General features: G+C 46.7%; 3 protein-coding genes across 7 annotated transcripts; 2 read left to right on the top strand and 1 right to left on the bottom strand.

Moving 5' to 3' along the window:
- Positions 1 to 51,401: 51,401 nt before the first annotated feature.
- Positions 51,402 to 305,235, top strand: RTN1 (reticulon 1). Of its 5 annotated transcripts, XM_062181364.1 has the most exons (12): positions 51,402 to 51,635; positions 66,955 to 66,982; positions 76,346 to 76,354; positions 183,671 to 183,678; positions 188,066 to 188,765; positions 197,644 to 198,378; positions 291,818 to 292,025; positions 295,480 to 295,618; positions 296,995 to 297,064; positions 297,545 to 297,591; positions 297,676 to 297,734; positions 304,518 to 305,235. In XM_062181364.1, exons 1-12 carry the CDS (start codon positions 51,402 to 51,404, stop codon positions 304,558 to 304,560), a joined length of 2,280 nt encoding a protein of 759 aa, XP_062037348.1. In that variant the 3' UTR covers positions 304,561 to 305,235. The 5 variants fall into 5 exon arrangements, with proteins under 5 accessions (XP_062037348.1, XP_062037347.1, XP_062037346.1 ...); XM_062181363.1 differs by lacking the exons at positions 66,955 to 66,982; positions 76,346 to 76,354; positions 183,671 to 183,678 and adding exons at positions 99,648 to 99,678; positions 114,661 to 114,669 and having other exon boundaries at positions 51,402 to 51,629; positions 188,055 to 188,765; XM_062181362.1 differs by lacking the exons at positions 66,955 to 66,982; positions 76,346 to 76,354; positions 183,671 to 183,678 and having other exon boundaries at positions 51,402 to 51,618; positions 188,001 to 188,765.
- A 12,748-nt stretch (positions 305,236 to 317,983) lies between these two features.
- CCDC175 (coiled-coil domain containing 175) lies at positions 317,984 to 386,201 on the top strand. Its single transcript, XM_062181490.1, has 19 exons — positions 317,984 to 318,140; positions 320,362 to 320,447; positions 321,386 to 321,497; positions 326,300 to 326,435; positions 329,383 to 329,611; positions 337,324 to 337,446; positions 340,056 to 340,165; positions 348,394 to 348,475; positions 355,023 to 355,159; positions 358,121 to 358,231; positions 363,270 to 363,341; positions 364,517 to 364,652; positions 365,200 to 365,331; positions 365,774 to 365,912; positions 375,710 to 375,789; positions 377,058 to 377,210; positions 380,598 to 380,700; positions 384,892 to 384,935; positions 386,031 to 386,201. Exons 1-19 carry the CDS (start codon positions 317,984 to 317,986, stop codon positions 386,199 to 386,201), a joined length of 2,313 nt encoding a protein of 770 aa, XP_062037474.1.
- A 10,496-nt stretch (positions 386,202 to 396,697) lies between these two features.
- Positions 396,698 to 422,609, bottom strand: JKAMP (JNK1/MAPK8 associated membrane protein). Its single transcript, XM_062181158.1, has 7 exons — positions 422,518 to 422,609; positions 420,762 to 420,853; positions 420,061 to 420,215; positions 409,336 to 409,542; positions 406,239 to 406,420; positions 401,664 to 401,740; positions 396,698 to 399,212 (listed from the first exon to the last, which is right to left on the bottom strand). The coding sequence occupies exons 1-7, from the start codon at positions 422,519 to 422,521 to the stop codon at positions 398,994 to 398,996; spliced, it is 936 nt and encodes a 311-aa protein (XP_062037142.1). The 5' UTR covers positions 422,522 to 422,609; the 3' UTR covers positions 396,698 to 398,993.
- Positions 422,610 to 426,030: the final 3,421 nt, after the last annotated feature.

Raw genomic sequence — 426,030 nt, 5'->3', positions numbered from 1 at the left:
AGGGGTCCAGCGCAGAAGCAAGGGAACTAGTGGAGGGGCAGTGACGGTGCAGGGCAGCAGCAGTGCAGGTGGTCGAGGCGGTTAAGATGATGGCCTGCGCCGAAGGAAGGGCTACTCGTCCTTCTCTGCCTGCCAATGGCAGCTCCACCTCTGCTCCATCCTTGGGAGACTCTGAGGGAGGACAGCACAGGCAGCAGTGCAGCAGGCAAGGGAGCAACCAGCCAGGAGCAACCTGAGACAACAGGTTCTCCATCAAAAGCCCACACGTAGGAGGTACCTCGGGAAGTGCATGGACAAAGGAATTAAAAGATTATATATTTTTAAAAGTTCATGTGCCAGGTAGAGTTATAGACAGTGAGAGAGAGATAGAGAGAAAAGTCTTCCTTCTGTTGGTTCACCCCCCAAATGACCGCTAAGGCCGGCGCTGTGCCGATCTGAAGCCAGGAGCCAGGTACTTCCTCCCGTACTTCCTCCCAGGTACTTCCTCCTGTGCAGATGCAGGGGCCCAAACTCTTGGGCCATCCTCCACTGCCCTCCTGGGCCACAGCAGAGAGCTGGCCTGGAAGAGGAGCGGCCGGAACTAGAACCCGGCGCCCATATGCAATGCCGGTGCCTCAGGCGGAGGATTAACCAAGTGAGCCATGGCACCGGCCCCTAAAAGATAATATTATTTTGGTGCAAAAGAAGTTAAATCCATGTATATAAGCAGTCTTCATAAAATTCATGGAAATGCACACTATGAAAAACAAAAGTATGGACCTCAAGTGTTATTTTGTACTGAAATAACGTTAGCTTTTAATTCTAATTTCCAAAAATTTTTAAAGTACACTTGTCGATGCAGGCCACAGCCTTCCCTCCTTAGGTTGACTCAGATGCTATACCAAATAAAGGAGGTCTTGTAGCCTCTACTCACACAAAGAGAAGCCCCTACATCTTGGTTTGATGTCTGTGCGTACCACAAGAAAACCCAGCCACCCACCACCATGCAAGGGGCAAAGGCTGCCCTTGGTACCTCCAGGTCACCAAATGGTGATCCAAGTTGTCTAAGTCCAAGATATCTATTGCAGAAGGAATAAACTCTTGCTTTTGCTATGTATTACTTGATCACATGCACTTGTGCCTCATTTTTGATTTTCTAATCTGCTCCCTTAGCTCTATCTATTCTTGTATCTGTGTCATCCTATTTTAATTACTATGAGTTGTATTGTAAATCCCCCCAGAGTATTTTTGGGGAAATTTTCCTGGCTATTCTTTCACATTTATTTTTCCCAATAAGATTTATGGTTATTTTGTATTTTGTTTTACAACACTGAGTTAAGGTTTGGGTTGAGATTGCATTATAAAGATTAATTGAAAGAGAACTTTTATCTTTACAGTACAGAGGCCACTGCAAAACAAAGGCAGAGCTGTCCACTCAATCAAGGACGCTACTTTTTCTTGGTAGAGCAGTATGTGTATTTACGATATCAAGTTTATCTCTTACTTATATTCTCCTCATCAATGCCCTTATTTAGAAAAAAATCTCGTTAGAATTCAATAGTTAATTATCAAAAACCCAAATCCTACACTTTGTGTTCATACATCTGAATTACAAGGAGCCTGGACTTCGCCGGTACTGACAACCTCCATTCTTTCTCCAATTACAAAGGACTCCAGCCTCCAAGATCAAGCTTCTGATTCCAAGAGGCACCTGCCCTGCTGGCCAGCTTATGCACACACTCCTGCACTCTGGGAAAGTGCCTTGCAGACTGTTCAGCTAGGAGGCCTTGGGTTGTTCTAGCTCCCCCAGGGAAACAGGAGCCACCAGGAGTTTCTGTAGCTTTCACTCTTCAAAGCACAAACCCTAGACTGATCTAATCACCTCTTCTCCATCTTGGATTGCTGCTGGAAATTTTTGTATAAACAGTACAGCGCTGAAGTCACTATGAACGGATGGGTTCTAATCTCAGCCGGATCTTCATCAATATTTTGTTTATTCCTCATCAACTTCCTTTTTTGGAGAGCAGGATGAGAGATACAGATCTGGGATACTTGACAAAGTGACTTCTCTGAACTTTCACTACGGCTCTCAAGGTCTTTCTCTCAAGAGACAATCCTGTCTCCACTTTCACAGAAAACACTGATGCAATGAGATGGACATTCCCCCAATTCTCTCCCCCACCAAAGACATCTTTCTATCCCTCCTCACTCCTCTCTACCCCTTCTCACTATTCTTCCACGGTACAAAACACACCTTTCTTCCCGTGTGCTGATCCTGTTCTTGCCTGAAAAGTCACTCTCACAAGTTTTGCTCTCGCTCACTTACCCCACCTTTCCTTCTCTGGGCTCTCCTTGCCCTCTGCACATGCGTGCCAGGGCTTTCCTGCCTCAGAAAAGGGCCCCCTATCCTGCGTGCTTCTGCTCGTCGCTGTTCTTACAGACCTTCCCAGAAACGCTCCTGGCCAGTCATCAGCAACACTTCCTCCTCACCTCCACTCAGTCCACAATGACTGAGGACACCCCAAGTCCCTGGAGCTTTTTTTTTTAAATAAGATCAATAACCCCCCTCTGACTGCCAGAGACATCAGACATGTTTCAGCTGTCCACCCTGACGTGGCGTGGGGCAATGCAGATGCCTCTCCCCCTCCAACTTTTCTTCTTTGGCTTCACTTTCCTTTCTTATCCTCTCCTGTTATCTCAGATCTGCTTTTCAACCCGGTTGTTTCCTCCTGGGTAAAAATTTACCGTTCTTTTTCTTCCCCCTTTGCTGAGCAGCAACTCCAACTGCCCGGATGGAGAGCTCCAGCTGGCATCTCAGATTGATTTCCCAGCTGAACTCAAGGCTGTTTGTCCTAATGGAGGCTTTCCTTGATAAAGGACACCACCATCTTTCTAACTACCCGAGTCAGACTCTGAGACTTGCCCTCTTTGTACTCTCTCTCTCTACCCAGGTTCACCCACTCATTAAATCTCTCTGCTCATACCTCTTAAATGTCTATCACATCAACATTTTTTCTACTTCTCCATTCCTCTTGCCTGTGCCTTACTTCAGGCCCTCACCACGTGCCCTTAACTGGACGCTGTGGCTGTTGTCTGGCTTCCCTCCATCCACCCTCCGCACTGCCCTGCCAGCCATCTTCCCGAGAGGCAAATCTGCCAATGCTGCCCCGCGTGGAAGGCACTCCCGTCACCAGGCTGCCTGCCGCCGGCTTCTTCAGCTCCTCTCCAGAGCACCCGGGCCCCGGCACAGCCACAGCTCTCTGAATTGGCCTCGATGTTTCTCTACCTTCCCTTATTCTGTTTGTCTTCCCTAGAACGTCTTTGTCCCTGGACTAGCTGGCACGCTCCATACATCCTCAAAGACCAAGGTTCTTCTGTCTAGTTCTTCCCAGTAGTGCGACAGGCATTCTCTTCCAGGGCTCCAGGCGGCCCTGCTCACAGCACCTGCACACTGTATTGTGATGCTTGCCAGTCTCTCCTCCCTACTAGGCATCACGCTCAATTGAGGGCAGGAACTATCAACCTGTCACAGTGCCTGGCACATTCCAGGTGGTTCATAAACTTGCTGAATGGCTCGAATTCACCACGGCAAGATTCCCATATGGCCTATCTGCCCGACGCGACCGTTCAGAATCCAGCAATGAGAGTAGACGGGTCCACAGGTGTGACTGCCATGATGGGGGGGGGGGGGGGGTCAGGCTGAGAGAACCCGATTTCTCTTCTGTGGGGAAGCCTGGCATAGGCAGGCCGCTCGCTCGGAATCTATCCGTCGCCACTGACGGTCCAAACATCCTTCCCACCGCATCAGGTTTGGACAGCGCGCTTGGCTCTCCCAGCCCAGCGCCTTAACGGCTGGCTGTGATGGCTCCAGAGGCGCCTGCAAGTCAAAGCTCTGCTCCGGTGGCCCTGAGGCCTCAACGAAGCCCAGTCATCGCCTCTCGCTCTCCTCCTCATCTCCGCGGCACCGTGACGGCGTTCCCTGGACCTCACCGACGCTGCCCTAGCATCTTCCTCCCGGTGCGGCCGAGGAGGGAGGAGCTGGGAGCGATGGCCCTGGGCCCCCGCCTCCGGGTGATGCTCGTCGGAGCGCCACCAGGTTCCGCACACTCACCTTCTTCCAGAGGGAGGATGAGTTCCGGGGTGATCCAAGACAGGGCACAGGCCGCTCTGCCCTCCCAGGCCCTGTCTTGCAGCGGACGCGACCCCTCTCTAGCCCCGGCCTGCCGCGTACGCACGGCTCGCCGCGGTTGCCTAGGAAACCCGCCCTCCGCATCTGGCCGCGTGTGGAAGGGGACGAGGGGCGGGGCAAGGAGTGCCCGCCCCGCGTCTGCATCACGTGCCGGCACGCTCCAGCCAATCAGCACAGGCACAGGGGTCCACCCGGAAGACCCCGCTGGTGCTCCTGGGAAACGTTGAGCGCGTCACCCGCGCCGGTGCTTTGGAACCTCCGCGGGCCTCGCCGGCTGCCTGGGCGTGGCGGGAGGACGCGACCGGAAGCAACAGGTTGTGGGCCAGATGGAGGGCACCTCGTCCTGGCTTCTTCCAGTCCTCGCTTCCCGCCTTGAAAATCTTTGACTCTCCGGGAACCTGCAGCTCCGAGCCCCCCTGGGCTTGAACCCCCTCAGAGGTGTGACAGTGTGATGTCACAAGGCGGCCCGACGGCCCGGGGGGAGCCTGGACGCTCCGTCCGGAGGCCAGCAGCCGCCAAATTCCAGGATCGTGGCCGACCTCCGCCCGGAGCGGCCGAGCGCAGGGACCCGCGGGCCCTCCGGCAGGCGTCGGCCCCTCCGGCAGGCGTCGGCCCCTCGAGGTCTTGTTGTCGAACAGTGTTCCAGAATGTTCTGGAAGGGGAAAATGACGAAAGGGGGAAGGGGAAGACTATCTAGAGTGGGCGGAGGGGCTGAGCGGTGAACGGGGCTAGTAGAAGACAAGCCAGGGTGGGCCACGGGGGGCCGCGGCTTCGTGTCCCGTGGAGGTGAGCTGCAAACTTGTGAAGGCTCGGTGTGAGGAACACCGTTACGCGGATGGTTTTTGTGTTAACCGCGTGTTGAGATAATGTTTTCGGTAGGTTGGGGTAAATCAAATGTATGGAAATTGTGGCTTCTGCTTGGATACGCCGCTGTTAGAGAAGTGTGTGACGCGTTGGGTTTCACTTGGAGGGCGCCGCTGTGTGTGACGGTCCGGTCCGGTCGGTTTGTGTAGAATATTTACGACACAGCACCGGGCGCTGAGTGCCATCGCCGGATGGCCACCTCGTTTAATAGATAATCGTGATAAAACGCTTTGCTTAAGAAACTTAGGTCAGAGTTTTAGAAAATTTTCCGATAACCTGACTTTCAATTCCGCACATTTAATTAATTAACTGTATTGTCTACTGTAGAGTCAGGTGAACTAGTTTTCCCTCTGTTTTGATTTCACCGATATTTCTACTTGTTGTTGATACATTAATTAAAATACGTGTGGCTTTGAGAGTTTGATTTACTGCCAAAAAATCAGATTCATATTTTTACTTTGATCCTCTCTGAAAATGTGGTTGAACAAGATGACCTGTCTTTGGGGATATTTTCTTCTTAGAAATTAAAGAATAATTAAAAATTAACAGTCTAGACTTCTAAACTCTTAGGTAAAGAAGTTGCTTCAAGGCCGCGCCATGGCTCACTAGGCTAATCCTCTGCCTTGCGGCGCCGGCACACCGAAGTTCCAGTCCCGGTTGGGGCACCAGATTCTGTCCCGGTTGCCCCTCTTCCAGGCCAGCTCTCTGCTGTGGCCCGGGAGTGCAGTGGAGGATGGCCCAAGTGCTTGGGCCCTGCACCCGTGTGGGAGACCAGGAGAAGCACCTGGCTCCTGCCATCGGATCAGCACGGTGCGCCAGCCGCAGCGCGCCTACCGCGGTGGCCATTGGAGGGTGAACCAACGGCAAAAGGAAGACCTTTCTCTCTGTCTCTTTCTCTCACTATCCACTCTACCTGTCAAAAAAAAAAAAAAAGAAGTTGCTTCAGAGATCATCTTGGAGGCTTAGCTACCCCAGTTCACAGCCCCAAGATGCAGCTGTTTTTGATGAAAGGCTAGAAGCTATCAAATTATGTTGTTAGAAATCTGTTATGATCTTCCTATGTAGTGAAGACTGGAGAGAGCTAACACAGTTTTCTTTATGGTATATAAGCAATGTTAAATGATTTGTTTTTAGCAATTTGAAGGCAGAGTGACAGTGGGAGGTCTTCCATCTGCTCCTTGACTCCCCAAAAGCTCACAACAGCTGGGGTGGAGCCAGGCCAGAGCCAGGAACTCCATCTGGGGTCAACCACATGGCTGGTAGGGACCCAAGGACTTGAGCCACCATCTGCTGCCTCCTGGAGTGCCCATTAGTGGGAAGCTGGATTGGGAGTGGAGGCAGAACTTGATCACAAGCACTCCCATCTCAGATGTGGGCGTCCCAGCAGCAGCTTGACCCACGGTGCCACAATGACCACTCCCTGGACAAATAATTTTAAGAATGTTATTTGTAGTTAAAGCACAAAGACTTAGTAAGCAACTGAGAGTTCTAGATAGCTGTAGACTGTTAACCATTCATGACTTGGCAAACTAAAGCCTTTGTCCACAGTGCAAGAATTGCCTGTTTGCATGTTTGTTTGTTTTTTTATTTGCTAGATAGAGTTAAGACAGTGAGAGAAAGAGACAGAGAGAAAGGTCTTCCTTCCGTTGGTTCACCCCCCAAATGGCCACTGTGGCTGGCGCTGCACTAATACGAAGCCAGGAGCCAGGTGCTTCTTCATGGTCTCCCATGTGGGTGCAGGCGCCCAAGGACCTGGGCCATCCTCCACTGCCTTCCCGGGCCACAGCAGAGAGCTGTCCTGGAGAAGGGGCAACCGGGACTAGAACCAGTGCCCATATGGGATGCCGGCACCACAGGCAGAGGATTAACCTAATGAGCCATGGAACCGGCCCTGTTTGCATGTTCTAGATGTTATTGGGTGCAAAAGATGCTTCCAATTAAAAGCAATAGGAGGGGGGGCTGAAGGCTGCTGGTTCGAATCCCAGCTGCTCCACTTCCAATCCAGCTCTCTGCTATGGCCTGGGAAAGCAGCGGAAGATGGCCCAAGTCCTTGGACCCCTGCACCCACATGGGAGACCCATAAGAAGCTCCTACCTCCTGGCTTTGGTTTGACGCAGCTCCGGCCGTTGCGGCCATCTGGGGAGTGAACCAGCAGATGGAAGACCTCTCTCTCTGTCTCTACCTCTCTCTGTAACTCTGTCTTTCAAATAAAATAAATATATTTTTTAAAAGTAATAGGAATAAACAAAAGTAATCATTTTTGCTAACCTCCTGTTCTCACTTTAAAGTTGCATGTGGTATGGTTTTATGTCTGTACAAAAAACAGTGGAAACTGAAGGCACTAAAAAATAAGTGAATCAATAAAAAGCTTTTATTTAATAAATATAAATTTCATAGGTACAACTTTTGGATTATACTGGTTCTTCCCTCCATACCTGCCCTCCCACCCCCAAACCATCTCACCTCCTACTCCCTCTCCCATCCCATTCTTCATTAAGATTCATTTTTAGTTATCTTTATATAGCAGATTATCTTTATATACAGCATATCAGCTATATATTAAGTAAAGATTTCAACAGTTTACACCCACTAAGACACACAAAGTATAAAGTATAACAAAACTAGTTTTACCATTAATTCTCTTAGTACAACGCATTAAGGACAGAGGGTCCTACATGGGGAGCAAGTGCACAGTGACTCCTGTTGTTGATTTAACAATTGACACTCAATAAGGCTTCATTTCACAGCTAATAGTCCTAGGTAAAAGCCAAACCATATAAATTTAAATTATTTATTTACAACTAAAGGTATCTTGAATCCAAAAAAAAAAAAAAAAACATTTGGGAAGATATATTACCAGGACATAGACATAGACATCTTATTTGGTGTCCTAACTACTAGGCTAAGTGCCTGACCCCTTGGAGATTTTAAGTACTGATTTGATTTTTATATTCTTGTAGACATTTGATATGAGCACTTCCCAGCTAAAGGTTTTTAAGATTATCTGTAAAAAATATGCTGTCTCACATTTGAGTATCATAAAAGCACAACTTAGCATTGTATATTGGAAGAGATAATTATATGGCACTCATAAAGTTATTAATGTCTAGAATTACATATGTATTATTATGCAGTTAAAAGTTAGGAGTTGTTTTGAAGAAAAGTTTTAATGGGACCACCAGAATGCTAATTCTAATGATTTACCTTTTTTGTTGTTGTTGTTTGTTTATTTATTTTTTTGACAGGCAGAGTGGACAGTGAGAGAGAGACAGAGAGAAAGGTCTTCCCTTGCCGTTGGTTCACCCTCCAATGGCTGCCGCGGCTGGCACGCTGCGGCTGGCGCACCGCGCTGATCCGATGGCAGGAGCCAGGTGCCTATCCTGGTCTCCCATGGGGTGCAGGGCCCAAGCACTTGAGCCATCCTCCACTGCACTCCCTGGCCACAGCAGAGAGCTGGCCTGGAAGAGGGGCAGCCGGGACAGAACCGGAGCCCCGACCAGGACTAGAACCTGGGGTGCCGGTGCCACAAGGCGGAGGATTAGCCTAGTGAGCCGCGGCACCAGCGATTTACCTTTAAGAAATCTCGCCTTGGCTATGACTTGCTATATAATAAAGAACAAGCTTTCCTTAAAAGACAGTCAAGGGTATTGTGTGTAGGTACTCCTCATTTAGCTCTAAGGCAGCAAATTGAGGGACAGTGAATTGGAGCAGAATTGAAGTCTTAAATCACTAGACAGCTGCCTAGTTCTTTGCAAGGGAAAACTCTTTCTGCCCACCCTCCTTTCCTTTCTCTCCTTTATCCAGACTGGAGACTTAGAGTTGAGTGTGTTCTTCAGGTCAAAGCACTTTATTGTTGCGGGTCCTTATAAGACCCTTCTCTTGTATTTTATCTCCAGTTTTTTGCATTCTCCACCCCATGTGAAACATGTGCACTCATTTTTTTTTCTTTTATTTGACAGGTAGTTATAGAAAGAGAGAGAGAGAGAGAAAAGTCTTCCTTCCATTGTTTCACTCCCCAAATGGCCACCACGGCCGGCGCTGCGCCGATCCGAAGCCAGGAGCCAGGTGCTTCTTCATGGTCTCCCATGTGGATGCAGGCATCCAAGGACTTGGGGCATCCTTCACTGCCCTCCCAGGCCACAGCAGAGAGCTGGACTGGAAGAGGAGCAACTGGGACTAGAACCAGTGCCTATATGGGATGCTGGCACTGCAGGCGGAAGATTAACCAAGTGAGCCATGGCGCCACCACTCACGTTTCTTATAAACCATTAGATGTACATTTATCTTTTAGAAAACATGCACTATTTTCTGTGTGTATATTTTTAATTTATATAAATGGTATCATGGTATAAATTTTATTTTTTAAAGGTTTATTTATTGATTGATTTGAAAGAGTTACAGAGAGGCAGAGAGAGAGAAGTCTTCCCTCTGCTGGTTCACTCCCCAAATGGCCGCAACGGCAGGAGCTGAGCTGATGCACAGCCAAGAGCCAGGAGCTTCCTCCAGGCCTCCCACGCAGGTGCAGGGCCCTAGCACTTGAGCTATCCTCTGCTGCTTTCCCAAGCCATAGTAGAGAGCTGGATGGGAAGTGGAGCAGCTGGGACTCGAACTGGCACCCAGGCAGAGGCTTAGCCCACTATGTCACAGCACCGGCCCCATAAATTTTATTTTTATTTCTCGTTTAGTGCTATTTTCAGGTGTACCTGTATTTCTGTATATACATCTAGTTCTGTTGTGGGGTGGGGTATCCCCAGCTGGATTTATTTCAGGTTCTTGACTTGCTGTGAGAAAGAATTCAAAGCAGAGACATAGAGTGCAAGAATTTGAGCAGGATTTATTTAAAGAGATAGTATATACTCAGGAGTGTAGACAACTTCATGAAGGAGGATCGCTCCCATCCCCATTCAGTTGTCGCCTGTATTGGGTGCCCTCATTGAATATACAAATGAGGAGCAGTTTGGGCAGAGTTCACTGTGCGTGATGATATCTGGGAAGTTTTTGTGGCTTCTCCACGTGAAGCTTAGCATACACGTTCATATAGCATCTTCTGCATACTGGAGGAGACTCAGGTACATGAGAAAGTGAGTGTATTGAGTACACAGAGGGATTGGAGTTGTAGTGATACTTGTTTACCTACCTAGCATCACTTCATTATTTCTAAATTCTGTCTGCTCTTTCATGTTGTTCATCAACCAGGTTTTGCCATTTTTGTTTGCCTAGTAATGAACACCTAGGTTGACTCCAATAAATAACACTGAATGAATGGTCTTGTAATTATTCCTACAACTTCTCTCTGGTGACACCTGGAATAATTACTGGAAACAACATAAACCAAATAGATTTCCCTCCTACCAACAGTACTTGGGAATTCCGCTTGTTGGGAAAACACAATTGAAAAAAAAATCTGACAACCTAGAGAAACTTTTTTACAGAAGAAAAAGAAAAAGAAAACAGCTCTAAGATTAAATAAGTATTGAACTAAAGTGATTGCAAGGACAGAAATAAATCTTATACTTTTACACAACAAAGCAGATAGAACCCATTGCCTACAAGTTCCCCAGATAGACAATAATAAAACGTAAAGTTTACCCTGAAGAGTGCCTGCTTAAAAGTGAGGAGTAGAGACAACTTTGGTATCCGTTTTCAATTTTTGTTTACCCCTAAACTCATGATCTTTCTAATTGTCCTCTTAATGTCTTTGTCTACCACTGTACTTGAGGCTCTGAGGGCAGAGATCAGACCTCCCACACTCACCATTGTATTCTCAGTTTCTAGCTCAGTGGCTGTGATTATCCCCATTTCCTGGCATGCAAGTCTGTTGGAGTCTCCCAAGGATGGGATCCTTGTAGGCTCTTGAGCTGATGGATGGCAGTCTGCCCTGAGGTCAACAGAAAGATCAAGGCAGAATTAGAGGGCTGGGATTTTCAGCACCAGAGAAGAGTGACTGATGGTTAAATTAATTGCCAGTGACCAATGATTTGGTCAGTCCTATGTAATGAAGCCTCCATAAGAACTCAAAAGGATAGGGTTCAGAGAAGTTCCAGATAGCTGAACATTTAGTTGGTCCAAAGAGTACATATATGCTCTACCTCCTTCTCCCATACCTCACCCAGTGCTTCTCAGCATCTGTATCCTTTATGATAAACCAGTAAACTTGTTTCCTGAGGCCTGTAGGCTAACTGCTTGGGCAAGTTATCCAAGGAAGGAATTGTGGGACCCCCAGTTTACAGCCTATCAGTCAGAAGCACAGGGAAGACAACTGTGGCGGGAAAACTGGGGAGGTGACTTTGGGTTTGTGTCCTGGTATCGATGATGATTTACAAGACCAGACCCAGTGACAAGAAGAGAAGAAGCAAAGTTTTATTTAAGAGAAACTCCAAACAAAGGGGCTGGTAGAAAGCGAGACCAAGCCACTGGTCTCACAGTCTGGGGGTATTTGTCTAACATGTCATCTCCAAAGGGTAAATATGATTGTATGTTAGCTACTGTGAAGGAAAGGGCAGTCTTAATGGAGCCTTTTGCCGCTTGTTTCTGTCCAAACCTAAATCAGGTCCATTGGCAAATATTTGTTACAGTGGGCTTCCATCCTGGTTTATGTAGTGTGTATGTGCTGGCAAAGAGCTGCAGGATGGAGCCAGTCTGGCCTGCTTCTAATCCAGGGCTCTCTTACAACCTGGGGCTTGCAACTGGTAGGGCGGGGGGAGATGGAGGGAGGCAGTCTTGGGGACTGATCCTGTGGGGCCTGATGCTGTCTCCAGGAAGGTGGTATCAGATCTGTGTTGAATTAGAGGACACATCACTGATATCTGCTATTGTAGAACTCATGGTTCACTTGCTGGTGGGGAGAAACCCTTGTACCTTTGGAGTCACCAAAGTCTTCTATGTTGATTGTGGTATAGGAGCAGAGGAAACACAGTGTATTTTCCCACCACCCAGAGGCTATCACACTTGAAACATACACCACTCAATCCTAACTTCTACCTAAGAACCTTGACCCAGAGCTCCTTGGAGAGTTTGGAAATTCATCTGTAGCTTCCTGTGCAAATAAATACCTGTTTCCCCACCACCCTGGTGTTAAGTGATTTGCTTGCTGCCTGCTGGGTGAGCAGACTGTTTTGGGGGGTTCTATTTCGTGTATAGCTGCCAAGCAGCATGCTTAGGGCTCTGTATAGCTAGTTCATATTTTGATGCATTTGTTGTTTCAGGCCTCTAGAATGTTCATAACATCCTATCTCCCCATTTTCCTTAGGAAAGCAGGAAGTAGCAGAAACTTTTAGTCTCTAGAAAATTCCGCATTTCCTCCACTGTAAGCAAACTAAATGGAGTATGAAGATTGGGATTTTTAAAACTCAAATTAGCAATAATGGCTTACTGTAAAGACCCATGTCCTCCCTCTGGAAGATGGGGGATGCTGACTTCTCACTGTGCCCTCACCTGGCATAAAGGGTGGATGAGCTCCCTTAGGTCTCTTCTGTGAGGTCACTAATCCCAGTCCTGAAGGCCCTGCCCCCATGACCTAATCATCTCTCAGAAAGTTCCACCTCCTAATCACCTGTGGGGGCTAGGATTTCATCCTAAGAATTCTAGGGATATACAGAAATCCAGGCTGTAACATCCTCCCAAATCATGTTCTTCTCACATGCAAAACACATTCATTCTATCCCAATGTTCCTCAAAGCCAACTAAGTCTAGCATATTTCAAGTCTAAAGTGAAGCATCTCATCTAAATAAGACGTGAAAACTGAAGATCCTACTAGCCCTGCGACAAATTTCTCCCCCAACTGTGACACTATGAAATCAAAGAAGGTATGTGCTTCCCAAATACAATAGTGGAATAGGCATGGGAGAGAGATTTCTGTTCCAAAAAGGAGAAAAAGGAAAGAAGAAAGGAGTAATATTCCCAAGTCCAAAACCCAACAGGGAAAACTGCATTAAGTCTTAGGTCTTGAGAATAATTTTTTAAAAGATTTATTTATTTTACTTGAAAGTCAGAGTTACACAGAGGAGAGGCAGAGAGAGAGGGAGAGAGAGAGAGAGAGAGAGGTCTTCCATCCGATGGTTCACTCCCCAAATGGCTGCCACGGCCGGAGCTGTGCCAATCCAAAGCCAGGAGCCAGGACTTCCTCCAGGTCTCCCACGCAGGTGCAGGGGCCATCTACTGCTTTCCCAGGCCACAGCAGAGAGCTGGGAGAATAATATTTGACTCACTGTCCTGCCTCTGGACACACTGGGGTCCTCAAGGCTCTGGATGGCCCCACCCCTTGGCTTTGCTGGTCACAGCGTCTACCATAACTTCATGGGTTGGAATCACATACTGTTCTAGGCTGGAGTTACAGAAGTGGTTCAAGCAGTTAGGGTAGCAGGGTGACCCTGCCCTCCATGTCTCTTGCCATTGTCCTCAGTGGGACCCCCTGTATTGTTAAGGGCCCTCAATTACAGATCTTGAGAACTAACCCATTCATTCAGCAAATGCCAAATTGTATTCTCAGTGTAGGTGCAGATTCTGTGCACCTTTGTCAGGAAGAGGAGGCATCCTTAGTGGGTTCTGGTGGCTGCGGGGAGCAGGAGGAAGGATAGGGAATAATAGAAAGGAAAAACAAGTAATAGGAAGGAAAGCAAAAGGAATGCTATTTGTTTAGAGCAAGGGTTGGCCAAGTGGCCCTTTGAGCCAAATCCAGCTTGCCAGCTATTTCCGTTACATAAAGTTTCTACTGGATACAGCCATACCTGTTTTCACATCATAATTACAGAGCTGAGTAGTAGCACAAGAGAAACAATACTGCCTTGAGAGCGTAGTATTTACTATCTGGACTTTTATAGAACGTTTCAACTTAAAAAAAAAAAATGTTTTGAGAGGCAGAACAAAGAGAAAAACCAAGAGCTCCCATCTGTTGGTTCAGTGCCCAGATACCTACGAGGGCTACAGGGTCAAAGACAGGAGCCAGAACTCAGTCCAGGTCTCCCATGTGAGCAGCAGGAATCCAGTTACTTGAGCCACCACTGCTGCTTCCCAGGGTTCAGGCTGGCAGGAAGCTGGAGTCAGGAGCCAGACCCAGACGCTCTGATGTGGAATACAGGCATCCCAACCGAGATCTTAACCGGCAGGCAAAATGCCCACCCCTGCCAACTGTTTCGGTCGGATCCAGAGCAGCACAGAATGCAGAAGTCAGTAGTTGGTTTCTGATATTTAGCCACGGGTGTTCACAATTGAAGATTTAAAGGGCCTCACGCAGAGTTGTCCCCACAGGGCTTTAGTCATCTGTTCAACAAATACTTGCCTCTTGCAACTTCAGATCATGGAAATACAGCAGCGAGCAAACCAAAAATCCCTTCCCTCCCTCATGAAGTTTTATCCTATCAAGGGATCTGACTTCAATTCCAAGGTATTTTTGTCCCAACCCTGTATCACTGGCTTCCAGATTTCACATACTCAAGGAATCTGATTGGCTGAGGTTAGATCACATGCTTGGTCACTCAGAGCAGGAAGGAGCAGGTAACCACCAAAGGAAAATGTGTTCTATCCATAGTTGAGTGGTAGCTCTCCCAAATTTTGTCCACCCAGGATCTCAGGATGTTATCTTGTTTGGAAAAAGGTCTTAAAAGATGCAATCCATGGGCCAGCACCGTGGCACACTAGGTTGGTCATCCACCTGCGGCGCCGGCATCCCATATGGGCGCCAGTTCTAGTCCTGGCTGCTCCTCTTCCAGTCCAGCTCTCTGCTGTGGCCCGGGAAGGCAGTGGAGGATGGCCCAAGTGCTTGGGCCCCTGCACCCACATGGGAGATCAGGACTCCTGACTTCAGATTGGCATAGCTCCAGCTGTTGTGGCCATCTGGGGAGTGAACCAACGTAAGGAAGACCTTTCTCTCTGTCTCTCTCACTGTCTGTAACTCTACCTGTCAAATAAATAAAAATCTTAAAAAAAAAAAAAAGATGCAATCTGTTAAAATGAGGTGATACTAGATTAGGGTGGGCCCTATATCCATTGATGGCCTTACAAGAAGACCAGGTGAGACAAAGGCAGAGACTAGAGTCAGCAGCTGCAAGCCAGGGGACACCAGGAATCGCCAGCCTGCACCGGAAGCTAGGAAGAGGCACGGAAGCCGCCTTCTGAGAGCCTTCATTGGGAGCATGACCTTGCTCGCGCCTGATTTAGGATAGCTGGCCCCTAGAGTCGTGAGAGAGTTTCTCTTGTTGTAAGCTATCTACCTAGATTGTGGCACTTAAAAACCATAACTCCCGGAAGTCCTACGTGCAGTTAGGAAGGGGAAAGTTCCTTCCCACAGTAACATTTTTGTACACTAGGGAGGTCATCCCTTCCAGTCCGGCTCAGGTTATGGACAGCCCCTCTGAGCAAAGGGAAAGGACTCCCTTCCTCCTGGCAGACAAAGGTCAGGGTGCAGGAGAGCAAGCGCTAGGTGCAGTTCGCCTGGGCCTGCTCTGCCCGTGCCTTCATACGGTGATCAGACTGCCCTCCGTGGGTCTGGACCTGCTGCTGACTGCTCCAGGGCTCATTTGGGTTTCTGTCAATTTAAGGAAATTGTCTTTGTGTATTTTTGGTTGCTATAGCAAAATACTTGAGGGTTGGTACTTTATAAGGAGAAGAGGTGTATGTAGCTCACGGTTCTGGAGGCTGTAAATAGACTCCATCTGGCCTCTGCAGAGGAGCTCATGGCAGGTGCCTAGTGCCGGTGGGTGCACGTGTGGAAGGGATCACATGGCAAGGCAGGAAGCTGTAACCACTCGCCAGAGTCCCTCGAGAACCACATTCGGCCCTTCTGAGGGTGATGCCCCCAGTGACCTAATTACCTCCAGCAGGCCCCACCTCTTAAAGGTTCCACTACCTCTTCCTTTCAACTTTGCCGTGCTGGGGACCAAGCTTTCAGCACATGAAACTTTGGGGAAAACACTCAAACCATATCCAAACTATAGCAAAGCCTTTGTCTGGCAAAGCCCCTGGACTACATACTGTAGGCCAAAAATGACCGCACAAATTACAGGGTTTACCAGACTGGACTCTTTTTTAAAATAAATGTTTATTTTTATTTTCATCCTACTTGAAAGATAGAGTTCAGCTGATTCAATCCCAAAATGCCTGCAATAGCCAGGGGTGGTCCAGGCTGAAGCCAGGATCCAGCAATTTCATCTGGGTCTTCCACATGGGTGACAGGAGCTACCACCTGTGTTATCTCCCAGGATGCATTAGGAGGAAGTTGGATTGGAAAGTGGATGTGCCAGGACTCAAGCAGTAGCTTAACCCACTGCACCACCATGCCCACCTTTACCTTGGTCTCTTTAGGCAGGATTTAAGATGAGAAAAAGTTTGGTCTAGGGTGCTGGCATCCATGACAATAAGACAGCCCAGCGATAATCACCTGTTGGCTCTAATGGTGCCTTTCACACTTGGTCCTTGAATAAATATGATAATTTTTATTTGTGAATTTATATACCACATATGTACTCTCATATGTGTGTTATTCCGTAATAGAATTATCCAAATGAATTTAAACCTTCTCTTACATTAGTCTGCATTTATTTTACTTATCATTTCTAGCTTCAAACAGTTAAGTGCCTCCTTTCACTTCACAGCTACAACCAACAAGTACACACAATCTGCAGCCTTTTGGACAGTGGTGTGTGATCTCAGATGCTCCTCTTGTTAGTCAGAGGCATCCTTCACCCAGAGGGAGTGAGACAGTGGTAGTGAAACAGCCATGGGGACCAAACTCCCACGTGTGGGCCCCCCTTTCTCTTCCTGAGCTGGTTAAACTTTGTGATCACTTCTGACAGAAGGCAGGTGAAGCAGTAGCCATGTATACACCCTGACCACCCGCTGTCTTTCCTAGTGCCTATCCCAGCTTGTCCAGCCCATCTTCTCTCGTTCCTACCTCCACTGCCTTAGTTCCCGTGCGCCGTCTTTTAGCAATGCCTCTAAAGTATTTTCCCAGCCATGAACATCTTCCTGCTAACCCATCTTCCTCATTACCTGTAGGGCTACTGTCCTGAAAATCAACTCTTTAACTGTCTCCATTGCATCGTCATTTACACGTCTGTTCATTTGTGCGTTCATTCATTCAGCAAATATTTAGTGAATCTGCAGTGTGCCAAGCGCTCTTGTAAGTGCTATGGGGTACAACAGTGAAAGAAAAAAAAAAAAAACAGGTAAAAATCGGTGCCTTGGCCGGCACCGCGGCTCACTAGGCTAATCCTCTGCCTGCAGCGCCAGCACCCCAGGTTCTAGTCCCGGTCAGAGCGCTGGATTCTGTCCCGGTTGCTCCTCTTCCAGTCCAGCTCTTTGCTGTGGCCCGGGAAGGCAGTGGAGGATGGCCCAAGTGCTTGGGCCCTGCACCAGCATGGGAGACCAGAAGGAAGCACCTGGCTCCTGGCTTCAGATCAGCGCAGCGCCGGCCGTAGCAGCCACTTGGGGGGTGAACCAACGGAAGGAAGACCTTTCTCTCTGTCTCTCTCTCTCTCTCTCACTGTCTAACTCTGCCTGTCCAAAAAAAAAATTTTTGATGCCTTTATGTAGCTTGCATCCTAATGGAAAAGAGGCAATAAAACCAGAAAATGTACAGGAGATTAGATTGCGAACTGGATGTTCAGGGAAGGCCACAGTCAGAAAATGACACCAGAATAATGCCTAGAAAGGGGGAAGAACCGACAGGAGGAAGGGAAAGAAGTGGAACTGGCCCGTGCCTGTGACGCACTGGGCGTTCCTAGGTACGGAGTCACTGTAGCTGGAGTGAGCAAATTGTAGGAGTTCCGGTCGGGGAAATGGAGGTTAGATCAAGGATCAGGTTAGGTCCTTGTAAGCTGTTCTTTGTAAACATTTTGCAGGAATATGGATCCCAGTTTTTTATTCATAGTTCTTGCCCCTGTGTGAAATAGGAATTTAAAGCAGAAACATAAGTGAAGTGCATAAATGAGAGCAGGATTTATTTAGAGAGAGAGAGAGAGAGCATAAATTCAGGCAGCAGTGCAGGCGACCCCACTCATTCCCATGAAGAGAGAGTGTGGAGAAGGCAGAGAGGAGAGTGCTTGTGGGTCCAGCAGTCCCCTTCTTGGGGTAAGGAGTTGCGCCTTAATCAAATATACAGACAGGGAGCAGTTTGGGTGGGTTTAGTGGTCTGAGATGTTCTGGGAGGTCCACGGCATCTCCATGTGGAGCTCTACACACGCATGTTCATCATGACATCCTCTCCTTCCTGCTGCAGGAGACTCAGGTGCATCATGGGAAAATGGGTTACCGGATCGGCAAATAAGAGGGTGGAATCAAGGTGCAGATCTGGAGACAGAAATTGTGGGAAATATTTCAGCTCATTTTCCCCTCCTTTCCTATCTATTCTGAGGCCCATATCAAGTGGACTTTAGCTTTTACTCCAAGTGCAGTGGGGAATTATTGGAGGATTTTGAACAGAAAAAGAACAGAAAAAGAATCTGACTCGGCTCTCAAATGCACACACTCACGGGCTTCTGTGAGGAACCATCTGAAGTAGGGCAATGGCAGAAGCAGAGTTGTGAGTGGGGTGAGCATACGATGTATTATTCAACTGGAACATCTTCTATTTTCAGTTTTTATTACTTATTTATTTGAGAGGCAGAGGAAGATAGAGCACGTGAACTGTCATCTGCTGGCTCACTCCCCAAATGCTTCAGGGACTCCGGGCTAAGCCAGGACTGAAGCTGGGAGCTGAGAATTCAATCCAGGATTCCCAAGTGGGTGGCAGAAACACAACTACTTGAGCCACCATCACTACCTCCCAGGATTTACACGAAGCTGGAGTCAGGAGCCAGAGCCAGGAATCAAATCCAGGAATTCTGATGTGAAATTAAGAGTGAAGTTTATTTTGCTGTAAAAAATTTCAAAAATCCATGCATATGAAGGGTCTTCAAAAGCTCATGGAAGATGCATACTATTCAAAAACTATGCATGGATTGCAAAAATTTTTGGATCAACTCTCAGAGTAATGGTGCCAGCAATCCTACTCTGTTGACCTAGTCCACTCACTTTCATTCTCCTGGATCACTAAATCAAGCTGTCTCCTTTTAATCATATCTCTGCCTTCTCACACATCCTTACTCTCAGGTGACTCTGCTCTGCACTTTGCTGAAGAAACTGAAGCTATGAGAAGAGAGCTGCTCCACATCTCCGCCACCACATACACTTGCCACCCGTTGCTCTGTCAATCTGCTTCCTCTCTTGTCCAAGCTCCAGATAAAGCTAACTATGAACTGTGCACGCGCATCTGCTATCAATTCTTCAAGTGTGTTGCTCCAATAATTTTTCTTCTATCTCCTGGGTGACTTTTGCACTCTATGGGATCACTCTCATTCGCAGAAAACCATGTTGTTATTCTCCCATCTTAAAAAATACCCCATTAATCATTTTTCCTTTCCAGCTTCTGTCCCATTTCTGTTCTTCCTTTCGCAGAATTCCTTGAAAGAGTTGTCTATAATATGGTCTCCAGTTCTCCCTCCATTCTTCTTAAATCTACTCTATGGAAAGTAGCCCTTTCAGTAACATCGGTAACCTCAACTTTCAGGCCTCATCCTTCTTGACATATCATCCCTCCATTTCCTTCACTTGGCTTCTGAAAACACCACACTTTCCTGTTTTTTGTTTTTTTTTGTTTTTTTTTTTTTTTTTTGCACACCTTTCTGGCTAGGAATCCCAGTTTTAGCTGAGCGTGGGAGGAAATGACTTCATGAAGAAGAAGAGGGGTAAGCCAAGCAGGAACGGTGGATTTTTACATACCTATCGTGTTACAAGAATAAACCCCAAAATATTAGTGCTTCATAAAAATCAAAGGCCAGGTTATCTTCTACTTCCTCAACCCATACACCCAGCTTCGCACAAATTCTGCCATGAACACCTAATCTGCCATTCCCACAACATTCCAAGGCCTTTTATCACATACCCTTGGCCTCCACGCTCTGTTCCCCTTTCCTGCCTGCCTGGCCCTACAAATCCTTTTGAACCATCTCCTCCTTTCTGAAGGCTCCTCTCAATACCGCAGCGAAGGAAGCCACGTTCCTTCTCAGCTTGCCCATCCAGACCTTCTTGCTTCCATAGAGCCCAGGGCTCAGCCTCTTGAACCAGGTGATGAGCTCCTTATGTTAGCACTGCCACACAATCTTGCACTCCTGGGGATGTGGCAATATGGAAACCTAAAAATAAGGCCTGGGTGGATAAATAAGTGAATGACTCTACCAGAAGGGTGAATTACTACCACCTCGGTCTAGACCAAGACTTTGAACACTTGACTGATCATTAGAATCACTTGTAACCCATAGAACTTTTTAAGATTCTAGAGACATATCCCAGAGAGGGTCACTCAATATTCAGAGTGGGGTTCATAAATTTTTTTTATTTTTTATTTGTTTTTGGACAGGCAGAGTTAGACAGTGAGAGAGAGAGACAGAGAGAAAGGTCTTCCTTCCATTGGTTCATCCCCCAATGGCCATTGCGGCCAGCGCATTGCGCTGATCCGAAGCCAGGAGCCAGGTGCTTCTCCTGATCTCCCACACGGGTGCAGGGCCCAAGGACTTGAGCCATCCTCCACTGCACTCCCTGGCCACAGCAGAGAGCTGGCCTGGAAGGGGGGCAACCGGGACAGAATCCGGCACCCTGACCGGGACTAGAACCCGGTGTGCCGGCGCCGCTAGGCAGAGGATTAGCCTAGTGAGCCACAGCGCCAGCCAGGGTTCATAAATTTATGTTTTAAAAAGTTTGCCAGATGCCTTTTAGTAATCAGTTCTGTTGACATACTCTGGCTGATTGTCAAGTTGATTCAATGATGCAGAAATTACCTTCTTTATTCTTTACTTTTCCTTAGAAAATTATTTGTACAAGTATTTTTGATAAAGATGGAAATTTTTCCACTGTTGTTTCCTTCAAAAACTGGTAAACGACTTAACAATAAGATACTCTAATTGCCAGATACTCTAATTGTACATCAAAAAGTTCATGGAAAAATAGAATTAAAAAGACAACTTTGGCCGGCGCCGCGGCTCACTAGGCTAATCCTCTGCCTTGCGGCGCCGGCACACCGGGTTCTAGTCCCGGTTGGGGCGCCGGATTCTGTCCCGGTTGCCCCTCTTCCAGGCCATCTCTCTGCTGTGGCCCGGGAGTGCAGTGGAGGATGGCCCAGGTCCTTGGGCCCTGCACCCCATGGGAGACCAGGAGAAGCACCTGGCTCCTGGCTTCAAATCAGCGCAGTGCGCCGGCCACAGTGCGCCGGTCACAGCAACCATTGCCGGGTGAACCAATGAAAAAAAAAGGAAGACCTTTCTCTCTCACTGTCCACTCTGCCTGACGAATAAATAAATAAATACATACATACATACATACCAAACTTCTTTGTACAAACTAAAATTAACTTACAATTCTATTTTTTATTAACTTTTCAAAGTACCCTTACCCTTCTAGGAGAAGATTCCTCTTAGGGCACAATTTTAGGCCAAGTGATACATTTTGGAAGAGATTTGCATGTGTGTATGTCAGAATCTTACTAAAACACTGCACTTTCTGATTACCAAAAGTCTGGAATGTTTTTTATGTTAGTGAAGAAAACCCAAATCAAAAAGTTATAAGAAATTAACAAAGAATCCATGGACTTTCATAAGCCACTGGTCAGTGTCGAGGGGCTGGATTGGCTCTGGGCAAAGCTATATAGCAAGGATCATTCAAACAAAACGTTAGGACTCAGGTCTCCAGGGGAGGGCAGGCTGAACTTCTGCCAGCTTAGGGCCCCTAATGGAAAGAGTTCCTTTTCCCAGAAGTCTCAGTGCGAGTCCAGAATTGGTCTACCCCCTTGGCCTGGAGCTGGGAGCAGGGTCAGGCCATCAGAATCCTGCATGCCTGAAGAGGAAGGGTGAAGATCACATGAAGGAAAATCGGCATCTCTCACCGGAACTGACTGCTAGGAAGGCCAGGAGCAGCGGACGTATGCGGTAGCACGCTTGCATCACACTGTGTACGGAAGTCCACCCCACCAGCCCCACTGGCCACCGGCCAGTGCTGCTTGAACTCTGTAGGGACTCATCGTTATTCCTTTTCCTTCTGCAGGATTTTACAATAAGACACTTGAGACGGCAACAGTGTGAATGCCAGACTCCGCTGGACCACCTCTTTTGACTGGCTGAGGTCAATCTGCTATAAAACACCAATGATTTGCTTCTGTTTTTACCTCTGTGTCCTAACTGGTGGGAGGCAGCAATTTTACTTAAGTGAATCTTTCTCGTAGACCTAGAATCTCCTTCCTGTGGGCTGGAGCAAAGTCTAGTGGGAATAGAGAATGGTGCTGAGCCCTTTTCTTCTACAGACTGACAGTCATATTTCCCCAATGGCTTTTTCAGTAACAAATCTGATATTTTTATCTCCACTCCTCTGTCTTGTGCCTTATTCCCAGTGGATTCCAAGCTTGGAGAGAAAGAAAGAGGGTATTATTGGCTTTCCAAAGCCCAGCTCTTTTGGGTTTAGGTTAAATGTATTTTTATATAATCTGAGTGTTGGAATTCAGAATGCATTAGTCAAAATAAAGAACTGTCTTTCCATTTTGAGAAAGTGAAAGTTTGCTAAACTTTTACAGCACACCTACCTCTTAGTCACATGTGCACAGAGTTGACAGTATGTGGAAATTAGAGCCAGCCTACAGAGAGACAGTTGCTTTGCAAACCATGGCTGATGTGTATGTCTGTGCACTTTGCAGGAGGTCTTGGGAAACAGGTGCAGCACTGTTATTAAGTTCAGAAAGCTCTGAGATAATTGCTAGTTTTGGCTAGCCCAATTTTGCTAGCTGTGCCACAATCAGCATCAATGAACCAACCTGCAAATCCAACACGTGAGAATAAATAGACTCTAATTGTGCAAATATCACGTGAACTCCATCCAACAGAGCACTAAACTGTAATTAGCTTTAGGCGACCCTCTTGAATTAGACCCACACAACATCAAAAATGAGAAAATCGTTCTTGCCTTTGAAAACAGTAGTGGTATATAATAAAAGCTAACACATATGAGGATATTTCAAAACGTTGGTGGGAAATGGGGAAAAAAGCTAAGCTTATGGAGTGGGGTTTGGTTTGCCAGGTGCGATGCCCATGTCCAACACTGGAGCACCTGGGTTCAGTCTCCAGCTCCGGCTCCTGATGCCAGCTTCCTGCTAACGCAGACCCTGGAAGGCTCAGCAGTTGGGTTCCTGCCACCCACACGGGAGACCTGGATTGAGTTCCCAGGTTCCCAGTTTTAGCCCAGTCCATCCCCGATCTTCTGGACATTTTGAGAGTGAAAGAATGAATGGGAGCTCTTGCGTTCATTCTCTCTCTCTCTCTCTCCTTCTCTCTCTCTGTCTCATTTAAAAAGATAATTTATTTTAGTGTAAAACATTTTTGGGGCTGGCACTGTGGGGTAACGAGTTAATACGCCATCTGCAGTGCCAGAATCCCATATGGGCACAGGTTCGAGTCTGTGCTGCTCCACTTCCAATCCAGCTCCCTGCTAATGTACTTGGGAAAGCAGCAGAAGATGGCCCAAGTGCTTGAGCCCCTGCACCCACGTGGGTGACCCAGATGCAGCTTCTGGCTTCTGGCTTTGGTCTGGCCCAGCCCCGGCCATTTTGGCCATTTGGGGAGTGAACCAGTGGGTGGAATACTTCTCTCTGTTTCTGCCTCTCTCTCTCTCTCTCTCTCTCTCTCTCTCTCTAACTTCACCTTTCAAATAAATAAGTAAATGTTTTAAAAAAAAACACTCTGGAGCCCATACATAATGAGGGGGTTTTCAAAAAGTTCACAAAAATGTGTTTTATGAAACAATTTATGCATGAATTTTAAAAATGTGCACCAAAATAAAATTATATTTAATTCTATTTTTCCAGGAACTTTTTTCAAGAACTTTCATATATAATATGAATGTCTCATGTATTTGCATCTGTATACATGTATTAATGCGTACATACAATATTTTACTTAAGATGGTGAATTTTGTCTCAGAGTTTTCAGAGCTTTAAAATTACTGTGCTACAGGGACTTTGAACATTCATTTAAGTTAATTTTTGACTTAAAGTAGGATAATTTAAATAACCTAAAATGTTCTTTTTTAAAAATATTATTAACAATCTTACATTCTCATTTCAAAAATCTCTATTGGCAGGACATTCACCCTATGTCTGACCTAAATCTGAAATGCTATAGTCTGCTGCCTTTATCTTTTTTTTTTTAACTTCTGTGAGGATAACTGCTGCTATCCATATTTAAAGATTCATATTCTAGATCAGTGCTGCTCAATAGACATAAAATGTGAGCATACATAAAATTTAAAATGTTAGCCATAATCAAAGTAAAATGAAATAAGCAAAATTAATTTTAATAAAGCCAAGGTAATGTGTAAAATATTATCACTTCAACTTATATCAGTATAAACAGCTATTATTGAAGCATTTTACATTCTTTCATATGAAGTCTTCAAAAATCGTGTGTGTGTGTGTGTTGTGTATTTGTGTACAATTATTTGGGACGTAGACAGATTAAGAGAGAGTTCCCATCAACCAACTCACTCACTAGGGCTGGGCCAGGGCTAAAACCAGGAGCCAGAACTAAATGCAGGTCTCCAGTACAGATCACAGGGACCCAGTTACCAGAGCTATCATCACTGCCTTCCAGGGTCTACAGTGGCAGGGTGCTGGAGTCAGGAGTTGGAGTCATGAACCAAACTCAGGCCCTCCAGTGTGTTACATGAGCATCTTTTTTTTTTAAAAGATTTATTTATTTTATTTGAAATGCAGAGTTACAGAAAGGGGGAGAGAGAGAGAGAGAGAGAACTTCTATCAATGGTTCATTCTTCAAATAGCACCAGTACAGGCACATGAGCATCTATTTTTTTAAAAAAATTGATTTATTTGAAAGACAGAGTTACAGAGAGGCAGAGGTAGAGAGGGAGGTCTTCCATCCAATGGTTCACTCCCCAGATGGCTGCAACAGCTGGAGCTGTGCCTATCCGAAGCCAAGAGCCAGGAGCTTCCTTTGGATCTCCTGCGTGAGTGCAGGAGCCCAAGGACTTGGGACATCTTTTACTGCTTTCCCAGGCCATAGCAGAGAGCTGGATCAGAAGTGGAGCAGCCAGGACTTGAACCGGCGCCTGTATGGGATGCTGGCACTGCGGACTTTGGCATTACTCCCTTTACAGTGCCGGCCCCACAGGAGCATCTTACCCAGCGTCTTAACCACTAGGCCAAACGCCCACTCCCTCCAGTGTGTGTTTATACTCACAGTATATCAAACTCAGATCAGCCACGTTTAAACCATGGACACCTAAAGAGAGTGGCTACCATATTTAACTGTGTATTCTAGATGATTGAGTTAATTCTTTCATTTAGACTTTGAATGAGTATTAGGCTTAGATTTGACTTCAGAGACAAATTGCCCAACATAATCCTGACGTTGTAGAGATAGAAACTGATTTTCCTGTTCTACAGAGTTGGGAGTCGCTGCTTAGTCCTGCCAAGCCCACTGTCAAGGAGAGCAAGGCAGCTGTGCCCTGTTCCCCCACAAAGACACTGGGGACAGGCTTCTGTGAGCAGGTCCGCACTCATTATAAGGGGTAGGTGAAAGGGGCGTAACCCACTCTGGAGAACGCTAACCATAGGACCAAATGGACACTGGCGCCAATATGCCTATCCAATCAGCTTGAAGGTCACGTACCTTCCCAGGTGGACTTAATGAGCCTGGGCCGCGTCTGGGAGTTGTTGACCTGATTGGCAGAAGGGGGTGGGTGGGGAGAAGTGTGCCTGAGCTCAGCTAAGTGCTGAGATCACCACAGGAGTAATGCTCTGGGCTAGAAATATGTCAAGGACCGAAGAGGGGTGGTGGGGTGTGTGTGTGTGTGTGTGTGTGTTTTAAATTTCTCTTATTGCTCTGTTTACGGGACGTCTGTTAGCAAAGTCACCTGTGGTCTGAGATGCTTGCTCCACTTCCCGTCATCACACCTGCTTTCCAGCTAGCACCTAGAAAGGGAAGAACGAAGTTTCATGTAATAATTACGTCATTACCATAGCTTAGTCACAAGTTCGTATGTAATTGACAGAGGGACTGGAACTAGAAAATTTGATGTTAATGGAGGTGTTGTCACTACAAAAGAAAAGGAAATGGATAATAAAGGAAAACTAGTGGTCTTTGTTTCAAGAGTATCTTTGGAAACTGAATGGGCTTTTGGTGGGGTTAATTTTTTTTAAGATTTATTTATTTATTTATTTATTTGAAAGGCAGACTTACAGAGAGGCAGAGGCAAAGAGAGAGAGAGATCTTCCATCCACTAGTTCACTCCTCAAATGTCCACAAGGGCCAGAGCTGGGCCAATCCCAAGCCAAGAGCCAGGAGCTTCTTCTGGGTCTCCCATATGGGTGCAGGGGCCCAAGGACTCAGGCCATCCTCTACTGCTTTCCCAGGCCATAGCAGACAGCTGGTTTGGACTGGAGCAGCTGGGACTCAATCTAGCGCCCGTATGAGATGCGGGCACTACAGGCGGCAGCTTCATCCGCTACGCCACAGCACCAGCATTACTACCATTTTAAAGCTATGAAATCTAAGGCAAGTATCTGAGGGTTGCTATTACAGATACACAAAATTCAAAGCTCCTCCTGGTTTTCCTCAAAGCCAGTTTCCCTACTTTCTCAAGACACACACATGCATGTATTTTAAAACTCTTACACCAAAATAAACTTATCTTTTAATTGCATCTACATAACTTTTTAAAGCCCTCTCATATGTCCACTTAAAGTTCTCTCATTTTCTTTCCTCAATTAATGTTCTTAACTTCTAGTCTGAGAAAAAGTATGACTGGCCCCAGAAATTATGGAAATTTCTGGAGACTTGAGACTGGTGAGTAAGTGAATGGATTTCTTAGGGCATCTTAGATTGGCTTCCTTAATATGAATAGGTACAGTAACATTTCAAAAGGAATTCTTCTTGTGTTTTTAAAAATTCACAAATGGGAGTAGCAGTTAACCCATTGATTAGGACGCTTGCATCCCATATCAGAGTGCCTGGATCCAAGTCCTGGCTCCACCCCAGATTCCAGCTTCCTGCTGCTGTGCACCCTGGGTGGCAGCAGGGGATGGCCTAGGTCCTGGGGTCCCTGTCACATAAGAGGGAGAGCTAGACAAATTCATGGCTCCAGCTTTCAGCTGGCCCCGCTCTGGCTGTTGTGAGCATTTGGACAGTAAATCAGTGCATGGCAGTGTGGTCTCTCGCACTCTCTCTCCTCCCCCCACTTCCTCTCAAATAAATAAAAAATAAGTTATTAAAAAAGATTTCCAGTATTAGGCATACAATGAGAAGCTGAACTATAGGGACTAGATTATAAGCTGTGGTACATCTGCTCGACAGCTATAATGAGTAACTGACAAGGGTGTCACATTGCAAGCTTGTTGGTTTTTATTGGTGATATTAATACCATCTTTCCTCATTCTCTGCAGTATGAAATCATGTTGACTAGCAGTTTTTTAATTTAGATTTTCACAAAAATCTTTTTGATTCAAGCAGCTATTCTCAAACTGTCCTCCTTTATAATCTTAGAAAGTATTGAGAACTCCAAAGAGCTTTCGTTACTGTAATCCCAATGGGTATTTGCCACATTTAAAAATTAAAACTCAGAGATTAAAAACATACTTATTAATTTATTTTAAAGAAACAATAAACTCATAAGATATGAACACATTTTTAATGAAAAGTCACATTTTCCAACATATGATTTTAGTGAGAAATCCAACATTGTTTGACACTTCAAAAAATTCTTTCATGTCTGATTTAAGAGAAGAGATCTTGGATTTTCACACTGCTTTTGTGACAAATCCATCAAAAACCTCAGGTTAGCGTCTAGAAACCTCTGCTGTGCATGCCCGAGAGAACGAGAGTGAAAAGGCAAATACATCTAAATATTCCAGTTTTGGCCTCATGAGCCCTGAGAATCAGCAACCAGATACTGAGAGCTACTGGTTTGGTACAATATTTGGTCTATGAAGTTCTTCACTGAGAGCGAATAAAGTCAGAATTGTAAACTTAGAAGGCATCCCTTTAAGTTATGGGGACATAATTCTTTTTTTTTTTTTTTTTTTTTTTTTGACAGGCAGAGTTAGACAGAGAGACAGAGGGAAAGGTCTTCCTTCCGTTGGTTAACCCCCCCCCCCCAATGGCCACTACGGCTGGCGCCGCACCGATCCGAAGCCAGGAGCCAGGTGCTTCTTCCTGGTTTCCCATGCAGGTGCAGGGCCCAAGGACCTGGGCCATCCTCCACTGCCTTCCTGGGCCACAGCAGAGAGCTGGACTGGAAGAGGAGCAACTGGGACTAGAACCCAGTGTCCATATGGGATGCCAGCACCGCAGGCAGAGGATTAACCAAGTGAGCCACCGCGCCGGCCCCGGCGACATAATTTTTAATTTTTTTTAAACTGCTTAAGTTGTAGACGTAGAGATTGATTTTCAAATTCTGGAAAATACCATGTGTTTGCTAACATTTAGAGATTATACATATTATGTATACATATAAAAATAGAAGAACTAAGAAAAACCCAGTGTTTGGAAGTTGTTGTCATCCTAATCCTTCATTAGTGATCACCGTCTTAGTCACTGAGAGCGTCGTCCTGGTACAGTAGAGCCCAAAGTGCTGAGCTCTAACTTCAGATTTGCCTGGATTTGTGAATTTAGACACGTTACTTCACTCTAAGCCTCAGTGCCTTCGTGTGTGAAATGGGGGGGGGGGGGAGGATGCACTGCAGAGTTGTAAGAGTTAGGGGTGTGTGGAGGGGTCAGGGAGCTGACAGCTGGGATCTTTGCCTCAAAATTGAGCGGGAATTTTGACCAACAGTGATGTTGACTTCCGCCTAGAAACAGATGGGGGCAGTGGTGAGCCTCCGGCGTAACGGCGGCTTTGGCTAATTCCTTACGCAAATGGGCTGAAGAGATGGCAGCGAGGAAAGGAGTGGGGGCAAACCCAAGCCGGCAGGCCACAGACGCTGCCGGGTGGAGGGACACAGAGGCCAGAACCCAGGGGAACCAGGAGTAAACACAAAACGCAAACTGCCACTCCCAGAGGGGGATTCCGATCAAGGCCAGGAACAGGCATCCGTTAGGGCCTGGAGAGGGTGCAAAGGAGCCTAAGACAGAAGAAACCTCCGGCCCTGGTTGAGTCTGATGAGGATAGAACCCTCCAACCTGGTGACTTGGGCCAGCCGCAGAGACCCAACCTGCTCCAGGGTGGCCACAGAAGGGGGTTGGATGGAGGCTTCTACAAAGCTTCTAGCCAGGCACCAGGTGGATGTGGCCTGGGGGGATGGAGTACCCCCCTCCTTCAACTCCTCTGACTTCATCCTGGATGTAACAGAAGAGCTCTTTACCATGAAGATCTCATCCCATAGAGAAAAAGTAGGACTGGTCTCATCCAGGGGGACCAACCTCCCTGGCTTGCCTGGCCCTCGGTGGGGTTTCCCTGGGATGTGAGACTTGCAGTTTTAAAACTGGAAGAATCCCAGGCAAACTGGCGTGAGTCGGTCATTCTGACTCACACCATACCCACCCTCCCTGTATTGGAACATACACATGACTGCAAATGGGGACGGTGAGAATCCTCCCCAGCACATTCTTCTCAGAGCTTTCGGCAAAGATGGTTCCATCATTTCTGGCTAAAATCTGTGGGATGGATGTTGTGATCTGTCAGTACTCATTCCACTCACTACAGGGAGAATAGCTTTCTGAAAGATAAAGAGAAATCTTGATCCCTGATGAACATCTTGATCCAGCTGAGCCTGAAGCAGGAACACCCAGGAAACTTGCAGTGTCATGAGCTTATACATTGCCTCTTGTGTGTATGTTTGGAATTGACTTCAAGCAGTCTTACTACAGGGGGTGATTGCAATAGAGGGCAGAGGGGAATATAAATTGAGGCATGTATGAAGGCACTTTAAAAACTGATAGAAATGGTCTTGAAAGATGTTTATTGTATCCAGAATTTTTGAAATCTGTACATACAAGGGATCTTCGAAAAGTTCATGGAAGATGAATATTTTGCAAAAGCTATGCATGGATTTCATTATGGCACGAAAATAATCTTTGGATTCCATTTTTCCCATGAACTCTTTGAAGTCCCCGCAGACTTACAAGCATCCCGTTTACTAGCCCCTCACTTGCTGAGACATTCGAGCTGGCTGGGTTAGGAGCTGTAGCACAGGGCGCCCTAACTATAAGCACCTCTGCTTTGACCAGTGACTGCATGGTTCCCATTGCCTTGGTGCGGCTGTCATCACGGCCTTTACCGCGTTAGCCTGCTCCAAGTTCTCGTGTGAACTCTTGCTGACCTGTTTTCAGGGTCTCTGTGCCCTGTTGTCTTGGCTCTTGCAACACCAGCCTCGCTCAGAATGTCCATTCACGTTTCCACCAGTTGCCTACTGTGTTCTGAAACCTTCCAACACAGTGTGCTCAGAACATACCTGGAGGAAGGAAGACCCTGAAAGTCTGGGGGGGCTAGAAAGATGCAGGGTGGGGATCACCTTTGTGGATTTTTTAAAAGACCTTTGGGGCCTTGTAGGGTGCTTGGCTTGTTCTCCTTAAGTTGTTTGGGAAGTTAGAATGGAGAAATATGGCAGGAACTGCATATATACACCTATCCCATAATAATCAACAACCCCTGAAAGTGGTAGAGACTGTTGGAACTTAGGGGCCTGTCCCCAGCACACACATGACAGAATGTCTTGAGGGAAGATTCTTGTCAGGAATCAGCCTTTATGGTTTCATGTTTGGGTTTTTTAGCTCAGCAAAAGTCGGTACTGCTGGCCGGCGCCGCGGCTCACTAGGTTAATCCTCCGCCTGCGGCGCTGGTACCCTGGGTTCTAGTCCCGGTTGCTCCTCTTCCAGTCCAGCTCTCTGCTGTGGCCCAGGAGGGCAGTGGAGGATGGCCCAGGTGCTTGGGCCCTGCACCTGCATGGGAGACCAGGAGGAAGCACCTGGCTCCTGGTTTCAGATCGACACAGTGCGCCAGCCGCAAGGCACTGGCCATAGTGGCCACTTGGGGGGTGAACCAATGGAAAAAGGAAGACCTTTCTCTCTGTCTCTCTGTCTCTGTCTCTGTCTCTCTCTCTCTCACTGTCTAACTCTGCCTGTTTTTAAAAAAAAAAAAAAAAGTCGGTACTGCTAGTAGCAATTCAGAGCCCCATGGGAGAGTGGGCCAGGTCCCTGAAGTTGTGAGACAGTTACCCAAGATATGACCGCACTGCAGTTAAACACGTACCAAACACGTCCTCCCAGCTGGAGGACTCACAGACTGGTTGGAAAGAAGCCTCAGAGTCTCCAGAACTGTGTTTAGGAAACATCCCTAGAGAACTGGTGCTCCAGTGGTACCCTAAGTATACTGGAAGTCTTGGTATTTCCAGCATGTCTCAGAAAGGCTTTGCTTGTCTCTGGACAGGGTCCAGGAAACCCATAGGCCTTGAAAAATGCCATGTCTAAGTCAGACTAGAAATTTTGAGACCTATAGGAAAATGTAGGACAGACGTTACACTCAGGGGTAACAGTTTGGTGAAACTCAACATTTATCATAAGTTGCTCAGTCTCAAAGTTGCCCACCAATAGTTTCAATGCCAACGAGTGACAACAGCTGCAGCTCAACTCCTGGGGAGGCTGTGCACATAGGGTGAGATGAGCATGGAGCTCTATGGAATCTTTTTTTTATTATTATTTTTATTTTGACAGGTAGAGTTAGGCAGTGAGAGAGAGAGACAGAGAAAAAGGTCTTCCTTCTGTTGGTTCACCCCTGAAATGGCCACTACAGCCGGCATTGCACTGATCTGAAGCCAGGAGCCAGGTGCTTCCTCCTGGTCTCCCATGCGGGTGCAGGGCCCAAGGACTTAGGCCATCCTCCACTGCCTTCCCAGGCCACAGCAGAGAACTGGACTGGAAGAGGAGCAACTGGGACTAGAACCCAGCACCCATATGGGATGCTGGCACCACAGGCAGTGGATTAACCAAGTGAGCCATGGCGCCGGCCCCTCTATGGAATCTTTCTATCATGTTTATCATGTCAATGGTAATGTACCAGCTGTATTTATCCTATTGATGATAACATTGGGGGAAACGTGGGGTAGTAATAGATGTAGTCCCTGGTCACTAGCCCGAGTGTATAGTTCTGAAGGCTGCTGTGGGGCTACTCACGCATGTGCTGGGTGGCTCTGTGATAAGACTCACCCACTTGGGGCTGGTGAATGGCAAGTGCCCAAGTGCACAGTGGAGGAGAAAGCTGGAGTCCAGGCAGCCTTAGTGCATCAGTTTCAGAAGGTCCCTAGGGAGGCCCTCAAGCCTGGGAGGAATTTTGCTGAGTAGTATTTGAGGGCCATTGAGCCAGCTTTGATCAGTAGGCATAGCATCTAGACAGAATAATCACAATTTTCTCCACTTAGGTAGCCCACATGGACCGACTTTCCAACCGTCCTGGTACTCACTAATCTGGTCGATTGTATTCCTGTCTAAACCAAGCAAGCTAAATGAAATGAACAATCTCGGGCAGGATTAATCCGTAGCTCTGCTATTGCTCCTGCATTTCCCAGCCCCAGTCCCAGTCCCAACCCCTGTATATCCTTTACCATTCAGCCCAATTTATCTGTGGTGCATTCCCCAAAGCAGCCATGTGATAGACTGTAAGCACTGGAGATTTTCATCCATGTCCCTCTTGGAGACATAGTTCAAGTCACCTATGTCCAAGTGACATCAAGTTCTGGCCAAAGATTTTCGATAAAGTGAGAGCCAAGTCAAAATCTAGGATGGTCTTTCATTTCTTTCGAATTTTTTTTGAAGGCTGAGAGGGAAACTTATAGGAGCACAAAGAGAAGCTGGTGATAGGTCTCAGCCTTCAAAATATTTTTTAAAAACATTTTATTTATTTGAAAGACAGTGCTCTAGGGTGGGCCCAGCTCATCTACCCATCCCTACTGTTAGCATTTTGTGGCCAAACAGGCTATCGTGGCCTGTGGTTGTGTGTCCACTGATTTTTATGGCATTTATTTAGCTTGCAAGCACTTCATTTTTTTTGTTCATGTCAGAGTAGCTACTGAAAATCTCGCAGCCATTTGTGCCTTATCCTTGTACAGTGTTAAGCACATTTGGGCCGGCGCCGCGGCTCACTAGGTTAATCCTCCGCCTTGCGGCGCCGGCACACCGGGTTCTAGTCCCGGTCGGGGCACCGATCCTGTCCCGGTTGCCCCTCTTCCAGGCCAGCTCTCTGCTGTGGCCAGGGAGTGCAGTGGAGGATGGCCCAAGTGCTTGGGCCCTGCACCCCATGGGAGACCAGGAGAAGCACCTGGCTCCTGCCATCGGAACAGCGCGGTGCGCCAGCCGCAGCGCGCTACCGCGGCGGCCATTGGAGGGTGAACCAACGGCAAAAGGAAGACCTTTCTCTCTGTCTCTCTCTCTCACTGTCCACTCTGCCTGTCCAAAAAAAAAAAAAAAAAAAAAGCACATTTGATTTCTAAGATGATTTAAGTTTTCAGAAACCCAACTTTTTGCAACCATGTAAATGCCTTCCATGAACTATAACTGGAATGATGACATTGTCATGCAGGCTTCAGGTAAACCAGCCTTTAATACTGAATCAAAATCATCCTGGAGAGATGCCAAAAACCTGACCTTACTATATATACTGTAAGATATAATATTTTATATGTAATCAATATATTACTAATTCTATAATATAATAATAAATATTATACTATATGATATATAGTACAAAATAATCTAGAACCACTACTTTTGAGTGCTGACAATATCAAGCATAATACCAATAAACAGTATTTATTCCACATTGCATGTTGGACACTAAGTGAAGTGCTTTGCCATCTAATTTCATTGACTCTTCCCAACAGTCCTGTGGACCACGTGCCGTTATTCCTTTATTAGATGAGAAAGCTGAAGCACAGGGAGTGTTTACCTAAGTTCTCGTGGCTGGGCTCAGAGCTGGCACCCAGCGCTAAGCTGTCTGACTTCAGAGCTCATCCTTTTAACCCTAATGTTTGAGCCTCAAGCAATCTTCACAGTAGTCCTGGGAGCTCGACAGCATGGCCACAGGCTAAATGGATGTCCCCAACCTACAGTGGTTCTGCCTGTGATTTCTCAACCTAATGACAGCGTGAGAGACACACGCATTTAGTAGAACACACCCTTCAGCTTTTGATTTCTGGTCTTTTCCCGGGCTAATGATAAACTGTCCGACTCAGTCTCAGAAGGGCAGCTCCCAGTCCGCCTGGCACTCACGAGGGGAAGCAACTGATCCTGCACTGTGTAGGCTGCTGCTAAAGTCGGATGGCCGGCAGGTTGGATGGATTAAATGCACTTACAGTATTAAAAAGTTTGTATTTGTTTAGGAGGCAAAGACACATACACACATACACACCACAAAGAGAGAGAGAGAGAGGAAAAGCACCAATCCTTTAACTCTTTCTCCAAATGCCCTCAAAGACCAGGGCTAGGCGTAGGTCAGAGCCGGGGGCTGGAGCCAGGAAAACTGGGAGCCCAACCGAGGTCCTCCACCTGAGCCATTGCCCTTGCCCGCCAGGGTCCGCATGGACAGGAAGCAGGAATTGAAAGTCAGAGGTGTGTATCGAACCCAGACGCCCTGATAAGGGATGTGGATGTCTTAACTGCTGGGCCAAAAGCCTGCCTCCTAAACCCATTTTCCACTTAACAATATTTTCAGTTTATGATGCTTAATCTGTAAGTTGAGGAGCTGTATTATTATTATGGATACTATCAGAAGCCGGCTTTGGGGGTGTTACTGCCCACACTGAGTGGGTTGGGTAGTCACAAGCTGAGCCCTGGAAATCTAATGCACAATTCTCTCCTCCCCACAGCTCAGCTCTGCTCCAATAAGTAAAGCAAGGATCCAAACCCTACCTGACTTGAGAATCCCCAACCAGTCTAATCCTGGCCCTTCTGGAAAGTCAGCATCACACGGTTTTCTTTGTCTGTTTTGGTGAATGACCTATATTAGGACCTGGAAGCAATAGGGTAACTACTATGCCCACTGAAATATAAATTCCAGCGGATCACTGAGAACTTTTAGGAATAGACTATCTCTTAAGGCCTGCTGTATAAAAGTCCAAGTTGATTATCATCTCACTATTATTCCTTCCCACAGAGGACATAGGATGCCTCTCAAACAGAGCAGGCAGAGGCTCCTTGCTAGCATTCGAAGACTCTGTCTGAATATTGAAGTCTACAAGACTCTGTGACAAAAAATACCCTACACGGAGGATCTCTGTGAGACCTCAGAGGAAAGGAAGGGTCATCAAAGGAGGAGACACTCTTCTCTGAAGGGAGAAGAGAACATCCACTTGGCTTATGGCCGTGTCCAGATACCGACGGAGTCTGTGGTCACAAAAGGCTTCCATAGCCCTGGCAGCCCCTGGCAAGAGCCTTGGATGATCATTGATGTCATAAAAAAGAGTGTTAATTGTTAAAGGAACAACAGTAGTCACTGTGCACTTGCTCCTCATGTAGGACCTCTGTCCCTGTTGAATTGTAATATGAGAATCGACGGCAAATTCTCCCCCCAAACTGTACTCTGTATGTTGTGTGTGGGCGTGGGGGCAAATTGTTGAAGTCTATGAATAGCATAGAGTTGGTCCTCTGTATATAAAGTCATACTAAAAATGAACCATAATGAAGCAGGAGATGGGAGAGGGAATGGGAGGTGGGATGGGAGCGCGGGGGAGGGGTATGGGGGAAAGAACCACTATATTCCTAAAATTGTATCTATGTAAAAATACATTCATTAAATAAAAATTTTAAAAATGTAAAAAAGAATATTAAAGTCTAACAGATGTAGTAATGTTCTAGAAAACTGCAGTGGAAGCTGAGGAAGACATTTGGCATAGTGATTAAGATAACATTTGGGGGGCCGGCGCTGTCGCATAGCAGGTAAAGCCACCACCTGCAGTGCCGGAATCCCACATGGGCGCCAGTTTGAGTCCCAGCTGCTCCACTTCTGATCCAGCTCTCTGCTATGGCCTGGGAAAGCAGCAGAGGAGGGCCCAAGTCCTTGAGCCCCTGCACCCGCGTGGGAGACCTGGAAGAAGCTCCTGGCTCCTGGCTTCAGATCAGCACAGCTCAGGCCATTGCAGCCATCTGGGAAGTGAACTAGCGGATGGAAGACCTCTCTCTCTCTCTCTCTCTCTCTCTCTCTCTCTCTCTCTCTGCCTTTGCCTCTCTGTAACTCTGCCTTCCAAATAAATAAATAAATAAATCTTTAAAAAAAAAAAAGACACCACTTGGAGCACTGACATCCCATAGCAGAATGCCTGAGTTCCAGTTCCAGCTTTTCTCACAATTCCAGTTTCCTGCTAGTGTGCACCCTGGAAAGAAGCCAGGATGGACTCAAGCACTTGAATCCCTACCTCCCATGTGGGAGACCTGAACTGAGTTCTCAGCTTCTGGTTTTGGCCTGGCTCAGCCCGGGGTGTTGTGGGTATTTGGGGAGTGAATCAGTGAATGGGAGATCTCTTTATATCTGTCTCTCTGTCTTTCACATGAATTTTTTTAATTTAATATTTTATTTATTTGAGAGGTACAGTTATAAAGAGAGAGAGGAGAGCCAGAGAGTTCTTCTGTTCACTGGTTCACTCCTCAAATATCCACAATGACCAGAACTGGGCTGATCCAAAGCCAGGAGCCTGGAGCTTCTTCCAGATCTCCCATGCAGATATTCAGGGGCTCAATCACTTGGGCCATCTTCCACTGTTTTCTCAGGCCATAGCAAAGAGCTGGATCAGAAAAGGAGCAGCTGGAACATGAACTGGCTCATGTATGCGATGCTGGCGCCGCAGGCAGAGGCTTAGCCCACTACACCACAGCACCGGCCCCTCAAATGAATGTTTTAAAATTTAAAAAATACACTGAAATCAACAGGAAAAAATAAAAAATTATAAATGTTAGGCTGACATACGACCTTTCCTATTTTTCTGAGACCCTGCCTAGGCTAGTTTCACACTATACAGATGTTTCTGTGTTGTAGTGCACTGGAAAGTTATAGGCCATCTGGAACGAACCTGGCTCATCTCCAGCTCAAACTTTTTCTCAATCTTCATCTCCCTTGGATTCTCTTTCCTTTCTATATCTGAAAAAAAGTTACATTTCCTACAATCTAAATTTCATCCTTGCTTGCCAAAGTGTGCATCAGGCAAGGGGTAGGGTGTTTTCCTAGTCTAGATGGGAGATGGCAGAATTCAAAGATTTTATGTGAGCTGTGAGCCAAGAGGGAGACCAGAGTCAGTATCAGAGGCAAGTGCCAAGCCTCCAGTGCAAGGAAGGCCTTCAACTCCCCAGGGAAGCAGTCAGAATCCAGAAGCCGAGAAAAGCAGTAGTATAGATAGGAAGAATGTTCTGGGAAGTGCGGATGAACTGGTTCAGGATGAAGGGAAGAACAAAGTTAAGTCTGTGATTGCTTCTTTTGGGGTGAGGGGGTGTGTCAGGTGATGAGAACAATGTGCTAGTCCCATCCTTATCCGCTGACTTCATCATTGCTATTTAAAAAAATATTTATTCATTTGTTTTCATTTTATTTGGAAGGGGAGAGAGATTTTCCATCCACTGGTTCACTCCAGAAATGTCTACAGCAGTGCAATAGCCAGAGTTGCACCAGACCAAAGCCAGGACCCAAGAACTCTATCCAGGTCTCCTGTGTGGGTGGCAGGGGCCCAGGTTCTTGAGCCATCATCTCCTGCCTCCCAGGATGCACATCAGCAGGAAACTGGAATCAAGGTGGAGGAGCTGGGATTTGAATCAGATGCTCAGATATGGGATGTGGGCATCATGAATGGCAACCTGACTGCTGTGCTCCAGTTATTTTCATTTGTTTGACAGAGAGACAGACAGACAGACAGAAGGCAGTGAGAGAGAGAGAGAGAGAGAGAGAGAGGTCACATCTGAGGGTTCACTCCTCAAATGCCTGCAGTATCTCAGATTGGGCTGGGCTGAATCTGGGAGCCAGGAACTGAGCATGGGTCTTGCATGTGGGTGACAGGGACTTAAGCAGTATCACCTGCTGCTTCCCAGAGTGAAGAGCAGCAGGAAGCTGGAATTGGAAGCAGAGCTGAGACTTGAACCCAGGCCCTCTGATACAGGATGTGGGCATATTAGTTGCCAGCTACCTGCCTCTCTCCCTTCTTGAAGCGACTTCCGCCCTCCAGTGTATCCTTCTCCTTTGTGCCAAGACATTTCTTCTCTCTTTCTGAAAGTCCACACTTTCCTTTCTTTCCTTTGCTTCTTGGAGTACCTGTCACTTCCCCTTCTCCCCCAGTGGCCAGACAAGTCACCGTCCTCTAGACTCCGGCATTAACCACGGCAGAGCATGCCCGCATTTGAAACTTGGTTGTGCTCTCCTCCTACCTCTTGGCTGCTTTCTTATTTTTGTTCTTCTTTAAACTCTTAAATGTGTGTTTCTAAATGGGGTATGCTCTAGGCCGCTTCTCTGCTCTCTGTGTAACTGTCTTCACTGGCAGACTCATTCAGTCTTATGACTTGGATTATTCTTTCTATCCAGGTGACTCCTAATTCCAAATTACCAGATTTTAAATGGCGGGGGGCGAAATCTCTCATCTGCTCATTCACTTCTCAGATGCCTGTGATAGCTGGTACTGGGCCAAGGGCTGAAGCCAGGAGCTGGGAAGTCAATCCAGGTCTTCCACATGGGTGGCAGAAGCCCAACAACTCAAGCCATCACTTGCTTCCCCACCGGGGTGCACATTAGCGAGAAGCCAGAGTCAGGAGCCAGAACTGAGACTTGAATCCAGGTACTCAGATATGGGTTTTTGGTGTCCCAAATTAGTGTCTTTTTTATTTTAAGATTTAATTTATTGTTTGAAAGGTAGCATTACAGAGAGAGAGTTAGAGTCAGAGAGAGAGAGAGAGAGAGAGAGAGAGAGGACTTCTATCCACTGTTTCACTTCCCAGATGGCCACAATGGCCGGAGCTGAGCCAATCCAAAGCCAGGAGCCAGGAGCTTCTTCCAGGTCTCCCACCGTAAGTATAGGGGCCCAAGCACTTCTGCTTTCCCAGGTGCATTAGCAGGGAGCTGGATTGGAAGTGGAGCAGCCAGGACTCTAAGCGGTGCCCATGTGGGATGCTGGTGCTGCAGGCTGTGAGGGCCCCCCCAAGTAATGTGTGAACTATTATGCAAAATGTCGACTTCTCTGAGTTATCCATTTTGACCTTGATCTTCTCGCTTTTCTAAGGGTCTCATCTGCATAGTAAAACCTGTCTGTCCCAACATAAACTCATTGCTACAACTTGTATATTAGTTTGGGCTTCCCCCCAAAGCCCATGTGTTAGTGACTCGGTCCCCAAAGCTTTATGTTAATGATACTGAGAGGGTGGAAACGTTATCTGCCTCGATATTTAAAGATAGGGCCTTGAGAAATGATTAACCTGTTAGTGTGGAACCCCAACAATTGAATCACGGTGACTATAAGGAGACACTAGACGGGCGTGTGTGTTCTCTGTCTCTTGCCTCTGTACCAATCACCACATGTTCATCCAGTAAAGCCCTCTAATCTTGGACTGTGGACATCCAAAACCATGAGCCAAAATAAACCTCCTTCCTACATAAGTAACATTTAGTTATAGTGCCGCAAATCTGACTACTGCATTCATTACTGCCTACAATCAGGTTCTTGCCTGTGTTTTATATTTATGTAAATGATACTTACGAACCCTCAGCCTCCAAAATTTGAGATGTTTTGTTCCCGTTTCACTTGTTCCACATTCAGTGTGGTACCAAGTTTTGTGAAATCTAATGTTTGTACTCCCCATTCCTATTGTTTCCTCTTTCCCAGTGTCTTTCAGCAGAAGTAACTGCAATGGCCAGCCAGCTGGCCTCCCTCAGACCCACTTCAGTCGCTGCTGTCCTTTCCTGAGTAGCATTGGTTGTGTCTCTCCATAAATCTCTTCTCCAAAGGGGCAGGGCATCAAGTGCAGCGGTTACGCTGCTGCCTGGCACACCCACATCCCAGGTCAGAACACCTGGGGTGGAGTCATGGTCCCTCCATTTCCAACCCAGCTTCCTGTGAGTGCAAACCAGGGGAGGCAGCAGGTGACGACAGCTCAAGTACTTGGGTCCCTGCCACCCATGTGGGAGACCCAGAGTGATTTCTCTGATTTTGCTTTGGCCTGGCCCAGGATTGACTATTTCAAGGAGTGAACCAGAATATGGAAGATATACCTCTTTTTTTTCTTCTGTGTATCTATGCCTTTAAAATAAAATAGAAAAAAAAAACACGCTTCTACACACATAAACACCCTAAATTAGAATTCTAGATACTTCACATTTGAACCTGACCATTCTTTCTATTTTTATTTTCCACTTTGCTCTAGAAAAATGAACTTGATCACTCTTCTCTGCGAGTGCCTTGTGATTTCTCTCTCCCATGCCTTGCTGTTCCTTTAAACCAGAATGACCTGTGCTCATCAGCTTCTTACATACAAATCTTAAAGCATTCAAAGCCTAACTCAAGGGGGCCAGCGCTATGGCGCAGTGGGTTATCGCACTGGCCTGAAGCACCGGCATCCCATATGGGTGCCGGTTCGAGTCTCGGCTGCTCCATTTCCAATCCTGCTCTCTGCTATGGCCTAGGATAGCAGTGGGAAATGGCCCAAATCCTTGGGCCCCTACACCCACATGGGAGACCAGGAAGAAACTCCTGGCTCCTGGCTTCAGATCAGTGCAGCTCCAGCTGTTGCGGCCATCTGGGGAGTGAACCAGTGGATGGAAGACCTCTCTCTCTGTCTCTACCTCTCTCTGTAACTCTGTCTTTCAAATAAAAAAAAAAAAAAAGCCTAACTCAAAGAAGTGTCTTCCCACAAAGCTCTTCTTTATGTCTCCAAACAGCAAGAATCTTTGGATCATCTGATTTTCCACAGCACTTTATCTGTGGCTTTCTCCTAGTACTCATGACTTTGTAATTTGAACTTCAATTATTTAACATACACATTTTACCAGTGAGGTTTGGTTGCAAACATGTTGAAAGTGAGGGCAGTGGAGGATGGCCCAAGTACTTGGGCCCTGCACCCGCATGGGAGACTAGGAGGAAGCACCTGGCTCCTGGCTTCAGATCAGCACAGCGCACCAGCTGTAGCAGCCATCTTGGGGGTGAACCAATGGAGGGAAGACCTTTCTCTTTGTCTCTCTCTCACTGTCTAACTCTGCCTTTCAAAAAAAATTAAAAATAAAATTTAAAAAAAATTTCAAAAAAAAGAAATTGATTCTAGGGGCTGGCGCTGTGGTGTAGTGAGTAGACGCCGCCTGCAGTGCTGACATCCCATATGGGCGCTTGTTTGAGACCTGGCTGCTCTACTTCTGATCCAGCTCTCTGCTATGGCCTGGGAAAGCAGAAGAAGATGGCTCAATTCCTTGGGCCCCTGCACCCATGTGGGAAACTGGGAGGAAGCTCCTGGTTCCTGGCTTCGGATCAGCTCAGCTCTGGCCCCCGTGGTCATTTGGGGAGTGAACCAGCGGATGGAAGACCTCTCTCTCTCTCTCTCTCTCTCTCTCTCTCTCTCTGCCTCTCCTTCTCTCTCTGTGTAACTCTGACTTCCAAATAAATAAATAAATCTTTAAAAAAAAAGAAAATAATTCTGAATTGGATTCATGTTTGTATTCCTTGTACAAAGGCAGTTTGTTGATAGGCCACACCAAATATTCCATGTACTTTTGTTGTTGTTGTTGTTTCTGGCATTCTTTGCCATTAGATCTGGGGCATATGACTCATTCTGATTAATGGTCTATAAGCAGTGGTGTGTAACATTTCCAGTTCAAGGTACTTAGAACAAATGAGAATTCTGCACTGTTTGTTCTTTCACCTGCTTCAGGGACAATCTATAGGGCTGTGTGTACAGATGATGTAGCCACAAGTTGGTACAGTTTCTGCAAGCCTGAGTCCCAGATTGACCTATGGATCTGAGCTTCCTGTGAAATGTACTATGTGTGAGTCTAGGTGAAAAATTCTGTTGGATTAAACCACTGAAACTCTGTGTTAAAATGATATTACAAGGGCTGGTGCTGTGGCGTAACAGGTAAAGCCGTCGCCTGCAGTGACAGCATCTCATATGAGCATCGATTTAAGTCCTGGCTGCTCCACTTCCAATCCAGCTCTCTGCTATGGCCTGGGGAAGCAGTGGAAGACGGCCCAAGTCCTTGGGCCCCTACACCCACATGGGAGACGCAGAAGAAGCTCCTGGCTCCTGGCTTCAGATCAGTCCAGCTCTGGCCGTTGTGGCCATCCGGTGAGTCAACCAGTGGGTGGAAATTCCTCTCTCTCTCTCGCTCTGTGTGTGTGTGTGTGTGTGTCTGCTTCTTTGTAAAGTTTGCCTTTCAAATAAATAAACACACAGTTTTAAATGTGACTTTACAGCATGTACTATCCTAACCTGTCAGGAACAATAAATGCATAAATGATGAAATGAAGAGGATATCCATGGAGTAAATTTTGTTGCAGGAACTGTTCAAGAAGCTTGGTCCACTGTCTTTATGAAGTTACATTTTCACAGCTATCTGAACACCGGGAATAATGTCACCAGTTTGCAAGCACTCTAGCATTTCATTTCACTCTTGTTCCAAATTTCTTAAAAGCCTATCTTGTCTTTAAAAAAAAAATCACTTGGTAATCTACTATATGCAGTCCCTATTTTCTTTTCAGGATGCACAATTAAAATTCAGGCATTAGGTCTGCAATTTCCATTTCAACATGTACAAGGGGTTTTCTTGAAGCAATTATATGCTTAATCCTTATTGTCCTCTGGCTAACTCACTGCCTTTTGCTCCTTTCATGAAATGGCTCCTTGATGTTTAAAATGACCTTATAATATGATTTATAATAAAATTTATTAGTAACTAGAATAGCTGAATGTCTGAGACTTTTAATGTAACTAATCTTTTTTCTCAGAATACTCAGAAAAGATGAAAAAGCTTAAAGAAGAAAATAAATCTCTTCACAATCCTAGAGATCACTTCTGTTAAACTATCACAATCTTCAATGATGGTTGAGTATGCATACAGTTTGTCAAAATGTTCTGTCTTAGGGAAGTTGAGCATCTTGTTCCAGCTCACAAGAACCTGTGACTGTGGTCTCCAGGCTGTCTTCCTGGGGCACTGTGGAGTGTTTGGCTCCAGCCTTCTCCCCTTATGGAAATCTAAGCTCAGCTTATTAAAGCTGCTGGATAAGTTACTGGGGGATTTTAATACTGTGAATGTTGAGTTCCTTTTCTTGGGGATGCTACAATTTATAAAAATACCAGCCTACTAAATTTATAAAGCTAAAATGTTGAATTTCCAAGACCAATGACAGGCTAGAGTGGGAGCAACATTTGGCAAGAAGTTCTTTTTAACAACCACAGATGAAGCTGCACAGGAAGCCACGAGCTTGAGAATAACATTGTGCCAGAGAACTGTCCAGATGTTTCTGCAGAGCCAGTGCTTCTCTGACAAGACAGCTGGCCTGGTGCTTTTGGGACATAATGCTAGCCTCTGAACCCGTGTTCTAATGAGCTGTGCCCCTTTCGAAGAGATAAGGGTCCAGGGTTCACTTTTCCTTTTACTGTATTCAAATGAGATGACACAGATCCAAAGTGTTTCTACCTCTTTACTGATTGTGCTGAATGTCCTGAACTTTCTTCAAGCTGAAGACTTTTGTTTGGAATAATCTGTTGTCTTTAGTGCTTCAATTTAAGTGTTTTTCCACTTGTAATTGGTGTCTACTGTTGAGTCATTGTCTTTCACGTATAACCTAATACGGCCACGGTGGGATAGTTGACTACTGAGTATGGCTTGTAAGTGCGCATGAGTGACAGGGTTAGTCTGGTCCTATCTGCTCTGTGACATGATGGCCAAATAATAACACAATGCATATGTACTGTGATGCCCATGGAATTATAAACACAACTTGGCTCTGGGTCCCTTTAGATCAGTATTTCCCCCTGGAGTCTCCTTGGCCTTCTACACTTAAGCTTCAGTCAAGCATTGTTTCAGGTCCCCACTGCCAGTCCAGTTCTGCCTAGTCTCTAAATTTGAGTAGAAAAGCAGTTTTATGAATAAAGAACTTTGAAAAAGTAGAGAAATAAAACACTTCCTTTCTGGACTGATTTAATTCCCAAGAAGCTCCGTGCATCTGGGATTTCCTGACATATTTGTCAGGTCTGGAGATGAGGCCACATCGTTTGACAAAGATGACCGGCTCCTGGAAGATGGTATGGCATTTCCTCCCAGGAGGCTGTGGCCATATGAATAAGGTCAGAGCCCTCTATATCAGAACTAACTACAGAAAGTGTGCATGGTTAGCCACCAGTCTAAAGGTTTCAATGATTGCAGTTTGAAGTTAGAAGAAAACGCTGGTTTCCAACGGTCATGGAGCTGTCCAGGGTTCTGATCCCCACATGGGACGTTTTGTTCCTACCCTTGGTCTTACTGCATACAGCTGAGAAATTGATTATACTTTTAGATTATAAATCATGAAGCACACTTTGGTCATAGCTGTGTAAGTTATGTGATTTTCGAGAAGTCTGAATTTTCATCATCCCTGAACAATAAAATGTGAAAAATATTTACAACAGAAATGACAAAAATACAACACAAAATGTTTCATATATATACATATATATCTGAAAAGATACTTGATTGGAAAAGTAAGCACATAAAAAGCAGTTCTCAAAAGTAAGACAAATTATGCACATAGTATATATAAATTCAAAGGGATTAAAGATTTAAAAGTGAGACCTAAAACTCTTAAAAGAAAGCATAGGTATGAGTCCTGTGACTTGGGCTTAGGCAAAGGTTTCTTAGGAACAATATCAAACCAATAAACAACAAAAGAGAAACTGAATACATTGAACTTCATAAAAATATAAACACTGTTATACCACAGAGGACACCAGAAGGCAATCTACAGAATGGGAGTAAATCTGCAAATCATTTCTCTAATAAAGGACTTATATATGTAACTCTCACAACTGAATCATAAAAAAGACAACTCAATTTAAAATGTGCGAAGTATCTGAACAGACATTACTCCAAAGAAAATATATAAGTGGCCAATAACTACATGAAAATTTGCTCCACATCATTAGCTATGAGGAAAATGTAAATCAAAATGACAATATGATATCACTTCACATCCACTAAGATTGTTTTAATAGGAAAGATAAAAAGTGGAGAAGATTGAACCTTCATACACTACCAGTGGGGTTTTTAAATTTAATTTTAATTTTTAAATTATTTATTTGTTTGAAAGGCAGAGTTAGAGAGAGAAAGCAAGAAAGACATCTTCCATTGCTTGTTTACCCCCTAAATGGTCACATCGTCCAGGGCTGGGCCAGGCCAAACCCAAGAGCTAGGCGCTGATCTGGCTCTCCCATGTGGGTGGCAGGGGCCAAACTACTTGGGCCATCTTCTGCTGCTTTCTCAGGCATATTAGCAGGGAGCTGGATCAGAAGTGGAGCAACTAGGACTTGAACCGGCACTCATATAAGATGCCTGCATTAACTTGCACCACAACACCAGCCACTATCTTTTTTTGAGATTATTAATTTATTTGGAAGGCAGAATGAGAAAGAGATCTTGTATCTGTTGGTTCACTCCTCAAATGTTCCAACAGCCAAGGCTGGGCCAGGTTGTTGTCAGGAGCCAGGAACTCCATCTGGGTCTTCCTCATGGGTGGTGGGTACCCAAGTACTGGGACCATCATCCACTGCCTCCCAGGTGTCTTAGCAGGAGGGTGGATCAGAAACGATAGTGGGACTCAATCTTACATACTCTGATATGGATACAGGCATCCCAAGCAGCAGCTTAACTTGGTGTACCTGATGCCCGCTCCTACCAGTGGGATTCTTAAATCTTGCAGTTGATTTGGTAAAGAGTCTGGGAGTTCCTCAAATGGTTAAACATGGAGTCCTCATATGACCCAGCAGTTGTAATCCTAAGTTTATACCCAACTGAAATGAAAGCATGCCCACAAAGTATACACAAATATTCATAGCAGCATTGTTGATAGTAGTCAACTGAAATGTCCATCAGCTGATGAATGGATGAACAAGTCATAGCCTACTCATACAGTGGAGTGTCATTCATCAGTAGAAAGTAATGTCTTGTATGCTTTGGTTGTTTCTGAAGCTCAGAATGCCTTAGAAGATGTTTTTATTAGGGCTAATGCATGGAGAATTTAAGTTACAGATCTCCTAGTTCATGGTTTTTGTTCGGAGAAATAATTAATCTTTGCAGTTTTGTGCAAATAAACAAACTAATTAGAGAAGAAAGAACCCATGCTCAATGAAAAATGGTAACTGTCCTTTTCCCATCCCTACTGTAGGACATGAGTAGCATCTGTGTTTTATCCCCTCCAATAGCAGGATCAGTAACAGCAACTCCTGTCCACGGAGAAGGAAGGCTGCTGTGTCCTGATGTGTGGTGTATGTGTGAGTGCTGTTGTGGGCTCTGTCCCGTGCTAGCCTGCTGCCTCTCTAACTTAGTTTCAATGTAAATGTTCTTTCCCTGCAGTGGGACATGGAAAACTCTTCCATATCAAATTTGAGAGTGTTCAGGTGTTGTAGAAAAGTGAAAACCACATTGCAAAATGATCCAGGTACTACACAGACAAATTGTACTCTCAACCAGCACCACACAGTGATGTCTTAGAAATATGAGGCACGGATTGAGTCTTGTCCTAAGTCAAATACTTATCTAAGTCAATGGGGGGTGATTTTCCCACACCATTCTGTCCTAAAAAGCAAGGCCTTGGCATGGGTGAGGACAAGCTGAAATACAAACCAGAGAAGGCAAATACGCGGCATGGGTTGCCCGCCTTCCTTACTTGCCTGAATGTAGCTATTGTTTATCCTCCTAGCACTCCTTCCTGTGCAATCCGAACATGGTTCAGGGCTCTTTCTCAACACAGCTTTCCAAGCATTTATTTATCAGTGAAGTCTATTTTTTTTTGATTCCTGATGCAAGCTATTCCACATTGAAATGTTTGTATTTTTTGACACAACTACTTAAAAGACATTTTGAAGTATACAGTTCTGCACCACTAAGTGACAGGGACATGTTCTGAGAAATGCATGTTTACATGATTCCATCATGGTGTCAATTTCACATACCCAGGTGGTTACCGTCTTACAACCTAGACTCTGGGGTATGTATACAGAATAGACTATTGCTTCTAGGGCCAGAATGAACAAACAACATGAGATCAAATTAAGCACAAGAGAAATGATGCAATCAAGAGATGATGTAAACTCAAGATTGTGAGGTTGCTTCTTGTCTAACAGAGCATACTGTTTTACAGTAAGCTTTTTTTTAACAAGTAGGATTATTCTAAAATAATAAAATTTAGTACAGTCAACACATAAACCAGCAACATGGTTATTTATTATCAAGCATTATGTACTGTACATACTTGCATTGCTATACTTTTATACAACTGGCATCACAGTAGTTGTGTTTACACCAGCCTCCCTACAAACATGTGACTAACATGTATTACAACTTTATGACAGCTGCAGCATCACTGTGTGATAGAAGTTTTTCAGCTCCATTATAATGTTATATGTTGTGTAGGATTTGGTTCCCCACAGTCAGTTGCTTAAAGTCTTAACATCTTCATGTGAATGATTGATTGAGGCTAGAGACTTGATCCAATGATGGCAATTAAGAGTCAAAATTGGTGGGAGGTCTTTGAATAACTGGGGCATGACCTTGGAGGGTGGCTCCCTTGAGAGGTTTGATTGTTTCAGATCAGGTTCCTCCTAGGTATTCTCTGCTTCTGCCTCCTGATGTAATCTTGTCTCTGCACCCGCCATTACCAGGCACCATCAGATGCTGGTCTGTGGGGCTGCCCCATCCTGTAACATCCCCCCACCCTGTAAGCTGAAATAAACCTTCTCTTTTCCAAAGAAACTCCTCTAGGATATTTTAATTAAAGTCATGGAAAGTGGACTAATGCATAATCTTAGAGGACCACCGTCATATATTTGGTCTGTTGCTAACTGAAGCGTCATTAGAATGTGCATGACTGCGTTTACCCTTGTATGAGGTTTACTTTCAGAATACAGGAATTACATATAGAAACACCCTACATTCATTCAATATAAGGGAACCTTCCTCATTTAATTTTCTGTAGACGTCTGAAGTAGTTACTGTTAACTCTTCGGTATGTACAAATATAAATACCCAGGCAGAAATTTTAGCCTTAAAAGCCATTTCCTGGAATTAATTTGGGATGTGCTATTATCACCTTAATAATAGCCTTCACATATGGCAACCTATTTAGTGCTCCCCTAGCCCTATTCAAACCTCCAGGTTTCAGCTGAGAAAGCTGGCATGCGGAGTATTAAGTAACTGCAGAACTGAGTCAGGAAAAGAGTTCAAGCTGGTTAGGTTTTCTTGTACTTCCTGCATAGTCCCACATCCCTGCCCACGGTGTAAGGTCTGGTTGAAGTTAAGAAGCCGTGGTGAAATAAATGCTCCTCACCTGATTCCTCCTTTTAACACAATGAGCAAAATTTCCAAAAAGCAGAAGCTGAAGACAAAACCTGACAGTTCTTTTGTCTCAACTTTTCTTGTTAAGAATTCTTTTAAAGCGCCAGTGCTATTTCCTTTGTCTTTTTTTTTTTTTTTCCTTTACAGGCAGAGTGGATAGTGAGAGAGAGACAGAGAGAAAGGTCTTCCTTTTTGCTGCTGGTTCACCCTCCAATGGCTGCTGCGGCCAGCGCATCGTGCTGATCCAAAGCCAGGAGCCAGGTGCTTCTCCTGGTCTCCCATGTGGGTGCAGGGCCCAAGGACTTGGGCCATCCTCCACTGCCTTCCCGGGCCATAGCAGAGAGCTGGCCTGGAAGAGGGGCAACCGGGATAGGATCCGGCGCCCCAACGGGGACTAGAACCCGGAGTGCCGGCGCCGCAAGGCAGAGGATTAGCCTGTTAAACCACGGCGCCGGCCATTTCCTTTGTCTTAAAAGCATTTCCGAGCAATTCATAACAAAGAGCAACTCTGCGGGCCCTGAAATCCCTTCACTTTCTGTGTGTGATGCCCATAAATCTGCAAGCCAGCCAAGCCAAGTTGGTTTTGAGGGGGTGTAAACGCAAAAAGGTTGTTAAGAACGAAAACACTTTGCAAAGTGAAATAGAATAACATATCAAAATGGAGTTGTCAATTTCCTTTACCAAGGAATATCTACATCTACTTGGCTGGCTATTTCCTCCACGTATTCTCAGTCAGAGGTTTAACCAGCATCTGATGAAATGCGGAAAACATTTTCCAAATTCCTTATCTATTGAATCCTAAGGAAACTAAGAGGCTTGCTTGGGTACTCCAGTTTGTCAGGATGACTTTCTTCGGTGTGTCTCAGGGAAACTAAATGACACGTCCTAAGTTGTTCTGTTTGTAATTCCTTACCATAACCCTTCTCAAACATTCGGTACCCATCACCAACTACTTACTGAAATTCCACTCGATGTTTCTATGTTCTTGGAATGTTAATAATGAAACTATGAGAAATTCCCATCTGTTATTTCTGGTGCTTTGGGTTGTTCCAAACAACAGATTTTTAAAACACTCACAAGTGTCCCCTGATTACAAGACAGGATTGAGCCCGGTGGAAAGACAGAAGCAGAATAAGCGCTTCCTCTGAAAAATGCAATTATTTTCCTATAGAAAGATTTCAAAACTCACAGGCATTCATGGTAATCAGGACTTCTGTTGTTGCTCAAGAGGATAATTTGTACAGCTTTCTTGAGATATATTTGACATTGCACATGTTTACAGTCACTATTCGGTGAGTTTTGACGTAGGTATACACCTGTGGAGTGTATACACAAGATAATGAACATGTCCATCATAAGATACTTTTTGGACACATCAATGATGTAAACTTTTGGTAATCATCAGGTCCTCAGGGGCACCTGTCACCAGCAGGTTCACGTTTATTGTCTATTTAGTGAACACATTTTCTCTAGTTATTACCTTTTGGACCTTAGTGTATTAGGGGGACAAAAGGTCAGGCAGAATCCGGGATTCTTAGTTTTAGCATCTATTTTGCTGAGCAACCTGCCTGGCAAAGTTGGGCTCTGTATATCCAAATGGGCAGGTATGAAGTCCTCACTGCGCAGGTGGTGTCTGGAGCCGTGAGGCCTCCCAGGATGTCACTGCCCAGGCCCAGCTTCCCTAGAGAAGGGGCAGCAGCCGAGCCTCTGCCGCCACCTGCGTGTTGAACTTGGCCTGCCCTTCCTGAAGGCACAGCATCCTACAATCCGGTTCGGAACCTACAAAGCGCAAAGCTTGTTTGCAAAGATGAATCTAAACATGGGAATTATAAGGCAAATCACTTCCTTCCTCTGAGTTTCGCTGTAATCTGTTTTATCTCCCATCTTATCAGAGAGCGCCTTAAAGAAGAAAAAAGCAGCCAGCTTCCTGGAATGTCCAATTCACAAATAAAACCGTCTCCGCGCAGAGAGCTGGTAATTTATATGGCTTTGGCTCAGCGCTTCTGAAAGGAGCCACAGCGGCTTTTGTGTCGCCTATTGACACAGGCTCTTATGCCCTGGGGCTGGGAGGGGCGGTGGGCGGACAAGGATGCCCCAGCTGCGGCTGGAGGCCCGCACGTCATGGGTTCCAGCCCTGTTCCGAGAACACCTGTCCAAGGATGCAGGATGTGACCTCCCCTCCGGATTGCAGGTTCCCCTGTCTCCATCTGCCGCCGACACCCATCTCCAGCCCCTCCCCGTTGGTCCTACGTGCGCTGCACCGCTAACAGTGGTCACCCTCAGAACGGTGGCCCCGGGGTCCACGTTCCCGCTCGGGGTTCAACTTCCTGAGCCGAGGGTGCGGCCTGCCCCGCAGCCACGCCGCAGCGGGGGGCTGCTCTGGCTCCTCCCTTCTCGCCCTCCCCAAAGGCGCAGGCCAGGTCCCAGGGCATCCGGCGCATCCGTATTCAGGGCCCGCCTTAGCCGGCCGGGGGGCCCACGCGCGCCAGGGAGGACGCGGGCCCAGCAGGCCATTTTCACCTGCGTAATAACGGGCTCGGGGGCAGCGAGGCAGCCGCGGGGACTCCGGCGGGAGGAGGAGCGCGGGCGGCGGCGGCGGCGGCCCGGAGGAAGAGGAGGGGGAGGAGGAGGAGCCGAGGCGGGAAGCGCGGCGGGCGGGCGGCGGCTCGGCCGGAGTTGCGGCGGCGGCGGCGCGGAGAGCCGCAGGCTCGCGGAGCTCGGAGTTCCGGCGGCGGCGGCGGCGGCGGCGGCGAAGCATCGGTGGCAGCAGCGCCCGCACGCCCAGCCCCGCACCGCGGCCCCGCGGAGCCTCCCAGCCGCGCCATGGCTGCGCCGCCGGACCCGCAGGATCAGCTGCTGCCGCCGGCCAGTCCCGGGTCCCAGTGGTTTGGGGACCGGGGCGAGGGGGAAGACGACGAGGTGGTGACGCCGACGGGGGACGAGCCGGCGCCTCCGGCGGGAGAGCCCGGGCTCGGGCCGCGGGATTCGGGCTCGGGCCCCGCCCGGCCGCCGCCCGTTGCCATGGAGACTGCATCCACAGGTAAGGCGGGCGCGGGGGTCCCAGGCCCGGGCGGGTCGCGGTCTCCCCCGCGTCTTCCCCGCGCGCTCCTCGGGGCGCGCCAGCCCCACCCCCGCCGGGCCCCGGGCGGCGGGCTGCGAGCGGCGGCGGTTTCCCTCGCCAAGGCGCCGGAGCTGACTGGGTGCTGCCAATGCTCTGATTTCCCCCGGAAAAATGGTCATGTTTCTACTTTATTTTTTGGTTCTGCTCCTGGCCGCTGGCGCGCGGGGGGACAAGTTTCTCGCGGCTGCCTGGGCTTGGGGGCCGTGGGGCGCCTCCCGGGCGTGTTTGGCGCTGCGTGCGCGCCGGCGGCGGGACGGTGCGGGCCGGGGATGGGCTGCAAGTCTCCTCAGCGCGCTCTGCTCCACGACTCGCCACACCCCACTCCTTCCGGAGCCCCCATCCCGCACGCCCCACTCCAGGGGGCCAGCCCCAAACGCGGGGTCCCCGCCCTGGACCTGCCCGGACGCCCCCACCCCACCTTGCGGGGAGCGTCGGTGACTGGCACCCCGAGACGCAGCGGGCCTGGCTGCGGGGCAGCGGGCTGGGGGTGGGGGTGGTGACGGAGGAGGCACAGTTTACCCGCAGTCGGGACCCGCCCGGGCGTTTGCCAACTCCCCGGGGTCGGACCTGCCTCGGCCCAACTCCTCCTTCTTCGGAGCCCGAGCGCGCAGGTGCCCTGCGGGAGCCGGGGCCCGGGCGCGTCCTGGCCTCAGCCGGCCTGTGGGCGGCCTCCAGGGAGGGGCAGAGGGGTGCTGTGTGCGCTGCTCCCCGAGGCAGCTTTGCTGTGGGGAGTGGGAGTTTGGTAGTTTGGCGCTGAGCGCTGGAAGGCCTGGCCCGGGGTGGGGGGGAGCTCCTGGGGCAGGGGAGGGGGCGGCACTGGCGCGGGGAACCCTTTGCTCGGGCCAGCGCCTCTCGTAGGGGTTACCTGGAGTGCCTTCGGTAGAATTACTTCTGCTCCAGCACCAGAGGTCTGAGCTGGGGAAAGGAGGTCTGGGGAGTGCGTTGAATAAGATTCATCAGTAGTGTGAAGGGAAGTGAAAGTGGAAACCATATAAAAACTAAAAGAATAAGAGGAAGAAGAAAACGAGGTGGAGGAGCAGCAGAGGGGGAGAAAGAAAAGTGGAAAAAGAAAGAAAACCCATTCGTCCTATATTAGTTATGCATCTATGGGGTGGGGGAGCATTTCAGGCTAAGGACGGCTGCCCCTACTCGCATTCCAACTTATGCGTCTGAAGGGGAGAAAACCAAACGGTAACTGCACAAGGAGATGGCCACTGATAACAGACCCACGAAGCTGGTTTTGTGGTCCGGTGTTGAGGGTAGCTTCCGGCTGAGCACGGTTATCCACTATAATCAGAGTAAATCATTTCGTTGCAAACGTTGACCACCTCCCATTAGTGTCGCCAAGATGAAAGCAAAGTGCCCTGTGTTTAGTGGCATATTTATTTTACATATTTATTTATTTGAGAGATATCCACTAAAATAAGCTGATATATAAAAATGCTTGGGATACATATGTTTATGGGGTAAAATGTGTTGTTTTGAAAAGACCTCTGTACTGTGGACTCAAGCTAATTAAAAATTCATCACTCACATGGTTTTTTTTTTTTGTGATGAAAACGTTTAACGTGTACTCTTAGAAATTTTGAACTGCACAATGCATTGTTACAGAATGGTGACTATGATCAATGACAGTGCCTTTGGCATTTCAAACGCTATTATAGCAAGAGTGTGCTTTGTTGAAAGTATTATAGGACTTTCCCATCCTAAGCCACACATGCATTAATAAAGTCAAAGACTGTACTATGGGTGAGCGGGAGGACAGTGAAAGGAGGTGAAAGCAAAACTTGTTTTGCATCTTTGTAGAATTTTTTTTTAGTTTGTTATTGCTTCCTGAAGGGATTTCTCCTATTCTCGTTGATTGGTTGCTTTAAATCTATTTCCTATGGGCTGCCAGAAAAGACTGGATGGCAGAAATGGTGCGTAAATAAACATCTAGATCTTGACCATATCTAAATAAGATTGGGGTCAGCTTCCTTGTCCGATATATTGGCAATTTTGTTTCCAGAAGCAGAATCAGCAGGTGACTCCTCTTGCTCAGAGACAAAAATCTAGAGCAGGCCTCCCAAGCACATGGCTTTACTTTGTGTTTTAAAATTTTCCTTCTGGGGCTTACAAACAGAATTTATTTTCTCACAAGTGCTGAAGACTGGGAAATGCAAGATTAAGGTTCTGACAGATTTGGCGTCCTGGGAGGTTCTATTTCCCGGCTCACAGCATCTCTTCTTCATGTCTTCACGTGGTGGAGGCTGCTTTGTTTCTTCTAAAAGACCTGTGCTCTTTGGAACTCACATTAAAAAGTAACTTAGACTTTGAGTATGATGCACTGTAAACAGATTGTTTCTTTTTCAGAGGGAATGTTAACATGTAAGACAGATATTGATTTTTTAAACCTGCTTTTCTGAAAAACACCACCAATCACACCATCTGGACAGAAATTCTGTTATTTATTTTTATACATTGTTGGTAATTAAAGTTCCCAAAGAAACATTTCCAAAAACGTTTCTCAGAAATGCCCTGGAATGAATATATATGTAAGCATCATTAAAACTGCAGGGTAAAACTCTACCTACAGTGCTGTATTCTCATTGCTTTTTGTCCCTGTTGTGATGTGCAAATATTCTCAACAAAAAGTAACACCGTCTCCTCTCCAGCTACAGTTTCTCTTGTCTAAAAATCCATCATGGGCATGTGCAAAGATGTCTGTTGTCAAAGAAACATTTAACTGGCCGTGTGTAGGCTGCAACATGCTAGAGCTGTTAATCATGGAAATTGCCATCATCCAGTGACTTTATACAAAGAATATTAAGAGCAATTTTTTTCATGATCAGTTATTTTATTCCTGGAAACTATTCAAAAGGAGCATACAATAACAAAAGGATAAAAGAATGGCCCTTTGTTTAAGGAAGGAATTTGAAATAGAACATTTGAGCACAAAAGAAATAGTAAGAAGTTAACTCATTGACTGCTTCTTGTGCAAAAAGCAAAATGGTCAGGATGGAGAATGGTCAGGAGAAATCAGTTTATATGTGGTTTACTTAGTAATATTGATTTATAGATGATTTGACTTCCATTTCTAGATAGCTGTGAGAAAAAAAGATATTTTCCTAATTTACTTCCTGGGACTACGGGGTTCATAATTTAGCATTTTTATTTTTTTTTAAGATTTATTTATTTATTTGGAAGTCAGAGTTACACAGAGAAGGAGAGGCAGAGAGAGAGAGAGCGCGCGCGAGAGAGATTCTTTCATCTGCTGGTTCACTCCCCATTTGGCTGGAGCTGTGCTGATCTGAAGCCAAGAGCCAGGAGCTTCTTCCAGGTCTCCCATGCGGGTGCAGGGGCCCAAGGACTTGGGCCGTTTTCTACTGCTTTCCCAGGCCACAGCAGAGAGCGGGATTGGAAGTGGAGCAGCCGGCTCTCAAACTGGCACCCATGTGGGATGTCGGCACTGCAGGCGGCCACAGCGCCGGCCCAGCATTTTTCAAATGTTGAATGAGATGATCTTTTTCTTTTCTTTCTTTCTTTCTTTCTTTCTTTCTTTCTTTCTTTCTTTCTTTCTTTTTTTTTTTTTTTTTTGGACAGGCAGAGTTAGGCAGTGAGAGAGAGAGAGATGGAGAGAAAGGGTGATAATCTTACCAGTGAAGTTATCGTCAATCTATTGTGATTTAAATAGCATTCTGAATTTTAAAAATCTATTTATTTATTTGAGAGATACTTATAGAGAAAGAGAACTCCCATCCTCAAGTTCAAATGCCTCCAAATGCTGGTGGTGGTCAGGCCTGGGCTGAGACCGAAGCTGGGAGCGAGGAACTCAATCCAGGCTTCCCGTGTGGGTGACGGGAGCCCAATTACTTGAGGCATCTCTGCTGCCTCTTACTGTCTGTATTGGCAGGAGCTGGAGCTAGCTGCGCACTCGCTGTGGGATGTGGGTGTTTTGACTGCTAGGCTACACTCAGGAAGTTTTTATATGCCTTGCATTTTTTTTTCTGTCTAATGCAATATGTTTAAAGAACTATAATGTATTACCAACCATCTTCTAAAGTCCATTTGGAGACTGGATTGACCATCTTCATTCTTGGATGTGTTTGATAGCTGTGTGGACAATTTTTATTTGGAGTCAGCTCTTTGGAAAGGTGAAATTTCAGTCTCCTGTTTTCTTTCATCTTTTGAGAAAGCTGCAGTTCTATTGAAATGGGAAGGAACCCTACACTTAGCTTTTCCAGTCTTTTAAAGAAAAATGTGGGAAAAATAAAGAGTTTGGAGACTTAATGCAATTTATTTTCCCAGATGCAATCAATAACATTTCTGGCAGTAGTACAGTTTAATGTCTTTCAGTATAGGGAATCGAAATTAGGTTAAATTAAAAGTTAGAAACACATAAATTCTTTTAAAAATACATTGATAAATAAATATTATCAAGGCTTTCAGCGTAGCTGTCCCTTCCTGAACTTCCTGTTCCAGGAAATGGTCGCACTTCCTGTTCCTCAGATGTGCTATAGGCTTTCCTACCGCGTCCCTTTTGTAGGCTGTGCGTCTACTTCCGGTTCGGGGGGGGCGGTTTGGGGAAGAGCTATTGCTTGTCTCGCCCATCGGACCGTGTATCCTGGACAGTATGGATTACAGAAAGTGCTTATTATCTGTAAAGTGAGAAACCATCACAGATCAATTCAACTTAGCAAACCTTCACTGAATGCCTCCTTTGTGTGACAGCTGTGCCAAGCTCGGTCTTGGTTTCCTAGGACATGTGCACCTTCCTGTTTCACATTAGCATTTGGTAGCCAGACAGTTCCTGGTGTGTCGTCATACATTTTCCTCACTCCAAGTCTTTGCTGGAAGCTTGACTGGAGGATAGTATAATAATCGGATCCCAAGGGCACAAGGGCATGAGTTAGTGTTTTGAGGTCAACTCAGGATAAATATGAAAACATCTTGCTCAGAGTATACAGCTCTTTAAAATTCTCTCTCTCTCTCTCTCTCTCTCTCTCTCTCTCTCTCTCTCTGTCTTCATTGAAATAACTGTGGCTGAACAATTCTCCAAGATCTTTGGATTAGTTAGTTGTGATTTTATGTTAAATTAGAGCAGATTATTTTAGTAGTGACTAAAGGAGGTTTGAAAAAGGTAGTAGGGACAGGCATTTGACCTAGAGGTTAGGACACTGTTTGGAACATCTGAATCCTGTATCGGAGTGCTTGGGTTTGTGTCTTGGCTCTGCTCTTTTTTTTTTTTTTTTAAAGACTTATTTATTTACTTGAAAGAGCTACACAGAGAGGAGAGGCAGAGAGAGAGAGAGAGAGATCTTCCACCCGCTGGTTCACTCTCCAATTGGCTGCAACAGTTGGTGCTGTGCTGATCTGAAGGCAGGAGCTAGGAGCTTCCTCCAGGTCTCCCACGTGGGTGCAGGGGCCCAAGTCCTTATGCCATCTTGCACTGCTTTCCCAGGTTGTAGCAGAGAGCTGGATCGGAAGAGGAGCAGCCGGGTCTTGAACCGACACCCATATGGGATTCTGGCACTGCAGGCGGTGGCTTTACCCACTATACCACAGCGCCAGCCCTGGCACTGCTCTTGATTCCAGTTTCTTGCTAAAGGGCACCTTGGGAGGCATCAGGTGATGACTCAAGTAGTTGGGTCCTTGCTACCCATGTGGGAGACCCGGACTGAATTCACAGCTCTTAGCCTCAGCATGGCCTGGCTGTGGTTCTCGTGGGCATTTGGCAAGTGAACCGGCTGATGGGAGATTTCTCTTTCTCTCCCCCTCTCAAAATAAACAAACAAACAAACAAATGACACTGGAAAACTTAGAGGGCAGAGAACATAGAAGACATATTTCAAGAGACTAACATATATTCACACAGGAATCATTTCCACGGAAGTCACATCATTTCATTTTAAAAAATGAAACACAAGCAACTACATTTTTAAAAAAAGATTTATTTATTTATATTCGAGAGGCAGAGTGAGAAGTGGAGAGAGATAGAGATAGATCTTTTACCCCCTGGTTCATTCCCCAAGCGGTTGCAGTTATCAGGGCTGAGGCTAGACTGAACTCAGGAGCCTGGAACTTGATCCGGGTCTCCCTTGTGGGTGGCAGGGGCCCAAATACTTGGACGGTCACCTGCTGCTCCCCAGGTGCGTTAGCAGGAAGCTGGATTGGAAGTGTGGAAGACTCACTGTGCACTAACTTCCCATGCAGGACCTCTGTCCTCAAAGAGTTGTATCACAGCTATGTCTAAGTGCTCCCAAAAGATGCATCATTCTTGGGTGCTTCGTTAAAGTTAAGTTTCTAAAAAAAAAAAAAAAAAAAAAAAGTGAAATTAACTTCAAGATGCAATGACTTTGAACAACCCTTGTGTAGACTGTTGAGGAACAGTTTTTGTTTTTTTGGTTTTTGGTTTTTTTTTTTTTATTTTTTACTGTGCAAATTGCTAAACTCTTTATTTAGTACAGAGTTGGTCTTCTGTGTATAAAGTTAATCGAAAATGGATCTTAGTGGAGAATGGGACTGGGAATGGGAGAGGGAGGAGAAAGAGGGGTGAAAGAGTGGGTGGGAAGAATCACTATGTTCCTAAAGTTGTACTTATGAAATGCATGGAGTCTGTAAAAATAAATTAAAACTAAAAAATAAATTACAAAAAATAAAAACGGAAGCGTGGAGTAGCCTGGATTGGAGCCAGGCGCTCTGTTCAGGGCTGCAGACACCCTACGTGGCGACTGAATCTGCTGCACCAGCATCTGTGCCTGAACGAGGCTTTTGTTTGTTCACACATTTGAGGGCGACCAGAACGGTGAGGACCGCATGCCTTGGGGAGGCCCCGCTGCTGGTGGGGATGCAGTAGGCACAGTCATGAGAGAAGAGGAGCGTACCTCGGTTGGTATTTGACTGTGTGGCTTTAAATGGACAGTGATTCTTCAGTTGGGAAATCTAAAGGATACAGAAAGACTGGAAGCCCAGAATAAGAACAGGGAAGGTGAGATCTGGTATTTCTGTTTTGGTGGGGTTGGTGCCTCAGAGGCAGTTTTGTCTCCTGGTGTTGAATGCGTGTGCTCGGCCACTCCAAGGTCACCCAGGGACCTTTTGGGAAGAAGGCTAATACTGGCACAGCTGGAAGGGGAAGTGATTTTCACAAAGCAGAAAGCAGTAGCATCTTCAGATTTATGGGCCACTATATTTGATGCTGATTGCTGGTAGACTCTATGAATACATTGTTATTCCAACTATTTGTAAACCCTTAGAAAAGAATGAGTATGTTGACTGGCAGATGTTCCCATAGGATCAATAAAAAGTAATGCTCTTACAATATGACGTGAAAAGCTCATCCTTTTCCCATAGACTGTCACCTTTTCAGTTTTTGAATCACCAACATACATAAAGCACCTAACCATGCCTAGGAATTCCCCCGAAGCACCCAGTTTGCATAAAAATGTTGAAAGCATTCTCTTTAATTTTGCAAATGGTACACAATTGGTTGACTTATTACAGGATGATTGTTAATGAAAAAAATCTTTTATTTCAATGTTTAACCCAAAAATGACATGATAAACTCTTTTCATTCAAGTCATTATTTTTTGCCCTAATTAAAAACTCTTTTTAGGCTAAGAAATACATGCACCTGGGTATTCAAATTTAAAAGATATACAGGGGAGCCGGCGCCGGGGCTCACTAGGCTAATCCTCCGCCTTGTGGCGCCGGCACACCAGGTTCTAGTCCCGGTCGGGGCACCGGATTCTGTCCTGGCTGCCCCTCTTCCAGGCCAGCTCTCTGCTGTGGCCAGGGAGTGCAGTGGAGGATGGCCCAAGTTCTTGGGCCCTGCACCCCATGGGAGTCCAGGAGAAGCACCTGGCTCCTGCCATCGGATCAGCGCGGTGCACCGGTCGCAGCGCGCCAACCGCGGCGGCCATTGGAGGGTGAACCAACGGCAAAGGAAGACCTTTCTCTGTCTCTCTCTCTCACTGTCCACTCTGCCTGTCAAAAAAAAAAAAAAAAAAAAGATATACAGGGGCCAGCATTATGGCATATTGGGTAAAGCCACTGCCTGCATTGCTGGCATCCCATATGGGCGCAGGCTCGAGACCTGGCCGCTCTACTTCTGATCCAGCTCTCTGCTATGGCCTGGGAAAACAGCAGAAGATGGCCCAAGTCCTTGGGCCCCTGCACCTGTGTGGGAGATCAGGAAGAAGCTCCTGGCTCCTGGCTTCGGATCGGTGCAGCTCTGGCCACTATGGCTGATTGGGGAGTGAACCAACGGATGGAAGATCTCTCTCTCTCTCTCTCTCTCTCTCTCTCTCTCTCTCTGCCTCTCCTTTTCTCTCTGTGTAACTCTGCCTTTCAAATAAATAATTAAATCTTTAAGAAAATGAAATAAAAGATTTACAAGGGTGTGCAGAGAACAGGGAGTCATCTTCACACACTCTCTTTCAATCCACCATTGTCCCTCTTCAGAGATAACAGTTATTATCAGTTTTTTTAAAGACTTATTTATTGTTTGAAAGACAGAGTTACAGAGATGCAGAGAGAGAGAGAGAGGGAGAGAGAGAGGTCTTCCATCTGTTGGTTCACTCCCCAATTGGCCTCAACGGCCAGAGCACTGATCTGAAGCCTCCTCTGGGTCTCCCACACAGGTGCAGGGGCCCAAGGACTTGGGCCATCTTCTACTGCTTTCCCAGGACACAGCAGAGATTTGGATAGGAAGTGGAACAGCCGGGACTTGAACCAGAGCCCATATGGGATGCCGGTGCCCCAGGCCAGGTTGTTAACCCACTGAGCCACAGCACCAGCCCCGGTAGATTAGATTCTATAGGTCCCAATAACAGCCTTGGGATAGTGCTTTATTTATTTATTTATTTGTTTGTTTGTTTATTATTTGATAGGTAGAGTTATAGACAGTGAGAGAAAGAGAGGTCTTCCATCCATTGGTTCACTCCCCAAATGGCCGCTATGGCCGGCACTGCACTGATACGAAGCCAGGAGCCAGGTGCTTCTTCCTGGTCTCCCAAGCAGGTGCAGGGTCCAAGCACTTGGGCCATCCTCCACTGCCCTCCTGGGCCACAGCAGAGAGCTGGACTGGAAGAGGAGCAACCGGGACTAGAACCCGGCGCCCATATGGGATGCCGGCACCGCAGGTGGAGGATTAACCAAGTGAGCCACAGCACCGGCCCCGGCATAGTGCTCTGAGTGCGGTGGCACTGATTCGACAGTGAGGAAGTATTTAGGAATTTGAGGAGGCTGTCTTTTTGTGAAGTGTGTGGAAAAAACCTTGCTTGGAATGGGTTTTATTTACTTCAATTTATGTTTTTTAGATTTATTTATTTGAAGGGCAGAGTACAGAAAGAGAGTGAGAGTGCTTGTATTTTCTGGTTCACTTCCCAAGTGGCTGCAAAGGCCGGGGCCGGGGCAGACCAAAGCCAGGAGCCTGGAGCTTCTTCCCGGTCTCCCACATGGGTGCAGGGGTGCAGGGGTCTGAGCACTTGGCCCATCTTTTCCGGCTTTCTCAGGTGCGTCAGCAGGGAGCTGGATCAGAAGTAGAGCAGCCAGGACCTGAACCAGTACCCATATGGGATGCTGGTGTTGCAGGCAGTAGCTTAACCTGCTGTACCACAATGCTAGCTTCTTGGAATGCATTTTAGAGAATGTGTAGGGGAGGAAATTACAGAACACATCTGTAGTCATGACTCTTTAGAGGAGTTTTGGTATAAACGAACTAAAAAGGGGCTGGTGCTGCGGCGTAGCGGGTAAAGCTGCTGCCTGCAGTGCTGGCATCCCATACGGGCGCTGGTTCAAGTCCCAGCTCCACTTCTGATCCAGCTCTCTGCTATGGCCTGGGAAAGCAGTGGACGATGGCCCAAGTCCTTGGGTCCCTGCACCTGCCTGGAAGACCCAGAAGAAGCTCCTGCCTCCTGGCTTCGGATCGGCACAGCTCCGACCGTTGTGGCTGATTGGGGAGTAAACCAACGGAAGGAAGACCTCTCTCTCTCTCTCTCCCTGTTTCTCCCTCTCTCCATGTAACTCTGATTTTCAAATAAATAAATAAATCTTTTTTTTTTTTAAAGAAACTAAAAAGAGAGAAGTAATTCAGTGAAGGCTTGGAATAAAAGGAACGGGAGGTGTAGGTTTTTTTCTTCCTAGAGGGATATTAAGGCATGTTTGTGAGACAATGCTGGATTTAGGGGGCTGGGGAAGACTGACGGTGCAAGGCAGAGGGGGAACTCCCGCAGCAGGGCACGCGGAGCCGGTGCGCAGTGGAGGGTGGATGCTAGATGGATGTGAGGATACTTAGTGGATGCCCGTGGAGGCAAGACAGAGAAGGCACACGTGCAGGCAGGGGCAGGTGTGGGCTGGGGACAGGGGGACCTTCTGCTGCTTCTGTGGAAGAAATAGGAAGCCAGGTCAACAGCCCTGTGCAGGCAGCAGTGGAGTTGTTGGAAGCTTGAGAATGGAGCAGAAGGTATAAAATTGTCACCTGGGGGCAGGAGGTGAAAGGAAGAGGGAGAAATTGTAAGAAATTTGAGCCACGTCTGGGGCTCACTTGCAGTTGGCGACCGTGAAAGCTTCAAGTGTGACTAGTCGAGTCCTCAGATACTGTCCTGTTTTCTTTTTCAGTCACGGTCAGCTGCCCGAGTGTTGGTTTGGAACAGGTGGATGGCTGGATCAGGTTTTATTTTTGTTTTCCGGTGAGTGTTCCAGGAAGAGCGAGACACTAGACTTGAAGATGCATGCAAGGCAGAACAGATAGGAGGGCCATGGAATCTGGTGAGGAGGGGTGGAACCCGGAGGCGAGACCGACAGCGGGCTGTGTGTGCGGGCAGGGCTGCAGGAGTAGGGGTGCTGGGATAAGGGTGCCGAGAGGAGAAGGGTTTGGGGTTGCAGTGTTTCCATAGAGATTGAGGACTTCAGTTTTGGAGGGAAGTGGGGAGCAGGGGCCTCGGAGGGATCCGGAAGAATGGCCAGGGCAGGAGTGACATACTCACCCAGGTGCTTCCTGACATCAGAAAGAACCACGGCAGGTGTTAGAGAGCAGCAGCCAAGCAGGTGAGAATCGATGCTTTTAGGAAAGAGCCCGATCCTGCGGCTTCCTATGGAGAGGGCTTTAGCGGGAGGGGAGAGCAGCGGCTTATAAAATAGTAAATGCAGAATCCCGACTCTGTAGGTTCTGCGGACTGTATTTTATATGTATGGGGCATAGGCAACACAGCTAAAAATAGTTCACGGCGGCGATTGAGAACATCGAGGGTTGTAATTAACTCACTGTGAGCTAATGATATGGTGAAATTACTAAAATATCTCCCATAATTTCAGGTAGGCTTAATAGAAAGTCTCAGATGTACATTACACAAGGCTGCTTCAAAAAAATTTGTGGAAAATGGAATTAAGAAGTTAAGTTTATTTTGGTGCAAAAGATTTCGAAATCCACGTGTAGTTTTTTCCATAGCCTGCATTTTTCCATGAGCTTTTTGAAACACGCATGTAAAGGGCAGTTAGTTGCTCCCCTAGACTCTGTTCTACACGGGTCAAATGTGGAATCTCATGCCAAAGGGATGGTGCTGTGCCCGTCGTAACTCTGCGTTGTCATTGTCATGTGGCTGCTGTGACCTGTGGGTATTACTCTGGCACACGGATCTCAGAAGCGGGCAGCACACTGACGAAACCAGAAACAGTTTCTGTCACAAAACCCATAGATATCAATGAACTCTGGTACGGTGACAGAAGGGGATGAGATTAGTGAGGCTTTTGGAAAACAGGATGTTTGATAAACATATATAAGAAATGAAGAGTTTTTAGCCAAAGTAAATAATTAAAGGCAATCTGAAAATTATATCCAAATGCTAGAAGAACTTGGTTAATCGCTTAAATTATTTATTTATATATTTGAAAGGCAGAGAGAGAAAGAACAAGAGAGAGACTTTCCGTCCACTCCCTCGCTCACTCTCAGGCTGAAGCCAGGAGCCCAGAACTCAATCTAGATCTCTCACATGGTAGGCAGGAGTCCATCTGCGTGAGCCTCCACCTGCTGTCTCCCAGGGCAACATTGGTCAGAAGCTGGAACTGGAAGCAGAGCTGGGACTCAAAGCGAGGACTCTGACATGCAGTGTGCGTGTCCCAAGTGACATTCTAACTGCTGTGCCCAACACCCACCTCAAGGAAGAACTTTTTTTTTTTTTTTGACAGGCAGAGTGGACAGTGAGAGAGACAGAGAGAAAGGTCTTCCTTTTTTTCTGTTGGTTCACCCCGCAAGTGGCCGCTACGGCCGGTGTGTTGTGGCCGGCGCGCTGCGCCAATCCGAATCCAGGAGCCAGGTGCTTCTCCTGGTCTCCCATTCTGGTGCAGGGCCCAAGCACTTGGGCCATCCTCCACTGCACTCCTGGGCTACAGCAGAGAGCTGGACTGGAAGAGGGGCAACCAGGACAGAATCTGGCGCCCCAACCAGGACTAGAACCCAGTGTTCTGGCGCGGCAGGTGGAGGATTAGCCTAGTGAGCCACGGTGCCGGCCTAGGAAGAACTCTTGATCCAGTCAATTTCACAGGGCAGAATTAGGACTTGGATTTGGAGAAGCAGGTTTCTGTTTAGGGAAGGACAATGTCTTATTCATTTGAATTAAGTAGAAAAGAGTTGGGTTGGGGCTGGCACTGTGGCGTAGCTACCTGCAGTGCCAGCATCCCATATGGGCACTGGTTCGAGTCCCGGCTGCTCCAATCTGATCCAGCTCTCTGCTTTAGCCTGAAAAAGCAGTAGAAGATGGCCCAAGTCCTTGGACTCCTGCACATGCGTGGGAGCCTGGAAGAAGCTCCTGGCTCCTGGCTTCGGATTTGCACAGCTCAGGCCATTAACAGACAATTGGGGAGTGAACCAGCAGATGGAAGACCGCTTCTCTCTCTCTCTCTCTCTCTCTCTCTCTCTCTCTCTCTCTGCGTCTCCTTCTCTCTCTGTGTAACTCTGACTTTCAAATAAATAAATAAATCTTTAAAAAAAAAAAAAAGAAGAGTTGGGTTGTCTCCCAGCTAACTAATACTGTTCAAGCAAAAGGGAGGTTGTTGTTTTCACGGAAGAAACTTAGACGGACAGTATTAGTCACCCCAGGTTCTTTGTGTCTCCCCGGAGGAGAACAGTGCTCCTAATTCTGCGTTGCCATCTTTATACTGTGGCTTGCGGGTGTTACTCTGTTACACGGTTCTCAGAAGCGGGCAGCACGTTCATGAAACCAGCAATGATGTCCACCATAGGTAACCTCAGACTGACTTCTTAAAACAGTCTCCATAAAAGCGCGGTCTTTTCTAAACCCTTTTCTCCATTGTCAAGTAAACTTGACGAAAGTGCTTCTTAAGAACTACACAGCTTTACCCAGTTCAGGGCTATTCACCTAAATACGACACACTGTTATCTGCAAGAATCTCCTTTCCTGAACTTTCTTCATTTGTAACTGCTGGATCCAGTTCCATAAATATGCAACATTGTCTAAGATGTTTGGGGAATTCATTAAGTAATTCTGTGTCGCTAAAAGCATCACGTGATTCTGTGTTTTTCCTCCTCACCATCTGAATATTGATGGCAGATTATTCATTGTGAAGCCATGTTTGCTGAGTTGCCTAATGAACTGCATTTTTAGCTAGAACAGTTCTGCGTTCTAATTTCCATGTCCAATCCCCAGGTGGATTTTCTACTTCATCTACAGTGTGAGATTGTTTTAGAGCCAGTTACAGACCAGATTCTTGCTTCCTAATGTGGAGAATTTGAATACCTCGCATCCTTCAAAATACCTATAACTTTGTTTTGTGTGAGCGAATCTCATTAATTTTCTTAAAACAACTCTTGGATGAAAGAAAATGTGTGTATCTGAGTTATTATTTATGTAACTGACAAGCATCATAATAAAAACCAGTGCCATGTCTACCTTTGGTATGACAGGGCTTCTCAGACCGTGGACTGTAGATTCTGTTCAGGACGGGGTGACCCACAACCCGGTGCCCAGGGACACAAGCCTGCCCAGTGCATATCAGTGCTTTGAGGATCACTGATTTATTGAGTTGCTTCCTTATGTGTGACCTTTTGCCAAGAGCCTCAGGGAATAGACGAGTAGCATAGCTACTGTCTTATTTCCTCTGAACTCTTTACTGTCTTGTTGGAAGATGTGGCTGCCACATGGGAGAGGAAGGTGGACAGCCAAGGTCAGAGTGCAGCCAGTGTTTGGATGGGCGGCACGTGCTCTGTGTGCAGCAGGGTTTTCTTGGTTCTATGGGCTCTGAAGTCCCTGGTGCCTTGGAAGAGGTGGAGTGTGTTGTACTTATAAAGGCTAGGTGGCATAGGCACATCCAGATGTGGGCAGAGAGCCCACTGAGGCAGGGAGAGACAGGAATAATGGCATGGTTTCACCCGCCCAGCCAGGCAGGGGGAGACAGATTTGGGGGGCATAAAAGCTACTTCCTGGAGTCTTTGCAGGCTTTTTTTTTTTTTTTAAAGATTTATTTATTTGAAAGGCAGAGTTACAAAGAGGCAGAGGCAGAGAGAGAAATATTCCATCTGCTGGTTCACTCCCCAGATGACCACAATGGCTGGAGCTTTGCCAATCTGAAGCCGGGAGCCAGGAGCCTGTTCCGGGTCACTCAGGTGGGTGCATGGGTCCAAGGACTTGGGCCATCTTCCACTGCTTTCCCAGGCCATAGCAGCAGCCAGGACTCGACCTGGTGCCCATATGAGATGCTGGCACTGCAGGCGGCAGGTTTACCCACTACGCCACAGCACTGGTCCCTTTGCAGGTTTCAGTATGGGGGAACTGTGTTCAGGAAGATTTGTCTGACAGTGGCGGAGAAGATGAAAACACACGGGGATGCCCCTGCGACCTGTGGGCTTTGCTGATGGAGACAGTGCCATCAATGCTGATCGTGACACTGAGTGAGCAGCCACGGGAGTGAAGCGGGTAGTCTGTGGGAAGAAAGATGCCAGGCTTCCTAGGGAACCCTCTGGAACTCTGGGAGGGACCAATGGGAGAGGCGGGGGGAGGGGAGAGATGCATCCCAGCCAGCAGCTGGGAGGATGTTGTTCTACAGAGTGTGGACAGGGGAACTGGGTAGGGGGTGAGGGTAACAAATTCCCCTTAGTCATGTGGGTTTGAAATGGCGACAAGCCATTTGCATGGACATCTCTGCTCAGCAACCCGAAAGGAGTAGACTTCGGAGATGAAAACGGGATTGTCGGTGAGAAGTTCGAAAACTGGAAGAGAAGCCATAGAAATGAGTAATTTAGTTTTGAAAGATTATGAAGAACAGAGGGCCAAGGACAGAACATGGGCACCTGGTCTCTTACTAGCACAGTGGCTTCAGGCCACTTAGCTAACCTGCCTGGGCCAGCGTGTGTGTGTGTGTGTGTGTGGTTTACCTATATGGACATGGTAGCTACCCTCATTATTATAGTATCATAGAAACCAGGGTGTCAGGGTCCTTAACGAGCCCTGCCTGAGAAATCAGACATATTTAGCCTTGGCTTTGGCACTTACTAACTTGCCAATGTAGGTAAATATGACTGTTCTTGGTAAGAAATGCTTGCTGTGCTTAGCTGGACCTCAGCCAAACAGCAGTGGAGAATGGTGGGAGAGCCGGGCAGCAAGCATGAGAGAGATGGGAGGGGATTCTGGTAATCCATACTGGAAGACATTTTATCTGGGAGGAGTGCAGTGGGTGTGGGTCCTGCTCCACTGCCGGTGCCCAGTGAGCTCTCTGTGACGGGAGCTAGGCTGAGGTGTGCCTGCGGGGCAGCTGGAGTGAGGGGGGACAGCAGATGGGAGCTGTGCTGATCTCCTGTGCAGTGGAAGAGCACTGAGCACAGGAGGCTGTCCCAGGTATGCGTGGGAGTCAATCGGGAAGAGGCTGCTTCTCTTACAAGACGTATGTCCGTATGTCCGTGGGGAAAGCCAGCTCCAGCTACCTGCTGGGCAGGGCCAGATCAGCTGGCCCCGGGTGCTTGTGGCCTCTGCAGCTAACCACCTGCTGCCTCTCCGGCCAGGGTGCATATTAGTAGGAAGCTAGAGCTAGAATAGGAGAGAGCCAGGACTGAAAACTAGGTAGTCAGCATGGGATGCAGGCGTCCCAAGTGATATCCTAGAGGCTATGCCAAGTGCCTGACCGAAACTTACCCTTTAATTCTGCTTTCCACAAACTTTTGAATTCTGTTTGCATATTCACATCTCTGCTAGATTATTTATGAAACAAGCACTTATATTGCACTTAGAGAGAGGTTCAATAGCTTGCCCAGATCACACAGCTCTTAAGAGGCGACATCAGGATTTGAGTCTTGGCAGTCTAGATGTAGGGTCCCTGTACCTAAGTACTTCACTCTTTTGGCTATTTTAGGCTTTTCTTGTCCAACATCTGTTTTTTTTTTTTTTAAGATTTATTTATTTATTTGAAAGTCAGAGCTACACAGAGGAGAGGCAGAGAGAGAGAGAGAGAGAGAGAGAGAGAGAGGTCTTCCATCCGCTGGTTCACTCCCCAGTTGGCCATAATGGCCAGAGCTGCACTGATCCAAAGCCAGGAGCCAAGAGCTTCCCCTGAGTCTCCCACACAGGTGCAGGGGCCCAAGGACTTGGGTCATCTTCTACTGCTTTCCCAGGCCATAGCAGAGAGCTGGATCAGAAGTGGTGCAGCCACGTCTCAAACCGATGCCCATGTGGGATGCTGGCACTTCAGGCAGGGGCATTAACCCGCTGCACCACAGCATCTGCCCCTAACATCTGTTTTTTTTTTTAATCTACTGTAGCTTTATTATAACCTTTCTCACATAAATGAGCCCAACTCAGTAAAAATTGCTTGTTCAATAAGACATTAGCTTGCATGAAAATCTGTCTGAACTAGTTAGTCTGACAGTGGGAGTGGGGCAGTGGGTAAAGGTTGGGTTGATAGAACTTGAGATCCTTGAGACCCTCAGGCTGAAGCCAAATTTGATTACATTTGGTAACTAGAAATTTAATAGGGGGGCCGGCGTTGTAGCCTAGTGGACTGAGTCTTCGCCTATGGTGCTGGTATCCCATGTGGGCGCTGGTTCGAATCCCAGCTGCTCCTCTTCTGATCCAGCTCATAGCTGTGGCTTCTGAAAGCAGTGGAAGATGGCCCAAGTGCTTGAGCCCCCGCACCTGCTTGGGAGACTTGGAAGAAGTTCCTGGCTGCTGGCTCTGGATCAGGCTCACTTCAGGCCATTGCAGCCATTTGGGGAGGGAGCCAGCAGATGAAAGACCTTTCTCTCGTCCATCCCTCTTTCTGTCTGTAACTCTGCTTCTCAAATAAATAAAGAGCCTTTTAAAAGAAGAAATTTAATAGGGATCATTGCAAAATCTTGCTGTAGGATCTCCAGATTAACTGCTTGAATAGAATAAGAGGGCCATGGATGATGGAACTGAAGCACACATGGAGGATAAATAGAACCCAGAGGTTTTAGTTAACTGTAAATTTAGTCTCAGTCAGGTGGTGAACCATCTATTTCTGAGATAATGAACTATTAAGCTTGCTGGCTAAGGACGCCCAGAATGAGCCCAAGTGAGCAGCACTCAGCCCTGGGAGGGCTGGGCCATGGGCAAGGGTTGGACAGGGTTCGGTGCCCTGAGTGCCAAGGCCACAATGAAAGCAGAAACTTTGTGCTACAAAGAACTAAGGATTTACAACTGGCACAAGAGAGGATAAGATGGGTTATGTCAGCTGCCTGAAAATATGAGTGTATCCCAAAAAGTTCATAGAAGGTGGAATTAAAAGGTAAATTTACTGTGGTACAAAAATTTTTTTGAGATCCATGCAAAAGTCACCTTTTCCACGAACTTTTTGAAGAGCCCTACATACCAGGTTATTTAGTGGCAAAAGGACTGGGGACATTTGTGTAACTGGAGCTTGGAGCCATGGCCAACCAGAATTTACAGGGAATGGATTCGCCGGAGTGGGAGGTTGACCAGATGGCCTCATGCAGTAGTGAGTGTCTTGTCACTGGAAGCATGTAAGCAGAGGTGGACGGATCACTTCTGTGACAGAGGAGTTAAAATAGAAAAGATTCCGCAGATTCTTCTAGAAGAGTCTTTCCAGGATTCCAGACCTCCACTGGGGAATCTGATGACAGCTTTGGCATCTCTGCCCAGGAAAATACACTCAGAAACACCATTTGGCACAGAAGTTTGGGGATGTGTTAGAGGCCTTTTACGGACAGAGGCGTGAGTGCTGAGAGTGATTCTGGGTGCTCTCAGGGAGGTCACCACTTACATGGGGATTGTCATCTGTGGCTCAGAAAGTCTCACTGATTCGTCCATTTATGCTTTCAACAAGTTCAGTGTGTACTACTCACGTACACAAAAAGCTATGAAATTGATTAAAAATCATAAGGCTATAAAAGAAATACAACAAAGTAACAGTATAGTTGGATAATGAAGAAGAGCAGTTAAAGGAAAAGGGTTGTATTCCATAATCGCTATTTTATTAATTTCAAGAATATATAGAGGGAATCAGCATTTAACCTAGTAGTTAAATAAATGCCTGCATCTCACATCGGAGTATCTGGGTTTCAGCTCCTGATTCCAGCTTCCTGCTGTGCAGACCCTGGAAGGCAGCTTAAGCAGCTGGGCTCCTGTCATTCGTATGGGAGACCTGGATTGATTTGCTGGCTCTCAGCTTTAGCCTTGTCCTGGCCCTGGCCCTTGTGGGCTTTCGGGGTGAACCAGCAGGTGGAACTCTCTTTGTTTGTCTCTTCTTTTGAAATAAATACATTATGAAGAGTGGAAAACACACACTTACGCACACATCTTGGAGTTGCTACTACTTATTGTGCTATTAATTTGTTTAGCAAACCTTTTGTTACAGATAATACAACAGTAAGTTTACAACCCAGAGTTTAGTTTTTCAATTGAAGCCATGGTAGTAGAGAAGAACTCCTATTTTCTTTTTACCTGAATTATAAGAACAGATATGTCATTTGTTTCCTAGAAATCGTATAACATTTTAAAATTTGTACACAAATAGATGATGATGATGATGGCAAAATCATAAAGAAATGACTCATCAAATAAAAAAGTTCACCCATGTTCTGGTCCAGACCTAGAGAGGTTAAAACTCCAGAGACGTGTTTAGAGGATGGTCTTTAACTTCTAGTGGATTCAAATCCCTCACAGGTGCTGTGATTGTAATGTTAGGGGCTTGACTGATTTTTCCTTGTCTCTAGCTTCATAAAGACCCTGGGGGGGAAAAAGTAAGAACAAAAAAATGGCTGCACATGTCATAATGCTGTAAGAATATAAGTCCATGGGCCAGGATGATGCTCTCTGACCCAAAAGGGTTCCGAGCATCAAAAGGGGGGAATGTTGCAGAGGCCTTTGTCTTTTTTTTTTTTTTTTTTTTTTTGGACAGGCAGAGTGGATAGTGAGAGAGAGAGACAGAGAGAAAGGTCTTTTTGCCGTTGGTTCACCCTCCAATGGCCGCTGTGGCCGGCGCATCGCGCTGATCCGAAGGCAGGAGCCAGGTGCTTCTCCTGGTCTCCCATGGGGTGCAGGGCCCAAGCACTTGGGCCATCCTCCACTGCACTCCCTGGCCACAGCAGAGAGCTGGCCTGGAAGAGGGGCAACAGGATAGAATCTGGCGCCCCAACCGGGACTAGAACCCGGAATGCCGGCGCCGCAAGGCGGAGGATTAGCCTGTTGAGCCACGGCACTGGCCGAGGCCTTTGTCTTTTAATTAAACTTGTTGGGGAGAGGGGAAGGAGAAACAATGGGAGGATCTGAACTCCATTCTCCTACAAGTCCCAGTCTGAATACGGATTGTGTGCTCAGCTCTCAGCTTTTTGCGCTGTCTGCCTGGCCTGCCAGGTGTATTTTTTCCATTAAACCATGTAACCTTGTTTACCACAGTTCTCTGTTTACGTCAGAACTCTTTTCTTGCACAGAGACGAGAACCTGGTTTTCCTGGACTGCCAGGTGTATTTTTTCCATTTACTACTTTTTGCAAGGGGACAAGAACCTATCTCACCATCTCCACTAACAGTACCATGTCACCAAGGCTGTCTGGTCACGAGCTTCCCGCCCTGCAAGACCAACCCGACCCCATGCGGGAGGCCATGACAACCAATGCAGAGCACATCTGTGAACACTCAGCACCAAGGCAGACGGGCACCCCGAAGAAGCCCCAAGAGCAGGGAAGACTGTCTCCCCCAGCTTCCGGCACCTGCCCTCCCACCTGCTGCAGGACAGGTGACGACAGCAGGACACTCACTGGAAGCCATTGATGGGATTTTTCTTTACAGATCCTATGAATTCGTAGAGCCTGCCCTGTTCATGCCCTGTCCCTGCAGGGCCCTGGCCCCTGTGTGGCCCTCAGGCCACCCACAGTCTTCCTGGCTCCTTGCCAAGCTCGGTTCTGCCAGTCAGAGCTGGGAGCCCTGGAGAAAGTTGCCAGTCCGCCACCTGGTACCTGAGAGTTGCGATTGCGTCTCAGTTCTCCACTCTGGTGTCTTAGGGCAACTCTGGGGGTTGACGCGGCTTCCCTTCTACCACCCGTGGCAGGTCCTCCAAACCAATTGAACCCGGATTCTTACCTGTTCTGATGGGCGGTGCTCCTGAGGCTAGTTCCTGTGCCCACTGGGTTCTTTGTGCTCCCCATGTTGGAGTCCCTGCATGCCAGGAGAGCTACTCCCCTTGGAGCAAGTGGTCCATTGGCACCAAGGGCGTTCACTCTACCGCTGAAGCCAGACGCCTCACACCTCTGGAGACAAAGGAGGCGAAGAACCCACCGTCTGATGCCAGAGGAGCCCCCAGAAAAATATAGCAGGATTCGTGTACGGAGACAAGACACCAAGGCCTTTTACCAGGAAGTAGTCTTACTACGCCGGCAAAAGACCCAGGTGGAATTTCTTATCCAAAATCCTGAGCCCTGAACAAAGAGCAGTGTTTCCTTATAGATGGTTTTAGCCTCTTTGTCTTCCTTATATGGCTACATGCATCCATTTGATTGGATATTCTAATTTTACATGGCGGCCACAGTATTGATACAGTACTGGGCATGAGCATAGTTACTGAGGATTTTTTTTTGTTTTACCCAAGTACTGAGCAGTCTGCTGTCTGGCCAGGGTTAACATGATTGCTCTGTACTAACAAGCAGAATCCTTTAACCTCAGGAGACCTTTTGAAGGTAGTGACCCAGCAGGCCCCAGGAGCTCAGGGTGGGAGCTGTAGGTGGGATTCTGGGCAGGATGGTCCTGGGCTTTCTCAACCCCAAGCTGCATGGAATCAAACCGTGGCTGAGCCCACCCTGTGGGCTGAAATGTTCCTTCCTCCATCTAGGGCTTTTCCAGGGGCCTTGCAATACCTTTGTCTAAATGGAGGAGAAGGTAGCTCAGGGTTTGCCCTCAGACCCAAGGGGTTATTTACATCTTTTCCCCTTCTGCACAGCTAGCCCTGAGATCTGCAGGCGCACTGTTTGGATAGCAATAAGAGGTAGTTAATTGGTTTTTCATTTACCATGCTCACATATAAAACCATAGCTATGTCTTGGTTGGAGAACAGGGAGAGGAAATAGGTAAAAGTGATGAGAGTCAGCATTTGTTTAGCACGTGGTGCTAGACAGGCAGGCCTTGTGATAAACACGACATCCACCTTCATAGATCAGCTTTCTGACCCAGTGGCCTATTGAATATGTAGCAGAGGATTGAACCCTCATTTGGTTAATCTGAGTAGGGGTGACAACTGATTTGCATAATTCTGTTTCCTTCCAACAGTATTTATTTAAACCCTAGCCTTCCTGAGGTATTCAAATAGTCAGCTAAGGATTTGGGCTTCTACCTATGCTCTCATAAATACTGATTTGTGTTCATTTACTTGTTGGTATTGTATTGAGAAGCAGTGAAAGTTGTTTTTCCTTGTCTAGACTGCCAGCCCCTTGAGATAGGGCCTATATCTCTAGTGGTTTCTTTCTTCTTTCTTTCTTTTTTGAAGATTTATTTATTTATTTGAAAGGCAGAGTTACAAAGAGGCAGAGAGCGAGGTCTCCAATCTGCTGGTTCACTCCCTAAATGGCTGCAGTTGCTGAAACTGGGCCAGTTTGAAGTCAGGAGCCAGGAGCTTCTAACAGATCTCCCATGCGAGTTCAGGGGCCCAAGCACCTGGGCCGGCTTCTACTGCTTTCCCAGGCCATAGCAGAGAGCTGGATCGGCAGTGAAGCAGCTGGGACTTGAACTGGCCCCCATATGGGATGTCACCAGTGCGTGTGGCAGCTTTACCCACTACACCACAGCACCAGCCCCTCCAATAGTTTCTATTATGTAAGTCTCAGAATTTTACAATTTATTTCATTTTCCTTTGGCTACATAATATGGTCTTAATATCATACTGAGCCTGGGATTGTAGAACATTTTCAAAAGCTTTTCAAGTTTACAGAATCAATGACTATTCAGACTTCAAAAGTAGGGTTTGAATCTTTTATATATAACTCACATGACAGTCTTAAATTAAATACAATATAAATTCTTGCTACTATTTATATAAATTATGTGAATAGTCAGCAAAAATATTCATGTTATACCACCTGGAATTTCTTTAAAAACTCTATGAAATGCTAACGTGAAAAGATAAACTAATTCTTGACATTATGACAGAAGCTATTCGATGACACATGAATTCTGATAACATTTTGAAAACTAATTAGATGGATGTCCCTGGCAGGGCATTCAGTTATCCTGAGAATTGACTTAATAAATTGCAGTAGTTGGTGCTGAGGTTAGTTTGACAAAACTGCAGCTCATGGTGCTCCTTTTACCACCTGGCGGGCCATCTGGTACACCACCCTCAGGCAGGGGCTGTTGCATTGAGATAGGGACCATTGCAAGTTAAAGCTTCGTTTCCTGGTAATAATGTGAATTATAATGATGAATGACCTTTTATTCAACTGTGGACAGTAATACATTAAGACATTGTGGTATTTTATTAAAGGAACATTTATTTTTATGAAGTTTTATTTATTGAAACATATTTATTTCTTGAAAGGTTGACAGAGAGAGAGAGAGAGAGAGAGAGAGGTAGACAGATCTCTTTTCTCTGCTGATTTACTTCCTGAATGTTGGGAACAGTTGGGGCTAGACCATTCTGAAGCTAGGAGCTGGGAACTCAGTTCAAGTCTCCCATATGAGTGGCAGGGACCCAGTGACATGAGCTATCACCTGCTGCCTCCCAGGGTCTTCAGGAAGCTGGAATTGGAAGTAGTGCTAGGACTTGAACCCATGCATTATGATATGGGATGTGGGTGTTCCAAGTAGCATCTTAACCACTGTGCAAACGTCTGCACCATGGTTTTTTCAGTTCAGTTCTAGCCCTTCAAAGTCGGAGCAGTCTTACAGTGAAAAAGCTCTAATGAAGCGGATCTTAAAAGCTTTACTGAAAATGGTGATATATGGGCAAGCAGGTGTTGCGGCACCGTGGGCCAAGTCTCTGCTTGGGAAGCCTGCATCCCATGCTGGAGTGCCAGTTTGAGTCCTGGGTTCTCTGATTCTCATTTAGCTTTCTGCTAGTGCATCCTGGGAGGCAGAAGCTGATGGCCCCAGTGTTTGGCCCTTACCGTCCATGTAGGAGATCCAGATGGAGTTCCAGGCTCCTTGCTTCTGCTTGGTCAACTCTGGATGTTGTGGGCATTTGGGGAGTGAACCAGTGGATAGAAGGTCTCTGTTTCTGTCTCTCTGTGGCTCTGCCTTTCAAGTAGATGAAAATAAATAAACATTAAAAGTGAAAGAAAACCTGAGATCTTAGTTATCTTAGTGTAGATTATGTATGCACTGTATGTGTGTGTGTGTGTGTGTGTTTGTAAAGATACATGTATTGTAGTAAAGTAGTACTTTGTGTGTCTGGTGTTTGGTAATATAGGCATGGAGCCCCAGATGAAAGCTTTGCAACTGTATTCTCAATTTGCAGCAAAAAAAAAAAAAGACAGATAGTTTAAGAAATTTCTCATTTTTTGAAATATAATCTCAATAAAGTGCATACCATCTGCTTATTTTGTAGCAAATGCTGGCAAAGCCGACTCCTTGCACTGTCAGTGTCATTGTCTGTTTTGTTTTGTGTTTGTGCTGGAATTCTGCATCTTGACAACTTTAATACATCAGCCGGAACTGACAAGAAAAAAGCAGATTTAGGCTTGGTAAAATAATTATTTCAGGGGTCTCACTGAAGATGGCCTGGCTGAAGTCTTCACGTGGGGTTGGCAGCAAATCCAGGCCTTAGGCCCACCTCCTGAGAGCCTCCTGAGCTGGGTGCTCCGTGCCAGCTTCCCCCCTGGCCGCTCAGCCCTGCCTGTGTGTGCTGCTGTCTCTTCATGTGACCAGGAAAGTGTGTGGGTTCTGGACATACAGGAAGGCGGGCATCCTCCGTCACTCCAGGGATCCAGGCAGAGGCGTCTCAGGCAGGTTTCAGAGGAGGCTCTCTTAGAGTGAGAAGTTGAACTTGATTATTTCTAGTATTCTTCACATTCCTTTACTCAGCATCCCATGATCTTATAGTAAAAATAGGAACTGTTGTGCACTAAGTCCTATACAATGACTTTGAGGTGTTACCCCGACATTTAAAACATCATTTGTTTAATTTATATGAAAGAGCAACAGAGGGAGAGAGAGAGAGAGAGAGAGCTCCCATCTACTTGGTCACTCCCTAAATGCCCACAGCAGCCAGGGGTGGGCCAGGATGAAGCCAGGAGCTGAAAACTCGATCAGTAGGTGGTGTGGACCCGAAGACCTGCACCATCAGCTTTTGCCTACCAAGGCTTGTATTAGCAGGAAGCTGGATTCAGGAGCAGAGCCAGGACTCAAAGCAAAGCAAGGCACCCAGATATGCGATATGGATATTGCAAGTGGCATGTTAACCACTCTGCTAAATGCCTGACCTGATACTTATAGATTGTTAATACAGGTTGACTACCCCTTATCCGAAATGCTTGGGACAAGAAGTGTTTCTGATTTCAGATTTTGAAATAATTGCATAGACATAATGAGATAGCCTGAGAGTGAGGCTAAATAGTCTAAATAGAAAAGTCACTTGTGTTTCATATATACCTTTGTTATGATTTGCGTGGGATTTGCTCCCAAAATCATGCAGATATTTGAACCCCTAAGTTTCATGTTAACAGTTAATAGGTTAATGTCAATGGCTGATGAATTAGAGTAGAGGTTTCATCCAATTGTGGTGCGTGAAGTTAGAGCTTTTGGGACGTTATAGGAGTGGATTATGTTGCTAGGGTAGAGACCTGTGATCAAATCATGTTGACAGTATAGGGAGAGGCCGTAGATGGTAGAGAAAGAATGTGCTCCCTGTGTCTCTGTGCTTCCTGGCTCACCGTGTGATCCTCCATACACACATTAGGCATCCGTCGCCCTCACCGGAAGCCAGGCCAGTAGGGTAATGATCTTGGGCTGTGAACCTCCCAAACTCTAAGTTGCAGTAAAGTCTTGTCCTTCTTATAATGCCCTCTTGGTATCTTAGTTAAACTTACCAAAAGTTGACTAATATAATCTTATATGTTTTGCCTAAAGATAATTTTATGCAATGTTTTTAATAACTTTGTGCCTGAAACAAAGTTTCATGGTGTGGAATTTCCACTTCTGGCATCATATCAGCATTGAAAAAGCTTCAAATTTGGAATATTTTGAATTTTGGATTTTCAGGTTAGGGGTCTTAAACCTGTATTGAGGTTTTACACCTTTGGCTAAAGCTTGTATGAGTCCACATGAGCAAGTCAGAATAGCAACAATCTAACAAGCAATATAACATTTAAAAATTATTTTCATGTATTACATTTATGGGCACAGTTAGATAAAATATCTCTGATTAATAAAATGGAAACATGATTAATCATTTTGTACTTGAAAATAAGTAGAAAAAATATTTTATGATGTAATGATTATTGGGACAATTTAGAAAACATGGGGACTAATTATTTGTTATTTTACACTTATGTATGACAGTTTTTATGCTAAGTATTATGGATATAAAGTTTGAAAAAAAAACCCTCTTTATTTGGGGGGCACATTTTGGATAGCAGTTAAAATACTCAGCCAAAGCTTAGAGCCAGGAACCTGGAACTCAGTCCTGGTCTCCCATGTGGGTGGCAGGGACCCAAGGACTTGAGCCATCGCAAGAAGGCAAGATTTGGAAGCAAAGCCCAGACATCCCAAGTGGCATATTAACCACTGCACCAAATGGCCACCCCAGCAATTACAATGAGGGGAGATATGCTAGAAACATGAACATAATGCCAAGTCCAGCATCTACACAAAAAGTGAGAAAAAGCTTTTTACTGAAGGTGGTTCTGGAGCTACATTCTGAAGAATGGGAAATAAGCAAGCTAAGACACTGGGGAGGACTATTGCGAGAGAACAGCCCTGCATGCTACTACTAGCAGAGTGCATAAGCCAGACTCTCCAGGTCTCTAGAATAGTGATGAGGGGCTGCAGAGCCCTTCACCTGCATTTATTTTATTTATTTATTTATTTTTTATTTTTTTGACAGGCAGAGTGGACAGTGAGAGAGAGACAGAGAGAAAGGTCTTCCTTTGCCATTGGTTCACCCTCCAATGGCTGCCGCGGCCGGCGCGCTGCCATTGGAGGGTGAACCAACGGCAAAGAAAGACCTTTCTCTCTGTCTCCACTGCACTCCCGGGCCACAGCAGAGAGCTGGCCTGGAAGAGGGGCAACCGGGACAGAATCCGGCGCCCTGACCGGGACCAGAACCTGGTGTGCCGGCACCGGAAGGCAGAGGATTAGCCTATTGAGCCACGGCGCCGGCCCACCTGCATTTATTTTGAAACTTTCAGATTACTCCTTCTTCAGAAGCAGAGTCAGTCTCTTCAGAGTGGCTGCTTCCCTGTGGGTGCACATGGCTCTCAGAATTGCACAGCCTGGGACAGGGGTGCAGACACCAAGCTGAGGCCCAAAATTACTCAGACTGGACAAAGTCAGTTTTCTTCAGGAGTAAGCCATTCAGAGCAGTATTTTTGTTACAAACAAATGGGTGCATTCAGGAGGAAAATAACATGCAGGGTTTTTTTTTGTTTTGTTTTGTTTTGTTTTGTTTTTAAAGATTTATTTGAAAGGCAGAGGCAGAGAGAGGAACAGAGAAGTCTTCCATCTGCTGATTCACTCCCCAGATGGCTGCAATGGCCGGAGCTGCGCCAATCTGAAGCCAGGAGCCAGGAGCCAGGAGCTTCTTCCGGGTCTCCCACATGGGTGCAGGGGCCCAAGGACTTGGGCCATCTTCTACTGCTTTCCCAGGCCATAGCAGGGAGATGGATCGGAAGTGGAGCAGCTGGCACTCAAACCAGTGCCCATATGGGAAGCCAGCACTGCAGGCAGTGGCTTTACCCGCTACGCCTCAGTGCCGGCCCCTAACATGCAGTTTTAAAATATGAGACTTTAGATAAATTCCCTGCACTGTGGGCCTAGGCTACCTCCACATGTCTTGGGAATACATAGTTCCTCTTCTTTTTCCATTTTGCATACTTTGTTGGCAACTGGACAGAAAGGTGTCTGGGCAGGTGCTCGGTGCTCAGGAACAAGGCAGTGGATATGTGCGGTGCACACGTGTGTGTGTATATATACACATGTGTATGCACACAGTGGCAGCATGGGTGTGGGTGCTGGGATGGCAGGAGTGCGGCTCACTGAGTGACATCTGCTCTGGGTAGAAGTGAGAAGACAGAGAGACTGGGGCTTATCTTCTCAGGGCATTCTGCTTCTACTTCCTTCCTTCCCAAAGCTCGGGTGAAGCTGCAGCCAGGAAGGAGTCAGGAAGATGGCACGGCTGAAGCACTCCCATTCTAGCATCATCTACGTTCTTCAGCTGCACCGAACTCTGGTGTCCCAACTTGGTTCCCATCCCATTATGGCCCCCAGACATCCAGGCTAGTAGGAGAGTTCTCAGCTTTTCTGCCTTTGTTCCAAGTTCAGATTTTATTATGTAGTGCCTTCACGAGCTGTGTGTTGATAATTCCAGTCCTAATCAACTGTAATGCAATTAGGAGGGCACTTGGGGAAATTCATGGACAAACAGAATTAAAAGATACATTTATTTTGGCTCGCGAAATGTTTGAAATGCATGCATGGTTTTTTCATACTGTGTCTTTTTCATGAATTTTCTGAAGACCTCTTGGATAGCTCTGGAATATAGGCATTTGTTTTTCTGCTCTATCGAGTTGTCCACAGGAGCCCCCGAAACAGCTGCCTTACTGGGTCTTGAATGACATCATATGCTGGGGAGTTGTAGTGGGGGAAGCTTCTAGGGAGAGGGCTCAGTGCATACGAAGGAACGGCGCTGTAGTGCTGAAGGGCAGGTACTTCTGTGTGTGCCTTGGTCCTCCCTGGAAAGGCAAGAGGAGTACGGGCAGACTAAGAACGTTAGGTTTCCTGGAGCGTCCGTTGAGGTGTTCCCATCCACACACGAGCTCTCCTGGGTGTTCTTGCCCTCTGGCAGTGGAGCGGAGTTCAGTGAGCTTGGCAGGGTGGAGTCGTCCGCAGCAGGCTCCCCGGGACGCTGGATGGCACAGAGGCAGTGGAGGGCAGGAAGGGTGGGGATTTAATGAAATACAGCGGACGGAGCTTGTGGATGACAGAGACCTACTCCTTTTAGTTTCTAGATCAGACACGTGGGTGGACAGTGACGTTAAGTGAAAGATGGTGGATACAGGAAGAGAAAATCAATGCAAAAACACTTTCAAAGATAATAGCACTCCATTGCAGATGCACTGTATTAATATTAAAATCCTGCTTCACTGAACTTACTTTTAAGGTAATGGTCATCAGCAATATCGATTCTACAGATGTAGAGAAACCGTGAGGAGTCACAAAGCCGATGCGTTTGTAACGCTGCGTACAGTATGCAGATTGTGAATCCTCTCAGTTTTGAACAGATGCAGGAAATCTACCATGTCAAGTTCATTTATAAAGTGATCACATTTCACTTTCGTTGTAGATTTCATTAGCACTTTCTGATGAGGAGAAACATTAACTTGTTCTGACTGATGATAGGTTGATCACACAGTTGCGTTCTTATAATCTCATTATTTCTCATCTATAAATATTAATTGTTTTAGAACTTATCTACTTATTTGTGAGATGGAGAGAGTGAAAGAGCTCCCATTAACTGGTGCACTCCCAACATGTTCCCAGTGGCCGCCTGGGGCGGGGCTGGGCCAAGACTGGGAGATAGGAGTGCTGCACCAGCCTCCTACCTGGGTGGCAGAACCTACTTACTTTAGCCATCACCTGGTGCCTCCCAGGACCTGCACTGGCAGGAAGCTGGCGTCAGGAGCCAGAGCCGGCAATCAAGCCTAGACACTACAATATGGGACGTGGGCATCGTAATCCTATGCTAAACGACCATGCTTTAGTTTTTTTTTTTTTTTTTTTTTAGTTTTTAATCTTATTTTTTATTTTTGAGATAAAATACTTTAAGATTTTTATTCATATAAAGAGAACAAATTTCATGTATTTCACAGGTACAGTTCTAAGAAGATAACCCTACTTCCCTCCCTGTTCCTCTCCCTCTCCCAATCAATCCCTTTCCTTCCCTCCATTCTTCCCTTTCTCTTAATTTTTGCAAAGCCATATATATTTTTTTTTTGGACAGGCAGAGTGGATAGTGAGAGAGAGAGAGACAGAGAGAAAGGTCTTCCTTTTTGCCATTGGTTTACCCTCCAATGGCCGCTGCGGCCAATGCATCGCGCTGATCTGAAGCCAGGAACCAGGTGCTTCTCCTGGTCTCCCATGCGGGTGCAGGGCCCAAGGACTTGGGCCATCCTCCACTGCCTTACCGGGCCACAGCAGAGAGCTGGCCTGGAAGAGGGCAACCGGGATAGAATCCGGTGCCCCAACCGGGACTAGAACCTGGTATGCCAGTGCCACAAGTCGGAGGATTAGCCTGTTGAGCCACGGCACTGGTCGCAAAGCCATAATTTTAATCCACTCTATATTCAGGCTTAATTCACCACTAACCATAATATTTAACCAGTAAAAAGTAGGAAGACCGCAGTTCCACAGGAGTATAAACAAGGGCTAAAAACGACAGTGATTTCTCAAGATGATTTCATTCCTACAGATTTTTTTGTATTCTGTGTTAACTGCCATGTCTCAGAGAAAACATATGATACTTGTCTTTTTGAGATTGGCTTACTTCACTAAGTATAATGGTTTCCAGTTGCATATATTTTGTTGGGAAAACAGAATTTCATTCATTTTTTATAGCTGAGCAGTATTCCATAGTATAATATACCAGATTTTCTTTATCCAGTTATCAGTTGATGGGCATTTAGGTTGATTCCATATCTTAGCTATTGTGAATTGAGCTGCAACAAACATAGGGGTATAGATAACTGTTTCATATGCTGATTTTGTTTGGTTTGGGTAATTTCCTAGGAGTGGGATGGCTGGGTCACATGGTGAATGTGTTTTCAGATTTCTGAGGAATCTCCATACTGTCTTCCATAAAGGTTGTACTAGTTTACATTTCCACCAACACTTTATTAGGGTGCCTTTTCCCTCACATCCTCACCAACATTTATTGTTTTCTGATTTTGGATGATAGCCTAAATGGCCACTCTTAACCTAAGTTTTAAGATATTGTATTTATTTATTTAAGGTTTATTTGTTTATTTGAAAGAGATATATTTATTTATTTATTTACGTATATATTTATATATTGATATTTATATATATATATTTATTTATATAGAGAGAAGAACAGACAGAGAGGCAGGGATCTTCCATCTACTGGCTCATTCCCCAGATTGCTGCAATAGCCAGAGCTGGGCCAGGTCAAAGCCAGGAGCCAGGGTCTTCTTCTGGGTCTCCCTTGTGGGTTGCCAGGGCCCAAGCACTTGAGCTGTCTTCTGCTGTTTTTCCAGGCCATTAGCAGGGAGTTGGATTGGAAGTAGAGCAACTGGGACACGAATCAGAGCCCACATGGGATGCCTGTATTGCAGGCAGCGGCTTTACCTGCTATGCCACAGTGCTGTTGCCCTTAAATCTTTATCAGAAAGGAAAATAAAGTTTTCCAAGTGCTAACAGGATATATCAGAAAGATCCTTGATAATATATTGACTTGTTTGATAATTTATTAAATAAAACAGGATTTATTAGTTTCCCCGAACCATTTATCTTTTCTAAATATTATTTTTAATCATTCAAATACACATGTTTTCCACCTTTCCCATTTTAAGTGTACAGTTCGTGATGTCAAGTGCATTCATGCTTTTGTGCAGCCATCACCACCATCCGTCTCCAGGACTAACTCTGACAAGGAAAACTCCCCTCTCCTGAACCCTGGCAACCGTTGTTCTACCTTCCGTCCCCATGAATTTCACTACCCTAGGACTTATTACCTTTAGGCAAAAGAGATAACATGAGGAAACTTTAAATAGAGTCTGGGAGGGGCAGGCATCGTGGCACAGTGGGTTAAGCCACTGTCTGCAGTGCCTGCATCCCATATGGGTGCCAGTTGGAGTCCTGGCTGCTCCACTTCTGATCCAGCTTCCTGCTAATGGAAATGCCTGGGAAAGCAGTAGAGGATGGCCCACGTCCTTGGGCCTCTGCACCCGCATGGGAACCTGGAAGAAACTCCGGCTCCTGGCTTCTTCGGCTTGGCCCAGCTCTGGCCATTTGAGGAGTGAACCAGTGGATGGAATCTCTCTCTCTCTCTCTGTAACTCTTTCAAATAAGTAACTAAATCTTTAAACAAAAAAAAAAAAAAAAAAAAAAAAGAAATATTTAGGTGTCAAAAAAAATAGAGTCTGGCTGGTGCTGTGGCTCAATAGGCTAATCCTCCGCCTTGCGGTGCCGGCACACCGGGTTCTAGTCCCGGTCGGGGTGCCGGATTCTGTCCTGGTTGCCCCTCTTCCAGGCCAGCTCTCTGCTGTGGCCCGGGAGTGCAGTGGAGGATGGCCCAAGTCCTTGGGCCCTGCACCTCATGGGAGACCAGGAGAAGCACCTGGCTCCTGGCTTGGGATCAGTGCGGTGCGCCGGCCACAGCGGCCATTGGAGGGTGAACCAACGGCAAAAGGAAGACCTTTCTCTCTGTCTCTCTCTCTCACTGTCTACTCTGCCTGTCGAAAAATAAAATAAAATAAAGTCTGGGAAAAGGGAGTTAAAAGCTAACTTTATTTCTGGTCGACATGGTAAGGCATTCAGCAACCTCAGTGAACTTCGCCTGTGAAGACTCGGTTCTTCCTGGTGATTGGAGGCCTCCTGTTCCCTGGAGGCTCTGTCTGATCCCCACTGCTGTCGGCTAGTGCCTAGAACAATGCGTGGCACGTGAGAGCCTTCAGCGTATCTCTGCGATGGAAGAATGGGTGAATGAATGGCTGGTTTTCTTTGGCGAAATCCTGGGGAGACCATAAGGCGGCAGTCAGAAGCAGAACATTTTCTGCCCTTGGACTTCCAAGTATTCCATGTAGTTTTTCCATATTCCCAGGGCGTTTGGATCCTGTCACTGTGTCTTGCCCCCTTTACTGTCGTTCTTCTCTGTTGTAAAACAATTTTTGTGCACCACACACAGGTTTCTTCTTTGCATGTGAACTGTAAGGCATCTGTTACAGTCTTGTTTTGGTCCCCCTTCCACATCAGAAGTTGCGTTTGTAAGACCTGCGCCTCTGTGCCTGTGAGAACGCTCGCCCACTAGCTTTTGCTCTTTTGGTCAGAAGGACTCGCTCCTCCATTGTTAAAGCAGCCGCGTTCTTGCAGGGAGGCAGGGAGCGAGGGAGTCCCAAGCGGATGCTGAGATTCTCAAAGCAGCCTTGTTCATGGAGCAAATTAAGGACAAACACAGATCATCTTGGGATTTTGACCTAAATCTTAACCCATTTATTTTCTTAAAATAAATCCCCCCCTTTTTTTCTTGTGTCTTTACAGTGTTTGTAAAAGACTCTCTGTACTGTCATTGCTGCTTTTTACATTGAAGGCCTGGAAAACAAATGACGCCGGTGTCCAAACTCCAGTGGCTGTGTTTTGTGAAGTTTGTCTAATCATTTATGTGGGCTCCGTGAATTTTGTGTTTCTCCTAGGATCTTACTTTAGGGAAACTCTGCTCACATGGCCTCGCTCTCTTGTCATAGATACCCTTCTCAATCACACATGCCTTCATTTTTCAATTTGTTTTAGCTTATGTTTCCAAGTGTGTGTGGTTATTTTTGCTTAGCACGTGTAACAAGGAACAGGAATTTAAGTTAAATAGCATTGATAGGCACTTTTATTAAACATTATCCACGTGTCAAAGCTGATGCTGTGATTTCACTTAGTTAAACCATTTCATCTTTTCAGACATAAAAGTGAAGGAAGCAATGGGAGGGGAAAAGTGATAGATTGGAACACACACACTCACACAATAATTCTAATGCATCAGTACCATTGAAAACATCACATGACAAACTCACAAGTATTAGTAAGTGTGTGTAATGGAAACATTAATTCTTAAAATATAAAGAACTTTGGTCAAGAACACTCCAACAGAGATCCGAGTAAATGATCTGAACTAAGATTTCATATAATGCAAATGGCAGCAAACATAACCAAAAAATTGGCTTCAGTAGCAATCAAAAATTAAATCAAAATGTTTTTGCTTGTCAAACTGATGAAAATTGTTTTAATAATAATACACAAGGTTTTTTTAGTATAAACATGAAACCTCATACAGTGTTATTGGAAGTGTATGTTAGAACAATCTTTTTGAAAAGATACTTGAAATTATGTATCAAAAGCCTTAAAATTATTCACATTTTTAATCCAGCATTTCCATGTCCAGAAAAATCATCCAAAAAAAATAACTAGAAAAGTAAGATCTGTATTTGGGTATTTAAATACAAAAAAAAAGGGAAAAAATAAAGTTCAATGATACTTTTATAAGATTTATTTATTTATTTGAAAGTCAGAGTTACACAGAGAGAGGAGAGGCAGAGAGAGAGAGAGGTCTTCCATCCGATGGTTCACTCCCCAGATGGCCGAAATGGCCGGAGCTGTGCCAATCTGAAGCCAGGATCCAGGAGCTTCCCCTGGGTCTCCCATACAGGTGCAGAGACCCAAGGACTTGGGCCATCTTCCACTGCTTTCCCAGGCCAAAGCAGAGAGCTGGATTAGAAGAGGAGCAGCCAGGACTAGAACCGGGCCCATATAGGATGCCGGCGCTTCAGGCCAGGGCGTTAACCCACTATGCCACAGTGCCACAGCGCCAGCCCCTAATGATAGTGAACTTGATGAAAGGAACACATCTAAAGGATGGAATAGGGGGAAGGCTTAAAAGCATGTTGATGAAAAATATTTAATTATATCAGAAAATATTGAAAATATCCTGTAAATTTAAAAAAATAACTCACTATACAGTATGTAGATGACCTCAAATGTTTCTGGCATAGAGTACATATAAAGACTTAAAAAGTTATATAACGAAATATTAATTTACTTCATCTGCTGGAATTCTTTAGGGTACATAACTGTAGGCCTCATGGCCATTCAAGATTTGATTCTGTGTGAAAATTGAGAAGGTATAAAGAATCTCATGTCGCTTTTGACCATTCTAGGCACAATCAATGAAGACAGTCAAGATCAATGACATGGAGTTGTGTTTCTGATCTAGAAAATCTCTCGTGGATCTGTCTTTGTCTCAGATATTCTGAGTTCCCTCCATAATGGTCCAGTTGTATTTGTGTAGCCCTTGCTGCTAAAAAGGCTAATTTTGTACGCTAGCATAGTCAGTTCTGCTCTTTAGTAGAAAATACTACTAAAGTAAGGGAACAGCATTAACCCAAAACACAGAGAAGCTTTCTCCAGACAATTTTAATAGCAAAACCCTGCAGACCTTTCACTTGAAATTCCTCCCTGTGAATCAAAAAGACAGGAAGTCCTCGATGGAATTAGTGTATCAAGTGAATTCACTTGAGTGGATGGTCATTATGCCTTTTTTACCAGTATTTTATTATGTTTCTAACAAATATGAGTCTCCAGATGCAACTCAGCTTATACCAGAAATTAAAGTTCTTTGTGTCTATTAGTTTAAAGTAATACTTTTTAATTGATTACATGAATCTTTTCTCCCTCGGAAAACGTCGAATACAGATGTAGTGTGTCATTATCTTCAACTCATAAAATGTATTATGATTTTCATTCATTATTACTGCAATCATTGTTATTTAAAAGTAATGCCTGCATATTACAAACAGTCAAACAACTCAGAGGAACACAAAGGATTGATAAATCTTCCTCCACCAAGCAAAACCCACTCTTCTGAGCAACTGAGGTTAAATGTTGGGCCATTATCCTTTGACACCCTCTAAAATACTTTCTTTTACTTTGGTTTTAAAAGCTTGAAAAAGCAAAAGTTGAGTCCATTAGCAAAAGTTATTGTGGTTTTGTAAAACATCAATCTGCATAGTAAAAAAAATCAAATGGAAATACATCAAAGGTAATTCAAAATCTTTATCAATTCCAGCATTTTAAGTTTCTAATAACCACATTTTAAATTATGTATTTATTTATGTATGCACCTGAGGGGCAGAGAGAGAGCAAGACGTAGAGAAAAGAGACCTCATCCACTGGTTTACTTCTCAAATGCTCTTTATGTCCAGGCCTAGGTCAGAGCTGAAGCTAGCATCTGGAAACTCCATCCAGGTGTTGAGCCATCTTCTCCTGAATTCCCAAACACATTAGCAGGGAACTGGATTGTAGCCAGGCTTGGAACAGGCATTCCAATATGAGATTGGCAGCATCCCACCACACCACAATGCCAGCTCCAGACATAGGAATCTTAACTGCTAGGCTCAATGCCCACCCCCATTCCAGTTTTGAAGAAAGTGAAAAATCTTTTGCGCAAATTAACAGTAAGAATTTAACAAGCTTAGATTGACCCATAGAGAAAATTCAGGGTTTTTTTTTCTTTCTCTAATGTATCTAATTCATATTAGACTAAATTATTTTGCATAGCTTTCATTCAAATAAAGAGTAATTAAGAACCTGGTTTTGGTATTAAACATACAGACAAAAAATTAAAATTAATTCTTTTCTGCCTCATAATCTTACCCTTTCCTCTCTGGTCTAGGAATTACCTCCCTTCTGGGTTTTCCACAACAGGCTTTGAAAAGGTTCATAGAAAAATACATATTAGGAAAACACTGTGCATGGATTTCAAAGTTTCTGTACCAAAATACATATAATTAGTCACAATTAAATTTTCTTTCTACCTTTTCCTTTATTTTCTTCTTGTCCTAAATTTCTCAAAATAGGTTTCCCGAATCTTCTTTTTTTTTTTTTCCAAAGGTCTCCTAAGGCCTTTGGAATGCTAGTTCCTTTTTTTTTTTTTTTTTTTTTTTTTTTATTTGACAGGTAGAGTCATAGACAAAGAGAGAGAGACAGAGAGAAAGGTCTTCTTCACTCCCCAAATGGCAGATACGGCCGGCGCTGTGCTAATCCGAAGCCAGGAGCCAGGTGCTTCCTCCCAGTCTCCCATGCAGGTGTAGGGGCCCAAGCACTTGGGCCATCCTCCACTGCCTTCCCGGGCCACAGAAGAGAGCTGGTCTGGAAGAGGAGCAACCAGGACCAGAACCCGGCGCCCATATGGGATGCCGGCACTGCAGGCGGAGGATTAACCAAGTGAACCACGGCGCCGACCCCTCCTGAATCATTTTCAGACTCCTCTACTTTGAGCCCTTGATACTAACTGTGTTTTGCATTTCATGCCATGTGGTTCCACGCAAGGACACCCTGCCCCTGGTCCCCAGGAGGAGAGGGCACTCAGCTGACACTGACGGCAGTGTTGATGGCAGTGGAGCCACTGTCTCCATCTCCACTTCCCCCTCAGTAAGATGAGAGTCAGTCACACTTATCCTCTCTGGAAGTGGCTGAGAGGCTGACACATGATACAGTCCAGGGGAGCTGTAACAGAGCCCCCCACCCCTCCCCACCTGCAGGTTGCTCGGTGGCTGAGAGCACAGATTTCCAAGGCAGCCTGACTATCTCCTCCTTTACCAGCTGGGTGACCTCGGGCATGATCTTAGCCTAGCTGTGCCTCAGTTACCTCATCTGCCAGTTGGGGATAAAAAAAAGTACCTAAGACATACAGTTATTGTAGATTTAGAATATTGGAAAAATACTTAGTACACAGTGTGTGACCAATAAATATTAGTTTCCTTTCAATTTCATAACATTTCAGGCTTTCACTCTTATAATAAATTCAAACTTAATATAGTCTTCCACCTCCTTCTTTCAAAACATTCACAGTATAATTTTCTCTTTTGGGGAAACTTAGCAACAATGCAAGGGGACTTCAAATTGCTCCTGAAACTGGAATTAAAAGATAAGATTATCTTGATGCAAAAGAAAGTTTTTTAAAAATCTATGCATAGTTTTTAAAAATATTACATTTTCCACAGACTTTTTGAGAGCTCTTGTATTGCCTCATAATTAAAGAAATTTTTCCATGAGAAAGCAGCCAAATTTATGCGTTCTGGAATGCCAGGTTCTTTCGTCAGAAGTATCTGATGATCAATCACATGAAGATTTCACTAGGTCCTTAGCACAAGTACTTTTTCATGCCATGACTGTATGGAGAGGATCACTGAAGTCAGTATCTTTAGGGCCTTTGAGTGTTAAGCATTCTGTAGGTGGTGTCTCTGCTCCATGTCTTCCACGTGATTCTGAGAGGGTCACCCTCTTCGCCTGTCAGTGTCTTCATCTATTTAAAGAGTCTGGTTAATAATATACTCCTCATAGAGAGCATTAAATGGTAAAAGGGTCAATAACAGCCCTCAGTAAAATTTCTTTTTGTTTTTGTTTTTGAGGAATGAGAATATCCAGGGCTTTGTTTGGAATGTAGAGGCCCCAACCCCACTCCCCACCCTGCCTCAGTAAAATTTCTAAACCCTCCCCCAAGATGGATCTATTCATTTGAAAGTCAGAATTACAGAGACAGGGAGACACACACACACACAGATATTCCATCTGTTTTTATAGTTTTAAACACTTTTAAAAAGACACCAAACTATACACGTAGAATAAGTGCATTTTATCCTATATAAGTTATATCTTTAAATAGAGGGAAAAAAAGAAACTATAACGCAGTTTGACTGTACACACACGAGACTTCCTGAAATCAAAACTAGTCAGGCTGCCTTGGTGAGGTTGAGGAGCAGCTGAAACTCTCACATATTGTTCGTAAGAGTGCAAAATGGCACGGTTTCTTGGAAAAATTGTTTAGTAGTTTAATAATAAAACCAAACTCTGGCCTACCTCCAGGTTGTATCTCTGGGTATATGCTCCCAAACAATGTTTCCACAGGTCTACAAAACAATGTGCTAAAACATTTTTATAGCAGCTTTACTCATAACAGCCAAAAACTGCATCCCAAATGTCCATAAACAAGTAGCTGGATATACAAATTGTGATATATTCATAACATAGCATATTGTCCAATAATGCAAAAATCTGAATAATAAGTTCAATAACACAATCACTTGAATAATGCTCAAAAATATACTGAGCAAAGGAAGCCAGAGAGAGAATTATCCCCTTGTGTGGTGTTCAAAGACAGGCAAGTCAGTTGTGTGATGGTAGAAGCCAGAATACCAGTTCCTCTGGGAAGGAGGTGTATTAGTCTCTTTTTGTTGCTACAACTAAAATACCTGAGAGGCCCTCCTTAGGAAGGAAGTTTGTTTTGGCAATTCATAGTGCAAAATAAGGCCTCATTGGTCTGGCAGCTGATAAGGGTGGTAGGTGGTGGAACACATGCACATGGAGTGGATCACGTGGTGAGTTAGAAAGCAGAGAGACTGTGGACTCAAAAGGCTTCCATAGCCTTGGCAGCTCATGACAAGAGCCTCGGGTGATCACTGAATAAATCGTCATAAATAACAGTGTCAATTGTTAAATCAACAACAGGAGTCACTGTGCACTTACTCCCCTTGGAGGACCTCTGTCCTTAATGTGTTGTACTATGAGAATTAACGGTAAAACTAGTCTTCAAACAGTACTTTATACTTTGTGTGTCTGTGTGGGTGCAAACTGTTGAAATCTTTACTTAGTATAGAGTTGGTCTTCTGTACATAAAGATAATTAAAAATGAATCTTAATGAAGAATGGGATGGGAGAGGGAGTAGGAGGTAGGATGGGAGTTGGGGTGGGTGGGCGGGTATGGGGAGAAGAACCGCTATATTCCTAAAGTAGTTCCAAATGAAAGAAATTCCTATGAAATTTGTATTTATTAAACAAAAACTTTCTAAAAACAAACAAACAAAAAAGACAGAAAGCAGAGAGAACAGTGAACTGTGGGGATATACTCAGCCCATATAAGCTACTCGATGTGAGCACTGTCACCGGCCAGACCCCAGTGGCTGAAACCCCTCCCCCTAGGCGCACCTCCCAGATACCAGCATTGGACCAAATCTCTACCCTTAGTCCATTTGCATTAACATTAATTCATTCACTGTCAACACAGACCTTGGTGTTTGAACACCTGCGTGAGTCCAGGAGCCAGCTCTTAAACGACAGCAGGGGAATGACCAGGCAGTGCTGTGGAAGAGGCCTCCTGGGAAGCAAATGTTCCTTCTTGGTCTGGGTGACCGTCACACGGATGTAAACCACCCAGCTGCACAGATGAGGCTTGTTTGCCCTGCTCCTGTAACTTACATCTCAGTTTTAAAAGGGTCCCCTCACCTTTGAGGAAAAAAATTTTCATGTTTAAAATGTTTTTGTTACTATTTTTTACATATTTCACAATTTAATCAATTTTATATTTGTTTTGGATCATGGCTGTAAAAAACCATATTGATTTTCAAGTTGACCAATTACCATTTTCCAGATATTTATTGTCTTCTGGCTTAAATGACTACCTTTGCAATCTACTGTGAGTACATCAAAAAGCTCATGAAAAATTAAATTTATTTTGTTGAAAAAAATGTGACATTCATGTATATGAAGAGTCTTCAGACAGTTCATGAAAATGCATATTATGAAAAAACTATGCATAGATTCCAAAAATTTTTTTGAGCCAAAACAAATATCTCTTATTTCCATCACCAGTGAACTTTTTTAAAGTATTCATTCAAAATGTTCGTATACATAGACACATGTGAATATGTGTGTGTGTGCGTGTGATATGTTGGAGGAATTCAAGGAGGCATTAGATGACCGCTAATGGGTAGATTGTTCCTGTGTTTTGTAAAGCATCAGACTGAGTTGCAGCCATGGTTTGGTGAACTTGCCGCCATTTTTCAGAGCTCAACTTACATGTCACTCCTCTCGTTGTATCTTCCACAGTCATTTTCTGGCAAACTCTGTACCTAACTGTCCCACTGCTTTAATGTTGTGTTGTTGTGTTAAATGCCAAGATTCTTTGGGGCTGGCATTTGGTGGAGAAATTAAGATGCCACTTGGGATGCTTGCTCTCCATAGGCATGTCTGATCTAGCTCCTGATTCCGGCTTCCTGCTGATGTGCGTTCTGGGAGACAGCAGGTGGTGGATGGCCCAAGCAGTCGAGTCTCTGCCACAAGGGAGACTTGGATTGAGTTCCAGGCTTTCACCTGGCCCGGCTCTAGCTACTGCAGGTAGTTGAGGGGTGAACCAGCAGATGGGAGACCTCTTTCTCTCTCCCTCTCTTTCAAATAAAATAAATACACAATAAAACTTTTTTAAGTGAAGATTTGAAGATTTGTGAAGACCATGGCATTGTCTTGCACTACTCAGAGACTTTTACTCCATGGCTTAGCATGGTTTGTTGAGTTCACCAAGAACATGTTTGGGGAGGGGACAACTTCTTCACAGTTCCAATGTACAAAATTTTGAAATTATTCATTTTCTCTTGAGTTGGTTCCTAGAATTAGAGACTGCTTCTGCAGTTCTTTAAAAGGCAGTTCAGAGTTTTAGTCTGGTGATGTTACAAAATCTAGGATATGTGGGTAATATTCATTGCAAGGAATGCCTGTGTCTCTGCCTAACCTTGCACTTAGAAACAATTCTTTCATTCCTAACGCTAAATGCATTCCATTTATCTTTTATGAAATTTGCATATAGTATTTAAATTTTTTTTATTTTAAAATTGCTGGACCAATAGAGACCTGAATTCTGTTCCTAACTGGTGCCACTGATAGACTCATGCCAAAGGGAACCCTGATCTGCAGTTCAAAGACACTGAGAGACAAAGGCCTTTTAAAAAATGTTTCTGGCCTGCACCGCGGCTCAATAGGCTAATCCTCCACCTGCGGCTACGGCACACCAGGTTCTAGTCCCGGTTGGGGAGCCGGATTCTGTCCCAGTTGCTCCTCTTTCAGTCCAGCTCTCTGCTGTGGCCAGGGAGTGCAGTGGAGGATGGCCCAAGTCCTTAGGCCTTGCACCTGCATGGGAGACCAGGAGAAGCACCTGGCTCATGGCTTGGGATCAGCGCGGTGCACCGGCCGCAGTGGCCATTGGGGGGTGAACCAATGGCAAAGGAAGACCTTTCTCTCTGTCTCTCTCTCTCACTGTCCACTCTGCCTGTCAAAAATAAAACAAAATATAAAATGTTTCTGGGGGCTGTGTTGTGCATAGTAGACTAAGCCTCCACCTGTGGCACAGGCATCCCATATGGGCGCTGGTTCGTGTTCTGGCTGCTCCTGTTCCCATGTAGCTCTCTGCTATGGTCTGGGAAAGCAGTGGAAGATGGCCCAAGTTCTTGAGCCTCTGCACCCACCTGGGAAACCCAGAAGAAGCTCCTGGCTCCTGGCTTCAGATTTGCCCTGTTCTGGCCATTGCAGCCATTTGGGGAATTAGTCAGCAGATAGAAAATCTTTCTGTCTTTCCCTCTCTGTAACTCTAACTGGTTCTAGTCCCGGTTGGGGAGCCGGATTCTGTCCCGGTTGCCCCTCTTCCAGGCCAGCTCTCTGCTGTAGCCCGGGAGTGCAGTGGAGGATGGCCCAAGTCCTTGGGCCCTGCACCCACATGGGAGACCAGGAGAAGCACCTGGCTCCTGCCATCGGATCAGCGTGGTGCGCTGGCCGCAGCATGCCAGCCGCGGCGGCCATTGGAGGGTGAACCAACGGCAAAAGGAAGACCTTTCTCTCTGTCTCTCTCTCTCACTATCCACTCTGCCTGTCAAAAAAAAAAAATCTTTTCTAAAAAATGTTTCTGGGGCCAGTGTTTTGGTACAGCGGGTAAAACCGCTGCCTGCAATGCTGGCATCTCTCGTATGGGTGCTGGTTCATGTCCCAGCGGCTCCACTTCTGATCCATCTCCGTGCTAATGGCCTAGGAAAGCAGCAGAAGATGGCCCAAGAGCTTGGATCCCTGCTATCTACATGGGAGACCCAGATGGAGTTCCAGGCTCTTGGCTTCAGCCTGGCCCAGCCCTGGCTGTCACGGCCGTCAGAGATGTGAACCAGAAGATGGAAGATTCTCTCTTTCTGTCTCTTTCTATCTCTCTCTGTAGCTCTGACTTTGAAGATAAATAAAAAGAGCTTTTAAAAAATGTTTCTCTGTTGCAAATATTTTTTTTTTCCTTCAAGTCTAGAAACCAGTTGAGCAAATGACAGGAGTGCTTAAGCCTCTGGGCCCAGGGAAGGACACAGCTGTGGGGTCTGATTGACACACAGTAAACTACAGATATTTACAAGGTACAGCCAGTTTGTCATGTGCACAGACCTGTGAAGCCATCACCACGATTAAACAATGAACACGCTGGCAGGCATGAAGGTTCTGTTGGGTTCTTCTGTAATCCATCCCTCCCGCCCCAATCTGTCCTCTGTCACCATTCATTCATTTCCTTGGTTTTTTCTATCCATGGACTCACACAATATGTGTGTGCTCTTTTTGTCTGGCTTCTTGCACTCAGAATAATGATTCTGATACACGTCCATGTTGTGTCTGTCCATGTTTCATCCCCTTTTCTTGCTGAGTAGCAGTCCAGTATATGGATGTACTTCAGTTTATCCACTCACCTGCTGGTAGTCATTTGGGTTGTTTGCAATTTCTATTTCAAATAAAACTGCTATGAACATTGTGTACACGTGTTTACATGGGCATATACTTTCTTTTCTCTTGGATTAATATGGCTAGATTATAAAGTAGGTGTGTGTTTGAGTTTCCCATAAATCTCCAACTGCTTCCTGAAGTGACTGTACTATGGGTGTACTTCAAAAAGCTCAAGGAAAATTGAATTAGAAGACAAAGTTTGGCACAAGAAAATTTTGAAATCTCTGCATAATTTTTCATAATGTGCTTTTTTCCATAAATTTTCTGAAGATCTGTTGTATTTTATTTTATTTTTAAGGATTGATTCATTTATTTACAGAGACGCCGAGGCAGAGCAAGAGAGAGGTCTTCCATCTGCTGGTTCACTGCCTAAGAGGCCAAAATGGCCAGAGCTAGGCCAGACCAGAGCCAGGAGCCAGGAGCTTCTTCTGGGTCTCCCATGTGGGTACAGGGGCCCAAGGACTTGGGCCATCTTCCACTGCTTTCTCAGGCCACAGCAGAGAGCTGGATCAGAAGGAGAGCAGCCAGGACTAGAACCGATGCCCATATGGGATGCCGGCACTGCAGGCAGCGGCTTTACCCGCTATGCCACAGCAGCAGCCCTGATCTTTTGATTTTATATTCCCAGGTTCTTATTATTTGTGCTCTGAATAAATGAAAGTTGCCATTTAATTTATTAGGGCATGCATATTCTCTAGAATGAGTCTATCAGTCATGCCACTGACTTTTCACTATTATTTAATATTTTTCTGTAATTGCACTTTTTTTTTTTTTTGACAGGCAGAGTGGACAGTGAGAGAGAGAGACAGAGAGAAAGGTCTTGCTTTTGCCGTTGGTTCACCCTCCAATGGCCGCCGCGGTTGGCGTGCTGCGGCCGGCGCACCGCACTGATCCGATGGTAGGAGCCAGGTGCTTCTCCTGGTCTCCCATGGGGTGCAGGACCCAAGCACTTGGGCCATCCTCCACTGCACTCCTGGGCCACAGCAGAGAGCTGGCCTGGAAGAGGGGCAACCGGGACAGAATCCGATGCCCCGACCGGGACTAGAACCCGGTGTGCTGGCGCCACAAGGCGGAGGATTAGCCTAGTGAGCTGCGGTGCCGGCCACTTTTTTTTTACATTATTGCTTCTGTCCACCACCATGACACGGTCTGTATTTATTTCATTCCTGTTCATTCTTGCTGTCCCTCTTAGCCTTTTCTCTCCCATAGGAATCTGTGTGGATATAAATGTCCCATTTTCAGATAAATCTCTGAGTCAAGAGCTCTTCCTCTGGGCTGTCAATTCTGCTTCTTGGACAATACTCCCTCCCACTGCAGTGTGGCGGTTGCCCAGATGTGTTGTGTTGTTCCTTTCCCTCGTGCAACTCCTCGTCATGTTCTCGGGCAGCCTGGGCCCCTCCACACACAGGGGCTTCTATGTGGGGTCTTTATAGAGTGTGATCTCTTTTGCTCTGCACAGTCCTTTTCCTGAATTTCTGTGCTGGAAGGGAAAGGAAGATAAAATTGAGCAAGTGATGGGGCCAGTGCTGTGGCGTAGCGGGTAAAGCCACTGCCTGCAGTGCCGGCATCCCATGTGGACACTGGTTCAAGTCCCGGCTGCTGCACTTCTGATCCAGCTCTCTGCTATGGCCTGGGAAAGCAGTAGAAGATGGCCCAAGTCCTTGGGCCCCTGCACCCACGTGGGAGACCCGGAAGAAGCTCCTGGCTCCTGGCTTCGGATCGGCGCAGCTTTGGCCATTGCAGCCAACTGGGGAATGAACCAGTGGATGGAAGACCTTTCCCTCTCTCTCTCTCTCTCTGTCTCTGCCTTTTCTTCTCTCTCTATGTAACTCTTTCAAATAAATAAATAAATCTTTAAAAAAAAAAGAGCAAGTGGACTCAAGGACCACTCATGTGTCGGGCAGTTGCCAATAAACGAGGCACGGTTTCATCCTGGAAGAGCAAGTGGTTCCCACAGGGAGAGGAGAGAGGATCACAGGACAGAGGAGGAGGGGCGGGAGAGGTGCTTGTGACCGGCTGGAGGCCCCAAGGAGGGATTCCAGCGACAACCACGGCTGTTAAATCTCAGGAAGCTGCCACAGCTGTGGTCACTGGGGCCTGCCCAGGGTAAGGTCACGGTGAGAGTTTGCTTCGGTAATCACCACATCACTTCTGTGTCCATATGCACAAGGGGCTGGTGTAAATGAGGCCGTTATCCCCCACCCCACAACCCGCAGGAGGAGAGGAGGCCCTTGCGGAGCGACCATTGCCTGTCCTGGCCGTAAGCATCTCTGCAGTGCATTCTGGGAAACGTCCTCTTTCCTGAGGTTGGTGAGGGGAACCGACTGGCTGATTAAAGACATAAGGTGTCCTCTGGAAGCGTCAGACCTGTGGCGTGGCTGAGGGGAGAGGACAGTTGGTGCAAGTGGCAGCCAATTCCTGAGGGAAGCTCCCACCACCCTGCGTTCCATGAGAGGCTTGGGGGAGCCATCTGGGCCTGGCCCAGTGTCCTAGGCTGCAGTCATATGCTTGGACTGCCCAGAGAGCCACAGAGAGAAGAGAAAGAGATGTAGGGAGCACCCATATCTTGAAGTCTTAGAGGTTACGTAAACAGATTGTTCCTTGGTGTTCTATACAGACCCCCTACCTCATTCCCAGGGGTCCTAGGATTTGAAGACAACGTGCGTGTTCTTGCCCAGGACTTTGATATTTTTTGCCAAAAGCATCCCAGAGTCTTAAAACAAGTTCAAGGGTTATGAAAAGAACTATGCATGGATTTAAGAAATATTTTGCACCAAAATAAACTTATCTTTTAATTCCATTTTCTTTCCCATGACATTTTTGAAGCGCGCCCTCATGCTTAATTTTGATAGCATAACGTCTCACAGACTCTGTGTCCCAACTGGAGTTGAGGCAGGAGGTGGGGGTGTGGCTTGCTGATGGTGACTCTAATTTCGGATTATAATTTCTCTTGTCTCTGCTCTTCAGGTATTGTGACAGCCATAGGACCATGATCTGGAGTCTGAGGGTTGCCGGAGTACAGTGAGATCATCCCCATGATGCTAGGGAAATGCCGCCTCCAGAGGCCGTGGCTGGGGGACCGGCCACATTCTGTGCCACAGAGGATGATGGGGGGCCGAGGCAGAGTTGTCAGGGCTCTCCAGGAGGCAGAACTGGGATTGGCCCCTGTCATGAAAGGATGCTACTGTTGCTGATCTGGGGGCAGGCAGATGCGTTCGTTCGTTGTGGCTTGCTGTTTGACAATCTTACAGCACACACTGGAAGAGTCAGCACACAACGTCCCTACCGTTGGGACTGAAGGTATTTGGCCACTTTAAAATTCAGACTCACATCCGGTGGAGCTGAGATCCCTTCTAACTGGGGTTCTCCTCAGAGAGCAGTCTTCCCCACAAGCATCGTAACAGCAGTGTGTGCTGCTGCTGGGCCAAGGCCAAGCCACGGAGAGATGGCCACACACTTTTTCTGTGGCTAGCCAGTTTGGGAGAAGGCCATGTTCCAATTAAGTCCATTTCAGGGTTTGCCCTGTTGTTAAAAGAAAACCATACAAGACTAAATGCACGCCAACAGTACCTGCTATAACTTTTCTTAGAAAGCCCTTCAACGGCCGGCACCCCGGCTCACTAGGCTAATCCTCCGCCTTGCGGCGCCGGCACACCGGGTTCTAGTCCCGGTCGGGGTACCGATCCTGTCCCGGTTGCCCCTCTTCCAGGCCAGCTCTCTGCTATGGCCCGGGAGTGCAGTGGAGGATGGCCCAAAGTCCTTGGGCCCTGCACCCCATGGGAGACCAGGAGAAGCACCTGGCTCCTGCCATCGGATCAGCGCGGTGTGCCGGCCGCAGCGCGCCTACCGCGGCGGCCATTGGAGGGTGAACCAACGGCAAAAGGAAGACCTTTCTCTCTGTCTCTCTCTCACTGTCCACTCTGCCTGTCAAAAAAAAAAAAAAAAGCCCTTCAGATACCTGAGTGCAGAGTGTGTGCCTCGGGTACAATTGTTGTTAACAGTGTTGGATAAGTATTTTTGGCTTTCTTCTGGGTACACCTCTGTCCCTTGGAAGTTAGGTATGGCCAGCTGTAAGGTTTCATTTGGCCAATGGAGCATAAGGAGCGTGCTGCAGCCTTGTCAGGGTGGACGTTTTCAGAACAACCATGTGCTTCCCCACATTGTGCTTTCTCCTGCTGTGTGGAAGTGCAGAGGTGGGGCCTCTGTCACCTGGTCCCTGCGCAAAGGACCATGCAGGGCAGAGTCCCTCAGTCAGTCCCCCCCCCCCCCATCATCTCTCTCTCTCTCTCTCTCTTTCTCTCTCATCTTTTCTATGTGGCAGTAACTATAGAGCTGCAAGAAATTGCAAAAATCCCATGTACCCTTTTCAGTATTTCCCGCATGGGTATAACTTGCCTAACTATAAAATGTTGTTGTAAGTGACTGAGATTTTTGAGGTTACCAATGCGTTAACTAGTTCATTTCGACTGATAGAGGCTTTTTGTTTTCAATGCCTGCCTGAATCACAGAGGCCCAAAACTCTGCTAAACTCCCTTCGCAGCCGGGTTGCCCCCTCTTTTGCCAAATCACACATGTCACGTGCACTGCGATCGCTCCTGTGAATTGTCCTTGTTCTGCCAGTTCGCAGGCTGGCTGCGCGGGCACACCTCATTCATCCGTAAGCCCCTCTGTCCGCACCGTTGTGGAAGGCGCTCTGAAGCCTTCACTGATGAGTGAGTGATGGAAGGCCCTGTCGTTGTAGCCTCCTCAGCAGAAACCAAAGGGGAATGAGAAATTCATCTGGGGACTTCTGGGGGCTGAATATTCTGAAGTTCATTGTCCGGCTGCTTCACGATGGAGCTCAGATCCACCAAGGATCCGGGGAGGCCTGGGAAGTTGAGTGATAAACTGGCAGAGTGGTGTGGGCAGAGATAAGGCACTCACCATCAGTTGTACTTCATTAGGTGCGGAATTCCACCTTGCATAATTTATAGACCACCTTCGTGCCCACTTAGAACTGTAGATTGGTAATGCCTTAGAACACTCACCTATGGGTATATGTCTCTTTAAAGTCAAGCTTTTCATCCTGAAAACCATTACAGTTCTGTAGCCATCTCCCTTTGGGTTGTGGGGGGAGAGCAGCCCTCCTGCAAGAAGCATTCGTCAGTGCGTTGTTCTTGTGGCCGAGCAGCGAGCATCTGGCCAGATGTAGAGAGCGGGCTCTTCCCATGGCTGGAGCTGGGAAATAATTGAACCGCTGACATCCGCTTTTAAGACTGCTCGTCCTTCCTGTGCTGCTGGGGAGCAAGTAGTTGTGCAGCCTTCCGTTCCGGCCGCACGAGGCCTGCTCCTCCTCACTGTTCTCCTGCCAGGCTTCTGTCGTCATCGTCTACACTCAGCCTCCGTGCAGTCTGGAATGCGCACAGCACGCTAGGGAGCAGGGAGCCAGTGAGAGCACAGCCGCTGCTTCTGCCTGGGGGTCACAGCCCACCTTGGTCTCTCGCTGGCGCCATTCTAATCACGTATACTTAACCCAGGACAAGTGAAACTTCCTTGTCCTGAAAATCTGAAGTCTAAAATGCTCCAAAACCAGAAACCAGTTTTTGTTGTTTGAGAGGCAGAGAGAGAGAGAGAGAGAGAGAGAGAGAGAGATCTTCTGGTTCACTCCCCAAATGCCTGCAAGAGCTGGGGATGGGCCACGTTGAAGCTGGGAGCTGCAGATTTGATCTGAGTCTCCCACATGGGTGGTAGGGACCCAACTACTTGAGCCATCACAGCTCCCTCCCCAGGTGTACATTAGCAGAAGCTGGACTGGGGCACGGAGCCAGGACTCAAACCCAGGTACTCTGATACAGGGCGTGGGAATGTTAACCGCTGGACTAGATACCCGCCCCAAACCAGAAACTTTCTGGTCATGATTCCAGTGCTTGTTCACATCACATAGTCATCACATCGCTCAAAAAGGTTCTCATTTCAAAGTTCTTTCAGATTTTAGATTTGGGGATTAGGGATGCTCAGCCTATTAAGTCTATTCAAATACTCCAACTTCCAGAAAATTCCAATTTCTGACACATTTCTAGTCCTAAGGCATTTTGGATAAGAGCTACTCAACCTGTCTTTCAATTTCCAGAAGTGATTAGATCATGTTTCTTTAGTTTGCCTTTGAGATTGAAAACCAAGGAGAAGGGGCTGGGACTGTGGTGCAATGGGTTAAGCTGCCACCTGCAGTGCTGGCATCCCATATGGGCGCTGGTTCTAGTCCCAGCTGTGCCACTTCTGATCCAGCTCCCTGCTGTGGCCTGGGAAAGCAGCAGAAGATGCTCCAAGTGTTTGGGTCCCTGCCATGCATGTGGGAGACACAGAAGAAGCCCTGGCTCCTGGCTTCGGCCTGGTCCAGTCCTGGCTATTACAGCCATTTGGGGAGGGAACCAGCAGATAAAATCTCTCTCTCGCTCACTCCCCCCCCCCCCCCCCCCCCCGCATAACTGCTTTTCAAGTGAAATAAAGAAATCTTAGGGAAAAAAAAAAGGACAAATATTTGAGGGTCTTCAGGAAATGCTTTTGAAGATTCATAGAAAACCTGTGTCAGGAGATGACTCTGAGTTATTGTTGGGGACGCACATCTCAATGCCCAGCGAGCAAAAACTAACAAGTCCCCTCTGAAGTCACTGCTGGGGAGAAAGATGGGGGCTGATTGATTTTGGGCTTACAAGGCTCATTAGACATGGACCCATCTTGTTGGATGGGAGAACTGAAATTAGATACATCTAATTAGATACAGCTCACAGACATATTTGAAATCAAAGGGCTGGTCTCAAACACAGGTACGTCTAGAATGAAGACAGGAGCGTTTGACTGCAGAGGGTGGGGGAGGACTTCGTGTGGTATCAGCACACTACGAGCTCCTAGTTTAGGAGGATGTAGGTTGCCTTCAGTGTATGTAGGTTAGTTGGGTTGGCTGAATTGAGCCTTTTGTTGAAAACCAGGTAAGACCCAACTCAAGATGCCCAGGCTGGTTCTTCCTGAAGAAGCAGCAGCTATTGAGGAGGCCTCCTGGGACAGGGCTGCCTGGTTTATTTCCAGTCACAGCTGAGCAGTGCTGGGAGCCGATGCGGAGAGTCACGGAGTCTATTGTTCTCTAACTCACGTTTCCATGACTAGTTGCTAGGACTGGATGTGCACCGAGTGTGGGCCCAGGTTGCTATGGCAGCCGACAGGCGGGCAAGTCCAGTGAGAAAATGGGCCCACGTGGTGCACAGAAGCCAATGGCAGTGAGAACCACACCTGCACACGTTCTTGTTGGCCATAACCTTGCTGCGGGCCCTCAGACCTTCACCCAACTGGATGCTTGTCATCAGCCCAATGCCAGATGAAACCCAAGCTCCTCAGAGGGACCTGCCCTGGCAGGTGCCCCACCTGTGCCCCACCTCCCACCGCTCCCTCTCAGTTGTATTGTCTTTGCGCTCATCACTGCTGGTGCTGTTTTGGTTTATTTGCATCTTGTCTTCCTTTCATGGGCGTGTGATGATGGTAGAAGTTGGGGCCTGTCCTTTCCCCCGTGCTATCCTCAAAGCCTAGTGTAGATCCTAGTACCGAATAGACATCCACTCAGTGCACAGCTGGCACTCACCTTTGAGGTTTGAATTTTTTGGCTCAGAAACATCTATTGAGCCAAAGCCACCACTAAGTAGGGAAATCCCCCCTGCAGCCTTTGTGTTCCCCATGGCTTGTTGACAGGGGCCACTGTCCGGCATAAAGTCAAGGGAAGGAACTCTGGGGGTCTAAGGAGCTGCTCAAAATGAAGGTCACACAGCCAGAGCTGCATTGGAAACAAGGTGGTTCCCACCCGTTGCATTCACTGGAATGCAAAACACTAAGCACTCGCTGCTAGGAAGAGCTCCTGGCACCTGCCAGCCACTGCGCTGAGTAGTGCTGCACCCTGGGCCACTCAGCCTCCAGAGCCGTGTGATCAGATGAGCTCTATGATTATGTCCATTTTACAGACAAGGAAACTGAGGCACTGAGTGTAGTAACGTACCAGAGGTCACCTACCTGTTTAGTGGGGGAGTGAGTATTCAAATGTGCTTCGTAAGGTTGTGCTGAAGACTGAGGTTATGGTGCTGGCCCTGTGGTGTAACGGGCAAAGCCGCTGCCTGCAGTGCTGGCATCCCATATGGGTGCCAGTTCGAGACCTGGCTGCTCCACTTCTGATCCAGCTCTCTGCTATGGCCTGGGAAAGCAGTAGAAGATGGCCCAAGTCCTTGGGCCCCTGCACCCACATGGAAAGACCTGGAAGAAGCTCCTGGCTCCTGGCTTTGGATCGGAGCAGCTCTGGCCATTGCAGCCATTCGGGGAGTGAACCAGTGGATAGAAGACCTCTCTCTCTCTGTCTCTCTCTCTCTCTGCCTTCCTTCTCTCTGTGTAACTCTGACTTTCAAATAAATTAATTAATTAAAAAAAAAAAGAAAAACTGAGGTTACTAGTCAGGAGAATACAGTTTGCCCTCAATATATGCCCGCTCTCTTGCTCTTTCCTTTTCTCTCACTTCTCCTTGTTGGTACTTTTCTTAACTGATGTTAGGGTTTCCTGCTTTCCCATACTCTGCTCTTTTTTTATCCATCTGTTGGGAAAATAGGAGGGTGCTTCAAAAACTTTGCAACTCAAAGATATTTATTTTGGTGCAAAAGAATTTTGAAACCCAAGCATAATAACTTTTGAACACCTTTTTTGTGTCAGTATTCTAAGATATATTCAATAGCACAAAGCATGCAGGTGCGAATGGAAAAGCCAACACTAAGAATGAACTTGGATGCTGGGAATGGGTGCCAGAGACTGTTAGGAATTTGCTCTCCCTATGCCCAAGTGAGTGGTCTTTGATGAGGTTACAGGCTTGTGGTCTGAGTTCAGTGGCTCCGTAACTTTGAGACCTTGGATATGCCAGTTAGCTTCTAAAGGCTTCTGTTTTGTCTTCTCTAAAACAGGATAAGATGAGGCACTGGGACAAGGAAAATCTAGAAGTTCTTTGTAACTGTCATAGTGCGATAACACTACACCCTGGCCATTTGTGCTTTGATGCTGCTCCGGGCTGGTTGCACAGCAGGTGGCTCCCCCTTGGGCTGATAAAGCTTTGAAAAAATGGAAAACACATGTGAACTGTTTTATTATTATTTACCAGCAACTCATTCTGAGTAATAGAATTTTCCTGAATATCCCAGGATTTTGCCAGGAGGGGAGAGAGAGAAGAAAAAGAGTATTTGCCTAAAATATATTAGGGCTGGCAAGCGAGGGCCCTAGACCAGCTAACCCAGCAGTCAGAGTCAGGAGAGTCAGCTAAGGTTCTCCATTGGGAAAGCAGTTTTTCTCCCCAAGGGACATTTTTTTTTCAATGTCTGGTGACATTTTATTTATTTACTTTTAATTTGGTAGACAGAGCTCCCACCTGGTGGTTTACTTCCTAAATTCTAGAGATGACCAGGACTAAGCTAGACTGGGCTGACACCAGGAGCCAAGTGGGTAGCGGGAACTGAACCACTTGAGCCATCACAGCTTCTTCCCAAGGTCTGCATTCGTAGGAAGGTGGCGTCAGGACCTGAGCTGGGACTTGAACCCAGGCACTTTGATATGGGACATGTTGTCCTGACTGGCGTTGTAACCCCTGCAGACATGTTTGATTGATGTGACTTGGGGGTGCTATTGGCATCTAATGGGAGAGGCTAGGGATGTTGCTAAACATTCTACAACGTAGAGAACAACCTTCCACGACAGAACCATCTGCCCAAGTGTTACCAGTGCTGAAGTTGAGAAGCCCTGAATGAAGGCAGAACAAAGAGTCACATCCAGAACATAAGAGAGACACCAGGAGTCAGGCAGATGTGCGAGCCACAGCTGATCGGGAAGCCCAGGGTGGCAAGTTCAGGCCACAGGGTTCCAGGCACACAGCCAAGGATTAGCCAGACATCTGGAAGCGAGCATGAGCCACCAGCATCTGATGTGCCATGTGTTTCCTGAAACAGGCGCTTCTCATTGTTTGAGGAGCTGTCTGATGCTTGCCTCTTGCCTGGGCTCAAACCTAGCATCAAGAAGCAGGCATCCTTCTAGCATCTGATCCTCATGACAGCTATTTGAGAGGGGTGTAGCCATCGTCTTCATCATCATCTTCATCATCATCGTTTCCGTATTGTTGCTGGCCCCTCTGAGACGGAGCGAGTCAATGATTCCCACTCATCACCCAGTAAGTAAGTGATGGCGTCTTCAGACTGAGGAGGGTGAGGGTCACCGTCAGATCACGCGGCTGGAGCTGGGGAGGCAGGCAGGTGTACGTAGTGTCCCCTGCACTGCTGAGAGAGAAGAAGTTGTCACAGTGAGGCGTGTGTGGTTTGTGCTCAGAGTTTATTTAACAGAGGAATCTGGGAGAATCTTCTTACCTTCTATTGAGCACATTTCATTAATTAAAGAATGAATTTCACATACTATGACAACATTACTTCTTCTTTTCAAAAAATGGATTATTTCCCTAGCTTTATTGTGATCTAATTGGCAAATATATTTATTTAAAGTGTACAACATGATGCTTTGATAGATGTACCTATTGTGAACTGATTGTTGTAAGCCAGTTAGCACAGTCCTCAGCTCACAGATACCTGTGTGTGTGTGTGTGTGTGTGGAGAGGACATTTATAGTCTACTCTTAGCAATAAGCTTCAAGTACATAATACAAGATTACTAATCAGAGTCACCATGCCGGACGTCAGATCTCCCAGACTTACTCGTCTTAGAGCTGCAAGTTTGTGCCCTTTGACCCCATCTCCACATTTGCTCTGCCCCTTGTTGCTGCAGTCCACAGTTCCAACATTTGCTTCTCTGAGGTCGCTCTTTTAGACTTAATGTGTGAGTGGAACCATGCAGTGTTTGGCTTTCCCTGTGTGACTCCTTTCACTTTGCATAATGCTCTCAAGGTTCATTCAGTGGCAACATGAAATCTAATGACACCGTGAAATTGGGAATGTGCACTTCTCAGTTTATAAATAAAAATCTAAAAAGTAAAATGTAGTACAGTGTTTTGTTTTGTTTTGTTTTTCCAGCTGGTGGCTTCCCAAACCTTTTTTGTAGCTGCAGTTCCTAAGAGTGTATTTGGAAAAAAATCAGCTACCTGTTGGATTAAAGGGAAGGCCACTTGTCCCTTCGGGTGTCACCTGCCACAGGAAGCGGGGGGGGGGGGGTGGTTTGCTGCCTGACAGACTGGGAGAGACACAGCAGTACAAACATTTGCACTGAAAGTGCTGTCCAGCTTCTCACTTTTCTAAAGATCATTTTTTGTGAACCAAAGAGTAAGCTCTCCATCTCCCATACATTTAACCTTCAAGCCTGGTGTCACACAGAACCCAGAAAACAAAGCTAAAATATTAGAAGTTCCCAGGCCTTCCTTCAAAATGTGTGCATTTGATAAAGGCTCTTGTACAGTAGGAACAAGAACAATTTAAGAGTCTAAGGAACAAGGTAGAACGGAAGAAGATTTTTCAACCATTTTGCCTGGTTAATGTTTATTACATGAAATATAGTAAGAGTACTAATGCATCTAAAATAAAACTAAATTGATTATGGATAAATATGCACAATAGTTATCATCTAATGAATGTTTACAATGTCTGGATATTGGATATAGCATTTTAATAACATCTCATTTGGTTATTAAACAACACTGATAAGGCAGTTTCATTATTATATCTATTTGACCTATGAGGAGGCTTAAGCCTAGAGAAATTAAATAATTTGTTCAAAAGAACCAGGGAGGATGTGGAAAGAAGGAAACCCTTATACCTGGTTGGGTATAAACCCTTATACCCCAGGCTTTGGGGAGGTGGGATGTCAGTATGAGTGCTCCTCATATAGAAGCAAGTAGAGCTACTGTGTGATCCACCTGTCCCACATGCCCAAAGGAGATGGCATCACCACATGAGAGAGACACCTTTACTCCCGTGTTCACTGCAGCACTATACGCAACAGCCAAAGTACAGTATCCACCTAAGGGGTCCATTGATTGATGAATGAATACAGACTCTCTGTGTGTGTATATGTGGTGTGTGTGAGATGGAGTTTGTTCTGCAATGCAAGGCAATAAAATTCTGACATTTGCAGCAAAGTGGATGGAGCTGGAGGTCATTATGTGAAATGAAATATGCCAGGCACAGAAAGATAAATACCACAAGTTCTCTGTCGTATGTAGAATTTTTTTTTTTTTAAGTAGTAGATCTGGGACCGGCACTGTGGCATAGTGGGTAAAGCCACCACCTGCAGTGCCAGCATCCCATATGGGCGCCGGTTCAAGACCCGGCTGCTCCACTTGCGATCCAGCTCTCTGCTATGGCCTGGGAAAGCAGTAGAAGACGGCCCAAGTCCTTGGACCATTGCACTCACATGGGAGACCTGGAAGAAGTTCCTGGCTCCTGGCTGCAGAACGGCAGAGCTCTGGAGTTTGCAGCCAACTAGGGAGTGAACCAGCGGATGGAAGAAGACCTCTCTCTCTCTCTCTCTCTCTCTCTCTCTGCTTCTGCTTGTTCTCTCTTTGTGTAACTCTTTCAAATAAATAAGTAAGTCTTTTAAAAAAAATAGTAGATCTGGTGCCAGCACTCTGGCCTAGGGGCACTGGCATCCCATATGGGCACAGATTCATGTCCCAGCTGCTCCTTTTCTATCCAGCTCTCTGCTATGGCCTGAGAAAGCACTGGAAGATGGCCCAACTGCTTGGGCCCCTGCACTCACGTGGGAAAACTGGAAGAAACTGTTAACTCCTGGCTCCAGATTGGCTCAGCTCCAGCTTGGGGAGTGAACCAAAAGACCAATCTCTCTCTCTCTCTCTCTCTCTCTCTCTCCCCCCCTCAAATAAATAAATAAATATTTTGTTTAAAAAAAAGAACGGTTTCCTGGACAAGTGGACATACGTACCAGAACGTAAAGTCTATTTGACTATTGCCTTTAAAGCAAACATTTCTTAAGGTGCCTGCTCCTGCTCACTTTGCCAATTCTTGCAGAAATTTGCCTTTGAAACATTTGTAAAGCCATCCTTCATGCCACTGAGGGTTTATGATGTGATCCTTGTCTCCACTCCCCAGTCTTAATTTTACCTTGAGTGTTGATCGCAACCTGGTTTCCTGGTTTGAGTCTTCCATCGCAAAACTCATTTCTATTGCAATAAATGGGTGTTGTTTACTCCCCTATTCTGTCTCAGGTACTGTAAGAGATGCTGGAGATACTGAGCTAAATCCGATCCCCTAGGAGCTCCCTGGGGGTTGGAGAAGGCGGACAGAGGCCAGGTTACTCTTGTCAGGTCTGTGGTAGGAGAGAAATGGACAGGGCGCCAGTGGAGGTGGGTGGAGCATGCAGAGGCCTCCATGGAAATGGTTAGGTTGTTCTTCACAACAGATCTGAATGCGCGTTCATTCATCACCCCAGTAACTGTGTGTGTGTGTGTGTGTGCCGGCGTACGTCAGCCTCGGAAATCACGCATCCAGGGTTAGATACTCACAAAAGAGAAGACAGCGATCCTACACTCAGGCATCAGGGAGAGAGAAATTGTGCCTCTGTGCGCAGAGTGGGGGACGTTGACTATACTATTGGTGTGAGGGAGGCTGCACAGGGGGACTCGTGTCTCAGTCGCAGAACAGGTGGCTCGGTGATTGGTGCAGAGGCAGGAGCAAGGGGCCCTGAGCAAAGACAGGAAGTCTGCAGCTGACAAACTACCCAGGAGACAGCAGAGGAGCAGGGCGGCTGGAGGCAGGGAGCCAGGAAGCAGCAAGCCGGAAGCGAAGGAAGGAGGACTCGAAGGAGAGTCACGTGCTGGAAAGGCGGAGCGAGGACTGGTAGGGCCGGAGGAGGGCTGAAGGGCGAGAGCCGGGATGGGGAAGGAGGGCCGCCGTGGGCTGCCTGCTGTTCCTCTGAGCAGGGAAGGCAGGTTTCCAAGGAGACCAGAAGACAGGCCGGGCGCTGCAGGAACTGGTTGACAAGGCCAGGACCTTGTCATGAGAAGTGAGAGAATGGAGTTGAGGAGGTGAAGACAGTGTGGACCACCCTCAGAGAGACCAGGACAACCACGAGGCTATGTAGGGTTCACTCACACACACACACACACCTACATGTACACAGACACACCCCCACCCAGCCACCCAACCCACACACACATATACCCACACAAACCCCGCCCCACCCACACACCTACACACACACACACATCTACATGCACACAGACACACCCCCACCCAGCCACCCAACCCCCACACAATATACCCACACAAACCCCGCCCCACCCACACACCTACACAAACACACATCTACATGCACACAGACACACCCCCCACCCCGCCACCCAACCCACACACACATACACCCACACAAACCCCACCCCACCCACACACCTACACACACACACATCTACATGTACACAGACACACCCCCACCCAGCCACCCAACCCACACACACATATACCCACACAAACCCCACCCCACCCACACACCTACACACACACACATCTACATGCACACAGACACACCCCCACCCAGCCACCCAACCCCCACACAATATACCCACACAAACCCCGCCCCACCCACACACCTACACACACACACACACATCTACATGTACACAGACACACCCCCCACCCAGCCACCCAACCCACACACACATATACCCACACAAACCCCACCCCACCCACACACCTACACACACACACACACACATCTACATGCACACAGGCACACCCCCACCCAGCCACCCAACCCACACACACATATATACCCACACAAACCCCGCCCCACCCACACACCTACACACACACACACACCCCTACATGTACACAGACACACCCCCACCCAGCCACCCAACCCCCACACAATATACCCACACAAACCCTGCCCCACCCACACACCTACACACACACATACATCTACCTGCACACAGACACACCCCCACCCAGCCACCCAACCCCCACACAATATACCCACACAAACCCCGCTCCACCCACACACCTACACACACACACACACATCTACATGCACACAGACACAACCTCCCACCCAGCCACCCAACTCCCACACACACATATACCCACACAAACCCTGCCCCACCCACACACCTACACACACACATACATCTACATGCACACAGACACAACCTCCCACCCAGCCACCCAACCCACACACACATACACCCACACAAACCCCGCCCCACCCACACACCTACACACACACATATGCACACACACATACCCACACAGCCCCCGCTCCACACACACACACTCACACACACCTCCACCCACCCACATATACCTACACACACATATACCTCCCCATACAACCCCCACCCCACCGCCACACACCCACACACACCCACACAGTCATATACACGCACACAACCACCGCCTCCCCCCACATATACCTACCCACCCACATACACCTATACTCACACACACACACCCAAACACACACACACACACACACACCCCTACACACACATATACCCCCCCACACACAACCCCCACCCCACCCCCACACACTCACCCACCCACCCCCACCCCTCACACACACAGGGCAGGGGGAGAAAGCTACAGAGAGCTTCCATCCAGTGGTTCACACTCTAAAGGCCTGCAACAGCTGAGACTGGGCCGGGGTCAGAGCCAGGAGCCAGGGACTCAATCCAGGTTTCCCACCTGGGTGGCGGGAACTCAAGTGCGTGAAGGCATGCCCACTGCCTCTCGGTGTTTGCAGCACGAGAAAGCTGGGAGTTAGCCTAGCATAGCAGTGCGAGCTCAAGGGCCAGGGTGGACATCGTTTTTAAAGTCCGGGGAGAGATTTAGGAAGGAAAGGGAGAAAGGACAGCGTGCAGGGATCTGTCCGAGGCAGCAGCAGACAGAAGGCTCCTGTGGGCTGGGGGAGGGGTAGCCTGTACCGTGGAGCCACTCTACTTCCGTTCCTGCGGAGCTGTCACCCTCATGGTGTCCGATCCAAGCGGGAAATGCCAGTTGGCTTTCCAGTTACAGAACAGAGCCTTAGGCTGTGCAGGGCGCAGGAGAGCAGAGAGTACAGTGGCTCCAGGAGGGGTGTCGGCGCCTGCAGTAGTGACCGGAAAGAAAGTAGCTCTCTGGGAAGAAGTCATTTTTCAGAGTAAATCCAAGCCGTCTTTGCCCAAGTGATTGCATCTCAGCATTAATTTCTGCCGTGTGGGGGAGATGAATAATGCATGAGGCTGAGTCTTGAGCAATAGGAAATAGCCTGCGTGCGCTCACTGTTGTGACAACACACGACCGCAGCACTAAGTTGTATTGTTTCTGCTGCTTTGACAAAGTAGCTGCTTCTAACTATTGCAGAGCAAAAAAGATCCCAAACAAATCAGGAAGAGGGTAGACCAGGGTTCTATTTCCTGATCAGGATAAAATCATCCCAGAGAACTGGGCTGTCCTAAGCTATGAACATTTTCTATTTAGTTCTCTGCTGGGGTTGCCTGGAGTCGCCTAAAATCATTAAGATTGCTTTCCGCGGGTGAATGGCTGCGATCACCTAGGCGTTAGTCTTCAGAATTTCCAAGCTGGATTTCCCAGAGAATATTCTGAAGTAGGCACCAGTCTGACGCGTTAGAGCCATGGAAGACCAGCGAGACTGTTGTCTGCACAAATGAGCTAGTGGTCAAACGTGTGGGAGTGAGTGGGGAAGGCGAGCAGTGAGGGCGGCTTCTCCCCTTCACAGCCTTAGAGCTGCGGATCCCTCCCGGGCAGCTCCAGACCGCAGTGCCTGCCCTGGCCTGGCCTCCTCCTAGGACAGGGTCTCCCTGCACTCCCCACTGCCAGCATGCAGCCAGCCGGCGGTCGGGCTTTCTGCTCACTTTGCCGAGGCGCCCTGTCGGTAGGAGCCTTAGGGGATGGCCCTGTGTGCATGTTCTGTCTGTCTTCCCTTGCATATCCCTCTTCTTCCTGCCTGGAATGGGGATGTGGTGTCTAGGATGCAGCAGCCAGCCTGTGCGAGAGGGCAGATCCATTGTCAAGTAAGGCTTTGAGGAAGGGTGGGGGTCTGGGCGCACAGGAGTCCTAGCCTGGAACTGCCCATGCCCTGGCTTCCTTCTCCGGAGAAAACGAAACCCTCCAACGTGTTTCCAGCAATGTCAGTTGAGTAAGTGCCAGCTGTTCTCCTGTCAGTGGTCGCAAACTTTTTTGATGATGTTATCTATCAAAACATTATATTCATGTATGAAGCTACTTCAGTCAATCATGGGAGCAGAGTTAAAAGATGTGAAAAGATATTTACTTTGTTGCAAAAATGTTTGATATCTATGCATAGTTTTTTCATACTATGCATTTTCATGAGCTGTTTAAACATCCCTAGCTATACATGGATTTCAAAAATTTTTGGACCAAAAAAACTTAGATTTAAATTCCACTTTCATGAACTTGTAAATCCATTTATATTTTTATTTATTTTCAGACTATACACATGTACTAATTATTTACTAGACATAACTAAAAAGGATGTTAAGGATAAATATTTAAATATTTTTATATTTTGTTATTTTTTAACAATATGGAAACTTTTCTCTCAATAGTGAACAAAATAGATCTATATGAGTGTGATTTAACATTTTCAATCTTTTTTAAGTTTTTGGAGTCTTAGCTGACTTTTTGAAGGCGTGAGCTGAAAGTCTGTCTCCAATCTTCACTTATGCTTGGTTTTATTGGCTGTCAAATCTGAAAAAAGATACGAGTGTTCGTCAAAAAGTTCTTGGAAAAAATGAAATTAAGAATTGTTATTTTTTTCACAATGCGACATTTCCTGCGACTTTTTTTTTTTTTTTTTTGACAGGCAGAGTGGACAGTGAGAGAGAGACAGAGAGAAAGGTCTTCCTTTGCCGTTGGTTCACCCTCCAATGGCCGCCGCGGTTGGCGCGCTGCGGCCGGCGCACCGCGCTGATCCGATGGCAGGAGCCAGGTGCTTCTCCTGGTCTCCCATGGGGTGCAGGACCCAAGCACTTGGGCCATCCTCCACTGCACTCCCTAGCCACAGCAGAGAGCTGGCCTGGAAGAGGGGCAACCGGGACAGGATCGGTGCCCCGACCGGGACTAGAACCCGGTGTGCCGGCGCTGCAAGGCGGAGGATTAGCCTAGTGAGCCACAGCGCCGGCCTCCTGCGACATTTTTAGTGAACAACTTATGTGTGGATTTCAAAATTGGTTTACATCTGAATAATCAGCTTTTGGTTTCACTTTTCCGCTAGTTTCTCAGAGTAGCCTCACATCTCACTAAGAGAGATGTGTTCTAACAGGATAAAGTAGATCATTGGTTGATCCTAAGAAACTGAGATAGTTATTTTTCAGTCTCATCCACTAATAATGCAATTTTTTTTAATTAAACTTGGCCAGCTAATCTTCATCTTCCCTGATAACTTTCTTTGTAAGCTAATTGGAAGTGATGCTTTTTCTACTTTTTTTTTTTTAAAGATTGATTTATTTATTTTTATTTGAAAGGCAGAGTTACAGAAAGGCAGAGGCAGAGAGAGAGGTCTTCCAATCACTGTTTCACTCCCCAGATGGCCGCAACAGCCAGAGCTGGGCTGATCTGAACCCAGGAGCCAGGAGCTTCTTCCGGGTATTCCCACGCGGGTGCAGGGGCCCAAGGACTCGGGCCATCTTCTACTGCTTTCCCAGGCCACAGCAGAGAGCTGGATTGGAAGTGGAGCAGCCGGGGCTTGAACCAGCTCCCATATTGGTTGCCGGCACCGCCTTTACACAGTACACCACAGCAATGGCTCACTTTTTCTACTTTTTTTTTTTTTAAGATTTTGTTTCTTTATTTTAAAAGGTAGAGTTACAGACAGTGAGAGGAAGGGACAGAGAGAGATGTCTTCCTTCTGTTGGTTCACTCCCCAAATGGCCACAAGGGTCGGAGCTGTGCTGATCTGAAGCCAGGAACCAGGAGCTTCTTCAGGGTCTCCCACACAGGTGCAGGGGCCCAAGCACTTGGGCCATCCTTTTTTTTACTGCTTTCCCAGCAGAGAGCTGGATTGGAAGAGGAGCAGCCAGGACTAGAACCAGCGCCCATATGGGATGCCGGCGCTGCAGGCAGAGGATTAACCCACTACACCATGGCGCCGGCCCCGCTTTTTCTACTTTTAATGGTTTAAAAATCCACAGGAAATCCTCAGGGAAGATTTTTAGGTGGATTGAGAAATTCAGTTTCCAATTTAGTGTATGCAGATGTAAGTGTTTTTATATATAACACACACCATTTCCAGCAAAAAAAATACCCAATAGTGGAATCATTTCAAATTACTCATTTTCAAAATGCTCTTTCCCATCTCCTTCGGAAAACCTTGACTTTCTACTTTATGGTTAAAATGCCACCTTTACTGTGAAGAGGATTTGCATGTGTTAATTTATTTATAAAATTTATTTTTATTTTATTTGAAGAGGGGGAGAGAGAGAGAGCGAGCGAGAGAACTTCCATCTACTAGTTTACTACTCAAATGCCTAGGAACAGTCAAGGCTGGGCCAAGATGAAGCCAGGAGCCCGGAACCCAACTGAGGTCTCTCATGTGGGTGATAGCAATCCAAACAGAGGCATTTGTCACCCTAAAAAAGTCTAGATTAGGCTCAAGAGACAAGATTTCTTGTCTTTTCTTCCAAAAGAAAAATGGGTAACACAACTTAAAAGTTCAACAACTCTTGTAATTTCTTTCAGTGAGATAACCAGCAAACCTTGATGTGATGCAAAATGTTTTCTTGACTCTTCTCCATCTCATTGCAATCATTGAAAGGGTATACCATATTTCAGTGTGTTGTTTGTGAAGGTTTTAGTACACTCCGTTTTGTTACAATGCTTGCTTAAAGATAGGAGTTCATTCCACACAACCGATTTACTAGGGAATACTTTGAGCATCGCACAAATGTCATGTTTTCTTAGGCAGCTTCATCCATGAGAAACACTGAGCACAGGAAACAGTCCAATCAACCCACATAGGAATCAGTACGTTCACAAAACACACACACACCTCAACATCTGCCAGCAACTCTGAGTTGACTGTGTCTTGTTCACGTGTGATGGGAGGTGCACTTGTTCACATCTGGTGTTGTCGTTTCCACCCAATTTCAGATGACCCTTCTTTGCCACTTCACAAAACCCAAAGCCCCAGCCCTTTCTGCACCCAAGCACCCTTTCTGTTCCCACGAGCTTCAGGTACAGTGCCAAATTTCTTACACATGAGGAGACTTTAGAATGTTTGTGGGAAAATGCAATTTAAAAAATCAGCTTATTCTGGTGCAGAAATGTTTACAATCAATGCGTATTTTTTCAGATGGGCATTTTCATGAACATTTGAATGTGGCTGAATTTCAATATTTTTGCACCAAAACATACTTAACGTTTTGATTCAGTTTTCCACGAACCATTTGGCGTACCCTATATTTGTGTTTTTCTTAACCATTGAACACTTGTAAAAACTACTTTCATTTTCAATAAATCTATGTCTTTAAAAGAAATCTGTATGTCACTAGTGAAGTTTTTGAGTGCTGTCCTCAATAAGCCCTACTGGTTTTCTTTAAAAAAAAAAAGTATTATTTATTTATTTATGTGAGAGGCAGAAAGAGAGACAGAGAGAGAAAAAGGGACACTCGCACTCGCGTCTGCTGGTTTACCGGTTCCTGCAGTAGCTAAAGCTGAGCCAGACTGAAGCCAGAAACTGGGAACTCAATTCGAGTCTCCCACATGGGTGGTAGGGACCCAACTCCTTGAACCATCACCTGTTGCCTCCCAGAAAGCTGGAATTTGGAGTGGAGTCTGGACTTGAACCTGGGCACTCCAATATGGGATGTGGGTATCTTCGTTGGTGGGCCAAACACAAATACCCATCCCCACCCCGTGGGTTTTATCACAGTCTTGCATAGTGTGGTGTGGTGATTTCTATGAATGCTATGTCATATCAGAACCGACTGCACCTTCATGATCTCTTATAGCAGGCTGTGCAATGCTAGCTTTAACTTTGTATAGCAGGGATTTTCTTGTGAATGATGCAGAGAGTGGGTTTCTCCAGGGGGTCCTATCACTGCAGACTTCCTTCCTTTCTAAGGAAAGATGTGTGGAGATTCTGGTTTAATTGGCTTGGGAAGGGGCCAGCACTGTGGCTTAGAGGGTTAAGCCGCCTCCTGCAACATCAGCATCCCATATGGGCAGCGATTCAAGTCCTGGCTGCTGTGCTTCTGATCCAGCTCCCTGTTCATGCGCCTGGGAAAGCAGCAGATGGACCAAATGCTTGGATTCCTGCTACCCATGTGGGAGGACCCGGAAGACGCTCCTGGCTCCTGGCTTCTGCCTGGCCCAGCTCCAGCCATTGCAGCCATTTGAGGAGTGAACCAGCATAGGGAAGATCTCTCTCTGGCTCTCTCTCCTTCTCTCTCTCTGTATTTCTGCCTTTCAAATAAATAAATTTATTTATTTAAAAAAATTTGGCTTGGGGCTGGTGCTGTGGCGTAGCGGGTAAAGCCACTGCCTGCAGTGCCAGCATCCCACATGGGTGCCGGTTGGAGTCCCAACTGCTCCACTTCCGATCCAGCTCACAGTCCCAGTTCACAGTCCAAGATCAGCCAATCCCACTGGGACTGGCACTGGTGGGAGAATCCAGGGGCACAATGAGGAAGGATCACACAGCGCACGTGGAGCAGAGAGACAGAGAGAGCACACGCATCTGCTACAACCAACCCTCCTGTGCAACCTGCCTTCCAAGGCCTTGCTCCCCACAACCCAAAGACCTCCCAGCGGGCCCACCTCCCTGCCACCATAGTTGGATAAAGTCTCCATCCTTAATCCATCACCATTAGCACAAGACTTCGGAGTTAGATGTCTGCTTGAGTTTGGGGAGCCAAATCCTGTTGGTACCCAGTCATCACAGTTGGCAAAGCATTTACAAACTGGAGCACCCTAAACCTGGAGCCAACCTTTAAAGCTTTTCAGTGTTGCCTACAGTTGTGTATTCCTCATTATGCATTAAAGATGCGGCTGCCTATTTGAAAAGACTCACATTAGTACAAATTATACAATGTGGGAGTTTCCACACAGTTGGATGGAAACACTGGGGTTTTAACATGTCTCAGTTTCATTAGAATCTCTTTTACTGGTAAAATATACAAAGAACTGCTTTTGGTGAATGAAGCTGTGATTCTCAGCCCCAATTGCATTTACTGAGTATGTTTTTAAAAAATATTTATTTATGTGAAAGACATAGTTACAGAGACACAGAGGCAGACAGAGAGAGAGAGAGGTCTTCCATCCACTGGTTTACTCCCCAGATGGCAGCAATGGCGAGAGCTGAGCCAATCTAGAGCCAGGAGCCAGGAGCTTCTTCTGGGTCTCCCATGCCAGTGCAGGGCCATCTTCTACTGCTTTCCCAGGCCACAGCAGAGAGCTGGATCGGAAGTGGAACAGTTGGGACTTGAATCAGTACCCATATGGGATTCCAGCACTGCAGGCCGTGGCTTTACTTGCTACACCACAACAACAGCCCTGAGTACATTTTAAAAATGTTCATGCCCACGGGGCACCGGATTCTGTCCCGGTTGCCCCTCTTCCAGGCCAGCTCTCTGCTGTGGCCAGGGAGTGCAGTGGAGGATGGCCCAAGTCCTTGGGCCCTGCACCCCATGGGAGACCAGGATAAACACCTGGCTCCTGCCATCGGATCAGCGCGGTGCGCCTACCGCGGCGGCCATTGGAGGGTGAACCAACGGCAAAGGAAGACCTTTCTCTCTGTCTCTCTCTCACGGTCCACTCTGCCTGTCAAAAATAAATAAATAAATAAATGTTCATGCCCAGGCCGGCGCCGTGGCTTAACAGGCTAATCCTCCGCCTTGCAGCGCCGGCACACCGGGTTCTAGTCCTGGTCGGGGCGCCGGATTCTATCCCGGTTGCCCCTCTTCCAGGCCAGCTCTCTGCCATGGCCCGGGAAGGCAGTGGAGGATGGCCCAAGTCCTTGGGCTCTGCACCCGCATGGGAGACCAGGAGAAGCACCTGGCTCCTGGCTTCGGATTAGCGCGATGTGCCGGCCGCAGCGGCCATTGGAGGGTGAACCAAGGGCAAAAAGGAAGACCTTTCTCTCTGTCTCTCTCTCTTACTATCCACTCTGCCTGTCAAAAAAAAAAAAAAGTTCATGCCAGTTCTCTTCCCAAGCCAAATTTTTAAAAAAGATTTATTTATTTATTTGAAAGTCAAAGTTACACAGAGAGAGGAGAGGCAGGTGGGGGGGGGCATCTTCCATCCGCTGGTTCACTCCCAAATTGATCACAACGGCCAGAGCTGCACCCTTCTGAAGCCAGGAGCTTGTTCCAGGTCTCCCACACGGGTGCAAGGGCCCAAGGACTTGAGCCATCTTCTACTGCTTTCCCAGGCCACAGCCCAAATCCTCCTTCCTTCCTCAGAAGTGCCTGAGAGGCATTTTAGTTGCAGTAATGAAAAGCTGATATGTTGACATTATCTCATATTTGAGTAAGCAGCATACCTAAGATGTGATCCTGTTTATCAATAGCAAACAAAGTTCCATATTTTACTTATCAAGACCCATTCCCATGGCCAGATCTGATTAAATTGTCACTGAGGTTAGCTTGGCATGTGGTTGAAGGGGAGATCAGAGTACAACCATCAGCCCATTTTCTGGTCATTTCCTTGTTTGCATTATAACTGCTGGAATTACTATGTCTGTGTGTGTTCGCTACAGTCAGTTTAAGCCACTTGCTCACTTTTTGGGTGTTAGATTAATCAAACTAGGGCGTGGCGTCTTCCAGGATTCTTAACTGAGTGCATGTAGACGGTGCTGTCATAGCCTGCTGGCAGCTCACTCCCTTCCCTTGGTAATCTCCCTGCGCTGAGAGACACACAAGTGTCAAAAAACACAGGCACCATGCGGGAATCCATGTCAGTTCACACAGCAGAGATCTTCCAGAAGTTCATGGAAATGCTTAGTACAGAGGACATTGTGCACAGACTTAAATATTTTATTTGCACCAAAACAAACATCTTTTAATTCTGTTTTCCATGAACTTTTTGAAGTTAGGTATTAATGAAGTTACTTTAGTTTCAAAACGTACCTACCTGTAGAAGCTCCTTTATATTTCTTCCAGCACCGTAGTGGTTTGTCTTGTGCACCTGTCCTTGGAGGTCACTGGGCTCCAGCTTGAAACACTGGCTCTTGTGGTGGGATGGGGGTCTCCCTGCTGTGACCTCATCTCCTGGGCCAGCCACTTTCAGGGTCAGCCTTGACTGCACACTTGACACTCCAGCATCAGCAACTCGTTTTGTTTCCCATACACACCGTGCTGTCTAGCTACCATGCTGCGCTTGTACCTACCCTCTTCTTCACCTGGTTGGTTCCTGCAAAGACTTGAAGATTCACTTATTTATTTATTTGAAAGTTAGAGTTCTAGAAAGAGAGGGAGAGACAGATGTTTAATTCACTGGTTCATTCCCCAAATGGCCACAATGGCCAGGGCTGAGCCAATCTGAAGCCAGCAGTCAGGAGCTTCTTCTGAGTTTCCTACGTGGGTGTAGGGACCCAAGGACTTTTGTATGCATGGCTTCAAAAACTTTTTTTGGTAGCAAAATAAACTTATCTCTTAATTCCATTTTCCACCAACTTTTTTTTTTTTTTTTTTGGACAGGTAGAGTTATAGACAGTGAGAGAGAGAGAGACAGAGAGAGAAAGGTTTTCCTTCTGTTGGTTCACTCCCCAAATGGCTGCCACGGCCGGCGCTGCACCGATCTGAAGCCAGGAGCCACGTGCTTCTTCCTGGTCTCCCATGCAGATGCAGGGGCCCAAGCACTTGGGCCATGCTCCACTGCCCTCCCAGGCCACAGCAGAGAGCTGGACTGGAAGAGGAGAAACCAGGACCAGAACCTGGTGCCCACAATGGGATGCTGGCGCCGCAGGTGGAGGACCAACCAAGTGAACCATGGGGCCGGCCCCTCTACCAACTTTTTGAAATCCCCTCTTGTATCATACTAACTTAAGACATTACTAGAGGGTCTGGCACCGTGGCACAGTAGGTTAATCCCCGTCTGCAGCGCCAGCATCCTATTTGGGCACCGGGTTCTAGTCCCGGCTGCTCCTCTTCCAATCCAGCTCTCTGCTGTGGCCTGGGATAGCAGTAGAAGATGGCCCAAGTCCTTGGGCCCCTGCACCCACGTGGGCGACCAGGAAGAAGCTCCTGGCTCCTGGCTCCAGATCTGCGCAGCTCCAGCTGTTGCGGCCATTGGAGAGTGAACCAATGGAAGGAAGACCTCTCTCTCAGTCTCTCCTCTCACTGTCTGTAACTCTACCTCTCAAATAAATAAATAAAAATCTTTAAAAAAAAATGACATTACTAGAGGAGGCTGGGTGTGTGGTATCTAGCACTTCTGTACTATCTTCACAAGTTTTCTGCAAACCCAAAACTATCCGGGAATAAAAAGCTTAAACGTAATCAAGTAAACAAGACACTAAGCGTGGGAAAGGTCTTTGTCACAGGCAACCAACAAAGCACAGGCCCGCAGGGCTTCAGCTTTCTGAATCCTCCAAACCCAGGGGCCTGAACCACCCACCTGCTTAGTCTCCTGGCTGTTTACCTGGTCTCTCCCTGAGGTCTCAGGTAGTACAGCTCGGGCAAGGAGCCTGCTGTTTAGAATGGAAAACAAAGCGAGAGGCGTCCAGCCGGAGAGGTTGAGACAGGAAGGAGTGGGCCACGTTAGTACTGTGACCTCACTGCTTTTCGGAGGCTGTCAGCCATGCTGATGCCCCCAGTAAGGAGATGCTGGGGAATCTCAAGCCCCCCGAATTGCAGCGGAGACCAGCTCCTGCAAAGGAAGGTTGCTTTTTCTCTTGAATAATTCAGGCCGGAGTGGATGTGGGTGGCCTGAATTATCTGGGTAGCCGCCCTGGTTATCTGCTTTGAGTGTAGAGACCTGGCCTTGGAGGGAAGTAGGCCATTCACTCCCTGAGATGCCAGTGCCCCTCCTGGAGGGGAAGGACTCATTTAAAGGCCTGGAAACCTTTCACGTGTGGATCGAATGATTAGCTTGCCACACCGGTCACTCAACAAAGTGCCTCGCGGGTAGGGACGCGTCACACACAGCTCAGTGTCTCCTTCAGCACCAGCTCTTGCCATCTCCGTGACGGGCGATCCGATCAGGCCCCAGGCACTCTGATTGCAGGTGTCCACTCTGCAGCTGTGTTTCCTCATGGGAGAATCAGAGACTTCCTGTCCTTGTGATTTCATTGAGATAGACAGCTGTTTTCTTCGGCCCAGGCCCAGGCGTATGCGTTGATCCCAGAGCAGATGACATGTTTTCTTTCTCACTTTCACCAAGGGATGGTGGGTTTTTGTGTCGACTCGTTTTAAAAGCAGTGAAAGCTGACGGAGAGAATTAAATGTCACCTGTAAGTTCTCTACTCGGTTTCTCTGTAAAAGTGATCTTTTGAGGCCAGCATCCCTGATTGGAGCGCTTGTTTGAGTCCTGCTGCTCCACTTCCATCCAGCTTCTGGCTAATATATCTGGGAAGGCACTGGATGACGGCCCAAGTGCTTAGGTCCTTGCCACCCACGTCAGGGAATGGGATAGCTGGGTTCCTGGGTTCCTGGCTCCTGGCTCCTGGCTTTGACCTGGCTCCATCCTGGCTATTGCAGCCATTTGGAGAATGAATCAGCAGATTTAAGATGCCTCTTTCTGTTGCTCTGCCATTCAAATAAATAAGTAAGTAAATCTCTAGTAAAAGCCAAGTGACATTTTCTTTGAAAAGTGTTTGCATTGAATTGCTACTTTTAGACAGGCGAAAAGGTGGCACCTGACCTCTCAGACTCAGTAAGATTTTCACATCAGTCTAGCTGAAGAAAAAAGATGTCTCAATGCAATTAAAATTCATTGCCACTTTAGCAGGTGAGATTTTGGTTTAGGTTATGGTGAGATATTAAGAGGGCAAAATTGGTTAAGCTGTTGGAAAATTCTTGGACAGTCCAGAGGCCTCTGTTTTCTCTCCCTGTGACTCCTTGGCTAGTGAAATAGTAACTAAAGCACATCTTGAATGGCAAATACATAAATTCCGAACGCACCACTGAATTCCAAATGCAGCTTCATATAAGATCACTGGTAAACATTCAGTGTGAACAGTGTGTCTCACCAGCTGAAATCTTGGTGAAGGATTGTTTTCTAATGCCAAAGCAAATGCAAACTCAGATCCTCTTTCAGCCCAGATTCAGACCCAGGACAGATTGGAATCACATCCCCCAGTGTTTAAGGGCATTGGGAAGCTGTTGGCCCCCTCTTCTGTGGCCGAGCGCCCTGTGTTTTTCTGGCCCAGCACAGTTTGAGATTCAGGATGTCTTTGGCTTAGCTGGAGTTCTGCACTGCAAGCCAGCTCCCGAGTGACGGTGACTCCGCAGAGCAGGGAACCCCTCTCCGTAGCATTGTTCTCTCTTCCGCCAGGAAGTCACAGGTTGTAGTCAATCAACCCTCACGCCGTTCATGGAATTCGTTTTACTGCTAGGTAAATGAACTCCAGAGAAGAAAGCTCATTGTGCAGATTTCGTTCAACACTAGTAGCTTCACCAGTCTGAAACACCTCAGGTGCCCACCAGGTGTGCAGGCACCACTTCTCAAGTCAACATTGGAACACAGGTGAGTGATGGGGAGCCGTGGGGAAACGCTGCATAGTGGGAAATAGCACACTAATGGATCGGAGACACTTGCCAAACACTGTTGACATCCAATGTGTTTGCTTTTGGCTGCTTTTGGTTTCATGTGTTAGCCATGGACTAACTGAGTTTTCCTATGAAATGGAGTGGAAAGAACTGAACATTGAGAAATTCTCTCCACTATCAAGATCAGAAACATTAACTTATCAAAGTCCATCTTGTAATACCGCTATGTCTCTGCACCTGTAGTGTCATAGCCCCGTGACAGAAGATTCCCTCCCCTCCCTCATGTCTGGTGCTTTTCGGAGTAAGACTTTGCTGTTGTTGCATCACCAGCTGTTCTTGAAAGTGACATTTGCATCTTTCACAGGTACCCTCATCTTCGCAGTCTCTAGTGGTCTTCATTGGGTATATCTGATGCGTATCTTCTTCCTGAAGAACTTCCTGTCACTTTTCTCCCACTCTCTTTTTAAATCTTAATTCTTTAAAAGGGAGAGTACCAGAGAGAGAGAGAGAGAGAGAGAATCTTCCATCCTCTGATTAACTCTCCAAATGGCTGGAGCTGGGCCAGGCCAGAACCAGGAGCCTGAAACTCCATCCAGGTTTCCTGTGTGGGTGGCAGGAGCTGGAGCAGAAGCAGAGCTTCTGGGCCTCGAACCAATGCTCCTTTAAGATGCTGACTGCCTCACCACAGCACCAGCCCCTGCCTGTAACTTTCCTTTTATTGCTCATGAATTCTCCTACCTATAGTTTATCAGAAAAAGATCTGATTTTTGGGTTCTGGCGCCGTGGCACAGTAGGTTAATCCTCTACCTGTGGAGCCAGCATCCCATGTGGGCGCTGGTTCTAGTCCCGGCTGCTCCTCTTCCAATCCAGCTCTCTGCTATGGCCTGGGAAAGCAGTGGAAGATGGCCCAAGTCCTTGGACCCCTGCACCTGTGTGGGATACCACGAGGGGGCTCCTGGATCCTGGCTTCAGGTCAGCACAGCTCCGGCCATTGTGGCCATTTGGGGAGTGAACCATCGGATGGAGGACCTTTCTCTCTCTGTCTCTCCCTCTCACGGTCTGTAACTCTGCCTCTCAAATAAATAAATAAAATCTTTAAGAAAAGATTTTTTCCCTCATTCTAAGAAAATTCTTCCTGCTGAATGTCCGATTTAGGACTGACATTTTCCCCCTTCAACACTTTAAAGTGGCCACTCTGCTGTCTTCTGGCTTGCGTAGTTTCTGATGAGAGCTGCGGTGATTCTTATCTTTGCTCTTCCAGCTGTACTGATTCTTTTTTCTTTGTCTGGCTTCAGTATTTTTTTAAAGATTTATTTATTCATTTGAAAGTCAGAGTTACACACACAGAGAGAAGGAGAGGCAGAGAGAGAGAGAGAGATCGAGAGAGAGATCTTCTATCTTCTGGTTCACTCCCCAACTGGCCGCAATAGGTCGGAGCTGCGCGGATCCGAAGCCAGGAGCCAGCAGCTTCTTCCGGGTCTCTCACGTGGGTGCAGGGACCCAAGGACTTGGGCCATCCTCCACTTTCCTCCCGGGCCACAGCAGAGAGCCGGATCGGAAGAGGAGCAGCCGGGACTAGAACCGGCGTCCATATGGGATGCCGGCTCTGCAGGTGGCAGCTTTACCCGCTACACCACAGCGCTGGCCCCCTGGCTTCAGTATTTTCTCATCTTCGTTTCTGACCAGTGTGAGTATCATGTATATAGATGTGTTTTTGTTACTGGAGGGCGAGGGCCGTGGAAGCCATGGAGTTCTTGTCTTCACACAAGAAAGAATTCAGGCGTGAAACAGAGAGCGGAGGCATGAGGCTTTATTGAGGGTAGGGCATCGGCAGGACGGAAGGGACAGAGAGAGAGGGCCCAGTCGCTGGGACCGGGGGAGAGTGAGGTTACAAGGTTGAGTGGAGAGAATACACCTGGGCAGGCCAGGTGAGCGGCTCAGCGGAGGGCTGAGCGCAAGGTCCCTTTGGACTCCCTAGGTTTTTAAAGGACTCTGTTTACCCACCTCCCCCTCTCCTCCAGGAAAAAGGATGGAGAGTCCTAGCAGAAAAGTTTGTTGGGTGAAAATTAGCAAATTCCTCCCCAGATTTGCTGGTGCTGGGCAGAGTAGGGGGGCTTCCCTTAGAGCGTCTGAGAAGGTTTTTTTGCTCCATGTTATCAGGTAACCCCTTTGGTCCTGAGGAGAGAGTGTTCTCCTGGGAGCTCTCCTTGGGGGAAGGGCTGGGACCACCTGGGAGGTTATCAGGGTCTGGGCAGGACTTTGAAGTACAAGATGCTGGGCTTCTGGAGCTTCCGCAATGAGTGCTGGTCTTCAGGCCTTTCTCATATACACATAGGCTCAATTTCTGACTTCCTACCTAACATCTAAAAAAAAACATATTTAAAAAACATCGGCATCCTATATGAGCACTGGTTTGAGTCCCAGCTGCCCCACTTCCAATCCAGCTCCCTGCTAATTGGAGGTGGGAAAGCAGTGGAAGATGGCCAGAGAGCTTGGGCCCCGGCCACCATGTGGGGGACCCAGATGGAGCTCCTGGCTCGTGGCCTCTGCCTGGCCCAGCCCCAGCTGTGGGGACCATTTGGGGAGTGAATCAGTAGGTGGAACATCTCTCTCTCTGTCCGTCTTGTCCTCTCTCTAACTCTGCCTTTCAAATAAATCAATAAATTTTAAAAATATTATTTGTTTTACCTGCTTGGAGTTTCATGGAAAATTCTTCACCAGTATTTTTTCAAATATTTTTCTACCTTATTCTCTATTCTCCTTCCGAGATTTTCATTCCGTGGATGTTAACAGTTTAGTGCTGTCCCATGGACCTTGGAGGCTGTTTTGTCTCTCCCTGCCCCACTTATTTCTTATGTGTGATTCAGCAGGGATAATTTCTACTCACCCATCTTCTAGCTCACTGATTTTTTTTTACCCATTAAGTTGGTGAGGTTGGTGAAGAATTTTTACAGCTTTATTTCTAGCATTTATATTAGAATTAAAATATTGTCCACCTCTCTGGTTCCTTTCTGTTTACTAATTATTTGATTTTTAAATTTTATTTAAACTATATATATATATATATATATATATATAGTTCATATATATAGATTTAGGAATATAGGGACACTTCCAACCCTACCCTCCCTCCTGCCCATGCTCCACCACTCCTCCTCCTCCCTCTCCTATTCCCATTCTACATTTTTACAAAGGTCTATTTTCATCTTACTTTATTCTCATAAGGTTAACCCTACTCTAAGTAAAGAGTTCAAAAAAATGATGAAAAAAGCAGAGCTCCTCATTTCACCTTTTCTACTAGATCTTTTATTTTATATATATTTATATATATATATATATCAAAGATTTATTTATTTATTTGAAAGGGTTACAGAGAGGCAGAGGCAGAGAGAGAGAGAGAGAGAGAAAGTCTTCCATCCGATGGTTCACTCCCCAGATGGCCACAACTGCCGGAGCTACGCTGATCCGAAACCCAACTAAGCTTGGGTCTTATCATCTTTATATTTACCTTCAATGGTTCACACCCTTCAAATTCTTCTCACAGTAGGTTACTGTTACTCTCTGCTTACTGTGGCCACCAAGGGTACTTCCAAAAGTTTATGGAAAAATGGAATTGAGGGTGGGCATTTGGCTTATCCGTTGAGTCACTGGTAGGGCACCTGCTCCAATGTCATATTACAATATGACGAAAATGACAAAATGTCATTTTTACAATACGATATTCAATCCTGGGCTCCAGCTCCTGTTCCCAGCTTCCTTCTCGTGCAGGCGCTGGGAAGTGGCAGCGATGGCTCAAATAAGTGGGTTCCTGCCACTCATGTGGGAAACCTGGGTTGTGTTCCAGATACAGGCTGTCGCAGGCATGAGGAGAGTGAGCCAGAGGATGGGACCTGCTAGTCTGTCTTGCTGTTTCTGTCTCTCTCATCTCTCTCTCTTTTTTTAAAGATTTATTTTATTTATTTGAGAGACAGAGTCACAGAGAGACGTAGAGCCAGAGAGGAAGGGAGAGTGAGAAAGAAAGAGAGGTCTTCCATTCCACTGGTTCATTCCCCAAATGACTGCAATGGAAGCCAGGAGCCAGGAGCTTCTTCCGGGTCTCCCATATGGGTGCAGGGACCCAAGGACTTGGGCCATCTTCTACTGCTTTCTCAGGCTATAGCAGAGAGCTGGATCAGAAGAGGAGAAGCCGGGACTCGAACCAGCACTCATATGGGATGCCGGCACTGCAGGTTGGGGCTTTAACCCGGGGCGCCACAGCCCAGGCCCCTCTCATCTCTTAAATAAACAAATAAAAATTAAACACAATGTCAAATGGAATTGAAAGGATGTTTTTCTTGAGTGCCAATTTTTTTTCATAATACACAGCAAATACATATTATGAAACAACTATGCATGGCTTTCAATTTTTTGCATCAACATAAACTCATATTTTCCACGTTTTTTTTTTAATCTCCCAAGTTTAATGTGAAAGGGTTTATCTTAGTTTTCCTGCCTCACGCTCAGCTCCCAGGAGCCCTGTGCAGCTGTACCACAGAGGAGACATCTTTCCTCATCCCTCTCAGCAGACTTTGTTCGCTCATTGCTAGGTGCAAGGTTTATAGAGATGGAGATGGGGATCCTCTGGCCCCACCTTAGGTTTAGGCCAGTTCTCTGCTCCTAGAGCTTGAAGGCGAGTCTTTCTCAGCCTTCCTGCCCCTCTGCCTCTTTGTCTATGAAAATCTCTCCTGATGCCTGACAGATTCCTCCTCCCCCAGCCACCACCACCCCTGCCCACTGGGAGCACACCTGTGTTTGTGTTGGTGCAGGATCATGGACCCAAAAGTTTGGCTGCCCTTGCCCCTCTGGGAGTGGGGGATTCTTATTTCTACATTTCACCCGAGAGCAGTCGATGTTTGCTTGAGCCCTGGCAGTGGGAAGGTTTCTTATCCCCCGCCCTCAGTGGCTTAAGCATTTTCTTTCTTGGAGAGAAGAGCCTGTGAACGTGGGTAGTACTTCATGTCTTTTCATCTGAGAATTTTTTAACTTCAGCACTTGCACATCTGTGGCCTCCACCCAGGGCTTTTTCTGGCCTCCTGCCTTTTTCTTTCTTGTGCTCATGGAGAAGAACACAGACTTCTCACGTGTCTGGGGCTCCCAGTTGTTCTAAAATTATGCACTTGCCTGCATTCAAATTTTCTCACACTTTAGCTTATGTCTTTTTTTTTTTTTTTTTTTTTTTGGTGGCTGTCTCCCCCCCTCCCCCACTCCAGGTCCTGTCCAAGGTGACAGAGTTCATGTGTCTCATCCGTCCTGGTGGTGTTGTTTTTGAGATTCAGTTCATTTGGCCCATAGCCTCAGCTCTCTGATGGTCCTGAAGAAGTGGATGACGGTGTGGATGATCTACACTTGGTTCAGCGTAAAGATGCGAGTGCTGTCCTGGAGCTTTGTTCCCCTTAAGAAGGAGCAGAACCCCCTCTCATGAGAAGTGCAGTCTGATGAGCGTGGCTTGCCAGCCCGTTCTTGTTCCATGAAGCATTTTGGTTTTGCTGAGTGTACTGCCCTTGCCTCCTCTCTGGATGCCATCTTGAAAGAATTTTATAATCTTTTCTTTGCTGCAAAGCATGAGGCAGTATCTTAATCTGTATAAAGCAAATTATATGTTTGGAGTACTAGCACTCTTATTCATGTACTCAAGTTATAAATAAGGTAAATGTGATTTCATTGGAGAGAAATGAATGGATATCTCCTTAGATAAAATTCAGACACATTAATTGTTTGGAAAATCTGGGAATTGATTTCAAGTGATCCCGGGAAATCACTGACCATTATTAGGGAGCTAAGAATTCTTTGCTGTTAACATTTTAATAATTTGAGTCACTGTACTCATTTATTCCCGTTTTGTTTGAAAAGGACATACACACATATACACACACGACAACAGGGACCAACAGAGACCTTTCATTCCCTGGTTCACACCCCCTTATGTCTGCAACCGTTGGGGTGGGCCAAGCTGAAGCCAGGAGCCTCCATCCAGGTCCCCCAAGTCCTTGCGCCTCCGTCTCCTCCTACTGTGCATTAGCAGGAAGCTGGAATCAGGAGCAGAGCTCAGGTGCTCTGATATGGAATGCAAGTATCTTCTTAATGGCTGTAGTAGCCACCCCTTGAGTCACGTTTAAAATAATCAATATTTGAAGCATTTTATCTGTAAATTTATTAACCTTGGCGCTGGGGGAGATAGAATAATGCTCTTCCCTCTCCACCCCACAAGATAGCCTTGTCCTAATCCCTGATCTATGATATGTTACTTTGCATGACAAAGGAACCTTGTGGACATGATTAAGTTAAGGACGTTAGCCTGGACCTGGTGTAGTCACAAGTCCCTTTAGTTCTTGTGGGAGGCATGGAGTAGGGTCAGGGCAGGGAGGGAGATGTGAGTGTGGAAGCAGGGATCCTAATCAGAGTAGACGAGGCTACAGTGCTGGCATCGAAGATGGAGGATGAGGCCATGACCCAAGGACTGGCGGCAGCCACCCCTAGGAGGCCACAAAGGGTTCTTTCCTAGCACCTCCAGAAAGAACCCATCTTTGCTGATGCTAGCTTGATTTTAGAACTTCTGGCCGGCGCCGTGGCTTAACAGGCTAATCCTCCGCCTTGCGGCACCGGCACACCGGGTTCTAGTCCTGGTTGGGGCACCGGATTCTATCCCAGTTGCCCCTCTTCCAGGCCAGCTCTCTGCTATGGCCCGGGAAGGCAGTGGAGGATGGCCCAAGTGCTTGGGCCCTGCACCTGCATGGGAGACCAGGAGAAGCACCTGGCTCCTGGCTTCGGATCAGCGCGGTGCGCCGGCCGCAGGGGCCATTGGAGGGTGAACCAAGGGCAAAAAGGAAGACCTTTCTCTCTGTCTCTCTCTCTCTCACTATCCACTCTGTCAAAAAAAGAGAACTTCTGACCTCCACCACTGTAAGGTAGTAAGTTTGTGTCAGTTAAGTCTCTGAGTTTAATAATATATTGCAATAACAACAGGAAGTTAACATAAACTTGGAAAGACTGAAATCCAGTCTGCTTTCCCAGCATAAGAAAAGTAATAACCCAGTAGATGTCACCAGTTAAAAGACTTTCCATCCAGTGGGCTTTTAGTTGGTAATCCTGACATTGGTCCTTTATCATATTGATTGTGTTGCATAGTACATTTTGGTCTATGATTGTAGCAGACATAAGTTCATGGTACATTAACCCCTTTAGAAGGCTGCACAGACTCATAGTTCTTAGTGGCTGCTTATCTTGCGCTAATGGATATGTCACCTTTTACCCCAGAGATATACTGCATTGCCCTGTCACGACATGATGACAATAGATGACATCCTAACCTCATATGCAGACACTGTTTCCTATTTTTTCTGACTTTCTATTTAGTACAGTGTCTCTTCACTGTAGGTTTTCAGCCAGGGTGAGTTAATGCACCTGTCAATACTGACCCATTATTATTTGTAGTAGCAATAACAATAGCAATAAGAACTTTCCATTTCCTGGAAGCCATATAGCATGGTAAGTTCTTAGGTTTATTTCACATACTCCTTGTGACAATAGGAGTAAGTGCATGTATCCCTGTTGAAGCTCTAAGAGCTGATGTAACTTGTCCAAAGTCATGCCACTGCTCAGGGGGAAGCTGCATTTGGACTCAGAGATCCAGGCCTCCAAGTCTGTCTTCCTCATCACTCTAAAACATGACTGGATAGTGTTAGGAGGGATAGCCCTGTGAAACCAGCAGAACTGTATCTTTGCTATGACTCCCATACCTCTTCTATATATGGAAAGATTAAACTTAATACCTTAAGCCATGGGAATGATTTCAATAATGGAGTTCTCAGACCCTGATTCAGGGCACGAAGGCAGATATTTGGGGGCCTTTGGACATTTGGTTATGTCCAAGGTCTTGTTGTGTAGGTAGCCACCTCCTTAACTTTGCTGATTTCGTGGGGCATTCTTTCTTTACTAAATAGTAGGATTTGGCTGCTGGTTACACAGTAGACTTTGGAATATCTAAAGAGAATGATATCCCAGTAGCTTCACAGGACAGAAGACTGCCTGGCTTTGCACTGCCTTTGTTGAATGAGAATGGGCTGGCTCCCCACTGACTTTGTTCAAGGCTGATCTTTAAATGGAGTTGTAGGTCACATTCCCAGTGCAGTCAGCCCTTTGGAACTAGGGAGCTCAAGACAAGGAGCTCACCCCCACCGTGCATCCCTACCTCATACTCTGTGCTTACGGCAGCTGCTCAGGAAGTGGCAGAGAGTGGTGATAAATATTTGGTTTGCATTTAAGCAGTAGTCAAGCTTCTTTATAGGCAATAAGTAACAAATCTAAAAGAATCCCTGTGGGTGCCAAAAACTTTTATTAGTCCAAACAACGGTGGAGGAAAGAGTCAAAGAACCCAGGCAAGTCCTTTGAAATCTGAAGCTTTTCATAGATGAGAATACTTTGCATGGAGTCCATACACAACCATTAGCACACCTGGCCCTCTGCTCAGTAACTCAGCACGCTTTTTATTGAGTCCTTGCTTTGTGTGAGGCTCTATTCTAGAATCTATGGCTGTGCAGATGGACAGGATAAGGTCACTGCGGCCAGGAGCTCACAGTCTAGTGGGTGAGACAGGTGAGTAAGTTAGTGGATAGAAAAATAGAGCGATGAATGCAGCCAGAGAATGGTTCCTTTGGAGAGCATTAGAAGGAGTGTAGAGTACTGTTTACAGAGGTTGGGGAAAACTTCCTCTACAATAGAGGTGAAACCTGGGCTGAATTTCGACGAACAAGTAGGAGTTCCTTAGAAGGAAACAAACAATTACAGGCCAATGGAGGAGTTTAAGCAAAGCTACAGAGTTGTGAGAAGCACAGAATGGTCATACAGCTCCATGTACTGTTGTAATGGGGATTAGTGTTGTAGCAGAGTGCCAAGTACACAAGGGCTAGTGTATTAAACTTCTGCTTAACTTGCCAAGAAGTAAGGGTATTTTCTTCCTGGAAGTGTGTCACTGAGGGTTTTAAATAACAGCAACAACTAAAAGATAAGAGTGGTGCACTATATATTTTTTAAAAAGATTTATTTATTTATTTGAGAGGCAGAGAAAGAGACAGAGAGAGGTCTTCCATCTGTGGTTCACTCCCCAGATGACCACAATGGCAGGAGCTCCGCCTATCCAAAGCCAGAAGCTTCTTCCTGGTCTCCCTTGTGGGTGCAGGGGCCCAAGCATTTGGGCCATCTTCTACTACTTTCCCAGGCCATAGCAGAGAGCTGGATCAGAGTGGAACAGCCAAGACTTGAACAGGCACCCATATGGGATGCCGGCACTGCAGGTGGAGGCGTCACCTGCTACGCCACAGTGCTGGCCCCGAGTGGTGCTGTGTCATTCTTCATCTGCCCTGGTACTTTACATAGCATTTGAGATTAGTTGGTTGTCATGGGACTCCAAATCCCATTAAAATTGGTGATAAAAATGCCATCTGAACTGTTAAAATGATCATATTAAGTGTTAAAGTGAACATAGAGATATCATTAGTTGTTAAAAAGATCATATAAATAGCATCAAATGCCTCGTAATAATAATAGGCAGAATTAAAAAGGAGGGAATGTCCAACATGGGAAGTAGTCCACATAGCAGATTCAGAATGACAATCACTTTAAGTAACACTTCTGACCTCAGGATCAGTCCCTAAGGCATTCGGATATGGCTGAAAACCCTATGAGAGCAGTTCAGGCATAGGAAGCCAAGACACTGTGGCAAAAAATATCCTACAGGAAGGATCTTTGTGAGTGAGACCCCATTGGGAAGAAGGGGCCATCAAAGAAGGATGTACTTTTCTCTTAAGGGAAGAGAGAACTTCCACTTTGCTTATGGCCCTGTCTAAATACTGACAGAGTTTGTGGTCACAAAAAACTTCCATAGCCTTTGCAGCTCATGACAAGCGCCTCGGATGATCACTGACGTCATAAATAAGAGATGTTAATTGTTAAATTAACAACAGAAGTCACTGTGCACTTACTCCCCATGTAGGGCCTCTGTCCTTAATGAGTTATACTATGAGAAGAAACTGCAAAACTTGTTCTCAAACAGTACTTTTTACGTTGTATGTTTGTGTGGGTGCAAACTGTTGAAATCTTTACTTAGTATAGAGTTGGTCTTCTGTATACAAAGTCAATTAAAAATGAATCTTAATGAGGAATGGGATGGGAGAGGGAGTAGGAGGTAGGACAGGAGTTGGGGTGGGAGGGCGGGTATGGGGGGGAAGAACCACTATATTTTTAAAGTTGTACCTATGAAATTTGCATTCATTAAATAAAAGCTTTAAAAAAAATTTTAAAAACCCATTGGATTAATGGTAAAAAGAGAGAGAGAGGGAGAGAGAGAGAGAGAATTAGTTGGTGACCAGTGCAGAGTATTTGGGTTGATGTAGATTATTTCAATGATCATAATTAGTATAAAGCCTAACTCTGGTATTTTCCACATCCTGAAGAATTATTACATTTCTGTGTATGGGGGGTTGGGATAAGAGCACATTCATTAGCAACCATTCCATGTATCTGCACCTAAGCCTGTCAGTCCAGGTTCCTGTGTGCTGCGTATGCAGCAAATGGCAATGCCAAAGTTAGGCCCTTGACCTTGTACTGAACACCTTAATGAGATGTTTGCTTTAAAACACTAGAGCTTCCTAGGCACAGGGAACTTGTTCACCATAAACCATGTAGATGAACACTGAAGGTAACACGGGTGGATTTTATGTATAAGAAAAAGTTCAGGAATCTGGCTAACATCTCCACTGTCTACAACATTCAAAATTAATGTAGTTATTTTGAAATGGTTCTGGGATGTAATGGGTTAAGCCGCCATCTACAGTGGGATCATCCCATATGGGCACTGGTTCAAGTCCCAGCTGCTCCACTTCTAATTCAGCTACCTGCTAACAGCCTAGGAAAGCAGCAGAAGATGGCCCAATTCCTTGGGCCCCTACACCCACGTCAGAGACTGAGATGAAGCTCCTGGATCCTGGCTTTGGCCTGGCCCAGCTCCAGCCATTGTAGCATGAATCAGCAGATGAAAGTTCTCTCTCTCTCTCTCTCTATCTCTCTATAACTCTGCCTTTTAATAAATAAAACAAACCTAAAAAAGAAAGAAAAAAAACAAAGAAATGTTTCAAAACCCAAAGCATCCTCTTGTTATCAGACGTTACAGAGTGATTTTCCAGACGTATTATGCTACTGGTCTTTGAATCTTTAACATCATCAATTGAAAAGAATTTGAGCTAATTCCAGTTTGTTCTATCAAAGATTAAAATTAGTCACAGAATATTGAAATTAGCCAGAGTTTGAACTTTAGCTGGTATATACACAAACATACACACAATATGGAATTATTTTCATGTAGAACTCAACAGATGGGGTTGGGATTCTGCTGAGTTGGGGTGGATATTAAATAGGTTTAAAAGAACAAATGAGAATGACTTGGTAGATCATGGGGGATAGAGTATTGTGCCCATATGGAACAATCCATGTCGGGGTCCAGGTGCAGAAGTTGCTGGTTTCCCTCTCATATCCACTCTTTTCTTCTCTCATGGTGGGAGAGTTTCTCGTTGGCCATATGGCTATCCAATCACAAGCAACACAGCTCAGCCTCCTTTTAGCTAAATGTGGCCATACAACCACCCCGTCCGTGGTCAATAGACTGTGCCTATGAGTGATGCATGCTGCTTCTGAATTTACCCTTTATAAGAAAAAGCCATTCCCCTTCTTTCTGCCCTTCCCCTTCCTTATCCTGCAGCCAAAAACAAAGGCGCAGTGGTTAGGTCACCAGTTGGTAAGCCTCACATCCCGCATCTGAGAGCCTGGTTCCAGTCCCAGCTTGTCTGCATCCAGTCCGGCTTCCTGCTAATGCGTATCCGGAGAGGCAGCAGGTGATGGCTCAAGCACTCGGGTTCCCACCACCCGTGTGGGACATCTAGACTGGGCTCCAGGCTTCTGGCTTTGGCCTGGTCCACCCCTGGCTGTTGCAGGGATTTAGGGAATGAATCTGCAGATGGGGGATCTCTTTCCATCAGTCTCTGTGTGTCTTTTTGCTTTTCAAAGAAAATGAAAGCAAATGAATGGAAATTAAAATACTTTGTGGCAGGGACCCCTCCCCTCGAGGAAGGAACAAAAGCAAAAAGCTGACTAAAGGCAAAAACGATAGAGACCTTCAAGCGGGGACTTACTGAGAAATGCCGCAGTGCAGCCAGGTCAACCGCAGTGCCTCGGGCGCACACAGGCGTGACTTTGTGTGACAGTTGTGTTACTCGTGCCGTAGCTCTAACATACCCAACATAAGACAACGCCCTACTTTTTTCGGGGCCCAGAATTTGGAGACCAAACTCTTCTTCTGGGTCTGCCTGCAAGAATAAAAGCGGTTTTCCTGTTAAGAACCATGGTGTCCTGCATCTCAGTATGAGAATCCCACTATAATATTTATGAAAAAGAGCAAAGGCTTGGACAGAAACCGCTCAACCATACTGACACCAACACCTCGCATGTGTGACAGGAGAAAACAGAAAAGAATCTGATTCTCACCACCTTGGAACACCACTGGCCCTGAAAAAAATTTGTTGTGATTTTATATGTTTGTTACAGTAGCTAAAACTACCCTAACACAAATGGGAAGCAGATGTGCCAGTCCAGTGTCTTTGTGTTGCAAATAACAGAAACTCAATTGCAAATGGTTGGAACAGTAGTTGGCTGATGAATTTGGAAAGTCTACAGGTAGACAGACTTCAGAGATGAGGTGAGCCAATGGCTTCTGACACCTTTTTTGCTTTTTGTCCATAATACTTTCCATCTGCCTTGCTAAGACAGCAGAACATCGCTAGCAGCTCTTGGGGCCAGGTGCATTTTTGTCAACATCCATGGGGACAAAAGGCTTCTGTTCTTCAACCACTGAGCAAAGAAATTGAGTTTCTTGATTGATTTTTGATTGGAATGATTTTAGGTCAGATATCTTTACCTGAATTAATCCCTGTGACCGAGATTAAACCATATACTAACTTACCTTTGGGTTGTCAGTCCTTGTGGTTGAAGGGCGAGCGTTGTGGTGCACTGGGTTAAGCTGCTGCTTGCGACAATGGCATCCCGTTATCAGACCTCCTGTTCAAATCCCTGCTGCGCTTCTTCCCATCCAGCTCCCTGCTGATGCACCTGGGAAGGCAGCAGAAAATGGCCCAAGTCTTTGGGCCTCTCTCATCTAAGTGGGAGACCCAGATGGAATTCTAGGCTCTTGTCCTGAGCTTGGGCTAGACCTGGCCATTGTGGCCATTTGAGAAGTGGACCAGTGAATGGACGATCTCTCTCTGTCTCTGTCTCTCTCTCTCTCTCTGGCTCTGCCTTTCAAATAAATAAATAATTACATTAATAAATCTTTAAAGAAATAATAATTGTGGTACAGGTGATCCTGCCATCCTGATGGGCTTAAAGCCACTCAGCGTCCCCTGGAGTGGAGGAAGGGTCACCTAACTCTAGACTCATGGCTGTTCCTCTGTGGGAGAGGAGGGTAATTGATGCTGGGGGGGGGGGAGGTTGGCAGGTAGGGGGCACTAGTGAAGGTGAGCAAATGTCCGAGTTCACATGGCACAGGAGTACAGTACACACACTGAGGTATAGGGCTGGGTGAGGTATGACTGAACATGTTTGCAAGCTATGGTCAGGATTTTGTGTGTATGCATTTGTGTATATATGCGCTGGGAATTTGTGCTGAGGTGGTGAGGGCCTTGGTGAAGGTGATTTTTGATAGCACAACGTTTGTAAGTTATTATAATAACCCTTAAGAGCGCCTAAGGGAATGAGTTGATAGATTTTTGTTCTTCTTGCTCTGTGTGTGTGATCCCAAGAAGATAACAGAATTTTGTGAAGATACAGTCATTAGTCTTGCATAGCTTTCCAAGATTAAGAATTGGGTTTTAATTTTTTTTCTGTCATTGTTGCTCTTGATTTTACCTTGGAATAGAACCTTGTATTTAAGGGTACTTTGAAAAGTTCATGGGAAATGGAAATCAAAGATAAATTTGTTTTAGTGCGAAAAAATTGAGATCCATGCCTAGTGTTGTCATAATGTACCATACATTTCTTCTTGTGAACTTTTTGAAGACTTGTCATATTACGGATTTCAAAATTTTTTGCAGAAAAATAAACTTGTAGTTCCATTTTGCCACAAAACCATAAGGAGTAAGGGTTGCATTTAGAGTTGAGCCCTGCCTTTGATCTTAAAAATGAGTGGAGAGAGAAGTGGAGACCAGGGTGCAGAACCTGAGTCATCTGACTGCCGGGGAGAGCTGTGCTGCTGCCGCTCAGCACGGGGAGTAGCACTGGGTCACTGGCTCTGTAGGAAAAAGAATTTTAGTTTTGTCTAGAACAAGGTGAAACGCTGCCTACTGAGGGTAAAACGTGTATTCTAAGTTAATCAGCAAAGACAGCTATGTCAGTGCTGCTTTGCAGTAGAATACTGACGTGCCCTCTTCAGATTTAGCCCGTTTCAGTAATTTGTCCTTAGGGTTGTTAGGGTTTGACCTTGGGGCCAGAGTGGCTCAGTGGCTTAACATGATATTTTTAGAACCTTTGAAAACACATCAGGCTAAATTTGTCACATGGTTTCAGGGAAGGTTTCATTGTCTTATACCCTTGCTGTTGGCATATGAAGTAATGCAGACACAGAATAAAAAAGCTTTTGTGCTCATCCTGGGGCCACAAAAGAAAAATAAATTTCTGTTTATTATTATTATTATTATTATTATTTTGTATTTGAGAGAGAGACAGACAGTTCTCATCCACTGGTTCACTCCCCAGATGCCTTGTGATAACAAGAGTTAGCTGGGGCTGAGGCGGGGAGCCAGGAACACAATCCAGGTCTCCTCGTGGATGGTGTGGACTCAGTTACGTGTGCCGTCCACAGCTGCTCCCCAGCGTCTTCATCAGCAGTCAGGAGCTTGCGCTGGGAATGGAACCCAAGAACTTCCGTGTGTGACACAGACGTCTTCCCTCTAGGCTAAACACCCACTCCACTCAACTGAAACTTACTTGTTTTTATTTTATTTGTAAGGCCAAAAGACAGACACACAGAGAGACAGAGATCTTCCATTTGCTGATTTACTTCTCAAGGGCCTTAAGAACTAGGGCTGGGGCTTGCTGAAGCCAGGAGCCTGGAAAACTCCATCCAAGACTCCAACATGGGCAGCAGGGACCCGAGCACTTGAACCATCATCTGCTGCCTCCCAGGGTGTGCACTAGCAGGACTGGTAGCAGAGGAGCCAGAACCAAACCACGCACTCTGGTATGGGATATGGGCATCCTAAGTCCTGCACCAAATTGCCAGCCCTCCACTCAGTTTAGGTTGAAGCAGTCTGTCAGATGTGCGGGAGAAAGATCTGGAGAACTCTCCCCATGCCCTCACTTTCTTACCAGAGGAAGAAAAAGCGTATGGACTAACCTCTGTAAGACTGGCAGGGCAGAAGGAAGCTCACACGGAATTCAGGGTGGCAGTGGTTACCCAGAGGGGATTATCTGCAGCATTGATTAATGATGGAGCTGACTAGAGGACCCAGGATAAAGCAAAATCCATGAGGGAGAGAGGTTCATGGAGGGCCTGGCGGTTAAACCGTAATAGGATGTGTAGGGAGCCAAATGCACATACGTGGCCTCTGTTGGGTGGAAAGAAAGTGTGATCCACTGCTGGAGAGAGGAAGGTGAGATGGAGAGAGTAGAATGACAGCTTGGGCTTTCTTTTTATCTTGTTATTTAATTAATTAATTAGAGAGAGATTGAGAGAGAGTGTGCCTATCCACTGGTTTGCTCCCCAAATGCCTGCAGCGCCCAGGGTACCAAAGCCAAGAGCCAGGAACTCAATCTAGGTCTCTCATAGGGGTAGCAGGAGCTCAACTACTTGAGCCGTCAGCACTGCATCCCAGAGTCTGCATGAAGCAGAAGCTAGAATCAGGAGCCCAGTAGGTACTGTGATGTTGGAACTGGCGTCTAATGTACTACTCACTAGGCCAAATGCTGCCCCGCCTTGGTCTTCATGAATGAAGCTTGCTTGGCTTCGCCCCGAGTTGGGATAATGAAGCCAACACCGCTGGCCCAGGGTGAATGCGCTGGTACATGATCTTTCTCAGTAGTGCACGTGGGAGAGACATGGCCGGGTCTGCTAGCCTGGGCTTCCTGCAGTCTTAGCCATGCGTGGCCCTGGAGAGAGCCTGAAATTCTCAACCCTCAGACTTAAAATGAAAGATGAAGAGATGTCAGACAATGCGGAAGGGGCCACGGGAGCAGCACTGCGGTCTTGGCAGAGCCGCAAGCTTAACCAGGAGCAAGAAAAAGAAAACACATGGAAATTAGGAAGCAGTAAGGGAGCAACAAAGAAAAACAAAATAGAGAAAGATGAAATGTCAAGGAGAGTCAAAGAATTGATCTGGAAGAAATCTAGCTATGAAATGGAAGTATATTAAGGACACCTCAAAAGTTCACAGAAATGGAATTGAAAGATAACTTTATTTTGATCCAGAATTTTATGAAGACCATGTTATGAAATAAGTATGCATGAATTTCAAAACTTTTTGTGCCAAATAAACTTATTCTTCAAGTCTATGTTTCCATGGGCCTTTTGAAGTACATATATATATTACCTCAGTGGTTTCTTTTTCTTATTAAGAATTTTTTGAAACATTTATTTATTTATTTATTTATTTTTTCTTTTTTTTTACAGGCAGAGTGGACAGTGAGAGAGAGAGACAGAGAGAAAGGTCTTCCTTTTTGCCGTTGGTTCACCCTGCAATGGCCGCCGCGGCCAGCGCGCTGCGACCGGCACACCGTGCTGATCCGATGGCAGGAGCCAGGTGTTTATCCTGGTCTCCCATGGGGTGCAGAGCCCAAGTACTTGGGCCATCCTCCACTGCACTCCCTGGCCCATTTATTTATTTATTTGAAAGTCATAGTTACACAGAGAGAGAAGGAGAGGCAGAGAGAGAGAGAGAGAGAGGTCCTCCATCTGATAGTTTACTCCCCAGATGGCCACAACTGCCAGAGCTGCACCGATCTGAAGCCAGGAGCCAGGAGCTTCTTCCAGGTCTCCCATGCGGGTGCAGAGGCCCAAGGACTTGAGCCGTCTTCTACTACTTTCCCAGGCCAAAGCAGAGAGCTGGATCGGAAGTGGAGCAGCCAGGACTTGAACAGGCACTCATATGGGATGCCGGCACTGCAAGTGGTGGCTTTACTCGCTACGCGACAGTGCTGGCCCCATCATAAAGAATTTTAAAACATGGAAAAGGGATGATGAATGTGTAGAATGAGATAAAAAGGGAAATACCAGGGCTAAGGAGATGAATTGAGTTACCCAAGTGATGAACACATTGGAAACAGGATTAAGACAATAGACCTGGAGAGAACCCAAACTACTGCCTTAGAAGGAAAGTTTGGAATAGTCAGTGGGCGGATAAGGAAAAACAGCAAGTTAAACATTAGAAGAGAACATGCAAGAACTTCAAAAAGTGTGTGGAAAAATGGAGTTGTTATTTGAGTGCAGTCACGGGGTCAGGCTTGTGGTGGAGCATGTTAAGCCCCTGCCTGTGATAAAGCATATCCTATCTGGGAGTGCTGGTTCCAGTCCTGGCTACCTCACTTCTGATGCAGCTTCCTGCTAATATACTTAGGAAGGCAGGGGGAGACGGCGCAAGTCCGTGGGCACCTGTCACCCGTGTGGGAGACCCGGATGGAGTTCCAGGCCTCTGGCTTCAGCCCGGCCCAGCCCCGGCTGCTGTGGGCATTTAGAGAATGAATCAGTGGATGGAAGATCTCTCTTTATCTCTTCCTCTCTCTGTGTCATTCTGCCTTTTGAATGAATGAATGGATGAATGAATGAATACACTTTAAAGGCATTTTTTAAAACCATGACGTTTTTTCACTGAACGCGTTTTCCGTGAACCTTTTGACGATCCCTCATCTCTTTTCTGCAAGTTATTTTGCGACTCAGTTTATTTTATAACAGAATGTGTAGATTTGTCCTCACTTATAGCTGTTGATTGTCTTTATAATTAAGTTAAGGATATAAATTTAAAAAGAAAAGGAAGAAGAGATTCCATTTACAATAATATCCATGGGGCCGACGCTGTGGCACAGTAGGTTAATTCTCTGCCTGCAGTGCCTGCATCCCATATGGGCACCAGGTTCTAGTCCCGGCTGCTCCTTTTCCAATCCAGCTCTATGCTGTGGCCGGAGAAGGCAGTAGAAGATGGCCCAAGTCCTTGGGCCCCTACACCCACATGGGAGACCCAGAAGAAGCTCCTGGCTCCTGGCTTCAGATCGGCGCAGCTCCAGCCGTTGCGGCCATCTGGGGAATGAACCAGCGGATGGAAGACCTCTCTCTCTGTCTTGACCTCTCTGTGTAACTCTGTCTTTCAAATAAATAAAATAAATCTTTAAAAAAATAATATCCAAATGTTTAAAATATTTTAAAAATAATAATATTATGTAATACATAAAAAGTTTTTAAAACATTAACAGTCTCCTAAAGGATATGAAAAATTTATGTCAATTTTAGCTTATTCTTCAATAAGGAGTCTCTTTTTTAATTTTTAAAAATGTATTTAAGTCTTTAATCCATGTTGAGTGAATTTTTGTGTAAGGTGATAGGTATGGGTCTTGCTTCAAGCTTCTGCATGTGGAAATCCAATTTTCCCAGCACCATTTATTGAATAGATTGTCCTTATTCCAGGGATTAGATTTGGATCTTTGGTCAAATATAAGTTGGCTGTAGATGTTTGGATTGATTTCTGGTGTTTCTATTCTGTTCCATTGGTCTATCCATCTGTTTCTGTACCAGTACCATGCTGTTTTGATAACAACTGCCCTGTAGTATGTCCTAAAATCAGGTATTGTGATGCCTCCGGCTTTGTTTTTGTTGTACAGGATTGCTTTGGCTATTCGAGGTCTTCTGTGTCTCCATAGGAATTTCAGCATCATTTTTTCTAGATCTGAGAAGAAGGTCTTCGGGATCTTGATGGGTATTGCATTGAATGTATAAATTGCTTTTGGGAGAATAGACATTTTGATGATATTGATTCTTCCAATCCATGAGCATGGAAGATTTCTCCATTTTTTGGTATCCTCTTCTATTTCTTTCTGTAAGTCATATCAGTTTCATGTATTTCATATATACAGACTTGGGAACAAAGAAATACTCCCCCCCCCCCCCTGCTGACCACACTCCAACTTTCTTTCTCCTCCCTTTCACATTCCCACTCAATTTTTTCAAGGATCTATTTTCAGTTTATTTAATGATCATAGAGTTAACCCTACACTAAGTAAAAGACTTCAACAAATAGTATAAAGAAGAAAAAACACTGTTCCTCAGTGGAAGAGACAAGGGCCATAAACAGTCTTCGAATCTCAAAATATCCATTTCACTCCAATATATTACATTTCAGGTACTCTGTTAGTTATCTCAGATGAGGGAAAACATGATATCTTTCTTTTCGGGACTGGCTTATTTCATAATGTATAATGGTTTCCAGTCGTATCCATCTTGTTACACAAGACAGGATTTCAGTGGTTTTTTTTGTTTGTTTGTTTTGTTTGTTTGTTTTTTGTTTTTTACAGCTGAATAGTACTCCATAGGGTATATATACCATAATTTCTTTATCCAGTCCATGGTTGATGGACATCTGGGCTGATCCCATATCTTAGCTACGTGGGGGTACAGATAACTCTCACATGCTGATTTCTTTTGGTTTGGGTAAATTCCTAGGAGTGGGATGGCTGATGGTAGGTCTATACTCAGATTTCTGAGGTCTCCATACTGTCTTCCACAGTGCTTCTTAGACCTGGAAAAGAAAGAAATCAGTGGAAAAGAACCAAAAATGAAGAATTTTAAAGTTATATTTAGAATGATATGATAGTCAATTTATTTAACTGATGAAGAGAACGAGTAGTTTAAAAATAGAGAACCAAATAAGAATATAAACAGGAATTTCATATAAAAATCAATGCAGTTAAAACTAACATGAAAACAAAGAAATACTATGACGATCTCACTCATAACTGAAGAAATACCAAATAAAATGAGATGTTTGTTTGTACAGCTGAAGACAGCACTTCAGTGTTTTCTAATTCTCAGTGTTGGCCAGCGGAAGCAGAAGCGAGAGCTCTAACTCTTGGTGGTAGGAAGAAAAGTTGGTGAATATCTTTTCCTTTTCCTTTGAAAAAATTATTTATTTGAGAGGGAGACATACAAACACACAGTGAGTAGAGAGAGAGAGTAAGAGAGAGGGAGAGGGAGGGGGGGGGAGGGGGGGAGGGGGAGGGGGAGGGAGGTCTCCCATCTACTGGTTCACTTCACAAATGCAGACAACAGCTGGGGCTGCAGCAGGCTAAAGACAGGAGCCAGGGGCCGGCGCCGCGACTCAATAGGCTAATCCTCCGCCTGCAGTGTCGGCACACCGGGTTCTAGTCCCGGTCGGGGCGCCGGATTCTGTCCCGGTTGCCCCTCTTCCAGTCCAGCTCTCTGCTGTGGCCCGGGAGGGCAGTGGAGGATGGCCCAAGTGCTTGGGCCCTGCACCCCATGGGAGACCAGGAGAAGCACCTGGCTCCTGGCTTCGGATCAGCACGGTGCTTTCCGGGGTGCACGTTAACAGGAAGCTGGAATCAGAAGCAGAGCCAGGATTTGAACCCAGATCCTTCCTTATGGGATGTGAGCATTCCAAGTGGCATCTTAACCACCAGGCCAAACTCCTGCTCCAGTGCATTTTTTTTTTTTTTTACTAAGAGAAAATTTGGTATTATTTCTCAAAATAACAACACATATGCATACTCTGTGGTTTTGCAGCTGCATTGCTGGCAATTCATCTTCCTGATAAACTTGAAAACTATGCTAGTGTACATGTACAAGGATATTTATTGAAATATTTTTATCATAAAATCTGGGGAGAAGTTAAGTTTCACTGATAGGACTCAAGTTGAAAAATTAAAGTACATTCATACAATGTCTGAGTCATTACAGAGAATCAGGCAGATCTATAATTACACATGTGGAAAGAACAGTAAGAGGTAGTTAATAAGAAGAAAAAAAGGTACAAAAGAGCACGCACAGCATAATCCCTCTGTATGAATAAAGAGTCAGACGTGTAGACGCAAGTATAGGGATAGAAAAGCCTTGGAGACCAATTTAGGCTGATGCACCTGTACAAGAATTGCCTGCCGGCAACAGAAGAACAAACTATCGGATTGGGGAGTCAGAAGAGAGAAGAAGCACTTTCTTTTTCTCTTTTGCCTTTTGTCCTTTTTTTGTGTGTGTGTTTTTAACCCATGCAGGCAGAAGAGTTACACAAGTCATCCATTCTGCATGGAACTCCAAACCCGCCCACCAGCCCGTCTGCAGCCCCTCCCCACGTCCCGGCTGAAGTTCCGGTCACTTTTGCCACTAAGTCCCGGTCTGTTTTCTCCCTGTCCCTGCTGGAGGAGGGCAGTGCTACCACACTCGCGGCTTTTTCCCTAGTTCTGACCTCATGCTGGCTGGTTACAGCTGCAGAGCACAGAGCTCTGGCCGGCACTTCTGCCATGGATGCTAGCAGTCACTGCCATCCGCTGACTGCTGCCCACCCGCTGCCCAGTGTTCAGCGCTCACGTCTGGGGGCTCAGTGACTCCTCACGTGGGCCTGGGAGCCTGGTGCCATACTCACAGCCCCTTGACAAGAGCGTGGACTGAGGATTCTAGAGATGAGTTCACTTGCCTAGGACCCTACACCTAGTAAGAGGCCAATCCATGATGTGTCCAGCCCCAGCAGCAGTGTTTCTGAGAGCCGTGTCTCTGACTCCACGCACTTTTATAGGATGACTCGGCTCCATGGTGCCATCACTGAGGGTTTCCTGGGTGGCGTGGTTTGGAGAATAGTTTGGATGTTCCCCAAAAGCCCCTGTGCAGAGGTTGAGTCTCCCATGTGATGCTACTGAGAGGTGGAACCATTAGAAGGAGGGCATGGGGGGCCAGCGCTATGGCACAGTAGGTTAATCCTTTGCCTGTGGCACTGGCATCCCCTATGGGCGCCGGTTCAACTCCTGGCTGCTCCTCTTCCAGTTCAGCTCTCTGCAGTAGAAGATGGCCCAAGTGCTTGTCCCTCTGCACCCACATGGGAGACCAGAAAGAAGCTCCTGGCTCCTGGCTTCAGATCAGCATAGCTCCTACTGTTGCAGCCATTCGGGGAGTGAACCGATGGAAGGAAAACCTTTCTTTCTGTCTCTCCCTCTCACTGTCTGTAACTCTACCTTTCAAATAAATAAATAAAATCTTAGGAAAAAAAAAAAAAGAGGGCCTGGTGGGAGGTCCTTGGGTCCTTGGAAGATAGTTCCCATGTGACCTTTTGAGTTCTTGAGAGAGGGTTGTTATAAATGCACGAGTCTGGCCCAGCTACAGTATCTGCTTCTGCTCACCAGGTGATCCTTCCTCTGCCTGGGACCTGCCGTTGCCATCTGGGACCTGCATCACAGGCCAAACTAGTGGGCACATCCAGTCCTGGACTTGAACCTCTTTTTCTTTTCTTCATAAGGAGCTCGTCTCAGATATTTTGTTGTCGTGATCTCATGCACTGGGCTAAGGGGTTTCAGATTCTAAATGCTCACTCCAGATGGTCTTTGGGGAAGGGAAGCATAGCGCTGAGGACTGGCTGAGCTTGATGTTCATTCCTCTTCAAGAATACATCTACAGAGGGAGCTTCTTAAGTACTTCTCTGGCCCTTGACTGCTTTTCCCAAATGATTTCTGATTGCTCAATCTTACAGTCATTAGGACAATTTCCAGCACTCCAAAAGTATTACTCATTTTGTTGCAGTTCAGTTACTGAGTGCTCATGGCTCTCACAGCTAAGCTTGCTCGCTTGGTTCCAGCAAGTTGCTGTTTGTGTTCAGAATGGCTACGTTGCTCATACAACAGAAGTGAAATGAGCCACAAATTTATGCCAGCGGTGGGGTCTTAGCCTACAGAATCATCAGACTCTTTGCATAGAAATTAGAAGTGACTTTCCCATTGGTTATAAATCGTTGATGGTTTGTGTGTTGCCCTCTTCCCCCACCCACACCTTCCCCATTTTGTCCTGGATTCTTACCCTTTCCCAAAACTCTTCCTGCCCTTTCCTTCCAAAATTCGAGGGACTTTTCCTGAAGCCAGTTGTAATCCTGGCTTGCTTATGGTAATAGTAATGATGACTGCTTATTCGTTTCCCATGAGGCTTGCACTGTTGTAACTACTTTGTATTTGGTGTTATTTTTTCTTTGCATGGAAGATAGCGGTCAGTACTTCTGCTGTAACACCAGTGTCACTGCCATTGTTGAGTGCTGTGAGGTGGCTCCAGTCGCTGCGGCTTAGAAGAACAGAGACTCTAAAGAGTTGCCCCAAAGCCACATAAGAGTAAAATGCATGACTTGAGTGGAAACTTAGCCCTGTGTGGCTGCAAACATGGGTCCTTTCCACAGGCTTCCGTGTGACGTGGCCCACGGTAGCCTGACAGGCGGTGTACTCATTTCTACTCTGTGCTGCCTGGGGTCCCCACTGGGACAGGACTTCTGTGGGCTGCTGATGGGGCTCCTCTGCCTTCCAAGTGTATAGGGTGTGTGTTGGAAGGAGGGCAGGATTTTTTCTCTACTCTTTTGTTTTCTAATTGAAGGAGAAAATTGCTGTGTGTAGCCAAGAAGAGACAAAGCACTAAGACAGTGTTTGGAAGGACGAGCAAAGAGCTGCCTCCGCGGCTGACCTGCTTGTTGCCTGAGGTTGCTGGGGTTCCAGGTTCTAAACCTTCCTGAGGTGACCTCCGTCTTAGGGGAGGACAACAGGGCTCTGACCCAGGAGTCAGCGTGAGCAACTGTGGACCTCCACAGATGAGCGCCAGGTGCAGGCGCCACGTGTCAGAAAGACAGGGCAGGGCGTGTGGAGCTGACAAGTCTGGTGTCATTCCAGCTGTGGGAGCGAGCTCCAGAAGCTCATGAAAATGTGTATTACAAATAAACTGCATGAGTTTCAATTTTTTTCATCAAAATAAACTTAGCCTTTAATTCCTTCTTTCCCACAAACTTAAAAAAATTACTTTTTTATTTTTTAGAGAATCGGAGAGGCAGAGAGTCCAACAGAGATCTCTCATCGATTGCTTCACTTCCTAAATGCCTACAACAGCCAATGCTGGGCCAGGCCGAAGTCGGGAGCCATAAACTCAGTCTGGGTCTCGTATAGGTTAGCTGGACCCAACCACCTGTGCCATCACCTGGTGTCTGCTGGTGTGTGCACCAGCGGGAAGTTAGAATGGAAGGTGCAGCTGAGGCTTGAATCCAGGCATTCCAATTTGGGACACAGGCATTGCGGCTTTAACCAATGCACCACGACCTTTTTGAAATCCTTGCATTTAACTTTACAAAAACTCCTTTACCTTCTCATTCTGTTTCTTTGTCTGTGTAATGGGAATAACAGTAGTTACAGCCTAGAGGGCATGGTGGGAACCGAATAACAATGTATGCAAAGTTTCTTCAAATAAAAGTGCTTTCCATTTGATATGCAAGCCAGATTGATCTGAAGGGAAGGTTAATTTGCTTAAATAAGTTTCCAAACAGATGGGAAAGAAACAAACGTATTTAGGTAGAGACAAAGTACCAGAAGACAAGATCTTTCTTGACATTGAGATTAGAGAGTTTTATTTTTGTTCCGATTTTTCATTTGGGTTTTAGCAATGTACTTTTATCATTAGGCAGTAAAATTAACTCACATAATGCAAAATGAGACTCTCCTAAGGAGAAAAGGAAAAAAGTGAAATCAGTGATGTCAAAGGGAAGAATTCGGATGAAACAGCTTGGGCAGTGATACGCCTCGTGAATTATTTTATGAATGGAAAGGGCGAGCTAAGCAATACCTACAGCACAGGCGTTAGTGAGAGCCCCGCAGCTGCCGGGCACAGAGCCGAGATGCAGGCCCCTGTGCATGAAGCACTTCCTACAGGGTCCACCCACCCGGAGCAGTGCCCTCTGGGTCTGTCTTGCTGTGTTGCAGGATGAGTAGAGGGTGAATTGGAAATAAAAGGTGACAGTAGAAGGCAAAGATACTTCAAAAAATTTGTGAAAAAGGCAGTTTTAAAATAAATTTATTTTGGTGCCAAAAACATTGAAATTCATGCATGCAAGAGGTCTTCAAAAATTTCATGGAGATTGATTATCATGAAAAAACTGCATGGATTTCAAATTTTTTGGCACCAAAATTAACTTATTTCTCAATTCCATTCATCCATGTACTTTTTGAAGCACATTCATGAACTTAAAGCTATCTAGAGGTTTAGGAAGCCTTTCTGTTACTAAATATAAGAACTTCAACATTGGAAAGAAATGTGTAGCTTGACAGTGGCGTCCCTGTAATAGCAGGTGCCCTGGTATGTTGCAGTGGATTTGTTCTGAGAGGAGGAGCATGGTGGGGGCAAGAGGCTCAGAGTCACCACGCAGACACCAGGAGTCGGGTGAAAGCAGCCAGAGGAGAGCAGCCCACAGACTCGTTTATTTCAGTTGGTACAGCAGCTTATATAGCGGAGGCAGCCAATCTGGTCAAGGAGCGGTTTATGCCCTAACCAATCACAGCCTGTTGCCAGGCAGGCTCCAGGTGGGTTTGGAAGCCATTCCTGAGTACCTGACGCTCGCTTGCCAGCGCCCATCTTGGCATGGCCTTCTCATTCCACCACACTGGTAGTTATCAAAGCAAAGCATTACTCATCACTTATTCTTCAGCACTTAGAACCGCCAAGCTAGAGCAGCAAATACGACTTTGCAAATGGCACAAAGTTTCCCTCCACCAAAACACCCATACAAAGAGAGAATAACATGTGTCACAAAATGAATTTTCAGTTTGAAAAGAAGAAACATGGCTTAATTGTCATCCCCAAGGCTGTAGCAAAGCATACTCACAGGTGAGAGTGTTAGAGCAATATTTTCCCCATGAACCCCAATAAGACAAACAGCAGATTTGGCCAAAACTAAAATTTTTGTACCACAAAAGATAATGTAATGAAAGTTGAAAAAATGATAATGGAAAATGCATTTTAACTTCCAGGCCAAATACCTGCCCCTTCCTGGACTTCTTAAAGACCTCTCACATGCATGGAGTTCAAATTGTTTTCACTAAAATTAGGGGGTTTTTTTTGTAAAGGATTTATTTTATTTATTTGAAAGGCAGAGTTACAGAGAGGCAGAGAGAGAAAGAGAGAGAGAAAGAGAGAGAGAGAGAGAGAGGTCTTCCACACGCAGGTTCACTCCCCAAATGGCCACACCGGCCAGAGCTGAGTGAATCTGAAGCCAGGCAGGATCCAGGAGCTTCTTCCAGGTCTTCCACTGGTTCCCAGGCACACTAGTAGGGAGCTGGATTGGAAGTGGAGCAGTTGGGATTCGAACTGGTGTGCATGTGAGATGCCAGTGCTACAGGCTAGGGCTTTAACCCACTGCCCCTAAAATTATGCTTTAATTCTATGTTCTAGACACACTTTGAAGTACCCTTGTATACAAAGTGTATGCTTAGCACAGGATAGGGTATAGGGCAGCTATGAATCAGGGTATGGACTAGAAAAACAACACTACAGCCCCCCAGAAAATCGTTAGCAAGTACTCTTCTGCTTCCTCCATTTAGTTACATTTAGACTCTTCATTGACTGTTAATAATTGATTTCGCTAAGAGACTTGGGTGAACAGCTGACTTCACTCCTTTGCATTCCTGCAATGTGTGCAGTGAAGTTTTTATTGGTGCTTTACAATGCTTTCAAGCTTTGGCAACCCAGGGGAAAAGCACACCATCTAAACTGATAGAAAGGTATTTAATCTTTTTAAATTCGCATTCTTGCTCCCAGCTATGTTTCCTTGTAGAAGAAAAGTCTGAAACCCAGATGATTAAAATGCAAATCCGCTTTCCCCATGCTCCACAGAGATTTTATTGGGTAATGTTTCTGGGTGGCCATCTTCCAATAAATGCCTGTAGGACCTGCATTTCTTTACTGAGGTCTTTGTGCTCCATGGCTGTGTATCTTGGTCTGCTTGGGCAGCTGTAACAAAATACCATAAGCTGGGTGGCTTATACACCCCAGAAATTTATTTCTCACCACTCTGGAGACTGCAAGTCCACGATCAAAGCAGATTCAGTGTCTGTGGGTTCATAGATGGTGGCTTCTCTCTGTATCCTTACATGGTGGAAGGGATTCAGGAGCTGCTCCCTGGGGCCCCATGTACAGGAGGCACTGATCCCATTTATGAAGGTGGAACCCTCGTGATCCAATCCCCCAATGCCCCTGCCCCACCATGCCACCATCTTAAGGGTTAGGGGTTCAATATATGAATTTTGGGGGACACAAACACCATTCTGTCTTTGTTTCAAAAGCTGTTATTTTATAAGTAATTTTATCTGACCTACTCACTACAACATTTTAAATTACAGTGACTTCAGACACTCTTACAAACACCTCAATGGCAAATAATAATAGGAATATGGGAAGTAGAATACATAAAACCTGTCCATGAGTATTTGGAAGGGAATTGAATAATGGCCAGAGTTGAATATTTTATAGTATTTAAACAGCATCAGGATGCCCGGCTGGATTTTAAAAGAACATTGAATAGAGAAAGCAGAGACACGAGGCCAGTGTTGTGGCACAGCAGGTTAATCCACAGCCTGAGATGCTGGCATCCCTCTGAGTGCCTGTTCAAGTCCCAGCTCCTCCACTTTCAATCCAGCTCCCTGGGAAAGCAATGAAAAATGGCCCAAGTGTTTGGGCCCCTGCCACCCCTGTAGGAGAACCAGATGGAGTTCTTGACTCTTGACTTTGTCCTGGCCCAGCCTTGGGCAGTGTGATCATTTGGGGAGTAAACCAGCAGATGAAAGATATTTCTCTCTTTCTCTCTCTCTCTCTCTCTGACTTTCAAATAAATAAAGCAAGTCTTACAAAAAAAAAAAAAGAAAGAAAAAGCAGAGACTCAAAAGTTTAGAGCAAATGAAAACATGAGCATGCATGCCAACAATAGAAATAAAAAAGTAACAGGAACACAAGTAGTTGATGACTGACATTTTGGAGATTTTTCCTTCTATAAAGGTATTAAAGTCTACAATAAAGTTATTTTAAAAGGTCCACTCTGACCTGTGTTGAGTGAGACAGTGGAAGGAGGTGGCTCAGTGATAGGGAGTGCAGTGGTTTGGGTCCCTCAAACTCAGGTGCCAGAAACTTAACCCCCAAATCCATAAATTGATGGTATTTGGAAATAGGGACTTTGGGGAATAATTAGGATTAGATGAGATCATGAAGGTGAGGCCCTGTGATGGGAATCGTGGCTTTATAATATCAAGAACAGAGGCCGGCGCCGTGGCTTAACCGGCTAATCCTCCACCTTGTGGCACCGGCACACGTGGTTCTAGTCCCGGTTGGGGTGCCGGATTCTATCCCGGTTGCCCCTCTTCCAGGCCAGCTCTCTGCTGTGGCCCGGGAAGGCAGTGGAGGATGGCCCAAGTCCTTGGGCCCTGCACCCGCATGGAAGACCAGGAGAAGCACCTGGCTCCTGGCTTCGGATCAGCGAGATGCGCCGGCTGCAGCGGCCATTGGAGGGTGAACCAAGGGCAAAAAGGAAGATCTTTTCGCTGTCTCTCTCTCTCACTATCCACTCTGCCTGTCAAAAAAAAAAAATATATATATATATATATATCAAGAACAGAAACCTATTATATACTAATTACATACTGTAATTATAATTACACAGTATAGTTATTATATGCTAGTTGCTAGCATATACTAATAAGCATATTCAAATATACTCATAAACACATCCCTCATGCGGGTGCCTTGCCCTGGAAGGGCATTTGGTATTGGTACCTCAGGGAAAAGGGGGATGGAGTGAGAATTTGAGAGGCTTGCCTTGTACCTAACCTCTGGCATCCTGTCTGCTCCTGCTGCAGGTGCAGGTGCTGTGACTCCGTATTTGTGGAACTAGTGCTGTTGTACCGCCTCTTGCGTTTACCTTGCTGTCTATGATAAAGCCAGGTTCACTGCTACCAAGACGAGTTTGTGTTGGACGGTCCATGGTCTCTGCTGTCCTTTATTGTGAGAAGAAATAAGTGGAGCTGCCCTTCCATAGAGGGGAAAAAAGGAAACCAAAAAAGAAAATGAAAAACCGGTGAGATGTGTGAGATCCGAGTCTTCACCTTCTGTGCCTCTTCCGTCACTGATGTCTTTCTGCACAGCGTCTCCTCACCGTCTGTTAGTGCAGCCACTCGCCAGCCTGGGTCTTAATTTGGGAGAAGGACCGCGGCTTTTCATCCTTTAGGCTTAATATTTACACCCTGCTGGGCACAGAGTGGTGAGTCAAGTTAACATTCCTGCCAGAACGTGCAGGAACTACCAACTAGTGCAGAGTTAATGAGGTTACTTCCAAAATTCCTGGAAAAAATGGAATTAAAAGGTAAGTTTATTTTGGTGCAAAAATGGCTTGAAATCCATGCATAGAGGATATTCAGAACTTAATGTAAAATGCAGATTATGAAAAACCTATGCTTGAGATTCAAATGTTTTTGCACCAAAATAAATTTATCTTTTAATTCTATTTTCCAAGAATTTTTGGAAGTACCCTTGTATACATGGTAGAAGGAAAGTCTCAGAAGGAAGACTCAGTGATTCAGGTTTGAATGCCTGCCCTGCTATTGACTAGTGACTTAATCCTTGCTAAATATTTAACATCTTTGCTTTAATGTTTTCCTGTGAGATTCAGGGTGGAGGAAGACAGACATTGAGGTTAGTTATGAGTAATAATTAAAGACCTTAGCAATGCATAGTCAATTTAAGTGTGTGTATGCACAGAGCTGGCACCCGCTCTCAAAGAGGTCAGGCAAATTCCAGGAATCAGTAAACAGCCTGGTGAGACTGTCAGCACACCGTAAAAACACTGGCAAAGGGAACTTCATGTGTCAGGAGGAGGATGGGATTTCCCTTACGGTAGGCATCTTTTCCCACTCCTGTGTCTTATAATAAAAATGCTGGGAACCCTCTGTCTCCTTTGCTGTCGGTGCCAGAAATGCAGAGTTGGACCCCTTGGATTCTGCCTTCTCTCTGCATCATTTCCTCTTGACCCTACTCACAGCTGTTAACAGAGATCAGAGATCCAGTGTGGGGTTCTTGTATTCAAGCAACAAAGAATTCGGGCGGGAGACAGAGAGCAGTGATAAGCAAAGTAGCAAGGTTTATTGGGGTAGGGCATCCGTCAGCACGGGTGGGACAGAACCTGAGAGAGAGGGTGCCCCATCACTCAGACTGGGGGAAAGCAAGGTACATGGCTCAATGGAGAGAGGCCAGGCGGGCGGCTCAGCGGAGAGCTGAGTGCTGAGCGTTCTTTGTTCAGAATGGGGCTTATGCTGGAAAGGGGTCCAGTTCCTCCCGTCATTTCTCCTTCCCCTCCTCATCCTCCTCCTCCAGGAAAAAGGGTTTTCTGAGTGTAAATTAGGAAAATTCCTCTCCAGGTTTTACACTCAGTGCTATCAGACTGGGGAGCCCACCTGGCACAGGGCAGAGGAGCCTCCCCTAGGTGCCTGCCTTGGAGGAAGGATGTAATGGTTTGGCTGCTCAGTGTTGTCAGGCCAGGGAACCTGTTTGGTGCTGAGGAGAGAGGACGCTCCTGGGGAGCTCCCCTTAGACCACTTAGAGAGTTACCAGGGTCTGGGCAGGACTTTGCAGTGTAAATACTGGGCTGCTACGTTCCTCTCCTCAGGCCCCTCTCTCACACACACAGGCTGATTTCTAATTTCCTACTTCACACAGCCATGGCCCCACCAACCAACATTTCTCTGAGTTCCCACACACATGTCTCCAGCCCCCTGGGCAGCTCCACTGATGGGTTTCCCAGGCTGCCTACGCTCAGTGATCACCAATGGAATGTAGTTTTTGTCGTCCAAAACCTCTTTCTGCCTTTCCTAGGAGAGAACATTACATAGAGGCTAATTTAAAAAGTGGAACAAAGGATTAAAAGATAGATTCATTTTAGTGTCAAAAAATTGAAATCGGTACATACAATGGTCTTCAAAAGATTCATGGAAAATGTGCATTATGAAAACAACAATGCATGGATTTCAGAATTGCACCAAGGTAAGCTTTTATTTCATTCCATTTTTCCACGAACATTTTGAAGTCCGCCTGTATTACCATCCACCAATCAGCCACACCCACAACCCAGGGGTCCCCTACTCTTCCCTCGGTCTTAGGTTTCATGCCGACTAATTTCCAGTGGAGTTGGTTTCTCTTTCTTTCTTTTTTTTTTTTTTTAATTTTTATTTTTGACAGGCAGAGTGGACAGTGAGAGAGAGACAGAGAGAAAGGTCTTCCTTTTGCTGTTGGTTCACCCTCCAATGGCCACCGCGGTAGGCGCGCTGCAGCCGGTGCACCACGCTGATCCGATGGCAGGAGCCAGGTGCTTCTCCTGGTCTCCCATGGGGTGCAGGGCCCAAGCATTTGGGCCATCCTCCACTGCACTCCCTGGCCACAGCAGAGAGCTGGCCTGGAAGAGGGGCAACCGGGTCAGACTCCGGTGCCCAGACCAGGACTAGAACCCGGTGTGCCGGCGCCGCAAGGCGGAGGATTAGCCTATTGAGCCTCGGCGCCGGGTCGGTTTCTCTTTCTTTAACAACCTCTGTATCCACTCTCTTCTGCTTGCCCACTGCCCCGCCCTCATTCTAATCCCATTCCTGCTACCCTGGACCACTGCTCTACCCCCGGTTCTGATCTTGCACTTTCTCACCTGCCCGCCCCCATCTCTCTGCCAGTCTCCACTTCCGGATGATTCTTCTGAGATCTGGTCAGATCTTCCTTGCTTCAGGCTGATCATCGACTCTCTGTTGCTATAGCATAATGCCAAGGAATGATAACTCCATCAGAAACTCAGGCTCGCTAGGGGAGTTTCAGGGTTTCTTCCCTTCAGAGTTCTGAACCAGACAGTTGTATCTGAGCCTTTGTGGTCCCCTTACCTGCTGGTAAAGAGGCGGAATCTAGCACATATGCTTCTTTATCTTCAAGAAACCAAGTTTAAAATATCTGTAGCACAAGAGTGTCTGAGAATGAAAGAAAGCTCTTTTTTTTTTTTTTTTGACAGGCAGAGTGGACAGTGAGAGAGAGACAGAGAGAAAGGTCTTCCTTTGCCGTTGGTTCACCCTCCAATGGCCGCCGCGGCTGGTGCACCGCGCTGATCCGAAGCCAGGAGCCAGGTGCTTCTCCTGGTCTCCCATGGGGTGCAGGGCCCAAGCACTTGGGCCATCCTCCACTGCCTTCCCGGGCCACAGCAGAGAGCTGGCCTGGAAGAGGGGCAACCGGGATAGAATCCGGCGCCCCGACAGGGACTAGAACCTGGGGTGCCCGCGCCACAAGGCGGAGGATTAGCCTAGTGAGCCGCGGCGCTGGCCGAAAGAAAGCTCTTCATTCATTCAGCAATGGCCTGTGGTACCATGATGGACACTGCCGGTGGCACATGGGCTTTTTGTTGCATCCGCCGGAAGCGAGTTTCCCATCTGGCCCCAGCCAAGCTGCCTGCCGGGTAGAGGAGAGGTACTTTGTGTGCAGTCCAGACAAGCGTCAGCAGGTGACAGGCAGTTTGGGGATGGAGGCAGCTGAAGCCCCTAGGGCCACCCAGCGGAGGGAGGCTCAGCCTTTCTTCCGGGGCAAGGAGAGAGGAGCTGTGAGTGGCAGCTCCCCAGACACTGCCTGGAGGAGGAAGTTCCTACGGTGTGGACCTTGTGAGAAACGAGAGAAAACCAGGGCTCAGATACATCCTTAAAGACGAAGTACACTTCACACTGCAGAATAAGATCGACCTAAATATGATTAGAATGTGGCATCTCACAGATTCAGATTCATTTCATTTTTTAGTGATTCAATATTGCATTGATTTCTGCTACCTTCAGTTTAAAACTTATTCCTTGTTGCATAGCTTTTTTTTTTTTTAAGATTTATTTATTTATTTGAAAGAGCTACACAGTTATGGGAGGGGGAAGCCATTGTAATCCATAAGCTGTACTTTGGAAATTTATATTCATTAAATAAAAGTTAAAAAAAAAAAAAGAGCTACACAGAGAGAAGAGAGGGAGGGGCAGAGAGAGAGAGGTCTTCTATCCACTGGTTCACTCCCCAGCTGGCCACAGTGGCCGGAGCTGTGCTGATCCGAAGCCAGGAGCCAGGAGCTTCTTCTGGGTCCCCTACATGGGTGCAGGGGCCCAAGGACTTGGGCCATCTTCTACTGCTTTCCCAGGCCATAGCAGAGAGCTGGATCGGAAGAGGAACAGCCAGGTCTTGAACCAGCGCCCATATGGGATTCCGGCACTGCAGGCCAGGGTGTTAACCCACTGTACCATAGTGCCGGCCCCTGCTTTTTTTTTTTTTTTTTAAATGTTGTTTATGTTTTTGTATTTGAAAGGCAGAGAGGGAGAGAGAGAGAAAGAGATGGGGGAGGGGGCTGTATCTCTCATCTGATGGCTCACTGTCCAAATGCCTGCAACAGCCAGGGCTGAGCCAGGCCAAAGCCAGAAGACTGGACCTCCGTCTGGGCCTCCCTGTGGGAGGCAGGGACCCAAGTACATGAGCATTCACCTGCTGCCTGCCAGGACCACAGTGGTAGGAAGCTGGAATCAGAAATGGAGTCAGGGCTTGAACCCAGAACTCTAATCGGATGTGGGCTTCCCAAGTGGCATCCTAACAGGCTAACGAGGCACCTAGCCTTTCTTCCTTGTTCCAGTTATTAGAGATATGAATGAGTTGTCTGTTTAATAAACTATACAACTGGTCTATTATTTTCATTGCTATCTGTAGAATACATTAAATATATATTTGGAATGTATTGACATATATTCTTGAATACTGATATAATTCTAACATATAGATACAATGTATTAATATATATGTCTGCAAAATGTATTAAAATATACACTTAAAGGATGAGGGTGTTTATCATATAAAATATAGAGTACAGAATGTCTTATTTTTGGACTGGAGAGGCATTATCTGCTATTTCAGTTCAGTTTCTATTGCTGTGTGATTGTAATCTCATCGTGCCTCAGTTTTCCTCAACTGTAGAATGGGAGAACTGAAGAGTATGTGTCTCGTGGCATCGCTGGGGGCACTGAGTGAGCTGTTAGCTGCAGAGGATTCAGAAGAGTGTGTGACCTACAGTAAGCAACTTGTAACGAGGGGACCTTCAAAAATACATGGAACATGAGTTTTATGAAGAAAACACATGTTTGGCACCAAGATAAACATCTTTTCATTCCATTTTCCATGAACGTTTTAAAGCCCCATTGTGTTAGCTATCATCCAGGTTTATCTGTGCCCATCCTGGTTTCTTCAGAAGGAATATTAAAAGGACACGTAAAAGTATGAGATTCCAAATATAATTACTCAAATTCTGTTGACTTCAGATGGTTTTCTTTGGGACCTCTGGCAGCAAAACACGAAGGAAAAAACATGGACTATTATGAACCGACTTCAATGGGTGTAGAGTGAGAGACTGCCAAATAGTCTCTTTCCCATTCATATTTTTGGCCAGAATTATTTGCCTAATTACTTCAGCTCTAATTTTGCCCACGTTGACGGCCACAACAGCAGCAAACACAACTAAAACTACAGAGGTCGAAAGAATCCAATCCTTTGGAGCCAAACCACAATCACCTGCAGAGAGCTTTATAGATTATAAATCACCTTTGTGCACTTTCCGCCCCGGAGATGATGGCACACTCTACTGCGTGAGTGATTTGAGGTGGGGGAAACCACCTTGATTTTTTTTAAGATTTATTTTATTTATTTGAAAGACAGAGTTATATAGAGAGGTAGAGCCAGCGAGAAAGAGAGGTCTTCCATCCACTGGTTTACTCCCCAGATGGTTGCAACGGCCCGAGCTGTGCTGACCCAGAGCCAGGAGCCAGGAGCTTCTTCTGGGTCTCCCATGTGGGTGCAGGGGCCCAAACACTTGGGCCATCCTCTACTGCTTTCCCAGGCCATAGCAGTGAGCTGGATCGGAGGAGGAGCAGCCGGGACTAGAACTGGCGTCCATATGGGATGCCGGCACTGCAGGCCGGGGCTTTAACCACTACGCCACAGCACTGACTTTGATTTTTAAAGTCAGTTTTGGGAGAAACTCACAAGCTGGGCCACCATTAGCTCAACAGTTGCAGGATGCTTTAATTCTACTACTGAAGACAGTTAGAGCTGCTCATTCACAAGTGGCAGGTCACCATACGCTTGTACTGCAGTAAAAGAGATTTGAATGTTTGCCCACACGTGGACAACGGACATTCTGCTTCACAAACGTGGATGCAAGTTTATCCTAAGACTTCAGTAATGGAGAAATAACAATAATTTGCCTCTATTCACACAAAAGAAAGGAAAATACATATTATCAGGTATTCAGAATGCTCACATCAGGCACTGCTTTCCATCATCCTGTTGTGATGTGTTGTTCTGAAAGTGCCAAGGAACGAAGTACCAGAGGGCATACTGAGACATACTGAGGATTCATTTGTCTTCCTGCCTCTTTTTCTTTCACCTTATCTTAGGTAGGATAATTAATGAGATAGTGAAAAAAGCAGGGTAGTAGGAAGAGGAAAGACAGTAAGTAAAAAAGGCAAGATGCGTCCACCGTTGAATACCTGAGAAATGACAGGGCACCTACACATTTATTTATTTGTAAAAGATTTATTTATTGGGGCTGGTGTTGTGGCGTAGTGGGTAAAGCCACCGCCTGCAGTGCAGGCATCCCATATGGGCACCAGTTCGAGTCCCGGCTGCTCGACTTCCGATGCAGTTCTCTGCTATGGCCTGGGAAAGCAGTAGAAGATGGCTCAAGTCCTTGGGCCCCTGCATCTATGTGGGAGACCTGGAAGAAGCTCCTGGCTCCTGGCTTTGGATCAGCTCAGCTCTTGCTGTTACAGAGTGAAGCAGCAGATGGAAGACCTCTCTCTCTCTCTTTCTGCCTCTCCTTCTCTCTCTGTGTAACTCTGACTTTCAAGTAAATAAATACATATTTTAAAAAAAGAAAGAAAAATATTTATTTAAAAAAAGATTTATTTATTTGACAGGCAGAGTGACAGAGAGGGAGAGAAAGAGATAGAGGAAGGGAGATCATCCATCTGCTGGTTCAGTCCCCAAATGGCTGCTGGCCAGGGCTGGGCCAGGCTGAAACGGGAGCTTGGAACTCCATCTGAGTCTCCTACATGGGTGGCAGGGGCTTAAGTACGTGGGCTGCCTTCTGCTGCTTTCCCAGGCACATTAACACGGAGTTGCATCAGCTGGGGCAGCTGGGACTCAAATGAGCACTCTGATATGGGACGTTGCTGTTGCAAGCAGAGGCTTAACCCACTGGGCCACGACGCTGGTCCCACTCAGACACTTCTAACTGTGTTCTTGCCCTCGTTAAATCTAAGATGCAGAGGGTCTGAGTAGGTAACTCAGGGGGAGCGCCAATACTCCCTTTATTTAATTAAAAAGTTTCTACCAACAGATGTTAGATTTTCAACTTTTATTTCTCTTTCTTTTATTTGTTTGCAAGGCTGAGACTGAGAGACAGAGAGATCTCCAGTTTTTCTAGTTCACTTTCCAAATGTCCACAACGGTAGAAGCTGGGCCACGCTGAAGCCAGAGCTGGGAATGCCATCCAGGTCTCCCGCGTGGGTGGCAGGGACGTGACCACTTGAGCCATCACCACTGCCTCCCAGTGTGTGAGCTGGCAGGAAACTGAAGTTGCACGTGGAGCTGGGTCTCCAGCATGGGCTCTTGGTGTCCCAAGTGGTGACAACCGCACTGCCAAATGCCCACCCCCATCTGATACTCAGTTATGGAAAATTTAGCTTTCAGAAGACACTTTAAGGCTTCTTCCAAAATGAGAATATTTGTGATCTATACATGAATATTATTGTTTTAAAAATACTTGGTTTTTTTGTGTGTGCTGGTTTGTTTATCAGAAATTAACTCTTGGGACCAGCCCTGTGGCATAGCAGGTAAAGCCGCCACCTGCAGTGCCAGAATCCCATATGGGCGCTGCTCCACTTCCGATCCAGCTCTCTGCTTTGGCCTGGGAAAGCAGTAGAAGATGGTCCAAGTGCTTGGGCCCCTGCACCCATGTGGGAGACTGGGAAGAAGCTCCTGGCTCCTGGCTTTGGATTGGCGCAGCTCTGGCCTTGCGGCCAACTGGGGAGTGAACTGGCTTGTGGAAAACCTCTCTCTGCCTCTCCTTCTCTCTGTGTGTAACTCTGACTTTCAAATAAATCTTAAAAAAAAAAAAAAGAAGAAAGTAATTAGCTCTAGCATCATATATACACAATGGATATATAATTATCCCTCATTTATTCTTCGGCCACAATGGTAAGTACATGCTATAGTAACATCTTTAGTTTTTTTGCTTCTTAGCCTCAATCGTATGGTATTTTCACAAGACTATTTTTTCTGATTTAGCTAGTAAGACATGGTCATAGTTTACAGCTAATGAGATAGATTCTCTGTGAAATATGTTTCATATATTTGGATTTTACTGTCTTTGGGGCTTTTACATGAGACATCACTTCAAATAAAATGCTGAAGGAAATGAAAATACAGTGATTTATGGACTACTTTAAGGTAACAGATGTGCTGTTATATTAATATACAGCAAACCATCTAAAATTAATTGCTCTGCAGTTTCACAGTCACACTCTTCATTAGCCACAGGCTGCAGGATAGGTTGGGCATAGCTTATGTAAGGGACGTGCAATGAATGAGGCCCAACAGAGCTTCCATATCAGGCCGGGAGGTCATTCACGGTGACCAGAGACATGGCCGCAGGGATTCAGAAACTGTACACAGTTTACAAATTTTACATAATTTCATTTAAAAAATTATGTATTTGAGTGGCAGAGAAAAAAGAGAGTTTCTATGCATGGATACCATGGATTCCCTTCCCAAGTGCCCACAACAGCTAGGGCTGAGTCAGGCCAGAGCCAGGAGCCAGGAATTCAATGGAAGCCTTCTCCGTGGGTGGCAGGAGCCCAACTGAGTCAGCAGTCACCACTAGTGTCAGCGTCCACACCAGCAGAAGGATGGAGTCAGGAGCCAGAGCCAGAGGTCAAACTCAGGTACTGCAGTGTAGACATCTTAACCCCTAGGCTAAATGCCTACACCCATTCAGTTTTTTCCTAAGCTCCCAGTTTTTCATCTCTAAAATGACTATATATATATATATAGTTGACTAATAAGGATATTTTTAGTGGTCTGCCCAAGTTGTTTGAAAACCTGAGATTCTAAATAAATAAATAATGAAGGACAAGAAGTGTGTCCGAGCCTTGTCCTTGGAGGTGAGTGTTTTCCACAGCCCGAGTGCACCCTAGAGCAGGTGGGGAGTACCCTAAAGGGTACCATCATGGTTTAATGACTTAGCAGCAGTTGGGTCAGGAATCAGCCCCCAGCAAAGGCTTCCTCTTCCTCTACTTCCTCTTGCTCTTTTCCTCTGGTCTTGGGGAAGGAGAAGAAGGCATCAGGCTGCTGTGGGACTTAATCTGAAAAGATGAAGATGTGCACTGTTCTTTGGACCGTCCTTTGCTGCTTCTGTGGCACTCAACTTACCTGGACGAGGGCTGAGTACAATGAAGGCTCACATAAGCCGTAGATGCATTCAGTAATGGAATTGGCATTTAACTAAAGGAAAGTGACTAAGGAGTCAAAACAAATCTAGGAGGGCTAACATAACTCATTCAGTCTGAAATCCTCCCAGGATCTTTCTCAAAGATGCATAAACAATAGGTTGATTCATACAGTTCAGTTTTTTAAAAGTCAGTTACTTGATAGAGGAAGAGATTTTTATTGTTCTGTAGACAAACAGCAGGTAATTGACTAAAAAATGTTTTAAAATATTTATTATTTATTTATCTGAAAAGCAGAGTTACAGACATGGACAGAGAGAGAGCAAGAGAGGGAGAGAGAGGGAGGGGGGGAGGGAGGGAGAGAGAGAGAGAGAGAGAGAGAGAGAGATATCTTCCATCGGCCTGGTTCACTCCCCCAAATGGCCACAACAGCCTGTGCTGAGCCAGGCTGAAGTCAGGAGCCAGGAGCTTCATCTGGGTCTCCCGCATGGGTAGCAGTGGCTCATCTTCTACTGCTTTCCCAGGCCGTTATTAGGGACTGGATAGGAAGTGGAGCAGCTGGGACATGAACCAGTACCCATATGGGATGCCAGCAACTCAGGCAGCAGCCTAACCCACAATGCCACGGCATCGGCCCCAAAATTTATTTTTCAGTTGGTTGGATGCGTATGTTTTCAGTCTCCAGATATAAAAAGTAATTTCAGTGCTATTGTCTTTAAATGTTGAATTTGTTCAGCTTTTATGCATTTTTTAGTGCATGTATTCTCAGAAGTAATTACAAAAGGCAATTGCAATAAATAATGAATAGTATAATGGAAGCTAAAATAAAATGTTCCTTTGATAATTTAAATATAGACATCGCTTCTTACTGTGTATCTAATTGTCTCATAATTTTAAAAGCAAAGCATTAAACGATGTGAGTCCATGCATGAGTACTTCTTCTGGGAATCTCTTGTCATATCTACAAGAATCATAATTGGAATTATATGGAAACCTTTTATTTACTGATAAGAATAATTGAACATGAAGCACTTCAGTGAAGACTACACCATTTGGGAGAAATTACCCCATGCCACAGGTTATTTAAAATTTATGGCAGATATATTCACAGTAGAAGAGTACCTTATGATCTCCAACAGCTGTTTGGCGTTTTATAATGAAGTATTTTCATGGCTGAAGATACAGTATTCTGTCACACATGGCTATGTGTGTGTAGACTGTGGGTGTTTAATAAATACTGTTTGATGATGAGACTTAATTTAGGCATGACATTTTGTAAATGCTTATGATTCACATACCTCCATGGTGCCCACAGATGCACTTTGAGTCTTGATTTTTCAAAGGTTCAGGAACCAGCTTGGCACCATATAAAGCAATACTTTGGGTCAAGAGGCAAATTGAGACACTCGCATCTCCTATCAGAGTGCCTGGTAAGTGTCTCCTACCAGAGCACCTGACTGGCTCCCTACTCCAGCTTCATGCTAACACAGACCCTAGGAGGCAGTGTGTGATGGCTCAAGTAGTTGGGTTCATGCCACCCACAGGGGAGACCTGAATTAAGTTCCCAGCTCCTGGCTTCAGCCTGTTGGCCATTGTGGGCATTTGGAAAGTGAACCAGCAAATGGAATCTCTCTGTCTCTGTCTCTCTCTCTCTCTCATCCTCTCAAATATATACATATTTTGAAAAACAATGCCTGTACTTCTTGTTTATTCTTAGCCAACCTGTTTGGTGAGAAATCTGCTGGGAACTCCTGTTGAAATCTGAGGTTTGGGTTAATTCCACAGCCACAGGTGGCTCTCAGCCATAGCTCAATCATTTTCCACATAGGGAACCAAAGTGTCAGCTGGGGAATGAGAATGTACATGGGTCATCACAAATCCATCATAGCGGTTAAAGAGATAATTCAAAATATGCATTGTGTTGTTGATGCATGACTTCAACATAGGAAGGAAAATCCATGTCGTTGCACTATCTGTACTGTTTTTTTGTTTTTTTGTTTTTTTTTTTTTTGACAGGCAGAGTGGACAGTGAGGGAGAGACAGAGAGAAAGGTCTTCCTTTTGCCGTTGGTTCACCCTCCAGTGGCCGCCGCGGTAGCGCGCTGTGGCCGGCGCACCGCGCTGATCCGAAGCCAGGAGCCAGGTACTTATGTTACTACAACAGAGTACCCAAGACAAGCTACTTAGGAAGGAAAAAGAGGTCTATTTAGCTCACAGAGTTGGATTGCAAAGTCCAAATGGCATGGAATAGATTTTGGCTCTGACAAGGAGTTTGTGGCAGATGGTGGAGCACACGGCAAGTTAGGAAGCAGTGAACATGTGCACGCCCAACTCGGGCTTTATGACAACCTCATGAGAACTCAAGAGGTCCCATATAAGAACCCCCTGCAGAGGCCACACTTCCAATAACCTAAGGACAGCCCACTGGGCCCCAGCTGCTAATCACTCTAACTCCTTCCAAGAGCTCTACCTTGGGGACCAAGCATTTAACATGTGGCTCCTTCCGGAGATACCCAAACTAATATCCTAACTATGACACAATTCTTGTTTGAAAATTTTTATGTATTCACTTGAGAGGCAGAAAAAGAAAGGGAGGGGGGGAGAGAAAGTACTGCTATCCACTGGTTCATTCCCCAACTACCCACAATGGCCAGGGCCAGATCCGGAGCAGAGACAGAAGCTGTGAATACAATCTAGGTCTCCCACATGGGTGACAGAAATCCAATTACTTGAGCCATTACCACTGCTTCCCAGCATCTCACTAGCAGGAAGCTAGAATCAGGAGACCCAGGCAGAAATCCAATCCAGGTACTGTAGTCTGGGACACGGGCATCTTAAGCTACTAGGCTAAATACCCACTTCATAACACTGTTCTCAAATTGGAAATGAGCCTGGCTTAAAAATGTAGTCTTTACCTCATTTTTGAACACTTGCAGTTGATCTTGTCAATATTAGCTTCCACGAAGTTCTGGGTTATGAAGGTGGCTCTGCAGGCTTCTGTGTACACATGCACAGAGCTTGTGGTTCTCCGTGATGGATGACAAATTCTGGGAAAGAACCCGGGAACCGAGTAGCACTCTCAGAATATTGAGCAGGACTTCCTGCAAGCTTGATGTGTTTCTAAAGCCCAGACTTCTAAACAGTGGAATCCTGCAATAATCTTTAAAATCCCAAGTCCTGCATTGTTTTCGGCTTGTGAGTTGTTTGCTGGGTTCCTATGTATAGCACCAGCCACATTAGACAGTCTTCTTTATCTCACTTTCAGACTTGCGCGTGACTTTGCTCATTCCATCTCCCTTTGGCCATTCTGTTTATCTGTGGAACATCTGCTCTCTGGGAAACTCCTCCACGGCCCACAGGTGGGAAAGGGTGCTTCTGCCCCTGTTTCCACAGCATTTTCTCCGTCCTGTGTCGCATTACTTTTCCGCAGTGCACCGGAAGCTCCTGGAGGGCACCGGGCCATGTCTCACTCACCTTGGAACCATGAGACATGTTTTTTAATGCAGTGTCCTTCACAGAGGGACTCCCAGGAGGCCACAGCATGAGTCCAAGTGGATTTTTCCCTGAGCCAGCCAAGAGGCACGTAGGCCTTTGATGTTGTTGGGAATTGCGTAGGCTGTTGTGCAATAAAGACAGAGAAAGAACCCCTTTTGTTTTAATTCGGTTTCATTTTAATCTTCGTGCAAAACAAAATCCTTAGAGCAGATCCTCTAAGACTGCATTTCAGCATTCTGCTCTCTCAGCATCTTCCGCTGTGGGGCCAGCTCTGCTTCAGGGTTCGCAGCCCAGTTCTCATCAATTATCCTGGGATTCTAGAGGCAAAAACTCATTGCTGGGGACAGTGTCCAGGAAAAATGTACTTCATTTGTAGTGGGGACCTAGGAGTGCATTTTTTCATATTCATGTTTGTATTGGACAGCAAATGCTATAAGCCTCAGAAATGCTTGCTATGCATCAATACTTTGTTCAGGTGCGAAATCCAAAAGCACCTTTCTCAAAGTGCATATGCGAATTGTGTTTCGGAAAACACACTGAGCGAGACAGCAGTGCAGAATGGACTGACCCCATGCCAAAGACTTTCTGGCCATCGCTGTTCTTGTTGCACATTTGCTGGACACCCTAGAGAGAACTTTCAGAACGCTTTTAGTGATGAACACTTAAAAAGTAAAATAAAAAAAAGTATAGCATAATGGTTAAGAGCAACCACTGTAGACTCAATGACCTAGCCTCAAAGTCTTCTTTAGCTAATTATAGGATGACCGGCTCAATCCAGTTTTAGCACAGAAAGTTGTACATTCTGGAAAAACCCCCTTGGTCCCAGAAAAATCAAGGTGACTGGGCACCCTAGAAAAATATAATAACTTACTCAAGTTACTTTTTAAAAGATTTGTTTACTTATTTTTTTAAACTTTTATTTAATGAATATAAATTTCCAAAGTACAGCTTATGGATTACAATGGCTCCCCCCCCCATAACTTCCCTCCCACCCACAACCCTCCCCTTTCCCGCTCTCTCTCCCCTTCCATTCACATCAAGATTCATTTTCAATTCTCTTTATATACAGAAGATCAGTTTAGTATATATTAAGTAAAGATTTCAACAGTTTGCCCTCACATAGCAACACAAAGTGAAAAATACTGTTGGAGTACTAGCTATAGCATTAAATCACAATGTACTGCACATTAAGGACAGAGATCCTACATGATTTTTTTTAAAAATTGATTAATTTTCTATGCAATTTCCAATTTAACACCAAGTTCTTTTTTTTTTCATTTTCAATTATCTTTATATACAGAAGATTGATTCAGTATATACTAAGTAAAGATTTCATCAGTTTGCACCCACACAGAAACACGAAGTGTAAAAAGACTGTTTTAGTACTAGTTATAGCATTACTTCACATTGGACAACACATTAAGGACAGATCCCACATGAGACATAAGTACACAGTGACTCCTGTTGTTGATTTAACAATTTGACACTCTTGATTATTTTTTCTTTTTTTTTTTTTTTTTTGACAGGCAGAGTGGACAGTGAGAGAGAGAGAGACAGAGAGAAAGGTCTTCCTTTGCCGTTGGTTCACCCTCCAATGGCCGCCGCGGTAGCGCGCTGCGGCCGGCGCACCGCGCTATTCCGATGGCAGGAGCCAGGTGCCTATCCTGGTCTCCCATGGGGTGCAGAGCCCAAACACTTGGGCCATCCTCCACTGCACTCCCTGGCCACAGCAGAGAGCTGGCCTGGAAGAGAGGCAACCGGGACAGGATCGGTGCCCCGACCGGGACTAGAACCCGGTGTGCCGGCGCCGCAAGGCGGAGGATTAGCCTGTTGAGCCACGGCGCCGGCCGACACTCTTGATTATGGCGTCAGTAATCTCCCTAGGCTCTAGTCATGAGTTGCCGAGGCTATGGAAGCCTTTAGGGTTCGCTGACTTTGATCTTATTCAGACAGGGTCATAGTCAAAGTGGAAGTTCTCTCCTCCCTTCAGAGAAAGGTACCTCCTTCTTTGATGGCCCTGTTCTTTCCACTGGGATCTCACTCGCAGAGATCTTTCATTTAGGTCTTCTTCTTCTTTTTTTTTTTTTTTTTTTTTCCAGAGTGTCTTGGCTTTCCATGCCTAAAATACTCTCATGGGCTCTTGAGCCACTTCTGAATGCCTTAAGGGCTAGTTCTGAGGTCAGAGTGCTATTTAGGACATCTGCTATTCTATGGGTCTGCTGTGTATCCCGCTTCCCATGTTGGATCATTCTCTCCCTTTTTGATTCTATCAGTTAGTATTAGCAGACACTAGTCTTGTTTATGTGATCCCTTCGACTCTTAGACCTATCAGTGTGATCAATTGTGAACTGAAGATGATCACTTGGACTAGTGAGATGGCATTGGTACATGCCACCTTGATGGGATTGTATTGGAGTCCCCTGGCACATTTCTAACTCCCACCATTTGGGGCAAGTCCGATTGAGCATGTCCCAAACTGCACATCTCCTCCCTCTCTTTTTCCCACTCTTATATTTAACAGGGATCACTTTTCAGTTAAAATTTAAACACCTAAGAATAATTGTGTGTTAATTACAGAGTTCAAACAATAGTACTAGAACCAAAAAAAAATACTAAAATGGATAAAGATTTACATTGTACATCAACAGTCAGAACAAGAGCTGATCAAGTCACTGTTTCTCATAGTGTCCATTTCACTTCAACAGGCTTCCCCTTTGGTGCTCAGTTGTCACCAATCAGGGAAAACAAGTGATATTTGTCTCTTTGGGACTGGCTTAATTCACTCAGCATGATGTTTTCCAGATTCCTCCATCTTGTTGCAAATGACTGGATTTCATTGTTTTTGACTGCTGTATAGTATTCTATAGAGTACATGTCCCATAATTTCTTTATCCAGTCTACTGTTGATGGGCATTTGGGTTGGTTCTAGGTCTTAGCTATTGTGAATTGAGCTGCAATAAACATTAATGTGCAGATGGCTTTTTTATTAGCCAAATTAATTTCCTTTGGGTAAATTCCAAGGAGTGGGATGGCTGGGTTGTATGGTAGGGTTATGTTCAGGTTTCTGAGGAATCTCCAGACTGACTTCCATAGTGGCTTAACCAGTTTGCATTCCCACCAACAGTGGGTTAGTGTCCCTTTTTCCCCACATCCTCGCCAGCATCTGTTGTTGGTAGATTTCTGAATGTGAGCCATTCTAACTGGGGTGAGGTGAAACCTCATTGTGGTTTTGATTTGCATTTCTCTGATTGCTAGTGATCTTGGACATTTTTTCATGTGTCTGTTGGCCAGATTGTTTACTTATTAAAAGGCAGAGGAGAGAGGGAGAGAGAGACAGAGACAGAGACAGAGAGAGAGAAAGAGAAAGAGAGAGAAATTTCTCCCATCTGCAGATTCACTCTGCAAATGCCTGCAACAGCCAGGGCTGGGCCACACTGAAGCCAGGAGCCAGGAGCTCCATCCGGGTCTGGGCCACACTGAAGCCAGGAGCCAGGAGCTCCACCCGGGTCTGGGCCACACTGAAGCCAGGAGGCAGGAGCTCCATCCGGGTCTGGGCCACACTGAAGCCAGGAGGCAGGAGCTCCACCCGGGTCTGGGCCACACTGAAGCCAGGAGCCAGGAGCTCCACCCGGGTCTGGGCCACACTGAAGCCAGGAGCCAGGAGCTCCATCCGGGTCTGGGCCACACTGAAGCCAGGAGCCAGGAGCTCCATCCGGGTCTGGGCCACACTGAAGCCAGGAGCCAGGAGCTCCATCCGGGTCTGGGCCACACTGAAGCCAGGAGCCAGGAGCTCCATCCGGGTCTGGGCCACACTGAAGCCAGGAGCCAGGAGCTCCATCCGGGTCTGGGCCACACTGAAGCCAGGAGGCAGGAGCTCCACCCGGGTCTGGGCCACACTGAAGCCAGGAGCCAGGAGCTCCACCCGGGTCTGGGCCACACTGAAGCCAGGAGCCAGGAGCTCCATCCGGGTCTGGGCCACACTGAAGCCAGGAGCCAGGAGCTCCATCCGGGTCTGGGCCACACTGAAGCCAGGAGGCAGGAGCTCCATCCGGGTCTGGGCCACACTGAAGCCAGGAGCTCCATCCGGGTCTGGGCCACACTGAAGCCAGGAGCCAGGAGCTCCATCCGGGTCTGGGCCACACTGAAGCCAGGAACCAGGAGCTCCATCCGGGTCTGGGCCACACTGAAGCCAGGAGCCAGGAGCTCCATCCGGGTCTCAGTTCTTGAGCCATCATCTGCTGCTTCTCAGGCACAATCCCAGACCTGAAGTGGAACAGTTTGGACTCAAAGCAGCATTCTGATGTGGAATGTGGGTGTTGTAAGTAGTGGCTTAAATTCACTGCACCACAACACACATGCCTCCATGAAGTACTGTATTAACAGAGTGCTTACTGCGTTAGAAAGTTAAATAAATCAGCTATGCTCATCCTTATTATTAGCGAGAATATTTTTTTAGCAGTGAGATACATGGAATTAAGTGAAAGAAAGCTAGCAGAACCATGTTAGCGTCGTGGTGAGCACGCTCAGGACTCCAGTGCAGGCATCCCACAGCCAAGGCTCCCCTCTTCCCACCCGAGCCGAAGGTAGGCTAGGAATGGGTGTGGAGAGTGAGTGTACAGAGGATGCTTTTCCATCTAAACACAACCCCAAACCAGAGCTAAGAGCCGGGATGCAGCTAACATTCAAGGGGCCGTCTCCACCTCCCCGTCCTCTGGCCTTGCAAGGGTAGCACAGGGGGTCTAAAGCTGCAGCTTTGGAACAGCTGTCGTAAAAGACACAGTTGTGATGAGGTCTCTGTGTTCCCAAAGAAAAATGCCTAGCAGGATAGTCATTCATGGGGGAATCCTTCCCCAACATTTGGGAAATAATAAAATGTATTGAACTCTTATGAAGTACTGAGTCCTCTTCGAGAGGGTAAAGAGAAAATAGGATCATTCTTGCTCCAGTAGCTACCCGTGGAGTGTGCCTAACATGCCAAATAGGTACCTTCCAATGAGATTTGACTGATGCACGTAGCTTTTCCCATAAGACGTCAACGGTGGCACATTCCGAGAGACCAAGTGTACCAGGACTAGGCCCAGCCCAGGGCTTCCGTACGGCTGTGATTTGGACCCTGGCTGTGGCAAGGATGAGAACAATAAGCAATCAAAACAGAGCAGGGAGAAAGACCTATGCGGGAATGGGCCACCGGGAAACTGAAAAGTTGCACGTTGCCTCTCCCTGTCCTTTAGCTCTCAGCTCAGATGTCACCCCGCCCACCGATGACCTTTAATTATTTTTATTCCCTAGTTTTCATGAGAGCACTTACTATAATTGTCGATTAATTGTATTTGCCTGTTGTATTGGTTAGAGTAAAGGCTATCCTGCTATTACAAAGAGGTACGAAAATAGAGTGGTTCATTCAAGTCAGAAGTTGCTCAGTTGTCGTTCCAGAGCTATGAGTGGGCTCCACGTAGTTCATGGACAATGGTATTATGTGGGCAGGCACTTGATTTAGCAGTTAACGTGCCTGCATCCCCTGTCGGAGTGCCTGGCTTTGGCACTTGGCCATTATCTGCTGCCTTTCCAGGTGCCTTGGCAGGAATCTTTGATAGAAAGCAGAGCAACTGGAACTGGAACCAGCACTCCAATTTGGATTTGGAGTTGCAAGCAGTGGCTTAACCCACTGAGTCACAACACTGGCTTTTCTGTGAACAGAGTACCTGTGTGTATAGATCACCAGCCTTACCAGCTTCTGGGTACATAAAATAAGGGGCCAGCACTGTGGCATAGTGGGTAAAGCTGCCACCCGCAGTGCCGGCATCCCATGTGGGTGACAGTTCAAGACCCGGCTGCTCCACTTCCAGTGCAGCTCTCTGCTATGGCCTGGGAAGGCAATACAAAATGGCCCAAGTTTTTGGGCCCCTGACCCACGGGGGAGACCTAGAGTTAGCTCCTGGATCCTGGCTCTGGATCAGTGCAGCTCCAGCCATTGAGGCCATTTGGGGAGTGAACCAGTGGATGGAAGACCTCTCTCTCCGCCTCTGCCTCTCTGTAACTCTTCCTTTCAGATAAATAAATAAATCTTTAAAAAAAAAAAAAAAAAGAGGGCCCACAGCAGCACAGCTTACAAAAGTAAATGGAAAGAAATTGGAATTTCAGGCACTAAGGAAACAATAAAGCAAATTACTATAAAAAATGAAATAATGTGTTGAATGATATACATCAGCTGTGGACAGAAGTAATATGAAGATAAACAGAAGGTATACCTGAACTCTGGTCTGTTTGTATACACTTTTTTTTAAAAAAGACATTCTGATTTTTTTTTTAAAGATTTATTTATTTACTTGAAAGTCAGAGTTACACAGAGAGAGGAGAGGCAGAGAAAGAGAGAGAGATCTTCCATCCGATGGTTCACTCCCCAATTGGCCGCAACGGCTGGAACTGCACTGATCTGAAGCCAGGAGCCAGGAGCTTCTTCCAGGTCTCCCATGCGTGTGCAAGGGCCCAGGCACTTGGGCCATCTTCTACTGCTTTCCAAGGCCATAGATGAGAGCTGGATCAGAAGAGGAGCAGCCAGGACTAGAACCTGCACCCTTATGGGATGCCAGTGCTTCAGGCCAGGGCGTTAACCTGCTGAGCTACAGCGTTGGCCCTGGTTTGTATACACTTAAGAACAAAAGATTAATTCTCTGACTTCTTTCTGACTGCTCTTTTTAAGAAGCATTTATTTTGAAAGCCACTTTGTGTTGCAGAACAGATTAAATTCCACATAATTGTTAACCAAATTAAGAAAAAATGGAATTGACAATTTTTTTGTGGCCCAATCTGTTCATTCAGTCCTTAACTCGAACAAGCCACAATCTTAGGAGTCAGGATCAGAGGACTTCAAACGCCAGATGCAGGAGATAATGCCCTATGGATTATTTTTAGGAGTTTTTAGAAACCATGAGAATTTAATGCTCACATCGAATTATTGGTTGCCGGTTTGTTTCCAAAACATAATTAGTTTTGGCTTCTGCTGATGTTCTTTTTTTAAAATATTTATTTATTTGAAAGGCAGAGTTACAGAGAGGTGGAGGCAGAGAGATGGAGAGAGGTCTTCCATCCGCTAATTCGCCCCCCACTTGGTCACAACGGCCAAAGCTGGGCCGATCCAAAGCCAGGAGCCAGGAGCTTCTTCTGGGTCTCCCACGCGGGTGCAAGGGCCCAAGGACTTGTACCATCTTCTACTGCTTTCCTAGGCTGTGGCAGAGAGTTGGATCAGAATTGGAGCAGCCAGGGCTTGAACCGGCCACCCATATGGAATGCTGGCACTGCAGGTGGCGGCTTTACCTGCTACGCCACAGCGCCAGCCAGCCCCCTGCTAATGTTTTATGAAATCTTACAGAACGAAGAAATGCAGTACCCTTTCCATGGTTGTACATATTCATAGTTTTGCCTAGGCTGTTTTAACTGTTTTCATGCTAGCTGTTTTTATTACGCCTGCTTTGCCCTCAAACCTGACAGACTCAATCGTGCTCAGAAAGGATGGCTGTGACATAATGTTCGGAGTGTAGGTGGAATACACAGCAATTCAGATAACTAAATTGGTTGGCTGGATATCACAGCCATCACCCCTCTGTCTTTGGAAATGCATTCCCTGTTCGTTAGCCTGCAGAAATCCTCCACGTCTTTCAACATTGAACTTAACGTCTCTTCACGTCCGTGAAACTCCCCTAACCAGATGCTTCGCAGTGAAACGACTTTCTTTTGAGCTTGTCTTGTCCAGTCTGTTTGAGAGTTAACCTGACCATGGAGCCCAGTGCTCCAAGCTGTACTTAAATCCAATCCTGGTGGGTGGTCACTGCTTTTTTACAGTGTTTGTTCAACACACTCTTTTTCTTAGTTCCTGTATTGTTGAAGCTTAGCTTCTGTTCAGTTGAATCCTGCTTTTTCTTTGCTATGGTTTCTCCTAATTCTTCCAGTTTGACATTCAGGTTTGATACAAAGAAGATCATTTTGCTAGGTCATTTAAAAAATACTCTGTAGGAAATTCAAAAACACTTAAAATGTGTACATTTCTGAATCTCAGTGGTCTCATCAAAATCATGTTCTACAAGGAGGTCCATTGCATTATCGTTTACAATAGCAAAAGAACAAGCGACAATGTGGATGTCAAACTAAAAGGGTGAATTTGGGAACATTGATTTGTTAGAATACTGACTTTTAAAAATAGAAGATAAGTCTCTATATACCTAAATGGGAGTATGGCCATTGAAAAGTGAAGAAGATGGGAAAGTAAGTTTTGAAGATAATGATCCCATTCATATAGAGAATAAAATAGCTATGACTCCCCCAATATATCCGCAATTTTGGAGGAAGAGAGGTAGGGATAAGGATTTTTAATCTGTGCACTTCTAGTTAGAAAAAAATTATAGTGTTTATGATTTTAAAACCTCTCGAATTCATTGCCATGACTCCCAAACCTGGTTGCTTCCATTGTGGGGAGTTATTATTGGACTGGACTAATCAATCACTCAAGTAGTTTCGAGGCTGTGAAACAGTCACTGGATCCTTGGTTCCCACCGATGTTTTGTTTCCTTTAGTGTTGAACTGCCTTTATCTATGAAGTAATATGTCTCTTCTTATTTTTGTAATCTTTTTAAAGCTTTTGTTTATTTAAAAAGTAGAGAGACAGAGAAATGAGCCATCCCCTGTTTCACTTTGCAAATGCTTGCAATGGCTAGGGCTGGAGCCCTTGCAGCCATTGGGGAGTGAATCAGTAGATGGAAGATCTCTCTTTCTCTGTCTCTTCGTTACTCTGTCTTTCAAGTAAATAAAAAAAACAACTTTAAAGAAAAAAAGTTAAATTTCAAATAGCTCATGAGTAGCAGAACATGTGAGTTACATTTTAAAAACTTAACGGACAAAGCATGTATGATTTATAGGCAAAATGGTGGCCAATGAGAGTTACATTTCCCAATAAAAGTAATCTCCTGTGCACAGGCATCTGAAAAAAGGTGTTCTGCCTGTAAGTGCTTGAAATCCACCTTGATTCACTTTCAGAAAAACCCGAGTCCTGTACGCACACTTCACCACAGCCGCCTAACATTTGCTAGAAGAAACAAGTGTTGGTAGCTGGCGAGCCAAGTCGGTGTTGAGATGGCTCCTCCTGCTTTCCTGCCTCAATAGCTGTGACGTGACGGCGATGCAGAGCCATCCGGCGTGGCTTCAGAAGCCTGCCCCACAGCAGCCTGTCTCTTGTATGCTTCTCAGCAACTCCAGGAATAGTGCTGAGAGCATCAGCTGTGGAGTTGGATTGCCCTAAAGCCAAGTCCTGGCTCTGCCGTGTCTGTCTGCGTTCCTAATAGCAAGTTCCCTAGCCTCTCTAAGCCCCATTTCCTCGTTGATGGGATGGAAGTGGATTAAGGATGGAACGAGATAATCCATGTGTTCATGGAAGCATGTGTTTTAAAAGTTGTTACCTTTCTTTTGCAAGGGAAGGAACTAGTGATTCCAAAGAATTTGATGAATACATAATTTCAAAATAAATATATGTTTTTGTTCCATTTTTCCACCAATGTTTGGAAGTGCCCTAGTATTGAAGGGAAGTAATTTGATGGGGCTAGAGTTCCAGCACAGGTTATCTGATGCCTGTGATTTTTCTACAGCTGGATGCCACAACCCAGAGCCCACCACACCACACACAGTGACGTGTCTTGTCCTACCCTGTCAGGTCATGCCACGACACAGCACAGCCCACATTCTGTACAACACACCGCGTCATACCACCCCACAGTACCCACCATCACACTTTGCCACGGCGCCTGCCATGTCACCTTCCTGACAGCGGTAACCCTCAGCTGTCACCCTCACGTGGCCTTCCTGTAGGCCTCCCAAAGCATATCATTTTGCCTGGCATTCTTTAAAACCCAATGGCCTGTGTCCAGTTCCCAACACTGACACAAAATCCAAGACTGTGAGGTCTGTGTCCGCCAGAGGAAGGGTGTTTTTTGTTGTTGTTATTACTTTATACTAAGTGTACATATTATGAGAATGTCCTTTCTTCTGGTGCTTTACAAATACAAAGGATTTATTAAATCTTTTCTATTGAATGAGTCCATGATTGATGGTAAAGCGCATTCTCAAAGCTCTTGCATGTGACTCAGTTACATGGTATTATGGCGACCAGGTGATCAGAAATTGCTTCATACACACTCTGCACGGCACAGGCATTGAAAAACGTGTAAGCCATATTTCTCGGCAGAGAAAGGGATCGGACAGCAAAGTAGGAAAGGCCAGTGAGTGACTCCTGGCGTGGAAATGTGGAAGAAGGCACTGAGGTCCGGGAGGAGAGGGGGCAGGGAGACACACCCCCGAGGAGGCGGGACTTCACCAGAGACTGTATTTGAGGGGCAGGGAAAGAGCCTCTCAGTTGAGGAAAAGATGTGGAAATTCTCCATGTGGGTCTGTGGGGTGGAGCAGATGTGTTTCCCAAGCGGTCTCGGAGGAAGAGCTGTCAAGGCAAACGCGGAGCCCTTGAAGAAGACCCTGAAATCTAAGGCCGAGGAATGGGCAGAGAGGGCTAAAGGCTTGGGAACAGAGAAGCGGCATGGCCAGAGTGGTATCTCAGGAGACATACGTGTCAGCTGTGCGCAGGGTGGCGCAGGTGGAAAGGAGGGGAGGCTAGAAACCGGAGAACATGTGGCAAACTCACAGTAACCCAGCAGGAGATGAGATGGGCAGTAGCCAGTGTGTGAGAAGGGAGGGAGGGAGGGAGGGAAGGAGGAAGGGAGGGAGGGAGGAAGGAAGGGAGGGAGGGAGGGAAGTGGGAGGGAGGGAGGAAGGAAGGTCATGTGGAAAGAATTAGGGGCGATTCTAGCTACATGACACTGTGGAGCAGGCAACACCATGGAGCAGTAAAGAGATCAGTGGTTGCCGGGGGTTAAGGGGAGGGAGGGATAGATAGAAGGGTACGGGGTCTTTAGAGCAGTGTACATCCACTGTGTGACACCGCAGTTGTGGATCTGTGACTTAAATGATGGATTGGCGTCGCTACTCTGATGGGGCATGTTGATAACGGGGAAGCTGTGCATTTGCCTCCCTCGGCGGGGGCTGCTCTGACAAAGCACCCCACGAACTGGGGCCTTAGAAACAGAAGCATTTATTTCTCACAACGCTGCAGATTGCGAAGCTCAGCATCAGAGCCCTGGAGGAGCTGGTGTGTGGTGAGAGCCCCATTTCTGGGTCATAGGCGGCACCTTTGGCCGCCTTCTCACACAGTCGAGAGGTGAGGGAGCGCCCTTGAACCTCTTTTGTAGGTACAGCAAGCCTCATGATCTGGTCACCTCCCCAGGGCCTCACCCCCACATGCTGTCACCAGGGTGGTTAGCATTGCAACATACAAATTATTGGGTGGGGGGAGGAGCACAAGCAATCAGACCGTAGCAACATGCACAGGATGTGGGGTTTATGAGAAATCTCTGTACCTTCCTCTCAATTTCACTGTGAACCTAAAACTGCTCTAAAAAGTTACATCTTTTTTTTAAAAAATTATAGGAATTGGCTATATAGTGCTGTGGGAGCGGGAACCAAAGAACTATTAAAGCACAAATTCATGACAGATTTTTGCAACTATCCATGTTATACTTAGCATTGATTAGACAACGGACCCGAACCCGCAAAAAGGCTCCTGCAGAACTGTTCTCATTGCATCCAGGCACTCTCTAGCCTCCTGCTCTCCAGGCACAGCTGTGAGTTCCTCTGCTAGTGATCCCTCTGCTAGGCCAGGATTTTTTTTTTTCTCAAACAAGATTCTTTTACTAAAGTAAAATTTTTTTTACTAAACTCCCCAGGCAAGGCAAACCCTGGCTCTTCATAGGAGAAACAAAACAAAGTTGCTGACTCATTTTTTTTATTAAACATTAATTTTGCAGTCCCGAAAGCTAAGACAAGCTTTAAATAAGGCGGCGAGCTGGGGGCGAAAATGTAGTTACTCATATTCTTAAACCCCAAGCATGTCATTGGCTTCAGCTTCAGTTCTTGCTAGAGAATACAAAACTCATTTTTAAAATAAATCACAGAGATAAAACTGCTAAAGCATGGGTGCACCTGCAGCTTCCAGGGCCCATTTGTCATGTTAAATCACAGGACGCAGAAGGAGAATGTCTTCCGGGGATGTGGAGCCTCCCAGAGCCTGCTTGGCATGGCCGCCCCGCACAGAGGGCTCTGTTGTCAGATGTGGCACAGCCTCCATCCTCGGGGCCTGCTCATTTCCTCGCACTCGGGGAAGGATGAGTGGGAGCCTTCCGAGAAGGTTCCTTGCCATCTGGGGGTGGTAAATGCAGACTCACTCCCCGTCCCGGCGCCTCTCTCCCCACTGTCACTGCATCATTGTCATTTTCTGATGCTGTCCTTCTTTTTAAATGTTTCTCAGTGTTCCAGGACCACTGTCCCCTCCAGCTGTTAGTACTCATACTGGTGCTATTCGGATCATGGGTGTCTATGTGTTTGTAATTCCAGGGAGAAGGGTAAACCAGATATTTCTCTCCTAGAGCATTTCTATCTCTGTTCTCCAACAACCTTTGGATATAATCAGTCTTTCTTTTCTGGTCTTCTCTGTAATCCCATTTCCGAGCAACAAAGGGTCTTACTGAGGATAGAAGTGTGGTCTCAAACTGTGGATCCTCTGGGTCTACCTTAGTGGGTCAGCATGAGCTCTGTTTGCAAGGCACTAAGCTCACCCATGGGCGCTGACCCTCCCCTTCTTTTTCTGTCTATTGTCTTGGTAAATCTCAGCTTTTAGTGCCCAGGTCAGTCATCATCAGGCCCATGACAGGATCTGTGTCAGTGGCACCACTCACAAGGACTTCATGAACAGCCACCTGCTGGTGGAGCTGTGCGGGGAGACATGACCTTGCATTCTCGTGACGTTGAGTGCCACGGGGGTGTGGATTGGCTGTTTTGAAGTTCTTCAGACGCTAATCACGTGGAGATCAAGGAGCAAACTAGTGGGCAGATGGTAGTACCTTGCAAATGACTAATGTCTTTCCTGCACAGGAGCCAGCTCTCATTCACCCAGTGGGTAGTGTGAGTCAGACCAAGATCTGAGAGTATTATTTTATTTAATCCTTATGATAGCCCGATCCTGTGGGAACTGTTACTGCCCCCACGTTAAAGATGGGTAAACAGAAACTCTTGAGGCTAGCTGGCCTGGAGTCTCCCAGCTGATGGTCAGTGGCGGAGCCCGCCTGCGAGCTGGGGGCCGCCTGGCATGAACTCCATGCTGTGGGGATGAGTCAGCATTAAGAATCTGGAGATGGAAGTTTTCACCATCATGGGAAAAGTAAAACCATCCTCAGCAAGTCATCTTTGTCATCCCACTCTTTAGTGTTGCCAGAGGATTTAAGAAATAAAACGCCTACCTTTACGAAAATTCTGAAACCGATCCGTGACACCAGGGGACACAAAGCCTGACTTTCTTAGCGTATCTTGTGACCTCATGGCAGTAGTTCCAGCTCACTTTCATCTTTCTTTTACCTAGCTTTTGACTAGAAATAGGGACCTTTGGATCCTTCAGGTTTTATTATAGGAGGACTTCAACAAGTTTGTGGAAAAGGGCCCCTGTCATGGTACACTGGGCTAAGTTGACGCTTGCAATGGTGGCATCCCCTATTGGAGTGTGAGTTCGAGTACCAGCTGCTCCTCTTCCAGTCCAGCTCTCTGCTAATGCCCCTGGGAAGGCAGCAGCACTTGGACCCCTGCCACCCATGCAGGTGACCTGAATGGAGCTCCTGGTTCCTGGCTTCAGCCTGGCCCATCCTTGGCTTTTGTGACCATCTGGAGAGGGAACCAGTAGACGGATGATCTCTGTTTGCCTCCTCTCCCCTCTTTCTGCCTTTCAAATAAATAAATCTTTTTTTAAAAAAGTTTATGGGATCTGAAATGAAATGGTACATTTATTTTGGTATGAGAAATTTTGTAATACATGTGGTCTTTTCATTTGCATGGATTTCAATTATGAAAAACTATGAAGTTACCAAAAAACTCTGCCTGAATTTCAGAGTTTTTGTATCAAAATTGTACTAACTAGTTATAACAGATCTGAACAGGATCTAGTTATAGACGCTAGGGAAGACAAGACATCAATTTGAAAATACCCCCTATCAGAGCACATGAATTCTGCTAAAAACAAACATCAGATTTATGGTGAACCATGGGTGGAAGAAAGGTGAAATTATCGATGTTTATGTGCAATTAATGGAGAAAATGCTCCCAAAGAAATCAATAGTGGCAGGCCATCCACATCAGTTTGCCAGGAGAACATTAACTTTATTTGTGCCCTAATTTAAAAAGACTGTGTTAAAAAGATTTTAACACAGAAACGATAGCCAATACCATAAATATCTCATTTGGTTCCACCTACAAAATTCTGACTGCAAAATTAAAGTGGAGAGGCCGGCGCTGTGGCATAGCAGGTAAAGCAGCTGCCTGCAGTGCTGGCATCCCATATGGGCGCCGGTTCAAGACCTGGCTGCTCTACTTCTGATCCAGCTCTCTGCTATGGCCTGGGATAGCAGTAGAAGATGGCTCAAGTCCTTGGGCCTCTGCACCCACGTGAGAGACCTGGAAGAAGCTCCTGGCTCCTGGCTTCGGATTGGCACAGCTCCGCCCATTGCAGCCATCTATGGAATGAGCCAGCGGATGAAAGACATCTCTCTCTCTCCTTCTCTCTCTCTCTCTCTCTCTCTCTCTCTCCCTCTCTGCCTCTCCTTCTCTCTCTGTGTAACTCTTTCAAATAAATCTTTAAAAAAAAATTAAAGTGGAACAAACCAGGGCAAGCATTTGGCACAGGAGTTAACATGCTGCTTAGGATGTCTACATCCCGTGTCACAGTGCCTGGGTGTGAGTCCCAGCTTCTCTCCTGATCTTAGCTTCTGCGAATGTGCACCCTGGGAAGCAGTGGCGTCGGCTCAGGTCCGTAAGTTCCTGCCTTCCATTTTGGAGACCTGGGTTGAGTTTCGGGATCCCGGCTTCAGCTTGTTTTCCTCCTGCCTGCTAGTTATCATGGGCACTTGGGAGTGAACCCACACGTGGGAGATCTCTGTCTCTCTCTCTCTCTCTGCCTTTCAAATAAATTAATCAACTAATTAATTAAAGTGGAGCAGACTTTATGCTTGATGGGAGCCAAACCTTTTGTACTCAAATTAGCTGTAGACAAGAACAGAGGTTTTGATGGAAATTTTAAACAAGTAGGATCAAGATCTTGAAGCATTTCTTTGAAGAATTCTAACCAGAAGTCAAGTGTGACTTTGACGGTCTGATCTTGAAGATAAATCACAATCAAAGCTATGGCTACCAAGAGCTGGGAGGGTCCAGTGAAAGCAAAAACGCATTGATCAAGAAGAAAGGCCATGGCAGAAGTTTTTCAGGATGCTTAAAACATTTTGCTCGTTGACTTTCTGGAGGGCCAAAGAACGACCAGGTCTGCTTATTAGGAGAGTTTTTGGTGCTACTAAGATAGATTTATTTATTTATTTATTTGGAAGGCAGAGTGACAGAAAGAGGCAGAGAAAGAGAGAGACACAGATCTTCCATCTTCACTCCCCAAATGATCACAACAGCCAGGGCTGGGCTGGGCTGGGCTGGGCTGATGCCAGGATCCAGGAACTCCATCCTGTTCTCCCACATGTCATCTTCTGCTGTCTTCCCAGGTGCATTAGCAGGGAGCTGGATCAGAAGCCCCTCCATATAGGATGCCAGCATTGCAAGCAACAACTTAACCTGCGGGCCTATGGGGCCAGCCCCTGGGAGAGTGTTTTCAGAAAGTTGACCAATGTGTTAGCAGAAAAACACCCAAGAAAGACTCACCAGCGTCCTTCTGCATCACAAGGATGCTCCTGATCATCCCCTTATCAAACAATGGCAATGTTGTGAGAGTTTTGATGGGAAATCATTACGTATCTACCCTATGGTGCCAGTTTAGCTGCTTCCGAGTTCTTTTTATTTCCTAATATTAAAAAAATGTAAAGGGCACCTATATTCTTAATGTGAAAAGACTGCATTCACGTGGTGAAGTTCCCAGAACACTCAGTTCTTTAGAGAGGGGTTAAATGGCAGGTGTTGTCACTTACAAAGGTATCCTGAACCCATAGAGTGTATGTTGAGAAATAGTTTTCATTTTTATCTTTTAATCCCATTTTTTCATGAGCTTTCGGAAGCCACGTACACATGCATTTAATAGCTGGATATCTATGTATATTCTATATGTCATATTATATGTAACAGTAATTTCTAGTCTAGACAAGGAGAGTGGGTCTGTATTTAACAATATAACAGCATTGGCTCCTCCCCGAGGCGACTGGCTTTTGCTCTCTGCCTCAGTTCCCACATCTGCCAGCCCTGCAGGAGCACTGACAAGAATTAATTGCCTTTCCTGAACCTTCAGGCTCAATTCTGCTTCTCAGTTCCAGCAATCCCCACAGGGCTCTGCTCTCACATAATTTACTGTCTAGAATAGGATTTTCTGTTTACAAAGATTGTATGTAGTTGGCACTATCTAATGTGATATACACCCATTTCCAACCTGAATAAGTTGGAACCTTGAGAATCTTTGGGGGTATTTAGCTCAATTTAAGAAAATGGGACATTCAAGGTATTTGGATTGTTCATTGTTTTTATGATGGTTCCAACATGGTGCCGTCTAAAATGTGTGGAAAACAATGAGATATGTTATGCACACACACACGACTTTCTGGGTCGTCTTCTTACCCTCCAGTTGGCAGTATTTGAGGAATGGAGTGAAGAAGTCCTCCAGGTTCATGCTGGGCAAGGCAGAGTTAGCAGGGTATGGGGGTCGGCGATGAGAATTCTTCCCAGTGGTTGATTCTGTTTGCAGTCTCTCAAATAACGTGGCTGCAGTCTAGAGTCTGTACCCTCCATTGTTCTAGAAAGTCTAGACTCTGTGCCCTCCATTGTTCTGTGCATCTAGACAGTCCCCGTTCTTTAAGGAGTCACCTCAAGGAAAATCACGTTGACTCTGTTTTACAGGAAAGCAAGAGGGTAAGGAAGTTGTGTCAGATTGCAGCACCGCCAATCAGCGCAAGCTCCTGGAGAGCTGGGAGGGACTTTTGTGGTGTCTCCCCCAACTTTCCACAGGATGCCGGCTCCTGCCGACCCAGGTGCCAGGCCCCTGTCTGCCAGGATGAGAGCACTCCTGTTGGGAAATACAGCCCCTGTCCCTTGCTAGGTAACTCACGTTCTTAGAGTGATTTTCACATGACAGATTAGAATGTCCTCTTAGCGACTAGCATTGATTTGTCCTATTTTGTTCTCGAGAGATGTCTATAATAAATCCACACATTGATTGATTCATCGGTCCACTCATTCACTTCTTTTTTTTTTTTTTACTTTTTTAATTAATTTATTTTTTTAACTTTTATTTAATGAATATAAATTTCCAGTGTACAGCTTATGGATTACAATGGCTTCCCCCTCCCATAACTTCCCTCCCACCCGCAACCCTCCCCTCTCCCGCTCCCTCTCCCGTTCCATTCGCATCAAGATTTATTTTCAATTCTCTTTATATAGAGAAGATCAATTTAGTATAAAGATTTCAACAGTTTGCACCCACATAGAAACACAAAGTGAAACATACTGTTTGAGTACTAGTTATAGCATTAAATCAAAATGTACAGCACATTAAGGACAGAGATCCCACATGAGGAGCAAGTGCACAGTGGCTCCTGTTGTTGACCCAACAAATTGACACTCTAGTTTATGGCGCCAGTAACCATCCTAGGCTGTCGTCATGAGTTGCCAAGGCTATGGAAGCCTTCCAAGTTTGCCGACTCTGATCATATTTAGACAAGGTCATAAAAGACAGAGTGAGGATAGTAACCAATGATCCTAAGAGTGGCATTTACTGGGTTTGAACAATTAACCAGCATTAAGTGGGGAAGAGGACCATCAGTACACACAGGTTGGGAGTAGAGCCATTGGTGGTAGAGTAGAGGTTATGATTACAAAGGAATGAGGCCCAAGTGCACTAGACAGGGTCTAGAACAAAGGACAGAGTCATTATTAGAGGAGCTAAGAAAGGTGCTGTCTAAGCTACAATTAAGTTTTCTGATTGAGAGGCAAATAGAACCTGATAGAAGGGGCTTGATAATAATCTGGTGGGCTTTAGGCCTTGTAAGTTAAGAGGCCCAGACCTACCTATCTCTTCACATGAGGTATATCCTAAGGGAGGTGTGAACCTCCTAGGGGAAGGCACTCTGTTGACTTTCATTACTTGGCTGGCCTGGGAGGAGAGCTGGCCAGGTAAAGGCAGGGGGCATCTCCAACAAGAAATTTACAGTTCTGCCTGCAATGTTGCTGACCCTACTTGACCATCCCCTCAGCTGCAGTGGTCACTTTGGAAGTTGGGCTGAGTGAAGGGCTTTTCAGCTTAGAGCCAATAAGATCAGTGGCTCTGACCTGGGCATCCTTCGACTCCAGGGCAGGTCCATTTCTAGTGATCCAACTCTTGGCAGAGCTGCCAGGGCTCTTCACAAGCTGACTTCTGCTGAAGCCCAGGCTTACCACATTGAAAGCCACTGCAGTGGACTGGCCTGTTGGGTCTCCTTGAGGGCAGATCACTGCACAGATCAGCCACCAAGAGGCCTGCCACCCATTGCTTCTGATGCCGAGCTTTCTTTTCCTCCTGATTTTTGTTAAAGCAGACCAGAGGATGCAAGTCAAGGGAGTGCCCGTGTCCCATCTCTAATCTTCGGTGGCCTGAACTACAAGTCTATAGTCACAGGCATGTTCTGTAGTAGTTTTTCTAAGGTAGACAATGCCCATGAGGAAAATTATATTCTCACTTTAAAACTTTCTTTCCCTTTGGTCTGAAAGGGAGGTTTTTTCTATTTACTGTATACTTCGCTGATGGCGGAGTGAATCTAGCTATGAGATACTTCTTCTTGTTTTTATTGGATACCTACTGTGTACAATGTAATGTACCAGACGCAAGGCTGAAGCCCCAGGAGCTGACGGATAAATAGAAGATAACATGGACATACATAGGTCAGAAGTCACACAGCTGTGTGAGCAGTATAAACTCAGTGCTATGAGAATGAGGAGGGAGAGCAATAGGAAGGGTCAGGTCCTGACGGACATGATCAGTCCCATGGTCTGAATGTTTGTGTCCCCTGCAGCGTTCCCATGTTGAACTTCTGACCCACAAGATGATGGTATTGGGGGTGGGGGGTGCGGTCCTTGGGAGATGGTGGGGTCATGAAGGCAGAGAGCCCCCATGATTGGGATTAGTGCTGTAGGGAGCTCAGTTTCCCCACCCCCTCTACCACATGTGGTTACAGCATAAAGGTCATCTAGGAAGTAGGCCCTCGCCACACACACCACACCACACACCAAATCCATTAGCACCTTGATCTTGGAATTTCCAGCCTCCAAAATAAGTTTCTGTGGTTTACAAGCACCCAGATGACGACAGGTGTGTTACGGAGCCTGCCTGGGGGCAGGTGGTCAGCAGATCCGCCAGGGAGGAGGTGGCCCGTAAAGCTTCCTCTCTTTCACGTCTTGAAGTTGAAGGGCGGAGATCTGGTATGGAGGTGGGCAGGATTGCTGAGTGATCTCAGTCAAAGAGGGCAAGGCAGTGCTGTGCCGGGAGGGGAGGTTGATGGCCGGAGCAGTGGAGGCTGACCGCGCCAGGTGGAAGGCACACCATCTGCAGGGCCAGGGTGCAGAGTTTAAAGATTCTCCAGTGAGCCAGGGCAGAGCCCTGGGGCCAAGCACTGGACAAGCGACACTTGTGTTTGCTGTGATAACGGCTGGTGGCAGGAGACAGTGGGCTGGAGGGCTATGCTACATGCTGGTGATAGATGATAAGGGCCAAGAGCCCTGTGCTGGCACCTGCAAGGGAAGCCTTGAGTGACAGTTGGATGACAAGGACTGTGACACAGCCCTGCCAGCCACCCACTGTGTTTCCACCAGGAGCCCATGGAATCCCCGGTGCCACTTCCAGATCACTCACGTCCGTGGAAAAATCCCTCTCTACTCTCTGGTGAACACGTACTTATCACCCCCTGCAAGTGGCTCCCGATGGCGGTGGTAGAGAACCCCAGACCAGATAATCTCTGGAGAGACATTGCAGGCCCACGTCCCCTCCTCCAGGGAGGTCTTTATGTGGGGTAGGCCTATATCATAAAGAAGCCTTCAGAATTTTTTTTTACATAAAGGGGTGTGTGCGCTTACAGATTGAAATTTAATAATTTTCCCTTTGGTGGTCTGTGTATTAGGCAATAGGCTCATTGTTACTATTAAGCTTTTTTTTTTTTTTTTTTTTTGGATGGGGGCGTTAAATTCCTGGCTCTACCACTTGTGCCTGTGATGTCTTGGGCGAGTTATTCAGCCCTTTTCTCGTCTATAAAATGAGGTTGCCATCTAGGATTGCTTTAATGACTAATGCTTTGATTAATTACTTTAACGAGGCAATATCTATTTTAAAAAATCACTTCTTTCTTGAAAGATTTATTTATTTATTTGCAAAGTAGAGAAAAAGAGGGAGAGAGGGAGAGAGAGCACGAGGTCTTCCATTCCCCTGGTTCACTCCCCAAATGACTGTAAAAGCCAGGGCTGGGCCAAGCCGAAGTCAGGAGCCAAGAGCTCCATCCGGGTCTCCCGTGTGGGTGGCAGGGGCCAAGCATTCAGGCCATCATCTGCTGCCTTCCCACACATTAGCAGGAAGCTGGATCTGCTGCAGAGCAGTCAGAACTGGAACCAGCGCTCGGATATGGGACGGCAATATCACAAGGGTAGCTTATTTAACCCAGTGCACCACAGCACCAGCCCCGTGGCTTGGACCTCTTTCTGACACTCAGCAAGCACTCAAATGTTAGCCTCTGATTGCATTACTGCTACTATTTTGGAGACTTTTTTTTTTTTTTTTTTTTTTTTTTGGACAGGCAGAGTGGATAGTGAGGGAGAGACAGAGAGAAAGGTCTTCCTTTTTGCCGTTGGTTCACCCTCCAATGGCTGCTGCGGCCGGCGCATCTCGCTGATCCGAAGCCAGGAGCCAGCTGCTTCTCCTGGTTTCCCATGGGGTGCAGGGCCCAAGCACTTGGGCCATCCTCCACTGCCTTCCCGGGCCATAGCAGAGAGCTGGCCTGGAAGAGGGGCAACCAGGACAGAATCCGGCACCCCAACCAGGACTAGAACCCGGTGTGCCGGCGCTGCAAGGCGGAGGATTAGCCTGTTGAGCCACGGCGCCGGCCTATTTTGGAGACTTTTATAGGAGTTGGTGCTCTACTCTGGAATGCTCTGCTGTGTCAGGTGGTTTTCACCTGTGCATGCTGAGTGTGTGCTGGTGTAGATGTGTGTGTGATGTGTGTGTGTGCATGTGATCAGTTTGGGACTTCATAAAATTGTTGTAAGGATCAGGTAACATTCCACAGCCTAGCATATAGTAAGGCTACAATGTTAATTTTCTTTTCTTTTCTTTCTTTCTTTTGGACACGCAGAGTTAGTGAGAGAGAGAGACAGAGAGAAAGGTCTTCCTTCTGCTGGTTCACCTCCCAAATGGCTGCTACGGCCAGCGCACTCCGCTGATCCGCTGATCCGAAGCCAGGAGCCAGGTGCTTCCTCCTGGTCTCCCATGCGGGTGCAGGGCCCAAGGACCTGGGCCATCCTCCACTGCCTTCCCGGGTCACAGCAGAGAGCTGGACTGGAAGAGGAGCAACCAGGACAGAATCCGGCGCCCCAACCGGGACTAGAACCCAGAGTGCCAGCACCGCAGGCAGAGGATTAGCCTAGTGAGCCTCAGCGCCGGCCTTTTTCTTCCTTTTCTGCTCACTTTGTGTGCATGTGTTAGCTGTGTCACACATAGAGCAGAGGCCAGTTGAGAACATGCTGTGGACTCAACCTTGGAAGCTCGTTTTGCTGCCAACGTGTCCAGAGGAGTGAAATCGTTCCCAGCGGATGACGCTGAGCAGCACTGAGAAGCAAAGAATGGGCAGTCGAGGAGGGAATGAAACAAAGTGAGAGGGAAAACTGAAGGACAGAGAAGTGCACCACTTCGGGGTGAGGCCATTGGAGAACCAGGAGTCCCTTTCTCTAAAGACCTTTACAAAGAGAATGAGTGAGGCCAGCCTGGTGGCGCAGCAGGTGAAGCCGCTGCCTGCAACCCCAGCATCCTGCATGGACGCCGGTTCAAGTCCCGGCTGCTCTCCTTCCTATCCAGCTCTCTGCTGTAGGCAGTGGAGGATGACCCTGCAGCCACGTGGGAGACCCAGAAGAAGCTGCTGGCTCCTAGATTCCGCCTGACCCAGCCCCAGCTGCTGTGGCCATTTGGGGAGTGAACCAGTGGATGGAAGATCCACCCCTCCCCCTCTTTCCCTCTCTGTCTGCAACTCTACCTTTCAAATAAATAAATAAGTCTTGAAAGAAAGAAAGAGGGCAGGGGCAGGAGTTTGGCCACGAGTTTGAGCTGAAAAGAGGGACAGCCTCGTCCTGTGCTGATGTGCCTGCACTGGGGCCCTGGCTCTGCTCTGAATTCCGGCTCCCCGTGAGTACTCACCTTGAGAGGCAGCAGGTGGCGGCTCAGCTGCTAGAGTCCCTCCCACCTGCATGAGAGACTGGCATGGATTTCCTGGCTCCTGGCTCCAGCTTAGCCCTGCCAGGCTCTTGTGGGTATCTCAGGAATGAACCAGCAAACAGGAGGTCTCCCCCCACCCCACCCCTACCCCCCAAAAAGAAACAAGAGAATGAAGGTGGTAGGGGAGGCGGGGAGTGAGAAGAGGCTGGTCAGTGGGCACAAACTTATAATTGGATAGGAGGAATAAGCTCTGGTGTTCTATTGCACAGGAAGACAGCTGTGGTTAATGATAATCGTTTTGAATGTTCTTACCACAAATGTGTGAGGTGATGGATATGCTAATCACTCTAGTTGACCATTGCATAATTATTTAAAACATCACACTGCACTTCATACATACAGTTATTATGTGTTAATTAAAAAAATTTTAAAGGGAAAATATCTCCCCCTTCCCCAAATAAAACCCCCTCCAAATAAAGGGGGGGGTAATGTCAATCCCGGAGAAGCAGGAGTCCAGGAATGGAGGGCTGGCCCGGGGGCTCCTTGAGGCCTCTCCCTGTTCTGTGAGTTCCCAAGAGGAGCTCCTCTCCCCCCTCCTTCATCCTATCATTGCATTTACAGAGCTGAACTAGGTCGCATTTCCACCTCCTCTTAGGTAGCCATTAGTACTGCAGATCGAAAGAGGGTGTCTTTTTAATAATTCCGAGTTGGATCACACGCTGCATGTCTAAGCAGGCAAGGTCGAAAACCAATTTTCCAGTTCACTGGGAAATACTACCAATGGGTGGGGGCCTGGCAGCCCCTCTGAGCCTCTGTGGCCAGCCCTCAGGAGGATGCTGGAGCTCTGGGCCCTGGGAAGACAGGATCCGCAAGGCTCCAAGGGTCCCTGAGGCCTGGAGGAGGGTGGATGCTGTCTCCCCCTGGATGGGGTGGGCGGTGGCTGGGGCAGGAGAGAACGGAAGCCAGGTGAGCACTCACTGCCCGCTGCTGTTCTGCCTCCCAGGTGCAGCAGGTGTTGCCAGCGCCGCCCCGGATCGCGCCTCTCCCGCCACACCAGAAGACAGGGAGGGAGCGTGTTACACATCTCTGATCTCTGACATCTGTTCCCCGCCTCGGGAGGGTGCCACGTACTTCACTGGCATCCTGCAGAAGGACGACGGCCGTGTCACCGCTTCTGAGAGCCCCGAGGACTTGGCCAGCCCCGGGCCCTCCTTACCCGATGTGCCTGCGACGGAGCCTCGCGGCCTGTTTAGCTCTGATTCGGGCATAGAGATGACTCCGGCAGAGTCGGCAGAAGTGAACAAGATCTTGGCAGACCCCCTGGACCAGATGAAAGCCGAGGCCTACAAGTACATTGACATAACCAGGCCCGAGGAGCCGACGTGTCGGGAGCAGCCATCCCCAGAGTTGCCACACAAAGACTGGGATCTTAAGGATCAGGACACTGGTGTCTCGCCCAGACCTGAAGGGGCCCGTGAGCCCGACACGCCAGCTCCCGTGGAGGGAAAGATCCTCAAGGACCACTTATTTGAAGCGTCCACGTTTGCTCCCTACGTGGATGACCTCTCTGAAGAACCACACCGCGCCGCTGTGGTCAGCGCACCTGTCAAGATCACGCTCACGGAGGTGGAGGCTGCGCCCCGAGTCCAGAGCCCCGAGAAGCAAGACGTATGTCTGAAGCCGAGTCCCGACACAGTCCCCACGGTCACCGTGTCAGAGCCTGAGGATGACAGCCCCGGGTCTGTCACCCCGCCATCTTCCGGAACAGGTAGGAGCACTGGGCAAACCCAGCTTAGAGGGCTCTGAACTCCTAGGGCACGTATTAGGCAATGAGGATTCGCATTCAAAATAACTTTAACTTTAGTATAGCTGAATGAACCAGCATGCTGCTTTCCGGTCCTGTGCTATTTTACCTGGATTGAGATCTGGTCCCATCAGATACTCTATGTGAAATGTTTCTTCATTCTATGGGGAAGCCCAGGATGACACCCCAGGAACATGGAAGTTGCCCTGTGGCCCCTGGGGTTCAGGGCAGAGGGAGGAGCTGCCCACTCTAGGTTGGCCCTCCCCCACCCTCCCCCATCTCCCCAGCCCAGGTGGTCCAGGTGTGCTGCAGGTGTTCTGGGGAGAGCACCCAGGATGTTCTCCGCTGGGCCACCTTGGCCAGGCCAGTTAACATTGCTGGTCCCCAGCTCTGAGCCTGCAAAATGAGGTGGGAGGGAGGGAGTGGCCCTCAGGGTGTTCTGGTTCGAACCTGTGTAGTGAGAACAAAACCTAAACAAAGGGCGCTCCTCCCCTCCCCCTTCCATTTCAGCACTGCCTTTTTTTTTTTTTTCCCCTCTCTCGCTCTCTCTCTTTAGCTGATTGAAGTTCTTGCTACAATTTTATTTTCGAAATCAAAAAATGGGGGTGGGGGCTTCAAAAAGTTCATAGAAAGTGGAATTAACACATACATTTACTCTGGTGCAAGAAATCTTGAAATCCATGCCTAACTTATTCACAGGGTGTTTTCCCTAAACATTTTGAGGATCCCTCGTGTATTGAGTTAAAGTAAAAATGTTGCGAATTCTCCAGGCTATGTACTTTTTCAGTTCAAAGGTTCTCCTAAAGACAGGATTTGAAACCCCACGGGGACACATTCTGTCATGCACACAAAGGGGGTCTCATTTGCCCGGAGACCCCACCCCGCCACTGCCTCCCCTGGGCCGCACCATGCCCAGCTCTCTCTGACATCACCCACCACCTCTCTCGAGCCTTCGCGTCACTCCCTCTCCTGAAGATCCATGAGGCATTGGGGTGCAGAGGACCGTGAGAGGTCTGGTGGCTGCCATTCTAACTGGACCCAAAAGGGCCCCGACCAGCATCTTAGGGGAAACTCACAAATGGATCCAGCACCTCACGCAGAAGAGCCATTGCTCTAAACCCAGGTGCTGAGCACAAGTCCAAGTTTAAGAACAGCAGACTTAACGAGTGGCCCCCATGCTGTTTCCCTAAGGATGTAGCATTAATTTCTCCCCTTGCCTGACGAGTCCCTCAGTCAGAAAGCTCCAAGTGTCTTCAAGAGCCACTGCACCAAATTCCTGGCATTCAATTTCCTCATTCACTCAGCAGATGCTTCCCACACATTTTCTTCTGGTTAGGTGTGCCGTGAGGCCCTGGTGATGGACGCGTCCCTGCCCTCCCATGGGACAAATGACCAAATAAACAGCCTGACCCCAGCACGATTCGTGTCTTGAGAAACAGGAACGCAGTCCTAAAGTCAAAAGTGACCCTCCGGGCCGGCACCGCGGCTCAGTAGGCTAATCCTCTGCCTTGCGGCGCCGGTACACCGGGTTCTAGTCTCGGTCAGGGTGCCGGATTCTGTCCCGGTTGCCCCTCTTCCAGGCCAGCTCTCTGCTGTGGCCCGGGAGTGCAGTGGAGGATGGCCCAAGTGCTTGGGCCCTGCACCCCATGGGAGACCAGGAGAAGCACCTGGCTCCTGGCTTCAGATCAGCGCGGTGCACCGAACGCAGCGCATCAGCCGCGGCGGCCATTGGAGGGTGAACCAACGGCAAAGGAAGACCTTTCTCTCTGTCTCTCTCTCTCTCTGTCCACTCTGCCTGTCAAAAATAAAATTTTAAAAAAAAAAAGTGACCCTCCAGGTAAACCGAGACCCGAGGGGACTGCCCAAGGAACAGTAGGAAATAAGCAGGTGAGGAGGAGGGTGGCCTTTGAGTCTCAGGAGGTGCAGGGACATGCAGGTGCAAGGCACAGTGACATCCACAGAAGAGGTTCATGGAGATTTGGGTAGTGATGACAAATAAGGAAACTCAGGCTCCAAGTGCATTAGGCGAGACTTGTCCCAGCTTGCGGCATGACGTGGGGACATAGCTGTGTCTCCAAGACTCCGTGTCCTCTCTGTGGCAATGCACAGTGAACCCCTTCCTGTAAGCTCTATAATCTGCTATGCTTCACAGAGCTCCAGAGCTGGCTGGTGGTCAGCCCAGACCAGTCAATCTTCAAGAAGAGTCAAGTGCCCGGGCACATGTGTTCCATGTCCATGGCACATCCCTCACCTAAACACCGCAGTCTACAAGGACGGGCTCCATGCCATTCATTATTAGAGGATTTCCTTATTTATTTATTTTTCCATTAGCCCTGACTCATGGGGGCCTGGAACAACAAAGACAAAGACAGATCTGACTCACTCGACCTTGGGTTGCCCACTTGACAGCATTTTTCTGCAGTTACACCAAACATTCAAAGAAATGTTTGTTCAAGAAAGAGAAAGTTGCCTGACACAGCGCTCTCCCATGTTGAGCTCCTCTGTCCACACGCATCCCACATTGGTACACAGCAAAAACATAGAACTGAGGAAAAGGAGAACATTCCAAGCAAAAGGAGCTCAGTGAGGCATTGCCTAATACATAAGAAAATCATTGAGTCTTGAGGCATAATTCAAGAGAAATTCTAAAATGGCATCATTTTGTCCATAGTTCCTGATGTGTAAGCCCCAAGTCTACCATACTTCTTTCAATTCCAGATTACTCCATTTTGTGACTTTTTCCAGCTTACTTAAATATGTTCATCCTATTAATATATCCTGAGGTGGACAAGCAAAAATATTTGCAGTGTAAATGCTAGAAATTTCTTTTCAGCAAAGATCAGTTATGAAAAAAAGTGACACATTTTAGGAAAACGTAGAACGCCCTCATGCTGCAGACCATTGACAGATCAGCACACGTTGTGTAGACACAAACACCAAGAGGCATCTTATGACCAGTCAAAAAAACCACAGCAATCAGGAGGTCATTGCCAAGCCCCTCTTGCTCCCCTTAATGGAAATAAGCAAAAAGCAAAAATAAATAAATAAATTTAACTCTTTCAAGACTATGGTTGCTGTTTCCTTGTGTTGAATGACTGTCCTACCCATTGTGAAAATCCATTCTGTTATCCAAAAAAAAAAAAAAACTTAATTCACCAACTTGCATCTGTCAGACCCGTGCTAGGCACCAGGGACATTGCAGACATTCAGACGTGGAAGGGCACTGTCCTTATGGAGATTGCCTGCTGGTCTGAGGAGACAGACAATAAGAAACCAACACACAGTAAAGAGTATCATTTCACTAAGTGTGAATGCTCGAGTGTTGGATGCGAGGGGCCAGACCGGAGAACAGTGAGGAGGAGCCCACCATTGAGAAAGGGGCTCGGGGTGATCTCAGGTCCAAGGACAGCAGATCCCTAGGCCGAAGGCCGTGCGGTTTGGGAACTGAAAGAAGGCCAGTGCTTTGGAGGAGCGAGGGAGAAGTGCTGCACAGAGCACAGCTGGGGAGGTAGGCAGGGCCCAGAGCTTGCATGAGGATTCTGAATTGTGTTCCATAGCAATGGGAGACCACTGGAGGACCTGGAGCTGGAAAGTGACATAGTTCACGCCTTCAGTCGTCCATTCATTTAGCAGCTACGTATCGGTCATCTGCTCCTGGCCAGGCGTTGTTCCATTACCCTGAAAGGGCACAAGGAGGGAGTCACAGAAAAATCTCTGCCTGCCTGCCGCTTATGTCCTACCCATGGGGTCTTCATAATGTTCATGGGAAATGTGTATTACAGAAAAAAACTATGCATGGATTTCAAAATATTTTTACCAAAATAATTTATCTTTTAATTCCATGTTTCTTGAGCTTCTTGAAGAAAGCTCATACAAACAGGTAGATAGATACGTGATATAAGGTGGTTATAATGATCATGCAGATAAACGAAGCCAGGTAACATGTAAAGGAGTGGGGAGGGCGGTGGTGTGTCAGGTAAGCAAAGGCTTCTCCAAGCTGACTGCTTAGAGCAGAGCCCTGAATAGAGGGAGGGAGCAAGCCAAGTGGACAGCCAGGGAACAGGTGCCGGGCTGAGGAGATGGCCAGTGCACGGGCCCAGGGCAGGGGAAGCCTTGGGTACTCAGGGAACAACTTCATGGAGAAGACCCAGGAACTTGGGGGAGACCTAATGCAGCATCGTTCACCCTAGGACTCCAGCATCGGTGACTGAAGAGCCCCCGTTCACCTTTCCTCTTATCCCCCTCAATTATAGCATTCGACTTACCACAGCAGCACCAGACTGCCACCCCAGAGTGGGGTGGTTCTAGCCTCAGTTGTCAAGCCATCTGATTAGTTTAGTTGACTGTGTCCATGTAATAACCAGTATGTTAGCTAAGGGTCAATCAAGCTTTTTATGAAGGGAAGAAAACTTATATTTTGTTCCCAAAATTTCCATGATTCCTCCTAGCATTTTGTTAATTGTTGTTAGCTTTTCGTTTCCTTTAGGAATGCAGAACAATGTATGTCTACACAAGCTGCTGAGTCCCTTCTAACTTATAAGGATGGATTGTTACCGTGGCAGCAGCTTCACTTGCCTAAGAGGGACCTCATCGGGCCCTTTTCTCTCACAACCCCCAGCCACCTGATAACCTTACTTTTTTTTTTAAGACTTATTTATTTATTTGAAAGTCAGAGTTACACACAGAGAGGAGAGGCAGAGAGAGACAGACAGACAGACAGACAGAGAGGTCTTCCGTCTGCTGGTTCACTCCCCAGTTGGCCTCAATGGCTGGTGCTGCACTGATCTGAAGCCAGGAGCTTCTTCTGGGTCTCCCACACGGGTGCAGGGGCCCAAGCACTTGGGCCATCTTCTACTGCTTTCCTAGGCCATAGCAGAGAGCTGGATCGGAAGTGGAGCAGCCAGGACTTGAACCAGCACCCATATGGGATGCTGGCACTGCAGGTGGTGGCTTTACCCACTATGCCACAGCACCAGCCCCATCCTTACTCTTGAGTAAATAAAATAAGATCATGGAGCCTTCTTTTCTGAATGCTTTAACTCAGAGGTTCTCAACTGGAGATAGGGTTGTAAGATAAAATACAAATATTTCATAGGATACAATTATGCTAAAATATATATTCATTGTTTAGCTGAGATTCAAATTTAACTGGGTGTCCTGTGTTTTTATTTGCTAAATCTGCCAACTCTTCCTGGAGGTGATGGTGGGATCACACGTGGGTGGGTTGCCCTGCGATGTGGGTCTCCTAAGAATGTTCCACTGCAGAAGTATAGTCAGGGCGAGCAGTCTGAATGGTTACACAGAGGCTTCCTGCGTGAGAAAATTGGAAGGATGGTGCCACAGGAATGGAAGGAACATGCAACAGAAGAGTTTTCTTTCCCTGTCCATCAAACCAGCTCATTGTTCTGACTCCCTTCACTTTGAGAATGAAATCCCTGTTCATTTACTTTGTCTAGGCTCACCGTTGCTGAGTGATCTTAAACACTCCTCTTTGTCTCATTCACCATATGACTTAGAACCCAAGTCTATGATTTCTCTCCTCAATGTCTTGCATTTTCCTCTCCTTTCCATCCTGTGGCCGCCACAGCTCACTAGGTTGTCATAATTCTTCCCTCAACTGTTGCAGTCTCCTCTTCACGGGTCATCCTCTTTCTACTACTTTCCCTCCTAAGTTCATCCTAACACTTCCAGAATGCGCCAACGTCTACCTAACAAGGTATTGACTTTTATCGAGTTTCCAGGGCCTTTCCAAGACCAGGGGCCTGCTCGTCTTGCCGGCCACATCACCCTGTATCACCCCCCATAATATTCCGGTTGGACCTTGGATTCTGCCATTCTTGGAATGCACTTCTTCCTTTTTCACCTCCACACCTTTGCTTGTGGAGTCCACTCTTGGACTGTGCCTGCCTTTCACGGCTCTATTTGTATTCCAAGACCAATTAAAATACAACTTGCTCAGTGACCTCCTCTGACTTCTTCTAGAACTTTGTAGGACACTTTGTACTTAACCCATTGTGTCTTGGGTATTTTCCTGTTGTCTGGGAGAGAGAAAGCAGTGAGCATCAGCATAGTGATGCCAAGTGACACTGAGTGGAGGGAGTGGATGAGGCGGAGCAGAGTGAGCGAGACCCAAGCGCTGAGCTCTCTTGGTGCAAGGGAAGAGTGATGTGTCCTCCAGGGAGGCCCCTGAGGTCAGGAAAGCCTGCAGGGGAACCTGGAGAGGGCAGTGGCCCAGAAGCCAACGAGGTGGACAGCGTGTCCAGAGAACCCAGTGAGCGAAATTTTCAGCAAACTGAGGCAAACAGGGGAATCTAGATTAAATGATGTATTCACTTGGATTCAGATAAATCCTCAAATCATGTTTGTAAAAAGAGCTTCCTCCTGGTGGCAAACAACCAGGAACCAGAGGGCTCCCCCCTCTATGTAAATCAGCCCATCTGAACACAGGACAAGGCAGAGAAAGAACAGATCCAACAGGGACAAGGGAAATCTAGTGTAGTGACCCTGGACAAGTCTCTTAGCTTTTTGCCACTAGACTTCCAGCTCCCTAAGCAGAGTACCTGGCACCCAGCAGATACTCAACAATAGAGCTGTGAGGCTGGGGCCGCTGAGCGTACCCTTCCGTGCCCCAGCCCACAGATCAGAAGTGGGCTGCTGTAACTTTACACTTCTGTGCCTCTTGAAATCATAGCAATGAAACATATGTGCAGCCTATTAAGGAACCTGCTAGAAAAACAGAGTTTGAAATCATACAATAAAATTTGAAAAGCATAAAGCATGAAGATATATAATGAAGTAGTGGTTTTCCGTTACTGAAAATAAATAGAATTTTTCTGCTGAAAACCCTCCAACGGCTTCCCATTTCATCCAGAGTAAAAGCCCTATGAGACAGATCCCCCGTGATCTGACCCCCTCTCCCGACGTGGCACTGGCTTCTTCTGTTGTGCTCCCCCTGTTCACCTCACCCAGACTTACGTCTCCTTCTGACGCTTGGAAATCAGTGCAGCTCCCATCCCCGGCCACTGCCCTGAGTTGCCTCTGCCTGGCATACTTGTCCTCTGGGTGTCTTCCTGATTTACTCTCATGTGTTAAAAACACTTCACTTTCTCACGGAGCCCTGTCTTGACTCCATTGCTTAAAATTGCAAATTCAGGAGCAGACATTTAGCCTAGCAGTTAGAAACGCTCAAGTCTGATGCCTGCCTCGCTGCTCATAATGCCAGCTTCCTGCTAATGCCGAGCCTGGGAGGCAGGGGTGATGGCTCATGTAATTAAGACTCTTGTCACCACGCGGGAGACGTGGATTGTATTCCCAACTGTTGTGGGTATTTGAGGAGTGAACCAGCTGATAGAATATCTCTCTCTCTCTCTCTCTCTCTCTCTCTCTTTCTCTCTTCTGTCTCTCAAATAGTAAAATTTTAAAAAATAAAATTTCAGACTCATGCCTACCCTCTGTCCCAGCACCCCTTACTCTGTTCACTTTTATCCATAACACTTAATATACTATATTATATATGAAAATAATACTTTGTATATATTTATATTTTAATTTATATATTATATATTTTATATATATATGAAAAACTATATGGAAAATGAAGTCAAAAGATAAGCTTATTTTGATACAAGTTTTGAAGCTCATGCATGCTTCTCCATTATATGTGTGTTGTTTATGCATTGTGTTCCCCTTAGACAAGAATATAAGCGAGGACTTTTTCTCTTTCATTCACTAATATATCACAGGTGCCTATGAGTGGGCTTAACACACAGTAGGTTCTAAATAATAGATGAATGAATGATGAACAGGTAAAGAGTGGAGTCAGTTCTGTTTTCTAAAGAATTAGAACAACTGAACTGTTATGGGGGGGGGGGTTCTCCCACCATCCCAGAGCAACAGATGACCCACTCCTCCCATCTCCCCAAATCCCCACAGCGACCTCCAAGCTTGCAGGAAGGACAGCTGGTTCTTGCTCGCCAAGGGACCAGACACCACTGTGTAATTCCTTGTGAGCGAGGCCCTGCTGGGTGGCAGGGGAGACCTCCCTGGTAACCCTGTTGCCATGGTGACAGCAGGTCCTCCTCCAGGGAGGGGAGGCTCAGCAAGATTGCAGGTGCATCCTTGAGACCATCTGCACAAGCACCAGGCGCAGGGAGGTTCAGGGAGCTGGGTTGGCTCTGGGGTTTTATTCTTCACAAGAGAGGCGAAGAGAGGGGGAAAAGCTGGCAGTGGGCTGCCACGTTTGCGAGCCCTGTGGGATTGTGCAGTGCCACAGCCCCTCTGGTGCAGCTGGAAAAAAACAAACAAAACCTCTTAGTTGTCCTTCCCACCAGACTGTAAGAATATCAGTTCTTCCAGGAAGTGGAAAGTTCTAAAGTCAGGTGGTATCCAAGACTCCAAACGACCTGCCTTGGTAATTAGAAAAAAGAACGTGACCAGCCAAGGGCAAGGCCTGATGGGAGACTCTGGGACTGGGGGCTGCTGGGGGGCCAATGAAAGAGTTGTGTACATCACATGACCTGATGAAATCTGAGAAATTGGGAAACGCAAAGGCTGGCTTCTAGGTAAAAACCGGCGCAGCCTCTGGGGCTAAGACATGGCCGGGCTTCATCTTCCTTAAGCAGCGAGCTTCATAGATAGGTATGTAACACACAGGCAGGTGGCCTGTGTCTCCAGCCGCGCGCTCTTAACAGCCTGCTTCTGTGCGAATGAGATGTGTGTTTCTCAAGCCAAGGAGAAAACATGCCCCTAACGGAATTGTGTTTTCTTTCTCCACTCCCTGTCCATCTGTCCGTCCGCGTGTGTGCCTGCGGGACTCGTCTTGGTCGCTCTGTTGGGACGCCAGAACCATCTGCTGCGGAATCCCAGGGGAAGGGCAGCCTCTCCGAGGACGAGCTCATCACGGCTATCAAGGAGGCCAAGGGGTTATCCTACGAAACCGCTGAGAGTCCCCGGCCGCCGGCCTACGGGGCCGACCGGCCCGAGGCCAAGGCCAGAGCCGGGCTGCCCACCATCCCCAGCCCCCTGGACCACGAGGCCAGCAGCGCCGAGTCCGGGGACTCGGAGATCGAGCTGGTCTCCGAGGACCCGATGGCCGCCGAGGACGCACTCCCCTCGGGCTACGCGAGCTTCGGCCACGTGGGCGGCCCTCCGCCGTCGCCCGCCTCGCCGTCCATCCAGTACAGCATCCTGCGCGAGGAGCGCGAGGCCGAGCTGGACAGCGAGCTCATCATCGAGTCGTGCGACGCCTCCTCCGCCTCCGAGGAGAGCCCCAAGCGCGAGCAGGACTCGCCCCCGGCGCGGCCGAGCGCCCTGGACGCCATCCGCGAGGAGGAGCGCGCGCCCGGCCGGCGGGGCCAGGCCGAGCCGGAGCCGTTCCCGGAGCCGCCCTCGGCCGCTCCGCGAGCCGGCTCCGAGCCGCCCGCTGCAGACGGCGCCCCGGCGGCGCCCGAGGGGCCCGCGGCGCAGCGCACACCTGCGGAGGCGGCGAGCTCGGCCCCGGGCCCCGCGGCGGCGAAAGGCCCTGCAGTGTGGGGTCCTGGCCACGCGCCCCCGCTGCTCTTTCTCGATAAGCAGAAAGGTAAAGTCCCGACATCTCCGGTTGCAGCGGGTTGTCTGGGGGCCTGTTCTCCCCCTGCGCCTGGCACGCTGCCGGCCGGAGAATGATTCCAAGGGGGTGGCAGGAGCTGCGAGCACCCGAGCACCCGGAGCCGCGGCTGGGACCAGGGTGGCCGAAGCGCGGTTCCTAGCGCGCAGGGCGGGCGCGCAGAGCCTCTGCGGGAGGGAGCGGCTTTGCGTGCGCTCCGAGGCCTCCGGGGGGGGGGGGGGGGGAGGGACTAAGTGCCCCCTGCTTCCGTTCAGGGCCGGGTTTCCCTGCTTGAAAGGGATGCTGTGACTGCTGTTGTCCAGGCTCCTTTCCAGTTTCTCACCTGGGCAGTCCCACTGGGCAGTCCGGGGCCCGCCATTAGCAGGCTCTATTTGGCAGCCAGACCTGTCTTCTAAAATGGGCCATGGGAGCCTCAGCCCCGTCGTCCTTTTGCTTCTATCCAAGGAGCAAGAGATTCGGACCTTGTTCAAGGTTTTGTGTCCCAGGTAGACGGGAAAGGCAGCAACCAAAGTGGGTTCTACGGTTTCCCCTGTCCCTAAGCAAGTGCGAGTGGTTAACTTTTAAAGTCCTGTATGACTGAGAAGGGTTTTGACTTGGGAGGTCTTCAGATGCTACACGCTCTTCAAAAACCGTCCACCACACCTGACTGCGGTTGTATTATGGGAACCAGGGAAGAAATCCAAGAGCCACACGAAGCAACGAGGCCCCCGTGCCTACAGCTTCGTGAAAGGCGTGACTTGGGTGAAGACAGAAGCCACGCCCCGCTCCCAGGACAGCACACCCGGGTGGGACTTGAACCCAGAACCTAGAAGCACAGTTCTATTCAGGGTCACCTCCCCCGCACCCGCGCTACTTCTTGCTTCTTTAGAAGTATCTTGCCTTTTGGGAGTGTGTGTTCTAAAGGGTGCTCCCCCTTTTCCTGCCTCTGTGTCTCCTTCAATGATGTCGGTAGCAGGTCGAGTGCTTCCTGTAAAGACAGAGCACGCAGTCTCTCTGGTTAGAGACTGGAAGCCAGCCTCTCCCTTCCTTGAAATGAACGCAGTGGGATGGGGGAACCTAGAGGAATGAAATCCAATGATAATAACCCTGCTTCCTGCTTGCTGGTGGCTCAGACACGTGACATCCTGTGGGGGTGGATATAATTGACTCTTGATTTCCCAGATAACTCTCCCGAGAGTTTAAAGTGTATTTAGTGTGTGTGCTAGGGAGGATATGTGAAGACAGGTTTAACCGTGAGAACGCGTACTTATTAGGTGAATATTGACACTGACGTGGTGTGTTTTGTCACCACTCTGACAGTGCTGGGGAGGGACCTCGTAGCTTGTGGGGCGCCCCAGGAACCAGCACTAAGTGAACAACCTCAGTCCGCAGGGGTCCAGCCCGAGTCACACTGGGTGTGTGCTTGTGTCGCTGTCCTGGAACCTGCAGGCATCTCCATGTTCTCCCCTCACAGGTGTTCCAGGAGCAGCCGCCATGTGCACAGTGCTGTTAGAATAGGCTTGGTCTCCCAAGTCAGCAGGTGTGAGAGCCACAGAGAATAGGCAATTCCGCAGGCCCATTTCCCTCCCTGGGGAGCTCTGAGAGACAGGTGCAGCAGCTGCGCCCGGCTGGCTGGAATCTGATGGAGAGCTGAAGGGATGGGAAGCCGTGAATGCAAGGGCTTCTGGCTGTCTCTCATGCCCAGTAGCACGTCGCCAGGATGTGTGCGAGTTCCCCCATAGGGCAGCCCAATGTAGAAGTGAGGGAAGAGAGAGCTGCAGTCTTTTCAAAGGACGAAAGCATGCTGGGGGAGTAACCTCTGCTCCCCCTTGCTCTGTGGGGTCCTTTGAAACCCTGTCTCCTGCTGGGACGAGCTGCTCAGCGGCAGGGTCTCTGAAGAGCCTCTGAAAGGCTGTTCCGGGGCAGCCCAGTGCTGGGGGCCTCGGGCAGTGACTCGGTGCCGCCCACAGGTCAGTGGAGCGCGGAGGTTCCCTGCGGTCTCACTGCTCCATCTCTGCAGGTGAGAAAGCATCGGTGCTGCGGCCTCCTCCGGGCTGCTCTTAGTCGCCATCCGTGGACAGTAGCTGTGCACTCCCGCCACGCGTGACTGCCTCCTGCAGGGAGATCCGGTTAGCCCTGGAGGCGTCCTGCGCTTGACCAGTGAAACCTCCGAAAGTGCAGATGCATGCAGACTTATGCCCCCACGGGGATGCCCACCCCCCTGGCGGGGGCGCTATTGAGCTGATGCTGGGCTGAATGTCAGAAAGACCTAGGAATATTTAGACTGAGAGCTGATGGCATCATAGGCTCCGGGAGCACCAGGCTTATAGGTGCCAGTGCCCTAACAAGGTCTGTTTTTGCTGCTTTCTTGCCGTTTAGAGACCTCTACCATTGTGGTGGTGGTGATGGTGGTGGTGGTGGTATTGGTGTTGATGGTGATGGTGGTGGTGGTGATGGAGGAGGAGGAGGAGGAGGAAACCACATGCAGTTCAGTTTCCCCCTGTATACCCCCAAGCTCCTGTCTGTTAGAGTTTTCAACCACGACCAAGAACGACAACCAAGATCACGCTGAGCAAATAGTTTTATTAGGGCAAAGAACTGGCAGGAGCAGCCTCAGAGGGAGAGGAGCTCGGGGCTCATGTGTAGTGCTGGGGCTTTATAGGGAACACGTGTCAAGGGAGGAGGGAGGTAGTGGGAGATGAGTTGGAGCGGCCGATCAAAGGGATGTGAGATGCGGGCTGGAGCACCTGGAGAGGATACCAGATACTGAGAGACAGAGGGTTCCCAGACATGGGGAGTCTCCAGGGCTGCCTCATTTATAACTGGGCAGTGATAGGGACCCGGAGGCACAGGTTGTTTCTCTGATTTGCAGCTGGGACAAATTGTGGGAACGATGAGGCTCTGCAGGTGCTCGGCACCTCTGTGTTTTTGTTTTACTGATGCCAGGAAAGAGTGGGGGAGACGTCTCAGACCCGTATGCACTCAAGACTCTCACACACTGTCGCCCTGTGTTCCAGCTCCCCACACCTTCTGGGTCAGATTGCTCTGAAAATTACACTGTGAAGGAGTCGATACGTTTTTGTTTCCACAGCATTCGTCCTAGCTTAAGGGACATCCGGGTGAAAAGACAATCCAAAACTTCTCAGTGGAACACTACTACGTGACGTGGCATGTTGAGATGAGTGTGTGGTCCTTACCAAAGCCATTGTACCATAGAAACGTTCTCCTTGGAGAGGGCGCCTCAGAGTCCGTAAGCAGTGCTGTCTGCTCTCAGGTGCGGTCCCTGCATTCCAGTACTTTAGGAACTCCAGAGAGTTCATAGGAAATGGAATTCAAAGATAAGAGGTGGGGCTTTGGCACAGCAGTAAAGCCACTGTTTTGCCCAAATCCCACACTGGAGTGCTGGGGTTCAACTTCCAGCTACGCCCTTGCTTCCTGCTAATTCATACTCCGGGAGACAGCAGGAGATGGCTCAAGTGGTTGGATCCCTGACACCCATGTGGGAGATCCAGACTGAGTTCCCAGTTTCTAGCTTTGGCCTGGCACAGCCCCAGATGTTGCAAGCATTTGGAGAGTGAACCAATGGATGGGAGATATCTCTCTATCTACCTACCTGTCTGTCTCTTTCAAGTAAAAGAAATAAAACATTATTAAAAAGAAAAATTTATTTTGGTGCAACAAATTTTGAAATCTGTGCATTTAGGAAGTCTTCAAAAAATTCATGAAAAGTGCATATTATGAAAAAACTATTCGTGGGTTTCAAAAAATTTCTGGACCAAAACAAACATCGTTTAGCTTCATTTTCCATGAACGCTTCGAAATTCTCTTGTGCGGTGTTTGGATGAACCCCATGGATACCATGTGGGAAGCTCTTAGACCTGGGGAATCTCAGGCTGACCTAAGATGTACTGAAGCAGAATTCACATTTTCACAAGGTCCTCTGCTGACTCCAGTGCACTTTAAAGCTTGAATAGCAGTTATAGGCCATGAGCCTTCAGCTGTCACATTCTCTCCCAGAAGCATTCTTTTAAAAAAAAAAAAGAAAAAAGAAAAAAGATTTATTTATTTATTTGAAAGTCAGAGTTACAGAGAGCGGAGAGGCAGAGAGAAGAGAGGTTTTCCATCTGCTGATTCACTCCCCAATTGGCCGCAACGGCTGGAGCTGCGCCCATCCGAAGCTGTGCCTATCCGAAGCCAGGAGCCAGGATCTTCTCCTGGGCCTCCCACGTAGGTACAGGGGCCCAAGGACTTGGGCCATCTTCTACTGCTTTCCCAGGCCATAGCAGAGAGCTGGCTGAGAAGTGGAGCAGCCAGGTCTCGAACCGGTGCCCACATGGGATGCTGGAACTGGAGACGGTGGCTCTACCTGCTATGCCACAGCACTGGCCCCTCCCAGAGGCATTCTGCCAAAAGTCACCAAGGACTCTCTTCTTGTCTCATCTTTCTTATCCCCTGTGGTTATTTGATGTTATACTGCTGATCAGTCCCTAAGAGAGTAATGTATGAGGATGCTTGAAAAAGTTTGTGAAAAATAGAATGAAGAGATAAGTTTATTTGGGGGCAAAGAATCTTTGAAATTCTCTATACAAGGGTTTTCCCAAAATTTCATGGAAAATGTGTATTATGAAACAAAAATGGGTGGGTTTAAAAAAAAATTGTACCTATATGTGTATGTTTTATTTTATTGTTTTAAAGATTTTTATTTATTTATTTGCGAGGTAGAGCCACAGACAGACAGAGGGAGAGACAGAGAAAGGTCTTCCTCCTTTCCAGTTCCTGTCTTGCCCCCTGAGTTCTGTTACCTTTCTTCCTCTCTCACTTCCTTGCTGTATTGGCTGTTGTCACCCGCAGTGGCAGATTTTCATCCACGGCACTTTCCAGATCTGTCACTTTGTAGAAGTCCTCTCCTGAGCTCCAGGTCTGTTACTGCTCTGTTTGTGGACATCCTGTAGCCTCCCCAGGTTCAGTGGGACCCAGCGGCTTGTCAAAATCTGCTTTCTGTGTGCCCCATTCCTGAGCAAATGAAGTGGTGTCATTCGAGTGTCACTTTGCTGTGAACACTCCTGACCCCAGCTCTCAGAATCAAAACACATTTGAGTACTCTAGTAATAGCTATTAATGTTTTAAATGGCCATATCCATTAAGTACTATGGAGAATTTACACCACAGAAATGCAACAGCAAGTGGTGTATATATATATATATATATATATATATATATATCATACATGTATAAATATACTTATACAGATACATATCAGTAGGGGTGGGTGTTTAGCACAGTAGTTAAGATGCTACTTTGGGGGCCAGCGCTGTGGCATAGTGGGTAAAGCCTACAGTGCCACCGTCCTGAATGGGCACCAGTTCGATTCCTGGCTGCTCCACTTCTGATCCAGCTCTCTGCTGTGGCCTGGGAAAGCAGTAGAAGATGGCCCAAGTGCTTGGGTCCCTGCACTCACATAGGAGAACTGGAAGAAGCTCCTGGCTTCATATCAGCCCAGCTCCGGCTGTTGCAGCCATTTGGGGAGTAAATCAATGGGTGGAAGACACCTCTCTCTTTCTGTAACTCTGCCTTTAATAAATAAATCTCTTTTTTTTTTTTAAGATGCTGCTTGGGATACTTATATTCCATGTTGGAGTGCCTGGGTTCAAGTCCTGCTCTGCTCCTGATGCCAGCTTCCTGCTAACACACACCCTAGCGGGCAGCAGTGGTGGCTCAGGTAGCTGGCTCCTTGCTACCAGTGTAGGAGATCTGGATTGAGTTCCTGGCTCCTGGCTTCCACCTAGCCCAGATCTATCTTTTCTCTCTGCCATTCAAATAAATAAAATAGATAGGTTTAACAACAAACATCTACATATTTTTCCTATAGCATTGTTAATAATAATGCAAAAATTGGAAACCACACTCCATCAACATGGAGTTGAGTAGATAAATTTTTTTCATCCTTCTGATGTAGTACAAGGGTGCTTCAAAAATTTCATGAAAATGGAATTATAAGATATCTTTACTTTGGTGCAAAAGAAAAAATAATTTTTTTAAAAGGCAAAGCAACAAAGAAACAGGTAGAGACAAAGAGGAAGATCTCTTCCATGCACTGGTTCACGCCACAGATGGCCCTAATAGCCAGGACTGGGTCAGGCCAGAGCCAGAAGCCTGGAACTCCATCCAGGTTTTCTAAATGGTTGGCAGGGACCCGAGGACTTGGGCCATCTTCTGCTGCATTCCTGGGAGCATTAGCAGGATGCCGGGTTGGAAACAGAGCGGCTGGGACTTGACCCAGCATTCCAATATGGGATGCAGGCATCTCAGGCAGTGGCTTAACTCACTGTATCACAAGGCAGGTCTCTAGTGCAAAGAAATTAGAAATCCATGCGTATACAGGATCTTCAAAAATTTTAATGGACTATTCATTTTATGCAAAATCTATGCAGGGATTTCAAATTATTTGCACCAAAAAAAAATGTATCTTTACTTCCATTTTCTACAAACTCTGTGAAGGGATTTAAAAGAATTAAGTCTGGAGACAAAACTCCGTAGCCTGGGACAAAGTTAAGGTGCTCAGTGCAGCCCTGAGTGTAAACCCTTCTTGAAGTAGCATTTGGTTATAGAACGATCATCCAAATGATCCAGAATGTTCTTAGTATTAGAAAATTATTAGAAAACTAAAAATACAGAGTGAAAATTCTCTCTATGGAACCCTGAAGCTTGCGTGCAGTGACCCACTTTGGGGACTGTTGCTTTAAGCCAGTGGCTAAATGTTGCCTGGAGTGCTTGTCAGAAAATCGGGTTTCTGCCTTAGCGGCACCCTGAAACCCCCGGATGAGGATGGGTCAGAGCCTAAAGCTACACTGTAACAAGCACACAGAAGCTTGAGGGTTTCTGGGTAAGCCGATGAGCTAAGCAGGTCAGACGTGCGGTGAAAATCACCTTGATGAGCATGCCTCCGGCTTAGCCTGTTTTTTAATTAAGGAAACTGAAGGGGAGTCGGCTGTTTCTGTATCTCCCAGGTAGAGAGGGGTCAGCTCTGTCCTGCGCTGAGGGTCACGGGGCTCTCCAGCCTTCTCACCGGGCACCTCTGGAGGTCCCAGCTCCTGTGGGCAGGGAAAAGCTGGAGTCGTCCTTGGGGGAGCGACTCGCAGGAATGCTGTCAGGTGGAGGTCTTCTCCTGTTACTGCTTTTCACTGTTTCCTCAAATGTGTAGGAACCAAAAAATGTGCCACCACTTACTTTTTCTCCTGTCATTCTAAAAAATTGTTCTACGCTAGTCCTGTATTTATTTGCTTCTATGAAACTGAGTTGATAAATTAGTTGATAAAGATTCTTGAAAAGTCTTCCCTGTTCCTGGCACAGATTTCAGAATCAGCCTGAGGACTTGTGTCTCTCCACTCTACAATGGGACTTTAAAAAGTTCATGGAGACGTGCAGTTAAAAGATAAGCTTGTGTTGGTGTACAAGCAGTCACATATTGTTCTGTTTTTAAAAACGATGGCTTTGGACAGTCAGCCTTGGATAGAGTTGTTCCAAGTAATGGTGACTTTTCGCACCTAGTATTTCCGGGCGTGGATATTCTTGACCCTTCACCTCCAGGGTGCATATGATGATCTGAAACAGCTGTTGTACCTCTAATATTTTAATGCCAACTGCCAAGTAAACTTGACCTGGTCACTGAGTGGGACGCAGATTATCTGCTAAGATGGATTCCAGTCAACCTTGAACTTGCCTGTAGAGGGGGTTCACAGCTAGCAAATATTTCAGTGTGCCCAATAATGATGACCATCGCTAGATAGTGTTTCTGACTCCCTGTCCAGGCCCCTATCCCTCACAGAGATCATCATCCCTTCCACTAATGAAACTTAGAGGATATGATTCATGGACTGAATTCTAGGGGATACTCTATGTCTTTCAAATGCTAACTTCAGCTGCCTCAAAAGTTTGGGTGGGGGCCGTGGCTCAATAGGTTAATCCTCCAGGTGCAGCGCCGGCACACCGGGTTCTAGTCCCGGTCGGGGCACCGGATTCTGTCCTGGTTGCCCCTCTTCCAGGCCAGCTCTCTGCTATGGCCCAGGAGTGCAGTGGAGGATGGCCCAAGTGCTTGGGCCCTGCACCCGCATGGGAGCCCAGGAGAAGCACCTGGCTCAGAGCCGTGCCAACCGCACCAGAGCAAGCCCTTGGCTGGCCATGCCTTCCTCCTTCACTCAAGTCAACTAATATGGCAACTATGAAGAAACTTCAGAAAAGTTCATGTCAAAGAATTACAGGATGAGTTTATTTTTGATGCAAAAAAATTTGAAATCTCTGCGTATGGGGGTTCATTAAAAAGTTCTTGGAAAATGCATATTATGAAAGAACTATGCGTGCATTTCTAAATTTTCTGGCACCAAAATAGACTTATCTTTGAATTCCACTTCCCACGAACTTTTTGAAGTACATGCCTGACACTAACAAGGTAGTGGCGGCCAAGGCAGACATGAATCCACCTTCATGGGGTTTGCACATAGGTGGGGAAGGGGTAGGTGTTGAAATGGAAGCCAGTAGAGTGCTGTGTGAGGGGGTACTCTGGAGGTGGGTGGTGCCTGGTTAGAGACCAAGGTGATAGAAGACCATTCGTTCTGCGAATGGACGGGAGGGTGGAGGGAAGATCACGTTAAGTATGTGCTGACCAGCCCTCCCTGGAGGATGCTATCTTACATCTCCCCATCCCGTAATTCCTCCAGAGCGAGGACCCCAAAGGAATGTGTAGGGGACCCCAAGAAGCTGTCTGTTCACTGTCCCTGGTGTCCTTGGTGGCACCTTGGTCAGAGGAAGCCTCCAGGTGGTCTCTGTCCGCAGATTGGGAAGTCGACAGGAGAAGGAAGGAGGCCTGAGGGTGAGGTTGAGCTCTGTAGGCTATCAAGTGAGTAGCCAGCATGGTTTTATCACATAGGGTCAGAAACTGCCTTGCCACTACTAATCTGATTCAGGGTTACATATTCGGGGAAACAGCATTCTGGCTCACCTCTTCGCTTCTTCATTTTCTTATAACTTTTGGCTGAGTCCTGAACAATTGTGGGATTTATCTGTGCACGCAAAGCACTTGGAAAAGCCAAATATGTGTTTCAGAACCTCATTGTTCTACTTCCCAATTCACTCTTAATTACTTCTCCCTATTATCTTTAGATTGTTTAATTTTATATCTAAAAATGCAGAGGAGCTCAAGGAAAGCATAAAGGTGGCTTTGCATTGACTGTCTCCTCTCACTGTTGATGTCTGTTGCCATCCAGTGGTTATGATGAAAATATCCAGCCTCTACTTCTTAACCCCTTCTCAATCCACATGATTTGAAAGTTAAAAGTAAGGCCCTTGGATTTTAATGTAAGAAAAATGTATTAACTCGTCATTCATGTTTTCCTTGGACAATCACAAAGATGGAGTTTCAAAAATACCTGTAAGTGCATAGCTTAGTTTTGACCAGAATTTTTTTAAGATTGATTTATTTATTTGAAAGTCAGAGTTACACAGAGAGAGAAGGAGAGGGCAGAGAGAGAGAGGTCTTCCATCTGCTGGTTCTCTCCCCAGTTGGCCACAACAGCTGGAGCTGAGCCAATCTGAAGCCAGGAGCCATTATCTTCTTCCAGGTCTCTCACGTGGACGCAGAGGTCCAAGGACTTGAGCCATCTTCTACTGCTTTCCCAGGCCATAGCAGAGAGCTGGATCGGAAGTGAAGCAGCCGGGACTCAAACCGATGCCCATATGGGATGCTGGCACTGCAGGCAGCAGCTTTACCCGCTAAGCCACAGTGCCAGCCCCCAGAATTCATTTTAAGCTAGACCATTTGGCATCTACCAAAATATAGAATGTAATCCCAAGTAGAATTTTTGAACTGTAGTTTCCTACTGCTTGGGGTGTGGGAAGTCAACACTTCCTTTCAAGTTGAAGTTGAAGGTTGAGGTGCAGTCAGTTAGTTGTTACTGGTGATACCAAGACCCGCGATTCGACATCTCCCAACTCTCACACAGTGTCCTTTTCCAACTAAATTGATTTCCAAGTAGTTGACTTGTTTATCAGAAAACTTAAATGTTTTTTCTTGGCCCGTTTTCTGTTGCTGTAGCAAAATATCTGAGGCTGGGTACTCTAAAAAGAAAAAAAGTTTACATAGCTTACAGTTCTGGAGGTCCAAGAACATGGCACCAATATTTGCTCAGACCTGGTGAGGGCCTATGCAAGAGTGATAAGTGGTACATGTGGAAGAGAGTCAGGAGAGGGGCCTGGCTCCCTTATTGCAACTCATTCTCACATGAGCTAACCAGGCTTTTTGAAAAAGATTTATTTTATTTGAAAGAGTTACAGAGAGAGACAGAGAAAGAGGTCTTTCATCTGCTGGTTCACTCCCCAAGTGGCCACAATGGCCGCAGCTGAGCTGATCTGAAGCCAGGAGCCAGGAGCTTCTTCTGGGTCTCCCACACGGTTGCAGGGGCCCAAGGAGTTGGGCCATCTTCTACTGCTTTCCCAGGCTATAGCAGAGAGCTGGATCGGAAGTAGAGCCTCTGGGACTCAAACCAGCGCCTCTGTGGGATGCCAGGACTGCAGGCTGGGGCAATAACTTTGCGGCCCCATTATAACAACTACATTAGTCCCTTCTTAAGGTAGCACTCACCAGTGACTTAGTGACATTCAGAGATGTCCCACTTCTTAAATAGTCTAACACCTCACCTCAATACTGCCACACTGGAAATCAAACTTCTGGCGCATAAACCTTTTGTTTTATGTTGGAGAGGAAGACACACACACACACACACACAGGGGTGGGGAGGAGCTCCTGTCTGCTGTGGTTCATTCTCCAAGCACTGACAATGACTCGGACTGGGCCAGTTCCAAAGCCAGAATGGGGATGCAGTCTAGGGCTTCCAGTTGGACAGCAGGAACCCAATTACTGGAGCCATCGTCACTGATCCCAAGGCCTTCCCCACGGAGAGCTGGAGTCAGAAACCAGAGATAGGAGTCAAACCCAGGTGCTCCAATCTCTTAACTGCTACCTTCAACAGAAAAACCAATTTCAGAGCACTTTTCTGTAGCTAGTTTATTTACAATTTGGAGATTTAAGATGAAGTATTGTGAATGTGTATGGATGAAGATAGTTTAATAGGCCGGCGCCACGGCTCACTAGGCTAATCCTCCGCCCACAGCGCTGGCACCCTGGGTTCTAGTCCTGGTTGGGGCGCCGAATTCTGTCCTGGTTGCTCCTCTTCCAGTCCAGCTCTCTGCTGTGGCCCGGAAGTGCATTGGAGGATGGCCCAAGTCCTTGGGCCCCTGCATCCGCATGGGAGACCAGGAGGAAGCACCTGACTCCTGCCTTCGGATCGGCGCAGCGCCGGCCATAGCGGCCATTTGGGGAGTGAACCAATGGAAGGAAGACTCTCTCTCTCACTGTCTAACTCTGCCTGTCAAAAATTTTTTTAAAAATAATTTAATAAAAGTACACAGCATGTGCAGCTGGTTCATTGCCAATAAGCTGGAAATTCAGTCCAGTCACCTGGAAAGCATTTAATATTTAAAAACAAAATCAACTCAATTGATAGTTGAATTAATTTTATATAGAATTATATTTTTCTCAAATACTAGAAATAAACAATAGATTCTAGGTAATTGTGATAGAATTAAAATAATGACACTGTCAATTTGCTTCTCCTATTTTCTTCATCTTTTGTCTCTGTAGGATCCATATTTTTATGCCTTTTCTTAGTCCTCTGAAAACAGAATCCTAATATTTTGGATAGATTTTGTGTATTCCACTAATATGTGCCATAATCGCAAAGCCGAAAGTCCTGACTTTGACCTTGATTCCTCAGGCCTCCCATGGTTTACATTCTGGGTCTGGAGGAGGCCACATCTTCCCCTCCGAGCATTAAAAGTACAGAAGGCCTTGTTGGTGGGGCAGTCTGAGAGCCAGAGTCCTTAGGGAAAGTCACCTTTTGTTTTGGGTTTCAGCTCTACTGCTCCTATCACATCTGACTGAGGCACATAAGATCATTCAGCTGGACTGGAAGTTTTCTGTCTTTCGCCAAGTGTAATATGGGAACGGTCCCTGCAGTCCGTGTGAAGCCCATTCTGTAACTGGGAAAGATGATACTTGCTCGCCCACGGTGTTGAGTTGTTGCTGTCGGTGATGTGTCTCCCAGCCCTCCCCACACCTGGGAGGGCTAATTCTGATCAGTAGAAGCGAGTGGTGGTGACACACGTCACGTCTGAGATGAAGTGGGGAGATAGGTGCTCTTGTGCCTTACCCTCCTTCATGGTCCTGGACCAAGGGGCTGGCAAAGGGAAAGGAACCTGGTGCTCACTGCCTGCACAGCAGGACTCCCACAATTAGCTCAAAGTAAATTCTTCCCATGGCAGCCACCGGAACCTTGGGTCCCATGATGCTGTAGCCAGCATCATCAGGATGCTGGAATGTGAGGTTGAGAGGGAAGAGCTGTAGTTGGAATGTCTGCAGGGCCTCTGACCTATTGTGGCATCATTTCATAAACTTCTTATCTCGACAACTTTCTCCTTTGCTGGTGCTGATCAGCCCTGCTGCTAGCGTTACTGGTGTAGTAATTCTAAGCAGATTTTGTAAATGACAGTCTTGCCCTCAAGATATTTTACCGACACTCTGTGAAATGGTCTCATAAAACCGTACAAATCTTTAATAGCCACAAGATGAGGAGCTGGTTGGTGCCTGTTGGAGACCAGAGCAGTCCCTGGGAGAACTGGAGATAGCCCTCTGTCTAGGGCTAGCCCCAGGCAAAAGTAGGAAACAGGTCAGGTGTCTTCAGATCCCCCTCCTGGCTCCCCAACTAAGGTATCCCCAAGACTCCACGCTGTCCCTTAGCCACTCAAGGCCCCACGTGGGACCCCAGTGGTCCTGGGTATTTCTGCTTCCCCTTTAAAACACACATGTCCTGTATCCTGTTCCTTTGGGGTGCCTCACGCTCTCTATTTTTCTGAGTGTCCAGTGCAGGCTTCGTTTGATAAACCAGTTCTTTGTTATGGGTGTGTGAGCCAGTGTGTTCATCTTCCCCCACAGCAGGGTTAGATCCTAGGCGTTCTGAAGAACATTGCTTCATGCAGAACATCCTCGACAGTTAAGTATCAGGAAACTGCTGACCCTCATCTGAGCCAGAATGGTCAGTTATAAATTCCAACCAGAGATGTACAAGGGGAGCTCCATCCTAGTGGGGGAGACAAGGCTCACTGTTACGTGGGCAGCATAGAATGGGGCTGTTCTCACTGGAACTTTGCACTGTGCTTCGGTGGCCTGTGACCTGTTCTGTTCTCAAAGGACTGGGGTCTACAATGAGGATCAGAGCAGCTGCAACCTGCACCTGTGCCCAAGGTCCCCCCCCCCCATCAGCAGCCCCTGGTCTGGATTTCTGAGTGTGCTTTTGGCTGCACATTCCCCGTTCCACTGGGGCAGATCAGGGTCAACTGGGTTTGGGGTCTTAGCTCCCCGCTTATTACTGGCTGTGAGACTTTGGGCAAGTTAACCTGTCTGTGCTTCAATTTTTCAGTCGCTTCCAAGAGGGTAACAGTACCTACAATGTAGGATTCTTTTTTTTTTTTTTTTTTTTTTGGACAGGCAGAGTGGATAATGAGAGAGACAGAGAGAAAGGTCTTCCTTTTTGCCATTGGTTCACCCTCCAATGGCCACTGCGGCCGGTGCATCTCGCTGATCCGAAGCCAGGAGCCAGGTGCTTCTCTTGGTCTCCCATGCGGGTGCAGGGCCCAAGGACTTAGGCCATCCTCCACTGTGTTCCCGGGCCATAGCAGAGAGCTGGCCTGGAAGAGAGGCAACCGGGATAGAATCCGGCGCCCCAACCGGGACTAGAACCCGGGGTGCCGGTGCCGCAAGGTGGAGGATTAGCCTGTTAAGCCACGGCGCTGGCCAAATGTAGGATTCTTAATAGGGTTAACTGAGATAATTTAAGTTAAGAACCTACCTTCTCATTTGACTGCTATTTAAGTATTTATGTTAACGATAGTTATACAATGAAATGGGGCTTTGAAAGAATCTAATTCAGTTACTCATTTAATGCAGGAATATTTCCTGCAGCATAACAACATACAAAACGTATGCGGCCGGCGCCGTGGCTTAACAGGCTAATCCTCCACCTTGCGGCGCCGGCACCCCGGGTTCTAGTCCTGGTTGGGGCGCCGGATTCTATCCCGGTTGCCCCTCTTCCAGGCCAGCTCTCTGCTATGGCCCGGGAAGGCAGTGAGGATGGCCTAAGTCCTTGGGCCCTGCACCCACATGGGAGACCAGGAGAAGCACCTGGATCCTGCCTTCGGATCAGCGAGATGCACCGGCCGCAGCGGCCATTAGAGGGTGAACCAATGGCAAAAAGGAAGACCTTTCTCTCTGTCTCTCTCTCTCACTATCCACTCTGCCTGTCAAATAAAAGAAAGAAAAAAAAAAAAACGTATGCAGGAGATGGAGTTAAAAGATAAATTTATTTTGATGCAAACATTTTTTATATCTGTGCATAATTTTTCCATAATATGCATTTTTATGGATCTTTTAAAGACTCCTCATATACATTAATCAGACTTCAGCAAGTTTACAGTTTATATGTCACCGTTTTAGGAAGTGTACTTGATCTTATGAATAAATTCTTTCCCAAGCATATTGAGGAACAGATTGGCACTGGGGAGCTTCCCTAAAGCCAGTTCACCCAACTTGCCACCTTCTGTAGAGTGTTGTTTTCAGTGTATAGATCTCTTGGCCCAACTCTAAATATCCCAAAATATAATGTTTGTCCATAATGTCTGTAAATCAATTTTTCTTTCTTTGTAGCCCCCAAACATCCATCCAAGGTTGGCCACCACCGAGTTCACCCCATGTGTCACCCGGGTGCTCTTGGTACCTACAGCCCATTTGCTGTCCCTTCTCAGTGCAGGTATTCTATGAGCTCTGTTACGCACAGCATACTGCAGTAACACAGCCCCACATCTCACCTACTCAACAAGCATTTATTTTTTAGCTCCCCCAGAAACCTCATGTTAGTTGGTGGGGGCTTCCCTTTGTTTGGTTACAAGGGGATCTAAGATGCCTCTCTCCCCTGCTACTGAATATCAGCAGATTACAGACGTTTCAGGTCCCCAAACCAAGGGGAGCAAGAGCTCCAGGTGCACACCAGCTCTGACAAGCCTCTACCCGGGAAGAACACCTGCCACTCTATCTCACAGTTCATTGGCCAGAATTAGTAATACCACTCTGCCCATCGTCATGCATGGGGCACACTGGAAATTGGATGAGCATTAAGTCTGCGTCACAGGCCTCCTGCACAAGGCTGTCTCCTTTTAGCTTTTCATAGCACTTGGCACCGACATATGCTCTGTGCATTTGTTTATTGCTGGTCTCTCCCAGTTACTTTCAGCTTTTTGCCGTCACAGCCTTCTGTTCACTGCTGGATCTCAGGTGTCTACCATGATGCTTAGTAAGTAGCAGGACTCAACACACATTTAATAAACAATTGGATGGTGATGCCAGACATCTAGATGAAGTTGCCAAAGCACATTATAAAATATTATTGTATCTCAGCATGTTTTATATAGCTTGTGCTTTTTTTTTTCCAAGAGCTCATGTAAGGGTTACTGAGCCCAGTGAAAGGTTAAAGAATAATAGGCCAATGAGGAAGAGAACACTGTACACGGATCACCCACCGCTGCCCACAGAGAGCATCTACCTCTTGGTTGTGCAGTCCTGGAGTGATCAGCCCATGAAAGGGAAATGTAGTCTCAGAGAAAGTTGCTCTTTGAGGGTCAGCTGACATAGTCAATGACAGATTCGAGCTGACAGAGCAGAAGGGGACAACACTATAGACCCGTGCCCAACCTTCTCTTTGTTGAGCTGAGCATGTTGAAACAAGACGGGTCTACTGAAACTTTATAACCCCCAGTGAAATGGAAAGCCTTCTGCAGTGAATGGTTCTTGCTATCCCCAATACAGCAGGCCCTAATAGAAAGCAAGGTTTGTCTCGAAAGTTGGTGTGGAGACAGGCAGCGTTATGTAGTGATGAAAGCAGGACCTCTAGAACAAGGAAGATTTGAGTTTGAACCTGGGTTTACCACTTACTGACCTAAAGCTCCGAAACCTTATGTGTAAAACGTGGCTGATAATCCCTACTCCCAAGAATCTTAATGGCATTTAGATTGAATGATGCTACTTAAGCCTCTTACATTGGGAGGGGAACTCGAATGTTGTGAATGACAGCATTGGTTATCTCATTCCATAATTGGATTGTTTATGGAAAATGGAATTGGAAGTTAAGTGTATTTTGGTGCAAAATATTTTTCATTCCGTATAATGTGGAATCTTCCATGAACTCCTTGCAGCTGCTGCCCGTGTCCATATTGCAGTTGGTAATGGGGGTTTCTCAAGGATGGAAGAGGCTGTGAGGCGGCACAAGGGGTCGGTCTCAGAGAGCAGCCCGGGGTCTGCTGTATGAGGAGCCCGTGGAACATGGCAGCCTCGCCCTGCACCTGAGCCCCGGAAGCAGCCCAGCCTTCCTTGTTACACTCACCACTCCCGTTCCCCAGAATGCGGAGCTCTGGTTCATCACCGTCTGGCCTGGAGCTCACCCGTCCCAGCTCACCTCGGACACAGTGGGCAGGCGAGCAGGACTGTTTTCTCACAACATGGAAGGATGCCCGTGCCTGCAGAAGTAACCATTGGGATCACTTCCCTTGGCAAAAAACAAAAAACACTGAATTCAGGGTAAGCTTGACATGTGGCACACTTGACACCTCCTGGCCCCCCACTTCCCAAAGGGAAAGTTTACACAGAGTTCATCCCTATGATTCATTTGTATGGAAATCCACCTTGTGAGCCATTAAATCACAAGGCAGAGAGAAAAAGACAGAACAAGAGCTCCCATCTGCTCTGCTGGTTCGCTCCCCAAATACCTGCAACACTGGTTGATACTGGGCCAGGCTGAAGCTGGAAGCCAGGAATTGGTTGTGGGTCTCCCAGGTGGATGGCAGGGACCCAACTGCTTGCGTCATCACTATTGCCTCCCGAGCTCTGCATTGGCGGGAAGCTGGAACTAGGCCTCTAACTGGGCTCTGGTCTGAGACATGGGCATCCCAGCTGCCGGTTGTAACTGCTGGCCCAGAGGCTCTCCCCCCATCAGATTTTTTAAGGAATATTTGAAATAACATTTTGCGGGCAACACCTAATTACATGCTCCCAGTTATCAACACAGAATCTTCCCTTTACAGCAATCTCAGCCAGTGCCATTTCTCACAAAAAGCCCTCCCATTTTTGTTACGCATCCCACGTATCCCACGTGGGCAGTCAGCTTTGGTGTGCTTCCAGTTCAGGGCAGTCCTTCGTCTGCCTAGGCCCCTGCAGGCAGGTGCACTGGCCGCAGGCAGCAGGTAGGGTTCACGCAGCAGTTTGGGCTCTGTGCACAGAGGTTTCTTATAACAAGTTGCTTGTTTGGTGCATTTTGCTTAATCTCCTTTGTCCCCTTTTCCCACGCTTCCAAAACTGTGCACCAACATACGCAAAAAGTCTACACAAGGCATTTCACAAGCACGTACAAAGAATTGTCGGCCAAGAAATGGTTTGTATTTTAATCATCCTTGAAAGAAGAGGAAGTCAGAGTTGGCCCTTCCAATGCTGAACGCTCATCGATGATTTGAAACCCATCCTCATGCTTCTATTTCTCAAACTATTTTAAATAGATTAGAGAGAGTGGCATAGAGGAAAGAGAATGCTAACAAAATCTAACAGTTACCTCCATGTTATCTCATTGGTTTTGTCCACTATGGGGGAAGCTTTTTAAAATTCTTACAGCCTTCAAGATATTATATTTCCCCACTAAATGCTTCTGTATCCATCTCTAAAAAAGAGGAACTTTTTGTCATATAGCCACATGACATTATTATCACACCCAATGAAAAAGTACCTCAACAACTCTGATGCCCATTTCTTATCAAATTCCCCCCAAGAATCCTCCAAATGTTTTTTTTTTTTTTTCCTACTTCGGTTGGTTTGTTTTAATCAACGAATGAGCAATTATCTCTCAGCTTCTGTTTTCCTACTGTGTATAACAAGAACCTTGAGCACGGAAAGTTCTCATAGACTGGTGTTTGATGATAAGACGCATGTATTTCTTTTATTCCCCTTATTTTATTATGAAACTTTTGCAACATGCAGAATGGTTGATAAGATTCTTCCGTGCATACCTGCTTACAGAGTTTTATGTTTAATTCTCTTCCTGACTCCCATGACTGGCACTAGACAGTTTCTAAACCTCAGACTCAGTGGGACAGCAAGTGAATCTCCTGTGGCTCCCTTCTAGGTGGCAATGCAATGCTGTTTTTGCAAAGCGAATGGATAATATGCTGATTACTTTGCATGGTTTATAAATTCCGAGAGTGTTAGGGTACTTCAAAAAGTTTGTGCACAATGGAATTAAAAGATAAATTGGGGCAGGCATTTGGCCTGGCGCTGGTGAAGATCGCCATGCCCTGCATCCGAGTGCCTGGGTTGGGTAACTGCTCCAGCTTCCTGCTAATGCATACCCTGCTGCTGACTTGGGCAGTGCTGATGGCTCGGGTGGTTGGGTTCCCGCCACCCATGAGGGAGCCCTGGACTGAGCTCCCCACTCTGAGCTTTGCTGGGGCTTGCCCAGCTCTTTTTGGGGCATTTGGAGAGTGAAGCTCTGTACTGGAGTGCGCGCGCGCTCTCTCTCTCTCTCTCTGCCTCTCAAATAAATTTTTTAAAAAGTTTTTTTTAAAGAAGAAAAAAGAGAGAAGTTTATTTTGGTGCCCCAAATTTTGAAATCCATGCATTCAAAGGGTCTTTGCAAAGCTCGTGGAAAATGCATGTTACAACAAACTCTGGAGGCCGGCCCTGTGGTACAGCAGGTTAAAGCCCCAGTCTGCAGTGCCAGCATCCCATATGGGCACCGATTCAAGTCCTGGCTGCTTCACTTCTGATCCAGCTCTTTGCTGTGGCCTGTAAAAGCAGTAGAAGATGGCCCAAGTCCTCGGGCCCCTGCACCCACGTGGGAGGCCCGGAAGAAGCACCTGGCTCCTGGCTTCAGATCGGCACAGTTCCGTCTGTTGCAGCTAATTGGGAAGTGAACCAGTGGATGGAAGACCTCTCTCTCTCTCTCTGCCTGTGCTTCTCTGTAACTCTGCCTTTAAAATAAATAAATAAATCTTAAAAAAAAAAAACTATGCATAGACCTCAGAACTCTTTTATCCTTTAATCCATTTTCCCACAAACTTTTTGAAGTGCCTGCTTATCATGGAGCCTGACTTTCAGTAAACAGTACTTGCTGGAGAGCCAAGTGCTGCACTGGCGACAATGGAATCACCACAGTGGGTTAAATGAGAAAATGACAAGCCCCTCTAATACTGAAGCCATTGGAATAGGCAGTGTGTTTATGCCTTATGCAATGTCAGTTGTATTTCAACATTCTCTAAAAATACGTCCAAAGGTATATAGAAAGGCAAAAAAAAAAAAAAATCTGGTTTTAAAATGCCTGTCTGAGGGTTGCTGCTGTTGCTATGGAAATGAGAGCAGCAGATTTTTCTTGGTTTTACCACGCTGAGCTGGGTTCTGAACAGATTCCTGGGGCTGTGGGCTCTTCCCCCCTCCCTCCTCTTCTGAGTGGTGGAGTGAGACAGAACCTTGCCTGAATAATACTAACATATCCCTGTGTGAAAGCACATTAGGTGCTAATGCCTGGAGTTGTTTTTAGCAGAGCGATTGAACAATACAGGATTCATTTCTCTTCGGAGTGTTTTAAAATAGACGGGCTCCTGAATGCGACAGTAGCGCAGAGCTCCACTGACAGCATAAGGAAATGTTAGTTTAATATCTCAGTGCCATCTGCTGTACGTTTCATGGCATTCTACCCATCTGGCTTCCTTGCAGCAATTTCTCCTCCCTTTTTTTCCCCCCAGTCTGAGTAAAATCTGTAAATCTCTTTCCAGATCTTTCATACCGATTGGCCCTGTGTCTTCCTACTGGTCACTGCATTAGGAACGTGTTCCCTTAGCTCTAAGTGGCCATTTGCTGAATTCTGCTGTTTCCCTTTGGGTGTGTGTATGAGAGAGAGAGAGAGAGAGAGAGAAAGAGAGAGAGAGAGATTTATCAAGCAGGTAACTAACTTCTGTGCCTCTCTGCCTTCTCTCTAATGACAGGGTGGCTCCGGGTGCTGGCACATTTGTCAATTAGGCAGCACTCCCACTGTCATCATCAAGGAGACCCTGGGAAGGGCCAGGCATTGGGAGTGAGTGGGCGGGGCAAAGCAGGGAGGACTCTGCCCCCACGGCAGGGAGGAAACCAACAGTACACAATTGAACACCCCTCATGTGGCACCTGGTACAGGTAGGAGTTATGAATTTAAAATATAAAGCAGGGCCAGCGTTGTGGTGCGGCCGGTTTTGCAATGCTGGATCCTGTTTGGGAGCTCAGAGCCAAGTCCCAGCTGCTGCACTTCTGATCCAGCTCCCTGTTAAAACGCCCGAGAAAGCAGCCGCAGATGGCCTGAATGCTTAGGTCTCTACCACCCATGGGGGAGACCTGGGTGGAGTTTCAGGCTCCTGGATTTGGCCTGACTCTTCCCTGACCGTGGCAGCCATTTGGGGAGTGAACAAGTGGATGGAAGATCTCTGTGTCTCTGCCTCTCCCCGCACCCTCCCCCCCAACTCTGCCTCTCAAATAAATAAATGTCTTTTAAAAATTAATATAAAGCAGGAAAGCAGAGCTATTTAATATAGTTAAATATTTTTAAATCATCAAAGAAGGTATGGAAGGTGATAGAATGAATGTATTAGAATAGACAACTCTGATGTGATAAGGTTGCTAACAAGGACAACAAATGTGCCCTCCATCCCTATGGCTTGAGGTGCTTGTTAAAGACAGATTGGATCTGTTGTTAGTTAACACATTCCAGTTCAACATCAGCCAGACACATTATACAGGTGAAAATCAACTCTGTTCCCTGGAAGCTCTGGTCAGTTTCCACTCTCAGTTTGGACCTCGGGTTTGACCCAGCGTGGCCATTCTTCGATTGAGCACAGGTTTAGAGCACTTATCTGTAGCTAATTCTTTACTGGGTTCCATTGAGAGTAACAAAGAACTTGAGAACTCGCTCAACCCTCAGCCCATGAGTATGGAACAATTGATAACGCCATCACAATGAACTCTTACAACAAAGGCTCTTAATCTTTTTTTTTTTTTTTTTTTTTTTTTGATAGGCAGAGTGGACAGTGAGAGAGAGAGAGACAGAGAGAAAGATCTTCCTTTTTTCCGTTGGTTCACACACACACCCCCCCCCCCCCCCAGTGGCCGCTGCATCCGACACAATGCGTCTGGCGCACTGCGCTGATCCGAAGCCAGGAGCCAGGTGCCTCCTCCTGGTCTCCCACGCGGGTGCAGGGCCCAAGCACTTGGGCCATCCTCCACTGCCTTCCCAGGCCATAGCAGAGAGCTGGACTGGAAGAGGAACAACCGGGACAGAACCAGCGCCCCGACCGGGACTAGAACCCGGTGTGCCGGCGCTGCAGACGGAGGATTAGCCTAGTGAGCCACAGCGCCAGCCAAGGCTCTCAATCTTAAGGGCTATTAAGATTGAAGAGGGGGAAGTATTAAGATGTCCAGTGCGTTTCTCCTTTGCTACCCTCTTTAAAGGTGAGGTTGAACTGAACATTGAGCACCATGGGAATCATTACTGTTCTTGTCACCACAAACAAAGGAGAGTCTATGGTCAGGTCATTGGAATTGTGACGAACCCATGTGCATGTCTGTGTGTGTTTGCTTACATGTGTGACATGCTTATTCATGTACTCAAGAACCAGGTCTCAGCGTGTGAATTAGTGCGCTGTGGCTGAGGAAGCCAAGATGATGAAGACACAGACCTTACCCACAAAGCATTGGCAGAGGCATACGTAATGTGTTAATGCATTAGTGTGATCAGATCTCATAGGAGCAGGGAAAGCAGTGTTTCTCCCATCCCTGCCTGTGTTGTTTATTTACATTGTGGTGGTTGGGACGCATGAGTAATCCAGATCTTTCTGTGCCTCTTCTCCCACATCTTCCAGAAATCTGGACAAGGAGAAGCGTTCACAGCAGAGTGACCCGTTTTCATTTCTTAACGTAGGGAGAAAGCTTGGGTTGTCCTGAAGCAGTGGTTTGTCATGACGCAACATGTATTTGGCTTCCTGGGAAATTAGATCCATAGGAAGAGTCACTGCTTTAATAGTCTGGGTACCATTGTCAGATGCTGCCGTGATATATGCGAGTGAGAGAGATGCATGTTCTCGCTGTTGAGTTAGTGGATAACTACATGGGCTCGTTAAGTCCTCGGCACAGTTAAATGGAAGCACCCGCCCCAGGGGACGTCCACCACAGGGTGGCTGCGGAATTAGGGGGCGGACCCAAGAGTACACACACTCCCTGCCCCTGTCCTCGGAGCCTGTGCTGGCCGGTGTAGAGGCAGAAGTAAAATTGAGTTTGGGGATGGGGGCAAGCTGCTGAATATCTTATTTCTCCTTTGCTCTCAAAGAGATCTTGGAATAAAGTGACTCTGGGCACAGAGGAGAGATTCAAGCCCATCATATTTGCATTATGGTAGATAAAATCTGTGTCCAGTGGAGTGCCATGTTGCAGAGCCAGGGATGTATTTTGTTGGGCTAATTATAAGCTGTGAAAGCTGCTGCTTATTAAGAATGCGTACTGATGACCTGGCTGTCTTGACCACCCACTTTTCCCTTCTTCAAACCTCATATGCTCACTTGGCATCAAAATGTTTGCATCTGAAGTATATGGCACAGCCGTTGAGAGAGACGGCTGTTCCCCCTGATGGCAGTCCTGGGGCAAAGCAAGGCAAACTCCAGGGCCCTGACTCTCCCCAGACGCCAGCACTGTGGTGTCCGTACCCTCCTCTGCTCTGTTCTCTCACACCAGCTGGCAGTGCTGCTGCTGCTCCAGTTGCCTTTCACTCCTGTACTGTCTGCACAGGACAATGCTGCATTCGTAAGAAAAGACCCTGGGGGCTGGCACTGTGGCATAGTGGGCTAAGCCTTCGTCTGCGGTGCCAGCATCCCATATGGGCACCAGTTCATATCCCAGCTGCTCCTCTTCCCATCAAGCTCTCTGCTATGGCCTGGGAAAGAAGAGGAAGATGGCCTAAGTGCTTGGGCCCCTGCACCTGCATGGAAGACCCAGAAGAAGCTCCTGGCTCCAGGCTTTGGATTAGCCCAGCTCTGGCCGTTGCGGCCATTTGGGGAGTGAACCAGCAGATGGAAGACCTCTCTCTCTCTGTCTCTCCCTCTCTCTGTCTGTAACTCTACCTCTCAAATAAATAAATAAAGACCCCGGCTATCCCTGCATTTTAATACAGGGACACCCTGGCGATGGAAGCCCAGGGAAGCACACAGGTTCCAGTGACCTGGAGTCTTGGGAGCTCCAAAGCTCGCTCTCCAAGGTGCCAGCGGGGTTTTGAAGCTCTGAGCATTTCTGTTTCCCCTTCTCCTGATCACAGACCGTATGTGCCTACTGCTCGTCCATTCCATTCTCACAAAAGCATAAGGAGGAGTTTGCTGAGGAAGAACGGTGTTAAACATTGCATGGGGTTTCTGAGCAGTGTTGCATAATCTTCTCAGTAGGTCTTTGAACCTGGCTGATATTTGACTGCTCTTGGGGGTGTTCCTAAAGGGATTCACATTCAGGGATTCTTGTGCTGGAACCATGAGTCCCTAGAGGGCCTGAAATGGTGCACAGAACTTTTGTAAGCAAAATCCATAGCTTTCATCACATTCCTGTTGGAATCTGTGACTCAAAAGAAAAAAAAGTTTTATTTTAGAAAGGAATAGAAACACTAGACGAATCCCCCTCTAGCTCCCTGGTGAAATTTTTCCAATTGAAAAATTGGAATCTGTGACCTGTAGATTATAATCTGTAGATTATTCTCTCACTCAGATGCGAAAGGACTATGATCTATTGAGCTCTGTTTCCTAAGAGCTTCAAGCTCCATAGAATCAATTTCCTTTTGCCTGGGCCCCAGTCTGGATCTCCAGGGATCACCATGTGACTTCTGATTAAGCAATGTGATATTTTAAATAATGATTGTTAGAGTGCTGAAATATTAGTTAAATCATTGCATACAGGGCCAGCGTTGTGGGGTAGCTGTGCCTATGCAGCCGTAGTTGAGGCACCTGCAGGACCAGCATCTCTTAAGGGCGCCAGTTCAAGTCCTGCGTGCTCTACTTCCATCCAGATCCTTGCTAATGTTCCTGAGAAAACAGTAGAAGATGGCCCAGGTACTTGGGGGCCCGCACCCACGTGGGAAACCCTGAAGAAGCCCCTGGCTCTTGGCTTCAGACTGGCCCAGCTCCAGCCATTGAGGCCATTTGGGGAGTGAACCAGTGGATGGAAAACCTCTCTCTCTCTAATTACACCTTTTAAATAAGTAAATAATCTTTTAAAAAATCATTATACACAATAGTACTTCAAAAGGTTCCCAGAAAATGGAATTAAAAGATATATTTATTTTGATGCAAAGCATTTTTGAAATCCATGCAACAGTTTCCATGAATTTGTTGAAGACCCCTCATACTTATGAATTTCAAATTTCTTTTGCACCAAGACAAATTTATCTTTTAATTCCATTTCTCACAAACTTTTTGAAGTACCCTCATCCAGACGGCTGGCTGGCTTACTTATTCAACAAATACTCGCCATTGTATCTTTTATGTCAGGGACTGTTTGAGGCACTTTAGTGACCAAAACATAGACTTTACCATGCTTAAATCCTCCTAGAGGGAAAAAGACAAAAGCAGTGAGTGCTATGTGCGTACGAGTGATATTACATGCTGCCAAGTGACGTGACTGTGGGGATAAAAAGAAAAAGTAGGGGCAGGCGTTTGGGTTAGCAGTTGAGATGCCCCGTGGCCCATATGGGAGCGCCTGGATTCGACACTCGGCTCCAGCTCCTGCTCCCAGTGTAGATCCTGGGAAGCAGCAGTGATCGCTCAGGCAGTTGAGTTCCTGCCGCCCATGTGGGAGACTCGGATTGAGATCCTGGCTCCTGGCTGTGGCTTGGCCCAGCTCTGGCCTGTGTGGGCATTTGGGGAGTGGACTAAGAGCTCTTCTTTCTGTCTGTCTGTCTCTCTGCAACTTGAAAAAATATATTTTTTTAAAAAAAATCAAAGTTAAGGGGTCAGCACTATGGCGCAGTGGGTTAACACCCTGGCCTGAAGCGCCGGCATCCCATATGGGCACCGGTTCGAAACCCAGCTGTTCCTCTTCCAATTCAGCTCTCTGCTATGGCCCGGGGAAGAGTGGAAAATGGCCCAAGTCCTTGGGCCCCTGCACCCGCGTGAGAGACCCAGAAGAAGCTCCTGGCTCCTGGCTTCAGATCGACACAGCTCCGGCTGTTGCAGCCAACTGGGAAGTGAAGCATCAGATGGAAGACCTCTCTCTCTCTCTCTCTGCCTCTCCTCTCTCTGTCTAACTCTGACTTTCAAATAAATAAATAAATCTTTTTAAAAAATCAAAGTTAAGAAAAAAGAAAAAAGAGCAGTGTTAGAGAAAGTAGAAATGTGGTGCCGGCCGCAGCGGCCATTGGAGGGTGAACCAACGGCAAAGGAAGACCTTTCTCCCTGTCTCTCTCTCTCTCTCACTGTCCACTCTGCCTGTCAAAAAAATAAATAAATATATAAGAAAGGGAAAAAAAAAAAAAGAAATGCGGTGGAGGCCGGGAAGGGTGAGAGTACCGGATAGAATGGTCATGGAAGTGGGAAGTCATTGAAGAGGCAAGAGTAGAGGAGAGAGTTGCAGAAGGCAAAGAATGTAGCCAAGCTGACATCTGGTGGAAGCACGGTGCAGGCAGAGGGCACAGCTATGGCGCAGGCCCTCCTGCAAGACTTCTCTGATACGTTCCTGAGTAGCAAGGAGGCCAGTGTGGCTGGAGCAGAGTCCAAGGGCAGGAGGCCAAGGTCATACAGGGAGAATAAGGGACCTCTCCCAGGGGTGTCAGCAGTGGAGTGATGTTTCTGACACCTTTGAGGCCCTCACTCTGGTCCCCTTACCATCGCAGGGCTGTAAAGGGTCAAGGGTAGAAGCAGGAGGCTTGCTAAGACTTTTAAAGTTCATTTTAATACATTTTGATAATACCAAATTTTGCCAAAACTGATCCTTAGATCTCTCTACTCTCTACACTTACTTCCTTTGGTGATCTTTTGTGATCTTGAGGCTTCAAACCTTGTTTTCTGGGGCTTCCCAACCAAAGCTCTTGGAGTCATCCCAAAGTAGTAGTAGTGGAAGTGATGAAGATGGTCACATTTTGGAAATGCTTTTTTTAATTATTTAAATTATTATTATTTGAGAGGGAGGGAGAGATAGAAAGAGGGAGCAAGCAAGCTCAAGAGAGAGTTCCTGTCCACTGGTTCATTACCCAAATGTCCACAACAGCCAGGAGCCGGAAGCTCAATTCAGGTCTCCCACGTGGATGGCAGGATCCAAGCAGGAACTTACTTGAGCCGTCATCTACCACCTCCCAAGGTGCGCATTAGCAGGAAGCTGGCATCGAAGGTGAGAGCGGGAACTCGAACCCAGACACTCTGATATGGGCTGCAGGCAGCTTCCTGAGGTCAGGCGCCTTGCTAGGCCAGATGCCTCCCCCTGGAAACATGTAAAGGTGGTACTGCCAGGATTTCCTGACCAACTGGATGTGTGATGGGAAGAGAGACAGGGATGACTCCAGGATGTTTGATTTGGGCAGATGTATTGCAACGGACTAGTTTTAGCAAGCTTCAGATGAGTAGTTCAGAAAAACGTTAATCTTTAGTTGCTTGTAATAGGTGCAGACCACTGATAAGTCTTAAAGAGGAAGTGATCTCATCATCTCATCATATTGTATAATGTACTGATACCAGTTCCTTTCTCCTGGCACAGGTTCTCTGGGCAGCACAGCATCCTGGGAAAGAAAGGCTGCAATATTATTTTTGATTAATTAATGCCAGATATAAAAAAGCCTTATTTATCATCTTTAGTCCTATTTCATGACATCTGTTAATATTCTTCTCTGAGCAATAGTGTTAAAATAAATTGTGTGGTTGGTGGGAGAAGGATTTTCTGGAATCTCAGATTCTCCATTCTGATTGTAGTTCTTTTTTAAAGAGGAGAATTTTATTTTTACCTGAAAGCAGTCTTGGAGAACATTTAATCCAATTTGATCATTTTAAATACGGGATAAATGAGGCTCAGGTAACTATGTAAGAATCTGGAACAGGAATCAGCAAACTACAGCCTTTTTGGAGAATGTTTTATAATAGCTATATTGTGATGTAATTCACATATTGCAATTCACTCTTCTAAAATCAGTGTGGGTTTTTTTTTTTTTTGTATCTTCTGTGAGTTGTACAGCCATTATCACCATATAACTTCAGAAATTAAACCATGCTCACATTCTTGTGTTTCCTTCTAAGCGTTTTATAGTTTTGCCTCTTACATTTAGATGTTTGATCCATTTTGAGTTAGTTTTTGTATATGGTGTGAGCTAACAGTCTTTTCCTTTGCATGTGTATATGTTCCAGCACCATATGTTAAAATGACTTGTTGCTTAGGATGACTTAGTCTGGTTAGAAATCAGTTGGCCATAAATGTAAGGGTCTATTTCTAGAGTATCAATTAGGTCTTGTTGATTTATATGCCTCGCCTTATGCTGATACCACATCATCTGGGATACCACAGCATTGCAGTAAGTGAAAACTGGAAGCGTGAGTTCTCCAACTTGGTTATCCTTTCTCAGTTTTGTTTTGTCTACTCTGGGTCCTTTGCATTTTCTTATGAATTTTAAAATCAACTTTCCACTAGCCAAGAAACAGCCAGCTTTGATCTTGATAAGAATTGTATTGCTTCTGTAGCATGGGGAATATTGCCTTCTTAATAATATCTTCTTCCAATTCATGAATATGGGATATCTTTCCATTTCTTTAGGCCTTATTTAATTTATTTTATTTCAACAATGTTGTACAGCTGTACAAGTCATTTGCCCTTGTACAAGTCTTGTACCTCTTTTATTAAATTTATTTCTGATTATTTTATTCTTTTTGATGCTAGTATATCCTGGCCTGTTTTAAAAACACAGTTTTAATGGAATGCACCATACTCTTATTTGATTACATAGTGTCTTTCGCTTGCTTTATGATCAAGGGCAGAGTTGAACAGTTTCAGATGAGACCATATGGCCAAGATGGACTAGAAATGTTTACTCTCTGGCCCCAAATAAATTTGTTTTAGAACATAATTTGTTTGTAGGAAAACTGATTCTTTGTTTTTCTCCCTCAAAGATACTGTGTGTCTAGATGGAAGAACAGAGTCATTTTATTTCATGTTGAAAGATTGGATAGGCAGCTCCCTGCTAATGTGCCTGGGAAAGCAACAGACGATGGCCCAAGTCCTTGGGCTCCTGTACCCTTGTGAGAGACCTGGAGGAAGCTCCAGGCTCCTGGCTTCAGCCTGGCCCAGTCCCAACCATTGCAGCCATTTGGGAAGCAGACCAGTGGATGGAAGATCTGTCTCTTCTTCCTCTTTCAAATAAATAACTTTTTAAAAACTTAAAAAAAAAAAAAATGGGCTAGGATGAGTTTTGCAGTTCATGAGACTTAGTTCCCAATCCTGAACCATCACTTTCTATCAACTGAGCTCTCCAAAATTCTGTTTCTCCTCTTGACATTTTGTTATTTTTTTCCTTGTGAAGGAAGAAGGTGATTGGAAAATGGCATATATAAGAGCAATGGCAGAGCTGAATCCAAACTCAAAACTTGTACTTTCTATCTCCAGGCATTTGTACTACTTGGGAGTTGAATCTCTGGCCAGAAGATACAATGAAAACATTGCTCTTTCACCCTTTTTTTAAAGATTTATTTTATTTATCTAAAAGTCAGAGTTACAGAGAGAGGTAGAGCCGGGGCTGGGGGGGGAGGGGCGAGGGGGAGGTCCTCCATCTGCTGATTTACTCTCCAAATGACCACGATGGCCAGAGCTGCGCTGATCCAAAGCCAGAAGCCAGGAGCTTCTTCCAGGTCTCCCAGGCGGGTGCAGGGGCCCAAGGACTTGAGCCATCATCTACTGCTTTTCCAGGCCATAGCAGAGAGCTGGATTGGAAGTAGAGCAACCGGGACTCAAACCAATGCCCATATGGGATGCCGGCACTGTAGGTGGTGGCTTTATCTGCTACGCCACAGCGCCGGCCCCAAGATGTGCCTTTATTATTTATTTACAGCATTTGCTTCTTTTTCGTAAAAATTTAAGTGAGGAGACATTTCTTGGTTACTTTGTCTTGGATAATAATGGAACAAGTTTTGTTTTCTTTTCCCCTTAAGTTATCTCCATTGGCTGCTGAAGGTATTCTGGTTTGGCTCCTCAGCTCACAAGACACGTTTATATTCACCATGATGAGACAGAAAAAGGTAGCAATTTTGACCAGCAAAAGTATATCCCCAGGATAATCCATTTTGTTGATGTAGTTGACAACAAAATTCCTGCTGGAACAGACACAAATGGGTTTCCTCCTGCTGCATATTTGAATCTACTCCAGAAGAATAATGAGTAGAACAAGAATTTTAAAAAACATGACTCAGCAACCCCAATTGTATAGGTAAAATTCACACTGTCAGTTAGAACTAAAAGTTCAGAAATGTTTCTAAAGTATAAGCCTATGATGAGATTATCTGGCACGGAAACCTTTTTAAAAAATTTTTTTATAATGACATACTTTCAGTTTATTTTAGAATCATAAGATTAACTCTCCACTAAGTAAAGAATTCAACAAATAGTAAGAATAAAAAGACCATTCCTCAACTGTGGAGACAAGGGTTGTAAATAATAATCAAGTCTCAAAGTGTCAATTTCGCTCCTATAGCTTACATTATTTTGTACTCTGTTAGTTACCACATATCAAAGAAAACATGATTTTGTCTTTTGGGGACTGGCTTATTTCAGTAAGTATACTGGTTTCCAGTTGCACCCATTTTGCTGAAAAAGTCAGGATTTCATTCTTTTTTACGGCTGGATAGTATTCCATAGTGTATTTACACCTCATTTTCTTTATCCAGTTATCGGTTTATGGGTACCTGGATTGACTCCATATCTTAGCTATTATGAATTGAGCTTCAATGAGCATGTGGGTACAGATAACTCTTTCATTTTGTGTGGGTAAATTCCCAGGAGTGGGCTGGCTGGGTCATATGGTAGGTCTATTTTCAGATTTCTGAGCAATCTCCATACTGTCTTCCACAGTGGCTGTACTAGTTTGCATTCCCACCAACAATGGATTGGGGTACCTTTTTCCTTACATCCTCACCAGTATTTATTGTTTTTGGATTTCTGTATGAGAGCTATTCTAATTGGGGTGAGGTAAAAACTTCATTGTGGTGTTCATTTGCATTTCCCTGATGGCTAGTGATCCTGAGCATTTTTTTATGTGTTGGTTGGCCATTTGCATTTTACACTGAAGAATGCCTGCTCCCGTCCTTTGCCCATTTCTTTTTTAAAAAAGGTTTATTTATTTATTTATTTATTTGAAAGTCAGAGTTACACAGTGAGAGAAGAGGCAGAGACTTCTATCTGATGGTTCACTTCCCAGTTGGAGCTGCACTGATCCAAAGCCAGGAGCTTCTTGCAGGTCTCTCACATGGGTGCAGGGCCCAAGGACCTTCTACTGCTTTCCCAGGCCATAGAAAAGAGCTGGATTGGAAGTGGAGCAGCCGGGACTCGAACCGGCACCCATATGGGATGCCAGCCCCACAGGCGATGGCTTTACCCACTACACCACAGCGCCGGCCTCATCTCCATTTATTTTTAGCATGACTGATCAAAGAGATCAGAATCAGAGAGTTTCTGGGGGTAGAAGGAATCAGTATAAAAAGACCTCAGGAAATCCTTAGTACAACTCACTGATTTCCAAAATGACTTTCCATCCTTGGTCACTTTTGACTAGAAGAAATTTATCTCATACATTGATGCTACTTATCCACCCATCCTCTTGTACCATGTAAGACCACACCATAGAAAGATTCCTGTCATGCCAACTTGACTGTTCTTTTTCTAGACCCTGCATTTATGCCCTCTATTTCTGCCATCCTGTCCCCTGCCCCTGTTTCCATGTGGTAAGCCCCAAACCAGAGCATCTTGGTGAGCAGTGTGTGAACTGGGGAGTGCATCTTGCAGGAAGGCCATGACCTCCTTCATTATGGAATCCTGTTCCTCCTGACTCAGCCTACAGACACGTGACCCCGTTGACTTGTGTTAGTTTACATCATCTACTACCTGTCTTTATTTATACGTGCTAGCAGTAAGCTACACTTGTTCTGTCTCACAATATATGGTTAATACTCGGAGTGGAAGTATTGGACCTTGGCACTGTACCTCTAGTAAACCGTATCTTTGCAGGTTTGCTCTGTTTTCTATCCTGACAAGACTTGAGAGGATCCTGTCAGTGCCTTGGTCACCCTGCCACCTTTGCATTACCCGTAGCTATGATGGCTTGCTCCCTACATATCATGGTGAAAAGATTTGAGAACTCAAATCCTGTGATAGACTATGAGGGACGTCTCCCCAGATTTAAATTCAGCACTCTACAAGCATACCCAGCCTCCACTTTGTATTGGACTTCACTCAGAGTCGAGAATTAAGCAATGAACATAGTAAGATGGCAGTGTCAAGCACATCGTGGCTCCAAAGAGAGAGAGCCACCCCCCCCCTCCCCGATGTCGCCATGGTGTAAAATAGTAAGAACAGTGGCGGAGGTCTGAGCACAGGGCACAGCGGAGGTGACAGTCACCGCCTGGGAGCTCAGAGAAGCCTGCCAGGACGAGGAGCGACTGCTGCAAGTCTGCACGTGGAGGGCGTATTTGTGGGAAGAACAGGAGATGGCGACTCCCGCTGCCATTAATTAATCAGCATTTATTTATAGGAAAACAAGATGTATTTTCCTGATAGTTCTTCCCTTAAGGGACAAACATAAAAACAAAATTGAGACTCCTTCATTATAAATACTGAGGAGCCAACCCAACTAAATTTAGAAAGCTCGAGTAGCTGCTTCACAGTGTGACGGCGGTCACATCCTTTCAGAATGGGAAGTTCCATTTCAAAATCTTCTAAATCTTGTGTGTTTTGTTCTTTGCTTCTTGAGAGTGATTAGGAAGCTCTTACTAATGTTCCTTAGATTTAGTTAGGGCTTAGAGGCCAAGAACAGAAAATCCTGAAAAATGATTCCTTGATGATCTCTCCTTGTTGACACAAATCTCTGTTCTATGAGAAACTCATTTGTCATAGAAAAGCATCTCGTGTCCAGATTAGACCCTGCAGACAGCTAGGTTATAGAAGCTTCCAGGTTCTTCAACCAGTGTTCGGGACCTGGTTGAAGGCACCACACCTTGGAAGAAACTCAGACATCACTGCTGACTACACAGGGATCTGTCACCAGGCCTGCCAGCCCTGCCTTCAGGACCAGCTCCTGCAGCTGTAGTGAGTGGCATTTTCCACTGAATGTCTTTACAAGGACAATCAATCAGCAATAGATTTTCTCCTTTAGAAACTGAAAAAAAAAAAAATTTAAAGCAATCTCTCTTCTCTCCCAACAAAGACCTGGGAACATAAAAGTTTGTGTCCATATATTAAATTGTGTTACTGACCTTTTAAGTGGCTTCTGAGCTCTGGGAATGATGAATGACTTGGGCAGTAAGCCCTCTGAAGACACTGAAGTAATTCTGCAGTGGACCAAGGGGTTCATGTAGGTGAATGTCTCCATATCATTCAGCAACGGTCTTGCAGCCTTTAGGAGCAAGGTCCTTGTACATGCCGCTTCAGCATAAAGGCACGTGGCCTTGTCTGCTGCAGGCAGGTAAATGCAGGTATTAAATTGCTGTTGACAGCAGAGAAGGTTAAAACGTCGCTGAATTGTTGAAAAGTTAGCTGCAACAAAGTCGCCTGCTAAATCTGTCTCGATGTCCAGGGAAGCCAGGAATAAAACGAAGTCCCTTAAACAAGCAGAATTTTCAGAACTGCCCACCTTATACAGGGCTACTTCAAAAAGTTCATGGAAAATGGAATTATGAGATAGGCTTATTTTGGCACAAAAACGTTAAAACGTATACATAAGTTTTTTCTTTCTTTCTTTCTTTTTTTTTTTTTTTGACAGGCAGAGTGGACAGTGAGAGAGAGAGACAGAGAGAAAGGTCTTCCTTTTTGCCGTTGGTTCACCTTCCAATGGCCGCCGCGGTAGGCGCGCTGCGGCCGGCACACCGCGCCGATCCGATGGCAGGAGCCAGGTGCTTATCCTGGTCTCCCATGGGGTGCAGGACCCAAGCACTTGGGCCATCCTCCACTGCACTCCCTGGCCACAGCAGAGAGCTGGCCTGGAAGAGGGGCAACCGGGACAGGATCGGTGCCCCGACTGGGACTAGAACCCGGTGTGCCGGCACCGCAAGGCGGAGGATTAGCCTAGTGAGCCATGGCACTGGCCAAGTTTTTTCTTTTTTTAAAAAAATTTGTATTTATTTATTTGAGAGGTAGAGTTATAGATAGAGAGGTGAGGCTGGCTCACTCCCCAGATGGCTGCAGGGGCCGGAGTTGGGCCAATCCAAAGCCAGAAGCCAGGAGTCTCCTCCAGGTCTCCCAAGCTGGTACAGGGGCCCAAGCACTCGAGCCATCTTCTGCTGTTTTCCCAGGCCATCAGTAGGAAGCTGAATCAGAAGAGGAGCAGCCGGGACTAGAATCGGCATCCATATGGGATGCCAGTGCCACAGGTGGAGCCATAACCCACTACGTCACATTGCCGGCCTTCCATAATTTTTTCTTAGATGCATTTTCCATGAATGTAGATACGCCAGTGTACTGATGCTCTTTCTTATTTCTTTAGATTTGCTCTGTGGCTCTTTTGACGCTGGAGTTGGATGTATAGCTCATTTGCTTGGACTTTATTTTCTGAAACATATATTTAAAACTCTCACAGATTTGGACAGCTGTTTTCACTGTCATTCAGTGCAATTCGTTATTTCCCCCATGATTTTAAAAAATTTTATTAATATAAAGAGAACAGATTTCATGCAGTCCATAGGAACAGTTCCAAAAAGACAACCACACTTCCCTCACTCTTCCCTTTCCCCCCAACTCCCCTTCCTCCCATCTCTTCATTAAAATGTGCAAAGACAATTTTAATACATTCCATACTCACAGGCTTAGTTTGCCACTAACCGTAACATTCAACAAGTAAAAGTGGAAGCCCACAGTTCCACAGGAGTATAAACAAGGGCTAAAATTGATAAGCATATCACAAAGTGTCCATTTCATTCCTGTACTTTTTTTGTATTTTGTATTAATTGCCACATATCAGAGAAAATTTGTGATACTTGTGTTTTTGAAACTGGCTTATTTCACTGAGCATAATGGTTTCTAGTTGCATGCATTTTGTTGCAAAATACAGGATTTCATTCTTTTTTACAGCTGAGTAGTATTCCACAGTATACATATGCCACTTTTCCTTTATCCAGTCATTGGTCGATGGGCATCTGAGTTGATTCCATATCTTAGCTATTGTGAATTGAGCTGTAGTAAACATGAGGGTACAGATAACTCTTTCATATGCTAACTTCATTTTGTTTGAGTAAATTCCCAAGAGTGGGATGGCTGGGTCATATGGTAGATCTGTTTTCAGATCACTGAGCACTCTCCATACTGAATTCCATGAAGGTTGTACAAGTTTATATTCCCACCAAGAGTAGATTAGGGTACCTTTTTCCTTACATCCTCAGCAGCATTTATTGTTTCTTGATTTGTGGAAGTTGCCATAATAACTGGGCTGAGGTGAAACCTCATTGTGGTTTGGTTTGCATTTCCCTGATGGCGAATGATCCTGAGCATGTTTTCATGTGGCCATTTGGATTTCACTCTTTGTGTTTTTTTAATTAATTTATTTGACAGAGTTAGACAGTGAGAGAGAGAGAGACAGAGAGAAAGATCTTCCTTCCGTTGGTTCACCCCCCAAATGGCCACTACGGCTAGAGCTACGCCGATCCGAAGCCAGGAGCCAGATGCTTCTTCCTGGTCTCCCATGAGGGTGCAGGGCCCAAGCACTTGGGCCATCCTCCACTGCCCTCCCGGGCCACAGCAGAGAGCTGGACTGGAAGAGGAGCAATCTGAACTCGAACCTGGCGCCCTTATGGGATACCAGCACCGCAGGCGGAGGATTAGCCTGTTAAGCCACGGCGCTGGCCCCTGGATTTCACCCTTTGAATCCCTAATGACTTTCAGTTTTATTACATGTTGGTTAGCCAAATATACTTTATTCTCTAGGGTTTGTAGTTGCTTTTTGTGAATGTTTTATGATGCCTACGGGAAATAAAGTCTATATTGTCTGTTGGGTATATGATTCTGTCTTGCTTTGAACTTATTAATTATATTTAAATCTTAGGTATCCTTGGGTTGATTTTTGTGGACTTGCTATTTGTGTTGCTGTGTGGATTTTCTTAAATTTTCCAATTTTAATCTTTCTTTAAAGATTTATGTATTTATTTGAAAGTCAGAGTTACACAGAGAGGAAAGGAGAGGCAAAGAGGGAGTTTTCCATCTGCTGGTTCACTCCCCAGTTGGCTGCAATGGCAGGAGCTGTGTTGATCCGAAGCCAGGAGCCAGGAGCTTCTTCCAGGTCTCCTGCATGGGTGCAGGGGCCCATGGACTTGAGCCATCTTCTACTGCTTTCCCAGGCCATAGCAGAAAGCTGGATCGGAAATGGAGCAGCTGGGACTCGAACCAGCACCCATATGGGACGCTGGCACTGGAGGCAGCGGCTTTACCTACTACGCCACAGCACTTGCCCCCGATTTTAATCTTGATTAAACTACTTCATGCCATAGTTTGGCCAATTATGTTTTCTGTACATTGAGATGCCAGTATGGACCCCTCATGGTCAGCCAGGGAGAGGTTAAGGGAATGCTCCTCAGAATGGAGAGCCTCTGATGCAATGAATGAACTTGACTTTCCTCTTGCGCGTCATCTCACACCAGCCGGTCTCATCCATCATCACTCAGCCACGGCCACCCACAGTGCCTCGCTGAGGACCTCTCTACCTTCACCTTGGAGGAGGGGAGGGTGCTCCAGTGCTACCTGAGCAGCTGGGGTTGCTGTTTGTCTGCCTCCGTGTCCTCCTGGAGGCCGGTAATGGGAAAGAAACCAGAAAGCTCCATGCCAGTCTTCCCCTGTGTCCTTGGTTCCTGGCCTGCTGTCTGGTGTCCACACTTGAACCTCGCTGCTCTGTGGAGATCCCGGTTAATGCCTGAGTGTTTGAAACCTCTCAGCCTCCTTTTCCTTTCTGTGGCATCTCCAGCGCTGGCATGGGGGAGGGCAGAAGCAGCTGGTGTAAGTTCACAATCTTACCAGGGTACTTTGAGTTGTGTAATCAGCAATTTGCACACCCCAATTGCAAATTGATCCACAATCTTGAAAACTTAGCAATCAGTGTTGAATAGTAGCAAAGGTATAACAGAGATTTTCCTTTCAGTCTAAAGTGTTGCAAGTCTAAGGCACCGTATGGCAATTTCTCAGCATTGTCATTGATGTGTTTTAATGCTTTTGCACCATGCAAATTTTCAGAATTATTTTCGGAAGCTTGCAGTTAGCGTTTCTTGAAAAAAATGTTGAATTTTCCTTTGTCGTATGAAAGACATCATGATGAGGTTCTGATTTTCACGAGACGAGCTCTGTGTCCATGTCAGTATATATCCACTCACCTGTGTTATTTCTTCCTTCCCTTCTTAGGGCGTTTGTCAATCATCTCTGCCCAGTGGGAGTGATTTCCCCTCCCGCCACCTGTCTTGAACTATTACTGCCTACAGAGAGAAAAGGCAAGGGAGACTGTTGAGAGGAGCTGTTCAAAGTAAGGTTTCAGAGCACAAAAGAACCATGCTCTTTGAGATGTTGCTCTTTTAAACTGAATCGAGGTGTGGACAAAGGTGAAGGGAAGTCAGGCTAGTCCCGAAGGGGTTCTGAGTCCAGTGTACACCCTCTTTCACCACGTTGCCCTGGAGGAGGCTGCTGCGTTTTCTTGGCTGAACTCACTCAGCTGCAGTGTACAGACAACCTTTACTCAGATTAGCAGAAATTGTTATTATGTGGATTTTTCTGTGTTAGCGTTGTCTGAAAGCATGATATGCAAAAAGTAAGCCTTGAGGAGGAAAAACTACCTTGGTTAGTAGCATTCATATCAAATTGGACTTAGAGTCCAGAGATATAGCCTGTTTTCCATAATAACAAAAAAAAATAAAACCAGGAGCCATATTTGATAAATGGACATAGAAATGTCCACTAATAGTCTAACAAATGTTGTAAACGGTGACGTTTGCAAACTTGGACCTTTATCCATACCACCATTGTCTCAGTCACTTCAAGTGGCTGCAGCAAAGTGCCGTAGGCGGGGTTGGGGGCCTTAACCAGCAGAATATTATTTCTCATGGATACGGCCAAGGTCAAGGTGCCAGCACATGAAGTGACTGGTAGGAGCCTGCTTTGTGGTTTGCAAATGGTTGTCTGCTCATTGTATATTCACATGGCAGAGAGCAAAGAGAGAGGAGACACACTCTCTCCTGTCTCTTCTTCCAAGGCCCTAATCTCATTCAGAGGGGCCCTAATCTCATTCAGAGGGGCCCTATCTTTATGACCCAGTTATATCCCAAAGGTCCCACTCCTCATATTCTTGCATTGAGGGTTAAGATTTCAAATGAGCAGGCATTTGGCACGGAGCTTAAGATTCCACTTGAGATGGAAGTGCCTCGGTTTGAGTTCTGGCTTCACTCCTCACTGGAGCTTCCTGATACTGGTCACCAAGGGAGGGAACAGGTGATGGCTCAAGTGATTGGGTTCCTGCCGCCCATGTGGGAGATTTGGGTTAAGTTCCCAGCACCTGGCTTCAGCCTGGCCCAGCCCTTGCTGTTGCAGCATTTGGGGAATGAATCAGTGGATGGGATCACTGTCTCCATATACCTTTCTCTCTCTCTCTCTCTCTCTCTCTCTCTCTCTCTTTCTCTGCCTTGCAAATAAATAATATAAAATATAAAAGGATTTCAACGTATGCATGGGGGGACAGTCAGTCGATAACAACTGATTATTGAAGATTGCTTATTATTACTTAGTGGTCTCCCTGCTTCCACTTTCATCCCCTATAAGAGGTTCTCCAAGCTACACAAGCAGGGTTCCAACAACGGTTGAAAACATTCATTGTCCTCCCAGGGCTCTCAGCAACAACGTCTGGGCTCCTCGCTGTGCCCCTGGCTCCTTATCCAGCCTCATCCTCCACCACTTTTCTCCTCATGCCCCCTCTTCCATCCGGTCTGATCTTAATGTTTCTCTTGCACACCAGACTTGTTTCTACCTCAGGACATTCGCACTGGCTGCCCTTTTTGCCCAGAATTCTGTTCTCTCCTTAACTATTTTTTAAAAGACGTATCTGGGGCTGAATCGGGTAGAGCCACACTAACTTCAGCTGTTCTGGGATATGAAAGGAACAAGCGATGGACCACGTTTCCAGGGGTCTGACTGGTGGAAATTTTTGGCAAAGAAATGAAAAAACATTGAAGACTCTGTGGGACAAGAGGAGAAAAGACAGAGACACCACTGCAGCCGGTTAATATGCACCCAAGGAGGCAGCAGTGATGGCTCAAGTGGTTGGGTCTTTGCCACCCATGTGGAACAACTGGATTGAGTTTCTGGGTCTCAGCCCAGCCCTGGTTGTTGCAGGCATTTGGGGAGAGAACTATCAGATAGGAGTTCTGTCTGTCTGTCACTCTCTGCCTTGCAAATAAATAAATTTTTTAAATGAAAGACTTAAAATATAAAAAATGACCAAAAAAGTAAAAGCTACATCAGGAGGTCCTTCATCTAATCAGAGTTTCAGAATCAGAGAACAATGAATGGGAAGAAGTAATGATAATCAAAATACTAGTAACAACAACAGAAGAAAATTCCCTGGGGCTTTAGAAAGACATGAATCTTCAAGGTCAAAACAGCTGTCAAGTATTGAGGTAGATGGAAGGAGATGTGCAAGTGGACGTGATCTGATGAAATATCAGAATTACTAGGATAAAGAGTTTTAAAACTTCCAGGATAGGGAGAATAAAGGATGAGGAATAAAGAATCAAGGGATTAGAATCAGTTGGATAACATCATGTTTCTCATTAGCGAGACTGTTTATGAGCTCTTCAATGCAACAGTGATTTCAGGCTTATGTAATAGAAATGATTTTAAACTTGGGCTTCTATACCCACCCAAACTATCATTTGTATACTAGATTAAAGTCAAGATATATATATATTTTTTTGACAGGCAGAGTGGATAGTGAGAGAGAGAGAAAGGTCTTCCTTTTGCCGTTGGTTCACCCTCCAATGGCCGCCATGGCCAGTGCACCGCGCTGATCCGAAGGCAGGAGCCAGGTGCTTCTCCTGGTCTCCCATGCGGGTGCAGGGCCCAAGCACTAGGGCCATCCTCCACTGCCTTCCCGGGCCACAGCAGAGAGCTGGCCTGGAAGAGGGGCAACCGGGACAGAATCCAGTGCCCCAACCGGGACTAGAACCCGGTGTGCCAGTGCCGCTAGGCGGAGGATTAGCCTGTTGAGCCATGGCGCCAGCCAAAGTCAAGATATTTTAAGACTTGCAGACTCAAAGTTTGCCACTCAAGTACCTCATCTGAAAAACATTTTTCAAGGAAGTAATCTTTTTTTTTTTAAGATTTATTTATTTATCTGAAAGTCAGAGTTACAAAGAGAGAGAGACAGAGAGGTCTTCGATCCGCTGGTTCACTCCCCAAATGGCCACAATGGCTACAGCTGCACCAATCTGAAGCCAGGAGCCAGGAGCTTCCTGTGGGTCTCCTGGTGGCTATGAGATCCACAAGGAGAGAAGGCCTATACTTCTGGAATGGAGAGTCCCTACCTGTACTTCCGGGGAAGAAAAGTCCTTGTTAAGGTCCCCATGGGTGCCTAAAGGTCAACCAGTGAGGATTGAACCTGCCTGGACCTTTAACCCCCACACCCTGTATCTACAAAAGGAGCCCTCCCAACCTCTGAGGCAGGACTTCCCCGCCCCCTCCCCCCCACTCTGTTGGGACCAGGGAACCTCGCCCGGGAGCGGGATCCCAATAAAAGCTTGTGAATTAACTGATTCATCTGCCTGGGAAGATTTGTTACACGCCAGACACCTTGCATCTCCCACGCAGGTGCAGGGGCCCAAGGACCTGGGCCATCCTCCACTGCTTTTCCAGGCCACAGCAGAGACCTGGATTGGAAGAGGAGCCGGGTCTTGAACCAGAGCCCATATGGGATATAATCTTAATAAAAATGAATTTATGAAATGATGTAGAATGAAATGTCAGAAAGAGTGGTAGCTGAATATGACCTGTAAAAAGCAAAGGAAGTTGAAAAGAAATTAGTTGAGAACTTATTGGATTTTCTCTGGTGAGCAGTGAGGGGTTTGATTATTGATAATGCGATTATACTTCTCTTTCTTTTCCCTTTCTAAACGTGCTACTTGTTTATGTAGTAAATGATATTTAAATAGTTATAATACTTTAATTCTATAAATACCAAAAGCTTTAGAATCATCTGGATAGAGAAATCCTAATTGTAATTCTTGAAAAGAATGTAAGTTTTATAGATCTTGCCACTAATAATAACACAAAAAGTCAACAACTAGAAAGCACATGAGTGACAGCAGAAGTGCTTTAAATTTTTAAATTTTATATCACAGATACTACTAAAAATTAATGACTCTACAGATAGTTGCAAAATCGGTCATTTAAATAAATCATAGTAATCACTATAAGGAAAAAACTAAGTAGGAAGTGGGTTGCAGTCAGGAAAATTTTAACTTAAAAAAAAAAAACTTACTCTAAAATTCACAAAGTATTTCTCAGTTGTATGGTTACATCATTGCAAGCTGAACCCACCCTGTATATTTTGGCCCTCCCCAAGTTTAAATGCAGAAGTTTTCTGAGCCTTTGAAAGTCAATCGCTGAGATTACCTTCAAGAAATTCAAAGCACAGTGCTGGCTGGGAGGAGGCACACAAACACTGAGTACTCTTCACAGGAAGGGAGTTGGCTTTGACAAAAATAGAAAATCAGAGACAAGCAAATCAGATGGGTCATCGGTTTCCATTCATGGTGGACAAAAGCCAAAAACACTTTTTTGGCTAATAAGGGCAACTGCCTGAAACCAAGGAGATTAAGGGGAAAAAAGTAATTCTAAAGAAAGAGAAAGGAGCCCTTCAAGGGACCTGGTATTGAGTGAGAGTATCTAACATTTCAGGAAATAGAAATGAATGAACAGGTTCCTGACTTGGCTCACCTGGATGGAGGAACAAAGAAAGTTTTCAACAGTTGTGGTAAAAAGCCATCATTTGTGACATTCAATCTTACAGTGAGTGGATCTTAGGAAAGGGTATGGTGAAGTGCTTCTTTCGACTTTCTCAAAGTTAAAAAAAAAAAAAAAAAGGAAATTCTTAAACAATTGACAGTTAAAGATTTATTTTGAATCATTTCCAATTGGCAAAATATAGTTTTCCATGTCAATCATGTTGCAAATGTGCTAGTCTTTTTAGTTCTCCTATCCTAGGATAATTTGAAAATGTCTACATAAAATGTCATGATGTCAACTCGTGAAAATTAATATCACCTTACATATTGAAACTGATTGGTTAATGTTTTTATTCAGTTAAAAAATCAAGAGGTGGATGCCAGTTAGTGAAGTTTCATAGAAGCGTGACATGCAATTGAGTTTGGAATGAACCTCCGCGTAAAACCAAAAGAATGCCTTAGGGAGAATGGTTTGGCAGATTCACACATCAACACAGTGAATGTCACTAAAAATATTTTGTCAGTTACCTTTTTCATGTCAACCAAGCACCAAAATGTCACTCTCATAATTATGAATCAAACTGCTACTCCTTTTTCTTGCCTGTACTCTTAAATGCTAAATAACCTCACAAGGAAGGTTTCTGTCAGACACATTAGTTCAGTGTGGGTTCGTAATCAGATGTGCTGGAGTGGACCACAGACCAAATACAGTCTCTGTGACCAGTCATTTTAATCACAGGATTGCCAAGGAACTGAAATTTTCCACTCCTGTCCCCAAAGCGGGTTTCAGACTGCTGCATCATGGACTCTGTGAGTACATTTCCATAGTCACAGATCGTTGTGTTTCTCTCTTACGAAGCATAAAACACTGCTCATCAGAAAATTATGAGTTGCTTTTACACCTGTACAGTTTCATTCTCTGTTGGTGGAGCCGAATCACTTCCATTTGCTTCAGTTGGTTCATTAGAAGCTGCGTTCACCAGGAGCTGGGGACACACACTATTCTGAACCAGTCCCTGCCCTCTAGAAGTTCAGAGACAGATGTAGACAGCCAAGGGTAGTAGCCCGCACTGTGCCTGGCATACTGTTTGGTTCTCAGTAAATTTGGGTTGAATAAATGAAATATCCTGAGAGTTTGCATAAAAGAAAGTGAAGCCACAAGGCAGGGAGACAAGAGGACTTAGACCACCGTAAGCTCAGCCTTGAAATATGTGTGGCTTGCTGAGAGATGGAACAGGGGGAGGGCTCCAGTTGAAGGAATATGTGCGAAGTTACGAAAGGATGAAACAGAATGTGGGTTCTCCCCCTCCCCCTCCCCCTCCCCCTCCCCCTCCCTCTCTCTCTCTTTCTTCCTCTCCATCTCCCGATTTCTCTCTGTCCATCTCTGTTTCTCTTACGCTTTCCTTCTCCCTCTTCCTTCTTTGCCCCTTCCCTCTGGTCTGTTGTTTCCTCCAGTAAACTCTTTCCCTTACTCCGTGTGCGGTGTGTCTTGTGGTGCCTCACATTGGTGCCATGGCTGGAATCCAGGCTCCCCCAGTGACTTTGCTCTCCCTTGGGGGATCTCTGAGCTGCCCTGGGGTCCTGGATTTCTGCCAGTCACAAAACACACCCCCGGAACTCCTTCCACACCACTGAATGCTCCGTGATCTTCAATCACACACCAGCCTTCCAAATTCTGAGTGTTCACAGAAGGTGATAATGGAATGAACCAAGGCCTTCAGCAACCAGGCAGTCAACCAAACGCTGCTACAGGGATATACTCGGCTCCCCACCCAGGAGACAGCGGCTTGAGACATCGCCCCATGCCAGCAAAGAGTACCTCATCGCCCCGTGTCAGCAGGAAGTAGCTCTAAAGACAGACATCATCCCTCTCCCCATCTTGTACTTTTGGGACTAATGTAATCCCATACAACTCCTGCTTTATAAAAAACAAAAGGGGAGAATGTTAGGAAAATGGCGCAGTCTTATCTATGGCACAATCTGCACCCTGACACCATCCTGGGCTCTAGGAAGCCAGGTGGCCACATGGCCCAATCACTGGTGTCAAGCTCCACCCCCATCCTAATAGGATTTGCTGCTCCTGCTTCCCTGCCCGTCCTCTGGCAAAGTTTTAAAAGGACCCGTTCCTGAGCATGTGTCTCTCCTCTCTCTGTCTCTCTGTCTCTTCCTCTCCATCTCCTGATCTCTCTCTATCTGTCTCTGTCTCTCTTGTGCTCTCCTTCTCCCTCCCTTCCTTCTTTGCCCCTTTTCTCCAGTCTGTTGAGTTTTCCCCAATAAAAAAAAAGGGGAGGGAGGGAGGGAAGGAAGGAAGGAAGGAGGGAGGGAGGGAGGGAGGGAAGGAAGGAAGGAGGGAGGGAGGGAAGGAAGGAAGGAAGGAGGGAGGGAGGGAGGAGGGAGGGAGGAAGGAGGGAGGGAGGGAGGAAGGAAGGAAGGAAGGAGGGAGGAAGGAAGGAATGAGGGAGGGAGGGAGGAAGGAGGGAGGGAAGGAGGGAGGGAGGGAGGAAGGAAGGAGGGAAGGAAGGAAGGAGGGAAGGAAGGAAGGAGGGAGGGAGGAGGGAGGGAGGAAGGAAGGAGGGAAGGAAGGAGGAAGGAGGGAGGAAGGAAGGAGGGATGTGGGTTGAGGGAGCTGGAATGGTTTCCCTCTCCTGGAAAGCCAAGGTCACTGGTGAAGCCCCATGGAACTTGGGGGACGTGAGATACAGATCGGGCACAACATGCTACGGAGTCTCCAGCGCCTTAAAGGGGAGGGTTGCACTCAGATTCACATTTAGAGAGGCTCCTTGTGTGCAGGAGAGATTGGCAACCGAGAGCATAGTTACAGGATCATAACAGAAACCTAGTGAGCAGTGAAGAGGCGCTACATGCCCAAGTACGAGAGGACTTCAAAAACTTTGGAAAATGGAGTAAAAGATATGTTTATTTTGGTGCAAATCATTTTGAACTCACTTTTTTTCATAGTATGCATTTGCTCTGTATTTTTGTAGAATCCTGTATGCATGAATTTTTTAAAAAAATTTTGTACCAAAATAAACTTTTAATCACATTTTTGAGTTTTTTGAAGTACCCTTCCTTACTCATTGAGCCTACTGCAATGTGTTGTCATCACTAGGAACAGAAAAGTGATATGATACTCATTTCTTTTTTAAAAAACAAAAGATTTATTTATTTATTTGAAAGTCAGAGTTACAGAGAGGCAGAGGCAGAGAGAGTGAGCGAGAGAGAGAGGGGTCTTCCATCTGCTGGTTCACTCCCCAGATGGCCACAACAGCCAGAGCTGTGTCAATCCAAAGCCAGGAGCCAGGAGCTTCTTCCAGGTCTCCCATGTGGGTGCAGGGGCCCAAGCACTTGGGCCATCTTCCACTGCTTTCTCAGGCCGCAGCAGAGAGCTGGATAGGAAGTGGAACAGCCGGGACTCGAACCAGCGCCCATATGGGATGCTTGCACTGAAAGTGGCGGCTTTAGCCGTTACACCACAGTGCTGGCCCCCTATGATACTCATTTCTAATCATCATTATTGGAGCTAGGCTTAAAGAAAGTAGGATTGGAGGAATTTTGCTATTACCAAATTACCATGTTTTAGGATTAGAATGTTTTTCTATCGAGATATGTAACTCCTAGAGGAAAAAAATCAATCAAGAACCAAGTAAGGGGCATTTGTTTGGCAGACCAGCTATGATGCCCATGTCCCACATCGGAGTGCCTCGGTCCACCCCTGGCTCCACCTTGCTGCTACCACAGACTCAGCAAGGCAGAGGTGCTGGCTCAAGTAATTGGGTTCCTGTCACCCATGTGGGAGAACTGGACTGAGTTCGCAGGTATAGGCATTTGGGAAGTGAACCAGAGGGTAAAAGTGTTTTCTCTTTCTCTCTCTCAAATAAGCTAATTAATTGTTTCTTATAAAGAATTGTTTCTAGCACATAGTGATCAATAAGCTTATTGTGAGTGTGTAGAATTCTAAATTATATTCAGTCAATATGTAGATAATAAAATACATTGCAGTTTTATTTTATAGACACAGAGGATGAAAGGAAAGAGAGGCAGAAGAAAAAGGAGAAATGGAAAAGATAGTGACAGATGCACTGGTGCTGTCAGTACAGAAATGTGCAAGGACACCTCAGGAAGTTTCTGGAAATGGAATTAAAAGACAGGCTTTTTTGTGCAACATGTCTTGAAGTTTCATGGTTTTTCTGTAACACGCGTTTTCCGTGAACTTTTTGAAGATCTCTCATAGAAAGGACGAAATAACTGTCATCCCCAACACAGCCACCTCCGGGCAACCACACAGAGATTTCAACAGATTGTCCAGCATTTCCTTTTAATAATTTTTATGTGCTTGTTATCATGCCAGGTATATAAATTCTTTTATATTCTTTAAAGGTTTATTTATTTATTTGAAAGGCAGAGTTACAAAAGAAGAGGGAGACAGAGAGACAGACAGGCAGAAATAGAGACAGAAAGCGGGCTTCCTTTCACTGTTCACTTCCCAAATGGCCATAGCTGCTGGGACTGGGCCAGGCAGGTGCCAGGAGCCAGGAGCTTCTTCCACATCTGCAACATGAGTGCAGGGGCCCCAACACTCGGGCCGTCTTCTACTGCTTTCCTGAGTCATTAGCAGGGAGCAGGATCATAAGTGGAGCAGCCAGGACTTGAACCGGCGCCCATCTGGGATGCCCATATCGCAGGCAATGACTTCACCTGCTATGCCATGATACCGAACTCCTTAGACTTTTTTTTTTCTAACATTTCATCATAGGTAAACATTTTCCCAAATTATTAAGTATTTCTGATAAACATTGTTTTTAATGACAGTATAAAGATGCCCCTAACCTTCCTATTATTTACTTACACATTCTGTACTCTTCAGCATTTAAGTTTCCGTATTTTCTATCTTAAGTATTACTACATGGAGTATCTTTGTTTATAAGGCTTTGCATCTATTTCAAATTATTTTCTTGGACTAGATTCCTTAAAATGAAATTACCATGCTAAAAAATATGAACGTTTTAAGGCTCCTCGTGCCAAATCGATTTTTAGAAAGATGACGCCAGTTTCCACTCCCCTCAGCTTTAAATGGCGATATGTAAGACACACATCACAACGTGCATATTTGGGAACTGGCACTAATCTTGTATTTAGTTGATTGGCGAATACACTGACCCTTGCAGGTTAGTGTAAAGGCAGCCATACTGCGAATAACCCCTGTCTCTTTTCTTAATCTCTCGTAATTTTTCTTTTTCTTAATTTTCTTCCACGCAGAAGAACCTTTAAAATGGAGTTCAAAGCACAGTACACATCCACATATTTTGCATTTCCCTTGGAAATGCTTCTCTAAAAAGAAGTAAGGAATGCCTCCTTAAGGGGTGTGGAGGGAAGGGGGATATTTTGCTTTTAGCACAATTAAGCAGTATTTAGTGACCGTTGTCTGCTTTGAGGAATTTTTATGACCTTTTTTAGACAAACAAACAAATGGAAAGTGTCCCCTTTATCCAAGAGCAGTAGCCAGGAGCTCTCTTACTAACTTGATTGTCTGGAAGCAGTGTCGTTCAGCTGCCATGGTGACAGGCACCATGGAAGCAGACACACTTTGTCAGGCTGATTGTAATTGCTCTGGGGTCTGAGGGCAGCATTGGCAGCAAAAATTCCATTGTTACTACATTGTAGAGGTTGTTAACCACCTACCAAACCTTGATTAAGATTCTGTTGACCTAGATTAAAAAGCAAGAATTCTATTAAGTAAAAATAAAAACAAACCCCAACCTTTTAGACATAAAATAAAATGGAAAAAAAAAATGCAGCATTCACAATCCTGTTAGGCAAGTCTCGGCGGAAGTTCTAGAAAATTCCATGATATTCTGGAGAACTGTGCATTTTTTTGTAATGTCTACAGCAATAGGTAATAGGCAGGGTGTGAATAATTTAAATCCATAAGTTATCCCTAGAGTTCAGCTACGCAGTTCAGCGTCTCTTGCTCAGTCAGATCAGGGTTTTAATTTTTACAGTGGCAATGTGGAAGTATTAGCAGGGATTACAAATATTAACACCTGTTTGGGACCCTACTCTTTCACTGCTCACCCCTCCTTAACACCCCTAAAAGATACCAGGGCCTTCAAAGAGTTTGTGGAAAATGTATATTATGAAAAAACTATGCATGGATTTCAAATATTTTTGGACCAAAATAATCTTATGTCTTATTTCCATTTTTCCACTGATTTTTTGAAGGGCCCTCACACGTTTGATTATGCTATAAACATGCTCTTCCCACAGCAGTGGGACTAAGGCATAGAGATACAGGAAAGATCTCGTGGTCTCAGCTGGAGAGGGACGGAGCCCAGATTGATAAAGTTCGAGCTGCAGCCTCCAGCCTTTGTTTTACAAACAGTGATTCAGTGGCAAAGACAAAACAGGCCAGCGAGTGCATGGCCGTATTTCGTGGGTAATGCAATTCGGCAGAGAGAGCAGCACTGCTATGTTGTTTTTGAGTACCTCCATCACGCCTAACACAGCAAAGGGAAATCCAGAATCCTTTGCCCAACTCCTACCCAAACCACCCTAGCAGCTCATTAAAACGTACTCACTCCCAAGAGTCAAGTTAAGGATTGTAGAGGGATCCTGCCAGGACCTCACCTGTTTGCAGTCTTCCCAGAACTGTTCTCCGTCACAATCCAGTCTCTTACTTTGAAAACTCCAGGTGCCAACAGGATTCAGGTGCTTTTTGCTTTTTGAATTCACTGCTGACGTCAAGAACCAAATAGATCCAGATAACTAACGCTTTACAACTATGTCTGTGGTTCTTAAACTTCTGTGTGCATAAGAATTTCCTGGCAAGCCGTTATCATTGCAGATTCCCATTCTGGCTCGTTAAGTGGGGGTGAGCACAAAGATGCTGCATTTGACAAATATTTATTTATTTGAGAGAGCAAGAGCGCTCCATAGATGCCGCAGTAGTAGCGACTGGGCTAGGCTGAGGCTGGGAGCCAAGAACTCAACCCAGGTCTCCCACAAGGGGAGAGAACTCAGTCACTTGAGCTGTCGGCTCTGCCTCCTGCAGTCTGCTTTAGCAGGGAGCTGGAGACAGGAGCTTCATCTGGGTCTCCCATATGGGTGGCAGTGGCCCAAGCATCTGGGCCATCTACTGCTGCTTCAGCAGGCTCATTAGCAGGGAGCTCATTGGAGCTCATGTGGGATGTGGGTGTCACAGGAGGCGGCTTAACCCGCTAACACAACACGGGCCCTCTGAGGCTGCCTGTTTAACAAGCACCTCTGGTGCTTCTGTAGCCAGTGCACTTTGAAAAACCCAAGGAAGGGCCAGCGCCGTGGCTCACTTGGTTAATCCTCCACCTGCGGCGCCGGCATCCCATATGGGCGCCGGGTTCTAGTCCTGGTTGCTCCTCTTCCAGTCCAGCTCTCTGCTATGGCCCGGGAGTGCAGTGGAGGATGGCCCAAGTGCTTGGGCCCTGCACCTGCATGGGAGACCAGGAGAAGCACCTGGCTCCTGGCTTTGGATCGGTGCAGCGCTGGCTGTAGCAGCCATTTGGGGAGTGAACCAACAGAAGGGAGACCTTTCTGTCTCTCTCACTGTCTTTAACTCTACCTGTCAAATAAAAAAAAAAAAAAAAAAGAAAGAAAGAAAGAAAGAAAAAGAAAAACCCAAGGAGGAGCATATCAGTCTGTTAGAGTCTCTTCCATACCTCTGCTCCTGAGCTCCATGGGGACAGAGCGGGTGGGGAAGAGGCGGCAGAGAGTGGAGGAGCCTGGGGGTCCCCCAAGGAGCCTTCAGCTCCTGATCCCCTGCCGTGTGCTGTGGCTCAGACCGACCCGTCTGTGTGGGGACCTCAGCAAACCTTTAGATCCACAAAGGATGAGGCACAGGTGGCAAAGCAGGAGGTTGTGATCCGTACCTTGAGTACATCGTTATCCATAATTATCTAAGTGTTTAAATCAATTTCTTTTTTTACTCTCAGTGGAAACCACAATATACATTAAACAAAGACTACTCCCCAACCTCTAGGAGAAAGGGCCTTTTTGTGACTTGTTGATGGCTTCCTGCTTGCTGTTCAGAAGGCCGGGCCACAGGAGCTAAAATAATTTAGCTGGGCCACTTTGGCGTGAGTGTTCAATCCGTAAAAGCATGCTGGAGAAAGCCCCCACTGCCCGTTCTTCACGCGCCCCTGCCACGCCTGCCTGAGCTGTGGCAGCTGGCCAGCCCTCCCCGAGCCCAGAGGGGACTTGCCCCTTGGCTTTCATTCCAGGCAATTCCAGCAAGGCTGTCTCGGGCCACAGCATGGTAGTCTTGTTATAAATATCTCCGACTGATTTATCTTTCTAAAAATGCTTAAAATAGCATTGAGATGCCAAGATAGTTGGAGTAGGAAAAGAATGTTATTTTTGTAGGAAATACTATTTTGGGGGAATATTTCTAACATTAAAAGGCAGAAATGGGCCGTGTGGGTTGCTAGGAAATTTCCTTGCAAAGCTAAAATCCGTGTTTTTGTGTTTCATAAGCTGGGTAGTTAGCCACTTCGCCACTTCCTCCTAAATGAGATCATGATTCCCTAGTTAGAGCTACCACTTGAGCTGGGACATATGAGCTTGACCAAGTGATTTGAATTGACTACAGAGAAAGTCAGTATAGGAGGGTGCCTTGAAAAGTTCATAGAAAATAGAATTTAAAAATAAATTTATGTTTGGTGCAAAAAAAATCTGAAATCCATGCAGTTGTTTTAATAATACACACTTTCATGAACTTTTCTAAGGAAAAAACATATTTACTTATTTGAAATTCAGAATTACAGAGAGAGACGGAGAGGCAGATCACTCCCCAAATGGGCACAACAGCCAAGGCTGGGCCAGGCCGAAGCCAGGAGCCAGGAGCTTCATCTGGGTCTCTCTTGTGGGTGCAGGGACCCAAGCACTTGGGCCATCCTTTGCTGCTATCCCGGGCACATTAGCAGGGAACTGGACAGGAAGTGGAGCAGCCGGGACTCAAACCGGAGCCCATATGGGATGCCAGTGCTGCAGACAGGGACTTAACCTGCCATGCACAGTGCCATCCCCTCCATGAACTTTTTGAAAACCATTAGCATCATAGATTTCAAAATATTTTGTAGCAAAATAAACTTCTCTTTATTTTATTTATTTTTTTTTTTTTTGGACAGGCAGAGTGGACAGTGAGAGAGAGAGGCAGAGAGAAAGATCTTCCTTTGCCGTTGGTTCACCCTCCAATGGCCACCGTGGCTGGCGCACCGCACTGATCCGAAGCCAGGAGCCAGGTGCTTCTCCTGGTCTCCCATGGGGTGCAGGGCCCAAGCACTTGGGCCATCCTCCACTGCACTCCCGGGCCATAGCAGAGAGCTGGCCTGGAAGAAGGGCAACCGGGACAGAATCCGGCGCCCCGACCGGGACTAGAACCCAGTGTGCCGGCACCGCTAGGCGGAGGATTAGCCTGTTGAGCCACGGCGCCGGCCTCTTTAATTGTTTTTTATGAGCATTTTGAATATTTATTTATTTATTTATTTATTGAAAGGCAGAGAGACAGAGAGGCAGAGATACAGAGATCTGGTTCACTGGTTCACTACCCATTATCCTGAAAGAATACTTTTACTGGTCCCTGAAATTTGCAGACTCTCTGTAGCATAGATACCATCCTTTACATTAAAAACAAAATTTTACAGGTGAAATGACTGATGGCTAAGGGTAGAGAGGAAGGAAGCATGTTGATTCAATCTTAATGCTTATGTTTGGTTTCTTTTAAGCTCTTGTGATTGGGAGCTGAAGAAATTAGGGTGGCTTTGTCCCAGAGCGTTTTCCCTCACAGGACTCAATAGACTCTTCTTGTCCTTTGTCCACTGAACTTCTTTCCCAACACAAAAGCCTTCTTCTGAAATTCCAAACCCTAAGTAGCCGGACTCCACTTTTGTGGATTCAGATCGCTTCTTAATGAGAAAAAAAATCAGCAGCTTTCTGAGATTCCAAATGAATATGTTTAAACATTTTCATAGGCCAGCGCCGCGGCTCAAGAGGCTAATCCTCCGCCTAGCGGCACCGGCACACCGGGTTCTAGTCCAGGTCGGGGCACCAGATTCTGTCCCAGTTGCCCCTCTTCCAGGCCAGCTCTCTGCTGTGGCCCGGGAGTGCAGTGGAGGATGGCCCAGGTGCTTGGGTCCTGCACCCGCATGGGAGACCAGGAGAAGCACCTGGCTCCTGCCTTCGGATCAGCGCGGTGCACCGGCCGCAGCGGCCATTGGAGGGTGAACCAACGGCAAAGGAAGACCTTTCTCTCTGTCTCTCCCTCTCTCTCACTGTCCACTCTGCCTGTAAAAAAAAAAAAAAAAATTCATAGTAGATACGTTGGGAGTGTTTTTATAATATTGCAAATGTTTGCAAAATTTTATTGCTGTGCTGTAAATGTTTAATGAGATCATTATTTTAAATCTGATTTCTGCTCCGTGTTCATTAATGCACTTTCAGCAAGAGAAACTTTTTTTGGTAGCCTTAATCTAATGAGGCACTTTTGCAAAATCAGTATTTCCTTTCAGTTATGATTTATTGAGAATGCTTCTTTTAGTTTGATATATAAGGTAATTATTTTTGCAATAACAATCTATTCATGTAGATACTCTATTTGCCATTGCAATCTGTCAAATTGACCTTCAAAGAAAAGTCCTAACTCATTCATGATGAGAGAAATGAGCAGACACTTGGGGTCGGCACTGTGGCGCAGTGGGTTAACACCCTGGCCTGAAGCGCCGGCATCCCATTCAACACTGGTTCTAGTCCCAGCTGCTCTTCTTCCGATCCAGCTCTCTGCTATGGCCTGGGAAAGCAGTGGAAGATGGCACAAGTCCTTGTGCCTGTGCACCCCGTGGGAGACCTGGAAGAAGCTCCTGGCTCCTGGCTTCGGATCGGCACAGCTTCGGCCGTTGCGACCATCTGGGGAATGAACCAGCAGGTGAAAGACCTCTCTCTGTCTCTAGCTCTCTCTGTAACTCTGTCTTTCAAATAAATAAAATAAATCTTAAAAAAAAAAGAAAAAAGGAAATGAGCACACACTGATGACAGAGGTGTTGTTGCTCTTCACTGGACCAAGGGGTGGGGACCAGGAAGAAGGCACAACCATGCTAACCCTACTACTGAACCTTTGTCCATGGGTTTATCAGAAGGAATGCTTTAGGCTGCAAGTAATAGAAAATTCAGCCAACATCAGTGCAAACCTTAAGGTCACTCACTGTTTGCTGAATAAGAAGGTTAGAGGTGGTATACTCCAGAGACACAGATGAGTCAACACATCCACAGTGGTAGGGCATTAGACTCATATCATCATCCGGCTCTTCTCCTTGTGATCACAAAATGTCCGAGATAGTGCCAAGCATCGTGTCTTCATACAAAACTAGGGGCAGCTGGGATAACAAAAGAATTCTTCGTGCTCTTCGTCAGGAAGAAAATCCCAGATGCTGTCCAGTGTATCTTCCTTTATTCCTCAGAGGCTAAAGCCTGACTTCATTGCCAGCCCTGCCTACACAGCATTTTAACTCTTTTCTTTTTTTTTTTTTTTTTTTTTTTTTTGACAGGCAGAGTGGACAGTGAGAGAGAGACAGAGAGAAAGGTCTTCCTTTTTGCCGTTGGTTCACCCTCCAATGGCCGCCGCGGTAGCGCGCTGCGGCCGGCGCACCGCGCTGTTCCGATGGCAGGAGCCAGGTGCTTCTCCTGGTCTCCCATGGGGTGCAGGACCCAAGCACTTGGGCCATCCTCCACTGCACTCCCTGGCCACAGCAGAGAGCTGGCCTGGAAGAGGGGCAACCGGGACAGGATCGGTGCCCCGACCGGGACTAGAACCCGGTGTGCCGGCGCCGCAAGGCGGAGGATTAGCCTGTTGAGCCACGGCGCCGGCCAACCTACACAGCATTTTAGAAAAGCAACTAAGCCGGCGCCGCAGCTCACTAGGCTAATCCTCCGCCTTGCGGTGCCGGCACACCGGGTTCTAGTCCCGGTCGGGGCACCGATACTGTCCCGGTTGTTCCTCTTCCAGGCCAGCTCTCTGCTGTGGCCAGGGAGTGCAGTGGAGGATGGCCCAAGTGCTTGGGCCCTGCACCCCATGGGAGACCAGGAGAAGCACCTGGCTCCTGCCTTCAGATCAGCGCGGTGCGCCGGCCACAGCGCGCCAACCGTGGCGGCCATTGGAGGGTGAACCAACGGCAAAGGAAGACCTTTCTCTCTGTCTCTCTCTCACTGTCCACTCTGCCTGTCAAAAATAAAAGAAAAAAAAAAAGAAAGAAAAGCAACTATACATGGTTTCTCAGGCACCACAGGGAAGAAAACATGGAAGAAGAGGGCTTGAAATGACAGTTGCAGTCTGCTCCAGTGAGCCAACCACATTTTAGGGTATGTACTACATGCATTTGGCCTCCTTAAAAAAAGTCCTTTGCTTTCCATTTTTTTTTTCTAAATAAAGATATTCATTCATAAAGACATACAAACAACAACAAAATTGTACACCATGACCAAGCTAGGACGTGTGGCATTATGTTGAAGAAGAGAGATGGGAGCAAGTTGTCCTTGCTTTTCTGTTGACCTTGGGTGCAAACATTCAGGAATGCGCTCAGCCTTTTAGTATTAAATATGATGTCAGCTACAGGAGTTCTCACACATGCATCATGCTGAGAGATAGACCCTTTCTTCTAGTATTCTGAAATACTTGATCATGAACATGTTGGGTTTTGTCAGATATGTTTTCTTTATCAACTGGTATTATCACATGATTTTTCTCCTTTAGTTTATTGATATCATAGGTTACATTGATGGATTTTCAAATGTTGAACCAGCCTTGCTTACCTGAAACAACTAGAAACTCTGGTTTATGAAATTGTGTGTCATGGCCGGTGCTGTGGCGGAGCAGGTAAAGCTGTCGCCTGCAGTGCCAGCATCCCATATGGGCGCTGGTTCGAGTCCTGGCTGCTCCACTTCCAATCCAGCTCTCTTCTATGGCCTGGGAAAGCAATAGAAGATGGTTCAAGTTCTTGGGTCCCTGCACCCTCATGAGAGACCTGGAGGAAGCTCCTGGCTCCTGGCTTCAGATCGGCACAACTCTGACCGTTGCAGCCAACTGGGGAATGAACCAGTGGATGAAAGACCTCTCTCTCTCTCTCTCCCCCTCTTCTTCTCCCTCTCCTCTCTTTGTGTAACTCTGTTTGAAATAGATAAATAAATCTTAAAAAAGAAAGAAAGAAAGCGAGCGAGCATGTGAACAGGATGAAAAAGCAAGCTATAGGATAGAGAGAAAACATTTGTAAACTGTATATCTGGCAAAGAATTAACGTCTAAAATGTATAACGAACTCTCAAAACTGAAAACCAAGAACAATTCAATTAGAAGATGCACAAAAGACATGAACAGTCATTTCACCAAAAAGGATATACAGATATTAAATTAACATCATTAGTCATCAGAGAAGTGCAAATTACAACCACAACAAGAGATCAGGACACTAACAGAATGGCTGACCTGATTGCTGGGAGCATCCCCCGTTGCTGGTAGGAAGGTGGAGGTACTGGATGCCTCAGACCTGCTGGTAGGGATTTAAGATTGTACAGACATTCTGCAAAATGGCGGTGGTTTCCATAAAACTCAACATAAACTAATCATATGACCCAGCAACTGAACCCTTTGACATTTATTCTGGAGATTTAAAAACCTATGCTTTCACAGACACTTGTACCCAAATGTCCATAACAGCTTTATTTGTAATAGTCAAAAATTATTCTTCAAGAAGCAAATGAGGAAACCACGAATACAACTCAGGAAAAAAAATCAATAAATAAAAGGAACAACTATGGATGCGTGTGACAACTTGAAAGAATTTGCAGGATTTTTTTGTTACTGTTAATTGAAGAAACCACCCCAAACAATTGCAAACTAAAGATCTTATTTATTTATTTGAGAGGTAGAGTTACAGGCAGAGGGAGAGAGAGAGAGAGAGAGAGAGAGAGAGAGAGAAAGAGAAAGAATCTTCCATCCGCTGGTCATTCCCCAAATGACTGCAACCACCGGAGCTATGCCAATCTGAAGCCAGGAGCCAGGAGCTTCTTCTTGCAACTTTATAGAAATCTTCAGTTAACTCAAGAAAGATTTCAATTAGTAAGTGACATGAATGGAAAAATACAGCAAGTCCTTCATGGTCTTTATTAATGAAAGTATAATTGTGTTGTTTTTTGTTTGTGTCTTCTATTTTATGTTTCTCTTCCTTTTGATGGAGTAGTAATTATTTCAATTTGTAGAATTTTGATTGCAACAATATGGTGCTTCACTGAAAAATCTAACAGTACTGAAGAGCTAACAGGGAAAAAGCACTACTCCCCACCTAGCACCTCTCCACTTCCCCCAGTGCCACTCCTACTGACAGCCTCCACTGACTCTTTAGGCTCTTCCCATTGCTAGCTTTTATTCCTAAAATGTATGCATAAATACTATTCCTTTTTTATTAAAGTGCTTAAGAGCGTGTACTATAACCTTAGAGTGAGCTCTAGACAAGCAATGAAGGAGCCCGTGTCCTGCCTTGGAGCGCTTGGGTTGTATTCCTGGCTCTTTCTCCTGACTCCAGCTCCCTGCTAAGGCAAACTCTGGGAACTGGCAGTGATAGCCCAAGTAATTGGGTCCTAGCACCCACATGGGAGACCCAGTTTGAGTATCCCGCCCCTGGTTTCAGCCTGGCCCAGTCCTAGCTGTTGTAGGCATCTGAGGAGTGAACCAGTAGTTGGGAACTCTTCCCCTCCCTGTCTCTGCCTCTCAAATCAATAGAACCCCTTTTTTTTATTATTTAAAAATGCATAGCAACCGTATAGTGACATGCACAGATATTGAGCCCCCATCAGTCAGCGCTGACACACAGGAATTAGTATGAACCTTAGCACTGACTGACAGAGATTTTGTGAGTGAATACCCCCAAGGGACGCCACGCACAGTCAGGACTCCAAACATGCTATCACTCCAGAACTCTCAGCACACGAGTTTTCAAATTATACATTTTTATCTCAAAAACAAACAAAAGAAAAACCTCTGCAAATTGCAAGAACATAATGATACATTCCACAAGGGGGTTTTTAAGTCTCTCCTTTTGATTGTATTATACAGACAAGATTAATGTGAATAGAATTGCTGCCTTTGTCACACTGTGGCTTTGGAAATCTTTCAGTCAAGCATGGTGTCTCCTTTGCACCTGAGGGATTTAAATGTATAGGAGCAACTGGGTGATGGTGCAGAGAGGTTAATGCCAGGCAGAAGAGAATTTATTACTTGCATTTCCCAACAGAAGGCATCAGGGTTTGGTCAAGAGGCAGAAGCAGCAAGAAGAAAGCCTTGGACACAGCCTTTAGCGGGGATTCCGCTGGGCAGGCAAGACAGGAAGGGGAAGAAGCGAGGGACTGACTGGTTTGAGTAATCCCCAGCTACACACTACAGATTAGGATTGGTTAGTTTGGATCATAACGCAGAGGCCGGTAACCTCTGGTTGTCTGCACCTGGGCCTGGGTGATTCAGAGCCAGGGGAGTATTGGCTTGGCCCTCATGAGAGTTATCCAGCAGTGGGGGTGGGTTTGCACGTGACACTCATGCTCCCCAGTACTCGCAAGGGGTTCCCCATCTTGAGCAATCCACTGCCGTTGGAGGCATAGTCTCTCCTTGCACTGTAGGGTCCCCCAGGATATCCAAAACAGGCTAAGATGTGAAAAATAAAAGTCAAGTAATGCACACATGCATGGAGTTTAATCTTTTATGTTACTGACCTCTCAAAGCTCTATCAGTTTAAAGTTAGGTAAGCTTCCCTAGAGGCATTTTAATTGTATCGTCTGGTGGTTGTTTTTGACTTTGCATATGTTATTTGTGGCTCATCACCCTTTTTTTAGTAGAGTAGGCGCCCTTTTTGTTATAAGTGTGTCTGATGTGTATTTTAGAATAATAGAAGTAAGGATCATACTAATTCCTGTGTGTCCGCACTGACGGATGCATGGGGAGGCAAAAACCGGAAGCTCTACAACTACGGCCACGTGGAGAGGTCAGGCGTGTGTGGCGCGCAGAGGCCATGAACAGAATCCCCGGTGAGAAAAACACCCACGGCCTCAGTGACGCCCGTAAACGGCGGGAACTAACCCCAGGTGTGTGTTTGGGGAAGCGCAGCAGAGAAAGTTCTGAGAGACACTGGGGGGAGAGAGAGAGAGAGAGAATTCACTTACCATAAACCACAGCTCTTTAAACGTGTACGAATCAGTAGTTTTTAGTGTACTCTTAAAGTTGTGCAACCATCTAATTCTAAAGCATCTTCAAAATTAATTTTAAGACATTTCCGTCAATCTCAGAAGAAACTGTGTACCGGTAGCATTCCTCTCCTTGTCTCCACCTCCCAGCCCCAGTCTCTTTTCTGTCTCTATAAACTTGTCTCATCTGAACATCTTACGTAAATGGAATCCTGCAATATGCAACCCTTATATCCACTTCCTTCTCTTTGCATGATGTTGTCAAGCTTCAGGCACGTTGTAGCACAAATCAGTACTTCATATTTTCATGGCTGAAAAATAGTCCAAGACGTGGAAATGCTAAGTTTTATTTGTCCACTCATTGATAGATAAATATTACAGTCCATTCCACTTTTTGACTGCTATTATTAAAGCTACTGTGAATATTTATGTACAAGTTTCGTGTGGGCATATGTTTCCAATTCTCTTAGGTATAAACCTAGCCATGAGAATACTGAATCATGCTGCAGCTCTATTTTTAACTGCTTGAGGAACTACCAAACTGTTTGAAAAAGTGACTGCACCAGTTTACATTCCTCCCAGCAAAGTACGAGGATTCCAAAATATGTCTCCACTTCCTTGCCAATACTTTTTACTTTCCATCATTTTGATCATATATATTCCAATGCTATAAAGTGCTTTCTCACTGTAGTTTGATTTGCTGTTATTTAACGTCAGGATCTTTTCATGTGATGATTTGTCATTTGTACAAATACATATTTTGGGGAGAAGTGTATTTTTTTGTGTTCATTGCCTGTTTCTGTTTTTGTTTTGGAAAGACAAATTGCCTATGCTCTGGTTCACTTTCCAAATGCCTACAACAGCCAGGGCTGGGCCAGGCTAAGCCAGGGGCTGAGAACTCAATCCAGGGGAGCCACCACCTGAGCCATCGCCTGCTGCTTCCCAGGGTGCACATGTGCAGGAAGTTAGAATCAGGAGCAGAGCCGGGACTTGAACCCAGGCACTCCACCGGGGGATGTTGGCATTCTAAACGGTCTCTTAACTACTAGACCAAACACCAGCCTCAACTGCTTGGTTTCATTGGGTCATCTTAAAGGTTGAGTTGGAAGAGTTCTTTGTGTATTCTTGAATCATGTCCCTTATCAGATAGATGACTTACAGACATTTTCTCCTATTGTATGATTGTTTCACTTTCTTGATAGTATCCTTTAGCACATAATTTCCAAAATGTTTTGCCTATTTTTTTATTGTTTGTGATTTTGGTGTCATATCTAAGAAAATTATGTCTAACCCAAGGTCATCAAGATTTATGCCTATCTTTTCTTCTAAGAGATTTGTTGGCTGGCGCTGTGGCATAGTAGGCTAAGCCTCCACCTGCAGCACCAGCATCCTATATGGGCGCCAGTTTGTGTCCTGGCTGCTCCTATTCCGATCCAGCTCTCTGTTTATGGCCTGGGAAAGCAGTAGAAGATGGTCCAGGTGCTTGGGCTCCTGCACCCACCTGGGAGACATGGAAGAAGCTCCTGGCTCCTGGCTTCAGATCAGATCAGCTCTGGCCATTGTGGCCATTTGGGGAGTGAACCAGCAGATGGAAGACCTTTCTCTCTATCTCTCCCTCTCTGTCTAGACCTTAGGCTGAAGCCAGGAGCCATGAATTCCACCCAAGCCTCTCCCATGAGTGGCAGGGACCCAAGTACTTGGGCCATCTCTGTTGCTTTTCCTAAGTACATTAGCAGGGAGCTGGATAGAAAGTAGAGCATCCAGAACTCGAACCAGCATTCTGTTATGGGATGCTGGCATCAAGAACAGCCACTCGGCCGGCGCCATGGCTCAACAGGCTAATCCTCCGCCTTGCAGCGCCGGCACACCGGGTTCTAGTCCCGGTTGGGGCACCGATCCTGTTCCGGTTGCCCCTCTTCCAGGCCAGCTCTCTGCTGTGGCTAGGGAGTGCAGTGGAGGATGGCCCAAGTGGTTGGGTCCTGCACCCCATGGGAGACCAGGAGAAGCACCTGGCTCCTGCCATCAGAACAGCGCGGTGCGCCGGCCGCAGCGCGCTACCGCGGCGGCCATTGGAGGGTGAACCAACGGCAAAGGAAGACCTTTCTCTCTGTCTCTCTCTCTCACTGTCCACTCTGCCTGTCAAAAAAAAAAAAAAAGAACAGCCACTTAACCAGTTGTGCCACAATGCAGGTCCCTCTAGATGGGATTTTGACAGAGATTCTGTTGAATCTGTAGGTTTTTTGGAGAGTATTGCCATCTTAACAATATTAAATCTTTCTATCTATAAACAAAAAAGTCTTTCCATTTAATTAGGTCTCCTTTCATTTCTTTCAACAGTATTGTCTAGTTTTTAGGGCACAAATTTTGTACATCTTTTGTTAAATTTTTGTAGGTTTGTTTTTCTTTTTCATTTGTTTTTACAAAGCTGCCTGTCACCAAGTCTGGGTGATGAGAGCCCCTGGTTTCACCTGAGAACCTGTATTGTTGTAGTTGTCGTTGTTGTTGCTTTAAGATTTATTTGTCCATTTGAAAGGCAGAGTTACAGAGAGAGAGGCAGAGAGGGAGATCATCCATCATTGGTTCACTCCTCAAAAGGCCACAACAGCCAGAGCTGGGACGATCTGAAGCCAGGAACCAGGAGCAGGAACAGGAGCCAGGTGGTTCCTCTGGGTCTCCCACGCAGGTGCAGGGGCCCAAGGACTTGTGCCATCTTCCTCTACTTTCCCAGGCACATTAGCAGAGAGCTGGGTCAGAAGTGGAGCAGCTGAGACTCGAATTTGTGCCCATATGGGATGCCGGTGGTGCAGGTGGCAGCTTTGCCAACTGTGTCACAGTGTTGGCCTGTCTTTTGTTAAATTTAATCCTAAATATTTTTCTTTGTTATGCTATTGTAAATGGAATTGTTTGCTTAATGTCATTTTTGGAATATTCTCTGGTAGTATATAAAAATATCATTAATTTTTTGCATATGGTTTTTTTAAGATTTACTTATATGTTTTTTTAAAAGATTTATTTATTTATTTGAAAGTCAGAGTTACACAGAAAGAGGAGAGACAGAGAGAGAGAGAGGTCTTCCATCCGATGGTTCACTCCCCAGTTGGCTGCAACGGCCAGAGCTATGCCAATCTGAAGCCAGGAGCCAAGAGCTTCTTCCAGGTCTCCCACGTGGGTGCAGGGCCCAAGGACTTGGGGGGCCATCTTCCACTCTTTCCCAGTCCATAGCAGAGAGCTGGATTGGAAGTGGAGCAGCCAGGTCTCAAACTGGTGCCCATATGGGATGCCGGCACTTCAGGCCAGGGTGTTAACCCACTGTACCACAGTGCCGGCCTCACATGTGTTTTTGGTTTTTTTTTTTAAGATTTATTTATTTATTTATTTGAAAGGCAGATTTAGAGAGAGAGAGAAGGAGAGACAAAGAGATATTCCTTCCACTGTTGCACTCCCCAAATGGCTACAATGACTGGGGCTGGGCCAGGCTTTGAAGCCAGGAGCCAGGAGCTTTTTCACGGTCTTCCACGTGGGTGCAGGGCCCCAAGCACTTGGGCCATTTTCTGCTGCCCTCTCAGGTGCACCCAGCAGGGTGCTGGATCAGAAGTGGAGCAGTGGGGGAAGGGAGGTTACTGGTGCTATGGCGTAGCAGGTAAAGCTGCCGCCTGCAGTGCTGGCATCCCATATGGGCACCAGTTTGAGTCCTGGATGCTTCACTTCCAATCCAGCTCTCTGCTGTGGCCTGAGAAAGCGGTAGAAGATGGCCCAAGTCCTTGGACCCCTGCACGCACGTGGGAGACCCGGAAGAAGCTCCTGACTCCCGGCTTCGGATTGGTGAAGCTCCAGCAGTTGCAGCCATCTGGGGAGTGAACCATCAGATGGAAGACCTCTCTCCTGTCTCTGTGTAACTCTGACTTTCAAATTAATTAATTAATTTAAAAAAAAAAAAGAGGTGGAGCATCCAGGACTTGAACCTGCACCCACATTGGATTCTGGTGCTGCAGGCCATGGCTTAACCACCTGTGCCACAGCACTGTCCCCACACAATGTCCTTATATCCTGTAAACTGCCAAACTTGTTACCTTTACATTGTATATATTACATAGAATTTTCTATATGAAGATACTTCAGAAAGATCACTGAAATGGAAATAAAAGTTCAGTTGGGTGGACATTTAGCCGAGCGGCTTAGAAGGCGGTTAGGATGCCCTTGACTCATCAAAGTGTTTGATGTCTGACTCTGGCTCCTGGCTTCCTTCTAAGAAAGATACTGGGAGGCAGCGAAGATAGTGCTATTGATGGGCTTCCTGCTACCCAGCTGGGAGACCTGGATTGCGTTCCCGGCTCCCAGCTTCAGCTTGGCCCAGCCCTGGCCACAGCTGTCATCTGGGGAGTGAACTAGCAGACGGCAGCTCTCTATGTATCTGACTTTTTCTGTCTCTCTGCCTCTTGAATGAATAAAAAAAAAATTTAACTAAAGAAAGAAAACTGGACATTAGGTTAATATAACAACTCTAGAATCTGGCATTTTTACAGTCTTTGCTGTTTGGGCTTTTATTTTGTTTTGTTTTTTGCTTTCTGTGACTTTTCTGCCCCTAAGCTGAGTGCTCGTCTCCCCCGTGGGGCATGGCTGCTCATGTTGCTTTAGAGTTGTTTTTTACTTTCCAGCCCCCTGATGTGTGGAGAGTTTAGAGGACAGATAATGACGGCTGTGCTTCCACCTTCTGAGGGACACATTAGAAGTTCAGGAAGTTTTCAGGCCTCCTCTCAATTTTTCTTCCCTTTGGGCCATCCCAGTTCTGCCTTAAATGCGCACACAGCCACCCAGGAGCCAGGGGTGTCGAAATATCTTGAGCCCTCTTGAGTCTTCCCTGTGAATGCTCAGAGTGTCCCAGACAACCAGCATTGTATGGAGAGCGTGGGTCTTCTGGAGTCTTCTTGGATGAATTCCCAGGCTCCCAGTTACCAAAGGATGTCTGGAGAACACACGGCCCCTCCGTGCCTTTCTCGCTCCCCGGATATCCCCTGACGTCTCCAGCTAACCTTGGTCTGCTCACCCAAAGCAAGTCCCTAATGACCTCAGTGCCACTCTCTGAAACCGTGCCACTTTCTGGTCTGCTCTGTACGGAGTCTGCTCCACCACCAAGTGTGGGTTTTTCATCCCGCAGTCCCAATCAGGTCCTTCCCCTGGAGAGGGAAGGTGTGTGTATTACAGGGAGGGAGTCCCACACGGTGATGGTCCTGGGACAACACAGCTAAGGTCCGGACAGGAGAAGCCCAGTCAAGCACACAGCAGAGCCCCGCTGCTCTTGCTCACATGAAGATAAGCAGTATTTCATGAACAGATGCTTCTGAGCTTGTATTTAGTTGGTTTCCAGAACTGTGAAATGATTGTTTTTGATAATTTTGTCCAATTTCATACTTGGGTTAGGGGAGACGGTTTGCTTTACTCCAGAGGTTGTACTGTGTATATATTTTTCAAGTAGTTTTTATTCCCTCCCCCCAAAGAAACCTTTTATTTAAGGAATACAAACTTCATGCATTTTGTAAGTACAACTTTAGGAATATAGTGATTCTTCCCACCTCAGGTAGTTTTTTTAAAAATTAAAACCTTAAACGTATTTAGTTTAGTTCAGTTGAATTAGTTAATTTAATTCAGTTGAATTAGTTTAATTTAGTTCAGTTGAATCTCTACTTCATTCCATTTAACTGCCATATAGATTTCCATTGTGATTAAACCAGGATTTTGTCAATTGCCTCACTGAACATATTATAGACGTTAATACAGTGAGTAACCTCCTTTCTTATCTCCTTATGCACAAGAGTTCTGCAAAGCAGATGACTTTCTGGAGTGACGTGGGTCATCTAACCTATAAATCACACGTACTAGAAACTGCCAAATTGCTCCGCAAACACAGCAATGTGTTGCTGTTCTTGCAGCCTCACTTGATAACATCAGACATTTAATATTTTCCAGTTTGAACAATGTAAATACCTCACAGCGGTCCTCATTTAGAAGTAACAAGAACATAATTTCTTCCCCTTATTGTCAAAGTATTTCCTGTTATATGAGTTACTCATCGTATTTTCCCACTTTCTGTTGAATTTTCTTTTTACTAATGTGGAGAGATTTTTTTTAACCTCTGATACCTTCTATTCTGGCTCTTCTTTTTACTTGGTTTATATTTACTTTTGTCAAACTTGGGGTTTTTTAAGTTTTTTATTAATTTATTTGTTTATTTGAGAGGTAGAGTTACAAACAGGGAGAGACAGAAAAGTCTTCCATCTGCTGGTTCACTCCCCAAATGGCCGCAATGGGGAGCTGTGCCGATCCGAAGCCAGGAGCCAGGTGCTTCCTCCAGGTCTCCCATGCGGGTGCAGGGGCCAAGCACCTGGGCCATCCTCCAATGCCCTCCTGGGCCACAGCAGAGAGCTGGACTAGAATAGGAGCAACGGGGACTAGAACCCAGGGCACATATGGGATGCCTGTGCCGCAGGCGGAGGATTAACCAAGTGAGCCACGGCGCTGGCACCTTTTTATACTTTCTTGATGGGACTAGCGTTTGGCCTACTGGCTGAGCTACCAGTTGAGAAATCCATGTCCCACGTTGGAGTGCCTGTGCTGTAGCTCTTTCTCTACTGCTCGTCCCAGCTTCCTGCTAATGTGCATCCGGGAGGCAGCAGGTGATGGCTCAAGAGCCTGGGTCCCCACCGCCCACGTGAGAGTCCTGGGGTTCTGGGCTCCTGCTTTGCCTGGTCCAGACCCAGGGATTGTAGGCATTTGAGGAGTAAATCTGCAGATGGGAACAATCTCTCTATCTCTTAAATAAATAAATTTTTTTAAAAGTTTGTGATTTTTTCTCCTGAAGTTTCTGCATAATTTTTGTAACATTTATTCTTTGTCACCTTATAGATTTGGACTCTTATGATTGCGAATTTAAATATTGTGTTTTTCTAAAAGATTTTACTGTTCTATAGGAATGCTATTTATTTTCATAAATTGAATTTGTATCCAGCAATATTCTCTTATTTATTTATTTGAAAGCCAGAGTTATAGAGAGAGAGAAGGAGAGGCAGAGAGAGAGAGTGAGAGGTCTTCCAAGGAGCCAGGAGCTTCCTCTGGGTCTCCCACGCGGGTGCAAGGGTTCAAGGACTTGGGCCCTCTTCTACTGCTTTCTCAGGTCATAGCAGAGAGCTGGATCAGAAGAGGAGCAGCCAGGACTCAAACCGGCACCCATATGGGATGCTGGCACTGCAGGCGGCAACTTAACCCGCTACACCACAGCACTGGCCCCAGCAGTATTCTCAAACACTCTAGTTCTGGTGCCCTTTCTGTCCTGTCGGTTTTTTATGTAGACAGTAGCATCATCTGCACACTATCACAGTTGCAATCCTTTCTTTACACTCCCATTTACTTTCTCTTTCTTTCTCTTGGGTGCTAGCAGGTCCCTCCAGTTCAGTGATGGGAGTTGTCAGAGTAGACAACCTTTTGTCAATCCTGTGTTAAAGAGGATCATTCTAAAGTGTGAGCTACATTGTTTGGTCCTATTTGTGCTACAGATGGGTAGAAATCTTTTTAAAAGATTATAGCTTTTACATATTCCTACACAGAATTTTTAATAATTTATAGGTTTTGAATTTTATTATATATACTTTCCACATATTAAATTGATCAGCTAGGCTCCTTTCCTTAAATCTGTGAGCATGCTAGGCTAATCCTCCGCCTGTGGTGCCGGCACTCTGGGTTCTAGTCCCACTTGGGGCGCCGGTTTTGTCCCAGTTGCTCCTCTTCCAGTCCAGCTCGCTGCTGTGGCCCGGGAAGGCAGTGGAGGATGCCTGCACCCGCATGGGAGACCAGGGTAAGCACCTGGCTCCTGGCTTCAGATCGGCGCAGCACGCCAGAGGTAGCAGCCATTGGGGGGTGAATCAACGGAAGGAAGACCTTTCTCTCTGTCTCTCTCACTGTCTAACTCTATCTGTCCAAAAAATATATATCTGTGAGCATGGTAAATTATATAAGTATATTTTTAAATTGCCTTTTTATAAAGCTCTGTTTAATTGACACATTGTTGGAATGCTTTGCTGATAATATATTTTTTAGGTCTGTCCCTAAGTGAAATAGCTTCATTGTCTGATCCAGGCATGAATTTTAATCAAACCTTGTAAATAAGTTGAGAGAATTTTCTCCCTTTGAATAGAATAGCTTATATAAAACAAGGAGTGTCAATCTGAAGGTCATTTAGAACATGCCTGTAAAGCCATTTGAGCTTACTCATGGGAGGGGGAGAGGGAGATAGGGAGATCGGGTGATAGATTTCAGCATTCCCTGACAGCAGGATGTTTGCCACGACTGGTGAACCTGTGTTGACACGTCCTCATTACCCCAAGTCCACAGCTTGCATTAGGGTTCACTGTTGGTGATGTACATCTTGTAGGTTTAGACACAGGTATAATGATGTCTGTCAATCGTTGTAGTATCTATAGAGTAGTTTCACTGCCAAAAATCCTCTGTGCTCCACCTGCTTATCCCTCCTACACCCCAACTCTTAGCAGCCAGATAATTTAAAACATTTGTATTTATTTGAGAGGGAGTTAGAGGGAGGGAGGGAGGAAGAAAGAGAGAGAGAGAGAAAGAGAAAGGGCGTGGGGAGAGAGGGAGGGAGAGAGGGAGACGGAAACAGAAAGAGAGAGAACTCTGGATGTGCTGACTCACTCTCCAAATGCCTGCAATGGCTGGGGCTGGGCCAAGGCTGAAGCCAGGAGCTGGAAATGCAATCCCGATCTCCCTTATGAGAGGCAGGAACCCAATCACTTGAGCTGTCACGGCTGCCTCCCAGGGTCTGCACTGGCAGGATGCTGGAGTCAGGGGCCGCAGCCAGCAACTGGAACCAGGTGCTCCAGTACGGGAGATGGGCGTCTTCATCAGCAGGCTACATGCTTGCTCCTGCAGCTCTTTGTATTGGCTTTGTATTTTTGCCTTTTCCAGAAAGTCTTATAGTTGGAATCATACGGTTCTCATAGATGGTCTTTGCTTAGTGGTATTCGTTTAAGTCTCCTCCATGCCTTTCATGGCTTGAACGCATGTCTGTATGGCACTGAATGATCTCCCATTGTCAGGTTGTACCAGATCACTGATCCATTCACCTACTGAAGAATATCTTGGCCGCTTCCAAGTTTTGATAATTATGAATAAATCTGCGGTCAGTGTCTCGGTGCAGGTTTTTTTGTGCACATACATTTTTCATTCCTTTGTGTAAGTACCAAGAAGCACAACTGCTGGACCCTATGGTAAGAATGTGTTTCTTTGCAAAGAACTGTCCTCCAGAGTGGGTGCACTTTCCACCAGCAATGAACCAGAGTTCCTGCTGCCCACACCCCCAACCAGCACTTGGTGTTGTCAGTATTCTGCATTTTGGCCGTTCTAATGTGTGTATCGTTGTTTTAAATTGCATTTCCCTGACAAAATAGAAGTGATGCATTTTTTTGGTACGCTTATTGGCCATCCATGTATCTTTTTAGATAAAGCGTCTGTTAAGATCTTTGGCCCACTTTTTGGTTGAGTTGTCTGTTTTCTCATTGCTAGTTATTGTTGGATATTAAGAGTTCTTTGTAGGAGACCTTTCTCTCTGTCTCTCTCTCTGTCTACAACTCTACCTGTCAAATAAAAAAATAATAAATAAAAATTAAAAAAATTAAAAAGGGGCTGCCGCCATGGCTCACTTGGTTAATCCTCTGCCTGCAGTGCCGGCATCCCATATGGGCACTAGGTTCTAGTCCCAGTTGCTCCTCCTCCAGTCCAGCTCTCTGCTGTGGCCCAGGAGGGCAGTGGAGGATGGTCCAAGTGTTTGGGCCCTGCACCCGCATGGGAGACCAGGAAGCACCTGGCTCCTGGCTTCGGATCAGCATAGCACCAGCCACGCTGGTCGTGGCAGCCATTTGGGGAGTGAACCAACAGAAGGAAGACCTTTCTCTCTGTTTCTCTCTCACTGTCTATAACTCTACCTATCAAATTAAATAAATAAATAAATAAATTTTTAAAAAAGAGTTCTTTGTAGGGGCCAGCATTGTGCATTGTGGGTTAACTGCCTGCAGTGCCATTATCCCATATGGGTGACAGTTCAAGTCCTGGCTGCTCCACTTCTAATACAGCTCCCCGCTAATGCACCTGGGGAAGCATCAGTAGATGGTCCACATCCTTGGGCCCCTGCACCCACGTGAGAGACCCAAAGGAAGTTCCTGGCTCCTGGCTCCTGGCTTTGGCCTGGCCCAGCCCCAGCCATTGTGCCCATTTAGAGAGTGAATCTATTGAATGGAAGACTTCTGTCTCTTTCTCTCTCTCTCTCTCTAACTCTGCCTTCAAATGAATAAAATTTTCTAAAAAGAGTTACTTGTGTATTTTAGAGAATAGTCTTTTATTTATTTATTTATTTATTTTTTGACAGGCAGAGTGGACAGTGAGAGAGACAGAGAGAAAGGTCTTCCTTTTGCCGTTGGTTCACCCTCCAATGGGCGCCGCGGCCGGCGCACTGCGGCCGGCACACCGCGCTGATCCCAAGGCAGGAGCCAGGTGCTTCTCCTGGTATCTCATGTGGTGCAGGGCCCAAGCACTTGGGCCATCCTCCACTGCACTCCCGGGCCACAGCAGAGAGCTGGCCTGGAAGAGGGGCAACGGGACAGAACCTGGTGTGCCGGCGCCGCAAGGCGGAGGATTAGCCTGTTGAGCCACGGCGCCGGCCTTCATTAGAGTTTTGTAGTTTCCCTCATATAGATCTTGAAGACACTTTGTTAGATTTATACCTAAGAATATTTATATCTTAAGTATAAAATATTTTATCTTTTGTTGCTAATGTAAATGGTATTCTGTTTTTAATTTCAAATTCCAAAACTTCTTCATGGCTGGTATGTAGGGAAGAGATTACTTTTGTTAACCTTGTATCCTGCTACCTTGCTTTAATTGTTTACTATTTCCAGGTTACTCAATTTTTTTTGGATTTTCTACATAGATAGTCTTGTCATCTGCCAACAGAGATAGTTTGATTTTGCCTACATTTTATTTCCTTTTCTTGTCCTATGTAGAACTAGCTAAGACTTCCATTGCAGTGTGGAAAAGCAATGGTGAGAGAGAATGTCCTTGCCTTTCTCCTGATCCTAATGTGGTAAAGCTTCCAATTTCTCAACAATATGTGTGCTGTTAGCTGTAGGTTTTTTGTAGATATTCCTTATCGAGTTGAGGACATTTTCTCTATCCCTAGGTTACGAGGGTTTTTTAAAAAAAAAAAAATATTATAAATGGATGTTGGATTTAGTCAAATACTTTTTCTGCACCTATTGATATGAACATGATTTTTTTCTGTTGCCTGCTAATGTCATGGAAGGTTATGTTAATTAATGTTCAAATGTTAAATCAGCCTCGTACTTGATAGCATTCAGTGTCCATTCATAACAAAAACTCTTAGGAACAGAAAGATCCTCCTTAATCTGCCATCATAGAAAATTCATAGCTAATACCACAGTTAGTGGTAAGATTTTGAGCACATTTCTCTCTTAATTCAGCAGTAAGACAAAGACTATTCCATTATGGCCTCTGTTTAACATTATACTAAAGCCACTTATAAAACTTGGGAAGGATAAAGCCATGCTTACTCATAGAAGAAATGAGATGTCTTCAAAAAATTCATGGAAATGCAGATTATGAAAACTGTGCATGGATTTCAAATAGTGTGTATATCAAAAGAAACCTACCTCTTTGAAAAAAGATTTATCTATTTATATATTTACTTGAAAAGCAGAGTGAGAGGGAGGGAAAGAGAAAGATCTTCCATCCACTGGTTCACTCCACAAATGGCTGGGGCTAGGCCAGACAGAACCTCGGAGCCCAGAACTCCATACTGGTCTCCCACATGGTGGCAGAGGCTCAAATATTTGGGCCATCACCTACTGCTTTCCCAGGCACATTAGCAGGGGTTGGCTCTGAAGTGAAGTGTCTGGGACTCGAACCAGCACCCATATTGGAGTAATTCCATTTTCAACAAACTTTTTTTTTAAGATTTGTTTATGTATTTGAAAGAGTTACACAGAGAGAAAAGGAAAGGCAGAGAGAGAGAGGTCTTGCATCCACTGGTTCACTACCCAGTTGGCTGCAAAGGCCAGAGCTTCACCGATCTGAAACCAAGAGCCAGGAGCTTCTTCCGGGTCTCCCGTGCAGGTGCAGGGGCCCAAGGACTTGGGCCATCTTCCACTACTTTCCCAGGCCATGGCAGAGAGTTGGATTGGAATTGGAGCAGCCGAGACTCGAACTGTCGCCCATATAGGATGCTGGCACTGTAAGCGGCAGCTTTACCTGCTACACCACTGCGCAGGCCCCCTCAACAAACTTTGTGAAGTCCCCTCTTATGAACAGACAGACAATGAGTATGGGTTCTATAAATGGTTGAATGAATGAATGAGGGTAGACACCATCTGCTGCATAGGGATCTTCTAGTAACCGAATGTACAGCACATGACAAGGCACTTGGCAAATATCAGGTGCCAATTCATTGTTTCAATCTCCTCAATTCATGCATTATCTTAGTACGGTGGGTTATCTACCAAATTGGTTGTCTCTTTAAGTTTCCTTTATTCCATATGGCATAAAGCAGAGTTCTTAGTGTTCTTTGATCATAATTTAGTATATTTTTAGTTCTGTGCCTTTTCTTCCAATTGCTGTAATTCTCAGAGCATTAAAAAAAAAAAAAATCAAGAAGTTCCCTAAGAATGCTTGATATAATTTGACAGTCACTGCATTCTTTGATGAAAACTCAGTACATCTTTGAACATTAGTCTCTGCTCTTTTTCTTTAAAGAAGGGTGGGGTGGCCGGTGCCGCGGCTCAATAGGCTAATCCTCCACCTTGCAGCACCAGCACACCAGATTCTGTCCCGGTTGCTCCTCTTCCAGGCCAGCTCTCTGCTGGGGCCCGGGAGTGCAGTGGAGGATGGCCCAAGTGCTTGGGCCCTGCACCCCATGGGAGACCAGGAGAAGCACCTGGCTCCCGGCTTCGGATCAGCGCAGTGCAGCGGCCATTGGAGGGTGAACCAACGGTAAAGGAAGACCTTTCTCTTCTCTCTCTCTCTCACTGTCCACTCTGCCTGTCAAAAATTTAAAAAAAAAAAAAAAAGAAGGGTGGGGAGAGAGAAAGAGAGACAAAGAGATCTTCTATCAGCTGGTTCTCTCCCCAAATGGCCACAATGACCAGATCTGACCAGGGTGATCTGGGTGCAGGGACCCAAGCACCTGGGCCATCTTCTGTTCCTTTCCCAGATGCTTTAGCAGGGAGCTGGATTAGAAGTGGAGCAGCCAGGTCCTGAACCTGCACTCATGTGGCAGTTTTAACCCCTCTGCCACAGCTCCAGCCCCTCTCTGCTCTACCTCAACTTCCTTCTGCTCTTTAGTTAGGTGCCTGCTCCAGTTTTACTTTCTGAGTGAGGTTTCTGTTCACCCTCTTATGCAGTAGCAAACTTCCACCCCAATCTCAATTTCTGTCATATTTTACATGTTTTATTTTTCCATACACTTGTCTACAAATATCACATATTGGCTTTTTTTATTATCATCCATCCACTACCCACACATACAGTAACACATAGACTTTTTAAAGTCAGGAACTTTGCTCTATGCCTGAAACCGTGTCCAACACTCAGTAGGAGCTTAGTAAAAACGTGTTGAGTAAATGGAATGAGGTTTGTACCATCGATTGTCATCAGGAAAATCCAGCCTTGCTCAGCGTTCCTCGTGAGCAGGGATGAGAGTACACTGCCGGCCTCTTTTGCTTTTCTTAGATCAGACTCCCTAATGCATGATTTCATCCTGCAAACTACGGAACTCATTTCCTCTCCTGGCAGGCACCTAAACCAAGTTCTAAGCTGGCTGCGTACAAAGCCCGTCTGTTCTCTGCTGGTTTAAAGATAGTGGCAGTTCCTGCCTGCTTCTCACAAGCTTTATTTTGCTTGCTATTTGAGTTCGCACTAAAGGCAAATCTGCATATCTTTTCTCCCCGTTTTATCTTGTTCATCTTGGCAGGAACTTTTCATTAATAGTGTTCTGGCACTTGTGCAAAGAAAGCTCCATGTCCCACGTTTGTGGGAAGTAAATTATTTTAGAGAAGCAAGCATCCAAAGCTGTGCCTTAGCGGGATATTCTGAGAGAGGTTCAGAGATGATAAATGACTGGCTGATGACCAAGTCACTTGCTCTTGCATTCCGGGCGGGTCTTACCCCTGCACCCTGTGACTCACTGCTCTCTGATCTTCATCCTCTGCTGCCTGCTTTTTCCTTACATACGTTGATTTGCTTTTTTCTTGCCAAAATCAGTTCCTATGTCGCTTGTGTGAACGCTGTCATAAGTTGTCTTCCTCAACCTGCAACACTCAAACTACTTTGTATTTTTTTTCCCATGTGCCATCAAGCTTTTCTCCAGAACTAACAAGACTGAAAATGATGTGTTCAGCTAGGCCAGCATTGCAGGGTCAACTGTATCGTCAGGGAAAATGCATGGCCCAAAAGGAGTCCACCGTAGGCCATCGTCCGCCCTGGGAAGGTGGTGTCCCTGTGCGGGCTGTCCCCTGGTAGGGATGTGTCGCTCTCTGCTTTCCACCCAGAACCACGAGTTGTGCTCTGCAGACGGTCCAGGGCGCGATACACACTGCTTGTCAGTTGTCCTGTCACTCCTCTACTCCGTCACTAAAGGTACCTGCTGGCACCTTCTGAATTTAGGGAGGAGGGCTGGGACTATCACTGGGCTGGCAGTGCCTCCCAGTGGCCAAGACTACAAGGAGTTCCTACTGGAGGGTGGCCCCACCCTCTCCTCCCTGGACTCCTTCGGCCATGGCCTGCAGTGAGAATGGTGCTGATCCAGGTGGGTCTTTATCACATGCCTTTCTTTTCAGGATTTTGCTGACCAAATTAAAAAAAAAAAAGACCATGACAATGAAAAATATTGGGAGGGAAGGAGAGTGGGAAATATAGATGGAAAAACGTCCCCAGCGACCGTAAAGGGAGGTCCATCTAGAGTTCTTTGTGATGAGTCCTGCCAGCGCTGTTTTTAGGAGAGGGCAGCTGCCAGAGGCGCCAGGTCACCCCCCCCCCCCAACCCCGAGGTCACAGTTTCGAAGACTTCTCAGGAACCATGTTCCATACGTTGGGAAGATGTGCAGCGAGCCGGCTGGTTTCTCGGACACAGCATGCGTGAGTCCCGAGATCATCTTTTAGAGTCTGCTCGCTTCTTAAAAGTGAAAACACCTGTTCAGCTTGAGACTGCTGACCTTGGACCCTGCTGGTGTCCCCTGTGCAAATGTTGTTTTGGGGTCTGAGTGAGAACACTTCAGGCTGGGGGGTGTGGGGGGGTAAAGGCCCCACTTCTCCATACCATGAGAGAAGTCTGGTGCAATGGGTCAGGCCAGGCCGCTACACATGGAAGTGGAAAGTGTGGTTTTGGTGCCCAGAAACTCTTTACTCTCTGCACCTGTGGTCTCAGGGCCTTTGTCCTCACATCTGTGTCTGGGCTCCCCCAGGACCCAACACCCACATTCCAGTCTTTTCTCTTTGCACCTCCTACTTTTCCTCCGCAAACGATACCTATACTGTCCATTCTGTCAAGGTCTTGGTACATACTCTGATAAAATATGAGGTTTCTGAAAAAAAAAATGGAATTATTTTCACATAAAAAGTTCTTGAAACTCATGCATAGTTTTTTGTTTTTTCTTTTCATAATACATGTTTCCCATGAATGTGTTTTAAGAACCCCTTGGAGGCATGGGTTTCAAAATATTTTGCACCACAATGAATTTTATCTTTTTTTTTTTTTAAGATTTATTTTATTTATTTGAAAGAGCTACAGAGAGAGGTAGAGACAGAGAGAGAGGTCTTCCATTTGCTGGTTCACTCCCCAGGTGGCTGCAATGGCTGGAGCTGCGCCAATCCAAAGCCAGGAGCCAAGAGCTTCTTCCAGGTCTCCCATGGGATGCACAGACCCAAGGACTTGGGCCATCTTCTACTGCTCTCCCAGGCCATAGCAGAGAGCTGGATTGGAAGAGGAGCAGCCGGGACTAGAACCGGCGCCCATATGGGATGCCGGCGCTTCAGGCCAGGGCTTTAACCTGCTGTGCCACAACCGGCCCCTGAATTTTATCTTTTAATTCCATTTTCCATGAACCTTTGGGAGTACTGTGGTATTTCATGCTCAGAACTGAATGTTAGGTCTTTTCCGTGCTTTGCCTTTGCATTGTTAACTGGGAACTCGGTCAAATACTTGGATAACTGGGCTTGGAAACCAGCCTAGTCTCCCAAATTATACTTAATCTCAACGATGGCACTATCCAGACAGATGCCACCTCCTGTTTCCCTAAGTTCTATTCAAACGTCCCCACAACTGACCGCCTGTCACTAAAATGACCAATGACCCCAAGTGCCAAGGCTTTGATCTGCAGCCTGCAGGTAGCACATTCCAAAACAGGGAGGAATCTAGCAATTCCTTGGAAGATTCCAGACAAATTTCTTTGTGTCCAGAATTTTAAGAATTAAAGAAGTGAGGGGCCAGCGCCATGGCGCAGCAGGTTAATCCTCTGCCTGCATATGGGCACCAGTTCTAGTCCCGGCAGCTCCTCTTCCAATCCAGCTCTCTGCTGTGGCCTGGGATAGCAGTAGAAGATGGCCCAAGTCCTTGGGCCCCTGCACCCGGAGGAAGCTCCTGGCTCCTGGCTTCAGAGTAGGGCAGCTCCAACCGTTGTGGCCATCTAGGGGGTGAACCAGTAGATGGAGACCTTTCTCTCTGTCTTCCCCTCTCACTGTAACTCTACCTCTCACATAAATAAATAAAATCTTAAAAAAAAGAAAAAAAAAAAAAGGTTAAGTGAAAAGTGGACGCCCAGGGGACCGTACCACCATTGACTGTGTGTTGTCCAACAGGTTTCTAAGAAATTTCTAGAAGACACAGCCCGCCGACCAGGAACTGCCAGAAACCCAAGCGCCCTGGCGTCCCGACCCTGACCCCTGGTGCGCTCTCTGCCCTCGCACCTCCCGCCCCCAGCCCGCGTGCGCGCCTTCCCCGGGCGGAGGCGCCTGGGCCCTCCCCGGCGCAGCGGCCGCGTGCAGCGTGGAGCGGCGCCCGCTCCCCCGAGCGCGCAGGCGGCCCCGGGGCCGCGCTGATTCGCTGCCGCGCTGACTGCGGCGCCCGCCCCTCGCCGCGCGCGGCTGCTGCAGCCTCAGCCCCAGTCTGTCCGCAGCCGCGCGCGCGCCGCGAGCCCCGCGCTGCAGCCCCGGCTCCACGCCTGAGCGCACGGCCGGCGCCCCCAGCCCACGCCCCCGGGAGACCAGCGGCCCGCCGCCCCGCTCGCCCGCACGATGCAGGCCACTGCCGATTCCACCAAGATGGACTGTGTGTGGAGCAACTGGAAAAGTCAGGGTATTCTCTTTATTTCGGTAGTGCATGCCTGCGGCGCACGGGAACCCGGCGGCCGGACTGTCCATTGTGCACCATTTCACCTGTGGGACCCGTGCATGCTTCCCACCCCGGAGCTCTCTGTTGGGGGAGCAAACCTGCGTTTTCAAAGAATCAAAAATGGATGGTGTCTGGGTTTTCTTCTCCCCCCCCCCTTTTGTTCGAGCCCCCACCCCCACCCCTTTGTTTTCTGGTTGTAACGGTGGTGTTTTCGATTGCCCCCTCGGGGACCCGCGGTCATCCGGCGGGCGCTTGTTTAATCTCCCGGGTTAAAGCGTTTGCTTATTGTTCCCTGCGCCCCAGCGCATTTGTGTCTAGGGAAAGGTCGAAGCCTGCTGGCAGAGCCGCTCAGCTGGAGGGCTAGAGCATCCTTTTAGCGGGACACACCCATCTAAGGTTCCTGTGTGGGGGCACACAAAGGAGACTGGAAATGCAGACCGAGACGCCGAAAACCCTGGAGATATGATGGCGTAGCCACCTCCTGGGGTGGATCACTTGGAAAGGTTTCGGTGGTTGGTTTTTTTTTTTTTTTTTTTTAAATGTGTCATTGGAGCAACCTGTAACTTATTATTTATTACTAGTGGGTATCTGGGGAATAAGTGGAGGGAAATATCAAAACCGAGCCGGCGGCCCTCCGGGCGTAGCGGGCTCCTTTGCAACAGTCCCTGTCAGCGCTGGGTGTGGCCACCTCCAGCCGCGCCTGGGTTGCCTTTCAGCCATTTTTATGCAGCCTCCGACTTCACACATCCGCGTCTCCTTTGTTCCGTTTCAGTTCTCTCCACCTGGTCCGCTTCCAGAGGAGGGGGCCAAGGAGAGAATCCGCAGGGAGGAGGTGTGTGTCGGCGACGCGGGTGTGTGCTGGGGGTCGCGCCTTTTCATCTGTTAGCACCTCTGGCTCTGTGGCTTCACCTGCAGCATCACCCCCTCCCTCCGGGGGGGGGGAGGAGGAGGGAGGGAGCCCAAAATACTCAGGAGCCCCAGCCCCAGCCAATTTTTGTTGTCCTTGTGGTTGTTGGCCGAAGCCGGGCAGCTTCTCCTTGTGATTTTATATCACAGAAAGAATTGGATACTTTTTCATCTTTAATGCCCCCGAAGGGCTGGCCTTTGGTGTGTTTTTTAAAGAAAAAGTGAACCCGATTCTCAGAATAGAGAGCACGCCCGTTGTTTGTTGGGTTGGGTGGCAGTGAAATAAAAATACGGGAGTCCCCTTCAGATTATGTGAGTCTGTTGGAAATACAGTCGTCAGAGGTAGGTAGATGGATCAGAAACCGACATGCCCGGGCATCATGAAGGCTCGGCCGCTGACGCCAACTCCGGGGAACTGCATCTGTTTAAGTAGAAGGCAGCCTGAGCCTTCTTGGTAGTGTTTCATTCTTGTGCGGTGTTGAGACCTACCTGTCATTTCCTGGACAGAGCTGACAGCGGCGGCTTCACCTGATAGCTGAGCTAGGTGGACATCGAGGCTGGGCCGTGAGTAGGATGTCTTCTGTCTTAACAGAAGTAGATAGATAGCAAAGATGGCAGGTTTTCCCTTTGATTTGTGTCAGCTATAGGGCCTCAATGCGTCACGATCCTGTATTTTGCCTTTCTCTCTGCGGGTTAAACAAGAAAAGAAACCGGACGTTCATAATCGGATCCTGACATAGAATGCCGTAGTTTGTCCCCTGAAGGCAGTCATTTTCATTTCCAGTGTGGAGATGAGTTCCGGCCCTTGAGGACCGTGTAGACTAGACAACCTCCAATGGCCTGCAGCTCCATGGGTTTTCTTTTGTCAGATGGGACAAAGCCGTTGTCTTGAAAATGGACTGGTAACTAGGAGGGGTGGGTTTACCGGCAGCAGAGAGAGAGAAAGCAGTGAGTGATTCCTTTTCAGCTCCCCATGATGCGAACTCTTCATCTAAACTACACGTACAATAGTATATGTTTATCTAGCATTTTTTTCAATGTATCTTCTTCATTATCAAAAACATTTGTTCTTCATCCTGGCTGCACGTTAAAATCACCAGGGGAGTCTTTTTTTTTTTTTTAAAGATTTATTTTTATTTATTTGAAAGATACAGTTACAGAGAGAGGTCTTCCATCTGCTGGTTCACTCCCCAGATGACTGAAATGGCCAGAGCTGAGCTAATCCGAAGCCAGGAGCCAGGAGCTTCTTCCAGGTCTCCCATGCATGTGCAGGGCCCAAGCACTTGGGCCATCTTCTGCTGCTTTCCCAGGCCATAGCAGAGAGCTGGATCGGAAGTGGAGCAGCTGGGACTTGAACTAGCGCCCACATGGGTTGCTGGCACTGCAGGCCAGGGCTTTAACCCGCTGTGCCACAGCGCTGGCCCCAGGGGAGTCTTAGGAAACAAACAAACAAACAAAAAAGATACCCAGGCCCCACCCCTAGGGATTCTAAGTCAGTTGAGCCAAAGATCAGTATTTCTTCAGGTGAGTGATAAATGCTGCCAGGGTGTGATAGTTCTCTGTGAGCCCCACCCTTAGACAGGTGTGATCAGTGAGCGGTTGTGAGCCCAGTGGGAAGAAGTCAGTGCAGCCTGGTTGGCAGTGTCCTCTGGGGCACGAGGAGGGAAGTAGGTAACGCTGGCTTCCGGTTCCCTCCACAGCTAAGTAGTCCATGGAGAAAGGTCAGCATATCGGACGTTCCGTGAAGCCGCCACTGAAAGCCGCGGTGCACATGCAGAAGGAACCATGCGTACATACGTCATCTTCCCATAATTCCCATTTTCATGAGCTTGGCGAAGACCTTTCATGTGCATGAATTTCAAACATTTTTGCGCCAAAATAAATTTGCCATGGAATTCCATTCTACATGAACTTTTTGAAGTACTTGTGTGTGTGTGTGTACACAAGAGTATACATTGTATCAACACATGAGTGCAGCTCTAGGAAAGAACCTTTAAAGAAAGAAAAATTGAAATCTATATTATACACATTGTACAGATCATATTTCCAACTTAAAAAATATGAATTGCCACCATGAAATGCTGTTAAAAAATAAGCCAAAGTATATTCTACTCGGAAAATAAGAGCAAAACAAAACTGAACGAAACACCTGTATGGCTAGCCACCTTGCAGATCAGTATGCTCCTACTGTGTATGGGGCGCTTCTGCTGAGTGTTTTACTTGCACTGTTGCATCTAATCCTCAGAAACCCTAGGACACTTCCTCTTATCCCCATTTCACAGGGGTGACCAAGGCTTTTGTCGGGGTCCCGAGGTTGGACACAAGCCTGGGCTGTCAGAATCCAGGGCCCTTCACTTCCCACTGCTCTGCCATCCGCTCTGAGGTCCATGACTGCTTCCTTAATGTCTTTTCTAAGGACACGAATCATCTGTGGCCTGGTGTTCGTGTGGGCTTACTACCCCTTCACGTTTTCAAGTTTCCGTTTGGCCACACTTCCTCCCATGTGAAATTGTCATTTCACTTGTTGGCCTCGTGAGGTTTTGTGGTAAGTGGTAAACTGAGCAGTAGAAGGTGAGGATGACTCTTGGCTTGCATCCAAATTCGAGAATTCTCCATCTCGCCTCCCTCTTTTGAGATGTTTCCATGCAGGGTCTCTTTAAGACAGACTGAAAGTTGGCTGCTGGACAGCGATCTCGAGGACCTTGGGCCACTGCTGTCATCCTCGTCACTGTCACCATCCATCCACTGTCCCAGAGTCCCCAGAAGTACCAGCTCTATGCCAGTCGCCAGCCTCTGCTCTTGTGACGGATGTCTGAGTGACGCCACCATGAGATTGTCATGTGTCTCATTTTTGTAGAGGCAGAAGTGAGGGTTTTCAGGCTAAGAGGACCAAGGATTGGCCCCAGGATGTCACTGGGCCCTAAACTCAGGGTGGTGTGACCATGAAGGGGAAGCCTGTACCTTTTAACTGAGAGGCAGCTTTAGAGTGTTCACAGAAAAAGGAGTTAAAACATTAGTTTGTTTTGTTACCAAAAAAATTGAAGTCTCTGCATGCAAGAGGCCTTCAAAAGGCTTATGGGAAACTCACATGAAAGCTATGCATGGATCCCACTTTTTGGGGGACAAAAATAAACATCTTTGAATTCTGTTTGCCGTGGACTTTCCAAAGCCCCCTCACGTATGCAGTGCCCCTGGGGCTGAGGTTGGCTTCCGCGCCATCTTCCTCTGTATGGCAGCATCCTGTGGTCACAGCTTCCCCAGCTTGCAAAGCACTGGCGTAGGGTGCAGCTTTCCAGAGAGCATTCCCTTCCATTTTTACAAAACAAAACCTATGGAAAGTTCTGTGTTGGCCTGCAGGACTCTGTGGAAACACGTCAGGGTCATCTGTTCCGCAAGGTGCAGTTGGAAACATTCATTAAGGAGCCCCCGGGATACAGGAGGAGATCTGCTTTAGCCACAGTAATCGAAAGAAAATGAATCTTTGAAAACAACATTTGGTGAAGACAGCTTTACCAAATATACAAAGGCAGACCAGTGCTGCCTTCTATCAAATCAATGTTTTATTTTGATTCACAATGTTGGGATACTGCACAAATAGGACAACACAAATCTTCGATTGACACATTCCCTCTCTGCATGTTCTGATGGGATCTGATGGGAAAACTGGCTAAGCTGGGGGGCTGCGTTTTGTTTCCTTAGTGGAAAATTCTACAGATACTAAAGCAAAGCCGGTGGTCAGGTACGCCGCTGAAAGGCAAGGCTCCGCCTTTCCGCAGGAAGTTGTCATTTTCAGGAGAATCTTTAGAAGGGAATTTTTCCACGTTTGAATGAGAAAATGGTTTTTCTGTTTTTCTCCAGATGACACGTGCACATTAACGTTATGAAAATTTCCCTTTGGCAAAGAGAGGTTCAAATGAAAACCACCAATCACCCAGAGTTAATGAGTGTTAGTATTCACTCAGTGTCATTTAAAGTGAGAACATCTATAAACGGTTAAAGAAAATGGAGCTGAGAGACTAGGAAGGCACCGAAAGTGTTGTTTTTTTGTTGTTGTTGTTGTTTTTTAAGATGTATGTATTTATTTGAAAGAACAGTTACAGAGAGAGGGAGAGAGACAGCACGCGAGAGCGCTTCCATCCACTGGTTCACTCCCCAAATGACCAAAATGGCTAAGGCTGGGTCAGGCCAAAGCCTCCTAGGAGCCTGGAACTCCATCTGTGCCACCCACGTGGGTGGAAGGAGCCCAAGCACTTGGGCCATCCTCTGCTGCCTTCCCAGATGCATCAGCAGGGAGCTGGATCAGAAGTGGAGCAGCTGGGGCCGGCACTGCGGCTCGCTTGATTAATCCTCCTCCTGCAGTGCCAGCATCCTGTATCAGCGCCTGGTTCTAGTCCCAGTTGCTCCTCTTCCAGTCCAGCTCTCTGCTGTGGCCTAGGAAGGCAGTCGAGGATGGCCCAGGTGCTTGGGCCCCTGCACCCGCATGGGAGACCAGGAGGAAGCACCTGGCTCCTGGCTTCGGATCGGCGCAGTACCGGCCATAGCGGCCATTTGGGGTGTGAACCAATGGAAGGAAGACCTTTCTCTCTGTCTCTCTCTATATCTGTCAAATTAAAAAAAGAAGAAGAAGAAGTGGAGCAGCTACAACTTGAAGCAGCACCATATGGGGTGCCAGCATTGCAGGCAATGGCCAACCACTGTGCCACAACTAACCCCCCAAAAGCAGTTTGGTTTTGTTATAGTTAATTGATTTTTTTTAGAAAGCTTTCATTTAATGATTACACATTTCATAGGTACAGCTTTAGGAATATAGCAGTTCTTCCCCCGATACCCACCCTCCCACCCCCACTCCTATCCCACCTCCTACTCCCTCTCCCATCCCATTCTTCATTAAGATTCATTTTTACTTATCTTTATATACAGAAGACCAACTCTATACTAAGTAAAGATTTCAACAGATTGCACCCACACAGACACACAAAGTATAAAGTGCTGTTTGAAGACTAGATTTATTGTTAATTCTCATAGTACAACACATTAAGGACAGAGGTCCTACATGGGGAGCAAGTGCACAGTGACCCCTGTTGTAGATTTAACAATTAACACTCTTATTTATGACATCAGGGATCACCGAGGCTCTTGTCATGAGCTGTCAAGGCTATGGAAGCCTCTAGAGTCCACAAACGGTCAGTATTTCGATAGGGCCATAAGCAAAGTGGGAGTTCTCTCCTCCCTTCAGGGAAAAGTACATCCTTCCCAAAGCAGTTTTTATAAAATTGTGTAGACCTCAAAAGGTGTTTAAAATAATTTAATGTAATGGAAGGAACTGGCATAAGACAGAATTGTGGAACTTCAGATAATGTTTCTTTACAGTCTAAGCTGTTTCTTCCTAAAACGAAGAAGAAGATTGGAATCATTTTTAAATTATGCTTCCATTTTAAACCGTGCAGGTGGACTCCTGGGAGTGTCCAGCTTTTTTTTTTAAAGTAGATCCACCATGATGGGAAAAGTTCAACAAAAATGCTGATTTAAACTTACAGCTTCGCATGTATTAATTTTCTCATATGTTCATAAATTAATGCTTTTTAAAATAAAAATAATAATAAAGCTGGTGTCCTATGACTAAGGCATTATGGTTACGTTCATAGGGAAGTAGGTGAAATCTTCCACCTCACGCAACAGGCCCTTTCTTCTTCATTCTAAAAAGCCCTCTCCCTCTCCCTCTCTCTCTCCCCCATTCCTCCTCCCCCTCCCTGTTCCCCTCCCCCTCCCCTTCCCCCACCCCACCCCCACCTGCCTGTCCCTATATTTGAAAGGATATCCTGTACTCAATTCTTTTTCGTCTTTAGGGCAGGTAATACATTCTGGGACAGACTCTGAGGTAGCTGGCAGGTGTTAATCAGCTTAGAATAGAATTAAAGTGTAAAATCCACTGAATCCAGCGAAACAAAATCCAGTTCTTGTATGAGTTAGGCCTCAAGTGGATGGCTCTCAGAATATCACTTTTCTTTTTGAAAATGATTAAATATATGTCAGGATCAAATTTGCCATCCTTTCAACCTAATCTCCTAGATTGGGAACGTATGTGGCCCCTGTATTATGTACATTTTGCCGCCTTCCCAGTTCTTGTTACTCAAACAAAATGTGGCTTACTCTTGATTAAGCCCTAATTGGAAAGCAAAGATTTTTTACATTATTCATTGTTTAAAAACTGTTTTCTTCCTAGGTAGCAGTTAAAATAATAACTGCTTTAAACCTTGATAATTAAAATTACATTCCGAACTTACAGCATATGATTCAAATAGATGAGGAAATTGTTAGAAGTTTTAGAACTTAGACTATAAAGTTCTACTAGGGTGCTTCAAAAAGCTCATGGAAAGGGAGAATAGAAGAAGCTTATTTTGTTTTTGTTTTAAATTTTATTTATTTATTTATTTGAGAGGCAGAATTACAGACAGAGAGAGGGAGACAGAGAGAGAGGTCTTCCATCCACTGGTTCACTCCCCAAATAGCGACAACAGCTGGAGCTGGGCCAATCCAAAGCCGGGACCCAGGAGCTTCTACGGGATCTCCCACGTAGGTGCGGGGGCCCAAGGACTTGGGCCATCCTCTGGTGCTTTCCCAGGCCATAGCAGAGAGCTGGATCAGAAGTGGAGCAGCCGAGACTCAAACTGGTGCCCATATGGGATGCCGGCACCACAGGTGGAGGCTTAACCTACTATGCCACAGCACCAGCCCCAAAAGAAGCTTATTTAGGTGCAAAGACGTTTTGAAATCCATGCATAGTTTTTTCATAGCACACATTTTCATGAACATTTTGAAGACCACTCGTAAATTCCCAAAATATGTTAAGAGCTGCATCTTTAAGTTGGATCTGAGCAAAGTAGTCTTACTCCTTCATAAAATAAAATTCCTAATCCTTATTTCCTGTATTGTCAAAGGGGGGGGAATAATTCCAGCAGTACTTAGAAGGAGCTTGCCATAAATAGCGCTGATTCTGAACAATGAAAAGTACAGCCGTAACCATTTTAAGCTGTAGAAGGGGCTTCAAGTGTGGTCATATTTTAGTCTTCTCTTTCAGAAGCATTTCACCAAACTTGAGATGGGTAAGCTTCAAATCTGTTCATAATGGGTGCCAGGAGGGGCACCCAAGTACAATAAAAGACCATGCCTTCTGTCTTTAGTTCAAGAAATGGTTTTGCCATATGGTCATCATCAACATTTTAAAATATATTAATGTTTAATTTAATTTATTTTTTATTTATTTGAAAGGCAGAGTTACAAACAGAGAGACAGGAAGAGATCTTCCATCTGTTGGTTCACTCCCCAAATGACTGCAATGGCCAGGACTTGGCCAGGCTTCAGCCAGGAGCCTGGAACTCCATCCAGGTCTCCCACATGGGTAAGAGGGAGGGGCCCAAGCAGGTGGGCTATCTTCTGCTGCTCTCCCAAGTGCATTATTAGGAAGCTGGATCGGAAGTGGAGCAGCCAAGATTGGAACCTGTGCTCATATGGGATGCCAGCCTCACAGGCAGTGGCTTAATCCTCTGTGCCACCACACTGGCCCTTGTATACACTTGAAGGGGGGGAAAAAATACAACAGGCGTCTACCTTTATGATTCTTTGATATGCTGGTACAGTGATGGATTTTAGCACAGAGGTGTTTTTTTGTTTGTTTGTTTGTTTACTAATTGGGATTAACAGAGAAAAGACAAGATGAACAGTTTTGAATTTTGATGGGGTTCATACAGAAAAAGTACTTGGAGACATTCAGTAGCTCAGAGTCCTTTTCGACAAGGTAAGTATCTGGCACAGCTGTCAAGGTGCTGCTTGGGAGATCTGCGCCCCGAATCAGAGCTCCTGGGTTTGAATCCAAGCTTCACCCCTGAGTCCAGCTGCCTGCTGATGGGAGGCAGCAGAGGATGGCTCGAGTGGGTCCCTGCCATCCTGTTGGGAGGAGACCCAGACCGAGTTCCAGGCTCTTAGCTTTGGCCAGGCCTGCCTTGCCCCCACCTCCTGCCTCCTATCCATGTCTGTCTTCCTTGAGCCTCACCCTCCCCTGGGGAAACCCCTCCAAGTCAGCCTCTGGGTTTGCTGGAGACTTGTAAGGAGAGCCAGGCCAGCCCATCTTAAGCGTGTGGGCCCTGCCATTTCACTTCCTGGGCAGGGCCACCCCTCATTGTAGCAAAGGCCGTGAGTGTCATTGTACTCACGTCACAGCAGGGAGAGAATGGGAATGTTCCCTAAACAGAAATCCCTTTCCCTTCCAACTCAGGAAAATGGTGAGCCCGCCATGAGCATCAAGACACGTTTGCCTTCTAAAGCTGTGAAGTAGTGCGTTGGCGTTTGTCTCCTGTGGAAGAAAAGCACAGGGCATTGCTGTTGGCTGTGGCTTTGGCCATCAAATTCTTCCTTTCCCTTTGTTCCGCCACAGCTTACGTAAGAAACAGATTGAACACTTACTCTCAGTGAGAAACACAAGACTTAAGATGCCTTCTCTTTCAAATCACCCACAACATTACTTCAACATCTAGAAATAGTGTTGGCATTTACTCTCGACAGTCAGTGTGGCTGTGTAAGAGGTCTTCAAAGGGGCCGGCGCTGTGGCGTAGTGGGTAAAGCCACCACCTGCAGTGCCGGCATCCCATATGGGTGCTGATTTGAGTCCCGGCTGCTCCACTTCCAATCCACTCTCTGCTGTGGCCTGGGAAAGCAGTGGAAGATGGCCCAAGTGCTTGGGCCCCTGCACCCACTTGGGAGACCCAGAAGAAGCTCCTGGCTCCTGGCTTTGGATTGGCCCAGCTCCAGCCATTGCAGCTACTTGGGGAGTGAACCAGAGGATGGAGGACCTCTCTCTCTCTCTGTCTCTCTGCCTCTGCCTCTCTGTAACTCTGCCTTTCAAATAAAAATCTTTAAAAAAAAAAAGGAGAGAAGTCTTCAAAAAGCTCCTGGAAATGCATATTATTAATAATATGGACTTCAAAAATTTTGTGCCAGAATGAACTAATTTTTTATTATTATTTTTTAATTGTAATTTTTTTTTCACTTGAGAGAGAGAGAGAGGTCTTCCATCTGCTGGTTCACTTTCCAAATGCCCATAAGCTTAGCCTTGGCCAGGTCAAAGCCAAGAGTTTAGAACTCAATCTGGGTTTCCCATGGGACCCAGGCTGGGTCTCCCATGTGAGAGGAAGGGACCGAAGAACTTGAACGATCCCTCCCACCTCCCAGTGCGCACCTCAGCAGGAAGGTGAAACTGAGAAAGGAGGCAGGACCTCAACCAGTGTGGCATGCGGGCATTTCAGCCAGTGTGCCAAGCACCCGGCTCCTTGTAGTCCCGTTTCCCCACAGGCTGTTTGATGTAGCCTTGTGTTTAGGGGGTCTTCGGGGCCTGGCACATGGAGCCACTACAGATATCTGATGAGCAGAAACCCCTGTCACCGGTTGCCCCTCCCCTCCGGTCTCTGGGCTCCTGGATGACAATTTGAAGTTCTAACCTGTGTGGGAGAAACCCGTGGGTTAGTTCCCTAGAAGATGTCCCCTTCAAAGGTCTCAGCATGAGTTCAAAGTGTTTTTCTTACAGGACTTCCGCCGCGTTTCTCCTTTTCAGTGGAAAACGGGGGAAGATTAAAGGTGGGAAAGTTAATTCTGTTCCTTCCCCCCGTCAGTTCCTGGTCACCTTTTCTTTGCTGCATGAAAGTCAGTGGCGAGAGCAAGCAAGCCTTGCGTGATGGCTTTGGACACTGGGCTGGGTAGAACTCACGTTGCTGTGGTCTTCTGACTCTTATGGTGGTCAAATGCGCAGGAGCCTGCTAAAAAGTACATCAAAGTCCACAGCATTCCATCATTCAGTTTGGGAAATGCTGAGCTTTCTAGGAGCAGGACTTTCTTAGATCTTTCCACTTGACCTTTTAAAGAACAGCATTAACGTATCATAAGGCCAGTGGTACAGTGTTGCTTGAAATCTATTCTGGACCAAAATGGAATGTAAATATACTTTGAAGAATATAATGCAATAATGCAGATGGTTGTACACAATGTATTGCCACTTTCTATTAGCCTCTTATACCACATGACCACACTTTGCCTTATAAATGAGATATAAAAAGCCGTGATTGTCTTAAGCATTTATACATTTTTAATAAACTTTCTGAATATTGCAACAGCTATTGAGTCAGATAATTGATTGCATCTAAAATAGTTTCTCAAACAAAAAAATTTGAACTGCAGTAAAGGGTTTTCTTTCTAGAAACTTGACATAGGATTTAATTCTCCTTGAGCTGTTAATGCTAAACTTGGCTCACTTGTTCTTTTCTGTTATTGATTGGATGCTGGAAATGAGGAGAACACTGGTTTTGGCATTCGAGATCAGGGTTCTTCAGATCTGCTGGGTCACGCAGGAGTGAATAGATTCTAAGGCATGCCCAGGGAGGCTGCAGGGTGTGCCAGAGTTTGCAGAATGGAGAAGTAGTCACCCAGCCACTCTGTTTATCAAACATGCAGGATGCACTAATTTTTTTTTATTCAAAGCTGACATGTTAATGTTTTGGCAAAGTAGTTTTTGTTTTTGTAATTGGCAAACCAATATAGTATGAGGGAATCTTATTGAATTTTTTTTTATTCCCATGCTTTGTAAGTTTAACACCAAAAGACCACCCTTTGAGTGGTGTGGTGCTCATGGACATATGACCCCCTCCCCTCCATATTTTACATGGGGGAAATCTGATTAGAATGAACACTGATGAGGAGAATATATATTTTCCAGTGAGAGGGATCTAAAGGTTATGCAAAGGTACTTCAAAAAGTTCTTGGAAAAGGAAGATTAAAAGGTCATTTATTTTGATGCAGAACAATTTTGAAATCCATGCACACAAAAGATCCTCAGAACATTCATGGGAAATGCACATTGTAAAAAAAACTATGTATGGATTTCAGAATTGATTTGCAACAAAATAAGCACATCCTAGTTTTCCATTTGTTCGTGAACTTCATGTCTTTAAGAATTTCTTTATTTATTGGAAAGTCAGACAGGTGGAGCTCCCATCGGTTAGTTCATTCCCTAAATTCCCACAACAGCCAGGGCTGGACTGAGCTGAAGCCAGCAGGTGGGAAGCCAGTCCAGGTCTCCCGTGTGAGTGGCAAGGACCCAACCACTTGAGCCATCACCTGTTGTCTCCCAGGGAGTACATCAGCAGGAAGCTGGAATTGGGAGCAGGACCAGGACTTGAATCCGGGCACTCTGAGAAGCTGGCCTCCCAGCCAGCATCTTCACCCCTTGGCCAAACGCCTGCACCTCCGTGAACTTGAAGCGCTAACGTAGACCTGTCCTAGTGAGCATGCCTAGTGAATGTGTGCTCAGATGGCTTTAAAAGAAGAGCAAAGCTTCAGTCTCTGTTGCACGGTGTTGCCACGCAGTTACTTACCTTTCTCTTACTTGGATTCTAAGCAAACTTTGTTCAAATGCCTACTTTTCTGGGTCCAGTACTGTAAAACCTCCTGCATAAATTTACATCACTCTAAGCAAAAGTAAAATGTGAAAACTTGGCATTTACACAGCAGATTTGGAACACAGAAATCCTCTGCTCATAGCTCCATCACCTCCCACCTTTCCCACTGAGTCATCAGAGCTTTGGGCCATTGGCCTGCACTCTGTCACACTTAGCCACGGCCATCAGTCACCCCTCCCCCCGCCACAGGACTGTCATTTTCAGCCTGAGCCTCAGGCCTGTTCCCTTCCATCCTGCCCTCTTGGACTTCGCTTCCTCTGCCTGTGCCCGGGCTCTGCCCTGTGGTCCATCAGAGCACCCCATACCTCACCATGAAGAGAAGGAATTCCCTGGGAGTTTCTGACTTTAACCAGGTACTTTTTCCTTTTCGGTAATCCTTCTATTCATTCCTTTTTGAACCTTTATTGTCTTTTTCTAGATCATTATTGTCCAATTGAAACACAATATGAGCCCCATATATACTTTGAATTTTCTAAAATGTCAAAAAGTAAATGGAAACAGGTAAGTTCATATTTTGATAATGTATTTTCTCAAATCAATATATCAAAAATTCTTGGCCTTTCAACATATAATTTGTATTAATTTTTTGTATTTTTTTCTTTTTATATTAAAAGCATGAGTGGTATATTTTCCATCTTTTTTTTTCTCTCTGAGTCTGAAATCCAGTACATGGTTGAGACATCTCACCTGGAGCCAGTCACATTTCACATGCTCAGTAGCCCTATGAGAGAACTTCAGAAAGTTGAAAAAAAAAAATGTAATTCAAAGATAAGTTTATTTTGGTGCAAAAAAAATTTTGAAATCTGTGCAAAGATTTTTCATAGAACACATTTGTGTGACCTTTTTGAAGACCCCTGTATGCATGGATTTCAAAGATTTTTGCACCAAAATGAATTTATCTTTTAATTCCACTTTTCCAAGAACTTTCTGAGGTCCCTAAGGATGTGGCTCATCCCTCTCTGTTGGACAGATGCCAGCTTTGCTTTCCCTACTGTCTTCTAGCCCTGCCCCGAAGCTCTTCAGTCCCAAGAAGACCTTGTGACTCATTTTCCAAGGAAAACCTGAGCTAATTTGCCCAAACCATTTTGTTTCCTTTCCACCTCAACACGGATCTGTAGCGATAGCCATACCTTCCCCAGATGCCTCTCCGACTTCAGCCAGCCCTTCTGTCTTCCTCCTCTTCTGAAAATAGCCATGAGTAATATCGTCATGTCCCACCTTGGTTGAGACTTTGCTTAATCAAATATCTCCTCTTTCCAGAACACCTGCCTCTCCTTTCCACAGATACCCCCAAGTCCTGCCCAGCCCAAAGGTTTACTTGCTGCTTCTATTCCCCAAACTGCCCTCATTGTTTTTAACTTCCCAGGACTCACCCAGCCCCTTGGAAGAGGGCAGCTCTGCCCACCACTGCTAACACGGAGCTCCCCACCACGTGACTGGCCTTCCGGACTGCAGTCACGCTGGTCCCGTCTCTGCTGGCCTTGCTCTTGCCACGTCTCCAGCGCCCTGCCTGTAGCTCGCCCCCTGTCTTCCGGGAAGCCACTGTCGGGAGGCCCTTTCTAACATCCGGGACTTTTCATAGCTCCACTTAGTCCTTCGATTCTCACACCATCCACTTCATCCTTAGTCCGTCTGCCTTGGGGATTAGGAAGACACCACGTGTGAGTGTTCCTCCCTGCTACCTCAAATCTTAGTCCTGCATTTCCAGGTGCCTGCTGTACGTACACCTCTGGATGTCTTTGGATATATGACAGCAAGGATCGTTGCAACTCAGGGCCACTGTGAAAAAGCCTAAAAGCCAAGTCTTTCCGCTCCCAAGCTTTCTAGAAGCTAGTAATGGTTGCACGTCATTATCAGCCATGCATCTGTGATCTCTCTGCCATCTGTGCCCCGGGCTGTGTCAAAGTGCCCTACTTTGATGTCATGATGTTAGAGTCTGGAGGTTAAAAACAAGTGCAGGCCCCCCCACACACACACACACACCAGCTCATCTGCACATTTCCTATTTTTGTCCCTAATGCTAACAACAGAGCCACCTCCCTCGGAAATGTTGCTTTCCCCCTTAATTAGCTCTGCCTCCTTTTCCTCCCAGCTAATTAGTCACCATTCTTGTCAAGGAATCCTTCATAATGTTTCCTGTGTCTGCCCCCAGCCCCTTAACAAACTGTCCTTCTTCTTTGTCACTTCTACTAATACTGTGTTCTCAGACTCTGGCCCCACAGCAATACAAGATACCCTGGCTTCAGGTCAGCTTCTGCTTGAAGGGACGTCCAGCCTTCCCAGCTAGATGCTAAGTTTCTGAAAAGCAGGAATAAAATGTTATGATTTCTGTGCTTAGTAGATGATATTCTCAGTAGCTTTCCTATTGATAATGGCTTTAGCAAAAATTTCTCAACAATCTAGTTCTGAAAGCAGTTTTAAAGACAATCAGGCTGCCCCAAATCAATTTTGCTTAACTTTTGGAGACATTGAGCAAATAACATGAGAGAGGCAACCATTTTGCTTCAGAAGAGCCTCACACGGAGGGTTTGCTTCTGCTCCTCCTGTTTAGTTAATAAGATGCAGGTTTCCACTTTCGTTTTTGAAAATTTTTATTTATTTTTTTCATTTTATTTGAAAGGCATATAGAAACACAGACAAATGGAAAGAGATCTTCCATCCACAAATCCCTACAACAGCCAGGGCTATTGCTTAAAGGACTGCTCCAGGTCAAAACCAGGAGCCCAGAACTCAATACAGGTCTCCCGCCAAAGGCAGCTCAGGGAGCCAAGCACTGGAGCCATCACTGCTTCTTCCCCAGGTTCTCGCTAGTGGGAAGCTGGGTTGTAAGCAGAGAAGCCAGGACTCAAAAGGCAGGCATCCCAGTGGCAAATCCACCCCGCACAAAATGCTTGCCCCACGTTTCTTAATTTCCAGCTTCCTTGCTTGTCAAGGACCCATCTGGTAGCACGGATCGTGAGGCTGAAGAGAGGTACTATATAAAAGCACCTTGGAGTCTCAGAATCTATGGAAATAGATAATCTTGTCACAAAGTACCAGGTTCTGCAGTCCACTCTAAGATCTTCTTTTTTTCAAGATTTATTTATTTATTTGAAAGTCAGAATTATAGAGAGAAAGGGAGAGACGGAAAGAGAGAGATCTTCCATTTGCTGGTTCACTCTCCAGATGGCCACAATGGCCAGTGCTGGGCCAGGCCAAAGCCAGGAGCCAGAAGCCTCATCCGGGTCTCCCACACCGGTGCAGGGACCCAAGGACTTGGGCCATCTTCCACTGCTTCCCCAGGTCATTAGTAAGGAGCTGGATCAGAAATGGAGCAGTGAGAACACAAACTGGCGCCCAAAGGGATGGCCTTGTAACAGGTGGCTTTACCCCCTTGCCACAAGGCGGGCCCCTGAAATAGCAGTTCTTTTGTCAACCTCCTAATTATCATGTTGATTGAACGAGCTGATGGGAGATGACTTCCCACCAAACTGGTGTGACTTGGTGATGGTAACTTGTTAAAGGAAAGCCGAGGCCTGGTGCCTCCCAGTCTCAGCGAGCTGGTTTATATTAGAAGAGGTTTAGAAGGCTTTTCTAGCTGGTTTGCCAGTTTAAACAGGGGGTAAGCGATTTGTTAAACGAGGATTCAGCTGGGGAAAAAACAAATTCTGTCTCTGAAACCACCTGCAGGGTTTCCCCATCCATTCTCCTCTGCAGGGTGAGCCCCCTCCCCCCACGCTACGGAGCCCGCATTGGCACATACTTCCCAGGGTGTCTGCTGGGAGTCCGAGGGATACCGGTACATGGAGAACAGTCTCTTGTGTGTGTCTGTTTGTCATTCGTTTATCCTTCTATCCTCGCCACCCGTGCTGGCTCAGTTCTGAATAAGTGAAGGCAGGGGGAAGAGCACCACTTCAGTGGCACCTGCCTATGTGGTAGTGTTTTAGTCTCTTCTATTCCCCTTTAGCCATCCCTGCACAAAATAAGGACTGCAGGCCCCAGGCCCCCACGGCCCTGGCTCTGTGGGCTTGGTCCTACCATCGGAATCTGGTCATGCCCAGGAGGAGGCAGGCCTGGAGCAGGCTCCATCCTCTCCCCCTGCCACGTCTGCGTGCAGCACCCGGGGCCTTAGGGCTGACCTCTTCCAAAGGAGTCCTCCTCTCCCGAAAGGTTATCGTGTTGAATAGTGTGTTATCAGCAAACTCTTCTAAAAGGAAAAAAAATCATTTGGTGAACTCCTACAAACGTTTTCATTTAGGACAAGCAGATCTTCAAAGTGTTATCCAGGCTGGCGCCGCGGCTCACTGGGCTAATCCTCCACCTTGCGGCGCCGGCACACCGGGTTCTAGTCCTGGTCAGGGCACCGGATTCTGTCCCGGTTGCCTCTCTTCCAGGCCAGCTCTCTGCTATGGCCCGGGAAGGCAGTGGAGGATGGCCCAAGTGCTTGGGCTCTGCACCCCATGGGAGACCAGGAGAAGCCCCTGGCTCCTGGCTTTGGATCAGTGCGGTACGCCGGCCCCAGCACACCGGCCGCGGCGGCCATTGGAGGGTGAACCAATGGCAAAGGAAGACCTTTCTCTCTGTCTGTTTCTCTCTCTCACTGTCCACTCTGCCTGTCAAAAAAATAAATAAAAATAAAATAAAGAAGCAGAAAGAGATGATGGTAACAACTGCTTTGAGGCTAGAAGAGGCTTGATCCACAGCACAGAGCGGATCTCTGCTGGTCAGTGTGGCTGTGACTGGGGCAGGAGAGAGACGCTTCACAGGTGCAGAGCTTTGCCTTTGCTCCCGGAAATCTACTTGTAGGCCCAGCCCCACTCCTAAAAGAGGAAAAACACCCTTGTCTCATCCCAAAACATGCTTGTAGGCCGCTCCTCTATTTCCTACATCACAGAAGGGCTGTAGGAGAACAGACAGAATTCTTCGCCCAACAGGATCTTTCGGGGGTGGGGCAGGGAGTGCATGAGGGTAAATTCTCTGCACCTTTCCCTTTCTGGGGTGGGGGAGGCAGCCTCAGCCCATTGTAGAAGAGCCTCCCCACCCTGAACCCCCATGTGCTCCCCAGCCAGCCCTAGGTAGGTATGCGGCCGGAAAGGGGTGAGACTTGCTGGGAACAAGCCTGTGTAGCCATGGGTTGTACCCAAGGGATGGGATGTGTTCAACACTGTTCTTTCTGCCAATTCCGCAAGTGCTTATGGAGGGAGCAGCTCCCTGCTGTCTTCATGCTGCTCAACTCCGTTCTCCTTTGAGCAAATAAATAACTGGAATCCAGGGGCCTCCGTGCGCTGGCACATGAAGCTGACAGTAGTACACAGGGGCTCTGGAAAGCTCATGGAAAATGCATATGATGGGGAAAAAAAAAAACTTGTGCGTGGATTTCTAAATTTTTGGTACTACAGTATAAGCTTTTCCTGTCATTTGTCTATGCACTTTGTGAACCCCCCCCCAACATCCTTGCCCACATGGGGGTGGTGTTGGCCGGGTATCCTGGAATTCCTCGCCCCTCCCCCACCATGCTTCCGAAGGCACCGCATTTGCTGAACGTCAGTTTTCATTGGCACTGTCCTTTCCCAGCAACAGGGGCCTTTGTAGGATTCCTGCCCAGCCCACAGGCTGCCAGGGAGCCAGCAGGGGGTCAAGGTGCACACAGATCAGTGCTCTCGGAAGAGGAGAGCAGGTGCTTCGCAGGGGCTCTGTATTTTCAAGTCTGTTTCAGCGTCATGTAATTCAGACCGCGGTTTGATGGCGTAGCCCACACGGCTACTCCCTTAGAGGTATGGCCACTGGACAGCCCACGGACTTTCCTTAACCATCCGCAGACTGCCCTCAGGGATGGAAAAGGCCCTTCTGAGCCAAGCAGAGGGGCAGTGCGTGTCCCTGGGGCAGCTGCACGTGCACCTGCTTGTGTTTAGAGATCCGAATGCCAGGTTTCAGCGGTGTGTGTGTCTTTGTGTCTGTCCCCACAGCTGTCGACCTGCTGTACTGGCGGGACATCAAGCAAACGGGGATAGTGTTCGGGAGCTTCCTGCTGCTGCTCTTCTCCCTGACCCAGTTCAGCGTGGTGAGCGTCGTGGCCTACCTGGCCCTCGCCGCACTCTCAGCCACCATCAGTTTCCGCATCTACAAGTCTGTTTTACAAGCTGTGCAGAAAACCGACGAGGGCCACCCTTTCAAGTGAGTGCCCACCTGCCCAGCCCTCACCCTGTCCCTCGCTCTTCTCGGTCAGCTCACAGGTGCACTGCGCTCCGGTCTCCCTTAGAATCGCCCCACACCTTGACTCTGAATGCCTAACACTTGGGCTGAGTTTCTGAAAGAAATTCATTGGATCCTGGCTCTGCTACTCACGAGGGCACTTCCAAAGGTTCATGGGAAATGGAATCAAATGAGTTTATTATGGTGCAAACAGTTTTTGAAATCCATACATAACGTTTCATAATACATATTTTCCATGAACTTTGGAAGGATCATACTGCTCTGTTGAGTTTTCATAGTTTAATTACTCCCAGTGGTAAGCATCATCCAAGGAGCATTTCAACAATGACTTAAGGCTCCCAGCTCTGGGAGGAAAGGGGAGCAGGCATTATAATCCCTATTTACTGAGGGTCAATGAAGTGAAGTGACTTGCCCCAGGTCACATGACCGTGGATAGCACAGAGCCAGGCCTATGGTGTTTGGAGTGCTATTTCCACACCCTCTCCGGCAGGTTAACACCCAAGGGCCTGCCCTGTGATGGGTGTGAGCTCCACAGACCAGGTGCCCGCCCATACATTTTTATACTGGGGAAGTCTGATCAGAATGAACATTGAAGACAAGGGAATATAAAAACGAAATGGGGAATCTACTTAAAAGAATGTATAAGAGTACTTCAAAACAGTCATGCAAAGTGGAGTTTAAAGAGAAGTTTATTTTGGTGCAAAAAAAAAAAAGTTTGAAACCCATGCATGCACAGAAACTCCAGATCATGGCAAGGTGTATTATGAAAAAACTGTGCATGGATTTCAAAACATTTTTGTACCAAAATAAGCTAACATGTGGCCCTGTCACTGTCACCCCCCTCACCTTATGACCACCCCTGAGTGCAGGCTCGTCTGCAGGTATCCTCACCTCCCGTAGCCAAGGGACGGCCCTGGCTAAGACGTACAGAGGATGCCTACACAATCGCTCTGGGCCAGCCCTGCAGGATACAGCCAGCCCATACATTGGCCCTGGATGTTCCTCACCTGTCAGCTGCATCCAGGCCTCAGGGAACCAGGTTCTTAAAAGGGGAAAAGATGCCTGTGTCTGGGCTTTGTGGACAAAAAGGGAAAAGGTTGCACATCAGCCCTCTTTGCTGGCCTCTGGTTCCTGACTGCACTGTCGAACACAGTGGTATTCTGGGCAGCTGTACCCTTGGGCTGTATTTGCCCTTCCGGTGCCGGACTGGATCTTGGCTACACAGGTTCGCCCAGGGTGGGGAGACCCGGGAAGTGCAGTGCCCTCTCCAGCTGTGCCAGGGCGTGCTGCCACCCGGGGCCAGAGTCCACATCTGCAGCGTCTGGGGAAGGCTACTTCTCCAGCACGTTCTAGGCCCCCACGCTGCTCCGTTGCTCGGGGAACTTGTATCTCAGTTGGCTTACACATCCAGCTTCCTGTTACAGGGACAAGTTAGCTCCACTACTCTGTCTTCCTTTGGTGACAAGTTTAAAAATGTACAACTCTCCTTTGACTGAGTCATTGCATCAGTAGAAGGGATTACCTGACTCAGTACATTTTGAATCAGAACATGCTACAGAGACTAATTAGTATTTTTCTGGTTTGTTTTTTTTTTCTAAAGGGGAGAAAAGCCATACACTGTAAATGCCAATCCCTGCCTAGTCGTTTTGGGCTGCTGTCATGAAGGACCATAAACTGGGCAACGTAAACAATGGAGACTTAGGTCCCATGGTCCCAGAGGCTGCAAGTCCAAGACCCGGCTGGTTGGGTGACAAACAGCTTCCTGCAAGTTGTGTCCTCACAGAGTGGAAAGAGCGAGAGAGCTCCCGGGGAGGAGGGGGAGGGTCTCTTTTTTTTTTTTTTTTTTGACAGGCAGAGTAGACAGTGAGAGAGAGACAGAGAGAAAGGTCTTCCTTTGCCGTTGGTTCACCCTCCAATGGCCGCCGCGGTAGGCGCGCTGCGGCCGGCGCATCGCGCCGATCCAATGGCAGGAGCCAGGTGCTTATCCTGGTTTCCCATGGGGTGCAGGGGGTCTTTTTTTAAGGACTCTACTCCCATTCATAAAGCTTCCAGACCTCCTTACCTGCTCACTCCCCAAAGACCCCACCTCCTAACACCATCACCTTGGGGGAGGTAGGGTTTCAACATGTGAATCTGGGGGAGACGCAGGCACTCAGTCTCTCATATCCCCTAAAATGCAAGCCACATGCTGCTTTGGTTTTCCCTTTCAACTCCCAGAGTCCAGGGGGAGTATCCTGTTAGGAGGGCAATATGGTAGAAGAGGCAGCAAGGGGAGAGGGGGGCTGGGCAGATGCGAGGGAACTTGGCCAAGCTGGGTTAGTTTTCATGTATTTTTATTATATATACAAATATATTTTCTTAATATAAGATATATCTTATATTATCTTATATATATATCTTATGTATCTTAATATATCTTAATAATAAGAGTTAAAGAAATTGCTGTTACGAAAAATATCACTCACTAGAATCAGGAGAGTGTATTGTTTTCCTTGTTTTATTTTTAACTTTGGTTGGCACATAGCAATTTTACCTGCATTTGAAGTGCAATGGGTTCGCTGCATACATACAGCGAGCAACCTTTCCACAGCCTCCTTTCTGTCTGCTCTTGCCAGCCTCTGTCAGCCGCCTAGTGAGTGGCTTAAATTATTTGAAAGGAAGAGAGCGAGAGCGAGAGAGCGCCAGGCTCCTGGTTCACTCTCCCAGGTGCCTGCAGTGACTGGGGGCAGACCAGCCTGCAGCTGGGAATTCAGTCCAGCTCTCTCATGTGGGTGGCAGGACCCAAACACTTGTGCCATCACCACTGCCTTCCAGGGTGTGCATTAGCAGGAAGCTGGAGTCAGGAGCCGGAGCCAGGAATTGAACTCAGGTCCTCCCAGATGGGATGTGGGCATCGCAGTCAGCATCTTAACCACTAAACCAGATGCCCACACCCCGGTGAGTGGTTTAAAACGATGCAGATCCATCTGAGTTTCCACTGGTCTCTGGATAAAAATCTATGTAAATTCCAGGCTTTAAATATGAATCCTTAAAGTTTTAGTAATGCACAGACATTGGCAGCCAGATTTTTAGCTAACTCAACTATTAAAAAAAAAAAAAAAGACAAGTCCATTCCATGCAGTCATAAAATATGACGAATTCAGCAAAGTAGCTGATTTTGCAGATTTTTCTCTGGTCCTGGCCATCAGTTTCTGAGAATTATCAGCTCACCCGACAACGTTGCGTCTTTGGTAGACAGAAACAGTCAGAATGCCCCCGAGTGCCAGGACTCCTGTGCAACCCAGCGTGCTACAAGCAGGCAGCCTGCCAGCTGGCCTCCGACCCCGAGAAGCGAGAGGAGGAAGAGTGGCCGCGGCGGGTGGCCGCAGCCTGTGGACCTCCTTCTGATGGGACCCGGGGGGACGTTTGTTGACAGGGCCTACCTGGAGCTGGAGATTACCCTTTCTCAGGAGCAGATTCAGAAGTACACGGCCTGCCTGCAGTTCTACGTGAACAGCACGCTTCAGGAACTCAGACGGCTCTTCCTCGTCCAGGACCTGGTGGATTCCTTAAAAGTACGATTGCCGGGCTGCCGCCTCAGCACTCCTGCACTTTGTCTTCCTAGCGGGATAGTAGGACACGCTGCCGTGTCGTGAAGAATGTCAGACAGACAGCTGCAGGGTACTCTAGGGCCAGCAAACCGTGGCTCTCGGGCAGTCCAAGCCCTCCACTTCACACAGGACAAAACTGGGTCTCGGGGATGTTAAGACACTTGTCCAAGGTTGCTCAGCCGTCACTGGCTGGGGTCGAACCCCGGATGCACAGCTTCAAGTTTGTGCTTTTTACAACATACCAGTTTGTCTCTTCTTCACCTGTTTTCAGTTCCTCAGCCAATTCCCTCAAATTAATTGTACAGTAAAAAGCCAGTTTGGGGAATGCGAACGTTCTATATGTTTTCAGAGAGGCCCTGAACTCTGCTGACGGGAAGCTCTCTGGCGTCCTGAGGCTGAGCCGTCTGCAAGGCAGAGGTTTGCAGAGCCCAGCCCGTGACAGGGGCCCGGGGCACTAAGGTTTACTCCTGGTGCTCTTGCTGAATCTGCCGGCTCTCTCCCAGCAGCTGCTGGGCCTGTCTGTGGCTTACATAAAAAACCAGAGGTAATCAGCCCTGATTCGGTGAGACCCGGAGCACACTGGGGTGCAGCCCAGGTGAGGCTGAGTTTTCTGTTCTCCAGAAACCCTTTCTGCTCCTGGCTCTGGCCGTGTACCAGGTGCTGCCTGGTAGCTGCTTGAGGAAGGGCAGAAGGAAAAGTGAGACCCAAGGTCTTGACCGTCAGGGCGCTTTATTGGAATGATGACTTGCATGTGATGACTAAGGAATATCACAATTGCTTACCTTGCTGCATTTAAGGTAGTGCTTGTATTTGCAATGCTAATACTGTGGGATAGAGCGGGAGTTGGCAAACCCTATCCATAAAGGGCTGGGAAGTAAAATGTTTCAGGCTTTGTAGGCCACACAGTCCCTGTGGCACCTACTGAGCTTTGCCACTGTGGCACCAATGCAGCAAAAGACAACACATAAGTGAAAGACTGTGTGTCAATAAAACTTTATTTATAAACACTGAAAGCTGAAATTAATATTTCACATATCACACAAGATCATCTTTGTTTTAATGTTATTTGACCCTTGAGAAATGAAAAAAAAAATTCTTAACCCGTGAGTCTAGACAAAAAGATAGGCCCAGGGTCATAGTTTGCTAGCCCCTGGCCTGGATTATATTTTTCATTGAGACTTTGAATCTTACAGCAAACTGATTAAAGGGGTCCAAGGGAGCTAAAGAGTGGGTCCTCTTTGAGTGATTTTTTCCTGTTGAAATCATGATGCTGATCTAAAGGTGGACCACGGTCTGCCGGGCACTGTTTCGGAAGATCTGACAGTCCTCTCAACCTTCAGTTTGCAGTCCTGATGTGGCTCCTGACTTACGTTGGCGCTCTCTTCAACGGCCTGACCCTGCTTCTCATGGGTAAGCATGGACAAGAGGACATCCTGTCTTCTCACACTCACAAACACGGGGCTTTGATGGACTTCCAGCCACAATTGCATCTCACTTTCCAACTTAGTTCTATTAGAGAGTACAATACATGTTTTACACTAATGAGGAATTTCTAAGTCTGAGGGATTTTTTTTTTTTTTTTTGGCCTTCAACCACAACTGGTTTGATTTGGCTTCCAGTATGTACCTGTATAGAATGGCAGCCATGGGTAGAGATTGAATTCCGTCTTGGGAGGGCACAGTCTACCATCATTCTAGCAATAATGACATAATATCTGAAGGGACTCAACATCCTTTTGTTCTTCTTATGAGCCTCTCTGTCATCTTTTATCCAGAATGCTGGTTATTCCAAATAATGCTATACCACCATGCACCTGTGCAAGAATGTGTCTATGCACTTATTCTTATGGGCAGCTGTCAATTTCAATGCTGTGTTTGTTTTTCACCCCAGCTGTGGTTTCGATGTTTACTCTACCTGTCGTGTATGTGAAGCACCAGGTAAGTTCCACGCGGGGTCAGACATTCACGTCCAGCGTTGACCTCCTTTTCCGCAGGTGCACTCATGGTTTCTTCTCTTTGTAGGCACAGATTGACCAATATCTGGGACTTGTGAGGACTCACATAAATGCTGTTGTGGCCAAGTAAGTTACAGAGTCCAGCTCATAAAAGGGAGGCTGTCTTAGCAGGTGTTTGAGTAGATTAAGTGGGAATTAAAAAAAGACAACAATAGGTTGATTCATGATCAGTCACTCATGTGTTCATTCCTTTCCCATGATACTGTTTCAGAAATTAAGGGAAAATGTTAAAACTCTCAACTGAATGCAACCTTCAGTGCGTTGGTTCAGGTATTGTAATGAACAAATGTCAACAAGTGAAAGATGTTCAGGTCTGTCTGAGATCTGGCCCGTGTCCAAGAACAGGATGGGCTGCAGGAGGGAAGGGAGCCTGATCCAGAAAAGCAACGTCAACAGTTTAATTGCAACGAATGCAATTAAGTTAACAGTTTCAGTCTTTCAAATAATAAATGGTGCTGTTGAAATTATCTTTAAAATGTTAAAATAGGTAAAATTTTCATTAGTTAAGTATTTTAATGACACCATTTTATCTCAGCCAATGTGTGGGTGTCTCTGTAATACGGGTGCTTTTTAAAGCGCAGTCTTGGAAAGAGCCTGCTTCATGAGCTACCTGACATCATAGGAGATAAGATTTTCAGTTTTGCATATCCTCAGCTAGGTTATTTAATCTGGTAGTTTTCTCTACTTTTTTTTTTTTTTTAAGAATTATTTATTTATTTGAAGGGCAGGGTTACAGAGAAGCAGAGGTAGAGAGAGAGAGAGAGGTCTTCCATCTGCAGGTTCACTCCCCAAATGGCTACAATGGCCAGAGCTGGGCCAAACTGAAGCCAGGAGCCAGGAGCTTCTTCCAGGTCTCCCACACAGGTGCAGGGGCCCAAGGACTTGGGCCGTCTTCTACTGCTTTCCCAGGCCATAGCAGAGAGCTGGATTGGAAATGGAGCAGCTGGGACTCGAACCAGCACCCACATGGGATGCCAGCACTGTAGGCGGCAGCTTTACCCACTACGCCACACCCCTGGCCTCAGTTTTCTCTAATTCTTAAATTAATATTTTAAGTATGTCTCTTTCTAAAATGATTATTTTATAGTGTAATTATTACTCAATATTCTTTATTGTATTCAGAAACTGACCTGATCTTCAACAACAATAACATGTAACCAAAGGACTAGGCTTTCTCAACATAAACCCCATCTAGTTCGTCTGAACTTCATGTGACTGGAGCTATGTGAATTTAAAGGGAGGTGTTTTAGGTAGAGATGTTGAACAAAGGGTAGGCATTTGGTGCCGAGGTCAAGACACCACTTTGGGCACCCATATCCTGTATTAAAGTGCAGGGCTCCAGCCCCAGATCTGTTCCCAATTCCAGCTTTCTGCCAATCATACCCTAGGAGGCAGCTGGTGAGGACTCAAGTGCTTAGGCCCCTGCCACTCACCTGGGAGACCTGGCCTGACTTCTGGGCTCCTGGGCTCCACCTGCCCCAGCCCCAACTGTTGGGCTGTTGGGGGGTATTTGGGGAGTGAACCAGCAGAAGTAAGATCTGTCTCTGTCTCTCTCTGCCTTTCAAATAAAAATAATAAATAAATAAATAAATAAAATTACGGAGTTCATTTTTTAAAAAGATGTATAATAACAAAATAAATAGGAAGGGGCCGGCGCTGTGGCTCACTTGGTTAATCTTCCTGCTGTGACGCCGACATCCCATATGGACGCCAGGTTCTAGTCCTGGCTGCTTCTCTTCCAGTCCAGCTCTCTGCTGTGGCCTGGGAAGGCAGTGGAGGATGGCCCAAGTGCACCCTCATGGGAGGCCAGGAGGAGGCACCTGGCTCCTGGCTTCGGATCGATGCAGCGTGGGCCATAGCAGCCATCTGGGGAGTGAACCAACGGAAGGAAGACCTTTCTCTCTGTCTCTCCCTCTCATTATCTATAACTCTACTTGTCAAATAAAAAATAAATAAATAAATAAATAAAATAAACAGGAAAAGACAACCACTTTAAAATTCTACTACCACTGGATTACATGTAATTAGTTATATTTCTCCTGAAGTGTAGTGCTGTTTTTTTTTTTAACTGTGTTCTGATTGTATTTTTCCTTTTAAAGTCTTTAGGAATATATAGATTTCTATGGTGCATTTGGATCTGCAACAGATTTATTTCACATTTCAAAATGCCTGAAATTATACGGTTGAACCCAGGTTTAACCAATACCTAGTGAAAATTAACAAATTAAGGATAAAATGGTCATTATTTTGTAGCAAGAAATGGCAGCATGGAGTGCTATGAAACTTGGTGTTACCCAAATCTGGCAAACTGTTTATTTTTTGACAGGCAGAGTTAGACAGTGAGAGAGAGAGAAAGGTCTTCCTTCCGTTGGTTCACCCTCCAATGGCCGCCACGGTTGGCGCACTGCGCCAATCCGAAGCCAGGAGCCAGGTGCTTCCTCCTGGTCTCCCATGCGGGTGCAGGGCCCAAGCACTTGGGCCATCCTCCACTGCACTCCCGGGCCACAGCAGAGAGCTGGATTGGAAGAGGAGCAACCAGGACAGAACCGGCACCCCAACCGGGACTAGAACCCAGCCTCAGCTGTTGTGGCCATTTGGGGAGTGAACCAGCAGATGGAAGATCTCTCTCTCTCTCCTTCTCTCTCTGTCTCTCTCTCTCTCTCTCTCTCTGCCTCTGGCTCTCCTTCCCTGTAACTCTTTCAAATAAGTTAATTAATTAAAAAAAGAAATATCAGACAGTATAAGAACTACAGTAGAACTGTGTGAGATACTGAAGTCGAAGAGATGGTAAACCATCATTTATTCCTGGATAGGATAATGGAAAGTCACTAAGACAAGGTAGCATTTGACTGGGGCCCTGAAGGTTATGTAAACATTTATCAGATGCATGGTGACAGATAAGATGTTACAAGGAGAAATAACCTAAGGAAAGAAGAGAAGTATGAAGACGTTGATCCTGGTCAGGAAGCAGTGAGTTGAACATGTGGGGAAAGATAACTAGAAAGGATGTAGGAGGAGACGTGATGAAGGCTGTCAGTTTAGAGTCTGACCCAACAGTGGCCCTTACCATGTTTTTTAAAGATTTTATTTATCTATTTGAGTTACAGACAGTGAGAGGGTGAGACAGAGAGAGAGCTCTTCCATCCGCTGGTTCACTCCCCAAATGGCCGCAACTCTAATGGCTTCCCAGGCCACAGCAGAGAGCTGGATTGGAAGAGGAGCAGCCGGGACTATAACGGGCGCCCTTATGGGATACCGGCACCTCGGGGGGACTACCCTGCTGCACCACGGCACCAGCCCTGTCCCTTCCCATTTTCAAGCAGGGGATTGATGGGATCAGATTGTGTTTTTGCGGAGCTCAGCATGACAGCCTAGTGAGAGAAGAATTGGAGAGGGAAGAGACTGGAGATGTGGCAGTCAGCTAGGAGGCTTTCATAATTCCAGCAAAAGTGAAAAGAGCTTAGGCCAATTAAAATGAAGGGGAAAGAGAGAGGGCGGAGAACGTAACATGTACTCTACGCAGTTATCAAGTTACAGTTGGAAATCAAGGCAATGGAAAAGAATAGAAATGGGTTAACCATGAGAAATAGTAGGGTCTCTGTCATGAGCTTCACTCAGGGTTGGCTCTGAGCTTCCTAGTGGTGAAGACAAAAAGGGAAACTGGACGAGATACATAGTTCTCGATATCAGAGAATCAAAAGAATCGTATTCAGATAATTCAAAAGGAAATGTTTTTACCTGGCACTGAACGTTGAAGGAAATTTCGTGGTGGGGTCTTATTTCTAAGGTGCCTTCCACCTCTGAAATTCTGGCTCTTAAAAGAACTTGTACCACTTTAGTGGGACAGTTAAGAACATAGTCATTGGAAATCGAGCACTTTCAGCTGTGTGAGGTTGTTTCTCTGAGTCTATTTCCTTATCTGCAAATTGTGAGTGCTAAGACTTTCTCCATAGGGTTGTTGGTGACTGACTCATATAAAGTCCATAAGGTGTTCTTACAGGAAGCACTCAGTAAATAAACACTCAGGCCCCACCATCATCACCATATTACTGTTCAGGGGGTTCAGGAGACCCCAGAGCTACTCCACCCTCCATACTGACTGGCTGGATGACCTTGTCCTGGTCTCTTAAGCTTCTTGTGTCTCAGTTTTCCAGCTCTAAAATGAGAATTAATAGATAACAATACCTAGCAATACTTCTTCCAGTTTTGAAATATATGGAAAAGGGGTCTCAAATTAGAAAAAGCAAAATAGATATTGTAGAAGGAAATAAAGGATGAAGTGAGAGCATAAGAAATCTATCTGCCTTAAGGAAATATGGCAGGAGAGTTTATTCTAGGATAATAAAATTGATCATGATTTTACCTACAGCCTCTCCTGGTGACCTCTAATAAATCTCTCACAATGAAATACATCCCTAAAAACTGAAATTGGACAGGCACTGTCTTGATTTTTGAATAAGAAGAAAGAATCAAAATTACCTTTGGATGCATAAAACACCTAATTTCGAGCAAATTCTAGGGTGAAGTAGTACAACTATAGGCACTCAGAATAGACAGGGCACAGTAGTGTGACCCAGGAAAGACTATATGAAGACAAATTAAATATGATTATCAGAGTTCGAGGTGGCACAGAGCCTGGAGCAAAAGCGAAGTCAGAAGATGGCAAGTTCAAGATCCAGAATGCATCACGGGGTCTTGAGTAAACTGGAATGCCAAATTGAAATCAATAAATGAAATCCACAGGGAACATAAAGTCCTGTATTCAGGTTTTTCACAAAGTCAACTTGAGAAATACAGAATGTGGGGAGGAGTGTAATTAGTGCATGCAAAATATAGCTAGGGGTGTTAATTGATTAGTTGGTCATAGCCAGATATGAATTAACTGTGTACTGAGGCTTCTCTTTTGAAAGACGAGTACAAGTTTAGATATTATTAATAGAAGTAAAAAGTCTAAATCACAACAATGGGCCCTCGTCATATTAATTGCCACATCTGTGTTTGGTGTCGGTGTTAGAAATTCTAAGAGCGGTAATAACACACTGGGGTAATGCCACAAAGATGACTAGGGTGGTGAGCTGTTAGAAATCTGACCAAGTTGGAAGACAGAACTTCCCTGGGGACAATTACCCTGAAAAAGAGATGACTTTCAAAGAACCCAGTAGCTAACCTTAAATATTTGGAGGTCTACCACTGTTAAAGGCGTAGGCACTCTCTTTTCCCCTCTAGAGCGGTGAATGGGAATTCTAACAGTTCTGAGATTAGAATGAAACAAGAGGGACAACAGTAACAGTTAGGAGTTGTCACCCATGGAACCGCTTGCCCCACGCAGCACTGAGCTCACTTGCCGTTCCTTCCATTATGGAATTAGGAATTAGTTGGCCAGTGTCACATCCGTCCCCTCCCAACTCCTGCTTTGGTTCACCCCTCACCTGATCCTGTGGCTCCAGTGCTTATCTCTCTGTCAAGGCCTCCAAACTTGTGTCTCCACCCCAGTCTCCTCCACGGAGCACCAGGTCTGTTCCCCTGCTTATCTGGCATTTTCTCTCCAGAGTGTCATAGATATTTCTGATCCGTGTGGCCGAGCAGTTCCACTCCAGAACCATTTTTTTTCTTTCCTCCCATCACCACCATCTTGGTAAATGGTGCTATCGTTTACCTGGTTGCTCAGGCCAAAAACTGAAGAATCTTCCTTGATTCCGCTCCCTCTTCCTCTGACCCACGCATTCAGTCCATCAGCAAGACCAGGAGGTGCAGTCAGCCCCAACTCCAATCTCTGTGCCCACGCTGCTCTCTGTCACCACATCGACCACGCAACCCGGCCACTGCTGTGGGCCACCTTGACCGCTGGAGCTTCCCCCACCTCCATGGCTGCCCCACTCTCATTTCCCAGTTTCTCCACACAACCACCATCAACAGCTTCTTAAAACTCGAATCGGATCACATCACTAGGATCGAAGCCCCTTACCCCAGCCCGCAAGGTGCAACTGCTGCCTCTCAGCCATCCCTCTGCACACTGCAAGCTCACCGGGCTCTTCCCCGGCCCCTGAAGCCTCTGTTCCTCTCCCTGAAACGCTCCACTTCCAGACCTGTGCCTAGCTGTCCCTTGACCACCACGTCCCTTCGCTTCCTATCAGACCGCTTTGCTTTGCTTTGCTTTGTTTTATAGCATTGATCCACATCTGAATGTCTCATCTCTGTCTATGTCACTTCAACCACTGCAAAAATGGAAACCCCCCGAGAGCAGGCCCCATCTCCCTGCTGTGGACCCGGGCGGTCCAGCACGGGCAAGGGGCCTCACGTAGAGGAGGGCGCAGTCAGAATCTGCATGCTGAGCTCATAAACATTCACGTTAACAAGTAAAACGCTGCTGGGGTAAACCTGCTTTAAACTGACGCTGCCGTAACGTGAGAGGTGGACGCTTAGAGGCCCTGCCAGTGTCTGGTCCACACCCATTTGTTAAGCACGAAGTCCGAGAGCAGAAATGGCCATTAGCAGCCCTAAGCCACGCTGCTAATGATGGCTGATGATGGCTGGGACCCGGACCAGGCTTCTTTGTTGCAGTGGGTGTGGTTTGGCCACGCCCAGGGTACACACAGGTTCCTTCGCTCAGTTAGTCGGGTCCCTGCCACCCACATGGGAGACCTGGGTGCAGTTCCCAGCTCTTGACTTTGGCCTGATCCAGCCCTGGGCCACTGCTGGCATTCGGGGAGTGAACCAAACGGATGGGAACACTCTTTGTCTGCCTTTGCCTCTCAAATAAGTAAATTTTAAAAATTTTGAAATTATATATATAAAATTATGTCATTGGTAACACTTGCGATTGCCAACCTTTCGGTATTGTCTTTTTAGGATTCAGGCGAAAATCCCAGGCGCCAAAAGGCACGCTGAGTAGTGGCTAGCCCATGGGACCGGACACAAACAAGAATGTATGGAGTGGTAACCTCTCTTCTTACTCGTAACAGCAAATCCATTGTTTCTCTCCCCCGACCCCAGTACCATAATCTTAGATACAAACTTAAAAACAGCTGTTTTTAGGCTGTTCCTGTACTCTTAGGATATTTGAGTCACTTGTGTCAAGCACTAAAGTATAGAAAAAAAAAGTGTATTAGATGTGGTTTTTAATTTCGTGCATGATGGTGAGCATCCACCGTATCTTTTCCTCCGTGTTCTCCCTGCGCCGCTTCCGTAGCTTCTAATGTTCCCCTGGCTAGGCCTTTCCCGCCAAGTACATTGACGCAATAGTGGAAATCGCTTATATGTCTTTGGGTGGCTGGTTGGAGTAATCTTTAATAACAATATATAGAGTTGTAGACTGATGTTTTAGCGTTTTTCCAACACACACAATGTAAAAATTAAAAAAAAAAAAAGTCAACCGTACTTATGGTAACCGATTTTGTATAACTTAACATGATTAAATAACTGGACAAACCCCAAGCGAAGACACAGTACTTGTGTTGTATGGGACTGACGGGCTGATTTACATGTGTGGTAACTGCGAAGTACCAGCATGTTCACTTTGTTACACTTTGTATGACTTTATCTGTAGTTCCTCATGGACTTAACTATGGGCTCTGGATATTTGCACTTATGTACTTGATACTGAATGCATAAATAAATGTTACTAAATGTAGAATGTTCTCTGTCTCTTCTCATGGCCTTACGCGAAAACTCAGCGATGACATTCGGGGGGGGCGGGGTGAGCTGAGACCATGTACTCGCCGTACTCTCCCAGGACGGCAGGGTCCAACCCCAGCCTGGCTCCTGGCTTCCTTGGATTCTTGGGAGAACTCGCTGAGGAGTAGTAACCTGGGAAATACTCCTCATATTGTTCAGAGTGAGGGGACTGCAGAACTCTTTAATAGTTAAAAAAAATCCTGAAAGTGATAGAAATTTTTATACTTACATGTTTTGTCACGCTATGCAACACGGCACTGGCATAAAACAATTGTGATTGCTGAGAACCCACTTTTTCGGTGGAAATTTATTCATGGAGCACCTGCTGTGTGCCAGGTGCTAACAACAGGGCTGTGAATAAGAGAGGTGGCCGTTCCCCCTCACCAGTTGCTCACCGCTTTTTGGAAATGTCCTAGCGCAGGTTTTATTTCACTGTTAGAATCAAAGATGAAGAGTAGAAGTTAATGCTAGGAATAGCATTGGGGGGGATCCAAAATAATAGAAAAAGAGGGAAAAAATTACAAAAAGCTGCCTTTGACCAACTTCACACTTGAGGTTAGTAGGTTTTCATGGAGTTACTCCTGGGTGCAAAGAGGCGTGTGGGCTACAAGGACGACTTGACACTGCCAGCAGCCATGCAGCTCCCTTCGCCATGTCAGGGCGGAGGGAAGGTGTCTATTTGGAAATGCTAATAAGCAAACAAAGGCAGCGTGAGATCAGAGCTGTGACACAGGCTCAAGCAGAGAAGGCTTCTCGGGGGAGGTGAACTTGGGGCTGGGTCCTGCTCTGATTTTTGCCACCAACTCATTCTTAACTCCCAAAACCCCTTTATTCAACAGACTTGTGGATCAGAGTTTGTGAACCAAGTTTGCAGTCAACGAGAGTTCTCCTTCTAGAAGGCAACAGGCGATGGCTCCAATAGTTGAGTCTCTGCCACCAACACGAGACCTAGAGTGGCCCCAGCCCCAGCTCCAGACATCTTGGGGATTTCAGGAGGGAACTAAGGGATATGAGAGCCTCTCCCTCTCTCTCTCCCTCTCTCTCTCTCTCTCTCTCTCTCTTTCTCTCTCTCTGCCTCTCTAAATTAATTAATCAATTAAAACAGTAATCAAGCAATAATTCTGGCAGAATAAAATTCACTTAGACCCAAACTTTCTGTACAGCTTACTCTGAAGGCTCAAATCATCCCTCCAAAGGCTGCAAGGGTAACAATCAGTGAGACCTGATGAAGAGTAGCTCCTGCCTTCCAGGCCTGGAGGCAACGTGGTGCAACAGACCCTGAGCAAGCTGCCTTTTTCTCCATTTTTTTTTTTTTTTTTTTAATGATAAAGCCTGAACTGCAGAAAATTTTGAGCTCTATATATTTAAAAATTCTCAATGCTTGAGTCTTTTCTATTAGCCTTTTCAACAACATCATAAGCATCTATCATGGGCAAATTGCTATGCTCAGTGCTGCAGGAGGTTGAAAGATAGGTAAAACTGTCCCTACTTTTAAGGAGCTCATAGTATAGAGATGATAACAAGGAATTTACGGAGTGGCTTATCTTGTCCCAGGCATTGTGTTAGCACTTTATGTTAATTGACTTCATTCTCATGATCTTCCCACAGTAATGGCCCACTTTTACAGATAAGAAAACTGAGGCCGGGGCTGGTGCTGTGGCATAGTGGGTGAAGCCGCCACCTGCAACGCTGGCATCCCATGTGCACACCACTTTGTGTCCTGGCTGCTCCACTTCCGATCCAGCTCCCTGTTAGTGGCCTGGGAAAGCAGCAAAAGATGGCCCAAGTGTTTGGGCCCCTGCCACCCACATGGGAGACCTGGGTGAAACTCCTGGCTTTGGCTTGGCCTAGTGCTGGCCTTTGCAGCCATTTGGGGAATGAACCAGTGGATGGAAGATGTCTCTCTCTCTCTCTCTCTCTCTCTCTCTCTCTTTGTCTCCCCCCCCCCCCATAACTCTGACTTTCAAAATAAATAGTTAAAGAAAAACCAAAGAAAGCTGAGGCATACAGATTCCAAAACTTAGGAATAGCCTATTACGTAGAAAGCTGGGAGTGCGTTCTGCCTAAGATGACAATCATCCATGAGTAGCTGGAACAGGTACTTCGGAGGCTCGGAGATTATTGGGATAAAGACGAGACATGGTGGAGGATGAACCGGGTGTTGAGATGGGCTGACAGTACCAGCGTGATTTCGACAGGCAGAGGAGACCACCGCAGTGCAGTCTTGGATTTTCAGCAGACTGAAATTCCACCTGCTGACACACAGCCAAGAGGGAATGTTTAGTCCAGTCTACAAGACTGGCACAAGGGGACTTCAAAATGACCATGGGAAAATAGATTAAAAGGTAAGTTCATTTTTGGTACAAAAAAAATTTTTGAAACCTGGAGTGGGGTATTTGGCCTACATGGTTAAGACACCTGCGTCCCACGTCGGGTACCTGAGTTTGATTCCTGGCTCCAACTCCTGACTCCAGCTTCCTACCAATGCAGACTCTGGGAGGCAGCAGTGGTGGTTCTAGTTCTTGCCAGCCACCTGAGAGACCTGGATTACATCCCCAGCTATATGTGGCATTTGGGGAGTGAACTAGCACGTGAAAATATTTCCAGGGCCGGCGCTGTGGCACAGCGGGTTAACACCCTGGCCTGAAGCGCCGGCATCCCATATGGGCACCAGTTCTAGTCCCGGCTGTTCCTCTTCCAATCCAGCTCTCTGCTATGGCCTGGGAAAGCAGTAGAAGATGGCCCAAGTCCTTGGGCCCCTGCACCCGCGTAGGAGACCTGGAAGAAGCTCCTGGCTCCTGACTTCGGATCAGTGCAGTTCTGGCCATTGTGGCCATCTAGGGAGTGAACCAGCAGATGGAAGACCTCTCTCTCTGTATACCTCTCTCTGTAACTCTTTCAAATAAATAAAATAAATCTTAAAAAAAAAAAAAAAGAAAATGATATTTCCCTCTTTCTCTCTGCCTCTCTTTCTGTATCTCCCTCTTACCCTCCCTTCCTCTCAATCTAAAAAGACATTTTTAAATTTTGAAATCCATAGTTTCTTTTTTTAATAAATTGTGTGTGCATTTTTTTAAGATTTATTTATTTATTTGAAAGTCAGAGTTACACAGAGAGAGGAGAGGCAGAGAGAGAGAGAGAGAGAGGTCTTCCATCACTGGTTCACTCCCCAGTTGACTGCAACAACTGGAGCTGTGCTGATCCGAAGCCAGGATCCAAGAGCCAGGAGCTTCTTCTAGGTCTCCCACATGGGTGCAGGAGCCCAAGGACTTGGGCCATCTTCGACTGCTTTCCCAGGCCATAGCAGAGAGCTGGATTGAAAGTGGAGCAGCTGGGACTCAAACTGGCGCCCATATGGGATGCTGGTGCTGTAGACAGCAGCTTAACCCTCTATGCTACAGCACTGGCCCCCTGAAATCCATAGTTCTTCATGATACCCATTTTTCATGAGCTTTTTGAAATCCTCTTTTATACATGGATTTCAACTTTTTTGCACCAAAAAAGACTTATTTTATTTCTTTTTTTTTTCACAAAATAATTTTAAATATTCATTTATTTGAAAAGCAAAATAAGAGATCCTCCGTATGCTGATTTACTCCCCAAATGCCCACAATAGCAGGGGCTGGGAACTCCACCTGGATCATCCACATGGGTATGAGGGACCCAAGCACTTGGACCATCACCTGCTGCCTCCCGGGTGCATGAGCAGGGAGCTGGATCAGAAGCAGAGTAGCCGGGACTCCGGTGTGGGGTGCAAGTGTCCCAAGCAGCGGCTCCACACTTTCTGAATTACCCTTATACTTAGAGAAGCTGGGCAGGAGACACACCTGAGAGCTGTTGTGGAGCTTCACCTGTGTGCAAGGGAAAAAAAAAAAAGTGGGAGGAGAGGACCAAGGATGGGGCCCAGGGAGAACGCTTCCTTTTAGCAAAGAGGAGGAAGAAGGCAAAGGAGCGGGAGCCAGACAGAAGGAAGACTGGGACAGGGGCCCTGGGGGGCAGGCATGAGGTGAGCGGCTAACGGAGGCTCGGGGGAGCTGAGCAACGGCACAAATTCTGCAAGCAAGGGGGCCGGCGCTGTAGCACGGTGAGTTCACGCCCTGGCCTGCAGGGCCGGCATCCCATATGGATGCAGGTTCAAGACCCGGCTGCTCCACTTCCAATCCAGCTCTCTGCTATGGCCTGGGAAAGCAGTCGAAGATGGCCCAAGTCCTTGGGCCCCTGTACCCACGTGGGAGACCCAGAGGAGGCTCCTGGCTCCTGGCTTTGGATCAACGCAGCTCCTACCATTGCGGCCAATTGGGGAGTGAACCATCGGATGGAAGACCCCTCTCTCTCTCTCTCTCTGCCTCTCCTCTCTCTGTGTAACTCTGACTTTCAAATAAATAAATAAATATTTTAAAAAATAAGAAGACAGATGTTTAAATGAAATGGAAAGTTTACCTACCACAGTGATACTTATTGAATCATCTTTAGATCCATCCTCCAACGTTAAAAATGTCAGTATTGAATTCATATTGAATAAGTGTTAATATTTAAACACTATTATTTAATATTTTTAAATTAAAATAAGGGAAATAGGAATGCTACTAAGTAAAGATCGTGAATACTGGAAACATCTATGGAAATGTTAAGTGAGCATTAATACCAACTTGCTACCTTTAAGTGAGGATACCGCCTAAAACAGGGGGATTAAGACAGCAATAATAAAATAAAACTGTCTGCTAAATGTGGCATCGGCTGTTGCAAGCCCCATTCAGTTTCTGATTACCTTGCAAATATTCACTTGACAAAATCCTACTATCTATCATTGATATTCTGCCTTACAAAAAATTGTTGCCTTAGGCAGAAGTGAACTGAACGGCAAAGCAGCTGCTAGCGGGTATCGGCCGAGTCTGTCCTACACCAGGGTACTCACGCCGTGTGGACTGCGATGTAAACTCCAGCTTCTTCGTTAGGAAGCCAACCCCCTCCGCCGTGAAATCCCGACCCACACTTCTGGCGGAGCCCTTGTTTTTCCTCCCTTGGCGCCTCGTGCTCAGTGGCCACACTGCCGTGGCCCCCCTGATGCCCTGTGCAATACCCGAGTGCCCCCGAGCCCTCCCCAGCCCCGACTCCCTGTCTCGGTTGCACAGCCACAGGGCAGTCTGGCACAGTGGGCAGTGCCCCAGGCTTAGTCTCACTGGGCTGCTGTCTAACCCCAAGGTCAGTGGTGATGCCAAAGGTCATTGAATCTCTCATCTTAGTGTGGTTTCATGAGAAATATGAACGCCGTAATGATTGTCCCCCCAGGAGTTGTGCAGAGTCGTGGCAGCATGGACATTTGTCCGAGGCAAAGTGGCTCGCAGGCCTGGGCGGCAGTTGTGGCGCCACTCTTCTTACAGGGACTCGGACCTCTTTGTCCACCTTCAAGGCCATTCTCCAGAGACCAAGGGCCGCACCTCACCCACGTGTCTAGTCAAAAGGCTAATTAGAGTCTTTGGCAATGATCTACCCCAGTGCCTGCTGATGCGTTCACTATAGGAAGTGAACTTTTAGGGAACAAAATTGCCCAAGGCCCCTGGCATGGGGAGAGCTGTAGGTGAGGAGGATGCCGTAGGTTAGGAAGTTATTATCTCCGGATTCTTCCCTCTTCTCTCTCTCCCCTTCCTCCTCTTCTTTGCTCTCTTGGTATTTATTGCCTGTCTTGCTTCGCCAAGAGAATAACAAGAGAAGCCTGTCTCCTCAGTGCTCTGGTCTCTTCCCCCTAGACTCTGCTTAGCGGTCTCCTCTGTATATGCCCAGTGCTTAACAAAATGCCCGGCACACGGGAGGCACACTGCAGCATCCGAACCAGTGAGTCCAGTGCTGATCCTGGGCAGCAGCCGTGCCTTTCTCTGGTGTCTTGGCAGCCTGCTTGCCCTTTGTGCCACAGTTGGCTCAGAACCTTCCTTGCCCGGCAAAGTAGAAATAGCGTGGACATAAAACCAATTTCCCTCCTCCGGGATAGCGACTGTTGGTGCAATTACAGACACATAAGGGTTGAACGATCGAGAGGTTTAAGCACAGTTCGGGCTGGCAGAAAGGGCAGAGACGTCTGTCTTCCAGAAGAAATGCTTTTGATTTTCCCCTTAGTAGAATGAAAAGATGGGGCGCACTTGAACTTAGCACATGCTCTATGATAAGCACACTTTGGTCCTACTCACTCTTCACCATCCCAGAATGTGAAAACCTCATTGGACAGATGAAGAGTGGAGACTACCGAGGTTGACTGGTTAATTAAGCCAGCCTAAAGCCACTAGCAAATGATGCAACCAGTTTTTGTTCCACATCTGTTTATCCCTAAGAAATCGCTGGTGATGGGTAAAAACAAATATTCAGGAGAAAGTGCTGAAAAGGAAGCCTCTGAATCAGGCGCTGTTGTAAACACAGGCGAGCTCTGCCCTTCCTCGGGATGTCTTGCTCTCTTTGCTTGGCGTCACCCCATCAGGGGCACGCATCCATCTGCTTGCCTTTCTAACCATCTGGCGCTACCTAGGGAACATGCTCTTCCTGCCATTTTGCCGCAGATAACCACGTGAGGAAGTCACTGTAGATGAAAATTAGAGCCCGACCACAAGACAGGCGTGTGTAAGCTGTGAGAAGCCCAAGGGGCGGGAGTATCCCTTTAAAGAACAAAACATCTGGCAGACCTTGGAGGCACAGAGGCAACTTGAAGGCTTCAGCTGGGGAGACCCTGTCCACCACAGTGCGGGAGGCCCCAGGCTCTCTCTGTTCAGTGCTAGGAGCTTTGCTGGCCCTTTCGCAGCCACTGTGGGGCCGCCACCCAGTCATTCAGTCAGGGATGATGCTGGGGCTGATAAATGCGAGTTTGCAGAATGTGCAGCTGATGTTCCCTGGGAAATCTCCCAGCTCTTCGGAGCCCTCGTCTGCCACCTCCACCCGGAGACAGAAGCCCAGACACTCAACTGTCCTAACCTCCCTTTCCTGGGTGGCCTTCTGATCCAGCTCTGGCCAGGGAGACAGAAAAGGAAGTGTATGAGACCCTGGGCAGGTTGACTTCCCCAGGGAAAGGGAAGAGGAGTTTTCCATGGGCTCCCTTCTACTCGTGCTTGCTTTATGCAAGGCCTCGATGTCTGGGGCTGCAGCAGCCACGTGGGACTGTGTGGCACCTGAGGACATGACAGCATGATAAAGGTGGGAGGGCAGAGAGGTAGGAAGAGTCTATCAATCAAACACTGATGCGCGGGGGGGATGGGGAGAGGGGGCTGTGTGCCAGACACTGGGTCCTTACTTGATACTTACTGAGGAAAACAGACTCAGTTTGTGGGAGCTCTTATTTCCCAGGGGGATTCGGGCATAGTCAGCACTGAACCATTGCAGAGCCCAACAAACTGGGTGGGAGCACTGAGTGTGAATGTGGCTCAGTCTAACCCCGGGGGCTAGAAACACAGCCAAGGCGTTGAGGCTTTCCCTGGAAACACTATGTATGTAAAGCAGCAGCCACAAGAGCAGTGCCATCATCAACTACCACACGGTCTACAGCTCTGTGCACATGGTCTACAGCTCCGTGTCCAAATGCCACGGAGCAGCAGGATTCTTCTCTTGATTTTGTCAGCAGCACGGGGTAAACAGAGACACCTGGGTTACTGTAGCTAGACATCGGTGTCAGCGTGGGACTGGCAGGTTCTAATGGGGCACCCGGGCTACTGCAGGAAACTCTGCCTTGAAAACCTTGACGGCCAGTGCACTGTCTCTGTGTGCGTCACCGAAGTGGAACAATGCATGAGTGAGGCAGGAAGCAGATTTGGCCTAGTGGGTACTGGAGGGTCAGCAGGCTTTTGTCCGGCCTCTTCCGATTTCAAGAGGCCGCCTGCGCTCCTTGGCTCGTGGCCCCTTCCTGGTCTCTTCCTTCCTCTTCGACGTCGGCAGTGACTTCACATCTCTCCCCGACTTTCACACTGACTCCTCTTCCCTCTTACACTTCTCAGGCCCCGGGTGGCTACTTGGGCCCACCTGGTCCACGCCACCTGCCCCATCTCCAGGTCTACTGAGTAGTAACCCTCATTCCACCTGCACCTTAGCCAGGTAGCATGACATGGCACACATGCCAAGGAGAAGGATGTGCACATTCGGACAAGGTATTATGTTGTCTACCACACCTATAACTTCACTAACCAGGAATAAACACAATTAACATTTTTAGTAAGAAATGCGTCGCAGCCCATTTTGTAGGCAGATGTATGAGAGTATTTCAAACATTCTGTAGATAAGTGAAATTAAGAGGTAAGTTCATCTTGGTGGCAAAAAAATTTGATATCCACATAAATGTAGACTCCTCAAAAACTTTATGGAGGGGCCAGTGCCATGGCATAGTAGATTAATCTTCCGCCTGTGGTGCTGGCTTCCCATATGGACACCGGTTCTTGTCCCTGCTGCTCCTCTTCCAATCCAGCTCTCTGCTGTGGCCTGGGAAAGCAGTAGAAGATGGCCCAAGTCCTTGGGCCCCTGCACCCACGTGGGAGACCCGGAAGAAGCTCCTGGCTCCTGGCTTCGTATTGGCAAAGCTCTGGCCATTGCAGCCATTTGGGGAGTGAACCAATGGAAGGAAGACCTTTCTCTCTGTCTCTCCCTCTCACTGTCTGTAACTCTACCTCTCAAATAAATAAATAACATCTTTTTTTAAAAAAAAAAAACTTAATGGAAATGCATACCATAAGAAACTATGCATGATTTCATTTTTGGGCAGCAAAATGATGTTATCTTTTAATTGCATATCCCACAGACTTTTTGAAGTACTCTTGTGTATAAGCCGTATCTGTATACATCTATATAGGTTTGTGGATCTGTAAAGATTGAATATTAATTGGATATCATGTCATTCTTTAGCCACTCATTTTTCCGCTTGATATGTGTGTATAAGCATAAATGCGTGCTCATTCGCTCTGGCAGCTGCCACATTACTTTACTGTGAGAGGCTTTGACTGTCTGCGTGTGTGGACCCCAGCACTGAACGGTCGCTGTACCCCCACAGCAATCTAGGAACTCCTGAGAGCTCCTTCTGCCTCCTGCATCCGCTCAGAGAGGGAACGCGGGGTGGCTTCAGGCAGAGGCTGTCCCTAGAGACGCCACACCCGGTAGGTGGAGGGACCCACGCTCCTAACCAGATCCCAGGCCGCCTGTTCCATTGCATGGATGTCCCATACACAAAGCAGCGTCCTACCACGGATCACTTGGACTGTTTGCTATTTTTCACTATTTGTAATGGAACTGCAACAAACAAGTTGGTATTTATGTCCTTGGACACACCTGTGCCTATTCCTTTCACAACAGTTCCCCAAAGTACTACTGTATGTTAAGGCTCCTCATTCAGATTTTCCTCCAGATAGGGAATAATTCACACTCCAAATTTCGACACTTCAAATTCCTTTTCTAAAATCTTTTTTTAAAAATATTTTTTAAAGATATATTTATTTATTTGAAATTCAAAGTTACACAGAGAGAGAAGGTGAGGCAGAGAGAGAAAGCGAGAGAGGTCTTCCATCCGCTGGTTCACTCCCCAGATGGCCTCAATGGCCAGAGCTGCGCCGATCTGAAGCCAGGAGCCAGGAGTTTCTTCCAGGTCTCCCACATGGGTGCAGGGGCCCAAGGACTTGAGCCATCTTCTACTGCTTTCCCAGGCCATAGCAGAGAGCTGGATCGGAAGTGGAGCAACCGGGACTCAAACAGACACCCATATGGGATGCTGGCACTGCAGGCGGCGGCTTTACCCAATAGGCCTCAGCACCGGCCCCTTTTTCAAATCTTAATACTAAAACAAGGACAATGGGTACACTGCTTTTTCTTTGAATGCTAATGAGGATGAGCATTCTTTTAATAAGTTTCTTAGGAATTTTCTTTCTTTGGGGAAGCATTTGTTCATATTATTTTTCCAGGTTCCGTTTCAGAATTAATAAAGTTCCTTTTGAAAAGGATGAGTTGAGGCTGGCGCCGCGGCTCAATAGGCTAATCCTCCGCCTTGCGGCGCCGGCACACCGGGTTCTAGTCCCGGTCAGGGCACCAATCCTGTCCCGGTTGCCCCTCTTCCAGGCCAGCTCTCTGCTGTGGTCAGGGAGTGCAGTGGAGGATGGCCTAAGTCCTTGGGCCCTGCACCCCATGGGAGACCAGGAGAAGCACCTGGCTCCTGGCTTCGGATCAGCACAGTGCGCCGGCCGCAGTGCGCCTACCGCGGCGGCCATTGGAGGGTGAACCAATGGCAAAGGAAGACCTTTCTCTCTGTCTCTCTCTCTCACTGTCCACTCTGCCTGTCAGAAAGAAAGAAAGAAAGAGAGAAAGAAAGAGAGAGAGAGAAAGAAAGAAAGAAAAGGATGAGTTGAGTTTTATAAAGGGCATCTCATGGAAAAGGAAGCAGGACACAAACCTGAAGCTGAACATTTCTTCCGAAGAATGATCGGGGAAATGTGTTAAAGACAAGAAGGGAATTAGAAATGGAAATCCTATAACAGTTGCAGTAAATAAATGAGGTGGACTCCAAATTCCTGCTTAGGGATGAGTCTTCATTAACAGAGAGTGATGTGATCCAGGCTGGGTACAAGAATCATCTGGTGTCGCTATAGACTGACCTGCAGGCCTGACTAGATGTTTCCAGAAGAGAAGAAATTGTCACAGTGGAAATGTGTGATGAGAGTTACTGAAGGGGACCGGGGCAGGGGGTGGGGGGCAGGGCTGTGGCGTAGCAGGTAAAGCCGCCACCTGTGGCGCTGGCATCCCATATGGGTGCAGGTTCAAGTCCCAGCTGCTCCTCTTCCGATCCAGTTCTCTGCTATGGCCTGGGAAAGCAGTAGAAGATGGCCCAAGTCCTTGGTCCCCTACACCCTCATGGGAGACCTGGAAGAAGCTCTTGGCTCCTGGCTTCAGATCGGCACAGCTCTGGTCGTTGTGGCCAATTGGGGAGTGAACCAGCAAATGGAAGACCTCTCTCCTCTCTCTCTCTCTCTCTCTGCTTCTCCTTCTCTCTGTGTGTAACTCTGACTTTTAAACAAATAAATAAATCTTTTAAAAAAAATCTGGAGTTCAGGGAGCAGTCACAACAACAGTACTGCCCACGGGCCACACTTAGCGCTGAGCAACTGGACTGCTGGCACTGGCTGGCCTCAGGCTGCTTCTGGAACCACCAACTGCTGGGACCTATGGTCCACGGTGGCCTGAAGACACTCCAGTCCTGGAGGCAAAGACTGGACGGCTGCCTGGCCTGCTGCTCTCCCAGCTGTGTCTCCTATTGGTGGAATTCGTACCAAAACCAGCTGCTGGGGGTGTTTGGGAAACGTGGTCTGTAGGCTTCTTGCGTTTGCCACATGGAGGAGCACACAGAAGAGCAGGAACAGCTCTGGACACCAATCGACCAAACACAGAAAATAAAGGGTGGAGAGGGGCGGGCACCTGCAGATGGTGTCCAGGGTCACTCCCTGGTGAAGGGGACCTGTGTTCTAGAAACCGTGCTGCTCTTGCTGCACCATGGCCACTGTGAGGCACAAGGCTTCGGGCCGTAGCTCAATATCCTCATTGGCAAATTGGACTATAGCACCGGCCCGCGGCAATGAGGATGAGGTGCGAGTGTGGGGACAGAACGTTCAGTGTTCAGAGGCTGCCTGGGACATGAAGGCACTCAGCGATCGATAAATGGTTTCTTAAAGATTTATTTGAAAGGCGGGGTGACAGAGAGAGCGAGAGACACAGAGAGAGATGGAGAGGCAAAGAGAAGGAGATAGATTCTGTCCCCTGGTTCACTTCCCAAACGACTGCAATGGCCGGGGCCGGGCAAGGCTGAAGCCATGAGCCTGGAGCTCCATCCTGGTCTCTGACATGAGTGGCAAGAACCCAAGTACTTCAAGCCATCCTCTGCTGCTCTCTCAGGCGTATTAGCAAGGAGCTGGGTGAGAAGTGAGCAGCCAGGACTCAAAGCGTTAGGATATGGGATGCTGGTTTTGCAGGCGGCAGCTTAACCCACTGTGCCACAAAGCCACTCCCCAAAGCTGTTGTTACTCTTGCCATCATTCATATTTCAATTTCCATATCTGTAAAGAAAAGTTAAGAAGGGGAGATTAAACCCCCTTGCTTCTCTCTAAATAGCAAGTGGGAAGGGAACTACCTGTGAGACTGTACCTCACCCTGGGCTGGGATTTGGAGCTGCAGATAAAAACGATATTTTGTCCCGGTCATCAAAGAGTTTACAGTTTGAGTGGAAGACAGGCAAAGACAGAGGAAAACCACTGAGCCGAAGCAAAGTGTCCTTAATGATGGATGATAGATACAGGGGAAGTTCTAGAAGCGCACAAAAGACAGACTTTGTGTCATAGTAGATTTATACAGTTTCCACTTTATTTATTTATTTATTTATCTATTTATTTATTTATTTATTTATTTATTTATTTATTTTCCCCCAGAAACCTTTTGTTTAAGGAATACAAATTTCATACACTTCATAAGTACAACTTCAGGAGCAAATTTAAATCCAACATCCAACGTCTTCCTCTTGTGGGAGAACCAAGGCGTAGGCACCCAGGGGCCCACCGCCAGGGGGCGCCGGAGGGACCCTCGGCGTCCTCGTTGCCCGTGGCAACTGCTGTCTTCGCTGCGGCCTCGGAGGCGCGGGCGGGAGCGGCAAGATGGCTTTGAGCTCCTGGACCAAAGAGCTTATTGCGGCGGAGAAGCTGATGCGGGAGGTGGCCGTCGCCACCGGCCCCTCCCTGGAGCTCTGCACCGTCCCCGCCAGCCTGGGCTCCTCGGTGGCGGCCGGCGCGCTGGAGCGGCTCTTTGCCGTGGGTGAGAGGCTGCGGGTGCGGGGAGGGACGTCGTCCCCGGCGGGTGGCGTCCCTGGGCCGAGACCCAGCCGTGTCCTGCCCGCTCGGGCTGGGGAGAGAGGCGGCGCCGAGCGGCCGTGACCTGACCCAGGCCGGCTCTCCGCAGCCGCTGCCCTGGGCCTGCGCCCTGCGGGCTCGCGTGCGTTTGGATTTTGCATTCGACTTCAGCGAGCTCCTCCTGCCCTCTGTGTGCCGTGGCGAGCTGGAGGGTTGAGAGTTCGTGTGTAGGAGGTTCCCGTTGCGTTAGGCAAGAAAAACCGGACAAGAAAAAAAAAAAAAGGACATTTAGGCGATTGCAACGGACAATGGCCTTGAAAGGAGCCGGGGCAAACTGATTTTTCATTAGAAAGCGGAACCTGTAATCAAGTTTCCTAAGTCTGAGATCAGAGTAGTCCAAGAAAGGGCGGATTTTGTTCAGGCTGAAAACCAATGCCTAGGGGAAAAAAAAAAAATTCGTTCCTCCACTCTGCCTCACTGGTTCAGAATAATCCTATTGGTTTGCTACAATGTTACTGATGGTTTGGGGCAGTTTCTTATTTCCTTCTTAGAGGAACTAGTTTCATTTCGCAATTCTTCTCTCATAGGCTTGCACAAGTATTATCCTAAGGAACCGAAGTTACTTAGGGATATCCACGGTCACTGGCAGTGACCTTCACCTTTGACCCTAGACCACGTGGCCCTTCAACCCTGGTCCTTATGCACAAATTAAAAAAAAAAAAAATTCATGGAGCGTGTAGCTCTCCAGCTCATTTGCAAGCAGGAAAAATTACTTTTATTCAATCAGTAAAGAGAGAGAGTGTGCACAAGCAGTGCCTGCCCCTTCCTACACGCTCGCTTGCACGCTCGCTGCTGTTCCCTTGGTTTGAGTGCTTAGCTCAGAGAGCCCCAGGTCCCCTAGAACTGAGGGTATGTACGACCATTGGAGAACATGGCCTTGGAGCCACGCCACCTGGGTTCGAATCCAGACTCTACCACTGATCAGGTCAGCAACTGTGCAATAATCTGACCTCCGAAGTCTTAGATCTCTCCCTTGTGAAATGGGAATTATCTCAAGGTCATAAGGAGAAACACAGAGACAATACCAATCACGCATCAGTCACATCAAACGGAAAGCTACAGGCCTGGCGCCCCGGGAGACCGAGCCCACACCATGCAGTACGGATCAGGCCAGATGCCCAGACCTGCCTCTGTTTCCTCTTCTCTTCCTGCCTTCTCCCTGTGCCGTCTGCTTCTTGTCTTCTTTGTCCCTGGCCGCACTTTGAAGGCCTCTCCTCTCTGATGCCTTCAAACAAAGCAATTGAAAAGCACAAGGGTGCTTCAAAAATGTCACCAAAAGGTAGAATAAAAGTTATTATTTTCTGGGCTGGTGCTATGGCATAGCGAGTAAAGCCACCACCTGCAGTGCCAGCATCCCACTTCCAATCCAGCTCTCTGCTGTAGCCTGGGAAAGCAGTGGAAGATGGCCCAAGTCCTTGGGCCCCTGCACCCACATGGGAGACCCAGAAGAAGCTCCTGGCTCCTGGTTTCTGGCTTCAGATGGGCACAGCTCCGGCCATTGCGGCCAACTGGGAAGTGAACCAGCGGATGGAAGACCTCGCTCTCTCTCTCTCTCTCTGCCTCTCCTCTCTCTGTGTAACTCTTTCAAATAAATAAATAAATCTTTAAAAATATATATATATAAAAGATTATTTTAGTGAAAAATATTTGGAGAGAGAAAGGTCTTCCATCTGCTGGTTCACTCCCCAATTGGCTGCAACGGCAGGAGCTGGGCTGATCTGAAGCCAGGAGCCAGGAGCTTCCTCCAGGTCTCCCATGCGGAAGCAGGGATCCAAGGACTTGGGCCATCTTCTCCTTCTTTCCTAGGCCACAACAGAGAGCTGGATGGGAAGAAGAGTGAGAGCAGGAGCGACCGGGACTGAAACTGTCGCTCATATGGGATGCCGGCACTGTAGAGAGCATTTAATCTGCTACGCCACAATGCTGGTCCCGAGAAGTTTGTCCTTAAGGAGCATAAAATGTATACCAAGTACAAAAGAGATTACAAGTACAAAAGAGATTTATGCAAAGTACTGTAGAAATTCCAAGGTAGAAGACGGCACTTGCAGCTGGGGGAATATTTCAGCCAGACCATAAATAAAGACAGATAAATAAAATATTTCATTTTCTTTCTTTTTTTTTCCCAGAAAAATCACTGAAAAGTGACTATTTTAAATGCAATAAAGAAGCTGGAATCTTTCTTAAGGACATTTCTGTAGCCGTGAAGAAATTGGTATCGTATTATCTATATGAGCTATTTTGCTAACCTTTCACTTAGTTTGCTTCAAAAAGTTCATGGAAAATGCATGTGATGAAAAAAATCATTCATGGGTTTCAAAAGATTTTTTTCATGAAAATAAACTTTTCTTTTAATTTCATTTTTTTTTCATGAAACTTTTTAAAGTCCTCTTGTGTTTCTTCATCAGACTTTCACTTAGCACCAACTCTGTCCAAGAGACTTTAATAGATGAGAAGGGAAACTTCTCGGAATTTTAAAATGTTGTCCTCAGTTCATTTAGTATTTGCGCCAGGACTGATCCGCTGTAGATGCTGCCTGATTTTCCATGCAGAGCTCTGGGCCTGTGCAGGGAATGAGGACACACTCACTCAGGAAAAGCAATCTATCTGAGCAGTAACTAAGCTCCCTAAAAGGGTGGGCCACGTGGACAAATGCGTGGGCCACCAACTTGTAAGTAGTGTTTAATAATCCACAGACGATCGCTGATTCATAGTGTCTGTGGGGCCAGTGAACCCATTCTGCCCTAGCGATGCCCTGCATAACTGGTAAAAAGTTGGCATCCGTTCACTGCTCAGACTGCTCTCAGTAAAAACAAACTTTCAGTTAACCTGGCCCCTATCAAAGACCTGTTGCAGAAGTAGCTAAAACAATGTCCTAGGGCGTTGTGGCACAGCAAGATAAAGCTGCCACCTGCAACACCACATCCGATCAGAGCACCGGTTCAAGTCCCAGCTTCCAGGAAAGCAGTGGAGGATGACCCAAGTCACTGGGCCCCTGCCACCCACATGAGAGACCCGGATGGAGTTCCTGGCCCAGAGATTCCGCCTGAACCAGCCCCAGCTGTTGCAGCCTTTTAGGGGAGTGAACCAGGGGATAGATGATTGTACTGTTTCAGTGTTGTGAGTTGTTTAAAATGTAGCCTAAATTTTCAGGAAGAAATGAGAAGAGCCACAATCGATCTTCTGGAAATTGAGAGCATGGAATTCAGCAGGCTGTACTTCCTGTTGGGAACTCTACCCAACACCATTAACAAGGAAGTGGAAGGTACTTTTGGGGTTATAAGCTGTAGACGTTTAGTTTATCCCATAAGAAAATATGCCAAATACTTTTAAGAGGATGAATTAAATAGCTGTTGCTTGGGTAAATATAATTAGAAAGAGCACACATCACAAACACAAGGAGACCCATCTGTTTTAAGTGGAAGCACTATATATAAAACTATGGGATGGCTGTTTGGCAGTGTAGTCAAAAGATGTGGCTTGGGACACTTGCATCCCATGTCAGAGCGCCTTGGTTTGAGTCCCTGCTGTGTTCTGACTCCAGCTTCCTGCTGATGTGTACCCTGGGAGGCAGCAGACGATGGCTCAAGTACTTAGGTCCCTGCCACTCTCATAGAAGACTCAGACTGGGTTCCAGTTTCTGGTTTTCACCCGGCCCAGCCCTGACTGTTTGCAGGCATTTGAAGAGTGAACCAGTGGATGGAGGACCTCTCTCTTTCTCTGTGACCCCATCCCAAGACCTCGCTTTCAGTTCTTTTGGATATACATGCACAACTATTCCTGGGCTTTATGATGCTCTACTTATAATTTTTTGAAGATCTCCCATAATGTTTTCCACAGTGGCTGCACTGTTTCTCATTGCCACCAGCCATGTACTAAGGTCCCAGTTTGTCCATGTCCTTGTCAGCACTTGTTATTATCTGGGTTATTGCTAGGTTTGGTGTTTTTTGTTTGTTTTTGATAGCCACCATAATGAGTGTGAGATACTATTTCATGTGGTTTCGGTTTGCATTTCCCCAAAGATCAGTGATGTTAAATGACTTTTCCTGTGCTTATTGGCCACTGTTATACCTTCTTTGGAAAGATGTCTGTCCAGGTACTTTGCCCATCTTCACGGGGGCTGGTTTTGTTATAAGTTGTTGTTGTGTGATAGCAGTTATTTGTGCATTAGAGATGCTAACCCCTTACTAAATATGTGATCCGTAAATATTTTCTCCCATTTCATGGTTTGCCTTTTCATGCTGTTGATAGTGAACTTTGATGCCCCCAAATTTGTATTTTTGATGTAGTTTAATTATTTTTCTTGTGTTGCCTGTGCTTTTGGCATCATATCCAAGAAATCACTGCCAACTCCCATGTCATAAAGCTCTCCCGTGTTCTCCTGTGAGAGTTTTATGACTTTTGCTCTTACATTTGGGTCTTTGACCCATTTAGAGTTGAGTTGTGTATTTGGTGGTGCAGACCCACTTTGAAGTGTTGTCCGCGTCACAGCTCATCACACACACAAGTAGTCAACCTCCCTCTCTGCCCAGCGCTGATTCTTGTATTTCCTCACAGCAGATTTTCCAGACAGTACTGCACAATAAATTTTCTACACACAGATGTTAGACTCTGTTTCCCAGGGAGCTCAGCGGTGGTTGTTTGGCCTAGCAGTTAAGACACCAGATAGGATTCCTATTTCCCACCCTGGAGTGCCTGGGTTCCATGCCCACCTCTGGGTCCTGCTAGTGCAGACTCTGGGAGACAGCAGGTGTGGCTCAAGTTGTTAAGTTTGTGCCACCTACATAGGAGACCTGGATTGAGTTACCAGCTCCCATTTTAGCTGGGCTCAACCCCAATACCTATGGACGATGTTGGAGTGAATCAACACACAATCTGCCTCTTTCCCTCTCTCTCTGCCTCCCAAATTAATTAACTCATTAATTAATAAAAAAGAACAACCTTAATAAATGACAAAAATTTAATAATAGATGTCCCCCTGATCCATCTGTAGCCTCTTGGCTCCAAATCTCCTCTTCACTGTCTGCCCTGTGGTAGGGGAGCTGGCCCCTAGGCATCTCCCCTTTACCAGCTGACATGGTGTTCAGCTTTGTCAGTGCAGGGCACTAGAAGGACATGGAGGGGGGAGGGGCTCTCTTCCTGGCTCCAGTGCACTCAGACTTGCACACTTACAGTGCATGTGGTTTGTCCAGACCAGGATCCTGCGGTGCCCAGCGTCTGCCCTTCAGGTAGCTCCCTGATGGGATGCCGCCCACGAGGGGCCTCTCTGTGAAGGGCTTTCCCTACCCGCCTTGGGGAGTACTGCAGTGAGTTCTGAAGTGTGGCACCTCTCCTCGGGCGGGTCTTCCAACATGTCAGAGAGCAGATTTCCAGCAAATTCCAGCAGCCCAGCATTCCATGACCTTCTTTGCCCTCTCGGGTTTGGAAGTGCTGCTTCCTCGAGCACTCCCAACTCAGTTCATGGGATACCATCTGCTCCTTGTGCCTGTTCTTTCTGAATTCTTTAGGGTTCTCTTTGCTTTTTGCTACCCATCACCTCATTACTCTAAGCCTGGGTTGTAGTTCTAGTTCCTTATATTAAAGTTCCCCTCTTGTGTGTAGTCTGGGTGTTGCACTGTTAGGCAATGTTTTTGTTGTTGTGCGAGCATCACAGCACACTTACACAAACCCAGATGGTGCAGGTCAGCCACTGGATACGGTCTCTTGTTGTGATCAATGGATTTAGTAAAGAGCAGAAAGATGACAGTGGAGCTGGTGAAGTGCGGAATACTGTTTTACAGCCTATTTTAACTCCAAATCAATGATAAACAGTACAGTAAATACTTAGGGCAGTAGCCGAGTCCTCTGCTATCATTGTCAAGTGTGATGTACTCTACAGAGGTGTATGTTCTGCACTTTTATATAACCGGCAGCCCAGTAGGTTGGGTTCCACCAGCATCACCACAAACCTGCGATAAATGCATTGTGCTAGGACCTTCTGGTGGCTACAGTGTCACAAGGTAATGGGAATTTTTCAGCATCATTGCAGTCTTTTGGGATGCAGTGCATAGTGGTGTGTCGTTGACTGAGTCTTGTTGTGTGCTGACTGTACTATGGGATTTCTATCTCCTAATTAGACACCGTATGGTACAACAGATTATACAACAATACACTTGGTGTCTACTTTGACAGGGAGATTATAACAAACTGTATGTACAGAGAAAAACAAGACATAGTAGCATCTGCACCAAAGGTAGAATAAAGAGGGTTTCTGTCTTGTTTCCTTTATTTTCCAGATTGGGATCTTTTTATAATCAGGAAAAAATGCTATGGAAGTGGAAAATATATGAGCTTCTAAGCTCCCTAATACCTGCTGAATACTTAGCCAAGTAATTTAATTGGCCTTTTGTCATATGGTCTTTTTTTTTTTTTTTTTTTTTTTTTTGACAGGCAGAGTGGATAGTGAGAGAGAGAGACAGAGAGAAAGGTCTTCCTTTGCTGTTGGTTCACCCTCCAATGGCCGCCGCGGTAGCGCGCTGCGGCCGGCGCACCGCGCTGATCCAAAGCCAGGAGCCAGGTGCTTCTCCTGGTCTCCCATGGGGTGCAGGGCCCAAGCACTTGGGCCATCCTCCACTGCACTGTCTGGCCACAGAAGAGAGCTGGCCTGGAAGAGGGGCAACCGGGACAGGATCGGTGCCCCGACCGGGACTAGAACCCGGTGTGCCGGCGCCGCAAGGCGGAGGATTAGCCTAGTGAGCCGCGGCGCCGGCCTTGTCATATGGTCTTGGCACCTGCAGCCATCCGCATGGGCAGGATCTGAGAGCTTGTTAGAAAAATGCAGAATTTCTGAAACCCCACCACCACCAATATTGTAGCAGAGTCTGCATTTAACAATATCCTCAGGTGATATACTCATGTAGACATGTTCGTGCTTGTAAAACCTTGCTACAAAGAACAGTCTCACTTAAACTTGGAAGAAGAGGGGGGAGGAGGAGAATTGCCTAGCTCACCCAAGGAAGCTAACAGCCAGTTTCTAGGGAATCTGTCTGTGGTTTAAAAATGAGTAGTCCAGCACCTTTCTAAACAGGTGTCCAAAATTCCAGTTTCATTCATGGCTGTTCTTTAAAAAAAAAAATTATTTTGAAGGCAAAATTACATAGAGGCAGAGACAGAGTCTTCCATCTGCCAGTTCACTTCCCATATGGCCGCAACAGCCAAGGCTGGGCTGATCCAAAGCCAGCAGCCAAGGGCTTCTTCTAGGTCCCCCACATAGATGCAGAGCCCAAGGACTTGGGCCATCCTCTACTGCTTTCCCAGCCATAACAGAGAGCTGGGTCGGAAGTGGAGCAGCCAGGATTCGAACCGGCACCCATATGGGATGCCGGTACTGGAGGCGGCTTTACCCACTACACCACAGGGCTGATCCTACAATAACTTGTTTTTAATACATTGAGTTCCCCAAAAGGCAGAGTGTGGAGCAATGGCTTATGCATTATTACGTTTTAAGGGAGTGCAATTCAGAAAGCCATGGGATAAGGAGACAGAAGCAAGGAAGAAGAGAGAGCAAAAACGGGGATGCGAAGGAGGCATTACAATGTTTACTGCTGCGGGCTTCAGCTAAGTAATCGTAAGAACAGGTCCTCAAGACCCAGTGCTGCCCCTTCTCAGTACCACCAGTCACGTGAGGAAGGGGGCCGATCTGTGCCTGGACGCCTCTCCGTCATTGGCCCGATGTTAGTCCCACCCTCGCACTTCCGGCGCACGCACGCATGCTCCTTAAGTCCCACGGTACAGGAACAGGAAGGCGTAGGCCGGAAGTGAGAAGTCCTCGGGCGGATCGGAACCCAGTGCGGAATCTGTTCAGAGCCTGTGCACAGCCGGTCACGGCAGCCCGCGTAAAAACAAGGGAAATAATTAATAGGTGAGAGTGAAAGGAACCAACGGGGCAAGGAAGAGGCAGCGGATCCAGACACGTACTTAAAAGGATATCTCAGCGGCAGACATAATTTTTTCAAGACTTGAACAGTCAGCCCCTAACCATTGTGCGCCCTCTCAAATAATTGAGTAAACTTTACGTTTACTTTTAAGAATGTGTCAGAGATGCCCGCAGATTAAATCTTCAGGAGATCAATGAAATACGAGCAAAAATCAGAAAGACGAATAATGAAATAGAGTTTCTGAAGATGAAAATAATTGAACTGGAAGAAGAAAATGAAGACTTGGGGTAAGTTGCTTTTCTTTTTTCTGAAATTTGATGTACTTGATGGGGGTCTGGGATTGGATGGCGAAAATTGTCCTAAAGGGTTGGCCCTCTGAGGTGAGCCGGGGCGGGGCGGGTGAGGAGGGGGCGGTCAGTTTTGGAAGATGACCCGGGCAGCCCTGGCCGGCTCAACCATGGCAGTCCAGGGTCGGAGCGATCCAGAACTGCTGTTTGTAAATCGCACACTGGCTCCGATGCGCCCTGCATGGTGGGTATTTGGCACAGTGGTTACGACGGCTCCTGGGGTGCTCCTGTCCCATATCGGAGTGACTGGGTTCAGGTCCTGGCTTCACTCTAGAGTTCAGCTTCCTGTTATTGCATCCTGGGCGGCAGCAGGGGATGGCTCAAGTACTCGGGCCCTGGATGGAGTGCCTGGCCCTGGCCGAGTAGGCATCTGAAGAGTGAACCAGCTTTCTCTCTCTCTCTCTCTCTCTCTCTCTAAACAAGTAATTGTTTACATAATGCAGAACAGTACTCCCTCCAAAGGCAGAGGCTCAGGATGGATTTAGTTTCCATTTTTGTTTATTTAAGTTTACAGACGCTCACCAGCAACGCAAGGCATCTTGCAGGAACCATACTGGAAATGAAACCTCAAACCAGGTCCATTGTATCCATTTCAGTTCCTATTCAGCCATACTCGCTATCTTGTGGAAGGCAGGGGTTCGATTGGCTCCCAGGAGAGGGTTCCACACTGTATCTATAATTAAAAGAGACAAACTATATAACAGCCTGTAGCTCAGGATCTCACACCTCTTAGTTTCCTTTATTCCTGAGCTGTGAGGTCTCGGACCCCCGGTTTACCTGTAGTCCTTAATTTCTCTATCTATAAAGAGGGAGTCAAACTTTTAGATTACCCTATGCAGATCCGTCTGGAAGAAAAAAAAAATGGGTTGAAGGGTAGCTCAGTGCTGTGAACAGATTTGCAAAACTAAAGCATAAGGTTTTCTGGAGTGAGAAATGTTCAAAGGGCCCTCACTGCTGGGAGAAAAGCTTGCAAAGCTAAAACAATCAGAAGATTGCTTGGTGCACAGATATCAAAGCATTCGGAGCTGGAGGAGGCCTGAAGGCCTAAGGACACATTTCCCGGACCAGGCCTGAGCACCTGTACTAGGAGATGCTCCACGACCACACAAGTTTCGGAAATGGAATCCCCAATGCAGATTTGCTCATGGTATGTGCCAGCCACAATTGCTGGGGAATGTCATATAAATGAATCTATTTCTGCACCAATAGTAGGAATAATAATACCCAGACTGGATATTCCTTTCAACTAGTTAGCAACATCATAGCGCTGCAGATCAGTGATTCTCAAAGTTGAGTGGGCATCTGAAACACTTCTACTGCTTGTTGAAACACACGTTGCTGAAACCCATTCAAGAATTTCTGATTTAGTAGACCTGTAGGGTGGAGGGTGGGACAAGAATTTGTATTTCTGACAAGTGTCTGGGTGATGCTGCTGCTAGGCCCAACCACTTGGAAACCCATGGATCTGGACAGTGGTGAGCGTCTCTCTTCTTCTGGATGGGTAGTCCTTGTGTGTGTTCACCCCAGGCCCAATATTCTGTGTGTGTGCTGTCCTCTCAACCCATCACAATGCACCAGGCTAGGGTTTCTGCTTCCCCGAGGCTCCTCGATCCTTAGGTTGAGTCATTCCTGAGGGCCGTCTCTGCTCGGCCCACAGAGCACCCATTGTCTGACACCTTCATCGAGCCTCTCACCTGAGCTGCTTTTCATTGCATTTCTGTCGCAGAGTTGCACCTCTGCAGCATAGACTTCTCGACAGCCTGTCTCTGGTGTTCTGAGCCTTCAGACACACACAGCCCTCTTGGGGTCTAACCCTGGCGACTAGAAAAGGAAAAAGAGCTTTTCTATTCTGGGAACCTTTCAAAATGGAACTGGAGAAAGTGACACCAATTGCCACTCCTGAAAATCTTTGATTGTTAGCCTCGAGGTTGATATTTCTCCCAACATTGAGGTCTTCAGATGGACATGGCTGGCAGTGGATGTGTGACATTAATGACTGCTGAGCTCAGATTTGGCTGCAGCTGGGAGAAGATAAGATGATGCAAATTAGGACTCGGGCATCCAGTGAACAGCAAGGGTGGAAGGCTGGACGCAGCCTCCTGTTTCTCTGGTGTCTGTCCAGAGGAAGCCTAGCCTTCTCCTGGGGCTGTGACACCAGCGAGCAGCTGGAGCTGTGGCAGGATAACCACCTTTCTTTGGCTTCACTACCCAGCCCAGTATAGGAAGATAGAAATGGCAAGGATGCCCATCAAAACGCTCCTCTGGCCAGATGCCACTGACTTTTGAATCGCTCTACACTGTTAGGCACCGTATCCTGCACTTACTGCCTGACATGTTGGATGGATAGGGTGAGGTGGGTCATCACTTGTCAGGTTGTTGCTTGTTTAGTATTTCCTTCTATTCTCTTCTCAACCAAGTTTAACCATCACAACCACAATTAGTATCCCTTGCAATGTCCTGTTGGATGAGGGCTACCTGGCCAGACAGACTTTCTTTTTTCTTTTTAAGATTTATTTATTTATTTGAGAGGCAAATTGACAGAGAGACAGACAGACAGACAGAGATCTTCCTTCCACTGGTTCACTCCCCAAATAGCCACAACGGCTGGAGCTGGGCTGATCCGAAGCCAGGATCCAAGAGCTTCTTCTGGGTCTCCCACGTGGGTGCAGGGAACCAAGCACTTGGGCCATCTTCCACTGCTTTCCCAGGCCATCAGCAGAGAGCTGGATCAGAAATGGAGCAGCTGGGATATGAACCAGCTCCCGTATGGGATGCCAGTGCCGCAGGTGGAGGCTTAACCTACGATGCCATGGTGCCACCCCCTCAGACTTTCAGTTCCCTTCTTAAGTATGATTCTCTTCACTCTGTGAGGATTCTTATCCCCCAGTGAAAAGCAAGAAGAGCTGGCAGAGCGGTATGAAAAGTTTGTCACGGCACTCAACTACGCGTTGGAAGAGAAATCCACGGCCACTGTTTACATAAGTGAGACTTACACCAGAATCAGCTTTGAGAAAGAAGAAATAGACTCAATAAAAAAATGCATTAAAGAGGCAGAGGAGGAACTAGAAAAGCAAAAAGGAGAATATTTGACAAAAAAACAAGCTTTGACTGTACAGGTAAATGGCACAATTTATTATTTTTTACAAATACAGAATTGTATAGACTCTGGGGCAGGAAATAGAAAAGAATTTATTTGTCTGTGAGGCTGGCACTTGCTCTCCATGGACTCTGCCGAGAACACTGGGAGGACTAGAGCGGGAGACCCAACGACACAGCGGAGCCTCTTGGGAATGACTTTGGTCGTGTCTCAGCTTGTGGTCCACAGAAAAGAATGTAAGTGACAGGAGCTGTAACACTGAGTAGCCCCTTGCTCACATGCAGCCATAGAGCACCTTAGCCAGTTGCCCTTGACAGTCCCCAGGCTGAATCTGTGTTGACAGGACCAGGGAGTGCAGACCAAGCAGACAGGGCCCCTGTCCACAACTGCTTCACCTGCTGAATAAATCAGAGAGGAGCGAGCGGCGTGCAGAGGGGCAATACACAGTCAAGGACATAAAGAGAAAACCATGTTTTGAGGCCAACAATTTTGTGGGAACACGGATAACTGCTAAATCCTTTTCTGCTCGTGTAGGGACTGGGCTATCTGCTATGCCATCCTAATTGAAATTCCCCATTCGCTGCCCACTTTCACCATTGCAATTCAGTATAGTTCTGGAAGTTTTAGCCAGAGCCATTAGGCAAGATAATGAAAAAAAAAGGGGGGGGATACAAATTGGAAAGGAGGAAGTCAAGTTATCCTTATTAGCAGATGACATGATCCTATACATGGAGGAATCAAAAGATTCCACTAAGAGACTATTGGAACTCGTAAGAGAGTTGGCAAAATCGCACATCATGAAATCAACACATAAAAATCAAAAACCTTTGAATATACAAACAATGCCATTGCTGAGAAAGATCTTGTAGGATCAGTACCATTCACAATAGCAACCAAAAAATTTAAATGCCTTGGAATAAATTTAGCCAAGGATATGAAAGATCCTTACAATGAATATTACAAAACATTAGTAAAGAAACAGAAGGAACCAGAAAAAAAAAAAAAGGAAAAATCTTCTATGTTCATTGGATTGGAAGAATTAATATCATCAAAATGTCCATACCAGGGAAAGTAATTTATAGATTCAGTGCAACCCCAATCAAAATACCAAGGACATTCCTCTCAGATCTAGGGGAAAAAACGTGTGTTAAGATTCATATGGAAACACAAATAGCAAAGCAATCTTAAGCAACAGAAACAAAGCTGGAGGCACCCAATACCAGATTTCAAGATATAATACAGGGGAGCTATAATCAAAACATCCTGGTACTGGCACAGAAATAGACATGCAAGCCAGTGGAACAGAATAGAAACCCAAGAACTAATCAACGTCTACAATCAACTAATCTTCAACAAACAAGCTCAAATCAGTCCCTGGAGAAAGGACAGTCTTTTCAACAAATGGTGCTGGGGAAATTAGAGCTACACAGGCAGAAGTATGAAACAAGACCCCTACCTTATACTGTATACAAAAATCAACTCAAAATGGATCAAGGATCTAAATCTATGACCATCAAATTACTGAAGGAAAACATCAGGGTAACTCTGCAAGACATTGGCTTAGGTAAAGACTTCTTGGAAAAGACCCCAGAAGCACAGGCAATAAAAGCAAAAATAAACACGTGGGATTATAAGCTAAGAAGCTTCTGTACTGTAAAGAAAGCTTTCAACAAAGGAAAGAGACAACATACAGAATGGGAGAAAATACTTACAAACTATGCAGCTGATAAAGGATTAATATCCAGGATCTTAAAAAAAAAAAAAAAAAGCTCAAGAAACTCAACAACAAAACAAACAATACAGTTAGGAAATAGGCAAAGGACATGAACAGGCATTTTTCAAAGGATTAAATTCAAATGACCAACAGAAGCATGAAAAAATGCTCAGGATCACTAGCCATCAGGGAAATGCAAATCAAAACCACAGTGAGGGCCGGCGCCATGGCTTAACAGGCTAATCTTCTACCTTGTGGCGCTGGCACACCGGGTTCTAGTCCCGGTTGGGGCGCCGGATTCTATCCCGGTTGCCCCTCTTTCAGCCCAGCTCTCTGCTATGGCCCGGGAAGGCAGTGGAGGATGGCCCAAGTGCTTGGGCCCTGCACCCACGTGGGAGACCAGGAGAAGCACCTGGCTCCTGGCTTCGGATCAGTGCGATGCGCCGGCCGCAGCGGCCATTGGAGGGTGAACCAACAGCAAAAAGGAAGACCTTTCTCTCTCTCTCTCTCTCTCTCTCTCTCTCTCACTATCCACTCTGCCTGTCAAAAAAAAAAAACAAGCCGGCGCCGCGGCTCAGTAGGCTAATCCTCCGCCTTGCGGCGCCGGCACACCGGGTTCTAGTCCCGGTCGGGGCACCGATCCTGTCCCGGTTGCCCCTCTTCCAGGCCAGCTCTCTGCTGTGGCCAGGGAGTGCAGTGGAGGATGGCCCAAGTGCTTGGGCCCTGCACCCCATGGGAGACCAGGAGAAGCACCTGGCTCCTGCCATCGGATCAGCACAGTGCGCCGGCCACAGCGCGCTACCGCGGCGGCCATTGGAGGGTGAACCAACGGCAAAGGAAGACCTTTCTCTCTGTCTCTCTCTCTCTCTCTCACTGTCCACTCTGCCTGTCAAAAAAAAAATAATAATAAATAAATAAATAAATAAATAAAAAACAAAACAAAAAAACAAAAACCACAGTGAGGTTTCACTTCAGCCCAGTTAGAATGGGTGTCACTCAAAAATCACAAAGCAGTAAATGCTAGTGAGGTTTGGGTAAAAAGGCACCTGAATACACCATTGGTGGGAATTTAAACAAGTACAGCCTATATGGAAGACAATATGGAGAGTCCCCAGATGTCTGAAAATAGACCTACTGTATAACGCAGCCGTCCCACTCCTGGGAATTTAGGAATTTACCTAAATGAAATGGAAATCGGCATATAAAAGCGTTATCTGTACCCCGTGTTTATTGCAGCTGAATTCACAATAGCTAAGCTATGGAATCAACCTGGTGGTCTTTCAGCTGATGACTAGGTAAAGAAAATGTGGTATACATGCACTATGTAATACTTCTCAGCCATAAAAAAGAGTGAAATCGTGTCTTTTGCAACAAAATGGATGCAACTAGAAACCATTATACTTAGTGAAATGAGCCAGTCTCAAAAAGACAAATATCATGTTTTCTCTGATAAGTGGAAGTTAATATAGAGTACAAAAAAATTTTTGTTTAAAGATTTTTTTTTTATTTGAAAGAGTTTCAGAGAGAGATAGAGAGAGAGAGAGGTCTTCTATCCGCTGGTTCATTCCTCAGATGGCTGTGATGGCTGAACTGCGCCAATCCAAAGCCAGGAAGCTTCAGCTTCTTCCGGTGGCTGCAGGGACCCAAGGACTTGGGCCATCTTCTAATGCTTTCCCAGGCCGTAGAAGAGAGCTGGATCGGAAGAGGAGCATCCGGGACTAGAACCGGTGCCCGTGTGGGATACCGGCGCTTCAGGTCAAGGCTTTAACCCGCTGCGCCACAGCGCCGGCCCCAGAGTACAAAAACTTTGTAGGAATGAAATGGACGTCTTGTGACATGATTGTTGTTTTTAGTCCTTGTTCATACTCCTGTGGAACCATGATCTTCCTACTTTTTACTTGTTGAATATGAGGTGATGAATCAAGCCTATGATTATAGAGTGGATTAATATTGTGTCTTTGCAAAGATTAAAGAGGAAGGAAGGCGGAGGATTAAAGGAGAAGACTGAAGAAGATTGAAGTTCTAAGAAGGTTATCTTCTTCTTAGAACAGTACCTATGAAATCTGTTCTTTTTATATGAATAAAATCTTTTATATGAATAAAATCTTTAATAAAATTTAATAGAAAACTCCAATGAGTTTATAAAGAAACAAAGAGAAATTCCCACCTGATGATTAAACTCCCGTCTTCCTCATTCTGCCTCGATCACCCCAGGAGACAGAGGGCTGTCGGTCACCCCAGGAGACAGAGGGCTGTCTCCACATTAGCTGTCCCCAGCAGCAGCCTTTGTTCTCCCTGTGCAGGGCGGGAGCAGACCCCATGGTCAGAGTTGCTGTTGCCCTGTCTGCAGTGGGAATCGCCATAACCTCAGGTTGCAAATGCAGGACGCTGGACGTGGGCCTGCCTCATTGCTGTATAAATAGAAAGACAGAGGAGGCCAAAGAGGGTCAGGAGGGTGGGAGGGAAGAAGGAAAGGAAGAAGGACATGTGTTACATTGCTTGAATCTTGATTCAAATTTAAAGGAATAAAGTCTGGCAGTAACAGTTTGATTCCTCGGGCAATGGATTACACAATAAGATTTGGGCTGTTTGGCAGTTCCAATCAGTTCAGCTTCTTTATCCTAAAGAGCGCCTGCCTCTTCAGAAGTGGTTTTCCGTGGAAGCTACACATACTTCTCCCTGAGCATAGAAAGCCCCGCCCCAGTCCTCCTCGCGGGAGGCATTGACGTACACCTGGCGCAGTCTCTCTGAGCCTGTGCTGCTGCAACACAACACGTGAAAACGAGTAACTTGTAACTGATGGCAATGCATTCCCTCACTGTTCTGGACAGCCGAGGAAGGCCCAGTGGGTTCAGTGTCTGATGGGCCAGACTCTGCTTCCGCAGTGGTGCCTCAAATGCTGCCTTCTCCAGAGGAGAGCAACGCTGGGTCCCCACACAGTGGAAGGCATGGAAGGGCAAGAGGCCTAGCTAATTTCCACAAAGTCCTTGTCCCACTCCCAAGGACCCTCATTCATGACTTAGTCACCCAAGTCCCCACCTCTTGATGCTGTCGCCGAGGCGGTCGGTAGCTATTAAATGGAATTTATAAAATGCAGACTCCCTGGATCTTTGCTGGGGTTGTTACCCTGGGCTGCAGTGCTTGGACCAATTGAAATCTGTCTCAAAAGTCCTGCAGGGCTCCTCTTACTGGGCTAGACCTTTCTTGGGTTTAATGTTAGCACATTGAAATGGAGAGTTCAGGACAAGGGCCAAAAGAGATCTTACTGCTCTTTGTATTCGTTTATTTTATTTATTTGAGAGGCAAGAAGGGAAGGAGAGTGTTCCCATCTACTCCTGCACTCTGTAGATGCCTGCAGCAGCCAGGGCTAGGCCAGGCCAAAGCCAGGAACTCAATCCAAGTCTCCCAAGTCGGTGGCAGGGACCCAGGCACTTGAGCCACCCCTTGCTACTTGCCAGGATGTGCATCAACAGGAAGCTAGAATGAGAAGTAGAGCCGGGACTAAGCCCAGGCACTCCGATGCAGGATGCGGGCATCCCAAGCAGTGTTTTAAATGCTGGGCCAAATATCCACCTCAGTTTTATCCACAGCATTGCTGAGCAGCATCAATATCACCTCCACTGTAATATCACCTCCTCCTCTGGCGAGGACTCTGTTCTCTCTGAATAGCCCAGAGCCTTGCCCAAGTTGGAGTGGCTCACTTACATTACAGGGACTGAGATTATGGTGTCTGTGTGAGCACAACTGGACGAGGACTTCCAGGATAGGGGAGGGACAGCAGGGGTGGGACACTGTCGCTCATCTCTACTTCTCCTGGCAACAAGCCGGTGGTCAAGGGGTGGTTTCCAGTATGAGTCTACCAGCAGGTAAACTTCACAGGACAGGTTTGTGTGTTTTCATCTCTGCTGTACCCAAGCACTAAGAACAACAGTAGCCAGTAGCTGTGTGGCTTGTAGCTGGTAGGCCTGCTGTGTTACTTCATTGAATGAATGAGTTTCAGACTTCTTAAGACTTACAGGGAAGTTTTTTTCCCCTTCCTAATCTTTTTTTCCCCAAAAGATTTATTTATTTTATTTGAAAGAGTTACAGAGAGAGATTGGAGAGAGAGAGAGCACTCCCATCTACTGGTTCACTCCCGAAATGGCTGCATTGGTCAAGGCTGAGCCAGGCTGAAGCCAGGAACCTGGAATGACATTCAAGTCTCCCACATGGGTGACAGGGGCCCAAGCATTTGGGCAGTCATCTTCCCACTTTCCCAGATGCATCAGCAGGAAGCTGGATCAGAAATGAAGCATCCAGGGCTTCAACCGGTGCTCAAATGAAACACCGACATTACAAGAGACAGCTTAGTGCCGGCGCCACGGCTTACTAGGCTAATCCTCCACCTGTGGCGCTGGCATACCAGGTTCTAGTCCCGGTCGGGGCGCCGGATTCTGTCCCAGTTGCCCCTCTCCCAGGCCAGCTCTCTGCTGTGGTGCAGTGGAGGATGGCCCAAGTGCTTGGGCCCTGCACCCCATGAGAGACCAGGAGAAGCACCTGGCTCCTGCCTTCGGATCAGTGCAGTGCGCCGACCACAGCGCACCGGCCGTGGCGGCCATTGGAGGGTGAACCAACGGCAAAGGAAGATCTTTCTCTCTGTCTCTCTCACTGTCCACTCTGCCTGTCAAAAAATAAAAAGAGACAGTTTAACCCACTATGCCACAGCACTGGTCCCCCCACTACTCTTTAGTATAAACATTAAGGTGCAAGAAAGGGAGCCCAGAGGGACTTCCTATAGGGAATTTGCAAACATGAGATCATCTACCTTAGTGCTATATCAATAGTCTACTGGGACCCACAAGCATTTTCTGAGAAGAACCAGTGTCTCACAGATTCACAGCTCTGCCACTTTAACATGGAAGCAACCACAAACAACACCCAGATAAAGAAGTGGCTTTCCACACCCAGGTGGTGGCTGGATGCTTGCCTAATCCTGGTCTGCCTTCCCAGAACAGAGCCGTAGGCAGGATGCTTTCCGTGTGGACAGCCGAAGCCCTGCCTTATTTATTCCCCCACACAGTAAAACTCCCCGGATGCAGAGACCTGGAGAACTCTCAGGTGCAGGCTCACCCCTCTTGTCTTCCACCTTTCAATCCACTTCCTATGAGGAAGGAAAAATTATGCTAGGTGTCAGAGACTCTTCAGACCTGTATCATGTCCCCTGACGCACACACACGCACACGCTCTGTTTCACCAGTATTGTTTCCGTAACTCTGAGACCTTGTAAGAAGGCAGACGTCCTGTTCTCAGCTCCGTGTGTTAATGACCACATTTCATTCATGTGCATGTGAACCCTGGTGCGGAGAAATGGGTGATGACCGCGTCCATTCGGAGTAGCAGATTCTGGCTCTAACGGAGAGCCACCTGCTCATACGTGGCCACAGCTCTCATACAGAACGCAGTGTGCCTTTGCTTCCGCTTAGTTAGCCGCTTTGTTCTTGGCCTTCCGTTTTGCAGACAGGTGTGTCCCTTTGACAGAGAGTGGCTCACTTTATTAGGGTCTGAAAAACAATCAGAACATGTTTGAGCTTGTTAAAGTGACAAGAAAGCTGCTCCGTCTTCAGGGATTTTCTTTAGTCAATTTTATTTCCCACTAAATAATGTGACTTTCTGGCCCCCAGACAATCCCTTGGGTCCTCTGTCTGAGCTTAGCACACTGTAAATCTTATAAGTATTACCTTATGGTGTTTTACTAGAAAATCATCACAATGACAAGTGATTTCATAATTCATTATTAGTGATTTTTCTTAATTGTTTTTGAAAGTTTACTATGTCAATATTCTATAATTACAGTTTGGTACTTGTGGTTCACAATCCTTCATGTGATATTGCAAAAAAAAAAACTGTGAAATTATTTTGCTTTTTACTTGTTGGTGTTCTTAGTTTGAATATGAATTAAATTAACAATTTTTTTTTAATTTCCCAACTGTGTTGTGCTAATAGATTTTTTAACTAGTTTATTGTGTTTGTCACTACAGATTGAAGAATTCAAAAAAATCTGTGAGCTTAAGAGAAAGGAGACTTACAAAAAGAAGAAAGAATTGGATAAATTACTAGCTGAAATGTCAAAAGTTAAAGAAATAGTTACCATCAGATCAGTGGTAAGAAAAAACTATGTTCTCTCAAAGCTGACATAGGTACCTCAATAAAGAAGGATTTGACTTTAATTTATCTTTTAAAAAAAATTTCATCTTTTTGCCATTCTAGAAGAATGTCCTTGACGTGTTGACCCTTCAGACACTTTGCTTAAACTGTTGTAGTATATTTGTGTTTCCTTCTTCCTCAAGAATATGGTAAGAAGAAAGAGAATGCTTAGGTACAAATTGCATTTGGTGGACAAGCTACTGTGGAAATGCTGATTAAAAATACACGTAGAGGCCGGCGCCGCAGCTCATTAGGCTAATCCTCCGCCTAGCGGTGCCGGCACACCAGGTTCTAGTCCCGGTTGGGGCGCTGGAATCTGTCCCAGTTGCCCCTCTTCCAGGCCAGGCGGCGGCCATTGGAGGGTGAACCAACAGCAAAGGAAGACCTTTCTCTCTGTCTCTCTCTCACTGTCCACTCTGCCTGTCAAAAAATAAAAATAAAAATAAAAAATACATGTAGAACTAACCAGAGATGATGATGATAGGAAGAAAACTCAAAACGGCCGAGGAGGGGCGGGAATTTGGTCTAGCTGTTGAGACACTGGTATTCCACATCTGTGTACCTGGGCTCAGGACCTGGCTGTGGCTCCGCAGAGTGGGGAGGGAACTCTGTCTCTCAAATAAATGAATCAATATTTTTGAAGATTTATTTATTTTATTTGAAAGTCAGAATTACAGAGAGAGAGGGAAGGGAAGAGAGAGAGAGACAGAGACAGAGAGAGAGAGATGGAAGATACACTGGTTCATTCCCCAAATAGCTGCAACAGCCAGAGCTGAACCAGTCTGAAGCCAGGAGCCAGGAGCCTCTTCCAGGTCTCCCACGAGGGTGCAGGGGCCCAAGGACTTAGTTGTCTTCCATTGCTTTCCCAGGCCATAGCAGAGAGCCGGATTGGAAGAGGAGCAGCCAAGACTCAAACTGGCGCCTTTATGGGATGCTGGTGCTGCAGGCAGTGTCTTTATCTGATACGCCACAGTGACAGTCCCTCTATCCTATTTTTAAAAAGAGAAAATTGAAGTTTATGGAGGTGACTATAATTTAAGTGATTAATGTTAATAACACTTTACTAATTAAAACAGAATTGTCTGTTAATCTACCACAATTAATTGAATCAGTGAGTCTTCAGTGTATTTGTCTTAGGTACTTTGTTAATCACATGCGAATCTTTACTGGTACAACAGTAACTGAAACATCCCATTTCTACCAGAATGCTCAGTTTAACCCCGTTATCCTTTATACAGGGTGGTGGTGTTCATTATACCTATTATGATATCCAATCACAAAACATTAGTAAAATCACTTTTTCTCCCAAATATGTGCATTTAGAGAGATCATTATCTGATTTGAGATTTCAGCATAGTACGGATGTTTCAAAGTAGGTCAAACTAGGCGAAAAGGAGAATGCAGAGGTCACATAAACACACTCCATCCGTGTGGCCTGGGAGTGCTCTGGGGGAAGATGCTGTGTGAGTGGTTTTCACCCACAGGCAACTCACCCCACCCGGACTCCAGGGCTAGAAGCTTAAATACTGTGTCCAGGGGAATTCTGTCAGTGGGAAGAGGGAGGCATTGAACCCACTCTCTGCTCTACTCCTCTCACCCAATGAAATGGAATCCCCAAGCCAGTGCGTTTGATCTCCCTTTTCTTTATCCCAGAGTGGCAAAATAGCTGTTTCACTTTGAATTTTCTCCATCAATTCTTCCAACTTTTAAATGGTGCTAACATTTTTGCAATATTCCATCATTCCATTCCTAAATATTTATTGAATATTAAGAAATAAACATTCTTTTCCATGTGAACATAGCTATCAACTGAAACAAAAGATGCAATTTGTTTTTATTTTATGTAATTCTCATTCTAGTATTCTGGGATATTACTTTGAAGATGATGATGATGGCATTAATTTGTTTAATCTTTTATTTTTTTAAAGGTTTATTTATTTATTTGAAAGTCAGAGTTACATAGAGAGAGGAGAGGCAGAGAGAGAGAGAGAGGACTTCTGTCTGTTGGCTCACTCCCCAAATGGCCGCAACAGCCGGAGCTGCACCGATCCAAAGCCAGGAGTCAGGAACTTCTTCCCGGTCTCCCACGCAAGTGCAGGGACACAAAGACTTGGGCCATCTTCTATTGCTTTCCCAGGCTATAGCAGAGAGCTGGATCGGAAGTGGAGCAGCCAGGTCTCGAACCGGTGCCCATATGGGATGCCGGCGCTTCAGGCCAGGGTGTTAACCCACTTCGCCACAGCACCGGCCCCAATTTGTTTAATCTTTTTAAATGGTAGATAAAAGGAATTCTTGTCTGAAAACCTTTTTTTTTTTTTTTTGCAGTCTTCAGATTCTCACTGTTATATTTATTTGTCCCCTACTCCAAAGTTTGTTTTTTTCTGATGATTTCAGAATTATTTCTGCCCAAGATTCAATTATAACGAAAGTGATTGCTTTTTCTTTCACTGAAGGACAGATCCAAGCTAAAGTTGAATGACTGATTCATGAGTTTAGTGCAGTCGAGCCGCTGTTATGAATCACTTGATGATGACTGGCTGCCCTATTTGTGTTGAACTTTCAATAGATTCTCAGTGATCACAATTTAGAGGTGGCAGAGCTACATGGATCAATAAATCATTGGGAAAAACAGGTGGATGAAATAAAGAAATCCTGTAAGATGCTGGAGGACAAAATGTAAGTGAGACACTATTTTGACTCAAGCGTTTCTAGAGGTGAATATGCTACTTTCATTTAAAAATATTTATTATATTAGATGAAAACTGTACTCTCTTAGCTCACTGATATTAATCTCTTCATTTTGAAATTAGCCAGACTTTGAGATAATCCAGGGAACAAAAAACTGAGAGTCAGTTTGGAAAAGGAGGCGGGAACTCTTTGGAAGGTGCAAGATCTTTGGAAAAGTTCATGGAAAATGAATATTATGAAAAAAATTGTGTGGATTTTTAAAAATTATATCAAAATAAACGATATATATATTCATTCTGTTTTTCCGTGAACTTTCTGAAGTGTACTTGTATTATTCCCATTTCTAGTCCTGACTCCCTACAAACAGAAATGCCCATGGAGCATGGCCTAGTGGGGCACGCTGTAAGGCCACAGCCTACCTGGAACAGTTCTTGTTCATCGTGAGGCAGGGCTTGCAGAACTTAGAAAATACAAGGCCGTCGGGCATGAATACTGCTCCACTCAGGACTGGAACCAGAAACCGGGGCCAGGCTCCCATCCATCCCGAGGCTCACACTCTGCTTCCTCTCCTGAGTGTTTCATTCTTCCCTCTTTTCTTTTTTTTTTTTTTTTTTATTTCTTTTTTTTTTTTTTTGACAAGCAGAGTGGTTCACCCTCCAATGGCCGCTGCGGCCGGCACATCGTGCTGATCTGAAGCCAGGAGCCAGGTGCTTCTCCTGGTCTCCCATGCGGGTGCAGGGCCCAAGCACTTGGGCCATCCTCCACTGCACTCCTGGGCCACAGCAGAGAGCTGGACTGGAAGAGGAGCGACCGGGACAGAATCCGGCGCCCCGACCGGGACTAGAACCCGGTGAGCCGGCGACGCAAGGCGGAGGATTAGCCTGTTAAGCCACGGCGCCGGCCTCATTCTTCCCTCTTTTCTGTATACAGTGTTCTCTCTTTGGTGAACACACACACGCACAGTATGGCTGAGCCAGATTCTCTGTATTGACTTGTCACAGTCACAGGTCCAGCCATCTGAAGAGGCTGGCCAGCAGCTCTCCCGGAAGAATCCCTCGATGTCACATGGGAATGTGTTTAGTCCAGTCTTGGCTCCTAGTGCAGTCAGCTCTGGCCTGGAAGATGTAGTCTTATAATGTGGTTTCTGGGGCCCACCTTAGTGGTTCATTGACAGTTCAATGGACCACCTATGGGCCGAGCAGACGCCCCAAAGACAAGTGACTTCCCCCGGTAGATTTCAATGTACTGTGATTACAGCCACAGCAGTTGTAGTGGCAGGCCTTTGGCTGGCTGTTAAGCCAGTGGTTAGGATGCCTGCCTTCCATGCTGGAGCAGCTGGGTTCAATGCCCTGCGCCAGCTTCTGATTCGAGCATCCTGCTAATGCAGACCCTGGAAGGCAGCGGGAATGGCTCAGGCGGTTGGTCCGTGCCACCCCTGTACTGTAGGAGACCTGGATGGAGTTCCAGGCTCCTGGTTCGGCCCAGGCCAGTCTTGTCCGTTTGCAGGGATTCCATGAGTGAACCTGTGACTGGGAGCCCTCTCCCCCTGGCTGCCCCTCTCTCTCTCTTTCTGTCTCGCTCGCTCTATCCCTCTCTGTCTCTGTCTCTTTCAGTTTCTCAAATAAATAAAAATTTTAAAAAGAGCCCCACAATAGCAGAGTATAATGTGCTTAAAATAGGCAATAATTTTAAAATATGCCAAATTCAATTAATATACCATAATTAAAACTCGGGAAAAATAAACCTTTTCTTGGTAAGTGATTTAATAGTTTCAGTTCATACAAATTTTGAAGAAAAACTAGGCAAAAAGTCACAGTGGAACACATGTGAATCAGCCCCGAAGTTATTATGAGCAGTTACAATGAAAAATGTCCCTCTATCAATAAAGTTTTATTTATAAGCAGTATTTCTGTTAGCTAAGTTGTTTTAAATATATGTTCAAGAAGGAAGTGAGGAGTCATTGACCACCCTTTTTTAATGGCCCATCATTTTTTTGTAATCCTGGCTTTTCAAACGTTTTCATTATTGTGGCATCTTATCGAGAAAAAAAGTGCTTTTGATTAATTTGATGAGATTAAAAGAAAATTCTCTATATTCTCACTTTTTTCTTAGTTCATTTTTTCTACCTGTGGAGGTGAAGAGAGGCAACCCAGCAATTGCTTGGTGGATTTGAAAAACCAGCATTGTGTTCTATAAAATTCTATAAGAGCAAATAATGCAAGAAAGTAAAGTAATATGCACGTTCATCTTCCTGTTAATCTAGAGCACAAGCCGTACTTTTCCCCAGTGAAATCTTTCACTTGAAGGAAGGTTGCCTAATAGCACTGTTACCTGTTTGCAGTCAAAATATTAATGGAAAACAAATCCCTCCACCACAAGTTTAAATTCTATTGTGTGCTTAGACAATAAGAGCACCTCAGACGCATTACAGAGCCACAGATTGATGGCTTGGTCCTTGTTGCTTATCACTGCTGATAGCTGGCCTGCTCTGTTTATACAGCTACAGGCAAACCCAGTGTCCCCTTTCTAAATGGTCTCTCCTTGCCATTCAAATGGTTTTCAGCCCATGGGAAATCTGAAATTGGAAGCTAAATGTTGTACATAAATTATGTCCAGTTTGTAACCTGCAGTGTATGCTTGCCATTAAAATTTGTGAAGTTATTAAGATTCTAGATGCCTGGAGGGGGAACTGAAATGATATACAAGTTACCAAGGTTACCAGTGATTTCCATCCATCCTGTCAAACGTTAGTAGCCTAGCCTGTCCCTTACAGTTCTCAAAGTCATAGTGAATTTGGCACAGTCTATCACTTTTACCTTCTTGAAATACTCCCTTCGTCTGGCTTCCCAAACACACCTTCTGTTTCTTCACCTACTACACGAGTTGGTGGTCCTCAGGATCCTAACTTTTCCAGTTGTTTTTTCTGACCAAGTTTTGGAGTTCTCAGCCCTTTATGATTTTCTGTTCACATTCTCCATATGTGATTTTTCTTCCAGTTTCATGGCTTTATTTTATTTTTAAAATGTTTATTTTTATTTATTTGAAATACAGAGTAACAGAGAGAGAAAGAGCACTTCTCTTAGCTGGTTCACCCCCCAGATGCCTACAACAACCGGGGCTGGGGTAGGCTGAAGTCAAGAGCCTAGAACTCCACCAGGTCTCACGGCTGGGTGGCAGGGGCCCAAGAACTTGAACCATCATCTGTTGCCTCCTTGAATGCATTAGCAGGGAGCTGAATCAAAAGCAGTGGAACTGGGACCAAAACAGTCCTCCAGTACAGGACGTGGGAGTCTCAAGTGACAGTTCACGCTCTACGCCACAACCCCTGCTCCAGTCTCATGGTTTCAAGCCTTCTCTGTACCCTGGTGACTCCCACGTGTATATATCCATCCCTGACCTCTTCCCTGGGCTCTAAACATGCAGCCTCTGTCGCTGACCTGACCTCTCTGCTTGAACGGTCTGTTAGACACCTCAGACATGGGAATCTGAGACAGAACTCCGAATTCCACAGCTCTTCGAACAGCCTTCCCTGTCAGTGAACATGGCACCACCGCTTAGGTACTTACCCCAGCCAAAAGCCTAGGAGTTACCCACCACTCCTATTGTCCTCGCTACCTAAGCCTAACCCAACTCTAACCAAATCCAAAGGTACATCCCCTTACCCACATCTTCAGAATACAAAGTACTTCAAAAAGGTAACAGAAAATGGAATTAAAAAGTAAGCTCATCTTGATACACAGAATTTTAAAGTCCATTCACAGTTTTTGAACAAAAAATGTTCATGGAAAATGTATATTATGGAAAAAACTAAGCATGGATTTCAAAAATATTTTGCACCAAAACAAATATATCTTTTATTTCTGTTTTTCCTTTAACATTTTTTGGAGAAGTAGACCCACACACAAGGCAGAAAAAGAGAGAGAGAGAGAGAGCGCTTTCATTCATGGGTTCATTCCAGAGTGCCTTCAACAGCTCGGGCTGGTCTGAGACCAAAGCCTGGAGCTAGGAATGCAATCCAGGTTGGCACACATGGATGGCAGATCCTCAGCTGCTCGAGCCACTAGCTGCCGTCTCCCAAGGTGTGCATTAGCAGGAAGCTGGAGTCAGGCACCAGAGTCAGGTAGCAAACCCAGGTACTCTTGATACGGGATGTGGACATCTTAACTTGCATCTTGACTGCCAGGCTAGCTGCCCACCTCCTAAGGACTTTGTGAAGTGCCCTTGTATATCCTGAGTACACCTGTAGGCACCTACATGCCACCTCCACTCTTAGAATGTTAATCAGAACCACCATTATCTCCTCTTGACCACACAGCCTTCTACCTGCTCTGTCTTCCTCCTCTGCTGTGTTTCTCCACAGGGTAACCAGAATTGTCGTGTCAGGGGATCATGTTATTTCTCTGCTTAAAATATCCTTCCCTGCGGTGGGCGTTGTGGCACAGCATATTAAGTCACTGCTTGGGAAGCCCATATCCCATATCATAGTGCCAGCTGGAATCCTGGCTGCTCCACTTCCAACCCAGCGCCCTGCTAATGCATCCTGGGAAGCAGTAGGTGATGGCTCAAGTGCTTGGCCCCACCACCCATGTGTGAAACCTGCTTGGATTTCCTGGCTCCTGGCTTCAGCTTGGTTTAGCCCTGGCTAATGTGGGCATTTGGAGAGTGACACAGCAGACAGAAGATCTGTCTCTTGCTCGCTTGCTCTCGCTTGCTCTCTCTTGCTCTTGCTCTTGCTCTCCTCCCTCTCTCCCTTCTTCTCTCTTCTCCTCTCTTTCTTCTCTCTCTTCCTCTCCCCAGCTGTGCCTTTCTAGTAAATGAAAACAAACATTTTTTAAAAAATCCTCTCCTGGGGAGCAAATATCTATCCTGACAGTTTAAAGGCCCACATCTGCAGCCAGCATCATGGTATAGAGGGTAAAACCACTGCCTGTGACACCAGCATCCTGTGTAGGCACCAGCTCTTGTCCTGTTTGCTCCATTTCCAATCCCGCTGCCTGCTAATGGCCTGGAAAAAGCAGCAGAGGATGGCCCATGTGGGAGACCCGGATGAAGCTCCTGGTTCCTGGGGAGTGAACCAGCAGATGAAAGATTGATCTATCTCTTTCTCTGTCTCCCCCTAACTCTGACTTTGAAATAAATAAATCTTTTTTTTAAACTTTTATTTAATGAATATAAATTTCCAAAGTACAGCTTATGGATTACAATGGCTCCTCCCCCAATAACTTCCCTCCCACCCGCAACCCTCCCCCCTCCCACTCCCTCTCCCATTCCATTCACATCAAGATTCATTTTCAATTCTCTTTATTTACAGAAGATCAGTTTAGTATATATTAAGTAAAGATTTCAACAGTTTGCCCTCATATAGCAACACAAAGTGAAAAAATACTGTTGGAGTACTAGTTATAGCATTAAATCACAGTGTACAGCACATTAAAGACAGAGATCCTACATGATATTTTTTAAAAATTAATTAATTTTCTATGCAATTTCCAATTTAACACCAGTTTTTTTTTTCATTTTCAATTATCTTTATATACAGAAGAGCGATTCTGTATATACTAAGTAAAGATTTCATCAGTTTGCATCCACACAGAAACACAAAGTGTAAAAATACTGTTTTAGTACTAGTTACAGCATCACTTCACATTAGACAACACATTAAGGGCAGATCCCACATGAGATGTAAGTACACAGTGACTCCTGTTGTTGACTTAACAATTTGACACTCTTGTTTATGGCGTCAGTAATCTCCCTAGGCTCTAGTCATGAGTTTCCAAGGCTATGGAAGCCTTTAGGGTTCACCGACTTTGATCTTATTCCGATAGGGTTATCGTCAAAGTGGAAGTTCTCTCCTCCCTTCAGAGAAAGGTACCTCCATCTTTGATGGCCCCATTCTTTCCACTGGGATCTCACTCGCAGAGATCTTTCATTTAGGTCTTCTTCTTCTTCTTTTTTTTTTTTTTCTTTTCCAGGGTGTCTTGGCTTTCCATGTCTACAATACTCTCATGGGCTCTTCAGCCAGATCCAAATGCCTTAAGGGCTGATTCTGAGGCCAGACTGCTATTTAGGACATCTGCCATTCTATGAGTCTGCTGTGTATCCCGCTTCCCATGTTGGATCATTCTCTCCCTTTTTGATTCTATCAGTTAGTATTAGCAGACATTAGTCTTGTTTGTGTGATCCCTTTGACTCTTAGACCTATCAGAGTCATCAATTGTGAACTGAAATTGATCACTTGGACTAGTGAGATGGCATTGGTACATGCCACCTTGATGGGATTGTATTGGAATCCCCTGGCACATTTCTAACTCCACCATTTGGGGCAAGTCCGATTGAGCATGTCCCATCTTTAAAATAAATAAATAAATAAAGGCCCACATCCCACATTGGAACACTTGGGTGGTTTCCAGCTCCGGCTCTTGATTTCTGCCTCTCACCAATGCAGACCCGGGGAAGCAACAGTGAGGGCTCTGGGATCCTGCCACCATGTGGGAAACCTAGATTGAATGACTTTCACCTTGGTTCAGTCCCAGCTGTTGTGAACATTTAGGGAGTGGATGGGAGCTCTCTCTTTGTCTCTTTGCCTCGCAAATAATAATAGTTTTTTAACCCTCCCTTGGCTTCCTTCAGAATAAAATCTGAACTCCTACCTGACCCTACATGATCAAGTACCTGCCGATCTGAATCCAGGAGCCAGGAGCTTCCTCCGGGTCTCTCAGGCAGGTGCAGGGGCCCAAGCACTTGGGCCATCTTCTACTGCTTTCCCAGGCCACAGCAGAGAGCTGGATTGGAAGAAGAGCAGCCAGGATTAAAACCAGCACCCGGCCAGCGCCGCAGCTCAATAGGCTAATCCTCCGCCTGCAGCGCCGGCACACTGGGTTCTAGTCCCAGTCGGGGTGCCAGATTCTGTCCTGGTTGCTCCTCTTCCTGTCCAGCTCTCTGCTGTGGCCCGGGAGGGCAGTGGAGGATGGCCCAAGTGCATGTGCCCTGCACCGCATGGGAGACCAGGAGAAGCACCTGGCTCCTGGCTTCAGATCAGAACGGTGCACCGGCCTCAGCGGCCACTGGGGGTGAACCAATGGCAAAAGGAAGACCTTTCTCTCTGTCTCTCTCTCTCACTGTCCACTCTGCCTGTCAAAAAAAAAAAAAAAAAAAGCACCAGCACCCACATGGGATGCAGGAGCCACAGGCGGAGGATTAACCTTCTGCTCCAGGGCACCAACCTCATCAATTACAGTCTTGACATTAGTCCAGGCACCGACCTAAATCATATGTGGGATATGAATAAATTATAATCTTAACGTTAATCCAGGTGCAGCCTGTTTGTTCTAAGGTTTCTGTGTTTGCCAAGCAGGATGCAGTGCGCTGTTGTTGTCTTAGTTTTAGGCCATAGTTAGTTTCTGACCGGAGTCTCATGGTGTGGGGGGATTTCTCGAGATGGAGTATCGGGTGCTCTAAAATGGAGTCCCTACTGTCAGGGTGTCACTTTCACACTTGGTATTCTTTGGAACACTCACCCCTATCTGAAGTATTTATTTTTTGATACCTTGCCTTTGTTCTGACTGTTCCACTAGAACATGATTTCCATGAGGGTAGAACCTTGGCTTATGCTTTATCCTTAGCATCTAAAAGATATCTGGCAGAACACAGGTGTCCAATCAATGATTCTCTTTCCTTTTTTTTTTTTGACAGGCAGAGTGGACAGTGAGAGAGAGAGAGAAAGGTCTTCCTTTAGCCGTTGGTTCACCCTCCAATGGCCGCCGCGGTAGCGCGCTGCGGCCGGCGCACCACGCTGATCCGATGGCAGGAACCAGGTGCTTCTCCTGGTCTCCCATGGGGTGCAGGGCCCAAGCACTTGGGCCATCCTCCACTGCACTCCCTGGCCACAGCAGAGAGCTGGCCTGGAAGAGGGGCAACCAGGACAGGATCGGTGCCCCGACCGGGACTAGAACCCGGTGTGCCGGCGCCGCAAGGCGGAGGATTAGCCTAGTGAGCCGCGGCGCCGGCTCAATCAATGATTCTCAAATGGACGAATAATTAAATGAATATTCATTCATCTATTTTAAAGAACAATACTTTTGTTGATTCCAATACCTAGGTAGATCAATACATTGAGTGGGGAGGTGGGAATTGGAAGTTTCTGATGTCTTAACTGAATGTGGCTTTGATAGAAAACATGCTCTAATGTGAATCTGTTTGGCTCGCTTTGTTCATAGGCATTTTTTCACAACTCACAAGGAAAAGCTGGACAATATATCCAATATTGAGAAAACTGAATATCTGCAAAAGATAAAACAGGTAGGAAGAAAGAAATTATGAGTTTCAGAAGGTAATTATATCTTATTTTTTAGTTAAAATTTTAAACAGGTGTGAGCAGTGTGGAATTTTTAAGTCAACTTTTATTGATTAGTAATAATGATCATTCACAGTAATTGATTGAAGGATTTTTATTCCCTCTCTAAGTATCCTAAATATGCAGAAGAGAAAATGTGCCAATATAAAGATGAATAATTTTTTGATAACTCTTCAGGAGATATAGTGGTTTTTTGCATTAGGAATGTCCATGGTTAATGGGTCTTTTTCATGTGAATTATTTAGAAAAACTATGATCTTTTAGCTGTTCTGCACTTTAAAATATTCGTATTACTTAGAAGTAATTGAGTCAGATTTAGCCCCCAGGATAATTCTCTTGCCATTTTCTAAACTTAAGTTAAAAGAGATATTGTCTCAGAAGTAAATATCGGCTTAAACTAAAATTTAGCTGCAAGATATTCAGTGAAGCACTTCTTAGGGTAGTAAAAAATTAGGAGTAAGGGAACACCATTAAAATGCAATGGGAGGGCCTTGTTGAATAAGCACTAGCATTGGTCACAGTATGGTACTGAGTGTCAGATACTAGGTTATGAAGCAGTGTGCACACTGCACCTGTATTGATTTATGCATACCCACAAATACACAGGCACGCTAGGCATCCTGGAATTTCTTCCTGCCCCTGGCACTGAAGGAGAAATGCCCATGGTATCTCCTCTCCTAAGCCCAGTACACAAGTTTGCATACATCACAGCATTTTTTGCACCAAAACAAACTTACCTTTTAATTCCATTTTCCACAAACATTTTGCAGTGCCCTTCTGCGTACAGTTATTTCCACAGTTCGAGTCTTGTCAGGTCCGGTGCCCTCTGCCCGCCGTCCTCAGCCAACCAGGATGTAAAATCCGCCCTTGCACTGGTTTCTAAAACGAATTCAGTGATGCCGAGCACTTCCTGATCGACTGCAAGCTCTGCTGGACATGATGGGGAGGAGGGGACGGTAGAATCCCATTGCAGAGCTCCGGGCTGTCTTGCCCCCCAGCCTTCCTTCCTCCTGCAGGTCCTCATCCATCCTCTTGCTCTAAAATACAGGACCCCCACCTCCCAATTCTTCTCCCTCTGTGATAATAGCACTGTACTTTGTCGGAGACCCCCATCCATACCCTGGGGCTCACTGGGGAGATCCGATGAGGAATCCTTTCAGAACAACGATTTGTACCATTAAATTCTTTCCATTTGGGGCTTTGTGAATTATCAGCATTAAGGATGGCTTCCCCCTAGGCTTGTCTTACTCTGATTCTTTTGGCTTCAAACATATGAGAAGACATAAACCAACCAAAGTTCCCTTTAGAAAAAAAAAAATTTATTTTATTTGCTTGAAGGGCAGAGTGGCAGAGGAGAGGCACAGAGAGAGAATCTTCCAACTGCTGGTTCACTCTCCAAATGGCTGCAACAGCCAGGGTTGGTTCAGGCTGAAGTCAGGAGCCTAGAACTCCTTCTGGGGCTCCCACGTAGGTGGCAAGAGCCCAGGCCTCGGGCCGTCTTCTGTTGTTTTCCCAGGCGTGTTAGCAGGGAGCTGGATCGGAAGTGGAGCAGCTTGCATTGAAAACAGCACTCCTAGGCCGGCGCTGTGGCTCAACAGGCTAATCCTCCGCCTTGCGGCGCCGGCACACCGGGTTCTAGTCCCGGTCGGGGCACCAATCCTGTCCCGGTTGCCCCTCTTCCAGGCCAGCTCTCTGCTGTGGCCAGGGAGTGCAGTGGAGGATGGCCCAAGTGCTTGGGCCCTGCACTCCATGGGAGACCAGGATAAACACCTGGCTCCTGCCATCGGAACAGCGCGGTGCGCCGGCCGCAGCGTGCTACCGCAGCGGCCATTGGAGGGTGAACCAACGGCAAAAGGAAGACCTTTCTCTCTGTCTCTCTCTCACTGTCCACTCTGCCTGTCAAAAATAAAAACAAACAAACAAACAAACAAAAACAGCACTCTTATGGAATGCCGACATTGCAAGTGCTGGCTTAATCCACCGTGCCACAATGTGGGCTCCCGAAGTTGTCTGTAATCAGATGTGTGGGTCCAAGTTTCACCTCTGCTCTTGATTCCAGCTCCCAGCTGATGAGCACCCTGGGAGACACCTGGTGATGGCTCAAGTACTTGGGTCTCTGGCACACACACGGAGACTCAGTTGAGTACTGGGCTCCGGGCTTCCACCTGAACCAGCCCCAGCAGTTGTGGGCATTTGGGATTGAGCCAGCAGATAAGAGATCTCTCTGCATCTCTGTGTATCTCTCTCCTTCTGCCTTTAAAATAAATACACGTGAAAGAATTAAATAAATTAAATTGTTTTTCATTTTCTGAGCAATTTATTTTCCCCATTCCATTTATCTCTGTTGTAACAGCAGTTAGACAGTCTTCAAGTAACAGCCGCACATTTTCCAGCCTCATGAATGTCTGAATAGTTTGAGTCCCCAAACTGGCCTGGCTCACCAGGTCAAAGAGGGATGTGTAGACGTGTTTCTCTTCAATTCATAGCCTTCAACCCAATTCCATGGTATAAATGAGGATCACTTAAATAAATAAATAAATAAATAGGACCCATTTATTATTTTCTTTCTTTCTTTGTTGTTTTTTTTTTTTTTTTTTTGTCAGGCAGAGTGGACAGTGAGAGAGAGACAGAGAGAAATGTCTTCCTTTACCATTGGTTCACCCTCCAATGGCCGCTGCGGCCGGTGCGCTGCGGCCGGCGCACCGCACTGATCCGAAGGCAGAAGCCAGGTGCTTCTCCTCGTCTCCCATGGGGTGCAGGGCCCAAGCACTTGGGCCATCTTCCACTGCACTCCCAGGCCATAGCAGAGAGCTGGCCTGGAAGAGGGGCAACCGGGACAGAATCCGGCGCCCTGACCAGGACTAGAAGCTGGTATGCCGGCGCCGCTAGGTGGAAGATTAGCCTATTGAGCCGCAGTGCCGGCCATTATTTTCACTAGAGTGGGAATTTTGGGCTCTTAGTGATATCCTATTGCAATTCTCACAGATTATTGGAGGCAATTTCAATGATGAGAGTAAACTCTATTCTAACTGTATTTTAACACTTCCCCCACCCAAATCTCCCCAATTCCTCCTCCAACTCCAGTTCCTGTAACCACAATTCTACTCTACTTCCATGAGTTCAGCACTTTAAGATTCCAATATGCATGAGATCATGCATACTTGTCTTTCTGTGCGTGGCTTATTTAATTTAGCGTAACATCTACCTGGCTCATACATGGTGTGGATGACAGGATTTCCATCTTTTTAAAGGCTGCATAGTATTCCGTTGTGCATAGCTATCACATTTTTTTATCCATTCATCTCTTTTTTTTTTTTTTTGACAGGCAGCGTGGACAGTGACAGAGAGACAGAGAGAAAGGTCTTCCTTTTGCCATTGGTTCACCCTCCAATGGCCGCTGCGGTAGGCGCGCTGTGGCTGGCGCACCGCGCTGATCCGATGGCAGGAGCCAGGTGCTTCTCCTGGTCTCCCATGGGGTGCAGGACCCAAGCACTTGGGCCATCCTCCACTGCACTCCCTGGCCACAGCAGAGAGCTGGACTAGAAGAGGGGCAACCGGGACAGGATCGGTGCCCCGACTGGGACTAGAACCCGGTGTGCCGGCGCCGCAAGGCGGAGGATTAGCCTAGTGAGCCGCGGCGCCGGCCCCATTCATCTCTTGATGTACACTGTTGTTTATTCTATCCATATATTGGCTACTGTAAATGCTGCTGCATTGAACATGGGAGGGCATTTGCCATTCTGATTTCATTTTCTTTGGAAATATACTGAGTAGTAGGATTGTGGGGTCTAACTTTTTTGTTATGAAATATTATACAGAATAGCATGTAAACTGTAAATACATAGGATTTGTGAACCAATCACATTAATTTTAGTGAAGCCCAATTTATCAATATTTTCCTTTTTGGTTAATGCTTTCTGTGACCTGTGTCACAAAGATTTTGTCTTCCATTATCTTTTAGAAGCTTTTTGTTTGACTTTGCACATTGAAAACGATAAACCACCTGGAATTTATATATGTGTGTAAAGTGTGAGACAATGATCAAATTCAAATTTTTTCATAAAGTTGCTCCATTCATCAGTACCATTTAATCAAAAGATAGTACTCCCCTCCAGTGTGTCACAGTTGCACTGTTATCATAAGTTTATTATTGGCTGGTGCCGCAGCTCACTAGGCTAATCCTCCGCCTGCGGCGCCGGCACCCCGGGTTCTAGTCCCGGTCAGGGCGCCAGATTCTATCCCTGTTGCCCCTCTTCTAGTCCAGCTCTCTGCTGTGGCCCAGGAGTGCAGTGGAGGATGGCCCAAGTGCTTGGGCCCTGCACCCCATGGGAGACCAGGAGAAGCACCTGGCTCCTGGCTTCGGATCAGCGCAGTGCGCTGGTCACATCACACTGGCCGCGGCGGCCATTGGAGGGTGAACCAATGGCGAAGGAAGACCTTTCTCTCTGTCTCTCTCTCTCACTGTCCACTCTGCCTGTCAAAAAAAAAAAAAGGTTTATTATTGATTTATCATCAGAAACCAAATGTGGATCATAAATGTATGAATGGACTGTAGACTGTGTCCTGTTTAGTTGGATTATTTGTGTCTCCTCATATTAAAACAATGTGGTCTTGATTGGTAACTTTAAAATGAGTCTCATAGATGGTAATATAAATCCTTCAACTTGGAGATTGCTCCAGCTATTCTTGGCCCTTTGAATGTTTATCAGTTTGTCAGATTCTCCCAGAAAAGCCTGCTTTGATTTTCATTGGGAATGTATTAAATCTACTAATGGAGAGGATTTTACAACTTCACAATACTCAGCTCTCCAATTCACAGATGTGGCATATGTCTCATTTGTTTTCGGTCTCCTTTGTTTTCTGCCTCAGGTTTTCAGTTTTACCAATTTGCCAGTCCAAAACCATCTTCATCCCTGAATTCCCTGGGCATCGAGGTCAGGCAGGACTATGATTGGCCGGTTTCCCATGGACCCTTTTCCAGAAGCGGAGCTCCTTGGGATCCCAGACCCCAGCAGAGGGAGGTTGATCCAGGTTCCACATCTGGATGAACCCTACACCTGGGCTTTGGTCTCCTTTGTCACTCAAGAAGACAAAAACTCGGGGTCTGAGTGGTTCCTTCCATGTTAGTAAATGTCCTCAGATCAAAAAGTTTTTTTTTTTTTTTTGTTTTTTTTTTTTTTTTAATTCTTGACAGGCAGAGTGGACAGTGAGAGAGAGACAGAGAGAAAGGTCTTCCTTTTGCCGTTGGTTCACCCTCCAATGGCTGCCGCGGTAGCGCGCTGCGGCCGGCGCACCGCGCTAATCCGATGGCAGGAGCCAGGTGCTTCTCCTGGTCTCCCATGGGGTGCAGAGCCCAAGCACTTGGGCCATCCTCCACTGCACTCCCTGGCCACAGCAGAGAGCTGGCCTGGAAGAGGGGCAACCGGGACAGGATCGGTGCCCCAACCGGGACTAGAACCCGGTGTGCCGGCGCCGCAAGGCGGAGGATTAGCCTAGTGAGCCGCAGCACCGGCCGATCAAAAAGTTTTAAGTGCAACCCTTGTCACCCTGGGTTCTTCTCCTAGAATTAGGCCCAGTAATTCCTCCTTATCTGGTTGGTTCTTCCAACACTTGGAAGACGACATTTTTTGACCCAGCTATTTCAGTGGTCCTCGTGCAGGTTCTTTTGAACTATCCAGTCCTGCATTCCTGCCAAACCTTTCTTCACTCATTTGAAGCGATTCACTAGACACGTCCAGGCACCAGATTCTTACCTCATGCAGAACACTGGTGGGTACTATGTTTTGTCCTCAAATAGAAACGCGGTCTTCCTTTGCTATCAGTGGGAAATTGGTTTCAGGATTTTCTGCAGAAACCGAAACCCAAAGTTGCTCAAGTCCCCTTTGTAAAAGCTGAAGTGTTTGCATACAACCTACACACAGGCTTTTGCTTAAACCATCTCTGGATTACTAATAGTGCCTTATGGGATACCTGCCCATCACTGCATCTGTGTGAATTCAGCATAGTACCCAGCACCTGACAAAGTTTTTCTTTTGGGAAATTTCTTGAATTTTTTTTTCAAATATTTTTCAACCACAGTTGGTTGATGCAGAACTCACAGATATAGAGCAACTGTTCTTAACAAGAAGCAAGCATAGTATCTAGTCGAGAGCATCTGTGTGTGCTACCTTTTCCCCTTAGAATAGTCTCTGTTCCGGCAAAAGGACACAGCTGCCACCGGGTGATCACAGCTTGTCTACAGCATTTCCTACTTCCTATGGATCGTTACTGTGGCCTTGCATACACTGTTGTCATCATCTGTAAAGGCTCCAGAAGGTGCGATCGCCGCGTTGCTGTGGCATTGAATCCCATGACGTGGATGGCACTTGTGGCCCATTCATTGTGCACTAAGCACCAAACCGAGTGCCCTGGGGAGTTGCCTGCCTGATGCTGCCCTCCTCACAGGGGTGATGGAGTGAAGTCCTCTTATCCGGTTCCTTTGTTTTTTCCTAGCTGACTGAGAAGCGACTCAGGGTGCAATCAGAGAACAGAGATCTACGAGAGAAACTGCAGGCTCTGATGAGACAGTTGAAGATCGTCTTAAGTGAGGAGGATAAAGTTTTTGCACACAAACGGAAGGTCTATGATGAGTATGTTTGCACCATGATCCCTACGTGACTCAGCATGTCGTGGTTTGGGGGCCTTTCCTTGCCTTCAAAGTGGTGATTCTCCACTGGGGTTCATCCTGGTTTTTCATTCTGCTGAGAAAAGTGACATATTCTAGTAAGCAGGCCCCTGTCATTCTAAATAATGCTTCCCGTGCCTGGCTCAGGGCACATACGTGAAAACCAAATTCATTAATTTTCCTTCTAAATTCAGTACTCAGAGGAGTCATTATGCGTTTGCCCTGTGAGACTGTCTGGAGAAACAACGAGATTTCTCCGCCTTCTTCACAAACAGGCTCCACACCTGCAGGCCCTTGCCCGGAGAAGGGGTCAGCCATTGGCACAACCCCCTAACCCAGTGGACTGGGCAATGATACAGGAAATCCCCTGTCTTTTCCACCTATCGGACTCCAGTTGGGACCCACTCTGCCTTTCTCCGGCTTTTCGCTCCCCTCGCCCACCCGCTCAGCCCCTCTGTTGTGACTCGCCCTTCAAAGGTCGCTTCCCGCTTCCCTAGTCCGGATGCATCGACCTCCTTTCTGCCAGCATGAACCTCCTGAAGCCTCTCGCTCGTGTCCTTCCTTATCACGGGTCACCATGTTATCGTCCACTGGGCACGCAGCTCTTGGTCCCAGAGCTGCCAGGAGGTCAAGGCAGTCACTCTTGTCTTACTCAGCATCTCCAGGACTTCATGCGGTGCCTGCAAACAGATAGTGAGCATTCACCCATGCTTTTCAAGTGGCTGCTACACAGCACCCTCTAGCAAGCGGGAAGCTGTGTAAGTAATGATCATTACTGCACTCGCAGTTAAATCATATGGAAATGTAAGTACCGTGGCCCGCTTAGGAGAAGCCTTTAAGCTACAGAGAGGTGTTGCAATCATTTCATCTCATCCAACTGGATAGCCTACAGAGAAGGAGATTGTTAGTATTTTTTGGGCAAAAACCTTTCTCAGGTCAATACTAAGTGAGTTAGCCGTTGGAATCCTATAATGTACTGATGACAAGTTACCGTGACACTAAAAAGTTGGCCGTCATTGTTGGATTCTGTCTTAGATAGCCCCAGCTGCTAGAATAAAACTTCATAGCCTGGCTGACTTACACAACAGACATTGAGTTCTCAGTTACGGAGGTTGGAAGCCTGAGATCCCAGGGCCGGCGTGGCAGGGGCTCACAGAGGTCTTCTTTCTGGCTTGCGTGGCCAAGGGCTGGCAAGCTCTCTGGTGTCTTTTCCTATTAAGGCACTAATTCCATCGTGAGGGCCCCATCCTCATGCCCTCATCCAAACTGAATTGTTTCTCAAAGCCCCAAATGTTACTACAGCACTGGCTCCTATGGGGTTCATTGCTGCCATTCCAAATCGCTTTAATTTGTGTGTGTGTGTGTGATTAAAAAAAAGTGATGCCTGAGCCTTACTTTTTTTTTTAAAAGATTTATTCATTTATTTGAAAGTCAGAGTTACACAGAGAAAGGAGAGACAGAGAGAAAGGTCTTCCATGTGATGGTTCACTTCTCAGATGGCCACAATGGCCAGAGCTGCGCCGATCCGAAGCCAGGAGCCAGGAGCCTCCTCCAGGTCTCCCACACAGGTGCAGGGGCCCAAGCACTTGGGCGATCTTCTACTGCTTTCTCAGGCCATAGCAGAGAGCTGGATTGGAAGTGGAGTGGCCGGGTCTCAAACTGGCACCCGTATGGAATGCCGGCACTTCAGGCCAGGGCATTAACCCGCTGCACCACAGCGCCGGTCCCTGAGCCTTATTTTTAAAGTTAAACAGAAATGTGTAATTTAGAAAGTAAAAATGACTCTAATTTTCTCTATCTTTCCATCACCTAGAGGTCTAAGAGTTTAATTTATCAATTCTGGAAAAGGTAAAGAGATGGCAACTCAGCCCTTAGTAGTTTTATCGACTTAGATACAACACTTTCTGTTATGGGCCATTCCCAGTCAATGTCTGAGCATTCCAACAAAGCCATTAACTTGTCTCAGCCATGCTATTCCATCCTGAAAGTTAAGGCAAAGAATAGCTACTCTATAAAAACCATTTTGGTGGTCCACGTCCTGGGTCCAGTACCTGTCAATTTATTAAATCCAGTGAGACAGGGATTGTAATCCCTATTTTATGGATGGTGAAATTGAAGCTTATCCCCAGGCTGAGATTCTTGCCCAAGGTGACACTGTTATTAAGAGGCAAAGCCAGGCTGGCGCCGCGGCTCAGTAGGCTAATCCTCCGCCTTGCGGCGCCGGCACCCCAGGTTCTAGTCCCGGTCGGGGCACCGATCCTGTCCCGGTTGCCCCTCTTCCAGGCCAGCTCTCTGCTGTGGCCAGGGAGTGCAGTGGAGGATGGCCCAAGTGCTTGGTCCCTGCACCCACATGGGAGACCAGGAGAAGCACCTGGCTCCTGCCATCGGAACAGCGCGGCGCGCCAGCCGCAGCACACCTACCGTGGCGGCCATTGGAGGGTGAACCAATGGCAAAAAGGAAGACCTTTCTCTCTGTCTCTCTGTCACTGTCCACTCTGCCTGTCAAAAAAAAAAAAAAGAGGCAAAGCCAGTATTCAAAGTTGATCTGACGGACTCATCTGCCCTTCACAGAACATGACACTGTAAATGCTGAGGGCAGACCCAGCTCTCAAAGAGACGGAGTGAAACAGGACTCTTATTGCGCTTACTATTGCAATGAGTATTCTCCCGTGAGCTCTGAAATTTTCGTAAATAGTGTGAGAATCCTAGGCATAAGTTTACATTTAGCCACCACTGGCAAAACAAAACACAACAAAAAACCCTTTGTTTTCTAATTTTATTTATTTACATTGGTAAATAGTTCACGATTTGGACTCCCCAAACTATTTGTTAAATTCCTTTTGTATGTTTGCGTATTTTCTCATGCCGAGGAATTAAAACTGATTGTTTCCCCCCTTAACAAATGATAACTGTTTTTTCATGGTAGAAATCAGAAACAACTGGCTTTCATTGCTCAGAAAGAAAACTTCATAGCACAAAGGAAGGTAGACATCAGGAATATGGAAGAAGGACTCGTCACCCTCCGAGAACTTCATCAGTAGGTTACTGCCTTTGACTTCTTCAATCTTGACTCTTTTCTGGGTTTACTTTTTAATAAATGGTAACCATAGATCAGTGTCAATTTCTACTACACCGCAACAAGAGGGAGAAATTTATCATTAGCTTTTTCTGTTATACAGTCCCAAAAAGTCATTAGCATTGATGCCTTCATTAAAGGGATAGACAGGCTCCAAATGGACACGAGGAACAGCTGTGGTCCAGTGACAAGATCGAGCCTGCACGTTGTCACTGCACCGACTCCCCTCACCCATGATGGTCATTTCTCTTGTTCCAGATCACTTTTTTTTTTTTTTTTTTTTTGACAGGCAGAGTTAGACAGAGAGAGACAGAGAGAAAGGTCTTCCTTCCGTTGGTTCACCCCCAAATGACCACTATGGCCGGCACGCTGTGCCAATCTGAAGACAGGAGCCAGGTGCTTCCTCCTGGTCTCCCATGCGGGTGCAGGGCCAAGCACTTGAGCCATCCTCCACTGCCTTCCTGGGCCACAGCAGAGAGCTGGCCTGGAAGAGGAGCACCGGGACAGAATCCAGTGCCCCAACTGGGACTAGAACCCGGGGTGCCGGCGCCGCAGGCGGAGGATTAGCCTAGTGAGCCACAGCGCCAACTTCAAATCACTTTCACTTTCATCTATTCTGATGAAAAAAGTAATGCCTATACCTGCTTTTACAATTAAAATAGAGAAATGAGTAACTTATAGAATAAATATTACCCTAATCTCACCATGTCTTTACAGAGATAATCACTGTTTACAGATATGTATCTGTGGGTACCCAAACATTGGCTTATACTTTTCTGTAACTGGGTTTTTCACTTAAAATTATCCTTGGGAGAATTACAAACAAATATGGTAAAATGGAAACATTTGAGAAGTTGGTAAAGGGTATATGGGATTTTTTTTTTATACTGTTATTTGTTCTTCTCTGTGGAGTTGGAAACTACAAGAAAACATCAAAAAGTTTATAAGAAAAGGAAATTGAAAGTATGAGTTTATTTGGGTGTAAAAAATATTTTTCTGGGGCTGGCGCTGTGGCATAGCTGATAAAGCCACTGCCTGCAGTGGCGGCATCCCATATGGGTGCCGGTTCGCGTCCCAGCTGCTCCACTTCCAATCCAGCTCTCTGCTATGGCCTGGGAAAGCAGTGGGAGTTGGCCCAAGTGCTTGGGCCCCTGCACCCACATGGGAGGCCTGCAAGAAGCTCCTGGCTCCTGGCTTCAGATAGGTGCAGCTCTGGCCATTGTGGCCATCTGGGGAGTGAACCAGCAGAAGGAAGACCCCTCTCTCTCTCTCTCTCTGCCTCTGCCACTCTGTAACTCTGCCTTTCAAATAAATAAATAAATCTTAAAAATATTTTTTCTATCCATATATATATTAAGATTTATTTTTATTTATTTGAAAGAATTATAGAATGAGGTAGAGACAGAGAGAGAGAGAGAGGTCTTCCATCCACTGGTTCACTCCCCAAATGGTCACGGTGGCCAGAGCTGGGCTGATCCAAAGCCAGGAACCAGGAGCTTCTTCTGGGTCTCCCATATAGGTGCTTGAGCCATTCTCTGCTGCTTTCCCAGGCACATTAGCAGGGAGCTGGATAAGAAGTGGAGCAACCGGGACTCGAACGAGCACCCATATGGGATGCCAGCACTGCAGGCTGGGGCTTTAATCTGCTGTGCACAGCATCACCCCTATATATAGTTTTTTCATAAGATGCATTTCCCTCATATTATGAAAAAATGTGGACAAACATAAACTCATACTTTGAGTTCCATTTTCTACAAACTTTTTGAAGTATTCTCATATTTCATAATAAAGAAGGAAAAAAATCTTACATATAAGACATCTTTCCTCATTCTTTTCTCCAGTCCCATAGTATTCCTTTTATAGCTTATACATATTTTTTTTAAGATCTTATTTTATTTATTTGAAAAGTAGAGTTACAGAGAAAGAGAGAGAGAAAGATCTTCCACCCGCTGGTTCACTCCTCAGAGGCCACAGGCCAGGGATGGGTCAGGCCAAATCAGGAGCCAGGAGCTTTATCTTGGTCTCCCACATAGGTGCGGGGGCCCAAGCATGTGGACCATCTTCTGTTGCTTTCCTCAGGCCATTTAACAGGGAGCCAGATGAAAAGTGAACACAAACTGTGCCCATATGGGATACCAACATTGCAGGCGGTTGCTTAATCTGATACACCACGGCACTGGCCCCTTAAATTTTATAATATATTTATGTAATATAAATATATTGGACTTTATCATCTTAAGTTCATGTTATATTTTGTATAACATTATAAATATACATTTAAATTTACATGTGTATATATATACTATATATTTTTTATTTAACAAATGTTATTATGTGAAAGACAGAGAAAGACATGGAGAGTGCCCATCTGCTGGTCTACTCCACAAATACCCACAATGACCAGGACTAAGCTGGGGCTCCAGTCAGAGCCAGGAGTTGGGTACCCAATCTAAGCTCTCACATGAGTGGCAAGAACCCAAAAACTGGAGCCATCACCTGCTGCTTCCCAGGGTCTACATTAGCAGGAGGCTAGGAGACAGAAGCCAGAGCCTAGAATTAAGCTCATGTACCAATATGAATGCAGGTATATTAACCTCTAGGTCAAATGCCTGTCTCAGATTGTACTGTATTTTATTTAGCCAGCACTCTATTGATGAGTATTTGGGTTTTTTCCTGTTTCTAATATTACAAACGATTTTTGAAGTTAACATATGGGACCATTTCTTTATAATGAAGTCTGAAAAATTGATTTACTAGATCTTAAAGGCAGTCATAATTTCTATTTTTGTAATTATTGTCAAACTTTCCCACACAATCATGCTTGCATTGCACACTTCCACCAACACTGGTATGTTCATAGTTCATAGTTTAGTTGGACAGCTAAGCCAGCCTAACACACAAGAAATAATGAGCCATATATGAGTTAGAAAAATAAAGCATGAATTATACAAGAATGAGAGGTAGGTGATTATTGTTATGTAAGGATTTAAAAACTTGAACTAGACCCTTGAAAGCAAGTTAGAGTTTTATGTTTGCTCATCAAATAGAGGGATGGTTCAAATCCTTTCTGGGGCCTATTCTGTATGTAAATATCAAAATCATTAAGGCTGGGGTGAATTGTGAAGACCCTCAGAGATTCAGGGGAAGAGTTCAGATTTATTTTGGTAGGAAATTGAGAGCTCATGCTGATTCCAGATACAGAGAAAACGTGAGCACAGTCACGTTTCTGGTGTGACAGCACTTTGTATTCCAAATTTCATTCATGAATATGCTGAGCCTTTAACATTTTGTTTACAGAATTTCATATTGCATTTTTCATGTATGTATGTTTTTACCTTTCAGAAGATACACAAAGTATCATTTTGCTTCTGTGGCTTTAATTCACTTCTGTGAATGAAGCACTTCATAGGGAAGAAGGGGAACAAAAACACAGGCTTCCGTTACCTGCACCTGCCATCCGCCCAATCACAAGGAGACTTGCCTTCCTCAACTACCACTTTCCTGTGGTTCCAGAACCTGTCTTGGCTTTCTGGAGACTACAGAACCCAATCTAGAACCCAGAGCTCCTAATTCTTCCTGTGGCATAGCATTATGAGAGTACTTCAAAAAGTTCGTGGGAAATGCATATTATGGAAGCACTATGCATGAATTTCAATTTTTTTTTGCACCAAAATAACCTTATCTTTTAATTGTACTTTTCTCTGTAAACTTTTTGGGCCCCTCATAATCTTACCTTCCTATCCTATATATGCAGGAAGCCTGCTTAATGTCAAAACAGAGTCGGGCCTGGTGCTTGCTGCTGCGTCTTTGTAAAAGATTGTGTCCCCACCTGGGCAACATTGTGCCTTCCTTCTGCCAGTCCACCTTCCTTGTCTATTCATCTCCAGCAACCCTTCCTCAATTATTCCCCTAGAATCGCCTCCTTATTCTTGGATAGCTACCTCAAGGCTTGAAAAATCAGTTTGGTCTGGAACCGATTATAATTGTCCTTTTGTCAGCCTGCCACTAAAACCTTTAGTTGTCACACAAAGTTTGTGTCTGTTGAGCTTAAGAACTATGCAACCTAAGTGTCCATCAGCTGCTGAATGGGTACAGACAACGTGGTACGTACACACAATGGAATGCTATTCAGTAGTGAACAAGGTGAACAAGGGTCATTTGCACATTGTGGATGGAACTGGATGCCATTATGTTACGTGAAATAAGCCAAGCAGAGCAAGATGGGTACCACGTGATCTCACTCACATGTGAAGTCCAAGAGAGTTGGTCTCAGAGGCTGGTGAGAGAAGGGGGTCGGGAGGGATGGAGAAAGGTTAATTAATAAGTATGAAGCTGGGGCCGGCGCTGGGTTCGTCCACTGTCTGCAGCACCAGCATCCCAAACAGGTACGGGTTTGAGTCCTGCCTGCTCTACTTCTAATCCAGCCCCCTGCTAAAGAGCCTGGGAAAGCAGCAGAGGATGACCCAAGTGCTTGGGCCCCACATCCACATGGGAGACCTGAATGAGCTCCTGGTTCCTGGCTTTGACCTGGCCTGACCCCGTCCCGTCCCCCTGTCCCCTCCCACCTTGTGGCCATTTGGGGAGTGAACCAGCGGATGGAAGATTTCTCTCTTTCCCTCCCTCTGTAATTCTGACTTTCAAATAAATAAATAAATCTTACAAAAAGTAGGTATGAAGTTATAGTTAGATATGAGTTAGGAGTTCTGGTGTTCTGTTGCACAGGAGGAGGACTATAGATAATGATAATGTTCTTCTCAAAGCTAGAAGAGATTTGGAATGTTTTCTTAGATGATTGAGAAGATAGGCACGTTTGCCCTAATTAGGACATTACAGAATGTATACACGTATCAAAACATCACATGGTATCCCATAAATATGTACGATTTTTATGTCAGTTAAAAATTTCAAAGAAAGAATTATACTTTACCTACATAGTGTATCTTGTATATTCTAGCAGCTCGCAGCAATGCTAAATCTAATATATTTTTCTTGGTTTTAGAACAACAAAAGAAACATACCGGAAACAAGTAAAACTCCTAAGTGAAAACCTGGAAAGAGAAAGTCAGAGATGGTAAAACAAAACAAGAAAGGTTCATCTCGGTTATCTATACTATGTGCAGTGTTACTGGATAGTGCAGAGTGCTTGTTGGTTACTGGAATCCACGGAATGAGTATGCAAATGAAGTTGTGTGTGTGTGCTCTGAGATCTGGATGTGTTTGTTTGACTGAGGTATTGAACAGAACAAAGTTTTCCTTCTGTTTCAATCGCGTGGGGTCACCAAAGAATGAAATTGTCCATATCTGCACGAGGCCTGTTGTTTACCCAAGCTGCTACGTGAACCATAGAGGAGGTGACCGGTGTGGGGACAGAGGAAAGTGGTTAACTTCTCTTGCCTCACATCCCTTTAAAGGGGAACGATCATAGTACCCACCTTAAAAATTGTGAATGTAAATGAGATAAAATTCTACATGGGTACTTGGAAAATTCATGGAAAATTGAATTAAAAGATAAGTTTATTTTTGTGCAAAGAATTGTGAAATCCATGCATACAAGAGGTCTTCAAAACATTCATGGTAAATTTGTATTGTGAAAAAACCATGCATGGATTTCAAAAATATTTTATACCAAAATAATCTTTTTAATTCCTTTTTTTTTTTTTTACAAACTCTTCAAAGTCCTCTCATGCAAAATATTTAGGTTCATGGGTGGACCTAAAAAGGACTTGCTACACTTAGCTGATTGTGTTGTTGTTGTTGTTGTTAATGTTATTATTGATGACTCCAATTTTCTTTCTTCTTCCTTCCTTTTCCATGTTTCCCAAACTCCAAATATATAATGTTTTTATATTTGTTAAGGAGGAAAATGTGAGAACTCAGAAGACTGAAATCCTTTACTGAACTTTAGTTTATGAAACTTACTTGAACAATTTAGGTCATTCTGTTGCTGTCCCCACCTGGGCCTCTTCTTTGGCCACCTGCCCTGAGCCATGTCCATTTCTATCCTTTACCCAAGCAAGGCGGGCCGGTGAGTGTGTTTTGTCCACTGTTCTACTGGACAAACAGACATGACTTCTTACTCCGAAGCACCTTGCAGTCAGTGTTTTGTCTTTTTTGTTTCAGTTAATGTCCATAGTCTGCATCACAGACAATTTTATATCATCACAATTTGTTTGCTCTGAATTCCTTTTGCTCTTGGGCGCTCTGCTACGTCAGTGTAACAGTCGTTCTCCTTGTCCTCATGTTCAGTATTATAACACAGTGGAAAATAGCTTGTTTGAGAAAAAAGCATGCACGCTGGAGAGTCAAAGCGAGGGCAGAGGTACAAGAACTTGCAGAAAAACTTGAGCAAGCAGAACGTAGACGAGCTCAATTATTTCGAGAGGTAAGGGGACCCAAGGGACTTAGAATTATTGTAGTTCCCTATGTTTCATATCAGTAATTCTCCTTCCATATTAAAAAGCTTATTAAAAGGCTTTTTCCCTTCCTGCTGACTTCTTGTGTACATTGTTTAATTTTCTTGAGAACTGTATCCACTTGCGTGTTACCTAGAGGAGTCCAGCAAGTGAGGTAGCAGTTCTGTCCTGAATGTGCTTGTGAAGCATGGAACCAGACGTTGGTTTGAGGTCAGTGCTTAGGGGAACACGCTTGAAAAGCAGGAGCCCAGCATCATTCACTTACCACCTATGTTTACCCTCTGTCCTGCCTATTCCGGCCCCGCCCATTCCTCAGGCCTTTTGTAGGTGTGGTTTGGTGAACACCTAATTTCTAGAAGGGAAAAATAAAACCCTCCTCGGGTTACTGAGAAACCATATAATCTGAAGTCAGAGACACATCTCGTGGAAAAGATATAAATTCACCCAGCCATTTGAAACTACCAGGTTGACTGCTCAGTACAAGAGAAATGACAAATCTCATTTTTCCCTCATTAGACCACTCTTAGAGAAAAGGAGATCGAGGAATTTGTGGCACAGATTGGAAAACTTACAGTAGAATTAAGAGAAGAGGAAGAAGAATTTATTACAAATGAAAAAATGCTGATAGAGGAGCTAAGCAAATATGAGGTAAATTTTGTTTTATATATAAGTACAATTTTGGATGACTATATGAGGGGGAGGGGAAATAACCTATCTTGCTCTTATCAATTAAATGTAAAGTAAATCCATGAACAAGGCTTCAATTTCATTCTGAATCTATCTTTTTTTTTTTCCTGAAAAAGTAGCACCACAAGATATTTTTTTCAGGTAAAAAAAAAAAAAAAAAGCACATGCTTAGATTATGTGGAGCTGTTGGCAGCAGCCTTGGCGGCAGGTGGGACTGCGTGGGAAACCATTGGGAGGTGGCATGGGAACACTCATGGTCACTCTTCTCCTCCCCTTCACTCTCTCTCTTTCTCTCCCCCCTCTCCCCAGTAAACAATAAATTTTAAAGAACTTACATTCTATTCTTAAATGTTGTAAAAATTCTCCAAAATTGTACTTCTCAATTCTTTGATTTTCTTTAAAGGAGATATTTGTTCAGAAAGCACAAATTAGTAGAGAAAAAGAAGATGAGCTGGGTGATCAGCTTCCACAACTTCAGATGGCAGAAGAAGAATACACAGAGAAGCACCGGAAGTTAGAAGCGGTGTGCGCTGTTCTTTCAGGTACGGGGCAGCACTGAGGAGTCAGCCTCAAGTCCGGGCAAGGGTTTCCCTGTTCTCTTCCACCCCAGGAGAGCCGTCAGTCACAAGCGAGTGGTGAACAGAATCAGGACTCCAACTCAGGCCTGCTAGTATGGAGTGCAGGCATCCCAACTGGCGTCTTACCTGCTGGGCCCACTGCATGGCCCTGTTTGGGACCACGCCACCCCGATGCTATGCTAGAAGTTAGACACTTCTGAGGGCAAGTGACTTCCAACGTGAGCTACCCAGCCACACCATCAGTCACCGCCTGCACATGTAGAAGAGAGACTTGCTTCAGTATCGCAAAACAGTCACCTCATTACACCTTCTTGTGAAGTTCATACCCGATTTGCTTCAACACATAGAATAAATCAAGAAAAAGAGGGGGATCTGCGATTCAGAAAGCAGGAGATTCAACTTCAGAGAACTGCGGGAGGAGCTCCCAGGTCAGCCTGAGCCTTCAGAAGGCACGGCGCAGGATGGGATTGGGAGGAAGGGGGGAGGGATGGAACTCACGGTTCACTGCTGTGTGTCTCTACGTGGCAAATAAAATCCGGGAAGATTCTGGGGTCCTGTTGCAGCTGTTAGTATGGATGAATGATACTTGCAGAGAACCCTGAGCAAATTCTAAAAAGTAAGGCATGTTTTAACTCTAGGAGAAGCTGCAGAAGCCAGCTGACAGTCCCCAGTACCTTGTCTTGTCATAAACATAAGAAAAATAGACTTTCCAGCCTGGAGCCACGGTCTGCTTGTCTGTGACCCCGCGGAGAAGGCCCTGGTGCTGGTGAGCGCGGCTGTGCCTCACTCGAAGCCTGCAATGCCACGTTTTGGCACTAAGCCAAGATTGAGCTGGTTCCTCCCAGCCCCGCTGAGATCCCTATGGCAACCAGAGCCTGAAAAAAAAAGAGTCTGTAGTGCTCAGATTGGTAGCTTCAAACAGATGACAGTTAAAGGAGCTGTGCTGAATGGTTGGGTCCCACTGAGGCGTGGATGTGGGTTTATATTGCACAGATCACAGGCAAGTATGGCATCACTGGCTATAATGTTTGAAGACCGATCTTTAATGTCTGATTATATTTGATTTCTTATTTGAGCAGTTTGGGACAATGTGTAATAAAACTGCTACTTCAGTAGAACATGTCAAAAATAAATTTTTCTCTATCAGATACTACACGGAAAGTCCCAATTCCTCTTGATATTAAGTTGGGTTCTTTTGCTTTGATACATTAATACAGCTCCGAGTGCATGTCTAGTCAGCCTGGAATCAGAAAGGATGTGTGATCACATCAGCCTGGTACCACGACTATATGAAGATAGCATTTTAATCTGAAGGCTTGAAATATATGAGTTTTATTTCCAGTGATGCCAAGGGAAAGGATTAAAAAAAAAAAAAAAACCAGAACCTGCTGTAGTAAGAGAACTAGTGATACTGTGTGCCAAAGTGCTGTGGTTAAACCACGTCCATAGTTACGTAGAATGCAGGGTGGACTGTTTCTCTTTGCTCAGAGCACAGTCAGACACTTCTAACAAGTTACGTCTGTAAATGTCGGGGTGCATCATGTCAAGTTGAATAGAGCCTCCCCAAGACAGAATGGCAGAGTGGAAGTCTGAGTATGCATGTTTGTAACATCTTTAACAGCAGACAGAGTAGATGAGAGCTGTGACCTACATTTCACATCTGATTTTGATATGTTATTAATCTGATTTTATGCCATTTAGTACCTGTCTTTGCAAAAAGAAAATGGCCTATAGTTGTTTAAACAGAGTTGTAACTTTGTCATCATGGTATATTATGTCCTGCAATGCATAAAAGTGATTGAGTGAGGCCGGCGCCGTGGCTCACTAGGCTAATCCTCTGCCTTGCGGCGCCGGCACACCGGGTTCTAGTCCCGGTCGGGGCACCGATCCTGTCCCGGTTGCCCCTCTTCCAGGCCAGCTCTCTGCTATGGCCCGGGAAGGCAGTGGAGGATGGCCCAAGTCCTTGGGCCCTGCACCCCATGGGAGACCAGGAGAAGCACCTGGCTCCTGCCACCGGATCAGCGCGGTGCACCGGCCGCAGCGGCCATTGGAGGGTGAACCAACGGCAAAAGGAAGACCTTTCTCTCTGTCTCTCTCTCTCTCTCACTGTCCACTCTGCCTGTCAAAAAAAAAAAAAAAAAGTGATTGAGTGAAAGAGAAGGAGAAGAAAAAGAAAGAGGAGGAAAGGAAGGAAGAGGAAGAAAGAAGAAAAATCACCTTGAAGCAAGCAAGAGCTGGCCATGCCACCCTCCCCCAGCTCCTAGGAGAGAGGCCTCTGCCTGGGACAGGGAGAGTAAAGGAAGCCCAGGGCCAGGTCCACTGGGAAAAATGCCAGTCGGGCTGAGCCCTGCCGCCCTCGTCCCCAGCCTTCAGCCTTGCAGTGACTATTTGGAGCTTCCAGAACAGGGCTGCTTCTGCCACCCACCTCCCAAGTTCTGTCAAACAGTTCAGCTTCACCTGCAAGGAGAGGCTGAGAGAGGGAGCCCAGAACGGGGCCTACCGTGCCAAGATGCGACACCTAAAAAGCCCAAAGGCCTCTGCTCACAGGCTGAGTCTCCAGACTCTCCCAGCCTCAGGCAGAGCCCTGTGGCAGGAGTCACTGCCAGCATTGGATGGGCTCGGAAGACGCTCCTGTGACTTTATGGGACCCTGGAGTGACCTGCCTGGGGTCTGTCTGGATGACAGAGGGCTGCCCTTTTCAAATTCTTCTGACCTTGAGTAACAGCAAGGGGCCGTGGGACTGTGTCCTGGGACTCAGTGCTGAGCTGGTGCAGCCCACGCTGGACACAGTGCCCTTGGCAGGCTCTCTGTCCCGGTACCAGGCAGAGATCTGTGCCTGGTGGGACGGGCTCGTTTTAGCATGTGTCATCACCAGCCTTTTGCAGGCCTGGTGTGCACTCCCAAGATTGTACACAGCCTGGTGCTTGTGAGACCCAAGTGTGCCTACCTGGGGCCTGCCTGAGTGGCTGAGCCCACCTGTCACTCACCCTACAACTGTCAGCAGACAGCAAGGAATCGCGAGACTTGGGGGCTCAGTGCCAGGCTGGAAACACCCATCACAGCTCAGATCCTATTGGTCTCTGTTTCCAGGCCAGTGCCTTCGCACAGAGCCTCCAGTCTGCTTTGGTGCGCAGCGGAGTTCTGTGATGCTGGGTGAGCAGTCTTTCACCCCATCCAGCATCACCATTGGCTGATAGGTCAGCATCATGCACTGAGCCCTCTTGAGTAGCAGATCAGAGCAGGGTGAACTTTGGTCTGAATTCCAGTGCTGACGTTCACCAAGCTAAAGAGCTTTGCACACCAAAGAAAGCAATCGGCAGAGTAAAGAGATAACATACAAAATGGAAGAAAATATTTGAAAGCTATCTGTCTGACAAGTGGCTAATATCCAGAATACATAAGGAACTCAACTCAATTGCAAAATAAAAAATAACACAATTTAAAAAAATGCAGTGGATCTAAAGAGACATTTCTCAACATGCAAATGGCCAGTGGGTACATGAAAACATGCTAAACATCACTAATCATCAGAGAAATTTAAATCAAAACCACAGTGAGACATCACCTCACTCCAGTTAGTTTGGCTTTTATCAAAAAGTCGAATGATAACAAGTGTTGGCAAGAATATGGAGAAGAGGGGACCATGCACACTATTGGTGGGAATATAAATTAATACAGCCATTGTGGAAAACAACATGGAACTTCCTAAAACAAAGTGAAGACAAAACTAACCTACGATCCAGCAATTCTACTCCTAGGCAGGTATCCAAAGGAAATGGAATTCATTCTGTCAAAGAGCAATCTGCATTCCCATGTTTCCTGCAGCTCTCTCCACAGTGTTTCCAAGAAATGGAAACAACGGAAGTGTTCATACGCTGATGAATGGATACAGAAAATGTGCATATAGACAATGGGATATTAGCCGTACGGAAGGCTGAAATCTTGTCATTTACAACAACATGGATAAAACTGGAGTTTTTCACACGATCTCATTCATAGGTGGAGTCTAAAAAACAGGTCATCTCATCAAAGTTAAAAGTAAATGGTGGTTATCACAGGATGGGAGAAGTGAGGAGAGGTTGATCAGTGAGTACTAGGTTATAGAAAGGAGTAAGACGCTCTGGGGTTTACTGCACAGTAAGGTGACTGTAGATAAGGTTAATGTACTGAATATTACTATTTTAAAATGTATATATATTAAAGATTTATTTATTTACTTGAAAGTCATAGTTACACAGACAGAGAAGGAGAGGCAGAGAGAGAGAGAGATCTTCCATCTGCTGGTTCACTCTCCAGTTGGCCGCAACAGCCGGAGCTGCACCGATCCGAAGCCAGGAGCCAGGAGCTTCTTCCGGGTCTCCCACACAGGTGCAGGGGCCCAAGGACTTGGACCATCTTCCACTGCTTTCCCAGGCCATAGCAGAGAGCTGGATTGGAAGTGGAGCAGCTGGGAATCGAACCTGAGCCCGTATGGGATGCCAGAACTGCAGGCAGCAGCTTTACCCTCTACCCCACAGTGCCAGCCCCATATATATATATATATATATATATATATATATATATGTATATATACATATACATATATATATATATGATTTATTTTATTCATTTGAAAGGCAGAGTTACAGAGAGAGAGGGAGAGATAGAGATAGAGAGGTCTTCCATCTGCTGGTTCACTCCCCAAATAGCCACAACAACTGGGGCTGGGCCAGGCTGAAGCCAGGAGCCAGGAGCCTCCTCCAGGTCTCCCATGTGGGTACAGAGGCCCAAGGACTTGGAACATCTGCTGCTTCCCAGGCCATTAGCAAGGAGCTGGATCAGAAGTAGAGCAGCCGGGACTCAAACTGGCACCCATAGGGGATGCCAGTGCTGTCACAGCATTGGCCCCTGTGTTCTTCTATTTAAAAAGCCATGAAATATAGGATTTTGGACGCCTTCACTACAAAGAAATGTTAAATTCTTGAACAATATGGGATGAGAGCGGCAAGATGGCGGAATAGGAAGGGAGCACATTGATAGTTTGTCAAGACACACGTTAATATAAGTGGAGATACTGCAGGGTCAAGGAAGAGTAGGGGAAGAAACAGCAGAGGAAACTCTTCCGGAACTAGTGATTCACAGTGGACCTGCGTGGAGAGCGTGGGAGCCCAAGTTCGGGACACCAGCGGCAGACTCAACGCACCAGCGCTGGAACACGAGGTGAGCCGAACCTCCATAGCCCGAGTCACCAGTGGGCAAGCGGAAAGAGGAGACTAGAGGGAACGAGGCTTGAAACTCCGTGGGGAAAAGTTCACCAGGCTAACTAGAAGAGAGAGAGGAAAAAAAAAAGTGACCGATACGGACACGAGTCTCTCTCTCTCTCCGCTCACCTCTCAAAGGCGAGCAAGACAAAGAGCAGGCGCCATTTTGGACATACGTCATAAGCAGGGCGACCTCAGGTCTGCACCGGCCCTGAGCCTAGCAGAAAAACCTGACTCTGGGGGAAGGGGTGAAATAACAGGAGATTAGGATCTAACTTGGCAACCCAGTGAGAGACTGCAGGAGAATTGGAGCCCACACTGAGGGCAGCAGAGATTCCCTGTGTGGTCCTTGGGAAAGAGCTTCCAATCTCTGGCTCCTGTGGGTATATCATTTGCCTGCTAACTACCTCCAAGTACGTTCAGCTGTGCGGAATTACTTTCCTTTTGAATCAAAAAAAAAAAAAAAAAAGAGAGAGAGAGAGAGATTTACCACACCTAACCTGGGAGTGTCATCTTTGACACACCCTCAGCCCTGAGGAACCAAACACAGCTCTCAGTCCACACTCATCTCAAGCCTCTAAGGCTCCACCGAAAGCAGACAGTCCACTTAATAAGGAGCCATAGTGTAACAAGAAAAAACACCACAGTGAAGAAACCAAATATCTCCAACAAGCCAAACAACAAATGCAAAAACCAAGCTAACAAGAACAAGGAAGACACTATGACGCCCCCAAATGAAAAAGACACCCCAATTCAAGATTATGAAGATGATGAGATCGAAGAAATGCAAGAAGCGGATCTCAAAAAATTGATAAGAACATTAAGAAGTTCTCAAAAACAAATTCTTGAACTACAGAAATCCTTTATGGACAAGATAGAAAATCTCTCTCGTGAAAGTGAAATATTAAGGAGGAATCAAAATGAAATGAAACAACTAGTGGAACAAGAAACTCTGATAGTGACGAGAAACCATAATGAAATGAAGAATTCAATAGATCAAATGACAAACACATTAGAGAGCCTTAAAAACAGAATGGGCGAAGCAGAAGAGAGAATATCAGACTTAGAAGACAGAGAACAGGAAAGGAAACAGGCAAACCAAAGAAAAGAAGAAGAAATTAGAAATCTAAAAAATATTGTCGGGAATCTACAGGATACTATTAAAAAACCCAACATTCGGGTTCTAGGAGTTCCTGAAGGCATGGAGAGGGAGAAAGGATTAGAAGGCATTTTCAGTGATATACTAGCAGAAAATTTCCCAGGTTTGGAGAAGGACAGAGGCATCTTAGTACAGGAAGCTTATAGAACCCCTAATAAACATGACCAAAAGAGATCCTCACCACAACATGTTGTAATCAAACTCACCACAGTGAAACACAAAGAAAAGATCCTAAAATGTGCAAGAGAGAAACGTCAGATTACTCTTAGAGGATCTCCAATTAGACTCACAGCAGACTTCTCATCAGAAACCCTACAAGCTAGAAGGGAATGGCGAGACATAGCCCAGGTACTAAGAGAGAACAACTGCCAGCCCAGAATACTATATCCTGCAAAGCTCTCATTTGTGAATGAAGGTGAAATTAAGACTTTTCATAGCAAACAGAAACTGAAAGAATTTGTTGCCACTCATCCTGCCCTGCAAAAGATGCTTAAAGATGTGTTACACACAGAAACACAGAAACATGGTCACCAATATGAAAGAAGGTAAAGGAAGGAAACCTCACAGCAAAAGATCACAGGAAGCTCAATTTCTCTTTGACATAGAATTAAACTCTGATGCTCTGTTAAAGCAATGTGTTAAAATAATCTATTATGTTCTCTTGATGTCTGTTAAATTCTAATTGTTCAAAAACAGCTGAATTTTTATTAAGAGCTATGGGTTATGTAAATATGTGCTTATTTTCAAAGATTTGAATAATCACCTTGTAACAAGATCAAATTTGGTCTATGAGTTTATAATTTTAAACATGGCGACTTAAAGTCTTTTGTCATCCACAGTTATATATGATTTGCTGCTCATAAAACTAAAGCGTTGTTGGTTCTGTGTTTAGCTGTCCTCCTATGGGTTCCTATGGACTTTTTCCAGCCACTTCCATTGTATTCAGTACTTTGGGATGGCTCTGTAAACAGATGAGGCCAATAATGTATTAACAGTACCAACTGAGAGAAAGTATGGTTAACTGAGGTTACTAAAAAAGCAATTCAAATCAATTGGCAATCTACAAAAAGAGTTAAAGATTTTAAAAGCTATTATTAAAAATGCTATATTGGTCTATTATGCTATGTTATATGTGTGTACATATTGTATGTCCACATGGGGAAATTTTATTAAGAGTCTTATTTTAAATGGCTTATAGATAAGATTGTCCATAAATTTAAGCTGCTAAAATCAATCAAAGATACATTTTAATTTGAGTGACCTGAATCTGTGTATCATATGTTTTAAACTTGTTGGTAGAAAGAAACTAAAAACATTTTATATGGTTGTGCTTAAGTTTGCTGGTTAAACAAACTACACCATGTTAGATATTTAAGAGGTGTTTTCAAATACATGATTCTTAAAATTTATAGAAGGCATTGGACCTTCTGGTAAATGTTTTCTTAAGTTGTTACCTAATGGTTGAAACTGTTTGCTAAGTATTCATGTGATATTGCTATTGTCAGCAAGCGATCTAGGACTTGCTCCCTCATTTCTCTATTCTAAGCCCAACTTGTTCTTTCATTTCTCTATTCTCTTCAAGATAGGAAACTAAATCTATTATGAAGGAATCTGTAGGACGCACAATTTAATCTTTAGACCTTATAAAAGAGATGGCTAACATTTTTCTGTAATAGCATAGCCAAAATAAGAACTTAAATAATAATCTCATAGCTAGATTCACTTCGCCATCAGCGAAGTATACAGTAAGTAGAAAAAACCTCCCTTTCAGACCAAAGGGAAAGAAAGTTTTAAAGTGAGAATATAATTTTCCTCATGGGCATTGTCTACCTTAGAAAAAATACTACAGAACATGCCTGTGACTATAGACTTGTAGTTCAGGCCACCGAAGATTAGAGATGGGACACGGGCACTCCCTTGACTTGCATCCTCTGGTCTGCTTTAACATAAACCAGGAGGAAAAGAAAGCTAGGCATCAGAAGCAATGGGTGGCAGGCCTATTAATGGCTGATCTATACAGTGATCTGCCCTCAAGGAGACCCAACAGGCCAGTCCACTGCAGTGGCTTTCAATGTGGTAAGCCTGGGCTTCAGCAGAAGTCAGCTTGTGAAGAGCCCTGGCAGCTCTGCCAAGAGTTGGATCACTGGAAATGGACCTGCCCTGGAGTCGAAGGATGCCCAGGTCAGAGCCACAGATCTTATTGGCTCTAAGCTGAAAAGCCCTTCACTCAGCCCAACTTCCAAAGTGACCACTGCAGCTGAGGGTGTGGTCAAGTAGGGTCAGCAACATTGCAGGCAGAACTGTAAATTTCTTGTTAGAGATGCCCCCTGCCTTTACCTGGCCAGCTCTCCTCCCAGGCCAGCCAAGTAATGAAAGTCAACAGAGTGCCTTCCCCTAGGAGGTTCACACCTCCCTTATGCTGTATAATTGTTCAAACCTGGTTAATGCCACTCTTAGGATCATTGGTTACTATCCTCACTCTGTCTTTTATGACCTTGTCTAAATATGATCAGAGTCGGCAAACTTGGAAGGCTTCCATAGCCTTGGCAACTCATGACGACAGCCTAGAGTGGTTACTGGTGCCATAAACTAGAATGTCAATTTGTTGGGTCAACAACAGGAGCCACTGTGCACTTGCTCCTCATGTGGGATCTCTGTCCTTAATGTGCTGTACATTTTGATTTGATGCTATAACTAGTACTCAAACAGTATGTTTCACTTTGTGTGTCTATGTGAGTGCAAACTGTTGAAACCTTTATACTAAATTGATCTTCTGTATATAAAGAGAATTGAAAATGAATCTTGATGCAAATGGAAGGGGAGAGGGAGCGGGAGAGGGGAGGGTTGCGGGTGGGAGGGAAGTTATGGGAGGGGAAAGCCACTGTAATCCATAAGCTGTACACTGGAAATTTATATTCATTAAATAAAAGTTAAAAAAAAAAATTCTTGAACAATATGTTTATGCTGGTTGGGTATTATATCATGTATATATGTAATGCAACATGACATAGCATCCCATAAATATGTGTAACTTTTATATGCCTAATAATTTTTAAAAGTAAAAATGAAAGAAAATAAAATTTTTAAAAAAATTATGAACCAAGATATATACGCATGTAAGTATATTTTTTTTTAAAAAATTGGGCAAAATGGAGAAAAAGATGCTACAAGAAGTTAAAAACTGAGGAGTCAGTTGCAGGCATGGATGCAGCATTGGGGGTGGGGGTGGGGACGCTGTTGGCTGGTTTGTTATAAGCGTGATAATAGCATTTGACTATTAAAACCAGGCATGCCTCTTACTTTAGTTATTTTAACCAGAAGACTTTATGAGTAGTTATGTTTTCTGTGTCTTCTTTAAATAGCACACAAGGAGGAGGAGAATATGATGAACAATGGCATTTATCAGTTTACGAGGGACTTTTCCAGATACTTTAACGATGCGGTAAGACTCCGTGCTTATTCTTTGATTCAGTAGAACCAGTGCATAAAGACAGTAATGTTTACCCGGCACCATGAGGTTTTCATGAAGCCTACATTTATTAAACTTACCCTTCCAATGTTTTAAACTTTTAGTCACATATAGATACACATATGTAACTTCTATGTGTGTATAGGTACATGTGTATCTATGTGTGTATAGGTATATGGGTGCATGGAGATAGAGAAAGGTAAATTCTAGAACCAACTAATGTGTAATAGCTGGAAAATTACTGGATGGGCCTCAGTTTCCTTATTTACAAGTTAGAGACTGGACCGTGCTTATTAAGGATGAGTGTGCAAAGGTCATGAAGGGGTGCAGATGAAATAGGAACCAGTAAAGAAATATTTACTACCTTTTTAAAATTAATGAACAACAATTAGTGATAAGCTATGTAAGTGGAGCTGGTTAATTTAAAATGGAAACATCCTATTCTCTGCAATGCACAGAAATAGGAGAGAGAAAATTATAAGCATAATATGCATAGAGTTCTATTTTCATAGGAAGATGTGGCTGCTGACTGTTATTCAATGAATAAAGATCATGTATCTTTTTTAAAGATAATATTTACTTATTTGAAAGGCAGAACAGCCAGAACTGGGCCAGACTGAATCTAGGAGCTTCAGCTGGGTCTCCAATGTGGGTGCAGGGCCCAAGCACTTGGGCCACCTTCCACTGCTTTCCCAGGTGCATTAGCAGGGAGCTGGGTTGGAAGTGGAGCAGCTGGGACTTGAACCGGCACCCATATGGAATGCCAGCATGGTACGCTGCTGCTTTAACCCACTAAGCTACAGCACCATCCCCAAAGACCATGTGATTTGTGACCAAGAACTGAGTGGGAACTGACTAGAGAATTCTGGAAAATTCATAAAGTAATTTGCTTCTTCCTTCCAGGAATATTAAATCCTCCTTTAAGGGCTCAATAAATTCCCCCTCCCCATTTTTGCCAGAGAGTTGTTTATATATAAAAATAAATTTTTTATGAGACTGTCTTAGTGTCTGGGGTTCCTTAAGTGGGGTCCATGAGTCTCCTTCCCGCAGTTAATGAATACAGGTTCATGACTTGGCTTTGGGGTTTCTAAGTTTTTCTAAGGGAAGGTGATCATAGATTCAGCCCCGTGCTTCAGGACCGAATTGAGAACACTGCTCTGAGTGTGATCTATATAGTGGAATGCGTGGGTGCCCCACTCTTGAAATTCTGTAAGGCAATGATGGGTTTTATGTTTGGGCAGGGGAAAGTGAAGCAAGAAGTAAAACACTTACGAGATCAAGAAAGCAAAAAAATTAAAGACCATTTTGAAATTCTCAAGAACTTAGAAAATGAAATCTACGTAAATGATCAAAAAGTAGAGCATTTGCTTCTGGAAAATAAAAGATTAAAAGAAGTAAGTTCAAGAGCATCTCTCGTTGCACAGTGATTTTGTTTGACTGCCTGGATTGGTAATGGTTCTGACAGAAAAGATGAGAACAGCTGTTAAAATCACTGGTCAGCTCAGTGAACACCCTTGTGCAGTCAGCCCACAGATCAGGAAAGAAAGCATCAACAGTAGCCAGCCATCTCTGCCCCTTGCAGGCACAGACTTCCCTCCCATCAGTGACTTTTTTCCTTTTTTTAAGATGTATTTATTTATTTGAATGCCAGAGTTACAAAGAGAGAGGGAGAGACACAGAGAGAGAGAGAGATCTTCCATCTGCTGGTTCACTTCCCAAAGGGCCCCAACGGCAGGGCTGGGCCAAGCCAAAGCCAGGAGCCAGGAGCTTCTTCTGGATCTCCCACGTGGGTGCAGGGGCCCAAGGACTTGGGCCATCTTCTGCTGCTTCCCCAGGTATTCACCAGCAGGGAGCTGGATTGGAAGTGGAGCATCCGAGACTTGAACCAGTGCCATCAGCACTGTCCCCACTCCCATAGATGACTTCTGCCACCAGAATAGTTTACTTGATTTTGAATACTGTACGAGTATGTATAGAATGATACAGTATACACTCTTTTGCTTAACTTCATATTTGTGAGCAATAATCCTAGTTCTGGGTAGTATTCCACGGTATGCCCATACCACAATGTATTCATATACTCTACTGCTTGTTGATGGTGTTTGGAGAATTTTAAACTTTGGGTTGTAAAACCTCCCTTTCAGACCAAAGGGAAAGAAAGTTTTAAAGTGAGAATATAATTTTCCTCATGGGCATTGTCTACCTTAGAAAAACTACTACAGAACATCCCTGTGACTATAGACTTGTAGTTCAGGCCACCGAAGATTAGAGATGGGAAACGGGCACTCCCTTGACTTGCATCCTCTGGTCTACTTTAACACAAACCAGGAGGAAAAGAAAGCTCGGCATCAGAAGCAATGGGTGGCAAGCCTATTAATGGCTGATCTGTACAGTGATCTGCCCTCAAGGAGACCCAACAGGCCAGTCCACTGCAGTGGCTTTCAATGTGGTAAGCCTGGGCTTCAGCAGAAGTCAGCTTATGAAGAGCCCTGGCAGCTCTGCCAAGAGTTGGATCACTGGAAATGGACCTGCCCTGGAGTCGAAGGATGCCCAGGTCAGAGCCACAGATCTTATTGGCTCTAAGCTGAAAAGCCCTTCACTCAGCCCAACTTCCAAAGTGACCACTGCAGCTGAGGGTGTGGTCAAGTAGGGTCAGCAACATTGCAGGCAGAACTGTAAATTTCTTGTTAGAGATGCCCCCTGCCTTTACCTGGCCAGCTCTCCTCTCAGGCCAGCCAAGTAATGAAAGTCAACAGAGTGCCTTCCCCTAGGAGGTTCACACCTCCCTTAGGATATACCCCATGTGAAGAGATAGATAGGTCTGGGCCTCTGAATTTACAAGGCCTAAAGCCCACCAGATTATTATCAAGCCCCTTCTATCAGGTTCTATTTGCCTCTCAATCAGAAAACTTAATTGTAGCTTAGACAGCACCTTTCTTAGCTCCTCTAATAATGACTCTGTCCTTTGTTCTAGGCCCTGTCTAGTGCACTTGGGCCTCATTCCTTTGTAATCATAACCTCTACTCTACCACCAATGGCTCTACTCCCAACCTGTGTGTACTGATGGTCCTCTTCCCCACTTAATGCTGTATAATTGTTCAAACCTGGTAAATGCCACTCTTAGGATCATTGGTTACTATCCTCACTCTGTCTTTTATGACCTTGTCTAAATATGATCAGAGTCGGCAAACTTGGAAGGCTTCCATAGCCTTGGCAACTCATGACGACAGCCTAGGATGGTTACTGGCGCCATAAACTAGAGTGTCAATTTGTTGGGTCAACAACAGGAGCCACTGTGCACTTGCTCCTCATGTGGGATCTCTGTCCTTAATGTGCTGTACATTGTGATTTAATGCTATAACTAGTACTCAAACAGTATGTTTCACTTTGTGTTTCTCTGTGGGTGCAAACTGTTGAAACCTTTATACTAAATTGATCTACTGTATATAAAGAGAATTGAAAATGAATCTTGATGCAAATGGAAGGGGAGAGGGAGCGGGAGAGGGGAGGGTTGCGGGTGGGAGGGAAGTTATGGGAGGGGGAAGCCATTGTAATCCATAAGCTGTACACTGGAAATTTATATTCATTAAATAAAAGTAAAAAAAAAAGAAAAGAAAAAAGAAATAGTGTCGCTATGAGCATTCTAGAACAGGTTTTTGATGCACATATCTACATGTTTCTCTTGAGTGTGCATCCCAAATGGAATTACAGGGCCATTAGATCTCATGCCTTCCACTTCAGTGCATAGTGCCAATAGCTCCTCCCACCAGCAGTGCACAAGGGTGCCAATCAACACTTTCTCTTTAATTTTTAATAATTTATTTGAGAGACACACAGAATGAGAGATAGTGTTCCTATCAGCTTGTTCACCGCCCCCACACACAAATGCCCACACCAACTGGGGCTGGCGCAAGCTGAAGCTGAGAGCTGGAGCTCAATCCATGTCTCCCATGGGTGGCAGGGACCCAACTTCTTAAGCCATCACCTGTTAACCTCCTAGGGATCTGGAGCACAGGGTGGTCAAAAGAGAAAGTCACGACTTTTTTTTTTTTTTTTTTTTTTTTTTTTTTGACAGGCAGAATTAGACAGAGAGAGACAGAGAGAAGAGAGAAAGGTCTTTCTTTTTCCGTTGGTTCACCCCCCAGTGGCCAATGTAGCCAGCGCACTGCGGCCAGTGCGCCGCGCTGATCCGAAGCCAGGAACCAGGTGTTTCCTCCTGGTCTCCCATGCAGGTACAGGGCCCAAGCACTTGAGCCATCTTCCACTGCCCTCCTGGGCCACAGCAGAGAGCTGGCCTGGAAGAGGAGCAACTGGGACAGAATCCAGTGCCCCAACTGGGACTAGAACCTGGGGTGCCGGCGCCGCAGGTGGAGGATTAGCCTGTTGAGCCACGGCGCTGGCCAAAATTCACAACTTTAACACCTAGACTGCCCACTGTCACCCACCTCAAGGGAGCGTTGCATGGGGAATTGCAGTCCCACGCTGCTTTATGACATCTCCTGTGCATACATTTTGCAAAAGGAGCATTTCTGTTGCAGACCTCATGCACGGAGGCAGAACAACTGTTGGTTTCCTTTTGCATTCAAACTGCCAGGCTGCTTTGGATGCTCCGTGGGAAGCAGTGACTTCCGTCTCCCTCCCCGGAACACAAGGACATTCACCCCGTTAATTCTTCACACAGCACAGAGGAGGAATAAATCCATGCTTGCTGAATGATTGTGTGGGTCACTAATCTACAGCAACTCAACAGCTGAAAGTAATCCCATGCCTTGACTTTGTAGTATATTGCATACCTGAAGGACAGCACAGAGAAATGGAAGAACGGACAGGAAGCCCTCAGGCACAACTTCAGTAGCCTCTCCTGGCAACTGATAGTTCAGCAGAGTAAGTAAAGAGCCGTGGGTACTCTTTACATATATTTTTATTTTATTTAAATCAAATTGATTGGTTTGCATACAATAAAATGCACATACTTTAAGCTCCATGAGATTCAACAAATGTACACACCACTTAATCCACTACAGTTACCGAAAGATCTAGAACATTTTTGTCCTGGCAGAATTCACCCCACGTCCCTTCACAGGCCATTTCATCATCACCCGCCTCTGGTTCAGGAAAACCATTGATCTGCTGTCGATCCCTGATGACCAGATAAAATGAGGTAGTGGAGTGTGCACGCTCTTCAGCCCAGCTTCATCACTCAGCAAGACATTTTTGAAGACCCATCCGTCGGTGTTGGTGCTTGTGTCGCCAGTTAGCTTTTTTTTTTCACAGCAGTGTTCTATTGTATGGAAAGACCATATTTGTTTATCCATTCACCGGCTGAATGGCTCTTGGGTTATTTCCATCTTGCAAAGTTGTTATAAGTGAAGCTATTGGGAATATTTGTTGACATTTTTGTGGATATGTTTTCATTTCTTTTGGGTAAATACCCAGGAGTGGAATCGCTGGATTATGTGGTTTGTGTGTGATTACCTTTGTAAGGCACTACCACCCCGTTCACCAAAGTGGTTGTACAAACTAGTTTCTTATCCTACTAGCAACTAGCAACTAGCAACGTAGAAAAGTTCCCGTTGTTCAATATCCTCACCAACACTTAAGATTTGTAAAACAATGAAGAGTGCTAACATTTTAACCATTTTAATAGGAGTGGAGTGATAATTCATTGTGGTATTTATTTGCATTTCTCTGATGTGTGATGTGGTCAAGTATTTTTTCACTGGGTTTTATTTCTTTATTTGCTGGTTGCTTATCATCTCTTTGTGAAGCGCCTTGAACCAGTTGTCTATTGTAGGGTAACAAATACCACAGATACGGTGGCTTCAGACCAATCATTTACTGTGCTCACAAGTTGACAATTTGATCCGAGTTTGGTAGAGACAACTTGTGTCTGCTCCTATAGGGTCACCTGGGGTGACTCGGAGGCTGGGGCTAATTCCGCAGCTGGGAACTGGAATCATTGGGAGACCCACTCTCTCAAGTGCGTGGAGGTGATGCTGGCTCTGAGCTGCATCTCGCGGGGGCTGTGGAAGGAACAGCTCCTCCCAGCCTCTCTCAGGAGCTGCTGGGCCTGCTGAGTTCCAAAGGCAAGCATCCCAAGAGAACAAAATGCAAGTTCATGGCATTTTTATGGGCAAGCCTCAGACATCAGCGTGCTGCTTCCCGAATACTCTGACAGTTGAGGCAGCTGCCCAGGTACAAGGGGAAGGTGCGTAGACACGAGCACTCAGTGGGAGCGATGTCAGCAGCGTGCTGGGGAAAGAGCACATGTAATGGACTATGGGGTGCTTCAAACAGCTCCTGGAAAATGGGATTCAAAGGGAAGTTTGTTTTGGTGCAAAAATTCTTTGAAACCCACTTATATAAAGGGTTTTCAAGAAACGCATGGAAATGCATGTTATAAAAAAAACATACATGGATTTCAAAAACTTTCTGTACCAACATGAACTTTGAGTTTCATTTTCCACAAACTTTTTGAAATACGGGCATGTATCATAGCGCTCTTTGGAAAATACAGTCTGTCAGAGCTCTCCGAATCCGGTGCTCCTTACTCCATGCTGTGTTCTTACTGTTGAGTTATCATCTTCACACCTTCTGAACATAGGCCCTTTTCAGACTGAGGCTTGACGTTCCATTTCCTTAGTGGTGGCCCAGAGAGGACACAGTTTTCCTTTGGATGAAGTGTACTTTATTTTGGCTTTTAAGATCAGAACTTGGGGCTAGTGCTGGGCATAGTGGGTTAAGCTGCCACCTGCAGGCTGGCACCCCACGTGGGCGCCAGTTCGAGTCCTGGCTGCTCCACTTCCGATCTAGCTCCCTGCTAATGCACCTGGGAAAGAAAGCAGCAGAGGATGGCCCAAGGGCTTGGGTTTCTGCACCCACCTGGGAGACCCGGAGGAAGCGCCTGGCTGCTGGCTCCTGGTTTGTAGCCATCTGTGAATGAGCCAGCCGATGCCAGAGCTCTCTGTCTCTGCCTCTCCCTCTCTCTCTCTGTAACTCTGCCTCTGAAATAATTAAATAAATAAATCTTTTAAAATGAAAAAGGAATGCAGGAGCTCTCAAGTCAAAATATAATATGCTCGAGGAGTGTGACTGCCAAAAAAAATGACAGCAAATATCACAGCAGTTTGTTCTGCTGCAGAATTACTGGGACTCTCAGACCAAAACAAAGTTTTTAGAAAAAAAGATTAACACTTTCTGTGTCCTGCCTCAAAAATTTTTGCCTGTTCCAAGGCCCTGAAGGTGCTCCCCTATAATTTCTTTAGTTTTAGCTTTTATGACTAGCTCTCTGGTTCATTCTGTATGAACTTTTTCATATGGTGTGAGGTAAGGGCTGAATGTCATGGTTTTGTCTTACACATATGCAGTTGTTCCAAGGAGCATTTAAAAGAAAAACAAAACTTATTTATCTGAAAGGCAACAGAGACAGAGAAGGAGAGAGAAAGAGAGATCCTCCATCTGCTGGTTAACCCCCAAAGTGGCCGCAACGGCCAGGGCTGGGCCAGGCCAAAGCCGGGAGCCAGGAGCTTCTTCCAGGTCTCCCACATGGGTGCAGGGGCCCAAGCACTTGGGCCATCTTCTATTCTTTCCCAGATCATTAGCAGGGAGCTGGATTGGACATGGAGCAGCCGGGACTCAAAGTGGAGTCCACCAGGGATGTCGGCAGTGCAGGTGATGGCTTAACCCGCTACGCCACAGCGCCAGACGCCCCCTCCCCCAGCAGGCATTTTTGACAAGGTTATCCTTTTCACCACTACCCCTGCGACATTCTGAAAAATCATTTTTTGAGTCTGTTATTTTATTGTAAATGTCTTAATTTGATACCAGTGTGACACAGTCCTGATTACTGTAGGTTCATATGCACTTGGGAAATCAGGCATTTTAAATTTGACATCTTGTGCATCTTTTAAAAATCATTTCAGATATTCTGAGTAGTTTGATTTACATATAAATTTTAGAATCAGCTTGTTAATCTACACACACACACACACACATACACATGCACAAGCCTGCTGGGATGTTAACTGGGTTTGTGTTGAATCTATAAATCAGTTTTGGGAGAATTGCCATCTTAACAAATTTAAGTCTTCCATTTCAAAACATAGCGTATGAACGGTCTTCAAAAAGTTCATAAAAATACGTTATGGAAAGCTATGCATGAATTTCAGTTTTTTACATCAAAATAAACACCATTTAATTCCATTTTCCTTCAACTTTTCAAAGTGCTCTCAGTATCGCCATTTATTGAGGTCTTTTTACATTTCTCTCAGCAAGATTTTGCAGCCTTAATGTAGTATCAGGTGTCCAGGACCACCCTCAGGTGTGGGGATGAGCTGGGCGGCACAGAGGCTGCAGAGGCTGTACTCACGGGTGTTTTGGTTATGGTGGAATCAGCAAAGGGAGAGTGTGGAGGCTCATGGGAGCCAGCTTCTAGGCTTCCTGTCCCAGTGGAGTCAGCCAGAGGCACTTGATTTCCCCGCAGTAACGTGTGACCACACACGCACAGGACTGCCAGCGGGGAGGTCCCACCCCAGGCTGGGTGTCCACGTGCATTCTGGGGGTCAGTGCCTAAGGCGTGCAGCGCTCCTTTGCTTGGCCTCTGTTGCCCGCTGAGACACTTGATGCGGTCCCCCCGGATGCTGTCAGTGTGATAGATTGCATCCCGAATGTTCATAAAACCCATGTGTACAAATCTATTACTGAGTTCAATTTGCTAATCTCTATGCAGATGTTTGTGACTGGGTGCAAGACTTCTCGGCCACCCTGTGGCCTGGAGAGGGGTCCCCAGCGGCCAAAAACTGGAGACAGTGGGGTTCACCTCCTGCTCCCCTTCTTTCAGGTGTCGTGGTCCTGTGTTGCTCTTTCCCCAACATCTGAAAACATTTGTTTCACATCTCTCACCCCCTTGTCTGTGTTTGCAGAAAGAGCACAAGTCCGATCTAGTTGTTCTTTTATATTGGGAGTAGAAATTTTTAGATTAAAGTAATTTTTGAAAGATAAAAACCAATAACAACAGGATATATAAATGTCCAGGGTATTTGAGTAACCACCGTATTTCTTTAATCTTCATTTTAGCATATTATGTGGATTTGTGGGCTGACTTTCAGACCATGGTTAAGGTGAGTGTTTTTGTGTGCTGCCTCCATAAATACCATATTTTCAAAAATGTTCACTCACCTGATGTGTGTGTGGGTTGTGTGTGTATGCATGGGCACACACACACACTTTTTGCCAGAGTGGGAGTTTAGGATCACAGGGGAACTACAGAGCTGGTGTGACCATCGCTCCCGAAAATGTGTGCCTTTCTCCGAAGACCCTATGAAATTATAATCCTTGGAGAACCTGTCTTCCTATTCTTCCACTCAGATAAAGAGGAAAAGATTTTTTTTTCTTTCTTCCTCCTTTTTTTTTTTCTTTTGGGCCAGCTCAAATGGAATCACATTTTGTTTTAAGACAAAGTTGTGGGTTCTGAACTCCCTCTATCATGTTTATAAGAGAGATTTCTTTGAGATGAAGCTGTCGAGGCTCAGAGAGTTTAAGTAACTTTCCCAATCCTAAATATTCAGTGAACTTGTGGGAATTTATTTATTTGAATTTTTAATTAGCTTTTAACAGATTGGATGTGCTTTGTAGATACAATTCTAAGAACTGATATTCCTTCTTCTCTCCCTCCCTCCCTCCCTCTCTCCACCTCCCTTCTCCTCCACCCTCATTCCTTCTCCCTTTCTTTCTTTAGTTTTTGAGGTAACAGAACTTAAATTTACATTGCAGTAAAAAGGCGTAGTACTTAGCCAGATAAGAAGTTTAACAAGGGCTGTAAACAATAATTGAGTGGAAGAACATCCATTTCATTGAACTTATGGGAACTTAAAGCTCAGAGTCTACCTGACTCCAAGTTCTTTCTCTTACGCTGAGTCGTCTTTGCAGTTTTATGCTGCTCTGAGGGTGAGCTGGCTCTTTATGCCGCCACTCCCCACTGCCTTATGCAGCGAAGCTGTGAGGCCAGTGAGCATTGCATTGAATCTTTTCATTCCATAATCTATTTTTATGAGATCGCTTACAGAACTTTGTGAATTAGCAACTTTACACACATCCTTATTGGCATGACTGATCCTATTTGTATATCTAATATTTTGGGGGCACGATCCACTCAGAATCTGTTTCTATTTTGGTGCAATCTGTATTCATGCACCTAAATATACCATCTCTTTAAGGACTTGGTGTGCACTGGTGAAAATACCTTGCAAGAAATACAAAATCTAATAGATAAGCTGTACGAAAGGGATGAAAAAATCGAAAGCATCAGTACTTGGCTCCAAGGGAATCTGGAAGAGCTGCGTTGTCTCATGAAGCAGGAATCATCAGTGGACCTGCGTCGTAAGTAGATCACTCGGCCTCTCACCACCGTGATGACTACCCGAGGAAACTATAAGGAGACACGGGCTTATTGCGCTTACAGTTTTGGAATTTCAAGTCCAAGATTGGGCAGCCCAGTAGGTCTGGTGTCTGATGAGGGTGGGGCCAGCAGTGAGTGTGTGTGGAGCAACAGTCCCATGGTGAGGCTGTGCTTTTTCTTTTAAATGTATTTATTTATTTGAAGGTCAGCATTACACAGAGAGAGAAAGAGAGGTAGAGACAGAGAGAGAGGTCTTCCATCCGCTGGTTCACTCCCCAGTTGGCCACAATGGCCAGAGCTGCGTCGATCCAGGAGCCAGGAGCTTCTTCCAGGTCTCCCACACAGGTGCAGGGGCCCAAGGACTTGGACCATCTTCCACTGCTTTCCCAGGCCATAGCAGAGAGCTAGAGCAGAAGTGGAGCAGTCAGGACACAAACCAGTGCCTGCATGGGATGCCGGCATAACTTCACCCTTGCTTCTTGAGCTGAATTTAGCATGAAAACAGCAACTGTTTTCTTCTCTGAAAACCCAGCGATGCCTTCTGAGCCTCTGTGAGCAAGCAGCCTGGCCTCTCCAGAGGCATGCTCCCTGTTATGCCCAGTTCAGTCGTCCCCAAAGACCACCAAGGAGCCTAGACCGCTGTAAAGCACACGAGAGTTTTATTACAGGTCCGGGCCTGGTCTCTCAATCAACACCGACGCAGCGGGTCTGAATTGAGAGCCTCGACCCTTCAGTTAACAGGGTTTTTATAGGGTTTTCAGAGACATTCTACACATCATGGTACCATTTAGCAAATCATCTCATCCCGCGGGAAATTCAAAGGACATCTCCTAGAATTGATTAGCGCATCCAGTGGCGGGAACGGACCTACTAACGGTGGTTGGATGGCTTTGGGGTTGATGCCTTTTGAACTGATTGGCCGAAGCATAGGGTCCAAGCTGCTGGGGTGTACGTGCCGAACTGCAGGGTCTCGGGTAGCTATCAGTCACCTTATCTGCCCTGAGAAGACACCAGGTACTCTAGGTATTTCTCTGTTATCTGTTAATCGGCTGTTGCTAGGAGAGTTTATCGCAAGGTGAGTTCATTTATTTACTTCTGGCTTAGGGTTCAGGGCCTGGTCAGGCCCAAGTTACAAGATGGAGGCCTAATTTAAAATAGTTACACCTTGATCCAGGCTCAGGTCTCACACTCCCCTCCACCACTAATCCCTGGCCCCACGTCCTGGTAGGCACAGCCACAGGTGAGGGCTGCAGCAGGAGACAGGGGGGGGGGGGGACAGGGAGGGGGGAGAAGGAAGCAGAGCAGATCCTGGGGGAGAGAGGGAGGGAGGAGATGGACGTGGGCTCATTCGGCAATGGTACAGGTCCATCTGAGCTGTTTGGGTTTCATTTTAAGGAGCATGATATTAGACGGCTATTTTAAAGGAAGGTGAGAAAGTAAAATGTGATAAACATGTAGAAAGTGAAATGTGATCAAAGAAAAGCAAAATGAGGGGAATGACAGGATTAAAAAGATTCCATTCTCTAGTAAACCTGTGTGGGGGTATCGCTCCGCAGAAGGAGTGGTGCTTCAGTGACCAGCGACGATCGCTGGCAGTAAATTCTCATCAGCTGAAAGGCGTTTTCGGAGGCCCAGGTGAGGCTTCTGATGTGCACGGGCCTCGCTTCTCTTTGCATTTTCTTCACTAGGCCCAGCCATCCCCTTTAACTGTCAATCAAGCGGAGTTGTAGGGGCTGAATTATCTCTGAGTGTCGCCTGCCCCGGTTTCACACAAGTGAGTCTTCGGTTCTTACTGGAAACCTGATGGGGCTGTGTTACAGCAAGTTTAAGTGGACTGCATTCAAAGCAAGTCTCACGGAGGAACTACTAGCATATCCTCTATTTTCACATGGTTTGAGGATCGTCGTATTGATCACCTACAGGAAGGAGGCGGTAGCAAACGCAGGCCACTCGGATGAGAACGTGTAAAAGCCATTCACACAGTTTACTGTAGCAGAGGAATTAGCCACCGACTCAACCATTTAGGCTGTTATAAGAACCCTCTATAAACTGAGTGGCTTGTAAATAATGGAATTATTATTATTATTTTTTTTTTGACAGGCAGAGTGGATAGTGAGAGAGACAGAGAGAAAGGTCTTCCTTTTTGCCGTTGGTTCACCCTCCAATGGCCGCTGCGGCCAGCACATCTCGCTGATCCAAAGCCAGGAGGCAGGTGTTTCTCCTGGTCTCCCATGCGGGTGCAGGGCCCAAGCACTTGGGCCATCCTCCACTGCCTTCCCGGGCCATAGCAGAGAGCTGGCCTGGAAGAGGGGCAACCAGGATAGAATCCAGTGCCCCGACCGGGACTAGAACCCGGTGTGCCGGCGCCACAAGGCAGAAGATTAGCCTGTTAAGCCACGGCGCCGGCAATAATGGAAATTTATTCCTCACAGTTCTGTAGGCTGGGAAGTCAAGAGCGAGGCTGTGGCAGCTTCAGGGTCTGTTAAGAATCCCCTGCCTGGGGCAGGAGCTCCGGTGTAGCAGGGGTGTGGCCTGGGGTGTGGACATCCCATGGGGCGCTGGTTCAGTCCCAGCTGCTCCACTTCTGGTCCAGCTCCCTCCTGGTGCACTTGGAAAAGCAGTAGAGGATGGCCCAGGTGCTTGGGCCCCTGCCACCCACATGGGAGAGACCCAGAGGAAGCTCCTCGCTCCCAGCTTCAGCCTGGCCCAGCCCTGGCCATTGTGGCCATTTGGGGAGTGAACCAGCAGATGGAAGACCTCTCCCCATTTCTCCCTCTCTCTCTCTTTGCAACTCTGCCTTTCAAATAATGAATGAGCCTTTTAAAGAAAATGCAGGGACATCACCCCCCCCCCCCAGAAAAAAAGACTCCCCTTCCTGGTTCGTGGATGGCACCTTCCCGCTGTGTCCACCAAGCCCCTTCCAAGGCCTACCTCATAACCCCGCCCCACTGGGAACCAGATTACAACACATGAACTTGGGGGCAGGGGAACAGTCAGACCACAGCAGCCACCATCACTGTAGGAGAGTGGGAAGCCCAGGTGAGGTCTGGTTGGAAGGTGTTGGGCGGGGAAGCCGGCAGCAGGCGCACTAGAAGGCACACGTGTTTTGGGCTGGATTAGAGCATATTTGGCTTTCTCGGGTCAGTCCTCCAGTATTATTGTTGCATAGGCACTAATGAGATAAGGAAGCTGCCAGCTGTTGACCGAGTCCTGCCCGTCCTTGGCCAGTGGCTGCGGCGGCTGTGGTGAGGGTCAGAGTCGTTGTCCCATAGGAGCTGGCTGGTCTCTCAGCAGGGATTTGAATGTTTACTTCCATTTTCAATTTAAAATGTCATACTCAGAATCATGGTTGCTTTGAATGGAAGCACACCCAAATAGAAATAAATAGTAGAGCAATCTAGAGAATGTGCCTTCCATTTTTATTCCATCCAGTCGGGTCAGCCATGTAATTAAAACTTAAACTCGTTTGACGAGCAGTTGGTATAATGTAGGACTCAAAGTGCACATGTTCCAGAGAGCTTCATTGTCTGAGTGTTACAAGTACAGAAAGCAGAAACAGACGCACACACACACCGCCCCTGTATATGTGAATGTCCACCCTCAAGCATCGTCACATCTCAACATTCTGTCGCATTTACGTAAGACATTTTCCTCCCAAGAAACAGAACATGACAGATACAATCCAAGGCCCTTACAGGAGGGGCGACACTACACGTGAATTTCCACTGTTGTTCTGTTCCGAACCGAGCTTATCTTTTAATTCTCTTTTCCCATAAAACCTCTGAGGCACCTCTGCAGGTTTCTGTCCATCTCCCCGCCTTCCTCTCTCCACATCACCCCGAGGAGAAGCAGCGGGCGGGGCCCAGCCGGAAGAGGCGTGCGCCCGCCCTCCTGCCTCCGCCCAGGAAGGCTGCCCGCGCTCAGCGCCCGGGAGCTCTTTCCCGCTTTGTTCCCGTCTTGTGATTTCCTTTGCTTGCCAGCTCGGCTCTGTATTGGAAAGGAAATTGGTTCTCTCTCCCCCTCTGTGCAGGCCCACTGAAGGCGCCCCCTCCCCTCTGCAGCACACCTGGCGAGAACCTCGGGTCTCAGCGGTGCCCTCCTCCATTATTCCCCACAGGACTCCTATTTCCATTCGCCTGTGGTTTCCCTAAAGCTCCCTGGCGGCTGGGGTCGGTTTGCTTGTACCCCGTTTATCTCTTGCGTGTAGCACCGGGCCTCACACAGACGCGCCTACTCAGGGTTCTACAGTAGGGACTCACTGAATGCTGATAAAGGGAGAGACTAATACCTCCTCCTTAGAGTCTGCCACCCAGGCAGTGTGGCTGCGTGAACTTCCCTTACGTGCCAGAGTGGCGGGACCTGGAATCCAGCCCCGACAGTCAGTTCTGGCAGATGGTCCTGGAGTGGTCACGTGGGAGCGCTGTCCCCCATCTCAAACTGCAGCTGAAGGCAGGGGACGTCAAGGGTTAATGATGTGGCCTCTGGATCCCTGATTCTAGTTCTAGAGCAACTAAGGATCTCCAAAGTGAAGTAAGATGATGGACTCACACAGCAGGTGCAAATATTAGAAATTCTGTCGTACTCAGCTTGATTTAAAGATTTATTTACCTGAACAGCAGAGTGATAGAGAGAGAGAGAGACAGAAAGAGAGGGTCCGTCTGCTGGTTCACTCCCCAAATGGCTGCAGTGGCTGGGGCTGGAGCAGGTCAAAGCCAGGAGCCTGAAACTCCACCTGGGTCTCCCACGTGGGTGGCAAGGGCCCAGGCTCTTGGGTCATCTTCCTTTGCTTCCTCAGGCACATGGAAGGAGCTGGGTCAGAAGTGGAGCAGCCGGGACTCACACTGGTGCTCTAGGCTGGGCCGCCCGCATCACAGATGGCGGCTTAACCTGCTGCTCCACAACGCTGGCCCCTCTTTCATTCAACTTCTCTCAGTCTCTTATTTATTTATTTATTTATTTTATTTGACAGATACAGTTAGACAGTGAGAGAGAGAAAGAAAGGTCTTCCTTCTGTTGGTTCACCCCCCAAATGGCCGCTATGGCCGGAGCTGCGCCGAACCAAAGCCAGGAGCCAGGTGCTTCCTCCTGGTCTCCCATGCGGGTGCAGGGGCCCAAGCACTTGGGCCATCCTCCACTGCACTCCCGGGCCACAGCAGAGAGCTGGACTGGAAGAGAAGCAGCCGGGACTAGAACCCGGTGCCCATATGGGATGCGGGTGCCGCAGGCAGAGGATTAACCAAGTGAGCCACAGCGCCAGCCTGTCTTTTAAATGTCTCCCTTTGCTTATGTTTAATATTGTACAACTGCCTATATGTATGGATCCGTGTATATAGATCTATATGAGGAGGCTTCAAAACAGCTTATGTAAAAATGGAATTAAAATATAAATTGCCTAATATAAAATATAAATTTTTGAGGATCCCTCATATATATTTAATTTACAAATGCACAAATAAGTTGGGCATGAAAGGTTAGGGGTCAGGAGTTTGTAGACCACTGACCTAGGTCTCTGATTTTTCACAAAGCTGTCATTTGCGTAACAAAACACCAGACCCTAAGAAAACAGACTGATGCGAACTGTAGTGACACTGAACTGGGACGTGTTGGTTCTGCAGCCCCCGTCACGGTCTCAGCTGCTTCTCCCTGTCTTCCCGGATCAGGCGTTCGGAAGACGCCTGCATCCCACACCCGTACCTGGGTTCATTCGTGGGCTCCAGGTCCTGGCTGCAGCCTCCTGCCAATGCAGACCCTGGCAGGCCGTGGTGATGGCGCAAGCACTGGGACCAGCCCTGGCCGCCCTGGGTAGTTGGAGTGTGAACCAGCACTGGGGAGCTGTCTCCATATGTCTGTCTGCCTGGCTCCCTCTACCTCTCAAATTAACTAATACAAATTTTAAAAAATGGTAAAGAGTTGGGGACAAATTTACTACAACCCCAGAATAAACCAGCCCCCCTGCTGTGTTTGTAAACCCCAGAATTAATGGGTTTTTTGCTTAAGAGTTGGGGGAAAAATCAAAAGAATATTCCATGACATCATAACATTCAAATGTCCATGACCAGGAAGAGCTGCTCCGAGGAAGCACAGCCGTGCTCGTTCATGAACACACTACGAATGCCTGCTTTGTGCTACAGCCACAGAGCGTGTGCTCCGCCAAGCCTGACCCTACACAGCACAGTTTTCCAACCTTGAACTGGGGGCGGCGGGGGGTGGGTGCTGACAGTGACATCGTGTTCTCTGGCCGCTCACAGAGAGAGTGAGCCTTGCGGGCAGCCAGGCAAAGCTGAGGGACCACGCAGGCTGAGACACAAAGGATAAGGCTGACCCCTTGGTTCACCATGAGGAGCTGGTGCACAATGACCAATCTGGGAAAACTGAAAATGAAAATTGTCGCTTATAGGAAAAAAATGTACGTTCTTACTGAAAATACATTTCCAGTCAGTAGATTGGTGATTTGACAAATTCAAATCAAGAATCAGTCTGTGAGCTACTTCAGAAAGCTTGAGTCGGTTCAGGCATTTGACCTGGCGGTTAAGATGCTGGTTAGGTTGCTGGCCCCTCACAGCTAAGGGCCTGGGTTCAATCCCTGGCTCCACTCCTGAATCCGGCTTCCTGATAACGGATACCTGGGGGGCAGCAGTGATGGCTCAAGTGATTGGGTCCCAGGCGTCATGTGGGAGACCTGGATTGAGCTTCTGGACTCGGCCTTGGCCAGTGTGGGCAGCTGGGGACTGAAACCGTGGATGAAAGCCATCTCTCTCTCCGTCTTTCCCTCTCTGTGTGTGTCTCAAATAAATAAATAAAAATTTTTAAAGTTAGTAGTAAATGAAACTGAACAATATATTTATTTTGGTGCAAAAATATTTTGAAATCCATGCATAGTTTTTCTATAATCTGCATTTCCATGAGGTTTTTGAAGGCTCCTTATATGCACCAAACAAACCTAGCTTTTAATTCCATTTTCCCTGAAGCATTTGAAGTACCTCGTATTTGTAGCCACTGAGATGTTGATAACTGGATGTGTTGATCCTGCAAATTTCTCCTGATTTTTAGACTCCATCCCATGTTTCACTGTTAATGATACTTGGGCTACAGGGGGGAATGCGACAGAAATTTTCTTTGCCCAAATGGAACGCACAGGCTGGTGCAGGGGTTGGCACACTTTTCCTGGAAAGGGCAGAGGATAACTATTTTTGGCGTTGCCAGCAGCTACTTATCCTGCACTGTAGCAGAATTTCCCCCTTAGGCTGTAGCTCTCACCCCTGGTACAGCGGGAGAATCAAGTATCACCCAAATGTGCATGAAATCCCAGGTGGATTGAAGGTGGGCATGAGGAGAAAGAGAGACCCCGACAGGAAGAACTAACCTGGCTAAGGAGAGATCTCTGGACTGGAAGCTGCGCAAGATCTCTGGCTTCCCACAGCCCTGCTCCTGTCTGACTGGCACAGTGTGGGCTCAGGAGCGAGGGAGCCCAAGGCTCCAACACCAGACAGAACCCCCACTCCTGCTTCCCCATGGTGAAATGTGGGTGATAACTAACAGCAGTTCCCCAGCACCAGCCCCATGCCTGGGCCTCTTCAGAGCCCTGACACTTGCCACCCTCCTGGGAGGAAGGAGGAGTCTGAATGCTTGGCCACCTGTGAGCCACCGCGGTCTCCCGGCTTCCAGGCGTTCTTCCTGGGCACTTCTGTAGCAGCCCCGGATCTCTCAGCCGACCGCCCTCTGCTGTCCTGTCCTGGGAACAGCGCAGTTACCGCACACCTGCAGGCCCTGCCCCTCCCTGGCGATCCCTGCACTGGCTTCACAGCCAGCACCGTGGGCCTGGGACCTGCAGAGTCGCCTTGACAAAGCTCAGGACACAGCCCCTGACCTTAAAGCACACACCCTGTGAGAAACTGACAATGCAGAGATGGTTAGGGTGGTTCCTAGTAGAGGGTAAGGCTCCAGTGTTTACTTCTTATGTATATGAAAAGCACAGCTCCAGGGAGCTCTTCTATCTGCTGGTTCACTCCTCAGATGCCCACAACAGCCAGATGCAAATTCCATCCGGGTTTCCCCCGTGGGTGGCAGAAACGTTTTGGCCATGGTTGCTGCTCCCAGGAAGCTGGGTCAGAAGCGCTGAGTAGCCAGGACTTGTGGAGGTTTAATCCACTGTGCTGCAAGGCCTGCCCCCCCAAGCCTTTTCTTTTCAAGTTTGATTTATTTGAAAGAGTGAAAGCGAGAGGGTTCTTCTATCTGCTGATTCACTCCCCAAACACCTGGCCCAGCTCCAGATGAAACTGGGAGCCCAGAACTTCCTTGGGGCAGGGACCCAAGTATTGAGCCATTGCCTGCTGCTTCCCGGGGTGCACACTAGCAGGAGGCTGGAATGGGAAACGGGGCAGGGACTCAGACATGGGCACTCTCCCATGGGAATGCAGGCATCCCCGGGGGCACCTTAACCACCATGCCCAACAGCTGACCCACAGCGCCCAGTCCAATTGGACACTGGGGGTGCAGGGGTGTCTTCCCGAAGGAGCCGCATACACATGACCTGGCCCAGCGCTACGTGGAGCAAGGCTGAGTGGAGGTGTGGGGTGACAGCCCCGTTAGCACGTTCTCACCCAGAACACCCAAGTTGCTACTCTTCCTTAACTTTCCTTCTTCTGAACCAAAGATAAATGTCAATTCTTGGCATAGACCTAGTTATATATAGTAACTTAGTTCAGATTACTTTTAAAATTTTTAAAATGATTTTGTTTTAAAAGGACAAAAGTCTTTGAGTATTGTACCACACACTATGAATCAGGTTAATAACGGAGTATCTTTTTTTTTTTTTTAAGATTTATTTATTTGAAAGTCAGAGTTACACAGAAAGAGAGGCAGAGAGAGAGGTCTTCTATCCGCTGGTTCACTCCTCAGTTGGCCGCAATGGCCAGAGCTGTGCCAATCGGAAGCCAGGAGCCAGGAGCTTCCTCCGGGTCTCCCACACGGGTGCAGGGGCCCAAGGACTTGGGCCATCTTCCACTGCTTTCCCAGGCCATAGCAGAGAGCTAGATCGGAAGAGGAGCAGTCGGGACTTGAACCGGCACCCATATAGGATGCCAGTGCTTCAGGCCAGGGCTTTAACCCACTGCGCCACAGTGCCAGCCCCTGCATTTTAATAATTCTGAAAAAGAACCTACTTCTAATTAAAACAGAATCCTGTTTCAGAGAAATAATAAAGTCATTTGCCCAGCAGTTGTCAGAAGGATCTTGGAAAAATTAAGGTCTGGACTAGCAGACAGTCGGAACAGTGATCCTAATATCAGGAACACCTGCAGGTGCACCCCAGGCCAATTCAACGGGAGTCTCTGGGAGGTAAGACCCAGGCCTGTTTGTAAAAATCTCTCTCCAACTGGCTCCGAAGTACAGCCAACTCTTGCAAACCAATAGTTTCAGTCAAATATATAACAGGGTAAGTCTAAAGTTATCAATCGGCCCAAATTAACCAAGAAAATATTTGACTTTGAAATTACCTGTTCAGGACTGGTTAGCAAAATAATGACCCACACACCACAGCAAGTGAGAACTGTAGTACAGTACAAGGACCTTAGTTAAAACTTAACAGAGGAGCCGGTGCTGTGGCGCAGCGGGTTAACGCCCTGGCCTGAAGCACCCGCATCCCATATGGGTGCCGGTTCTAGTCCCTGCTGCTCCACTTCTGATCCAGCTCTCTGCTATGGCCTGGGAAAGCAATAGAAGATGGCCCATGTCTTTGGGCCTCTGCACCTGCGTGTTGGGGAGTGAACCATCGGATGGAAGACCTCTCTCTCTGCCTCTCTCTGTGTAACTCTTTCAAATAAATCTAAAAAAAGAAAAAAAAAACTGAGCTTGGGCAAATGTGTATTTTTTTTTTTTAAGATTTATTTATTTAGTTGAAAGAGTTACACAGGGAGAGAAGGAGAGGCAGAGAGAGAGTCTTCCATCCACTGGGTCACTCCCCAGATGGCCGCAACAGCCGGAGCTGCGCCAACCTGAAGCCAGGAGCCAGGAGCTTTTTCTGGGTCTCCCATGTGGGTGCAGGGGCCCAAGGACTTGGACCATCTTCTACTGCTTTCCTAGGCCATAGCAGAGAGCTGGATCAGAAGTGGAGCAGCAGGGACTTGAACTGGCGCCCATATGGGATGCCGGCACTGCAGGCGGCGGCTTTACCTGCTACGCCACAGTGCCGGCCCCCATGTCGTGTATTTTTAATGACCACGTTTCAACAAGTTATTTAGAACATTAGCAACTATGGTGACTATGAACTGGTCATGTAAAAGCAAATTAAAAATACAGATATGTGGCCCATATTCCTGACATTCTTTGCTGCTGAGGATCTGTCATCCTAATTTCTTGCATGGTTTCCCCCTCTGTGTTTGGAGAAGCTTTTTAAATGGCTCTAACTGTGGTAGGAGCAGGAGATACAGTCCCCGTAATCAGATACATATACTTCCCGACATCAGATGACACAATTACTTTGGCCAACTCAGAATTTTAATGAACTCTAATAAACACCCAAACCTGTAGGAAATAACAAAAAAATTTGACATTTTATTTTTATTCCTACAGAAAAGGATCAGAGGAGTACCAAGAAAGTTCAGTTCCCACATGCAAAATGTATCAGGAAAAAGGCATTAGCGAAGACCACCTGACAAGGTAACTCTAGGACCCAGCGGTCGTGAACCCCAGAGGCAGAAACAAAGCTACAGGAGAAGTGAGTGCACTTGCTTTCATGTACTGGAACTTTAATGCCAGTCTTAAAATGTGAGGTTTAACTCACTCTCCCAACCCTACCACGCAGCAGAACCAGGAGAACCTTCTACATGGTACAAACGGATAAACATGGTCAGAAGATTAGGTTAATGCTAAAATGTTTGATTTTGCTCCCATGACTGTGAGCACGAGTCTTCTGAAGCCTTCAGAAGGTAAACATCACAGCACACTTCCCAACAGCCGACCACAGGGAACAGCTCATGTGCTGTATGTATTTTAAATTTCCTTAAATCTAAGGAGCCATCAACAGTAAGATGCATCCTAATTCAGAGATGTCACCATGTGAAAAAACAGCTCTTAAGGACCAATAAAACATGGCAGCATCTGTCATGTGTATGTGTGTGTATATAAAAATGAGTTATGAGAAACAAATATGTGGATATATGTATTTATTCATTTGGGAATGAATACATTTCTTTAAAGTTTACATTCTGAATTACTTAGTGTGTCAAAAAATGCCAGTATATTTGAGAATTATTGTAGCTAAACTCTGTTACTGTTTTCTTTACAGGAACAATCATCTCAACACGTCTTCCACCACAGCATCCGCAAACAGAAAACCTGTTGTATAAATTATGTTCTATTTTGTGATATAATCAGAACACTGTACTGGTGAAAATAAATAGATAACGAAAAGCTGCACACTGTATTCCTGTTTGCCATCAGAGCCCACAAGTATGTTTGTCCTTGAACTTATCACAGAGTGGAAGGAGATGACATATAACAGGCACGCACATGACCACTGCCCAGGGTCTCAGATCACACTTGCTAGGCCTCCTTATGGAATGGGACAGCACGCCCCAGGCACACAGGACAGTGGTTTTGCTCTGAGAACGGCTGAATGCTGAGACGCAGGAGCTTCTGCAGCTCTCTGGTGTCCTGGAGGCTGTGCCAGGTCACGGAGCACTGCGCACGCTGTGTCCCGACCACAGGGGAGGCTGTGCCAGGTCATGGGGCACTGCGCACTCTGTGTCCCGACCACAGGGGAGGCTGTGCCAGGTCAGAGCACTGCGCACGCTGTGTCCCAACCATAGGGGAGGCTGTGCCAGGTCAGAGCACTGCGCACTCTGTGTCCTGACTACAGGGGAGGCTGTGCCAGGTCAGAGCACTGCGCACTCTGTGTCCCGACCACAGGGGAGGCTGTGCCAGGTCAGAGCACTGCGCAGGCTGTGTCCCGACCACAGGGGAGGCTGTGCCAGTCAGAGCACTGCGCACTCTGTGTCCCGACCACAGGGGAGCTGTGCCAGTCAGAGCACTGCGCAGGCTGTGTCCCGACCACAGGGGAGGCTGTGCCAGGTCATGGGGCACTGCGCACTCTGTGTCCCGACCACAGGGGAGGCTGTGCCAGGTCAGAGCACTGCGCACTCTGTGTCCCGACCACAGGGGAGGCTGTGCCAGGTCAGGACACTGCGCACGCTGTGTCCCGACCACAGGGGAGGCTGTGCCAGTCAGAGCACTGCGCACTCTGTGTCCCGACCACAGGGGAGGCTGTGCCAGGTCAGAGCACTGCGCAGGCTGTGTCCCGACCACAGGGGAGGCTGTGCCAGGTCAGAGCACTGCGCAGGCTGTGTCCCGACCACAGGGGAGGCTGTGCCAGGTCAGAGCACTGTGCACTCTGTGTCCCGACCACAGGGGAGGCTGTGCCAGGTCAGAGCACTGCGCACGCTGTGTCCCGACCACAGGGGAGGCTGTGCCAGGTCAGAGCACTGTGCACTCTGTGTCCCGACCACAGGGGAGGCTGTGCCAGGTCAGGACACTGCGCAGGCTGTGTCCCGACCACAGGGGAGGCTGTGCCAGGTCATGGGGCACTGCACACTCTGTGTCCCGACCACAGGGGAGGCTGTGCCAGGTCAGAGCACTGCGCACTCTGTGTCCCGACCACAGCGTCTGCTGAGAGGAGACAGCACACAGCGAGCATCTCGCTCCAAGCAGGACGGAGCGGTGCTGACACTAACACGTCTTCACGGTTCTGTAAATCGAGAGCTTCTTCGTTTTTGGCATTCTACGTTCAGTGTCCGTTGGCTCCCTCTGAGAGTATCCGTGAAGGCTCTGTGAATTTGGCCGTGAATAAGTAAAAGAGGGCAGGTGTGGGCACCAAGGCCAGGAGGGGCAGGTCTTGCTCGAGCTTCTCCACCCTGGAGATGGAGATTATTCCGTAGGCGTGGAGCAGCCAGTGGCTGAAGAGAACGAGCAGTCTTTTCTTCCTGACCAGAAGGTCGTAGCAGCTCTACACAATTTTAAAGAAAGGAGAAACACAGATGATCAGGTAGAGTCAGCTGGATAACTGAATGCACTCTCATGTAAAACGTGTTTGTTGACACACACAGTCCTAGGCTCAGACAGAGCTGCAAAGGCCGTCTCGGGCACCCACCCAGCGACCGCCCCTGCTGGTGAGCACACTGAGCCTCCCACAGTCACAGACGCGCCCAGGGGCCACAGCGGGACTCAGCCCACAGCACCACGCCAGGAAACAGACTGGGACAGGGTCCTATGTCCTTGTTTCTTCCCGCCCTGATCCGCTGTGGCTCTGAGTCCGCAGGTGGAGCTCGGAGCTACACAAACCCAGCTTCCTTCCCTGCCTGGATGGTGAGAGCAGCAGCAAGGAGACATGAACACGTCCCTTTCTCTTACGCGTCAATAAAGCTCCACGCAGTGCAGAAAGTGGAAGGAGCCATTAACATTACCGTGACACGGACGGGTGCGCACAGATACTGAGATGAAGTGCAGTAGCTTAGTCCCAGCATCCGTCACTGCCCGGCTCATGGACCACCCAGAACTGCTGTCCTCCGAGGCAGTCCCTGCTGACGCCTGGGGAGGGCGCCAACTGCACTACATGGACGTGTGGCGGAGAGAGCCACAGGTGCAGGGAAGCAGGCTGCCCGTTCACCTAGCAGCATCTAGTTCACTTCTACCTAAACTCAGAATACTCAATCATTTTTCCCCTCAGATATTCCCCTAGAGCTGGCAGAAGTGTCAAAACTAATTCATCTTCAACTGAATCACACTGCAGAGCTGATGAAAGATGAATCATAAGAGAAAAAAAAGGGCAATCTCCCATGGAAACAGAAGAATCCATTATAAAAATAACGGTCCGGTCCCTCTGCTGCGACTCCACCTAAAAGTCGCCGTGATCCCCAAGTTTTCTCTCGTCTCACCCTTACACTAACGCAGCAGGAAAAGCGCCACGGCCAGCAGCCTCTCCACAGCGGGCAGGCAGCGGCCGACGCCTGGGCGGACCTCTGTGTCTTAGAATCATGAGGAAGAACAAGTCCCACCAGCCGTGCCGCCAGTGTAAGGCCCTCTGTAGGCATCACAGGCAAGCAGAGAGAGGGCGAATACAAAGACACTTCACACTTTGATTCCTTTGGTGTGTAGCTTCAAGATAAAGGGTTCTTCCACCAGAGATATTAATGGAGTTAGAAGCAATCATTTGAATCTGATACATTAAGCAGATGATTTTAAAAATAAAATTTCAGAAGCTTGCATGTGAGAAAAATGTGCAAAAATGCTCATCTTGATTCAGCTTCGTGAACATATTTTCCATAGACTCAAATACACTATTACTCCTCATGTATGGTTCAGATTTCTGCCGCATAATGGCCTAGTTCCTTAACAACAGAATATTTAAAATATAAATGTGCGAGCCAGCATTGTGGTGTAGTGGGTAAAGCTGCCACCTGTGGTGCTGGTTCGAATCCAGGCTGCTCCACTTTTGATCCCGCTCCCTGCTAATGTATCTGGGAAAGCAGCAGAAGATGGCCCATATGCTTGGACCCTGCACCCACGTGGGAGACCCAGGAGAAGCTCCTGGCTCCTGACTGGCTAGCTCTAGCCATTGTGGCTATTTGGGGAATGAATCAACGAATCAAAGATCTCTCTCTGTCTCTCCTCTCTCTCTCTTTCCCTCTCACTCTGCCTTTCAAATAAATGAATATATCTTTAAAAATAAATAATAAATAAATGTGATGACATGATGTTCCATTCACCCACCGACCCATAAATGAGTCAAAATTTTTTATCAAAAATATTTGAAAATAGACATTTAAATAACAAAACAACAAAAAGTAGAGATCTTTATAATAGTGGCTTTCTACTGAAATACTAAAAAGTTGGAAACACAAAATAGATTATCTATCTCAAAAAAAAAAAAAAAAAAAACCCACAAACCAGTATCAGAACTAATGCTGCTATTGTTATCTGCAAATCACCAAAGTGCTACAGACATTATAGGCCAGCGCTAAACATCCAAGATGAAGAAAATGAGACTGGGCTAAAACAGGGTACGGAATGCACAGCATGACGGCTGCCACTGTGGAGTAAAACTGGAAGTAGTTCTACATACAGTGCAGCACTGTTAGCCTTCTCCCAAAATACTGCTAGTCAGTCTCCACTCTTCAGGACTTACGTATCTGCTGTGTGGTAAATGCTGCGCAGTGCTCCTTCCCCATCACGCTGGACAGCTGAGCCTCCTTCACTACGTCACTAACTTCCCAAGGAAACACACGGTTCAATATTCAGAACCTTCCGTCAACTTCATAAACTACAAAGTACTTAGTACCGTCAATTAGCCAGCAATTACTAAACCTTATCATAGGTACTGTTCTATTCAAGCGCCAAATGTACCAAAACAAAAACAAAAACAAACACACACTTTTAGAAAAGAAAAAAGGTTTCCTACCTCTATTTCCGAAGCCGACATGTACACAGCCAGGGTAACCAAGGATAACACTAATATAATGAACGGGAAGGCATAATCTGGAAGACAAGCATTGGTACTGTTAGATATTCGACACTTTCTGAATAAACCATTACATAAATTCAAACAGTATAATTCTCCCTAGCGTTGAATCCTTCCCAACCAGTTCTGTGCTAGCCCTAAAGTCCCAGCATCCTGAGGCCGGGGTCAGCGAACTTTCCAGGCAAGAACCAGGTAAGAAATACTTTTGGCCTTGCAGGCCAGTCTCTGCCTCAATACCCAGCTCTACACTTCTACCCAGGAAAGAGCCAAAGAAAATACAGTCTGTTCCTGTAAAACTTTAGGGAGAGCAAGGTCTGAGTTTGATGTAATTTCATATGCCAAGACATGGAAGCGTTTCCATGATTTACAAATGCAAAACCACCCTTGGCCGACCTTTGAAGACTCTTAGCCAAGGCATCGCTGAATATCAAAAGTTATGGGCCAAACTTGGGGAATGGGGAAAACAACTGCTCGTGGTTTTCTGAGGAAGGCGTTTGGCCTGGCGTTGGCACTGATGGCCCGCGTCAGAGCCTGGGTTTGAGGCCCGGCTTCGCTCCAGAGCCCAGTTTCCTGCCCACTTGTGACCTGGGAAGCAGTGGTGGTGGCTGACGTAGCTGGGTCCCTGCTGCGCACATGGGAGACCCAGACTGAGTTCCTGGCTCCCAGCTCCAGCCAGGCCGTCTCGGCCTCGCAAGCATCTGCGGGAGAGAACTAGCGGGTGGGAGCGCTGCCTCCCAGATAAGTCAGATTTATTTTATAAATATACCAGCTCTGCACTTTTCATGGTTCCAGTGGGGAACTCTGGTTGAGAAAGGCGGCTGATAAGAGAGATGGTTCACTCTCTGGAAGAGTTCATTTATCGAGAAACCTCAAGGAACAGATCACCCAGGACTTGAGTATCAAGATTCCATACATTTCTACTTGAGAATTCAGAGCAATGGTTTAAACAAAATACTTTTCTGCAAAGCACTTTCTCTTAAAACGTTTACATGCACAGTGTTGTCAAACCAAGGGGAAGCTGAGCGGCAGCGCAGGAGGTGTGTCTCGCACAGTCAGCCCGCAGCCGCTCAGTGTGTGAGTGTGTGAGCCCACCACCCCTCCCCGCAGCCCCAGCTGCGCAGTTCCCAGCGTTCACTCAGGCCGCGGTCAGACCGAGTCCCCCGCAGAGACCGGACTGCAGCCTGCCCGGGCGGGCGTCCAGAGCCCTTCCCTTCACAGCCGGTGACTGAGCCCTCAGTCAGCCCCGCCCAGAGCCCCACTCCCACAGCGCTGCCAATGCAGACTAAGACTTGCTGGCAAAAAGCCGCGGGAGGCCACAAGCAGGAGATGGGATGCTAGCGAGGCCCAGCTTAGGGGAGCAGGGGGAGGCACTGGGCCGGGGCCGGGGCATCTGCATTTCAGTCCCCCGATGGCTCAGCTGCAGATCTGGCGCGCGTGAAACGGGTCTCAGGAACAATTCCAGGCAGGTACGTTGGCTCTGCCATCTTCCTAATCATTCCGGTGTCTTCCCTCCTAGACCCTCGATCCCAACGCTCACCTGGTGGACACTCCCTGCTGTCCCCCCGCTGTCCCCCTGCTCGGATCTGCCGGGTCACCCACGAACCAAAACTCACCTATTTCTCCTTTTCAATGCTGCACAATGACCAGCTGGTATGATACTCTGTGACGCATCTCGGCAGACTGCACACGACTTTATTTCAGGCCAATGGTAACAACGACCCGACCTATCCATGCCTTTTGAGCGGAAGCTTTTTATAAAATGATCCAAAAACATTCTGTGTTGGAAAAGGTGTTTTTTGCTTTTTCCCCAACACAGGCAGCTATGACATGGGCAACACTTCTGGGCTAGGACACAGGACCGAGGGCTGCCAGCTCTGAATCCTTCCCTGCCTTGACGCACGGTCTCCCAGGCTCCCGACTAGTAACAACCACCGTGACATTTCAGACGCCCATGAGCACTGGAAACTGAACTCACTCCCCCTCCCAACCTATGTGCTTCCTCCAGTTTTCCCTGTTTATCCATCTACCAGCTGCTAAGTCAGAAAGCTCTTCTTCACACTCCTGTCTCACTCCCTCCACCCTTACCCGAAAGCTGACTTAACTCAGCCCCTGGCAGAGCTCCTCATTCCCTGATTCTCTGCCACTGGGCAGTCAGGCTTCGCAGTTTCATACCTCTCTCTGAACTGATGCTCGGGGCTCTCTTCCCCTGACAATCCACCTTCCACTCAAATGCAAATCTGATGACCTCACTCTTCTCCCTACATCCTCTTAAAGACTAGTCTTGGAGCTGGTGCTGTGGCACAGCAGGTTAAGCCACCACCTGCGGTGCCAGCATCCCACATGGCCAATGTTTCCAGTCCAATCCAGCTCCCTGCTAATGAGCCTGGGAAGGCAGCAGAAGATGACCGAAGGGCTTGGGGCCCTGGACACACATGGGAGACTTGGAAGAAGCTCCTGGCTCCTGGCTTCAGCCTAGCCCAGCTCCCCAGCCATTGTGGCCATTTGGGGGGAATGAACCAGCAGATAGAAGAGCTCGCTCTCTCTCCCTCTCTCTCTTTCTCTCTGTGTAACTCTGCCTTTCAAGTAAATAAATAAATCTTAAAAACAAAGGAAAGAAAAGAACCAAGTGGAGTAGCTGAGCCTTGAACCAGCACTCCAATATGGAAAACAATAAACAAACAGTAGTCCCTATTCCCTACGGCAGGGGCGAGGAACCTTGTTCTGCCAAGGGCGTTGTGGATATTTAATAACATCATTCCGGGGCCATACAAAATTATCAACTTAAAAACCAGCCTGCTACCGATGTAGTGCATGGCAGGTCCCCCCTGCGGTCGCCTTACCAGGGCCAGACCAAATGATTCCCAGGCCCTGTAGCTCTCAGCCGGATGTGCCCATCCCTGCCCTAGGCGAGCGCAGGAACCAGGCGGGAAAATACTTCAGGTGAGCCAGACCCACAGGGACGATGGGAGCTGGCGGGAATTATGAATACCAGCCGGCCAGATGGAAGTTTCTCTACAAGCCAGTACTGCAGCAACACAGATCTCTGACCAGTTTCCAACATCCTCCTCCCCTGGCCCTATCCTCAGCCCTATCCTTACCTTTAGCCAAGACACATTACCAAGCTCTACCACAAAACTGCATGACCTGCATATATTATTTGCATAATGATACCCAGTCTGTATAAAAGATTATCATAAAGGAACTTAGAAATCTAAGACCTGGGTTAAAAGTAAACAGTATAATCCAGCAAGACTAATTTTCATATATTATGTGCAGAAACCAGTTTTCATTTTTTATATTTAGATTTTTTTTAAAAAATTTCCCAATTCGGTTATAAGTTTCAAATACAAGGTATTCTCTAAATAAAAATCAATTTTCATTAACTGCTACAGATCTCTTGAAAACTCCTATTTCATTCCAACAAGCCCATTTTAAAAATAAGAATATATGTTTTAACAAAAATCTATACTAATGTTCATTTTCAAGGTTAAAAAAAAAATTAGAGGCCAGTACTGTGGCACAGTGGGCTAAAGCCCTGGCCTAAAGTGCAGGCATCCCATATGGGTGCTGATTCTAGACCTGGCTGCTCCTCTTCCCGTTCAGCTCTCTGCTATGGCCTGAGAAAGCAGTAGAAGATGGCCCAAGTCCTTGGGCCCTTGGGCCCACGTGGGAGACCTGGAAGACACTCCTGGCTCCTGGCTTCAGATCAGCAGAGCTTCAGCCGTTGTGGCCATCTACCTCTCTCTGTAACTCTATCTTTCAAATAAATAAAATAAATCTTTAAAAAAAATTTTTAAAGAAAAAGCTCCCAGGGCAAGTGTTGTGGTGAGGTGAGCTGAGCTAACACCTGCAACACCAGCATCCCGCTTCCGAGCATCTGGCTGCGCCACTCCTGACCCAGCTCCCTGCTCAGGTGCCTGAGAAGGCGACAGAGGATGGGCCAGATATCTGGACCCTGCCACCCATGGGGGAGACCCAGATGGAGCTCCCAGCTCCTGGCTGCAGCCTGGACCAGCACTGGCTGTTGCAGCCATTTGGGGAGTGACCAGGAGATGGAAGATTTCTCTCTTTTTCTTTATCACCTTGGCTTTCAAATAAATATAAATAAATCCTAAATAAAATAAAATATTGGGGCTGGTATTGTGGTGTGGTGGATTAAGTAGCTACCTGTAGTACCACATCCCATATGGGCACCAGTTTGAGTCCTGGCTGCTCCACTTCTGATCCAGCTCCCTACTAATGGCCTGGGAAAACCAGCAGAAGATGGTCTGAGTACTTGGGCTCCTGTCACCCACGTGGGAGACCTGGAAGAAGCTCTTGGCTCCTGGCTTCGGCCTGGCCCAGCCCCAGCCACCGCGGCCATTTGGGGAGTAAACCACCAGATGAAGATTCTCTCCCTCTCTCTCTCTAACTCTGCCTTCAAAATAAATAAATAAACCTTCCAAAATCAGGCTGAGCAGCAATATTACTACTCATGCGGTTGCTATATTTCATCGGCTTCGCGCATCCACTTACATAACAGGCCTCCGCCGACCGCCTGCAGCACTGTGAGAATCGGGAAGAAGTACAGAGCGGCGTAGATGCTCTTAAACCGGTCGGACTTCCCTAACCCACAGGCGATCTTCTTCACCAGCAGAGGGCGCAGCAGCATCATGAACACCAGGCAGAACGCATAGTAAATAAACACAATGGTGTATCTGAAATAGAGCAATTTGTAACATCTGTAACATCAAACATACGTCTGCAACCTTTCTTATCCTTAATCGTTTTTAAATCAAAGATCCTAAAAAAGGTTTCAAAAGAACACTGTTTACCCACAGACTATCACAGGTGCAGCAGGTGTATCCGGTGCCTGTGCTGGGCAGCTTAAACACGTGCACCAAAGATCCTGAAGTGTTCAAACCCTCTCACCCAACAGTTCGACTTGCAGTTCAAATGCTATGCAGGCATTAACAACCTGGTTATGATTTGACCCACAGAACAGAACAGGGAGCTGAGAAATAAATTCACACAGTTACAGCCGTGTGACTTCTGACAAGAGTCCAAGAACACAATGGAGGAAGGGCAGTCTCTTCAATAACACTGCTGGGACAACTGGACATCATGCAGAGTAAGACAGACCCTCACCTCCCACTACATATAAAAATCAACTCAAAATGATAAAGGTTTCAACGTAAGACTTGAGAGTGTACAGCAGCTAGAAGTGAACACTGGGGAAAACTCCATGACGCTGCAGAAGGCAACAGTTTTATGACTCCCAAGGCCTGGGCGACAAAGTGGAGAAGAGACAAATGGGCTTACATCAGCTGCACAGTTTCTGTACAGCAAAGGGAACAACAAACAGAGTTAAGAGACAACCTAAGGAAAAAAGAGGAAATGTTGCAAGCCAAGTATCTGATAAGGGGTTAGTACCCCAAACACGTATGTAACTCAATTCAATAGCAAGAAAAATAATTCACTTTAAACATGAGCAGGGGTTGAGATACCCACATCCCATGTCCAGTGCCTAGGCTGATGCTGCTCCAGCCTCCAACTCCCTCCCTGCCAGTGCGGACCCTGGAAGGCAACAGGTGATGGTTCCAGCAGTTGGGCCCCAGCCACCTGCGAGGGAATCCTGGACTGACGGAGTCCAACTCTGGCTGCTGTGAGCATTTAGGGAACCAGTACACGGTAGCTCTGTTCTCAGACACCTGTCAAATTAAAAGACCTGAACAGACAGTCCTACACACAAATGGGCAATGTGACTAAAAATGTTCAACATCATTAATCTGGGATGTGCAAATTAAAACCACAGTAAGGTAATTGTCAAAAAGTCTTGAAAGATGAAATGTGTTGGTGAGGATGTGAGAAAAAAAGGTGAGCCTCACACTGCTGGTGGGCACAGCCTTCATGGAAAACAGCAGAAGATCCCTCACAGCACTGAGAGCGGAGCTCCTGAGGATCCTGTGTTACATATCCACAGGAAAAGAAATCAGTACTGAAGAAACACCCGCACTCTCCTCGTCACTACCGCACTGCTCTCACCCGTTACCTCCCAGAAACCAGGGCAGGTAAGCTGTTCCACTGTGGCTATCATTAAAGCCGCTGAGGGAAAAAATACATACATACATACATGCATACATATACATACATACATACATATATATGTATGTGCGTGTGTGTGTGTATCCGCTTAACTGAGAGATGGTGAGCAGGTAGAAAATGCCCCAGTTAGAGAGGCTGTGTGATGACTGACAACGCTGAGACAAGATTCTGAGGTTAGACCCAACCAGCAGGAATCGGTCATCAGTGAGAGTGGCTACTCCTGGTGCAGCATGAGGGCTGTGAGCACCTGCTTGCCAGCTCATTTCTCAGCTCCCTGCAGTGTCTGACCCTTCTACAGTTACTTTAACTACTATACACAGAAGTAGTGGTCAATGTGCATGATTCTACGTATCTTATCTCAATATTATAACCAAATGCACTTCAGTTTTCTAAATGGGGCAGGTTAAGTTCTGCGAGTCCCCAGGACAGTACACGACCAGAGTACCTGAAACTGAGGGCTGCACCTGTATGAGTCAGTGAGTCAACCAGGAGGACCTGCGCAGTACTTGATACACGCACTATAGTTGTACAGACGGATACACACACATACATAAACAACTCAAAAGACTCAAGGGTTGGCAGGTGGAAAACATTTTCTTATCTCAGTATCTGGATCTTATTTTCTGAAAATCACTTTTTACATACATGCTTGTTTACGTTCTTGGCACTTTACTATTTGAAAACTTGCTCAGAAAGAAGTAATTTCATTGAACACATTATGTAATGGGAATTTGATACTACTGTGAAAAATGCCAGGTTTTTCTGTTTACTTTTAGCAAGAAAAAAAAAACATAAAAATGTACACCAAGTCACAGAAATTCTAAAACCAGTCTACCATAACATTTTATAGAATGTTATGGATTTAATATTTTAAAATAAAACATTCCAATGGCAATTATATTTACTTGGAAAAAATAAACATGAAGAAACACTAACCCAAGCACCCCAATAACAATGCCAGTTACTATTAAGTTCCTCTTGTTTGTAAGGCACAGCATATGGTATCTAATATTGTAGCTTCATGTAGTCCCCACAGCACCTCATAAGATACCATGATTCCCATTTTACCAGTGGGAAAACTGAGGTTATACGAGGCTCTTCACATGTTCAACTTGGCATCACAGCTGGAAGACTGAGAACTCTAACCCAGGCTGGTGTTACTTACAAAGCCTATATTCTTTCTTCCATATTTCTTCTTCTATTGCTTTTCAGGGACATATAAAAAGGGGTTTCCTTAAAGTCTCTCTTCAAACAATTCTAAGAAACATATAAAGTTCACTGTGGCAGTGTTTATACATACTTCAACACCAACACAAATATACCTTAGCTTCTTTTATACCCAGATGTGTTTCTACTACCACACTACTACTACACTACGTTTGCATGCCTTGAGAGAAGAAAATAACTTCCACAATCTCCCCCAGTGCCTACAAACCATTTCACAAGGCCCGATCTGTTGAAATGAATGAAATCTATAATAATCCACAAAGTTAAACTAAAATGCCTCTCAGCCTCCACAGATACCTACAGCGGGTAGACGGCTTCGTGGGTGCAGTGCACCGTGGTGATGTAGTCGGGGCTCGGGTTGTACAGCATCGTGTACCAATCCGAAAGCATCAGCACGCGACAGGAACGGATGTTAAGAACCCCAACTGGGTCGCTCAGAAGCAGGGTGATGAGAGCCGCCATGGTGCACTCGAATAAGGCCGTGACGTGTTGGAAAAGCGCACTGGAGCTAGAGGACCGGAAGCGAGAGAGGCCTGGTTACCAGGAACCGTGAGCGTCAAATGGCTTCAGTAAAACAAATACATGCTTTAACAGACGGATTCTATACAAAGCCTCTTCTGACTGAAAAATCCCCAAACCAAAAAATCTTCTAGAGATAACAAAAGCCAAGCATGAAAACTGTTCAAGAAAACTGTAACCTTATTTTCTAAAAAGAGACAAATATGCATCCCAGGTGACAGTGTATATTACCCAAATGGGTAACAGAAGAGCAGGAATTAGACCTTCCATCTTTAGGATATGGCCAAATCATTATGAAAAATTCCTTAAGGGCTGGTGAAGCTGCCTTGCGGCCATATGGGGAGTGAAGCAGTAGATGGAAGCAAGCTCTCTCTGCCCCTCTAACTCTGCCTTTCAAGGAATTAAATCTTTAAAAGAAAATTAAAGATATCTAGGCATTATTTTAAATTATCTTAGTACAAAAAGCACATAAAAGGTGACAAGTAACATATATCACTTAGAAAGCAAAATAACATAATAAACATTGTATACTCACACCACCTTACCCAGTAACTAAAACAGTCACCAATTTTATCTGCTTCTGTGTTCCTCCCTATTCTACACCCCTAGAGTAACCATTACACTAAATCAGACTGCACCGTTACTTTTCTAAAGTTTTTACCCCCACTGTTTGTATGGCTGAGAATCACTGTGGAACTTGTTGTTGTTGAACGCTGTCGCACTAACGTAAGCATTTGGGGACTTTCTTTTCCATTCAGAAGTCCATTTCCAAGACGCACCCCGGTGCTGTGTACAACTGAGGTCACTTTCACTGCTGCCACCTGTAAAAGGCCCCACCATGTAATGACACCAGGGTCACACCACCGTCTCCATCCACTCTCAGGTACATGTGCGCAAAGGTCCTCCTCTCAGCCCACAAACGGAACCTGCACCTTCTTCATGAACATGGTCTCAATTTTAATATAGTTGGCTTCCTATTTCTTCTACATCTGAAGATAAAAAAATGTATGACCCTCAATTTTCTTCTAAGTTTTAAGGTTTTGCTTTCCACATTTAAGCCATTAACTGACCTAGAAGAGGTTTCCGTGTACAGTGTAAGGGTGGATCTAAGGACGTCCACGCCCCCAGCGGTAGCATCGTGTTGAGTAGGCTCTATTTACCCCCTATTAATGTTCTATGCCACTTCTGCCATGTCAAGCTTCATCTACAACTGGTTTTCAGGTTCTGTTTTTATTCCTGAGGTCTATTAATCTATTGTGTGACAACAGAACATGATAATTCTTCATATTACACACTTTCTCCTACTTGTTCAGTAATCTTGGCTATTCTTGGCCCTTTCATATAAATTTTAAGATTAGCTTCTCAAATATAAATCTAATTTACTTTAAAGTGTGGCAGGGGCCTTTATTTTTGTTTTCAAAGATTTTATTTATTTATTCGAAAGTCAGAGAGTTACACAGAGAGAAGAGAAGCAGAGAGAGAGAGAGAGGTCTTCCATCTGATGGTTCACTCCCCAATCGGCTGCAATGGCTGGAGCTGTGCCGATCCGAAGGCAGGAGCCAGGAGCTTCTTCCAGGTTTCCCATGTGGGTGCAGGGGCCCAAGGACTTGGGCCATCTTCCACTACTTTCCCAGGCCACAGCAGAGAGCTGGATCAGAAGAGGAGCAGCCGGGGCCGGCGCCACAGCTCGATAGGCTAATCTTCCACATAGCGGTGCCGGCACACCGGGTTCTAGTCCCGGTTGGGGTGCCGGATTCTGTCCTGGTTGCCCCTCTTCCAGGCCAGCTCTCTGCTGTGGCCCGGGAGTGCAGGGCAGGATGGCCCAGGTGCTTGGGCCCTGCACCCCATGGGAAACCAGGATAAGCACCTGGCTCCTGCTTTCGGATCAGCACAGTGCGCCGGCCGCAGCGGCCATTGGAGGGTGAACCAATGGCAAAAGGAAGACCTTTCTCTCTGTCTCTCTCTCTCTCACTGTCCACTCTGCCTGTCAAAAAAAAAAAAAAAAAAAGAGGAGCAGCCGGGACTAGAATCGGTGTCCATATGGGATGCCAGCGCTTCAGACCAGGGCATTAACACGCTGCGCCACAGCACTGGCCCCGAGGCCTTTGTTTTTTAATTAAACTTGTTTCCAAGTGACATGATTAAAGTGTGGTAGAAGCCTTCCCAAGGTCAGAAAAGGAAAAAAGGAGGCATCTGTCCTGGGGGGGAAATGCAGCTGATCCCTGCCTGCCCACAAATGTCCTTGTCTGCGCACATGTAACATCTCAGGTTCCGCTCCTTAGTACAGAGCAATGGTGGTAACCCTTGCCAGACAGCAGGCCGGGTGGCTCAGTGTGTGAGTGTACAGTCATCAGTAACTAGGTATTCTATCGATTCCTGTGGCCCATGTAACATTAGAATGTCCGCATGTAGCCATGTAAGTGAGACAAAGAGGCTAAAACCACATATAAGGAAATACCCCTCTTTGTTCTGGGCTCAGGCTTCCGGATAAGAAATTCCAGCTGGGTCTTACGCTGGCATAATAAAAGACTACTTCCTGTTAAGAGGCCTTGGTGTCTTGTCTCCTTACACAAATCCTGCTACAATAGTGCTTGTGGCGCTGTAAATGGACTTGCAGGAAAGTAACAAATTCTGTGCTTATCTTACAGCCTCTTTTATAAACTCATACTATTTCTCATGTCTAGTGGGTAGATGCTTCGGGCTTTTTATCTGAATGTTCCCATCATCCATCATAGCAAATTACTCCAAAATTCAGTGGTATGAACCCACCACTGACTACTTCTATTTTGAGGCTTGCATGAGTTGAACGGGGCAATCCTTTCTGTTCCACGTGATATTCACAGGGGACCACGTAGAGGTGCGATGCACTGCGGAGTTCAACATGAACAGCTCACGCGGCTGCACAAGTGCTGGTGAACCAACGGCAAAGGAAGATCTTTCTCTCTGTCTGTCTCTCTCACTGTCCACTCTGTCAAAAAAAATATATATATAAAAATAATAAAAAAAAACCAAGTGCTGGCTTCAGCGGTGAGCACAACTGGGCCTGCTGACAGGTACACCCTGCTTCTCCTCTGTGTGACCCCGTTTGCCATGTTCTGCAGCTAACGATGATGTGTATAAGCTTTTTAAAATTATGTTTCAGATATATTTTTCTTCCCAGTTATATGAATCTCTTTTTCATTATTTTTGTAAAACCTGAAGTCACTATTTCTTAAGTCTGCAACACCTCCACACCCACCCAGTGGAGACCTGGGCTGGCTGCCTGAGGAGCTATTACTGACAGCAGCGTCTCAGGCTGCCCTGCCAGCAAGCTGTGCTGCTTCTGAGCATACGGGTAGACGGGTTCGCAGTGTGGCCTGAGGCCATCTCCCGAGTCTGAATCTTGGTGGATTCTCAGTAGGTACTACAGGTACAGTGTACTTCTCATTCCACACTGCACAGTATCTATTTTTTATTTTCATCTCCTTTTATCACCCAGTGTTACGTTCCATTATTTCTTTGTATTTTTTCTACATCCCTAATTTTTTTTTAAATTTTTGACAGGCAGAGTGGACAGTGAAAGAGAGAGACAGACAGAGAGAAAGGTCTTCCTTTGCCGTTGGTTCACCCTCCAATGGCCGCCATGGCCAGTGCGCTGCGGCCAGCATGCCGCACTGATCCGGCAGGAGCCAGGTGCTTCTCCTGGTCTCCCGTGGGGTGCAGGGCCCAAGGACCTGGGCCATCCTCCACTGCACTTCCGGGCCACAGCAGAGAGCTGGCCTGGAAGAGGGGCAACCAGGACAGAATCCAGCGCCCCGACCGGGACTAGAACCCGGTGTGCCAGCGCTGCTAGGCGGAGGATTAGCCTGTTGAGCCACAGTGCCGGCCTACATCCCTAATTTTAACTGGAACTGAATAACCTACTGACTATCATTTTTAAAAAAGATTTATTTATTTGACAGGTAGAGTTAGAGAGAGGTAAAGATAGAGAGGTCTTCCATCCATTGGTTCACTCCCCAAATGGCTGCAATAGCCAGAGCTGGGCAGATCCAAAGCCAGGAGCCAGGTGCTTCTCCTGGTCTCCCATGCGGGTGCAGGGCCCAAGGACTTCGGCCATCTTCCACTGCTTTCCCAGGCCATAGCAGAGAGCTGGATCAGCCACGTCTCAGAGACTATCTTTCTCAGACTTCCATTATTTCAGGCAGGAGGGTCACTCAGAGCCCCGCACTCCCCCAGGACGTTAGGAGAAGTCCGGGCCGTCTGACAGAGGTGAGGACGTTAGGAAGAGAAGTCCGGGCCGTCCGACAGAGGTGAGGACGGTTAGGAGAAGTCCGGGCCATCTGACAGAGGTGAGGACGTTAGAACTCCAGGCCGTCCGACAGAGGTGAGGACGTTAGAACTCCAGGCCGTCCGACAGAGGTGAGGATGGTTAGGAGAAGTCCAGGCCGTCCGACAGAGGTGAGGACGTTGGGAGGAGAACCCCGGGCCGTCCGACAGAGGTGAGGACGTTAGGAGGAGCCCCCCGGCCGTCCGACAGAGACGAGGATGGTAACTGCCTTGCTGGTGTCGCCGTGCTCTCCTTTGATCCCCCTGCGTGATCTTCACAGGCTGCAGGCTGACTAGAGGCCCTGCTGGGAAATCCTGCGTCTCCTCCGCCTCTCAGCAGCAGCGTCTCCCAGCCGGCCACATCACTCCACGTTCCTGAGCCTCCACACGTCGGGGCAGGCCTCACCGTCCACCCAGCCACGGCTTACCAACCTGGCCATCTGTGTCCACGATCGGCTCAGGGTGAGCTCCAGGCTCTGGGAACACTTCCCAGGACTCCTCCAGCTCCAATCTCAGGATGGCTAACCTCATTTCACCCCGATTCACACACCACTCCCAGCTCAGACCATCCCCCTTGTGCATCCATGCTTGCACGTCTTATTCCTGCAGAGAGAGACTTTCAACTCCTCCACTTGGCGAACTCTACTCATTTTTTCAACGTCCAGCTTAAAGACAGCTTTTTTCTTCTGGGGTATCACTCCCTCTGGGAGGGCAGAGCCAACTACTCTCTTCTTCATGCCAGCATTAAAAATCTGAATGCACCTTTAACATACATACATGTATACAAGGTGACGCCTGGACTGTCATTCAGAGGACTCTGAGCGCCCACAACTTAGTCATCTCTGAACCCTAGAGCCTACAATACCACCGGGCACACTGCAGGCTTCCCTGTATATCACTGAATGAGTGCATCCTAAAAGCCGTAAATTATGTAAAAACCAATTATGTAAGAATCACAGCTTCTGACTGCTTTGGGAGCTGTAATATAAAAATATGCAACTTTTGGCCGGCGCCGTGGCTTAACAGGCTAATCCTCCGCCTTGCGGCGTCGGCACACCGGGTTCTAGTCCCGGTCGGGGCACCGGATTCTGTCCCGGTTACCCCTCTTCCAGGCCAACTCTCTGCTGTGGCCAGGGAGTGCAGTGGAGGATGGCCCAGGTCCTTGGGCCCTGCACCCGCATGGGAGACCAGGATAAGCACCTGGCTCCTGCCATCGGATCAGCGCGGTGCACCGGCCGCAGCGCGCCTACCGCAGCGGCCATTGGAGGGTGAACCAACGGCAAAAAGGAAGATCTTTCTCTTTGTCTCCCTCTACTGTCCACTCTGCCTGTCAAAAATTAAAAAAAAAAAAAAAAAAAGCAACTTCTGCCAATCCTTGCCTTGTGGTGTTTTTTTTTTAAGATTTATTTTATTTATTTGAAAGACAGAGTTACAAAGAGAGGTAGAGACAGAGAGAGCGAGAGAGAGGTCTTCCATTCTGCTGGTTCACTCCCCAAATAACTGCAATGGCCAGAGCTGAGCTGATCTGAAGCCAGGAGCCAGGAGCTTCTTCCAGGTCTCCCACATGGGTGCAGGGGCCCAAGCACTTGGGCCACCTTCTGCTTTCCCAGGCCATAGCAGAGAACTGGATCGGAAGTAGAGCAGCCGAGACTCAAACCGGCACCCATATGGGATGCTGGCACTGCAGGCTGGGACTTTAACCCACTGCACCACAGCACCGGCCCCATCCTGGTCTTAATGATAAACTTAATACTAAACTTTGGAGAAGGCAAGGGTGCCAGAGAGGACAGTTTTCATTAACAATTAGCCATACACACTCAGTAGGTTAATACCTCCTCTAAGAAGGCAAGAATTAGCTCTTAAGAAAAAAAAAATCTTACAGTTCACATATTCAGGAAGCACAGACACATTTACAGTGTAATTATGAAATGAAAATTCAATGGGTGAATTAGGGGAAAAAATGGCTCTTTATGGAGGTGATAATGAAAAATAAAAGACTGAGGCCAGCGCCGCAGCTCAGTAGGCTAATCCTCCGCCTGCGGCGCCGGCACACCGGGTTCTAGTCCCGGTCGGGGCGCCAGATTCTGTCCCGGTTGCCCCTCTTCCAGGCCAGCTCTCTGCTGTGGCCCGGGAAGGCAGTGGAGGATGGCCCAGGTCCTTGGGCCCTGCACCCGCATGAGAGACCAGGAGGAAGCACCTGGCTCCTGGCTTCGGATCAGCGTGGTTCGCTGGCCACAGCGGCCATTGGGGGGGTGAACCAATGGAAAAAGAAGACCTTTCTCTCTGTCTGTCTCTCTCTCTCACTGTCCACTCTGCCTGTCAAAAAAAAAAAATAATAAAGACTGAAAACACTGGTCTAGCCTCAGCCAGCCAGGCCCATGTTTCTTGACCTTAAGTGGGAAGTGTCAGGAAAATTCAGATGGCTCTTGTATTCTTTGCTACCAATTTTCTAGTCAGAGCTAACTACAAATTTCTGCTTTTGTTAATTTTCATCTTATTTTGAAAGGCAGAGAGAGATCGTCCACCTGCTGGTTCCCTCCTCAGATTTCTGCAACATTGAGGGCTGGGCTGGGCTTAGGTCAGGAGCCCAGCACTCAATCTGGGCCCCCCATGCAGGAGGCAGGCACCAAACACTGGAGTGATTACCTGCTGCTCCCAGGGTGCGCGCCAACAGCAAGCTGGAATGAGAAGTGGAGTTGAGGCTCAAAGCAGGTCCTCTGCAGGGAAAGCGGGCATCCCACGTGGCATCCTGACTGCTGGGCCAAGTGCTCACGCCCCTCTTTTTATCTGGTTTTTAAAAAGGATTTACTGATTGATTTGAAAGGCAAAGAGAGAGAGAGAGATTCCAACTGGTTTACTCTCCAAAATCCCACAACAGCCAGGACTGGGGCAGGCCGAAGCCTGAAGCCAGGAACCCAGTCAGGTCTCCCACGTGGGTGGCAGCAGCCCAAGCTCTTGGGCCATCATCTGCTGCGTTCCCAGGTGCATTTGCAAGGAGCTGGGTCAGAAGTGGAGTAGCTGGGCTCAAAATGGTTACTATGATGTGGGATGCTGGTGTTCCAAGCTGCAGCTTAGCCTGCTGTCCACAACACCAGCTCCTTCTCCCCCTCTCTCTACCAGAGCAGGTCACTCCTCTGGTCTACCCTCTGCTTCACGGTTCTCCTCAAAACAAATCTAACATTACACTCAAGTGCACCCATATGCCCCTACTTCTCTCCTATGAGCACAGAAGTCCCACTCAATTAATTGAGTCATTTTATTTAAGTTAGATAAAGGGTAATTTTATTTTACTTAAAAGTTTATAACATCTTCTTTCTCACCCTCATCTCTCATTAATATCTCATATTAATATCTCACTTAATAGAAATTAAAGCAGGATGAGGCCTGCTTTTTTTTTTTTTTTTTTACAGGCAGAGTGGATAGTGAGAGAGAGAGTGAGAGAAAGGTCTTCCTTTTTGCCGTTGGTTCACCCTCCAATGGCCGCCGCGGTAGGCGCGCTGCGGCCGGCGCACCGCGCTGTTCCGATGGCAGGAGCCAGGTGCTTATCCTGGTCTCCCATGGGGTGCAGGGCCCAAGAACTTGGGCCATCCTCCACTGCACTCCTGGGCCACAGCAGAGAGCTGGCCTGGAAGAGGGACAACCGGGACAGGATCGGTGCCCCGACCGGGACTAGAACCCGGGGTGCCGGCGCCGCAAGGCGGAGGATTAGCCTACTGAGCCGCGGTGCCGGCCGAGGCCTGCTATTTTAAAAGTGTTTTTATAAATCCTTTTTGAAAAATAATGAGTGATTTCCTATCATAAAAAATTACCCTAGATCCCGAAAAACGCTGATTCTACTCCCATCTGACCATCGTCTGCACGTCCCAACACTGAGGTCTGGCCATCATTTCTTGGACAAGAGTTTTCTAGTACCTCACCTCTATCCGCCCTCCACACAAACCATCTTCCTAACTTTCCCAACCCAGACCTTCATGAACTGACCACAGACCCAGCCGACACAGACTGCGGTCACGTGCCAGCTGCTGCACGGGTCTCTGAGAGCCCACTGAGGACAATGAGAGACGCCACTGCCCCACGGAGCTCAAAGCCTGGCGTGGGAGGGACATTAAATGAGGAGACAATCATGAAAATAAAACAAACCAGAGAGCTGTCAAAAAAGAAAACGCGGGAGAGCGGTCTCTGCAGGTTGGGTCAGGGAAGGCCTCTCCTCAGCAGGTGCCCCGGAGCTGGAATCTGAGGAAGGCAGGGAGGTAGGAGGGTGCAGCGGGAGGACGCGTATTCCAGGCGGGGCAGTGAGCTCGCAGAGGTGGGAAGGGAGCGCACAGAAAGCAGACAGGGTCCTGGAAGTCCGAGGAAGACAAAGAAGCCGCACGGCTGAAGGGCGCCGAGACAGAATCCACAGTTCCCTGAGGCCCCCAGTAAGGGTCACATCCTTGCAAGAGCCTTCGCCTTCCGGTCGGAATCTCCCGTCCTCTCTGCCTCCTGTTACCTCCCTTCACTGACGCACTCTGTGACAACCCAGATCAGACACCTCACACGCCCACGCCGTCATTCGTGCGATTTCTCTGCCTACAATGTTCTTTCTGGGGTTTTCCAGATTCCACTGGGCACAACTTCTCTCTGTCTTCTTTGTGACTCAGGGCACTTGTCTTTAACTCGGTCCCTACGTTTCTAGGACTGATTGATATCATAGCTACGTACCGATCTGTCTCCTCTGCCTATGACCATACGCCACGTCAGTCACGTCTCCTACCCGGATCTTCCAAACACAAAACACAGTGCCCAAAAAATGTCTACTGACTTAATGTGCTAGCACAAGGTTTCACAACTAGGTTAAAGCTACATCACTTTCAACAACATTATATTAGATGACTAATATTAAAATTCAAAGTATTTGTTCTAAATCAATATACAGCTTTGTAATCACTTTTTGTTGAAAGTATTACAGTTGAGAAATTTAAAAATATTCTTTCAAGATCATTTTCAGTAGAACAAAGGATGGGGCTGGCGTTGTGGTGCAGCGGGTAAAGCCGCCACCTGCAGTGCTGGCATCCCATATGGGCACCAGTTCAAGTCCCAGCTGTTCCACTTTGGATCCAGCTCCCTGCTGTGGCCTGGGAAAGCAGTACAAGATGGCCCAAGTCCTTGGGCCCCTGCACCCAGAAGACCCAGAAGAAGCTCCTGGCTTTGGATCAGCTCAGCTCTGCTGCAGCCATCTGGGGAGTGAACCAGCGGATGGAAGACCTCTCCCTCCATCTCTACCTCTCTCTGTAACTCTTTCAAATAAATAAAATAAATCTTTAAAAAGAAAAAAAGGGCCGGCGCCGCGGCTCAATTGGCTAATCCTCCGCCTTGCGGCACCGGCACACCGGGTTCTAGTCCCAGTCGGGGCGCCGGATTCTGTCCCGGTTGCCCCTCTTCCAGGCCAGCTCTCTGCTGTGGCCCAGGAGTGCAGTGGAGGATGGCCCAAGTGCTTGGGCCCTGCACCCCATGGGAGACCAGGATAAGCACCTAGCTCCTGCCTTCAGATCAGCGTGGTGCGCCGGCCGCAGCGGCCATTGGAGGGTGAACCAATGGCAAAGGAAGACCTTTCTCTCTGTCTCTCTCTCTCACTGCACTCTGCCTGTCAAAAAATTTAAAAAATAAAGTAAAATTTAAAAAAAAGGAAAAAAGGATAGTTCCCTTAATAATTACTAAGACATGCTCTATCGTTGAGTTTTCTTACCACAGTAAAAAGTAATCAGAACAGGGGAAGGCGCTATGGCACAGTGGGCTAAGCTGCCACCTTCAGTGCCAGCATCCCATACGGGTGCCAGTTCGAGTCCCGGCTGCTCCTCTTCCAATCTAGCTCTCTACTGTGGCCTGGGGAAGCAGTGGGAGATGGCCCTAAGTGCCTGGGCTCCTGTACCTGAGTGGGAGACCTGTAAGAAGCTCCTGGCTTCAGATGGGCCCAGCTCAGGCCACTGTAGCCATTTCAGGAGTGAACCAGCGGATGGAAGACTTTCTCTCTGTCTGTAACTCTACCTCTGAAATAAACAAATCAATCTTAAAAAAAAAAAAAAAGTAATCAGAATATAAAGGAAAAATAGGTTTACTAACTTTTTAAACAGAAGAGCAATTATTAGTGCTTAATAAAGTCTTTTAAATGACAACTACTCTAGCACCAGTCCTGTGGACACTTCATAGGATAGGATGTGCTGACCTCTTCTTCCCCGAGTACCACTCAATGAAGAACCAGTGTAACACAAGAGGGAGCATGGCCATGAAGCCCAGATACAGCCAGTCGTACAGCTCCGGGGACTCCGTGCAGGGCTGACAGAGCTTCTGGGCGTCTGTCCTCTGTCCTCTTGGGCACACCTACAATGCACAGAGAGCAACCTTACATGCAGACACTCTGGACGCAACACCCGCCCCGAACCACGCTGTTAAACGTCGCACTGCATCTTAAACATTGAAGTCTATGTTAGCTTTCAGAAATAAAGACTAAAGCATACATAAGACAAAAAGAAATCTACAGTGTTTGTGCTAAGTTGTAAAACGTTACAGCAGAAAGGATTCTTTTTAGTTACCAAAATAGTTAACACTCAATGAAAAACCTAGCTACTAACATCATAAAAATGATTTCCAAGAAATGTTCTGGACTATAATGTTACCTGAATGGACAAGCCAGTGCACTAGATCATTTTTAAATGTAATTAGAAATTACCAAAAAATTATAAAAGGTTTTTAAAAACATTTAATAACTGACTCTCAAGGAAAGATGTATTACAGATATCAAGAGAACAATTCAAACCAGGACTTTACTAATGTCTCATATTCTCTTATAAATTAATGAGTATACTTTAAAGAGATTCCACAAAACAGACAGACTTCACCAAAGTAACACACAAACCCCAGACTCACCCCACATTCTCCGTATATTTCAGTTGAGCCGTTTTTAAATAACAGGGTCTTCCCGCAGTAAAGTCCAAGGCAGGCTGGTTGAATATCGACAGCTTTTTAAAAACAAACGCCAGTAGAGTGACATCTTTGTGATTAGAAAAGAATAATGCAGTAACAGCTGAGGCACTTGGCAGACACAGTTCAACAGTTTCCATGTAAGACACGACATGGATTAGGCAGGAGCCTGGTGCACGTATTCCGGTGTGGACACTGCAGAAGGCAACCCTGGGCTTCGTCCTGAGTGCACCTTGTGAGTAAGGTCCTGGACCAGCAGAGCAAGGCGTCTCCAGACCTCACAGTCCAGCCTGGGGCTCCACAGAGCCGCTCACCTTGACTGGACTCCACTTTGGAACTTCAGATTATAAACTTCCAAACTAAGCTTTTGAAAACGCGGACCTGACGGAAGGCGGCTGCTTGTTTTGCGCACACACCACCTGCTCCCACCTTCGTGTGTAGGAGCACATGTGTTAACAGCACAAAGGGTGTGATTCCAGAATCGAGGGCGGGCCTGGAGTAAACACACTCAGCTCTGAACAAAGCTCCACGCCATCTCAGGCTTGGGGAAAATAAAACAGCAGCTCCAGAGACCCTGCAGCTCGGCCCGGGCCTCACCCACGGGAGGAGCCACGAAGGAGCGATGCTTAGAGACCCATCCCCTTCACCTGCCGACCGTCCACTCAGTCCACACGCACAGCTAAGAGCCACGGGGGCCAGGAGGAAACACACCAGGGCCCCTGCTCTCCGGCAACGCGGTCAAGTGCGGTGTAAATGTGAATTACTGGGGGACACTGCACTTCAAGACTTCAACAACCATTTCTCACATGCTTCCCGAACTCGCCACCTAGAGACCTTTCTCCTCCCAGATTCAAGGAGGCTGGAACTCAAACAAGGATAGCGCGGTGCAAACGACTCAAGTTTAATATTCTCACTTTTACAAAATCTCTTAGCTTTCAGACCCATGGGCTCCCTTATTTAATTTGCACTTGCTTAACCCATTACAATCACCATGTTCTAGGCTCAGGCATGGTGAGAGCAGAAGTTAACGAATCCGCAGTTTTCCTACGGGCTTTATTTACCAGATGCTTGCTAAACATGAGGGGTCGTCAAAAGGTCCCCGGAAAACGTGCATTGTGGAAAAAGAAAAAAAAAGGCTTCAAAAATTTTTTGCACCACAAGAAACGTGTGTTCTAACCGCAGTGTCCGCGAACTTCCTGCTGTACCTTCGTACACTGGAATATAAATAAGCCAAGGTCTCTCCAAGCCCAGGGTCTGAAGACCAGTGCAATCAACAAAGAGCCCATCACGTTCCAACGCAACCCTGGCTCGGTGCGCTCGCTGAGGCGGGGGACGGCGACGACTGTGAGGCGCGACCGCCGAGCCTCTCGGGGGGACCCCTAACCCCGCACCTGCACCTGCGGGGGCAGAACCCGGTCAACTACGCAGCCAGCGGCGGCGGCGGCCTTTCCGGTCCGTGCGCGCTGCCGCAGTCCTCGGAGGAAACACAGCGACGAGGGGACATTTCCGACCGGACAGCCAGAGGCCCGGCCTCCCTGGGCGGCGGACGCGCCGGGAGCAGCGACCACCCCGACCCCGGCAAGGGGCCACCCGGACCCCGGCAAGGGGCGAGCAGGCGCCGCGCCCAGCCCAGCCCGGACCTGCCGCGCAGCCAAGAAGCCGCGGCGAAGACAGGCGCCCCCCGACCTTCGGCGCCCCTTACCCATGAGGCGCTCGCAGGCTTCCCTGGAGTCGCTCCGGGGTCAGCGGATGCGGCTGGAACGCCCCGACATCCGGGCCACAGCAGCCCCGGAGGCTCCGCCTCCCGGTAACCTAGGCGACCGCGCCGCAGCCCCACCCACTTCCTGGTCTCGGCCACGCCCCCTGGGGCTGCCCCTTTGGGGGCGTCGCGAGCTTAAAAGCCAGCACTGCTGGGCCCTCGTCAGCATCCACCGCTGTGCAACCAGCCGGTCTGTGCCCATGGTGCTTCGCGCAGCTCACGGGGTTGGGGTGCGGATTGAGAGATGAGATACGTATGTGAGATACGTAGCCGGCATGGGAACCCTGCGGGATGCTCGATGACTGGAGTTCTCTAGGCCCGAGGCGCCACTGGAAGAGTTTGTGCGGTTCCCTGCTACAGGTGCCTGGTGTGATGGGAAATCCGTCCAAAGGGGCGACCCCTCGCCGGGCTGGCCTCTGGTCTCGGGTGTCTGAGCCTCCAGTACTGCCCCCAGGAAGGCTGCCCCAGAGCGAGCTGGGAGCTGGCAGTGCAGGCGCAGGGTTACCCCTCCTTCCCCGGGACGTCTTCAGGCCCTGAACGTCATGCTGCGGAGAAGCTTGGTCCTGAGTCTCCCCGAGGACTTGGATTCCAGCGCAGCTTCGTGTCCAAGGTCGAAGACGTAGCCCAGGCAGTGCTCAGCCTTGGAGCGAGCAGAGGTGGCTGCAGGCAGCCCTGGTCCCCCTTTAGGAAAGACCGGTGACACGTCCACGGAGGGACACAGTGCTGATGTCGGATGCTTCTCGGTGTAAGTGATTCAGTGTGTCTAACGTGCTTAGCTTGGAACCTGACAGCCAGTGACATGCACAAAGATGTCCATTATGTTATCTTCAGCCTCGGGTTTCAGAGGACTGTGTGTCCCGAGTGTTTTATACAAAATACAGTGGTTTGCTAGATCGTGAGATCATAGGATAGAGGGATCCCTAACTCAAACTTCAATATTCAGAAAAACTAAACCCTAAAACCAGCTGTGTTAGGATGGATTGTTGGCCTTGTTAAAGGACTCATCATGGGTAGATTACTAAATGCAAATTAACTAATTAAACGGTAGATTTTATTTACTGGGTAGACACATTAGTCAGCTCTGTTAGCACATTTAAAATGTGATTCCATTACAAAAATTCTAGATACTATAACTTTTCAGGGCTTTCACATCCCATTATATAAAATGAAATGTTCATATAGGATGAAACACAATTTAAAAAACAAAAACCCCCAACCCTAATTTAGTGGGTCTCAAACCTTGTGGTCTCAGAACCACTTTATACCTTAAGATTTGAGGACTCCTGGGGCCAGCTCCCATGGCATAGTGGGTAAGGCTGCTGCCTGCCGCGCCGATGTCCCATATGGGTGCCAGTTCTAGTCCTGGCTGCTGGGACTAGGCTGCCTGGGAAAGCAGTAGAAGATGGTCCAAGTCCTTGGGTCCCTGCACCCACATGGGAGACCTGGAGGAAGCTCCTGGCTCCTGGCTTTGGATCATCGCAGCTCTGGCTGTTGCGACCATCTGGGGAATGAACCAGCAGATGGAAGACCTCTCTCTCTCTCTCCTTCTCTTTCTGCCTCTCCTCTTCTCTTTGTCTAACTGACTTTCAAATAGATAAATAAATAAATAAACAAAAAGAACCATGGGGTAGGCAACTGGCCCAGCAGTTAAGACGTTCTGTCCCACATCAGAGAGCCTAGTTTGATCTGGCTCCTGGCTCCTGGCTCCTGGCTCCTGGCTCCTTCTTCCTGCTAATGCAGACCAGGGAGGCAGTGGTAATGGCTCAAGTAATAGGTTCCTGCTGTGCACATGGACAACTTGGACTGCACTCCTGGCTGCTGGCTTTAGTCCCAGCCCAGCTGGCTGACATCTGGGGGTTGAACCAGTGCATAGGAGCGCTCTCTGTCTACCTCTGGGTTTCTGCCTCTCAAATTAAAAAAAGAAAGTAAAAAACCAAGAGAAGATATTTTGCATATTTACGATATGAACAATTAAAGGTTCTTATTCATGACTTGATTTGAAAATTCAGAAACCCAGGGGCAGGTGTTTGATGGAGCAGTGTAGTTGCTGCTTGGGAGGCCTGCGTCACACATCAGTTTGGGTTCAAGTTCTGGCTTCCAATCCAGCTCCCTACGAATGTGCACCGTGTTAGGCAGCAGGAGGTGACTCAGGCAGTTGGGTCCTACCCCCCATGTGTGAGCCCAGATTCAGCTCCAGGCCCCTGGCTTTGACCTGGCCCGGTCCCAGTTTTTGTGGGCACTGGGGAGTTTACCAGTGGATAGAAGATCATTCCCTCTGCCTTTCAAATCAATTACATAAACAAATAAAATTAAACAACAAACCCATTACACATTCACATGTAAGTGAATTTTTGTGAAAATAACTCTAAGAGGAGACTTCAAAAATTTCATGGAAAATGGAATTAAAAAATAAGCTTATTTTGATGCAAATTTTTTCTAAAATCCTTGGATAGTTTTTTCCCACAACATGCATTTTCCATGAGCTTTTTGAAAACTGGTATTTGCCAAAACAAAACAAAACAAAAAAAAACATTAACAAGAAAAGTGGCAGCCGGTGCCGTGGCTCAATAGGCTAATCCTCCGCCTTGCGGCTCCGGCACACCGGGTTCTAGTCCCGGTCGGGGTGCCGGATTCTGTCCCGGTTGCCCCTCTTCCAGGCCAGCTCTCTGCTGTGGCCAGGGAGTGCAGTGGAGGATGGCCCAGGTCCTTGGGCCCTGCACCCGCATGGGAGACCAGGAGAAGCACCTGGCTCCTGGCTTCGGATCAGCACGGTGCACCCACCACAGCGCGCCGGCCACGGCAGCCATTGGAGGGTGAACCAACGGCAAAAGGAAGACCTTTCTCTCTGTCTCTCTCTCTCTCACTGTCCACTCTGCCTGTCAAAAAAAAAAAAAAAAGTGGCATTGTTTTACTTTTTAAAAATATATATATATTTTTGGCCGGCGCCGCGGCTCACTAGGCTAATCCTCCGCCTTGCGGTGCCGGCACACCGGGTTCTAGTCCCGGTTGGGGCGCCGGATTCTGTCCCGGCTGCCCCTCTTCCAGGCCAGTTCTCTGCTGTGGCCCGGGAGTGCAGTGGAGGATGGCCCAAGTGCTTGGGCCCTGCACCCCACGGGAGACCAGGATAGGCACCTGGCTCCTGCCATCGGATCAGCGCGGTACGCCGGCCGCAGCGCGCCAGCCGCGGCGGCCATTGGAGGGTGAACCAACGGCAAAGGAAGACCTTTCTCTCTGTCTCTCTCTCTCACTGTCCACTCTGCCTGTAAAAAAACAACAACAACAAAAAAAAACAAAACAAAATATATATATATTTTTTTATTTATTTGAAAGGCAGAGTTACAGAGAAAGCGAGAGAGAGAGAGAGATCTTCTACCTGGTGGTTCACTCCCCAGATGGCCACATTGGCTGGAGCCAGGCTAGGCTGTAGCCAGGTGCCAGGAGCTTCATCTGGAGTTC

Source organism: Lepus europaeus, chromosome 22 (assembly GCF_033115175.1).
Source record: "Lepus europaeus isolate LE1 chromosome 22, mLepTim1.pri, whole genome shotgun sequence".
Classification (NCBI taxonomy): Eukaryota; Metazoa; Chordata; class Mammalia; order Lagomorpha; family Leporidae; genus Lepus; species Lepus europaeus.
Note: the sequence above shows the minus strand (reverse complement) of the source record. Positions and strands in the feature narration are given on the sequence as shown.

What these genes read in the sequence shown, in the direction of transcription:
- RTN1 (XM_062181362.1), top strand. Translation starts at nt 51,402, where the DNA reads ATGGCTGCGCCGCCGGACCCGCAGGATCAGCTGCTGCCGCCGGCCAGT. An exon ending in ACCTGGTGGATTCCTTAAAA is followed by an intron (nt 295,619 to 296,994) that starts GTACGATTGCCG and finishes CTCAACCTTCAG; the next exon opens with TTTGCAGTCCTGATGTGGCT. An exon ending in CCTGACCCTGCTTCTCATGG is followed by an intron (nt 297,065 to 297,544) that starts GTAAGCATGGAC and finishes TTTTCACCCCAG; the next exon opens with CTGTGGTTTCGATGTTTACT.
- JKAMP (XM_062181158.1), bottom strand. An exon ending in TGGTACTCGGGGAAGAAGAG is followed by an intron (nt 409,543 to 420,060) that starts GTCAGCACATCC and finishes CCGGTCCTCTAG; the next exon opens with CTCCAGTGCGCTTTTCCAAC. An exon ending in TGTCGGCTTCGGAAATAGAG is followed by an intron (nt 399,213 to 401,663) that starts GTAGGAAACCTT and finishes AAAATTGTGTAG; the next exon opens with AGCTGCTACGACCTTCTGGT.
- CCDC175 (XM_062181490.1), top strand. Translation starts at nt 317,984, where the DNA reads ATGGCTTTGAGCTCCTGGACCAAAGAGCTTATTGCGGCGGAGAAGCTG. An exon ending in ACCCTCCGAGAACTTCATCA is followed by an intron (nt 358,232 to 363,269) that starts GTAGGTTACTGC and finishes TCTTGGTTTTAG; the next exon opens with AACAACAAAAGAAACATACC. An exon ending in GGTGTGCGCTGTTCTTTCAG is followed by an intron (nt 365,913 to 375,709) that starts GTACGGGGCAGC and finishes TTCTTTAAATAG; the next exon opens with CACACAAGGAGGAGGAGAAT.